The sequence below is a fragment of the Delphinus delphis genome, chromosome 4 (assembly GCF_949987515.2).
Source record: "Delphinus delphis chromosome 4, mDelDel1.2, whole genome shotgun sequence".
NCBI lineage: Eukaryota > Metazoa > Chordata > Mammalia > Artiodactyla > Delphinidae > Delphinus > Delphinus delphis.
In genome coordinates, this window is record NC_082686.1 from 34,394,870 (window position 1) to 34,971,585 (window position 576,716).

The 576,716-nt window shown below is 36.4% G+C and overlaps 1 protein-coding gene and 1 pseudogene across 1 annotated transcript; both read right to left on the reverse strand.

The window, feature by feature from the left end:
- Window positions 1–90,302: 90,302 nt before the first annotated feature.
- GBE1 (1,4-alpha-glucan branching enzyme 1) lies at window positions 90,303–382,514 on the reverse strand. Its single transcript, XM_060010479.1, has 16 exons — window positions 382,133–382,514; window positions 316,605–316,774; window positions 277,879–277,994; window positions 243,042–243,167; window positions 242,049–242,184; window positions 239,461–239,551; window positions 230,403–230,612; window positions 186,568–186,683; window positions 178,909–179,036; window positions 174,486–174,584; window positions 168,887–168,997; window positions 165,341–165,512; window positions 128,987–129,171; window positions 127,232–127,362; window positions 106,402–106,519; window positions 90,303–91,061 (listed from the first exon to the last, which is right to left on the reverse strand). The coding sequence occupies exons 1-16, from the start codon at window positions 382,282–382,284 to the stop codon at window positions 91,005–91,007; spliced, it is 2,118 nt and encodes a 705-aa protein (XP_059866462.1). The 5' UTR covers window positions 382,285–382,514; the 3' UTR covers window positions 90,303–91,004.
- Window positions 196,048–200,320, reverse strand: LOC132424624 (large ribosomal subunit protein uL18 pseudogene; annotated as a pseudogene).
- Window positions 382,515–576,716: the final 194,202 nt, after the last annotated feature.

Genomic DNA, 576,716 nt, shown 5'->3' on the forward strand with positions numbered 1-576,716 from the left:
GTTTATATATTGTCTATGGCTGACTTCACACTAGAAAGCTGAGTTGAATAATTGCAACAGAAACCACATGGCCTACAAAGTCTAAAATATTTACTATCTGACCCTTTACAGAAATATATATATTTCTCTATATATATTCATTTCCCTTTATTCAAAGCAATATATGCTAGCCATGTTATACTCTACTTCATAAGCAATTTTAAACATGAATCTCTTTTTGCAAACTTAGAAAAACATTTTCATCAAAATGCTACTTGGGGTGTAGTGAAAAATAACAGCAGGAGAAGACGGGAAGGCAAGAGGCAACATAAGCATGGAGAAAGTGGAGAATTTAGTGAAAGAAAAAGGTAAGTAAGGAGGGCAACAGGGAGCAGATTGTACAGACATAGAGGGAGAAAAACAGAATCAGAATTAAGTAAAAGTTAGAGCAATATCCCCAGTCAAGCCAACTCCTGCCATGCTGCCCTTTCTCCCTATTAAAAAGAAAAATAATTAGCTCTTACTTAAAAGATTTAGTTATTTATCAGTTAAGCCTCACAACAAACTGCAATTAAGGCAATAATGTTATTCTAAGTTACGAGATGAAGGGTGTGAGACCTACAGATGTTGACCAAGTGACAGACCTGTAACTGTAACTTAGATATGATACCAACGCCCATTGTTATAACACCGCACTGCCTTTCGTTATTCTTCAAGAGTTGTTCCTTATTCAGGAGTGTATGTTTAGTTCTTTAGAAACTCATGCATTTTTAAAATTACTATGGAATACTATCAAATCTAAACTCAGCTTGCCTCTTACACTTAATAACTTCTTGTAAAATCCAGGTGTTGATTTTTACCTAAGAGGCTCCTGTGAGAAAGAGTAATCAAGAATTTTGTTGACCCAGGGAAATAAGCTACACTGGTAGGTTTCAAGGCTATTGACCAATGATTAAATATCATCCTAATAGTGAATATTTATTGACCTCTTACTATGTTTCGGTCATACCTTTCTCACAATAATCTTAAAAGTTATGTACAATTAATATCCCTATCTGCATCATCACAGAAAAGTTTTGAGTAAATTGCCCAAAGTTACAGAGCTCAGCAGAAGCTGGGATATGAACTTAAATGGACTAATACTAGAGCCATAAGATTAACAATTATGCCAGGTTGAGAAAATCTTTAAAAGATTTAAATATATGAGACTCATGAAAACCTAAATGTATGAGACTTACATTAGTGGTTTCTATTTTTTTAAAAAAATGAATTACCTTGCTTTGATAAGGCAACAATTTGAATTTATAAGACTACTGAAGTGTTATCTTTGAAGTCAAAGCAGCACAGCATCATGATGAACAAACACTCACATGCGCCTGTGCATGCATACACGCACAATTACAAACACAGTGGTAAGAAGTGCTACTGTGGTCGGGAAGATCCCAAATGGCATTAGGCTTATCAACTTAACAGTAAACAGGAACTCCTCTGTGATGAATAGCATGCTTGGACCATAGTGTGGAGTTGCTTTAAGTTCAAGAAGTGTCTCTCCTTCAGGCAACACTCCAAGCCAGCTTTCCTCATGATCAGATCTTGGGACTGTTAATATAAAATGTTTGCTATCGTTACTGGGCTGTGAATGGTGCATAATGAACAGTCTGCCCCAGGGGGCCACAGTTCATGTAGCCCCCAAACACTGATGAGGCCAGAGATTGAGATGTCTGTTCAATCTTATTACTATTTTTAAGTCGATTTCAAGATAAAAAAGTTCTCTGGAATGAGGCGGAGGAACCTCACTGCTGCTGGCATAACCTTTTGCTGGTACATTGTCTTGGATGTTTCATCATCATAATGCAGTGTATTTCACAGGAACTGTACTATTTTAAAAGATAAATGCTAAAACTATAATGTAATATTTAGATACTCTTTTCCTGGAGGTCAATGTAAGGACACTGAGTAATTATATCATAACATGAGATACTTAATTACAGAGGTGCATATATATTACCTCTACTAGATAAAACCATTTTTATTACAGCAATTTCTCATTTTTTAGAAACACTTTTTCCCCATTTAGGAAGTCTGACACTGGAATACATCTTAACATCACAAAAGCAGATATAAATGTGTACATTTAGGGAGGTGATACCCTACCCCAAATGTTGATTTGACATCTTAAACTAGAGGGTCTCTTAAAAAGGAAAAAATAATGCAATGATTTAATATCAGTATGGTATCAAATTATTTGTTTTTAATTTAAGAAAGCATTTTCAGGGTTTTCCAGGGCTGTTAAAAAGTGAACATATTTGTCCGGATCACATGGAATGCTCACCACCCTCTCCTGACAAAGTAAAGCATTAATAGTGGCAGCAACCATTAACATTCTTGTCTCTCTTACTGCTAAAACCAGCACCCTGCGACATAGTGAGAATTGAAAATTCCTGACCTTCAACTCGGTTGATTGGAAAGCTTTCATTAGAAGTTGGTTCTCTTATGGCCCCATAATCTATATTTTAAAGCGTATTATCCACTGTTTTAGCCATTGATAAGCTGACAGCTGTAAAACATTCATGAAAACACACTTGCAATCTTGATAAATGCCTCCACTGTGTAATCTATTGCAGCAGTGATATGTATTACAATTATTTCTTAAAGTACCCCAAATTGACAAATTCACCTTGTTTATACACACATACATAATGATGTAGTACTAGACCTAGATTTAGAATGATGCCCTTTTCTTTTATTATCAGGGAATTTTGGCTTCCCTACTCCTATAATTATTTAACATGAACAACTTTCTTTTTCCATCCATCAAACAGCAGTGCTCACCAGGAATACAAATAACCAGAAGACAGTTAGCCTTAATAGTCAACAAAATGTTAATCATTATATATACTATGGTACATTTACCAACCTGTAATGTATTGTTTTCCTTTTCTCATATAGTGTGAAGAAATTTGCAGGCTTGCCTAAAAGGTTTCTTACAACGTAACTATCAAAATGATTGTATAAGTAAAAAATAGAAGCAAACTTGTTTTTATTTAAAATTAAAAGTACAAAATTTAAAATATCCTGTGTAGATCCAGTAATAACTGAAATGTTCTCCTTTTACTTGAGTCTTCATTTGATTGAATATATTAAACATACAAATATCAGGACTTTACATTATAGAAAATGTGTCTGAAAATACTTTCCAAAATATACCCCTGTAGACCTCTAGATGGCAAGCTTTAGTAAATTTTTAAAACTGGGCTGAATTCAGTTTCTTACCAACTCTGTCTAATCCACCTATTGAAATAATTTTCTGTTAATAAGCTACTCAGAGGTATTTGTGCTCTTATGGAACAATGCATGAAAAGAGAAAATTATATTTTTTTCTGAAATTTAATCCTCTTCTTTGGGATAACCTAATCGTATCTACATGGTGTACTAGCATCTTCTAGCAGTGTCGTTTTGGTGTATGGGATGTTCTGGAAAAGTTTTACTTGATAGATGATTTCAAGTGGTTTCTAAAATCAACTATTTATTTATAATTATAAAGATTAGCTACAGCTTTTATTTTAGGAATTTCAGAAACCTTATAGAATGACTTTTTAAAAGTCCTTTGAGAAACGTAAAGTATGAAATATGTGTGCATTTGTCATTAGAATTTCAATCATGCCCTTTACAAAACAAATACTAACAGAACAAATTTCCAAAGCATGAATCTTTTTGTGATACATCATTCATGTCTGTTTAATTCTATAATCACTGCTATTCCTTTAGTCAAGTTAAAAATATTTGTTTTGAATGCCAAGTATATTCAAGAGTTGTCACGGAATGAACTGAAAAAAATTAGTAAGAGAGTTGATAATTAACATATATGCAAGTGGCGTTGAAAAGGACAAATTTACTTTGCATATAATATTATTAGCAAGAATGCTGAAATATGAACTCCAGTTATAGCTAGGATACATATGTTAAATCTTCAATGAGGACTTGAACTAATATCAATATCACTGGCTATGAGAAAATCCATTACGTAGTGTGCTGGATATTATAGATCCGTTTCTGAAAGGTAGCTCGTCCTCAAACACATAGTAACTATAGAAAGAATACTTAGCATCATGTCATACTGGCTACTGACCACAGCTGGGAATCTGCTCCAATTGGCATAAGCATCTGACAAAAGCTGGGACCAAGTTCTTTTCAAATTCCAGATTCGGGTCACTAGGATGGGTCCCTGATCCAAGATGAACCAAAAAGAGTCTTTCCCTAAAGATTATAAAACTAGAAAAAGGGGAACAAATCTCTCTCTACTAGCCGAAGCTATAATATAGAGAGATAGAGAGATAGAGACAGAGATAGATATATGTAGAGATAGAGATTGAGATAGAGATAAACATAGAGATAGAGATATCTACAGTTGGTGAGTTAGAGGCAACCACTTTTGCTTCAGATTGGAGGAGCCTAAATGGGAAAGAGTTCTGAGGGATTAACCACTGATTCCAGTTATTCGTGAGGCTGAGATATTTTCTTATCTTCCCAGTCTGTGAGACAGCCTAGAAGCCAGTCATTAAGTTCCCATTTTACTTCAGCTTGTTCAAGTTGTATTTGAACACTTAAAACCAACAAAATCTTAACTAATACATTTTGTTCTTTTGATAAAATAGTATCTTCTGTAGTTGTATTCCGAAGGTAAATCATTTTAGAGCTAAATCAAGCAGCTAGGTTTTTAATTCTTATTTATGTACATACTAACTGAGAGTGTAGACATCTTCTAAAATGTGACAGAACCAAGATATACCTTCTTATAAAATCCAAGTACATTAAATATTATTTATGGACAATAAGTAGAATAGTACATTTAACTTAGAAGACTTCAATACAAAGAAAACTTTGTGACCATAGAAATGTAAGAAGAACCCAAATGAATAAAGATAAGATTTTCTTTCATTCATAATTGTAAGTGTAAATGAGTTTTTTGGGGGGATATATACATGTATCATCCAAGAAATGAAAAGATCGAGAATTTTTATAGCTCCTGTAAAATATTTTGATCTAGATTGTGCATGTTAAACTGAAATGAGGTACAGAGGTGAAGCCCTGCCTTGAGCTCATCACAAACCGGTGCCCTTTCACAAAATCCTTACAACTCAGTGTCACATTCTTTTCAGACAACAGACCTCCTTGTTTTCAACACAAAACCTTGAGATTTGCTCTGTAAATGCTTTTTAGATGAGCATGGATTTTCTCCTAATTTTGGATGGTGGAAAATACAGATGATTTCCACTAGGGGCTCCTAAAGTCCTACAACATGGAGAACACCTGCCTGAAGATTAAGTCAATTCACAGAGAGAAGCAGATCAGGTAAAGAGAGATGCAGCAAGGGTATCTCACTTGAGCACATAGATCCAGTCATGCTGAGTCAGTCCAGCCCCGTGACGTTACATTCATGTACACTAATAATTTCTCATTTTTATCAAACCAGCTTGTGTATGGATTCATTAGGAACCAAAGGAGTCTTAAAAATAGCGTCAAACCCCACTTTTTTGACTCATGTATTTCAGTGGAATCTCTTATTCCTCTCCAAAGGGTAGAATCAGAGCTAGAGGATAAGAGAATCTTTAGTTTCATACAGGAAACTTAAAATGTTGATAGCTAGATAGAATGACATACCTAAAAGCAGCCAAAAGATTCATCAGATCACATATCCAGATGTCTGCGCTCAGGAAAATGTTATTTACATATAGTGATTGACAGAATAAGGTTTTCAAAAAGTTTGAGAAGCTAAAAGAAAAAGTGGGTCAAACTTAAAACATGAAATATCAAAGAGATTTATCTTTTTAACAGAAGATTAGTGAGTCCCACCTAACAGATCTTTGCAGGTGAAAAATATAAGAGGTTTTTGATTATTGCAGAGATGTCCAAAGTGGCTAATGTGACTTAACTGAATAATAACATTATAATAATGCCTTTAAGAGGAATATTTTGACTGTTTTTCCTTGGTTTTCTTTATTCTGTAACATAATTTTGCTAAATTCTGAGTACAAAAATATGCATAAATTGAACACTTGTAAGAAGAGTATAATTGAAAGATTATATCCTGATAGTCAGCTAAAAACTGGAGTAATTCAGTTTAGAAAAGAGAAAATTCTGGGAAAAGATTAAAAAAAAAGATGTGATGTCAAAAAGCCTGAAGTTCTTGACCTGTCAATTGCTAGAGAAACTGTCTTGGATAAACTGCCTGATATCGGTAAGTTTCAGTTTCCTCATCCCTAAAATTGGATTGATGTAGTAGATAACTATGTGCCTGTCTTCCCAACAGCTTTTCTTGGAAACTATCCACTATTTACTTGGGAACTATGATCAACCTTGTTTGTTTGCAACCTTGGAAATTTTCAGGGTGAGATATGAAGCTGGTCCCCATACACAAAGGGCAGGAAGAGGCTGAAGAAAGAGGCAGACCACTCCAGATTAGGAGGTGGTAGTTTTAAGGGAACTTACAAGGCTGGTCTTGGGTGATGGCAAGAAGAGTTGATTTCTGTATAACTCTGCTCAGTATTCTGTAACAACCTAATTGGGAAAAGAATTTGAAAAGTCATTGATACATGTATATGTATAACTGGATCACTTTGTTGTACACCTGAAACTAACACAATACTGTTAATCAACCATACTCCAACATAAAATAAAAAGTTAAAAAAAACACTGAATCAAAACTACAAAAAACATTTTTTTTAATTAAAACTAAAAAAAAAAAGAAGAGTAGATTTCTGCACCTGCCCACCAGAATCTTAAGAGTTTATACAGCGGCCTTAGCTAGGTTTAGTCCCCTTTTCAGTCCAGATGGTCTCAACAACATCTTACTCTCTCGAGGCTATGTCTCTGAAACAGGTCCTAGTGTGGGAACTGTGGACATAACATCTTCTCAACCCAGCCCTTGATAGGAAGAGAAGTTTTTACGATGATATGCTCTTTCTTACTCAGATGCTCTTCCTGGAGGAGCGCCGTGTACCCTGCTAGGAGCACTGAATAGTGAGCTCAACAGGAAGCCTCCTATCGCCTCCAAGAGCCCTCACCTGGAAGCAATCTCAGCCTGCAGCATACCTGGGGCATGGGAAGCAGCCAACCCATCAGGGATGGTAGGGAAAGGTGGGGCAGGTGTGAGCTGTTGTTCAGGTTTTAAGGCTTTGCACAGGCTGACCAACACAGCCTTGGGTGGATGGTCTTTTCAGGTGGGTCCCGGCAGCAATGAAGTCAAACCACACCACACTGCTTCCCAGCTCCTGTTACCACACACTTTAGGGGTAGCCTTTCGGCTTTTTCAGCTCCCTCTCTGTCTTGGGCCTTTCCCACAGCCTGTACCCATCCCCAGGATTTGTCAGTTTTCCCCAGATCAGCAATGGATTTTCCAACATCATAAATATCTTGTCCCACAACTGGGCTCAGAATGGATATCAGCTTTCCATACCAGGTGCTGGGGGTGAATTGGAATATTTTGTCCTTCATTCCTGCGGCAAATGTGGCACACTTAGGGCCTTTAACGATGAGCATAGATGGCCTGTTTCATTTCCAACTCCTAAGAATTTTTGGTGCTTCCTCTATAGATTGCCAAGGCCCCATGCACCTACAGAGATCCCCCTCACTGGGCCAAGCTTCCCTGTAGGATCGAATAGTCCAATCTACAAGGGAGTGAGTACCTTGAACCTCCCGAGTGCCATGTAGTCTCTGCCAGAGGACAGGGAGTGTGGGGTGATGTGCTTTGGCTTTCCTTTGTACCAGAGATCAGATGTCACAGGTGCTCTGTCCATTTCACTGTCGATCACATCCTCCTCTTCACTCTCCTCACTTTCCCAGGGATTCCACCTCTTACTGTCCTAACCAGGCTTTGTCACAAACAACTGGACCTTACTCCTCAGCAGTCTGCACCCTCCCAGCTTTGCAAAACACACACTAAGGTGTCCAACTTGCTATCCTGCTCTCCCACCTTGTCCGCCAGCCCCAATGCGAGCAGAGCAGTGGACACCCGCATATCCTTCTCTAACCTCAGCTCTCTGCCAGCTCTCTAACTGGACCTCAGCCTCTAGTTGGACATCGGTGGCCACAGTAGAGGCCAGTCCACTGTGGGGGCCATTTGTTTCCCTTCTTTGCCACAGCATGCTCTGTGCAGTTCCTCAGACAAGGGTGTTAGACCAGCTGGCGATTTCAGGGCATCCGCAGACTCACAGAGTGGTCCACAAACATCTAACACAGAGGTCAATGGCCAAATCATGATTTCCCTGGAGGATGCCTCTTTCCTGTCAAAAGCTAATAAAAAAAACAGCAGTAAAACCAATGAATTGCTTAAGTAGTAATTAGTAAAAGTTTGTTGTTCACACACCAAAAAGAAACTATTTGCAAACTGGGAGCACTCAAACCAAAACATGGAATGAAGCTCAGAGGTGTATTGTCATAACACAGCTTATATAGTGCGAAAGCAGTTAAGTGTTTATTCTTTATAGGGATTGGTTATGTTACAATTTTCTTAAATAAATGGGAATTGGTTAGTGGTTACCACATTTCGACTTTGAGGAACGTCTTAAGTTCTGCTTATAATTTTCAGAGGCACAAGCAAGAAGTGGCCCAGGACAGGTTAACCTTGCTTGTCTGGCAAAATAAGCTAGATTAAAGCTTTGCTTGTATGACTAACTAGTTTTGTCTGCTCAGGGAATTTTCAAGTCTGGTGTCCATTCGCGCTTGACTTTAATGTTCCCAAGACCCATTTATTTGGTCTCTCAGTTGGCTCGCCAATCATCAGTTCTCGACCTCTGGAATTTCCCTAGTGAAATCTGAAACTGGCCTCCATACACAGAGGGCAAGGAGAGACTGAAGAAAGAGGTAGAGGACTTCAGATTGGTAGAGGGCATTTTTTTTGTTTTTTGTTTTTTTGCTTTTTCTGCATCTATTGAGATGATCATATGGTTTTTATTCTTCAATTTGTTAATATGGTGTATCACATTGACTGATTTGCATATATTGAAGAATCCTTGCATCCCTGGGATAAATCCCACTTGATCATGGTGTATGATCCTTTTAATGTGTTGTTGGACTCTGTTTGCTAGTATTTTGTTGAGGATTTTTGCATCTATATTCATCAGTGATATTGGGCTATAATTTTCTTTTTTTGTAGAATCTTTGTCTGGTTTAGGTATAAGGGTGATTGATGGTGGCCTCGTAGAATGAGTTTGGGAGTGTTCCATCCTCTGCAATTTTTTGGAAGAGTTTGAGAAGGATGGGTGTTAGCTCTTCTCTAAATGTTTGATAAAATTCACCTGTGAAGCCATCTGTTCCTGGACTTTTGTTTGTTGCAAGGTTTTTAATCACAGTTTCAATTTCAATACTTGTGATTAGTCTGTTCATATTTTTTATTTCATCCTGGTTCAGTCTTGGAAGGTTATACCTTTCTAAGAATTTGTCCATTTCTTCCAGGTTGTCCATTTTATTGGCATAGAGTTGCTTGTAGTAGTCTCTTAGGATGCTTTGTACTTCTGTGGTGTCTGTTGTAACTTCTTTTTCATTTCTAATATTATTGGAGTCCTCTCTCTCTTTTTCTTGATGAGTCTGCCTAATGGTTTATCAATTTTGTTTATCTTCTCAAAGAACCAGCTTTTAGTGTTATTGATCTTTGCTATTGTTTTCTTTGTTTCTATTTCATTTATTTCTGCTCTGATCTTTAAGATTTCTTTCCTTCTGCTAACTTTGGGTTTTGTTTGTTCCTCTTTCTCTAGTTCCTTTAGGTGTAAGGTTAGATTGTTTATTTGAGATTTTTCTTGTTTCTTGAGATAGGCTTGTATAGCTATAAACTTCCCTCTTAGAACTGCTTTTGCTGCATCCCATAGCTTTTGGATTATCCTGTTTTCATTATCATTTCTCTCTAGGTGGTTTTTGATTTCCTCTTTGATTTCTTCAGTGATCTCTTGGTTATGTAGCAACGTATTGTTTACCTGCATTTGTGTGTGCTTTTTATGTTTTGTTCCCTGTAATTAATTTCTAACGTCATAGCATTGTGTTCAAAAAAGATGCTTGATATGATTTCAATTTTCTTAAATTTACTGAGGTTTGATTTGTAACCCAAGATGTGATCTAGCCTGGAGAATGTTCCATGCACACTTGAGAAAAAACCGTAATCTGTTGTTTTTGGATGGAATGTCCTATAAATATCAATTAAATCTATCTGGTTTATTGTGTCATTTAAAGCTTGTGTTTCCTTATTTATTTTCATTTTGGATGATCTGTCCATTGGTGTAAGTGAGGTGTTAAAGTCCCCCACTATGATTGTGTTACTATCGATTTCCTCTTTTAACAGCTGTTAGCAGTTGCCTTATATATTGAGGTGCTCCTATGTTGGGTGCATATATATTTATAATTGTTATATCCTCTTCTTGGATTGATCCCTTGATCATTATGTAGTGTCCTTCCTTGTCTCTTGTAATATTCTTTATTTTAAAGTCTATTTTATCTGATATGAGTATTGCTACTCCAGGTTTCTTCTGATTTCCATTTGCATGGAATCTTTTTCCATCCCCTCACTTTCAGTCTGTATGTGTCCCTAGGTCTGAAGTAGGCTCTTGTACTCTTGTAGACAGCATATATATGGGTCTTATTTTTGTATCCATTCAGCAAGCCTGTATCTTCTGGTTGGAGCATTTAATCCATTCACGTTTAAGCTAATTATTGATATGTATGTTCCTATGACCATTTTCTTAATTGTTTTGGGTTTGTTTTTGAATGCCCTTCTCTTCCCACTTAGAGAAGTTCCTTTAGCATTTGTTGTAGAGCTGGTTTGGTGCTGCTGAATACTCTTAGCCTTTGCATGTCTGTAAAGCTTTTGATTTCTCCATCGAATCTGCATGAGATCCTTGGCGGGTAGAGTAATCTTGGTTGTAGGTTCTTCCCTTTCATCACTTTAAGTATATCATGCCACTCCCTTCTGGCTTGTAGAGTTTCTGCTGAGAAATCAGCTGTTAACCTTATGGGAGTTCCCTTGTATGTTATTTGTCGTTTTTCCCTTGCTGCTTTCAATAATTTTTCTTTGTCTTTAATTTTTGCCAATTTGATTACTATGTATCTCGGCATGTTTCTCCTTGGGTTTATCCTGTATGGGACTCTCTGTGCTTCCTGGGCTTGGGTGGCTATTTCCTTTCCCATGTTAGGGAAGTTTTCAACTATAATCTCTTCAAATATTTTCTCTGACCCTTTCTCTCTCTCTTCTCCTTCTGGGACCCCTATAATGCGAATGTTTTTGCATTTAATGTTGTCCCAGAGGTCTCTTAGGCTGTCTTCATTTCTTTTCATTCTTTTTTCATTATTCTGTTCCACAGCAGTGAATTCCACAATTCTGTCTTCCAGGTCACTTATCCGTTCTTCTGCCTCAGTTATTCTGCTATTGATTCCTTCTCGTGTAGTTTTCATTTCAGTTATTGTATCGTTCATCTCTGTTTGTTCTTTAATTCTTCTAGGTCTTTGTTAAACATTTCTTTCATCTTCTCGATCCTTGCTCCATTCTTTTTCCAAGGTCCTGGGTCATCTTCACTATCATTCTGAATTCTTTTTCTGGTAGGTTGCCTATCTCCACTGCATTTAGATGTTTTTCTGAGGTTTTATCTTGTTCCTTCATCTGGTACATAGCCCTCTGCCTTTTCATCTTGTCTATCTCTCTGTGAATGTGGGTTTTTTCCCCACAGGCTGCAGGATTATAGTTCTTCTTGCTTCTGCTCTCTGCCCTCTGGTGGATGAGGCTATCTAAGAAGCTTGTGCAACTTTCCTGATGGGGGGGGACTGGTGGTGGGTAGCGCTGACTCGGTAGAGGGCAGTTTTAATAAGCAAGGAAACTTACTTACGAGGCTTGTCTTGAGCAGCGGCAAGAAGACTAGATTTCTGCACCCACCTGCCAGAATCTTAAGAGTTTATATAGAGGCCTTAGCTAGGTTTAGACACCTATTTTGTTCAGATGGTCACAATATCTTACTCTCTCAAGGCTGTGTTCTTGAAAGAGCTCTTAGTGTGGGAATGATGGACTGATGTACAGGATGTACATTCCAAGGACAGGAGAGCAGGTAAGGAGCCTCCCACTCCCAGGGTCCAGCTCAAGCATCAGCCAGCAGTCACATGCTCTTGATTGCCTCCTCCAACAAACCTCTAACCGTATTTGGTTGTAGCAGGTTCAGAAACCTCATGCCGATTAGTCCACTAGGCCCTTCATGGGATTGGTGAGCCAGAGAGGGGTCAGACAGTCTTCAATAGCCAAAGGTGGGAGATGACAGTTAAGGAGCTGCTATTGATGATAGTTACTGCCAAGGAAAGGCAGACTGCAACAGGAAAGAAGCTGATAAGCAGAGAGACTGACAGTTAAGAAGTAGAGAGTCATGTCGTTTTGCTCACTGAGTCATTCTAAGTTCAGTTCTCGAATACTATTTGCTTTGTTGTTCAACTTTTCCTTGCAATCACTTGCCAGTACATTTCTCTTTTTTTTTTACATCATCTTTGAAATTGGTATCACTTGCTGCCAAGGAAACTCCTAATCTGATTAACTTTTCTAATTTTATGTATATATATTTTTAATAAAGAAATAAGATACTGGACATAACAGGACTTTGAAAACTTTAAAGCACTACCCAAATATAATACAGTGTTACCTTGTTTATTATATACAACCAACCGCAAATGTTTGAGGGACTGTCATGAAAAAGAAGGATTTCTTTTTGTAAGTAGTTTCAAATGGAAATACCAGGGAAAATAAGATTTGGCAAAATTTAAAAGGAGGAAGATTTCAGCTCAATATAAGAAAGAGGGTTTTAAAAACTGGAGTCTTCTAGTTTTCTTGCATTCAACCCTAAAATTCTGTGACACTAAATACCTCCATGATTCTATTCCAAAGGCTACACCCATTCTAGTCAATGGCAACATTCCCTCAGCTCTATATTACTTTGGATAAAAAGCTATCCTTTCAAGTTTTCTACGACTTTTGTTTAATACATACATGCATACATACATACACATATATAAATATAAATTTTACATATATTTTAATTTTCTCTCTATATGTGTATATAGTTTCTAAACCAGTAACTCTCAGAAAACTGAAGTCACTGATTGTTATTTTCTCTCCAGCAACTACTCCCATTTCTTTTAGCAAGAATAAATAGTTAAGATTTAAGGGAACCATTCATCCCCATTCTTTGTCCATATTTTTTCATTGAAGCTGAATGTTGGGCTGGGATTGTTCAGGACTAGAGGATATGACCTCAATTAAGCCCATCAGTGTATTGAATTTCCTGCCCATAAAAATTGCTTAAGGGACAGGCACATAAACTAAGCTGGCTTAATTAGTGTCAAATCAGAAAGTTGCTCTGGACCAATTAAATGGCGCATCAGGAACTTTGCTGGGAATTCTGAAACAAAGATCCTTTCTTCAGTTGTAGGAATTTGACTCTGGAATCTGCCAGCAACCTTCATGTGTTTATGGGGGAAACAATCACAGAATAGGTTCTAATACATTAGAAACAGAGTGGAGAAATAACACTGTGTCCTTGATGACCAGGTTGAGTCACTGGATTAAATCTAATATTAAACCTTTTAAAAAGATGAACTTTTTATTTCCTTTTAGTGTTTAAGACAGTTTGAGCTCAACTGTCTTTAACTTGTAACTGAATGCATTTTAAGTAATGCAAGTGAGAGGAGTGATGAATGAAGGGTACCAGAATAGGCCACACCAAATTATGCCTCTCTGGCATATGGACTGTTTTGAGGTAATGGCCATTGAGAACTAGCAGATGCTGGTAAAGGACCCTTAACAACTCTTATCAATAGGGAAAACTTAAATCTGTATAATAAACCTTACTAAACAACCCTTGTTTACCATACTTTTCTGTCACCTTCTCATAACTTGTTCCCGCCTCTCAGAAGCCCCAAACCCTAAGATGGTATATGGGTCCAAGTTCTAACCAGCCCTTTAGGTTACTCATCATTGGTTGCTCCCATGGGTGTGCAGGATACACATGTTAATAAACTTCTGTTTGTTTTCCTTTTGTTAATCTGTCTTTTTACAGTCTAATTTACAGGGCCCTGCCAGAGATGGGCAAAGGAAAAATATTTTTTCCTCCCCTAAATGGACAACACTGTTCCCACTATGTTTGTTCAAACTCCACATACCTGCACAATCTGACATTATACCCTAGTGACAATATTCACAAAATCCACCAAGGTAAGGACTGAGATGGCAAAATTTTAAAAATAAAAATTAAAAAGGTTTGAGTTATTAAAAATCACAATTCAACTGAGTAAATTTGAAGCTCTCATTGGTCTTATTAGGCAATTCATGAATTGGGCAGCATCCCACCTAGCAACTGAAAGGGCAGTCTAAGGTGTTCTACAAATGGAAGAATTTTATAGGAAGAAGCGTGGGGCCAAGGAGTTATTAGCAAAAAAAAAAAAAAAGGATTTTTTTTTTTTAAGCCAGGATATCTTTTTGGGGGGAGGGGGAGGAAACAGCAAGGGTTTTATCACTGAAATTGCCTCTTCTTCCTATGGGGGATAGAGTGGTCCCACATGGCAGATTATCTCATTGGTGCTGACCAGAAAATTCCAGACTGGTTGATTAAAATTACATATTTGGTGAAGGTCAAAACTGCTGTTAGGTTAGGTTTTAAATCTAGGTTTGGTGCCTTGGGTTTCAGCACAAGTGACGCCATTTTGGGCCTGTGGTTTTTCTCTTTAACAGCATAAGATATTTACTAACATGACCATGGATTATGAATTGCCTACTAAATGTGACTGAGAATAATTCTGTAAAGTCTGGAGCTGTAGGCAAAATTATGTCATACAGAAAGTGTGTCTTCAGGACTACATTCCTCCCCTCTCACTATGAACCTACACCCTCTCCTCCAAAGAAACATGTACAGAATATTTATCTTTGCTCTCCAGTAACTACACATATATATGGAATACTTCCTGGATTCCAACATCTTTTTTTTTTTTTTCTCTGCAATAACTACATTTGGAAGGGTATTGGAGTAGGAAGGACTTCATATTTTTCAACTCCCAGAGTTATTTGTGTTCCAAGAGAGCATGCCTGTGTGAGCCAACAGGAGTTGAACTCTTGTAACAAATATTTCTAAGAACCGTTATAACAGAATATAACAGAAACTCCTATAGTAAATATGAACCCCACAGCCCACAAACTCTGGTGCTAAAAAAAAACAAAAACATAAAACAATTTTTTTAATTACTTAATTTAATGTCTATCTCAAGTCCTCATTCTGCCTCATGACAGAAAACAGCCTATCTTAGCTTACTCTCTGCCTTCTATTCTTGCTCCCTTCCAGGTGGAGACAGTAGGAGGGTAGTAGATGCTGAGTCTAATTTGGAAATATTATCAAGAATAAAAAACCTGTATCAAAATAATTTCTGCTACACTGCTTTATCAGTAAAGTTCTAAGAATTCTAAATTAATCGGATTGTTGTATCTAATGGAATTTGATCTTAACCCAATCTTCTACCTAAAGCCTCACTTTACCAAAATAATATTGGTTTTTGAATAGAATTGGAAAGATAATTCTTAAGACAGCAGAATAAGTGGCTAATGGTGAAATCGCTAACATCAGTGATTAGAAGCCAGGGGACAGACTATTCACCCTATGCTAAAGAAATAATTCAAAAGAGTGGAGAGAAGTGAATGGTTTTCAAAGAAAATGTCTGAGAACCAGAATTTGCATAGTTTCCAGAAAACAGGTCTGATAAAGCAAGAATAGAAGATAATGAGCTAGGACATTTCCTCCTCTCCAGCAAGTCTGCAACCTCATCAAGATCAAACATAACCTGGCCTGGCTAGAAGTCAAATGGTAAAATAAATTATCAAAAATATAATTAAGTAAGCAGAGAGGCCTGGGCAAGCTTCTTAGACTTTTTAATATCAAAGCTGTAAAAATGAAGCTTCCTGGGGTCATTCCATCAAAATCACTAACAAAGCCTACATCTGGCTTGACTCTGACCAGCGATCTTGCCTCAGAATCAATTAGGGCAATTACAAACTAGTGGAGCACAAGGGCTCATCTGTGGTTAATTGAGTAAAACATACGTAATCAACTTTCTGAGTAAGAAGTACATAGAAAATCAGAATCCCTCATGTCCACTGGTGCTTGCTCTGTCCTGTTACTTAAAATCTGGCTCTTTTATGGATATGAAGGGAAAATGTTTGAAGGAGGACAAAAAGATGGTATTTATAACCCTTCCTATCACCAATAAACAATTTCCAATATATCCGAAGACTATCTTTGTGCCCTAGAGAGAGCACAAACATGTACAACCAAAAACAATCAAACAAAAGCAGCTAAACCTCAAGATCTGGAATCAAATTGGTGGAGTAGAACCATGTGCTCTCTCCCTCTTGCGAGAACACCAGAATCACAACCAACTGCTGAACAATCATCAACAGGAAGACACTGGAACTCACCAAAAAAGATACCCACACCCAAAGACAAAGGTGAAGCCACAATGAGATGGTAGGAGGGGCGCAATCACAATAAAAACAAATCCCATAACTGCTGAGTGGGTGACTCACGAACTGAACACTTTACCACAGAAGTCAACCCACTGAGTGAAGGTTCTGAGCCCCACATCAGGCTTCCGAAAATGGGGGCCCGGTAATGGGAGGAAGAATTTCTAGAGAATCAGAATTTGAAGGCTAGCAGGACTTTTTTTTTTTTTTTTTTTTTGCAGTACACGGGCCTCTCACTGTTGTGGCCTCTCCAGTTGCAGCGCACAGGCTCCGGATGCGCAGGCTCAGCGGCCATGGCTCACGGGCCCAGCCGCTCCACGGCATGTGGGATCTTCCCGGACCGGGGCATGAACCCGTGTCCCCTGCATCAGCAGGTGGACTCTCAACCACTGCGCCACCAGGGAAGCCCGGCTAGCAGGATTTGATTGCAGGATTCTGACAGGACAGAGGGAAATAGACACTCTACTCTTGGAGGAAACACACAAAGTAGTATGTGCATCAGGACCCAGGGGAAGGAGCAGTGATGCCAGGAGAGACTGAACCAGACATACCTGCTAGTGTTGGAGGGTCTTCTACAGAGGTGGTGGGTGGCTATGGCTCACTGTGAGGACAAGGACACTGGCAACAGAAATTCTGGGAAGTACTCCTTGGCGTGAGCCCTCCCAGAGTCCGCCATCAGCCCCACCAAAGAGCCTTGGTTGGCTCCAGTGTTGGGTTACTTCAGGCCAAACAACCAACAGGGAGAGAACACAGCCCCACCCACCAGTAGTCAAGTGGATTAAAGTTTTACTCAGCTCTGCCCACCAGAGCAACAGCCAGCTCTACCACCAGTCCCTCCCATCAGGAAACTTGCACAAGCCTCTTAAATAGCCTCACCCACGAGAGGGCAGAGAGCAGAAGCAAGAAGAACTACAATCCTGCAGCCTGTGGAACAAAAACCACATTTACAGAAAGATAGACAAGATGAAAAGGCAGAGGGCTATGTACCAGATAAAGGAACAAGATATAACCACAGGAAAACAACTAAATGAAGTGGAGATAGACAACCTTCCAGAAAAAGAATTCAGAATAATTATAGTGAAAATGATCCAGGACCTTGGAAAAAGAATGGACCAAAGATCGAGAAGATGAAAGAAATGTTTAACAAAGACCTAGAAGAATTAAAGAACAAACAAACAGAGATGAACAATACAACAAATGAAATGAAAACTACACAGAGGGAATCAATGGCAGAATAACTGAGGCAGAAGAACGGATAAGTGACCTGGAAGACAGAATTGTGGAATTCACTGCTATGGAACAGAATAATGAAAAAAGAATGAGAAGAAATGAAGACAGCCTAAGAGACCTCTGGGACAACATTAAACGCAACAACATTTGCATTATAGGGGTGCAGAAGGAGAAGAGAGAGAGGAAGGTTCAGAGAAAATATTTGAAGAGAATATAGTCAAAAACTTCCCTAACATGGGAAAGAAAATAGCCACCCAAGTCCAGGAAGCGCAGAGAGTCCCATACAGGATAAACCCAAGGAGAAACATGCCGAGATACATAGTAATCAAATTGGCAAAAATTAAAGACAAAGAAAAATTATTGAAAGCAGCAAGGAAAAAACGACAAATAACATACAAGGGAACTCCCATAAGGTTAACAGCTGATTTCTCAGCAGAAACTCTACAAGCCAGAAGGGAGTGGCATGATATACTTAAAGTGATGAAAGGGAAGAACCTACAACCAAGATTACTCTACCCGCCAAGGATCTCATGCAGATTCGATGGAGAAATCAAAAGCTTTACAGACAAGCAAAGGCTAAGAGTATTCAGCAGCACCAAACCAGCTCTACAACACATGCTAAAGGAACTTCTCTAAGTGGGAAGAGAAGGGCATTGAAAAACAAACCCAAAACAATTAAGAAAATGGTCATAGGAACATACATATCAATAATTAGCTTAAACGTGAATGGATTAAATGCTCCAACCAGAAGATACACGATTGCTGAATGGATACAAAAACAAGACCCATATATATGCTGTCTACAAGAGTACAAGAGCCTACTTCAGACCTAGGGACACATACAGACTGAAAGTGAAGGGATGGAAAAAGATATTCCATGCAAATGGAAATCAGAAGAAACCTGGAGTAGCAATACTCATATCAGATAAAATAGACTTTAAAATAAAGAATGTTACAAGAGACAAGGAAGGAAACTACATAATGATCAAGGGATCAATCCAAGAAGAGGATATAACAATTATAAATATATATGCACCCAACATAGGAGCACCTCAATATATAAGGCAACTGCTAACAGCTGTTAAAAGAGGAAATTGACAGTAACACAATAATAGTGGGGGACTATAACACCACACTTACACCAACGGACAGATCATCCAAAATGAAAATAAATAAGGAAACACAAGCTTTAAATGACACAATAAACCAGATAGATTTAATTGATATTCATAGGACATTCCATCCAAAAACAGCAGATTACACTTTCTTCACAAGTGTGCATGGAACGTTCTCCAGGATAAATCACATCCTGAGTCACAAATCAAGCCTCAGTAAATTTAAAAAATTTGAAATCATATCAAGCATCTTTTCTGACCACAATGCTATGAGATTAGAAATCATTTACATGGGAAAAAATGTAAAAAACACAAAAACATGGAGGCTAAACAATACGTTACTAAATGACCAAGAGATCACTGAAGAAATCAAAGAGGAAAGCAAAACATACCTAGAGACAAATGACAATGAAAACAAGACGACACAAAACATATGGGATGCAGCAAAAGCAGTTCTAAGAGGGAAGTTTATAGCTATACAAGCCTACCTCAGGAAACAAGAAAAATCTCAAATAAATAATCTAACATTACACCTAAAGGAACTACAGAAAGAGGAACAAACAAAACCCAAAGTTAGCAGAAGGAAAGAAATCATAAAGATCAGAGCAGAAATAAATGAAATAGAAACAAAGAAAACAATAGCAAAGATCAATAAAACTAAAAGCTAGTTCTTTGAGAAGATAAACAAAATGGATAAACCATTAGCCAGATGTATCAAGGAAAAGAGGGAGAGGATTCAAATCAATAAAATTAAAAATGAAAAAGGAGAAGTTACAACAGACACTGCAGAAATACAAAGCATATTAAGAGACAACTACAAGTAACTCTAGTCCAATAAAATGGACAACCTGGAAGAAATGGACAAATTCTTAGAAAGGTATAACCTTCCAAGACTGAACCAGGAAGAAATAGAAAATATGAACAGACCAATCACAAGTATTGAAATTGAAACTGTGAATAAAAATCCTCCAACAACAACAACAAAAAAATTCTCCAACAAACAAAAGTCCAGGAACAGATGGCTTCACATGTGAATTCTATCAAACATTTAGAGAAGAGCTAACACCCATCCTTCTCAAACTCTTCCAAAAAATTGCAGAGGAAGGAACACTCCCAAACTCATTCTATGAGGCCAGCATCACGTTGATACCAAAGGCAGATCCAGATACTACAAAAAAAAGAAATTTACAGACCAATATCACTGATGAATATAGATGCAAAAATCCTCAACAAAATACTAGCAGGATCCAACAACACATTAAAAGGATCATACACCATGATCAAGTGGGATTTATCCCAAGGATGCAAGGATTCTTCAATACACACAAATCAATCAATGTGATACACCATATTAACAAATTGAAGAATAAAAACCATATGGTCATCTCAATAGATGCAGAAAAAGCTTTTGACAAAATTCAACCCATTTAAGATAAAAACTCTCCAGAAAGTGGGCATAGAGGGAACCTACCTCAACATAATAAAGGCCATATACGACAAACTCACAGCAAACATCATTCTCAATGGTGAAATATTGAAAACATTTCCTCTATGATCAAGAACATGACTAGGATGTCCACTCTCACTACTATTATTCAACATAGTTTCGGAAGTCCTAGCCATGGCAATCAGAGAAGAAAAAGAAATAAAAGGAATACAAATTGGAAAAGAAGAAGTAAAACTGTCACTGTTTGCAGATGACATGATACTATACATAGAGAATCCTAAAGATGCCACCAGAAAACTACTAGACCTAATCAATGAATTTGGTAAAGTTGCAGGATACAAAATTAATGCACAGAAATCTCTTGCATTCCTCTACACAAATGATGAAAAATGTGAAAGAGAAATTAAGGAAACACTCCCATTTACCATTTCAATAAAAAGAATATAATACCTAGGAATAAACCTACCTAGGGAGACAAAAGACCTGTATGCAGAAAACTATAAGACACTGATGAAAGAAATGAAAGATGATACCAACAGATGGAGAGATATACCATGTTCTTGGATTGGAAGAATCAATATTGTGAAAATGACTATACTACCCAAAGCAATCTACAGATTCAATACAATCCCTATCAAATTACCAGTGGCATTTTTTTTAAGAAGAAAAAAATCTTAAAATTTCTATAGAGACACAAAATACCCCGAATAGTCAAAGCAGTCTTAAGGGAAAAAAGTGGAGCTGGAGGGGCTTCCCTGGTGGCGCAGTGGTTGAGAGTCTGCCTGCCGATGCAGGGGACACGGTTTCGTGCCCCAGTCCGGGAGGATCCCACATGACACGGAGCGGCTGGGCCTGTGAGCCATGGCCACTGAGCCTGCGCATCCGGAGCCTGTGCTCTGCAACGGGAGAGGCCACAACAGTGAGAGGCCCGTGTACCGCAAAAAAAAAAAAAAAATAGTGGAGCAGGAGGAATCAGACACCCTGACTTCAGACTATACTACAAAGCTACAGTAATCAAGACAATATGGTACTGGCACCAAAACAGAAATATAGATCAATGGAACGAGATAGAAAGTCCAGAGATAAACCCACGCACCTATGGTCAACTAATCTATGACAAAGGAGGCAAGGATATACAATGGAGAAAAGACAGTCTCTTCAATAAGTGGTGCTGGGAAAACTGGACAGCTACATGTAAAATAATGAAATTAAAACACTCCATAACACCATACACAAAAATAAACTCAAAATGGATTAGAGTACCTAAATGTAAGACTGGACAGTATAAAACTCTTAGAGGAAAACATAGGAAGAACACTCTTTGACATAAATCACAGCAAGATCATTTTTGATCCACCTCCTAGAGTAATGGAAATAAAAACAAAAATAAACAAATGGGACCTAATGAAAATTAAAAGCTTTTGCACAGCAAAGGAAACCATAAACAAGATGAAAAGACAACCCTCCGAATGGGAGAAAATATTTGCAAATGAATCACCGGAGAAAGTAGTAATCTTCCAAATATATAAACAGCTCATGCAGCTCAATATTAAAAAAAACAACCCAATCCAAAAATGGGCAGAAGACCTAAATAGACCTTTCTCCAAAGAAGACATATAGATGGCCAAGAAGCATATGAAAAGCTGCTCAACATCACTAATTATTAGAGAAATGGAAATCAAAACTAAAATGAGGTATCACTGCACAGCAGTTAGAATGGGCACCATCAGAAAATCTACAAACAACAAATGCTGGAGCGGGTGTGGAGAAAAGGGAGCCATTTTTCACTGTTGCTGGAAATGTAAATTGATACAGCCACCATGGAGAACAGTATGGAGGTTCCTTAAAAAACTAAAAATAGAATTACCATATGATCCAGCAATCCCACTACTGGACATATACCCAGAGAAAATCATAATTCAAAAAGACACATGCACCCCAATGTTCATTGCAGCACTATTTACAATAGCCAGGTCATGGAAGCAACCTAAATGCCCATCGACAGACGAATGGATAAAGAAGATATGGTACCTATATGCAATGGAATATCACTCAGCCATAAAAAAGGAACGAAATTGGGTTGTTTTTTGAGACGTGGATGGATCTAGAGACTGTCATACAGAGTGAAGTAAGTCAGAAAGAGAAAAACAAATATCGTATATTAACGCATATATGTGGAACCTAGAAAAATGGTACAGAGGAACCGGTTTGCAGGGCAGAAATTGAGACACAGATGTAGAGAACAAATGTATGGACACCAAGGGGGGGAAGAGGTGGGTGGGTGGTGGTGTGATGAATTGGGCGATTGGGTTTGACATGTGTACACTGATGTGTATAAAATGGATGACTAATAAGAACATGCTGTATTAAAATATATATATATATATATATAATTTAAAAATTCAAGAACAACAAAAAAAAAGCAGCTAAACCTGGAAGTTGCATTGGTCAATAAGCTGAACATGAGCTTTGATCCAAAATCCTAGCTCTTAAAATGTTCTGCAAGGATGTAATTTTATTTTCACTCTCTAGTGATGATACATTCTGAAAATTAAGTTTAAAAAATACTCCCAGATTAACTTAGCTCAGTACTCCCTTTTCTTTTCAACCTATTCCAAGAGACAAGTGCCAGCTCTAGCAAGACAGTAGAAAATACAGCTCATGCTGGAATCCAGCATTTTCCAAACAACATTCAGAGTCAATCAATCTCCAATGCATCTAATTTTTTGAAGACAGCTCTGTTACAGAAAGAATAGCCAAAAACCACTTCTACTGGGCATGGGGGTGGGGAAGACACTACAAGTTACTTACCAGAGAATTGGGGCCAACCATCAAAGTATATAGGTTTCTATTGAGCAATGAAATTTCTAACCTAAGCTCTATGAGGAGTGAGTCCCTTATATCTATGGAAAGACTACCTTCTAATTCTAATCTAAAGCACCGGGTGAATAAGCAAGAACTTTTTAAAGAATCCAAACAGCTCATTTCCTCCTGCTGCTGGGTACACTTTTAACAAGTTGGCATTAGCACACAACTTCCTCTGAATGGAAGAGAACAAAGAGAAAGAATAAACGAGATATAAAACAGAAAACAAAAATGCCCTAGGGTTGTTCTGAACTCCAGAGGCTCAGACTAGGTGAATGGTGCTTCATCAGCACAGTGGGAAGTTCCCAAGCAGGCAGACCCCATGCCCTAGAAAATGCCTCTGATGTGGATCTCTAATCAAATTAAACAAAGAATTTTAAAGAGAGGATGAAAAAAAAAGTGGCATGTTTTTGTGGGAAGAATATTATGTTGCCTCGCCTTCTCTGGAATTGGTACTCTGGCACCACGCAACTGTCTGGAGTGTTCTTTCCCAGCAAAACAAGGCTCAAATTATTTATGTTTTCATTGTGTCACATTACATGAGGCTACAATGCAAAATAATCAACAAAAAGAAGCCTCAGGTGACACAGATGGTAGCACCAATTGTTTAAGAAAAAATACCTGATCACAAGCTTTGCATTAAAACTGCTCTGACAAATGAAATCATCATAAGAAGAAAATAGCACTTTGATTGAATAATAATTCTGAGTAAATGTCAACTTCGCCTATATCCATTTGGCATTAAAGATGGCTTTGGAATAAAATGAGAAGGACACCGTTTCTTGTTCCACATGAATAGAGATTAAGTAGTGTAAGATCTTTTGAGAAGCAAGGAGAGAGAATTCCCACAGGGTTTGGATGGGCTCAGATTTTTAAATACGAGGGTACATGTGTGTGCAGCCTATAAACAAAAAATCAAATCCTTCACACATGCACTGTTCTGAAGTGTTCAATCTCTGAGATATGTGGGAATTGAGGCCAAACAAGCTAGTAGAATAGCAGAGAAGAGAAGATACTAACCGAAGTTTAAATATATTTTCCCATATTTTATTGCCTACATAGAGGTGTCAGTGTATACAAAAATAACAGATACATAGAGCATTTAGATAACCTTTTCTGAAATGTCTGTGATCTCATGTTGAGAGTGTTGTTTGTACAGCCTTAATATTTAAGATGTCTCTGCAGCTCTTTAGCTTCTTGCCCCTTATACTCAACAATGATAGAGATGAGAGTGAGTATCAAACACAGCTGTCAAGTTTGATATGTAACCCAGGGTCCCTGTACAGCCTTGGGTTCGAGTGGCTGTAAACCTGGCATCTACAGCCATAGGCACTCGGGCAGGTCTTACCTCTGGGCTTGACATTGCCCTTGCACACCCAAGGTAGTTTCTCCATTCTTTTTTCTGTCTGCTTCTAGAGAGCTAAGCCAAAGATTTCTCTTTTGTGAGTCTTTAGGTTTCGTCATCTACCATTCTCAGCTGACCCCCTTTCTCATGCTATCCATAAGCTATTTTGTCATCTTGCTGTCTTCCCTCCCTTGCACGTGCCTTGCCTTGTGAAGCTCACTTACAGCTGTACACTTTCCATGCTGGTTGGCAGGCTGAGTGGTAGGATTTCATTTTTAGTGATTGTTGTGGTACTTGATGTCCCTTCTGATGTAAATAGAGCTCCACAGTTTCCAGGGAAAAAATGGAGGCTTCTATGTAAAGCCTTGTGAGTAATGGTTGAAAGCTTAAAGGAGATTTATGATTAGTCCCATCCCGGATGTCTTCCCCAAGTATACCCAGAGTGAAAAGCTGGCACCCTGACCTGCTCGATTGCCTCATTTTTCACCGTGTGGAAGGGTGGTCTTGGAAAAGGGGGTGATGCTTAATAACCCCCCATGGATTCCCAGGCTATTTTAGCACCCCCAACACAGGCTGGGTCTCTTTTCTCACTTATCACTATTAACCTTTGTCAGAAAGCTTACAAGCCGGCAGCATGTACCGACAGCTTTCATTTCTGCATCTCCAAGGACTACCTTTAGCATTACAAATGGTCATCACAGGTGTAAGCTGATGCTGTTATTTTGATCTCCTTCCAAACAAAGACGTTCTCCTAAGGATCTCTGCTGTGTGTGGCTGGCTCCATATTTCCAGTGAGTTATCGTGTATGCAGAATGATTTCTGAGTGTTGTAAAGATGTCCATAATTTTTTGAGCTGAAAGAGCTTCCCCAGAGGCCAAATTTATATTCTGATAACATAATCCTCATGTCTCATCTCCCTAAGCAGGGCTTCAGGAAAAGATGATCCTGAAGCCAAATCTACAAACTATTCCTACTTCTACACCATTAGTAATAGGAAATGACTCTAACACAGCTCCTCAATTGTCACCCACAAGGCTACATCCTCATGTACTAGTTTTGCATCAAAATTAATTCTATTCATATCCACATCTGTTTAGAAGTACCTCAGTTCAGGTCTGCTAATAATTGAAAATATGTCTATACGAAGTTTTCAGAGATATATCCAGACAATTCATGTAACTTCTTGTATTTCTCTCCTATCAAGAGAAAACTGCCTCTACTTGCAGGCTAAAACTACCAGGGACTCTGGAAGACTTCTTTAGCACTGCACAGTAGCTGATTGAAAGCAGTTTATTCAGGGATTGTGCCAGTGCTCGAGAGAGGTGGCAAGTCCCAACAGTTGCTACGTACAGCTTTTTGACTCTTCTTTACAGATGGTGACGACAGTCATGCTGCATCCTGAGATGCGTTACCAGTGCTTTATGGGAAGAATCCTAGAAGATGTCTGAGGAGCTCCTTCTTCTTCAGAAAACCCTGGCAATGAATATGGCAAAATCCAAGGACTTCACTATTAGTCATCTGCCTGTCCCGTCAAGTTCTGGCAAAGCTGAATATTTTCCTTAGCACCTTCTTGAGTATTCTGTGTAATAGAAAGTCTTATGCATAATGGTAGAAGGCAATAAGGATACTGATAAACTATTACTCTCAAGGATTTCCTCTCCAAAGGCCCTCACAGTGAAAGAGTAGAACCCATATACTTGCTGTCATTTGATCCATAAGACACTCCATAGTACCACCAACAAATGGGGAGCCCAAAAGAGGTATGAACATAGGCAAAAAACAGAAATGACAAAAATGCAGTAGGTCTGAAGGTTAGTCCAGGCTACTTTAATCCCTGAGGGTCTATCAAGCTGACTTCCCCTTGGGAATGTTTTTTGGATAGCTCTGAAAGGAAGTGAACTTTGCAAGAAGAGTCTCAACATGAATATTCTGGGGCTTGGTTATTAGCTTCATCATGAATAGGCTTTACCTTCTCGGATCCTACTTTTCTATATTTTATTAGGATATCTCACGTGACCATCTCAGAAAATCTGCTATTGCCCCTTTTATAAGTGTCCAAGTGTGGCTTACAATTTAGGACTCTTCCTACTTCTGAATTCAAAAGACCCCATGCTGTTGAGCAAAATGATAAACCATTAATATTTTTATAATTCTTCACAGACGTACAGAACCATACATCATGGATAAGATGAACATAGCATAACACTCATCAAGAGAAAGAACAATGAAAAAATTTATTAGACAAGGTTCTATTTGCATACAGGAACAATAACATTTATTGAGCACTTACTCCACATGAGGCACAGTTTTTTATATGCATTTTACATATATCACATATTTAATACTCATAACAAAACTTATGCAGTATATGCTATTATTTTCTACGTTTTATAGATGAGAAAACTGAAGCATGACACGAATCGGTAATCTGATCAATGTAAAATTATTGGTAAGTGGCAAAAATGAGGTTAAAAGCCAAGCAGTCTGGCTTTGTAGCACACTACCTTAACCATCAGTCCATACTGCCTATGGTCAACACTAATCATTGCTTTGCTCTTACAAGGGGAACTGCTTGATTAAGATCACTAAGGATCATGCATGTATCAATTCTGTATTGTGACAATGCTGCATAATAAAGCACTCAAAACTTCAGTGGCCTATACCAGTGAGCATTTATTTATCATGCATCACTGGGATTCAGCTGGCCTAGGCTAGGCTTAGCTGGGCTTGGCTGGGATCATTCATTTTTCTGCAGAGTGGTTCTGCTTTGCATGCCTCTCCACCAGTCTCTGCTTGCATCTTGTTTACCAATATTCCATTGGCCCAGTGCAAGCCACATGGCAGAGTTCAAGAGTCAGAGTGCAAGGGCCCTACCAAAGGTGTATGGCAATGGACACAGGGAGAAGTAGAACTGGGTCATTCTAGAGACTGTCATACAGAGTGAAGTAAGTCAGAAAAAGAAAAACAAATACCGTATGCTAACACATATATATGGAATGTAAAAAAAAAAAAAAAAGGTTCTGAAGAACCTAGGGGCAGGACAGGAATAAAGACGCAGACGTAGAGGATGGACTTGAGGACACGAGGAAGGGTAAGCTGGGATGAAGTGAGAGAGTGGCATGGACATATATACACTACCAAATGTAAAACAGATAGCTAGTGGGAAGCAGCTGCAAAGCACAGGGAAATCAGCTCGGTTCTTTGTGACCACCTAGAGGGGTGGGATAGGGAGGGTGGGAGGGAGGAGATATGGGGATACACGTATACATATAGCTGATTCACTTTGTTATACAGCAGAAACTAACACACCACTGTAAAGCAATTATACGCCAATAAAGATGTTAAAAAAAAATTGGGTCATTATGTAAGCTTACTATAATTAGTAACAGGGAATGTAAATTGGGTTGGAAGCCAAATTTTACTATATTTATTCATCCTTTTATCCATGCATTCAGTAAACTCTCTTGAGTTTCACATATAAGCACTGCCCTTACATCTTTAGTCATACCAAGATAAAATTCAGAGTTGCTCCTTCAAAAAGACTTGTAATTTCGTTGATGAGACAGACAAACCAACAGTTACCATACATCATGGTATTGCAAAGAATGTTATGAGAGCAAAGACTAGAGCTCCAAAGAAGGGTTGTATTCAATAAGGAGAAAGGATAAAGGGGAGGAGTGACTCCCCTAAGATAATGTTCAGGCTAATCTTTTATGTGTAGGTAGTTCAGATAATAGCAAATGTGCCTGCATTACATGCAGCAGGACATCAAGAGATGAAAATGGAAGTGAGATCATGAAGGGATTTGCATGTCACACTAAATAGCCCAAATTCTATCCTGAAGGCAACAGAAGGCTATGAAAGATTTAAGCAAATTATCAAACTTTGTAAAAATGTCTATACAATGCCTGACAATTTTCTGATGGGTAATTTACAAGTTGATATATAGGTAGGTAAGTGGTATTAGACAGAGATAATCCTTCTATAATGTTCCTTTATTTTGAAGTCCCCAAAGACACTTTCTTATTGATGTTCCAAAGTGTGATTAGTCTTTGAATGACTGGTTCACACTTACTAATAAACATGTAAGATAAATATCGAAGAATCAATTTATTTATATGCACTGAGAAATATAACTTTTACACAACCTATAAGTATTTGAGTCAGTAGGGTTGGCACATTGCTTCCCCAGGGCCAAACTATGTGGTCATGCAATAAACATTAACCAAAGTCTGTTTTAATAATTTACTGTGAAATATTATAGTGACAAGGACCATAAAACAGAGAGGCAGACGTGGAAATTAGATTTCTTGGTGAGCATGGAATCAAATCAATGGGAGTTAGATGAATTGAATGTTTAATGGCAACAGGTAAGAATACCTGTTGGTCATTTTCACAATAGAGTTGCACTTTCCATTCAGATCAGAAAGACCTAAGATCCGTCCCCTGGCTCCAAATCTTAAGGGCCAACCTTGCCAGTGGGACATAAGTAACTTGATGTCTAATGACTAGGCTCCCTTCTTCCTTTCATGATCATTACCTTTTGCCCAAAGTCTTGGTTTCTTTTCCTGCATTTCCACAGTTGACTGATGCCCCTTCTGTGTGGCACCTTTTTTCTTTAAATATGTTAAAACTTCAACCAGAAGCCATCTGGTCTGTCACAAGTCTGCTGATCTATAATCTAATATTGATTTTACCATTTATCTCCCACAGAGCCAATTATTTCCTTCACTGTCAACATTCCTAGTGGGCTTCTTATTGTAGCCTCTTAATACTAAGAAAAAAAAACAAAGACACTAGAATGTGTAGTCAACAACTATTATACAAACATACATATGCAGTCAGTTAAAAAGAAAAACAGACATTTTTTGGTTATTTAATGATGTAGTTCCACTGGTGAGTTTTGACCTGTAATAAAAGCATATGGGTTTCCCTAAGTTATTTAGATCAATATATTCATGAAAACATGTTTTTTTATTCACTGGGAATTTTAACTTCAAGTAATGCATCTTTCTAATTATACAGTAAAGGGCAACAGACACCTCCAGGTAATCTTTGAAATAGGAGAAGAAACGATTTGTTCTCTGATTTTCCATTCTCCTTTCTTGTGCTCTTTATTACCATGAGCAAAGTATTTGAATGAAACAGAATTTTTGTTTACAGATGATTATCTTCTGTTAATGTCAAAAAAGCCTCCATGGGCTTCCCTGGTGGCGCAGTGGTTGAGAGTCCGCCTGCCGATGCAGGGGACATGGGTTCGTGCCCCGGTCCGGGAAGATCCCACATGCCGCGGAGCGGCTGGACCCGTGAGCCATGGCCGCTGAGCCTGCGCGTCCGGAGCCTGTGCTCCGCAACGGGAGAGGCCACAACAGTGAGAGGCCCGCGTACCGCAAAAAAAAAAAAAGCCTCCTGACTCCTAAATAATAGTGTGATTACATTATGTATATTTTCTTGGCAAATGAGTGAAGTAAAAGGAAATAAAGTAAGCAATCTCCAAATTGCTCACTGATACTGGGCATTTATGGCTTCAACTATGTTCCTATGAGATAAGCAATTAAAATATGGTATTGCATGCATCCATAATATACAAGTCACGCAGGAAAGTCAGAAAAAGTTCACAACTATATAGAAATACTGCTGCTTATGTGTGTCTGTTTCTTTTTATTTATTTTTTTTTACATATAATTTAGGGATTGGAGAATGGAGGATTACTACATTTATCAAAATGCTTTTATTTGCTAGTAGTAGAAAACACAACTCAGGCTTAATTAATAAAGATAATTTATTGCTTTTGTGGCTGAAAAGTCTTTCAAATAGTGCTTGAACCACAGCTCAAAAGGTATTGCCCAGGACTTTTATTCTTTTTGCATGTCTCAACCCCTCTTTCTGGGCATTTCCCTCATTCATTAGAGGCTTCTCTCCTTATACTCCACGATAGATGGCAGTGGTTTCCAAACAATCATACTTCTGCATTCCTATCCAGCAGAGGAAAGCATTTCTGCCACAGTATCCAAACAAATGCCCTGATACTCATTCTGATTAGACCAGTTAAACCACAAACGCATCTCTGAACAAATCACCATGACCAGGGAGCCACCTCTGTACCTGGCAATGAAGTTAGCTTCCTGCACCACATGCCCTCCTGAGATTAGGGAGGAGATGTTCATTAAAATCAAGGTAGTGCACCAAGAAAAAGGAAATAAACTTAGGAGTCAAGTAACTGACTTTACAGTTTGGCTTTAACATCAAACAAAACACATTAAAAATTATTCCTATTTGCAGTAACATATTTGGTCAAGATGAATAGGGCACACAGAAAAATAATTTCACTGAAAAAAAAAGAAAAAAAATCACCTACGAAAAGGATTAATGGTAATAATGACAGACTTCATTGAATGAGATTGGGGTATTTGATATTTACCTTCCTCCACAACAGAACTCTACAACCATTTCCATTTGCCTTTTGGATATCCCAAAGTACCACTGCTAATCAAAAACTGCTGTAAGCCGCTAAGTTCAACTTCCCCTTCTATCTTCTAAGCAGCCACAAAACCCACTGTCCAATGTTGTTTATTATCTTCTGTCATCATTCTTCTCTATATCAGTAGGAGGAACAATCGCATATCCCTGACAAGGAACACATAGCTAACTCAATTCCAGGGTGCTTTGCTTGAGATCCAGTTAGGAGATCTGGTCATTTAGAAACTAGAAAGCAACTATCACATGCAAATTGAGACATATATTGCTGTGTTGCAATGCTCTGCCTGTTTGGTGTTTTTCTCTACATTTTACCTTGTTTTAAATTGTTTCCATTGACAGATTTAAACCTTAGTTTTTTTCCCAAAAGAGTTACTAATTATCCTTACGTAGTGACTAAACCAAAGTCTTTTCCATCTTCAGGGCTATTTAAACCTGCTATATCTTTTTTTTCTATTTGCCAGAAAGCACTTATTCTATTTCACGTGGAACAGAAGGCTTACTGGCTCCTGTAAAAGTAAATACTTTTGCATGTCATCTAAAAACAAGGCAAAGTGACTTGACAGGTCTTTCCGCTTTACCCCCTTTCAGGATGGATTGACATTTTCCAGGTACTATCAGCCCTGAGCAGTGGGAAAATTTCAAGATGTCCACTTCATATAATCTAGACTTCAATGAACTAAACCATCAAACTGTTTTGTGCATTAAATTAAGTGTGCATTGGTAATGAATATTTTTCCAGTCAAGGCTGGTGTTATAAGGATTTAAGATGCAGAAGCTCAGCAATAAAGTGTATATACAGCTAACAGCCTCGGAAAAGAATTGATTGAATGTGGGTTTAAAATCAAGTTTTACACAATCTTATGAGTGCTTTAATGAATCATCAGGTATTTTATTCTAACGAAAACTTGACTCTTATGCTAATCGGCCAAGGAAAGGTGTATTTGCTTTAGGTTAATACTTCTATATAATAGAACTTAACTTAGTTTCAAGAGCTCCTAGTTTAATTATTTACAGCTTGTACATAATAAAAGGAAAACACATATTGTGAGTTACTGTTAACTATTTGAACTAGTAGGATATTCTATTGCTTAATCACAACATAAAACTCCTCATCTGTAAGTATTTGTTATCAACACAGTTGACTTCCAAAGAGTTGTTGACATTAAATAATATTTATTTAATTGTGTATATTAGATAAAAACTTGAGATAAAGAAAAAGGCAATAAGGGGAAACCGATGTTCCACAGTACATTTTCATAATTATTATTCAAATTCTTTCATTGGCTCCCTATGTCCTTCCTACTAAAGCTGTCCTCAATATTCCTAACTCAGAAAAGAAGTCACTGCCCACAGCCTGATCTTTCTGACTTCACCTACTGATGATGCAGTGCCCCACATTTCTCCCTACAGGACTGAGGCCCTCATTTCCAACCACTGAGAGTCTAGACTGCTGGCAATTTTCAGCTGAGTCTCTCTCCAAAATTTCCTGAATCCTGTTGTTCTCAAACTTTAATACGTATTTGAATCATTGGGAGAGCTTAGAGCACAGACGGCTGTGCCCTCAGACTTCTGATTTAGTAAGGGATCCAATATTCTACCTTTTTAACAAGCACCAGGATGATGAACCACACTTTGAGAACCACTGCCCTAAGTTGAAAAGAGCTGCCTCACACAAGGTCACATCTCCCTCCCTGGAAGCAGCCCAGATCCATTGGGAGTAAAAAAGTTAGAATTTCTCGCGTCCAAGGAACAAATCTAAAGGGTCATCTTAGCTCCAGACATCCTGGTGGGATTGGCTGTGGCATTTATCACTGCATAGTGTTTCAGTAATTCCGTTTGTCCAATCCTATGTCCATTCTTGTCCTACAGCTATGGATCCTATGTGTAATGCAAGGCCCAAATTGATCTACTTAAAATTCCTGTCTTGTTAATGGCTCTTCAGTATGCCTAGAATGCCATCCAAACTTGTATCTATCTTTTGCATTCTTCCCAATTCTGGATTACTTAGCTTCTACTGTCGAATGTTGCTGGAGAAAAAATGTACAAATTCATAATGTCCTGCTCCAAATTAGCCCTCCACACTGCCCGATAGTACTAGAATGTGTGGAGGTAATATTTTCTCTCTGTTTCCACATGAACTATCTTTTTCACTTTCTTTCTACCTCCCACTCCACCATTTCCTAATATACTCTCAGGTGGCCTTTTCATCACCTTACCTAATGGCACAAAGCAGATGCCAAAGTTACCCTCCACAGTCCTTTTCCCTTATTCCTAATATCTCATCCAATATCAGGTCCTGATGATTCTATCTACAAAATATTGCGCAAATTGTCTACATCTCTTCTTCCCAATTATCCATTCATGCCTCAATGCAGGCAAATATTATTTCTCATTCTGGTAACATTAAAGCCTTCTTGATTAGACCCAGGTTTTTGTTACCTCCCAACCATTCTCTACCTTGGCAGTGTTTCTAAAACAAAAACTTGATTTCATTTCTCCCTTTTAATACATTCTTTCCACACTCTTCTACCATAAACATCCTGATGACCCACCTCACCCCTTCTCCACTCCACATATATACATAACCATCTGAGAATAAAGCTTGAAATTCTTAACTTGGCTTACAAGACTGTTCATGATCCAACCCATGCTTATATCTCTTGCCTCATCCTGTGTTCCTACATATAATAAAATATGCTCCAGTACTTCCCTGGTGGTGTAGTGGTTAAGAATTTGCCTGCCAATGCAGGGAACACAAGTTCGATCCCTGGTCCAGGAAGATCCCACATGCCACGGAGCAACTAAACCCGTGTGCCACAACTACTGAGCCTGCGCTCTAGAGCCCACAAGCCACAACTACCGAGCCTGAGTGCCACAACTACTGAAGCCCGTGCGTCTAGAGCCTGTGTTCCGCAACAAGAGAAGCCACCGCAATGAGAAGCCTGCGCACCTCAACGAAGAGTAGCTCCCACTCGCCACAACTAGAGAGAAAGCCCGCGCGCAGCAACGAAGACACAACGCAGCTAGATAGATAAATAAATAAATATATACACACATAAATAAATAAATATGCTCCAGTTATGCTAAACAACTTGAAGATCCTAAGCCTTGCATAGGTCACTCATCCAGTAAAATGTGTCTGAGTCCCCAAGGCTAGGAACATTAAAAAAAAAAATCATGGCAACAAATTTTAAACCTTTCCAATCCTTGAGATATACCCTCAGACGCTGAGAGGTTGGTCATGGAATCCCAGGTTGAGAAACACTGTTATAGATGCAATCCTCTAATATAAAAGCAAAAGAATTGTAGAATTTTAGGGCTAGAATGACATTAAACAAAAGCAAGCCCAACTCAATTGTTCTCCAAATAGGGAAAATGGTGCTCAGAGAAGTTAAATCATTTCAAGTGGCTATTATAGGAGTCGGAATAGAATGGGACGAGGGTGGGAAAAGTTAAAGAAATCTATTAAATACCAAAGAAAATTTTTAAAGTGGTTGTGAGGTGTCACCATCAATTTTGAAATCCAGATGTGTAGATGTGGGACAGGGGACAGACTGAGAGGACAGATGCCACACTGGTCTCCAAGGCAGACATGGTTCCTTCCAGAAGGCATTGTTGCCAGTGCCTCCTGGTTGAAGTCAATGAAGACTTAGAATGAGAAGAGGTATTGTACTTACATCTTCATCCCTTTGAGCATGCTGGGTATAGTGCTAATAGGTAACGTCTCAGTAAGAAATGCATTTTATATTGTTAACTGGTAGACAGACACGAAGCAAAATACTTTTGCACACAACTAAATAATAACAATTTTCACAAAGCAAACTCTGATGTCTTCTATTTTGTTTCATTCTAAATCATTAAGATAAGGGCTAACTGTGACCTGCTTAATTGTTTTCACAGTCCGTTAATGGGTTGTAACTCATAGTTTGAAAAATAATGTAGCCATGATTTCTCATTATTTAGTCTGAATTTGAGCTCTTCTTCATGTCCTTTCATCCATAACAGCAATAATACTTCATAATATCCCTATTATATTTTGCCTTCTTGGTAAATTGCATTTATCTCCCAGCAATCTTTCTTATTAAGATTAAGCCATGCAGTAGGTATAAGAAGGATATATATATATATATATATTTTAGTCAGCTCAGGCTGCCACAACAAAATACCATAGATTGGGTGGCTTAAACAACAGAAATATATTTTCTCACATTCTGGAGGCTGGAAGTCTGAGATTGGGGTGCCAGCATGATCAGGTTCTGGTGAGAGCTTTCTTCTTGGCATTTAGACAGCCACCTTCTTGATATGTGCCCCGATGGTAAAGAGAGAAAGAAAGTAAGCTTTCTGTGTTTCTTCTTAGAAGGACACTTCTAAGAAGAAGTGACGCAAAAGCCCCACAATAATGGCTTCATCTAAACATAATTACCTCTCAAAGGCCCATCTCCAAATACCATCCATATGAGCTTCAACGTATGAATTTTGGGCAGACATAATTCAGTCCAAAGCTTAATGTAATGCAATGTTCTTTCAAAAAGAAAGAGTCTTCTATGCCTGGTGGAAAGGAAGACGTGAGGAAAGTGGAAGTGAAAGGTGAAAAAAAAATCCTATTTACCTTGGAACCAAAATTCTAGGATAGTCTGTTAGAAACATCCATAGAGAAGGATGAAGGGGATGAAGGGGAAGAAGGGCGAAGAAGGGCTTACTCCTCGTTTTTAAGTTGTAACTTACAAAATTTCAAAACCCTTTGGAGAAGTAGCCTGACAACACAAGGTAGCTACCATAAAGTGCTGATGACACAGGCAGAGAACAGATCATGAGACTGTGATCTCTTCGTTCTCTACAGTCTGGGAAATGTATGTAAGAAATCCAGAAGTTTTTATGTGACATATTACAGAGTGTGTGGTAACAGCCGAAAGTCAGAGAATTTGATATCACAATGTCAGAAATTTTTGCTAGGATTTCTGCTAGGATTAACTGAGGTGTGTGTCCTGGGTAGGAAATGGCCAGCATCTCAGGAATTTTCTTGAGCAGAGAGAGATGACACTGACACTTCACGAAAGATACAAGGATGGAAACCAAGGCCTGAAACCAGGCAAGATGATCTATACCTTGACTGGAGATACTCAGAAGCAAACCAGATAAGAATAACGTAACAGTATGTGTGTGGTCTATGTGCCTAAAACCAGAGAGCGGAGTAGGAGAGGTGGGATGGAGACAAAAAGTCTGGATATGGACCACAATGATATAGAGAAAAACTGAAACAAATTGTTGTTAAACTGGAATAGATTGTCATATATTTAATTGCTAAGTTTGTGACTTAAAACGTGACACTATTATACTTCACTTTTCTTTTACACTCACTCTCCATTAAAATATTCTGACTTGTCATTTTAACTTAAGAAAAGCATAAGGTTATTTCTAAAAATATAACATAGGCTATCATAAGAAGCTTGGGTCAAAAACAATGTGATTGCATGCTAATATTTTTGGGACCAAGTAGTTAACTCCTCACTTTCATTTACTTCAAAAATGATAATAGATTGATCTATGCCATGCATCAATATCAGGAGTGTCACACACATTTGTGCAAAGTTCCCATTTATAAAACTAGTGTTCTTTGTACCATTTTATATAAAAACTACTCTATTCTTGGGAGTCCTCCAAACTATGTGAAAAGAAAAATGTGTAACAAAGGTTCAATCCAAGATAAATAGTGAGCCATTTCTGGATAAATGTGTAACTAAGAATAGAATGAACTCCACTGGCCAGGGCCCACCATTATACTACAGCCATTGGTGCTACACTTAGCTATTTCTAAGTGATCACTGACTTTTACTGTACACCCACTGTGTACTTATCACTGTGGTAAGTAGGCACTGAGGACACCAATTGAAAAGGACAGAATTCCTACCCTATCAGAGCTGATGGCTTAATCCCCAAAAGAGAAAAGAGGGACAGCTTCACAGAGATGATAACTGGACTAAATCTTATAGGGAGGAATATTGTGTTATGTTTTTTAAAGAAATATTGATTTTTTAATACTTAAGAGACCTGAATGAATCTAGTAAAAAATATTAGAATGGAGTAAGTTGGGGTCACAAAAAATCTGGAGATTAAATTTTGAGAACTTACCTCATGATTTCTTGGGTTGGGTTCTATGACAAATAAGCCATTTAAGGATAACTTTTAAAATCCATGCAATAGTTATTTATTTTGAGGAGACTGCAATATACATTTGTAAATATGAACAAATACTAATGGTCCTAATATTACCAGAATGACTACTTGTGGCTGGGAATAAAATATCTAGCAACAACATTATGTACCAATTCAAATATTTTTGTATTTCAAAACATTTAGACAGGTGAAGATGAAGTAACCTGAAAAACTCCTTGATGACTCAAAAATGGCTCAAGTGATGGTGATGAAATGAGATTTTAAATGCATATCTTGACCCAAGTTAGGTCAAACTCACTTTCTCAAGAATTTAAAATTGGAAGAGTTTCCAATGGGCTTTGGGTGCTGAACCCTGCAAAACGTGTAAAATTAGAACTGGAACAGTCATGTTTGCCCACCAGCTTTGTTGGACAAGCAGAAAGTCCAATTGCAGAAGAGTAAAGAACAGAGGGAAAGAGAATTAAAGGCCACGTGAACCCAACTGGAGGAAGGGAGAGACAGGGGTAAGTAGGTTACCCTGGTTTCTGGGTTGTCTTGACTGCTCTGGTTTGGGTACTCTTCATTTTAGTCCCTTGCAAAGCCTGGCTGAATTTCTTATCCTTGGATTTTCTGAAATATGCCAAGATTGTCCCAGGTTTTGCCTAGATAATTATGAGTGGATTTTTTTACATCCAAGCAAATGATTGACACACTGTGCCTTTAAAAAAAAAATTAAAAGGTAGCCTAAGATCAAGAAAAAAAGACAATAAATTATTTAAAGCATAATGTACAACATCTCTATCATTTTTACTATTGACTCCACTGAATGAAAAGCAATAGAACATAAATAAATTCAAATGCTGCCTTTCTATTCCTCTAGGGTACACAGTAGAACTAAAATTATATGTAATCTTAGCTGAATGAGATGACTCCGTAATTTTATCCACAATATGCAGTTTAGAGAAAAAAATGTATTCGTTTTATCATTTCCATGTTTATTCTTTTGTTAAGTAGATTAAACTAAAATTCTCAGGGTGATCCTAGAATTTCATTTGAGATTTCGCTTTCCATCTGGAAAGAAGGCTAAGAGAACAGTAATTGATTCTATTTATTTCCAAATAAATAGCCATTTATTTCCAAATACCCAAATATATTGAGAGACTAATTGAAGTTTTTTAATTATCCAGATGTTAGGCACATGTAAACTTTAAAAATAGGAAAAGGAACTGCTACTTGATAAGCCATAGGTTAGGGCAGCATTAGGAATAGAAAAAACTTTAAAGAGATGAGTGTAGCTTTAATGACATCAACTACATTTTCTTATTGAGTGGCTACTCTCACCATCCTATTCTATTATTCGGTAACTTTATAGAGGCTCTCCTTGCTACTGGCCCCCTCTAAATTTCTTTTCTTATTAACTCTTCAGAAGTTCATTCACACAAAAGGGATTGATAGTTGCTCAGTGTTAGCTTTCCCAGGAGAACTGTCACTTTAAGCCTTTAATTAAACAGCATAATCTTTTACTGCAGGATTTTTCAAAATGTAGTCAATAGAAAGGGAGTATTTGAGGAACAAGGAAGTTTCCCTGATGCCTCTTATCATACCAGGCAGGTAGCCGTCCACTCCAACCCTCTCCTTAACAAGTCAGGTCTTGTTTGGCAAAAAAGTATAATATTCAGCAGAAGTAATTATCATACTAATTCTGCCTTATCATTGTAACTGTTATCATTGCTATTCTCATTCATTAGTGAACTTTTTAACTTGAAAGTTTATATATTCTTCCCAAAAGAGAAAAAGAAAACAAAAAAGGAGAATTAACTCAATGAAGAATTAAGCAGATGATACTGAGGAGATATGGCACTAATAGCAATTTTTACAAACATATATAACACAAAATAATTATACAAACAGTAACAAAAATAGAAGACATTAACTTATTCAACCTGATTTCTTGCATGTTGATCTCTTGCAAAGTTCCATGAAAATTTGCAATACAAGCCCTTAAGGCAAATAATGCTGGTAGAGTTCTATGGCGGTGAATAGGTTGCCTACATATTACATCATATTTGTGTAGCAATAGGGATGGACTCTAATTCATAATTAAGTCAAGGGAGGAGCTTATATTCCCTGAACCAAGAGAGCTCAGGTGGCAGGTCATGTCATTGGTCAATACACTAAATAGCTGTAACCACAAGAAGGACCCCTGATCATGACAGGGAGAGGGATGATGCTTCATAACCGTACAGTGAGAAAAACCCACGGCCTAAGAGCTGAGGTCTGTCTCACAAGTCTGATATCTGTTTCATCCCAAGTGCAATGGGCAACATTAACCCCCACATCAGCAGCTCCTATTATTCTATGATTATTCTAAATAAGTAATTCCCCAGTAGGACAGGTATGTGGGAAATCTGGCCATTTGCCTTTGCTTTTATAAAAATATAAAATACAATATAGAGATTTAATATGTGGATAACTGTATTAGTTCATCAAGTACTTACTATTCACTCATCTCCCAACAAATAATTTTGGGGGATAGCTGTGTCAGAAGCTGTGTTACAAACAACACATACCCAGAACTGGGACCCAGGACAGAGCACAGGAATGGGCTTTAGAATTCAGATGACTGGGTTAAAATCCCAGTGCTACTTAGTGATCAGCAGTATGACTTGCGCAAGCTACACATACTCTCTAAGCCACATTTTTTGTTCCACAAGATGGATATGTTTGCAAGTTTGTCATGTGGATTAATGAAAATATACAGATAACACCTTACATTAGTATAATGGCTACAGTATTCCATTTTGGTCAATTTGTTTATAACACTTTGCTTTGAAAAAAAATTCTGATAATCAGGATATGTAAATAGATTCTTAATTTCAGAAACATAAATGATCAGGCAACAAATTATAGGAATATTAGTACCAAATTTAAAAAAAACTCTTTAGTAAAACATGGGGGGTGCCTTTGGTTGAAATAGTCTATTAGAGCATGGATGCATAAAACTAAGAGAGTATTTGTAAATAGCTTCTTCCAAAAGAATGATTATTCACACTGATAATCATTCATTGTTAGGCCATTTGTCAGTGGGAAATATATCAGTTCCCAATGCTTAAAAAAAAAAAGCAACCCAAAATTTTAAAAAGGGCTTCTTGAGAAGTCTCCTCACCTACAATTTCATAGAACACATCTAAATAAGTCACTAATGTGTGTGGGTTGCTAGGGAATGCTGTAGCTTAAAGCACTTACGTTATAGCTTTGAAAACATGGGTCCATGTGGAAATGAAATTGTAAGAATTAAATGGTCAAATCCATCCACAAACACATGTTTTGAAGATCCTGCATACTGTCATAGACTGAATCGAATCTTCCATTTGTAAACTGTAATCCCCAGGTGACTTCTGCCGGAGAGAGATGCCCACGATAGACCCAAGAGGACGCTCACCACTGGAACAGGAATAGTCTTCCCCATACCTTTCTGTAGTTGCAGGTTGAAGATCCTGAAATTTAGCAAACAAACCAAACGCTTCCAGTCCAGTGTTCTGAACTCAGAGATTGCTCCAGGGATGTTAAGTAAGAAAGGAACTAAACTGATTTATTCTGAAGGAATTCACTAGCTAAAAGTATTCCTATTCCTACTTCTTCTTGAACAATTTACTTCCCAAAACGATTGCAATACAATGAAGTTAATTTGGAGTATATGCATGGACAAGCATAAAGGAAAATGCATTTTTTTAAGAAAAAAATGAATTGCCCTGGCCGCCTGCTTTTATGAGCCAAACTTACTCCAAAAACTGGTCCAGGATGTTGCTAGCATCCAGTGGGTACACAGTCAGATGTTTCCAATACAATTCACACTAATATTAAAAGTTCAATATATACAGGTGCTTTGGGGAAAATTAATAATTTAAATAATTGGAAGACATCATCCTCAACTAAGTACACTCAACTCTGCATCAACAGGATGTGGGACCCACAGATATCAAGGAATGATTTGTACTACGTCATTTTACATATGGGACTTGAGCATCTGCGGATTTTGGTATCCAAGGTGGGTCCTGGAACCAAGGCACTGTGGATGCTGAGGGATGACTGCACCAAGTTTAAAGGCATCAATCAATCAATCCCAAGCGTCTGATGCTTTAAATATATGATTTTTTTTCATCTCTGCCCGAATTCCATTTTACAGATGAGGAAACTAATACACAGAGACTCTTATTTACCCCAGGAAGCAGTGCTGGGATGCCAGTGTGCCAGTAGGGTCATACTTTTGAATCAGTCATCTTAAAAAGGGTGTAGGTGGAAATTAAAGGACGATTGAAGAGATACATAAAATACATTCACACAACCTAATAACAGAGAAAAAAAGATTTTTCCCATTACTGAGACAGAATAAAGAAAAATAATCTAATAAGTAGCTTCTAACCTGCTGGTGAAAAACAAAATAGGACTGAAGTAGTTGAGCTTGCATATGAAGGTACATACATTGTAAAGGGATAATTATTACTTTTAAATACCAGTTTTACCTTGAGGCATTGTCATCTATGCTACTTCCTTCCTTAAATGAAGATGGTTATTTACCTTCCCCTAAATTAAAATAAGGTTCATAGAAGGAATACATTTTTGAAATTAAGATCTATGATAAAGAATAGATTTTATAGAGCTTCCATAGATTTGCCATCGTTTTAGAGTACACAACTGAATCAGGTGAAGACTTAGAAAAAATACACCCCAGGGAGATATTCAGTATTGGCTAAAGAAACACATTCTGCTTTAATGTTTTGTTGTTGTTGTCGATTTCATCACTTTTTTCTAAAATGCTATGATCAAGCCCTTGGAAATCCAGGCTTCTCGATTTTTTTCATGGATTCTACGGGACTGCAGAATAATTTAAGCTTTCCATCTGAGTTAGGATCTTTACTTCTGCAGTTCATCAACCTCATCTGTCACGTATATGTCATGAAATGAGAAAAGCCTTAGAAGGCAGGAAGAAATTAAAAACAAATTAATGTGGGAAGATGATATAAATCAAGTGGTAAAGCCAAGAGTGAATTATCAAAAGATTTTTCATCAGGAGTGAATACATTTTCCTTTCTCAAGAAGAACCCATTACGTGTTTTTGTTTGCACTATTATACATCAAGTGGAATATTAAAGAAATAGATTTATTAGGATTTAGAATGTGTTTTACTCTGAAAGAAAGAGGAAAGAATAGCGGTCCTTCAAATTTAATTTGAAAACGCTTAAACCATGAGTCTACATAGGCCCTGGTTAGTAATGAATGCTAAGAAACACAAATACTATTTTTAACTTAAAACACATGAACAAATCCTCTCCCCTTAGAAAAAAAAAATACCAAAACAATATCAAGTTAGAATAAGCATTACTTATTCTATCTAAAATCCTTAGAGTTGATTCAGTCAGCTATGACAGTTTGAGGTTTTTTATGGCAAATCATGCTCTGTTTACTGAGAGGGCAAAGAAACAAATCAAGGGTTGCTTGTGTTCTCTAAGCTTGTTTTTCTTCTGAGTTAAATGGATTGGCTTTACCGATGGGTTTTGAAAGATAAGTCTATATAAAACAGAGCTCTCAATAAGGAGTTTGAGATTGCCAAGCAATTTGGGAGAACATAAAGGTGGATAGAAATTCAAAGATAAAGAAAAATTAGCTTTTCTGTGGTAAGCTACTTGTAACTTGCCTAATCATTCATCACACCTGTTATTAGAGAAACATAAGCAGCCATATTGGAGTCTACCTGGAGAAGTGTGTGTGTGTGTGTGTGTGTGTGTGTGTGTGTGTGTGTGTGTGTGTGTGTGTGTGTGTGTGTGTGTGTGGAAGAGAGGCAAAGAGACTTGTAGGGAGAAGAACTGTCTAGGCATTTAATTTGGCTTAAGAAAGGTATGTGGTAAGACTGGGGGGACTGACTATTGCAGTTGGAGAGGTGAACCATTATTGCAATAGGGAGAACATTCTGGACCAGAGATCTGCTAGTGTCTCAACAGTTAAGCAGGAAAGGACCTTTCCTTTCTAGCGAGGACTAAACAAGGCTAGAAAAAAACAGGTGTGGGCAAGTGGGATAAAGGGTAGCCTGATGGGACAACAGATCAAAGAATGTTCTACTGTGAAGCCCCCCTGTTCTTGACAGGGGCTCTTAAGGAGGGGTTGTATGTTGGCTCAGGCTGAAGGCGATCAAAATTCAACAACCTGGGGAATGGAGAGAAAATTAACTTTGAGTGTTCTGATTAATCAGTAGGAATAATCAGTTTAGCAAATCACTTATGAGGCAAAGAATAGAAATTTGGAGAGTCTGTGTCTGACTTGTCATAGGTAAATAAGATGCATCTGTGAGTTGTATTTAAATCACATGCAGCAGGGTGGTTCTCTGCAGTACGCTCTTTGCTAGAACACAAGAGTGGGGGATTTCTTTAACCTTCACTGTTTCTCTGCATCAAAGGGCCAGGACAAAATTCAACAGTCAGACTTAATGTCACCCCCAGCTCTGAGCCTTTCTTCTTGCTCTTGCCCTAAAAAAAAAATTTCCCTTACCCTCTTCTGCTACAAAGATCCTGGAAGAAACAGTTTGCTGTCTCAAGTGCTAAGGCAAGGGCAAGGATGGGGAAGGAAGATGATGTTGGGAAATCTTTAAAGAGGCCCTTGGACAACAACATCTGAGCTAAGGATGGCCTCCTAAAATGATCGTGGTCCCTCCAACAAGATAAAAAGCACCTAGAAGGGACATGTCATTTCATCAAACCCCTTCAGCTGACTTGGGGGGAGTCACTGCTGGAGTGTATCGTTTGTTTCCAGAGCTCTGAGCATGGGAGGCGCTACGTGCAGCCTCTGGGCAGATGCAGGCTGGCAGAAGAGACTGCAGTGTACAACGAGTTAAGATATGTTTAAGTCCTCCTCCAGGCACATACTGGTGACTGGGCCTGGCTTGAACAAGAACAAAAAGGTCACATATGACCGCAGATCTCATCAGGGTGAGAAAGTATAGACCAGTGATTTTATTATGCCCCAGAGGCTCAGAGTCAGGAGGTATGTGAAATTAAGCGGGTGGTGATTTGTTTTCCCTCCTGGGAAATACATGCTGCATAAACTTGAATAAAGTTCATAAACCTTTGAACTCCTATGTCTTACTTTCTTAATCAAGAACACTACTTACAACTTTGATGACATAAGTTTATCCCGTGAATTCATAGGCCAATGAGAGCTTGAGAAAAAAGTTCTTCAAGATAGAACACCAAGTATCGTTACTGTTATACATACTACTACCATTAAAAGCAGCAACATACACCGTAAATTATATCATTAATTCCATAAGGGTGAAAAGAAATTAGTTCTGCTCATAAGTTACAAAATGCTGATAACTCTCATTCAATTTCACGATTTAGGAGCATTTAGAACTTTTATCATTATTGTGATAAATTAGAAGTGGGAATGTAGCCTATGTTTTCTCTAATTTTGTAGTAATAATGTCGTTTCTGACATACGTTGTCTCTGTCATCAAGGTAATATGATTTGCTTCTTAATTACGTTTCTGGGTGAAGGTAAAATAACAAAGAACCACACCAGTGAATTCATCTTTTAGTAGATGTTACAGTGATCTTTGGTTAATGCTAAAGAGATGGAGAGGAAAGAGGCTCAGGAAAGCAGATTAGACTCTCCTTTTCTCTGACTTGCCCTAGCTTACAGAATGTTACTATTCTGCATTCCATATATTAAATATAATTACATTTTAGTGTCATCCCCATTTCTCATAATGTTGAAGTGTTCATTGTAGCTTACCAAGAAGCCTTAAATCTGGTTGTATGGGAAGTTGGAATGAACAGAATTATTCCAATCCTGCTTTCTGTATCTCATTATCAAGGCTTCATTTAACCACTCTCCTAGAGGAGGGGCAGTTGCACTTAAATTATACCACCAACTAATGGAGACCAACTAGAGAGATGCCAAAAGTCTCATGCACAGTAATTTTTAGACGTTTGCTGTTATCCTTTATTCAGCAATATCCACCATACCTATCTTGGCATTTGGTGAATTATTCTGAATCTGAAGCTTCATTTTCTCTCCTAATCATCACACTCCACGGTCCAGGTAAGTTCTGTCATCCTGCAGTTCTGTGGCCTCTAAAAGCAGCCACCTCTTTGTACTGCTTCCACCATAGATTCAAGCAATGAGGTAATAGCAATAGAAAAAGCCCTTCTTCCTCCTCACTCCCAAACAGGAAGAGCCAGCTGAGGGCAATGCTGTTCAGCAGGATGTCCTCAACTGACACTCCAAAAACATTTATGTAGCACTGAACGAGATGTGAACAGAAATAAAGATAAGTAAAGGAAGGGCCCAAGCCCTGCAGAAGCTGACAATGTATTAATGCACTTGGGAGGATTCTGATAAGTTTATTCACACTAAACTGTTACAAGCTGACAAGTGTTAGTTCCATCAGGTGCTATTGCAACAGGTTCCTTAGCAACCCAGTTCCTCCTTCCTTGGTTGGGCTGTAGCAGTGGGAGAAGCTGGTGACTGGGTATTGTTGTGTGGGAACAGCTTCTGAGGAAATCTGTCAGAGAATTATAAAGTTGCCCAACAGAGGCTCCAGAGAACAGGCTGTCATCCTACTTCATCCTGGACCTTTTAGAGAATGGGTTCCCTGAAATGTCCCTTAACAGATTCTCTGCCAAGCAAGAGGGCAAGTGTGCAGAGCTAACCTTGGAGCCAGAAGTCTCAAGAGACTCGTTTTCTGATTAAGGATTTTATTCCCTTTAAAAGCACTATAATGTAGCTTGAAAAACTACTTTCCTTTAAGAGCTTGTTTCACAGCCTGATGTACTTTGTGGGGTAATGGCCTCAGAATTTAGGTTCAACTGGCAGTAATCCTAAAGGGCACTATATCAAGTGTTCAGAGCATTAGGAATTTTAGGCTGGAAATAAAGTGGCCTCCTGAGTGAATTTCACATTTCAGTGAGTGGATAGAGGAGATTTGTCCTGAAAACAGGTTTTGGGGAAAAAAGTCTAGACAGTCTTTTAATAGGAGATTCGGTATTTCTATCTATGGATATACAGATATAAAAATATATGGATATAAGATATATTTTATAACTATATATCCTATAATACCATCTATGTACATATGAATACACAATTTCTTGTATTCAATCTGTGGTTATTCAACAGTAAAAAAATGAAAACCAGGGGCCAACCTACTTACACAAAAATTTATAGGATAGTTCTTTAATTTGGTCTATAATCATAAAACAATAAACTTTATTTTTTGTAAATGAAAACTAGGGGCCGGACCACTAATAGAAATTTAGCTGAAAGATATCATGATGACCTGTTTTATCACTTAGGCAGGTCATTGAATACGTTTAGGTTTAAAATATACAAGGGCTGCCCTGAAGGTCAAGGCCTTGGCCAGTTAGCTTGGAACAAGGCTTCTTTTATCTGTGAACATATAGATCCAATAGACTATTGTTAGCAATGCATGGTATCATGTGTTCCTCTACCCTAATCCCGAAGTGTAATTTATAAAAATTAAGTAGGGAGGAAAACAAGAGCATGCGGTTTTCTATAATTTGTGTATTTTGTAACTTGTCATGAAATTTTTCACATACTTGCTACTATGTAATATCCAGTAGAAGACAGGAGATGCCCACTTCTCAGCGGCTCAGCTAGGAGACAAAATATTGCAGTTGGCTAGGGACATTGCCTGTCATCTCAAGTACAAAAGAGTGAGATGGATCATCTCAGGAGCAGAGACCGGATGTGTTGGAGGAACTTGAGGAAGTATGAACCGCTCTGTCTTGAAGAGGGCTAGGATGGGAGTGGCAGCCATTTCCAGTTCTGCTTGGAGCCTTCACCATCACGGGGTTAGAATCTAACGTACAACACGGTGACTACAGTTGGTGACACTGTATTGTATAATTAAAATTTTCTAAGAGAGTAGAAGTTAAATGTTCTCATAAAAAAACTAAATATGTGAGGTGATACATGTGTTAATTAACTTGATAAGAGGAATTGTTTCATACTGCTATTTACATATATCAAATCATCACATTGTACACCTCATACATCTTACAACTTTGTCAATTATACATCAGTAAAAAATTTAAAAAATAAACCATTGTGGTCCATATCTGAATCTTAAGGTTATCTGGAGGAGGAAATTTTAAAAATTTTGTTAGAAAAAAATCTTCTGACTGGCACCTGTCTCTTCAAGTTCTGAAGGTTTCATTCAGTCTTAGAAAAAAAAAAAAAAAAAGGTATTAATTAATCAGAGCCTGAGAAGAAGGAAAGGGCTCTGACCTCAATCAAGCACCTCCATATGACATATGACAATAACATATGACAAAATTAATAGCACATGGTAGGCACTCAGTAAATGTATTTACAGAATAACGATACTAGTAATAATAGACAATGCCTGAAGAATTTACTGTGTACTAAACACCTGGCTAAACACTGTACTCAGGAAATTCCAGCTGAAACACACGTTTTTTCATGACTCAGTGGACAGCAACACCTGACCTGGCTTAAAGTCATTTGATGGAAAAACGTTACCTGAACTGCTATGCAGCTGTTTCTCAGCTTTTTTTTTATTCAACTTAGTGTGAATATCCATATACTTTCCTGCAGAAATGTTAATATGTTTGTCTATACTGCTCAAACTCTGTCATGGGTATTGTATAATATATTACATATACTCCATTTAGCCTTTCTTTAAAAAATAAAAATGTCTTAATTCTAGGGTACATCCAGTCTCAAGGGCTTTAGACAAGGGTTGTAGACACTAAGTCCTTCCAATAACCTTTGATTTGGTATTACTATTATATTTATTTTATGGTCGAGAAACTGAAGCACAGAGAGATTAAATAGCTTTTCTAAGGTCACACACCTGGTGATGACTGGAGTTAGGACCTGAATTTAGGCAGCTTGTCACCAAGACCTATAATCTCTACCCACTGTTTCATACTACTTCTTATATGGATAATGACACATAATAGAGAAACAATCAAGTTTAGTGATAGGATAATGGAATGCCTGCATGTAACCTATAAGAAAATATTTTATAAACAAGCAAAAATGCTTTCTGTTTCATTTTGGACAACTAGTCCAATGAATTGACTAAGAGCTACAGGAACTAGAAAGCAATATTGCATAAAAGCGAACAGGACAAGGCCACTTTGTCAGTGGCAGGTCCTGGGAAACTCAGGACATCAAAGAAGAAGCAATTATCAGGGGGAGATCTTAGGAATCTTTGTGTTAGATGCCTGGAAGAACCCCAAGGCAGCCACAAAAAAGCAGGGACCAAAGAAATCGGGAGAACCACAGACCACAGAGGTCCAAGAGGTGACTGAGAATCTCTGCTTCCTCTTTTCCTTCACCTGGACACTCCATTGGGATTACAAGGGTTGCACCCAGTTTCCTACTAGAAGCCCTTCCTCTTATTTCCCTCTGACAGGTGAACCATCTGTGAAGGCTAGTGCAGAGGTACTGGGGAAAAGAGAGAGAGAAACAGCTTGCATGAGGGTGAGTATTCATCTCGATAACATCTCATTGAAAAATTATCTTCAGGTTTATAATATTTAGAAATATACTTAAAATAATAAGAAAGAGGTAAAGAGATGTAAAGTGATGTTTTCAACAACAAAGGAGAGGGAAAGGGGCCCTCTGCAAAATAACTGGCTAATATGAAAGGGGCCAAAGGACTGTAAACAGATGCTGAGGGCAAGCAAGGAGGAGGTTGAAAAAACACACACTAATGGCCATAAGAGAAATGAGTTTTCCAGAAAGTTCTGTCATATCATGATGCATTCTGGAGTTAGAAGGGGCTAAGGTGAAGTAACTATACAAGTAAGTAGAGGATAATTAAGTTGGCTGGTCTCTGAGCTAAATGCTGGCCAAGTAGAATGGATTGCTTAATCCACCATCTGGAGTGGTGTCCAATTTATCCCCGGACTCTCAGGCCTTGACTATGAAATTAGGAAGGCAAGTTCTTAAAACTAAACAAAGATGGTTATTGAAGTGTGTGATGATTCATTTTCTAGCATGTCTCTATTAGGCAGTGGTATTAGAAAATAACACTTAGAGTATCCTGAGGACAGTGACATATTGTCGTAGCCACATTGATCCACAGAAATGTAAACCCATTTTTCCCAGAGGTCAAATGGTGATGTTAAAACAAGCTTGCTTAATCTTGAGGTAATGTTGAAGATAATTTACATGTGGACTTCAGGTGATTTGTATCAGAGACTAAAAAACTATTAAAAAGATTTAAACTCTCCTCCCCTTTTACCCATATAAATGACCCTTCTCCAAAGAACTCTGATGAGGTTCTAACAGCAAGTTCTTACAAGGCTGACAAATCAGCTAAATGGACTTTTTTAATCACTATAAAAATGAAGCATACTTTCAGAGATCAGAATGCCAATTATTTTATCTAAAATTTCTTTCAGAGAAATTACATTATAAATTAGTGAACCCAGCCTAGAACTGCTTATAGCACAGCAATGCATCCACACGACTATCATTAGTGGCCAGGAAACGCTATTGAAAAGTCAAAAGATATACATTGTGTGATATCCAACCACATGTGTCAAAAGTTTTTTCTTTCTTTTTTTTTTTTTAAATCTTTTGGCCACACCATGCAGCATGTGGAATCTTAGTTCCCCAACTAAGGAATCGAACCTGTGCCCCCTGCAACAGGAACACGGAGTCTTAACCATTGGACTGCCAGGGAAGTCCTGTGTCAGAAGTTTTGATAAGACAGACATGATAAGGCTTCAGTGTTTTCTGATAAACTTTGAGGAATCACTTTATATTCAAGACTCCTTGAGTTATGTTGCAAGAAGAAACTGGGTGTCTTTGTTCCCTGGGACAGAAGGTAAAGGGTAGAATGAAAAGTTATGAAATGAGACTTCTTTTAAAAATAAGGACTTCAGCCTGGTCATCTAATTCAACTCTGATATCTCTGAACTGTAGTAACAGTCTCTTGTTTTTGTCTTCTCAGCGTGTATTTTCCTTTCTTTTTTTGGCAATTAAGAACTCTATTTTTCTTTGCAAAGTAATTCAGGTAAATCTGGCCCCATTCCATCCTGCTCTGAGGGGTGGGAAGTAGCTATACCCAGCCAAACACATTTACAACGAATAGCTCAAGGACCGTTATATGACCCTAGTTGAGCCAGGGAGTTAAGCCCTAGACTCTTTTAGAAATCCATGGAAAGAGAAGCTAAGTTAATAAGCCAAGAGCTGCCAACAGCCTCTGTATGGTGAGAGCCTGCCTGAGAATGAAGCCAACATAGAGAATAAAAGATGGGAAGAGGGGTGGGGGACAGGAGTGAGACCGAGGAACACTTGTTGATACTCTTTGGATATAACTCTTCCTAAAGCTGGCTCTCTTATTTCTGGATTTTTCTGTTATATAAACTAATAATACCTTTTGTATTTATTATTATTTTAAGCAAGCTTATAATTGCGAGCCTGTCACTTGAAGTTTAAAGATTCAAATTTGTAAAAACTGGTACTTGCAAGTGGGGTAAAGTATAAAATTTTGAATTGACTGAGTCAAAGTGGGATATGAGAAAGCTTGAATCTGTCTACCCCAGGAGATCACTGATGTTACCTATTATGCACTAACGAAGTAAATAGTCAAATTATCTCTTGCTATATTTTAGGAGTCTGGTGATGTGCCCACTGTAGTTGGAATTTTAGGTTACTAGGTATAAAAATGTAAAGACAGCTAAATCTTTTATCCTATGTCCTTAAAGAAAGACCAAGCATGTGTCCAAATGTGGCACACCAGAAAGCAGGAATGAGGAAAAATATACTGTTCTTGTTTGTTTGCTTGTTGCTATGAAGCTACAGTAATCAAGATAGGGCAATGTTGGTAGAATGATAGACAAATAGATTAGTGGAAGAGAAAAGAAAATCCAGAAATAGACTGCTTTCTCACAAGGCACAGTCAACCAATTCAATAGGAAATGAAAAGTCTTATCAACAAATGATCTGAAAAAATGGAATAAAAGTATGAAAAAATATTAACTTTATTCATTATCTCACAATAAAAATTAATTCAAGATGTTCATAGACCTAGAGCATTAAACCAAAACTATAACATTTCTAGAGATAAACATGGACAAATATTTCCTGGAACCTTGGGTAAATAAAAATTTCTGAGAAAAGGCGAAACAAGCATTGACAAGAGAGAAAAAACACAATACATTCGACTTTAAGTTAAAAATGTCTGTTCATCAAGAAAATGAAAAGGCTGGAAAAATATTGGTAATACGTATACCTAACAAATGACTTGAATCCAGAATATCTAAACTCCTACAGCTCAATAACAGAAAAACAAAATATTAAATGGGTAAAATATTGAAAGATACTTCACAAAAGAATAAGCACATGGAAAGATCCTCGATATCATTAGTCACCAGAGAAATGCAAATTAAAACCACAATGAGATACCACGTCACATCAATTAGAAAAATCTTGAAGGAATTGATCAGACCAAACGCTGGCAAGGATGTAGAGCAGCTAGAACACTCACACATGGCTGGTGACAGGGTAAAACAGTAGAACCACCTTGGAAATATGTTTGGCATTTCCTATAAAGCTAAACATTAATTTACCTATGCCAAAGAAATTCCTTCTGTAGATACTTACCAAGAGAAATAAAAAAAATCTATTTTATACACAAAAGCTCATAAAGTTTATAGCAGTTTTAGTCAACTGTATCCCCAAAGTGGAAACAGGTTAAGTGTTGCTTAGCAGGAATACATAAAAACAATGTGTGGTATAGTCATATATTAGAATACTATTCAACAATAATATTAATATTAAAAAATAAACAACTGATACACTCAACACAATGAATGAATCCCTTAAAAATACTATGTTGAGCAAAGAAAAACGAGACACAAAAGATTACATACAATACAGTTCCATTTCTGTAAAGTTCAGGAGTAGATAGTTGCTCTGAAGCACACCCATCATGGCACTTAGCTTAACCCTAACCCTATCCCTAATAATATCACTTGCATTTCAGGCTCAACCATATCCAAGGGCTTTCTTTTTTCTTCCCAAATTAAAATATCTTCCTGCACCAATTCACTTACTCTCCCAACTGTCTTACCTTAGATAGAAAAAGGAGAAAAGGAAACAGAAAACTGTGGTTGATATACTCTTTTTGACTTAGATTCTATAAGATGGGTAGCAATGAAGAGCCATCATTCTGCAGTGAGGAGACAGAGCTTTTGGGGTGTAGTAGTAAACACTTAATGCTTTTATTATTTCTGACTTAGATAAATTGGCAAGAGAAGAAGACTATAAAAATACTAACTTATCCATTGTAAAGCAATTATACCCCAATAAAGATGTTAAAAAAAAATAAAGTACTAACTTATGATGGTAAGGTTAGAACAGTGGTTGCTTATGTCAGGTAGGGATTAATTTGAAGAGAACTGAAGGTATTCGTGACCTTGAGCGGGGGGTTGAATACATGGGAGTATACATTTTCAAAATTCATTGAACTATGTATCTAAGATCTTTGCATTTCCTTATATTTAAGTTTTTCTTCAGTGAAAAATAAAAATGTATGTGCTTAACAATATTTTTTTTAAGTGTCAAAAAAACCAAAAAGACCTTAAGGCCATGGATTGCCATTTGTGACTAGTAATCTACGATGCCTACAAATCAAGTAATCAAATTTTATAGGATTGGAAAAGCTGAATTTTTCTCTGTGAAAAATATAGTTAGTCCTGGCAGGAATCAGGAGTAAGATTGAAACCAAAGAAGCCAGAGCTCGAGTCCTCATGCCATTTCTCTGTTTCCTTCCTGCTCGAGAAGATGGGGGATTACCACATTCACATTTCTGATGGAAAAGGCTTTCAACCTAAAATTACACTCAGTAAACTGGTTAATAAAGTGAGCAAGTAGAAAAGAACCATTTTCAGACATGGAAGAAGTCAAACAATCTAGTTCTGAAGCGGCCTTTCATAGGAAGCTCTTTCAAGATGTGCTTCAAGCAAGGAAGGAAATAGATGAAGAGATAAGAAGGCAGAGCTCTTAAGAACAGGGGATCTCACACAAAATCAAGGAAGGAATACAAAGGACACCTCAGAATGACTATTCTGTACCAGGTACAGATGGTGTCCAGTCTGTAGGGGTCAGGTCACATCACCAAAGAGCACGTTATTCAATATAGGCAACCGTTCAGGTTGGAGATAACCGCAGACCCCCCAGAAAACCTCTAACGTGATCTCCAAGAGAGCCAGCCTGCCAATACCTACCACATAGGAGATACCAGTGACTGAAATACAAAAGTATCAATGACATAAGACCTTTGCCACTTTTGCCCTAAGCTCTTCACCCCTTTCATCCCCCCCTAACCAAGAAGCCAGGAAGTATGGAGGATGGGAGAGAGTTGGGGGGACAGTGAAAGGACAGATCCTATGATACTCCAGTGCAGGTCTCTGAGCCTAGTTCAGGACAGCCTGACCTTGGAGGAGGCGGAAAACTATCAACTAGAGATGATACTGAAGGTTTAAGTTGGAGTGGTCTGGACATGTACCTAAAAAGAAGTCACAGTTTGCTTTTTCTTAGGGGAAGGTGAAGGAGATCTGACAGAGCAGGTTTAAACACAGTAATGGGAAAATAATTACCTTTTCCCCTTGTTTTTACTCCACTGAGTTAACTGTTCAATAATCTACTTACAGTATCTACTACCTGCCTGTCATAATGATTGAAGATTGGGCTTTCCATTTTTCTGTTACCACCACCCATATTCCATTCCCAGTAACTGAATGGAGTTATTTTACAGTATTTGATTCAGCATATTTACTGTTTGTCTCACTGTGATTATGTAAATATTTTCTATTGTGGATCCACAAAGACAACTACGATCACACTTCTTAATGTTACAAAACCTTCCATTTTCCCCAGTTACATCTTGGCTTAGTTTTGCAAGACTCAACTGAGAATTTTTAGCATAATAAAGATCTTTAATAATAATATTTGGAAATGTGTGTATATTTGCTAAAATGCTAGGTAGACAGTAAGTTACATGTATTTGTATTGCTTGTTTGTTTGTCTTTGAAATAAAGGTGTTGTATATTCTGAGATACTGTTGTTCAATCCTAGCATTTTGATTGTTCTTTGCTTAAGCTTAACTTCTGGCCATTTGTGTTGTTTTATGGAGAGAAATTGAGTGAGTCTTCTTACGTAGACTACACATGTGCTTAATCAGTTCTGCACTTACTTATTTTTTGTAGACACAAAAACAGATAGATGAGAGAGAAAGAGAGAGAGAGAGACAGAGATAGAAACAGACATACATATTTATATATAGGAATAAACATATAAATATTCCTTATGTATGTAATATTACTTGTAAAATTGAAATAATGTTACTTTATAGGATTGTTGAGGATTTACTGAAATAATTTATATAAAGAATAGTGCCTGTCGGGCTTCCCTGGTGGCGCAGTGGTTGAGAGTCCACCTGCCGATGCAGGGGACACGGGTTCGTGCCCCGGTCCAGGAAGATCCCACATGGCGCGGACCAGCTGGGTCCGTGAGCCATGGCCGCTGAGCCTGCACGTCCGGAGCCTGTGCTCCGCAACGGGAGAGACCACAACAGTGAGAGGCCCGCGTACCGCCAAAAAAAAAAAAAAAAAAAAAAAGAATAGTGCCTGTCAAATAACATGCTCAATAAACATTGTTTATTATTTTCAGAATAATATATAAAAATTATTCTCTAATCCCTTAGCATAGTCAAAAATATGGATGCATTCCAATTATTTAAAGAGTGGAGAGCACAATACTGAGGTTTAAGAGACCTAATTTTTAGTCCAGCCTTCTGTAACCTTCTCTGTGACTTTTACCAAAATGTTCTACTTCTATGGGTCCAAATTTCTTCCCCTATAAAACTAAAAGGTCTGTTATATACTTTCTCTTTAGAGGCTACTTCAGCCTTATACTTAGACAAAAAGTAAGTTAAGAAATGCATTTTCAGGCTTCCCTGGTGGCGCAGTGTTTGAAAGTCCGCCTGCCGATGCAGGGGACACGGGTTCGTGCCCCGGTCCGCGAAGATTACACATGCCGCGGAGCGGCTAGGCCCATGAGCCATGGCCGCTAAGCCTGCGCGTCCGGAGCCTGTGCTCCGCAACGGGCAAGGCCACAACAGTGAGAGGACCGCGTACCACAAAAAAAAAAGAAAGAAAGAAAGAAATGCATTTTCTATAGCCAATCATTCGATAGACTTGGGCAAGACAAGTTGAGCAGTAATTTGAAATTGTTATGTTAACAAGTACTTACTGAACACTTCCTATGAGCATGACGTACTGGCTCATGGCTGGGACCCAAAGGGATTTCTGCAAATTTGGAGACCATATCATGAATAAAATTCTGTATTTATTGATAACATATTTTTACAGTTACAACTATAGCACTTTATCTGTATAGCTATAACAATTTCTTTCTATAGGTCTATCACCTACGACTTAGACGGTTAAAGGACTCAGTGCTAAATTCTAGAATGTGCTTTTCTCCCCTGTGACATTTAGATCCAAGTCTGTCAATGGCCAACTCTGCAGAAGCTGAAAAACTGCTCTGCAACACTGCCAGCTCCTGCTTCAAGGCTGATTTCTAGCAGATGTCTTACCCTTGTCCATCCCCCCTCTTTATTTCAGCTGCCATCCTTTGCACTAACAAAAGGAGTCTTTTGGCCATCTGATATACCTGCAGGAAGCTACGCAGCCCAGTGCATGAGAGCACATCTGGATTAAGATTGCCTTTTTCCCCTGACATACAAACACAAAGTACCTCATTGCAGCTTGCATGCTCTGTTTCCAAGTTGCTTGCAAGGGGCCTGGCAATTTGACAGATTTAATACAATGACATTCTGATCACAGAACCACTGGACTGACGTTAAGGCATTAGGATGGATGTAAGTTGTCACCCTTAAACACTTCACAACCGACTGTGCAAAAATTTTTACCTGGGATGAACAAAGTGTTCAAGAGTGTTCAGGAGTTGAAGAGTGTGAAACACTCAGAGTAAACCACATTTGCTCCCTTTGGAATAATATTATACCTGCAGTCAGGATTCTGATTAGGACTGACATCAAATTCCCATTTTTAGGAAGGTCTCATTATCATCACCAACTGTGGCCCAAAAGGTAAAATAACATATGTTTATTTCATAAGGTAAATAATTTCATCTGGTAAATGCTGTATTCTCACACAGCTTCACAATAAGTACAAAGCTAAATAAAAATGGAAATTATTTTGCAAGCTTTCCTACAACTTAAAAAAAATGAAAGAAAGATACTTTGGGACTTATTTTCGAGATACATACAGATTCTTGAAATTCTTTATTCTTTTATCAGCTCTGTTGCCCAAGGGGAAATCTGTACGACAGGCATCGTATGTCTTTAATAATGAAGCAAATGTAGCTCAAATCTTTCTAGCAGCTAAGAAACCCAATTGTGTGTAGGAAATGCCAGAAGAGTTTGTTTTACTAGAGCTATAAATTCAGCAACATTCAAGGGTTAGGCTCATTTCAATCCAAGGCAGAAAGGCTAAACTGATGAAAACATTTAAAAGGATAATCCATATGGACTGAGTCTGAGGGAAATTTCCCATGAAGCAAATACCTTCCTTATAAACCAGAGCTCTAGAATCTTCCCCCTCCTTTTTTGTGTTTAGAGGCTCAAACTTTATGAGACTTCTCAAAACAAAGTTTCATCCTTCTTGAAAAAGGAAAATTGAGATATTTATTTTAAGTACTTCCGGCATAATTTCTCCAAGTGAAATGTTTTCTCTATGATCCTATTTAAAAATATCCATTTGCAGTTAAAAACTGCAAAACTGGAGTTAGCAAATTAAGATAGTAAAGATTTGCTTCTAATGACACTGTTACACAAAACAGTACATTATATGCCTTAGCTGATGGATGAATAATGGCTAAAAGCCGCTATTAAGCAAAGTAAATACATTAAAGATAACTATAAAAATAACTGTATTTAAAGCATCAAGAAAACATTTTAGGCATCATTTCCATATGGTCTTCTTGGTGCTTCAAATTGATGTCATAATAAATACTATCCATTGAGACTCAAGATAAAGTCAATTGAAAGTACTGCAGATTTTAAAAATATTTAGTCAATAGTTCATTTTTCTTTCAAAAACCCATTCAGCGGAATAAATGTGTAATTTTAGAGACAGGAAAGGAACATGTTTACTTAGATGTTTTCACATAGGAAACCCCAGCACTACAAAAACATTGTACTGATAACAGACCAGCTCCGTCCTTAGCTAGGAACAACTAAGGAACACCACTGAAGCTGGTGTGCGCTAGGTAAACTGAAGAATCATGTCATCTTGACTAATGAGCTTTTTAGCTGAAGACTCATCACAGATCTAAAATTTATATGTCACGTGGCAACAAGCCTACTTCAGGGCGAAATCAAATTAACTGAATGTAAATATTGTTCAAAACAATCCCATTAATTTTAAGAGATTTAACAGAAGAATTCCTTCCACACACAAGTGAGCTCTTTATTTTGTAATTAGAAAACGGTGCGAAAGTTTTTCCTGATCCTGTCTTGATTTGTACAGTCCAAACAAAAGAACTCAATGTTCTGTTCCAGAACTTGGTATGTTAGACAAATTTCTTACTAAAAAGTCTTGACTTCTTTAAACACGGTTCTAAAAAGTGTGCCTATTTGACTTTCTAATCCAAAACAGGTTAGAAGCAGAAAATCAGAAGGGGGCATGACTATATTGGCAGGCCATCAAAGAGCAGCAAGAAATGACAGCTGAAAGGCTGGTGGAGAGGGACAAGTCAGAGAAACCATAAAATACACAAAGTAATTATAAAAAGTAAATACAACAAACTGACCCAAGACTTTAAAAGGCATAGCATCTTGAGGCAAACGTCTCCTCAAATAATTACTTTACTATACACTACAAATTGATATGCACAATGATGACACAGAGTCATTAAGAAACATTGTTATGTGCTCTCCTCCAATAAGACAGGAAGTATTTAACACATCATACAAACATTCCCATAAAAACACTTAGTTTATTTTAAAAATAAAGCATGAGTATTCTGGGTAGCCCCTTTTGTGGAATATCTCATCCCAATGATGTCAGACCTCTGAAGCCTAACTGTGTTAATGTCAGACTATATGTGATACACAATATGACTGCCAGATGCTGACCGATAGTTTAGGTAATAAAATGTAAACAAACAATTTATTTTTAACCTTAACAGTAACCTATTGCTACATAGTCTTCATGATAATACCACTTAATGTTACTAAACAAAATAGTTCTCTGAGTGGATATTTTAAAACTTATTCTCCATTCCCCTTTGGTTGAGCATTTATATCGGTTGTAATGATATTGTAATTAGAGTTTCATGTCTCAGGATGTTTTGCAGTATAAATAACAGAAGAAAAGGCTACAAATAAATTTGTTTACCCAGTGGATACCCAGTGGCAGAACGAACTTCAGTTCTCTTTAATACAATGGTGCTGGTTTCATTTCTCTGCAGTTCCTCAGCTGTGCCTTTCACGGGTTTAGCCACAGGACCAGCTTCCTTTATGGTCACAAAATGCCGCTAGCAGTACCAGGCTTCACATGTCCACAAATCAAGATGTGTGGCAGAGCAGAGAATTTTTTTCCCCCTGATTTCTCTCTCACAAAAACTCAGAAGACTTCTTTCCTGTCATCCCCAGAAAAACTCTCCAAGTTCACCCTCATGAATTATTTTAATCCTGGTACCTGAGCCCTGTGGCTGGCAGAAGGCCATTCACTGATTGACTTAGGTCTGAGTCAGTGAACTAATCACTGTGGGATCTCCCTGAGACAATCAAGCCCAGGCCTGGAGGTTGCATTGGATCTCACCTTGACTGTGGAGGAGTCGACAACTATCTGAAGATTGGGTAATTATGAGGATGAGGGAAAAATATCTTTCATTTAGATTCCTTCTTTAGTATAGTTTGTCATACATAATACAAATATTTTGATTTCATAATTTAAACTGTTTTGGCCACAATGATTGGAACACATTTGAATTTGTTTAAGCAAGTGAGGAAATATTTCGGAGTATGTTAGATATACTTATTGTCTTATTTTTCCAGGACAGTACCCTTTCCCAGTATTGAGGAAAGTGTTTTGAAGGCAGCAGGCTTTTTTTTTGTTTACATGCTTGTACTTTCTTGGCAACAGTGACTGGTTGAAGGATGAGCATCTGATACAAGCATAGCCTATCATAGTTCTCTGTACCCTTGCTCAGTTGTGATTCATCCAGGGCACAGTCCCATGGTCCACGGCAGATTAGGCTACTTTCCAAAAAGCTTTATAAGTGGGAATCGTGGGAGCTGGGGGGGGTGGCCGAAAACTGATTTTGTTTCACCTTGAAAAACTGTACCCAGAGCTGCTGGTGACCACCGTTCCAGCCTTGTGGAGAAAGCAGGTTTCAGAGACGCCAAGACACAAAGAACAGAAAGAAAAGGTGGAACAAACAAGTCCCAAAGGCATCGACAAAGGTTCTCTCCTCTACCAAACTCTACTCAGGCTGTCCTTAACTTTCTCAATTAGGTCTCTACTCTTAGACTTCCATGTTTGTCTCTGTATTGCCCAGTTTTAGCGAGAACCCTGCTAAGTTGGTTTAGCTAGAATTCTTCATCCTCCATATCCGATCACCTTTGATATCTCATTGGGTTCCTCATCCTTCATCATCCCTCAGTTGATGTTGGATCACCCTACCCCGCCTTCAGCAAGACTTCTGTAGGGTGGTTTGGGCAGAATTTCCCCTTACCACTGTTGTTTCCATATAATTTTCCGTACAATGACCCACATCCTGCTCTTGGTGGTGAATTCCCACTTACCCTTGCTGTATTTGGAGTTGAGCCCAGCCTTTCTCTCCCACTGCAAGACCCTAGTGCCATGGTTTCTACTTCTATCCTTTGAAAAAAGTCTTCTTTACCATCATTAACAAGTGTCATTGAATATTTTTTTTTTAACTACATGCATGCACCTGGTTCTAGCTGTGTCCAGTAACATGCAGGCCCTTCCAATGTATTGGGGTAGGAAGTTTCCAGAAAGTTTGTCCCCAATTACTTTTATAGGTATCTGATGCTTATTGCCAATTTGCTTTCACAAAATGTTGTCCTAGTGTATAACATATTCATCATAAATCTGTGTGCATTTGTTATTTAATAAATTGTACAATGAATACTTCTGAATTACATATACTGTAGTATCACAGAAAAGCAGCAGAAGTAAGAGGAAATCTGCTATAGTGGAAGGACTATAGTCTTCAGGGTCAAGCAACCCTGAATTCAAAACTCTACTCCTCCTGTTCACCAACCATATAATTTTTGGATAGTTACCTAAGTTTCAGTCACTTTAGTTACAAAAATAAGCATATAATGCCTAGCCAGTGTCCTATTAAAAACCCAGCATTTAGAGCTTCCCTGGTGGCACAGTGGTTGAGAGTCCGCCTGCCGATGCAGGGGACACGGGTTTGTGCCCCGGTCCGGGAAGATACCACATGCCGCGGAGCGGCTGGGCCCGTGAGCCATGGCCGCTGAGCCTGCGCGTCCGGAACCTGTGCTCCGCAGCAGGAGAGGCCACAACAGTGAGAGGCCCCCGTACCGCAAAAAACAAAAACAAAAACAAAAACCCCAGCATTTAATAAATATCTTTTTCTTTTTTCCCTGGAAGAAAAAGATATCTCCTCTTCTTAACTACAAATTGCTTGATCTAGGGAAACTCACATTATCCACATCTCTGTACATCATTATCTTAACTAAGAAATTTAAAAATCTCTTTAAAAGCTAATTTTTATAACCAATTTAATATCTTCAGATTTATAAATATTGTTATATCTAAATCAAATTAAAATGAATAATTTATAACTATGCAAAAAGGAGAGTATTTTTTTCTGGGAAAATTATTACTTAGAGAATAAGTATATAGTACCTGTCTCCATGGAATTTCTAACTTCTTGACACTGTTCAATTGCTTTTTGAACCATTCATGAGGCTGACTTTATTTGGCTGGTGTCATTAAGCCAAATGAAAGGTGACAAAACTGCATGAAGCTTTGGTATTTCTGAGAAATCCATCTCTGATCTTTACATTGTCTGCTTCCTTTGGTAACACTTTGTTTCAATAAATGTATGTCTTGGGGAATTTAAGGGTACATTTAGAAAAATGGAAAATCTACCTGTGTGAAATCACTGGCTTTGTGAGGTTCCTAATTATATACTCAAAACATATACAACCATGTATAGTTCATGTGTTAATGAACTTTTATAGTAAAATCATGACTCTGCATGCCTTATCAGCATTTCTATATTGATAGCCATTTCTTTGTAGACTTTTCCAACTTAATTTGCAAGCTATATGGGAAATATTCATTAGTATAAATTCTTGAAGTTTGAATTATTTTTAAGGATTTAATGAATCATGTCAGCAAGTTCACTTTAATTCAGAGAGAATATTTTATTGCTTAGCCTTAAATTTTAAATTTACATGTATGCTCACTTCAGGAAACACCTTAATTATTTAAAGCTTTCCTTAACATATGCAGATATAAAACAATAGTTTTTTGAACCCGGAAATGTTTTTACATCAGAAGAGATCAGAAAAAAATGGATAAGAGTAGAAACACTGCTGGTTTTCATTTCCTTACATGCATTTGTCAGCTAAAGGTTACTTTTCAGGTCAAGAAAACTTGTATGCTAATCCCTTCTGATGAGAGAATCAAGGAAACATGTTGGGATTTTGGCTTTCTTAAGTAAAAGAATATTGTAATTCTCAGAATGGTACAGACAAGTATAAATATGATGCTACATTTGAAGTGCCTTTCTTATCTTTATATTTTCATTTCGTATAATGTGTAATCCACAAATAAATATGCACATAGGACCTAACACTTATCTTTATTTTTTTCATTTATCTAAAATTTTGCTAAACAGCGGAGCAAAGTTTGCAAGTGCTAAATCCCTTTGTAATGCTTGCACTGCAACATGTAATCTGGAAAACCTTGGGACATTTTTATTTTAGGGGGAAAAGGAAAATATATTGCATAAAACTAGAGATTCATGGGGCAGAAACTTAAGTAAAAGATGTTTGAGGAAATGAGGATTGGTTTACAGTAAAATAAGCAAATTGATTCCTCTTTTATTTAATCTGTGTTGTCCCCTGGAAAGAAACACGCACTAATGTATACACATCAACATGCATACACGCAGGGCTCACTGTAATTAGAGAAACAGCCATTGGTAGTTTGCTGCTTTTTGTTTTTTGGTTTTTTCAGATAGTGGGTAAAGATACTAAAAGTCGAAAACATTCAGCTTTATTTTCTTCTCTAGATGTATTCTTGGATATAAGGATTCCACTGAGGTTAAAGATCATGTCTATTCTTTTTTTTTTCCTCATATATCTTTTAATAACAGTAAATGAAGGAAACATTTAACAGCAAGTCCCAGGGTGAGGGCTCCTTTTGATTCAGCGATCTTCAACAACAGAAACACCTCAGACTAAAATTCAGAATGCTAAGTACACAAATTAATGACCAGTTATTTCCAAAGGTAACCACAGAAACCATTTTGGTAGAGTCAAAAGGTTTTACAAAACAGAGAAAACATTACAAAATGTCCCAAATTGGTGTGGGGCACAGAGCACCCAAGAGCCAGCTTGGCAAAAATAACTCTTCCTTGCAGCTGTTTCGGGGGATCACAAGACCGGTTCGAAAGGAAGCCACTGTGGGAGCAGGTGATGGAAGGGGTCTGCCCAGAGCATAGCAATCCCACCCTGGGAATGAGGAAGGATTAGGGTGCGGGAGGGCGCGACGACAGAGGCACTGCGAATTTCCTAGCAGAAAACATCACAAGTCAGACCATCTGATTCTCTCTACCACACTAACACCCATAGAAACGAAGAATTCTTTCAAATATAATACAAAACCAACACCGAAAGAAAGCAGGTTTCCAAAACAACAGCTTGGCTTGAAATGACTCTTTTCGTTTTGTTTCTTCCTGCCACAAGTAGCAAACCAGTGTACAAAAATGTCACAAGAGCAGCAACAAGCACACAAGTGGCTCACTCTATATACAGAAGAGGAAGGCTCGCACATTCTCACAGACCCTAACCACCCCACAAAGGGCAGGGCAGGGTGTGCAATGAGGACACTCCTTCCCAGTAGTCCGGGGCCTTGCCTGCGGGACACCTTCCCTTATGCCTGCTCCCAATTTACCAAAACCAGCACCGGTGGCCACGCCCACCCTTCTTTTCCCCTTGCCCACCTGCCCATCTCCCCTTCAGATGACTCGGGATTGACGTCTACAAATCCTAGGAAGTCTCTTTGGTTGGGAAAGGGGGAAAGGGTCTTCCGCCAGCCCCACTGACAACCTGCTCTCTGTGCACAGCTGTGAGTCCACTTCACAAAACATGCAAGTTATCAACGGGCACAAACGGCAAAACCCTGATGGAGGCTACAGCCAAAGGGATCATCAGAGAGCTGGACTTGAGGTAGCGGATGGGAAAGGGCCCCAACCGCCCCACACATCCTGACCACCCTGCACGCAGCTTCTGTGAATGCTGAGAAGTCCCAGGACAAAGAGAGAAGTCTGACTTGGGGAGACTGAGTCTGTGGCTGCCTCGCAAGCTGACAGAGGAACACGTCACTGGGCCTCCAGGAAGAAGATGGGCCAGATCATCATAGAGAACCAAATACCGCGGGGACGGGGAGGAGATGGGGGGCTACAAGCAGGCGTGACCATCTCTGTTATTTTGAGTTGATGACACAAGTTGGCCAGCTGAACAGAAACTTCTCAGTGGCCCGGATCCTCAGCCGAGGCTGTCTGGGCGCTGGAGGGAGCACTCCTTTCCCTTGCCGGGGCCGTTTTGAAAGAGACTCTCCAGTTCTACGAACACTCTCCCAGACACACACGGAGCTCCCACACGCTGGCAAATGGCACGTGGCAATTTGGCCAGGCTGGTTGAGGACGCTCCTTGGCACTGACAGGAAAGCCCTGGGGAGGCGCTGGGAAGCCCAGGCCCACAGGTGCGGGGGCCACCTTCCCAGGCAGGCCACCGTGGGTCTGGCCAGGTTACCTCTCTGCATGGGCCTGGCCCAAGGTAAGAGCCAGGTGCAGACCAATTCACACGCCTGCTGCTGCCCAATACCTCAAACACAGGCCAAGACTCTCCGGGGAGGAGGTTCGTTCTCTGTTCCCTCCCCGCACATGTTTCTAAGCCAATCCGGTCCCCAGAAGCCCCGCATTTCCCCTTCCCTTCCCCGGACAGGTGCATCTGCCTCCGGCCTGGCCAAGCCAGGCACATGGCTTCCACTTACTTCTTTCCTTCCAAGCAGCAGAAAAGTGCCAGCCAGCATGGGGCGCTGAGTTGTAGCCAGGGCAGAAGCGAGCTTTTGGAGGCACGCTAGTGCGGGGAAAGCTCGGGGCGACTAGCACCCCGCGCCAGGCCCGGAGACAGGGAGGAAGAGAGCCGCAGAACTGCTCTGCCACCGAGCCTTTGGCGGCGGAGCGTCTCTCCCACCCAGGCTGCTGGCCCCTAGCTGCGGCAGACTCCGCGTTCTGGCAGCGGGCAGGCCAGGCCCCCAAGGGCTCCTCCCGAAACCTCCGTCTAACGTTCCTGCGCGTAAAGAGGCCTAGGGCTACTGAGGTCTCGCGAGGTTCCTCATCAGCCACGCCTACATGCAGCCGGTGGGCGGGGCAAATCCAGGCACTGCAGTGGTGCCTCTTTGGGAGGGCATCCCTCTAAGAACGAGAGAAATGAAGGTTGTGCGTCGCGAGTTGCCCCTGGGGAGTCAGCGCGCTCGGTGTTCTCCCTCCTGCAATCCCACACCCTGGGGAGTGATGGCCTCAATACAGCGCGCCTCTGCAAAGGGGCAGGACTGCCACAGTTGCTTCCCTGGGCGTTGCCATCCTCGGGGAGACTCTTCTCCACTCTGCTGCCTCCTGTTAAGTCCACTGGCCGAAATCACGACCCCCTAGTCACTGAAACTCAGTCTAGGTCTGATACAGTTAACAAGTGAAATACTGCACAGGCCCTGGGCAACTGGGTTGCCTACAGTGGGAGGGGGAGGGGGGCCCATCACGGGAGGTCACGGAACTAGCTTTTCTGTTCTTAAATCTAGTCTTAGTAAGAGCCAACAAGAGCATGGCCATTTTTATATTGTATCTCAAGTGGGTAAGAGGAGGTGGTAGATTATGGCATAAATTCAGGATTGGAGTTTTGCTTTGTGGTATCACGGGAGGTTTGCAAGGGAGTTGAGGATATGTTATGTATTTCTGGTGAAAGCAAAAGTAGCTGATGATCATTAGGAAATTACTGGCCTTAGGAATGCAGGTGTGAGAGAGATTCAAAGAATGAGAGATTGTGGTCATACAAAGGTATGCTGGAGGGGCTTCCCTGGTGGTGCAGTGGTTGAGAGTCCACCTGCCAAGGCAGGGGACACGGGTTCGTGCCCCGGTCCGGGAAGATCCCACATGCCGCGGAGCCTGTGCGTCCGGAGCCTGTGCTCCGCAATGGGAGAGGCCACAACAATGAGAGGCCAGTGCACTGCAAAAAAAAAAAAAAAAAGGTATGCTGGAGTTCAAAATTTCAGAGAAGCAGCAGACCCTCATGTCAGATCTCAGTGTAAGGGAAGCGATGTCTAAGGTATCAATGCTTCCACATTTTTCGAGAGTAATAGATTATTGGAGAAGACAGCTGTGGGATAGAGGGATAGAGTGTGGCAGGAAACTCAAAGAAAGAAGGGGTTTTGCACAAGGGTAAAAGAATCAACATTGGGAAACTGCAGTGCTTTATGTCTTAAATGAAAAAGATTTGATCCCTGTTTAACAGTCATGAAGGGCAGTCTGTAAAACATAATGGGTACTCATTCCCTTGGCTCAGAGCAGCATCAGGTGAGGCCACTTTCCTGTTATTTGCTAGCCTCCTACATACTGGCTGGACATTGATACATTACCTTTTAATGAATAAATTTATTGAACAGTCAAGGTGGCAGAGCTAAGGAAACACACTGAACGTTTTTATTATTCATAGATATTTGGTCATTTGTAAGGTTGGTGTATTGCTGACTGTATTTTCACTTCCATTTTCTTCAGCTAAGTCATAGTGCTCAATTGTTTCTTCCTTAAAATGTCTTTTATATTTATAAATTCTTCTCCATTCCCTTTTTCTCAGCAGTAGTTCTGAGTTGGAAATCTCTATTTTCTCTAACTCTTGCCTCTCTCCTGTTTCAATCATCTTAATGCATCAATCGGATTAATCTTTGCAGAAGAATGATGTCAGTATCTAATTCCACTGCTCAAGAACATACACTGTATTGATTCTCCATTAGGTGCATTATTCAGTTGTATTAAGTCCTTTGTTAATCTACATCTTCAGCCTTGTTCCCCACCACGCCCCACTAAGAATGGTCTATTCTCTTCTGGCTGTTGCCCTCCTGTGTCCTCTAACACATGATATTCATGCTCACATTTTTGTCTTCACTAATGCTATTTCATCTGCTTCAATTGACTGTGCTTCTTCCATCAGTGGGTCTGAATTCTGCCCTGTATTGTGGGCAAACTATAATCCATTTTCCAAAAACAAAAATTATCATTTTAAATATTCCATCTTACCACGACTTTTCCCTTCTCTCAATTTTAAACATTTAGCCATTCTCTTGTTTTATTTTTCCAAATAGATTCGAAGCTATTTGAGGGGAAGTGTCATATTATATATTTCTTGCCCACCGCCATAGTGCTCAGAAACACGATATTGGGAATCTATGATAAATCACACACAGATGGCATTGTGCTGTCAGTACACTATTAGAACACAGTATGTTTCTTGAATGATTGCCTTGGCATTTTTAAAAGAATGTCACCAAATGTTGACTATTTTTTACATTGCTCAGTTCTATTTTGCATCAGAATTTGCCAAAAGTACTGCTAGAATCAGCTTGTAATAAACTCATCACTAAAATTATCAAGGCCAGAGCATAAATGGACTTTGATTATAGGTGGATGTTAACTTTCAAAGAGTAAGCTGTGACTATTCAATTCATAAATCTCCATTAAATGACACTCAGTGACCTTAGGTTTAAGCCCCAAGAGAGCCAATTCAATTTGTACTTCATAACCTAGGAAGGCCAGATGCTAGTCTACTCAGTTCTGCGGCAGAAAGATATTTAGAAGCATCTGAAGGTCAATCATGAGGAAAAACTCAAGCTCAAAAAAAAAAAAAAAGAATAATTTAAAGTGACGCATAACACACCATTTTGTTTCAGTTAATTCTATTTTCTACCTCTTTACTATAAGACAGGCCAAACATAAGAAATTCTAATTCTTTTCATTACCCAGAAAACATTTTTATAAAGAATTAAGTGTGAAAGTGACTTAGGTATAAAAGTAATGAAATTATTCCTATGCCTCAAATTTGTATTGTAGAAAATTCAGATAAACTAAATTTCTGCAGTCAGGGGAGGGAAAGTCAGACAACAACATATTTTGGGGTAGATGACAACCCTGTGTAAGTGTTACATGGCTTTTGTCCTGGTTGTTGCTACTGTTTCCTCTATTGTCTTCAGAAGTTAAAGTCATGAGTAAACATTCTTGTTTCCCCACCTGCAAAATAAAATAGCTAAATCGTATCAGCCCTCCCAGTTTGAAACACTGCATAATTAAAATTAGATTATCATTTCAGTACATCAGAGTTGGTGAACTACATTGCATGAGCCTTTTGTAGGCAAAATATCAAGGGGGTAAATGATACGTTTAGGAGAAAATTCTCTCTTCTTTGGCAAAGACTATTTGTTCACACAAAAATTAACTGAGCATACTCTCTGTGTCAGTATACGATACACTACATTGTGAATTTAAAAAAAGAGCCATAGTGTATAAGGAATTGAGCTTCAAGGTTGTATAATAATATGGTTAGGGAGACAAAACACACATATATAAAATGCTCATAGCAATGAAATACAACCCATGAAAAAGATAAGTCACTGGGAAAAGTTAAAAGCTATGAGTTCAGAAGAACGGGAAATCAGAGGGTCAAGAAATAAAGTTCATTTCAGCTGTTGCATTAAAAACCAATACACACCTGCATGCTAGATGCTTTTCTTACATTGTCTCCTTTAGGGAAATTCAAAGTGGATTTTGAACCAGCAGACTTTGGGTACAAAAGGAGGAATGGAAATCAGACGTCTGAAGGCAGGATGACAGAAGCATGGAGTGGCTAGCAGGAGCAAACTGAAGTTTGGAAATCAGGTGGATGGGAAATCAATCTGGGGGTGTACACAGAAATTTAAACACTCTCAACCCCCTCAGTATGGACAAAGTATTGTCCTCCCGAGACCCCTTCACCAGCTCATCAGCTTTGCAGGGTTTTTTGTTTCGTTTATTTGTTTTGTTTTTTTTTACTCAAGACTGCATTAATGCATTTATTTTTTATATTTTTAAATTTTAAAATAATAACACACAGAAAAGTTGCAAGTACAATATAAACATTTTCCCCCTGAAGATTTGATTTGATGCCCCATCACCCCTAAATAAACGAGTGTATGTTTACTACAAACAAGAACATTATCCTATAAACCACAATAAAGCCATTAAAATCAGGAAATTGAAGCTTTGCTGTTTAAAGAAACCTTTTTGAATTTCAAAAGCGTCTTACAGTGAGGACCAATTCCTTGTGGTTTGAGTCAGCACATAACTAGCAATTGTGATGTCAGAAGCACTTTTGAACCAAACTTTTGACTAAGTATGAACTGCTGTGCTTCACTGTGATGAACTCAGAAGTTTAGAGCCTGCGCTTAAACAAATATGTTACATGTACATATTCACATATAGATTCACTTGTTAGCCATAGCTTGCTTATGCCAAGCTCTCTTGGCTGGCTACATCAGCATGCGTATCATTTCTTCTTCCACTGCCTCTTCAGACTGCTATGGACAGATTTCTTCATTTCCTAGGCCAAAAGTCATATTGGTGAATAGAGTTGTTAAATCCAAAAAATTACTGTTATAACAACTTTAGCAAGGGTACAGAGTCTTCAGGTTGATTGTGACTATATTTACACCTTTCTTGAACATATCAAGATTCTAGTTCTTGATTTTAACATTTAATTCTGACATAAGTTAAGGAAAGCTCTTCGACCAATCTCCAGTTTAGGAGGTGATCCTATCTGTAAAAGAATTAACTTCTTTTTATGCACATTAGCTCAAAACTTAATCCATCTTAGGTTTCCCCTCTTGAGCAAGGATTTTCTTTTTCTAGGTGGTTCCAAAGCACTTGATAGAACTGATGTATGTATACCCACACCAAACTCACAACATGAACAGATTACACTCATTCCCAGTTCATAGTTTATCAAACACCATACCCCAATGGAAATAATTATATAGAAGGAAAGATACTTGTAACTTGTTTCTTCCAGCTCATTCCCCAAAAGACACAAAGTTATTAGGTTTTATTTCTTTAAAAGAAAGGGGGGGGGGAATCTCCCTTTCACACAGTACGTTTTTTTCTTAAAGCTGTGGGAAAATCTATTTGATATAAAAGAAACAAAAATGAGTTACACTGAGTAATGTCAGAAGTAAATCCCATAGAAAAAAAGCTTCCTGAGAAAAACCCAAAGATCTAACAGTCTGACATAATTTTTTGAAAAGGAGATAAACATGCAGGGCTTGAAGAGGCACCCTAGAGTTTGAATGTAATTATGTATTTGAACTTGAGGATAAAGTATTTGACATTGGTGAACATTCACTGAACACCTGTAAAGACAATTTTTTAAGAATTGCTTGCCACTCCTTAATAAACTTGAACTTTTCAATCATCCTGTCCTCCAATCCCTATATATTCACAATTTTTTCAACCTGGTTTTACTCTTCTCATTCAGACATCCTTTTTAACAGTGCCTTTTCTAACACTCAGAGATCACTTTCTCGCTTAACTTTCTGCTATATCACTGTCCTAGAAATACTATCATTCCTTTTCTCCCATCCAGCTTTCAGGTTGATAAGAATAGTAACAGAAAAAAAATAACAAAAAATTCATCTTATCAATGGGTCAAATTCACATGCTCTAACCTATCAGAAGAAGTTAAACATCTACTAGGCAATTCTTCTAGATATGTTTAATCAGCTCCTGTAATGCGTATTAAAAACCGTTCTCAGGTTTTGCAAGTTTTCAACTCGATTCTGCAGTCTTACTCTTCAAGGTGAAAAGAGATGCTAGTAAAGTGTCCACCAGTTTCTTTCCTTTTCACCTAAAAGTCTTATTTGATATCTCCTTCCTCTTTCCTGTCTCTGGAAGAATTGCCCAAATCACACTCAGCCTGTTCTCTCGACTCCAGTCCTTTCCACTTCTGAACTTACATCTTCAATTTTTATCTCTCTACTCACTGGCTCCTTCTCTGGCACTAAATATACACTCTCCTTTCCTAATGTTACCAAACCAGGCACATTTGTCAGACACACAGGAGGCCAAACACTGAGATGCAGAGGTTTGCAGCAGAGAAAGAGTTTGTTCCTGAGGCAGCCAAGCAAGGAGACCAGAGGACAAGTCTCAAATCTGCCTCCCCAAAGACAAGAGGCTTGGGATATTTATGGGACAGAGAAGCAGGGTGGTCTGAGGCATGGAGAAAGATGACTGGAGGCAAGGAAAAGATGAAGTAGTCAGTATTCTGAGCAGGCATATCTGAGTTACATGCTTCTTCGTGGGATGAATGTTCAGAAAATGGTGGCATTAGTATGATCTAAGGGTGGAGTTTTGACCCTCTGAAGTCAAAAGGTCATTCATTGGGCCCTTGTGCAAGCCCAGTTGAATGGTTGGTGGTCTCCATTGGTTTGAACTGGGCAAGACTAGCTCCAGGCTCCTGAAAAACTATTTAAGCAACTGTTACTATAGCGACCCATATATCAGAGGTGTTATCTATAAGGGGCGGTTAAAGGAGTCGTGTGATATATTGTCTAAGCTCTGTGAAGCTTAGAGGATATGCATTTTGCAAGAACAATTAAAGCAAACTTAGAGACTTCCGTGGTGGTCCAGTGGTTAAGACTCTGCACTTCCACCCACCCCCACCCCCCAAAAAGAGCAAGCTTAGTCAGTAAGAGCAGGTTGTAGGATATTATTTATTAAGCAAGTTACAGTTTAAGGATCTAACTGATGATTACCCTCAGTTTCACTAAGAAAGGGGATTATGCTTTTTACCTCCAGGTGTATTATCAAGCTTTTCTTTGTTTTTCTAACAAACCCACATTGGCCAGTCATTAGCTGTCTACTGCTCACTCACCAAATTTTCCCAGTCTCCTTCTCCTCCAACCTCCCAGCATTCTGTTGAGTTTTCCCTTAAAGAATCACCATTGACAATCTAAATGCAAGATCAAATCATGGCTTTTCACTTAGGACTTGTCTTACTCCTCAGCAACATTTCTTACCATTACCTACCTTTTGTCATTGCTGCTGTTACTTTTGTTCTAAAATCCCACTTCCTTTTGTCACATAACTTTGCATTTTCTGGATTCCCTTATGTCTCTCGAGATACTACTACCTACCCTTCTCTTGGTTTGTTATTACACACACCAAATACATGTGAGTTCTTAGAAAGGTCTGAGTTCAGAAATTTTAACTCCTAACTCCGTTTACCATCACTTTATGGATGGTGTTCAAATTTATATCTCTGGTTCCTAAATTTCCTGAGGTAGAGACTGAAATTTTAACAGCTGCTAGACATTTCCACATGGATTAACCTCAGTACCTAAAACATAAGGGGTTCAAAGTCAATAACCTCATTTTTTCTCAATTTCTCTATTGTTTATGTCACTTACTCATGTTATTATTTTTCCTCTTTAAATTTTTAAAGTTATCAGTGGTTTTCATTTTCTTTTCAACTCTCACACCCCACACCATCAGAGGACTCCAGCCAAACAGTCCTTCCTTTCCAATGTTGCAACATACAAGAATTTTAGTCACCATGTTTTAGTTAAATAATACCATTTCAAAACAACACAATTCAAATTACACTTACCATAATGTTTTAACCAAGTAATTGCAAAAAGTGAATTCTTTCATAGCTCTTCAGTCTAGAGGCAGACAGCAGAAGCAAGAAGAACTACAATCCTGCAGCCTGTGGAACAAAAACCACATTCACAGAAAGATAGACAAAATGAAAAAGCAGAGGACTATGTACCTGATGAAGGAACAAGATAAAACTCCATAAAAACAATTAAATGAAGTAGAGATAGGCAACCTTCCAGAAAAAGAATTCAGAATAGTGACAGTGAAGGTGATCCAGGGCCTTGGAAAAAGAATGGAGGTAAATATCACGAAAATGCAAGAAATGTTTAACAAAGACCTAGAAGAATTAAAGAACGAACAAACAGATATGAACAATACAATAATTGAAATGAAAAATACACTAGAAGGAATCAATAGCAGAATAACTGAGGCAGAAGAATGAATAAGTGACATGGAAGACAGAATGGTGGAATTCACTGCCACAGAACAGAATAAAGAAAAAAGAATGAAAAGTAATGAAGACAGCCTGAAACCTCTGGGACAACATTAAACACACCAACATTTGCATTATAGGGGCCACAGAAGGAGAAGAGAGAGAGAAAGGACCCAACAAAATATTTGAAGAGATATTAGTCGAAAACTTCCCTCACATGGGAAAGGAAATAGCCACCCAAGTCCAGGAAGCACAGAGTCCCAGGCAGGATAAACCCAAGGAGAAACATGCCGAGACACATAGTAATCACATTGACAGGAATTAAAGACAAAGAAAAATTATTAAAAGCAACATGGGAAAACAACAAATAACATACAAGGGAAATCCCATAAGGTTAACAGCTGACTTCTCAGCAGAAATTCTACAAGTCAGAAGGGAGTGGCATGATATACTTAAAGTGATGAAAGGGAAGAAACTACAACCAAGGTTACTGAACCCAGCAAGGATCTCATTCAGATTCAATGGAGAAATCAAGAGCTTTACAGACAAGCAAAAGCTAAGAGAATTCAGCACCACCAAACCATCTTTACAACAAATGCTAAAGGAACTTCTCTAAGTGGGAACCATAAGAGAAGAAAAGGACCTACAAAAACAATTAAGAAAATGGTAATAGGAACATACATATCGATAATTATCTTAAATGTGAATGGATTAAGTGCTCCAACCAAAAGTCACAGGCTCGCTAAATGGATACAAAAAACCCCCACATATATTATGCTGTCTACAAGAGACCATTTCAGACCTAAGGACACATACAGATTGAAAGTGAGGGGATGGAAAAAGATATTCCATGCAAATGGAAATCAGAAGAAACCTGGAGTAACAATACTCATATCAGATAAAATAGACTTTAAAATAAAGAATGTTACAAGAGACAAGGAAGGACACTACATAATGATCAAGGGATCAATCCAAGAAGAAGATATAACAATTATAAATATATATGCAACCAACATAGGAGCACCTCAATACATAAGGCAAATGCTAACAGCTATAAAGGAGGAAATCAACAGTAACATAAGAATAGTGGGAGACTTTAACACCTCACACCAACAGACAGATCATCCAGACAGAAAATTAATAAGAAAACACAAGCTTTAAATGACACAATAGACCAGATAGATTTAATTGATATTTATAGGACACTCCATCCAAAAACAGCAGATTACACTTCTTCTCAAGTGCACAGGGAACATTCTACAGGATAAATCACATCTTGGGTCACAAATGAAGCCTCGGTAAATTTAAGAAAATTGAAATCATATCAAGCATGTTTCCTGACCACAATGCTATGAGATTAGAAATCAATTACAGGGAAAGAAATGTAAAAAACACAAACACATGGAGGCTAAACAATATGTTACTAAATAACCAAGAGATCACTGAAGAAATCAGAGAGGAAATCAAAAAATACCTAGAGAGAAATGACAATGAAAACATGACAATCCAAAACCTACGGGATGCAGCAAAAGCAGCTCTAAGAAGGGAGTTTACAGGAATACAATCCTACTTCAAGAAACAAGAAAAATTTCAAATAAACAATCTAACGTTACACTTAAAGGAACTAGAGAAAGAAGAACAAACAAAACCCAAAGTTAGCAGAAGGAAAGAAATCATAAAGATCAGAGCAGAAATAAATGAAATAGAAACAATAGCAAAGATCAATAAAACTAAAAGCTGGTTCTTTGAGAAGATAAACAAAATTGATAAACATTTAGCCAGACTAATCAAGAAAAACAGGGAGAAGACTCAAATCAATAAAATTAGAAATGAAAAAGGAGAAGTTTCCATAGACACCTCAGAAATACAAAGCTTCCTAAGAGACTACTACAAGCAACTCTATGCCAATAAAATGGACAACCGGGAAAAAATGGACAAATTCTTAGAAAGGTATAACCTTCCAAGACTGAACCAGGAAGAAATAGAAAATATGAACAGACCAATCACAAGTATTGAAATTGAAACTGTGGTTAAAAATCCTCCAGTAAAACAAAACTCCGGGACCAGATGGCTTCACGGGTAAATTCTATCAAACATTTAGAGAAGTGCTAACACCCATCCTTCTCAAACTCTTCCAAAAAATTGCAGAGGAAGGAACACTCTCAAACTCATTCTATGAGGCCACCATCAACCTGATACCAAAACCAGACAAATATATCCCCCTAAAAGAAAATTACAGACCAATATCACTGATGAATATAGATGCAAAAAATCCTCAACAAAATACTAGCAAACAGAATCCAACAACATATTAAAAGGATCATACACCATGACCAAGTGGGATATATCCCAGGGATGCAAGGATTCTTCAATATATGCAAATCAATCAATGTGGTACACCATTTTAAAAACTGAAGAATAAAAAGCATATGATCATCTCAATAGATGCAGAAAAAGCTTTTGACAAAATTCAACACCGATTTTTGATAAAAACTCTCCAGAAAGTGGGCATAGAGGGAACCTACCTCAACATAATAAAGGCTATAAATGAAAAACTCACAACAAACATCATTCTCAATGGTGAAAAACTGAAAGCATTTCCTCTAAGATCAGGAACAAGACAAGAATGTCCACTCTCGCCACTATTTTTCAACATAGTTTTGGAAGTCATAGCCACAACAATCAGAGAAGACAAAGAAATAAAAGGAATACAAAACAGAAAAGAAGAAATAAAACTGTCATTCTTTGCAGATGACATGATACTATACATAGAAAATCCTAAATATGCCACCAGAAAACTACTAGGGTTAATCAATGAATTTGGTAAAGTTGCAGGATATAAAACTAATGCACAGAAATCTCTTGCATTCCTATACACTAATAGCAGAAGATCAGAAAGAGAAATTCAGGAGACAATCCCATTCACCACTGCAGCATAAAGAATAAAATACATAGGAATAAACCTATCTAAGGATGTAAAAGACCTGTACTCAAAAAAGTATAAGACACTGATGAAAGAAATCAAAGATGACACAAAATGATGGAGAGATATACCATGTTCTTGAAATGGAAGAATCAACATTGTGAAAATGACTATACTACTCAAAGCAATCTACAGATTCAATGCAATCCCTATCAATTTACCAATGGCAGTTTTTTAGAAATAGAACAAAAAATCTTAAAATTTGTATGGTGACACAAAAGACCCCGAATAGCCAAAGCAGTGTTGAGGGGAAAAAAATGGAGCTGGAGGAATCACGCTCCTTGCCTTCATACTATACTGCAAAGCTACAGTAATCAAGACAGTATAGTACTGGCACAAAAACAGAAAGATAGATCAATGGAACAGGATAGAAAGCCCAGAGATAAACACACGCACCTACTGTCAACTAATCTATAACAAAGGAGGCAAAGATATATAATGGAGAAAAGACAGTCTCTTCAATAAGTGGTGCTGGGAAAAACTGGACAGCTACATGTAAAATAATGAAATTAGAACACTCCCTAACACCATACACAAAAATAAACTCAAAATGGATTAGAGACCTAAATGTAAGACTGGACACTATAAAACTCTTAGAGGAAAAATAGGAAGAACACTCTTTGATATAAATCACAGCAAGATCTTTTTTGATGCACCTCCTAGAGTAATGGAAATAGTAATGGAAATAGAAACAAAAATAAAGAAATGGGACCTAATGAATATTAAAAGCTTTTGCACAGCAAACGAAACTATAAACAAGAAAAAGACAACCCTCAGAACAGGAAAAAATATTTGCAAACGAATCAACAAAGGATTAATCTCCAAAATATATAAACAGCTCATTCAGCTCAATATCAAAAAAAGAAACAACCCAATCAAAAAATGGGCAGAAGACCTAAATAGACATTTCTCTAAAGAAGATATACAGATGGCCAAGAGGCACAGGAAAAGCTGCTCAACATCACTAATTATTAGAGAAATGCAAAGCAAAGCTCCAGTGAGGTATCACCTCACACCAGTTAGAATGGGCATCATCAGAAAATCTACAAACAACAAATGCTGGAGAGGGTGTGGAGAAAGGGGAACCCTCCTGCATTGTTGGTGGGAATGCAAATTGATACAGCCACTATGGAGAACAGTATGGAGGTTCCTTAAAAAATGAAAAATAGAATTACCGTATGACCCAGCAATCCCACTACTGGGCATATACCCAGAGAAAACCATATTTCAAAAAGACACATGAACCCCAGTGTTCATTGCAGCAGTATTTACCATAACCAGGTCATGGAAGCAAGCTAAATGTCCATCAATAGATGAATGGATATAGAAGATGTGGTATATATATACAATGGAATATTAGTCAGCCATAAAAAGGCACAAAATTGGGTCATTTGTAGAGATGTGGATGGACCTAGAGATTGTCATACAGAGTGAAGTAAGTCAGAAAGAGAAAAACAAATATCATGTATTAATGCATATTTGTGGAATCTAGAAAAATGACATAGATGAACCGGTTTGCAAGGCAGCAATAGAGACACAGATGCAGAGAACAAACGTATGGACATGAAGGGGGGAAAGTGGGGCATGGGGGTGGTGGTGGTGGGATGAACTGGGAGATGGGGGTTGACATATATACACCAATATGTATAAAATAGATAACAAGAACCTGCTGTACAAAAAAAAAAAAGAAAAGAATAAAAAAATGCTGGCTGTGGGAATGTTGACAACTCCAACATGGAAGAAACTCTAGATATGGGGCTACATAGCCACTAGTTCACTGAAGATGGGCTTATTGACACAAATGAGGAAAGCAGTTGCCACAGCAAGGATACAGCTTTCCTAGAAGTGATGCTGGCAAAACTACATTAAAGGAATCCTCAAAGTAATTTCATGGAACTGAAAATCCAAACTATAGAATGTTGGAAGCCGATCTAAGCTCAGAAAGGAGTACAATTCACCAAGGCATATAAAAGATGTTTCCTCTGTATAGGAAGTTATATGACAAAAAGGCAAGCACTAATCAAGCTACTGTTGAAATGTTTTATACACAGAAACCAAACACATTAATTGTTTGCATTTCAAATGTCTTAAATTACTGTGTGCTAAATAAATGTTAGTCTTGCTATTGTTTAAATTTTCCTTTACATTTATAATCTACAGTAAGAGGGATTTTAATGCTTTGATAAACATTTTAAAGGTTGTAAAACAATTGTAATTTTCTTTTTGATTATTGAGATTCTTTTGTATGGTTCAGCTTTCACAGTGATTTTTATGATACCTCATCACTGTGCAAAACAAGGACTAGGTGTACTATCAATTCAGCTTCAGCATCTTCAATGTGTCCTCTGCTGTATTTTGGGTGTTCTTAATCAGGAACTTCCTTACTCTTTGCGCTACACGGGCCTCTCACTGTTGCGGCTTCTCCCGTTGCGGAGCACAGGCTCCGGACGCGCAGGCTCAGCGGCCATGGCTCAGGGGCCCAGCGCTCCGCGGCATGTGGGATCTTCCCGGACCAGGGCACGAACCCGTGTTCCCTGCATCGGCAGGCAGACTCACAACCACTGCGCCACCAGAGAAGCCCTCCTTACTCTTCTTAGATGAAGGATATCTGCAGATGGCAGAAGGGGAGTTTTCCCAGGAGCTTCTAGGCAGTCTCCTGAGAATTACCCACTTTGGTGCTGTAGGCAGCTCTGATAATCAAGAGCAGCTTTCAGCAGTATCTGGGCCCTATCCTCCTGAGAATCGCTGCCTTCGGTGCTGTAGAGAGCTAAGTTTATTAGCAGTGGCAAGTCTTATACTTTTGGGTCTGCTGAAAGTCAGAAGTAAGCTTCTTCACCTTTACTTTACCTCTTGCATGTCCCTAATAATAAATCACTTTGTAATATTTGTAGTGATGTCTGTCTTCCTATCTGCCCCTGATTAATACAATATTTCGCACCAGAAGAATTTCCGAGGTAAGAGCCATCTAAAGATGAGTCTTTATATTGGTTATCTCACCTAGTGAGATGTGAAGACAGTAGTGAGTTTATTAGTGGTAAATGAGATGGTAGTCCATAAGACAAGGTGAAAAAGTGTATAGGTCAGGATGCAACCCGGAAGAAGAGAGGCCATTATGAGTATTTAAAACACAGGGACTTAAAAGCAGGAATTTGGTTACACTGTTTATGAAAAAGGCTAGAATGCATTTGGGGGCGGTTGATACATCTTTTTACCTGTGTAGTTCTACTGAAACTACTCTGGCTTCAGGCCAATCCCATCTCTGGAGTAGCAATTTCATTCAGCTTTACAACTGATCTCCCAGCTACTGACATTTATCCCCTACAAAGTACATTTTAGAGCACCTTTCTGAGTTACAGCTCTTATGGGCACCATAACATAATGGGGGAAATTGGCTAATGTCCTATAGACTCATGGTCAAGTCCTAACCTGCAGTGAGATCATGGGCAAAAGGCTCCTGAGTCAAAATTTTCCGGCAAATACAATGAAGGGATTGGGGGTAAATGGTAGATTTCACATCTTGTTAGCCTTAGAACATTTTGTTCAAAGAAGTGCTATGTGGACTTAGATAAAAGTAGAGTTGCTCTGAATGAGGAATTGTGGTGCTGTGTAGACTTACCCAGTCAGCAGCCCCGAATGCTTTGCCCCAGCCCCCTACTCACCAAGTAGTTCTCATGGGGATTCCCCAAATAGCAAATTATGAAAATCATTAGAGGAGTGGATTTTGAGGTCCATTCAGCTCTAAATATTATTTTTCTCCTACTTTGTAAATAATCCTTAATGACTGTATAATCAGTAAAATCCAGCCTTCTTAGTTTAGATATTGAAGGTCATTTATAAACTGGTTCTAACATCATTCCACCATCAAATCTCTTTTCCTTCACAGAGTCTGACTCTGAACTACTAATTCATGTTGAATGAATTAATAGGTGTTCAGAGAGCATTCAGTGTAATTTCTTAATTCTAATATAACAATATGCCTTCTTTCTATATATATATGACCTAATTCACCTACTTATTTTAACCTTACACATGCAAAGCCTAATTCTTTTTTTTTTTTTTTTTTTTTTTTTTTTTTTTTTGCGGTACGCGGGCCTCTCACTGTTGTGGCCTCTCCCGTTGCGGAGCACAGGCTCCAGACGCGCAGGCTCAGTGGCCATGGCTCACGGGCCCAGCCGCTCCGCAGCATGTGGGATCTTCCCGGACCGGGGCATGAACCCGTGTCCCCTGCATCGGCCCTCTCAACCACTGCGCCACCAGGGAAGCCCTAATTCTTGATTTTTTTAATCAGTTAGATCGTTTAGTTTCATTGGTAAGTAAATCATTTAGGATTGGATTTGCTGCATTAACAGAAAATCCTAAACATTTTAGTACATTTATAAGGGCTTTTTTTTTTTTTTTACATAAAATAAATCCACAGTAAAGGCAGGCCACTGTTGTATGATTGATCCATAATCACTGGAAATCTAGCATCTTCTATCTTTCCTATCTGCCATCGAGCATATTAAAATTTCTCATGACCTAACATGAAGGCAGACCTCCAGCCATTTTATCTGCATACCAACCAGCTGAAGGAAAAGGTAAAGGCTATTGTTAGTAAATGCCCTAGTTTTCTATTTTACCTTTTAAGGAGTCTTCCTGGAAGTTCTACCTAACTTCTTTCTTTGCTCGGAATTTAGTCACGTGGATGGAAAAAGGATGTCTTTTGGCACCTGAATAATTGTTCTATTATTGTAGAAGACAGAAAAATGGACATTGGATAGGAAACTTGTACACTCTGCCATGACAGCAAATCTATTCGCTCCTTTGAGACTAACAGCATACTAAATTGTGAAATTCTATTACTTATTTATCTTTACATTCCTAGAACCTGGCACAGTATCTCAATACATGAATTAATAATAATGAATGAATAACAACCTTATCTTACTTTAAACTGGCATTTGGCTAGCCTTCCAGAATGTCAAGAAGGGGCCTACATCATACTTGTTCTAGGAATGTGAGAAGTACTAGAAATAACTGGCCAGTGAGGAGAGAAATGATTTGTATTTGGGAATTCTTCAAAAGAAACTATGTGAATATTACTGACTTTGTTTCTGTAACTGCCTGTCAATAAATATACATATCTCTCTATATATTTAACCCAATTTAGTTCTTAGTTTTGTCCAATATTTAGTTTATCTTAAATTTTTATATTACCTTCAGATTTCTAATATAACAAATCTTTAATATCTATTTATAAAGGAATAGAAATATGATAAAAGATGTAAGAATTTATTGTTTTGTCATACAAAACAAAAAAATCATTTTTTTCATATATACTTTAAGATGTTTCACATATTATAATGCGATTTAACATCCTGCTGTCACAATATTGGGAAGAAATCTTCATGACTCTAGATAATCCAAGTTTTAGGCTAATGAAATATCAAGGGAAGCTCCTGTACTTCTCATTAGATCTAAGTAGTTCCTCAGCAACTAGTCACAATATGGAAACACAAAGCTACAGACTATGCCATCATGACAACCAAAGCTGTATTTTTAAATTTTGCCTATCTCTCTATCTATCTACCTATCTATCTATCTTCTATCCTATCATTCATATACCTACTTCCTTACTCCAAAAATGATTTAGATGCATTACAAATATATACTACAATAAGAGATATAAAAACAAAACTTAAAAGTAAGAATAATGAGAGCAAAGGAAGATTGGGGTAACAACAACAAAAAGCAGATCAACCCAGAAATTAGGTAATTAAATGAAATGCATAACATGAAATTATACTCATTTTATAGAAGTTGGACTTCAATCTGGTTCTAAGATTTCTTATAACCTTGGGAAACTCAGGCCAGAGAACTTTGAGATCAGTATTTGGGGATCCAGTTAAACAGCTATCAGGAGAATTCTGAACCTAGGGAAATTAGATTGTCCACTGACAATTAAATTATGAGATTAAGAAGTGGTTTTAATGCAAATATTGACTCCTAGATCAGCTGACCTTGAAGGAAAGTGAACTGAACACACACACACACACACACATACACACACACACAGAGAGAATAGTTTGAAAGAAGAGTTATTGGTCATGGAAGCATAGAAAAAGAAGAGCAAGTTATCTTCAAGTTAGTGTATCATAACTATGTTTAAGCAAACATAGTGGGTTTTTTTTCCCAAAATGTTTATCGATGTTCCTTGTGGATGAGAACTGAGTTAAACAATGTTAAATAAGTTCTGGAAACACTGGTTAAATGTTAGACCAGTTTCCTTACTATAGGAATTCCCAGGGTCTTTAATATTTAATTTGCATTATGAGTCCGTAAGGGGGAATAAAGCATATAAGATTTCCCAAACTCAGTTGACAATTATGACAGATGCTATGCTATATTTTTATTGCACTGTTTCCCCTTCCTGCAAAAAGAAAGATCTAGCCTCCCCTGCAGTTAGGTCAGAAGAGTGTGACTGAATTCTGGCTAAGAAGGTGAAACAGGAAGGGTGTAAGCCAGCTCCATCCTGGATGTACTCTTGTAATTCTACAGTTTTCTCTTCCATTGTGACTTTGGAGGTCACATATTCCAGATGGCATAACTGCAAGATGGAGAGGGGTCACCTAGTGCAGAGGGGTCTGCACTGAAATGAGATATGAAAGGAAAATACTCTAGTTTTGTCCAGTTGTTAAGATTTTAGGACTTACCTGTAATTTCAGCCTCACTTTGCATAGCCTGAGGATTGTAGGCAAGCTCCTAATTTTTGGAGAATATTTACAAATATAATTTCTTAACATGAAATGTTGTACCAAGGTAAATGGCTGAAAAATATATGCCTGAGTATCTGAATGAATTATTTTGCCTATGGGATGGATTACTAGTAAGTCAAACGTGGAACAAGTTTTACGAAAAAACCCCAAGTCTTGGTTTCCAAATGTTTTATTTGCTCACTTGCAGGCCACTACTCAAATAATTAAGTATAGTATCTCAGTAATCCAACACAGATCAACAAGACATACGTTTTAGACATTTGCTTTCATGTAGTCATGATTTTAGAGCTTTGCTTTGTCTGTTGGTCAGGGAAGGAGACGGGGAAAGGATGGTTGGTTATCATTATTTCAGCCACTTTAGAAAATTGCTTTCAAGCTCTTAGCCTGCAAAGTTCAGTCTCCTTTCAGTTTTGGTTTGTCTCCCTGGAACACTGGGTGTGATTTGTTGTAACACTACATTTCCTCTGTAAAGGAGATTTGTCTGTTCAGGCATCTCCTTTGACACAACTAAAAAAATATATTAACTAAACTCTACATTTTATTTGAATTTCACCAGTTTTTCCCTAATGTTTCTTTTCTGTTCCAGAAGCCATCTTGGACACCACATCCCATTTAGTTGTCATGCCTCTTTAGCCAGCTCTGGGCTTTGACAGATTCTTAGACATATCTTGTCTGGCATTTCCTTGTCTGGGTATGTGTCTCTATGATGGTTACTCTTGTCAACTTGGCTAGATTATAGTACCCCGTTATATAATGACAAGCTAACTTAAGTGTTACAGTGAAGGTATTTTGTAGATATGGCGGTTAACATCTACAGATGGTCCCAGTTTTAGGATGCTTCGACTTAACGACTTTTTGACTTACAATGGAATGAAAGCAATACACATTCAGCAGAAACTGTACTTTGAATTTGATCCTTTCCTGGGCTAGTGATAAGTGGTAAGATACACTGTTGGGATGCTGGGCAGCAGCAGCAAGCTCCGTGCCCAGTCTGACATGATCATGAGGGCAAACCACTGACATACTTAGCACCATTCTATCTTTCACTTTCAGTACAGCATTCCATAAATTACATGAGATAGTCAACACCTGATTATAAAATAGGCTTGGTGTTAGATGATTTTGCCCAACTGTAGGCAAATAGTAAGTGTTCTGAGCACCTTTAAGGTAGGCTGGGCAAACTGAACTGTGATGTTCAGTTTGTTAGATGTATTAAACACATTTTGACTTGCAATCTTTTTAACTTAAGATGGTTTTATTGGGCTGTAACTCCATTGTAAGTAGAGGAAGACCCTTATGATGACTTGATTTTACAGATTACTCTTGATAATGTGGGTGGGACCTCACCCAATCAGTTGAAGGCCTTAGGAGCAAAAAACTGAGGTTTTCCAGAGAAGGAATTTTGCCTCAAGATGGCCATATAAGCTCTTATCTGAGTTTCAAGTTTTGCTAGCCTGACCTACAGATTTTGGACTTGCCAGTCCCCATAATTATGTGAGCCAATTCCTTAAAGTAAATCTCTTTATATTTGCCTTATATATATTATATAAAGAGATATGCACACATATATAAAATCTTATACACACATACAAAATCCTATATGTGTAATCTCTTGATATATGATCTCCATATTGTATGTATGTACACAATGTATATGTATACACACATGTATATGTATTATATATACAACCCTTCATTTGTGTGTGTGTGTGTGTGTGTGTGTGTGTGTGTGTGTGTGTGTGTATGTGTGATATTTTTCTCATGGTTAGACTAGAATTATAGTTTTGGGGGATTGTATTTTTGCCATTCTCATCACTCTCATCACATCATTTCGAGAGTATATGTTATCAACGTGTCTTACTGATGATGCTAACCATGACAACCTGGCTGAGGTAGTTTTCCAGATTTTTCCACTGCAAAGTCATTATTCTCTTTTACCTACTCTGCTCTTTAGAAGGTGGTCACTAAGTGCAGCCCACACTCACAGAGGGAGTTGGGGGTAAGGAGAGTTAAGCTCTACCTTCTTAAGGGGGAGTGTCTGTGAAAATCTTCATCATTCTCCTGTACGGGAGATTTATCTCTTCTCCCCATTTATTTATTTACTCGATCATTTATATCAGAATGAATTCATAGGTATTTATTTTATACGTTACACAATAACACAATATTTATTTTATTGCTCAAATTATTTCAGGTATGACCATTGTGTGCCTTTCAATTAATCCCTGTTTCCCTTTGACACATTCCATTCTTTTGATTTGGGGGCATCTCCCTACTTTCTGGCACTATAAGAAGCCCCAGGCTTATCTTGTATATTCCCTACCCAGTCCTAAAATCAGCTATTTCTCCAAGGAATCCTGGTTCATTCTTTTAGAAAATAACACTAGAAACAAGGACCTGGAAGCTGGGTTCAAGCTCTTTTAAATTTTTGTTTCTATGCAACACATGACAAAAACTTGAATACTATCTGGAACTTGAATACTATCTTGCCACAGAGTGTGGGGCATTACATGCCCTAGTTTGGCTTCAAATGCCATCCACTTCCCCCAGTGAAGACATGCAAATCCAACTAAAGACAAACAAGAGAATTCCCTGGTGGTCCAGTGGTTAGGACTCTGTACTTCCACTGTGGGGGGCCTGGGTTTGATCCTAGGTTGGGGAACTAAGATCCCACAAGCCATGAGGCCAAAAAAAAGACAAACAAACAATACAAATGAGGGCATCAAATTTTTACCCTTGATCCAGAGATCATCAGTGATCCATGATGGAAGACAGCAGAGTGAGTTGGATGGGCATGAGCCTGGACCCAAACAAGGATAATAATCATCATTTTTCAGAGTTCAGGAGACTCAGTGATAATGTGCATTAAGTGTCAGCACAGGGCATAGTAACAAGAAAGCACTCAACACATGGTAGCCAATGCAGTATGTCTTTAAAAAAAAAAAAAAAAATATATATATATATATATATAGAGAGAGAGAGAGAGAGAGAGAGAGATTGACATATAGATATGTATATCTGCTTGTAATTAGTAGAATTAGGCATACTACTGCTGTTTCTATATAGCTGAGTGATGCTCACTTATCATAAGAAAGATTAAAGGGGATAGGGAGTGACTCTGTGTGTATGTGTTGGAGGAGGGATCTCTGTATCATATGATTGGTTTTAATCAATAGTTGACAACATGGCTAGAGGCATCTGTGAAATGAAATTACATGCAGTGTTTTTCATTATTTATATTACTGGAGTGAATGGAAGGTGACACTACAAACTCAGTTAAAAAGAATCCTTAGTGGATATAAATAAAGAAGCAATAAAACTATTTCATTTCCACCCTCCTCTCTTTCTAGAGGAAAAATAAAAGACTTATAGCCAAATAGGCTGAGGTGAGAAATTCCCTAAAAGGATTAAGACACATATATTGCATTTTATTGCAAGACCTGCAAACTCCTTCGAATCCAAATGAAATCACTCTTGTTCAGATTGATGCTCTTAATATGGCCATATAAATTTTGGAATCAGTGAACTTTGTCAGTTTTCATCTTACTTACAAATTATATGTATATCTGTGTGTATTCACACACCCATGCATATACTATAAATACATGTATGTCAGAAGGGTTTTATTCATACATTTACAGCTGTTTCCCATATTAACTTAGACAAGTATGCACAAATAATTTGAACACTTACCTCGTTGAATTTATATCCTTGTGCAGCAAAGTAATTTGGCATGATAGCTATTTTGTTAGTTTTCTGCTTTCCATTGTCTCTTTGTAAGTACCAGACAACTGTGGAAATTACAGATTGGTGGCTGATAACTTTCTGCTTTCTTCAAGAAATTACTTTTGTGCAAATATTTACTTAATAAAGATGTGTGTTTCTAATGACAGTACAGACTTTCAATCCAAAAAATGATGGGCCAAACTGTTTCTAAACTATGAGCTCTCTTTTGCAGTTCTTAAGTTTCCTCTGCATTTATTCCTCCTGCCAGCAGTGTATACTGGGCTGTGAGCAGAAGGGGAAGAAGGGGGCTTCCCTGGTGGCACAGTGGTTGAGAATCTGCCTGCTAATGCAGGGGACACGGGTTCGAGCCCTGGTCTTGGAGGATCCCACATGCCACGGAGCAACTAGGCCCATGAGCCACAACTACTGAAGCCTGCGCATCTGGAGCTTGTGCTCCGCAACAAGAGAGGCCATGATAGTGAGAGGCCCACACACCGCGATGAAGAGTGGCTCCTGCTTACTACAACTAGAGAAAGCCCTTGCACAGAAATGAAGACCCAACACAGCAAAAATAAATAAATTAATTAATAAACTCCTACCCCCAACATCTTAAAAAAAAAAAAAAGTAGGAAGAAGGAAAGAGAGACCCTCAACACCTGGTTGCTGTGTCTCCCTGGAGGGCACCTGTGGCTATTTCACTTTGTGTACGGTTTACCCTGATCTACTGGTTACCATTAAGAGGTTGCTAACTTTTCTTCATAAGGCTGGGTTACTTAAGAGCAGAGTCTGAGAGTAGCTGGGACAGTCCACTGACTGCATGAGAAGGAATTCACTGGGACTTTCTAGTGCCTTCAGAGCAGAAGCTAAAATTAAAAAATAAAAGCAGTGGTGGAGTAGGTCTGACGTTTCGGGCATCTGCAGTGGTGGTGGAAATGCAAAATCCCCTTCTCTGTAAAGCAGCCCACACCCCCTGCCTGGGACAGTACTGATAACAGTGCAGAAGCCTCGAAGGACAGACAAGTGGCAGGTGATGGGGACAGTGTGTTCCTGACAACAAACTTGGAAAATGTCTACAAATGCTGACTCACCATCCATGTAGCTATCGATCAAACAACAGCCATTTATAAAACCAATGACGATGCTCTTTTTTACTAATTGTCTCAAAACCATGGAAAAGTCACTGAGTGCTTTCTAAAATGAGGCACTGGGAATTAAGAGCTATAACTTGAACTCAGGTCTTCTAACCATTATATCACACACTTCCTTTAAAGCTCAGTGCAGGTTTCTAAGTGAAACAGTCTATGCAACAGTCTTATATGAGGGTCAAAGACCTCTCTCTGGTACAGCAGAAATGACAAAAAACCCTGTAAGTAATAAGTAAACTTGTGAATGACACGCCCTTTGGTATAAGCAGATCTATCACAAAATCCCTTTTTTTCATGTAAATAAACATCACATTCTCTGCACAGTTTTTGCCAAGAGTTAAAATCCAGATGTAATATTTTAAATTATGGAGACAAAAATACTTATAACTACTGTATCTTAATTCCTCATACTACCAATTAAGAAATTCTGCCCTAAATTATGAATGTTTCTCTGCAATTCTCTACAAATCACCACTAATAAGATAATAGAGCAGAAAAATTAGTAGGGAGTTCGTATGATTTTTCTCCCCCTGAAGGCTGGCTTTAGTGGGAAAATTTGTCTACATTTCAAGCCTCACGCATTGTGAATGATAAATGAACTCTATTGCGTAAAGGACATGACATTGCTGTGCCTTAGATTTCTATTTTCTTTCATCAGAATATTCTACCTAGCAAAGTTCATAGCTCAGTGCTTGTCTCCCTATAAGGAATGTGTAGATTAATGAAACCCCACCACTGTAAAGAACTGTAGTTAAGGGCATGATTCAAAACAGGCAAAAAGAAATAATATGAGAGGTGTAAGGCCAGGCAGAAAACTGCTTCCCTGTTTTGCTTTCTATCAGGTATGTCTGCTCTGGTTCATTCTAAACAGGAAGAGCAATAGCAAACCTATTTTATGATGCTTTCATCACCTGATTCAATGGCTGCAGGACCAGAGACAGTGAAAAGATATTTGCCCTGAAGCTGCAAGCAGAACACTAGAGGAAAACACATTACCCTTCATCGTTTCCCCCAGATCTATCTGCTCTCTCTCCTGTATTATTTGAAGAATAGGCTCCTTATCCAGACAGCCTCCTGTATGAGCCCGCATAGCAACGGCTATAACCCTGATGGGTGACAAATGTTGAGTTGATATTGCTAAGGGGAGTGTGGAGTCAAGAGGAAAAAATACATGCATTCTTTTACAGTTGCTACCATAAAAGTCAGTTTATTGTCACTGGTTATTTTTTGATCTTGAGGAACATGGTGGCTAAATCCCTCATTTTATGTTAGAGATGAATACATCAGCTAAGAGCAGGGCAAAGTGAGAAACATCAAAGGTACAGAAAAGAAAATATGAAAGGAGGTGACCCTCAGAGTTCAAGTGCTATAAAGTGAGAGACATTCCAGGAAAAATGTTTACAGTGCAAGTTTTGATTATTAAAAACTATGGTATTTTCTGAGTAAGCTAATATTAAACTAAAACATCAAGCATCATTAGCATGAGGGGTAAATTCTCTTTTGGATAATAGAGCAATTACTAATATTTGCTAATATTAAAAAATGATGGGAAGATATCTGTACTCATCCGTGTTTTCTAGAACATAAAAAATTAAAACAGTAAAAATATTTATCCTAAAAAAGCCAACAAAGATAGATCACTCTCATTTTTGATGTTGGTAATCAACACAGCAGAGGAAAAAGCCATTATTATAAGGCAGACAGAGTAAAATTTTGCATCTCTCTGTTGTGATTATTGAAAATGTTTAACCAGTAAAAAGAAAAAACTTCCCACTGGACTACATGATGATGAGAATGTTACTGAATCAAAAATGAAGATGTAAAGTGAAATATAGCACAAATATTAAACTGTTCTATAAAGGCTGTTTGATACAACAGGGAAGAAAAATCCAACTATTACATTCTACTTGGACTCGATATTTTATTTCTTTGCATGTATTTTTATGTTTCACACCTAAAACATCTGTTTATTGTTCTTGTGGCAGGGGAACACTTGACAAAGGCAATTAACTTACATTACATTGTTAAATTCGAACTTTACACTGTGAAATCTAAAGACCATAATAGTAAGGTCAATCAACATAATGAAAATATAGCATATAACTACTCTGGTCTTTTTACTTTCCACAGAGGTTGAAGTCAAAAAAACAAACAAACAAAAAAATGAGTTCTAGGTGTGAAGTAATCTGTCATTTTTTAAAGAGTCATGATAGAAAATTAGCATATCTCTTTAAACATAAGAAATGCAAAGGTAAGAAATTATAAACTAGAACACAAAACATCATGGTTGTACGTCATGTTATTATCAATAACAGGCACAGTACACAAATCATGGCAGTGCTAAAACGTTAATAACACATCTGTAAGGGCAAAAGCATTACAGAAGGCTTTCAGTAGTCTTTCCTAATGTGTGTCATCATCATCTGGCATCACTGTCAGGAAATCAAACTATTACTGTACTTTTGAAATTAAGGCAAATAACATGTGTCAGACCTAGATGCAAGGCTTTACTCAGGTTATAAGAAAGATGGTTAATATGCAGGCTTAGCTATAAAAGGAAGTCTCTTTTGCTAATCTCTTCCATTACTGAAGCAGTTTTTAATAGACTTTCATGTACTCCTTATTAGTCATGATAATCAAGCTAAAAACAAACAAAAAAAGAAGCAGTCAGTATTAATGTAAAGGAAAATATTAAATCTTTTAAAAAGTGACAGATACTTTATGCCTCATAAGTGCATCATAATTTCTCAGTTATGAATGAATTACCTGTGGCCTGCTATTTAATAAACCAAGGGGTAATTTCATGATGGAGTATCCCATGGAGTTGAGATAGTTAATTCAGCTTCTAAAAGCGTTGAGGTTTAGAGCTCAAAAGTAGCTTAGATATCTGAGTTATTTAGTATAATTTCAACTTACCAAATAGTACCTAAAGAAAAAAATAGTATTAATCCCCACGCCTAGTCCATCGTGCAATGTGCACATATGTGGGGAAGGTCTCAGAGTTGAGAGAGGCATTTTAATATTCACTTTAAATCAATCCCCATAACATCACAGCAAAATAATCATTATCAAAGGCAATTTTGCAATTTTTTTTTATTGACTAAAAGTAAAAGATAGTTTCTGAAATGTTACAATTACCAAGAAATGAAGATATTAGCATCTACCAAGATACTAAGTGAACAAGAGATCACAAGATAAAACTTATGCAAAAAAAGGCATGGATGAGTTCACAGGCAACAACTTTTATCTTTGACACAATTCTTAGTTTTATATTATTATTATATACTTATTACAGTATTTCTAAACACAATTTGAAAAAGGAGAGTAACAATCTTGGTATTTTGTAATTTAGATCAAGAGATACCAGAACAAATAAAGTCACCAGATAGCGCCTTAAAAAAGATGCTGTATACATTCAACAGAAATAATCAAACATGGCACATGATTCAAATCTGAACTTAAAAGGACTAAATAACTGGCTTGTAAGGCAAAATTGTTTGAAGACATGATATATCACACTTCATTTGAGGATCCTAGCTGTTCAGATGGCTGGAAAATATAGTCTAGGATCTCCAAAATTCCAACAAATATGTTCCCCTCTCCTCCTTAAAGAAAAGTTTGACATTCATTTTCATAAACCAGTATTGAATTTCAGACATCTGACATTTAGGCTAGACAAATATATTTTGAAAAGCTTACACATTACAAGCTCTGGGACAACAAGCGTGGGAAAACAAAGTGCACATCTTTCTTTGCTGGAGCTGAAATCAGATCTCTTCAGTTGGGCAGGTCCACATTCTGAAGGACGAGGGCCACTCGGTTTGGAATGTACACCTAAGACAACACAATAGAGTCAGTGCATTTGAAAGAAAAACTGGGAGTGATGTCATCATGTCAGAGTGACTGAGGCATGATGCAGTTTCACATTTGCCTAAATTACAGTTACCTTTACAATTCTACTGGCTCTGAGGAGACTCAAATCCCACAGTTCCAACAGTTCTGGCATCAATGTAAGACTCCTTTAAAACACAGTTCCAACAGTTCTGGCATCAATGTAAGACGCCTTTAAAACAGTCACCGCTAGAGGGCTCCATACGCTTTACAAAAACCAATGCTCCTCAGACACTAGGGACAGAAATAGCCCTCGCTGCTCCTTTTAGGCGCTATCAGGTGGTGAAGGAAGGCTGCCCTCCAGTTCACAATGTTATTCTATTCAGGGGAATAAAAGTAACATACAAAAGATTGCTCACATCAAGTCACTTTTATTATCGTTCTGGTTTGTGTTTTCTCCTGTTATTTTAAGAACAAAACCTTAATGGTAACAGTAAAAGGTATCCTAAGTGTATTTTAGGCCCCGATCCAATTTAAATCAATCAAGAAGCTTGCCACTGCACCGAAAATACAATCCACATTCTTTGCCTGCCCCGCGGAGTCCTGACTCAGCTCCTTCTTGAAAATGTACAGCTCCCATCTCAGATCTGCTCTTCACTTACCCCTTCTCCCCTCACCAGGCTCTGGCCACAGGGCCCTTTCTGTTCCTTGAACACTCCACATCCTTCCCTTCCTCTTGGTCTTGGCCCCTGCCTGCCCCTCTGTTCAGAACACTCTTTACCTGGCTAGTTCCCTATCTCTTAGATCTTGAAAAATCCCAGTTCCACGGAGACGTATTCCTTGATAACTCTATATCTGATGGTATCTCCATGCCATTTCCTATCACAGCATCATTTTTGTTTTTTTCTGAACACTTAACAATTTGTAATTCTTTTTCAAGTTTATGATCAGTCCTTCCCACTAGACCATGAGGTTTACCAGGGTATAGGCCATATATCTTCATATTTCTAACTTTTAGTAGGTGCCAATGGACAAAGTAGGTGCCAATGATGACTAAATAAAAGAATGAATGATGGAGTAAGTAATAGAGGGATCAATATGTGCATATTTCACAAGATATTCTTTAATACACTTAAATCTAAAATAATTTTCATAAAGCTGAGAACTGATTTGAACTGCTTGATGCTTATCTATGTGCTGTTTTACACATATTTAATTACACATATTTAATTACTATTAACAAAGCAAACAGTAAAAATAATATTACAGATTGCTGTCTTCATTGTGACAGTATCTCTCCATTTCTGACTTTGTGAATATTTTACTATTTTCAGTCACTTTAACTGAAAGCTTGACTGATGGTTAAAAAAAATAAAAGAAAAAGGCTTTTATAGTTTAGAACTGGAATGAAAAATGCAAAGCAAACAGGGCTTTAGGGAAAAAAAATTAAAGAACAGAACAGCTGATTTTCATTGACTGAGACCACTGTATGTCCAATGCATGTCAACTCTGCAAATGAACACAATGTTTTCCCTTGAGGTTTCTGTGATAAAGACCTCTTACAACTGTTTAAAAAAAATAAGATACACCAATACAGCTGGTTAGCTTTGAACATTAAAGATTAAAGCAGTTTTTAAATGATGGAATTTTGAGAAATTTATATTATGAATGTAACAACTAGGGAACAGTTTTTCTAATTTTGAATCAAAAGTAACAGTGATTTAGGAAAAGAACATGGTCACCTGAGAAAAATTTCACAAATGCTAACAGTTTACTGGATTACTCAATGTCTCACAGTCTGATTTGCAATCCAGTACTTCCAAAAGATAATATTACATCCTTGCAGTTGTTAAGTGTGGGGAACCCACGTATTTCAATGCCATAATCAGTTTCCCTACAATTTACACAGTTTTTAATGTCATATAAAACCACATCATGATTTGATTGCTAATATAATCTCTTCCATTCAATAGTTTCTTTGACTGTGATAGGTAAGATGTTATAAGATTGGTTCAACAAAAGGAAGCTGGAGGTACTCATGAACAAAGCAGGACTATTACCAATGGTCCCGACAAATCCAGTCCAAAGGATGCCCTATTTCCACAATGACACTACAGACTAAAGCAACAACAGACCAAAGCAAAAGAGGAGAAATAAAAGAAATCAACAATCAGATTCAATCATTTCTCTCTCCAGGTCTTCTCAAAACAGGCATGAATCAAGAGACAGTTGTCCTGCCCTTCTAAAGGAATTTGCTATGTATTTATTCTAGCTGTTTAGTTTGGGGAATCATAGTAACTAGGTGTAACTAATCAGTGGGACAGCAGGTTATAATCAGAATGGTTCTGATTTGTTCTGTCAGGGCCATTCTAAAACTGAAGACCAATCTAAATTTCTCAGCAGCACCAGAAACTGGAGAAAAGAATTTCAGTTCCCTTTACCTTAAAAACATGTCTCTGATATTATTTGGTCCTATATGCAGATAAAAATATTCTGATTAGCCCAAGTCTCCTAAGAAGCAATAAAACACACAAGTCAGGCCTAGGACAAAAAATGATAGGTCCGTGCTCAGTGTGGCACAGTGATATAGCAGGACACATCACCTCAATCTCTTACTGGATCTTATGCACTTTTGATATTTACTCTGATTCATAACCTCACACCGATTTCATTAATGAAATATGAATAACTATATGTTGATAATTTAGAAGCAGTCTTACTCTCTGGTATTCTAGCTAGCCCAAATTTAAGTGTAAAACAAACTGGATGACATGAGAACTTCAAGGTTTGCAGTAAATGCATTGAGTTTCCTATTTTGTCATTTAATGGTTAAAAAAATCCTCCAAGAATTCTCTCTCAATGATGCTGGCCATTTTATGTAAGGACCTTTATGGTGCCAATTCCAGCCACACTTAGAGACCTCTTAATACTATCTGCTCAAAAACCATCAGTTGATAATTGTACAATATCATTAATGGGAGTATTGTGTAATTATATTTTTTCACTGCATTGTTAATTACCAGAATGTGTTCATGTTGCTTTAGAGCCCCTGCAGTATAAACGACATGAAAGAATTTCCCCAAGCAACGGATTTTTCTTAACTATGGCTATTTATGGATTTTGGACTTTTCTTCTTTACTAGGGTTCTGAGTATATAAATCAGTGTTCTTAGTAGTTAGGAAACGACTACAAATTATACTAAAGGACTTAAGATAATTAGAGCTAATCCTTATGATGAGACAATTACAGACATGAACAATTTGGGGACTCTATAATTTAGTGCTAATATTGGCTCTGTAAATCTCAACTTACAATTTTAATTCTATAAATAGTTTTGATTCATACGGCAAAAGAAATATGAACATATTTTAAGTAGATTTAAACATAAATGCTTATATTTAAATACGAACAACTCATATTTAAGTATATGTATATAGAAACCATTTAGTACACACATCACAAATAAAATATGCTGATAAACATGTTCACTAGGCTCACTTACTAACCATTAGGCCGTAAACATTTTGTAGCTAGAATCACATGAAGAACATGTGAGACAGCGTAATGTAGAGCCATGAATTTCATTGTTTCTAGCTATTTTTATAGTCCATTCTTCACAAGGAATCAGAATGTCACATTATAATCCAGTTCATTTATTAAGAGAGTCAAAATGCATGCTAATCTATCCAGTTATTTTGACTACCTTAATGACTTAATCACTATGCAAACCATTAGTATGGCTCAAAAAATAACTGACCACACAATAATCTACTATATTATGTCATCCAGGCAAAGTATTATGTTCTTCTAGGGTCAAAATTGAGTTACACAATTTAATTACACAAATTGATTACATAATTTTTGCAAACAGTATGGCAAAAATTTGAAAACAGAAAATTTGAAAATAACTTTAAATAAAAAATACTTAGGGCTTCCCTGGTGGCGCAGTGGTTGAGAGTCCCCCTGCCGACAGAGGGAACACGGGTTCGTGCCCCAGTCCGGGAAGATCCCACATGCCGCGGAGCGGCTGGGCCCGTGAGTCATGGCCACTGAGCCTGCGCGTCCGGAGCCTGTGCTCCGCAACGGGAGAGGCCACAACAGTGAGAGGCCCGCGTACCGCAAAACAAAACAAAACAAAACAAAACAAAACAAAAAAATTTAAAAGGCAAGTTTTGAAATGTTCTTAGAAATTGTAAAAGTTAGCAATAGCACATAATCAGAGTGATAACATCATTTGATGAAAAGGGCATTAGACCCTTAACAATCTATATATATACACTTGTCATAAAAAATCAAAAATTATTTTGAAAAATAAGGGTGACATATATAATAATTTCAATTTTTACATACATGCTTTAGTTCACAAAATATTTTCTAAGAAAAAAATCTTATTAATGTAGAAGTATATATTATCTCATTTAATTTAGAATATGAAAAAGAGTAAACTTTAAGAATCAAAATTGATTTTGTCTGAAAAAAAAAACCTAAACATTTTCATAATTCTGGATAGAGCAAAAAACATTTCCCAACTTAATTTATATTTTCAATGCCTACAACTGAGGGACAATAAGAAAGATACCTCTATGCCAAATACCCTATTTAAACTAGAAGTCTACCTTTGAATCACCAAATTTAGAATGGGAATAAACAGATCTACTTCCTAAGGATAAGGAGATTAATTGGCAAAGTAATAGATGCTAAAACTATTGCTTTATTCACATTTCACCATTAAGACTGCTTAAGTTATTGTAAAGGAATCTAATTCATTTCAGGTTCAATAATCTCTGCTCTTCCATTTGTGCCATGGAATTTGAATTTATGAATCAGAAAAGAGACAGAGAGCACCCCTGCCCCTCCTCATGCACTGATTAAGATATAGGTTAATATAAGTTCCTATATCAGGAACCAAAATATAGAGAAATCATTATGCTAAAATGGAGTTCCAAAAACTGTCAGTAAAGAAGAATGGAAAAGTTCTGCCCTATAGCTTCTTGGCATTTGTGAGATACTCCGACCTTAGCATATACGTTTCAACAGTAGTACACATGCAGTTCTCCTCTGGCTTAACAGTTGCAACTGATGGAGCATATAAAGAAGACACTGGGATGGTACCTGGTGATGCTGCAGCATATATGGCTATTTTAAGATTCCTTTGAGCTCTGTTTGTTGCTATCTTTGAAAACAGATTTGACACTTAATCAGCAGATCCTTTGGATTATTGAGCTTGCAAATTAAGCTTTGGCAAATACAGTGTACTAGTTATGATGGACAGAAATTTCATGGAAAAGAAAAAAAATTACATTTTTTCTCCCCTTCCCTCTTTATTCTAGGCATGTGGGAGGCAGAAGGTGGTTGAATGAGACCTAGAGCACTTAGGGTCATGTTCAAGAAACCTGATTGGATCCCAGCGCATATTGATCAGTTTAATAAAGAGTTCCATTATGATGATGCATTCTTATATTAGGTATGTATATTAATGTCATTTTTTTCTTTGGCTCTTTGAAGGATAACTCTGGTAAGAATGAATCTGTTTTATTGGATTTTCAGGTCTACTTGGGCTCCCTTATTCTTTTAAAAAAATTTTATTTTATTATTATTTGTTTGTTTTTTGCGGTACACGGGCCTCTCACTGTTGTGGCCTCTCCCATTGCGGAGCACAGGCTCCGGACGCACAGGCTCAGCGGCCATGGCTCATGGGCCTAGATGCTCCGCAGCATGTGGGATCTTCCCGGACTGGGGCACGAACCTGTGTCCCCTGCATCGGCAGGGGGACTCTCAACCACTGCGCCACCAGGGAAGCCCCCCCAAAATTTTATTATATTATTTTATTGCATTAATATAAATTATTACAAAAATCACAATGTCATATACAAAAATATATGAAATACTATAATGAATATTTTAGGTACACACACCTTGCTTAAGAAATCATCCCTAACCAACAACCAATTTTTTTTTTAATTGAATTACAGTTGATTAATTGGGTTCCCTTATTTTTACATTAAAACCAGTGATCACTTCATCTGGAGTCTAAAGACTTATTTAAAATGAGTCATTCCTAGATTGGTTCAAGATGGTGGAGTAGAAGGACATGCACTCACTCCCTCCTCCAAGAGCACTGGAACCACAACTAATTGCTAAACAATCATCAATAGAAAGACACTGGAACTCACCAAAAAAGATACCCAACATCCAGAGATGAAGGAGAAGCTGCAATGAAATGGTAGGAGGGGTGCAATCATGATAAAATCAAATCCCATAACTGCTGGGTGGGCAACTCACAAACTGGAGAACAATTAAACCACAGAAGTTCACCTACTGGAGTGAAGGTTCTGAGCCCCACATCAGGCTTCCCAACCTGGGGTCCAGCAATGGGAGGAGGAATCCCCAGAGAATTGGACTTTGAAGGCCAGTGGGATTTGATTGCAAGACTTCGACAGGATGGGGGGAAACAGAGACTCCACACTTAGAGGGCACACACAAAGTAGTGTGCACACCAGGACCCGAGGGAAAGAGCAGTGACCCCATAGGAGTCTAAACCAGACCTACCTGCTAGTGTCGGAGGGTCTCCTGCAGAGGCAGGGGATGGCTGTGGCTCACCACAGGGACAAGGACACTGGCAGCAGAAGTTCTGGGAAGTATTCATTGGCTTGAGGCCTCTGAGAATCCACCATTAGCCCCACCAAAGAGCCTGCAGGCTCCAGTGCTGGGTCGCCTCTGGCCAAACAACAACCAGGGAAGGAACACAGCCCCAACCACAGGTGGATTACAGTTTTACTGAGCTCTACCCACCAGAGCAACACCCAGCTCAACCCACCACAGGTCCCTCCCATCAGGAAGCCTGCACAAGCCTCTTAGAGAGCCTCATCCACCAGAGGGCAGACAGCAGAAGCAAGAAGAACTACAATCCTGCAGCCTGCGGAACGAAAACCACAATCACAGAAAGACAGACAAAATGAAAAGGCAGAGGACTATGTCCAAGATGAAGGAACAAGATAAAACCCCAGAAAAACAACTAAATGAAGTAGAGATAGGCAACCTTCCAGAAGAATAATTCAGAATAATAATAGTGAAGATGATCTAGGACCTAGGAAAAAGAATGGAGGCAAGGATTGAGAAGATGCAAGAAATGCTTAACAAAGACCTGGAAGAATTAAAGAACAAACAAACAGAGATGAACAATACAATAACTGAAATGAAAAATACACTACAGGGAATCAATAGCAGAATAACTGAGGCAGAAGAACAGGTAAGTGACCTGGAAGACAGAATGGTGGCATTCACTGCCATGGAACAGAATAAAGAAAAAAGAATGAAAAGAAATGAAGACAGTCTAAGAGACCTCTGGGACAACATTAAATGCACAAACATTCACATTATAGGGGCCCCAGAAGGAGAAGAGAGAGAGAGAGAAAGGACCCGAGAAAACATTTCAAGACACTATAATTGAAAACTTCCGTCACATGGGGAAGTAAATAGCCACCCAAGTCCAGGAAGTGCAGAGAGTCCCAGGCAGGATAACTCCAAGGAGAAATACACCAAGGCATATAGTAATCAAATTCACAAAAATTAAAGATGAAGGAAAATTAAAAGCAACAAGGGAAGAACGACAACTAATGTACAAGGGACTCCCATAAGGTTAACAGCTGATTTCTTAGCAGAAACTTTTCAAGCCAGAAGGGACTGGTACAATATATTTAAAGTGATGAAAGGGAATAACCTACAACCAAGAATACTCTACCCAGCATGGATCTCATTGAGATTGGATGGTGAAATCAAAAGCTTTACAGACAAGCAAAAGCTAAGAGAATTCAGCACCACCAAACCAGCTCTAAAACAAATGCTGAAGGAACTTCTCAAAGTCAGAAACACAAGAGAAGACAAGGACCTAAAAACCAAACCCAAAACAATTAAGAAAATGGTAATAGGTACATACATATCGATAATTACCTTAAATATGAATGAATTAAATGCTCCAACCAAAAGACACAGGCTTGCTGAATGGATACAAAAACAAGACCCATACCTTATGCTGTCTACAGGAGACCCATTTCAGACCTAGGGACACATACAGACTGAAAGTGAGGGGATGGAAAAAGATATTCCATGCAAATGGAAATTAGAAGAAACCTGGAGTAGCAATACTCATATCAGATAAAATAGACTTTAAAATAAAGAATGTTACAAGAGACAAGAAAGGACACTACATAATGATCAAGGGATCAATCCAAGAAGAATATATAATAATTATAAATATATATGCACCCAACATAGGAGCACCTCAATACATAAGGCAACTGCTAACAGCTATAAAAGAGGAAATCGACAGTAACACAATAATAGTGGGGGACTTTAACACCTCACTTATACCAATGGACAGATCATCCAAAATGAAAATAAATAAGGAAACAGAAGCTTTAAATGACACAATAAACCAGATGGATTTAATTGATATTTATAGGGCATTCCATCTGAAAACCACAGATTACACTTTCTTCTCAAGTGCACATGGAACATTCTCCAGGATAGATCATATCTTGGGTCACAAATGAAGCCTTGGTAAATTGAAGAAAATTGAAATTGTATTAAACATCTTTTCTGACCACAATGCTATGAGATTACAAATAAATTACAGGAAAAAAACCGTAAAAAAACGAACATATGGAGGCTAAGCAATACGCTACTAAGTAACCAAGACATCACTGAAGAAATCAAAGAGGAAATCAAAAAATACCTAGAGACAAATGACAAGGAAAACACAACGACCCAAAATCTATGGGTTGCAGCAAAAGCAGTTCTAAGATGGAAGTTTAGAGCAATAAAATCCTACCTGAAAAACAAGAAAATTTTCAAATAAACAATTTAACCTTACACCTAAAGGAACTACAGAAAGAACAAACAAAGCCCCCAAATTAGTAGAAGGATAGAAATCATAAAGATCGGAGCAGAAATAAATGAAATAGAAACAAAAGAAACAATAGCAAAGATCAATAAAACTAAAAGGTGGTTCTCTGAGAAGATGAACAAAATTGATAAACCTTTAGCCAGACTCATCAAGAAAAACAGGGAGGAGACTCAAATCAATAAAATTAGAAATGAAAAAGGACAAGTTAAAATGGACACTGCAGAAATACAAAGCTTCGTAAGAGACTACTACAAGCAATTCTATACCAATAAAATGGACAACCTGGAAGAAATGGACAAATTCTTAGAAAGGTATAACCTTCCAAGACTGAACCAGGAAGAAATAGAAAATATGAACAGACCAATCACAAGTAATGAAATTGAAACTGTGATTAAAAATCTTCCAACAAACAAATGTCCAGAACCAGATGGCTTCACAGGTGAATTCTATCAAACATTTAGAGAAGAGCTAACACCCATCCTTCTCAAACTCTTCCAAAAAATTGCAGAGGAAGAAACACTCCCAAACTCATTCTATGAGGCCACCATCACCCTGATACCAAAGCCAGATCAAGATACTACAAAAAAAGAAAATTACAGACCAATATCACTGATGAGTATAGATGCAAAAATCCTCAACAAAATCCTAGCAAACAGAATCCAGCAACACATTAAAAGGATGATACACCATGATCAAGTGGGATTTATCCAAGGGATGCAAGGATTCTTCAATCTATGCAAATCAATCAATGTGATACACTATATTAACAAATCGAAGGAGAAAAACAATATGATCATCTCAATAGATGCAGAAAAAGCTTTTGACAAAATTTAACACCAATTTACGGTCAAAACTCCAGAAAGTGGGCATAGAGGGAACCTACCTCAACATAATAAAGGCTATATATGACAAACCCACAGCAAACACCATTCTCAATGGTGAAAAACTGAAAGCATTTCCTCTAAGATCAGGAAAGAGACAAGGATGTCCACTCTCACCACTATTATTCAACATAGTTTTGGAAGTCCTAGCCATGTGAATCAGAGAAAACAAAGAAATAAAAGGAATACAAAATGGAAAAGAAGAAGTAAAACTGTCACTCCTTTCAGATGACATGATACTATACATAGAAAATCCTAAAGATGCCACCAGAAAACTACTAGAGCTAATCAACGAATTTGGTAAAGTTGCAGGATATAAAACCAATGCACAGAAATCTCTTGCATTCCTAGACAGTAACAACAAAAGATCACAAAGAAAAATTCAGTAAACAATCCTACTCACCATTGCAACAGAAAGAATAAAATAGCTAGGAATAAACCTATCTAAGAAAGTAAAAGACCTGTACTCAGAAAAGTATGACACTGGTGAAAGAAATCAAAGATAACACAAACTGATGGAGAGATATACCATGTTCTTGGATTGGAAGAATCAATATTGTGAAAATGACTATACTACCCAAAGCAATCTACAGATTCAATGCAATCCCTATCAAATTACCAATGGCATTTTTTACAGAGCTAGAACAAAAAATCTTAAAATTTGAGTGGAGACACAAAAGACCCTGAATAGGCAAAGCAATCTTGAGAAAAAAAAAAAAAAATGGAGCTAGAGGAATCAGGTTTCCTGCCTTTATACTATACTACAAAGCTACAGTAATCAAGACAACATTGTACTGGCAGAAAAACAGAAATATAGATCAATGGAACAGGATAGAAAGCCCAGAGATTAACTCACACACCTATGGTCAACTAATCTATGAAAAAGGAGGCAAGGATATACAGTGGAGAAAAGACAGTCTCTTCCATAAGTGGTGCTGAGTAAACTGGACAGCTACAAGTAAAAGAATGAAATTAGAACACTCCCTAACACCATACACAAAAATAAACTCAAAATGGATTAAGGACTTAAGTGTAAAACCAGACACTATAAAACTCTTAGAGGAAAACATAGGAAGAACACTCTTTGACATAAATCACAGCAAGATCTTTTTTGACCCACCTCCTAGAATAATGGAAATAGAAACAAAAATAAACACATGGACCTAATGAAAGTTAAAAACTGTTGCACAGCAAAGGAAACCATAAACAAGACAACCCTCAGAATGGGAGAAAATATTTGCAAATGAATCAACGGACAAAGGATTAATCTCCAAAATATATAAACAACTCATGCAGCTCAATATTAAAAAAACAAACCACCCAATCCAAAAATGGGCAGAAGACCTGAACAGACATTTCTCCAAAGAAGATATACAGATGACTAAGAGGCACAAGAAAAGCTGTTCAACATCACTAATTATTAGAGAAATGCAAATCAAAACTACAATGAGGTATCACCTCACACTGGTTAGAATGGGCATCATCAGAAAATCTACAAACAATAAATGCTTGAGAGGGTGTGGAGAAAACGGAACCCTCTTGCACTGCTGGTGGGAATGTAAATTGATACAGCCACTATGGAGAACAGATGGAGGTTCCTTAAAAAACTAAAAATAGAATTACCATATGATCCAGCAATCCCACTACCGGGCATATATCCTGAGAAAACCATAATTCAAAAAGACACATGCACCCCAATGTTTATTGCAGCACTATTTACAATAGCTAGGTCATGGAAGCAACCTAAATGTCCATTGACAGACAAATGGATAAAGAAGATGTGGTACATTGGTACAATGGAATATTACTCAGCCATAAAAAGTCACGAAATTGGATCATTTGTAGAGGTGTGGCTGGACCTAGAGACTGTCATACAGTGAAGTAAGTCAGAAAAAGAAAAGCAAATATTGTATATTAACGCATATATGTGGAATCTAGAAAAATGGTACAGATGAACCTGTTTGCAAAGCAGAAATAGAGACACAGATGTAGAGAACAAATGTAAGGACACCAAGGGGGAAAAGCAGGGGGTAAGTGTTGGGGGGTGTGATGAACTCAGTGATTGGGATGGACATATATACACTTATATGTATAAAATAGATAACTAATAAGGACCTGCTGTATAGCACAGGTAACTCCACTTTGCTGTACAGTAGAAACTAGCACAACACTGGGAAACAACTATACCCCAATAAAAAAACATAAAAAAATTAAAGAATAAAATAAATGGAGTCATTCCTAAAGCATCAGTAGTTATCGAAAACAAGATGCTGCTGCTGAGAAGACAGGACCAATCTTTACCTTTTGACCGAGTTGGATCAGAATTCTATTATAGGCAGTGTTCTATTTCTCATGTGCTTGCAGTGCTGTATTCCTCTACCTCTTATGGAGACTTATCTGACCTTCTCCATTCCACCTGCTAATTTAGAACTGCACAGTCCATATTTGGAAGATCAATTCAATTAGTGCTTGAAAAGTAATCTCTTGACTGTTGCTGCCACTGGTTACTTGGCTTGTTTTAATTATATAGAATATCTTTGCTCTTAAAAAATCAAAAGGATGTCAAGATATTTTTTGCCCACCCTCAAAGGTTGCAAGCCCTCGCCTAAGATAATAATTTTTCCAAAATTGGGAGAATATCCTCAAAGCACCTAGTGTCTTGACACGCTTAAAATACCTAAATAATTATTGAATAGCCACAACAATAGTAACTTTTGAATACATGTGCAGTACCATTTTGCAGCTTCCCCAAAGCTTGGCTGTGTTAATTAATTTAGGCCCCGCAAGAACCTCTTGCTGTAGGCAGGATGCTATTATTAATCCTCACTATGCAGACAGGGAAACCGAGTCACAAAAAGATCAAATTACTCAAGTTCTCATAGCTGGTAAATGATCCCAAATTCCCTGCCATGACATGTTGTGGTCTTTTTTACTATATTACCAGGCTTCCCTTCCCAATAGAGCCCTCTTTGGATACACGAACCTTTAGGAAAGTTGGCTATATAACATTTTTTTTGTGTGTGTTATGTGGGCCTCTCACTGTCGTGGCCTCTCTCGTTGCAGAACACAGGCTCCGGACGTGCCGGCCCAGCGGCCATGGCTCACGGGCCCAGCCGCTCCGCGGCATGTGGGATCCTCCCGGACCGGGGCACGAACCCGTGTCCCCTGCATCGGCAGGCGGACTCTCAACCACTGCGCCACCAGGGAAGCCCGGCTATATAACATTTTTGCTATCTGAAACTTTCAAAACCCTTTCAGTCTAGTTCAACTGGTTCAAGTTCAGCTTTATCACAAGTGGGTGCTACTTCTCCATGACTCCTCTTTATGAGCTGTCACCTTCCCTAACCCCTCAGGGGTCTCTAACTCTTTTGGTTATTTCAGAGCTTTAAGACCGTTTTCTTGTTCATGTCAGAAACTATTTGTATCAGTCTTATTTTACATGTCAAAACTGAATGTTCTGACAAACTACGGCAATCATTCTTTGGAGATAGAATCCACTAGCAGCTTTGAGCCCTCCCTCTTGAAAATACATATGAATCTAGATCTCTATCTAAGCCATATCAACATCATCAACACCCCACCTCAACACACACATAGGGTAACACCTAGGTTTCCTAAGGCTACTGACTTTCCTCAGAGCTGATAATCAACAACTTAATCTTGCTCATCCCTGCTCGTTTTATTTATTTTATGCCACTGTCTTTGACATATATAATATGGCAGCTTACAAAGTAAGGTGCTGGTACCACCCTAAGAGTTGGGGATATAGTAGAAAAATGGAGGAGCCAGGGGTACCAAACAGATTCTCATGCTTGACTTTTACCCAAACTTAAAAAAAAATGAGAGAATTTAACAGCAATAATAAAGCCATACATTTGTGGGATACATCCTGGCCTCACATAAGTGAAACAAATCTTTCCTTTTTTTTTCCTTCTTTTTCTTTATTGGAGTATAATTGCTTTACAATGTTGTGTTAGTTTCTGTCGCACGTTGAAGTGAATCAGCCATACGCATACATACATCCCCTCCCTCTTAGACCTCCCTCCCCCCCACCATCCCACCCAACGAGGCCATCACAGAGCACCAAGCTAAGCTCCCGATGCTATACAGCAGGTTCCCACTAGCTATCTATTTTATGCATGGTAGTGTATTTATGTCAAACCTTACCTCCCAATTCATCCACCCTCCCCTTACCCCCTCCGTGTCCACACGTCCATTCTCTATGTCTGCCTTTCTATTCCTGCCCTGCAAATAGGTTCATCTGTGCCATTTTTCTAGATTCCACATACATGCGTTAATATACGATATTTGTTTTTCTCTTTCTGACTTAAATCTTAATCCAAGACCTTTTATTGTGAAACAAACAAAAAAATGCAGATCTGAGACAGAGAGAAGAGGGAAGAGGAAGAAAGATAGATATATAACTAGTCAGGAAAAGGAAAACATACATAATGCAGATGTGGACTTGGCCATAAATTAAACGAAGAATTCCTCCAAATCTGCAGAGCTTCTAAATTCTACATTAATTTTTTTTATTGATATAGTTGATTTATAATATTAGTTTCAGGTGTACAACATAGTGATTCAAAATTTTTATATATTATACTCCATTTATAGTTATTATAAAATATTGGCTATATTCTCTGTGCTGTACAATATATCCTTGCAGCTTATTTATTTTATACATAGTAGTTTGTACTTCTTAATCCCTCCCCCTATCCTGCTGTTACCCCCTTCCCTCCCCACACTGGTAACCACTAGTTTGTTCCGTATATCTGTGACTCTATTTCTGTTTTGTTATATTCATTTGTTTGTTTATTTTTCAGATTCCACATATAAGTGATAACAAATGGTATCTGTCTTTCTCTGTCTGACTTACTTCACCAAGCATAATACCCTCCAGGTCCATCCATATTGTTGCAAATGGCAAAATTTTATCTACATTTTTAAAATAAATTAAATTTAGTAGTCTAAAGCAATATTCTTTCATTGTGTCAACATCACAAAGTAAAAGTTAGTTAATATAATACAACACTCTCCTCAGTAATATAAGGAAACCAGAGAATTTTATAACTAGAATGAATTCAGTCATCAATAACTACATGAAAGAAAAAGATGTATATACAGATTCTTTTAAGGTGTTTTAAATTAAACTTCATTAGATAACCAATAATGTAGAAATCTGCTTAATGTAAAATATTACAGAGAAAGCAAGAACAGAAAGAAAGTAAATTGTATAAAAATAGAAATATTCATAACAGAAAACTAAAATGTGCCTTCCTTTTATTTTTTGAGAAATAATTTTTAATCCTATTAATATTCAAATTTCCTCAATTGTCAGCTAAATATTCTGTATTATTTGTTTTTCCAAAACCCAGTTCAGTCTAGCACCACACATTGCATCTATTTTTTTAGTGCAATCCTATTTCCCTACTCTCTGCCTTGTCTCCAAGTTGCTTACTTGTTGAAGAGTTGTTTCCTTGGACAAAAACACATCATTTTGAAAATACAGAATTAAATTTAAATGAAATGAAAATACCTTAAAAATCTTACTTACCAAAAGAGAATAGGGACAGTTGTTATGTTCAAAAGGTTTAGAAAAGAAATCGGTATTGTGGTCCAGTCTCTGGTGTCCTCCATATTCCGCTGCATCTGAATCTAGCACAATTTTGTACGTACAACTCTTAAGGAACCACAACGGTTTAGGAGTTGAATGAGACATTATAAAACATTTCTGAGACAGGACTTAAAAGTGAGTATTTTGAAAACTGTTTAATGATGATTTGTGCTACGTTCTCATTTCTTCTCTAAGATTTCTGAGTTTGAGTTTATCATGTTTGAAAGGGGCTTTATAGGCTATCTAGTCTGCACACTCGTGGGATCCTTGTTATCCTTTTATCACAGCTCGTCACATGATCATCCATACCTATTAACGAAGAATCTACTTTCCTTTTCATGTAACTAATTCCATTTGTTAGAAATTCTTCTCCATATTAAACAGAATTTTGATTTCTTGGGACTTTTTCTACCCAGAAAAGCCATAAAGAATAAGTTCAAAATACAGTAATTTTCAAATATTTAACAATAGCTATTTTGTCTCCATGTGTCCTCTGCATACATAACTAAATACTTACTAAATGTAATCCCAGAAACTTTGATCATTACTCATTTGATATGGCTTTTTACTATTTCCCTATCTCTGAATTCATTGCAGTTTGCTAGATCCTGGTTGATAAAGTGAGGAACACAGAAGAGAACTAAAGGTCCATGTGTGGCCTGAAGACCAAGTAGGCTCATTCTTTCCCCTTGGTTACAAGCAGCATGCTTCTATTAATGCACAAGATCATGCAAACATACTATCCATCATGCCACAGGTGGATTCATGTTGCAATCATGTGATCTGCTACAACTTAACATCTGATTTTTCACAATGAGCTACTATGCATGTTAGCATTATTGTATTTATAACAAAATAACAGCTATGGTTATTATGTTCAAACTTATGCTCAGAAAGTCTAGAAATGATACTTGATTAAAAAATCCACAAGTAAATATAAATGGGTACCTAGAAATTTAAGTTTCTTCTAGCCTAAGGAGGGAGACAGATAGGTGTCTAGGTGCTCTGTATTTTCTTTTCCTCGTATATAAATATTTAATCTCAGAAACATTTGTACCTTTTCATTACAGCTAAAGTTATCACATTAAAAGTACATGGGAAAAAAAAAAGTACATGTGGATAACAAACTATGACCATATTTTCATGCCTAGGGGACTTCTGTGTGGGTAAGAGATGCAGATGGACGCACCACAGGAACTTTTGCTGGGAGTGGTGGCGCCACTTCAGTCAATCCAGGTCAGCCTACTCTGATGCAAATTTAGACTAATACCTTAATCAGCATGTTACTGTGTTTAAAAGAGAGGGAGAGGGAGGGGGAGAAAGACTGAGTTCAAAAGGTGACTACTGGGCACAAGCTCGTTCTAAAGTCACTCAGTAGAGCTGCACATGATTTGAGCATATGGATTTATTTAATGGGGAAATACACACAGTGAAAATAAATCATTAGGGGCATGGTAAATAAATGAAGCATTGTGGAATGAAAGGAACTACTAAAATAAAAGTTTAGTTTTGGTTCTTCATCCTAGTTCATTAAATACTTGCACAGTCTTCAAAAAGCATTAAACAAAAACAAAAAGAGTACAATACAGTTTAGAGAATAATGACCTAGAATCCTTTCTAAAACACTGGAAATACAGTATCAATTATTAAATTATTGGTTAACAGCATAGATTATTGGTAGTTGTGACTGAAGACAGCAAGTATACCATGAAAAGCACCGATTCCTAACCTGTGGGTTGATAATCACTGGTCATTGTGTTATAAGGGTCTCACAGAATGAGTAATTATGTTATTAAAAGGGACTGGGATGGATTCTATATGTACATTGTCTGAAGACTAAATTATGTTATTATACCCATTTGGTACTGTATTTCAAAGAATATGTACTTTTTTGATTAATGAGATATAAATTCATTTAAAAAATCACAGAATTTGTAGTAAGTTTTTTGATATATTTTCTCAATCAAGGATACTGAAAGAACAATTGTTATATAAGAAGCAATTTTTTTTGACATTGAAAGGGGTCATCACACTGAAAATGGTTAGAATCTACTCACTTAATCTATAATTTATACCTATAAAGAAAAAGCTTACAAAAGCCATAAAGTTTCAAAATATCAGTTTAGACATATTTCTCTGATCTATAATTTAAAGAAAAAAATTCTGTTGTGGCCACTTTCGGAATTCCCCAGCCCTGTGTCTCTATTACCCAGGGAATACAGCCATGTCCTTTAGAAAACACATCCCTTAAACTCCAGAAATTCCAACAATTTAAAACACTAGATTAAAAGTAATGATTGTGAAAGAGCTTTATAATTGTAAATTACTACAACATACTACTCAAGTGTCAACTTAAAAAAATGCACAATGTTAGAGTTGCTAGTTAAGTTTTATTTGGGGCAAAATGAGGACTGTAGTCTGGGAGACAGCGCCCCAGATAGCTCTGAGAAACTGCTCCAAAGAGGCAGGGGGGAAGGTCAGTATATATATGGTTTTGGTGACGGGGGAGTACATGCAATCAAGCGCATATTTTTTACAGAAGTTTTCTACTAGTCTCGTGCAGGTTACTGCTAGTCACAGGAGCAGACGTCACGATGAAGGATTTTAGTGCTTTTCTATATATGAGGAGATACAAGAATTGCGCTCATAAAATTGCTCCTGAAAATATCTAACTATCTGAAGGCCTGATCTGCCAGTTTTTCCCAGAGCACAGAGTGCCTCATTTCTGCTCTCCACCCTGAACTCCTTTCAGGGGGTGTTGAAAGTCAGCAGATGCAGCAGCTCATGATTTAATCCTTGTAGACGTAGATGGCAAGTGCCAATGGAAAATGCCAATTCATAGTTGACACAAAAATCAGGCAACCCCGTCTTTTAGGAACACTGCTTAACATAAACATTTTTAAAGAGGTTTTATGCGCAATTGGATTTTTGTTTTTCTCTTCTCTCACTCAGGCATTCCCTCACTCCCTATTTCTCATGTACATGTGAGCACACACAAACAGACACACAGATACACACATGCACATGACGTGGGACCCACACAGCACCAATATCCCTACAAAGCCCTGTCTTCCACTAAAGAACATCCCTCTGAAAATATAACTCAGAGCCAATTTACACTTAAACTACCTTCTTCATGTGGTTTCCAGTTCCACAGTGGATAAAACAAATTTAGCAGGACATCTCAACACCTTCACATCTCTTTAATTCATAGCTACCTCCCTACACCTAGCAGACTGCCTTCTCATAATAGCTTCTCAATACATCTTTGAAACTGATATTCAGGATGACAATCCTGATTCACCAAGAAAGGCCAAATTACATGTCTTATTTTTTATATTCGAGGGAAGTAGGAGAAATTATTTTCCCATTCACTTAATACACACAATGTAGGAGGCACTGTACAAGATATTAAAAAAAAATGACTAAGATGTGGTTTTAGTTCACATGCAACTCACAGCCTATTAAGGGGAGATTAGAAATGAATATGAATGTCTATAAATAAAACAGAAAGCAATATGCAATGAGAGGTAGAGCCAAGGAGGGAAGGTAGGATTGACAGTCTATAAACAAAAACTTTTGAAGGCTAGGCTAGACTGTTAAGATTTATTTTGTAATTAAGTATGAGAACATTGAAGGTTTGTGAGAAAGGTTATGACAATCAAAAAAATTAACCTGGGGCTTCCCTGGTGGCGCAGTGGTTGAGAGTCCGCCTGCCGATGCAGGGGACACGGGTTCGTGCCCTGGTCCGGGAAGATCCCACATGCCGCGGAGCGGCTAGGTCCGTGAGCCATGGCCGCTAAGCCTGCGCGTCCGGAGCCTGTGCTCCGCAATGGGAGAGGCCACAACAGTGAGAGGCCTGTGTACCGCAAAAAAAAAAAAAAAAAAAAAATTAACCTGAAGGTTGAGGGTAGAATAGGATGAACAAAGGAAAGACTAAGTCAGAGAAACCAGCCAGGGACCTAACTGGTTCATGGATAGTAGTATGGCTAAACTTGGATAATGCAAATGGAGAGACATACATAAACCAATGAGATTTTGGATGTGCAACTAATGGTACTCAAATGTAAGGAAACTGATGCTCAATTTGGGGAAACACTTGGAAGGGGAGAATAGTTGTGCCCAAAGACACACAATAAGTTTAGTGGCAGAGCTGGGATGTAGACACAAGTCAAATTCAGATCTAATTACCCTACTCTCCTCAAGTGGATGCCTATTTTATGCCAAGAAGCAGGCAAAGTGTTTCGCAGGCAATTTCTTGTTTAATTCTAAATTTAGATTCTAAGCATAAAGAGGTTGGAATGAACATGACATGAAGAATAAAAACAAGGAAAATAGATAAAGTGATATCCATCTGAGTGTTTAATTAAATTTAAAAGATTGGTGTTAAAGGACTGTAATTCTTAACATTACTTAAGGAGTCTGGATATCTGAGGTTTATTGCATTTGTTCTAGATCAATTTCTTGTTTAGTTGGTTCATTTGGTCACTTGATTGGGGAACACAAAATTATTGAACTGAAAAAATGTACCTTGCTCAATTTGGGAAAATACAGCAGGGAAAGAATGATAGAATTTTTATAGAGATTTTCTTTTAAAAAAGGAGATCAAATAGATCCCTATCCATTTGGTCATCATTTTAAAATATTATTTCTTCTTATTTTAAATTCAAGAGCTTCCTAAGTATTTGATATATCTATCAACAGGTTGAAGTAGATAAGAAGTTTTAAGCATTATTTTATCATGTGTCCTTAAATTTGAACCAAGGAAGAGCCATGTTCTGAAGACCTGTACTAATAAGATTAAAGAACAGTGAAGACATGAAGACTCTTAAATTCAATGGCTCTTCAAATACTCCAAAAGCTGCTGTGTTTGCTCAGCCACTTGATAAAGTGTCTGTTCAAAGTATAAGGATTTTGATGTAAGAAGTACTATCGTTTAAATCATTCTGCACTATACTCACTTCACTCCTGCTGAAGAAACTAAGGACATTTATTGTAAGGTACAAACCCTGAGGTTTCAGACTGAGTGACAATAAAAGGGGTTCTCTAGTGACTAGGTGGCCATAAAGATGGCAAAGCTGGTAAGTTACCATATATCTTTAAATCTAAGACACCTTCAATTTTAAGATGAATTATTTTATACACCTCCAATAAAGAGAAAAATATCACTACCATGATAATCACTGTAAGATACATCCCAATTGAAGACATGTTAAAATGTGAAAAAAATGTACACTTAGAATATATGAATTTGGTAAGTTATTTTTAGATCTGATTCTTTAATCAACCCACCCATAGTATTATGATTGCAATAACTTTTGGGAGTTAAGTGACCCCAGGAGAGAGAATCTGTATCAAAGGCAGAAAACAGTAGGTACGAAATTCTAAGGAACTGTGAACAAACATCTGGCAGTATAAGAACAGGTGGTAGAAAACAAAAATAATTTCATGTTTTTAACAGTCTAAAGATAACCACCCAGCACAGGACTTGCCTCAATGTTCTAACATAATGCTCCCCTTTCTATGTTTCATGGATTGAATTTTATTTATTGCCAGCCCTAATTCACAAAATCTTAGGTTATGGCTGTATAGCGTCTCAAATAGATCTGTCTCTCTATTTTATAAATATAGTTAAATTATACATCATTTATTGTCCTGAACTACAGAAATGGTCATAAATGACAACCTTTAGTTGCTCTCTCTGCTCTCTTTCCAAATATAGAAGTAGCAAAAACTTGTAATGTGTTGCTGTATGTTTTATGAATGTATGTGTGTTAGAGTGAGGCAGGTGTGTGTGTGTGTGTGTGTGTGTGTGTGTGTGTATCTGATTTAGGCATTTCTATCTTTAGCTCTGTCATCTAGAATATACGATGATTTAAAAATTCACCAATGGAAATGGAAATGATATTTTCATTATTTGTTTGAAACTATTATAGGGCGATGGACATTTATGAGTATATTACTTTCAATAGACAATATCCATTTAGTTTTTTGCTCTACCTAACTTTAATTTAAAAAAAAAACTCCCCCAATATTATACTATTTCTAAAATAAAATTAAAAGAGGGTAAAATAAAAATAAATAGGAAATTTACTACTGAATGTAGTCAAAGTATATTTTAAATATAATGAAAGGCAAGTGGAAATTCCCTTTAAGGGTACAATATATTTTTTAAAATTTTTATTAGTTTACATTAAAATTTTATTGTCCTTGAAAAAAGCAACAACTTCAATGCATGAGCTACACGTGCATTCAAGTTTGTGAACAATGTTTTCATTAAAAGTTTAAATGACAACCACATGTTTTAATTAAGTGAAAAACAAAAGTATATTTCTAGTATAATTTAGAATGTGCTTGTTTCATCAGTAGGTTTCTGATTTTAGCCTAAAAAATAAACTCCAACTCCTGCAAGCTTACTTCCTTAACTATACATTCTTAGAAATTGTACAATGCAGAGTAACAATAAAGTAAACTCAAAGGACGAGGGGGTCAAATATAATCTACCATGTTAATTAACGGATTGCTATGCTTTTTGAAATGCATTTTCAAGCAAATTATTAGTTCATTCTTAGGCACCAAATTGAATAATATAAAATATTGAGCACTACATATTTCTCTATGCAAATAGAAATATTATTCTAAATACTTAACAGAATTCTTTGACTAACCTAATTAGGAACTTTTCTTTGTCCTAGAAGATTATATAACTTGAACTAAAAAATGTCACTGTTTCTCAGTAACTCAAGAAAGGAAAATAAGGAAAAAATATGCCCACACTTCTAGACTAACCTCCCTCTAAAACTGTTGGTCTTTGTCTGTGACATTAAAGATTATTACCCAAAGAACTTATAAATTCAATTATTTGATGAAGCAATAGCAATTATTTAGAACTGCAAAAGAAAAAACAACCAATTTTTATACATCTTTTAAACACATACTTTGTCATAAAAATGAGTTTTGACCATGCAGATGCAACATTTTTTACAAACATATTGTGCTTGTGCTTTTGAACTCAAAATAATTTTGACATAGGCTATAAAGAAACGTCTTCACCCAAACTTACTCTAATACATCCTTTAATAGAGTCCTATGCAATGTATATATAAATGGAAAATATAATTGGAACCTTCAAAGTTCCTGAAAAATAACGACAATTAGCGTAAGCATCATCTAAGCTATTTCATGCAGACAGACAAGAATAGGAGAAAGCATCCTAAAACAGTAAAATACAGTGGGTGCATGGCTTTGGGGTCCAACAATTGCATTCTAAACTCGATTCTGCCAATTACCAACTGTGTGTCTTCCAGCAAGTTACTGAATTTCCTGGAGGCTCAGTTTCTCACTGGTAAAATGGAGGTAATATATCAGAGGGTTGCTGCAAGGATTCACAGAAGCAATGTACATCAAGTGCTTAACACAGTGCCCAGTGCTGGGAAAAATGCTCAAGTTATTAGCTGCTCTTTATATTATTATTATAGACCTTGGACCATTTAAACTGCTGTCTAAAGTGATGAAAAATGTAAAAGTAGGTTGATTTACTTTCTTACTTTTTACGCCCAACTTGGCCTTTGCTTCCTTTGTGACCTTTTTTTCCATTCCTTTCTCCCATGTCTTTGTTCTCACTAGAATCTAAACACTTTTCCTGTTATTTAAACAAGCTGAACATTGAAGTTTGATTGGACAGTACATTGAACTATTTGAGGACTACACACTTTTTAAAATTTTATGATTTTTTTTTTTTTTTTTGTGGTACGTGGGCCTCTCACTGTTGTGGCCTCTCCCGTTGCGCAGCACAGGCTCTGGACGCGCAGGCTCAGCGGCCATGGCTCACTGCCCCAGCCGCTCCGCGGCATGTGGGATCTTCCCGGACCGGGGCACAAACCCGTGTCCCCTGCATCGGCAGGCGGACTCTCAACCACTGCGCCACCAGGGAAGCCCTAACATTTTATGGATTTTTAAAAATGCTCCTCATGCTTCTGAGAAAGATTGAGAAGCCTACTCTGAACATCCTAACTGAAAATTAAACACTTCCCCACACGCTCTTGCATTTGTCCTGATTTTTCAACACAGCATTATCAACTTTTATCATCCTATAAATTTAATTATTATATTTTCTCTCTTCCTTTAATTAAAATAAACCTCTATAAGAGAAATATGTCTTTCCCCATCCCCCCTCTTCCCCTCTACCTGGGACCTAGATTAGTACCTGGAATATTTATTGAGTGGATCTTCTTTTCATTATTTTCCTATGGTAGTATCCTCCTTGGGTTTTGATCTATGCATGCTCTTGCTAAACTTTAAGAAATAATTTAACACTACTTTAGTCATAAAAGAACAACCTTGATTTTCTTCCCTCATTTTATAGAGTTAATATTCCAGATCCGTACAATGTAACGTCTAACACAATCCCATTTCATTATCTATAAAGTTTTACTTGGACATTTTAAAAGATTTTTTTCCTTCTTTCTGGAACAGTCACAACAGTTAAACAGATGCATGTCAGCTTGAAGCAATTAATTCTCAAGTGAATAACTCTGATTGGTATGAGCCCTGGAGACAGACATTTTATATAATTCTTAGTTGAAGTGGATAAATGATTACATGTTTACTAAAGTCGACATATACTCAAAGACTTGTATTTTCAACTTGACTGCTTAGCCTTCTTTATACAGATGACTGAAGTTAAGCATTGAACATCAAAATGACTGTGAAAAATCATATATATATGATTTTATACATAATTTGGCAAGGCCAGGATAGGCACTTAGGTATAATATTTTCTACACTCTACCACCATCTGCCAGTTAAAGTCTGCAAAGTAAATGAACATTAAAATACTTAAACATTTGAAAGCTTACTCTTTTAGTGTTGGTAGTAGAAACATCCTTTTTCTTTATTTGAAGTCAAAATTTATTAGGAGTAATGGATAGTCTATATTCTTCTTTCTCTTTTAACTTTTAAGACCAAATAGAAAATCTAATACTTTAGGGCTTACTCAGTGCTTCAGAAAGGTAAATGAGAAGGGGCTGAGCTAGCTTTCCTTGAGAAACTGTCAAGTAAAGCTTACAGGAGTATGTGTGTATGTGTGTGTGTGTGTGTGTGTGTGTGTGCGCGCACACATGCATCATTACTCCCAGTCATTCCTGAGCACTTCTGGGCACACAGTCAGTAACTATCAAAACTTTACCTAGGTTGATGATTGTGAGGAAAAAGATTCAAAGTAAACATTTCTCCACAGGCACCAAAAAAATTGAGTGAGAGAGCTTTAAACACACATACACATGTGATTGTTAACATATATTTTTTCCAGGGGTATAATAAATCTAGTATAGTAGTTTGCAATTATCTTGAAAACAATCATATTGGTTTAATCTTACTAGGTAGATGTGGAAAAGAATTACACAAGAAAAGAGTAAAGCTGCTAAGTTATTTCTGAAAAGTGCATTTTTGTACAATTCAAAACAAAATGAACCAATGTTTTGGCTATGATAGTCAAATATAAAGATTTACGTAATTGAAATGAGCAAAAATTCTGGCACATTTTGGATCAAATTCTATGTAGACTTAATTATTTATTTTTATAGTTATTTCACAAATGTTGAGTTTTATTTAGACTATCCAAATATTATTAAAATTCCAAAGTGATGTGACTACTATGGTCATAAAAGAGTTAACCAAATCCAGTAAGACAATTCTGTATATCCCTTAGGTAAGTTGTCTGAAGCTGTCAACAAACAAAATATCACCAGGAATAAATTTCCTACATTCAAAATTATTAAGGCAAGAAAAGGAAATATATACAATTAAATGAAAGAAAGCTGATGATAGCAGGACGCTTCTCTTTCACCTCTTTGTAAAGTGTTCTTTATTCTATGGGATTTTTAGTCCCCAGACTCTTTATCCTCTAACATCCTTCAGCACCTAGCATGACACTTTCTCAATCTGCACTTGAAGCTGAAATATACTTAGATTTATATCCTGGTTTAACAAATATTTGAGCAGTCATCTTTTTCCTTAGAAAATCATTTTATCCCTTTAAAGTGAATATGTTTATTTTAAAAATACTCCAGCTAAATTGATCTGTGTTTGTGTCAGAAACTAGGACAGTGTAACACTGCAAAAAATGACATTTAGTCAGAGACACCATTAACTTCTACAAAGAGAAGCAGAGAAAACAAATAAAATTATAAGTAGTTAGTGAGACACACTTTACTTATTTTAATGGTGTTTCTACAGGGCAACAAAAGGTGAATTATCTGGTGCCCAAGTAAAAAACTGTGCTGAACTTACAGGAACTAGACTTAAATCACATTTATTCACTTACTAAGAATATGATCTTGTGAAAGTTATAAATCTTTCTAATGCTTATATTTAATTTGAGGATAAAAATACTTGCCTGACCCCATCACTAAGATGATGTGAGGGCAAGATGAGTCAATATAAATAAAAGTATTCATACACTGTCAAGTGTTATGCAATTTAACTTTTGGTACAAATTTGGAAACCATCTCTAAAATACATCTGATCCAACCAATTCTATTTAATTGAATAGAACCAGGTCATGCTACAGTTCTTCTATCTTTCAAAAAGCTATGATTCCAGACTGCTCAGTATTTCCTAACAGTCATTAAACATCACAAAATTTCACTTAGTGAATAGGGGAAGACCATGGTAGAAGGGGCAATTAGGGATCATCTTCACAGAGCTACAGTTGAAGTTATGAGCATGTGTGAGTTCTTCAAGGGAAAAGAGCAAGAAAAAAGAATAAATGATTGGGTTTGGATCTGAGGGGAAAAAAGACAACACAAAGAGTGATTAGAGAAGAAAGGGAAATCAAGATAGTGGTGCAGCATGTGGAGAAAGTGGAGGTAAGGAAGAAAGGTGGGCCAATGGCACAAGAATGAGGAAAAGATATAGCAGGGAGCAGAAGACTTTACGACCATCGCAGCTAACAGGTACTGAGCTTATAGTATGTGCTGGACACTGTTGCCAAGCCTTTCACATGCCATCAATTCATTTAATTCTGACAATAATTCTACAAGTAGGTGTTTTAAAAATGAGAAAACTAGGAAACAAAGAAATTACTTTCATGAGTAAGTGGAAGAGATGGAACTTGAACTCTCAGATGGTCTTATTCCAGAGCTAATGCTCTTAACCACTATCCTAGGAAAAAGAGCAAATTTCTCAATGTTTACAAATATAAGACCCAGAAATACCTACTGCCATACAAGTTACATGAGCCTTTGTGAGATAAGAATGTTAGGGTAAGAGAACAAACTGAAGAAAGGAATGTGTCAGAATCAGAAAAGAATGCTACCACAGAGAAACTTACTTTCCTTTTGTTTTCCTCAGGCTGAACAAAAAGGAAGAGCATTAGAAGGGAAGGTAGTAGAGTGAAATTGACTATTTCCCTAAGTAATAAAGAGCTTATGGGGAAAAAAATTACAGTAATGGTTATAATTTTACAGACAAAGAAAATAATCTTCTGTTTAAATTAATGTTCCTATCATAAATGTTAATTGTGTGCCAATAAAAGATAATATGACTGCACTTAAGTTATATATTAAATAATTTTACTTAATAACATAATAAAGAATGCTTTCCTTATTCAACAGTTGGTATCATGTAACTACCGAAAGGATTAATTAGTTCCACAGATAAATTTCACAAATAAAATAGGGATTAATTAGGCATTTTGCCATCATTTAGGATAAGAGATACCACATTAATAGAATTAGAGATGGTTCTTACACATGGTTATAACTGAAACCACTGTTTCCAAGAACACATTGTTCATGGCTTTACTTTTTCCACTTTTCTCTGGAGAGACACAACTTTCTTTTGGTTGTAGCACCCATATATCCTTAAGAGCCCTTAAACATTTATAATGAACCAGTAATTAGATAATGGCTTAATTTTAAGAAATCTTCTGGAATATTCAGGTACCATTTTCAAATATAGATGAAACACTGAGCCCTCAATTTGACCCTGTGAGATTCTGTGAGAGTTAGAACAGCTTAACAGAAAATGATGAAAATAAAAATATCTCACTTATAGAAGATCCAAACAGCTTTCTCGTAGGCAGGAGATGTTCACTGAAAAAAAAAATAAAAGGGGGGGTGGTGGGCTAATTTCTACAGAGATGCAGAAGGAAAAAGTAATTTAACATTCAATATATTAGAAATTTATTTTAGATACTGAATGCTCTATTTTAAAAAAGCTGGCATCAGATATAAAGGTGATATGTATAATTTATTTTTCAAAATAAAAGAGAAAAATCTGTTCTGGACTAATTAAATAAAGGACAATTTAAAAAGAAAGTTTAGATATGAAATCTTTCAGGCCAGTGTTTTCATTGTGGATTTTTCCTTCCTCTACAGTTTGCAATGCTATTCCCTAGGAAAGGAAAAAGTTTACTAAATGAGACAGTGAATGTAAAGTGCTTGCAGCATGCAAAGCATATGTTTGTAAATAGATGGTAGGTCTTATTATGAAAGTTTGTTCAGCAAGTATTCTGACAGCAGATTCCACAATTTTAAATTCTACAAAATCATGATGTATGTTATTGATAATATTTTATCAATTTTTCCTTTCTACCATTTAATTAAACATCTGCTCTAAGGGAAAAGCAATAGATTATAGAAATCTCTGTGTTTTAATTACTTAATTTTGAACAACTTTAAGGGCTCTTCCACCATTAGGAAACTGTATCCTCCATCTATCCAGCCATCCATCCATACATCCATCCATCCATCAATCAACAATTTAGCTTTTGTTTACCTAATATATTCCAAGTAAAGATATAATTGTTAATATACGAAAGACAGTCTTACCATGTATCTTGGAGTCAATTGCCATATAATAGTACCTCTTTTCACAAATTGGTAAAAATACTTATGCTAGGAACAAATGTTTTCCTCCCATTAATGACACAACTAGTAGGTGAGAATGTCCTGTTTTTATAGCATACAATAATATTTCTGATTTCTGTTTTTCCCAGAAAGACAAGAAATACAGGAGAGAAATCTTGACTGAGCTATTGTTAGATGAATTTCTGGAACCAGAGGAGACTATCACTGAGCAACTGAGCTATGAACCAAAATCAGAAATGCTGTTGAATGACACTGAATAGCACTCAGCTATTAAAAAAAAAAAAACTAAAAACGTTTGTGTGTAGTAAGGGCCCACTCATTATTCATTACTACCTATAGTCTTATGAATATATATTAAACCAATCTAAAAGTGTTACAGCAGTTGCAAAATATTTTCCTTACTTTGTGATTCATCTCAAATTCCTGAGTAGAAAATGAAGCTAAATCATAGGCTCTTTATTGCCAGTGGAGGTGGGGGGTACACGTTTGTCATTATCATTACATCACAGGGGTTTTTGGACAGTGTTTAACAATGAAAAATTACCAAAAGTACCTCTAGGTAATGAGGTAATGTTTAAAAGTATTACTTTCACCTTGAAACTAAAGAAGGCTAACCAAGGTCATGAGTGTACATCCATTTTGAAGCTACAGAAACAAAAGGAGGACTTACGTTAAATATAAAATTGTTAGTAGGATTACCTGTCCCCATTCGCATAAAAAGAGCTTCATCACTAAATGGACACAGAGTAAAAGCGCTTTTGTGCTCTCTCTCTCTCACACATATGCGCATGAGGAAAAGAAACATGCTTGCATCTGTTCAAAGTCACTATGTAGATCTTTTATGAGAAACCCTTGGACTTGTTTTTTTTTCTTCCTTTAATTTTTTACCAAAACATCTAAGCCTGGAAAACTAAAAAGTTAAGCTCTACATTTTTAGTCCAGAAATTAACCTTTACATATAAAATCTTGATAGAATGTGGCAACTAGCTAATCCTAAATTAAGTCCTTTGTTTTTATTTGCTGCATAAAGCCTAGATTCTAACAAACACAGACTGTTACATAACCACGCTTCAAAGGCTTCTGTAAACTAAGCAACTCACAACAACATCTCTGCCTTCGGCGATCACACTTCAGTGAATCATCCAAGTGACCTTATATGCTCATAAGAAACTCTGTGTGCAGGTTGCAAATGTCAGTGTCTGAATTTACATTTTAAAAAGTACATCTTTCAGCAGTTTAATGAAAATATTGCAAAGATCTTGAGTCAAATCCAACTATTTACTCATCCGTTCCCTTAGCTTTAAATATTTTTGGCCTGGATTCACATATTCTTCACAAGCTATAATTTATGACGATTCCTCTTAACATTTCAATATCGTAAGAGTTTGAAAAGCCATTTGGAAAGGGGGCTGTAATAACACTATTATTCTCACCCCACCTCAAAAGCATGCTGACAAATAATTTGAAAACGTTTGTTACTAGTGTTATTTACGCTCTCAGAGTGATAAGAATCTGTACATACCAAGACACATACCTTATAAATGAGCTGTGAGGGCTTAACATTCACATAAATATTTTACAGTAAACTTAATTGATGTGAAGCATCAGAAGGTTTCACTTTGAGCAAAGAACTACGGCACATTTATATTCTCCAGAATGCAGAGAAATCACAATAATTGACCTGAAGCAATTACTTCATGTTTTGCTTTAAAAAATATATATTTTTTAGTTTTTTCTTTTGGATGATGGCGACAGGGGTCACGAGGAAGAATATGTGGGGAAAAATTTGTAGAGCGTGATGGTGAGGTACTGAGGGAACCTGACGAGACTGAAGTCTGTGCCATGAAATTGTGTATAATTTTCTCATGCTACCTATTTTCCCAGAACTATAGCAAAATCCTTTTGAACATTACAGAAATAAGTCATCATCTCTAATACCACTATTGCTACCACCAGCAACTAAATGTACGCACCCATGAATGGCAGAAAGGGGCACCGTGGTCTAATAGAAAGAACATGGGCTTTGTAACACACTGCTCAACCTTCACCAGCCTGTGCTGGAGGGAAGTTGAAGAGTTACTTAAAGGCCTAGTTTCCTGATCTGGTCACATGAATCTAATACAACCTACCTTACGGGGCACCTGGGAATGTTAAGCTACATACTTAATAAAAATGGCTAGCAAACAGAAGGTCCTCAAAAGAGGGACCCTTCACCCATGCTCTCCCCTACGTCACTCAAAATGAGGCAGCATCATTTGTTTTATTCAAAATGGATTAGAAAGAGTAGTTTGTCCTTAGGGGCTCAGCAATTTTCCTTTTGATTCAATGCTGATTTGATAATGGTCTAAGTGAAGAAATGTGACCACAGAAATACAATAATGATTCTGATACTATAAAGGGCATTATGTTTCTTGCTTTCTCTCCAGCTAAACAATGTAAAATCATAAGCAAATACACCACATCAGGAGAATGCATTTTATCTTCCTGAGCATGTAACCTGCCAGTACATTGGGTCTCAGTTCTGCATCACCCACATTGCTATCCACTGTAGGAAAGAACGCTGGTGATTATTACACTGCAGATTAGTGGCTAAAAAGACAAATGGGAGACAGTGCCCAGGCAAAGGGTTTTTATTGTTGCTATTTCTTGTTTTCTAGAATATGGCTACAGATTCCTTTTGTAGAAATAATACGATGTCCTTTAGCAATCACCGTGAAGACCAGGTTCAAAACCTTAGTAATACAAAGCAGACAACCCTCTCAGCTTTCCAAATTTATCATCTTATTTTGAAGTGACAGCTAAAAGCATCCTTAAAGTGTTGCTTCTATTCTGCCTGGCATTGCCCCCAAAATAGCTCCCCTTACAACAGTTTCTTGGGAAGACAGTCAGCACATATGCTACACAGATCTGAGTGAAAGTTGATGTCTTGCTATTTGATATACAGGATACACAGGTTAAAAAAATGGAACTGCGCAAGAATTCAGACATGCTGCCTATTGCAGGTTTATATTTCATAGTGACAGAGGAAGTTCAAATGACTTCTTTAGAAACTTTAAATTTGTTCTGGTACCAAATCTTGCTTTTCTGGGAATTAAAAATTTGATGAATTTCCTGACTTGATTAATACATCCAATCTTGCCTCTGTGGATCCTTCACAGAGAAAAATCTGTATTCAATTCACTGGCTCAGTAGTTGGAAATACCAGTGTCATAGAAGAACACTTTGGTAAAGTCAGAAACTACAGCATAGAAATCCCAATGTTTTCGTACTTTCTATACCTGAAATGATTCTATAATGCTGAACTACAATGTTGTTTAAAGGTATAAGAACAAAGTCAGAAAGATGAAAGACCAAAAAGAAATGAGACTTGTAAAATGCTAAGGATAGTAAAAAGGACTGTTAAAGCTAAGCTAGAAACAACAAGAATCTGAAAGAAGAGATCTATCTATTGCTTAGGGGAGATGGTATGATCATAACATTAATACTCTCGTGCTCTTTTATCTTCTCTATTAATAGTTTAGAGACAAAAAAAAATAGTTTAGAGACAAAAAATAATGTTTTTTATGTTCAATGTTAAATTTGGGATTTTAGTTAAAGTAGCTGAATAAATAAAGAATAAGGGAGATAGGACACATAAAGATAGGACACATAAAGAAAAGCTAAAGCTTTTTATTTGAAAGTGAATACAGTATGAGTGAAAAATGTGATGGCTGCCAGAAAAGCTGATGTAACTTTAACTCCATTAATGAGACAGCAGTCTCAAGATAAGAGGAGGTAATGGGGCACTCAATATCATACTTGCCAGACCATATCTGGAATATTCTGCTGTTAGTTCTGGAGACACAATGAAGAGGAGTGTGAACAATGCTCGGTGGATTTTGATAAGAGAGACATGATGGTAACAGGTCTGGAAAGTATCACAAGAATCTATTAAAGAAACCAGAGGTATATTTGGTCTGGAAGAGGGTAGACTAAGGAGAGGTGGTACTGTGAGGAACAAGTTAAATGCCTTTTTGATTTGAATAGCTGGCATATAGAACAGGCATTGGCCCCAGAGTACAGAATTAATGCACTTACATTTAAGGCTATATTAAAAACAAACAAACAAACTTGAATTGTTTACCTTGTGAAATAGTGAGATTCCTAAGATGGAAAGTGTTCTAATGACTGCTATGATTTGTGGAGGAGTATATAGGTGGGATTTCTGCACCAAACTGGGTCATTGGAGTATAAAGCATTTCAAACACCGGAAGTTTTTATGATTTCAAGCTAGGAGTTAGGGCTGGCAGTAGTAATATAGCTAATTAGAAAATATGGTTTAAGGTATGTTGGAAATGCTCTACTGCCTTCCTTTCCTCAAAAAAAAAACACATCCTCATTATAAAAAAAAATATTCTACTAGATATCTAGTCCATTAGGTCTTCCATACTTTTGAGTATTCAAAGAGACTGTTATTAAAATGCAAATGTCCTTGGAGGAAGCAATAACATATGGGAATTAGTTACAGCTTGTTTACAGAAAGACAGGAATGAGAAAGGCAGCAAGAGTAAATAAGGTCCAAGTGGGCACAAGTCTGTAGAAGACAAAATCCTTGTAGTAAAAGAACCAAACAATATTTCTTCAAGGTTCTCTTAGAGACGCAACAGATGACTAAGGCTGCAACTATGACTTCTATAAAGATATGGCCCAATTTCCCAAGATCTGTATATCATTACAACATTTAATGAGTACATTTTCTGAAATGAGTCATTAATATAAAGCATTCAGTATTTATCAGTATAGAAATTTTCTGTATAACAGGTGCCTATGGGCATTTAAACAAATGGCTAAATTTCGAAAGATTCAATTTGTGGCAAGGTTTACCAAAACCAAACTAGACTTTCATGTACAGTGTAACTTTGTATCATTAAACAAAATTAACTTTTGGGGTGAATTTTACTTAGTAAAATATACTATGTTATTATATATATTTTCATTTAATAATATTGTTAAATTACACAGACTTCAGATAGGGGATCAATGTAGCTTGAGCCAAGATTTTTCTCCTAGACATCATCATTGAAATTCCATGTATTTCCATTTGTCAGTGATGCTAAATTAAGTTCATATTTTCTATTCCCCAAACTGGTTACTCCTCCTCCTTGCTTTGCTATCCTCAGTAATAATGCTACTACCATTCTTCTCACTCTTCAAAGTGAAACCTTGTATCTTCTTTTCTACATACAACCCGTGTCCAAACAATTGCTGAGTCCTTTCACTGCAAGAAAGTGCTTCATATACCTCTTTCTATCCTATGGACATTACTTTAGTTCATACCCTAATTCTCCTTTATGTGTACTTGAATTTTTCATAATTGATACCTGTACTTCCAACCTCTCTCCTCATAAAAGCTCTCTAACACCCTGGGTACATGAGAACTTTTCCAAATGCATACATTCTTATCAAGTAGCTCCCTAGCCCAAACCCTTCAGTGACTCACTATGAAACTATAGAAAAAAAGCCTAAACTAATTAATAAGGCATTAAAATATTCTATTATGTGATGGCAATCTGTCTTTTCAGTTTTATCTCTGAGTACTTTTCCTTCTGGTCCTCATTCTCCAGTTAATCTATGGTACTATCCATTATCTAAGGATAGTCTCTGATTTCCAACAGCTTGAACGGCCTTCCTCAATTTTTTCTACAATTTTATCCATTTCTCAAGGTCCACGCTTAAAGGTCTTTTCTTAATCAATCCATCAGTCCACCAATCATCTCTCTCTCTCTCCTCCCCGATCCAGGCTTAAAAGTCTTTTCCTTTTCAATCAATCAATTAATCAATCTCTGTTTCTTTCTCTCTCTCTCTCTCATATTTATTTATTTTTCTTTTACTTATCCTCTGTTAAACATGAGGATAAGTTTGTGGAACATTCCTGCCCCATCCCCTTTACTGCATTATGCCTTACATCCTAAATTGATTTTGTACGTCTCTTCTTCCCCACCTAGGGTCAAGGGCAGTACTTAACTAACAAACACTGCAATAGATCACAAGTGTTCTGCAATTGCATTTTGATCTGATAAAAATCAAAATTATGTCTTGATTATATGACATTATTAGATATAGCAGGATTTAGTCTAGGGGTATTACTTTTAGCAGTTTGTAGCTGAGAAGGCTTATGTATGAGTTGCTACATGTCTAGCATCTGTTTGCATTTCTTCATGGAGATGGTGAGAACATTTGCCTCCTGAACAGTACAGCTCTTCTTTAGTGCAGACAACCTCATTACACTGATTTCCATTATCTGAGCATTCTCTGTATTAACTGGGGGGCATATTTAGGCTATTAGTCACAGCAGTAGCCTTCCCTCCCAAATGCTCTGATGTCCTGTGGGATGGTGATCTGGGAGGGTTGGGGTAGAAGACAGGGAACATCTTTCACGACCCTCAATGTCACTGAGCAGCACAGATGCCACAGGCTACTTATCAGATAGTATGGCCCTTTACTCCTAACTGCCAAGAAACATTCTGTCTGGGCAGCCACTTCACCAAGGAGGCCACTTCCTGGAGACTCAGGGGTAATTCCTGATTAAGCTACTAATGATGATAGCATTCTCCTCCCTAGACACCTCTCTGGGGATATGTGACTGAATTCTGGTCAATGGGATACAAAAGGAAATTTCCTAAAGTGACTTCATTCTTGAAAAAAGACACAAATCTCTTTGCCTTTTGTTGTGTCTGAAGGTGACATTTGGAACCATGGCTGTTGTCTTGCAACTCTACCAGGTGCCAGCCTTTGGACACTGCTGGCACCCTGAGAGTTAAAAGCAGAAAGGCCAATGGACCAGGGAACTTGATGATATTGTCACAGTGCTGGGGTCCCCCTACCTCAGGGCTTTCATTGTTTGGCAAAATGCATTTTCCTTATTGTTTGAGCCAGTCAAAAAGGGGGTTTCTCTTACTGTAGCTAGAGACACCCTGACACGTAGGACTTCATGTTGGCGTCCGGCATCTCACTCAGGTGGCTGACATTAATCATTGTTAGGGCTTCAGGGGAAGAACACATTATTTCTACTGCCTGTTTAAAAATCTGTGCTGGTTTGTTGCTAGATCCTGAATCTGTCACTTTTTTTCCATGGATTGGGTAAGCCATAATCTCTTTAAAATACACAGCAGGTTTCACTTTGTCACAATGATCACACTTACAATTATTAATGTTTGTCTTCTTCACTAGTTTAAAAGCTCGATGAGGGCAGTGACTGAATCTGCCAGGAAAATTCCTGTACTTCCAGCACCTAGCACAGGGCTGGCATGCAGGTGTTCAATAGATAGATGCTTAGTAAATATCTGTGAAATGAATGAATGGATGAGTAAATGAATGTTCAGACTATATCAAAACATTTTCCCTATTATTTCCTTTGCTTCCACCTCCCATGCCCTGATTCCTTACCAATTCAGGCCCACAAAAGCGAGCTATGTCTTGTATTTTAGGAGACGGGAAAAAGAAAGGGGAAGGAAGCTATCTTTACAGCTACTGTCTACTTGCTCACTCAGTGGAGAAGGGGAAAGGAGACAATTCTCAGGGGCAACTTACAAAATATTTTCATAAAGAGAAACAACAATTATCTCCTATACTATTAATAGTATATTAATAGTACATTAATCCTATACTACATATTGGATTAAAATATTACTTAAGAAAATATTAAAAATCATACTTTTTAGAGCCAGAATGGAGTTTAGGGTTAACTTAGTGTACCTGAATTAAGCAAAGATTTATCAACTATTTTAAGTCCCTCATTTTTCAGATGAAGAAACTGAGAGCTACCGTCACCAAGATCAGCATTAGTTTTTCTGACGCTCTATGATGCAATAAAAAAACTGAATGCAGACAGTCATATTCATTGGCAACAAAAAGGATATTTTCCTGGCACTGTCGTTCCAAGTCGGTAATCAGTGTAGCTGTTGCTTGGATGAAAGTTGAAAACGAAAAGAAGGCCTGCTCTCTCAAAAGCAATGATCTTATTGGTTTCATGCTGTTCACTAACATAAGCCTGCAAGAATTAAAACACATAATACATTTAAATAATACCCAGATGCTGCTACAAGTAAATTCTTTACAAAAAAGTTGTTTTTGTCTTTATTAACAGCCTTGTTAGTTATTAAGCCAAAAATGAAAATTCTAGCATGTTATATTTTTTGAACATGTTGCAATCATGCCCTATCAAACTCTAGGCCAACAGCAGTCTCAAAAAATTGCTTAAGGAGTATAAAAGCTCACCAGCAACTTGCCAACTTCAAACAAAGCACAGACAGAGGATTAGGGTTTTGGCTTAGGTTTTAGCTAAAAATATAGCACCTGTGCTATACATAAAGCATGTGTGTGTGTGTGTGTGTGTGTGTGTGTGTGTGTGTGTGTGTGTGTGTGTATTAGATCTACTTATAAGTGAATTTTCTTTAAGACTTTTGTTTTACTCCTTAATGAGGTAAGGTATATAAAATTACTTTTCAAAATATGATGTAACATTGTTATTATATCCAGATTTCTGAAGTTGTAGTTTTCTGAAAAACTTTACATTATTGCACGACTTTGTCAGATTCAAAAACAACCAAGAGTCCTTCACAGTATACTTTTTTTTTTGCCTAATAATAGAGAAAGTCTGAAAAGGAATTACAACATCTACAAGCTCTCTTATTTTATACACCACATTTTACAGTAGGTAGTGAGAAGGCTTTGTTTTCTCAACCCTACCCTCTTCCAGCCCCAGCTTTGATAGGACTTTTTCCATGCACGTCAGCAGCGCCACTCTTGGTAATTTAGAAATGTGAGCTAAGGCTCTAGAGCAAACAGCATGCCTTTTGGTATTCAACATTGTTCCTATTGAAAAGGCGCATCATTTTGCTCTCTCTTCTGGAAACAGCACTACTAATAAATGCGATTAGGGCATTTGTGTCATGTAGCCAATCTTACTGAAAATATAAGTACCTTTGTCCAACCATTAAAAAAAAAATCAGAGACACCAAAGTAAAAACACATCAACAGTAATTTCAAACAGCACCAGTAGAAAGTAAATGGATTATAAGTAACACATATTATATGCTAATTTTTGCAAGAGAAAAAAAAAACACCGTATAAAATCTGAACCTGTTAATTACATTTTCTAAAACTTATTGAAAACTGAGACTTTTTCAGGCTCATGAAAAATACAAAACAGCATGGAGGTATAATGGCATCTATTGAAATGACAAGTTAGAGACCAGTAAAGGAAGGAAAAAAAAAGGAATAAAGAAATCTCCATGTTGTCAAAGCAGTTTCTTTATGACAGCATAATTATTTATATAAAGAAAAATAGTCAAAACAATTAAGATATTTCCACAGCAATTTCCAAAGTGGATGCCATGCAGAGCTTTTGTCATTTATTTTAACCAACTGAAATAAAAATTACTAAATTTAAACAACAACGACAAGCTAACCAGGAATGTAAGCAGGGAATTATGTTTAAGATTTTCATTATCTATTGGGGAGACTTCAGTAACATGTTTTGACAACCTGAAGTATGTCACAGGGCACTACACACTGAATAATAAAATGCTGTTTAAAAGATCTGCATATAGATTTAAATCAATTGCCATTCTAAGCATGTGACTAAAACATAACATTTAGAGTAAAGAGCTTACCTGTGGAGCTGAAAGCCAATGACATCTTTCTTCCAATTTATTCATATCCCTGTCAAAGTTATTTAGGAACTTATAGCGGAGAAGGTCATCATCAGTTAAATGAAACTGCCTTCTTGCATAATGGTAGCTCTCATTATTTCCTTTCCTTGGGAAGTCTAACCATTCAGGATGCCCAAATTCATTACCTGCATTTGAAAACAAACATAAACATCACCCGGTAATATTAGCATTTCTTATTAAGATGACTAAATAATTGTATGTTTTAAAGTCTTTGAAATCAGTTTAGGTTATAATTTACTATAGCTGTGCCCTATAAATGATGCACAGCCCTGGCTTAGAAACAGCATAGTCTAGCATTCAGTACCAGCAGCATTTGGACTCAAAAGCCCAGGGCACAGTTGTAGCCTGGTCACACATTCCTTGTTCTACATCTCATTTTCCTCATGCACAAACTGAGAACAGTATCTCTGTCATACTTATTTCATCTCTGAAATAATCTCTGAAATCTCGGAGTAATTTTTGAGATCTCTATTTCTATAATCTCTGAAACCTGTACAACGCTTTGCAATTTCTAAAGGCTGTATGTACATTATTTTTTGATCCTCGAAGGAACTCTCTATAATATCCATTTCACAGATGAGAAATCCAAAACTCTAGACAGTTAAGGGATTTGCCCAACCTCACATGGATAATAACTAGAAAAGCAACCATTAAAATTTAGTTCTTCTCATTAAAATCCAAAGTTCTTTCTACCTCATCACATCAGGCAAGTACGTTTTAAACTTCAGGTGCTACAGAAACCCAAGTCATCACTTTTATTATTCATTTTCCCCATCCCTTTCTCAGATCCATGTGCCACCATTAGATGTATATCTTTAATTTAAATGTGTGTGTGTGTGTGTGTGTGTGTGTGTGTGTGTGTGTGTGTGTGTGTTTACGGCTGGGACACTTCGTTGGGAACCCATTTGATATTATTTCTCATTATAATGATGAGAACCAGAAACCTGATACACTTTAAACATGAAATAAAATAATAACACCTACATATTATACATTCTTCCTTCTGAAAATCAAATTTAGATATTAGTGGTCTAATAGACTGGCTCCTATTGTTTTTCCCAGGTTAGATTTCTATTTTATGGCTTCTTTTTTTTCTCCTAAAAATTAAACACTACTTTCCAAAATTTACTTACATTTGCCACTTTAATTAAGCTGCAATTTTCTAAGCCACAGGTTTCTCCTTTGAGTTGGAAAGTACCGTAGCTGATACAAGTGTGTCCTACTTTAAAGTAAATAGTTGCTAAGTGAAGTAAGTCAGACAGAAAAAGACAAATACCGTATGATCTGATAGGTGGAGTCTAAAAACAACAATAACAACAACCAACCAGCAAACAAAAAACAAGCGCTTGGAGACAGAGAACAGACCAGTAGTTGCCTGAGGTAGGGGTGAGGGGTTGGGCAAATGGGTGAAGAGGGTCAAAAGACATAAATTTCCAGTTATAAAATGAAAATTAAAAAATGTGGGGATGTAATGTACAGCATGGTGACTATAGTTGATAATACGGCATTGCATATTTGAAAGTTAGCTAGGAGAGAGGATCTTGAGAGTTGTCATCACAGAAAAAAAAATTTTTGTAACTATGTAGGGTGATGGATCTTAACTGGACTGACTGGATGATCATTTTGCAATATATACAAATACTGAGTCATTGTGTTGTACATCTGAAACTAATGTAACGTTATGTCCGTTATATTTCAATAAAAAAGAAAGGCAGAAGAGAAGCTAGCATATTAATAGTCTAATAAATAAAAACTAACAAGCTATGATGTAATTCAAAATGATTTACTGTAGAGTTGCTTTAAATGGTAAACTCTGCTAAGAAACACTGCAATTTACATTTAACTTTTCAGGACTATAGTCATCAAAATAAAAATAACATCCAAATATATCTGTAGCAGCTTCATAAAAATTACAGTGTCTGCAAAACTTTTCCTTAATTTGAGTATTTCAGTCTAAACAATACTTCTTATATTGTTGTCTGCTATGTGACAGAGGAGGGAACCAGATTTCTAACTCTGTGGGCCTTTATTTACTTTATGGTGTCTTAAAGTGATATGGGAACTTCCCTCTGCTACATTTAGGAGTCCTGCCTAGGTCTGGAGCCTGATTCACATCAGCCCATAGTGAACCCATGGCATAGCTTGCTCCATCATCCATTCAACCAGCAAAAAGATGCACCTCCAGAATTGTAGTCCAGCATATTCATTGCTGATACTGAAGGTACTGTCTGGAGAAAATTGGATGTCCTAGTACTAGTGGGATTTCAACTAGTTGGGAATTTAGGAGAGACCAGAAATGCCATAGGGTAGCTAAAGTATAGTAGCCTACAAACCGGATCCAAGCTCTCTATAGGCAAAATACTTTTATTTTGGTATGACCATGAATCTCTGAGTTGACTCCAGTATTAATAAGCAATTTCTTTAGCCTTTCTGGGGGAAGACTGTTATATCACTGCCATCATGATTATCATAGTAGAATCAGCAACAAAAGCTTAATGTTGGCTTATTATTTGCCAGGCACTATTCTAAGCATTACACATGAATTAATTCATTTTCAACAACCCTGAAGTAGTTACTATTATTGTCCCAGTTTTATAGGTAAGGAAACTGAGGCACAGAGAGTTATTAAGTAGTGGGGCCTATTAGCCCAGACAGTTCGATTTTAGCACCCTCACCCTTGGTTACCACTCTCCCGTATTGCTTAGAAGCAGATACCATGGAAATACAGTGTAAACATTGACCAAATTCTCATATGTGGACAGAGATTCCAAGATAATGGAATGATGTGCAAATGTGTTGAGTGAGAAGGTGAGATGTAGTAAGGAGTTTGGTTTAGCCATGAAATAGGGCTTGTGGTAAGGAGAAGAGGTGAGACAGGCAGGATGAAGCTAGATTAGGATGGGCCTTACAATCTTTAAACCTTAAGCTACTTTTAAGTAGGGGGATGCAAAGCTCAAATGTGTTTTTATTAAAGTATCTCTGGTAAATACAATGTGGAGGAGACACTGGATATTGGAAATAGCTGAATGGTAGGAAAGCTAACATGGAATTCAAAGTATAAGATAAGAAATAACCAGGGGAGTTCCCTCGTGGTCCAGTGGACTCTGTGCCTTCCCTGCCAAGGGCCTAGTTTTGATCCCTGGTTGGGGAACTAAGATCCCACTAGTCGCACTGCGTGGCCAAAAAAAAAAAAAAAAAAAAAAAAAAAAAAAAAGAGATGACCAGATGCAGTGGGAATGGAGAAAAGAATGGCATTTTTGAGGTGGAAATAACAGGATTTGATGACTGCCTGCTGCATGGATTTTAATTCCAATGAGGACATTTATGAGAAACATGAATTTAGGCAATTGAATCTCTCCGGGACTCAGTTTCCTCATCTGTAAAATAGGATAACAAGTTTCATAAAAGCTCTTTTAAGGTTCAGACGAGGTACGTTAAGGCACTTGGTACAGGGTCTGGCGGCTAAAGCTTTCAATGTTTGGCAGCTTTTACATTACACACTCATTTCTGATGGTGCTCAGAAAAGAATGACATAAAAGCCAATAAGTGAGAGTTACTATAAACCTAAAATTTCTGGCTCCCATCATTCTGAGGAGGGAACTAACCAGCCCAACTCTGCAGCAGACACACAAGCAACCAGGATGAATTCAAGGCAGCTATTTGGCCCTTCTTCACTTGGTTTCATGGTACAAAATTATTCTTCTCTTTAAAGTGTGGAAGTTCTATGCTGATGCGTTTATTCATATATTTTATAATACAAACACATTTCCCTAAGCCAAGCATTAATGTTCTTTGAATTATCTATTTTAGATCTTAAAATGCAGAATTGACTGTGAAAGTAATTTTTCTACAAGACACCCAGATTGATAGGGCAAATCAGGTTGCTATGTTAGGAATCCCCTCTCTACACTCTTCCTTCATTATTCCCACTACATGTTCATCCTGCAACCTCTGAACAAGCTCTCAGGGGTTATTTATAGTTATACTATATATTATACACACATATATGCTATATATTGTATATATTATGCTATATAGTATATATTTTTATAGTATATGTATAGTATACAGATGATTCTATTCCACCTAAGTTGAAATTTAATCCTCAGTATGATGATCTTAGGATGTAGGACCTTTGGAAGGTGTTTAGGTCATGCGGGTAGAGCCCTTATGAAAGTGATTAGCACTTTCATAAATACTAGACTCCACTGAGCTCCCTTTCTCCTTCCACCACAAAAAGACATCACTAGAAGTCTATGACCTGGAAAAGGTCCCTCTCTCAACCATGCTGGCACTCTGATCTCAGACCCCCAGTCTCCAGAAATTGTGAGAAATAAACTTTTATTGTTTATAAGCTACCTGGTCTTTGGCATTTCATTATAGCAGCCCAAGCGAAATGACATCACTGTTTCCCTGTTGATAAATATTTTATTTATTTTTATTTCTATCTATAGCAATAGCTATATATATATATCTCTATCTATATCCATACCTATACTTATATACATATCCATCTATCTATTTATCTATCTATCTTACCTACCTACCTACCTACTTAACAACTAGTTTTTGAAAAAAGGTAGATATATTATATATTATTTTGACTTTTAATATAAACACTTTTCATGTTAATAAGTATATTATCACCATGACGGTATTCCATTTTGTACATAAAATGCAATTTTATTTAACTATTTTCCTCATGTTAGTCATTTTGGCTTTTTCTAATATTCTAGCATTATAAAAAAAGACCAGTCTTATAAATGCATCTCTGTACACTTGTCTGATATTTCCCTAACATCAACTGAATAAGTAAAATACTGGTTCAAAAGGTAAAGAGCAGATAGGAGTCTAAGAGAAAACATTTCCCAAGTTTTGAACATTGCTAATTATTTGAAGACACAGGCACAAGGTAGTAAATTGTTTCTCAAAATAATGTTTAACACACACGCAAATTATATTCCTTAATGTATATGTTTAAGTTTCTACTTTAAAAGTACTCTTTATTACTTAAATTTAAGACTTCATTTTAGTGCCTTCTAACATACATTGATCTTAAACATTCATTTATCTTTTCAATAACATCTAAAACTATTAACTATTAAGAAGAAAATTTATTACATGAGGGCAAATTAAGTACTTGGAAAAAATATAAGAAAAAAATGAAAGTGGTAAAAATGTTTGGTATCATAATCCAGTTTAGGATTTTGTATGTCACTACTTTAAAGAACATTCCAATAAGCATACTTACATAATATGGAATATGAAATTAAACTTCTGAGTTAGAAAAAAGAACTGTTTAAAAAAATATGACATGAAGAAGACCCTATTCTATTAGAGAATAATTTACTAATCTCTATTACAGACTAATTTAGATTCTCTGAAAAATCTCCTGGAGAGGCTTCTTTTTAAATTGAACGATAGAAAGTTGCATACAACAAAGAAATAGACAGAAAAATTCCATTAGGGATTGCAGACAAAACATTTTACAGAGTGGCTTTTGAATGTTATCTCTGTTGTAAATGATCTGACAAGGGGCAAATTAAGTTTAATATAGACAAATGCAACATTAAATTCATATTTGGTTCAAAACTGTAAACACAAGCATAAAATAAATGGAAGCAAATCGCAGAAAGACTTTCAAAGTGACCTTGGATAACAGTGAACCATTCTCAGACTGAAAAGAGAAAAGTGGAAAATGCCCGTTAGTATCTTACACTAGTTCTCAGCTCACAAACCTAATGAAGAAAAATATTATCATTAAAACAAGTTAAGAATGTTCTTCTCAACTATGGTCTACAGATTACTTAGGAAATGTGGCAGCATTTGAGACAGTACAGTGAAACATGCTCACCCAAATAAGCTTATAAGTAAGGCCTGCTGTATATAAAGATGGATAAGAAATCTAAATTTATTCAGGTAATGGCAAAGAAGGTAATTGACTTGTTTTAGTACAGATAACTTGATGGAATAGGGAACACATGATCCGAATCAGCATTTTAATTTAACCAAATTAAAAAATATGTCTGTATATATATTTCTAAATTATATATAAATATGTTATGTTTACATGCATACATAATATATGTATACATTCCTTAGTGAAAGCAACAGGCATTTATAACCTGGGGTTCATGCTTTCCTACAGACTCCTGATATTTTACGTAAAATGTTGTATGTATGTTCATCTGTGCATTTTTCTGAGGAGAGAAAGGTGTTCTTCAGATGCTCCAGGCGTCTGAGTCTTAAAAAGGGTAAGAGCTACTCACTGTATTAGAATGTTAGGAACTAGAAGAATGAAACACAAGGAAGGGTTTCTAAGCTACATAAAAAAAGAAAAAAAAGTAGAAGCCTAAATTGAGGAAAGCATTTTAAAAATCTTCGGCTGGTTTACTCAACAGATAAGAGGCTTAGAAAAGTCACATTTAAACTAACTCTAGTGCAGAGAGGCAATGAGTGTGACTCCTGAGAACAAGACTTCCAAGTCCAAAATATGCATTACAAGTAACCTGGCACTAACCATCAAAACATGCTCTTTCTGCTCGTTAAATTATAATTATGATCACTAAGGTAATACATAGGATGGTACTCGTTTCAAAATGAAGGGAGGATGGTAATTTTTTGAGCTGCCACTTGGGACATTTTGTAAGAAAACTCACAGTTAAGGCCACGATTCATTGCATTCAATATAGTAACAGAAGTGGATGCTTCCAGAAATGAGAAGGCTGAAAGCTTTAGCTAAACAACTTTAAAACAAACACAGGGAAGCAAGTGACTAACATTGCTATGGTTAATTAATGCTTCTAGAAAATTCTACGCTGTTCCTTTTCTCCCTTTCAATTTCGTCTGTAAACAGCACCATTCATGCCTGGTTAATTGTGAAAAATCTCTAAGTGCGAAATTCCTATTGGGATTTCTTTTCCTGTAATTAATTTTTTGCTGTTTGATGTAAAGGTCCAAACTATAAATTGACAAGAAGCCAGCTGTTGCAGTGATGAAATTCGAGACAATACAACTAATGAAAAAAGCCCCAGCTCTGTTAGCTGAACATTTTGATTAGCCGGTTTGTGTGTTTTGTTTCTCTAAACTGTAATACATACTAATTTTACCTAGGAATTAATTAAAGTCTATCACAGCCTCCATGCTGTGGATGTTATGTAACTCTTTGTTGATACCAAGTTTATGTATATATGAGAATAAGGTACAGTTTTAATGAGAATATAAAAAACTTTAGCTCCTACTTTTTTTTTTTTTTGCAGTACGCGGGCCTCTCACTGTCGTGGCCTCTCCTGTTGCGGAGCACAGGCTCCGGATGCGCAGGCCTAGCGGCCATGGCTCACGGGCCTATCCGCTCTGCGGCATGTGGGATCTTCCCGGACCGGGGCATGAACCCGTGTCCCCTGCATCGGCAGGCGGATTCTCAACCACTGCGCCACCAGGGAAGCCCGACTTCTCTTAACTGTACTGAAGACTAACTCTTTTTAAAAGGAAGTATCTATTTTAAAATCAAATGCTTCTGTCTTTCTCAAGGCCATCAAGTTACCAGAAGGTGAGACACAGAATAAAATATTTTTCTATATTAGGGAGTATGATTTCTCTTTTTAGAAAAATAAACTTGCTATCTACTGCTCCATCCCACCTTTGACACTGATCACTATGGCTCCGGGCAGGGGCTACACTACACTTCTCTTCTTCATTCTCCACAGCATGTTCCCGTGTATTATACCTACAACAGGGACTCCTTAAATATTTGTTAAGGTTGGATGTTTCCCTCTACAACTGATAAAGGTCTAACATCATCTCTTTTGAGGTACAGAAACAAAATATGACAGACTCAGAAGAGGAGATAAAAACAGGACGAACAAAACTCAGCAGTGCTTCTGGGATTTACCCTTGGAGGATAAAGGGTAATGGAGGATTCACAGCCTCCACTCTGCGGATTTTAGGTAACTCTTTGTTGATATCAAGTGTATCTATATATACACATATAATGTGTATAAATATATGTATGTGTGTATGTATATATGGTAAGTCCTAAAGAAAATATTTTTAAAAACCAAACAAACTTTAATGCCCATTCCTCTTACCTGTACCGAAGACTATTTTAAAATCAAATGCTACGGTCTCTGGGTGCTCTCTGGAGCCTCCCTCGTGTACACTTTTCCTTCAAAAGGTGCAAGTCAGTGATTATATTCTGAGCCTCATGACTCCCTATATTGACCATATGCTCAACTATAACACAAAATTCTAATTTTAAAACTACTGAAGTGTATCCTGTGTATCAGATAACGTGCTCAGTGTACATCAGCATGGTCCCTTTCCTCATAGAGCTTACAATCAAATGAGGAAGAAAGACAAATATAAAAATACACACACACATATATATATATGTTTATATATATAAACAAATATAAAAATACATATTTCCTTAAAGAGAGGAAGTTGGGGAGGAGGCTCAGAAAAGGCTTATAGGATCAGTATGAGTTGAAATAACAAAAAACTGTAGGGGAGGAAAGGAGAGAATGGCAGCAAACCTCCTCCAAGAGCAAATATAAATGCCCAGAGATGACAGTTAGGGAGGACGGACTGAAAATTATGTCAATATACAGGGAAGGGGGAAGAGTCAGTCTTAGGAACGCAATCTTGGAATTCTAGAATTTCCCTTGGTATTAAAAACAAAACAAAACAAAAATCTTTGCATACTAGGCATGTATATAGCTTTTAGAAACATACCGGGTAACTGATGCCACGGAAGTGGATGAAATTGCCTGGGGAGAATACTCAGGGAATAGAGGCAGAAAAGAGAGTATAATGGGACAAAGCCAGAGGCACACTCATACGGCTAGTTGGGGTAGAGGAAGGGGGGCCTGGAAAAGCTGGCAGAGGAAGGGCCAGAGACAGAAGAGAAAAACCATGGCGGGTAGGAGACGGGAGACTGAGCCCTGAGAAGTAGTGCTTCCTAGAGGAAACAGTGCTCAACAGTATTAAGCGCTGGCGAGCTGAACTAAAACCTGAAGGCCTATAATAGACTGAGTAACAAGAGAGGGCACTGATGAAAGACAGCAATAGCAGTGATATCTGAGGGTATAACCAAAGAACTGAAAACAATACTGTGAGAAATGAATGCTTTATTTTTTTCTATTTGTTTATTCTATGATTTTCTGACAGGTAGTATATTTAACTAAACACCTGGGAAAGAATGGCTCACCTTAGTATGTAAGCTTTGCACTCGTAAATTTTAAATTCTGAGGCAGTTTATGGTATATATGTGTATGTATATATATTTCCTATTTTAAGACATTTAAAAAAAAGGGTTAGTATACTACTAGGTTTCCTTAAAATTCCTATAACAAATTTACAAACTAATATTTTGAACAAAAGACATGTTAACTTCCAGTCCTTCATCCCCTAGATAAAGGGCATGGTGGCCTGAATCAAGCACTATAGCTTCTGTCTTCCTCCATCTAATAATACTGTCATGACTATCGTTCATGCCTCTGACACTGTGACAGCTTAAAGGGGCCAGAAATAATGCTTCTGTTGGAGCTGTGGTAGTGAGGCTGGTCAATACTCTCATTCTGTCCTGCTCTCCCCAGACTTCCCCCTGATTAATTATGCATAAAAAGTCTTGAGGCAATAGCCAAATGAGCTCTGGGCACTTGGGAAAACAATTTTCAACTTGAACTATGCTTGGACCATGGCCAAACCAATCAATACCTTTACTTATCTACATGATTACAATTGCTTTGGGTGATAAGTTCCCATCAATAAAGCACAGAATAGGGGGTGAACACTTGCTTACCTCAAGTGTTTCGATAAGAAGATTATCAAAATAAAACAAGCGAACAAACAAAAAATTCTCTTAACTATCAATGTCCGTAAGTACAAAATCAGATTAACTTTATATTACCTACAAGTGTGGTAGAATAAACGTAGACACTTTTATAAACCAGTCGTTTTAAATGCTGAAGAATTACCATTATTATATTGATGGGTAATTATATATTTCTTGATGCTTTCCTTTAAATCACGAAAATGGAAAAATGCTTTAAATAAATGAAATGTAATCATAAAACTATATTAAAATAGTAAAAGCAATAGTAATTACTTGAGAGCCCTCTAGATACACAGACTCTGTGCTAGAATTTTTAGCAGTTATTTCAGATAATAGTTGCAAAAACCCCTCAATATGGGAGGGGGCATTATTCCTATTTTCAGATAATAGATCAGGAAGGTAATATAACTATCTAAGGTTATAAGGTATAAAATATCAAAGTTAGTATTCAAACCTATATCATCTGTATTCTTTCCATTGTATCTGGCGTTAGGTACTTAATTTGAACAACATTAGCTGGAAACCTACTATGAATGTACAGGCATTAGGAAAGGTAATGAAAGAGCTATAAAAAGGTGTAAAGGTATATATTTCCAATTCCATTCTCAAGTGTACAAATAAATTATACCTATTACTGACCTGTGCTCCGTTTGTGCCTTGTGTGTTCTGCTACTCCTGCTGTTACTACTCCAAGTGATAGCTGTTTGGTCTCCATGAGGCCTTTTTTAACTTCTGCAGGAAGGTTTTGGTGCTTGTGCTTCCACTAGTACTTAGATGTAAATTTTTCCCTTGTTAAAACAATTACTTAAATAGTGTAAAAATTTTGGTTTTTTTTGCTTGTCTCAGACTGGGGATAGACATCCTATATCCTAGTTATCCTATATTTTTATTTATTATCCCTACTGCCTAAGCTAATAACAGGCACAGAGTACCCATTCAAGGATTTATTAAACCTGTGTTGAAAGAAAAAAATGAAGGAAATCTGCTTCCCTTAGTAGGCTATAGATTGCTTATGGAAAGTTCTGTCTTACTTTTTGATTATACAGTTCACAGCACAGGAACTCAGATAAAGAAAGTATCTAACAATTTTTTTTAACTGATTGCAAAATTGGTCTTTATAAGACCATAAGAAAAACAAACAAAAGTGCTTTGGGATGGAAAGGGGATGGATAAAGAGGAGCATATCCATGTCACCAGAGAGGGGAAGATGTATACCAGAAGATAACTTCAGCTCTCTGTTTCTCAGAGGCCGCCTCTGGCGTTCTCCTCTGACTGCCATGCCAATAGGAGGCAGAATTTCGAATTGTTCATGTTGCTCTATATACTTTGACCTACATTCCATCTTCGTGGCACAATTTTGTTTTAAAATAAATAAAAGTATCATCAAACAAGGATAAGACAATGAACAAAACAAACGAGACTGAACTGAGAATGTGTTATTTTTATGCAAACACAATTTTTAAGAGCTAGATAATATTTTCTTGAGAAAATTGATAGCAACAGTAATGGACTTTTGCCATTCATTCCAAAACCATTTTGATGCTACATGAAGCAGAGAACTCACGATACTCTTTGACTGGGAGTGAAGTGGGAATAAGGGAGAAATTGTGGGGGGAAAAAAAGGGGTTCTTTAATAAAATCCTAACTGAATTCAGATTTTTCTGCAAGTAGTTAACAAATGTCTTAGAAAATGATTTGCTAATGGACAGCCTTGCAAAAAGTGTAAAAGTTTTGCATGCGAACAGGGCACCCACTGAAAGACTCCACACCTTTCTAGGTGGTAGAAAACAAGCGAGGAAGACAGTAATGTAAAAACAAAGAATATATTGGCTGATTATAAAATTGATTATACTTGTGGCTTTGTGGCTATTCTAACTTTAGGTTTAGACTCAAAAGTTTAGTAGTGGAGTCACACTGTACTATTTTCCCCTAAAATTTGCCTATAATTTAGGATATGTTACCACCAAGTCAGGGTCAGTTCCCTGTGGTCACACGAAACATACATAGTAATAGAGGTTAACACACTTCCCTAATGAATTATTAAGAGCTAAGCAGATGCATTTAGAAGGGAAGCATATAACCACAGGAAATAAGATTGGAAAGAAAATGTTCATTTAAATCCTCTATACTTCATAATCAACATCCATTTAACTCAATCCTGGTACCATTCCCAGGCTAGATGAATATTTCTGTAAGAATCTAATGCTCTTTCAAGGCACAGCCTGGATATAGCTTTTCTGAGGTTCAATCTCCCGCAGCCTTTCTTCTGTAGGCAGCAACTCTAACTCCCTAGTAGAGAGATTTAACTACCTGCTTATAACTTAATCAAAGAACCAGTATCAGTTTGCCTTTGGATGATGCTTCTATCCCTCCAACTTCCTGCCAACAGCTAGTTATCCTTCTCTACTTCCCTGCTGTCAGCTCTTGCTTTCCTCTCAGGCCGCTGGTGCCCAAGAAATGAGAAAAAAGTTCCCTAGCAGCACGGTGGCTTGTGGGAAACACTGTGAACTTCTTCCCCCAGCAAGAAGAAAGGTTCTCAGTAATTGTACTTGCTTGCTTCAGGTGTCTCCCTTTGCTCTGAATAAAATGGATTTCGAATTTTAAAAATGTCATGGCAAGTTTATGAATTAGCCTATCAACTGGCTTTGAAGGCAATTAAATGGGAGGGTTCAAAAACACAAACAATCTATGTCTTTAAAATAATAATATTTAAAATATTATGCACAAGTCTCCTAGAGAGGTTTGATGCGACGTAAACAACTGCCATCACCACCCTCCACACAGCTGAACCTTACAATCTTCCATAAGGCTGAGTCAGTCTCTACACTTCCATAAAAGTTTACGTTCTAATAAGAGAAAGGGTTTGGTAAAGAAAAGAACACGGAAATGAAGCAACACAACTAGTGATTTAATCAGTTGTGTGCTTAACTTTCATGGTATCCAGCCATTTCATTAAACTATTCCATGTGGAAATGCTCATCACTATTATTTGTCGCTGAATGAGTAGAGTTTCTTTGTTCGCCTTTAAGCTTTATCTCCCAATATACAGAACTTGCTTCAGGCAAACCAGATGACCCACAGTAATATGATACGGCCCATCTTTCCTGCTTCCACATCTTCTCTCCAGTTAGTCCTTGGCTTGTAATGTCTGTTACAAGTCAAAAAGGCAAACGCCTCCAGAAATTCTGTCCATTCTTCAACAACCAGCTTAAACATCATCTTCTATGTCAGAGACAAATCTCCTTCAGTCTAAGAAACTTACCTATTTTTTTTTTTTAGCTAGATAAACTGATGTCAAGAAAAGATACATTTCCTAACTTCCCTTTATGGCTCTCCTTTATGGCGCTGTGTCTAAGTTTTGTCCAAAGATATACAAGCAGAATTGTTTATGTGAAGATTCTTTCTAAAGAGCTGACTCAACTGGTGGATATTCACTTCTGGTTCCTCTTCCTTCTTCCTTATGTAGAGAGAGTGTTTGGGTACTTATCTGGATGACGTGGGAAGGGCAGCATTTCAGGTTTGTGACTTTTACTTTATACAATGAAATGTTTTGTACATATAGATACACAATTAAGTGAATTTAATGTAACTGTACCAAAAAACCTAAGGGTATGAAGAATATCTAAGTCAACTTCCATTCTTCAGGTTAGAAATTATATGTATAGTACAGAGGGAAACAATATGAACTATGCTATTATAGAACACATATCTTAATCTGAAATGAACATACTGTATTAATTTTTAAATAATATAAAGAAAGCTATTCAGAAATAAATGCTATAGCTTGCCTAAAGAGTAAAGAAATATAGCAACAGTAATGGACTTTTATTACAAGAGACTCTAAGAGACTCCAAGACTCCAAGAGACTCTAATTACACTAAAAATATATTAAAATAAGCATCCAGAATCATGGCTCAACAGTCCCTCACAAATTGGTACATGAATGTATATAAATACTGTGTCAAAGTTATCCCAAAACTTCTTGAAACTTTACGGAAAGTCATTGTGTCTTTTTCAGAGGGGAAAAGGAAACTTTTAACGTTCCAAATGACAGATGTCAAGACTCATGAAATACCTAAATATTCATAACTTAGCAGACATTCTAAACAACCATCCAGGGATATATACATATTTGCTTTAATGTTATTCCTGGGACCCATTTTAAACAAAAAACCGTATAGGAACAGTGGGAGCACAGAGTGAAAACATACTAAGAGGTAAACTCTACTAACTGACTTATATAACCACAAATTCCATTGCAGTTTTACGCTTTCAGATAATTTTCTGACTATAACCTAGCGAGTCTTCAGTAAATAAAGAATTTCTCTTACAGAAATTAGAAAATAGGCAAAAATTATGTGTATACAGTGAGTAAAACATGGGATATAGAAACAAATGACATGAATTTTAGTACTCTGTCACAATGTATAACCTCAAGTTGTATAATTTTTCATTATTTGTAATATAGTTAGAACTTACACTTACTAAACACTTATTACATGCAAGGCATAATTCCAAAGACAACATCACTAAATATTTTAATTCTTACAAGTGCCCAGTAAGATAGGTATCATTATAATCCCCATTTATGACATGATGAAGGTGAAGTTCCAAAAAAATTAAGTAATGTGCCACAGATGATGCAGCTAGGAAGTAAAGCAGCCAGGATCAGAATGTGGGCAGACTGTCTCCAAACTTGAATTCATAACCATTGTGTTATACTGCCTCAGAATGAAAATTATAAAAAGAATACTGACTTTGCAGGTTGGTTGTACTAAGTGAAGTTATGCATGCAGTAATGCTTTATAAACTTTAGAAGTTTAAAGAAATGCAATATTAATAGAAAAATGGCATAGGAGTACAGGAAAAAGAAAATGAAGAATAAGGATGCTGTGACTTGGTTACTGGCTGAATGTTACAGACAAGGAAAAGGAAGGAGCAACTGAAATGACTCGAGTTCACCCATGGTTACTAGAAGAGAGATGATGATACTTATAATAATAATAATTTTTGAAAGGCACCACAATTTGTAGGGAGGATGATTACAGTTTTGGATTCAGTGGCTTCAGGAGCCAACAAGATACCATGTAGAGATCTCAGGCAGGCAGTTTCCAAATTTATATTTGTAGTTTAGAACAAAAGGTTCGATTCTGAGATGCAGATGGGGGGCGATTATTTGAATTAAAGAGATGGACAAAGCCTAAAAGTAGATGAGCTCTCTGAGAAAGAAAGAGTAGGGAAAAAGTAAAAGAGGCCCAGGACAACCCCTGAGGAAATATGTACGTTGTAAAGAGAAACAAGATGAAAAGGAGACTGTGAAGGAAACAGGGTCATAGTTGATAGAACAAGGAAGGCAGGGAGGGAAGACATGAGGCATATCAAAGAGAACCAGGTGATCACGGGAGTTCAGGGAGTAGGTGCAGAGACCAGCAGGTCAATGATGGCCTTAGAAACCAGAGTTTCCAGACTGTAGAGACGGCAGTGGGAGGCCTACAAGGGTTTGAGTGGGCAAAAGAGTATGAGAAGGAGGGGTTAACACACATGACTACATAATGAAGTTTGCCAAAGTAGAGAGAAATAGATAAAAATACTAGTTAGTTTCACAGATTAGTAACCTATTTCTCAATTTGAAAAATGTACATTTTAAAGCAATGATTCAAGAGTTTTTGATAGTTTCTCAGATTCATTTCCTAGTTATTTTATAATTATCAAAATAATTAAAACAAATGTGTATAAAAATCATGGTGAAAAGAACTGTTTCCAGTCCAATGCTTACTGTTGATATTGTATGTTTAGCCACAGCATAAAAGGAGACATTTATTGTTTTATTTAAGTACAGTTGAAAAACAAAAACAATTTAGGTGTTACTAAAGTATATACCATCAAATTGCAGGGGAAATGCTGCTTGGTATAAAATATCTTGTGATAAGGGTCAGAAAACAGCAATCTTTTTTTCTAATTAAAATCCAAAAATTCTGTTTTTCTATCAGTAAGTCATAATAATTATATCCGCCTTTTCCAATTAACCTCCTCAAGACAAAACAAATATTAAAATATTCCTGACTCATAAGGAAACAAGTGTTTTATGTACTCATGGTTAGTTACATAGATAGAAACTGATTTTAGGAAACAAAACTATTAATACAATTGGATTTCAGTATACTAAATACTAATGTGCATAATGATTATATTATTTTCTTATCCAAGAAAATAAATAATTTTCATAATATGCATATAGCAATATAGAGATATTAGAACTTTTTTCCAATTTAAACTTATGACCTTAAAGTCAACTGATTAAATATGAACAGATATCCTTGTATTTTACTAAAAATATGATGGGTGTCTATAGGAAAAAAAATTAGAATGTAAAAGTTTCAGCTCTTTATCTTAAGTTGTCTGGCCTTTGATGTTATATTTGCTCAGGCAACCATTGCCCTCATTTAGTCGAGGGCAGCATATATTGGCAAGGGAAAAAGAAAAAAAGTGGATAAGAATAAAAGAATTAAGTTGGAAGTAGGCTGGCGGTAACTGAAAATATTTTTTTCACTTTCAAACATATTTAAAACTTAAATCCCGTCTTTTTTAGCTACTTGAGAAATATCTTCCAAGGGAATAAGAACTCTCATCAATACCACTGTTAGGAAGAATATGAGGCCAATGTCTTTGTCTCATTTTACAAAAAGAACATTTAGTTACATGGGAATGGCCGAGCCAGGACTTTTTAAGTGTCTACTCTAAAAGTAGAATCTACACATCAAACTAGAAAACTGAAACAAATATTCTTGAGATACTATTGATACTTTGAGATAAACAGAATCTAGTGGGTGACACTTGAACAGAAGGCCTAGAGTTACGATGAATAATACAGTGTTTTTTGACCTTTTTGTCATTATTGCCCCCTGACCTATGACACACACACAGACACACACACACAAGCCTTTTAAGACATTTTTTCCTAATTGCTTCCACCCTGTGAAATTTAAATACTGCAGATCTACTGCAGCTCTGTTTAAATATGCTATGATGCTCTGGAGGGCAATAACGATTATAATATATAAGTTTTGTTTGCCCTCCCTTAAGGATCAATTTTCACCCCTATTGGGGTGATAGCACCCTCTTGAGAATGCAGGAATAAGGCATGTTTGTGAAACCAGGAAGATAGGCATGTTGCTGAAAATAAATGCATGCATACTTCTCCGTGTAGAGAAGGCACATGCTGTATGAATCAGGTAGTCAAAGAATTGTTTGATTATACATGTTCCAAGAGTATATAAAAAGAGCATATCTGGTCCACGTGATCACTGCCCCCTGGATTTTATTCCCATCAGGCTCATTTTAGGAGCTGTCAGAAAAGTCTGGCTCTCACTTTGTTATACAGCAGAAACTAACACAACATTGTAAAAAAAAAAAAAAGAGAAGAAGAAGAAAGAAAAAAAAGAAAAGTCTGGCTCTAAAAATATTGGGAGTGACTAACAAATATCATAACAGCAGCTTTTCGGACAGCCTCTTCAATAAATGGTGCTGGGAAAACTGGACAGGTACGTGTAAAAGTATGGGATTAAATCACTCCCTAACACCATACACAAAAATAAGCTCAAAATGGATTAAAGACCTAAATGTATGGCCAGAAACTATCAAACTCTTAGAGGAAAACATAGGCAGAACACTCTATGACATAAATCACAGCAAGATCCTTTTTGACCCACCTCCTAGAGAAATGGAAATAAAAACAAAAATAAACAAATGGGACCTAATGAAACTTCAAAGCTTTTCCACAGCAAAGGAAACCATAAACAAGACCAAAAGACAATCCTCAGAATGGGAGAAAATATTTGCAAATGAAGCAACTGACAAAGGATTCATCTCCAAAATTTATAAGCAGCTCATGCAGCTCAATAACAAAGAAACAAACAAATCAATCCAAAAATGGGCAGAAGACCTAAATAGACATTTCCCCAAAGAAGATATACAGATTGCCAACAAACACATGAAAGAATGCCAACATCATTAATCATTAGAGAAATGCAAATCAAAACTACAATGAGATATCATCTGACACCAGTCAGAATGGCCATCATCAAAAAATCTAGAAACAACAAATGCTGGAGAGGGTGTGGAGAAAAGGGAACCCTCTTGCACTGCTGGTGGGAATGTGAATTGGTACAGCCACTATGGAGAACAGTATGGAGCTTCCTTATAAAACTAAAAATAGAACTACCATATGACCCAGCAATCCCACTACTGGGCATATACCCTAAGAAAACCAAAATTCAAAAAGAGTCATGTACCAAAATGTTCATTGCAGCTCTATTTACAGTAGCCCGGAGATGGAAACAACCTAAGTGTCCATCATTGGATAAATGGATAAAGAAGATGTGGCACATATATACAATGGAATATTACTCAGCCATAAAAAGAAACAAAATTGAGCTATTTGTAATGAGGTGGATAGACCTAGAGTCTGTCATATAGAGTGAAGTAAGTCAGAAAGAGAGAGACAAATACTGTATGCTAACACATATATATGGAATTTAAGAAAAAAAAAATGTCGTGAAGAACCTAGCGGTAAGACACAAATAAAGACACAGACCTACTGGAGAATGGACTTGAGGATATGGGGAGGGGGAAGGGTAAGCTGTGATAAAGTGAGAGAGAGGCACGGACATACATACACTACCAAACGTAAGGTAGATAGCTAGCATAGCATAGGGAGATCAGCTCGGTGCTTTGTGACTGCCTGGTGGGGTGGGATAGGGAGGGTGCGAGGGAGGGAGACGCAAGAGGGAAGAGATATGGGAACATATATATATGTATAACTGATTCACTTTGTTATAAAGCAGAAACTGACACACCATTGTAAAGCAATTATACTCCAATAAAGATAAAAAAGAAAAATAACAGTAGCTTTCCAACCTTGCAAGCAAAAGAACATGTTTGACTATATTTATTTATTTATTCTGCTAATATTTCTTTGGCCTCATTTATAGGAGAGTCCATATACACACAGAATTTAAAAGTCTCCTAATTAAATGAGAGAGCCCTATCAGTTCACATAGCTTTCAGAAGACCTTGCTTTAATAAATAAAATGCCTTTCAAAAAGTCAATAAATGAATTTTTCAAAATGTACCAGGGTTATAAATGTTTATTTGCTCAACATGTAATAATCAAGCTCTGTCATACTACTATTTTAAAGTCTATAGCTAGGCATAAAATAAGCTGATCTTTAAAACAATATGTTAAATGCACAGCATTTTTACATTATAGTAAAGAAAAAGAAAAGAAAATATAAAATGTGGAATGAATTGTTAACTACATAATGTAATTGATATTTTTTATTAAACTATAGATAATATATTGGAATAATCCAAGATATCTGAATGTCTTCTCATTTGTGGAAAGGTGTTATCAAGTATAACATGAAACTTTCACTTATGACTTTTATATAATCATAAGGTATGTAAGATTAAAGTATTGAAAAGGTGTGGATTATATAGGTTTTCAAACTTTCATTTTTGTCATCTTTTCATCCCCAAATGGTCATCTCAGCACATCTCAAAATGGAACCTCTGAATGATGGTGGTTTTGTGTATGTTGGTGAAGCTCCAACACCTATCATTAGTTTTTTGGGTTTTTTTTTTATTCCTTCACATTCCAAGTGTCTTTATTTTAATCACAGGCACCCCCTCCAGCTTTATTAAGATATAATTGACATATAACATTGTATTAGTTTAAGGTGTACAATGTGTTGATTTGATGTACTTATATATGCAAAATGATTACCACCAGAGCTTTTAATACCTCCATTGGGTCACATAATTACGATTTTATTTTTGTAGTGAGAACATTTAAGATCTACTCTCTAAGAAACTTTAAAATATATAGTACACTATTATTAACTGTAATCACCATGCTGTACATTTCCAGACTTGTCTTATAACTGAAATTTTGTACCCTCTGACTAATATCTCCCCATCTCCCTGCCCCTACCCAGTCATTAGTTTTTTTTTTGCTTTATCACTGTCCTTTATTTTTTTTTAACTTTTAATTTTATTTTATTTACATTTTTCATTTTATTTATTATTTTAAAAAATAAATTTATTTATTTTAGGCTGCGTTGGGTCTTCATTGCTGTGTGCAGGCTTTCTCTAGTTGTGGTGAACAGGGGCTACTACTCTTCGTTGCGGTGCATGGGCTTCTCTTGTTGCGGGGCACTGGGTCTAGGGGCGTAGGCTTCAGTAGTTGTGGCACTCCAGCTCTAGGGCACAGGCTCAGCAGTTGTGGCGCAGGGGCTTAGTTGCTCCGCGGCCTGTGGGATCTTCATGGACCAGGGCTCCAACCAGTGTCCCCTGCATTGGCAGGCGGATTCTTAACCACTGCACCACCAGGGAAGTCCCATTAGTTTTTTTAAAAAGTAATTCATAAGGGTCTATTAGACAATGGCGTACAAACAAAGATGCAGAGCAGTTTCTGGATTGTTTCTCTCAAGCTATAAAATTCCTCTATAAAAACTGAAAGTTGACATTTTTAAAGTTTAATAGTATAAGCTTTTTAGTTAATTTTCAATACATTTCCTGAATATGTTTTTAAAGGGCAGATAACTATTGTATTGTAGACTTTCTATAATATAGTTATGAACTGTTTAGGCTTTAAAAGTTATGCTATCGGACTTCCCTGGTGGCGCATTGAGAGTCCACCTGCCGATGCAGGGGACACGGGTTCGTGCCCCGTCCGGGAAGATCCCGCATGCCGCGGAGCGGCTGGGCCCGTGAGCCATGGCCGCTGAGCCTGCGCGTCCGGAGCCCGTGCTCCCTAACGGGAGAGGCCACAAGAGTGAGAGGCCCGCGTACCGCAAAAAAAAAAAAGTTATGCTATCATTCTTTTTAATTTATAATTTACGCTTCTACAGGTACAACTTACTTTAAGCAACTTAATGATATGAAAATGTTTTCATGAAAGAAAACATCAGGTGGTAATTCTTTGCTATATTACAGAATTCTTTAAAATAACACATTTTCAATTGCATCTCAAATTATTCATTTTCAAACTCTAAATTAAAGAAAACTTTTCCAAATGATAGTTATTTCATAATGTGAGTTATACCTATACTACCTATATTTTTAAAACTGCTTAAATCAAGCACCTGGATCATTTTTGAATCATGAAATAAAATGCAGAGGTTGATTCAAACTTGCACAAAGAAACGTATCTTTTATATGACCTACATAGACCAAAAATTTCAAGTACTATTACTTGATTACTTTGGATATAAATATACAGTAAGAATAATTTACCTAAATAATATAATGATAGTTTTATCCTTATATTACATAACTTAGGTGGAATTAACAATTAAATTTCTCTTTCATTTTGAGGCAATAATCAGAGGAATCCTAGTATTTGTATGGCTCTGGAAAATGGCAGTTTTATTTTCCTCATAATCTTCAGAAAAATCTTTTTTTTTAATGAAGTAAATGATTTTGAACCCATCCACAAGAGATACATCCAATTTATTGATTGATGTGAATAGTGTGGAAAGAACTGAGACCTACAGTTTTAAACCAATTTTAAAGAACTCCAGTGACAGAAGATCTTGCAGTGCTATATTTAGTGTGAGGTCACTGCCCCCTTAAATCTATCTCTCACATTTTTAGTCCAGTAACATATCTAAACTGTGGATCTGACAATGTCAATCTCCTGTAAAAACCCTTCAATAGCTCTCTATGACTTGGCCTCTCTCTCATCATTCATGTCCTAAATTAATACGTCCCTCATTCTGTTTCACCTTCTTAGCTTTTCATAGTCACCATTCCAGTGAGGGACACTCATAGAGGATCAGGATAGAAAGGAATGGGGCACTTTAAACTGAACTCCCTTTCTGTAGGACACCCTCCCTTATAGCCCACTACTTCCACCCCCGTCCCTCGAGTATCAGTTTAGTGTTCTTCCCTGGGGTACTCACACTGCTCAATGCGGATCTTGAAGGTGACATTTATCACCCAACACACTACGGCTATCTGGCTTTGTCAGTCTCCTTCCTGGACACTACGCTCCGTGAGCTAATGCCTACGTCTTCTCTTTGTAAGATAGGTCCTAGGCTGGTACCTGACCTAGCAGTAGGTGCTGAATCACTGTAGAATGAAGGAAGCACAGGGGACTAACAAGTCATTTGTAAGACTGGCTTGAAATTTGAGAATAAGTTACTTTCTCCCTTGATTTGTTTCAGATTGCTGCACAATATAAAATTTGGTTTGTTATTTTCCGCTTTGACTTACCTCCTCTGGAGGGATGTCTATAGCTAGAGATTTACCAACATCACTGACAATCTAAGCATACATTTTAGGTAAAATAATAATAGAGTTGGCCCTCCGTATCCCAGGATGCAAAAACCACTGATACAAAAGACTGTACTGCGTGACTGATTTTACGTAAGGGACCTGAACATCCTTGGATTTTGCTATCCTCGAGGGTCCTGGAAGCAATCCCTGCCCCGTCACGGGAACTGAGGGCTGACTATATTGGCTCATATGAAGTAGTGTGAGGCAGACAGAGCTGTGCTCAAATTCTGGCTCTTGTATTGATCTGAACAAGCCACTTAACCTTTCATGTCCTTTACGTGTGAAATGAAGGCAATCATTCCTACCTTTCAGGATGGCAACACAGGTTTAAATGAGATATTATATGTAAAGCACTTATTGTACTGCCTTGCTCAGGGTAAATATTCAAGATATTGGAGCTAGTTTAAGACTACCTTGTTCAAAGACTGTCAAATGAAGACAAGTCACCCAAATAATATGCATGCCCCCAATCCCTCAAGGAAAATATATTCCCAAAGAGAAACCTGTGTCTCTCCAGTGAGAAAGGAAAAAGAAAAGTTACTATATTTCCCAAGGAATTTAATCACTCTACTACTAACTGAGATGAGTGTGTATATTTCACCATCCTGCTTTGTTTGGGGGAGTGAGGTGGGGTGGAGAGTTAAAACTCAGATAATGATCTCAAGTTTTAGAGGCAAAGAAATTCACCTTCTAAATCCTATCTCCTGTTGGCAAGTTGCTCAGGAGAAACGCTGTCAGAGCAGATTATTTGTGTTTAGAGCAGTCACCATCATATCCCAAGAGATGACAGCCATACATAGCTCACCAGCTCTGGTAATGTATAATCAATCACCTTTTGCATCCTATGGTTATAAGGATTTTTAGCCTGGTTATAAGGATTTTTAGCCGATAGCCTGCTTGAATAATACTGGAAAAGTCAGCCATTCAGTCTTTTAGCTAAAATAAACTCTCTGATCAATCCTGCTTGGAAGGAAGATCTGGGGCTTTCTTGGTAACCTCTAGAAGCCTATGAAAAGCTCTAAAAGGCTGTGAGCCAAATAACAAGACTTACTATCTAGTAAAAGTGGAGAGAAGAGAATTAGTAAAAGAGAGAAATGATTCAAGAGCCTAACGCCACAGCAGAAATATTGTGACGTGTAAAGAAAATCCATACCATGGGACCAGTGGGGGAGAGTGGGATGCTTATTCATTTATTGGCATATCCTTTAGGCAGATTCCACCAATAAGATGAGGTTATCACCCAGGTGGGCCTTTGGGATTGGATCGGGGGAGGCTTAAAGATATAACTCTAAATTAGGAATCCAGGGCTAGGTATGATGTCCATTATATATTAATTTATCTTTACTCACATGTCTTAGGATAATACCTTATTTTTTCCCTTCTTAGGAAGATGAGCAATTTGACAGAGGATCCTGGACCTAGATGACTCCCTGAATTTAGAGGATTCTTCTGTGGGACACTGAAGCTCATAAAGTGAGGCTTTGAAGTTCTTTTAAAATGCTAGGTAACAAAGAAGGAAGGCTTGATGAAATTTCTATGTTTCTAAATAATGTTAAATTACATAGTTCCTCCATTCTGCAAACTCCACCATCTACAACTCAACAATGGAGCTAGAGAAGTTTATATACTAAACTTTTAACCCAGGGCTATGTGGATAGTGAGTTCATTCAATGTTATATATACATACATGCATACATACACATACATACACACACACAGTATACATACAATGTGCATTTATGTGTGTGTTTTTGTGTGTGTAGTAGCCTAAGAGCAAATAATTCAGATATTAACTTTAGAAAAAAACTGTGCTCTTTTCACTGGGACTTATTTTAAGGTCCAGGCCCATTTTACTGTTTTGTTACATTAGGAAATCTGCTATGCAGCCTACATGTTGAACTTCCTATTTGTGATTATCTCACCTTGAGGAGAGAGAGATGAAAAGAAAAATATGTGTCTCCCATATGTGGGAATTTTCTTTCTTTATAAAGATATGATCATATACCTTCTCACTGAGAAAAGTCAGTCCCCTAGATGGTAAGTTTTGGCTTAAAATCCATAACACATGAGGAATAATATTCCATTGATTAGCATGTTCTGCACAGAAGAACAATCTTATTTTCCCAGCAAGCCTCTCTAATGAAATAAACATTTGAACCAACAGTAATAATTAATATCTCTACTTTCTGATGCAGTTTTAGAGCAATAAACCAAAGAGAGAAAAAAATTCTTGTTTCTGGTGTAAAAGGCTTAGAGGCAAATGACCAGAGAGCAGCAGACCTTGCCTAGATGGATAAAGACTGGGGTCCTGCAGTTGGTCTCATCTTATTGCTTTAACCATTTCTTTGGAACTTCAGTAGGACGTCAGCCCAGCTGAACAGTAGTTTAGGGAGAATCATTTACACCACACCCAATAACACCACTGACAACCACACAGACCCCAAAAGAAGAAATGCAGGGACTTATACAGATATCCTACCCTAAGATCAAGACGGGAAGAATTAAGGACACATAGGTTCAGTTGCTTCTGTTTTCCTCTCAACATCCAGATTACTAGTAGACCCTTTTCCTATGTGTAAAGGGTGTGATGTATTCAACTTGAACAATGTGAGTGGGCTAGAGAAAAATGTGGATAAATTGCATCAGAAACATTCTTCACTAGGTTAAGATGAACTTCTCTAAAGTGACTCTTCTCCCAGGTTATAATCGTCGGCAAGGATTTGAAGGTTCTTGTGTGAAAATTAACCTGTCAGAAAGAACACTTCTGGTACTGAGCGGGGTATTTAAATCACGTCGGGAAAGGGACAGGTGAGTCCCTCAGCTAGCCCCCAGTGATCCCAGCACAGTCTGGACCTGTCTTTGGCCCAACTTTCATTTTTGCATTTCCTTCCCATCAGTGGATCTCTATGTTCTATCTCCACAAGTTAATCACTTTGTGAGATTTTTTTTTAAAAACCACTAGTGTCACAGCCTCACGATCGCTGACTCTGGCGTGAAAGGTTGATGAGGCTCAGGGTTCAGTATTTTAAAGATCCCCAGGTAACTGCAGCAGTACTTCCTTCTTAGCCCCATGCTGTACTCATGTTCTCATTAAATGCCAGCCAAAATTGGTTATCAGTGTGCTGTGAATCAAATCAGGGCCATTACTTTTAAGTCTATGCCATTTAAAATAGATTCTATTTGTGTCTCTGAGCATTTTAACAGGGCTTCAAGCCATTTACAGCTGCTCATATTGAGAATTTTGCAGTTTTTCACAGCTCAGTTTTACAGACTTCTCCTAGCTGTGTCACATTCAGTAAACTTGCCTCAACAAGCTAAGAGAAAATGCCAAAAACCAGCACTCCTACTGTTCGGCAGAGTGCATTTTGTCCTCTTATAACTGCTTCAATTCCAGCACTTAGCAGGAAGACATTTAAATTTTTATTGTATTCCTATCTATCAGAAAAAAGAAGAATTTACAAGTTTGACACTAAACAATCACAGATGGAAGATGTGAAGTAGGATCACACATTTTACACTGAAGTATAATGCAGCTATCACTAAATGCAGACCGACACAAAATCCATCCAACTTTCCCTGTGGCTTTAGGGAGAATGTAACATATTCATTAAAGAATGTCCCACAGAATTTCAAATGTCAAAATACAATATAATCATATTGAGAAAATCCTTCAAATTTAGTAATGGAAATTTCATAATACTGCTGAGAGAGAAAATTGCCAGTTTGTAATTATGCCTCTTTCTCTGCAGGTACCACTCATTACAGAAACTAGGAAAACATCATGGTAATGAGATTCCTAAACAAGAAAGTAATAAAAACAGATGTATGCATACCAGATGACCATGCTGTTAATAAAAGACAGTTTACTCCATTGTCATGATTTTAGTTTGTTTATAAATAGAGAAAACAATATAAGAAAAGTAGAAAAGCCTTCTCATTTAAATTCTATCTGTTGATAAAAATCTATTCGAGAAAGCTTCTCAATACCAACCAGGAAAACTCCAGAAGCAGCCCCATTCCTGTTTGCCTTGTTTGCTATGGGAAGTCCAAGTCCAGCTTCCTGGTCCTTCATTGGCCCTTCACTGACAGTTGGACTCACAACATACCCATCTGTCCCAACTTCCCTTCCTTGTACTGTGCCCTCTATGATTTCTGTTCTAGAACCAGAGAACTTTCCTATATCTTTTACATCCTCTTGGAATTCTCTCTTTACTTCCTAGCCTTAAGGAATCTTTAAAAAATTCCAAAGCCCAGGCTATAGCAAAGGCCAAGTCAATCACAATTTCTAGTATTTTTTGAAACTCTCCAGGTCATTCCAGTGTGCAATTTTGAGAATCAGTGATTTATGGGTTCTCTATTACATCAGCTATTTTCTAATACTTTCAAAATCCTTCCCTCTTTTGACAGATGCCTGACAAAATTCCAACCCTTGATCAACCATGGACTACTAGGAAAAAAAAAAATGTCACACAACAAAGAGGTTGATTTGGCTTATAATCTTGATTACAAATCTCAAATGAGCATTCAGTATTACCTAGATATCCTACTACAGTTCTCTAGTATTTTCACGCCTGAAGATGTCCATTTCATACTTCTACTTTTTTTCTCAAAAGTCTCTTACTCCTTCCACTCTCAAATGATGACCTCACTGATAATATAAAAGTTATCAAGCATGAACTTCTTTGCCTTCACACAACTCTACTTACATCCAGAAATTGACATGAAAACAATTGGTTTAACTAAATGAATGAATAAATAAATGAGGGAACAAATCAATGAGTCCCAATGATTCCAGATTACTTCTGACATTTCAGTTTTATGCAGTAACAGCTGATGTCATGGGGAATATGTATTTTATGACTGCAACATGAGTTTTCAGTTTTCTGGACTACCATGCCATATTATAGTAGTGAAACATTGTTAGTTTTGTTGATTTTAACCCTGCTAGTTCAGTACTTTTTAAATGAGAAATTGGAATCACTTATGTTTTGACATAAACCCAGAGAGTTACATGCAGCATTAAAATTTCTAATGGAATGAAGGTGTACTCATTTAGAAAATGTATTCTATAACATAGAGTCCCCAGGAGGAAAAAGAAAATGGTAACTGGGAAAGCAAAGCTTCTGTTGCAAGAATGATTCTCACTTTAGTTCAAAGACTTTCTGAACAAGTGGAACATGAACATGACAGTATTGAAAGTGATTCAGATCACTCTGCATCTGAATCTCTATCTATATATGATGAAACTCAAGAAAATGAAGTCAAGTTGCTTAAAAAGATTTTCTTCAAGTTATAAGACACTTGGTTACATGAAAATGAACATATTTGGAGTTAGCTGTCCAAAGTAACCTTCTCCTACCATTGCCCAGCCTAGGATAGGATTACAAAGAGCTTTCTGAAGAGCCAGAAAATTTTTCACAGAAACTGACTTGGAACTAACTCGATGATGACAACACTTTAATTCACGTTATTTTTGAAATTCAAATCTTTAAAAATGATTAAATAATATTATTTAGTTTTTGACTTTGAGATTAAATTTTCATCATTTTGTTTGGATAGCTGATTCTTAAGATTATACATGTCTGCCAATATTTTAAATCAGCAAGATATGTGCTTAATATTTAGATTTTAATTTATACTTTACTTGATATTTTAAAATATGTACATGTTTATATTTTAAATGAGTTAAATACTTAGGTTCTTCTCTTTTTCTAGAATTCTAAGCAGTCTTTAATAAAGAATACCATCAATGCATTATTTTGGTATTTCAGTTGACTCTTGAAAAATGACAAAGTTTATCCACTAGTAACTTATAGTTAGCCCTCCATATGCTTAGTGCCTCCACATCTGTAGATCCAACCAACCACTTAGTTTGTAGTACTGTAGTACTAAATACTGAAAAATATTCATGTATGAGTGGACACTTGCGGTTCAAAATTGCATTGTTCAAGGGTCAACTGTATCTGGAATTAATACTGCAGCATCAGTATTGGTGTTTTTTTCCCAGTACACAATTACTGGACATAGTAGCCCATTTGCCTGCCTGGCCACACCTCTCTACAGCAGTTCCTGACAAGTCACATGACAAGGTCATGCAACTACTCCCTCTGCCTCAGTAAGCTGGGTTAGGAAAAGGTAGCACTTCCAAGATAACCAGAGAACCACCAGAAAATGGGGCAAAATATATCATTAACCACAGTTTCTTCTTCTTTGAATTGCTTTAGCAGTTTATCTACATACAAGTATAGGTATAGTGAGAAAGTACTGTGGGTTCAGTTCCAGACTACCTCAATAATGTGAATATTGCAATATAGTGTGAGTCACACAAATTGTTTGGTTTCTCAGTGCATATAAAAGTTACATTTACACTATACTATAGTCTATAGTAATAGCATTATTTCTAAAAACAATGTACATATCTTAATTTAAAAAATAGTGTATTGCTGGGCTTCCCCAGTGGCACAGTGGTTGAGAGTCCACCTGCCGATGCAGGGGACACAGGTTCGTGCCCTGGTCCGGGAGGATCGCACATGCCACGAGTGGCTAGGCCCGTGAGCCATGGCCGCTGGGCCTGCGCGTCTGGAGCCTGTGTTCTGCAACGGGAGAGGCCACAACAGTGAGAGGCCCATGTACCACAAAAAAAAAAAAAAAAAAAAAAAAAGTAGTGTATTGCTAAAAAGTGCTAACCATCATCTGAACCTTTGGCAAGCTGCAGTAGTAACATTAAAGCAAATCAAAACCACAATGAGATATCACCAAACACCTGTCAGAATGGCTATCATCAAAAAGTCTACAAATAACAAATGTTGGAGAGGATGTGGAGAAAAGGGAACCTTAGTACACTGCTGGTGGGGATGTAAATTGGTGAAGCCACTATGGAAAACAGTATGGAGGTTCCTCCAAAAACTAAAAATAGAATTACCATACGATCCAGCAATTCCAATCCTGGGAATATATCTGAAGAAAATGAAAACACTAATTCGAAAAGATAACATGCACCCCAATGTTCATAGCAGCATTGTTTATAACAGCCAAGATATGGAAGCAACCTTAGTGTCCATCAACAGATGAATGGATAAAGAAGATGTGATACAAAAAATATATATATATATATATACACACACAATGGAATATTAGTCAGACATAAAAAAGAATGAAATTCTGCCATTTGCAACAATGTGAATGGACCTAGAAGGTATTATGCTTAGTGAAATGTCAGACAGAGAAAGACAAATACTCTGTTATCACTTATATATGGAATCTAAAAAACTAACAAATGAATATAAAAAAACAGAAACAGACTCATAAATTAGTGGTTACCAGTGGGGAAATGGAAGGGGTGGGGCAAAATAAGGGTAGAAGATTAAGAGATACGTATTAAATAAATAAGCTACAAGGATATATTGTACAGCTCAGGGAAATATAGCCATATTTTATAATAAGTTTAAATAGAGTATAATCTGTAAAAATATTGAATCACTATGTTATATACCTGAAACTAATATAATACTGTAAATCAGCTACACTTCAATTAAAAAAAGAGCACTGATCACAGATCACCATAACAAATATAATAATAATGAAAAAGTATGAAATGCTGCGAGAATTATGAAAATGGGATAGATACAGGAAGTGAGCAAAGGCTGTTGTAAAAATTGTGCCCATAGACTTGCTCAACGCAAGGTTGCCACAAACCTTCAATGTGTAAAAAACACAATATCTGTGAAGTACAATGAAGTGAAGCGCAGTGAAACAAGGTATGCCTGCAACATATATTCACTGAGGTCATCCTATGTGTAAAGCAGATGTTTTTCATTCTATATTTATTTTTAACCAACAATTAAACATTAAATAACCACTGATTATAAAAATAGCATAGACATATCCATATAGATTATCAATAATCACATGTCTTATTTTTCTAATCTGTCTCCTTTTAGTTATATTACAAATAGATAAAAAAATAAACCATAAAGCTATTAAACCATCAGTCAATACCAGGCCTTTCTTACTGAAGAGTTCATGATGCTTTAAAGTGATTGAAAACCACATTTTTTCATTAAACTTGCCAATCAATGAATGATCTCTAAATTGATTTCTTCGGGCCCCAGTTTTTTCATTTATTTGAAATTTAATATTCCCAACTGACTTTAATCTCACTCCACTGCTTCAGTCCTACTCCTTCTTAACTTTCCCTAAGTTTGTCATATGGCTTTCTTATGCCTTTCTATTTTTCTGTTTGCCTGGCTGAAGCAGCTCATAAATTCCACCAACAACCTAATCTCTTAACCCAGTTTCCTACACATTTACATGACATTCTCTGCTTATCTCTATCACTGTATCTAGTGAATGTACTAGGACAGAGATACTTGTCTGCTTACTTGTCTGGATCCCCTTTTGGGTTCTGAGACCTTGAGGGCAAGAACTCTTTTTCATCCAGGAATATCCACCACTTAGCAATACCTGGTACATAGTAGATACATATAAATGTCTGAAGCATGAAGGAATGTTATCAATTGTGTTAAAACACATTCTAGAATGTGTTATAAATATATTGTGTATAGTTTAAATTGATATATACGTCAAATTCACTAACTTTTTAAACTGAAGTTGCTTTATATCAATCTACATCTCTCTCTCGCTCCCTCCCTTCCCCCCTCTTTCTGTGTAAAATAAATCTCGGCACAGGTATTCCAGAAAAATATATTAAGTTTTTTTTTTTTTTTTTGCAGTCCGCAGGCCTCTCACTGTTGTGGCCTCCCCCGTTGTGGAACACAGGCTCCGGACGCGCAGGCTCAGCGGCCATGGCTCACGGGCCCAGCCGCTCCGCGGCATGTAGGATCTTCCCGGACCGGGGCACCAACCCGTGTCCCCTGCATCGGCAGGCGGACTCTCAACCACTGTGCCACCAGGGAAGCCCTATATTAAGTTTTATGCAATGCTCACACACACTCATACACAGATACCATATAATATATAATAAATGTTAACTGATTAATATCATATTGGCTTATCCTAGAAATGAGAATCAAGGCAAACATCACACCTCTTCATACGTGAAAGTTAAGTAAGATGTTTTAGCAGCAGCATTCAGCAGACATCACTATGAATTAAAAAAAATACGTAATCTTAACTCTTAGTGAGATTTACTATAGAAATGGCTTAACTTCTGTATAATTAACCACATAATACCACCTAGGAAAATGTCATTTGATTTTTAACAAAGAATTACTGCCTTTACTGATGTTTTCAAGAGGAAATGAATTAAATATTTTAAGAAACTTTTACATTAAACAATATACCATCATATAAGATTCTAAAGAAACACTCTTGGATGGAATTGAAACATCAGCGTTCAGGACCCATATATTCAATGGAATAGCTAGTAATATTAAAAATAGTAATAGTAAATTTAACTTCAAGTGAAATTAAATTTAAAGAAACATTAACTATGAGTTATGTGCCTGGCAATATTCTAAGTCTTGTGTACGTATTAAATCATTTCACCCTGAAAACAATCTTCTGAGGCAGGCACTACTCCATTCTACCACTGAGCAAACAAAGGCACAGAGTAATGATGCCCCTTACCCAGCTCACACAGCTAAGCTTGTATTCCCATCGAGATCGCTTTCTTAACCACTATGCTCTACCTTTTCTTTAAAAGATATTTATTAACCATAGTTTGGTAGCTAATCTATACACTGATCTAATAATAATTTTCATTTCTAATTTTTTCACATTGTAAATAGAAGAAAAAGACAATCAGCTGCTGTCATTTTCTAGTTGTACAATATTAGGTGTGTCCCTTTTCCTCTCTGAGTTGTAGCTTTAGTAAAATGGGACTTGGAACATCTACCTAGATACCTGAATATTCTTCTTTCACCCCATGTTTCTTTGCAAGCCAGACAGTATTAAAAAAAAAAAAAACTTTTATGAAGATTGAGTTAGATGAGGCATATGAAAATGTTTTAGAAAATATAGTATGCTATGTCAAATATAAATTTACTTTTGTTAATATTTATTATAACTCTTATGATCAATGATATAAAAGTAATTTAACTATCCCTGCTCCCCTCTTCTATATTTGATTCTTTCATATGATGATATGGTGGAAGAATAGGAAATATAAACCTATTTATTCATAATCAATTAAAATAACCTAGCAAATTAAAAATTAAAAAAACCTTGCAAATATTCCCCTGGCTTTAACCAGAGTGAAAGAACTTTTTTAAACTCAAGATTATGAGTATATAAGACAAAAACAAATAAAATAAAACAAATCAGCCAAACTGGTATCATTGTGAGAGAATTCATATTGATCTTAATTATTTTTGATAAACAGAACACATATCTAAATGCCTGATGAATTTAGGTAAATAGATTTAAATGAAAAACTACAAAAGTATGTTGTTTTCTTACTTCTTTTAAATCATTCTTTCTCTACTAGAGGGAAATAAAAATAAAATTCCAAAAGCTAGTAAGTTTTAAAATGCCTAAAACATGAGTAAACAACCAGATTGCTCCTTAGTCTTGAATTTCTTAAATTGATCTTTTTAAAAATTAATTTCTTACATGCCACTTGAAAAAAAAATAACTTTCCTTAAAACTACAACTGGGGCTTCCCTGGTGGCGCAGTGGTTGAGAGTCCGCCTGCCGATGCAGGGGACACAGTTTCGTGCCCCGGTCCGGGAAAATCCCACATGCCGCGGAGCGGCTGGGCCCGTGAGCCATGGCCGCTGAGCCTGCGCGTCCGGAGCCTGTGCTCCGCAACGGGAGAGGCCACAACAGTGAGAGGCCCTCGTACCGCACACAAAACAAAACAAAACAAAACTACAACTGGTGATTGCAGCTAATGAACTACTGCTAAAAATAATTACAAGGTAATTATATATATGCATATATGTATATATATAAATATATAAAATAATCCTTTTTTGGAAAAATGTGCAAGTCTTGTGATGTGCTAGATACTGTGCTAATTGCTACTAGTTCATGAAGATATAATAGTGAATAAGATACAGACGACCCCTATTTTCATTCAGTTTTAAATGTATCAAGGCAGCTATATATTTAATAGTTTTTGAAAATGTAGTTTTGTTATGTGCCACAAAAGGTAGGTATAGGGTAATATAAAAATGTATAATAGGTAAAACTAGTGAAGTTTGAGGCTTTAGAAAAGACTGCCCTAAGGAAAAAAGATTTGCAAATGAAGGATTGTCAGGTATGGCAGGGGGTATCTGAGTAGAGTGATTTCAGAGGGGAGAACAGAAAAATATACAGAATTCATAGTGGAAGGAAGTTGGTACATTCATTGAACTGAAAGAAGGCTTGCTTGACTGGAGCAGAGCCATCAATGGGGAGACCCATGGGAGACCATTCATGCAAGGCCTAGAGGTCAGCTGGAGGACACTGCAGCCATTGAAGCCATTCAGCAGGAGAGTGCCATGATCAGAAAGTGGAAAAAAAATATTTAAAGTCATGATAGCTTACAGGGAAATATTAAATTTCATAAAACAACATCAATAATCAGAAATTATAGAGACTTTGGAGATTACTGGTTTCAAAGTTAGTAGAGAAATGCTAGATTTAGATAAGACATTGAGACAGAAGGATTTTTAAAAAGTGCTATATTGGAGTTAAACATTATAAGCCTTTTGAAGGACAAATGTAAGAAGAAAACTTCAAAAGATCTTTGAGTCCTGTATCAAAGAATAATTTCAAAATTATATTTGATACCACAAATATGGTCAATTTACAGACCTTATAGAGAGATGCTAGAAATAATTATGTTTATTTAGTTGTGTTACTATTGAAAGTTCCATGGGAAGAGTTTCCAAAACAGAATAGCGTCTTAGCCATCCTCAGGTTGAATATATACAGTTAAGAGTATATTAATATAAACATTTCACAAAATTTATGAAGTTACTGGAGATTTGTTAAGATCTTAGCTGTCCATGATCCATTTTTACCCTCAGGGAAAATATTGACCAAGACTCAATTCTCATTATGAACTTTCATCAGACCTTTTTTTTTTTTTTTTTTTTTTTTGCGGTACGCAGGCCTCTCACTGTTGTGGTCTCTCCCGTTGAGGAGCACAGGCTCCGGACGCGCAGGCTCAGCGGCCATGGCTCACGGGCCCAGCCGCTCCGCGGCATGTGGGATCTTCCTGGACCGGGGCACGAACCCGTGTCCCCTGCATCGGCAGGCGGACTCTCAACCACTGTTCCACCAGGGGAGCCCCATCAGACCTTTTTTAATCTGAAAGTTATCAATATTAAATTAACTAGGGCCATTAATTCTCTGTCATCTGCAGATAGTTTTATTTTACTCTGATGCTCTGTTGCATGCTATGGGCTAGAATTGTCTTCAGCAAAGGACAGTCTCAGGAAAAGGACTCTATCAGGTACTTCAAACTACTGACACTCTCAACTCTTCGCTATAGGCTTCTGAGCTGATACTGCTTACACAACTTCCAGACTAAAGCAGTAAGCTAAGTCAGGATTACTAGAATTCTCGGATGCAGTTGGGCTTCAAGAATTAATGACAGGACGAACAGCATGAAATCAGAGGTCTTCTTTGATTTTATTTCTCTAACAGGAAAGTTGTTTTAGTTTCCACATATATAAGGAAGCTCTTTCATTTTCTTTTTAATCTATCTATATACACTGCAACAATTTAATAAACCCTGCTTTTGTAAATGAAATAAAACATTAAAAACTCTCTCACTTTACATGGTGACATAGTTGTTTACCTAAGTTCATTGACTCCACCTTTTCATCAAGATATAATTGAATAAACTGTGCGACTAAGGCCTTACTGGAAAAGCCATACTCATGAATGATGTTCATTGTGTGAAAGAGGACTAGTTGCCTTTTAGGAACTGAGGCCGGTTTTACTTATGAATACAATGCCTGCAAAGTCCACCCAGGAAGCCCAGCCTGGTGCCTGAAAGACAAAGTGTCGTCTCACAGGTCATAAGGGCCACTTCCTGACAGGTTGGGAATATTAACAAATTTTGGTGATCCTGAGAGGAGAGGGATGCACTGAAAGGTACAGGTTGTATGGGTGAAATCTGGTGTATGGTTTATTGGGTCTGGCTTCCTAATCTCAAGTTAGCAAACAATAGAGGCTTTTAAAAGTCCAAGCTGAGATTTTTTTTTTTTTTTTTTGCGATACGCGGGCCTCTCACTGTTGTGGCCTCTCCCGTTGCGGAGCGCAGGCTCCGGATGCGCAGGCTCAGCAGCCATGGCTCACGGACCCAGCCGCTCCAAGGCATGTGGGATCTCCCCGGACCGGGAAGATCCGGGAAGATCTGCATCGGCAGGCGGACTCTCAACCACTGCGCCATCAGGGAAGTCCCAATCTGAGATTTTTTAATAAAAATTTCCAGATAGAAATGAACTAATCTGAAGCTCTACAGCTTTTATTGTAGAAAAATGTCAGTCTCCCATATGCATTTTCCAATCTTTCTAGCTCTCTCTAACCTAAAAACTGGTGAAATGTCCTAAAAATCAAATGGTCATGGTTGACCAAATAGAACTGAAAATGGTATTAGTTGATTTTTATGTTTTATCATTCAAGATCCTTCAGACAACAATGACCTTTGAATATTCATATTTTCCTATTTTTTAAAATAAATACATTTTTTTTTCCATCACAGTATCTTGGGCGTTGGCTTCCACATTTATAATACAAGTATACTGGTATACAATTACCTCAAAGAAGACCAATAATATTAGCTCAATATGCTATGACATGACAATTATATCCTTCTTATGTTCAATGTATTACAAACACTATTTAATAAACTCAATGATTAAATTCAGAATAATAATTCTGTTTAAAAAAAGTTCACCCCACTTATTGACAACAATATTAAATAAAATACCAGCCATTAGATTACTTTTGCATCATGTATTAGTATAACAATAATCTTAAAGCAATTTAATTTTCACAGTTTACGCTGTAAAAATAAATGACAGTGCTTTAAAGAAATAAAGTTATAATTTTCTATTTTAAACCTGAACAACCAAACCAAAATATTCTGCATAACTTATGTCATATATAATATTAGTTAACATTTTAAACACAGATTGGATATATGTTCAGCTCATACTTACCCATGAAATTGAGATAGCCTTCTCCGCCGAGTGCATGAGTAATGAGTCGAATCATTTTATGAAGCTGTATTCCACGATCAATAACTGGAGTAAACGGGGTTAGAACACTCATGTTGGTATACATTTCAGCATCCATCAACCAAAATGCCAGCGTCTTATCCCCAACGAGTGCCTATAAAAATAAAAGTCACTGAGATAAATGCAAATAATAGGTACTAAGCAGCTGTGATTTATACTAGAATGACATGCAATTATACAGAATGGAAACAATGCAGAAGAGGTGTGTGAATTAGTATTAATTTCATGTATTTTCCAACAGTCACTATGCTGAAGGTGAGCTGGTGAAATACATGAGAGATCTCATGTACCTATGTTTCTTTCATTTTTAAAATAGCTTGGTGAAAAACTCATGATAAGCTACCTGAATATTTGTTATAATAAGCTGATGCTTCACATTTTTTGAAGTTAGAATAAACATGTATTTTAATGTTGAGAATACTAACAGATATTTTTTCTTTTTCTTAGGATTTGAACAATGAATTTTTTAATTGAATGAATTCTTTAAATTCTATAGTGCTTTACAATTTTCAAAAGTTTCACATACATGATTTCATATAATCCCATAATCTTACATTAAACTATTAGAATACTAATAGATTTTTAAAAATATCTTGCATATCATGATTTTATTGTTTTGAAAGAATGGAAGAGTTTCCTAAAAGTAATTTATATGTATATGCATTTATATTTATATAGATGTATTTATATATATATAATATGTATATAAATATATTACAATGGACCCTCTCCCCTTCAGCAGCAAATTGACAACTTTTTCTTAAAATGTAAAATTTGCTTTCTCATTATATTTGCCATCTAATCTAAAATTAGTTTGTTTTATATGAAAATATAATAGTTGACAAATGGGGCAGGTTAACTCAGAAACACCCTGAGCAGCAGAAGAGGCCTCTTAATGATCTGAATTATTTATGGTTAAAAACAGCTAACTCTCGCCCCGTCAGTGCTCACCCTTCCCCCTCCCCATAACCTCAAGTACGTTCTCTAGGAGGTCTGCGTCTTTATTCCTGCCTTACCCCTAGGTTCTTCATGACATTTTTTTTTTTTCTTAAATTCCATATATATGTGTTAGCATACAAGAGAGAGTCATGGACATATACACACTAACAAACGTAGTAAGATAGATAGCTAGTGGGAAGCAGCCGCATGGCACAGGGATATTGGATCGGTGCTTTGTGACAGCCTGGAGGGGTGGGATAGGGAGGGTGGGAGGGAGGGAGACGCAAGAGGGAAGAGATATGGGAACATATGTATATGTATAACTGATTCACTTTGTTATAAAGCAGAAACTAACACACCATTGTAAAGCAATTATACCCCAATAAAGATGTTAAAAAAAATAAAAAATAAATAAAAAAAATAAATAAACAGTTCAATGTTGAGGTTAAATTTTCCTATTAAAAAAAAAAACAGCTAACTAATGCCAAGTGTTATTTATTGACAAAAAATTATATATAGTGAAACACAGAGACTAAACCATAATCTCCTCACCCTATTACTGTACGATTATTTTCATTTTTAAAAAAATATTTTTACTTATAAACCTATTTTAATCTCTAAGCTATTTTCACATATATATTCATATTTATAATTTTTTATCAGGTTTAAAATTCAGTATACATTTGCTTTTATAGAAAGAACTAGGCAATCTGCATCTTTTTGTACATTCCCAACAATTTGTAATACAAGGCAGAATTATGTGGATCTTTAAAGCATGAAATAATTCTTGGTAAATCCATACTGTTTCTGTACATTTGGGGAGAAAAATTATGAAATTAACCTACCAGTTTCATCTTCAATTTGTTTATTCCACTCATTTATTTATTCTTGTGTTCATTCATATAAAATACACATATATTGGGAGCTCAAAACATGCTATAACTGCTAGGAGTTTGTAATGGAAAGATATCATTTATGCATGCATTTTAATTTTCATATTGTTATGTATTTGGCAAGGGATTCCCCCAATCTTAAATTAATACTACTCATTTCTTATTTTGTTACGTTTTGGTTCCGGTTTCTTCATAGGTATTTATTTGATCTTGCTCCACAGCCAATTTAAGTTGAAAAGAAAGTACTGCTCCAACTAGGAAGATGCAAAACTTAATATATGTCTACTTTATGAGTGAGCAAACATTCTACAGGCCAAACAGTACATAGTGTAGGCATTGTGGGCTCCTTCCTCAGTCTCAACTACTTAAATATACCATTATGGCTCAAAAGCAGCCATAGACAATAGGTGAGTGAATGAACATGGCTGTGTTCCAATTACCTTTACAAAAACAAGCAGCAGACAGAATCTGGCCCATGGGCCTTGGTAGCTGCCCTCTGGTCTACTTATACTTTCTTAATAGTTCAAAGGAGACACCTGAAAAACTACTGTCTACCTTAAATTGTCAATTTCTGCTGAAATACCGAGGAGCTAATTGGTTTAACTTTAATTTTCTGAATACATATACTGCAAATAATTTCAGACAGTTTTACTGTCTTTTTAATGTAGAAGGAGTTCATTTTATGTTGTTTATGCTGGTTCATAGGCTTTATATAACTGAATGGCCTTTTCCTGCATTTATTTATGTTTATTGAGTGACTACGAGGAATAGCACAGTGCTAAGGCTGGAAATACAAAGGTATCAGAAGCAAATTTTCTGCTTAAAATGTGATGAGAAAGTGAAGAATGGGGAAACTATTTTTTCCCTATACACCTGGATGAAGGCTTCAAGGAGAGTATGTCTGAGCCAGGGCATTAGGTATTCACACGAGCTTCCCAGGTGACGTAGGCATTTGCAGGTGTGTGGGGAAAAGTACAAGATTGGAGCAAGGTTGACCTACTCAGGAATGGGTGGAAATTTAACAGTATTGAAGAATAGAACTCTTGGAGGGTTGAGCAGAGAATAAACTTTGGCATGAGCCAGGATATGACAGGCTGTGAATGAGAAGCTTTAACCAAAAGATCTGGGTTGACAAAATTAGCTTTGCCCTTTGGAAAATACCTCAGACTACATTACAGAGGATGGACTAAAATCAAGAGGGACAGAGGTCAGGGCGATCAATCAGCAAAAGATTTCAGTGACTGAGGGAAAAAATGATGAAAGCTTGTGAAAAGGCATAAAAGAAAACCTTTAGAAGGAAACCTAAAATGGAAATTAAAATTAACCTGGATTAGCACCAACATGCCTCTTGTGACAACAAAGGAAAACATGTAAGATAACACTTGAAACTGTCATTCACAATCATTTAATTACAGTTTGGCAGGGTAAACGTGGTACTGCATTTTGAAGCTGGAATTTATGGATCTACAAAATAATTTTTAAATGTTTTTCAAGTATGAATAGTTGTCACATAAAATAGACAGATAACACATTACATTAACTGTATTAAACTATAGAAATTTGTACCGTGATATGTTTATAATTAGGTATGTTAATAAATACAGAGACAGAATGGTTTATACACATATTAATTTACCTGATCATGGCTCTCTGCATAAGCAATGCACTTTTCAAGGTAGCGTCTGTTTGTGAGTGTATACACTATATTGCCCATATTCCAATCTTCATCTTTATATTCTTTAAGTAACTAAATAAAAGACAAAAAATAATTCCAATACACCATTATCATCCTTACTTTAAATCCCAGTCTGAGGGTATACAGCATATCAATCCAAATTATTTGAGATGCAGATATAAGCACAACCACAGAGCAAAAATATCTTTGTCAAAACTTTTACTGAAATCACAGCTTTTATACAGACTATCCAAATGACAGTGGTGTTGCATGTGTGTGTGCATGTGCTTGTTTTTCTGCAGATGATTTGATCACTGCATTTTAGGATTTTTGTAACCTTTTTCCTCTGTAATAGCTGCTACCTCTTGATTAATGACCACAGTGAAGTGTTGTGCAGTATGTCTTTCCGGAACTTCCACAAGGTAGAGATATACTTGCTACATTTTTAGGTTTGAATGAAAAAAAAAATTAGCAAGAATAATGTCTTGTTCCATTCTTAAAAAAAAAAATTAAAACAACTGTTATTTCAAAGTATAAAGCCTAATTATCATGAATAATTATCATCTTAACAGACCACACATTTTTGTTTCCACTTCAGCTGCTACTCAGTCTCCAGTGTGGCTTCTGTGCCACTAACACCTCTTCAGTGCAAATGACCTTGCCAAAATCTCAGACTATGATTGTCTCCTAGGTCAGTAATTGCTCTTTCTTAGGCAAATGCTTGCAGTACATGATGATAATGCTGACCCTACCCCTTCCATGAAATGCTTTCCTTCTTAGTCTACCATTGCAAAACTCTTGACTGTTTTGTTTTGTTTTGCAACCACTCTAGACATCCTGTAAAATCCCTTCCTCTGCCTATCCTATAAAAGCTGGTGCTTCTCAGAGTTAATAGCGTAAAAATAGCCTGTCCTTTTACTCAACGCATTCTTTCTAAGTGGGTTCATTTCTCTTGTCCAAAAGTGTCAAAGGCACGCTGATAGAAGCAGAATTCTAAAATGGCCCCTATGATTCCGGCTCCCTCAGATTCACATCTTTGTATAATCCTTAACCTGGAGTGTGGGAGGGTCCTTTGAATACAATGGGTGTCCTTAGAAGAAACTGTGAGATAATAACAGTAATGTTTTAAGTTGCTAAATTTGTGGTAGTTTGTTACACAACAATAGAAAATTAATGAAGATTTTGGTACAAGAAATGGGGTTCCAGCCTGCCTGTATCTTCCTTTGCAAGTTTTTTTTTTTTTTTTGGCTCAGTGGAATTCAGAGGTGCTTAGCCATCCTGCATAATTGCACTGTGAATCACTGAGAACCAGAGGACAGGCTGTATTAGGCAGATTAATGGCCACCCACAGGTGTTTACATCCTAATATCCAGAGTCTGTGAATATGTCACCTTACATGGCAAAAAGGACTTTAGAGATATGTTGAAGTTAAGGACATTGAAATGGGTAGATTATCCTGGATTATCTGGATGGACTGAATGTAGTTGCAGGCATCTTTCTTAAAAGATGCCTGAATTGTCAGAGTAAGAGAGAGATTTGAAGATGCTACCCTGCTGGCTTTGAGGATGGGGGAAGGGACCATGGATCAAGGAATACAGGAATACAGGTCCATGCTTTTACAGGCTTTTAGAAGCTAGAAGAGTCAAGGAAACAGAGCCTCCAGAAGGAATGCATCCTTACTAATGCCTTGATTTTAGCTTAGTAAGACCCATTTCAGATTTGTGACTATATGACAGTAAATTTGTGTTATTTTAAGACACTAAGTTTGTGGTACTTAGATACAGCAACAATTTGAAACTAATGTATAGACCTATACAAATATGCTCAATTAAGTTCAACTACTGTGTAAAAACAATTCAATGGAAGTAGGTTCAATGGACTTTTCAACAAATCATGATGAATGAGTTAGACATCTATAGGCAAAAGAAAAACAGAAAAAAACCCTTACATGTTGACTGAACAAAAACTAACTCAAATGGACTATGGGTTTAAATATAAAAGTAAAACTATAAAATGTTTAATAGAAAACATAGGCGAGTCAAAGAATTCTTAGGCTTGTCACCAAAAGAGATCTCTAAAAGGAAAAAAAAAATAAATTGGCCTTCATCAAATTTAAAGGAAACAAAGAACTTTTTGTTCTGTGCAAGTCCACATGAAGAGGATGAAAAGACAAGCAAAGACTGGGATAAAATATTTGTCAACCACATACCCCCCCACAAAAGAGCTGAATCTAGACTATATAAAGAACTCTCAAAACTCCACAGTAAATAAATGATCCAATTAGAAAATGGTCAAAAGACATGAACAGACATTTCACCAAAGAGGATATACAGAAGGCAAATTAGCACAGGAAAAGATGTTCATCATCATCAGTCATTAAGGAAAGACAAAGTAAACCCATAGTGAGGTACTTCTGCACATCTGTTAGAATGATTCAAATAAAAAACAGTACAATAGCAAATGCTATTGTTCAATGATGTACAGAAATTGGATCTCACCAAAGTGGCTGGTGGGAATGTAAAATAGTACAGCTACTCAGAAAAATACTTTGGCAGTTTTTTAACAAATTAACATCCAACCACTATAAGACCCAGTAATTGTACTTTGGGGCATTTATCCTAGAATAATGAAAATTTATGGTCATACAAAAATATGTACACAAATGTTTATAGCAGCTTTCTTTACAAGAGCCAAAACCTAGAAACAATCTAGATGTCTTTTAATGGACAAATAATTAAACTGTGATACATCCATGCCATGGAATACCATTTAACGATGAAAAGGAATACACTGAAGTAGAGTCACAGATATAGAAAACAAACTTCAAGTTACCAGGGGATAAGCGAAGGAGGGAGGGATAAATTGGGAAATTGGGACTGACATATACACACTACTATATATAAAATAGATAACTAATGAGAACCTACTGTATAGCACATGGTACTCTACTCAGTACTCTGTAATGGCCTATATGGGAAACGAATCTAAGAAAAGAGTGGATATATGTATAACTGATTCACTTTGCTGTACACCTGAAACTAACACAACATTGTAAATCAACTATACTCCAATAAAAATTGTTTTTTTAAAGTTGAAAAGGAATAGACTACTGATACATGCAAGAACCTGGATGAAATCCCCAGAGAATTCGATTGAGTGAAAAATGGCAATTCCAAAAGGTTACATACTGTATAATTCCATTTATATAACATTCTTGAAATGAAAAAATTATAGAAATGGAGATCAGATTAGTGGTGGTCAAAAGTTAAGGAGTGACTGTGGGAAGAGGGAAGTGCGTGTGGTTATAAAGGCAACATTTGGGAAACTTGTGGTAGTGGAAGTGTTCTATATCTTGACTATTCCATATCACTATCCTGGTTGTGATATTGTATTATAGCTTTGCAAGATGTTACCATTGGGGAATACTGTTTAAGAATTCACACCAGATCTTACTGTATTATTTCTTACAACTGCATGGAAATCTACAACTATCTTAATATAAAAAGTGTAATTAAAAAAACTATATATAATGAAAAATACCAGATGCTCAATAAATATTTGGTGGAATTAATAAATGAATGAATTCAATTAAATACCTATATTACCTTTACATGAACACGTCAGTTATTAGATAATAAAAATGATCAAATAAAATGAAAGAAGATACAGCAAATTTGGCATATTTTAGATAGGCAAATATTTGTTCAGCAAATGACTAAACTAATATGATATCCCAAACTACTGATTTTGAGCTCTACAAGTAGCAAATGGTAAATAATTTGTTTCTGAACAACAAAAACATGAATGAAATCTAGCATTCTAATCTAACGCATACTCTATGTGTAGATAAAATGCGTGACACATACATTCTGAGTAGTTGTCATTTCTATCAATACTCGTGTGTTTTATTGACATTTGAAGGGATGATAATCATTTATGGAATTTTTTTTTAAATGCACAAATTATAAAAGGACTGGAAAGTCACTGAGTTTTTAAAAAAATATTATTTTAACTATCTCGTCTTATTAACTAAGGCTCCCACTTTGGTGATGAAAAAAGATGTTAAGTAATTACATAAAACAGAAGATGAGATCTGTCTTCAGAGGCTTTACAAACTACAAAGACAAGATGGCCATATCCTAAACAGAGGACAATACATTTTTTTCTAATTATATGACGTACTGCATAGTATAGTATCTTGAGCATACAAGGTACTGAAATGTTTAGTAAGTTAAATTTTTTTTAAAACCTGACATGATTGCTCAGAGAAGGAAATATCCTACTGTGAGCCATGACTGACTGGAAAATAATTCTAGGTTGATGTACACCTTGAAATATCCTGGAATTTGCCCAAAGACTGATGAAGGCTTTTCAGTAAAAAAAAAAGTAAGATTTGGCACTTGTGAGGGGAAAAAAGTCTGTGTGGAAGATTAGAAATAATAAAAGATGGTGGGTGGATAAAGAACCTTCAACTAAGGTAAGAAACTTGAAGACCACAGCATTTTTTTAAGGTAACAAATACAAAGCAACTTTCCCAGGTATTAAAGTTGGAACACACATTTGTTTGTTCCTTTGATTTTTAAGTCTAATCGCCTCTGTAAAACCCTTGCTTTTCGACCTGACAATGTTTACAAAATCATTATAGATGGAGAAGCGGAAGTTGTGCTGGTAGAGTTTTAATGTCACAGCTGTGCACTGCCCAAATTGCCTAGGGATACAGAAAAGGCAATTAAGAGATGCTTACAATAACTATTTCCTTCAGAGTAGGCTTTATGTTTTTTCTGTGCAAAGTTAAGCTCTTCTACCGTTGTGATCTCATGGCACCTGTTCATGTCTGTACTAAAGGGCTTAACAGAAAGCAATGATTATTTGATACGTATCTGACTCCTTATACATATTCAGCCTATGATTAAAGACTTGGACACTCAGAAATGTTCTACATCAAATCTATGTAACAACTTTAGTCTTTTAGACAAACATAAAATGAAACAAAATATAATCCAAACTACTTGAACTGTCATTAAATTTAATAAAATTGTATTAGAAATCATATGCAAGGTGTCATGTACAATTATTCATTCCTAGTGCCTAACACATGGTAAGGGCTTTTAAATGCTAAATGAAGGAATGGATAAATCCAAATCTGTTGAGAAAAAAACCATACTATGAAGCAAGTACTGGGAATTAAGGAGTGACTTCTACATTAATTGATGATTTGCAGGCAGAAATGGATGCGTTGATGAAGTTTAATGTGTTTTAAATATAGAACACCAAACTTTCATATAATTGCATTGATAAGGCAAAATTCCATTTACACAGATAACATTATAACAATCATATTTTCTCTGTGCCTGTATAATGCAAGTGTGAATACTTTACATTAGAACTTTTAGAAGTTTGAGAGGCACCTTATTAAAAAGCACAAGAAGCAACACCCTAATGAGAGAATACTTCAATTATATCTGTAACTACTGATCACAACCAAGAAATAAATCAAAGAAATAATAAATAAACCAACATAGTATCCGCAGGAAAATTTTTTTTTTACATGAAACCTTACCTGGATCCATTTATCTGGAACTGCCATGGCTAATCGATAATCAAAGCCAGCCCCTCCCAGGGAAATTGGAAAACACAGAGCGGGCATTCCTGATACATCCTAAAATAAAGAGCATCAGAATTATCAGTTCATATTGCTTAAACTTTTACTATATATTCTTCTGACAGTAAAATCCAGGCCAAGAAATACAAACAATAAATAGGGGCGAATACTCTTGGAGTACTTTGGTAGCATAACTGTAAAAGTAGATAAAATTGTGATAATGTATCTCATTTCCCAATAAGATTTTGTGTAATGCTTTTCATTTCAGGACAAATTTGATCTCTTTTCCTTAGTAGCACATAGAGAACACAAAATAGTAAAAGTGTTATTGTTGAAACATAGCTTCTTATACTAATTTTTGAGTACTATATTTATTAACTACTTCTTTCATCAAACATAAAAATACATGTGCCATATATCTGTTATTCTTGTTCTCTTTGTATACAGCATGGACATATAGTGTATTTTGTGAGAACTTAGCTTCTGATGAAATGGAAAGTAGAGTTAGCACACTAAGAGCGAAGAAGCAAGATGGCTTTCACTATAGTCAGTTACACTTGGAAATGGTCTTTGAGGTTATCTAGTGGATTCTCTTCATTTAGAAGATACAGAAATCGAGGCTTATTGAGGTGAAGGGATCACTAAAGACATGTTTCTCCATGGTAGAGCCAGGACTCAGACATCTGGCCTTTTGACAGGGTCTTCCTACTGTCATGACACCACTAGATTATCAGTAATCAAATAAATATACAATCAAACAGATAAGTAAAAAAATAATGGTACAAGGACCCAAATGCAACAAAATACATTATTATAACAACTGTGGTAAAATATGGGACAAGTACTAGTAATTCTAATTCCACAATATCTTTCCAATAAATTCTTTTCCTTTGCTCCATTTCTACAGACACTATCTTATTTAACCTACATTACTGTTTGCTTCAACCACTATGTTTCCAAACAAAGTTCCCCATCTCCAGCTTCTCTTTACCCTAATTGCTGCTGAAGAGTCTGCTCCTATCACTGCTTGCCGATAGCTTTCAATAGCCAACAATAAAAAACTCAAATTCTTCAATTTAAGATATAATTCAACAATTATACTTTAAGTGTTGACAATATAGTTCACTATTTGACTATCGGCTTCCTCATTCACTGTTAAAATTTAAGATCCATGGAGCAGGACTTTTGTTGCTGTTGCTGTTGCCATTGTCCACTGACATATGCCAGGAATCTAGAATAGTAGAAGAGTCGCTGGCATAAGGCAGGAACTCAGTAACTCCCTGCTGAGTGAATGCATGAAGGTGCTGCCAAGGATTTCAAGATACATAAGACATAATACTTGACTTGCTGGATTCATGAACTAGGACCTAAATGAACATGCACACACATACACTTATCACGAAATGACAACGTGCGTGGCTGTCATAATTGTTAGCTGAAGTACACAGAAAGTGCAAGGAAGAGACCTCTATCTTTCCATCGTTATTTTTACTATTTCATTTCAAATATTCAATACCTCATCCACTTTGAAACATTTACTCTTCCCTGTACTTGTCACAAGCTTTTCTGTGTGTGTCATCGCCCAAATTCTTTGGATCATTTTCCTTACTTCCTATGAAAGACTATACTCTGAGCTATACTCTGACTATACATACTCTGAGCTCTCTGAGACTTAACTGCTTCTTCTTCCACAACACCTCATCCTCAAACTTGTCCCACAGAAAAGCTGGAAAAAAAGAAACATATGACCTCTCTGGACTTCCAAAATATGTATTAACTGTTTTCTAATGGAAGAGAGCTACAGTTAAATATAGTACATGGTGGAATATATCCATAAGAAAGTATTCGTCAATAATATCTTATTTCTACATACTTCCTTATAGTTTATAAAAGTGAAAAAAGATGAATTAAAAAAAGTGAAAAAGGATGAATGTTTAACAGAAAAGAAACCATTTTAAAGAATTATATTTATCAAAATATGTCACATTTTCACAGATATGATAGGTATTCAGTTCAATTCCTTATAAACACTGCCTGAATATGTATTAATCTCAGGCACCTGTGTTAGGCACTGGAATTACGGACACAATGCCTTCCCAAAAGAATTTTCGTAAGACCCAGAGTTTTCCTAAGACTAGTGATAAGATGACATTAAAGATCAAAATAATTTTTCTCAAGAAAACATTAAGGTACAGTCTATATTCAGTCTACAGGTAGTTTTAGCAAATAGTTTGAAAGGAAATAGAATCTGCTAAGAAAAATATTTGGACACCAATTGGTCATAACTCCTAAATCTGACTACTAGAAGGCTGCCCCATTAATGCATATGAGATATTTCTAGCTCTCTTCTGGAAGTACAGAGTTAATGACTATTCTTATAAAATCTTAAAAGAAAAAAAAAAAGTAAACATAATGGTCACTAAAATAAATATGCTTTAAATATAAAGGAGTTGATGCTTACTGACATAGGATATTAAAATGATCATGTATGTTTCAAATGAAGTTAAAATAGTTTTAATTCTTTAATATCTAAAGATGACTCATGACTATTCCAGAGGGGTAAAAAGCCTCAGTTATGAAAAAAATATTTTTAATTAATACAGCAAATATAACCATGTATAATAGTTGATATACAGAAAAAAGTCTTCAATTTTAATAACTATTATTATAAATAAATTCAAATTTCTACTACAGGACTTTATTATAACATTGCATTATTTATTCATTACACCACATTCCTTTCTTAAAAAAAAAAGTTCATGAGGATCAATTCCACATTTTGAAGAGACTCCCACTAGACAGAAAAGTGATGTATTGAAATTGAAGTAGTTTTCAATTTAAGTAGAATAAATTGAAGATACATCTTGTTTTAAAAATATCTAAAACCAAGTAATATAAAGTAGGCTAAAGTCCCCAAGTTTCCTTGGTAGAAACACTGATAATCAGACAAGAGCTCCCTAGATGATGAAACTATTTTACTTGAAATGAATGGAAAGATCAATGTAACAATTTTAAGTTTCATGTATTAAATAATTACTTCTTTTTCTTCAGTACCCACTTCTGATTTGTGCTGTCATTAATTGTTTGTAGTAATTTGTTATATATAATGTCTCGGCTTCAAATTGCCATAAATATAATTGACAAAACTAATTATTTTTTTTGATGTTTAACAGATAATATTAAAATATATAAAGACAAAATAAAAGTTTAAAAGTACTAATTTACATTAAAAAATATTCAGCACAGAAAGTGTTAGCATAAGTACTAAAAAGACTTATAATTTATGACCAAATATAGGTAGGTAGAGATTGTGAAACAATACAGAGTATCAAAATGGCATTGTAATTGTGGGGTTTTTAAATTTTATATGAAAATTTACTCCAGGAATTTAGGATCTATTGCTCTATTCCTAGAAGATATTTAGGAGGCAAAAGGTCTCTGTTCTCGATCCAGAGATAAACCAGGAAATCATATCACCTAGTTTGAGATTTGGAGTTTTGAGAAATGATGTATAGAAAAAAGGCTATACAAATAATAAACACTACAGGAAGGAGACTGTCACTACTGCATATCATTCCAATGAACAAAATGCCAAAAATGTGAAAATACACCTTAACTCTGACTCTTTCAATAGCCTTACTACTTTTATATGCCAACCACTACACTTTGTATAGAACAGTTTTAACACACTAAGTTCAATTTTAATAATAATTCCTAGTTAGAGGACTCACAAAACCAGAGGGACTTTACTACTAAATATAAATTAGCATAAGCATTTAACAAACTTCTTAATTTATCAAATTTATCACCAAGAGGGGAATTGTCAATTATGCATATATCGAATTATATCATTACAGTGCAGCTTTGGGACAGTTAATCATGAACCTTCAGTAATCATGAATAACTAGTGAACATTTGGCAATTTCAGAGCAATAACGTAAACAAGAAAGGTAATCGCATCAGAACAAGAGAGGTTTCAGAGAAGCTCGCAGGCAGTGATCCATGCCATCTCTAATGATTAAACCAGAAAGGAAAAAAAAAAAATTAAACAGCCAGACGCATATTAATATTCAATTCTTTTCTGTGCTGAAGGTCACATGGCAAAAGGACCTGTCCACTGATTAGGGTATTTTACTTTCTAACCACTGGCAGTTTCTTTTTTAACAATGGAATAATGACAAGTAATTAGGGTACATTATCTGATAATAGGAAAACAGTGAATTCTGAATAATGTGCCATCCACACAAGGTAGCTGCACTATAGTCAGGGTATAATTGCACTTATGCAATTACTGACAACACAGAGATCATTCAAATATTGTATGCTGATAAAATGTTCTATTTTAAAGGGGGTCAGAGGGTAGAGATCATTATAGCTTTACCTCAGCTATTGTTATAGAATCTGGATACAGCGTGTGAACCAAATGATTTGCCAACATGATATAAGTCAAAGCGTCTTCATCTACTTCTAGTCCAAAATACTCATGGTAGTCACCGGAAAAATTCTGACCTAGAGAACAGAAAACCAATATGGATGCATCATCTTAGCATGCAAGTCTTAACTCTGCACAAATGCCTCCACCAATTAGATGGTTGATATCAGTTTTGTTATCATAGCAAAATGTCATGAGCCAGCAATTATATGATTTAACTTACAAAAGTACTCCATATCTACATTCAAAGTTCAGACAATCTTGAAATTCAATTTTTGTTTTACAAACACAAACAAAACCCCTGTGATTTAAAATTTTAATTTAATTTGAACTGAATTTTACAGGAGAAAAATGAAGTAAAATGATACCAAAGAGGGCTTCCCTGGTGGCGCAGTGGTTGGGAATATGCCTGCCAATGCAGGGGACACGGGTTCAATCCCTGGTCCGGGAAGATCCCACATGCTGTGGAGCAACTAAGCCCGTGTGCCACAACTACTGAGCCTGCGCTCTGGAGCCCGCAAGCCACAACTACTGAGCCTGAGTGCCACAACTACTAAAGCCTGCGTGCCTAGAACTCGTGCTCTGCAATGGGAGAGGCCACGCAATGAGAAGCCCATGCACCGCAACTAAGAGCAGCCCCTGCTCGTCACAACTAGAGAGGGCCCGAATGCAGCAACGAAGACCCAACACAGCCAAAAAATAAATAAATAAAAGAAATAAATTAAAAAATGAGACCAAAGAGATTCATAAATTTTGTTTTAGATACATTTTTTGTCACACTAAGAGATCTTAATGTTAGCTAGCTCCTATTCAATCCCTCTGAAGAAAAGGGAGGATTTTGTCTGTCGGTGGGCATTTAGGTTGCTTCCACGACCTGGCTATTGTAAACGGTGTTGCAATGAACATTGGGGTGCATGTATCATTTTGAATTATGGTTTTCTCTGGGTATATGCTCAGTAGTGGGATTGCTGGGTCATATGGTAATTCTATTTTTAGTTTTTTAAGGAACCTCCATACTGTTCTCCATAGTGGCTGTATCAATTTACATTTCCAGCAACAGTGAAAGAGGGTTCCCTTTTCTCCACACCCTCTCCAGCATTTGCTGTTTGTAGATTTTCTGATAATGCCCATTCTAACTGGTGTGAGGTGATACCTCATTGTAGTTTTGATTTGCATTTCTCTAATAATTAGTGATGATGAACAGCTTTTCATGTGCATCTTGGCCATTTGTATACTTTCTTTGGAGAAATGTCTGTTTAGGTCTTCTTACCATTTTTGAATTGGGTTGTTTGTTTTTTTAATGTTGAGCTGAATGAGCTGTTTATATATTTTGGAGATTACTCCTTTGTGCATTGATTCATTTGCAAATATTTTTTCCCATTCTGAGGGTTGTCTTTTTGTCTTGTTTATAGTTTCCTTTCTTGTGCAAAAGCTTTGAAGTTTCATTAGGTCCCATTTGTTTATTTTTGTTTTTATTTTCATTACTCTAGGAGGTGGATCAAAAAAGATCTTGCTGTGATTTACGTCAAATAGTGTTCTTCCTATGTTTTCCTCTAAGAGTTTCATAGTGCCCAGTCTTATGTTTAGGTCTCTAATCCATTTTGAGTTTATTGTTGTGTATGGTGTTGGGGAGTGCTCTAATTTCATTCTTCTACATGTAGCTGTCCACTTTCCCCAGCACCACTTATTGAAGAGACTGCCTTTTCTCCACTGCATATCCTTGCCTCCTTTGCCATAGATTAGTTGACCATAGGTGCGTGGGTTTATCTCTGGGCTTTCCATCCCATTCCACTGATCTATATTTCTGGTTCTGTGCCAGTATCATATTGTCTTGATTACTGTAGCTTTGTAGTATAGTCTGAAGTCAGGGAGCCTGATTGCTCCAGCTCCATTTTTTTCCCTAAAGACTGCTTTGGCTATCTGGGGTCTTTTGTGTCTCCATACAAATTTTAAGATTTTTTTGTTCTAGTTCTGTAAAAAACGCCATTGGTAATTTGAAAGGGATTGCATTGAATCTGTAGATTGCTTTGGTAGTATAGTCATTTTCACAATATTGATTCTTCCAAACCAAGAACATGGTATATCTCTCTATCTGTTTGTATCATCTTTAATTTCTTTCATCAGTGTCTTATAATTTTCTGCATACAGGTCTTTTGTCTCCTTAGGTAGGTTTATTCCTAGGTATTTTATTCTTTTTGTTGCAATGGCAAATGGCAGTGTTTCCTTAATTTCTCTTTCACATTTTTCATCATTAGTGTATAGGAATTCAACGGATTTCTGTGCATTGATTTTGTATCCTGCAACTTTTCCAAATTCATTGATTAGGTCTAGTAGTTTTCTGGTGGCATCTTTAGGATTCTCTATGTAGAGTATCATGTCATCTGCAAACAGTGACAGTTTTACTTCTTCTTTTCCATTCTGTATTTCTTTTTCTTCACTGATTACTGTGGCTAGGACTTCCAAAACTATGTTGAATAAGAGTGGTGAGAGTGGACATCCTTGTCTAGTTCCTGATCTTAGAGGAAATGCTTTCAGTTTTTCACCATTGAGAATGATGTGTGCTGTGGGTTTGTCATATATGGCCTTTACTATGTTGAGGTAGGTTCCTTGTATGCCCACTTGCTGGAGATTTTTTATCATAAATGGGTGTTGAATATTTTCAAAAGCTTTTTCTGCATCTATTGAGATGATCATATGGTTTTTCTTCTTCAATTTGTTAATATGGTGTACTCCTTTGATTGATTTTCATGCATTGAGGAATCCTTGCATCCCTGGGATAAATCCCACTTGATCATGGTGTATGATCATTTTAATGTGCTGTTGGATTCTGTCTGCTAGGATTTTGTTGAGGGTTTTTGCATCTATATTCATCAGTGATATTGGTCTGTAATTTTCTTTTTTTGTAGTATCTTTGTCTGGTTTTGGTATCAGCGTGATGGTGGCCTCATAGAATGAGTTTGGGAGTGTTCCTTCCTCTGCAATTTTTTGGAAGAGTTTGAGAAGGATGGGTGTTAGCTCTTCTCTACATGTTTAGTAGAATTCACCTATGAAGCCATCCGGTCCTGGACTTTTGTTTCTTGCAAGATATTTAATCACAGTTTCAATTTCATTACTTGTGATTGGTCTGTTCATATTTTCTATTTCTTCCTGGTTCAGTCTTGGAAGGTTATACCTTTCTAAGAATTTGTCCATTTCTTCGGGGTTGTCCGTTTTATTGGCATAGAGTTGCTTGTAATAGTCTCATAGGATGCTTTGTATTTCTCTGGTGTCTGTTGTAACTTGTCCTTTTTCATTTCAAATTTTAATGATTTGAGTCTACTCCCTCTTTTTCTTGATGAGTCTGGCGAATGGTTTATCAATTTTGTTTATCTTCTCAAAGAACAAGCTTTTAGTTTTATTGATCTTTCCTATTGTTTTCCTTCTTTCTATTTCATTTATTTCTGCTCTGATCTTTATGATTTCTTTCCTTCTGCTAACTTTAGGTTTTGTTTGTTCTTCTTTCTCTAGTTCCTTTAGGTGTAAGGTTACATTGTTTATTTGAGATTTTTCTTGTTTCTTGAGGTAGACTTGTATAGCTATAAACTTCCCTCTTAGAACTGCTTTTGCTTCATCTGATACATTTTGGATCGTTGTGTTTTCATTGTCATTTGTCTCTAGGTATTTTTTGATTTCCTCTCTGATTCCTTCAGTGATCTCTTGGCTATTTAGTAACGTATTGTTTAGCCTCCACGTGTTTGTGTTTTTTACGTTTTTTTCTCTTTAGTTCATTTCTAATCTCATAGCGTTGTGGTCAGAAAAGATGCTTAAAATGATTTCAATATTCTTAAATTTACTGAGGCTTGATTTGTGACCCAATATGTGATCTATCCTGGAGAATGTTCTGCGTGCACTTTAGAAGCAAGTGTAATCTGTTGTTTTTGGATGGAATGTCCTATAAATATCAATTAAATCTCTCTGGTCTATTGTGTCATTTAAAGCTTGTGTTTCCTTATTAATTTTCTGTTTGAATGATCTGTCCATTGGTGTTGAGGTGTTAAAGTCCCCCACTATTATTGTGTTACTGTCAAATTCCTCTTTTATAGCTGTTAGCAGTTGCCTTATGTATTGAGGTGCTCCTATGTTGGGTTCATATACATTTATAATTGTTATATCCTCTTCTTGGATTGATCCCTTGATCATTATGTAGTGTCCTTCCTTGTCTCTTGTAACATTCTTTATTTTAAAGTCTATTTTATCTGATATGAGTATTGCTACTCCAGGTTTCTTCTGATTTCCATTTGCATGGAATATCTTTTTCCATCCCCTCACTTTCGGTCTGTATGTGTCCCTAGGTCTGAAGTGGGTCTCTTGTAGACAGCTTATATGGGTCTTGTTTTTGTATCCATTCAGCAATCCTGTGTCTTTCGGTTGGAGCTTTTAATCCATTCACATTTAAGGTAATTATTGATATGTATGTTCCTATTACCATTTACTTAATGGTTTTGGGTTTGTTTTTTGTAGATCCTTTTCTTTTCTTGCTCTTCCTACTTACAGAAGTTTTATACCATTTGTTCTAGAGCTGGTTTGGTGGTGCTGAATACTCTTAGCTTTTGCTTGTCTGTAAAGCTTTTGATTTCTCCATCGAATCTGAATGAGATCCTTGTCGGGTAGAATAATCTTGGTTGTAGGTTCTTCCCTTTCATCACTTTAAATATGTCATGGCACTCCCTTCTGACTTGTAGAGTTTCTGCTGAGAAATCAGCTGTTCACCTTATAGGAGTTCCCTTGTATGTTATTTGTCGTTTTTCCCTTGCTGCTTTCAATAATTTTTCTTTGTCTTTAATTTTTGTCAATTTGATTACTATGTGTCTCAGTGTGTTTCTCCTTGGGTTTATCCTGTATGGGATTCTCTGCGCCTCCTGGACTTGGGTGGCTATTTCCTTTCCCATGTTAGCTATGTTTTCGACTATAATCACTTCAAATATTTTGTTGGGTCCATTCTCTCTGTCTTCTCCTTCTGGGACCCCTATAATGCCAATGTTGCTGCGTTTAATGTTGTCCCAGAGGTCTCTTAGACTGTCATCATGTCTTTTCATTGTTTTCTCTTTATTCTCTTTTGCAGCAGTGAATACCAGTATTCTGTCTTCCAGGTCACTTATCCGATCTTCTGCCTCAGTGATTCTGCTATTGACTCCTTCTAGTGTATTTTTCATTTCAGTTATTACATTGTTCATTTCTGTTTGTTTGTTCTTTAATTCTTCTAGGTCTTTTTTTTTTTTTTTTTGCGGTACGCGGGCCTCTCACTGTTGTGGCCTCTCCCGTTGTGGAGCACAGGCTCCGGACGCACAGGCTCAGTGGCCATGGCTCATGGGCCTAGCCGCTCCGCAGCACGTGGGATCTTCCCGCACCGGGGCATGAACGGGCGTCTCCTGCGTCAACCACTGTGCCACCAGGAAGACCCCTCTTCTAGGTTTTTGTTAAACATTTCTTGCTTCTCAATCTCTGCCTCCATTATTTTTCCTAGTTCCTGGATTATCTTCACTATCACTATTCTGAATTCTTTTTCTGGAAGGTTGCCTATCTCCTCTTCATTTAGTTGGTTTCTGGGGTTTTATCTTGTTCCTTCAACTGGTACATAGCCCTCTGCCTTTTCATCCTGTCTATCTTTCTGTGAATGTGGTTTTTGTTCCACAGGCTGCAGGATTGTAGTTTTTCTTGCTTCTGCTCTCTGCCCTCTGTTGGATTAGGCTATCTAAGAGGCTTGTGCATGTTTCCTGATGGGAGGGACTGGCGGTGGGTAGAGATGGCTGTTGTTCTGGTGGGCAGAATTCAATAAAACTTGAATCCCCTTGTCTGCTAATGGGTGGGGCTGGGTTCCTTCCCTGTTGTTTGTTTGGCCTCAGGCGACCCAACTCTGAGGCCTTCCCGGGCTTTTTGTTGGTACTAATGGTGGACTCTGGGAGGGCTCACACCAAGGAGTACTTCCCAGAACTTCTGTTACCAGTGTCCTTATCCTTGTGGTGAGCCACAGCCACACCCCGCCTCTGCAGGAGTCCCTCCAAGGCTAGCAGGTAGGTCTGGTTCAGTCTCCTATGGAGTCACTGCTCCTTCCCTTGGGTTCCGATGCGCACACTACTTTGTGTGTGCCCTCCAAGAGTGGAGTCTCTGTTTTCCCCAGTCCTGTCGAAGTTCTCTAGTCAAATCTTGCTATCCTTCAAAGTCTGATTCTCTACAAATTCCTCCTCCCGTTCCCAGACCCCCAGGTTGGAAAGCCTGACGTGGGGCTCAAAACCTTCACTCCAGTTGGTAGACTTCTGTGGTATAAGTGTTCTCCAGTTTGTGATTCACCCACCCAGCAGTTATGGGATTTGATTTTATTGTGATTGCACCCCTCCTATCATCTCATTGTGGCTTCTCCTTTGTCTTTGGATGTGGGGTATCTTTTTTCATGAGTTCCAGTGTTTTCCTGTCGATGATTGTTCAGCAGTTAGTTGTGATTCCAGTGTTCTAGCAAGACGGAGTGAGAGCACATCCTTCTACTCCGCCATCTTGAAGAATGTCTACTGTCTCAGTATTTGTTATTATCCTCATCTCAAAGTGGGAAAGCATGCTAAGTAACTCAGAATGTTTTTCTTTACCATTTCTTGGGCCCTGTACCCATAAAAAGCATATCCCATATCCATGGATTTCAGTTCATTTCACCAATTCCACAATTCCTTGGATAATACCTAGCCCTCAGCACAGCGAGGTTCTGCTGGGGCATGTAGGTGTTTTAATCTAGGAGAGGATATTTTTGAATTTTGTATTGCTTGCCTTTTTCATCCCCTAAGTCAGCTTCTCTCCAAAGTGGAAGATATCAATGAAATCTGTCATGTCTTATAGATTCAACTTCTTCCCTAGGAATGTTTCATGTGGCCAGCATCTTGACTGAGAGCAGTTAACAGCACACTTTGAATATAGCATCTTTTCTTGGCACCCACTTTTTGATTTATACTCTAAAGTCAATTTTTTGGATTGGTTGTTGCCAGTAAATATTTGGTCATTAAAAAAATAATAATTATTCTCCATGTTATCAATTGAAGGATTAGGATTCTGTGATCCCACTTCTCTGTACAACTTTTTAACTGAAGATCTTTGATCCATATTTTTAATTACAGATTAATTTACTATTTAATTTTAACTGAGCACATCTATATTTAAAATATACATATTTTCTTCAATTTTTAATATGCAAAGGAACCCATACATTAACAAATGTTCTCATTTATTATTTTTGTTATTTATTTTTCATTACAAATGCTGTCATGTTCACAGCCTGAGGGTGCTGTAATAAATGGTATCCTTAAAAAGCATTTTTAAAAGAATGCTACATATTAAAGAGAGCATATTATTAAATAGATATATTTCAAAGAAAATCATTATATTTTATTTACTTATAAAATGTATTTGACCCAATCTCTTGCCAAAAAGGGATCAGAGAAAAGACATACACAATGGAACTAATAAAAAATCAATCCAACAATAATGGCTACTGCAGCGACATAACTGAACCCCAAGCCTGGCTGTAATCTTCCAGTAAAAAATAAAATAAAATCGTTAGTTACATCTGTAATGTATCAGGTTACCTACCTATTCCATGGTGATGATACAGCATGGATGTAACACCATCAAAACGAAATCCATCAAATCCATATTCTTCCAACCACCATCTTATGTTTGACAGAAGAAATCTTAAAACTTCCCAGCTAAAATATTAGATAAATATATATTTAAGCATAATGTATATAGTATTTTCCTTAATTCTTATACATCCTTTGCTAAGAGTAATAATTAAAATCAAAATCTCTCTCTTAGGAATCATGATGTTCAAAGAAATATATCACATAAACAACAGAAAACTACTAAGATTTACCTCATTTGTTTGATGAAATTCATTCTAATAGGAAAATGTGCTAAATTTCTTTAGCTGCAAAATCACTCAATATCTGAGAAAAACCTAAGGAAAAAATGTGTCAGTCTGGTCCAAAGTGCAGGGACTCTGTCTTGTTCAATGAAAACATACAGTGATTACTACACAGTATTAGTTACTAAAAAAAGGAAAAAAAAAGAAAAAAAAAACAAAAACACAAAGTCTGTCACTTATCTCTGAATTTTCATCACGATTTTTCATGTAATATAACCACAGTTACATAGTTTCTCCTTTCAGAAAATATAATTTCATTATCAATAGAAAACTGCTTTCAGCCTTCAGTGTTTGCTTAAAATATTTCCTTATTCTACAGTTTAAAACAGATATAGTTCAGAATAAAAAGTAAAATAAAAAAGAGAGTTTTAAAATCAACCATATGATAAGCAGTATTATACTTACTGGACTTGTTTTGTGAGGGTAAAAGAAGGAGACCTAATTACTAGAATATACATGTTTAATAAAGTAAAAAGTTCTACAAGTTAAAGAGTCTTATATCCATAAAAACAGAAAGAAAACAAAGAACTGTTATAACTCAATTAAAAACACCACATGAAACAAGGCTATTTTGGACAATTGAAAAGAAGGCATCATCAATTAGTATTTTTTTTTTAGTCATACAGTTATGGTTGAGTTCTCTATCTCATTATAACTACGGTCTTAAGACTCTAATACCTCATTTAGTTTAATGACAAAGCAGTAATAGTGTACATAATTCCTTAACCCATTTGAAATTTATGTACTTTTTTTAACCTTCAATATATTAAAGAGCCATCTGACATAAGTGGAGATTAAGTCATCACAATCAACTCCAGAATTGTAAATCAAAACTTTGGGGCAAGATGAGTATCGTTGGTAATTAACTGCTTTAAATAAGTTACTTTGAGTTTTGAAAACTTACTCAAAGTTAAGAAATGAAAAAAAAAAAAACAGAAATCCAAGCAATCCAGTTGATATGAAAGGGAGCCCGGAGGTTCTAGATTGTTAGGTCCAAGCCATGATGAAGGCAGAATATACCAATGTTTCTATTAATGCATATTCATTTAGGGTTTAAAGAGAAAAAATTCTGTTTAACAAAAAGAAATGAATAGATCAAAATTGCTCTATTTTTTTGAAGTTTCTTTAAAATTAATAAACTTTATTTTTTAGAGCAGTTTTGGGTTCACTGAAAAATTTAAAGGAAGCATGCCTATACTTTTTTTTTAACAAGGTTGCTATATGAATATTTCAGAAAGAATAAATTTGCATATCAATAATCCTTTCTAAACAATATTTTGAAAAGGTCATACTTTTCTCATTTGATTGGTAATGTATATTTTACTTCTGAAAGGCAAACAAAGTTATTTTTAGCCCAAAATACCTCAGAGTAGGACCAAAACCTGTTTAAAAACTAAATATCTTGGGTAGATGTATGAAGATATGAATATGTAAACCAGAGTTCACAGACTGTCCCTGGGCCTGATCTGACATGTATTACTGTTTTGTTTACCTTGCAGAAGGCAGTAGACCCTTGAACAACACAGGTTCGAACTACACAGGTCCACTTATATTTTTTTTCAATAAATATACAGTCATCCCTCCATATTCTTGGATTAGCATCCTTGGATACAAAGCGACCACAGTATTCATTATACTATGCCACTTTATATAAGGGACTTGAGCATCTGTGGATTTTGGTATATGGTGGGGCTCCTGGAACCAATCTTCTGGAGATGTTGAGGGACAACTGTACTTTCAATTTTCAGTTTGAATTTCTGAAGATGGAACATGTACTTTCTGGTTCCTCCCAGTACCTGCAACGCCACATTTTCATACCAACCCTATTGACTCATTTACATCACCATCTTGGGCTGGTGGACATTTACTGTCAATTTCTAACATAAATATTAGACATTTATGTTAGGCAGGTAAACACATTCAAATGTGAAAACTGCATCCTAATATCTACAGAGATAAAGTAAGAGAAAAGAAGAAAAAAAGCCAATGATATTGCAATTCAATAAAAAGCAGAAAAGAAGGTGATGTGAGTCTAATTATTAAAAAGAAAATACTGTGCAATATCACATACTTGATTAAGGGTGGAGTTACTAAATGTCCTACTGATTCCTGTTATTACAATATTTAAACTATCTTCTTCTTGACCAAAAGGAGTTATAAAACTATATTTAACATACTTGGCTGTAACTATGTGAGTAGACAGATTCTTGGTATGAGTAAATAGAAAAAGAATTTCCTGTGATAATCAGAAAAGAAACAATAATGAAAATGGAGCATATAATTAAAAAGTTCAAATGGGTTAAAAAAATACTAAATTCTATCCTATGGACCTCTAAAATTCTCTTAACCTGAAACAAAGTCTAAACAACATAAAAATTCTTTAAAAAAATCACCACAAGATTAAACAGATAGGAACAAATCAAATTTGTAGTGCTTTCAAAATAATCCATTTTATTATATTTTATGAATATGTAAATCATTAATAAAACAAAAAATAGATGTGTAGTCTGTGGAGATAGAAAAGAGATTCAATTGACCCTTGAACAATATGGGTGTGGGTCCACTAATATGTGGATAGTTTTCGATAAATACAGTATCTGTATTTTCATTTTTCAGGTCTTTAAATTAGCGAACTGTGGGGAAAAGTTTGTGTTCAATTAGAGATCACAATATGTGGAATCAAAAGAACTATAGTTTGAGTCCTGATTCTAATGCAAACTGTTTCAGCTTGAGTGAGTCATTTATCAATTACTTTGTTTTTGAGGCAGAGATAGCAGATGTGTATTTCAACTGAGCAGGGGTAGGTGTATCTAAACCCCAAGTTGTTCAACGGTCAACTGGACACAAAATTTTACAGGGGAGTAAACTATCTAGAATGAAAATAGTAAAGAAACAAACTCTAGAACATTTTGTTTTTTAACAAAATTTTGGGAAATACATTCAGGAAAAAAATCACATCTAAAATTTTCAAGTTAGTAGCAGTAAATAGAAAGCAAAAGTTAAAAGTATTAATTATCTGGTTATACATATTTTTTAAAACTAGATTGTTTTAAAAAGTTAGTAAAAAAATCGATCTTATAAAGGTAACACTTTATAAATAAATAGCCTTTGTTGTTCAAGAAAAAATAAACTACCAGTGCAGGAAATAGGGGGAAAGACAGACTCATAATTATGTTCCCAATATTTCTGTAGTCCAAATTTTCTCTTATCATTTTAGCATGATAAATCCAGACAGATAAATTCACTCTATAAACTCAGTGTCCTAATAAAACTAATTTAAAACACAGGTTGCTTGCACTCAGATCACAAAAATTGGGGCTTTCAAGACCTAACAAGACAGAGAACCAGGAAGACTGAGGTCTGAGTCCCTAAATAACCAGACCGTACACGTGAGTAATTGCATGGACACAATCCAGAACTCAAAGTTGAAAAACAGTAGGTTTTAGAGGGTTTACAGTATCACTGGAATAAAGATGTAGCTTTCTTTTTTTTTTCTTACACTACGTAAACATCTAACTTAATGTTAACAATGTATTTAATTATTATATAAATATATTTATCCCAGGTCACTGAAGTTAAATTACAAGAGGAAAGCTGTGCCGGGAGCCCTCCAGACAACATCCAGATTTAGTGATTCATTAGGGGACCTACAGGAGTAAGCATATAGTCATGCTCATGGCTATGATTTATTACATACAGTAAAAGGATAGAAAGCAAAATCGGTAAAGAAAAAGGTGCATGGGGCAAAGTTCAAAGGAGTCTAGGTGTAAACTTCCAAGAGTCGCCCTCTCCTGATAGAGTCACACTTAATTCCTCTGACAACAAACTCACAACACTTGTGAAATGTCATCTACCAGGGAAGCTCGTGAGAGACTCAGTTCTCAGGAGTTTTACTGGGGGCTGGTGAAATCTTAAATATATGTTAAAAATCTAAATCTAAAGGACCTCCAGTTGAGGTACTCTGTTTTGCACCCTACTTTTCAGCAGTCACATGTACGATGCAATTATTAAGCTTATACATGAATGAAATCGTTCACTGAATCTAAGCTTTGCCTTATAAATAGAACACCAGAACAAACTTAAGGAATATACACCAGTGAAAATATAGATTTCTGGAAGACGTCTATTACTAATCCTACTATCATAAATTTCAAATTCAGCACCCATAAATTGCATTTTTTCTTCTTTGAGGGGCTGAGAAGAAGAGTTAGGATATATTCCAAATTATGACTGAATTACAAATATTACTCAATGTGCTCTGTAGTAATAAATGAACTGAATCATCTCAATTGAATGGTTTGCCTTGAGTCAAAGTAGGAAAACGTCTGGCAAAGGGTACGATAGAAAAGGCAATTTACTTTTTCTACTTCAAAATGTCATCAGACAGCCCATGACACAGTTAATATATCCAGTTGATTAGAGTCCCATAAAAATATAAAGCAGAATTTAAGAGTACAGTTTTACTTTGGTTTGCTACAGCAGACAAGGTGGGGCTTTGATTTTAAGATTATTCCACTGACACAAGGCTTTTAAAGTCTGTCCTTAAAAACCACAAAGTAGCCTAGTTTCCAAACAACTGGAAGAATTTGATGCTAACAAATATATACTTAGGGACCAGCTTGAATGTATTTGAGAAGTAACCTTTTTTAGTTATTAGCTTTCTATCTTAAACCAATTAACACATAAATTAGAAACAAATACTATGTCATATATACTGCCTAAGATCGATTGATTAGCTTACTCATATATTTTATGAAGCAAAAACAAAATCCCTAAAATCCAGAAAAAGATAATGAAATGCACTGACTTTCCTGTGAATCATAAACCACTAAAAATGTTGAAATCACAGGTGTCTGATATAGAAACTGAATATGTCAATGAAAAATATATAAATTTAAGGATTTCTGGCAATCAAAGTAATCAGTCTAATTGGTTTGGATGTCTGAAATATTCAACCTGTAATCAAGGAATGATGATTTATTAAGATAATTTTGTCACACACATAATTCTAATATTAAGGTTTTTAGGAAATATCCCTAAAATCAAAAACTGTTGATTTGTCTCACATTCTGCCAATGAACTTTATAATGAAATAAAACATAGTCAAATTTTCTTGGCAAGCAAGTATAATCAGATGTAACCATACTTATTAGATGAAGTTACATTTTGTAATTCAAAACTATTTGCCTAATGTATTTATTTGTGGCCCTGAATAACTTCTAGAATTTTCAAAATCAGCCACTTAGACCACTGGATGTTACTAACCCCACTAATATTGCATACAAATAAATAGGAGACATTTTTAAGCAGTGGTCAAATATCAAAATATGAAGAAAAATTATATATTCCTCTTAGCTATTACAAAGTCTTTGAAGCTGAATGGCTATTAAAACATACATCATAAAACCATAAAGCAAAAGTTACATGTTTTGATCTGGGTATTTCAACTGAGGCAGCAGATTAACCTTAAACAAAGAAAGTACTTTGAGACTTTTTCTTTTATAGAAAAATATGGCATGTCAAATAGAAGGATAGAGTCTTGAATCACAATAACATTTTTTTTTAAAGGAAGATACTCTTTTTAAAGGAAACTAACATTTTTTTAAAGGAAGATACTAAAAAGCAGGTAACGTCTTACTATGTACTCTATTTTTAAAAATAAAAAAACCTCATCTATCAGTATATTTTTACTATAACTAGTCAATAAAGGGAAAATGCTATAGTTTTGCTTTTTACTTTGTCAACAGAAATTATACTGTCAGTCAATTGGAATTGATTGAGAAAAATTTTAAACATCAAAAAGTGCAAAAAGTGCTTACTCATATCTCGTACAACATAATAGTGTCATCTATAACAAAATGTATCTAGGTCTTTAGACAGTATATTGAGGCGACTGTATATATTAATTTCAAACAAAATTAGATAGCAATAAGCACACAACTTAATGAGACAAAGTATTAATTCAACTACTAAAAATCTGTAATAATATAAATTTCAGAAATGGGTTTTTATTATAAAATATGATTTTGAAGTTTTCTTTTCAATATCACGTTGTTTTTTTTATTTCAACCTGTACAACTTTATTTTATTTAAATTAATATACTGTTTAATCATATTATATCCACTGAGCCCTGGTTATCTACATTCATTATTACAATAAAACATTTTCTTCCCCTTAAGGCCTAAATTGTACTTAGCTTATTAAATATTGAATTAAAATTACATCCATTTATATTATCTGTAAGTTTAATCAGGTATTCTCCAGGAAATAAGTAGGAAAGGATGGCATATTACACTTTCATATGCTAAATGTTTCCAATTATACTTTTCCTAAAAAAAAAAAATACTCGAGAAATGTTCAAGTCTCTCTTTTCTCTAAATTTATATTCTTAACAAGCTTGGTTACCTTCTCAAGTAAGATGAGAAAAATGCAAACTTCGAGGGGAGTGTGTTTGTCCCTGTGTATGTGTGTGCATAGGGGTGGGGAGCAGAGTGGTAAGGGACCAGCAGTGAAAGCAAAAGTGAAAGATTTTCAGTCTGATACAAAAAAAGAGATAAATCTAAAATAACTAATAACCCACTCTGATAATGATTAATTACTCTGAATGATTAAGAAATTAATAAGTTTTCATACTATTTATTTTTATTTATTTATTTATTTTGCGGTACGCGGGCCTCTCACTGTTGTGGCCTCTCCCGTTGCGGAGCACAGGCTCCGGATGCGCAGGCTCAGCGGCCACGGCTCACAGGCCCAGCCGCTCCACGGCATGTGGGATCTTCACGGACCGGGGCACGAACCTGTGTCCCCTGCATCGGTAGGCGGACTCTCAACCACTGCGCCACCAGGGAAGCCCCATACTATTTATTTTTAAATCAGTTTATATTTCTTTGCTTTCTCATAAAGATTGTTACCAAAGGTGATTTTTCAAAGCATTAGAGCTTATCAAATATACTATTAAAATTTGGACAAAACTTAGATCTTTTTCAAAGTAGAGGGTGCAAAAAAGCTGAGCATCTCAAGGTCCAGAAAGCAGAAAGCCAAGCTAAATCATCCTCTATAATGAAACATAGGGGAGGTATTGTATGAAATTATTACATATCTCATCTGAACAAGGTGTTGCTCTTCTACAGAACAAATCACTATAGGTTAGCTAATTACATATACATACATACAGGTACACAGATACACATCATCTTTTCCAAACAAGGTTAAAAATTCAACCTTACCTATAGAATGAAAATAATTATTGCTCCAGATCAAAACTGACAGTGACTTAAACATATAGAGATATACATTATTGGCAAATATTAAACTATAATTGGTAATCAGATTTTAAAAGCTTATTTTAATGGTAAAAGTTTGGAAACATTAACTATTTACATATTTCTCATTTTTCAATTTTTCTCTTCTGATTGATTTATTTCTAATAGATTAACTTGATATTTAAGTGAACTATTATAATATTTCTATTGTAGAAAAATAACTCATAAACTTGATAATTTTCCATCACTGTATTAAAATTTGTAACTAGATATATAATGTTTATTTACTTATATTTAACCAGCTTCATTTCAAAAGACTGACTTGAGGTTAACTTAAAGATAAATACATCTAGGCAGCATCAAAAATAAATGAGAAAAATACAAGTGAAGGAGAACAAAGATCTGTAGATAAACAAGTATAAAGCATCTGGGAATTAATTTTCTTTTCTAGTCCAAAATAATTATGATTTTATAGACTATATTGACTACAAGAGGATTTTCCTTGACTACCAATCCTAAATAATTAATATTTTAAGACAACATTCAAGAAAAATACTATTATAGTTTATATAAAGTTACAGATATTTAGAATACTAAGGAAGTTGCAATGCAACAATGTACTCTGAGACCAGAAATGGATAAGCACTCTGGGGAGGAGATGAGTTGGGGAATACCAGTTGTATAGGGATAGAGATAAGGCAAGGGAAAAAAGCAGCACCTAGTTCTTCAGAAAATGTTATGTGCATGCCTGTGTGTGCTTTGTGTGTGTGTGTGTGTGTGTGTGTATGTGTGTGTGTGTGTTCTGGGGGTGGGAAATTGAGGAAAACTGTATGGGAAGCTGCTATTAATCATATTTAAATTTCAACTATCACTCCTTCAGCAGTTTTCAAATTTGCACTAACCTTGTTAAATAAGATATAGTTCTTTAATGTCTATTTGTACACATTCCTACAAACAAAGGGAATTAGCATTTAGCAGGCTGGCTAGAATAGAACAGAATGGAGAATATAGTTGTTATATAGAAAAGAAAAAGAAATTCAAATTCATTGAATGTCTACTGGCTTCTAGAATTCACACATTACATAGTCTTGCTTAACAAGGCTGTAATGTCAAGTGTGTTTCATGGTTGGAGAATCTGAGAGTTTAAAAAGTTCAGGGTCACCCAGCTAATAAGTACAGGTGGAACTCAACCTTTTGAGTCCAAAACCTCAACCCTTAAGTATAACTGGATAGTGCTACATTCAGCATGACCATGTATAAGTTAATTTTTGTTTTTGGCAATTTCCTTGGTACAATAATTTTTTAAAACCACATACTCATAGCTCCAACATGTGGTCATGTCAGTTGTATGAACTTGGGCAAGGTACTTAACTTCTCTAAGCCTCAGTTTTCTCAACTGTAAAATGGAAGATAATTTCAGCCCACTCCTGAAAGAGGATTAAATAGGATAATGTGTATGATGTGGTTAGCAGTGTTTGATATATAGTAAGGATTGATTAAGGGGGGCATCTATTGGATAATAAACAGATTTTAAATGTATTTGTTTACATGTAAATTAAATTGGAATAGACCAATGTGTTATAATACTCATAATTCTTTTATATTGAAAATAAATATTCTTAAAGATAAGCACGTTTTGGCTAATATCAAAACAAAATGAGCCTGTTTTTTTTTCTAGTTGATTCAGCAGTTGAGTTGTTACACATTCCTTAGAGGATTCCGACTTCCATGGCCACCATCTTGAGCCTTATTTTTTAATTCTGCATTTATTTTTTCTGGAGTAGTGTGGTGTTTACTTATTGGTGCATTCAACAAATATTTCTTGAGTACCTGCTTTGTGCCAGGCTCAATGCTAGGTGCTGGGGTTATAGTCATGAATAGAAAACATACAACACCCATTTTCATGGAGCTTAGAGACTAACGGGAGAGAGAGACATTTTACAAATAATAACACAAATGCATTTAATTACAATAGTGATTAATAACACAAAGAAAAGTATGGTAGTATGACACTATAATGAGAAAGGATCTGTTAATCTAGTGTGGAAAATATGAAGCTAGGCTACTCAAAAAAGTGATATTAAAGGTGGAGGTCTACAGGATAAATTGGACAATATATCATTCAAACTTACTGGAAATCACCATAAATTTAATTCAGGAAAGCTGTCAATCCATTTCTGACAGGCATAGCAAGAATACCTTTGTATTACATACTATCAGTTCTATAATGTAATCTTTAACATGTGACCTCCTTTAAAAATCAATTCTAATACAGTCAACACAATCAGATTTTGTGGAAAGCTATTTATTAAATTAGCCATCAAATAAACAGGTGAGAGCATGAAAAAATAAGAGATGAACATTTTTTATGTGATAATTTTGTGTGGTTGAACCTCTCATATAATACTCAGCTATTCACTTCTGAAATGTTTGAATTGCATTTCTCCAGAATTTTTCTATTTTATTTATTTGTTTGTTTATTTATTTAGCTTGGTCAATAAGTTTATTATTGTCTTTATCTGAAAAACCTTCATAGAAAATTGTGGTTTGGTTTATCAGCTCCCAGCGGCTCACTCCTGAGCTCTGAGGAAGCTTGCCTTCTTCTGAGCTACTCCATCTTTCTTTTGGGCATTTGACATTCTGAGATGGTTCTACTTCTTCTTTTAACCTTCTTTCTTGGGCTTCTTCTCATAGACTGGATTCTCTCCTACAGCAGCATGAGCTTTCTTATAATCTCCTCCATCGTGTCTAGAGTCACATTGTTCTTTATGTATTGAGAGAATTATTTCCTGGAAGCATCTTCACCTTCTTCAGTCAGGTAACACAGACAATCTGCAATGTTCTGACCCATGATGTGCTTCCAGTGTACTTCTGCAATGGATTCCTTGCTTTCTGAATCATAACCAGAGTCTTTTGGTACTGTGAGGGACAGAGAAGCCTCCATTCACAGCTCCCTTCAGGGCCCCCAAACCTTTCTTTCAAGTAGTAGTTCTGGCAAGCCCTGCATCCAAACAGCAGGTGAAGGCACCAGGTTGACCATCAGTGCTTTCTGCAATGTATCCATGAGAGTTCATGAACATAAGCTGCACAAACTATCATATCTCCTTCTATATGGAATAAGCAATCTGACAAATGATATCGCTCTCGGTTATACGAACTATCATCCTATATTTGGGTTTCTTGTACTTATTTTTACCCTGGATTACCATGCATTTCTGAGCACAGTCATCAGCTTTAACCTCTCGTCTTCTTCCAAATTCCACTTGGTATCTCTTGAAGTAGGCCTTATTCTTGATAACTTTAATAAACCCCATCCTGCAGAACAGAGACCTGTGCCCACCGCTAGCCACAGACCTGCAGATTCAGCACCTCTGAGGGCGGCAGTGGGGTGGGAGTGGAGAAGTGGCCGCAGCCCGAACTCAGGCACAGTAATTAGCCAGAATTTTTCTCTTTAAGGAGAATACCTTTGGGATAATTTTCTTTCTAGCAAGATACATCTCTGGAAAATTCCCACTTCATGCTATAGTCTCTTTCCCAATTAAGGCTCACGCTTTTCTTGAATCCTGTCCAAACTATTGCCCCCTTCAGCTGAGACTTTGCTCTTTCTATCAGTTTTAAGAAGCCATTCCTTTTTTCCCTTGCTCTCTGTGGCTCCTTAATTCCTAAACTAGCTCTCCATATGATCTCTTCTCTTTCTTTTCCTTTTTCTTTTCTAACCTCTTTTTCTCTCTTCCTTTTCTCTCTTGTCAGCCTCTCTTCCTTTTAAATTGTCATTGATAAGGCAAAAGTGAAAGCCCATCAAAAAACTAGCTGTTGCTTGAAATCATTAAATAAATAAATATATTTACTAATTTTGAAAAAATAAAGAAAGCAAGTGCCTTGGTTTGATGAAATTTACGAGAAAATTGTCAGACATCACGTAATGAACATCAAGGAAGCATTTGTAACACACACACACACAAATAGCACTGAGTTAGGAGTCAAGAAAACTATTCCATCTGATGTTGTAAAAATCAGTATAAGCACATAACCTCTCTGAACCTCAGAGTGATAAGCTTTGACAAGAAGTTATTAGATTATTTGTTCTCCTTCTAACTTAGGATTTAATAAACCTTTTATTAAAGTGAAAGATTAATTCAAGATCAAAAATTTTCTGAGCTTCAGGATACAGAGTAAATAATTTGAATCACTCCACTATATGCTAACATAATCCAGACCTAAAGGTTTATTACATCAAATAATGTGTTTTAGGCAATCACAGAATTCTAGATGATAGGGGAAAATAAACACACATACTCAAAAACACAACCATTCAGCCTCCCTCCCGAAAAAAAAACAAATATAAGAACTATTACCCATTCCTCTCCTATCCAAACTCTACCTATTACTCAAGTCTCAGCATAAGCTTTGCAGAATCTTCCTGACAATTCCTTAATTAGTGTAAAAGAAAATAGGAGATAAACTGGTTCATGTAACCAGTCTTCCCAACACAACAATAAATGTCTATGTGGTAGGAATCATGTCCTATACCTTTGTAAAATTAATTTTAAACAAATTGACCTGAACTGAATTAATAAGGTACATAGAAAGCCAAGAAACTCAAATAAAATCCAACATTAACTCTGAAGTAGTTAAAAAAAAAAAAAAAAACCTAGTATACATTACTTAGGAAACTATGTTTTCAGAGTCATTGAAATAGGAAATGGAAATTAAGAACAAAACTCTTGACTACACTGGCATAAATGTAACTTAAATATACTTTTGTAGGTACTTCAGATACCTACAAAAGTGGCTATGTAATTAGTATGATGTAGGCATTTAGGAAGATATTTTCACGAAGAAAACTAAATAAGAAATTATTTACTTGGGATGCTCAAATAAGATTATCCTCTTCCTTTTTCCCCACAGTTTACAATCTTTGTTTAGGGGCCTTTTACAACATGTTTACCACTATGAAAAGTAAAATCATTAAACTCTTCAGTAATCATATTTCCTTATTAATGCATGAATTTGTTTAAGTTTTAACACACATGGGCATTCATCTGAATATATACCCCAATTAAAAATATATATATATATCCAGCCTCTAGTTAGAACAAATTCAGATTGGCCTCCACGTATAGCCTACATTGGAATAAAAATGCTTATGATTAAATATTGAAAATTTCCCCAAACGTTAGATAAATCTCTGGTGACGACAATAAAAGAAAGAAACCACAAAAACATCAGTATCCTTAAGGAATCATCAGCTTCTTTTTGTTTGCTCCAGTTATAAATTTTGCATTTGCACATTGCTGCCTAGATTTTCAAAGGGTTCTGCAATGATTAATTTAACAATCTACCCATATTGCTGTAATATAGCCAAGAACTTTTACATATGTATAATTTATAATATTCATATCAAGGACAGATTAGTGGGCAAAATAGAACCTCCAATAACCAGGACTGTTATTAACGCAGAAATGGGCAAGCATCACCAAAATATGACTACTCAAAAAACAGACTTCTCAAACTTAGGCAATTTTATCTCCAAGGATATACAGAAATACACATAAACAGTGGTGCATCTTCATGAGAGTCAATTTAACCTGATTACTGTGAAGTAAACAAAATGAATTTCTAAAAATTCTAGTAATTATAAATATATATTGAATGCTTATTAAATGCTGGACTTTGTACAAAGAGCTTTGTGTGAATTATTCCATGGAATTCCCACAATAACCCTCAGAAGTGTGCACTACGACAGGGATTGGCAAACTTTTTTTGTAAAGGGCCAAGTATAAACATTTTACACTCTGTGGGCCACGCACAGTCTATGTTGCAATGATTCAGCTCTGCTGTTGTAGGTTGTTAAGAGATCACAATATGTAAAGGAGTAAGCATGACTGTAGTTCAATAAAACTTTATTAACAAAAACAGATAGGCAGCCAGATTTGGCTCGCAGGCCATAGTTTGCTAACCCCTGCAATTAAAACTCACATTTTGGGCTTCTCTGGTGGAGCAGTGGTTGAAAGTCCGCCCTTCAATGCAAGGGACACCGGGTCGTGCCCCGGTTCGGGAAGATCCCACATGCCACGGAGCGGCTGGGCCCGTGAGCCATGGCTGCTGAGCCTGCACGTCCGGAGCCTGTGCTCCACACGGGAGAGGCCACAACAGTGAGAGGCTTGCGTACCACAAAAAAAAAAAAAAACAAAAAAAACCCCTCACATTTTACCAGTGTCCATATGTAACTTTCATGGGGCCACACAGCTGGCCAGTGCTGAAGTCAGAATTTGAACTCAGGTTTCTAACTGCAGAATCAAAGTAGCTTGCTACTATGCACATCTGCTTCTTGACAGCAACTTAAAGAGCTAACTGTAGTAAAATAAACACAAATATATTCTGAAGTAAAAGGCAAACTGACAAATTTGTAAAAGATAAAACAATAGATTAGAAGAAACTTCACGTCTGCGATGGATGCAGGTCCTGGGGAATAAAAGCTTAGACTCCTCAGAATATCAGATATCTGGTGAAAATTTTGAGGAGAATTTAGCCTATGCTTACAAAATTAACTTTTTCTTTTTTTAAACACATGGGGCTAGAGATTTATTTGGGGGAGGTTATTTTTTTAAAGAAGATGTTGGGGGTAGGAGTTTATTAATTTATTTATTTTTGCTGTGTTGGGTCTTTGTTTCTGTGTGAGGGCTTTCTCTAGTTGTGGCAAGCGGGGGCCACTCTTCATTGCAGTGCGTAGGCCTCTCACTATCGCGGCCTCTCTTGTTGCGGAGCACAGGCTCCAGACGCGCAGGCTCAGTAGTTGTGGCTCACGGGTCTAGTTGCTCCGCGGCATGTGGGATCCTCCCAGACCAGGGCTCGAACCCGTGTCCCCTGCATTGACAGGCAGATTCTCAACCACTGCGCCACCAGGGAAGCCCCAAAATTAACATTTTTAAAAGGTCCCCAAATTATCTTAAATTTCCGTGGTTTCAGGATTCTTTTTCATATATAAAGACATAGGATGAATTGTCAAAGTCACCCGCCCAGAGTTTTATATATATAGTTATCAATGCCCAGGCACTTTGCAAATGTACAGCGTGCCGTCAGGTTGAGATTAATGACCCACTTTCAGGTCAAAATCCTGCCCAGTCAGAGTGACCTGGCCCTATTAAATAAGTCCCATCTCACCTGGGATAAAATCCACTCTATAGTCCTGGCTACAAGGTCTGATACAATCAAGCACAAGTCTAATACTGTGACTTCCTCCCTTCCACTAAGTGCCAGCTACAGTGGCCTTCTTTCTGTTCCTCAAGCACAATCAAGCTCATCTTAACCATATGGGCTTCGCATCTCTGCCTGGAATTCTCTGCCCGAGTTGAACCCAAGCTCAGATGTCAAGCAGATTTTAATCAAATATGACCTCTGAGAGGCTTTCTCTGGACACCCAGGGATCATATATAAGAAACTATGTCTTTTTATGGCTGAGTAATATTCCATTGTATATATGTGCCACATCTTCTTTATCCATTCATCCGATGATGGACACTTAGGTTGTTTCCATCTCTGGGCTACTGTAAATAGAGCTGCAATGAACATTTTGGTACATGACTCTTTTTGAATTATGGTTTTCTCAGGGTATATGCCCAGTAGTGGGATTGCTGGGTCATATGGTAGTTCTATTTGTAGCTTTTTAAGGAACCTCCATACTGTTCTCCACAGTGGCTGTATCAATTTACATTCCCACCAACAGTGTAAGAGGGTTCCCTTTTCTCCACACCCTCTCCAGCATTTATTGTTTCTAGATTTCTTGATGATGGCCAATATTACTCAGCCATAAAAAGAGACGAAATTGAGCTATTTGTAATGAGGTGGATAGACCTAGAGTCTGTCATACAGAGTGAAGTAAGTCAGAAAGAGAGAGACAAATACCGTATGCTAACACATATATATGGAATCTAAGAAAAAAAAATGTCATGAAAAACCTAGGGGTGAAACAGGAATAAAGACACAGACTTACTAGAGAATGGACTTGAGGCTATGGGGAGGGGGAAGGGTAAACGGTGACAAAGCGATAAAGAGGCATGGACATATATACACTACCAAATGTAAGGTAGATAGCTAGTGGGAAGCAGCCGCATAGCACAGGGAGATCAGCTCGGTGCTTTGGGACCGCCTGGAGGGGTGGGATAGGGAGGGTGGGAGGGAGGGAGACGCAAGCGGGAAGAGATATGGGAACATATGTATATATATAACTGATTCATTTTGTTGTGAAGCTGAAACTAACATACCATTGTAAAGCAATTATACTCCAATAAAGATGTTAAAAAAAAAAAAAAAGAAACTATGTCTTAAGCAAGGAATGTTATAGTCATGTTCATCTATGATTAGTTTTATATTAGCCCCTCAAGTCCCTTGGAACTAAGTCTACTACTTTTTCCAAAATCAGTTTTTGTTGCTGAAAATCACTAATTGGGATACCAGCTGAATATCAGCAGGTCACTACTTATACAACCACCAATGGTTTTCTGGATCAGTGGTAAACTCTCCCATGCCAAACTATTTTTTTACAGTAAGAGGGAATCTGCAACCTAAACACTATGGTCTATTCCTCTATTATACAAAGATTATGGGATATATCACATTAAAAACAAACAAAACAAAACAAACCCAAAAACAAAACAAAAAAAAGTTTGCACAGTATGAAAGGAAAGTAAGGAGAGACACTATCTAGTTAAATCCACTGTGCTTCTGCTGAAAATTGTTCTTGAGAGAGATTTTTATTTAAGAAATATAAATTCTACATGTTACTCTTTGATTAAATCAGGCATTTAGGAAAAAGCTGCTTATTTGGGCTATACCATCTTCTCCCTTTCATAAAATCCCTCCCAAACTACATTTTCAATACCTTTTTCAACCTGCACTGAAGGCCACTGAATAGGTTTGAGACATTTGCTTTTTCATTGGCATGTAGAACTGTCATTGTGAACAGTTCCAACTACAATACTCAATGACGCCCAAACAATGAGCAACACGCGATAACTGTCAGAGTCATGATGTATCTGCTAACTCCTGAGGATGATTCCCTCTCCCCTTTGGCTGCTGGCAGTTTGCATTCTGAGGAGATAAAGAAAGAACAGGAAACTATCCTTTACTGAGAATAGATAATGGGTCAAATGCTTTATCCATATAGTCATGTTTAATTTTTTATTTACACTTACACTAAGGGTTATCACCCTCTAATTACAGATGAAGAGACTGAAACAAGAGATTTTACATGATTCTTCCAAAATCACCTGAACAGATAAGTGAAGGATTGGGACACTGGTACAGATCTGTCTGACTTTCCCCCATCCAAAACATCTCTCAAAGCCAAAAAAAACTTTAAAGTCAGATTTTATCCACAGACACAGCAAATGTACGGATGATTATAGCCCATATGTTTCCCTGCCTCCCAAATTATTTTCTAATTTTTGTTCCGTCCTCTTTTGTTTTGTTTTTGTTTTTTGCTTTCTCTTGTTATCATCCGTATTATTGGTATATTAGCGAAGTTTATAAAATTTCGGATGTATCACAGGAAGTTCATGGAGTTTGCAGCAATGCGGCACTTCCCTAGACATCTTAACTTGCCTTTTTCTAGAGCCCTCTTGCACACAGGTGGTTTGTTTTAATTTATCAATTACCATCACAATGTATTTCATTGTCGCTATTGTTGATTGCTAATGGTCAAACCGACTTTGGAAAGAATTATAATATTAGAATATTTTAAAGCAGATGTTGGAGACTGTAAATATGTAAATTGCTCACAACAGAGCCACAAATAGCTCATATTTGGCATTCTGACTTGTCACTAACATAAATATGTGATTCAGATTCATTCACAGCCAGTTACATGAGGAGTAAATGAAGAAAAAAAGAGAAAAAAGGGTATAAAAATTTAATATAGATGTAAATGTGCGCAGAGAATGAAAGAGACACATAAACAAGTAGAAAGGTCCAGAAAAATAATGGCTATACACAAAAATGAGTATTGCTCTGAAGTATATATCCTTCTTATCATAATTTGCTGAGTTTTTTCCAACTATTATGACACCCCATGTTATATGTCTGACCCACTGGTTCAAAATGGCCTTCTCTTCACTACAGCAACAGCAGTACTAAGCCAGCAAGAGCAAGCCTGTTCATGATCCTTCCGCAGCTCTCCACCACCACTCAAGGATGCAATTCCTTGACCTTTGATAGAGCAAGCTAATCAAAGAATAATTTCACATCTCCTTAGTTTCACAGATACTTGTTAGTCTTTGGCAATAGTTGATTTTATGAAAAGTGTGTCTCTTAAAGACGAAAGGGGAATATCTAGTTGAAGACAATTGCATTTTTGTGAATATTTGTCACATTTACAGATAAAAGGCCTACACTTGTTTCTCGTAACTCATAAACACTTCATAAAGAAAGGCCTCTTTGAAGGTTTATGATCATATTACAGCAAGAGAGAAAATATAATTTCGATTAATCGGGGTGGCCTATATATTTCTACTGTGGTTTTTAAGATACAAAAGTTTAAAAGTGGCCCAGTAACCTCCGAAGCGCTGTCATCACAATGGCTGGCTGAAGGAAAATACAATAGCTCTTTGAAGCTCCAAGGCTTGTTGATAACACCTGTGATTGCAGGTGGCTCTTCTCGAAAAGAAAAGCACCACCTTCCTCTTCAATTGTGACCACTGTGTTCCACAGTGGGTCAGAGGTGACCAGGGTGCTTTCAAATTCAGTTTTAGACTTCTGAAGAACTGGATTGTGAGCACTGACAAGTACCCAATTTAGCCTGTTAGAAACATAAAAATGGTCTGCTTTCCCTCCTTTAACATATATTTTCATTCACTAAGTATAGCAGGAGATTTAATCTAGTGACTTTCGGAATCCAATTTAAATTTAAACGATAGATTGTAAGATTTTTGACTAGACATATATTGAGGCTTAAAAAAATAGTAATCTTCACAATACACTCGAGGGAGAGTAAATGAGGTAAAACAAACAAAAAAAGGAAAAAAATATATCACTGAGTGATTTTTTTCCCCATTACCTTATATACACATTATTTACAAGTCTAAAAGACAGAATAGAACCAAACCTTAGTACGCTAGAAGTCTTTTGACACAATTGTACTTTTGAGGTATAAAATAAATAGAAAATAACAAAGATACAGTGCATGTCTATACTGGACAATGGCCAAGAAATTTCTGACTAAAATATAATATGATATAGTCAGAACCCATCGTTATATTACATTCAGAATTCCAAATATAAGAGGGATATAGACAAATTCATGTTTGCTAATAAATAAGACTTCAAAACCACGTAATGCAATAGGAAAAATAATCGGGGAGAAAATGGAAATACACACTCTGGAAATAGAAAGAGCTCCAGGTTATAATACTCAAAGGCACACTATGTAGAAAAGTGATTGGATCTGTCTTCTGAGTGTCCATGGGTTACAAATTGATAGATTTTTAACTTAATGTAACAAAGAATTTTCTAATGGGGAAACCTGTCCAAATATGGAACGGGCTACCTCATGAGATGGGTTTCACACTACTGAAGATATCTAACGGCAAGCAGAATCAGGGATGTTGAAGCAAAGATTAAAGATTAAACTATGTTACTGAGGTCACTTCAAACACTTGAGTCTATGAATTTTCTAGTAAGAGAATTGTCTACAATGAGAGAGAGCCCAGATTGATAAAAAGAGAAAAATAAATACCAACATACAAGTAACATTAGCTAATAGCAGAAATAAATGTAACTAACACATAGTTTATAAATGCTTCTTTGATGACGAGTTAGGGAGTACAATCAAGGTGACAAGTTTGAATTGTCAAAACCAGGATGTACTGAAGAAATCTGAGAAAAATCTCAAGAAAAAAACATTGATCTGCATTGGGCTTAGTAAAAAACAAACATTATTACAAAGCTTAATAAAATGCATTCATCAGTACTAATCCAGCACTAATGGGAAGAAAGAAACACTAGTTGGTAAACCCAAGCTTTCCACTTATTACAGGGGTAGTAACACCAGTCAGGCAGGAATGGTCCATAAGACATTTACTTTACCAAGATTACATATTGTCTAAGACCATGTAATGTTTATAGTGTTAACTCTATGCTCATTTAAACATCCTTAAAATTACTTATTTGAATTAAAAAACTATTTGGAACAAAACAAAGGTGACTTCTTTACTGAACACAAGGATTCCAACTAACTTTTAAGGCATATACTCCATCTAACATTATTAGATCAGTTTTTTTTGTTGTTGTTAATATGAGTTTATCGTGAGTGCGGCCCCTATAGCTCAATCTAAACTGGGGCGGGGGGGGGGGGGCGGAATTCTGAACTCTAAAGTTGAGTATCAGCTCTGAGTCACAGTGATTTTAATTGGCATTGATGTTCTAAGACTGCATGAGCAGCAGATATCCTGATTTGACTAAATCTAAACTTAAAAAAATCTATTTGAAAAGTTATGACCTATGTCAATATGCTTTTGAAAATGAAGCTTACTTTCAAATGCCCATGAGCGGTAATAGTTAAATGACTATTAACATTTTCATATGATTTCTTCAAGCCACTTTGTTTCTGATATAAAGAGGATTTTAAAAAATCTTAATTAAAACTTCTGATTTTGAGATAAATGTAGATTACCATGCAGTTACATGAAATAATACAGGCAGATCCTGTGTAGACTTTACCTGTTTACTCAAATGGTAACATTTGAAAAGCTATGGAACAATATCCCAGCCAAGGTACTGGCACTGATACAGTTAAGATACACAATGACATCACAGGCGGCTCTCCTGATTCCCTTTTATAATCACATCCACTTGCCTCCTGCCTTCCCACCACTATCCTTAACCCCTGGTTACCACTAATTTTTCTGTTTCTTTATTTTGTCACTACAAGAATAATACATAAAAGTAGTTGAATCATATGTATGTCCTCTTTTGAGACAGGCTTTTTCCTGTCAGCATAATCCTCTGAAAATTAATCCAAGTTGTTTTGTGGATCAATATTGTTACTTTTTATTGCTAAGTAGTATTCCATGGTATGGGTGTACCACAATTTGTTTAACCATTCATCTATTGAAACATACCTGGCTTGCTTCAAGGTACTAGTTATGAATAAAGCTGCTACGAAAATTCATGCAGATGTCTCTGTGTGTGAGGAGAAAAAGTTTTAATTTGGGGGGATAAATACCCAGAGTGTGACTGTTGGGTTGTATGGTAGTTTTACAAATACCTCATTGTTTCACAGAGTGAAACACTTTACATTCACAGACTGTAAAATTTTACATTCCCACCAGGAATGATCCAGTCTCCCTGAATCCTCACCAGCATTCAGTATAGTCATTGCATTTTATTAAAATAAATGAAATGGCTAAAGCCATTTCAACAGATGGGTGGTGATAATTCCTTGTAGTTTTAGTTTGCATTTCCTTAACTAACAATGTTGAATATATTTTCTTTCATCTGTTTATTAGGCATCTATATACACTGTTCATGACTTCTGACCATTTTCTAACCGGGTTTTTGTTTTGTGTTTCTTTTTTTCCTTTTTTTAATGTGGAGTTTTGAGACATCTTTATATACAGTTGAATTTGAACACAGGTATTTTTCAATAATAAACACCACAGTACTACACGCTCTGTGTTTGGTTGAATCTGCAGATACCAAGGAACCTTAAAATACAGAGGGCAAACTATAAGTCAAATGCAGATTAACACCAGCGTTGTTCAAGGATCAACTGTATTCTAAACTTGAGACCTTTGTTGGATATGTGGTTTGCAAACATCTTCCTCCAGTCTGTAGCTTTTCTTTTCATCATCTTAACAGAGGCTTTATATCATAATTTTAATAAAGTTCAATTTGTAAATTTTTCCTTGTATTGATTGTGCTTTTGAGTTTAAGAACTCTTTGACTACTCCTACATTCTGAAATTTTTTCTAAAAGTTTTCCAGTTTTACATTTTATATGTTAGTTCATGATCTATTTTAAATTTTATATAAGGTATAAAATTTAGTTTGAGGTTAATTTTTAGCCCATGGATGTCCAACTGCTCCAACATCATGAATTGAAAAGGAAATCCTTCCTCCTTTGAAATGTTTTTCTACTTTTGTCAAAAATTAGTTGGGCATATTTGTGTAGGCCTATTTCTAGGTTCTCTATTCTGTTACATCAATTTGTATCTATCCCTCCACTGATACAACATAGTCTTGATTAATGCAGCTATATAATGTCTTAAACTCAGGAAATCTGATTCCTACCACTTTCTCTTTTACAAGATTGTTTTAGCTATTTAAAACAATTGCTTTGCCTTTCCATATAATTTTAGAACAATCTTCTCTATGTCTTAAAAAAAAACTTGCTGGAATTTTAATAGGAATTGTCTTAAACTGCTTTTTATTTGGGAGAAATGACATCTTCACTATGTTGAGTCTTCTAATCTGTGAGCACAGTATGCATCTTCATTTATTTAGATTTTCTCACCTCTTTCACTGGTGTTTTATAGTTTTCAGCATACAGTCCTGTTTAAATTTTATTATATTTATAAATAAATATTTATTTTGAGAGAGAAAAAAGGGAGGGAAGAAGGGAGAGAGGAAGAGAAGAAGGGAGGAAGGGAGGGAGGGAAGAAGGGGGCACAATTAAAAATGACATATTTTTAAAAAAAATTTTATGGTCCCATGTTCATTGCTAGTACATAGAAATATAATTGATTTTTGTACATGTTTCTTGCATCTTGCAATCTTGCTAAACTTACTTCTTAGATCTTGTTTTTTGATTGTTTGAATTCCTTGGAATTTTCTACATAGATCATCATATTATCCATAAATAGGGACAATTTTATTTCTTCTATTCCAGTCTTAACGTCTTTTCTTTCCCTTCTTTTGCTTTATTTCATTAGCTAGAACTTTCAACACTATGTTAAATAGGAATGGTGAGAGCACACACATTTGCCTTGTTCTCAAACTTAGGGGGAAAGTATTTAGTTTCTGGCCATTAAGTACATTATTAGATGTAGGGTTTTTTTTGTTTTGTTTTGTTTTGTTTTGTTTTGCGGTACGCGGGCCTCTCACTGTTGTGGCCTCTCCCGTTGCGGAGCACAGGCTCTGGATGCGCAGGCTCAGCGGCCATGGCTCACGGGCCCAGCCGCACCGTGGCATGTGGGATCTTCCCGGACCAGGGCACGAACCCATGTCCCCTGCATCGGCAGGCGGACTCTCAACCACTCGCCACCAGGGAAGCCCTTCCTTAGCTATTCTTTGAGGATAGGTCTGCTGGCCACAAATTCTCTTCGTTATCTTTCATTTGAGAATGTCTTAATTTACCTGTCATTCCTGAAGGATATTTTTGCTGGTTTCTAGTTAATAACTTGCAATAAATATCTTTAAGCACATAGTATTTTCTTTTTAATACACAGTAGGCCTATAGTCTTAGAATAAAGTACCTTAAGTGAAATAACTCAATGATCATGCTATAGCATTTTTTAACGTAAGTGCTGACAAACTGTTTTCCAAAAGGACTGCAGAAAATTATACACCAAGAAAAATAGTGCATAGAAGTGATCCCTACTCGTAGAGAGAGGATGGACTACTAAGACCCTTCCAACTTCATGATTCCAACTGATACCATTGACGAGGCTCATTCATCATGGTAATTTTTAGACATGACTGTATTAGTCAGGGTTCTCCAACGAAACAGAGCAAACAGGATGTATACATATATGAGGCGACTTCTTATAGAGATCAGTTCAAACAGTTATAGAGGCAGAGAAGTACCACAATCTAGCTTTCTGCCTGCTGGAGAATCAGGAAAGCCGGGGATATAATTCAGTTCAAGGTTAGCCGATGATGTAACTCCCAGTAGGAGGCCTAAGGCCTAAGAACCAGGGTGCCACTGGTATAAGCCTCAGAGTTGGAAGGGCCAAGAACCAGAAGCTCCAATGTTCAAAGACAGAAAAAGATGAACTTCCCAGCTCAAGAAGGGAGAGAGAGAAAGAGGAAATTCACCAGTCCTTCACCTTTTTGTTCTATCGGGGTCAACAAACTGGATGGGGCCTGGCCACATTGGTGAGGGTGGTCTCTTTATTCAGTCACTGAATCAAATGCTAAATCTGTTCCAGAAACACATCCACAGACATACCCAGAAATAAATGTTTACCAGCTATTTGGCATCCCTTAGCCCAGTCAAGCTGACACAAAAAATTAACCATCACAATAACAAGGAAGAATCAACTTTGAAGGGCAGTGAGAAGTTTCTTTTGCCTTTGACATTCTCAATCAATACTTGTTTATTCCCACACCAGTTCACCTGGGCATTTTTGCTTCACTTCTCTTCCCCAGGTCAGAAACTTCATTGATGATGCATATCCTACACTGAACTTTCTTTTCTATAAAGAGCTTAGGGATGAGTTTAGGCAACACTACACTTTACAACTGTCCTTGAGAAAGTAGAACTACTGACTTCTATAGTTAGTTGAAAAGCTATGACTAGACCCAGAGATACTGGTGTTCTATTAATGATTTTTACCTTTAAATAAATGGACTCATCAGGCACTTTGGGGGACTGAAAAACTTCTACACGCCTAGAAACACCTTAACTAGTGTACTCTTGGAAATCTCTGAACTTGTTGTATATGAGATACTTTTTAACGATTACCCTTTAAATTATGTCAAAATAATGAGAATATACAGAAAATAATTTTATTTATCATTTTGTCATAAATTGCAAGGAAAATATAATTTTCATCCATTTAGTTTTCAAAAGAGATCACAAGTAGTAAGATCATTAATAATCATAATTTACACATTGGTCTCTGCCCTATAAAAAGAAGCAGAAATAACCATATTATGCAGATGTTCAGCAGCATGGCTGAACTAGACCTGTAAAATTGATTCTATAGAAAATATATCCTTCACATTATCCATAACTATATGAATTTGACTCAAGTTTATTGTGCAAATATATCTATACATACATTCATATTTTAAAAGTCTATCATTTTTCCATATAAATTTACAAAGACCACAGTGGTTTTATGGTCTTCTATATTTGCCCATACTGAAATCAGAATAAAGAGAAACCTATATCTGACATACATTAAATGTATGTTATTATGCTAATTAAATAAAATTGACAGATTGCTTATTTCTGTACTTAAGTGCATATTTCTGTATTTTTATATTTATATAAAATTATTTATAAATCAAAATAATCATAGCAGTTAATTATATGCCATGATAGATATATGATAGATAATGGGATGGCAGATTGGAACTTATAAGTTATTTAACACAATACATTTCATGGGGGGTGGGTAAGATAAGTATTTGATAAAATTGTGACTTTGTGAGGAATGGAGAAAAATTATAAAGCTAATAATTATATATATAACTGTTTGAAAATTATCCTCTAGGTTAGAGACATCCACATTTAAAAATTCTTTAGGGAGTTAATTAAAATAGAAAAAGTCATCACTTCTCAAAAATATGACCAAGAGATTTAATTTTGGCTTTGCATGCTTATTTTGACATTTTTAAATGCATTTTAATATGAGGAAACAAAACATCATTTTCTACTTAAAGTTTTTCTTTTTGCTTTATTTCAGAGGTCTCAGAGTAAAACCTTTTCATAATAAGTAAAACAGCATAATATTAAAATGTCCTCACCATTAAGATATATGCAAATTTATAAAATGAAGTATCTCCATACTTAGGAAGAACTGGATTTTGTGTCAGTTGGTATATCAGAAAATAGATCATGATTTCCTACTAAAAATACTGCTTTAACAAATTACTTAGGGCACAAATAAAATTAAAACTGAATGATATAAAACATATCAATTAAAAAGGCTTTACTATGTGGCAGCATGGGAAGTTAAAAATATTTTTGAAATAGAAATAATTTTTAACATCAAAAGCCAAAGGAAGTGGCAGAACATTCTGCATGAAAATATCTCATGAAATGTAGAGAATCCTCTCTCAGGATAAACATTTTTGTTTTAGGTACAATTCTAATAGATAATAAGCATTAATTAGAGAGCCAACACATGCTGTTGAAGTAAAATCAAAAGGCAGGTCACTGAAATGACATGTTGTCTAGTAGGAAAGACTAACATGGGGGATTTTTTCCATGTAATATATATATATATATACATACACACACATATATACACATACATACATTATTAGACCTATTTAAATGCAGTATTTAAGTAAGAAGGGGAAGTCCAGCTTAAGTCTATTGGAATGAGACAGGCAAGAAGACATTTAAAGCAGCAGGGACAAGGATGGAGATGGTAGAGTTTTTATGAAGGTTTCCTACAAGAGGAGATAGATATTTGGTCTTGAAATATACGATAGTGTATAAAGCAAAGTAGAGGAGGGAAGGCATTCCAAAGGAGAAAGAATGGCATGGGTAAAGACACAAAGACTTGGTATGTGTGAGAAACTCTACATTGTAGAATTTAGAGAAGTAGAAAGTGATCAGATACTTGAGCTCCTAGTTTGCCAAGAACTTGGAAGTTATCCTTAAGACCAATTACTTTAAAAATATGATTCTTGTTCCCATAGAGCTTCAGTGAAGATGCCTCAGTGCTGAGTGGACAGCACACATGGGATTGCTAGAGGCAGCTGGGAAACCCCTACCCTGGTGCCTCAAGGCAGAGAAAGGATTAACCCACTGTGACTATTGCCTATTGTTCTTTAAGTCTGTGTGCTTTCTCCCAGAAATTGGCTAAGGGTATACAATGAAGAGGTGCAGCCACATCCCTGTTTCAAGTACTTTTTAAAAATAATGCCATCTCTTTTAATATGTATGTTTCTTAAAATTTAGAATTGGATCCTTTTGTATATCAAAAAGTTATAACTAAATGTATTCATGGACCCATAGTTTCAGCCCTGGGGAAAACATACAAGGAGTTAGGCTTGTATGTTGTGACTGTTGTGACTACCCCACCCACCATCCCCAAAGCAAGTGCACATGCACATATTTTTACAACCACTAGACATTCCCTGAGATAGCTGAAAACTGGATAGTACCCTTGTGCTGCCTACTGCCAACTGCAACTCTAACTAGCTAGTGCACAATGGCATTTTTTGTGCTCAAGGCCTTTCAGGCAATCAGGGAACCCACCTTCAGTCAGTGGACTAGGAACAGTAAGGATAATCTCTGAGAAATATTTGGGACCATATTTGAGATGGCATAACTGACTTGTGAAACCCTGTTTTATGTCCTTGGTTCTCATATTTCTATCACATGATCAAGAAAGTATCAATCTATGACATAGTCCATAAGGAGGAGGCAGCCTTAAGTGTGAGTAACTCTACAATAGACATTGGATCTCCATTGTCACCAGAGCCATTAGCATTCATCTGTTTAGAAAACAACTGTCATAGGCTATAGTTTACCACCGAATGATTTACACTTGTCAGTCACACACAAAATTTACATTTGAGAAAGCTTACTCCAGCAATACTATGAAGAATATATTTGGTGATGAGTTGAGTATATTTGAATCAATTGTCATGCAAGCTTACTTAGCTTATAATTAATTATACCTCCTGCTGTGACTAGTTACTATTTAACAGATTTGACCTGGAAAACTGTGATTCTTTAAACTGACTATTTTTGTTGTTGTCAACCTTCTGGAAATGTTAACTGTATGAAAATTCAAGGAAAATGGAGGTAGAAAAATTGCCATTCAAGCATTTATTGATTGCCCTTCTCCAGTCTTGAAAACAGCTTCCAGTGGAATTTAAGGGAAGTCTCGTAGTCCTAGCAGAACTTAGTCAAATCCAGCTTTCTGCTTGGTCCACAGGCAGGTGGGCCCACAAAATCACTCAGGAATCCCATCATATTTCCTTATCGATGAAACAACTCTCCCACTCTCTCAGATGACAATTCTACACCTCCTCTCATCTGAAATTTCCAACACCTCTCTCTTAACTTTTCACCTTCAGTTGACTGCCTTGACTTTAAAAATAAATGAAAAAATAGAAGCAATTACAGAACATCATCAACACCCAATCAAATCTACCACCCTCTCTACTTAAAACTCATATATCTGTCTCCTTATTATATCAGATAAATTGTCCCTGAACTTTTCCAAGACCAACCCTCCATTTGTACCCTAAATCCCATCTTCTCTTCCCTTCTCAAAGATTTGTATCTACAGTTATCCATTCTCTACTGACTCAGCAATTTTCCCTTCTCTATTGGTTCAACCCTATCAGCTGAAACATCTCCTACTTTAAAAGAAACTTTCTGACTTACAACTCTCTATTTCAGCTACCAACTCACTTTTCTACTCCCCTTTAAAGAATATCCCCTCATAAAAGTTATCGTTACACATGCTGCCTTCACTTTCTCTCTTCGCATTCATTTTTAACCCATCAAAAAGAGAATTTCAGCCCAACCATTCCAACAAAACCCTTTTTAGTCCAAATAAATGACCATCAGGCCAAATCAATGTCTAATTCTCAATCCTCATCTAACTTAAGCCCAACAGATGCAGCTGACATGGTTGAGCCCTCCCTCCCTGTCCTTCTATTTCACCTACAGATCCTTCTTCCTGACCTCTTCATGTGAGAGTAACTCAGAGATCAGCAGTCAGACCATATCTCTCCTCATCCTCATTTTTCAAGTAATCTAATTCAATCTCATAGCTTGAAATACCTTCTATAAACAGATGACTTCTGATTTCAATTTGCCAGCCTTATCCTTTCCACTGAATTGCAGGTTCAGATATTTGACTGGCTACTCAAGATCTCCATTTATATGTCAAATGGACATTTCAAATTTAAGTTGTCCAACAATGACCTTTTAATTTCCCCCCCAATACTTCTCCCAGTTTCCTGCAGCTCTATAAGTGGCTATGCTATACCTCATGCTCAAAAGGTACAGAGGTGCCATTTTTAGAGGCCCATTTACCTACTGGACACAAACTTAGAAATAATTGTTCTTACCCTCATATACAACTAATCACTCAGCAAGTTTTATCAGCTCTCCCTTCAAAATGTATTCCATTTTAATCTAATCAGTTCTTAAAGCTCCTGATGGTACCACTCTTACCCAAAACACTACAATTTCTCACTGGACTGCTGCGGTGCCGATGACCCTTAACGCTGCCCACCAATTCCACACCTACCCACATCCCTCTTCCTCCTAGCTTATTATAATATAGTGGACTTATCTTCAGTATTGTTACACCATTCCCCTGATCCACACCCTTTAACAGCTTCTCATCAAACAGAATAAATTGAATAAAATAGAAGAAAATCCAAACTCCGTATAGAAACCTACAAGGCTTTACATGATCTGACAACTGCCAAACTCTCTGGACTTTCCTAAAATTATCCCTCACTTACCATTCTGCATCTTCTTGCCTTCTCTTGAAAACACTAAGCCTGTTCCCCCACAGAGACTTCACAACTGCTTTCTCCTCACTGTTCGCTCAACCCCAGGATTTTATATTGCACCTTACTTCATTCAAATCTGTTTAAATATTACCTCTTCAGAAGTGGTTATCTTGATCACATTGAAAAACAGCTGCAGTCAGCATAACACTGAACACTTTTAGGTGACTTTATTTTTCTTCATGGTACTTGCTACTATCTGGAACTTTATTTTGTATTGTCTGCCTTTCCCATAAACAGGGCTCAGAGAACTGGGGTCTTACCTGGTTTTTTACTGCTTCATTTCCAGGATTCAGGAATATTGGGTACATAATAAGTGCTCAACGAAATTTTGTTTAGTTAATTAATTAATTAATTTAATTAATTAGCTAATTCAGCACCTGTGTGTGCCAGACTTTTTTTTTTTTTTGCAGTACGCGGGCCTCTCACTGTTGTGGCCTCTCCCGTTGCGGAGCACAGGCTCTGGACGCGCAGGCTCAGCGGCCATGGCTCACAGGCCCAGCCGCTCCATGGCATGTGGGATCTTCCCGGACTGGGGCACGAACCCACGTCCCCTGCATCGGCAGGCGGATTCTCAACCACTGCGCCACCAGGGAAGCCCCCGGACTTATTTTTAATACATGATTCTAAGCAGCAGATTACTTTATCATTAACATGTGTCCATAAAGCCCCCTGTCCCTATCATTCATTTTAAAAAGCAGAGACACTCAGAAGTTCATTGTATATACATATGCAGTATATATACACACATATACATAGTACATGTATATATTTCCTAAAGACGTTTTACAGACATTTCTAATATAGAAAAAGTACTTCATTTCTATTTTTAAAGCAAAACTTCCTTTGCTTTAAAACTAATTTACCTGCACAGCATAGAAATCTATATTCTTGCCCCATTTTCTATCAATTTTAGTTGTGTTGAGATTATAAACTATAGTTAACAGCAAGAAACAAAAACATTAAATAATCTATGATTAATCTGTATAAAACTTTGAACTTTAGATGTGTCTGTACACATACGTATATAAACATGTATATAAATAAGAAAACTCAAACCTAGTGCATATTGATATAAACTAGTTAATATCTACACAGTAATATAATTTATAAACACGCACAACACAAGAATCAGAATTCTACTTTCTGCAGGATGTTAATAAATCCTGCAGAAAGAGTGTATAAAAGGACCAAGCTTCCCTCTGGCTTGTTCCCAGCTTCTATGAATTGCCTGGGTTTACGCTCAAATGGTCTCAAAGGTTTACATTTCTTAAGACAAATTTTTAGTTGCAGCCAGTTTTTTCTACATGCTGAAATTATCAGTAGAGCAGGGAAATAAGCCATAATGAGAGAAAACCAAAGCTGTGCCCTCACCTGATACAGACCCGAATCCTCCCCAGCCTCAGAACCTTGCTCTCCCTTGTATTAAAAAAAAAAGTGGGTGGAGGGAGGAGAAGGGAAGAGGAGGGGAGGGGAGGGGAGGAAGAAAGATCACAAAGAAAAACCGGAATGCTTCACTCCTGCCTTGATGGGAGAAATTCTTAGGTCTTCATCAATTCACAGATGACTATCTAATCTAGACACTGAGGATAGCATCTCCTCAGAGTATTTGGTTCTGAGTGAAGTTCTTACTTTTGCACTGCCTCTATTTTAATATTTTACACCTTGTCTGCTTGTGGCAAGTGGAGTCTATATATTAAGACTTCTAAAAAGAACATAGAGACAATTTTCCCTTAGCTCTTTGCAGAATTGATAAGCATGAATAAAAAAGTAAAATCCATGATTTTTTTATTGTTGGGTATCTCCTTTTAAATATCACAAAATTTAAATTGCCAAATGTACAGCTGAGATCTATGAGACAGACAGAGAAAGAGAAAGAGAAAGGGAGAGAGAGACAGGGAAAGAGAAGAGAGAGAGACAGAGAGAGGACAAAGAGAAAAAGTAGGAGAATAACAAAGGCAGCCAGATGAATCTTTGATGGACTGATGGGGGAAGACTGATAATAGTATTTTGTTTAAGTTAGTGTAAATCCTGAAGCAGGTTGTGCTATTACTTACTGCTTGAGAAAATGGTAAAAAAAGCTTCATTTCTCTCAAATGTAAACTACAAGTAAATGGTACTATATGTTGATGGGAGCTTGAGAGTGATCAAGAAGACATGAAAATGAAAGATTTCAATAAAATAAAGAATTAAAATGGTGACAAGCACTACTCTGTAAGGAACAGCCCATAGCTTGGATGCCAAAGCAAACCCACCCTAGTTCCATCCACTAACTACCACAAGTTAATGTCACTATACCTTTAGTATTTAAGGGTTTAGTGAAAATTTTTAGCTTCTTACAAGGATACAAATTTCAAATAAGATATTCTTTACAAAAATGTAAAACCACCATTAACAGTGTTTATAATATGGAATTTACATACGCACACTCAACAAAATATCTCCTAAAGATGAGATCAAAAGAAAAATAAACCTTGATGTTAGGATTTCTTAAAAAATCTCTTCTAAGTGCATTGAAGTGCCTCAAGGTCAAAGACGTTTGAGAAATGAAGTATTATTGTGCAGCACTTACTTGGAGATTCAAAATACACAATAGCTAATTAAAGATTCCAAGAATTTCAACTATAAAGAAATGTGTTGAACTTGATTTAATTCAGGGTTTTCCAAATTTATTTGAGCACTGAACACTCTTCATGTGACACACATGGATATCCTCCTGAACTTTCCTCCCTGGTGGATCATTTTCTATAGTAGTTACATGGAACAAACTGCTGTGACAGATCTGGATGCCACTGTTACTTCATGAATTAACTGAAATACCATTTGCTATATCTGGGAATAAAAGGACCTGAACTATTCAGTAAGTAAGACTCTGTAGAGATAACGAGTTTCATTTTTTACTCAGTTGAAAAAATATTTGACAGTCTACTCTCTGGTAGGCTCTGAAATACTGTGCTAAACAATAGGGTTACAAGATGTATAAGACCTATATTCTAAATTTGGGAGCCTTAGAAAACATAAATGTATTCATTCATTTCTTTATCCATTCAACAAATTTGTGTTTAAGTAAGTCAAGCACTGTTCTAGCCTTGAGGGATAAAGGCAGAAACAAGACAACACTGCCTTTGCTTTGCTGAAGCTTGTATTTTTGCTTGGTGTAGAGGAGAAAAGTAAACTAAATAATAATGCAATCCAAAAAACGATATAGTAAAATACACATTAACATGTAAGAGAGCAGACAGCGGAGGTAGATAATCAAATAAGAGCGTTTAACGCAGGGCAGAGGTAGGAAAGAGGATCTGGATTTGAGAAATAATTTGGTAGTAATATAAAGAGGAACTGTAATGGTTAGATGGATGTAAGTTCAGAGTTTGTATAATACATAAATTTGAGATTAACAAAGAAGTTGTGGAATAAACCATGGAAGTTATAAGAAATAATAACTAATTCTTATTATGTGCCAGGAACTGTTCTAAGAACTGCACGCATTTTTTTTGTGTGTGTGGTACGCCGGCCTCTCACTGTTGTGGCGTCTCCCGTTGCGGAGCACAGGCTCCGAACGCGCAGGCTCAGCGGCCATGGCTCACGGGCCCAGCCGCTCCGCGGCATATGGGATCTTCCCAGACCGGGGCACGAACCCGTGTCCCCTGCATCGGCAGGCGGACTCTCAACCACTTCGCCACCAGGGAAGCCCAGTAAGCTCCATTTTAATCATCGTTTTAGAGATGGATATGAGTACTAGAATATTTTAAATTATGTATGTGGCTTGCATTATATTTCTTTTGGACAGTGTTGTTCTATATGTTTCTCAGCAGGACTATTAGGTTCCTAGTTTACACACTTATTTTGTGCACACCTCACATATAATTTCCCGTTTTTCCTTCTGACCCCACCAGCCAGCAGCCTGGCAGTGCAGCAGTCTCCTGTACCAGGTGGTCAGCAGGGACAGCAGTACTGAGTGCCTCTCTCGCCACCTCTATGACCTGACAGTGTTCATCCCTTCATTTTATCACTAAACTCCCCGAATTCTCTTCTTTTACAGGAGATCTTAGATACCTCACTTCCGGAAAGTGCTGGGAAAAGATAAAGAGATGGGCAATTTCTAATAGCCTTTCAGATATAACCACACAAGCTGGTCGATGAGCCCATGGCAGAAACAAGGAGGAAAAACCGAAAGTCAAGCAAAGCCCGTGCCAGATTATTATAAGGCAACGCTTAATAATAACACTTTGTCAGAAGGAAGATATCAGGAGGACATGCTAGTCCAGCCTGGGCTCCAAACAACAAACATAAAGGTGTGATCTCCTTACTCACAATCATTGTCACAACATCAATGGCCATGTGAAATAGAAAGAAGAGACAGGAGATGGTAAGAACTAAGTGCGCCCTTCCTGCCTGAGCTAATCTAGGTACTGTTATAGCAAACAGCTTAGCCATTATACTGAAAAATTTGTCCCCTAACTCCATTATTGGGAAAGACTGAACAATCTGATTTAGAACCTACGTCCTGAGATTAAAATTCTGTTTCCCTCTCACAACAAAGTACCATAAGATATTATCCTAAGAAATAGATCAGAAGGCCCTGGATTTAAAAGGCAAAAGAATCAGGGTAGTTAATCCAATAACTGTTTAATAAAATGCCTTCCACACCTGAAAATTTTAAAAATAATAACAAGTAGAGGGATGCTTTGCTTATTCTGCATTGGAGGGGAACAAAGTACTCCACATAAATAAAATCTTCGCAGTAACGCTATTAAAAAATAGTTGACAGATAACTTTAACTTAATCGTTAAAATAGCCTTTAAAAATTTAACATTTTTAACGAAAATACTTTGAAATAACATTTTACTTTTTCCTAGTGCCTAAAAAGACATTTTTGAACATGACTTAAAGTTTTTTTCATGACTCACATTCATTATGATCAATTATTATACTATAGTGCAGTCTAATGATGCCCAGAGCAACAGAGTGTGGAACTGTTTGCTGCTGCACCTGAGGGGCCTCACATCGCTGTGCTTTCAGTTCTGGTTTCTGGCCTTGATGGGCTTTCTCCCTCTACCATTTCTCTTGGTTGTGATTTCTCAATACTGTTAGATGTTGATCACGCTAGGTCATTTCCACAAACGTTCCTAATTTGGGGCTTCTACCAAGAAAACAGTTGAATGTGCTTTTAAAAAAGAGTGTGAGACCACAACAAGTAAAGATTCACAGCGATTATGGCACATATTTGGCTCACGAAAAGTATTGTTATTGCTTGTCTTCAAGCCTCTAAGTACGTTTCAGAGGAATAGGTCGGCTGGTTAATCTACCCACAAGAAGACTGTGACAATGATATGGCAATGTTGGTAACAATGGCGATTATCATGACTACAAGCCAGGCACCAGGATAAGTGTGTCACTAAATCTTCACAATCACAGGAGGGAGATACAATTAGAATCTTATTTTACAGATGGGGAAACTAAATTTAGAAAGATTAACTAATCTGGTTGTGGTTACACTCTAAGCGGTGGAACTAGTATTTGAGCCCAGGCTGCTACCTAAAGCCCAGGCCTCTACCCATTCTCTATTATGCCCCCAAAAGTCAGTAACTACATTTATAGAAATTACTTACAACTTAGATGCAAGGCATTACAATAAATAAAGGTTACTGAATTTTAACTCTGTAGATTTCTTCACTAAATGTGAATTTTGATTTATTGAGCCTGATCTTAAAAGGCATTTATTTTGTTGATTCATCTGCTACTTAAAATAAAGGAGATGTCAACATAATTCTGCTGAGAGACAGTGTCATACTACCAGTTTAGGTTTATAAAATTCCCATTTATAATCCAAAGAAAGTTGAATTACAATGTTGTGTTTAAACTATAAAAGTATCATTGTCCTATTATCCTATCTGACTCAGTACCTAATTTACTACCTAATTTTGGAAGTTTCATAGAATCTGATACTCTCTTAACCCAAGGTACATCTCAGTGTCCAGAGATAGCCCTAGAGGCCCAGAGATTATATCAATCCCAAATGTGTGTTCCTTTGGTCTGAACAATAATTTCAAAATTTTAAATTAATTGCAGACATTTAAAAATGGGGATATTTCATATAAAATGTGGACTTCTGACTTCTCTCAAAGAACTGGAAGATGTGGCTTCACATGGTAACAACCAGCAGGAACTTGTGAGTAGGAGCCCCTTCTAACAAGACCTGTTTGCTCTGGGTTGCCAAGACCACCACCTGGCCTGCTTCCCTCAGTTACCTGCCTGGTTTGTGAGTTAAGCCCTGCTTTCATCTTTAGTAAAAATCTGAAAGTACAACTCCAAACTCTTCATAATATTCTATATTTAGCTTGTCATGCATTTTCAATGATGTTATTTTATATAGTTTTAATAAGTGCCCTGTGGTACATTATGAGCTCTTCATCCATGAAACCAAGATTTAAGTGTTAAACAGCTTGGTAAGATCAGAGAGGTAAAGGTCATGTAATTCTAAAACCACTTATTTTATATTATGTCAGATCTTTTATATCTTAACTATATGTAGTATTTATTATTATCATCATCATTTTGGCTGGAAGTATCTTTGATAGCTTTCTTCACTGAATTCAGTTCTAAAGAACAGGTAACCACACCAAGTCAACACTTTGCAGTGTCACTTTCATGGCAAACAAATTTGATGGTGAAAAGTTTATGAGACAGAGAGAAAGAGAAACACAGACTGCTTTACTTAAAATATTTTCTATAAGAAACAATAAATATTAACTTTACTTCCACATTTAATACATAAACAACAAATATATGACTAAAATTTAAAAAATAAGTATCTTTTTCAAATGTAACATGGTGATAATTGCAATAGAAAAAAAATAGGTAGGGACAAGAGATAGGAAATGGCAGAAGACTGAAGGAGATATTTTATTTCAGGTTGTCAGAGAAGCAAGTTCAATAAGGTAGGTAGGCACCTAATACCTCCAAATTGAATGATCCTTAATAAAGATTATCACTATAGTCATCATGACCATCATCCCTCACAAAGATCAGATGAACCCACTGAACAGCTAGTTGGCCTCATTTGCCATCCTTTACACAGTGCTGAGAATAGAGCTTAAGTCTTAGAAAAGTTGGCTATTATGCTGTTTTGTTTCCTAAAGCACTGGGAGAAAATGTTAACTATAACTGCCCCTGAGTTTTAGTGATGCTTTCAGCAGATAGAGAATTTTGAAAGGCTACACAGGCAAAGGTCTAATCTTGGGGAGATATTTTAAGCTGAAAAAAGACAATGAAATAAATCCTGAGGCTGATGGCTTGTCTTACTAACAGTGAAAGAAAAAGAAGCAGAATGAAGACCAAATAGAGATATCTCACCACCACAAAACGGGGATGGGAAATTCAGAAGTTTGAGAAAAATATGCCTGATCACTAGTCCAAATGAATTGGGGGGGGGAGGAGACCCTCAAAAATAAATAATTTTTATGTTACTTATAAATTATGTGCCCTTCCAAAATTTTAAGATACCTATATTTTCTGAAAATAATTGGCTCACTATAACATAGGTTATTTATCTGCAGCATAACACTAAGGAAATCATTCAGCTAGGGAACCATGAAATATCTCTTCATAACCTCAAAACTGCTAGTCCATAACCTAGAGAACAGACATGCTTAAACAAGTTGTTTTGTTACACACAGATAAAAAGAGAAAAATGGATTTTTTTTCACATTTTACCTGCTTGTTTAAAAAGGTCATAAGAAAAACCCAGATATTATTATTATAGACTCAACAAAATTCGCAGACTTAAATAAACAACCACTGAATAGGGACCTTTGGACCATTTTCACAAGCATGTACCATTGCCTGAAGTTAAAAATGCTGCTTTTGAAGCCATGCTCGACATTTTCAAATTTAAGGTAAATTACCAAGTAAGAAGAGTCCTACTTTAGAGTGAGTTTGCGTTTGAGAAGGTGAATGTTACAGGTGAGTAAGACCTAAATACTCAAGATATTTTCACGATATCCCTGTGCACTTAAAGTTTAGACTTGTGGGAATAAATGAGGTAGATAATACCAGGAACAAAGTTTACACAAAGACTGTAAATCCTTACTCCAGTGCTGTGCTTTGCAGCAATGGAAACCTTTCTGCCAGGCTGAATAATCTCATAAACCCTGTAAGAGAAGTAGTATTTCTACCACTCAAACTCAAATCCAGACAGATTAGATTGATATAGCAACTTCCTTAATCGCCTTTACAAAAGAAAATTAGCCTGTCTGAATTTTGAATCTAACTCTACCTTCTTTGAAATAGATTTAACCATTTGCCTCAATCAAGCTGAAATAAGGTTCTGGTTTAAACAAGGAAAAATTACTAAAAGGAAGAGAGAAAATTCTGTAAAAGAAGAAAACAGAAAGACTTTTTATGGGACATCCAGCATTATTAACAATCTTACTGTGAAATTTTAATATTCTTAATGAATAGGCTATGTAAGTTATTCTTAGTTTATTTTTAATTGTCCGACTCCCTTTGGAATAGTTAACTGTTTGCTAAATCTATGTCTGAAATTGTCTTTTAATCTTTCATCATTTGCTTTTTATTAAGCAAATAGGAAAGGTATTTGTCTAAAATGATACTGTATTATTTCAATTAAAAAAAAATTCAGTGTTCTGAAATCTATCCAAAGAAATTAAAACATATACTTTCTCTTAGGGTTTTGTGCTAGTTTAAATATACAGGAAATATCGTCTCCCTAAAGATATGACATAGGGTAAATGCTCAATAAGTTTATTCAATAAATTTATGAATGAATTGATCACAAAAAAAGTTTCTTCTTTAAAAAAAAAACTTTGACGTTAACCTTAATTTACCTAAGCACTTATTTGTAAACTTTTTTGACTGTGTGCCTTATCAGCACACTCCTCCATATGTGTATTTATTTTTTAATTGTATATATACCACTTTAGTAATATATTAATAGATCCACAAAAAGAAACTAAAAATAAAGATAAAATAATCAAGGTCTGGTTAAACTTAAAATTGCTTTGATAGGTGATTTTAATGCTCGTCCTGGCTATAATAGTTCACTAAAATACATAGATATAAATGAAAGAAGAGAATCAATGGCTATCTTTATTAAGTTATAAAACTTTTTTTTTCCCAACTCCTTCCACTATCTACCATCTTTCATGAAATATGGATTGTATATTTCATTTTCCCTGAAGTTAGTTAGGTGATCTTGCCAATTAACCACAAGGTGATTAATTTATATTTATAATTATATTTATAAGCATAACCAATGGGCTTAAGACAAACTATAATTGGAACAATTTTAGAAACTTGGCAAAAAATGCTCCAAGATTCATGTGTATGCAAATAAAAGAATTTTTATGACTGAAATCATTTGTGGCAATAAAATCACGAAGATGGAAACTTTTTCTTGATATTTTCCCCAAATGGTTTCCCCATAGCTAAACTTTCTTTGAAAGCAGTTACTTCAAGTTAACTGTTAAAATGTCACCTATACCCTGAAGGGAGTGAGTTTTTTGTATTTGTTTTATCCCAAATTTCTGATAAGCATATGCATAGAAATTTCAAGCATATATATCTAGCAATGTATCCTAGATGAATCTAAAACTTTTCCAGATAATACCTGTTTTCAACAGAAGTTGAACACATTTACCCTTTTTATGCTATTTTTCTGTGTTATTGTGGCCATTTCTACTATAGCAAAAAAGAGTGATTATTTCACCCAATGGCCTGTTGCTTTTTGTTTTTTGCTTTTAAGAAATCATAAAGCAGCATATGACTTTAAAGCTCTCTTAAAAAATAATATTTTAGAGGTTTCTATTCATGTCCTGGATGCTTAGTTTTTAAATATCCTGCTAATCATAATGGTGTCATATATTCATTAATTAATATATCAATGAACAATAATTCTTAAATTAAGGTTCATCATTAATAATTGATTGTTGTGATGTAATATCATATAAATATATGCCAAAATTTTCTTTAGAATTTTAGTACCTATGTTTATGAAGGCTTATCCAAGGAATGTAAGATTGGCTTGACAGGGCTTCCCTGGTGGCGCAGTGGATGAGAGTCCACCTGCCGATGCAGGGGACACGGGTTCGTGCCCGGGAAGGTCCGGGAAGGTCCTACATGCCGCGGAGCGGCTGGGCCCGTGAGCCATGGCCGCTGAGCCTGCGCGCCCGGAGCCTCTGCTCCGCAACAGGAGACGCCACAACAGTGAGAGGCCCGAATACCGCAAAAAAAAAAAAAAAAAAAAAAAAAGATTGGCTTGAAATTCAAAATCAATAAATGCAACTCACTATATTGACAAACTAAAAAAGAAACATCACATAAGATATCACAGAATATTTAAGATTCAAATATCCACTCTCAGAAGGGAAGGCCCCATGAATTTCCTTCCACATTCTAACTTGTGGAAAAGACCTAGCAAGAGTAAGAAGATCCACATATTATAGTGTATGTACTAAAGGATATTTTATTCCATGTGGTTATGACCTTAAAAAATCAAACTGGATTCATTTTTTGTTTCTGAAAGGAACTCTAATAACTCAAGATAAGAGTATCTTCCTGCCTAATAGTTGTCACACTACAAACTCATGCTGACAGAATATGATTACACTACTTTTGTACCCAAATGTAAGGTTTGGGGGGTCGGGGAAATGAGCATGAGCTCTACTATGCTATCTCCTTTGAGATTCATATCTTATCTTTGAAGGAAATACTCAACAAAGAAACTGTTCTCATTCGAAGCTTTAGTAAAGGTTACGGTATAATAATTGTGAAGCTCCACAAATTGTGCAGTTGTCTTGTTATTTTATCACGTGCATTTACATAGTGCCAGACACATGCAAAATACAATTTAAAACTGAGACCATTAAATTATATCCATTATTTCTCACTCTAGAAACTTCTGAAACTTATGGGTGACAGATTTGTCAAGAAGTTCTCTTTACCAACTAAAGAAAGAACAACCCGACCTCTGTTATGAACTGTCATTAGTAATTTAGCAGAGCTAGAAGGCAGTTCAGCCGAGTAGACAGAAAATTAAAACATGGGCAGCTCCTGATTGGAAATTTATTCATAACAGGTAATGAAATAGCACAGTCAGGATCTCTGGTGTTACTCAGAGTGAGAGATTTAATTCTGATAACTCTGATGATGACACTTGAATCAGAGATTATAAATGGTGACAGGTTGTGACATACAGATAGAATGAAATGAGCATCAGCAACATATCTCTACAGAAGCTGATTCTATATAAGATCAACATTTTCTTAATTTCAAAAATTATTACAAGTTTTCAAAAAAGAGGTTTATTAGGGCCTTAGGCAAACCCTGTACCATTTTTATATCTACTTTTCAATGGAGTATAATATTAATCAACATATCAAAGGCAAGGGGTGAAGTATAAATTGTTGTTTATATCTTAAAACATGAAGTATAGATTGTTGTTTCTGATTTCATCTGGATAAGGAACAAGCCCAAAATTATAGACGAATAGCTATCCTAGGTATAGAGTAATAGTAAAGGTTTGGGTTTTCCTGTGTTTATATGCATGAAAAGAATACACATTAAGTGCAGCCACATAAAAATAATGTTATTTGTAAAGAATAATAATTTTTATTTTGCATTTTCTATGCCTTTTTATATTTTCTAATTAACAAAAATGGCATTATTAGTTTTATAATGATTAGTATATTTTTTGAAAGTTGCCTATTTCAGACAAACTCTCTACCACAGAAATACAGCTGAGAAAAATAACAATATTTCCACATAGGTATTTCAATACATCTCTTTTGAATTTGTGAATTGGCATATTTACTGTGTATGGTTAAAACTTGTTAGATGTGGGGATTTTAAAACTTAGCCCTAAAATTCTTTAATACTCCTGTCAGTGAAATAAAAGGGTCTATGCCCCTTGAATCTGTAACTGGACAATAGCTTATAGCAGAAATGATGCCATGTCAGTTTCCAGACCCAGACCGTAACATGGAAGAGAAGAAATGTCACACTGACCTATGCCCCAATTGCAGATCTGGAAGTAAAATAAACAACTGCTGTTGTCCGAAGTCACTAAATTTTGAGCTGGTTTGTTAAGCAGCAATAAATAACCAAAACAGCATCGGACTTTCATCATGAACACTGATTATAAAAATGGTTTTCGCATTACACCAAAACAATGTTATATTACATATGCTATAACTAGTCAGAATAGAAGGAAGAAAATGTAAAAAAAAAGAAAAATGCAGTACACTTTCATCAGGCTAACATAAATTTTATCAATAAAGTTTTTAATAAATTACAACACAGTATTGAGAAAATAATTCAAAGAATTTTAGAATCTTTAGTATGTTATAAGTTGAAAAACCTAAATATTACAGAATTATTTGCTTAAATTTGGTGATTTAACTTTTTAAATTTGGTTTTGTAGGATTTATCTATATTGTTTAATGATGTTGTAACTAAAAGTATAAACCTATATAGAAATACTAATTCTATAAAAATTAGAGAATTTAAATATTGTCAAATAGAACCACATATTGAATAGTAGAAATACATTTTAAATGGAACTATATTTACGGAGGTCTAAGCCTACATGACATAATGCAGCCCCGAAAAGTCATGATAAAAAATAACAAGCTAAAATCATACTACATGTTATTTACCAAAAGTAAGCACCTTAGAAAGATTAATAGTTAATTCAATAAAAAAGAAACTAAGTATTGGGTTGGCCAAAAAGTTCATTCGGGTTTTTCGGTAACATGGAAAAACCCAAACAAACTTTTTGGCCAACGCAATATTAAATATGCCTTAATTTCGGTAATATAAACAATAGAATTGTTTTAAGACAATTATGTATAATTCCCTTTCCTTAGAAAACTGAATAACTTTAAATGGACTTTGAGAGCTCAGGATACAGAAAAATACCCTATAATAAATATTTTAATAAAATAAAGAATCATTTTATAACATAAAAATCCACCTACTTCATGCATTTCTTTTCAAGACACAGTTCCACAGCAGAATAGTTTCAAAACATAAAAATTTAACAATTTTGTGTATTTCTTTCATAAGACACAGTTCTACAGGATAGAGTCAACATTATTCATCCAAATATGAACCAGAAGGTTCAATTAATTGTATTTCTTGTCCACAAGCTACTTTGACAAGATTTACTCAATAATGAAATTGTTAAGAATCATATCACAGAATTAGCACAGGTTCAGTCCCTTTTACTCATTATAAATCTACAGTATAAAAAGCAATATTCAAAAGGTGACACAAATACAAAATACCTTTACAGAGGGAATTGTATTAATCCCAAAACTCTGCCTCCTCTTATAATGAAAACCTGAGAACCAGAATGATTAATCGATTTGTACCAGAGTGAAACTAGGCCTGGAACCCTGCCACCTGCTTCTAACTCTTGTGTCTTTTCTCATATATTATGCTGCTTCATCTGGCACGAGTGATTCCTATACAGCTATGAAATATAAAATAATGCATGATAATAAGAAAAGAGTGAAGCAAAACAACTTCCTCCATATAAAAGTCATCTAAAAAAAAAAGTCATCTAATTTATGCTGAAACATTAGAATTTTTCATTTTATCAAATTCCTTGCTGAAGCATTTTTCTACACTGTTTTCCAGATATGTGCATATTTATTTATGGTACAACATCCAACAGAAAATTCATTAAACTCTTTCAGAAATAATATAAAAATTAGTTATACATTACTTGACACTCTGCTACTTTTAATATGCCTGAAATCATATTTTCATTATATTTTCACTTATGATAAAAAATGGATACAAGCTGATAGTATTTTTTATTTTACAACATTTTTGCCATATTTTGGAATTTAGATTTAATCACCTAAAACACCCTTCTAATTAGATGGGAAGTCAGAGATGTATTTAATCTTAAGGAATTGTTTTAGCACTAAGCCTTAGTTTATTATCTGTGAGATGGTCATAACAATAGTACTTACCACATGTAAGTAGAATTGTTGTGCAGAATAAATAAAATATGTAGCTAATATATCTAAATCCTTGGCACCATACCTGACATATTACATACTAATAAATGTTAGTTGTTATTATAGCTTAGCTGCAACCAAAAACATGGTAATATTAAGATTTAGCTGCGATCAAAAACATGGTAATATTAAGATAGCAAAACATAAAGTATGATTTTTAAAAAATGGCCTACTTAAAACAATGTGTATTCTTCTATTAAAAGGTGATTTGCTATGTTTAATTCAAACTGATAAAGTACTTTTTAGATATCAAAAAATTATTCACATTAACCTTTTAAGGGGCAATATAACCAATATATGTTAAATAGCGTATGATTTGTAAAACCGAAATTTAGTGCAACTTACCATTAATACATGTGCTAATCAAAACAAGGTAAATTCTATTAGTATGTTAAACAGTTCTCATAAATTTTTTTAAAAAATTAAGAAATTAAATACCAGTGAGAGAGTACACATACAATGAATTTAGTAAAATTCCTTGAATTATTATTATTTTTTATTTTTTTGCAGTACACGGGCCTCTCACTGTTGTGGTCTCTCCCGTTGCGGAGCATAGGCTCCGGATGCGCAGGCTCAGCAGCCATGGCTCACGGGCCTAGCCACTCCGCGGCATGTGGGATCCTCCCAGACCGGGGCACGAACCCATGTACCCTGCATCGGCAGGCAGACTCTCAACCACTGTGCCACCAGGGAAGCCCCCTTGAATTATTTTTTAAACAAATAAGACATTTCCATATTCTATGTACGTACCTGGAGTAGGCAAACAATCGACTATCCCAAAGATTATGATTCCCTCTAGGTCCGTAATGAAAGTAACAGGACTCTGTCCCATCAAACATATTCAATCCATCTTCTGAATTTTTTGAGGCATGGCTGTGTACCACATCTAAGAGGACTGTAATACCCATTGAGTGAGCTGTGTCAACCAGTTCTTTCAGCTCTTCAGGCGTTCCAAAACGGCTTAAGGTAAAGGAGACAGCAAAAACAAGATCACATCATATTTAAACCAAACAGCCAATCATTTACTGAGAATCAATTGTTTTACCAGCACAGTACTAGATACTTCAAACGTACAAATGTAGTATGATATAATACTTAGATATAAATCAAAGTTGCTTAATAGTTGTTATTAGGCATTTTTAAAAGCATTCAATAAAAAAATAAATCTGGCTGTTAATTGTAGATTTATAGCACAATGAAAATTCACATTTTGAGTAGGTAGATAGTAAAATTCCGCTTCTCTATACTCAGAGCTTCTGATTTCCATCACCAAGCCTAGCTAGCTTGAGGGGTATGGTCATTCCTGTCCACATACCTGGCCATCCCTTTAAGCATGCATGGCTGGGATTGTGAGCGCTCTTAGAATACTTCTTTGAATATCCTTGGTGCCTTAATTGAGGCCATTTCTCCTGTACTACTTATTCCCAGATTGGAATGCCTCAAGTACCAGCGGGTCCTGTCATCACCCAAGCCGGAAAGATGGGCAGCTCACATGCACGTGGGTTTGTGTTAAAAACAGTTTTCTAGTCAGCGTGAAATAGGAAACAAAAATCACTCCCAAGAGGAAGGCCTTTCTTAACCTATATAAAAATCTCAATACTGCAGTCTTCCATAGCATCAACTTTTGCTTTTAAATAAAAAATCACCCTGGTGATGAATTGTTTACTATCTCTCTTCCTCACTAGACTATATGTCCCTTGAGGGCAGGGGCTCTGACCATCTGGTTTCCCACGCTACAGTACAGTGCTTAGTATGCAGTGGGGCTCCTGATAGCAGATTCCATGGAGCAGCGAGCAAATACTCTAGTGTGGCTGGAGTGGAATAATCAAGAAAGAGATGAGCTCAGAGAGTTGGCCAAGAACCAGATCACATGTGGCCTCATGGATCAATGTAAGGCATTTGGCTTTTATTCCGAAAGGGACAGGGAATCATCAGAGTTCTGAGCAAGAGAGTGACATGATCTGACTTTCATTTTAAAAAGATGACTTTACATACTGTGCAGAAAGTGGTCCACATGTGTGGGGGGGAGAAAGCTAGGGAAGGAGGACAAGAGAATAGAGTGACCAGTTACAGACCTAATGAAATAATGCAGGTGAGAAACAGCAACTTGGACCATGGTGGTAGCAGTTGAAGCAGCCAGATTGGGGATATATTTTGAAGTTACCAGTGGCTAGGTTTTCTGATAGCTAGAATATAGGGGTGGGGACATAAAGGGAAAAGTCAAGTATAAGGCAGATGGCTTAAACAATTGGAAGATGGAGATGTCATTTATTATGTTAGTGAAGATAGCAAGAGAAGAAGGTTAGAAGATCAGATCAGATATTTAATCTGGAACAGGTTAGGAATGAGATATGTATTACATACCCCAACCTCAAATAGGCACTGTTTGGAGTTCACAACAGAGGTGAGGACTGGAGAACTAAATTTGGCAGTTGGCATATAAAGTGTATTTGAGGAGACTGGTTCAAGATGGTGGCGTACAAGGACGTGCTCTCACTCCCTCTTGCAAGAGCACCAGAATCACAACTAACTGCTTAACAATTATTGACAGGAAGATACTGGAACACACCAAAAAAGATACGCCACATTCAAAGACAAAGGAGAAGCCACAATGAGATGGTAGGAGGGGCGCAATCCAAATAAAATCAAATCCCATAACTGCTGGGTGGGTGACTCACAAACTGGATGACACGTATACCACAGAAGTCCACCCACTGGGGTAAAGGTTCTGAGCCCCACGTCAGGCTTCCCAACCTGGGGGTGCAGCAATGGGAGGAGGAATTCCTAGAGGATCAGACTTTGAAGGCTAGCAGGATTGGACTGCAGGACTTCAACAGGAATGGGGAAAACAGAGACTCCACTCCTGGAGGGCACACACAAAGTAGTGTGCACGTTGGGACCCAGGGGAAGGAACAGTGACCCCACAGGACACTAAACCAGACCTACCTGCTAGTGTTGGAGGGTCTCCTGCAGAGGCAGAGGGTGGCTGTGGATCACCATGAGGACAAGGACACAGGCAACAGAAATTCTGGGAAGTACTCCTTGGTGTGAGCCCTCCCAGAGTCCACCATTAGCCCCACCAAAGAGCCCGGGCAGGCTCCAGCGTTGGGTTGCCTCAGGCCAAACAACAAACAGGGAGGGAAACCAGCTCCACCCATCAGCAGACAAGCCAATTAAAGTTTTACTGAGCTCTGATCACCAGAACAACAGCCAGCTCTACCCACCACCAGTCCTTCCCATCAGGAAACATGCACAAGCCTGTTAGATAGCCTAATCCAACAGAGGGCAGAGAGCAGAAGCAAGAAGAACTACAATCCCGCAGCCTGTGGAACAAAAACCACATTGACAGAAAGAGAGACAAGATGAAAGGCAGAGGGCTATGTACCAGATGAAGGAACAAGATAAAACCCCAGAAAAGCAACTAACTGCAGTGGAGATAGGTAACCTTCTAGAAAAACAATTCAAACTAATGATAGCGAAGATTATCCAGGACCTCGGAAAAAGAACGGAGGAAAAGATTGAGAAGATGCAAGAAATGTGTAACAAAGACCTAGAAACATTAAAGAACAAACCAACAGGGATGAACAATACAATAACTGAAATGAAAAAATACACTGGAAGGAATCAGTAGCAGAATAACTGAGGCAGAAGAAAAGATAAGTGACCTGGAAGACAGAAAGGTGGAATTCACTGCTGCAGAACAGAATAAAGAAAAAAGAATGAAAAGAAATGAAGACAGCTTAAGAGACCTCTGGGACAAAATTAAACACAACAATATTCGCATTATAGGGGTCCAGAGGGAGAAGAGAGAGAGAAGGGACCCGAGAAAATATTTGAAGAGATTATAGTTGAAAACTTCCCTAACATGGGAAAGGAAATAGCCACTCAACTCCAGGAAGTGCAGACAGTCCCATACAGGATAAACCAAGGAGAAACACGCTGAGAAACATAGTAGTCAAATTGGCAAAAATTAAAGACAAAGAAAAATTATTGAAAGCAGCAAGGGAAAAAAGACAACACACAAGAGAACTCCCATAAAGTTATTAACAGCTGATTTCTCAGCAGAAACTCTACAAGTCAGAAGGGAGTGGCATGACATATTGAAAGTGATGGAAGGGAAGAACCTACAACCAAGATTACTCTACCCAGCAAGAATCTCATTCAGATTCAATGGAGAAATCAAAACCTTTACAGCGAAGCAATAGCTAAGAGAATTCAGCACCACCAAACCAGCTCTACAGCAAATGCAAAAGGAACTTCTCTAAGTGGTAAACACAAGAGAAGAAAAGGACCTACAAAAACAAACCCAAAACAATTAAGAAAATGGTCATAGGAACATACATATCAACGATTACCTTAAATGTGAATGGATTAAATGCTCCAACCAAAGGCCACAGGCTCGCTGAATGGATCCAAAAACAAGACCCATATATATGCTGTCTACAAGAGACCCACTTGAAACCTAGGGATACATACAGACTGAAAGTGAGGGGATGGAAAAACATATTCCATACAAATGGAAATCAAAAGAAAGCTAGAGTAGCAATACTCATATCAAATAAAATAGACTTTAAAATAAAGAATGTTACAAGAGACAAGGAAGGACACTACATAATGATCAAGGGATCAATCCAATTAGAAGATATAACAATTATAAATATACATGCACCCAAAATAGGAGCACCTCAATACATAAGGCAACTGCTAACAGCTATAAAAGAAGAAATCGACAGTAACACAATAGTGGGGGATTTTAACACCTCTCTTACACCAATGAACAGATCATCCAGACAGAAAATTAATAAGGAAACACAAGCTTTAAATGATACAATAGACCAGATAGATTTAACTGATATTTGTAGGACATTCCATCCAAAAACAGCAGGTTACACTTTCTATTCAAGTGTACACGGAACATTCTCCAGGACAGATCACATCTTGGGTCACAAATCAAGCCTCAGTAAATTTAAGAAAATTGAAATCAGATCAAGCATTTTTTCTGACCACAATGCTATGAGATTAGAAATAAATTACAGAGAAAAAAACGTAAAAAACACAAACACATGGAGACTAAACTATAGGTTACTAAATAACCAAGAGATCACTGAAGAAATCAAAGAGGTAATCAAAAAATACCAAGAGACAAATGACAACAAAACATGATGACCCAAAACCTATGGGATGCAGCAATAGCAGTTCTAAGATGGCAGTTTACAGCAATACAAGCCTACCTCAAGAAACAAGAAAAATCTCAAATAAACAATCTAACCTAACCTAAAGGAACTAGACAAAGAAGAACAAACAAAACCCAAAGTTAGCAGAAGGAAAGAAATCATAAAGATCAGAGCAGAAATAAACGAAATAGAAACAATGAAAACAATAGCAAATATCAATAAAACTAAAAGCTGGCTCTTTGAGAAGATAAAAAAAAAAAGATAAACCATTTGCCAGACTCATCAGGAAAAAGAGGGAGAGGGCTCAAATCAATGAAATTAGAAATGAAAAAGGAGAAGTTACAACAGACACCACAGAAATACAAAAGAATCATAAGAGACTATTACAAGCAACTCTATGCCAATAAAATGGACAACCTGGAAGAAATGGACAAATTCTTAGAAAGGTATAACGTTCCCAGACTGAACCAGGAAGAAACAGAAAATATGAACAGACCAATCACAAGTAATGAAATTGAAATGTGATTAAAAATCTTCAAACAAACACAAGTCCAGGACCAGATGGCTTCACAGGTGAATTCTATCAAACATTTAGAGAAGAGCTAACACCCATCCTTCTCAAACTCTTCCAAAAAATTGCAGAGGAAGGAACACTCCCAAACTCATTCTATGAGGCCACTATCACCCTGATACCAAAACCAGACAAAGATACCACAAAAATAGAAAATTACAGAACAATATCACTGATGAATATAGATGCAAAAATCCTCAAGAAAATACTAGCAAACTGAATCGAACAATACATTAAAAGGATCATACACCATGATCAAGTGGGATTTATCCCAGGGATGCAAGGATTCTTCAATATACACAATCAATCAATGTGATACACCATATTAACAAATTGAAAAATCAAAACCATATGATCATTTCAATCGATGCAGGAAAAGCTCTTGACAAAATTCAACACCCATTTATGATAAAAACTCTCCAGAAAGTGGGCACAGAGGGAACCTCAACATAATAAAGGCCATATATGACAAACCCACAGCAAATATCATTCTCAATGGTGAACAACTGAAAGCATTTCTTCTAAGATCAGGAGCAAACAAGGATGTCCACTCTCACCACTGTTTTTCAACATAGTTTTGGAAGTCCTAGCCATGGTAATCAGAGAAGACAAAGAAATAAAAGGAACACAAATTGGAAAAGAAGAAGTAAAACTGTCACTGTTTGCCCATGACATGATACTATACATGAAGAATCCTAAAGATACCACCAGGAAACTACTAGAGCTAATCAATGAATTTGGTAAAGCTGCAGGATACAAAATTAATGCACAGAAATCTCTTCCATTCCTATACACTAATGATGAAAAATCTGAAATAGAAATTAAGGAAACACTCCCATTTACCATTGCAAGAAAAAGAATAAAATACCTAGGAATAAACCTACCTAGGGAGGCAAAAGATCTGTATGCAGAAAAGTATAAAACACTGATGAAAGAAATTAAAGATGATACAAACAGATGGAGAGATATACCATGGTCTTGGATTTGAAGAATCAATATTGTGAAAATCACTACACTACCCAAAGCAATCTACAGATTCAATGCAATCCCTATCAAATTACCACTGGCATTTTTTACAGAACTAGAACAAAAAATCTTAAAATTTGTATGGAGACACAAAAGACCCCAAATAGCCAAAGCAGTCTTGGAGGAATCAGACTCCCTGACTTCAGACTACACTACAAATTTACAGTAATCAAGACAATATGGTACTGGCACAAAAAAAGAAATATAGATCAATGGAATGGGATAGAAAGCCCAGAGATGAACCCAGGCAACTGTGGTCAACTAATCTATGACAAAGGAGGCAAGGATATACAATGGAGAAAAGACAGTCCCTTCAATAAGTCATGCTGGGAAACTGGATAGCTACATGTAAAAGAATGAAATTAGAACACTCCCTAACATCATACATAAAAATAAACTCAAAAAGGATTAGAGGGCTTCCCTGGTGGTGCAGTGGTTGAGAGTCTGCCTGCCGATGCAGGGGACATGGGTTCGTGTCCTGGTCTGGGAGGATCCCGCATGCCGTGGAGCGGCTGGGCCCGTGAGCCATGGCCGCTGGGCCTGCGCGTCTGGAGCCTGTGTTCTGCAACGGGAGAGGCCAAAACAGTGAGAGGCCCGTGTACCACACACAAAAAAATAAAATAAAGTAAAATAAAAAAATGGATTAGAGACCTAAATGTAAAACCAGACACTATAAAACTCTTAGAGGAAAACATAGGAAGAACATTCTTTGACATAAATCACAGCAAGATCTTTTTTGATCCACCTCCTAGAGTAATGGAAATAAAAACAAAAATAAACAAATGGGACATAATGAAAGTTAAAAGCTTTTGCACGCAAAGGAAACTATAAACAAGATGAAAAGACAACCCTCAGAATGGGAGAAAATATTTGCAAACGAATCAACAGACATTTAATCTCCAAAATATATAAACAGCTCATGCAGCTAAGTATTAAAAAAACAAACAACCCAATCCAAAAATGGGCAGAAGACCTAAATAGACATTTGTTCAAAGAAGACATACAGATGGCCAAGAAGCACATGAAAAGCTGCTCAACATCATGAATCATTAGAGACAATGCAAATCAAAACTACAATGAGGTATCACCTCACACCAGTTAGAATGGGCATCATCAGAAAATCTACAAACAACAAATGCTGGAGAGGGTGTGGGGAAAAGGGAACCCTCTTACACTGTTGGTGGGAATGTAACTTGATACAACCACTATGGAGAATAGTATGGAGGTTCCTTAAAAAACAAAAAATAGCATTACCATATGACCCAGCAATCCCACTACTGGGCATATATCCAGAGAAAACCATAATTCAAAAAGACACATGCACCCCAATGTTCACTGCAGCACTCATTACAATAGCCAGCTCATGGAAGCAACCTAAATGCCCATCGACAGACGAATGGATAAAGAAGATGTGGTACATATATACAATGGAATATTACTCAGCCATAAAAAGGAACGAAATTGGGTCACTTGTAGAGACGTGGGTGCATCTAGAGACCGTCATACATAGTGAAGTAAGTCAGAAAGAGAAAAACAAATATAGTATATTAATGCACACATGTGGAACTTAAAAAATGGTACAGATGAACTGGTTTGCAGGGCAGATATTGAGACACAGATGTAGGGAACAAACGTATGGACACCAAGGGGGGAAAGCAGCCAGTGGGGTGGTGTGATTAATTGGGCAATTGGGATTGACATATATACACTAATATGTATAAAATGGATAACTAATAAGAACCTGCTGTATAAAAAAATAAATAAAATAAAATTCAAAATAAAATAAAGTGTATTTGAGTCATCAGAATGGATGAGACCTTAAAGGTCCTTCATATAGATACAGGAAGGAATGAAGCCAAGGGCTGAACACTGGAATGGCCCATCTTTATTGGTGAGAAAGAGCAAACAAAGTAAAGAAGAAGCAACAAAACATGTGAGAAAAACAATAGGAAAGTTTAATATTCTGAAAGTCAAGAGAAGAAAAAAGTTGCAAGAAGGTAGGAGTAATCAATTGTGCCAAATGCTGCTGACAAGTAAGCTAAGAACTGATGATTGACTTTACAATGCAGAGGGCAACAGTATCCTAGACAGGAGCAGTTTCAGCAAAGTGGTGGAGCGTGTACTTGGAATGAGTTCGAGAAAGAAGAGGAGTGGAGGAATTAGAGACAGCAAGGACAGATAACTCGTTCAAGGAGAAGTCCTATGAAGAGAAACAGGTGAAGGGACCAGTATCTTTTCTGTATGTCTGGAATGCTATCTACCTACTCCCACTTCACTCCTCCCCCCAGGTAACTCTTTTTTTTAGATTTGAAAACTGTTTATCTCTTAATCATGTTTTAGATCTCAGTTGTAACATCAGTTCAGATCTAATCTAAACTGATTAGACCCCTGATTCTATGTTATTGGAGAAATCTGCCATCTTCTTCTTACCTTTTATTACATGTGGAAATCATAATATGTATGATTATTGGATTTATGTCTGTATGCCACCACCCTGTAAGCTCCATGTGGCAGAGACAATGTTGGACTTACTCAACTTATGGTTATTCGGGTCAGTACCTCTCTGCATAGGACCCCTTGATGTCTTTCTGCCCAGAGAGCAATATTCCTTGGATTTCACCCTGGGAAGAAGGACAGTCCTTCCGTGGGTAGTATATATCCCACCAAGGGCCTCCTCAGTTACCTTCCTATATAAGTCAATCTCTTTCCAGAAAAGGATATGAGCTCTAGCAATAATGGCTTCCATAAGTCAGGATTTTCTGACTGAAGCTTAGGCCTCCGAACATATCACAATTTCAGCAGGCTAACTGGATATTCTGTACCAGAAATCATTTTGTGAAAAGCAATGTTAAATCAGGCCAGACTCTAAGGCTTGATGAGATGAGAGTCTATGATCTTAATAAAAGAAAATGCTCAGCTTCTATTAGCTCTGTTAACCCTAAAATAGGTTATAAGACATCACACAAAATATAGAAATTCATTTCATTTTTTAAATGTTTTGTTCAAACAAGAATGGATATAATTTCTTTCATTTTACCTTGAAGCTGCAAAGAAGCTTGTGATTTGGTAACCAAAACTGGCATAGTAAGCATGTTCCATGATCGCCATCATCTGAATGCAATTGTATCCTGTATAAGCAAAGGTCAAATAGAGATTAAGAGCCACATTTTTAAAAAGTAATGAAAACAATATATAAACACAGCACCCTGTTCAAAAGGCATTACATTTTACATATAATCTAGAAGATTTGGTCATTTTGAAAAGTTCTACTACTTTAACATCTTTGCTTGTCTGACCTTCTAACATAAAATCAGACAGTTAGTTCTTGAGGGTTATAGTCTAGCTATTTGAAATGTCTTCATTTTAATAAGTAATAAGTGATATGCAAATATACTTAATTTGGCTTTAGAATATTAAGATGGCAATCTGCATATGCTAAACTTCAGTTGCACTTGTAATATTCATATCGAAGATTGTGAAAGCCAAATAAAAGTAACTGATTGGAGGCCATGTACTTTTAATTTCATCTTTTTCTTTATATTTCTCTTTTTTCTAACATGAGATATGCCATACCACTGAATCCATTTTTCTACAAGGTAGCTTTTATAAAGCCAGCATTAATGCTTCCATTTTCCACTGTTTCTAGGACCTATAAAATTACTCCACAGTCATTCATGGGCACACATGTGTGCGTGCGTGCACACACACACACGTATACACACACACACGTACACCCACATACATCCTTCCTTTCTCTATCTGAAAATGTTTTGCTTTAACACTAAATAAATTGACTCAAATGAACTGACTCAAAAAGATAGGTATGTATTTTTAAAAATCCTTAACACAAATATATTTATTAATGTGTTTTTAATGTAAGCAAATAATCAGAGTAGAAGAAACTTTGGTCTTTTAAAAAACTAAAAAAATCATTTTCTTCAAAGTAAAATACAGTAAAATTTTCAAATATGATTTAATTGTCTTCTGCAACATGAAAAGAAAATATTCCTATTCTGTTCTCAAAGTCTAATTCATGTCAATATAATTTCTTGTGCACATATTTTAGTACATAATTAATATTGGAACAATTACGATTCACGTTCAGAACTGAGGATTTGTAAGTTTAAAGGATAACATAAACTCCATGATTCAGAATCTGTTGAAAAGTTATTACTGTTGGCTTTACTATTAAAAAAAGAAACAAATTAACTCTATCAGGCCTGGTAGAAATATGTATATAAACTACTGCTCAATAATATAAACCAAGTATAATACTTAGTCACAAAATACAGAGTTTGTAGTTTATTTCTCTATTATGTAATCAATATTATTCTTCTGACCAAGTAACAATTTATAGCTTTTATTATACATTTTATGTCATTAACCATTCCTAAACTTACTTATGGTCAGAGTACTGGGCTAGGTAATTCAAACACAAAGATGAATAAGAAAATCCTTGTTCTGCTGAAACTTCTGCAAGATCCAGGTCATAAACAATTTATTACAGTATGAAATGAGAGACCATCTCAAGTATAACAATATTAATATAATATTTATTAAATATAATTTATATTAAATTATCCAAACATTTAATTAATTTTGGTTTCTGGAAACTGACCTCACCATCTCAGGTAATCAAGATCCCTATATAACTAAAAATTTCAACCATGAGAAACTTTTCCTCTAGCCAAAATGTGGACTGCCTACCAGAAGCAGACTAATTAAACGTAGTTTATCTTCCTGCCTAGCCACTGTAGCAGGTGCTAATATGCTGAGAAATGATAAAAAGCATTACCTATAAAAAGAAAATAACAGATCTAAAGCATTCTGAATCAATAATTCAACAGTACACTATTCACTCTCCTGCTTGTTCCCATGAAGACAGGGTTTGTGTCATTAGAGTCCAATACAAACACCTAGACCAATGTGACTCACACAGAAAGATGCACCACAAATATCTGTCTAATAAGTCATCCAGACAGGAGCTATATATACAATGACTCTGAAACAAAATGAGTTCTAGTCACCTTACAAATGTAAGATTTTTTTCCCTAACAGACTAAAATGAACAGGCTATAACCAATGACCACTTAAATTGATAAGAATTCTCTCCTGTAGGGCTTCCCTGGTGGTGCAGTGGTTGAGAGTCCGCCTGCCGATGCAGGGGACATGCGTTCGTGCCCCGGTCTGGGAAGATCCCACATGCCGCGGAGCGGCTGGGCCCGTGAGCCATGGCCCCTGAGCCTGCATGTCCGGAGCCTGTGCTCCACAACTGGAGAGGCCACAACAGTGAGAGGCCCGCGTACCGCAAAAAAAAAACAAAACAAAACTCTCCTGTAGAAAAGTAATTATGCTTACATATTTATCTATAATTTTGGAAGCCATCATTTCACATTAAAATTGAAATTGGAATAATATCTTGAATTCTTATGTTCTATCTTATTCCATTTCTCTTTTCTATGCTATCACTATTACAGGGCAATTTGAGAAGCCTAAAATAACATGCATTTCTATTACATATTTAATCTCTTAACACAATAAAAGAGACACTTGTAATTAGCTTCTCTAGTAAGAGAACAGACTCATGAAAATTTTATCTGAATAAAAATCAGAGTTATTACTTACCAAGGTCTTTGATTCTTGGTAGTATATTGCATGTAAAATGTTTATAAGAAGCTATTTTTCCTTCATAGGAAGAAATTCCCACATGAGATTCATAAATTCGTAGACCTCTTGGCTTCTTTGGTTTGGAATGCTTAAACTACAGAATATTAAAATTACATATAGAATTAAGCCAAAACTGCAGGTATGACACTAACAGATTAAGCATGTTAAATGAAATGATGAATTAACTCAGTCAAACACTTTGAAACTACTTTCACATATAAAAGGCACTGGCTGCCTCCATTAAACTTTCTTTTGAAAAAAAAAATCCTTTTTAGGATCATGGTAATAGACCTATTTGAAAAGAGTAGTCATGCGATGGCTCATGCCTTATCACTGAGTGAAGATGTATTTTGAGCCTAAGCCTTAGAGAAAACATAAGAACTGTGAAATGCATACATAATTATTAAATGCAAAGCATTTATCAACAAGCTTCGATAACTTAAAGGACAGAAAAGTGAGCTCCACGATACCTATAACTCTTATCAATAAGACAGGCTTAAAAAATTACCCTGATTAATACATTCATGAGATGTCTTGACTATTCGTTGTTCCTAAGGACACTGATCCTGCTTCAAGTCCATGACAGTGAGAAATATTACACCACTGGAGAGTCTTTGATTAATCAGAAATTGTAGTTAAAATTTTTAAAAATCAGTATCCCTTATAGGTCAGTACATAGAGATTTAGTGTTCTTCCCCCACCCACAACTTCAGAAACACACGATAAAACAAAAACTCACTTTTATATTTTATTGGCTACACATGATGGAGATATATATATATATATATATATATATACATATATATATAGCAAATGAGTACATTATGATGTAAAATATTAAACCGGTGGTGAAGAGAGAAGTTGAACATTACAATAAAAGTTATAAAAGTAAAAATTAATTTTCCTAGAAATATTGGAACATGCATTTATTTAAAGAGTTGTTGTTCTCACTTTATATGGGTGTTCTGGATTCCAGTGTATCCAATCATAATTCACATTATCACTGTCACGAGTCACGTACTTCGCCCACGGTGAAATACGATACAAGATCTCTCCACTTTTACTCCTAATAACAACCTAAAAAGAGAACAAGATATTATTGCCTTAAAATACTTTCAAAACTCTAAGATAACACATGATACTCTATGAGCACTGTGACAAGTAAGAAAAGGAGGAATGATCTTAAGAACCGAAACTGCCTTCCAGATGTGTGACCTTAAGGATGTTTAAATTCTATGGACCTTGCTCTCCTCATCTGCCATGGTATATGATCCCTAAAGTCATTTCCAGCTTGAATATTTTATGATTCTCTGGCAATTTTCATCATTGCCAACCAACCATTATAGTAGTTAATTAAAGTAAGCATACAGTAGATAGGAAAAAGACATGAATATTATTGGAAGCTACCGTCAATAAATCAATCAACAGAAGGAACTGATCCTAGTATATTTTTTAAAAAGTCATGAGTTATATCACCATCTCTTCCTTTTCCTTTTCATAGCAATTAATGATAACATGGGTTTTGAGTAATAACTGTATTATAATACACACAAACACACACACTACCCTACAAACATTTTCCACTTCTCAATTTCTTCTACACCTTATTCCAAGTATGCTTTACCATATGAAACCAAACATTTTCCTTTTTAACCATTTGTTCCTATATTTGCCAATAGTATCACTATTGCTATCAGTATAAAAAATAACAATAAAAATGCAAGGCTTCCCTGGTGGTGCAGTGGTTGACAGTCCGCCTGCCGATGCAGGGGACATGGGTTCGTGCCCCGGTCCGGGAAGATCCCACATGCCGTAGAGCGGCTGGGCCCGTGAACCATGGCCGCTGAGCCTGCACATCCGGAGCCTGTGCTCCGCAGCGGGAGAGAGGCCACAACAGTGAGAGGCCCGCGTACCGCAAAAAAAAAAAAAAAAAAAAAAAAAATGCAGAGGCAACTTTTATGGAATCCACAAGTTTAGACTTAGCACTGAATAGAGGGCTTTGAATTTATCAGCATGGTTAAATAGTGAACAGAGCTTCCAGGTATAGCTTTTTAAAGTTTTTTTTTTAAATTAATTAAACCTTCTAAGAGTAGGTAGAGTGTGACAAAAAATGTTCAGATCAGTAGCTGATCTGAATGCTGAATGATCAATATGATCTCAGCATTGAGAAAGAATATATTCTTTGGTCTCCTTTAATAGAGAAAAGCTCAAGTATGCATAATTCTTGGTCATTAACTATTTGTAGAATGTTTTATAGTTTAGAAAGGGCTTTCATAGTCATATCTCACTTGATTCCAGAGAATCTTTTTTTTTTTTTTTGCTGTACGCGGGCCTCTCACTGCTGTGGCCTCTCGCGCTGCAGAGCACAGGCTCCGGACGCGCGGGCTCAGCGGCCATGGCTCATGGGCCCAGCCGCTCCGCGGCATGTGGGATCTTCCCGGACCGGGACACAAACGCGTGTCCCCTGCATCGGCAGGCGGACTCTCAACCACTGAGCCACCAGGGAAGCCCCCAGAGAATCTTTATAACCCAAATATTAAGTGAGTAGCCAGAAGTCCCAAAGTCACCAACTGGCAGAACCGAAAGCTAAGCAGAGCTTCTGATACTCACTTCCTTTTTCTTAACAGGCTTTAATGGCACTTCCTTCATATACAGAAAAAGAATAAATCATGATTTAAGGAGGAGGGGACAGGTCAGTGGTGAAAAGGAACATCTAACTTACATGAGTTCAATTCTATCTCCTTAGTTGTGCCTCCCACTTATTAAAGCCCATCACAACTAAGTGTTTCTATTATTCAAATAGTAATCACAAAACATGAATGAATAGGATCAACCCAGTCCCGGAGTATTTTATCCCCCAAAATATGTCCCTTAAGTCACATAACTTTCTAGTATAATACACACAGTGATATATTCGAGAAAAGGCTTTTTATTCACTCATCAACCCAGGACAGGTAATGGGGAAATAAAATACCAGAAATCAGTTTTCAATGGATAGCACCCTGCCTAATCCATCCACCTATCTTTTCTCTTTTTTGCAAATGGCTCTACAACCCCTCCAAAGGATGATCATGAACCAATAAGTATTTTTCAAGGTGTCTGCTGGCAGAGAGAATATTTGAAACTTTAAGCAAAGAACATGAAGAATTTCCTTATGCTGAATATAATTTCCACATTCTTTGGAACATTAACTTATTTATCTTGCTGTACACATGAATGTCTTCAGAGGGTACTGAGTGATGGAAGTTGGAAGGAACAGTCCTTCTATGGGTCTTCCTCACTCCTACATGTTTTGCTGGGTACAGCAAGAATATAAGGTCCTACTGATGACAGAGGCCATTTCTCAGAGTTGTGATTGTAGCAAGCAACCCTGAGGAATGAGATAATGTCTCCCTTGAAGACAATGGACAGCTTTCCTTAATGCTTGCTATAAAAGAAATCATTCCCCAAGGTAAATAGTCCTCACCTATGAGGCAAACTAGCTGTGTGCATAGCATCTATCTAGACCCTATAGTGTCGCCCCTATAAGACTTAGAAAGCAAGGGGAACTAATGCAAGTATGATGCACATCCTGTGCCATGAGTAATAAAGTCATTTATCTCGGACTCAGGAGTCCTGTGTTTTCAGCCAGAATCCACGAAACAGTAACAGGTTAACTTATGAGCTTGAAGGTACGGCAAAATCAAATCCTACACCTGACAATGGATGACTTACTCATTTCGAATGACTTCAATATTTTTGTTACCAAAAGTTCTATTTCTTCATTTCTATTAGTGTTTTATATTAGACATTTTTGTTCATCATTTTTATTAATTTTGCTTCTTGGGGTGGAAACTTTTAATTATCTAATTCCTTCCTTTTTTCTTAGCAATAAAATCAGAGCCTGGATCCTTGAATGATACGTAAAACAAAGCTTCCCACCACATCTAGAACACTTCACTGTAATCATTACATAAATGGTAAATTCACTTCTCTATTCTTTAGGCTCCTGAATTTTGAATGTATTTTTGCTATAGCAGTTTAGCTTTTACTAATAAACACACTTGCCAACAGTACCCACCTTACCTCACCTTTGATTTACTGTTCCTAAGTTGCTGTGATAACAAATAAGAGTATTATAGTAAATCTAAATAACCCAAAATTGAGAGACCTTCCAATGAGTAAAAAATATAACCTTCTGGACTAAATTTTGCTCCTGAAACGTTTTAGGGTGGAGAAAGGGGAGAGATGAGTCTACTTACTGAATTTGTGCTCTCTTGAGTTCAGATTCAGATTTTTTAGATAAAACTTTATATCATTTAATTTACAACCTCAAAATAGAACATGTTATATAGCAAATTGAAAAGAAAGCTCTAGCTTGATCTTTCAATGATAGTAAGTCTAATAGCTGATGGGTAGAAGAATTCACTTGGTACTAGCAAACTGAAAGTCTCATACACTACTAGTATGAGTATAAAATAGTATGAACATTCTAAATAGCAATTTGGCAATATGATCAAAAATTCAAAAAAAAGTAATTCTCAATGACTCAGCAATTCTAATTATAGATGTTTGCCCTGTAGAAATAATCAGAGAAGTGCCCAAAGAACTATATTCTTATCTATTAATCTTAGTGTTACTTTTATTAGCAAAAAGTGAATGACTGAATAGTGTATGCTTGTTAAAAATTATACCACTGAATTATATTGAAGGTTGCAAGAAAATTCTTTCAAGTTATAAAAAAGAATGTATTGCATCTTCCTAATGTACATATATACAAATGGTTGCCTATGGATAGAGAAATTATTAATAGCTTTTATTTTCCAGTTGTATCTTTCTATATTGTTATCAATTCATTTCACTTGTAGAGCTTCTATAAATCAGAAAAAAAATAAGTATTCTGATAAGGATTGCAAATAGATGAATTATACAATTGTGTACATATTTGTGGACCTGTGCTACCAAGTTCCATATATATGTGTGTATATACATACACTTTAAATATATTGACACAGTGTTAAACATAAAACTTTAAAAAGTATATTAGGGAATTCCCTGGTGGTCCAGTGGTTAGGACTCCATGCTTTCACTGCTGAAGGCTCAGGTTCAATATCTGGCAAGGGAACTCAGATCCCACAAGTCGTGTGGCCAAAAAAACTAAAAAGTATATTAATATCACCACATATCACTCCAATAAAAAATATATATAAAATCACTTTAAAGAAATATACTAATGAAAATAATATCATGATGAACTTTTGTAGGGCAAATTGATAATTTGTATAATTATAACATTTTATAACATGGTAAAAATGTCATTAGGCTCCTTTTCTAATGAGCCAAATTATCTCTTTGACTTATGGGAGGTTAACATCAAAAGACATTATTAAATTAAATAAAGAAGTGAATAAAATAAACCTCTACCTGTGCAAAAGTCAAATTGACTTAGTGAACTGTATGAAGTCAAATTTTATTTAGAAAATTACATTTAAAACTCAAATATACAATATAAGAAACAGTTTGGTAAAATAGTGAAGACCTAAAAAATTGTGTTTGTGTGTGTATATTCATTCAATCTAGGAATATCTTTTGAAATGGTTCTTGTCAAAGACTATTGTTCCTTTGGACCAAAAAATCACTGAGATAAGACGCTCCTCAGGTGGCCAACAATTTTATATGAAAACAGTGGATGTGTTCAGCTGGTTAGAAGTGGTAGGATACTCTAGAAAATGGTATTGCATGTAACTCTGGGTTTCAAGACTGAACGTGTAGAAGACGAAGAGAAAAGGCACAGATATTGAAAAATATAATTTGATTTGCCCAGATTATACTACCAAAATCACAACAACATGCTATGAAGGAAAAAAATTATTAATAAAGATAACTATTTAGTAGGGTACAGGTCAAAATAAATAAGCAATAAAAGTGATTTCTAATTTATGAAGCAATGTTATATCCTCCTCTTTTAAATTACCTCTAATTTATATAATAATATCTAACGTAATTGATACTATATGTAATATGTATATAAGTATATAATATGTAAAATATATAATTGATATTATATACATATTTTTTAAACAATGGGTACAGTCATACCAACATGCAACGCTAAATATCAGTATTCTGTTGTGTGTGTTTAAAATGTGACAAAAAATACGTGTGTGTATATAGAGAAAGAAATACATACGTATAGAACGTATAATACTTTTAAGTAATTTTTAGAAGTGAGTGGGACAAAAATAAAACAGAGCATTAGAAAAAGTAATCACAAGTTTATAATTAAGTAGAAAAATAAGTGATATTCCAGAGGAGAATCTGATGGTTCTACCAATGACCAGAATCCTGAAGAAATAAATATGTGCTTTTAATATTTACAATTAACATAGCATAAACATTATTTTTAATGCATAGATATAAATATTAAAACTTTAAAATACCTTAATATAATTTAAAAAGAAGTTCTTAAATCTCATTTTAATTCAACTAAAATTTTATGACTAACCTTTGTTAAAAACTAGGACATAGGGCTTCCCTGGTGGCGCAGTGGTTGAGAGTCCGCCTGCCGATGTGGGGGACACAGGTTCGTGCCCCGGTCCGGGAAGATCCCACATGCCACGGAGCGGCTGGGCCCATGAGCCATGGCCACTGAGACTGCGCGTCCAGAGCCTGTGCTCCACAACGGGAGAGGTCACAGCAGTGAGAGGCCCACGTACCGCAAAAAACAAAACAAAACAAAACAAAAGGACATAGGGAATTCGCTGGTGGTCCAGTGGTTAGGACTCCATGCTTCCACTGCAGGGGGAACTAAGATCTCGCATGACACAGCACAGCCCAAAAAATTTAAAAATTAAAAAAAAAAATAGGACGTACGAGTATAAATTTTTTTCAGTTTTGTTTGTTTGTTATCCTTGCTTGGGCCAATTTTAAGATTCAGTAAGGTTACTTAAGAAAGAATCTCTTTATCATTTTGAGAGGCTGAAAAATGGCCTCTCATTTCATATGTTCATATCCTACTTCTCTAGAATCTATGAATGATAATTTATATAGCAAAAAATGGGTCTTTGCAGATGTAATTAAAGTAAAGATCTTAAAATGGAAAGATTGTTCAGATTTTCCAGGAGGGCAATCACATATATCCTTATAAGAAGGAGGCTGAGGGATATTCTACACATAGACAGGACAGAAAAAAGCAATGTAACCAAAGAGGCAAAGACTGGAGTGATGCAGACACTAGCCAAGGAATGTCAGCAGCCACCAGAAGCTGGAAATAGAAAGGAACAGATTCTCCCCAGATGGAGTATGTTTCTGCCAACACCTTGATTTCAGCCCAGTGATACCAATTTTTAACTTCTGGCTTCCAAAACTGCGACAGAAAAAATTTCTGTTGTTTAAAAGACACCAAATCTGTGCAACCACCATAGGAAATGATATAGAAATAAAGAAAAAAAATGGAGGCAATCACTCTACTAAGAATAAAATGTAATGTACTTAAATTTAGTTAAATCTTGTCAGTGTCAGAAAGAGTTGAAAAAGTTATCTTAATGAGTAGTCTAAATAACACATTTTATCTCTTATTAACTTCCTACTCCCAAAAAGTAGACCAACATATACCAATGCATTTCAGTGACCTTCATTAAACAAAGTAAGTCCTTGACAATTCTCAGGAAAAGCAAACTCATTCAGAATAAACGTTGCTGAGCTTCAGAACTGATAGGAGGGCCTTCAAAAAAGTGAATTTGTAATAGGCAGTTTTTACTGCTAGCCTACTCTCATGTAATTATTTTCAGGGGTTGAACAAAAAAGAGTCAGTCTTTACATGATGCAAATAAAAGTTCTAAATTTTCCATAAGGAGAAGCTAAGGAGCTATTTTTTCTACCTAATACCTGATGTCCATCAGCAGAAGAATGGATAAAGAAGATGTGGTACGTATATACAACGGAATATTACTCAGCCATAAAAAGGAACAAACTTGCGCAATTTGCAGAGACATGAACAGACCTGGAGACTGTCATACAGAGTGAAGTAAGTCAGAAAGAGAAAAACAAACATCGTATAATATCACTTATATGTAGAATCTAGAAAAACGATACAGATGAACTTATTTGCAAAGCAGAAATAGACACAGATGTAGAGAATGGATGTATGGCTACCAGCGGGGAAAGGGAGGTGGGATGAACTGGGAGAATGGGATTGACATATATACACTACTATGTATAAAACTGATAACTAATGAGAACCCACTGTATTGCACAGGAAACTATATGCAGTGCTCTGTGGTGACGTAAATGGGAAGGAAATCCAAAAAAGAGGGGATATATGTATACATATAGCTGACTCACTTTGCTTCACAGCAGAAACTAACACAACATTGCAAAACAACTAAACTCCAATAAAAATTAATTTTAAAAAACAGAGATGGGGTTATTTAAATAAATAGATGATCAGTTGTCAATAATAATACTAATTTTTCATTCTGCATTTTCTAATTAGGAATATCAGAAACACTATCTGATATTAAAAGGCTATTTATTTCATTGTGAACTTGAGTTTATATTTCAATTAATGAGAAAAGAAAACCAAGAAACCAATAAAAGTATCATGGCAGTTTTCTAATAATAATAAGGTCCTGATATACGAATGACCACTTTGTGGATATACTTTCTTAAAACTACATATAATTGATCGGTAAAATTATATAAACTGGGGTTATATATGAGCTATAATTGACATTACCATTATTTAGATATTGAACCTGCTATAGTAACCAAATAAAATTACTCTGTCTCTTGAAAATTTTTAAATTTCGTTTAATTTTTTCTAGATATTAAAGTTCATACATTTTGGAGGTCTCCATCTTTGTTTCATAATCTACTTCATAATTTTCAATTAAACAAACAACCTGACACAAGCCATGTGCATATAAAGTTATCATAAAAAGTTGTCACATCCTGGTGATGTCCTTTACATCTACAACGTTCAGGGATTGAGGGAAGTGAAAAAGAGATTAAGTGATTAGATTAAGCCCCCTAAGCTCTTTGGATACTGGACACTATCCAAAAGAAGAGAAAGAAAAGGCAATATCCTTGCTAGTAGCTTGATGAAGAAAAGAAACAAATCAGTTGAACTTCAAAAGCAATAACCTATTGATGAAAAAAAAAAATAACCTATTGATGAATTTTCACTGGCTCCCATTATTTTTGCTTTGTATAAAATTTCTTATTTTAAAACATGCCATCACAATTCAGGTTTTTTTTTTTCTTTAATAAGAAATTTTCCAAGGTTAAATCCTAAAACAACAGCTTGATTAGGAAGAGTTAAAGGATTTCACTAACAAAAACGAAGCCACTAATTAAAGAAAAAAAACTTTCCTTACAAGAAAAGATTAAGTATACTAGCTATGAAAAATAAATTTGTAACATGACAAAAAGTATCATACCAAATTATATCAAACTTTTGCATAAAGGACACCAATGTATGGAATAAAAAGAGATTAATTTTGAGGTATAGTACTCATGGCTACTTTACTCCTGATTTAACAACAATAAGAATTACAGAGATATAAACATTCACTTCTGTAATACTTACACAAGGGAGAGAAAAAACTGCAGAATATTGCCAAAAAGAAATAAATGAAGATCAGTAGCTGCTTCTTCTAAAAGCAGGTCCTTATTTAGAATGATTTAGAGAGACAGATGCTCCTGTACCTATAAAAAGCAGTATTACTCCCATAGGGTTCCATCCCAGTTCCCCAACCTTCTAGTCTAGTTAAGAAGTATTAAAACTATAATATTTTTTCTGTTTCTGTCTTTTGACTGAGGAAAATCTTTAACGAAATAAAGAAACAACTAAGTAGAACTGATAAAGTGTTTGCTTCATTTCAAGTACATTACCTGAACAAAAATCTTCTAAAGTGAGGTCACTACAAAAAGACAAAATCCAAAGGGATTATGTGAGATTTAGGATGCAGGCATTGAAAATGATATCCCTGAGCAAGTGAGAATAACTACTCCTAAGTGAAAAGAATAGGAACAATGCTGAAATTTTGTAATCAGGTAAAGATTGATTAGGTGTCTTAGATGAGAAAACAGATGAATTACACATGATATAAAAATATAGGATTTAAACTTCCAAGATATTGGAAGATCAATATAGTAATAAAAGAAAAAAGCTATGAAAAGGGGGAAAAATCAGTGAGTTTTCATTACTGAAGAAGTGTGCTTCAAAGAGACTCATCCATGTGCAGTGAAGGCTAGAATTCTATTAAGTAAATAGAGTTATGATCTGGTATAACACCAACAAAAAAAATCTTAAAAAGTATTTTTAGAAGCGCTAGATGGGAGAGGTACTATCATAAGATGAGTTAAAACTCTCTTTAAAATATTTCATTAGGTATAATTATAAAAGTCTATATGGTGATAAATTGAATCATTTGAAAAAAAGAATATGATTCTTAAGCAATCACTCTAAGTGCCATTGCAATGAAGTAAAATATAAAATGTGAGGGCTGGGGAGAAATAATTTACCTCTTAAGGGAAATGTAGAGAAATTCCAGGAACTAGATACAGAATATGTAATTCTAAAAAATCATAAGATCTTTTGCGAAAACATGTAATTATATATTTAATATACATTGAGATTATCTCTAAGAATATAATTGACAACTATTAAATAAAGAAAACAGTTAATAATGAAAAGAATTCAGAGTTACACTTAAATATTCTTTATAAATTAAGGTTTCATAATACAGAGTGCAACACTATCACTCTTTTCTTCCACAAACGTCACATATTTCTCCAGGTGCAGGTGGTATTAGGGGAAGAACTACAAATAGGTATGTATGAATTAGGAAACACATAGTACACACATCGTATGAGAAATTGATTAGGCAGACAGTATAATGGGAAATAGAACATGACTACATGTGAGATATGAAACTCAACATATGCATTTGGATAATTTCTTGTTAACTGATAGACAGTGACAATGGGAAGAAGTAGTGGTAAATAATAGGAGTCTTCACAATAGAGCTATTTACTTTAAACCTTCGTAGCTGAAGTGTATTTAAATTATTAAACATAGATATTTCCATCTTACGTAGATAGCGAAGGCACAGAACAGCAAATGAACTTGGTGATCTCCAAGTGTGACAAGCTCTCTGGAGAAGCAGGGAAATTTCTCTGACAGTGCAGTCAATAAAGCACACAGGTCAGGGAATTACCCACCTGACTTCTGCATAAGGCTCAGAGAATAACCATGTGCTGAGGTGCAGTGACCTATGGTTCACTGTTTTCAAATATGTACATATATATTTCATAAAATAAATATTATATATAATATATATGTGTATGTATATATGTTACACACACACACACACACACACACACACACACACACACACACACACACACACATATATATATATATATCCATGAGACTTTTTTTTTTCCAATCAGGGGCATACTGAGTCACTTGGGGAAATTTATAGCTTATTGGCATATTTGAAAGATGTTAAGATGAACAGACTGAAGAGTGAAAAAACAGAAAACAAACCTTAAATTGAAGAGGGTTAAAATTCATATTGACATTTAACACACACTTAACTGTGCTACTCAATAAAAGAATTCAGCTTAAATGTAAATACTTAAATCATAAAAGATTATATAGTATGTACTTTATCACAAGAAAAAGGTCCTGTAGGCATACCATTATTCATTATTATTTGAATTCATTATTATTACTTGGCCAAAGTGCAAATACTTCTATTAAATATAACCAAAAATAATACCCATCTAACAGTCACAAAATGTAATTTTCTTCCTTTTTCTGGCACAGCATTAAAAGATCAAATACTAAACAAAAGCCCTCTTTTAAAAAAAATTAATGCCTACATAATTTAGAAGAAAAAAGCATGAAATACTTTTGTTAAAAAAAATACTCCTAAAGAAAAATGAAAGTGTTCAATTCTCCAGATTTTATAATCATATTTAAAATCTACTATGCCCACACTGAAGGACAAAGGAAGACTGTAAAATAAATGCAAGATATTTCACAGTACATGGATATAAAAAAGAGAGTCTGCCAATACATTTAAAGTATTTCTAGAATCAATGTTCACATAAAGAGTGCAATATTTATGGACAGTCTAATCTTCTAGATACCTGTGATTCACTTCAATAAGCACTAAAACAGAAAGAGAAAAAGAATATGTTTTATAGTTATCTTTCTAAAATGTATTATACATTCCCTTGTGACCTTAACAGAGGGAATTAAACACTTGTAGAAACTGATTTGTATACGCTGAACTGTGACATGGTTGGAATATGAACATTTCCCCCTGAATTCAGTAAAGAGAATATTAGACTTTTATATGTGTCTTTGACAGCAGTTTTCAACTCTGGATGTGCAATGAGAACCACCTGAGGAATATTTTAAAATAAAGATGCCCGAGTCCTATTTCTATCCACTATCACCACCCTACCTGTCACCCTTGATTCTGATTCTGTGAGCTGCAGTCTAGTAGCTTAGGAGATAAAAGCTAGACCTGAGAAAGCAAAAGACAAAGTAGCTACAGGGACCAGTGCTCCAATAATAAAGAATAGATTTTTATTTTTAAAAAGTTATCATGCAGGAAAGAAAACTAACATTAAAGTTACAGGGACTGTATTTTCTAAACCTTGATAATAATAAAAACCTTTGCAAAAGACAAGGCATATTTTTCAATAAAATTTATCTCAATCTCTACTTTGAATTTTTAATTTATTTCTTATACAGTAATAATTTATAATTTGCTTTCATTCTTCCTAGTCTAATCTCCCTAATTATTCTCAAACAATCATTCTGTAAACTTTCAATCATGAAAGGCAACCAAGCTAGCTCAAAATTTATTCATTTGTGGTCCTGAGTACACCCGTGAATGTCCTTACTGATTTACTTATCAAAAATTTTCCCCTGCACTTAAGAAGGCCTCATAAAAGAGTATGGTGAATCTATTCAAGTTTCTGATCTTACCCTATAGTTTAACCCATCATTTAAAATATTTCACAATTTCTATGCTATATATCACATAAATCATTTTGCAAAACAATATTTATCATGGCTACTTTAAATGCCATTACTAAAATTGGATGATTGTCTTTTCAATACTATGTTCTTAGGAATTCCATTTATAACCTTTATTGCAAAGTTGTAGATGATATTGGCTCTTCAGTCAGTCAAACCACTTTCTGGCATTTCTTCCTATTATAGAAAGGATGGAAAGTTTAAAGTCACATTTTTCACACTCCCTTGCAGCTAGGTTTCTGCATCTAGTAGAGGCACCCATGCAAGATCTGGAAGGAAGAAACTAGTACTTCAGTTAAATCATATGGAGATCAATCTTTTTTGCCTAAGAACCCTGAATGATGCTTAATCTAACAAAATGGCATTATCTCCATAGGCATGAGCAGTAGAAAACTCAAAAGATGATTGACATGCCACAATTAATCAGCTCACATGCTCAATTTCCATTTGTACTTCCCTATACATAATTACATATACATTCAGAATCAGCTTTTTCATGAGAAATAATCACAAAAAAGTGTTTACCTGGGGAAAATTCTTTTCATTCTACATTTGGTTTCAAACTAAAATTTTAAATTTTATAAGCAGAGTTGATATGATTATCATGCAAAAAGAAACAGATGTTGGCAATACATAGGAATCCTCAGAGGAAATAAAGAAAATGTTGGGGGTGGGTGGAGGATAATTTGAAACTAAACTGGCATTTGAAGCAGTACTCATCATAAAAAATACGAGAAAGATGCTTTGCCCTAAAGTAGGACATCATTTGAAAAGAACACACCAAATTTGGATTATGAGATATTGCAGAGGCAAAGTAAGTTTGAAAAATGAAATGGAAAAGCAGGCTCATATAAGGAAAAGTTGGAGGTAGAACCTGGAAAGTGGAGGCCTAAAGAACTGGAGGAGAATGGACCAGATTTCAAGATTAGATGGGTGAAAATAGAAAACTCCTAAGAGGTTTCTAAAAAGTACCAGCACTGTGAAAACAAATAGTTATAGGTATGCCAAAACCTGGGCCTAAAATGACCAAAAAAAAAAAAAAAAAAAGCTTTGAAAAGAAAAAGAAAGCACCTACAGGATTAATTCTTCAGATGTTAGAATTACTTTTGATAGAATTATTAATTTAAAAATGAGTTCATGTCTCAGGAACAAATGGAAAGGATTGATGCTCAGCTGAGAAACAACTGTTTATGACACAGCTTATCGTTGCTCTAAGAAAAGACCATGCCTACAGAATAGCTTATAACTGCTTTAATCATCAACCAAATACTTATTAAAGTTTGGGATTGACATGTACACACTTCTATATTTAAAACAGATAACCAACAAGGACCTACTGTAGAGCACAAGGAACTTTGCTCAGTACTCTGTAATAACCTAAATGGGAAAAGAATTTGAAAAAGAATAGATACAGGCATACATAATACTGAATCACTTTGCTGCACAACTGAAACTAGCACAACGTTGTTAATCAACTACACTCCAATATAAAATGAGAAATTTTTTTAGAAGTACCCACAGTAAAATTACCTATTTGTTTCAAGATTTACAAGTGAGTAAGGTGTACTTTCATGTTTAACTTACAGATTCATTTGTAAGAATGATGAAAATATTTGCATGAACAGAGGTTTGCAAAAATCACCCACTAATTAGCAGTGCAAGACATCATGGATTATTATTTCATTATTATCATCTCTTCAAACCTCTCAACATAACTGTTGAGAGTCACATAAATGTGACTTCTTAAATTAATGAAATAGAATTAATTTGTCATAATAAACTAACAATATTTAGCATAATGATAGAGAAAATCCAGTTTAATACAAATATGCATATGTCAATGACATTGTTACTTCCAAAGGCAACAAAAGCCATTACCTGTATATTCTTCAATTCATACTATTTCATTAAATTCTGATTTGTATATGAAATAAAGCCTATTCTGAGAGTTAAATTCAGAGGCAGTTCACAACCATGTTTCATAATAGTAATATATATATTTATATATACACACATATATGAACATGTATTGTTGTATGAGCTCCATTTAGATTCCATAGGCTGAAGTAGTATTTTCAACCTCTTAGAAAAGCTGATTAAATAATTAAGTTCTAAAAGTAATTTATGAAAATTACACAAACAAATGAAAACTATCAAATTGATGTTAGACATGAGACTTTTTAAAGTAAAAGAACCTATTTTGACTCTTGCAAACCTTTTTTTAAATAACATTTATATAGTCATCTTGGGATATGGTAATGATTAACTGAAAATCTTTAAATCCAAAGTACTTCTTCAGAGTCTGTAGACAAAGTTACAAAGGATTACACAATGAAATCTAAGACCATGTCCAGCAAGATACTGAACACCACTGAACAATTTACAGGTAAATTTAGAGCATTTTTAAGGCTCAGCTGCAAACAGCAAGAGGGTAGAAAACAAAAATGCTATTCTAAACAATGGTAGTAAAGGCAGAACCCTGATCTTAATATCTCAAGAAAGCACAAAATTATTATAAAATTACTTTCATTATAAAAAGAAACAGATTTGTGTGATATCCATTAAGTACATTAATATGATTTTACTTCTTTTTATAATAGTTATGCCAAGGTAGAATGCTTAGTCAGAGTAAATATCAATTTCTAGCTTATGTATATATCAGTCTATATGAGTATGGAGTTTATTTAAGTAAGTCAAACAATAATGTACTTTTTGAGATTTGCATGATATATTGAGTGGGGGAAAAAAAGGAAATTGAGAACCAGCAGGCATAGAATAATCACACTTTTATTATTTTTTCTTAAATAGCATATAAATACAGAGAGGCAGAGAGATAAGGAGAAAGACAGTCTATCAATGCCTAGAAACAGATCAGGAAGAATACTCACAAAAACTAAAACAGTGGATGGTAGGAGGGAGAGCTAGGCTGTTATTTTGAGAAATGTTACTTTGCTGTTTTCTTTCCATATTTCTTAATTGTTTTAACTCCTGTTTTTTTTAAAATGCATTATAAATCATGTTTAATAATTACAAAGAAAAGTAAAAATAACTCTTCTTTAAATAAAAATGAAAGCATTTCAAATATCAAAATAAAGTTTTCCTGGGTTGCAACTCATATCATACGACCTGTACTGAGTTCTTAAGCCTCAACAAATATATATGTGCATATGTATATGGAAGTTTAATGTTTTTATTAATGTTCTAAAATTCCAAAGGAAAACCACTCCAAAGAAAAATGTTCTTTTTACATTTATATGCTCAAGAAATTATGTAAACTGAAAATCTGTAAAGAATAATTTCTTAATCAAAATGCCATGCCTCGGCTTTCCAAAAGAGGGAGCTATAACTCCACTGCCACAAATGTATCAGTTGGATACATAAGTCATATATTCAAACACAATTTATTGAGTTACTGACATAAAATAATTTTAAGAAAAATAACTTAAATTATGTGTTTATTTTAGCCTTATGATTTTAATTGCCTAAAGAGTACAGTAAAATCTATGAAAAATATCATGATCCACAATAATAAAATGGAAGCTGCTCCAACTCTTTTATGGATCTCTCAACTGGAGAATAAAAATATGACAGAAGTCTCACGATGTTTAGATTTTGAAAAAAAACAGATTCAGAGACCACAGATGTTATGGTTACTAAAAACTGTGGTTCTGATTATTATATGAAAATAAGATTTAGTATTGTTCAAAAAAAAAAACCTAGAGACAGAATGCTACCCATTTCCTGCAGTGATTATTAAAAATATGAATATTAAATACTGTACCTGGGAGCTTCCTATTGAAAACAATGTTTACAAAACTGACTTTATAAATTAAATCAAATCTTTAAAAATGCATTGCATCTTTTGGAAAAAAATAAGAATATAATCTAGTTTCTAAATTAAGAAAGAGAAAATTAATCAATGGATTAAAAAGCTCAAAGCAAAAGAAATATTTGTGCTGTATTATGACCAAAGAAAATACACGAATGACAAAAGGGGAGACATCAGCATCGAATCCAAGAAATGAATTCAACTTGATAAAGCAATGGTATCACTCTCTGGACAAGTATATTGTAAAAAGAATGCAAAACTGCTCTAGGTTAAATACATACACATATACATTTAAATATAAAATGCAAGCAAGCAAAAACAGTTGAAAACATGGCACCTATTTATTCAGGATTCTATTTACCATGTTTATTTTATCTACTCTCTATGTAATTACATTTAAAAATAGATGGTTTGTTTCTATTAATCAGCATGTGGCCAAATCACCAAGTTTCCACACATTTAAAATAAAGTTTGATTGAGCTGATTAACTACAGTTCTCCCAACTTCAACATAAGTCAATATATCGCAGAGGATAAAATAGAAGGTAAACTTCACAGTTTGATTATTGTTTCAGTCATTTATGACATCGAACAAGATACTTAATCTAGCCAACATCCACTTTCTTCAGCTAAAACTGGGAATAATGATAGTATCTATACCTCACAGGACTGTTAAGCAAGGGTTAAAATAGAACAAGCTGTTAAGCAAATAAAATGCTTAAAATAGTACCTTTAATATACTGAACACTCAAAATAATAATTTTTTAATTCAAACTGAAATGCTCTAAAAATTTAAACTCAAAAAGAACAATAGTATCCCTGGAAGACTATTCATAGTCAATGAAAATACTGCAAATAAAAACATCTCTCTTGATAATGTTTTCTTATTTATACCTTAAGCAAGTAACAGATCATTTATTTTGCGACAAGCATTAAGGAGCTGGTATTTTGTAGGCTCAGATCTTACTAACATGAAGAGATGCATAATCTTGGGCAAGCTATAACTTCCTTAAAATTTAATTTTCTGAACTAAAACAAGAATATTGGACAAGGATGATCTAGAAGTTTCCTTCTCGCTTGCAAACTCAAGGATGCTCATTATGAAAACAACATTGTGTGTATGGGTACATACATTTACACATATGTACAAATAGAGACACAGAGAGAACAGGATAACAGAGAATAATAAAAAAAAACAGCATACGTTAAGTTCTGAGGCTATGTGAAAACTGATGTTCAATCATAATGTTATTTCAACAAGGAAGGAACTTCTAAGCCATTTTGAAGAAGGAAATGGATTTGGAAAGGCAGAATACAGAAAATGGGACATTCTAGGAAGTGAATGGAATAAAGTAGATATCCAGAGATGGAAAAAACAAATTCAAGGAGAGTAACAAAACCCGATTCTAGAGGATTACATGAATCTCCAAATAAAAAACAGGCACACTGAAGAGAAGAAAGTTTAAAACAACAACAATTATTCGATTAATAAAGAAAATAGAAATGCCACACTGAGGAGTTTAGGATTAACAGCTAAAAACGTGCCAAGTACAAGATAAAAATAATAATGATTTACATCATTAGATCATTTTCATCCTTTAAATGTATCTTCATGAAGTCATTAGTTGTGACATATAAAATATATATGTGTATATATTGAACAAGTAAACTGAGGAACCAAGAAAGAAAATCAGTGAACTAATTACTAATGGTTAAACTATAACCCAAAACACCTGACCCCTGGCCCAATGCTATTTCTATGAGGCCAGTGAATTCCAAATTCACCCACCAAATCAGGAGCTGTTTAAAAGCACAGAGCCCTATTTCTGTGATGGCAATACAAAGCTATCTTTGAAAACTACTGTCTTGTGTGGTGGAAATGCCACAGCAGTAATTTAGACAAAAGGCAACACAGGTCTGAGCTACCAATGAAAATAATAATATTCAAGAAATCCTACAGAGGTAGACTCAGCTAAATTTCTCAACTGAATGTGAAGGTAATAGAGACAAAAGTAAAAGAACTATAAATTTACAGGAGACCAGAGGATGGCAGATGCTTTGAGAGTGGTAAATAAGCTGGAAGTTTACACTGGTTTGCAAATGAGAAAATGAGCTTCGATTCTTCATATTAAATGTCAGTTGTACACTCGGATCTTGTCAGATTTTGAGATTCACACATATAACTGAAAGATATATGTATTTTTTTGCAATATGTTCAGAGATTTTTTTCTGTTAAAATTAAACAACTTAAAAACTACATATGATATCTGAGCGTATATATATGAATATATTTTATGTTTATATGAAGGTCTACCTTCCCTCATGCCCCAAGCCCAAGCCCACAAGAACACAGGCACTGTTGAAACGCAGAGCTAAAAGTTAAACTATATTGATTTCATCATTTATTTTTCTAGGAAAATAAAAATCTTATTTTAAACTAATTAGGCCAGTAAAACTACCAATGTCCTTAATTTCAAATATTTGTTACCTTCAAAGTTTAGTGTAATTTAAATTATCCTTCAAGTAAGTCTAGTAGAAGCTCTCTCTTCATAAATAAGGAAGGATCATTTATAAACAATATAAAACACTTAGTCTAAGAAAAGCAAATATTTGCTTGGTAGTATACAATTTATGAATGTGAATTACCCTGTAATAAGGCTAAAACATATTAAAGGTATGGATCCTTTTGCAAAGGAATCTCTCTTTCAGAATACATTCCCATTACCCATTAGCCTAAGAAATTTGTTTTATCTGTATATTACTTATAAATTATGATAAATTAAAATATATTTTAGGAAAATTTCAGTGTAGTGTGTTTGAGCAATTACATGAAACACAAAATAAGTGTACTAAGTGGTAAGTCTATATATGGTTGACAAACTTCAAGAGTTATAAGCAGAAACAGCCAAATTTGTTCCTGTGACTTGTTGGAGTTCACTGAAAAGACTATGGGAATTGTGTTCACCAAAATATGAAAGACTCACTTGGTTAACAGATGGACAAAAGCATGTGTAAAATATGAGAACAGTATCTAAGTTCATTCCGGTGCTCACAGTTTAATACGTTTCCTATGATATGTGTTTTTAACATTGATTAGATCTTATTGATTATTCACAGATAGTCCATGTATTTGATTAGTCTCAAAACAACTAACTTTTCTTACTTCCAACCTTTCCTTTCTTCATTAAGGATTCTCTATCCATCTTCACTGTGGTAGTTTTATTTTGGCTGACAATCTCCTTGATCTCTCTCATAACATTTCATTAAGATTTCTTTTAATGTTGTACAGAGATTTTATACATAGTTCCAAGATTCTTAAAATGTAAACTTTGAGTTAAGAAAATGAATGTTCAAAAGCACATAAAATTCTTTACATAAATAAGTGCTGGGCAAAGCACACACTTTCTATAAACACTCTAGTGAATTTTCAGACATTGGTGGAGTAATCCCATGAACACACCAGCTGAATCTCAGGAAACAGAGCATTTTGTAGGGAGGGAGATAATGCTGATTTACAGACTCATCAGATACTGGCTTATTATGCAAATTTTTAAAATATTTGGCCTGTGCTCACGAAGTCTACAAAGATGTGAGAATTAAAGGCTAAATAAACATGGCCTCTGCACATATGCATGGAAAAGAAAATAGTTGAGATTACAGAGCATTAACTAAGTACCAGACATTGTTGTGACTGCTTTTACCCTCCCATCAATTCTAGGGGGTAAGTATGATTATTATTCCCAGTTTAGAAGAAGCTACTGAGGTAAGAGAATGATTAGCCAAAGTTCACGCCATTAGCAGGTGTTGGAAACAGCAAGTGAACACAGGTAGTCTGGTTGGAGTCCATGCTTGTATTTATTATGCTATTATCACCAGTCAAGGGAACATGGAGATACATATCCTCTGAAATATAAGTAGTATCGGCACCAACATAATGTCAAAGCCATCTAATAGGCAGAGTGCACAGGAGTAATGTTACGTGGTATCAAGTACATATTAGATATTCAAGTGAGACATGGTACTGCACTGAATAGTGTTATTGGGTAGTACACTCAAAGGAGGTTTGTTCTATCAGATGTATTATGAGAGAACAAAAATTTAAATAATGAAATATGTACTGTGAGAGAATAAAAACAATCATTATATTTCTTATTTATTGTAAATATGAAAAATCAGAAAGATGAAATCTATTTGAGTACTCTTTCTTTGAAATTTTTTGAAATGTATTAGATTTTTTTTTTTTTTTAATACAGACTGGGGGATAGTCAAAAGGCTCAGCTATGTAACTTACTCAAAGCCATAAACGGCATATAATGAACTTATATATTCCAAAGTCTTTTTTATCCAACTCACTATACAAAATAATTTTTCATGACACCCAGCTAACAAGTTAGTAGATGGACTCTAAATAGCCAAGACATGGAAGCATCCTAAATGTCCATCGACAGAGGAGTACGTAAAGAAGATGTGGTACATATATACAATAGAATATTACTTAGCCATAAAAAAGAATGAAATAATGCCATCTGCAGCAACATGGATGGACCTAGAGATTGTCATACTGAGTGAAGTAAGTCAGACAAAGAGAGATATCGCATGATAACACTTATACGCAGATCTAAAAAGAAATGATACAAATGAACGTATTTACAAAACAGAAACAGACTCACAGACTTAGAGAATGAACTTATGGTTACCAGTGGTGGGGGCTGTGGGGAAGGGTGGAGGGAAGGGATAGTTAGGGAGTGGGGATCGACATGTACTCACTGCTATATTTAAAAAGTATAACAAACAAGAACCTACTGTATAGCACAGGGAACTCTGCTCAATGTTATGTGGCAGCCTGGATGGGAGGGGAGTCTGGGGGAGAATGGATACATGTATATGTATGGTTGAGTCGCTTTGCTGTGCACCTGAAACTATCACAACATTGTTAATTGGCTATACTCCAATATAAAATAAAAAGTTAAAAAAATTAAAAATAAAATTAGTAAACATTGACATGGTTATTCCAACTTCATCTCCAATGCTTTGCATCTAAGAAAATTGCTGTACCAGGACTCCTAGAACTGACTTAATATAAAGTGACTACATGAATTCATATATCCTAATCTTGTATTGGGGTAGAAGGGCTGAGAAAGGTCTCCATGACTTATTTCTCTGCTCAGCAAAGTAAAATATAAAGTCTTGTTCAAGTACCCCTTTATTGCACCTGGCCCATATTCTTCCTTGTTAGAATTAAAACAGCTGTATACAACTAGTCAAAATAAAACAAACATGTTCTTGCAAGGGACCGCCTCAAGATCTACAAATTAAAACAAAACAAAACAAACAAAACAAGGAAAGAAAAGAAAAAGAAACAAGATTTGAGGACACAGTTTTGTTTTTTAAAGCATTATCAACTAATGGATGTACTAAGAAATAACAGAGTCCTCTGAACTGTTCTCAAATTATAGTCCCTGAACCAGCAACACTGGCATCATCTGGGAACTTGTGAAAATTCAAAATTTCAAACTCATCCCAGACCTACTGGATCAGACACTCTGGGGTGTGTCTTTTAACAAGGCTGGCAGGTGTGTCTGATACGAGCTAAAGTTTGAGAACCAGTGCTTCGGGATACTGCTACACAGAGTTTTTTGGACATGCGAGTCCAAAAACATGGGGAATGAAGGGTTTATGAATAAAGCCAAAATCTACAGTATGATCACCACAGCGGATGGCTGTGGATCACGCAACTTAGTGAAACTGAGTTGGGAGAAGGGTAAGATCCCTAGAGCAGAGGAGGTAAAGGAACAGAGAGGCCAAAACCAGCATGCTGACGGGTCTCCTACGAGGATATGAAAATTACCAAAAGTATTTTTGTTTAAAATATTCTCTCAAGGATATAACTGAAACATTTTAAGGTGCTTCTGTCCTCCCCATATTTAATAATTTTATCCTAAAATATCTTTTAGAAAAGATAGATTTTGAGAATATAATTATTTTAATAAGATTCCATTTACTAATGGTTGCACTTAAAATGTTTAACCAACTTACTAGTTTTAAAAAGCAGTCTTCTTTCTAAAGCTCTTCTAATACTGTGTAAAATATCTTGAAAATCACTTTCATTAATTATTACAACTTTACACATAAATGCTGGCTCACACCCTTTCCTTCTTATCTGATGTTCCTACAGAACATTTTTTTAAAAAGAGTGAAGATTTAAGTATGCGTATTCAAAAATGCTCGCCACCAACACAAAAAATAAATGATTAGAGCCAATACCAATTTAGCATTTTTAAGAAGAGAAGGGAAATCATTCTTCTTGAACCCTAATTTAAATTTAGGTATCTCAACAGTACCCATCCAGCTGTCCTATGAATTCTCCGTCACAGAGGTGGTTGGTTTACATTCTCAATTGTGCTATTCAAGAAAACCAGGTTAGAGCCTAGTTGCTGTCAGTTGCTGATTCTGCTCAGTATGCTTTTACATCTCACACTGCTATATTTACATGCAGTGCTTTCATTAAAATCCTGCTCTTATTTTGTGCAGAAATTGTTGTCAAACTAAAAATAGCATTAAAAGTGAGACTGGCACTTCATGATAATTTGGTCATCCTTCCAAAAATGGCAAAATTTTAAGCCTCACATAATATCTAATAAATTCCAGATTGCTTTAGGATTTTACTTTCATTTTATTTGTTTAATGTTGGTGTTTGCAATGATCTAAAAGCATACCATTATGATTGCACTCTATGAATAATACTAGTTATATCCTTGAGTGTATATTATTAATATTATCAGCTATATCCTCCAAATTTTCTTTCTTTTATTATTAAGAACACCACACTTTTTCTGTTATAATGAATTAAATCATAAAAGTTTTAAAACAATGTGTTTCTATAGCATAACAAATTAAAAAAAAGGATACATTACTTACAGTTGTTCTGAGAAGTATAAAAAAAGTGAGTTTCTAACACAAGGTTAATTCTTCCTTAAAAAGTTCCTTTTAAATGGCTATAGCAGTAAATGCTAATTGTATTCCAAAATCAACCCTCTATTTTCCTTTAAATAAGACAGAACCTGCTGAATTTTAGCTGGACAAATGGCCCCAAAGCTAAAGCCACATTTCTCAACATTCCTTGCAGCTAGGATAGCCAATGTAACAAAGATCTGGCCAAAAGGATGTATATATAAATGATGTGTTCACATCCTTAAAAGAGAATGCCTTGACCTTGTTTTCCTCTTTCTGCAAGAAACACAGAGAGATGGTGAGTGTTGTTTATCATACAGATAACATACTTGGAGATAGAAGACCAATGGGATGTAAGGAACCTGGTCTGAACATACACATGTAGCAGAAGCAGCCTGTCCACAAAGCACTTACTGATTTAGACTTTTACTTCAAAGAGAAACAATCATCTATCTTTATTCAAACACTGTTATTTTGGTCCTTGACAAAATAAAATATATATACGTGTATAAAATAAAATATACACGTGTGCATGTGTGTACAAATGTGTTTGTGTATACTTAAATATATATATTACATATAGCATATGTTCTATTGAATATTCCTAAAAATTAAACAATGTCAAATTTGTTTCTGTGTGCTCCCAAATGCATTACTGTCTTTGCTACTTGCTCATAGGAAAACATGTATTCTAAAAAAACATATTAGGATTTGCAAAGGTTTATCATTTTAGCCAAAGGCTATGCTTGGTGGTGTTTTTAAACAGTTATCAAGAAATCACAGGAGCTGTAATTAAACTAATATATTATAGCAACATAACATAATGTTAAGAACACAACCTCTATAGCCAGATTTCCTGGGTTTGAATCCCAGCTCTGCCAGATATCAGCTAGCTATGTGACTTTGAGCAAATTATGTCATCTCTCTGTGCCTCAGTTCCTCATCTGAAAAAATGGGGAAGATTGATAATAGGACTTTCCCAATAGGGCTGTTATGAGGGCTAAATAAATTAATATTTGTAATATTTAAAATAGTAACTGGCACATAGTAAGGGCTATCCGATAAAGGAAAGAAAGAAAGGAAGCCTTTTACAAGGAACAAACCGGATTATATTTATAGCCTAGTTTAGGCTATAACTTCTGGATAGTCAATCACTGCATATTTTAAATTATGAAATTATTTTACGTACTGCATTTTTAAAAGAAGGTAAACAGAGAAAAAACATAGGAGAAAAGAAAGAAATCAACAGGTTTGCGGGGTTTTTTTCCCTTGTACTTGTCTCTGAAGGTGACCTCTTTGGGAAACGTATGTTATTTGTTCTCTGAGCTGTGTATGATTAGTTTCTTCATCATACACAGACAAATTAGGAAGGCTGCTGTGGTGCCCAGAAATCATCTGTTAAACAAAGTCAAAATTAATGATAAAATTGAGTTCCCTTTGTGTTTGATTTTCATCTATCTGTACTCAATTATAAACGAGCTATCAAAGAAAGCTACCCATTAGCTCTTAATTCATAATGACTCCAGAAAGCAATCCCTACACTGCCATTGATATCTCACCAACAATCTCCTATTCTCTGCAGGGCTTTAGATGAAAATGAAAAGGGAAAACAAAACTACATAATCCAAGCAGCTCCTAATCCTGAGCCCTACCATGGAAAACTAGGAAATCAGGCTTAATATATGCAAGGTGTAATAAGTTTTCATCTACATATGTGAAAGAGACATTTGAACTATTTTTTCTTTCACCATAATCTATTGTGCCTTAAATAAAACAGTCATAACAGCAACAGTGCATCCCAGATTTCTATTTCATTGTGTCAAAAGCAAATATTCTTCAAAGTTAGAGAAAGCTTTCCATGAGGAAAAAGTCTAAAACAGAGATGATATGTGCTTTATGCAGAGAGAAGTAACATCTAGTTATTTATTTGGGGTAAGAGTGACATCATCCCATAAGTGGACTTTTCTCTCTTCATAGTACTCATCTAAACGCCTAAACACTCTGACCTCTGGCACATCCCATAGTAAATCCATTCTGTAGCCTCCTAACTAACTGGTTCTGAAATATATAAGGAAAAAGAATTAGGCATTGTCCATTTATTCATAGGTGATTTAAAGAAATATTAAAACAGATTTGAATCCTGATTTGAAATAATTCCCTGCCCTTATTCACAGATTTATGTACATTTAATTTATATTCTTCTTACTTCCAAAAAAAGAAAAAAAGACTACTCACAATTTTAAAATATAATATACTTAAAAATAAAATGAGAAGAAAAAATCAGCAGTTACAATGAAAGTGGTCAGAAGGAGAGAAGGGCTGGAGGGCAAGGAGATAAGATCATGGTCTAGGACTGGAGCTGGATGGTTATTGCAAGTGTACAATTCACTTAAGTTTTAAGTCTTCTGACAGACAACAGAAAGAGGTGGGGGGGAACCATAAGATGAAAATAAGCATTTCAAATCTTCAGGAGAAAGGCAAACTTTTTTTCTAATATTAAGTTCTCTAGACAGTGACTCACAAGAATCTTTGTTTTAAAAGTAACATAGAAAATGCTAAAGACTCATTAAAACAAACTGTGATTTCCAGACCAATATTTGCTTACTTCAGTTATTTTGTTTGCTTGTCTTTAACCCTGGTACCAACAGCATTCCTCATATAAACAGCAATTCTACAGGCTGAAGATGCCTAAACTTATAGAAAATTTAAAATTACTGAAACACACTTTATAAATTTCTTTCACTTTCTGTATAATGTGCATATGCAAAAATATTTCCAACTGTAGCAAGTGTACTTACCTAATGATTCCTAACCCTTTCATCCATGCAGTCAATAAACATTTATTGAATAGCTTCTATGAATCAGATATTACTAGGTTCCAGAGACACAAAGATGACCAAGACACTGACCCTGTCCTCAAAAAGGTCACACTCTAAAAGTACATATCATCACAGTGAGTATAGTGGAAACAGGCTCTAGAGAGGCTTATGGCAGAAGGGATATTTGGTAAGTAGAAAGTGGCGTTCGGGATTATGAAAAACTTCACCAAAAATAAATGGCATATAAACTCTATATCAAAGACTAGGAGTTTGTCAGATTACTAAAATAGGGGAAAGCCATTCCACATAAAAGGGATGCTGTCTTTGCATTTGCTGAGATATGACCAGAACAGCATTTAAGCAACAGCAAGTAATTTAGTATGGACAGTATACCTTATTGTTATGGACTGAATGTTTGTGCCCCCCGCAAAATTTATATGTTGAAACCCCCCCCCCCAGTGTAATAGTACTAGGAGGTAGGGCCTTTGGGAGGTAATTAGCATTAGAATGAGATCAAGAGGGTGGAGCTCACAGGAATGGAATTAGTGCCCTTATTAAAGTCACTAGAGAGTTTGCTTCCTCTCTCTGCTCTCCACCATGTGAAGAGACATTACCAATGAGAAGCTGGCAGTCAGAAAAGAGCCCTCACTAGAATTCTACCAGGCTGGCACTCTGACCTCATACTTCCAGCCTCCAGAACTGGGAGAAATACATTTCTGTTGTTCATAAGGTGCCTAGGCTATGATACTTTATTATAGCAGCCCAAACAGACTAAGACAAGGATAAAGACAAAGCCGGAGAGGAACCCAATGGCCAGGGCATGGAGGGCTTTGTATAGTAAGCTAAGGAGTATGGAATTCAGCCTAGAGGTCATTGTTCTTCAATTCTTTTAAAACAAAGAAATCATTATTTAGACATAAACATACATGGGAGCCCAACTATAAAACAGAAAAGGAATCTCCTTATTTCAGATGAGTGCTGGAGAATCTGAAAACTGACCTGGTCAGCTTCTTATCACACAGTTTGAAAACCCTGTCTATAACCAAATCAGGTGTGGGGAGAGTTTATCACAAAGGTTTATAGTCAGAAGGATAACATGAGAAGATTTCAAATTTTACAATGATGACTATGGCTCTAATATGAAAATGGATGGGGGGAAAATGAGAACCAAGGAGAAGATGATTTATGAGGGTAAGACCATTTCAAGAAAAGAGTAATGAATGAAATCCTGTATTAGGACAGTGAATAGTGAAATTTTTAGAACATGAAGGATAAAGAGGAAATCCAAGTGACTACCAGGAGAAAGGGCTGATTACATACAAAGGAATAAAAATCAAATTATCAGGATTTTATCAGCAACACTGGATATAAGACAAAACCAGAAATATAAAATCCTAGACAAATACATAAGATCTCAAGTCATCACTAAAAGAATTTCTACAGGATGTGCCTTAAGAAAAGAAAGTGCTAACAAGTAAGCTGCAAAAGCAATGATTTATGACAAGTTTGAGTTGGCAGGTGGTACACAGCAAAAGAATGTATTTTACCCATGACATAACTAGAAATGATCACTCAGGAACTGCAGAAGATTCAGATCCTATCACAGGCCATGACACAGTAGAAATCATCTATAAATTTATATGAAATACTAATGTGAATATGTGGTTCAAATGATTCATAATGGTAAATGAGATTTATATTGCTTCATTCATAGGTCTTAAATTTAAATTATCATCACCAGCTACTTGGACCATTTTACTTTATTTTTTATTAAATCAGAGTAGGAGAGGATAGAAAACAATGAATTGGAAGTGAGGGTATAGACAGAGAAGATGTACATGATAGTAAAGTTCTTCTTTCTAGGAATCTTTATGACATAAAAGAAAAAGAAAGAACATTCAGGATCCATTAACAGTGACTATTTTTTGTTCATTGATAATAAGATTACTTCAGCATTTTTATATGCTCTAGAAGAGAGAGAATGAACATTTCTGAGGGAAAAAAAAATAAGATCATTAAGGGTCAAAAAACACCACAGGTTAAAGAATAAATTGTTCATTTTTTTTAATTATTGAGGTTTTTCTTAAAGTAAGAAATGTAGGATTTAAGAAAAAGCAAAAAATAATCTCTGTCAAAACTTAGCAATTGTAGGACCCTGCACGCTTTTAGAGTAAAATTTCCTAAAATAGATTCATTATTCCATTTAGTCTCCTTACACATGTGACATCTTCATAAGTCAATACAAGTCAAACTGACCACTGTCTCTCATATAGAATTGGCTAATTCCTGTATAATCTTGCTTAACTTTATTTTCTTTTATTCTCTAATAGACCCCTGACAACCTATTCATTAATCTAATCCATTAACTCCTTCAAGACGAAGCTTAAAATGCATCTCTTTCCATAATCATTCCCTAACTAACTATTCAACCTGTGACCTTTATTCTTTTCCATCTTTCCGGTTTCCTAAGAATCTATCTCTAATCCTTGTCCTCTCTCCCTGTCATCTTCGTTCTTGGGTCCCCTCTTAGCCCTATTAATATTTAACCAAAAATGAAAGGAACTAACAAATATAAAAAAGAAACAACCACATATTCTATTTACTTATTCTTACTTTCCTGTTATAAACCTCTCAAAAATAAATAAGCTTCTTCCTCTACTCCCTTACCAGCCACAGAATGCTCAAGTGACTCATTTGTTTATGGTGAGTTTGGTGAGTGGGTGAGTATTGCCCACTTTCTCCAAGTGGGCAATAAATTCAAAGTGCAGGCATTTTATTTTTTATTTCTTCACATACATCCAGGGAAAACAGTGCAATACGTCGAGTGCAGAAAATATAAAACTAAATATGTGCTAACTAAGATATTAAGAAAGAAAAAGTAAAATCTGATAAATTAATGTGGAGCACTCTCAAAATAGAAGGAAACACTCACACTTTCTACCTCACCCACCCTCTAGGCAAACAGAGTTATGCTAAATATTGGTAAAAAGACTGCTTTGGAAATTTACAGATTTATTTTGTGTTTCCTGCCAACATTCTAGAGAGCTTCAGAAAAAAACAAAAGAAAAATGAATCAATTAAAAAGTCTTTATTCTCATCTACAGAGGAAGACCATTTCTTAGTACGTTATTTAGGTTCATTAACATTCATGGTGTATTTTGCAAACACAGAATTATAAGCTCTGTGGTAAAGGAAAGTGCATCTAATTTGACCTACACATTCTCCCACAATTAGATGTTTCAGGGTCTTAAAGGTTGATTAAGTTGAACCAGGTAACAAGTGAAGTGAGTAAAGGATTTTCTGTGGGTCATAGAGAAGAAAATCTTTATCACATATAATAATATGTAAAGACACCACAAGCGAGAAATAATCAGTCTGACCAAAATTTTATAATCATGGCATGCGATAAGAATGTAATACTCAAATGAGGCCCCAGAATTATAAAATATTCTTCTATCTGGAAGATGTATTTTTTTTCTGCTTTCTTTTAAATACGGGTGTTTAAGAAGTGTAATCAAAATAACAAACCTACCAAACTTCTGTTAAAATAAATAACAGCAAAGGAATACAAAAATTATTAACAGAGAAAGACAGAAAAGGAGGCAACAAGAGAACAGAAATTTCAACAAGTTTTTGGAACTTAGAAAGTAGTTGGAGTGGTAAGGAAGTAAGTAGACAGGAAAAAATTAAAATCTGCTATTGCAGAGGAAGAAACTGAAGAGAGCTGGTCAGTTTGCTTCACAGAAGCCCTAGGAAACTCAGCATCTGGAGGCTTCTAGTACTATGGCAGAAGGTAAGATGCAGTGTTAAACAAGGGCACTGTAGGCTCTTCAGCAGAGCCTTTCCCTAACCCATACAGATAAACGTGTATTCCTCCAAAATGCTACCTCTCACCCCTCAAATGGGAGATCAGAGGTTCACTCTCTGAAAAACACTGAACTAGGAAGGCTCCAAGTTCAGAGACAATGAGCATAGCAAATGGCAGGTGTGAATCATATGGTTAAAAATAGAGGGATTCAGTCTTACTGAAAGTTGGGACCCTTATGTACTTTCCCTGTCCTTATGCAAGGATGCCAGTAGCCACATAAAACTTCCTCCACTCCATACCCTTTACACCCATCCCTTGTAAGAGACTGGAAGATTCACCTCTGCAAAAACTAAATGACCTCAGAGAAAAACTTTCACTTCCTTCCATCAATATAAAGGCTATCTCACTTTCTGACTACCCAACAGTGAAGATCACCAGGAACAAAGCACACCAAAAACAGAATTTTCAATTGTCTTTTCCTAACTCATTCTAAAATGATATTATCATGGATCACCAGCCATTTCAAGAGAGCCTGCAACACAAAAGACAAGGGACTAAAAAAAACCAAAAACACACAGGAAAAGAAAATCTGAAAGAAACAGTGAGGGGGTGGGGGAACAAGAAGAAAACTTGGGAGAAAAAATAAAACATCTATAATACTTTCAAAAAGATAAAACTATCTTTGAATATTTAACAATGACAGAATCTACACAAAAGGTAGACAACACAGGCATTTTATTAGAAATGTTTTTAATGTGATTACTAAAATAATACAGTTGGAAGATAACTTCTCAAAATGGAACAGAAAGTCAAAATGATGGGGAACTTGACAAAAAGATAAGAAAATCTAGGAGATTCAATATCGAAATACTAGAATATCCTAAAACAGTTAACAGAAAATGTGGAGAGAAGGAAATAGATGAAGAAATGACACAAGAAAATAGTCCAGAAATATAGGATGAAGTGCTTATGAGATTAACCTTCTTAAGCAAATATGCAGATACTAATTTTTCAACATGCCACATCCCTGCCCAGTGGCATCCTTCTGCCTAGCAATCTCATTCTAGCCCTCAATAACTAGTTTCACTTTATGTAATCAATCTGATCTCTTATTCTCTAAAACGCAAACTCTTTCCACAAACTTTCTATCTCCTTTCTATTCTCAGGGAAGGTCACTTCAATATTCAGCACACTGAAAAATGGAGACAGTAGTCCCCACACAAAAAAGCAAAAGCAATTATGGTATAAAATAATTAGTTAGACCTGAGACAAGGCTCAAGTTCTACTTCCTCCGTATCACATGTTTTTTCCTTTTTCTCTCTATGAACCCTTAGCTTGACCAGCAGTGTAGCACAATGGTTAGGACCATGGACTTTGCTATTAGACAAGCCTGAATTCAAGTCCAGGCAATACCGTCTACTTAACCTCTCTAAATGTCAGTTTACTCATCTATGAAATGAATATATAATAACAGTATTTTATCTCACAGTGTTACCGTGAGGATTAAATTAAATATGAATGTAAAATAATCTCTAATTTCTTTCATGTGTCTCATCTGAGAAAACTGCAAATGTAGGTATTAAGTTCCATGACCCTTTTCTACCAATCAATTGTATAACATCTAAATATAATTCAGAAAGCAATATGATCTGCTCTGAACCAAACTGTGCCCCCCACCAAGTTCATATGTTGAAGCCCTAACCCCACTGTGATGGTAGTTGGAGACAGGACATTTGGGAGATAATTAGGTTTAAATGAGGTCATGAGCATGGGGCCTGTTGATAAGATTAGTGCCATGTGAGTGCCATCTGTAAGCGAGGAAAAGAACTCACTGGAACTCAACCATGCTGGCTGATCTCAGACTTCCAGCCTCCAGAACTGTGAGAAATTAAATTTCTGTTGTTTAAGCCACCCACAGTACAGTATTTTGTTATTGTAGCTCTAGATGATTAATACATGATCCTTCAAAAAGGTTAAAAGTCTGGTATCAAAAAACCTTTATCCTAGTCCATTTTGTTACTGATTTGGCAAGGAAAAGTTAAAGTGCATAAACATCCTAAACACTTAAAAGAAGACAATTTTAATTGCCATTGCTAGTCATATGGATATTAATAGGAATGATTTTTTTAAAAAGAGAAGAAAATGGAAATCAGAAGAAAAGAAAGGAATTCTTCAGTTTGCCCCCAACCCACCTTTCAAGTTCACTTTCCCCGACCTCTCACTTTTCCTGACGTGGGGTCTTTCACTGACGTCCTCACCTTATTACTTTACTTTTTAAATATTTTGTTTAGTAAACTCACTTAAAAACATGGAAAGGAGACATTTACGTGACCATATAAGCAATGGGCTATCTTCTTCCAAAGTGTTCAGTTGAAAAGACCAGGTATTTGGAAAGAAAATAAAGCTATTATTTCAATGGTAGGTAATATTCTTTTTTGAGAATGGTTACCAGATAATTCGTAAGAGAAACATCCACAAGTGAGTTATAAAGGTCAATCCCTTGTGGGATGAAATAAGTTTTCAAGTTCAATTTAAGACAAGATTTTTAATTACCAAGGTAGACTACCTAGAGACAATTTCAGATTGAAAGGCCAAAAACCTTAAGTTAGTTGATTTTTAATAGAGAATTTAACCCCAGCCCCCCCCCAAAGAAAATCTGATAAATCATTTCCCATAAGTGAAAAACTAATTATATCACCATATTGACATTATAATAGCATCTAAATGTTTCCTCAAAATTTGAAACATCTAAACACTATGAGTGATACTTTGGGCCTAAATTTCCAGTAAATTTATCCTCACTGAAATCTTTAGAGAATAATAATGAAGAAAGATTACACAACAGTTGATTGATATTTTTTGAATGTTTACTGTTAGATATAGATTTTTTTTAAGTAAAAAGGTAAAAGATGCTTTAAAAAAATTTTTTTTTATTATTTCATTTCATCCAGGTCAAATGAGTTTATGAAGAAAAGCATAGTATAGTACATAGCATAGTGTTGAAAGCACCTTAGTCCATTTGGGCTGCTATAACAAAATATCAGGGACTGAGTGGCTTACAAACAACAGAAATTGATTTCTCACAGTTCTGGAAGCTGGAAGTTCAAGATCAGCTGCCAGCATGGTCTGGTGTTGGCTCTTCTCCAGGTTGCAGAGTTCTTGTTGTATCTTCATGTGGTGAAAGGGGCTAGGGATCTCTCTGGAGTTTCTTTTTTAAGGCCACTAATCCTATTTGAAGGTCTATACGCTCATGATTTATGCACCTCTCAAAGTCCTATGTACTAGTACCATCACATCAGGAATTAGTATCTCAACATATGATTTGGGGGGAGGACACAAACACTCAGACCATAGGAGAAAATATAAAAGTTTTAGAGTTGGATGGGAGAGGCAAATGCCTATAATTATTAACTGTATATGTTAATAAGCATTCATTCCTAGTAATCATTTTTTCCCAATGTATAAAAACAACACATGAAAATTAACTCATTCACTGTATATAACAAAACAGAAAGAGACTGATGGATATAGAGAACAAACTAGTGGTTACCAGTAGGGAGAGGATAGGAGAGAGGGGGAAAATAGAAGTATGGGATTAAGAGATACAAAATACTACTTATAAAATAGATAAGCAACAAGGATATATTGCATAGCACAAGGAAATATAGCCATTGTTTTGTAATAAACTTAAATGGAATATAATCTATAAAAATACTGAATCACTATGTTGTATACCTGAAACTAATATAATATTGTAAATCAACTATACTTCAATTTTAAAAACTGTAAAAAATTAATTAATTCACCTGCCATTTAATGCAAAGAGTAGGTAATTGGAGCCCATAAAATTTTCTAATTTAAGAAGACAAAAAAATTTCTGCAGCACTTTAAAAAACTGGAAATTTCAATTCTTAAAAACAAAATATAACAAAACAAATGTCCAAAAGACCTAAAGCAACAATGAAATCAGTACTATAATAGTAGCCTTGCTTCACAGTTTCCTAAAATCAGGACTTACAGACCATAGAAAAATCAAGCTCTATGGTTTACTCCTTCAAAGATTGGGCCTAAAAATGGCTTTAACATTCAATAAACATTTTTTGAATGCCTACTCTGTGCCAGGCACTCTTCTAAGAATTGAAAACATACAGTATTAGCAAACAGAACAGCAAAGGCCCCTGCTCTCGTGAAGCTTATACTGACTTGGAAAAGGGATTATATATATTAAATTTAAATCCCTCTTATTGTATACTGTAGCTACTTTTTCTCCTTTTCACTTCAGATTTAGGAGAACCTTGGCGGCTATCCCATATAAAAATGTCTCTTTATTCCAGACAATATGCTCTTCTGGTAACTCTATTATGTGTGGCAATATTTCAGTATTGTCAGGTACACTTATAATTTCATTATTTGTAAAAAACTGCAAAACAAACATACAACACATTTTTTATTTTAAATATACTTTAAGTAGCTCTGGTTAATATTGTTAAATAACAAATGCCAATAAAAATATAATTCAGTTACAGAATCTATCATGAAAAATGCTATGAATGCTATCACACGTTCAAGGAAGGGAAAGAGATACAAGGGACATGGAAATATTATATAATTATATGAGCATGGGCTAAAATCAAGTAAATGTTAAAGGATTTAGATCGCTTCTCATGTAATCAAATCTGTGACAGGTAATCCAGACTTTGGGACCCATCCTTCAAGCCTCCCTTGAGGAGACAGAAGAGGGCAGCTGTGCTGGCTCTGCACACCCTAAATGCAGAGCTGCATGGTCAGCCAAAGCAGAGGGGAAGTAGAGGACAGGCAGGCCCCTAGGCTAATCCAAGGAGAACAGGAGAAGCAACAGCCCTGATATCAAAGAGCAGAAAGAGGTCAAGAAAATCGTATCCCCAAAAGGCATGCGTCTCCAACACAGCCTCCCACATTTATGTGGCTCATCACAAAGTCAATTGCATCAAGTCTGTCTCTACAGGTAAAAATTCTCTGCCCGGCTGACTTGAAGACAGGTTTCTTTTTTTTTTTTTTTTTAATCAAACTTTCTGTTTTCCAGACTAAACTTTTGCAGTTATTCAGTGATCCTTCTATAAGGTTTCCAAAGTTGATAATAATACAACTAGTAAGTTCAGTACCTTACCAACCAAACAATTCCAGTCTAACACATTTCAATTTGTGATGACTTCTCTTAAATTTTCCTCTGTTTAAAAATTTACACTGTTTCTCCCATAATTATCATGCATCACTTTACATTTTAATAGTTTAAATCAAACCTTTCAAACAGGGCAAAAAGAAAATAGTAAGTTCAAATGAAAACAGGAGGGAGGAAAGTACCTTTAATTTGGATCCATGAGGTACTAGGACCGATCTATTCTGCTTTGGTGGGATATACAGCTCCCATTTTCCAAAATCCAGTTTTTTATATGGGTATGCAAATGGATTCCAATCATCTGAAAAAATAAAGATGATCAATTAACAATAGCATTATAGGACTAATACTCAATAAATTTCAATCAAAGTATAATATACTGCCTACTTATACAGAATCAAATTGCCTAAAAAACATTGTTTTCTAAGGTACTAAACAAAATACTCTACTAGTCATTTAGAAAAAGCAGGTTATGCTTAACTTATTTTTTAAAAGCATATTTGAAAGTTTGCCTTTTTCAAACTTTAAAGATTAAAGATTACAAACACATTTTCCATTGTACTTTCAACTCTATTACTTCTATCAATAAATAGAATGATGGGTCCTTTTTTAAGAAACACCATCAACAAAGGGAGATAGTATGAAAAAAATAGAAATGCATTCTAGGCAACTAGATAAAATACATGTTATGGTAGAAAAAAAATGGTGAAAAATTATTAAAATCATATTACCCAAATCCACAAGTATGTGATAGAACTGAGTTAAAATCTAAAGAAACGCCTCAAGCAAGAAAGGTAGAAGGTTATAAACTACAAGAGGCAAAGGAGAGGTGGACTACAGATGCTGAAGAAAAGCCAAAATGGACACATAGAAATTTAACATGTAATAGAGGTGGCATTAAAAATCAGTGAGTAGGGCTTCCCTGGTGGCACAGTGGTTGAGAGTCCTCCTGCCGATGCAGGGGACACGGGTTCGTGCCCCGGTCCGGGAAGATCCCATATGCTGTGGAGCAACTGGGCCCGTGAGCCATGGCTGCTGAGCCTGCGCGTCCAGAGCCTGTGCTCCGCAATGGGAGAGGCCACAACAGTGAGAGGCCCGTGTACCGCAAAAAACAAAAACAAAAACAAAACAAACAAACAAAAATCAGTGAGTAAAGGACACACTGTATAATAAGTGGTGCTGGGACAATTGGTGATCCTTATGAAAAAAAAATGAAATGGATCTCTACCAATAATGTTACTGAAGAATCATTTGAACATAGATTAATGTTTAAATATGATAGACAAAATGATAAAATGCTTAGAAGAAAATACAGGAAAAGATGTTTATAATCTTGGGTTTAAAAGTGTTTTTTAGACAAAATACATACATGTACACACACATACACGTACATACAAAACCTTAAGGAAAAGCCTGATAAATTTGACTACAAAAATTATAGACTTATCTTCCTTCATACATAGATAGATAGATAGACAGAATGACAAGACAAGCTACCAACTGGGAGAATACATTTGTAATGAACATACCAAGAAAGAGCATCCAAAATATATCAATATCTATAAATCAATGAGAAAAAAAATACAGACCAATAGAAAAATCAACAAAGATATTCAGGGGAGGACATATGAATGGTCAATAAACATACATAATGATGCTCAAGCTCACTCATAATTAAGGAAACAGATTAAAACAACAGTGAGATGTCATTTCTCATCCACTGGATTAGCAAAAACTAAAAGTTTGAAAATATCAAGTAGTCAGCAAGGATACAAAATAACACTGCAGCTGAGGGTACAAACTGGTAAAACAATTTGGCATTACATAGCAAAGTTGAAGCTATGTTAACTCTGGGGTCTAACAATCCTACTCCTAGGTAATACCCTAGGGAAATTCTCACAAATGGTCACAAGAAAATATTCAAAGATGTTCACTGAAGAATTGCTTGCAATAGCAAAAAATGGAAGCCACTGAAAGTTAAATCAGCCACAAAATGGGTAAATATATCATGGTATAATTAAACAGGATGTTATATAACACTATAAACTGATTGGATTAAATATTCAATATATAGGAATAGGTAAAACATTGAAGTTCATTTTAAAGGTGTATAGAAATACCATTAATGTAAAGTTCAAAAAATATGCAAAACAGTATTATATAACATTGATACATACATATGTAGTAAAAATATCAAAAGAAAAATAAGAATGACAAACATCAAATTCTATTGTGATTTCCACTGGGTAGAGGAAAGGGAACACAGGAAGTTTTAATAATATCTGTAATGTTTTATTTTTTAAGGTAGGTGGTGTACACAGAGATGCTTATTACCTTTTCCCCTATTTGTTTATGCCTAAAATATTTCACTGTTTAAAAAAAACTTAAGCCCCTGTGATGCTATGCACTATAGTGCTATGAAATTAGATTCTCAATTAAGGAGATAATAAAAACACCAAGAAGCTTGTTTTATGCTATGATTTCTTCTTTTAGATGCCAATACTTTCACCACATTAGCCTTAAGGTTTTTCACTCTCAGCCAGTCTGAATGTCATGGGTAGAGTGGGGGTAAGAAACAACATGTAAATAAAGGTCCTTCTAAACATTTTTCTACTCCCCATCAGAAGACAATCTGAAAATATCTAAAGGCGGTTTTATCTTCAGGAACAGCTCAACAAGCTCTGTGTTACTACATTCTCCTGCCCCTAAAACATCAAATACATCTCACCTGTTTATGATGTGACATTCCTTTACCAAAGCAAAGAATTTAGGGCATAATTAGAGAGAAGGAAAACAGCTTGAAATATGAGGATCTAGGTAGTGTAACACTTTATACATTTACTGAATTTCTTTTTAAGCTAATCATTTAAGACAATAAAATTAAGACCAGCAGCAGATCTTTTCCTGGTTAGATTTGAAAATAAAGGGTACAGTTCATTAGTTCATTCATTCATTCATTCATTAAATATGTACTGAGTGGTTAATGTAGGCCCTGCTCTATGCCAAACTGAAAATTAGGGTTCAGAATGACATTCAGATTTCATCCAGAAAAGGTTAAACTGAGTAACAGTACACCAAAACGAAGAGTAAAATATATAATATAGGATCCTCTAAACATTCAACTATAAATAAGACTGTTACTTTGAAAGTGAAACTTCAATTATATGGGAAATTTTCTTATGCAGATTTACTTAAAAGCTGTTTTCAATAATGTAAAAATAAATGTGGTTTTGAATATTAGTTTTTGAATATCAGTTGAAATAGTTCTTCAGCTTGCAGTCACTTGAGTTTTAAGATCTGTTTAAACAGGTAATGTTATAATATTTGTATAAAGAAAAAATATTTTTACTGAATCACATTTCTCCTTTCATAGTGTCTTAGAGACACTAACACAAATGCTGATTATTTCTAATCCTACACTGTAAAAAATGTTTTTTCTATCATTTTCAAGAGTTTCATTTCATTACCACACCTCCTCTTCATGGAAATCCTGGTGTTAACTTCTACTACACGTACATTTTTCTTGCTGAACTCCAATCTTCAAAGAAAAATTTGGAACATCTTCACATATGCTCCCAAAGAAAATCCATCTACCAACCATCATAAGCAATGTAGAATATACTAAAGGTTTCAAAGGGAGAGAGGGGGGAAGGTTTGCAAGGGGCGTACATACATCAAACAACTTGAGATTTTTGCATTGGACAGCTGTCTCCCACATAAATCCCTCTTCAGCCACACCCACTAGTCTTTTAGCTCCTTGATTCCTTCTCCAATCAGTGTTCAGCCCTAAATTTTCCTTACTCTTCCTCCTTTATTAAATACTATTGCTTCTTTCCATTTGAAAGATGGGCACCAACCAAACTAACCACCTCTACTGTACTGCAGGCATATGAAAGATTTTATTCTAATAAAACCAGTTTATCCCTAAAATTGTTTTCTAAAAATAGCTAATAAGATGAGCTTTATTCTACACGATACAGATATCTAAGGTCCAGGTACAGAATAGTCAGAAAAGTCATTGGATTTGGATCTGTTCTCATAAACTTAAGTCCTTGGTTAAGAAAGAAGGAACTACCATTAAGGTATATTTAGGTATGACTGTGGGAACTAATTGTGGAAGTACCCAATTAAAAATAAGTAAATAAAAATTAAACATTCAATGATTGGTGTAAAAATATTAAACAAAAGTGAATGTTTTGTTTTTAAATGGAATTTTTTTTAGAAAAACACAGAAGGCAAAATAATAAGAGATGAAAGATACATTTTGGGAGATTTTTTTTTTTTTTTTTTTTGCAGTACGCGGGCCTCTCACTGTTGTGGCCTCTCCCGTTGCGGAGCACAGGCTCCGGATGCGCAGGCTCAGCGGCCCTGGCTCACGGGCCCAGCCGCTCTGTGGCATGTGGGATCTTCCCGGACCGGGGCACAAACCCGTGTCCCCTGCATCGGCAGGCGGACTCTCAACCACTGTGCCACTAGGGAAGCCCGGGAATTTAAGTCTTAAGTGTCATGAGACTTTATTCCTGAAAATAACTGAAAGTAAAGTAATATTAATAATGATAAATGGTTCTAAGGCATATTAGATATATCTAAAGTGCATACTTTTAGAGCCAGATTACTCATTTTTCATTTTAATCCTCCATGACTTTATATCCTGAATCTACAAGATAGAACTAATTTTAATTAAACACTTAATGCAAATAGTTTGTATCTCTATGTAGGCCTCAGGACAGCACCAAAAATATCCTATCATCACCTGTGACAATTATTTGTTTCTCTATCACACACAGAACTACATATTGGGAGTTCTGTAGTTCAGTGATTCTCAAGCTTTAGTTCACATCAGAATCACTTGTTAAAGCAGATTGGGCTCATTAAAACAGACTGTTGGGCTCCACCCTCAGAGTTTTTTGATTCAATATATCTGAATTATGGTCTAATAATGTTGTCTAACGTCTAACGAGTCCCTACGTGATGTTGCTGCTCGCTAAGGGACCACGTTGAGAATCAACTTCCTGGCTCGACGGCTGACTTCAGGTGTTCTCTGCTCATAGCTTTGTGAGTGATGTTCTAGATTAGATTAGATTTATAGATTACCAAATAATGTTCCAAGTCAGTAGCTCAAGGAAATTCTGAAATAGAAATTATCACTAATAATCCCTCAAGGTAAATCTTACTCACATGAAATTTAGGATTTAGAATTTGGGATTCACTAGGCTTGTAAAGCTCAGAAGGATGACCAGTGAGATGAAGATTACAGAACAGACCTGATATATTAAGGAATCTGAATGTGTCAGTGTGAGGAAACAAAAATTTGAACATTAAAAGAAAACATATATTAAGACCAATATTCAATATACTGCTATAAGTGTCTACAGAAAATGTTTCTTATAATATTCTCACTAATAGATTGCATGGTTAAAAAGTACAGGCCACTGTGATCAGAAAATGAATATAAATTTGAAGGCTTCTACCTAGAAAAGTAACATTAAAATTTTTAAGTGTTAACATTTTAACTCATCTTCTTTTCTGTGTGTCATTTCCTGCCATAACCTAGACATTGCTAGGCTCAAGGATGAGGTACCCCTAAAGCAATGTGTGCTTATTATTCTAGTCTTGGTGTTTTAAGAACATGTTTCCTGCTTGCATAAATTATTTTATTAAAACATTTTCTAAGACTTTCGATGATTATCAAGTTTGAATAACCTGACACAGTTTAAAAGCAAACATTTAAATAAGTATTTTATTACTAACAGACTGAAATTCATCATCATATTTTACAATGCAAAAGATTCTATTTTTCCATAGACTCAAAACCAGCAGACAAATTTAAATAGAGATATGGAAAAGAAACGATGTGTTATGCGCAGTTTAACATGAACTGCAAACACACATTCGGCACAGGCAATCAAACGTTAACTAAGGTCACTGCCATCAGGCACACAGACTCTGTATTATCTCAAGCCCAGCAACCTTTCTTTTTCTAATGTAATAATCCTCACATAAAATTCTTAAATGTCAGCCTTCTTCAAATATTCCCAAACTCTTTAACTCACAGTAAAGTATTTCTCTTCATCAGGACTTAGCCACCTCATTTCTGTAGAGTTTCTCAGTTTAATATATATATTCCTTACGCATGGTTGAAATGGTCCCAACTTACTATGTAGAACCACACCTTTGATGAAGATGCCAATGTGCTGAACAATGTGGTCCGTACTTGGGTCAACCCCTGCCATAAGCAGGCTTCACTGAGCTAGTGAAGTAAGGTCCCTGTTGGATGTGGCAGATCTAATATCAGATCTAATACAAGCCCAGTACTGGCCTATATGGCAGATGTCAGTCACCTCCTATCTGAGTCGATATCCCTTACATCATAAATTATTAAATATTTGGAATATCACCTCCTTAAAACAAGTAAACACCCTACCTCATCAAACAATGTTGTTTAATTGTTTCAAGCTTCATATTATTCAGAGTTTACATAGATTTATAATGCAAAGTTGGCTTGTCATGATGGAAGTTTGGGGACTTCTCTCATGTCAAGGAAGCATCCAGTCTGTTTCCAAGAAGTCATAAGATCCAGAACAGGAATCTCCTATGGCATTGCCCTTACCCAGAATTATGGAAGGACCACACAATTTTTGGAGGTGGAGAACAGCAGTCCTGACATATAACCCTGTGCTTTTTGATTACCTTCTCTTTTTCCCCTCCAGATAATTCTTCTCCTCAGATGGTTACTTAAGAATCATCAAATTTCTGCTAGAAGATAGCACCCTGGAAATAAACTTAAGACCTCCAGCATTACTTCTTAGGGAAAACTGCTCTTAAAATACATTAGTTTAGGAGAGCTGTGGTTTTCAAGAACAAAATCTAGAGTATGTCAGAATGCCACTAACTTCAGAACCAATGGGATGCTAATATCGTTTTAAAGAACAATATGCTCAGTCCTATGATATGCAGCTTTCTGGAAATTAGGGAACAAATTAAATAACCTACAGTTTCACTCACTAAACTGTTCTTAAAGGCATGCGTAGAAGAAACGTTCTCCGTGACCAAAAAAAAAAAGTGTGCCAAAAGTGACTTTAAATAGAATTAACTATGTGTCTTTATTATAGGAATAGTATCTATATTATGATACTTTTATGAAGGAAAGGGGGTAGTAAATGAATATACAGTTGGCCCTCCATATCAGAGAGTTCCATATCCACAGATTCAACCAAACGTGAATCAAAAATATTAGGGGAAAAATTCCAGAAAGTTCCAAAAAGCAAAACTTGACTTTACTATGTACTGCCAAATATTTACATAGCATTTACTTTGTATTTATAACTATTTACATAGCATTTATGTGGTATTAAGTATTATAAGTAATCTAGAGATGATTTAAAGAATACAGGAGGATGTGCATAAGTTAAACGCAATACTACATCATTTTATATAAGGGATTTGAGCATCCTCAGATTTTGGTATTTGCAGGTGTGGGAGGTCCCAGAACCAATCCACCAAAGACTGAAGGATGACTGTATGTAGTCACCTATGATTTCAAAAAGCATGAAAATAGAACCCAAAAAGTGAAGAGAAATGATTATGTATATGAAGAGGGAAAACACAGATTAGTTTTGTAGGATTGTACCTTGCTTTATTTTGACTATAAGACCAGGTAAACAATTTATAAAATTAGAAAATTTAATAAGTCAAAAAGAGGGGAAAATAAGAAAAAAAAAGTCTCTTAAAATGGAAATAAACTGAACCTGTGTGATGGAATTTGCAGATGGGGATTTTGGGAGGTAGTTAGGTTATGAGGGTAGAATCCTCATGAATGGGGTTAGTGTCTTTATAAAAGAAATCCCAGAGAGATCACTCCTGCATTCCACCAGGTGAGGATTTCACAAAGAAAGGACTGCAGTCTATGAATGAGGAGGAGAGCTCTCATCCGATACTGAATCCGCTGGCACTTTGATCTTGGACTTCCCAGCCTCCAGAACTGTGAGAAATCAATTTCTTTTGTTTATAAGCCACCCAGGCTGTAGTTTTTTGTTATAGCACCCTGAACAGACTAAGACAAAGCTCATCTCTACTTTTCTGTATAATAGGAAATTTCCATAACAAAATTGTAAAAACTATGTTATGAGGTCTCTGTGAACAAATACTTGTCCAAATCTCTTTCCTTGCTATCAGTTGTAAAAAGTGATCTTATCAGCCAAAGAGTGTAAGATTTTAATTTATTTACGGTTTTAAACAGATTAACAAACTGCTTTCTGGATAAGCAGTTGCAGTTCATACTCCCACCAGCAGCATATGAGAATTGTCAACTATCCATATCCTCATCAACACCAGAGATTATCCGGTAGGCGGGTAGGCGGGCCTCTCACTGTTGTGGCCTCTCCCGTTGCGGAGCACAGGCTCCGGATGCGCAGGCTCAGCGGCCATGGCTCACGGGCCTATCCGCTCCGTGGCATGTGGGATCTTCCCAGACCGGGGCACGAACCCGCGTCCCCTGCATCGGCAGGAGGACTCTCAACCACTGCACCACCAGGGAAGCCCAGAGATTATCATTTTAATAACAAGGCATGCCTGCCTTGTTCAACCAGGGTTCGCTAAGAGAATTAAGTTCGAATGCCCTACGGATCCATTGTATGCAATAAATTAACTTCTCTTCAATGCATCTTAGAATAGTACCTGTATGTACTACACTTGGAAGAATTTAGAAAATAGGCATTCAAATAATTTTCTGTGTTCTGTGGATCAGATTCAGAACCAGCATGAGAAAAGTTGCCTCTCTTTATTGTCCTAGCTGGAAGAGATAGCTTTGATACACAGTGTTTTCATTTCTTTTCAAAGCAGGTTATAACTATAACTTCTTATATTTTCTTTAATCCTATTTTTATTTGGGAGAAATTGAGTAGTGGGTATTTTATTTTAAACTTTTTCGTTTAGTTCTAGTTTTATTGAACTGAATATAATAATGTGGTGTCCTTTATGGTCTAATACAGTGGTAACCAATCCAGTTATTTATTTACCAATCTATTTATTTTTAGCAGTATAAACCATTCAATTATCTCAAAATAGATTTTATGAAGGACTCCAGCATAGAAACTATACAAAACATGTAAAAAAGCAAAGCTGCTTTGCTTGAAGTGCCCCTACCTACCTAAACCCCCATCCTCACCTCTTTCTCTCCCTCTCAGAGCCTACCACTCAGAACTCAGTTCTAAAAAGTGCTCCAGTGTATGATCTATCTTTGCAGATCTTCCATAGATCCTTAAAATGTGTCATTTCTTTTTTTTTAATTCTCCATTTAATTTTAGTTTACTTCATCCACGACAAGTTAAGAATATGCTAAATTATATCATGACGATTGGTTCTAAAAATTTACTCAATTTCTAACAATTCTTGCCATCTACACTTGACCAAAAGTAAATGTTATTTGGGACTTAAGGATAAAAGCATTTATCGCTGCTGTGACTTATATTACTGATCTCTGTGCCATTTTATCTGGTTTGTTTTTGGTCTGGATTTGACTCCTTTTATTTTATAATCTTTCAGTGAAAGTAAAGCAGAGAGAAACTAATGGTTAAAGCCAAGAAGAGGTACATTATTTGCTTAGAAAGAATGCAGAACAGGACAAAATAGGAAGGGGAAAGAATGGGAGAGAGGTACTAATGCAATATGGTCAATCATCAGAGGAAGGCATCCCATGTGCCAAGAAGGGTTCTCAATTATGTTTTAACTGGCTAGTACATTGAACTGTATCCCTCCATGTCAGCAAACATCTGGAGCTTAGTTGGAGGACTCTTACAGCACGTACTCCAGTTCATCCATTATATCACTACCAACTGCAATTTAATCTATTTATGACTCCCCTGAAGTCATAAATTTGATTTGACTTTAGGACTCTTCTCTACACCCTAAAACACAATCTTTCATCTTAAGATGTTCCACTTGAACCAGTCCCTGCTGTGAGGGCATGGGAGGGGCCTATAGTAATCAGGAAAGCAATTATATAGATTTCCCTGCTAACCCTATAGCCACTTATGAAAATATTTCAATGAAAGTAAAATAATATTTTCTAACATGGCTAGCAATGTAACAGAAGTAAACCAATGTGTCAATGGTCAATTGATTTTCAACAAGGGTGACCAAGACCACTCAATGGGGGAAAAATAGTCTTTTCAACAAATAATGCTAGGACAACTAGATCTCCACACACAAAAAGATATATCTGGACTCCTATCTTAAACCATATACAAAACTAACTCAAATGGATCAAGTACTTAAATGTAAGAGCTAAAACTATACAACTCAATGTAAAACAGTGCTGACACCTTGGAAAACAGTCTGGGTGTTCTCCAAAATGCCAGAGTTACCATTTTGACCCAGCAATCCCACTCCTAGTTATAAACCCTAAAGCAATGAAAACATATGTCCACACAAAAACTTGTATATGAATGTTCATAGCAGCATTACTTAGATAGTCAAAAGGTGAAAACCACACAAATACCCATCAACTAACAAATGAATATACAAAATGATGCATATCTGTACAATGCAATATTATTTGGCTATAACAATGAATGAAGTACTGATACATACTATAAGATGGAAGCTTGAAAACATTATGCTACGTGAAAACTCGCTTTTTTTTTTTCACTTTTTTTTTTCGCTTTTTTTTCACCACATATTATCTGATTCAAAAATCCAGGATAAGAAAATTTCTAGAGACACAGTAAGTGGTTTCCTAAGCCTAGGGGAGGGATGGGAAGATTGTGAGATGATAGCTAAAGGGTACAGGGTTCCTTTGAGATAATGAAAATATTCTGAAATTCATTGTGGTTATGGTTGTAGAACTCTGTTTTAATATACTAAAAACCATGAAATTGTACACTTTAAATAGGTTAGTTGTATGGTATGTGAATTGTATGTCAATAAAGCTGTTAAAAAATAAAAGTATTTTAAAGGTCAGGTAGTCGTTATCTGTTCATTTCTATTGAGCTTTTGCGCTAGACTAAAATCAGGTTCTATCAGAGATATTGTAAAGGGAAAGACCACAAAGGGAGACACATATAAAAATTTAATACTGAAAGATAGCTCGGTCAATAAGTAGACTAAAGAGTCTAGGTGGATAGTTGAAGACTTTGAAGAGAAAATAATTAATTGTTTCAAGGCTTTGAAAAAGTAGAACTTGACCATATTAGAAGCTGGGGCGGGGGGAAAATAGGCTTTTAAGCAAAGAAAAATGTATATCTTCTCCTTCTGGAGCCCAGATTTTTAGTAGTTTTGTGAGTGATTACCAACCGAACTGCTGCTGCTAATGTTAGAATTTACCTTGGACTCTGAAAGAGACCCATAAGGAACAGAAATCTAAAACTATCATACAATCCACTCCCTTACGAAGGAAAAAAAAAAAAAGGTTTGAGCAGAGGCTGTCTCAAGACTAATGACATAAGGGAGGGTTTTATTATGATAGAAGAACTAATGAAAGTCATTAAAATAACAAAAAATAGGATGATTTGGTGACACTGATGGCAGCAGCAGTAGTTATGGACCGTCCTGTGAGGAAAAGGTGTTTTGTTTTTTTCTTGTTCAAAGCTAATTTCTTGATTTTTGTTCTTTCTTTTGTCTGTTTTCAAATATTTTCTCACACTCTGAGGTTTTCAAACATTCTCTCTCTTCAGGCTCTTTAATCTCAGCATCCAAATATGATGGAGTGATGTATCTGCTAATTCTGAAGTAACATCAATGACAATGAAGAAAACCTCTCCTTTGGTCCAAGTCATCCTTTGGTTCTCCTGCCACTGACAGCCCAATTTCTTGACTCCTATCTCCACTTCCTTATATCTCTTCATTCCCTAAAATATTTCTGAAATACTCTGGCAAAGGTCACCAGTGACCTCCAACTTTCCAATCCCAATTGTTCTTTTCAGACTTCAATTTATATGAGCTTTCAGTGACACTTGAAACTCTTGGTCACTCCACCTTCGGTGTCAGTTATACCCATCTCAGTTGGTTCTCTTAAACCACTCAGTGAAGATGGGGAGGAAAAAAAGGGAATGCACTTGAAAGCTATTTCAGAGTTAAAATTGATAAGAAGCAGTGTTTTAGTTATTAAGGGTGACAGACAGTGGTTACTTGGGTGGTTACTGAAAAAGGATAGGGAATACAGAACTAGGAGAAAAGAGAATTTACAGGAACTGTAAACGGTCAACACCATCTACTACTGCAGAAAAGTCAAGTAAGGAAAAGATACCTAAATTGAGAGGCTGGGATATTTAATGGGAAAACACATGTGACTGAGTGTACTATTATTTCTATTATTATTATTTCTATTACTTCTCTGCCATATTTTTTTCTTACCACAAAAGAAAATTGTACTCTCTGAAGAATGAAAACCAAAAAACATGAATAAAAAAGACACTGAAGCACTCATAAACCGAACCTCCTCTACACTAACACCTTACTTTAAAATTTCTCATTTTTTTTACTATATACGTATTTATATGCACAGACATGTGCATTTCCATAATGTACATTATATACAAAAGTATGTATATACATATATAAATTTTTAAACTTACAGTTTTGTATCCTTTTCTACATACTATATGATCAGCATTACTCCTGTCAGTACATATTCATTTACGACGGTAGTTCCCCAACATGGCTGCTTTTAAAAGTTAGAAGTCAATAGACTCCACCCCAGGTCCTTGAATCAGATCCAGGAGTAGATCTGTACTTTTATAAAGCTTCCTAATTTTGTGCTATGCACACACAGGTTTAGTAAACAATAATCTACAATATCATTCTAGAAATCTGACAGCAAATTAAGGGAGGGATCTTCTTTAGTTTTCCAATTTATTTAAGGAAGGAAAGGAGGGAGCAACTTTATATACAGAGAAAAAGCAAGCAGCAAAGGGAGAGCCTGACAGGAGAAAGAAGAGGTAAATAGACAGATTTACCATGTTAAGGAAGAGAAGAGAAAATGATTCAATGCATATATTCGTGACATCAATTTCTTCTACTAACTTTTGAAAGCATGTGGCAAGGATAAATATAGATACAGAGATCTTTTTAGGGAAATGGTTTGGAAGTTGAAATATTCCTTTCTGCTGTCTTCTATTTTCTCTGAAAAGTAAGAGCAAGTATTATACTAATGGAAAATGAAGAGACAGTGAAATAAGGGATTATGCAGGGAGTGGTGAAACTGAAGTAGCTACTGTGGAAGATGTAAGAAAGAGATGACTAGGGATGTGCAAGTGATTTCTGTAAAGTGTTAATGGCCATGAACCCACAGAAGCAGCAGTTCATATGGCTGTGTGATTTTCCTCATGGTGGCCAGAAGCTGTGCATGAGCAGAGAAATTAAACAATTTGATGCGAGCAACACTGCAGATTTACAGGGCGAGTGTGGTAGAAGCGCTAATGTTCAAAGGAGATGGAACTTTCAGGAAGAGAGAGGTTGGAGAGCTGGAGAGCTTAGAGCAAGGGATCTAGAATAGATATCAATGAGCCACAGACATGTCAGAAAGCATCATGGATCTAGACGTCACATTCAGTCTGGAATAACTGGTATCATGGAGTCGAGAATAGGGAAATGCTGCTACAGCAATCTTTGTACCTTTTACACAATAAATTTTGCTAATGCTTTGCAACAATTCCCCTGTCCCTCATCAGTAGTCTCATTCCCCCCCCAACAAAAAAAAAATCTTGCTTGCTACCCTTCACCCTTCCTAAGCATATCAAGACCTCTAAAAAACAGAGCCACCTGAGCAGATTCATATATATATGACTGAGAAATAAATGCTTACTTTTGTAACACACTGAGTTGGGGATAGTGTGTTACACAGCACTACTGTTGCTATAGCTGACTTGTGCACCAAGTAAGAGTGAGCACTACCCCTCTGAACTTCCCACAAATAGTCTAAACCTGTATCTATTATTACCTGCATCTATTACTATAAACCTGTTACCATTTATTATATGTGTCAATACGGATTTCCTTGTTTTTGACTATAAGCTAGCTGAAGGTATAGATCAACCAAGTATTCCTCATCTTTGTATGCCAACAGCCAGTACATTACTCCCATAGAAGTACTCAGCAAGTTTTTACTGGAAGAATAAACTTATAACTTTTTATGCCAAATCAAGATCACAAGACAATTTGGAAACTGGAAATTTAGCAAAGAACAAAATTAACCAAAAAAACTCATTCCTTTTTAGTTTTGCAAGGGAACATAAATAGTATTCTCCAATAAGACTTCATTATACACTAAGATTATAAAAAATTAACTCTACATTTAGCAAATAATATAAACCATTAAAAAGCACACAAAAAAACCTAGGTAATTCCTTTTTATTATTCTTCCCAATTAATATGGGTCACTAACTAAATAGCTTAAAAGAAAAACTATAGTAATTAAAAGAAAAAAATGTATTTACTTCTATTTAAGGTAGATCTTGATTATTTTCCTTTATGTGCTAAATTCCAGAAGTATTATATATAGTTTGTATAATATATAAATACATTTCAAAAGGTCACTTTTTTTGAGTGGTGACACTTAATTATATGTTAGATTAATTATATATTATATATAAAGTAAAAAAGGTTACAAAATTATAAGTTTTAAAAAGTGTTGGAGTTCCCTGGTGGTCCGGTGGCAAGTACTTGGCACTTTTACAGCTGGGGCCTGGGTTCAATCCCAGTTGGGGAACTAAGATCCTGCAAGCCACATGGTTCAGCGAAAGAAAAAGTATGCATATATATTATATATAATATATAAATTATATGTAATTAATCTAATATATATATAATTAAATATCACCACTCAAAAACAGTGATCCACTAAAATGCTCCGTATGCTATTAACCTAAAGATTCACAAAATACCTAATTATCCACATATAAACACATGTAGTATCTAAAAAAGACCTCTACATGTTATTTCTACATTTATAACACACATAAGAAATAATTCATTAAGGCTGTGCTCCTTCTTTTCTGAAACCCAAAATACAAGAAAATTGAATCACTTTGAAATGAACCAATCTATTTATTAGCTCTGTGGGGTGTAAGAAAACTTCAATTGCTACTCTATGTCATACTGATATAGGCATAAACTCTCAGGTTAAACTTCTCTCAGTAGTACAAGTTTCAATTTGGATTTTAAAATGCTTGAGGGCATCAATTTTCACATCTTTCCCCACTCCCATTTCAGAAATCTGAGACCCAATTTCAGAAAAATACGGACAAGTTATATGGAGGTTTAACATGTTCAAGAATAAACATAACTGCCATTAAGGAAATGCCACATTAAAATAAAGAACATTTAAATCATTTATTATTATCAGGCTTTCTGGCTTCTAATATAATAGCCATTTATCTAAATTCAAAAGAATAATCATGTTTTTCTTAACAACTGCACTTAGATTCAAAAATTCTACAATTTAGAGAGGACCTTCAAGATGGTGGGGGAGTAAGACATGGAGATTACCTTCCTCCCCACAAATACAACAAAAATACATCTACATGTGGAACAACTCCTACAGAACACCTACTGAATGCTGGCAGAAGACCTCAGACTTTCCAAAAGCAGTGTGGCTGGCAGGGTCTTGGTGCTCTGGCCAGGTGTCAGGCCTGAGCATCTGAGGTGGAAGAGCTGAGTTTAGGACATCAGACCAGCAGAAACCTCCTGTCCCCACAAAATTTCAAACAGCGAACCCTCTCCCAGAGAACTCCACCTCAACACTAAGAACCACTTCCACTCAATGACCAGCAAGCTACAGAGCTAGAAACCAAAAACCAAACAACTAGCAAGACAGGAACACAACCCTACCCATTAGCAGAGAGGCTGCCTAAAACCATAATCAGTTCACAGACAACCCAAAACACACCACCAGACTGGTCCTGCCCACCAGAAAGACAAGATCCAGCCTCATCTACCAGAAAACAGGCACCAGTCCCCTCCACAAGGAAGCCTACACAACCCACTGAACCAAACTTACCGCCTAAGGGCAGACACCTGCAGCCTGCAAAAAGGAGACCCCAAACACAGTAAATTAAGCAAAATGAGAAGACAGAGAAATACATATAAGATGAAGGAGCAAGGTAAAAACCAACCAGACCAAACAAATGAAGTTGAAATCGGCAGTTTATCTGAAAAAGAATTCAGAGTAATGATAGTAAAGATGTCCAATATCTTGGAAATAGAATGGAGAAAATATAAGAAATGTTTAACAATGACCTAGAACAACTAAACAGAAAACAAACAATGATGAACAACACAATAAATGAAACTAAAAATTGCCTGGAAGGAATCAATAGCAGAATAACTGAGGAAGAAGAATGGATAAGAAACCTGAAAGCTAAAATAGTGGAAATAACTACCACAAAGAGGAATAAAGAAAAAGGAATGAAAAGAATTGAGGACAGTCTCAGAGACATCTGGGACAACATTAAACGCACCAACTTTTGAATTATAGGGGTCCCAGAAGAAGAAGAGAAAAAGAAAGGGACTGAGAAAATATTTGAAGACATTATAGTTGAAAAAAATCCCTAATATGGAAAAGGAAATAGTCAATCAAGTCCAGGAAACGCAGAGTCCCACAGAAGATAAATCTAAGGAGAAACACACCAAGACACATATTAATCAAACTATCAAAAATTAAATACAAAGTAAAAATATTAAAAGCAGCAAGAGAAAAGCAACAAATAACATACAAGGAAATCACCATTGGTTAACAGCTAATCTTTCAGCAGAAACTCTGCAAGCCATAAGGGAGTGGCAGGACATATTTAAAGTGATGAAAGGGAAAAACCTACAACCAAGATTACTCTACCCAGCAAGGATCTCACTCAGATTCAACAGAGAAATTAAAACCGTTACAGACAAGCAAAGGCTAAGAGAATTCAGCACCACCAAAGCAGCTTTACAACAAATGCTAAAGGAACTTCTCTAGGCAGGGAACACAAGAGAAGGGAAAGACCTACAGTAACAAACCCAAAACAATTAAGAAAATGGGAATAGGAACATACATATCAATAATTACCATAATGTAAATGGATTAAATGCTCCAACCAAAAGACAAAGACTGGCTGAACGTATACAAAAGCAAGACCCGTATATATGCTGTATACAAGAGACCCACCTCAGACCTAGGGACACATACAGACTGAAAGTGAGGGGATGGAAAAAGATATTCCATGCAAATGGAAATCAAAAGAAAGCTGGAGTGCAATTCTCATATCAGACAAAATAGACTTTAAAATAAAGACTATTACAAGAGACAAAGAAGGACACTACACAATGATCAAGGGATCAATCCAAGAAGAAGATATAACAATTGTAAATATTTAGGCACCCAACATAGAAACACCTCAATACATAAGGCAAATGCTAAGAGCCATAAAAGGGGAAATCGACAGTAACACAATCATAGAAGGGGACTTTAACACCCCACTTTCACCAATGGACAGACCATCCAAAATGAAAATTAGTAAGTAAACATAAGCTTTAAATGATACATTAAACAAGATGGACTTAAATTTATAGGACATTCCATCCAAAAATAACAGAATACACTTTCTTCTCAAATGCTCATGAAATATTTCCCAGTATAGATCATATCTTGGGTCAAAAATCAAGCCTTGGTAAATTTAAGAACACTGAAATCATATCAAGTATCTTTTCTGACCACAACGCTATGACACTAGATATCAGTTACAGGAAAAAATCTGTAAAAAATACAAACACATGGTGTAATGTAGTAGTAGTAGTGTAGTGCAGTGTAAACAATACACTACTAAATAACCAAGAGATCAATGAAGAAATCAAAGAGGAAGTAAAAAAATAACTAGAAGCAAATGACAATGAAAACATGACGACCCAAAACCTAGGGGATGCAGCAAAAGCAGTTCTAAGAGGGAAGTTTATAGCAATACAATCCCACCTCAAGAAACAAGAAATATCTCAAATAAACAACCTAACCTTACACCTAAAGCAATTAGAGAAAGAAGAACAAAAAAAACCCAAAGTTACCAGAAGAAAAGAAATCATAAAGATCAGATCAGAAATAAATGAAAAAGAAATGAAAGAAACAATAGCAAAGATCAATAAAACTAAAAGCTGGTTCTTGAGAAGATAAACAAAATTGATAAACCATTAGCCACATTCATCAAGAAAAAAAGGGAGACGACTCAAATCAATACAATTAGAAATGAAAAAGAAGTAACAACTGACACTGCAGAAATACAAAGGATCATGAGAGATTACTAGAAGCGACCATAGGCCAATAAAATGGACAAAATGGAAGACATGGACAAATTCTTAGAAAAGCACAACCTTCCAAGACTGAACCAGGAAGAAATAGAAAATGTAAAAAAAACAATCAAAAGCACTGATATTGAAACTCTGATTAAAAATCTTCCAACAAAAGCCCAGGACTATGTGGCCTCACAGGCAAATTCTATCAAACATTTAAAGAAGAGCTAACACCTATCCTTCTCAAACCCTTCCAAAATACAGCAGAGGGAAGAACACTCCCAAATGCATTCTATGAGGCGACCATCACCCTGATACCAAAACAAGACAAAGACATCACAAGAAAAGAAAACTGCAGGCCAATATAACTGATGAACATAGACCCAAAAATCTTCAACAAAACACTAGCAAACAGAATTCAACAGCACATTAAAAGGAAAATACACCATGATTAAGTGGGGTTTATCCCAGGAATGCAAGGATTCTTCAATATACACAAATCAATCAATGTGATAAACCATATTAACATATTGAACAAGAAAAATCATATGATCATCTCCATAGATACAGAAAAAGCTTTTGAGAAGATTCAACACTGATTTATCATAAAAACCCTCCAGAAAGTAGGCATAGAGGGAATTTTCCTCAACATAATAAAGGCCATATATGACAAACCCACAGCAAACATCATTCTCAATGTTGAAAAACTGAAAGTATTTCCTCTAAGATCAGGAGCAAACAAGGATGTCCACTCTCACCACTATTATTCAACATAGTTTTGGAAGTCCTAGGCACAGCAATCAGAGAAGACAAAGAAATAAAAGGAATGCAAATTGGAAAAGAAGAAGTAAAACTGTCACTGTTTGCAGATGACATAATACTATACATAGAGAATCCTAAAGATGCCACCAGAAAACTGCTAGAGCTAATCAATGAATTTGGTAAAGTTGCAGGATACAAAATTAAAGCACAGAAATCTCTTGCATTTCTATACACTAATGATGAAAAATCTGAAAGAGAAATTAAGGAAACACTGCCATTTACCATTGCAACAAAAAGAATAAAACACCTAGCAATAAACCTACCTAGGGAGACAAAAGACCTGTATTCAGTAAACTCTAAGACATTGATGAAAGAAATTAAAGATGATACCAACAGATGGAGAAGAGATACCATGTTCTTGGATTGGAAGAATCAACATTGTGAAAATGACTATACTACCCAAAGCAATCTACAGATTGACTGCAATCTCTATCAAACTACCAATGGCATTTTGCACAGAACTAGAACAAAAAATTTCACAATTTGTATGGAAACACAAAAGACCCCGAATAGCCCAAGCAATCTTGAGAAAGAAAAATGGAACTGGAGGAATCAGACTCCCTGGCTTCAGACTATACTACAAAGCTACAGTAATCAAGACAGTATGGTACTGGCACAAAAACAGAAATTAATATTAATGGAAGGGGATAGAAAGCCCAGAGATAAGCCCACGCACATATGGGCACCTTATATTTGATAAAGAAGGCAAGAATATACAATGGAGAAAAGACAGCCTCTTCAATAAGTGGTGCTGGGAAAACTGAACAGCTACATGTAAAAGAATGAAATTAGAACACTCCCTAACATCATACACAAAAATAAACTCAAAATGGATTAAAGACCTAAATGTAAGGCCAGAGACTATAAAATTCTTATAGGAAAACATAGGCAGAACACTCTATGACATAAATCACAGCAAGATCCTTTTTGACCCACCTCCTAGAGAAATGGAAATAAAAATAAACAAATGGGACCTAATGAAACTTAAAAGCTTTTGCACAGCAAAGGAAACCATAAACAAGACAAAAAGACAACCCTCAGAATGGGAGAAGATATTTGCAAATGAAGCAACTGGCAAAGGATTAATTTCCAAAATTTACGAGCAGCTCATGCAGCTCCATATCAAAAAAACAACCCAATCTAAAAATGGGCAGAAGACCTAAATAGACATTTCTCCAAAGAAAATATACAGATTGCTAACAAACACATGAAAAGGATTCTCAACATCACTAATCATTAGAGAAGTGCAAATCAAAACTACAATGAGGTATCACCCCACACCAGTCAGAATAGCCATCATCAAAAAATCGACATGTCTACCTAGAGGGGTGGGATAGGGAGGGTGGGAGGGAGATGCAAGTGGGAAGAGAAATGGGAATATATGTATATGTATAGCTGATTCATGTTATACAGCAGAAAGTAACACACCATTGTAAAGTAATAATACTTCAATAAAGATGTTAAAAAAAAAGAGTATTTGTTAAGTGAATGAATACATACAATAGTGAAAGAAAAAAATAAACTTATACCTAAAGGAAAATACAAAAAAAAAAATCTACAAACAATAAATGCTGGAGAGGGTATGGAGAAAAGGGAACCCTCTTGCACTGTTGGTGGGAATGTAAATTGATACAACCACTATGGAGAACAGTGTGGATGTTCTTTAAAAAACTAAAGATAGAATTCCATATGATCCAGTAATCCCACTACTGGGCATATACCCTGAGAAAACCATAATTCAAAAAGAGTCATGTACCACAATGTACACTGCAGCTCTATTTACAATAGCCAGGACATGGAAGCAACCTAAATGTCCACCAGCAGAGGAACGGATAACGGAGATGTGGCACTTATATACAATGGAATTATTCAGCCATAAAAAGAAATGAAATTGAGTTATTTGTAGTGAGGTGGATGGACCTAGAGTCTGTCATACAGAGTGAAGTAAGTCAGAAAGAGAAAAACAAATACCGTATACTAACACATATATATGGAATCTATAAAAAAAAAATGGTTCTGATGAACCTAGGGGCAGGACAGGAATAAAAACACAGACTTAGAGAATGGACTTGAGGACACGGGGAGGTGGAAGGGTAAACTGGGACGAAGTGAGAGAGTAGCATTGACATATACACACTACGAAATGTAAAATAGATAGCTAGTGGGAAGCAGCCGCATAGCACAGGGAGATCAGCTCGGTGCTTTGGGACCACCTAGAGGGGTGGGATAGGGAGGATGGGAGGGAGGGAGACGCAAGAGGGAAGAGATATGGGGTATATGTATATGTATAGCTGATTCACTTTGTTATACAGCAGAAACTAACACACCATTGTAAAGCAATTATACTACAAAAAAGATGTTAAAAAAAAAAAAACTCTACAATTTAAAACCAACTCATTAAAATGTTTGTCACTTTAAACACCTCCAAATAGAGCCAGCAAGGAGCCCTCTCATCCTTAAACACTCTCTCCCATCACTGAGGGACTAGGTCACTCACTGTACCAGTTTTTGAACACACTGAGCTCCTTCCATTCTCTCTTGACAATTAGCTATCTGTCCACTACACAAACCCTTTAAATGTATACTCTGGAGACAGAGAACTATCTGCTTTTTCTGTGGCTGCCTCTGTCTCCCCTATGCACTGGGAGAAGATCTCCACTACTATGGGGACTGCCGCCCTACTTGAGACTATGTGGGGTCAAGCTCTTTGTTACCAGGCAGACACTCAATACCAGTCAAGGTCATATCTACATCCCTTCAGTGCATACTTTCTCTCCAAATTTCTCTTATTAAGATTCCCAGAGAAACGAATGAACTAGATCTCAGATGAAGCACTATCAATCAAATAAGACAATAAGAGCTAATACAGAAATAGCAACCAAAAAGTCATAAGGTGGATATACCTCCAGCTTTAATGCTGGATCAGGCATATAGCAGAAAATCAATAGTGTGCATTAAACAAACAGTTACCAGAACTACTCCTTATTTTATACTTATATGTAATATGCATTTTAAACTATAATCATGATATGGTTCACCATAAAGTATGTATTAACCATTTGCTAATAATTCATTGTCTTTGTTATCATTACTACTCATCCTAACAGAATGAATATCTCATAAGAGTAGCATAATCATGAATCACATTTTTAAATGATGACAACCATAGAGTGTTCTGCCTATTTTCAAAAAAAGGTTAAACCACCTGTGATTCTCTTTATTGTCTTTCTTTCCTATACTAGACATTACAATCATAGTTTGTAAGCATGATGAAGTCCTACTAAATAACTCAGTTGATCACCTAAGATCGTACACTCAAAAGTCTGGCGGTTTTCCTTCAGTATCTATTTCAATATATTATATACATGAGTTATCTTTGAAGTCAGTCCATTTCTTTTAATTTTCCTGTCTCACAACTCGAAGGTAAACAATGTACATCATTTTATTACGTATATATCTATTGTATCACACACATACATATATGTGTGAATATATGTACATATACACAAACTCAACACTGATGTCTTATAGTTTAGATATAAAATTATCTCAAAAGTATAAATCAGCTTCCATTTTGGAACAATACACCACCAATGAGCCTAGCAAGAGAGTCCACACGTTCAAAATGTAATCCAGCAAAGACATGTTTTGACAAATTAGACAAAAACGTTCATATTTTCCATTTAATCTTTTTAAAAATGCTGGACAAAAGCTAAAAAGGAGTTAGTGAAGAAGTGTTTATTGTAAATGTACTAGGTGTCAGGCACCGTGCTAAGAGCTCTCACATATACACGATTTCATCCACTCTTACTTGCTTTGCAGCACCATACATAGCAGGCTCTTCCTATATGGCTGATGTTGAAGGCTTAAATCAAAATAAAGTCCAGATGAGGATAATTCATTTGCTTGCAACAATGAATTCCCATTTTCTGTATGCCTAACATGACCATGATTTCTTACTAAGCCTCTGAGAATGAATGAATCTCAATCATTGAGAAAAGATTAACAACTCTGTAATGTTGCAATTACCTTCTGGGTAATGATGGCATATTTACAGGAGGTTTCAGTTTGTGATTACCTCACCCTGTGGAGAGGAGGAAAAAAGAACAAATATGGACCATTTTCTATAGCAACTTTTCCTTTAAAAAGGAAATGAAAGTTATAGTCAATAGACTTACCTTTTGACAGAGTTTATTTTGATTTAATATGTACAATTAATCTGAGATACTTTTGTGCTAGTCAGCATGACCTAGCCATTAAAAAAAAAAAAAAAAGTTATAACTGCCAAGAAGGATAAAGCTATAAAGCAATTAAGGTTATACTACTACTCATCTGAGTAGGTCTTAGGAGAAAGTAAGCCAGTAAAAGATAAAATGCCTCTTCTGACTTAGTAACCCTTAGAAAAAAAGGATCAGCTATGTTGATTGATTGACAGGAGCCACAGGCTGATCACAGACTAGAGCTGCAGCAACTGGTATCAACTCTCTCCCCCAACTCTACTCCTCTGACTTTTCTCAAGAAGGAGAAACTTCATGACCCAAAACACAGCCCAAACCTCAGCATCTGCTCAGAACAAGGGACCCCCATGTCCTGAAACTACAAAATGCAGTTCCAGGGCTAGAATGGTCAAGATTAGTAGCCAACTACACATTCTTCTTATTCAACTTACTTTTTCTTAATGCCTTGGGCTGAGAGTGCACAGTTAGATAGGACACAGAATAATCTTGGAGCACCCTCATTTCCTCTAATGAACCTAAAACCAATTCTGTAGTAGTAGAGTTTACAAATCTAGCCAACACATGCACCCAATATATATTCTTATTTATGTTTGCTTTTCTACTTTGACAACTTCATTCTTCATATGCTTTAACTTCCAGAAGAGTACTACCCATTGGACAGAATTATAAATGAGATAACAATCCATCAGGTGATAACATTAAAACATTAGGAAATACAATTTATAAGGATTGAGGAGTTGTGCTGTTGAGGTGTTCAGAGAATTCAGAAGGCAGACCCCACTTTTGTTCTCAGGTTTTAGTTTGGTTTGATAAGTTTGGTTACTTTTTCCATCAGGAGAAGAGTAAACCATACTTGGATCCAATATACTAAGTTATTAAATTCTTTCAGAGACTTTCTTTATACGTTCACTGTAATAGTTCAATTAAAATGTACCTTTTTGGGGCTAAACTTTATAAAGAATCCCTATTAAAGGCAAGTCCTGAATACAAGTTAAATACAAGCTAACCATAAATTTAATTTAAGATTTTAAACCTATTTCTAACTTAAAGAAAGGTTAAAGCAATCTACTTTTAATTAAATATATCTATGGCCAACCTAATTCCAAATCTTAAGGTTCTGCAACCCAATTTCTCATGATAAGAATATTACTAAAACTCATCTGCATTGAATGACAATCTTCCATTCCTCTCTGCTCTCTGAATCCATTATCTCTCTCATGGGAATGAATGCTTTGCTATGACTGATGATGAATAAGATATATAGGACAAATGATGCACTTTTTCATTTAAAAGACTAAAAAGGAAATTCACTTTAGTCTCCTTTCTGCCTAGTTTCATTAAAATCTAAATACAGCTATTCTAAGAGATTTTTTCTAACTCAGTTCAGTTTGACAAAAAACGCCTCATGTATCATTTAAATCAATTACAGATTATCTGGAAATACACCTCAGAAGTTTCATTTTGACACTTTTTGGTTTAAAAATAAACACACAAAATGTCACCAAGATAAATAAGCAATCAGAAAATCCTTAAAAAAAAATAATATCGAGAAAGAGTATATTGTTTATAATTATTACTAAATTATATTTTAAGAGTTGTTTCAACTTTAGATGGTATTAAAGAAAATATCTTTATATAATTCTTTATTTTTAAAATATCTTTATATTTTATAAATATATCTTTATTTTTTTTTACCTGAAAAATTATACAGCAATGGCCACAATGCTTAGAATAACATTGAAATCTCTATTTAATTTTATTACTAGATGAGCTTAGGCAACCACTGCCATTAAAGAGAAGACCATCCATTTCGCCTGCTGGATGAAAATTATTGTCCCTCTTTATCATTGCTGAATTTCCATGACCTTAGCACAGTTTCTGGCACATAGAAGGTGCTCAATAAATACTGCTACCTAAGGTAAGGGAAGCCTGAGGGATGAAGGAGAAGTTGTTGAATGTAAACTATAGATTTTCACATGCTGTTCTAACTTCAAGGATTTGAAACAAATCTACTTTCTAAAAAATCACCATATGCCCATGCACAACTGTATATTTAATGAATTAGTACATTATTTTGGAAATACTACAACTTTAACAGAGTAAGCACCTTATTTTAAAATTATATTCTATTACTCCAGGGGGAAATAAAAGAAAGAAACACTTTGATTTTACTTGCCCAGAGTTTAGATGTACTGGTAATCATATACACATTATTTTATGATACTTTAGAAGTCTCTGATAAATTGCTACAAAGTTAACTGTTTGCTTTAAGTGGATTAAGAAATGAAGTTCCATCTTCTTTTCCTTAAGAACCCAGACCCTTTTATAAACCTGAAACTCTTACACTTCTTAATATTAGTTACTAGCCTTGCTCAGGATTAATAAGATCAAAGATATATCCAAGGAAAAGGAGGAAGGGAGGGAAGCAAGAAAAAGGGCAGGAAGGAGGGAGGGAAAGGGAACAAGTAAGAAAGGAAAGGAGAGGGCCTCCCTGGTGGCGCAGTGGTTGAGAGTCCGCCTGCCGACGCAGGGGACACAGGTTCGCGCACCGATCCGGGAAGATGCCACATGACGCGGAGCGGCTGGGCCCATGAGCCATGGCTGCTGAGCCTGTGTGTCCGGAGCCTGTGCTCTGCAACGGGAGAGGCCACAACAGTGAGAGGCCCGCGTACCACAAAAAAAAAAGAAAGAAGGGAAAAAGAAACCAGTGCAAAAATATTTTCTTCCTTGAATAGAAATGTACATAATACACTGATGTAGTTATTTAAAGAAGTTTGGGTTCACTTATAAGAAAATAGGGTAAAAAATGCCTCTAGTGATTTGTGTACCCTCTAAATCATGTGAAGAGAAACCCGGGAAGTTGTTCTGATTATTCCCCATTTCTCCATGCTAGGAACTGCCTTAAGATCCCTCTGAGTTTCTCAAATCTGCTTTTTGAGACCCTGGAGGCTGACATCAACAGACAGTAACCCAGGACTCCCCTGCCCTCCAGCTTCAGGCTGGGTCTGACCAATGGGAGACGCTGGCATAAGAGAAACAGTGAGATATTTAGCATCCCCTTCCATCCCTGCTTCTTTCAGGCCTTTCTTTCTGGCCACAGATTCTGTAACTGGGCTCCTCTTTGAGGGCTCCAGCTCTAACTATGCTCCAGTAACCATTCCCTTCTTTCCCAGACCTATGCCCGAAGGTAGAAACAACAGCTTCTGATTCTGGTTGTTCCCTTAACCCTCACCAGCCTTCTCTGAAGAGTCCTTCATGAAACTATCTCCAGTGAAACCCCTGAGTGTGCCATCTGTGCCCTGCTGCTCCCTAATATAGAGGCAAAAATCCTGTGGCTCTAAAGAAAAATTCTTCAACAGAATCAAGTCTTCAGATCACTAAAGATGACACTCACATTCACTGGAGCTAAGCACACTTAGCAGTGGGCCGAGACATCAGAAATAAAGAAAGCAAGTTAGAACTGCTGGGGTTAAAAACAAATAAGCACACAAACAAATAAACAAATTCCTATAAAGTGCCCAGAACTGTCAATCTGCACATGGTTCATTCACTTTCAGTCCTGATGGAGTTCTCTTCTCTCCCACTTCCCCCTTATTGGGATGAACACGTTTGAACAAACACAACTTCACGTTTCCATACATAAAGCGATGTCTAGATTAAGCATACATCAGCCTGGCCTATCTGTTTCATCAATTGGCAAGTATATCATACACATTTATCACAACAGAGATACAATTCACTTACATTTTAATGAGTAATTTTTAATTAAAATGGTCATGGTTACTCACATAATGATAGCCTTTTAAGAAAATCTTCCAAAATTTTCATTATTATTTTTACAGAAACATTGTAAGCACCAAGTATGTAATGATGCTTCTATAGGTTAATTCAAAAAGTTAAAAACTAATGAATGGTTCTTACATTACAGTAAATATTGTTTGTTGCAGAGTCAACTAGAAAACTAGGACTACAGATATTGTTCACAGTCTAATACCATGACCCTGGGCCACTACATTTAGTCTGCCCAGGCTGCTATGACAAAATGCCACAGACTCGATGGTCCAAACTACAGATATTTATTTCTCACAGTTCTGGAGACTGGGAAGTCCAGGATCAAGGTGCCAGAAGATTTGATTCCTGGTGAGGACCCTCTTCCTGGCTTGCAGACTGTCACCTTCTCATTGTGTCCTCACATGACAGAGAGATAGAGAGCAAACTCTGATCTCTCTTCCTATTCTATTAAGGATATTAATCCCATCATAGGGTCCCCATGACCTCCTCTAAGCCTAATTACCTCCCAAAGACCTCATCTCCAAATACCATCGCATTGGGTGTTAGAACATATCGACTGTGGGGTAGGGGGGGCCATAAACATTCAGTCTTTAACAGCCACCTAAAGGAGACTCTTTCCAGCATTATGTTTAAATTCAGCCTTACTTTTTTCTTCTACTGAAAACTTTTACTCATGCCCTAAAATTTTCTAAGCTCACAAACGTTCTCTCCATTCTGCCATTTTCCTCCCAGGAAACTCCTCCCAGGGAATTTCTTCATGGGACGTCTCTTTTCACTCTCTTCCTAATTGTTCTCTAGGGCTGTTGCACAACCCGACTACTACTCTTCCACTTTACTCTCTCCTGAGCTCAGGTGACGGATTCCTGCATCCCAGGTCTTCCTCTGTCTTGGTGTATTCCTTCCTTTTGCTGGCATCCATACATAACCTCCTTAGGAAGAATTTTTTGAAGATAATGCTTCCTGAATTCCTAAATATCTGAAAATATCTGCCTAGACTCCTGAGTGATAAATTGGACAGGGAGTAGGAATCAAATATCCTCCACCCAAGAAATCTGAAGTAATTATTTCACTGTTCTCTACTTTCCCCTGTAAGTGATGAGCCTGTCTGATACTTTCCCAGAAGACATGTGTTTTTTTTTTCCTTCCAGAAGATTCTCTTAAAAAAAAAAATGAGTTTCTGCTTTGCGTTGCACCCTGCCTACTATGTGCTAGGGTGCATAGGGTGCACATTAGTAGTGCTGTGACTTCCCCAACAAAGATAGAGGGGGGAAGATGAAAAGGAAGGATATATAAAACTACAGCGGCTGCTAGCTTATAAACAAAAAAAGAAAAAAAGAAGGCAATGCATCATCCACATTAAACTCTACCCCCAAGAAACTATGATTCAGAAAGTGTGTTATTCACCCTGGAATCTTTACTTTACCAACACCCAAGCTACTCTGCTTCTAGAGTTACATGGAACACACAGTGGGGGGCAGGGGAATCATGATGAAGACAAAACTGTTCTTCAGCAGAGGGAACATCAAAAAGGCTGTTTAAAGTAAAGCATAACTAATTTGTTACAATGTAGGAAAAGAATATAACAATATCTTTCACTGCTGAGTTTTCCAGAATTCTGAATAACTTAAATTCTATAGTACATATTTCTTTACCATAAAAAGACTTAAAAATTCACAAAGTTGGTAAAGCTAACTCTAAAAAAAGTATTGAAAATACTTTAACAGATGCAGAGCCACTGAGCTAAACTATTACAAGGATGCTTTAGAATACCTAAACTACAACGTGAAGGGTGTCTTGTAGACCTGCATAACTCAGCAGGCCTAATGGAAGGGAAATACTATTCCAGTGATGAGAATCCAGAATGGAACCCACCCTACTTATTTCACAGAGGGACTTAATACAGGGAATTGGTTACACAGGTAACAGATGAAATGAGAATTCAAATATAGGACAATTAAGTAACCCAGGGATTAGCAATAATAGGAATCTGGTAATCCCCCTAAGGAAGAGGCAGAATTGACTGGAACCCAGAAGCCAGGACCATCTAGCAGAAGCTGGAAATAAGGCAAGCCTTCCCTGCAAGAACTGAGCTCACAGAAAGAAAAGCAAAAAGAACGATAACACACCTGCTGCAGGAGACAAGGCTAGCCTCACTTTAGACAGAGGGCGGGCAAGGGAGTAAGGGAGAATTCCCTGGCTTCTCCCTCCTCCCATCCTCAAGTTTCCCCCACTAGCGCCTCCAACTAAACCAACTCTACAGAAACAGAGTTCACAGGAGTGTAGGAAATGTGATGCAGAGCAGAGCAGAAAAGGGTGTGTGAAAGGATATTAGGGCAAACAAACAAATGACCAGCACAGCCAAATAGCTGAATTTGGTAAGAGTATCAATAACCAAGGCAACCCAGACAATTAAAAGCACATGTTCACATAAAATCCGGTACACAAAATTTCATAAAAGCATTATTCACAATAATAGCTTTTATTCACAATAGCTAAAAAGCAGAAACAACCTAAATGTCCATCTGCTCAGGAATGGATAAACATAATGTGGTATATTTACACAATAGAATATTATCCAGCCATAAAAAGGAATGAAGGACTGACTGTTACATACTACAAAATGAATGACCCTTGCAAACAGTATAATAAGTGAAAGAAGCCATAAACAAAAGGCAACATACTGTATGATTCCATTTATAATGAAATGCCCAGAATAGGCAAATCCACAGAGACAGAAAATAGATTAGTGGTTGCCAAAAAATAGAGGAAAGAGAAGAATTGGGACTAAATGATAATACATATGAGGTTTCTGTTTGGAGTGATGGAAATGTTCTGAAATTAGCAACAATGGTTAAACACCATAGTGACTATACTAAACACCATTGAAGTATACAATTTGAAATGGTGAATGTTATGTTATGTGAATTACATCTCAACTTTTAAAATGTTAAAAAAGAAAGAAAGAAAACAAATAACTAAGAAGTGAGAGTATATCATAAGCCTTCAAGATTTAGGTCAAAAGACATTAGTCCTCTTGGTTGTTGGGCAGTGACACTGCACCACGGTAAAACTACTGAAGGTCACTGATACTTGCTGAGAAAATGAGGTATTATTTTCAGGTTCCTAATCTCTAAATAATACATCTGAGGTCCTTCTGCCACTGATTTACAAGCAAAACTAAGACAGCTAAGTCATTTTTTCAGGAACCCATCATAAGAGGTGGGTCTCTGACAGTCAAAATTAAAATGAATACTTTCACAGTTTCACATGAGGAATTGCAAAGCTACAAAGAAGCAAAAATTTCCTTTTTTTTTTCAATATCTATTCAAGCTTAAAAACACATCCAACTTTTTTTAATATTGGATGATTAAATAGAGAGGGATTGAAAAAGTAAAGAATACAAGCTAGTAATAGTGAAAAGAGGGAAAGGATGTAAGGAGAGAGCTACAGATTCAAAGCCTGACAGTAAAACAGACAAAGCTTCAAGACTCATCAGTGAATTCCAGCTGACCTGCTTGGGACAACTGTCTGGATAAGTAAAACAAACAGTGCTATAAACCTTTTACAGATTTACTACATTTCTGTAAACCACCCCCCTACAGTGCAAAATGATATTCAGTTATGTTATCTGTGGCATAAGAAAGAAAATCACAACAAATTAAATTGGAGTTGCCTTAAATGCCTATCTCAAGTGACAGCTTCTTAGAGTAATACAATTTGAACTTAAAATAGTTTGGTTGTGATCAAGATACAAAGAATGTTGATATATGTTATAGTCAGTCACACTTAGGGCTAGATGTGACTCATAAAACAGAACAACACTTCTCTTATCACTAACTTGATAAGAGAATAATGTGAATAATGTTCCTTCTTTGTATAAGTAAATGCTGAGCTTAATAAAGTCACTTTAATGGATAAAATTATGAAAATGTCAAAAGACAAGTGCTGAAGAACAACCATAAACAAAATAATTTTATAGACACTAAGTACAAGTGAAACACCAAAACTGAAACCTAACAAAAAGTACTGTATTATCCAAACAGCATAAATTTTTAACAGGATACTTACAAAAAAAGCAACACGAGGCTAGAAAATTATTAGTTATGTCACACAGTTCAAAATCTACTTTCTAGCATTAAGGTTTCTAACAGCCTCCCTAAAGTCCCAGGAAGTAAAGATGCTTCCCTATAAAAATAATCCCATTAGGCATTATCGCAAAGCTCTCTGATCCAGCACAACTGGGGCCAGAAGTTGGTTCATATATTGAAAATATTGGTTAAAGCAGAGAATGATTATATGTATAGTAAAAATTATATATATATTAAAAATGTTGCTTTAACTTAAAACACAAATATAAATATTCACTCACCTTCTGATGTAAGATTACAGCCATTTTTTAAGTTTAGGTCCTTTGATTAGGATTTTGTATCATCTTTCTTATACAAACCTATACCTACAATGCAATATTTATAATTTCCAATTTCCTTTGGATTAAAACAGATTGAAAGCTAAAAGGTGTATGCAAAATAATTGGCATCTGAAATCGTTAGATTTATATCATTTTTTGCAGTTCACTTGTGCATGCTTAACTCATAATAACTTTCCAACTTATCCTTACTGAGATTTTTCCGAATACTTAATAATTTTCTTTGCTGCCACACTCACAGTTCATCACTTTACATAATACTATATTACAGAATTCTAATGAAAAGAATGGGCATTCATAGGATTGGAGGCAGATGGGAAACTGGCTCATTACAAGCACACAAAGCAATTGGCAGGAGCAGAATTGCATACATGAAGTAGACCACAGTTTACTCCCCATGGCTGCTCAGTATCCTGTGGGAAGCAGGCAGTATCATTTACAGTGAGCCTGTCAAGCAGAAATAAATTCAGTAAGTCTAATAAGTAGACAATGGTTAAGTAAACCTCCACTGTACATCTATTCCACTGAAAGTGAATAATCCGTCAGTGAACACAGATAAAAGGGGTCAGAGAATCAATATCAGATTGGAAAGCTAGAGAAAGTTCTAACAACTTTCTATAGAAATGCCTATTGGCTGATTAGTTAGTTTAAGCTCACATCCATCAAAGAGACTATTTCTCAGCACTGGTGCTGGTTTGGTTAACAACCCTAAAGCCTTCTACCTCCACCTTGTAGTTTGCCACCCCATCACCAAAATAAACAGTATCAGGGGTCCCCAGACACCCTGGAAATTCACTTTCTAGAAACATCACCATCTCCAATAAGCCAAACTGAAGGAAGCCACATAACAAAAATGCATTCACAGAGGACGCATGGGGAGTCGAAAATGTTTACATTGCAAAAGATTCCTTGAAGTTCCATTTGAATCCAAAGGTCAATAGACATTCCAAAGAAAACTTCTCAACAATCTATTGGAAGCATTACCCTACCTGGCACCAACTTCCCTCTGCTCCCACAGAAAAGTTTATAAGATATCAAAAACTCTGGAAAGTTTACACTTTATATTATGAAGATGTGTTATTTGCCATGGGGATAATTTATATTATTATTCCCAATTTTTCATAAGCCTCCATAAAATCAAATTCTGCTTCCAGTATCACCAACATAAGGCTTGATCAAATTATTTGGTTAATGAAATGGAAGTACAAATCACATCTGCCAATTCTGAGCTGAATTCTTTCAGAGCCACGACAGGTTCCCTCCACTGCTCTTTCTCTCTGTCACGAGATCAGCACATCTCACACAGGGGCTGCTCCATCACCCTGGATCCTGGAAAGAATTTGACACTTGGGACAGAGCCACAGCTGACAACCACAACCAACATGAGCGAGAAGTACACTTTGTTATTGTAAGCCATTAAAATGTTGGAGTTTTTTGTAACAAGCCATACCGCAGTGAAAGCTAACACAACAACCATCGATTTTGTTGAAGGAAGAGAATACAAAGGAGATTGACATCAGTGCTATACCTTCCAACCATAAATGACTTCTAAACCAATAAATAATGATCACTAATTTTCAGATCAGTGTTTCTCAAACTATGATGATGGACCAGTTACCTTTCCTTTTTAAATTTTCCAATCTATTATAGACCAGTACTTACATAAAATATTAAAAAATGAATTATTAGAAAATCGAAAGAAAAGAAGACTTTCAAAATATAAGCCCCAATATTTATATTAGCATTATTAGATTCAACAGAAATAAAACTACTCTTTCAAACTGCTATTAACGTTTCTAAATACTTACTCCTGGGCTTCCCTGGTGGCGCAGTGGTTGAGAATCTGCCTGCCAATGCAGGAGACACGGGTTCGAGCCCTGGTCTGGGAAGATCCCACATACCGCGGAGCAACTAGGCCCATGAGCCACAACTACTGAGCCTGCGTGTCCGGAGCCTGTGCTCCGCAGCGGGAGGGGCCGCGATAGTGAGAGGCCCACGCACCGCGATGAAAAGTGGCCCCCGCCTGCCACAACTAGAGAAAGCCCTCGCACAGAAACAAAGACCCAACACAGCCAAAAATAAATAAATACTCACTCCCAATTTCTGACAATATATTATTATTGCAAACTAATTACAGTGCACAGAACCACACTGCTCCACAGAGCACACTTCGAGGAGCACTGTTTCAGAACATGTGAAATTAAGAAATATAAAGGCTTTTGTGATGATGTAAACTTCTTGGCAATTGTATAAATGGAAATTAAATTGTAGACAAATTTTGCCCAGAAAAGAGGTAAAATTTTTCCTTAGCATCTTTCCCACTCTGCAAAAATATCTGTGGTTCCTTTTTTCTATAGGCATAAAAATCAGGGGGGTTTTTTCACCTTGTTTTTTCAGTCTATCAATGATAGACATTTAGATTATTTGAAAAGTGCCTAGCTCCCAGACTTAGTAATTTTAAATGAAATGTTTTCAGTTATAACAAATAGGAACCCAATTATCTTATATTGACATATGTAGTTTACTGCCTTTCTCTCTACTTATTATTATCTAGCTACTGAAAAGCAGCTAGTTTTCTCCAATTATTTAGCAACCTGCAATAAACATGATTTAGTTCTAAAACCCCAAGTATATTTTAAATCACATTTAATTTTCTAAAGAATGAATCCTTCCTTTATTAAAGATGATTCAAAGTTTCAGAAATTAATCTCAAGCCTTTAAAGTAGTTTCGGGCTGGCCCAGAAATACTTTTTGGGTGCTAAGATTCCAATCTTGATGAATGTCATTATATATCTACTGTCCTGGGTTGCTGCAGCAGCTGCTAGCTGCTTAAAGAGCGAGTTTTTTTAAAAACGACTGAAAGGAAAAGAAATGATTGTTTCATTTTCTCTGAAATGAAGAAAAATATGTGAAATATATTTAAAGTGAAAGTGCTTTCTAAGTTTTAAAAATATGGATGGCAAAAGCCAGAGCCACCTCAGTTTGGGCAAAACAGAGACTACATCATTTGACTTTTGCAAGGCTCAACTGCCTTTTGAAATTGATAGTATTTTTTTTAATAAGAAAAAGAAAGACTTTTGCAAATTAGAGAACTTTTTCAATCTTGTCAATTAAGATTTCTATAGCATTGAGTAATGTATAAAATTACAATTTGCAATCTAGTTAGTATCTAGAGCAACCCAGTTAGGCAGGTAAGAGGAATATCATCACCTTTAACCCCACTAAGCCAGATGAAGAGCCATGTTTAGAGAGCTCCACTGTGGGTTCAAACTCTAAACCCCATTCTTTTTTTTTTTCTACACTCTAATACATGGTAATTTCCTTCTTAAAGATCATTTATATTTGACAACAATAAGCATTTGTACCTAAAATATTTTCAGGTCAGTTGGCAAAAAAATACGCTAGAACAGCATACATTTACCAGCAGTATTATATGTATAGGAAAGTATAGTGCAATTTCTAAAATGATTAGAAGAGAAGAGAGATATCACAATATGCTAACATATTTTGATTACTGGTATAATTTTCTATAATACAGAATTAAAGTCTAGACAGTCTTTAATTTTCATTTCTTCTGAAAAATTATCAGAAATAGGTGGTTAATCATTTAGATAAAAATTGAATTAAGAACATTTCCTTTTACTGTTTTCCTGTTACTGTAAATATAAGTAACAATTTATTCCTTAGCAGAAATAAGATTTTTGTTGTTGGTTTTTGAAGATGTGTTTTATATTATCTTTGGAGGTGTAGGGAAGAGGTAGATACAAAAGCAATGTTTTAAATTATATATGTATACACTTCCATGATAAAAATATAAGTAAAATGATGTCACTTTTTACAACTCTGCCTATAGGTAAAGAAGCAATAGGGCTTTTTAGGTGCTATTTCAAGTACATATATAGAAGTTAAGCTTACTGTTACATTAAATGACAAAGTAAGGAATTCTTAAAAATAACCCATGTTACAGTTAGAGATTATTTCCATAGAATCTTTTAAGTTTACTGCTGTTTCAACTTAGCTGATAAATATGAAGTTATATGAATACAGTTAAATGGTTTTAAAAACATTTTAATATCATTAGCAAAACCACCTAGAATACTTGTTATTAATCCTTGTTTGCACTTTCTAATTTTAAAAAATCAACTGTAATTTTTTAGCTAATTAACACAAACTGTATTTTCCCTTCAGTTTAGTACAAATTTATACATTGGAAGACTAACTATAAAATCTAACCCATTTTTGATGCTGAGGAAAACCTCAACAAAGAAAAATAACTTTCTTCTTGCTCATCTCTTCATAGCCATAAGAAATAGATTTTTTTTAAATAAGGGAAAAAATATAGACTTCCTTAATTGTATTTTTAAAAAAATACATGTTTAGTTCAGTAATTATGGGTATATTTTCAGCTATGCTGTCATTATCATCAAAATTCTATATTCTACAAAGTTACATTAAATTAACACTCAGGTATTACATTCTTTTCCAAAGAACTATTATTTTAAATGAATTTTTAACCCAGAATTTTGGCTCTACTCTCAATTTGAAAGTTGTTTTTCTTTCTTTATGTTTTTAAGCCAAAGCTGTTTAGTGAGAAAAGTTTGAGATCCCATATATAAGGAGATCCTGAGACCCTATAACAGGAAAAAAAAAAAAAAAATCCCTTCATCTAGATAAGTAAATAAATTAAAATTTTCCCAACATACTGCCTGTTAATTATTTTAACAGTTAACTGTATTCTATCATACTTCCTATTTTCTATCACAATTTCATTTATCTTAGTCATTCCTATCTCTCCAGTAAAAATAAAGGCCCGTTGATTAAATCTGATATTCTTTGTGCCCTTAGACACAAAATAAATATTGCTTGATTGAAAATAATTGACTGAATGTTGTTTCAAGGATATGGAGAGATTTTAAATTATGTGATATACCTTCACAAAGAATAGGATTTTCAAAAATCAAATTAAATTGAAAAAAAAAAGTTAACAGAGGATATTTTTACATAAAATAGGGACTAGATAATTTTGAGTTTTCTCTTTACAAAAGATTTTATAAATTGTTATACTTTTAATATTTAAACATTAAATCCTAAATCCTTAAAATTTTTAAATACAGTTTCCAAACACATATATGGTCCAACTGGATTTACAAGGAACAACTTTTAATAAATCAGCATTAGTCATTATGATAGCTACCAAATCTAGTTTCATACAGTCCCTTTCCCATATTTTTATATTTCTAAAGCCTATTTAGTAGGTTCAATCATAAATATGGAGGAGAGGTAATCAAATGCAAGTACTAAATTTTAACTGAGGTTCTTATAGCAGTTTTGGTATCTGTATGTAAAACTTTAACTTGAACACTCTCAAGCAACACCTCTCAATAAATGGCAATAAAAAGAACTAATAAAATAGAATGCCAAAAAGTGCCTTGATTATAGGTTGATATCAAAGTGGTCTATTAATATAAAACTAGTGGTCAAGGCAGTCACTTAGAGAAGATGGGGAAATAGTCATGTTTATGTATGAGAAAAAATTATAACAATTTTAACAACAGTTTAAGTGAAAAGACTTCTAGCCTCAAAATATATTTCATAATAATCACCAGGCCAAGCTATCTGAATCAGCAGACACACGATCTTTTCCAAAACTTTCCCTAAAGTTTTCAGTAACTCTAGAAACAGGCAGCTGGCATCATCTAATTTGGGGGACTACACAGAGAATAATTTTAAGTCCTTAGACCTGCTTTTTCCAATAAGGGAGCCACCAGACAAAGGTGGCTACTTGTGCTTAAGATTAGGTTAGTGCAACTGAGAAACTAAATTTAAAGTTTTATTTAATTTTAATTACTTTATTAAATGTAAATTTTAAAACTATTATTCATTTGAGTTGCTAGAACTTTTAACAATGGTTGGAAAAACTTGGGTATGTACTTTTAAACTGAAAATTTTATTAAATCTAAATATTGATCAAGTATTTCCAATGGAAAAATACCAGATTTAGAAAGTGCAGTACAAAAGAATGAAAATATCTCACAAATTTTATATTGATTACATGTTAAAATATGTTTTGATATATTGGGTTAAATAAAAATCTATCATTATTAAAATTCATTCAGCTGTTCTCCTTTTTTAATATAGCCACTAAATTTTTTGAATTATATAAATGGTGTCCATTATATTTCTATTGGACAGTGCTGCCTTAGACAATATAAATAAAATCAAAACTTTTTTTAAAGTCAGTTTCCTTAAGGTATAATTTACACGCAGTAAAATCCACTCTTTTACATGTATAGTTCTATAAATTCTGACAAATGTATACAGTCATGTAACCACCACAATCAAGACATAATACATTTTCATCACCCCAGAAAGGTGATGAAATCACCCCAGAAAGGTGATGCAATCACCCCAGAAAGGTGATTATGTTTCTCTGTAATCAGCTCAAACCTCCTACCCCTAAACCGTGACAACTCAGTTTTCTCTCCCTACAGTTTTGCTCTTTGCAGAACAGTACAGCATGTAGACTTCTTGAGTCCAGGAAAATCAAACTTTAAAGACCATGCTACCCTATGGTACTAAAGGATTATTATTGATATTTCCTTTCCTTGTATTACAAACATTTTACCAAGGCCTATTTTGCCAGCTATTGCATTTTCAAAACTGAAAATGAAAGCTTTCTTCCTTGTCACTATTACAGTAATTTATTTATACTTATAGAATAAAACTGAGCACACTGTATTTTAGTTATTTACATACAGGTTTCCCTCCACTAGACTGTATGATGGAAGCCTGACTTCTAGAACCACTGTGCTTTCCATAGAGTTAACTGCCTAGTGAAATTAATGGTGCAGATGACAAGGCTGAGAAGGTATTCCCCATATTGTGTTATAAAAAAGGAAAAGGAAAAAACAAAGAACTGACTGATGAAGCAGTTTACCCTCTAGATTAACTGTCTACTTTTATTGTGGTCTCAAAAAAAGATATTAGAGGATCCAAGTACTACGATGCCAAATAACCAGGAGCAAGTGCTAGTGGAGATTGAACCTACACCAATATTTTTACCTAGATTGCTATTAGTTTTGTCAGAGCTTGCTAACAAAGTTGAATAGATTTGGAGTACTCTGTCTAACACTATTTTTCTCATAAACTCTGTTATTTCTGGTACATGATTTTAAGAACATAAAGTTTTTAAGAAACACATGTATCTTATTACAGCAGAAACACCTTTACCGCATGAAGGTAAAGACTGAAGAAATTCTATGGAAAAGTAGAATATTTGTAATCAATAATATTCATAAAAGTTAAATATATGAAATATAACATCTATGTTTTAAATAAATAAATAAAATATTACAACTGAGTTTAATTGTTCTAAAATACTTACTGAAGTCTCCAGTAAGAAAAACTCCCTCTGCTCCCGGGGCCCATTCTTTGCAGTATAAACCACCATCAGCACATCTGTGGACGCCAAAAGATTCATAACCTCTGGAAAACTTATCAATACCACCTTCGTTCTCTCCAATGTTGTTCAAAGTCTTGCTAAACAGCTTATACCTTTGAAAAAGTGCAAAAGAAAGGAAATTGAAAAATTAAATCATCTTCCAGAAAAGCTACTGTAATTAAGAAGTTGCTTTACTCTCATTCAGAAAAAGAAAAAAGAAGACATCATTAAAGAGGAATGATGTGAATAATTTCATTTATTGGTAGAAGTTACCTGGTAGGATAAAATCATTTTTATCTCAAATAAACTGAACTAATCCAACTAACATTTTTTTTTTGTAATTTCAAGCATTTTGGTATAAGAGAGAAAATATGATGGCTATGTTATTCCATGAATATTTTAATATCAGCACTATAGCAACTTCTATGTCAAGACAGTATAATGAAGGAGCATTCCTACATCTCTCCTCAAACTCCTAAAAAAAAAAAAAAATGAAGGAAAAATAGCTAAAAACCAGTAAGAAAAATAAAATTACTCTATAGCAGGTTTGGTACACTTTTCCTGTTAAGGGGCAGATAGTAAATATTTTAGGCTTTGCCAGCCATATGGTCTCTATCACAACTACTCAACTATGTCTCTGAAGCATGAAATTGGCCACAGACAATATGCAAATGGATGGGTGTAGCTGTTTCTTTTTTTTTTTTTACATCTTTATTGGAGTATAATTGCTTTACAATGGTGTGTTAGTTTCTGCTTTATAACAAAGTGAATCAGTTATAGATATACATATGTTCCCATATGTCTTCCCTCTTGCGTCTCCCTCCCTCCCACCCTCCCAATCCCACCCCTCTAGGTGGTCCCAAAGCACCGAGCTGATCTCCCTGTGCTATGCGGCTGCTTCCCACTAGCTATCTATTTTACGTTTGGTAGTGTATATATGTCCATGCCACTCTCTTGCTTTGTCACAGCTTACCCTTCCCCCTCCCCATATCCTCAAGTCCATTCTCTAGTAGGTCTGTGTCTTTATTCCCGTCTTACCCCTAGGTTCTTCATGACATTTTTTTTCCTTAAATTCCATATATATGTGTTAGCATACGGTATTTGTCTTTCTCTTTCTGACTTACTTCACTCTGTATGACAGACTCTAGGTCCATCCACCTCATTACAAATAGCTCAATTTCATTTCTTTTTATGGTTGAGTAATATTCCATTGTATATATGTGCCACATCTTCTTTATCCATTCATCCGATGATGGACACTTAGGTTTTTTTTCATCTCCTGGCTATTGTAAATAGAGCTGCAATGAATATTTTGGTACATGACTCTTTTTGAATTATGGTTTTCTCAGGGTATATGCCCAGTAGTGGGATTGCTGGGTCATATGGTAGTTTTATTTGTAGTTTCTTAAGGAACCTCCATACTGTTCTCCATAGTGGCTGTACCAATTCACATTCCCACCAGCAGTGCAAGAGGGTTCCCTTTTCTCCACACCCTCTCCAGCATTTATTGTTTCTAGATTTTTTGATGATGGCCATTCTGACTGGTGTGAGATGATATCTCATTGTAGTTTTGATTTGCATTTCTCTAATGATTAATGATGTTGAGTATTCTTTCATGTGTTTCTTGGAAATCTGTATATCTTCTTTGGAGAAATGTCTATTTAGGTCTTCTGCCCATTTTTGGATTGGGTTGTTTGTTTTTTTGTTATTGAGCTGCATGAGCTGCTTATAAATTTTGGAGATTAATCCTTTGTCAGTTGCTTCATTTGCAAATATTTTCTCCCATTCTGAGGGTTGTCTTTTTGTCTTGTTTATGGTTTCCTTGGCTGTGCAAAAGCTTTGAAGTTTCATTAGGTCCCATTTGTTTATTTTTGTTTTTATTTCCATTTCTCTAAGAGGTGGGTCAAAAAGGATCTTGCTGTGATTTATGTCATAGAGTGCTCTGCCTATGTTTTCCTCTAAGAGTTTGATAGTTTCTGGCCTTACATTTAGGTTTTTATTCCATTTTGAGCTTATTTTTGTGTATGGTGTTACGGAGACACTTTATTTACAAAAACAGATGGTGGGGCCAAATTTGGCCTCTGGGCTGTAGTTTGCCTAGCCATGCCCTATAAAGCATGGAAAGAACATACATCACATCAAACTGCAGAAGCTAACAGCCATGAGAAAAAATCAAAGATTGCTTTCCAAGCAGGACCAAGAATAACACATGGCTGCTCCTGAACCTCTCCCAGATTCCCAGAGTCCATATTCAGGGCTGGTACACAAAAACATACTACTACTTGCACTTATTAGCCCCAGGTCTGGGGAGAAGCAAAGTAGGACAAAACTGGTAAAACTAGAGAAATGAAGCCTGTGGCAGGTGCTCTATGTCAGAAGTGAAAGTTCCAGAACTATGCAATGAATTGAGCAATGTCCATAAACGTCCCTGCGTACTCAATACCCTGAGGGGTAATCAATAAAAGTCCCAGAAAGATGGCATGAATCCAAGTAGGGAATATACAGGGAATATACAAAATGTAAGAAGCTAACTAATGAAGAACACCTCAACTGAGCTGAATGGAAAAAGACTCTTTCCACAAATGTTTCATGCTGTACTTCAACTTAAATAAAAATGAATTGAATTAAAATAAGAGCTGAGAGATTATATGACAGAACAACAGAATGAGAAGGAAAATGAAACTGCAGACCCAAAGAAATAAACAGAGTATCAAAACATAGCATTAGAAAATAATAATTAAATTAGAATTGGCAAGGAACAAAGTGTACATATAACCAAGGGCGGAAAGCGGGGCATGGGGGGTGGTGGTGGGATGAATTGGGAGATTGGGATTGACATATATACACTAATATGTATAAAATAGATAACTAATAAGAACCTGCTGTATAAATAAAATAATAAAATAAAATTCAAAAATTCAAAAAAATAATTTAAAAATCCCTATTTTTAAAGTTAAAAAAAAATACTATACAATGGACATCCCCAATAATTGAGTATGAGAGTTACTGTTTCTCTACACTCTTGGCAATGTTAGTCTTATTAATCCATCTGATATTTTTTTAACTCTCTGGTTGGTAAAAATATCTTATTGTGTTTTAGTGCTTGCATTTTCCTAAATTATTATTAAGGTTGAATGGCTTTTCTTAAATTTATTAGCTATTTGTGCTTCTTTTTCAGTGAGATGAGTGCAGGCTAGTATTTACTAATGGTATAACTCTGGATGAATTCCTAAATTTCTTTGTGCCTCATTTTCTTGCCTGCAAAATGGAGATGCTAAGTGTATTTGATCAAAAGGGTTATTACGCAAATTAGCTGAGTTTGTACATGTAAAGTCCTTAGGCTATTGCCTGGCAAATAATATTCTCTCAATCAATATTACCTATATCTTTGTCCTTTTTTTTTCCATCTTAGGTTGCTTTATTTTTTGATTTGCAAAAGCTCTTTATATATTATAGAAGGTCATCTGTTTTCTGAAACACACTTATTGCAAATATTTTCTTCCAGTTGGTTTCCTTCTAGCTTTACTTATGGTATATTTCATCTTAAAGAATTTAAAAATTCTTTCTAATCTATCCATCTTTAAGGAGTTTTATATAGAATATATATAGCATTATATTTTGCTTAAAAGGTATTCCTAATCATAAGATTAAAATAATTCTCCCATATTTTCTTCCACTATACTTATATTTTTTGGTGTTTAGTGCTTAAATTGCCTTGGAATTTATTTTTGTATGTGGAATGATGTAGGAATTTGAGTTTTCTTCCAAAGTGCGAGAATAATTTTCCCAGTGCTCTTTATTTCATATATTCTGCCCTTTCTCCACTGATTGAGATGCCTGATTGACTTTATGTATTAAATTCACATATATAGAAGGCATTTTTATTTATTCCTCTTTCTTTTTTCTTTTCTGTATCTGGAGGAAGAATACCACCCAATTTTAATTAACATAACTACATATAATAGTATATTTAATATTTGGTCATACAATTTCACATTTTAATTTTTCTGTACATTTTCTTGGATATTTTAAAAACTTTTTTCCTTTATATGAACTGTATAATCAGTATGTCAAGTTTATTCAGATTATTTTACTATACAGATTAATTTGGAGAGAACTGCTACATACAAAATATTGAGTCCTTTAGCACATTTATCATTAGGTTAATCTTAGCATTTTGCTGTTATCATGATAAGATGCTCCTTGTCTACTACATTTTCTAAGTGGCTATTGTTGACAAATAAAGATGCTAGCGGTTTATTATAAAAAAGAATTATTAGGTAAGTGAACTGAAAATTGATATAATTAGAGAAAAAAGACAAAGAAATTGAAAATATTAAAGAAAAGAGATATGCAAAACTAACAAAAATTATCAAAATAAGGATAGCTGGTGACTCTGAAGAACAAAACTAAATAAAATGAATATAAAAGACATAAAACTGGACAGTTTTTCTACAGAATTAAATCTGCATTTTAAAAAGAACACATTATGTTTTAAGAAAAAATTGGAAAACAAACGCACAAACACGCACGCACAGCATCTCCCAGTTTAAGCTACTGAAATTCAAAGGAGAAAGAAATAATTCTATGGACAACTGGTACAAAAAAATAAGGGGAGGCAGGCGTTTTTTTTTTTGCAAAGGAGCATTACATTAAAGACCAAAACATAACAAATCCAAGCCCACACAATTCTGAGAGGGAAAAGTAGTAATCTAAGGATATTATATGAGGGCTTCCCTGGTGGCGCAGTGGTTGAGAGTCCACCTGCGGATGCAGGGGACGCGGGTTCGTGTCCCGGTCTGGGAAGATCCCACATGCCGCGGAGCGCCTGGGCCTGTGAGCCATGGCCGCTGAACCTGCGCGTCCGGAGCCTGTGCTCCGCAATGGGAGAGGCCACAACGTGAGAGGCCCGCGTATCACAAAAAAAAAAAAAAAAAAGTCAGTTTAAGGATATTATATGAGACACATGCCTACTCGAGCTTAAGGAATTCTTTAAATATTGCCAAATTAAAAAAATAATTTTAAGTCTATGACATTAATGAACCATTGTTGAAGAAAAGAAAAAAAAAACTTTCCATAAAAATTAGTCAATTAAAAGACTAAAAACACACACAGAGGAATGGACAGTCATTGCAGCAGTGTGGTTGAGCCCTAAGTCTTTAAATATAGAACCAAGTTTAATCAATTGTGCAATTATGTGAATGTGATAACAAGAAAAGAATCTCAATGGACAAGTGAAAACTTGACTTATAAAAAAAACAAGAGGTAAGTGAAAGGGAGATGGAATAAAGCATGAGTGGTCAGACCCCTATTTTTTTTTATAACAGAGTCACTCAACACTGACTAAAATTTAAGATTGTCATCATTATACTCTTTAATCTCTTCATTAATCTTAGATAGCCACTTTAAAGAAAGTCGTAATGTGAATTTCAGCCACTTCTTTCATTTTATTTCAGTCTATTTGTTTAAAATTAAAACACATCTATTTTCCTCATGTTTTACTATATTATTTCTATCAAGCTATTTCTCTATCCTTCTACCTATATATAAGCATATAAAAAATATCAAGAATGATGTTCCCTTAATATCAGTGATGATTTTTTTGGTGGGGTTTCTATTTACTTTCTCCCCTGCATTGTTCTAATTATTTATAACAAAGAAACACCATTTAAACAAAATAAATGTTTTTTTCTGAAACTACAAAATTTTTAGATCATTAAAATATCTACAAAATCCTATAAAATATTCCACAAGAATTTTAATACGTATGTAAAACTATGTTTATAAAATTTGGGGAATTCAAATAGTTTGAAATAGATCAGTGGGACAAAACTGAGTTCTTGAAATAGACTTGAACATATAAAGAAATTAAATACATCATAAAAGGACATTTCAAATAAATAAGAAAAGAATGGCTTACCTATTAAAATATTGGAATCTAAGTTTAAAAATTGGACCTCTAAAACCAAAATAACTTTGAAAGATCAAAGTTATAAATATTTAATTTAAAAAAAACCCTACAGTTCACAGAAAAAGAAGTACAAATGGCCAGTAAACATATTGAAAAGATGCTCAAATTCATAGATAATTGAAGAAGTGCAAACCTAAATTTCAAAATTCCATTTTCCACCTAAAAGACCAGTAAACATGTGATAGTCTGTGCAGACAGAATGCAGGTCCAGGAAAAAGGCATTCCCAAATACTCTTTAATGAAATATAAATTAGATAACTATTTGGCATCAGCTATGAAAATTTCAAAATTACACTATTCAACTAAGTAATTCCATTTCTAGAAATTTACCCCTAGGATATATCACACAAAGAAGCAAAGACGTGTGTATAATGATAATCATTATGGCATTATTTAAAATACCAAACCATGGAAAATACCTACCTGTTCAACAAGGGAGGCTGGTCGAATTAACTGTGGAACATGCAAACAACAAATTACATGAGATCCATTACGAAGAATGAGATAGAACGAAATGTGGTGGTGTGGAAAAATGTCCCAAGAGCGATGGCTTAGGGAAAGAAGCTGCAAAGCAGTTTTCTACAAACCATCTATTTGTATAAAGAATATTCATATAGGTACAGATGGCATGTAGATGGTATTTTCACAGGGTCCCTTCCTCTGCACCAGCGGTTGAATTCCAGTGGGCTGAGGTGAACAGGAGCCTTAAGCCCCCCTAGCCTCACCACACTCACCACATTTGCTTCAAAGACAAGAAGAGGTACAGCACAGAATCTGATCGGTGTAGTGCAATGCCTACGGGAGTGGTAGGTGTGAGTGGAATATTTCATATATGACCCCCTTTTGTACAGTATATATATACCCAACGCACACAAATACACATGCCCACCTGTGAGCACACATGCCCATGGTTTCATAAAAATTCAGATTACATTTAATCTATTATTTGAAACAAATTAGCTTTTAATGAAATGATACAACCCCAGTCTCACTGGCAGTCTTTACTCTAGTCTTTACACAAACTCAACCACCAACAGAAGCCAGGAAGGTATCATAAATATGAGGAGCTGCTCCCACATGAGGAACACAAAAGGGCAAGCCTGATGATAAAAGAATGACCAATGAGGTTAGCCTTTGAGTATGGAAAACAACGCAGAGAAGAACTCTAAGTGAGATGGAGAGCACAAAGCCCAGCGAAAAGTGACAGTGTCTATTTAAAAGCTAGAGCCTATTATTACCAAGCATTTGCCAAATCAAGTAAGAATGAAAAAAATCCAGATTTTTCTATGAACTCTCCCTAATTTAACACTGGCAACTGTTTCAAAAATACTTCAAATACTGATCTGGACCAAAAAAGAAAAAAAGGCAAAAAACCCCTCAATCTACAGATCTAATGAAAGACTAGTACTGCAAACTCTCTCATACTCTCCAACTTCTATGAGAAAATGATTGTTACCTCTTATAGATATTATTCAGCTATAACTCTTGGTGTATGGAAACTCTAATCCATATTAGACAACGTAAGTAACAACATTCAATAAAATGATCAAACAGGAACAGTCAACAAAATAAATCTGGACTTAGGGTAAAAAAAATACATACACATACATTATCATAATATAAGAAAAATTACTGATTCTTTTTAAAAAGACATCAACTTTGGGAGGGCAAATAAATGTGGCAATAATTTTACTGTCAATGTGGTTATAATATCTTTAAAACACAATTTTAGATTTATTTTAAGTTTAAAAAATAATCATTCTTAAGACGTTTCATAAGACATGTACAAATGTCCCATTTACTAAAATTGAACAGAAACAGGATTATAGTATGATATAATTCTAACTAAATATCTTGACTTGCTCAAGGTCAGCCCTGTAGCTTCTGATACAGAAATACACATTCCACTTTGAAATCACTGTGGCTCAAAAAAGAAAATGCCTGAGGATATAGCAAGCTCATCGTCCCTTTGCCCTCTCCTACTACAGTCATCTCTCTCAATATTTTGCTATGAATTTATAGAATATTTAAAAACTGGGTCAAATTCTTGGTAACCAGAACATAAAACGAAGTTAGTATTGCAACTAGCATTTTGTACAGATATAAAAATATTATCACATTTGATTGATGTTTTTAATCCTCTTTTTACAAAGAAAGAAATAGAGGCACAGATAAATATGTAAGTTGCCCAAGGTCAAGAAGGTAAAAAGCAGTAGAGATGCAGTATTATTCATCACAAAAGGTATACTTTAAGGAAATCAAGAGACAAAGTCTCAAATTAAAAGTCACATCTTCCTTTTAAAGAAAGCCCTATAAGTTTTATTCATAAGGCTATTAATCTTATAATTAAGAGAAACAGCTAAGGCTCTAGAAACAAACAGTTCAGGTTCAAATCTTAACTCTGTTACATACTATATGTGACCTTGAACAAATCACTTAGCCTCTTGTTTAGATTTTTAATACTTGTTTAGATTTTAATGTGCACATTAATTATTAGCAAACATCAAGGACTGTTTCTGCTTAAATTCCAAAAGTGTGTGAGAACACATTTTTTTCTGCTATGAAAAATTACAAATATAGGCATACTAACACATACCAGGTATTCCAGATTAATTTGAATGTATGGGTTATAAAAAGTGTTGAAGAAAATTAAGTAAATTGGATTGACTAGGGGAAAAAATAGTTACTTTAGGGAAGCAGGAAAGTATTAGTCTGGGAAAAAAATGAAACAGGCTACAGTCTTTGCTCTCCTGTAAGACAGTTCATCCTAGATCCGTACCGAAACTCTGATTTCAGGCAAGGTTGTGAACACAGGAGATATGTCAGGGGAGATGGATCATACCTTATCTGGAAATATCTAGGATGTAGAATTCTTTCTCAAGTGCTTCTGAGTGGGCCTGAAACACAAGGAATCCATGGGGGAAATTCCTTCCTTGCTAGCTTAATTCTTAAGATTTTATATTGTCATCTGCTTCCTAGAGGAGACTTGGAATAGAGGCAAGCAAAAGCACAGGAATAAAAGCTCAACAGGAATTTTTAATAACTAAAAAAGGGGAAAATAAAGGAGAGGGGAATGGAATTTTTTTTGAAACAAAAACTGCTTTTTAAATCGGCCTTTAAAAAGACCTCAAGGTGACTGGCAGAAACTTTCTTCTTGAAGCACAAAATATGTGTAATATACAAACTTATCTATATATTAAACCTGTCAAGTGAAGAGTAGGCATTTGAGACTTAAAAGTGAGTAGTTTAGAGCTTCCCTGATGGTGCAGTGGTTGACAGTCCACCTGCCGATGCAGGGAATACGGGTTCGTGCCCCGGTCCGGGCAGATCCCACATGCCGCAGAGCGGCTGGGCCCGTGAGCCATGGCCGCTGAGCCTGCGCGTCTGGAGCCTGTGCTCTGCAACAGGAGAGGCCACAACAGTGAGAGGCCCGAGTACCGCCAAAAAAAAAAAAAAAGTGAATAGTTTATGTTCCTCAATCACGGATAAGTATTCAACAACAACAACAAAAAAAACCCACAACATATTTATTACAGGATAAAAATACTTACTGTGTGCCAATAATTCAAGGTCCTTCCCTCAATAAGTTCATCAGTCTAATAGAAGACTGTTCAACTCAGGACAATAGGGCTGAGATAAGCAAATGTTAACAGAAGAATTAGCAAGACAACAGAAAGAACTGATGGGAGAAGATTAGAAAAGGCTTTAAAAAGTGGCTGGCATTTGTGCTATATCTTGAAGGATGAGTAGTATATTCTGACAGTTGGAGACAAGAAAAAGAAGAGCATTAAATGTGTAAAATTTAAGGTGGTTCTTGTGGGCTACATATTAGCTATATGTAGCTGGACAGGAGGATGGCTAGAAATGTAGTGGCAAATCAAGATGGAAAAGATGGTTTTCAGCTAGATAATAAATAAAAAATGAAAACCTTTAAGACTTTAAAGAGGAGATAACTGATACATAGAGAGTTTTTAAAGGGAGCAGTTTGAAGGATCAATTTTAGCAGGCAGAGTATAGATATTACTGAAGCTTTACTAAATAGACTGAACATTAAAATACAGGGGTTTGTGGACTTGTTATGCAGGATTGATCAATGAAAATAATTTAAAAATTGACATTATAGTAGACATGGTTTCTCATTTTTGAATGCCATTCCTTATATTTAAATGTTTAAATGTACTAGTCGACAAATAAATGTATAAATTTATAAAATTTCATTTAAAATTTTAGTGACATTTCCAATCTGTGTTCAATTTAACATACACTCTAAACTTCATCTATCAGGAAACAGTAAAATTGGGGCCATTTAAGTAAAAGTGACAAGCAAGTAGTGGTAAAATCCATCCATTTATTCCACAAATATTACTAAGCATCTACTATATGTCCAGTGCTATGCTAGTCACTGAGAACAAAGAAAGAGTCCATGCCTTCAAGACATTCTTTGTTATGTGTGGGAGACAGAAGAGCAAAAAAAGAGTGAGAGGGCTTCCCTGGTGGCGCAGTGGTTGAGAGTCGGCCTGCCGATGCAGGGGACACGGGTTCGTGCCCTGGTCGGGGAGGGTCCCACATGCCGCGGAGCGGCTGGGCTCGTGAGCCATGGCCGCTGAGCCTGCGCGTCCGGAGCCTGTGCTCCGCAACGGGAGAGGCTACAACAGTGAGAGGCCCGCGTACCGCAAAAAAAAAAAAAAAGAGTGAGAAAGCACCGTGTAAGGCGGTGATAAAGGCTTATAACCAGAAAATAGAAGTAGCTAGAATGTAAATTCCCCAAAGACAGGGAAAATTATCTGTTTAGCACATTCATATATATACCCAAGCACCTTAAATACTGGCACATATTAAGTACTTAACAAATAAATATTTAGTGAGCACCTATTACTTGCCAGACAGTGGTGAGGCAATGGTGACAGGATGTTAGATTTAGGTTTAAAATTAAGATTATTACATCTGAATTTGAATTCCAATCCTACCTCTTACCAGCTGTAACTTAGACTCAATTTCCCTATCTAAGAATAACAGAATATATTTCATAAGATAATCAAATGAGATAATATACCTAAAATGCTTAGCATAACACCTTTCACATGAAATAAGCACACTATTAGGACAATAAATCTATTCAATATGATTGTTGGATTTGAGGACAACATAGAAAATCAATAGCCTCTTCAAATATAAGAAAGATACAATCTGCCTTAAATGTACGAAACTCACATATTCACTTAGTCCCACCACGGTCCTGGCTTTGTACCCTCATTTGACCGGCCCTATGAAGGCTGTGACTTGCAAGCAGCTCCTGAAAGAAGCCAGACACTACAACATTGATGTGTGGAGAAATAAAGGCTAAACTTTTAAAGGGATAAACTTTGACCAATAAGAGATAGAAAATGGGAAGCAGTCTGCAGATAAATCCCTCACTCTTGCTCCTGTAGGTCCTGTGTGACTAAACAACCAGCTTTATAAGAAAACGTATTATCTCACGTAAGACACTGATTCATTGACTTGAATGTTATCAAAAGTTCAAACGTATGGATCTACAAAAGTAAAAAGGAGGGCTTCCCTGGTGGCGCAGTGGTTGAGAGTCTGCCTGCCGATGCAGGGGACATGGGTTCGTGCCCCGGTCCGGGAAGATCCCACATGCCGCGGAGCGGCTGGGCCCGTGAGCCATGGCCGCTGACCCTGCGCGTCCGGAGCCTGTGCTCCGCAACCAGAGAAGCCACAACAGTGAGAGGCCCGCGTACCGCAAACAAACAAACAAAAAAAGAAGTGGAAAGGAAACCAGGGGATGTGATGAACCAATCAAGACACCAACTGCTGCCAAAATGAATGGAAGACAATTCACTCCCATCATCTCATTTCTATGCAAACTGATAGTAACATGCATGTCTGTGGTTTTGAACTCAAGCAGTTTTTCTTACTATTATAACCCTTACCAATGCCTATGTTCATAAGATTCGGGACTAGATGTTAATGAAATGAGTTCTTTCACATATAGAGTTAATCTAAGACTAATTTGTATGGGCCATGTTCTATGTTCCAGGCATGATGACATACTATAGAAAGGACAGATTTTAAAAATAAAAGGTTAGGTTCTATTGCTAGGCCCATTAGCAAAGTGACCTTAGATTTTCCCCTTAATGATCTCAGAGTTTCAGCCTCCTCATTTATAAAACAGAAAGAGAATACCATTGATGTCAGGACTATTGTGCTTATACATAACTAGCCCACCAAAAATAAATTATGTCATGTCTCATCTTTCCTTTTTTTAAACAAGAAATTAAGATATTTCTAAGTAGGAAAAAAAAAAAAACCTTGAAAAAATTGGAATAGTTATGTTAATTATAATACAATAATAAAATCTAAATTCAATTACAAGCAAACATTAAGCCTGTTACTAATTTTAACCTTTTTTAAAAACCTTTTTCATTTTGTACCATCTCTAAAACACAATCAAATGCACTATGGACAATCTGATAACTACTATCCTCAGAGCATATTTAAGAGCAAACATTTGAATTCTTATTTTCTGATGTTTTAGAATAAAAACTATTTAAATAACAATTTTGTTCTTACTTGGCCTAAAGTTAAATGTAATTTGGCTACTTTGTATTTCAAATTAATAATATATATATATAGAAATTATGATTATGTAGAAATCATTAAATCTTTCCTTTTTGGGAGGAGGAGAATGAGGTCAATTTAAAACTGTTAAAAGTTAACTTTAAAAGTGAGAGTGGCTACTATTTAAAATTGTGTCCTGGAAGTAAATAATGGCTGTTATTTATTAAATGTTCTTTCCTAATTCTGGTACTGGGCCATAGAGGTGAAGGCGTGGAGGGAGGTCACTGCTGAGATCCTTCCAAATCTAAATCCTACGAAACCCAAACCATGAAATGTTCTCAATCAATTAATGGAAAATTACAAATACTTCACTTGGTGGTATTACTTAGAAAGCCTTATACACTCCTTATTTATTTTAACAATAAAGTACTTATTTCTAGAGTTCAACACTTAGGATAATGGAAATGACATTTAATGACACAACATAAAGAACCTACTATATAGCCATTAATGTAAACATATTTTGACTTCTTAACATATTAATTAATTAGAATAAATTAACAAAATGTAGCTAGAAATTAATTTTAATCACTGTGTTTTGTCTCTTGGCTGCAAACAAATTAATAATATATTGCCCTTGCAGTTTACCAGGGTATGATTAATGGTCAATATTAAAATTTCTGGGGTCTTCTGGCAATGTGAAAACCTGACTGCCTAACTAGAAAAAGAAAGCCATCTGAATGTAATAAATCAGAATTACTGAAGGTAAGCCCTGTGAGATGGCCCATCTGGTCAGGCCTGGAAGTGTCAAGTACTGTCCCAAGCACTTTAAGCAGCCAGCCTCTTTATCAGCCGCTCTCTTTCCAGTCACGCTCCTGTTCACGTCTTTGCTACATGCTCTGCTGATTACCTTGGAAAAGGGCAATGCTGTAACTGTTCAACTGACCTTTCAGTTTATTTTCTCTCGTGTAATATGAAACATGAGCTAACACAGTCTTAGTCTACTGATTTTTAGGAAGAAATCTAACTTAATGTTTTAACAGTTCTTAGCTCAAATAACACTCTGCTCTGTGGTCAACTTTCTCTATGGGGAAAAATTACATGGCAAAGAGCAGAGGTTTGGGCTAGAGGTCCTCCATGATGTAGACCACAATCTGCACAAGAGCTATACTCCTGAGTATGCGTGGTTAACTAAACTGCTGAGAAGCAATTCCAATTTTTTAAATCACCAAGAGAATCTTGTTCTTAATATGATTCATTGTATCAATAGATTAAAAGCAATGATGGGGGGCTTCCCTGATGGCGCAGTGGTTAAGAGTCTACCTGCCGATGCAGGGGACATGGGTTCGTGCCCCGGTCTGGGAAGATCCCACACGCCGCAGAGCGGCTGGGCCCGTGAGCCATGGCCGCTGAGCCTGCGCGTCCGGAGCCTGTGCTCCGCAACAGGAGAGGCCACAACAGTGAGAGGCCCGCGTACAGCAAAAAAAAAAAAAAAAAAAGTAATGATGGTTATGTGAATGTCACTGTTACTCAAACACTGTCAAAAATTCTATACTCCGCAAAGTAGAGAGGGAGGTGAAGGAGTCAAAATATACAACTTCTAGACCATCTTTAAGGTACTAGCTATGTGAACTTAAGGAGGATAACCACCCAAAGCTTTAGCTTCTTCTTCTGTAAAATGAAGAAGCTAAATTGAAAGGTACCATCCAGGTCTAAGAACCTATAATCCGTACTCTAGCCTTCTTTGACTCAAAGTTGGGTCCTAATTCTTCCAACCAAGAAAGGAAAAAATTGCACCCCAAAACAAAGGTTATTTTGGATGTCTCACACACACACACCAAAGAGTGTATATTTTACTGTGCACAAGTAGCATACTTTTAAATACACCATTTTGCTTAAAATAAAATGCAGTGTATAAACCACTATGAAACATAAAATGCAAAGCAAATAAAAAAAGAAAATAGTCTGTCAGCCAACTGAAAAAATTATAATGAATTATAAATATCACAAATCATAAATGATAATGACTAATACCTCATGGAATACTTACTATGCTATAGGCACTGTTAAATATTAACTATTAAGCCCTCACAATAACCCAATGTGGAGGGTACTGTTATCATTCTCATGGTACAGATGAAGAAACAGGAGGTTAAAAAATTTTGCCCAAGGCCACACAGTTATTAAGTGGGTGAAGCTGGAATACATATCCAAGACTTTCCTTCCAGAGTATTTTTACTTAAGCATTACTCATAATAGCACCCAATACGTTTTGCAGTTTACAGTTTTTCAGTTGATTTGGACTTCTATACTAAATTTAATTTATTACTTAGTATTTGTTAAATAATTTTCATATGCTAAATTTTTGATGGAAAAAACCTTTTATTATAGGTTAGAGTGATACAAATGTTCAAAAATAAAGTCATCAGAAAACTCACTTGAAAAAAATTAAAACTTGTTATATTTACACTAACTAAACAAATCCACAAAGCATTTTTTTCTATTTTATTTTGTAAAATCTAACAAAAGGCAGAAATCACATTGGTACTGATTCTAATTACCCAGAGAATTTTACTTGGAGGGCAGGTGTACCTGTCACAATGAACCTGAAGTAACTGAGTTAAAGCAAAATATGCAAACATGTACTATTTATACCTCTTATATACAGTTTCAAACTGGATGGTTATTATATCAATTATAAGATAAAAACTAATGGACACTAATTTTTTTTCTCTGAAAATCACCAAAGATCAGAAACCTTATAATATGGTAATTAGCAAATCAAAAAACCCAATCACACATTTGAATTTATTAAATATAGCCAGATAGCTATGAACTTTATCCTTGTGAATGTTTTTATATTAGAGACAGGATAAATGAATCAATTTTCACTTTGACAATGGCATGGGACACAGTATACTAATATATATCAAAGAATCCAAGGAGATATATATATTTCCAACAAAAACTTCACATCCTTTGGACTAAATAGCCATGAAATATCAAAGGTTTATCAAACACTCTGACAAGATTTTTGCCTTTACTGAGGGAGATAAAGGTTTAAAAATTCTGTCAGCTACAAAACCAAAAGATTAAAGAGCTTTCATAGTGACTCCTAACATGTTGGCAAGACCTCTTTTAAGTTATAAAAATCCAAGTTTCATATCTATATCCATCTATCTATCCATCTATCTATCTATCTGTGTGTATACACACACACACACACACACACACACACACACACACATCTTTTTTACATCCACTGACCTAACACAGACCAGACATAATAGGTCTGAAAGCAAAGAACAGCTTGGCAAGTGGAGTAGTCTGCTATATTGTCTGCATGTCTCAGTTTATTATTTTTCCGAATTACACATTTTATTCTTTTAAATATTTACCCAAATTGAGATTGAGATAAAGTATTTAAATTTTACTAAGCAACAATACTCTGTAGGTTTTGTAATGAGGTATGGATGTAAAACAACATTTTTAAATTTCACTTACCATATTATCTAGAGTCTCTGTGCCAAATTAAACTACTATACAAGGACCATAATGCTATAAGCAGATTTGAAAGAAAACCCAAAGCTAAATTCCATTCAAGTATAGCTAAATCTGTTTGCTAATAAGGCCACCCTGATGCTTAATTTAATAGCCTATTCAACATCAGTAAAATGGATACTTTAAATTCATCTAGAACTCATATTGCTTATGGGCCACAATATTCTAGTTCAGTGCTCCCAAAATGCTCTGGTCAGATCACATAGTTGTACTGATAATTAAAGCCTATTCATAATCAAAATTGCTGGAATTGAGAACTCAAATAGATTCCTCATCACTCATAGACCACCCTTCCCTAAGGCTGGGTTCACAAAGAGTTTTGGCCAAACTGTCCCAATGATATATTCAAACAGTATTATACATTTCTTTGCTGACATCTTCTCCCACCAGATTAAAGATGACATAAAGCCAAGGATCATCTTTTGTTTAATTTTACATCCTCAACATCTATTACAGTGTCCATTAAGGAACAGGACTATTGGGCACCTTCAAGATGGTGGAAGAGTAAGACGTGGAGATCACTTTCCTCCCACAAATACATGACAAATACATCTACGTGTGTAACAACTCCTACAGAACACCTACTGAACGCTGGCAGAAGACCTCAGACTTCTCAAAAGGCAAGAAACTCCCCACAAACCTGGGTAGGGCAAAAGAAAAAAGGAAAAACAGAGACAAAAGAATAGGGACAGAACCTGCACCTCAGGGAGGGAGCTGTGAAGGATGAAAAGTTTCCACACACTAGAAGCCCCTTCACGGGCGGAGACTGCGGGTGGCGGACGGGGGAACCTTCGGAGCCACAGAGGAGAGCGCAGCAACAGGAGTGTGAAGGGCAAAGCAGAGAGATTCCCACACAGAGGATCGGTGCCAACCAGCACTCACCAGACTGAGAGGCTTGTCTGCTCACCCGCCGGGGCGGGCGGGGGCTGAGATCTGAGAGGCTCGGGCTTCGGTCGGAGCGCAGGGAGAGGACTGGGGGTGGCGGCGTGAACACAGCCTGAAGGGGGCTAGTATGCCACAGCTAACTGGGAGGGAGTCCAGGAAAAAGTCTGTAACGGCCTAAGAGGCAAGAGATCATCATTTTGGGGTGTGCGAGGAGAGGGGATTCAGAGAACCACCTAAACGAGCTCCAGAGACGGGCGCGAGCTGTATCAGTGTGGACACTAGAGACTGGCATGAAATGCTAAGGCTGCTGCTGCAGCAACCAAGAATACTATGTGCAAGCACAGGTCACTATCCACACCCCCCCCAGGGATTCTGTGCAGCCGGCCACTGCCAGGGTCCTGTGATCCAGGGACGACTTCCCTGGGAGAACACACAGCATGGCTCAGGCTGTTGCAATGTCATGCCGGCCTCTGCCACCGCAGGCTTGCCCCACATTCCGTAGCCCTCCCTCCCCGCAGCCTGCGTGAGCCAAAGCTCCCTAATCAGCCGCTCATTTAACCCCATCCCGTCTGGGTGGGGAACAGACGCCCTCTGGCGACATACACACAGAGGCGGGGCCAAATCCAAAGCTGAACCCCAGGAACAGTGCTAACAAAAAAGAGAAAGGGAAATTTCTCCCAGCAGCCTCAGGAGCAGTGGATTAAATCTCTGCAATCAACTTGAAGTACCCTGCATCTCTGGAATAACTGAATAGAAACGAATCATCCCGAAATTGAGGCGGTGGATTTGGGAACAACAGTAGACTTGGGGTTTGCTTTCTGCACTTAATTGGTTTCTGATTTTATGTTTATCTAAGTTTAGTATTTAGAGTTTATTATCATTAGGTTGCACTCCTCCTTTTCAAATTTTTATATACATATATGCATTTTTTTTCCTTTTTCTCTTATTGTGAGTATGTATGTGATGCTTCTTTGTGTGATTTTGTCTGAATAGCTTTGCTGTTACCATTTGTCCTAGGGTTCTGACTGTCCATTTTTTCTTTTTTTTTTTTTTTTTAGTATAGCTTTTAGCACTTGTTATCATTGGTGGATTTGTTTTTAGGTTTAGTTTCTTTCTTTCTCACTTTCTTTTTTTTATTACTTACTTATTTTTTATTGTTAATAATTTTTTTCTATTTTAATAAATTTATTTTATTAATGCTCTTCTTTCTTTCTTTCTTTCTTTCTTTCTCTCTTTCCTTTCTTTCTTTCTTTCTTCCTTTCTTTCTTTTCTGTCTCCCTTTTCTTCTGAGCCGTGTGGGTGACAGGGACTTGGTGCTCTGGCTGGGTATCAGGCCTGAGCCTCTGAGGTGGGAGAGCTGAGTTCACGACATTGGCCCACCAGACACCTCCCGGCCCCACATAATATCAAACGGTGAAAGCTCTCCAAGAGATCTCTATCTCAACACTAAGACCCAGCTCCACTCAATGACCAGCAAGCTTCAGTGCTAGACACCATATGCCAAACAACTAGCAAGACAGGAACACAAACCCACCCAATAGCAGAAAGGATGCCTAAAATCATAAGTTCACAGATATCCCAAAACACAACACCAGACATGGTCCTGCCGACCAGAAACACAAGAGCCAGCCTCACCCACCAGAAAACAGGCACCAGTCTCCTCCACCAGGAAGCCTACACAACTCACTGAACCAACCTTACCCACTGGGAGCAGACACAACAACAATGGGAACTACGAACCTACAGCCTGAGAAACGTAGATCCCAAACAGAGTAAGCTAAGCAAAATGAGAAGACAGAGAAATACACAGCAGATGAAGGAGCAAGGTACAAACCCACCAGACCAAACAAATGAAGAGGAAATAGGCAGTCTACCTGAAAAAATAATTCAGAGTAACAATAGTAAAGACAATCCAAAACCTTGGAAATAGAATGGAGAAAATACAAGAAACGCTTAACAAGGACCTAGAAGAAATAAAGAGCAAACAAACAATGATGAACAACACAATAAATGAAATTAAAAATTCTCTAGAAGGAAACAATAGCAGAAAAATGGAGGCAGAAGAACGGATAAGTGACCTGGAAAATAAAACAGTGGAAATAACTACCGCAAATCAGAATAAAGAAAAAAGAATGAAAAGAATTGAGGACAATCTCAGAGACCTCTGGGACAACATTAAAATTACTAACATTCGAATTATAGGGGTACCAGAAGCAGAAGAGAAAAAAAAAAAAAAGGGACTGAGAAAATATTTGCAGAGATTATAGTTGAAAACTTCCCTAATAGGGGAAAGGAAATAGTTAATCAACTCCAGGAAGTACAGAGAGTCCCATACAGGATAAATCCAAGGAGAAACACGCCAAGACACATATTAATCAAACTATCAAAAATTAAATACAAAGAAAAAATATTAAAACCAGCAAAGGAAAAGCAACAATTAACATACAAGGGAATCCCCATAAGGTTAACAACTGATCTTTCAGCAGAAACTCTGCAAGCCAGAATGGACTGGCAGGACATATTTAAAGTGATGAAAAGGGAAAAACTACAACCGAGATTAATCTAGACAGCAAGGATCTCATTCAGATTTGATGGAGAAATTAAAACCTTTACAGACAAGCAAAAGCTAAGAGAATTCAGCACCACCAAACAAGCTCTACAACAAATACTAAAGGAACTTCTCTAGGCAGGAAACACAAGAGAAGGAAAAGACCTACAATAACAAATGCAAAACAAGAAAATGGGAATAGGAACATACATATAGATAATTACCTTAAATGTGAATGGATTAAATCCTCCAAACAAAAGACAAAGACTGGTTGAATGGATACAAAAACAAGACCAGTACATATGCTGTGTACAAGAGACCCACTTCAGACCTAGTGACACATACAGACAGAAAGTGAGGGGATGGAAAAAGATATTCCATGCAAATAGAAATCAAAAGAAAGCTGGAGTAGCAATTCTCGTATCAGACAAAATAGACTTTAAAATAATGACTATTAGAAGACACAAAGAAGGACACTACATAATGATCAAGGGACCAATCCAAGAAGATAGAACAATTGTAAATATTTATGCACCCAACATATAGGAGCACCTCAATACATAAGGCAAATGCTAACAGCCATAAAAGGGGAAATCACAGTAGGGGACTTTAACACCACACTTTCACCAATGGACAGATCATCCAAAACAAAAATAAATAAGGAAACACAAGCTTTAAATGATACATTAAACAAGATGGACTTAATTGATATCTATAGGACACTCCATCCAAAAACAACAGATTACACTTTCTTCTCAAGTGTTCATGGAACATTCTACAGGACAGATCATATCTTGGGTCACAAATCAAGCCTTCATAAATCTAGGAAACCTGAAATTGTACCAAGTATATTTTCCGACCACAACACTATGAGACTAGATATCAATTACTGGAAAAAAAACCTGTAAAAAACACAAACACATGGAGGCTAAACAATACACTACTAAATAATGAAGAGATCACTGAAGAAATCAAAGAGGAAATCAAAAAATACCTAGAAACAAATGACAATGAAAACACGACAACCCAAAACCTATGGGATGCAGCAAAAGCAGTTCTAAGAAGGAAGTTTATAAAATCCTACCTCAAGAAACAAGAAACATCTCAGATAAACAACCTAACCTCACACAAAAGCAATTAGAAAAAGAACAAAAAAAACCCAAAGTTACCAGAAGAAAAGAAATCATAAAGATCAGATCAGAAATAAATGAAAAAGAAATGAAGGAAACAATAGCAAAGATCAATAAAACTAAAAGCTGGTTCTTTGAGAAGATAAAAAAGATTGATAAACCATTAGCCACACTCATCAAGAAAAAAAGGGAGAAGACTCAAATCAATAGAATTAGAAATGAAAAAGAAGTAACAACTGACACTGCAGAAATGCAAAAGATCATGAGAGATTACTACAAGCAACTATATGCCAATAAAATGGACAACCTGGAAGAAATGGACAAATTCTTAGAAAAGTACAACCTTCCGAGAGTGAACCAGGAAGAAATAGAATATATAAACAGACCAGTCACAAGCACTGAAATTGAAACTGTGATTAGAAATCTTCCAACAAACAAAAGCCCTGACCAGATGGCTTCACAGGCGAATTCTATCAAACATTTAGAGAAGAGCTAACACCTATCCTTCTCAAACTCTTCCAAAATATAGCAGAGGGAGGAACACTCCCAAACTCATTCTACGAAGACACCATAACCCTGATACCAAAACCAGACAAAGATGCCACAAAAAAAGAAAACTACAGGCCAATATCACTGACGAACATAGATGAAAAAATCCTCAACAAAATACTAGCAAACAGAATCCAACAGCACATTAAAAGGGTCACATACCATGATCAAGTGGGGTTAATCCCAGGAATGCAAGGATTCTTCAATATACACAAATCAATCAATGTGATACACCATATTAAAAAACTGAAGGAGAAAAACCATATGATCATCTCAATAGATGCAGAAAAAGCTTTTGACAAAATTCAACACCCACTTATGATAAGAACCCGCCAGAAAGTAGGCATAGAGGAAACTTACCTCAACATAATAAAGGTCATATATGACAAACCCACAGCCAACATCATTCTCAATGGTTAAAAACTGAAACCATTTCCACTAAGATCAGGAACAAGAGAAGGTTGCCAACTCTCACCACTATTATTCAACATAGTTTTGGAAGTTTTAGCCACAGCAATCAGAGAAGAAAAATAAAAGGAATCCAAATCAGAAAAGAACAGGTAAAACTGTCACTGTTTGCAGATGACATGATAGTATACGTAGAGAATACTAAAGATGTTACCACAAAACTACTAGAGCTAATCAATGAATTTGGTAAAGTAGCAGGATACAAAATTAATATACAAAAATCTCTTGCATTCCTATACACTAATGATGAAAAATCTGAAACAGATATTAAGGAAACACTCCCATTTTCCATTGCAACAAAAAGAATAAAATACCTAGCAATAAACCTACCTAAGGAGACAAAAGACCTGTATGCAGAAAACTATAAAACTCTGATGAAAGAAATTAAAGATGATACAAACAGATGGAGAGATATACCACGTTCTTGGATTGGAAGAATCAACATTGTGAAAATGAATCTACTACCCAAAGCAATCTACAGATTCAATGCAATACCTATGAAACTACCAATGGCATTTTTCATAGAACTAGAACAAAAAATTTCACAATTTGTGTGGAAACAGAAAAGACCCCGAATAGCCAAAGCAATCTTGAAAAAGAAACATGGAGCTGGAGGAATCAGTCTCCCAGATTTCAGATTACACTACAAAGCTACAGTAATCACGACAGTATGGTACAGGCACAAAAAAAGTAATATAAATCAGTGGAACAGGATAGAAAACCCAGAGATAAACCCACACACATATGGTCACCTTATTTTTGATAAAGGAGGCAAGAATATACAATGGAAAGAAGACAGCCTCTTCAATAAGTGGTGCTGGGAAAATTGGACAGCTACATGTAAAAGAATGAAATTAGAACACTCCCTAACACCATACACAAAAATAAACTCAAAATGGATTAAAGACCTACATATAATGCCAGACACTATAAAACTCTTAGAGGAAAACATAGGCAGAAACATAGGCAGAACACATATGACATAAATCACAGCAAGATCCTTTTTGACCTACCTCCTAGAGAAGTGGAAATAAAAACAAAAATAAACAAATGGGACCTAATGCAACTTAAAATCTTTTGCACAGCAAAGAAAACCATAAACAAGACAAAAAGACAACGCTCAGAATGGAAGAAAATATTTGCAAATTAAGCAAGTGACAAAGGATTAATCTCCAAAATTTACAAGCAGCTCATGTAGCTCAGTATCAAAAAAACACAAACAACCCAATCCAATAATGTGCAGAAGACCTAAATAGACATTTCTCCAAAGAAGATATACAGATTGCCAACACACACATGAAAAGATGCTCAACATCACTAATCATTAGAGAAATGCAAATCAAAACTAGGGTGAGGTATCACCTCACACCAGTCAGAATGGCTATCATCAAAAAGTCTACAAACAATAAATGCTGGAGAGGGTGTGGAGAAAAGGGAACCCTCTTGCACTGTTGGTGGGAATGTAAATTGATACAGCCACTATGGAGAACAGTATGGAAGTTCCTTAAAAAACTAAAAATAGAGCTACCATATGACCCAGCAATCCCACTACTGGGCATATACCCTGAGAAAACCATAATTCAAAAAGAGTCATGTACCACAATGTTCACTGCAACTCTATTTACAATAGCCAGGACATGGAAGCAACCTACGTGTCCATCGAGGGATGAATGGATAAAGATGTGACACATATGTACAATGGAATATTACTCAGCAATAAAAAGAAACGAAATTGAGTTATTTGTAGCGAGGTGGATGGACCTAGAGTCTGTCATACAGAGTGAAGTAAGTCAGAAAGAGAAAAACAAATACCATATGCTAACACACATATATGGAATCTAAAAAAAAAAAAAAGTTCTGAAAAACCTAGGGTTAGGACAGGAATAAAGATGCAGACGTAAAGAATGGACTTGAGGACATGGGGAGTGGGAAGGGTAAGTGGGACAAAGTGAGAGAGTGACATGGACTTGTATATACTATCAAATGCAACACAGATAGCTAGTGGGAAGCAGCTGCATAGCACCGCAAGATCAGCTCCGTGCTGTGTGACCACCTAGAGGGGTGGGATATGGAGGGTGGGAGGGAGACAGAAGAGGGAGGAGATATGGGGATATATGTATATGTATAGCTGATTCACTCTGTTATACAGCAGGAACTAACACGCCATTGTAAAGCAATTATACTCCAATAAAGATGTTAAAAAAAAAAAAAGAAATAGGGACTGAACAAATGGTTCCCTATGTTTTACGATGGGACATCTCTAATAGTACAAAACGTCAACAACCTGGGGTGATTTTAATGGTATTTGCTACCTATTGCATAGCACTTACTATGTACCTAGTATTGTGTTACGTGCTGTACAAACAATATCTTATTTAATAATCACAATTCTATGTGTTGAAAATTCTATACTTATTACACAAATAAGGAACCCAAGGATCAGAGACCTTAAGTAACTTGATCAGGATGGCTCAGCAAGTTATTGGAAGAACCATAATTTTAAGAGATCGAATTCTACATTAAGGTATCTTAAAAATGGTTATAACATAATAATAACTTATAACAATGGTTAATATATTGCCTATACATTCAAATCAATTTCAAATCCCCTTTAAGAATTCCCAAAGTTCATGTGGAATACTTTAGCTATAAGTATTAATATTCATGCATAATACCTTTAAATTTTTGAGTACCCCCATGCATATCACAGATATGATTTTAATGAATATGTATGCTATACAGTCCATGAAATATTAAGAAATGTTAAATTATAATTAAGAAGTGTTAAGTCTATATTCATTCATAAAAATGCTCACTATACCTTGTTAAGTGAAAAGGAATCAAGTTTAAAATGTGTTTTTTTGTTTAATTATGAATGTACATTAATGTATAGAAAAGTACCTCAAAGATTATACAGCAAAACATTACCCATGATCTCCAAATAATGAGGTTATGAATGATTTTTCTGAATTTTTACCTTTATGTTTTTCAACTATAAACATGTAAAGACAACAGAATATGAAGTAAATTATGAAAGAATCTATAATATAATTATTATTTTAAAGTTTATTGTTTAAAAGTTCTAAGATAGAGCATATGTAATCCAACTGTCTACTTTAACAAAAGTTTGAAAGAATATTGTTGGAAAGCAAATGAAAGAGGGACAGGGGGACAACCAAATAATGAAAACTTAAATCTCATTAGCTCTTCTACTATTCAAATCACTATAATAGAAGGTATAACTCCCCTGACTCAACAATACGATCTGCTACCACTAATAGCTCTGCTGAAATGAAGTGTCTGAAGCCCTTTAACGCCTTGAAGCTGACTCCACCTATACATATTTTTCCCACCCCCTCTAATCCATTTATTAATTCATTCAAAAAATGTTTAGGCTCCCTCTCTATATAATGATCTCATACATGAATATATATACTCTCCTACTTTAAATGTCCAACACCTAATCAGGTACCTAACAACAACAGGCACTCCTGAATAAAATATCTCTTGAACTAAATAGAAAAAGAATAAAGTTTGGTGCCTGTCTTCAAGAAAATCCCAGTTTGGTAGGGCTCCCTAGCATTATTTGCTTGCAGCATCATTTCTTCAAGGATATAACCTATCACAATCTTCCTGACACTTCCATACTCACTCTCAAAATGTCAACCCCACTCCATCCCAGAAACTAATACAAATCCTCAGTGTTAAATAAATGTAATTTTTAAAATGAAGACTGCAATATCAAAAGTGCCATATTTAAATAAAAACTACCACCTACAGGATTAAAAAAAAAATAAACCATTCAATTTTTCACCTTATTTTTTTCCTTAAAAAACAGTGCAATACATCTTAAATTACTTCACTGCCTGTTGCACAGAGAGTCCCAATGATAGATCTATTTTATTATTGTTTGCTTCAATACCTATTTCCCTCCTTTCTTCTGGCTTCCAGCAACATTCTCAAAACCATGCTTACAAACAATAAATACTAAAAGCAGTGGCACTGAAGCACGACATACTCATTCTCTTCGAAGACTGGTTACTACCAGAGCACAAAAGTCCAGATCTGCACCCTCATGAGTAACATTATTTCTATTTAAAAACTCCCAGAGAAGACAGAGGCAGCCATGTAATTATGTATCTGCAGCTACTCAATCTGCCCAGCCTCCTGCTTATTAGACAGTGTGCAGGACTATGGAAAACATTAGTCAATCGGTCTCACAGGTCTCACAAATCAACTCCAAAATCAAAGCCGGAGCTTTGGTTGTGTGTTTGCTTGCTTTGCTTTCTTTGTTTTATTTCTCATCCCGGGAAAACACTACGTTTCAAATTCCCTCCCTTTAACTCGCTACTAGAATGAACACCTAAACAATAATTGTACCCCATCAAGAACTGGGCAGCTCAACAACTGCTGAGAAAAGTATGTTTGACATTTTTCTCCACAAGACTCCATTCTCAGTTCCTGTACCAGTTCAGTGAGCATGGCTATAATTGAGAGAAGTCCAAATGCCAGGAAAGAGTCATCCTTCAGGAAATATATATGTATATATTTAACATATTTTATACAGCTCACTTTAAGTGAAACTAGATTTTTTTTTCCAAATTCATATCAAAAAAGTAGTATTTGGCAGCATTTTCTTATTAACATTCTAAATTTTAAAATGAGATGCTTCCAAGTATGATAATAAGTAAATTATGATATGGTTCACTAATTATTTCCTATAGTTCTGTGGTATCAAGATGTAACTTAAAATTCTAATTTTTAACCAAAATCTCCCACTCTCCAAGATTTTTTTAGTAAATAAAAAGAATCAAAGATTTTTCAGGACAGAAAAATATATTTTCTCTTGTTCAAGGGGGAAAAAAAGCTAAAAATCCTCAACCAATTACAAAATAAGTATTCCAAAATAAAATTCTATGTCCAGTTTCCACAGCTCCTCTACATAGTTCCAAAACCCCTTTGTAGTCCCAACACCTCAGGTTAGCAAACAGTGATTTAATGATTTCATATGTATATGTGAAAATGAGGTATCTTCCACCGAAAGAAAAGCAGCTCATTCATTGGAAGCAAAAATTTATTTTTTTGAGGATAAAAAATACAAATCTAAAATTTGAAAAAAGTGAAAAATCCCTTCATATCCAAATACTCTAAAACCAATACTAATACTAACTTTAGGTACTTGAGTCACATAAATTCTCTAAAGCCTAGGAATGCATTTTAACTTTAATTTCCGAAAAGTATTTCTATAAGTGTTATTCCTCCTGCATCCAACTCAACTGGATTACAATCAAGATTTTTAAGATACTGGCTGAAATACCTGTTACTGGACCTAATTTACTGGCAATAAGGCCCAGAAATAGCCATAAAAATTTTTTTCACATCACTATTATGCACATCAAACTGTTTTAAATGTCTCCTGGTGGGTACGCTGCTTTTTAATTAAACATCAAGAAGATGGTTTTTTTTGCCTCTTTAAAGGAATAAGATGGACCATATCAAGAATTCAAATTTACCTGATGTTCCAGTTTTGGGAAAATCCAAATATATTTATTTTTCATAAGATCATATTTCTCCTATCAGGATATATGATATCTAGCGACACATCTCCCTTCAGAATATTTTTTGTACTAAAAGTGACCTCAGGATTCTCCTGAGACACATCAGGATTGAGAATACATATGAGAAATGCCCTTCTCCAAAGGAGGCAGCCTTCAGTTTCTTTTTAAGAACAATGAGATGTTCATCTCAGGACATGAAGAGGCAGAGACGGCTCAAAGAGTTATATATAGATGTTGCTAAGCAACCTTGGGGCTTTACATGAGTTATGTTTCAAGCTTGTATCAACTAGAGGGATTATTCCAAATGTCCCAGTGGTATTCCCCAGAGCTGATGATGCTCACTTAGTTTTCGGCACCAAAGTGATGTTGCACAGCTAGGATAGTTGGCTATGCCTTGGCGACTTCAGTGAGAAGTGGCAAGGGAGATGAAGGGGTATCGGTGGGGGATTTCTGGTCCCCTTTGTTCTCTTCCCTAAGGCAGAAATGGATGCCCATGGTGATATCCAAATCAACCATATTATTAAATTGAGGCACTTCAACGGGCAGGATACTTGGTATTCTTCAGTAAAAATATGAAAACACAAACCATGCTGAATTCCCTGGGCAAATGCTCAAATCAGAATTCTTCAAATGTCACACATCTTTTCCCTTGATGCAATATGTGTAACATCTCCCAAAAGGAAACCCACAGATCTTATCATTATTTGAGAACAAACAAAAGTCACAAATTAGAACTCTATTATGAGAAACAGGGGAAAAAATCATTAACTATGTGGTGAGTGTTAGAGAATCTTTAAGAGCCAATAGATGGGAATTTGACCAAGGCATCCCCAGAAAAATAAACTACTTTTTATGATGAGTTATCAGTCCAGACATGTTAATTTTCTATACGTAAATGTTTAGAGATGAGTAATTTTTGAATCACCTGCCATTGCATAATCATTGCATAACACAAAGCCAAATATCTCCAATTTAGTTCTTCATTTGATGAGACACTTTAACAATTTTTAAGCTAAAGTACAAAAGGGAATATGAATGTCAATATAAAATGAGACTCCTACCAAAAATAGGAAAAAAAGGAGGCAGTATATTTTTAAATATCTTTCGGAAGATAAATTCATGCTGAATAAATTGAAGTGACATTTGTTTTCTCATAAATTTCAGCCTGTCCTGATAGCCTCTGAAGTAACAGATTCTTAAATGTAGCCTTTTTTCACTAAAACTGACACCTAGCCAGAATTGTCCAGGGATAAGATTATTTTTAAAGATGCTCATAGGATAAATAGACTCATATTAACTAATTATATAGAATTATCAATTAACCTCCCAGTTAACACAGAGTTACCAATAAAAATTAGTTTCCTGGCAGTATCTGTTTTATTTGTGTATAGATTAGCTGTTAAATCACAAATATTATAAAACATTGCAAATGAGCCAAAAGATATAATACTACTAAGGGGAAAAAGGAATGATATCAAAACTTTCTGAATTTAAAATGTCTCACTGAGCAAGAATCTGCCTCATATAAAATATAGAAACAAAGACATCGGTCACCCTAAAGATAGTTAAATGTATTCAAAGTAATTTAAACTTTAGGAAAAAAATACAAAATTTAGTAATTTATGAAGTAGAAACTCTATAGGTGGGGGAGAGGAGGAACTATAACAATGCAATAGAAATCGATTTATCCCAATTACATTCATATGCTTTATGACTACCTTGGCCATAGACCTATCTCATCATAGATAGTTCATGGAAATAATATAAAATCACCTCACCCAATTTTTCCTCTAAAGAGAAGAAACAGGCAGGTATTAAAAGAAAAGAAACTGGAAATAGTAAATCTGGCTATCAGTGAATTACCAGTCTAGTCTCAAGCTAACACCTTTAGTTTAGCCATATACTGCAATAGAATCTACAATAGAAATACATCCTAATTAATACTTGGCCATCTAAAGAAAAAATAAAAAAGGAAGGAAGGACGGGAGGAAGAGAGGAAGGAAGGAAGGGAGGGAGGGAGGGAGGGAAGAAATAAATGTTCCAAAGAAAATGACACAATATGAAAAACCACTATTATGAAATTAATTCTAAATCGAATCTTTACTGATTCCCTCTTAAACAAAAAGATATATAATAACAAAAGAAGTGATTAAATGTTTATCATTAAAAATGTGAGGAAATTCTTTAAAGTGTTCAAAATATGTAGAGTATCTTCCATTTTTCCCCTCCAAATTCACCATCCAACATTTTCCACCCTAACTTCAAGAAGCTGATGTATGTGGGATACATTAAAGGGAACCCATGCCCTTCTCAGCGGACAACTGCTCTCCAATTGAAAAGCAGTTCCAGCTTACTGCTAAGTACCAGTAGAAATTAACCACCTGCCCATTAACATCAAGTGACTATGAGATTTGAACTGCCCATGTTGAATTGGATGTTATCTGTTCCACCAAACCTTTAAAACGGACATGCAGAAAGGAATTCCATTACAAAACAGAAGTGGTAATACACAAGACCAAACTCAAGCAGGTCCTGAAAGCAAAAGTAAACTAAACTACACAAACAAGTAACTCAGACTACCAAGGCACTTGCTGCTACTATGTTACTGCCTCTCTCTAATTCCACACGTTTGGCCTCAATGGGAGCTCCGAATGGCTAAGAAACAGAGGAAAATGCGTAAGCCTGCATAAGGGATGCATCTGAACAGTATGCTTGCGTAGTTAGAAGCATACTACAAATCCACTCAGTGGTAACCTTCTAAGTGAGCGAACTGGGTTGTACATCTGGTTTTCCACTTGGAGTGGAACAAGAAGTAACAAGAAGTATAGTTCAACATTGACTTACAGGCTAGCAACTACTACATGGTCTGGCCAGCAACGTATAAACTTGGAAACACAGAAATTTAAAATTGGTGACAGAGAGGTATGTTGATTGACCTCTAGGAATAGGTGCAAGAGTATGTTGATATCCTGTCCCATGTAAATACCCATCATAGAACGTGCATGAAGGGGTAGGCTCTTAAACATCAAGTGAACAAGTTGACCCATTCAGCGGATGTCAGTCAGCCATTTTCCCCAGTGAATACAGCCCTTGCTCATGTACAAAGTTGCTAGAGTGGCAGGAATGTATGCTATACATGGATTCAACAACATGGTCTTCCCCTCATCAAAGCTAATCTGGCTACCACCTATGCTGAGTATGCAGCCAGCCAAGAGCAGGCTGGCCCCATAAGCCCCTAGAATGTTACCATTCTCTGGGCTGATCAACTAACTACTTGGTAGCAGAGTTGATTTCACTGGACAAGGAGGTGCAGCACATTCTGTGTATAGATTTGTCTTTGATGTTTCCACTAGTATCACCATTCATGAACTTATACTTTATCAACTGCCATATTGGATGACACAATAGTGCCTCTGACCAGAGCGCATATTATACAGATAATGAGCTTACACTTAGGCGATTCACTTGTAGTACTACCAGATGTTTCATCACCCCAAACATCCTTTTCCACCCTTTATAAAATGGTACAGTGGCCTGCTGAAGGCTCAGTTATGATGACATTTGGTAGGCAATGGACTGAGAGCTTGAGGTACTGTGCTGTGAGATACAGTATATGCTTTAAATTAGCAGCCAAGATATAGTGTTATTTCCCCATAGGCAGAATACAGGTCCAGGAATCAAATAGAGGAGGTGAGGTGTAGCCCCTCTCAGTATCATATCTGACAAGGTACAGGAAGAATTTTGCTTCACACTGGGATTTTAGGCTCTGTGTTTAGAGGTACCAGTTCTCAAGGAGGAAATTCTTCCACTAAGAAATATGGTTATATTTTCAACTAATTGAAAGCTAAGACTACTCTCTAGCCATTCTGTGGTCTTCGTGCTACCGAGCCATGGGAAGAAGAGGAGGAAATTGAGATACAGTTTCACAATGAAGGTCAAGGAATATACTGGGAAGCCTCATAGTCCCAGTAAGGGACAACCCAATAAAAACAAAACCACCGAGGACTCAGATCCTACAAAAATGAACCTCATAAAGGTTCCCATAAAGGTTCTTCTTGCAAATAACCCCATCTAGCCAAGGTGGAGGGTGAGGGTTAGTAGAAGGAGGCATCTATGATTACAATGGGACCTGGAGCAGCTATGTTTTGTACCACTTAATCATATATTTTCTTTCTTCTTTCCTCTGTGCTATCTTATTTGAAGAATATTAGTGATAGTCAATGCTTTATATTTCAGTGAGGATACGACCAGTTTGACATCACCTGATGATAAAATATCTAACAGGACTTTGTGCATTGCCTGTGTTGGAATCACAAACTTGTTACCTTAAAAAAAAATAAGAGTGTAGGCCCAGAGGCAAAAAGGGCAGACTATGCCAGACTTCTTACATTTGTCCCTGCGGGCCCATTCTCCATCATTCTGCACACTGTTCTCTGCCCCAAAAATATGACCTGTATGGACTATATCAGCAGACTTCTGGTGTCCAGTGGGTCTGGCCATTGAAGAGATCCAGGAAGACATCACAAAGAGAAAGGTGAGTAAATCAGGATACTTGTTCTCCAGGCTTCCTCCTTGTAATTGAGTTGACTCTGTCCCTGGACCAAAGACCACTGAGCTTCTCAAAACAGATGACTCTACATGATATTCTCCTTTGTGATTATACTAACTGCCCCTTCCATTATTCCTTTAGGGCTACAGATGGTAACTCAGAAGCTAAGTCCCTGGTCACTGTATTATCCACTGTGGTTTCCCTACTACCGTATCTTTATAAATAAATCATCCTTAGATTATACTGTTTTGATTGCCATCTGTTTCCTGCGGCAGCCCCGACAGATATAAGTCTAAAAACTTACCTTTATCCCCAAATAAACTAATTTTTTTACGTTTATCCCCAAATAAACTAATTTTTATTTCTAATCACTCTACAGGAAATAATAGGAAGAACAAAAACAAAACAATAACATACAAAAAACTTTTTAGGTATTCTGCTCATAGCACCATGACGACAACTGTATGATTTATTTGTTTATTACTATAGCCCAGCACCTAACACAATGTCTGACATACAGTCAGCATTAAAACATTGCTTTTAAATCAATGACTATACATAAACACTATGAGAATTGCAGGGATCCAAGTCAATAAGTAAAATGAGATAGAAAGCCTGCTATTAATCAACATAATTATCACTCACAAACAGGACATTAGACTACAACACAGCACCTTTTATATTAGGCAAATGTACACAGCAAGCCCATTTCTATCCAAAATAATAACTAAAATCGCAGATTCCACTATATTAAAAAATATTCCAAATAAATGTGGTCATTGTTCCTACCATCTATGAGATTTAAACACATTTAAATCTGCAAGCTACAAATAGTGACACCCAAGTTCTAGTACTGTTCCTGTAACTAGATGACAGCCACAGCCCAGGTCACTTAAATTCTTCCCTATTGTTGATGCCAAAAAACCTCATAAACATCCTTAATTCCTCTCTTTATCTCATATCCAATCCATTAGGAGGTGCTTTTGACTCAATTTTTATAATAAATCTAAAATGCAATCACTTTTTACCACCTCCATTGCCACAATACAGGTCAAACCACCATCATCTCTCACCCGGATTATGCAAGAGCCAAAACTCATCTTCGTGCTTACATCTTTGCTTCCTACAATCTTTTACAATACAGCCACTCAGAGTAATTGTAATGATTAATTTGATAAGTCAACTTCAATGAACCATGGGGTACCCAAATATCTGCCTAACATTATTTCTAAGTGTCTGTGAGAATGTTTCCAGATGAGATTAACATTTGAACCAGTAGACTTAGTAAAACAGATTGCCCCCCACAATGTGAGTAGGCATCGAATGATCCTTTGAGAGAGTGAATAGAACAAAAACGCGGAGGAAGGGAGAATTCACTCTCTCTGCCTGACTGCAGAGCTAGGGCATCGGTCTTCTGCCTTAGGACTAAGACATAACATCCGCACTCCTGGTTCTCAGGCCTTTGGAGTTGGACTAGAACTTATCCCATCTGTTCTCCTGGTTCTTAGAACATTGTACTTGGACTGGAACTAAAACACCAGCTTTCCTGGGCCTCCAGCTTGCAGACAGCAGATCGGGGGACTTCTCAACCTATATAATCACATAAGCAATCTCCTCAAAATAAATCTTCATGTGTGTGTTTGTGTATGTTGATCTGTTTCTCTACAGAGCTCTGAATAATACAGTAATCATTTTAAATCATAAGAAAGATCATGTAATTTCTCTGCTTAAAACTCTCCAGTGGCTCTCTATCTCACTCACACTAAAAGCCAACCAGTCTTTACAGTAATCCACAAGCAAGCACTTGTATATTCTGAGACTTAAGCAGTTTTCTTTCTTATGCCATTTCTTTCTGCTCTGTCCCTAACTCACTATTCCAAACAAACTGTTCTTTTTCCACTTTCCTGAATACTCCAGACAAATCCCTGCCTAAGGGCTTCTGCAATGGCCATTTCCTCTGTCTGGAAAGTTCTTCCACAGATATCTGCACAACTAATTCCCCTTCAGGTCTTTGCCCAAATGCCAGATTCTCCCAATAGTTCTGACCTTGAAAAAAATGCCTGTTCAAAACTTCCCCTTCATTCCAGTGTCCCTTATATTTCTCCCTGTTTTCTTTTTGCCATAGCATTTATCATCCAATATGTGTTAGGTTTATTATGTATCACTTGTCTCCTGCTGTGAGAAAGTAAGCTCCTCAAACTTATGGATTTTAGTCTGTTTTGTTCACTCTTAGATTCCAAATCCCTGTAACGGTAATTGATGGATAGTAGACTCTAAATAAATTGCTGAAATGGATTCTATTTCCTTACTTGAACAAAGGGTAAGAGTTGGACAAATTTGCCTCTCTTACCTATAAAAGTATTTATTTTCTGTAGTCATCTGTTACTTTACTAAATATAAGTAAGATTTTACTCATTAATAGCATTAGGTATAATCAAGTATAAAATATTTGAGGATAGAAATATCCTGATTTATTTCTAAAGTTTTCCAAACTAACTTTTATTCTCATTTTTACATACAAGTCATTAAACAATAGAGTTTTATTTGTAAACACCACAGTAATTTTTTCATATGGGTGAGTATATGTATAAAATAAATACACTATATTCCATAAAGTTTTTTTTCTAGTAGACAAAATAACAAAAAATAACCACTATTCAAAAACAAAGTTCAGTCAAAAAGCTACAGTAATTTGTATTTCAGAGGTCTGCTACTGTGTAATTTGTTCAAAGTGAATTTCCTCTTTTCAAATTAATATGAAGTTCTTTGTTTTTCTTTATTTAAATACCATTCATTTGGAGAATGAAAAAAAAACCCTATAGACTCAAAGATGTGTTAAACCAATATTTGAACACTGTATTTAGATAAATTTTGCAGAATTACCAGATTAAAGCACAGAGTTCACCGTCTACTTTCTGGTATGTATGAGTCTCACTAAGGCATCTAGACTACTTGTTATTCCTTGCTCATCAGATACAAAAAGCATGATGGCTTTAGTACAGTATACTAGCCCATGATGATGTTCTCTAGATATTCAGATGATTAAGTTCTGTATTAGTCTAGATTCTCCAGAGATACAGAACCAATAGGAGATATATAGATATTTATTAAAGAGACTTTATTAAAGGAATTGACTTACATGGTTATGTGGTTATGGAGACAGAGAAGGCGCAAGATCTACACTCAGCAAGCTGGAGACACAGGAAAGGCAATGATTTAGTTCCAGTTTGAACCTGCAGGCCTGAGAACCAAGAGGGCTGGCAGTGTAAGTTTCAGTCAAAGTCTGAAGGCAGGAGAGAATCAATATCCCAGCTCTAAGACAGTCAGGAAAAGACAGGGAATTCTCCCTTACTCTATGTCTTTTTGTTACTCTATGTCTTTTTGTTCTATTCAGGCCTTCAGTGGATTAGATTAGACCCACCCACATTAGGGATGGCAATCTGCTTTACTCAATCTACCAATTCCAACATTAATCTCATCCAGAAATACCCTCACAGACACACCTAGAGCAATGTTTAGCCAAATATAAGGGCATCCCGCGGCCCAGTCAAGTGGATACATAAAATTAACAATCACAAGGTACCTATGAACCATATTATTACAGAGATCAAGAAACTGCCATTGCCCCTCCTGTAAATATATGAAGGTGTTAGCCCTTCTCTGTGGCTTGAAGGCCATCTGCCGTCTGATTGTCCTAATTGGTAAAGGAAAAAAAAAAAAAATGCCAGATCAATTGCTGCATACCAGGTACCAAAGACTATATTGATACTACATTTTAGAAAGCAAAGCAATTGGGGCTTCCCTGGTGGCGCAGTGGTTGAGAGTCCGCCTGCCGATGCAGGGGACACAGGTTCATGCCCTGGTCTGGGAAGATCCCACGTGCCGCGGAGTGGCTGGGCCCCTGAGCCATGGCTGCTGAGCCTGCGCATGCGGAGCCTGTGCTCCGCAACGGGAGAGGCCACAACAGTGGGAGGGCCGCATACCGCAAAAAAAAAAGAAAGCAAAGCAAGCAATTGGAGTCACTCTGATTAGGTTTCCCTTAGTCTATATTTATTCTCCAGGACCCATCTGTCAAATCAGCAAACCAAAAGGGAATGTTACAGAAATCTCCATTTTTGCATCCTTCAAGTCTTTGAAGGTGGCCCTACTCACTGCAATGTTCCCAGGGATGTAGTACTGCTTAGGGTTTTCTCTTTTGTTAGGAGGGGCAGTTCCAGAGGCTTCAACTTAGTCCTTCCTAAATAGTCCTCATTCCATAAGAAGTCAGTGTGAAAACTGTGCCAATTTCCGTGCCTGTTGCAACTATGCACTCAGGAAAGTTAAGTATCCACAGGATTAGTCTGACAAGACATTGGAGCCACACTGATGAAGATTAAGTGACCTCCATAAGCCTCAACTCTGACTGATGTGCCACTGTGGCATTTACGTCCCCAAGATAAATCCAGAACCTGTTTTTATTAATTCTCAGAAGTCTGGGCTTTTTCCTGGCAAACAGCAGATGCCTTTGGGAAAAGCTTGAAAGATTTAAAGTATATATTTGTGGTAGCATTTTATGTCGCTTCTTAAGGGAAATCAGCCTTTAATCAGGAGAAGCTATTCTCCCTGTTTCAGTAACACAAGTCAAGTTTCTATTCAGCATATCTAAAACTTCCCCAATTATACAGATTAAATAAAAATTCAGTAATCAGCCAATGTATCACAGTCCTAAGGACATGATGATCAATCAGCCATACCACAGAACCCTGCATTTCAAAACACTGACTGCTCTTCCACACTTGAAGCCTATTATTGGAACAGAGGAGGACCCTGTGGGACTCCTGGGCATGAAAGCCTTTCTGTGTCCCCTGTTTCTTGTTGGTAGGGAATAGCCTTCAGTCTCCATGACCTTCCCTGAGTTTCCAAAAGGCAGGTCCAAACAGTAGCTAATCAGGGAAGGGAGGGGTTGCAGAGACAAGGGAAGAGCATCCAAGAAACAATAGTGCAGCCTTGGGGCAGGGTCCTGGTCCATCTCAAGGGATACACATAAAAATATCTTTGAGCTCTTTTACAGAACTAAAACCCCCAACAAATGGAAGATGTTAGTATTCACTCCAGAGAAGGTCATAGTTTGATAACCTCAAGAGGTTCATCAGGAGACCACCTGAGGCCCTGCACACACCCTGATCCTTATCAGCAACTCTGCCCTTGAACCACTGCTATAAAACTCCTCACCAAATCCTCCCAGGTTGGGACACACAGTTTTTCAGGGCAGGAGCCTGCTGTGTCTCCCTTTGTCTAGCAAAGCAATAAAGCTATTCTTTTCTACTTCACCCAACACTCTGTCTCCAAGATTCAATTCAGCACCAGTGCACAGAGGCCAAGTTTTCAGCATCATTATGGCAACTATAGGCACTTTTTTTTTTTTTTTCAGTACGCGGACCCTCTCACTGCCGCGGCCTCTCCCGCTGCGGAGCACAGGATCCGGACGCGCAGGCCCAACAGCCATGGCTCACTGGCCCAGCTGCTCCGCGGCACGTGGGATCCTCCCGCACCGGGGCACGAACCCGTGTCCCCTGCATCGGCAGGCGGACTCCCAACCACTGCGCCACCAGGGAAGCCCCTATAGCTGCTTTATTAATGAAGCCTAAGCAATGCCAAAGCACTTCGTTACCACTCCAGAATCCTATGATCCCCACTGAAATCCATGGCAGCATACCCAATGGCATTTCCCAGCCTAGAGCTACCACAGAGGTCTCATCAATACATTTCTTAATTTTTTTTTTTTTTTTTTTTTTTTGCAGTACGCGGGCCTCTCACTGTTGCGGCCTCTCCCGTTGTGGAGCACAGGCTCCGGAGTGCAGGCTCAGCGGCCATGGCTCAGAGGCCCAGCCGCTCCGCGGCATGTGGGATCTTCCCAGACCGGGGCACAAACCCGTGTCCCCTGCATCGGCAGGCGGACTCTCAACCACTGTGCCACCAGGGAAGCCCCATTTCTTAATTCTTAATTAAAGTGACCCCTCTAGAATCTCAGGGCAGAGTGAGAAGGTGGATGACAAGACCATCCATGATAAACCTACTCTACTATTCCCAACTTCCTATGGCTCTTCCTTCCTCCACAGCCTGAGAGTGTTCAGGCATCTCAACCGCATTAAATGTTAGCCATTGTTGAGTTCAGGTTCTAGTCAAATAATCAAGCAAACTATCGAAGCCATTTCCAGAAGCTCAACTGACACATTAAATCCAGATTACTAAGAACACTCATATCGATAAATCTGGCTCTGTCTGAATTAAGTATATTCATATCAGTATGTTCCATCCCCCTTAGTCTACTTTTCTTAGAATTCAACCCAGTACATTACTTCCAGATTGCTGCTGATACAAATTAGCTTGCTCACCTGATATGCCAATCATCCCTGTAAAAGGCTAGGATGTGAAAGGCTAGGCTCAGTTATGGTCCTGAAGAAATTGAAAGAAATAAAGGTAGATCCTGAAGAGAATAGTATCCCTTTCCCTGTAAAACTTATAAATGATCTCCATACCTCTGGTTTATTTGTATTCATTTTCATACTTGGCAATCTCTTGAATCAGTATTTTTCTTTTCCATTTATACAACTACCATCCCATTCTAAGCTACTGTAATCACCCAGAGTGCTGAAATTGCCTCCTAACACTATGAAAATGTAATTGTTACATACCATTCAGCCAAGGAAACTGTAATGAAAACATGAAGACATCGAAGGTTATAAAAAGGCCTTACTTTCTCAGAAAAATCATTCTTGCAGATACATGGAAAATAGAAGGCAGGGGGAGGGAGAGGCGGAGGCAGGTAGAGAGTAGAAGCAGGAAGGTCAGTTCCAAATCGGATCAGACATTGATAGTGGCTTGGACTAGAGCGTTAGCACCAGAGATGTAAAACAACTGCAAGATTCCATAGGACATATTTTAGGGGATAGGTGAGGTAGGAAAGAAAGGATTCAATGATAATAGCAGATTTCTACTGAATAGATATGTAGTGCCATTTACCTAAAAGAAAGAGATAGTCATCTCCAAGTGTGAATTTAAAGGTCAGAGAAAGGATCTGGGTATAGATACAAATTTTGAAATAAATGAATATATACATGATATTCAAAGCAGCACTACTCAAAAATGTGATCCATGGACCAGAGCTGAGCCACCTACTGTTTATCACTGGTCCACAACAAGAAAAGTACCAAACTGAGGTTAAGAACTTAGAAACTTTTATAGCAATTGTATACAGTAGTTGTATATCTTTTGAATATAACTTAAAAACTAGGCTTTTATTTTGAATGTCTTTTTATAATTTAATTATTCTAATAACTCTTGATGAATTTTATAAAAGTATCAGACCCTGGTAGATAATCAATTGAAAAAAAAAGAAGACCCACCATTTACCGTAAATTGGACAGCACTGATTTAAAGCTATGGTAGTAGAAGCAACCACTTGAGGAGAGAATCCTAAAGAAAAATTCTAACTATGATTATGTATTTGATCCTTGTTGCCCTCATCATCCTTTAGCATCATAAAAATTGTATACCCTGGAATGTAATTCCCAAGATTGCTTTATCATCCATGTCTCCTTATTACCATCAATAATATTTTACTGAGCATACTTCTTGCCAAGCAGTCGTTATATGGATTATCTCATTTCAAAATCTCAATAAAGCTAGTATTATAATCCCTATATTAAAGATTTTAAAAATTGAGTCTAGGGAAGTTAAATAACTTATCCATGTCACATAACTAATAAGTCAGGGAGCTGAAATTCGAACACAGACCAACTGACCCAAGGCTCAGCTTTTAATCACTGCAAATATACATATATTGTCAACTTATCAATCAGCCAGTTTATATGTTTTAAGGAAAATATTTCATGTGAAATCAAAACTTCTGTGTATATAACTTCCAGATCTAGGAATTTTTTTATATCTTGGTTATCAAGTAAGTTCTGTTTACTAACAATTATCACTGGATTACTCTTATTACCTCCAAGGAGGCAATAACTGCTCAAGAACAAAAGATAGGGGCACACCTCCTAAAATCAAATATACTGCCTGGTAAAAACTGAGTGAGCTAAGGCCTACTTCATGAGAGTTTGGATCTAAGAATCTAACTTTCTGTAACAGAAAAATAAAGTTTACTCTGCCCATCAACTTAGGCAACACAATAATGTGGTCGCACTGATTCTGCAGCTGACTTGATTTTTATTGAGAGTGTTTTCATTATCAACTTGGGTCTTTTCCATGAGGCTTCACAAACAGATTAAGCCAACATAACCTTGGTTTGTCTTCATTTGAAGACTAATTTATATACTCTACTTCTTTTTTTAGATTTTTTTATTTTTTAAAAATTTTTATTGAATTATGGTTGATTTACAATGTTGTGTATATATTCTACTTCTTTAGAAAAATATTTCTGCCAATTTTATTTTTAACCATAAACTTATATCGAAACATTACATAAATTAGGTATGGCTTTTGCTTAAGTTTCTAAATTTCCTTTCTATAGATCATAATAAATAAGATTACAAATTAACTATTACATATTATAGTATTTATTTAACCCTACACTTTTCCATTTTTTTGGTCTAATTCACACCTGAATTTTATCTTACCTCCAAGAAAATGTGATATTAAATAATATTAACAATGGCTACTACTTACTTCAGTGTTTAGTATCTGACAGACAACATGCTGAACACCTTTAAATACATATTCCCACTAACATTTATCCTTGGAACAACTCTGGCACATAAGTATTTTTTGCCTTATTTTCACATATGAGAAAACTGTGGCTAAGTGAAATTTAAAATCTTCCAATGCAGAGCCAAAATTTAAACCTAATCTCACCTCAAAATCCATGTTCTTAGTTATTATCTGCACTTTCTTCCCTTTGTAAAATGTACAAAACTCCCTTTGTAATGATCACTTCTAGAGAGCAGCTTACTAACATATATTCTCTTGCATTAATTTTCTCCAGTGGATTACAATAAAATCATTTCCTTTTCTGGATTTGTGGACACATAAGTATTAGATGCTGGATGAAAATTCAGGTGGCAAAACGAATTATTTTCTAATTGAAAGTCTAAATCATGATTCGGTTGTGGTGAATTCCTCACATGTTAATTCTGTTCCACAGACAAAATACCTTTGAGAGACATAAGGAAGGTGCTTTGAAGCAAGCAATACAACTTCTACTGAAACGACCACATGATCACTAGAATATCTGTTAATTTTAACATGGGATATTTTAGCACAATGTGAAGATTACTAGACTGAGTTAATGCCCTTACAAAGAGAAATTCTACCATCTTAGTTAAGCCACTCAAAGTAGCAACAGCACAAGCTCCTTAACTGTAAAGTAGAGATAAAGGCACAAAATTAAACTTAGCTGAAAAATGTGCAAGAATTTGACTAGCAGTGATGCATTTTATGCATTCCAAGCACTACAGAGAAAAACAAGAAATTCTGATTCATATAATAAAAGACTGAGTTTCTTGAAAACATCGGTAAATATGTTTAGGCAACTAATGTGAAAGAAAAAATAAAAGGAAGAAAGAAAAGAAAGAAAGGAGGAAGGAAAGAAGGGAGGGAGGGAAGAAAGGAGGCAGGGAGGGAAAGAAAGGAAGAAAAAAAACTGATGTTCTTGGGTGGAGGTAAGTAGACAGTCAACATAGTCAACAACTTCATGCATTCTTTGGCCTTGCTATTCAAATTTTGGTCCAGCAGCATCACCTGGGAACTTGTTCAAAATGCACATTGAACAAGCCCAGCCTCAGACCCACTGTATCTGCATTTTAACAAGATCCACAGATGATCCAGAGGCAGGATTCTTGGCTATTTGTATTGTTACAGAAAGAAAGCAAAATCTGATAATGACTTTAGGTATCACATCATTTTCAATACCAGACCTTATCTTGTGGCCTTTGGCTAGGGACTGCAGCAATTTCCCTCAATTACAGTTATCTTCTGCCTAGTGTATTTACAGTTCACCACTGAACAACTCAGGGAGGTTAGGGTTGCCCACCCTCTGCACCTGGGAAAGTCAGAATGTGACTTACAGTTGGCTCTCCCTATATGCGGTTTCCCTGTATACAGGGTTCCTTCATGTACTCAACAAACCTCGGATTGCATAGTAATGTAGTATTTATTAGTGAAAAATACCATGTGCGAGTCGACCAGTACAAACCCGTATTCTTCAAGGATCGACTGTACTTAAAAGTTAGGTGGTCTCCAACAAGTGACCAGGTAGTTCATGACTTTATGTTTTTGTGGAGGTTTTTTTTCTGTTTTGTTTTTGCTTAAGAACCGACATTACACATGAGTGGACACCAGTTTAAAAAAAAATTCTCCCATTCACAGATGAAACCCTCATGAATTCTCAAATGGCTGATCTTGGATCAGCCTGTAAACACCACCATTTAAATGTACGTAATATATGAGTAAATATATGTAATATATAATACTAAGTTATTATCACCTATCCTCAATATCACTTGACTTCTAATTGGCTGACCAGCCAGAAAATCAATTAAGGGGCACAGAACAGAAATGGAACCAGGGAAAGCAAATGGGGGAAAGAAAACAGGACAAAAGGCTCAGTTACCACAAAAACATGGCTAATAATTAATAAGTGTGTATTTGTCTCTGAAATTACCAGTTAGCTTTTATTAATATAACACAGAAATTATGTTGTAGGAGCTCTACTCTTCATGATTTCATTCACTCAGGAAACAAACACTTCCTTCTCTAATAGACTAACATACACCAATTCTACTACATTGTACTATGCAGAAACATGGCAAGACAACATAAAGAAATCTAGTATAAGTTATTTGCATCCTTTCATTCTTTATAAGTTAAGTATGCCTGCAGATTTCCGATGACCAGGCAAGATGGAAGATGAAAAGAAATGGCTTAGAGTCTTATCAAAAACATTATTAAAATGAATGCTTAATTGTTGGTATGACAACCACTTGTACCAGTTCAGTCTGGAGTAAGCAATGTATTTATTGTTAGTTCTTGTAAGAAAATCTAAAATGCAGTAAATTCTCTTAAAAACTTTTTTTTTGTTTCTCAGCTCTTACATGAACCTCACATACAACGCTCTTATTTTTCTCCAAAAAAAAAAAAAAAAATCATTGGGCTTCCCTGGTGGCGCAGTGGTTGAGAGTCCGCCTGCCGATGCAGGGGACATGGGTTTGTGCCCCGGTCCGGGAAGATCCCACATGCCGCGGAGCGGCTGGGCCCGTGAGCCATGGCCGCTGAGCCTGCGCGTCCGGAGCCTGTGCTCCGCAACGGGAGAGGCCACAACAGTGAGAGGCCCGCGTACGGCAAAAAAAAAAAAAAAAAAAAAAAAAAAAAAAAAAAAAATTATAATTATTTCAACTTGGGTAAATAGTCTATTTTTTCCCATGCTACCCAATGAATGACTTATATCTGACTATAACCAGGCCTCAGCCTTAATTTCCAGGAACCCTGGAACATTTAATGGCTCCAGTCTTTGGGTAAACTTGTACTATTTCTTTCTTTTTTTTTTTTAACATCTCTATTGGAGTATAATTGCTTTACATAAAGCTAATTCACTTTGTTATACAGCAGAAACTATTTCTTTTTTACCTTTCACAGTACTTAAATTTAATGACCCCCAAAATCCACTACTGCCTAATTTCAATCATGTAGTCCTCATTATTGAAAGTGATTTTACTATTAAATGAACACAAGTCTGATGGCTTCATTAGGAAATCACAATGAGCTTCTACTGTATTGCCTAAGAGTGTTGGAAAACACACACACACACAAACACACAATTTCTTTAAAATATAAAAACTAGTTTTTTCTAGAAGAAACCATCACAAACAGTCAGAGCTAGAAAAAGTTAGAGAACCATTAAAGACTGAATGTTTGTGTGCCGCCCAAATTCATATGTTGAAATCCTAACCCCAGTGTGATGGCATCAGGAGGTGGAGCCTCTGGGATGTGATTAGGTCAGGAGAGTGGAGCCCTCACGAATAGGATTACTTTCCTTATAAGAAGAGCCTGGAGAGAGCTTGCTTCCTCTCTCCCTCTCCTCTCTCTGCCAGGTGCGAATACAAGGAGATGACAGACATCTCCAAACCAGGAAGTGTTCTCACCACTGAATCTGTTAGTGCCTTGATCTTGACCTTTCCAGCCTCCAGAACTGTGAGAAATAAATTTCTGCGGTTTAAACCACCCAATCTATGGTACTCTGTTATAGCAGTCCAAACTGACCAAAGCAGGAATCAACCAGACAAACCTGACTAGTCACTGGATAGAGGTCCAGGCCACCCATTATTCAGCCAAGATATCTCACACACAGACACACACACACAGACATACACACACACAAACACACACAGAAAATGCCAAGTGACTAGGATTCAGTTAGTTAAAAAAAATAGAGCATAAAGTCAACAAAAGTCATACAGCAACCCAATCTGGCTTTTTGTGGCTTATTCACATTGTTACTATTTCCTAGGAGAAAACTGAATCTTAATCAAACAGCAGAGTAAAATAAAATAAAACCACAATGGCATTAATAAATAGAAATTAACGATATATCTATATGAAAAGATTGCCTTGATGCCATAAAATTCAAGTGCCCAAAATTTTAATATTATCATTGTGTTTTCAGCCTGAACTTTGCATTAGTACAAAAATGATTGCTAATAATGTATAATAATCAGTAGCATTACAAGTTTGAGAAATATTTCGTTCAATAAAATGTTTGATTTTTTTTTTTAAGCCAAAGAAAAAGTATTCAGACCTAGAGTGAATCACGATGTGATAGAGCCTCGGTTGTATTTAAAAGTGTAAATTCTATTTTAAGCTTTTCCACTACACTTGAGAAAGAGCAACGACAATATTCCCAAATGTCAACACAGATGGAAGTTGAGAGGAACAGCAATGAAATCTAAAATGCAAACCATAACCCAAAAAAGAAGTATTCTTCCTTTCTCATTTTTAACACTATGCTGACTACCTCAAAGAGAGGAAAATTCCCATTTTCTGCCACGTTTGTAAACAGATATCAGCACAATGAATGGGAAAACTTTTATTTCAACTCTGACAACACATGATATAAAAGCCATTTTTATGCACACACAAACGCACACATATATATGATATATACAAATGTATAATACATATTTATAGCATGGCCAGAGTTCTAATTTTATTTTAACCCTAAATCTCTCTCTATATATAATTCTAGAATCTCTTGAAAGCCTTCATAGTATTATAAATGTTTCAAACTCTACCTCAGTGTAAGCCATTATTGGCTAATGATAAGAGAACAATGGCTTTCTCTTGTATACCTCTGTTGACCAGACTTTCTCCATTAAAAACCTAAATCCCTCAAGAGTATTTCCTTTTTACAGAATTCAGAACCAAAAGCAGCTTCAAGAGCCTCAGGTTAGAATGCTGTCTTACCTCAAGCAAAAATCAAGCCTAATTCATGATCATTTGGGAAGGCAATCCAGGTAATTTGTTTCATTCACTGTTAAGATACTACCTTAAAAAGGAATTTGCTGCCTATTAAATGAAACTGAATATCTTTTATTTATCTGTAAAAGTAAAACAATCTCTTATTCTAGCGTGAATACTGTTGTTCAAGAAAATTTTGTGGATGACTTTAAAAGCTCAGGTGGAAAGTTAGAATTCTATTCATTAAGAAAGCGAAGTCTGGCTTACAATCTAGAAAACTAAAACAGATTTGAAACAAAAACAAGGTATGTCATCTCCTTAGTATAAAAATGAAATAATAATTTTGTGAACCACAGTAAAATCAACAAATAGGAGGCACTGGCATCTCAGCATTGCTATGCAGTAAACACACAAAAAAAGACATCCCTAGCACATCCATATAGAATGTTAACAGTGAAGGTGAATGAAGCCAGCAAGGATAGAAATTACTAGTGGCCTGGCTGGAAAAGCATGCTGGGCCTGAGGCAAAAGAAGTTTCTTAAATAGGAGAGTGTTTTGAAATAGAAAGCATGTTAAACAGAATTGCCTGAGGACTGCTAGGAAATGAAAAATTACGCTAGCTGCATTGGGAACAGCAACCTGATAAAAGCACAATGCACAAATTACAATCTTCTTCACAAGTAGTATTAGACACAAGAAAGGTTAAGCTGTATGTGAGAAAGGTTTTGCCCACCACAGGCCACTACATGACAGAAGAATTACTTTCAAACATTTCTAGAGACCCTCCAACAACTATGGTAATAAATATTTCTATATTTCTAATATCACAGAACAAGCTGGACTAGACTCCCAGTCAATATCTATTTGCAAAGCACCCTTTGAGTGCAAACCTCTACTCTAAGCTCTATGGAAAACACTGAAAGACAATAATGTGTTCCATAAATATATTCTTCTCTTCTTAAATTCAAAATCCAGCATCCCAGGGATGCTGGGTGAGTCAGCATGTTCTGAGCAGCTACAGTGTGGAAAACACAAGACTGGAGTGAGAAGGAAAACAGTATTCCACAAGAAGAATCTGACTGACCACTCATGAGGGCAAATACTTTAATAAACAGTAATGTTTTTGCTATTATTATAAGGGTAATTATTAAGTACGCAAAGTGAGTAGGTACAAAATGAATGAAAAGTATAAATGCTGAAGAAACTATCATTTAGAGGAAATTAAAGCAAGTCGTGAAGAAAAGGGCATAAAACACAAAACATATATGTGTTCGTGCACACACACACCCACTCACAATATTGTCATTAGTTTGAAGAACAATCCTTCCAACCCTCCTCCTTTATAAGCAGAGAGCAACTCAGGAATAATGCAAGTCATAATGAGTCACTACACATAAGCAAGATTCTTGGGACAAGGAAATTAGGAACAGCTGTCACTTGGGCTGAGTCAAAGTGAGGTTGGCATATCCCAAAAGGTCTAGGACTATCAGAGCATAGACCAGCCACCTGATCTCAGTTACTTTATCAAGAAAGACTAGATTTACTTTGGCTGACACAGGTTTTTGTTTTGTTTTATGTTTGTCTGTGCTGTTTGTCATGGGACAGAAGTAATGCATTTAGCATATGAAAATATGACACAAATAAGAATCACCTAAACGAATAGGGCAAGGTGGACAAGCCATGCCAAATAATCTGGGGAACGTGGCTACCTAGACACCCCCAGGTTAATTAAGTATGTGGCATATCTCCATATCTACATTTAAGACACCATCCATTTATCTTTTTTCAAGCATAAAAAAAGTCACCAGTCAATAATTTCTTACTCGCTCTCTCAGGCAAAATCAGAATCTCTCCAGGTCTACTTGCTTCTGTTATCATGAACACAGGGCTGACTGTACCTTTCTCCCTCCTTAATCTTCCCCTTCAATGTCTTTATGGGTCATGCCACCTCTTACCATAAAAGCTCCTCTTTGAAATATACAATCTAAGGCTGCACTCTCTAATACGGTAGCCACTAGCCACGTGGTTACTGAGCACTTGAAATATGGCTAGTCCCAAATGAGATGTGCTGTAAATGCAAAATACACATCAGATTCCAAAGACTTAGTATGAAAAACAAATGTAAAATATCTCAGTAATTTTTTAATGCTGAAACAGCAATATTTTGAATACACTGGATTAAATAGTATATATTACAAAAAATAATTTTATCTGTTTCTTTTTACCTTTTTTAATGTGGCAAATAGAAAATTTTTAATTACATATATGGCTCATATTATATTTCTACTGGATAATGATGATCTAGGTGAGACATTTAGTGGGGGGTCAGGTGGAGTCATTCAGTGTTCATTTGCATTTCTGCCACCTTCCTGACTGGGTGATACTCATCAGAATGTCCCCCTGACTCATTCAGGAATAGGTATCCTTAGCTTACGCAGGAACTGCCTCATTGCCTCAAAAAATAGTCCACAATCCCTTCCAAAAGGAGCTTATCTGCTATAAAGAAACATACCGATATGTTATCAAATATGATTTATAAACTATTTTAGAGGGTTCAGTTCTTACACAATGTGGCAATTCTTACACAAGAACATTTTGCAAATGAACCATTTTTGCAAATAAACTTCCACTTAAAAGCAACAAAAAACGTGTCAAATCAAATTATAACTTGTTATGCAGTCACCCCTCAGTATCCACGGGGGATTGGTTCCAGGATTGATGCAGATATTTAAGCCCATGGATGCTCAAGTCCTTTATATAAAATGGCATAGCATGTAATATTTGCATACAACCTACACACATCCTCCTATATACTTTATTTTTTTCTTTGAATTTTATTTTATTTATTTTTTTTATATAGCAGGTTCTTATTAGTTATCTGTTTTATACATATTAGTGTATATATGTCAATCCCAATCTCCCAATTCATCCCACCACCACCCCACATCCTCCCATATACTTTAAATCACCTCTAGATTATTTATAATACCTAATACAATGTAAATGTTATGTAAATACTTGTAAATACAATGTAAATGCTACGTAAATAGTTGCTAGTGCAAGGCAAGTTCAAGTTTTGCTTTCTGGAACTTTCTGGAATTTTTTATTCCCGAATATTTTCGAGCCATGGCTGGTTGAATCCTCATAAGTGGAACCTGAGAATCGGAAGGCCAACTGTAGTTTTAATAAAGATTAATATCTCAGCTATCATATCCTTTGACTCTTTCCAAAAAAGAGTCTCACAGAATTTGTCCACATTCTTCAAGACTCAGTCTTCCCTTTATAAAGAAATAATTTTAAGAATTTAAGGCAATTCAAATGAACTCCTTTGTGCTATATACTCCCCTTCCTTAACAGAATAAGACATGCTTTTATCTGTCTTACAATGAATTTTATGCACAAATATCTACTATAATTGTGTTTACTTGTAATCTCCCCAATTAGAGCTCCCATCGAGTAGGAAGCCTATCTTATATTTGTTCTGCTATCACATAGAAAAATGCCTGAGACAAAGAGGATGTCAAAAATTGGTTTGTTAAATAGCAAATTATGCTGACAGCCTGTAACTCAGATGCCCATGTATACCCTGGAACAACATATGTGGAGAATAATTTTTCCTATGTGATCACCTTCTATATATTATCCTAAAGACCCATATGCAACAGTGAAACTCACAGTGAAGATGTAAGAAAAGTAACTTTGATATTAAAATAAAACCACTTTTATCTAAAATAAGTTAGAAAATCATGTGACCATTAAAAACTTAAATGATATGGTTAACTATACTGGTATATATGGATTATTATTCTTAAAAAATTAGAATATTTACTTATAACTAATTTGGCCCATTACTAACTTAGTTTCTTTGTTTATAGATCTTTATTGGAATATAATTGCTTCACAATACTGTGTTAGGTTCTGTTGTACAACAAAGTGAATCAGCCATATGCATACATATATCCACGTATCCCCTCCCTCTTGAGCCTCCCTCCCACCCTCCCTATCCCACCACACTAGGTCATCTCAAAGCACCAAGGTGATATCCCTATGCTATGCTGCTACTTCCTACTACCTACTTTACAATCGGTGGTGTATATATGTCGATGCTACTCTCACTTTGCCCCAGCTTCCCCCTCCACATCCCCCATGTCCTCAAGTCCATTCTCTATGTCTACGTCTTCATTCCTGCCCTGGCACTAGGTTCATCAGTACCATTTTTTATTTTTATTTTTTTAGATTCCACATATATGTGTTAGCATATTTGCTTCTCTCTTTCTGACTTACTTTACTCTGTATGACAGATTCTAGGTCCATTCACCTCACTACAAATAACTCAATTTCATTTCTTTTTATGGCTGAGTAACATTCCATTGTACATATGTGCCACATCTGCTTTATCTATTCATCTGTCAATGGATATTTAGGTTGGTTCCATGTTCTGGCTATTGTAAATAGTGCTGCAATGAACATTGGGGTACATGTCTCTTTTTGAATTATGGTTTTCTCAGGGTATATGCCCAGTAGTGGGATTGCTGGGTCATATGGTAGTTATATTTTTAGTTTTAAAGGAATCTCCATACTGTTCTCCATAGTGGCGGTAACAATTTACATTCCCATCAACAGTGCAGGAGGGTTCCCTTTTCACCACACCCTTTCCAGCACTTATTGTTTCAAGATTTTTTGAAAATGCCCACTCTAACTGGTGTGAGGTGATACCTCCTCATTTTAGTTTTTTTTTTTTTTTTTTCGGTACACGGGCTTCTCACTGTTGTGGCCTCTCCCGTTGTGGAGCACAGGCTCCGGAAGCGCAGGCTCAGCGGCCGTGGCTCACGGGCCCAGCCACTCCACGGTATTTGGGATCTTCCCGGACCGGGGCACTAACCCGTGTCCCCTGCATCGGCAGGCGGACTCTCAACCACTGCGCCACCAGGGAAGCCCCTCATTGTAGTTTTGATTTGCATTTCTCTAATAATTAGTGATGCTGAGCATCCTTTCATGTGCCTCTTGCCCATGTGTAAGTCTTCTTTGGAGAGATGTCTATTTAGGTCTTCTGCCCATTTTTTAATTGAATTGTTTTTTCTTATTTTTCTTATTGTTTTTTAACATCTTTATTGGAGTATAACTGCTTTACAATGGTGTGTTAGTTTCTGCTGTATAACAAAGTGAATCAGCTATACATATACATACATCCCCATATCTCCTCCCTCTTGCATCTCCCTCCCACACTTCATATCCCACCCCTCTAGGTGGTCACAAAACACCGAGCTGATCTCCCTGTGCTATGCAGCTGCTTCTCATTAGCTATCTATTTCACATTTGGTAGTGTATATATGTCCATGCCAGTCTCTCACTTCATCCCAGCTCACCCTTCCCACTCCCTGTGTCCTCAAGCCCATTCTCTACGTCTGCATCTTTATTCCTATTCTGCCCCTAGGTTCTTCAGAACCTTTTTTTTTTTTTATTCCATATATATGTGTTAGCATATGGTATTTGCTTTGCTCTTTCTGACTTACTTCACTCTGTATGACAGACTCTAGGTCCACCCAACTCACTACAAATAACTCAATTTCATTTCTCTTTATGGCTGAGTAATATTCCATTGTAAATATGTACCATACCTTCTTTATCCATTCATCTGTCGATGGACACTTAGGTTGCTTTCAGGTCCTGGCTATTGTAAATAGAGCTGCAATGAACACTGTAGTACATGACTCTTTTTGAATTATGGTTTTCCCAGGGTATATGCCCAGTAGTGGATTACTGGGTCATATGGTAGTTATATTTTTAGTTTTTTAAGGAACCAACATACTGTTCTCCATACTGGCTATATCAATTTACATTCCCACCAACAGGGCAAGAGGGTTCCCATTTCTCCACACCCTCTCCAGCATTTAACTGTTTGTAGACTTTTTGATGATGGCCATTCTGATTGGTGTGAGGTGATACCTCATTGTGGTTTTGATTTGCATTTCTCTAATGATTAGTGATGTTGAGCATTCTTTCATGTGTTTGTTGGCAATCTGTACATCTTCTTCGGAGAAATGTCTATTTAGGTCTTCTGCCCATTTTTGGATTGGCTTGTTTGTTTTTTTGATATTGAGCTGCCTGAGCTGCTTGTAAATTTTGGAGATTAATCCTTTGTCAGTTGCTTCATTTGTAAATATTTTCTCCCATTCTGAGCGTTGTCTTTTCACCTTGTTTATGGTTTCCTTCGCTGTGCAAAAGATTTTAAGTTGCATTAGGTCCCATTTGTTTATTTTTGTTTTTATTTCCATTTCTCTAGGAGGTGGGTCAAAAAGGATATTGCTGTGATTTATGTCATAGAGTGTTCTGCCTATGTTTTCCTCTAAGAGTTTTATAGTGTCTGGCCTTACATTTAGGTCTTTAATTCATTTTGAGTTTATTTTTGTGTATGGTATTAGGGAGTGTTCTAATTTCATTCTTTTACATGTAGCTGTTCAGTTTTCCCAGCACCACTTATTGAACAGGCTGTCTTTTCTCTATTGTATGTTCTTGCCTCCTTTGTCATAAATTACGTGACCATATGTGTGTGGGTTTATCTCTGGGCTTTCTATACTGTACCACTGATCTATATTTCCGCTTTTGTGCCAGTACCATACTGTCTTGATTGCTGTAGCTTTGTAGTATAGTTTGAAATCAGGGAGTCTGATTCCTCCAGCTCCATTTTTCTTTTTCAAGATTGCTTTGGCTGTTTGGGGTCTTTTGTGTTTCCATACGAATTGTAAAATTTTTTGTTCTAATTCTGTGAAGAATGCCACTGGTAGTTTGATAGGGATTGCATTGAATCTGTAGATTGATTTGGGTAGTATAGTCATTTTCACAATATTGATTCTTCCAATCCAAGAACATGGTATATTTCTCCATCTGTTTATGTCATCTTTGATTTCTTTCATCAGTGTTTATAGTTTTCTGAGTACAAGTCTTTAACCTCCTTAGGTAGGTTTATCCTTAGGTTTTTTTTTTTTTTGTTTTTATTGTGTTTTTTTTTTTTTGCGGTATGCGGGCCTCTCACTGCTGTGGCCTCTCCCGTTGCGGAGCGCAGCCTCAGCGGCCATGGCTTATGGGCCCCGCCGCTCCATGGCATGTGGGATCTTCCTGGACCGGGGCACGAACCCATGTCCCCTGCATCAGCAGGCAGACTCTCAACCACTGTGCCACCAGGGAAGCCCCCTAGGTATTTTATTCTCTATGTTCCGATGGTAAATGGGAGTGTTTCCTTAATTTCTCTTTCTGATTTCTCATTGTTACCATATAGGAATGCCAGAGAGTACAAAATTAATGCACTAACTCAGTTTTGAACTGAAGTTGGGATGATGCCATGCCTTGCTCCTCAAAACATCATCTGGGAAACAGCAGCATCAGCATCACCTGGGAGCTTCTTAAAAATGCAGAATCTCAGACCCACGTAAAATGATATTTACATAAATTGTAATAAAAATTGTTATTGTGATGATGATGATGATTTATTATCAGTAGAGTTGTCAGAAGTCTCTTTTGGATGTTTAGTACCTCAGACCCATCATAGCTAGTAATCACTGAAGAATGAACAAGTCCTCAAAAGTTCCACTTTACTTTTCTGTTTAAAGTGGGTAAATTTTCCAAATTTTGCCAAATACATGTACTAACAACTTTCATCTCATAACATCTAACCACTTGTTTGGAAATTGATATGCTCGGATTTCTAATTATTAATAGCACAATGAATCCTGACAAACATCAAAGTAAATATTAAGACTGAAATAAAACCAAAGGCTAATTTCAGTTAGATAAAAAGCAACTAATCTTGGGAAATATTAGCATTACCTTTGTTAAGATTTAACAAACTCACTTCTACAAATGAGAGTATAACATGAAAAGTTTTTGGAGATTTACCTGTCATTTAAGTCAAGTAAACAGACACACTGAATGAATAAAATATTATTTTTCAAAGCAATATTTTTAATAATGTAGAACTGAAGAATATATGATACTAACAAATGAGTAGGTTCTAAGTAGAAGACATGAAATAAGGAAAACCTTGGAAAGTCAAATTAAAGTTACAAATTCAACCTGTATAGATTAATATCTATATATGTTTAGAATACAAATCAATAAAATAATGCTATAACATGATAAAAATATATAAATTACAAACCAGAAAAACTCTTAAGTAACTACTTGAAAATAAGTTATTGTATCTTTCACAAATATTTTTCTCCAGCTTCCTGAAGTTTGAGAGGCTGCTTTATGATAATAACCAAAAGTTAAAATAAGATCTTAGAAATAAGAAAACTGACAGGTTAATTAGTTCCCACTGCTTTCAATAATCTATAGTATACATAAAAATTGTCATTGTTCATATATTTCAGTGAGACCTGACTAAAGGCTTATTTTTTATTTTGATCAGGTGGCTCCCCAATATAAGTCTGTCATAGTTTATGATCTTTAAAAAAAAATCAAATATCCTTAGACAATAAAAAAAACCCTTCAACTTAAACCTTAAGCAAAAATTAACTCAAAATGGATGATAGACGTATATGTAAAATGTAAAACAATAAAACTTCGAGGAGAAAACATTAGAGGAAATCTTCAGATCCTAGAGCTAGACAAAGAGCTCTTATACATGACAACAAAAGTATAAACCATACACCAAAAAAAATCAATAAATTTCATCAAAATTTAAAACATTTGTTCTATGAAAGACCCTGTTAAGAAGATGAAAAGGCAAGCTACAGACTAGGATAAAATATTTGCAAAACAAATATCTGACAGAGTGGGGCTTCCCTGGTGGTGCAGTGGTTAAGAATCCACCTGCCAATGAAGGGGACACAGGTTCAGCCCTGCTCCAGGAAGATCCCACATGCTCCAGAGCAACTAAGCCCATGCACCACAACTACTGAGCCTGAGCTCTAGAGCCCGTGAGCCACAGCTACTGAGCCCGTGTGCCACAACTACTGAAACCTGCATGCCTAGAGCCTGTGCTCCACAACAAGAGAAGCCACCACAATGAGAAACCTGCACACCACAACGAAGAGTAGCCCCCGCTCGCCGCAACCAGAGAAAAGCCTACACACAGCAACGAACACCCAACACAGCTAAAAAAGACAAAATAAAATAAAATTAATTAATTAATTTCAAAATATATCTGACAAAGGACTTGTATCTAGAGTATGTAAAGAAATCTCAAAACTCAAAGGTAAAAAAAAGAAAAATCAATCCAGTTAGAAAATGGACAAAAGACATGAACTGAACATTTCACCAAAGAGGATATAAAGATGTCAAATAACACTGTAAAAGACTTTCAACATAATTAGCTATAAGAAAAATGCAAATTAAAACCACATTGGCTTATCACTACACACTTACTATAACAGCTAACACTTTAAGAAATGTATTACCAAATGCTGGGAAGGATGCAGATAAGATAGATCCCTCATACATTTGGGAATGCAAAATGGTACAGATACCATGAAAAACTGTTTAGCAATTTCATACAAAACTAAACACACATTTGTCATAGGACCCCAAAATTACACTTCTAGGAACTTCTCCCAAAGAAATAACACCTATATATAATAAACATAGCTTCACTGCAATATTTTTAATAGCCAAAAACTGGAAACAATCCAAATGTCCTTCAACAGGTGAATGGATAAACTGTGGCACATCCATTCAATGGAATAGTATTCAGTAACAAAAAGGAATGAACTATTGATATATGCAATTTGAATAGATCTCAAAGGCATATACTGAGTGGAAAAAAAAAAAAAGCCAATCCATGCCGGAGAGGGTGTAGAGAAAAGGGACCCCTCCTATACTGTTGGCGGGAATGTAAACTGGTACAGCCATTATGGAGAACAGTATGCAGATTCCTTAAAAAACTAAAAATAGAGCTACTATATGATCCAGCAATCCCACTCCTGGGCATATAACCAGAGAAAACCATAATTTGAAAAGATACATGCACCCCAATGTTCACTGCAGCACTATTTACAATAGCCAGGACATGGAAGCAACCTAAATGTCCATCAACAAAGGAATGGATAAAGAACATGTGGTACATATATACAGTGGAATATTACTCAGCCATAAAAAAGAACGAAATAATGCCATTTGCAGCAACATGGATGGACCTAGAGATTATCATACTAAGTGAAGTCAGAAAGAGAAAGACAAATATCATATGATATCACTTGTATGTGGAATCTTAAAAAAGGGTACACATGAACTTATCTACAAAACAGCAATACAGTGACAGATGTAGAAAATAAACTTATGGTTACCGGGTTGGGGGGGGCAGGTTGTGTGTGGTAAGGGGGAGAGGGATAAATTGGGAGATTGGGATTGACACAAACACACTACTATGTATAGAATAGGTAACTAGTAAGGACCTACTGTATAGCACATGGAACTCAGTACTCTGCAATGGCCTATATGGGGAAGAATCCAAAACAGAGTGGATATATGTATATGTATAACAGATTCACTTTGCTGTACACCTGAAACTAACACAACATTGTAAATCAACTATACCCCAATAAATTTTTTTTAAAAGCCAATCTTCAAAGATTACATATTTGCTGATTTAATTTATATAACATTCAAAAAATGAAAAAATATTATAGAAATGTAAAACAGATCAGTAATTCCCAGAGTTTAGGGATAGAGGGAGTGGGAATAGTATAAGTATAAAGGAATTCAGAATTCCTTTGTGGTGATGGAATGGTTCTGTATCTTCACTGTAGTGGCAGTTACATTAATATATACTTGTGATAAAACTGCAAAGAAGTGCAAGGAAAGACTGTTGAAAACTGAATAAGGTCTGCAGAGTGTATCAATGTCAATTTCCTGGTTTTGAAACTGCCCTACAGTTAAGCAAGATATTACCACTGGGGCAAGCTTGGCTAATAGTACAGGGGCCTTCTCTGTACTATTTTTGCAACTTCCTGTAGTTTATAATTATTTCAAAATAATTTTTTAAATCTAGTCTAACACAATTTGCAATTCTCTAAATTCACTATATTTTTTAATGTCCTCTAAAGGTACCTTAAATCTGCTACAACCAAACTTCAGTTTTGATAACACTCTTGTTTCTCTGTATTTCCTGCTTATGTGTTGAATTTGTGAGTAGAGGTTTCCCTAATACCGCATGGATAGCAGATAGTTTTCAGTAAAAGGCATTTTAGGGAACTGAACAAAAAGAGATCCATTCGCTTCACTACGCTGCTGTGCTTCACTAGCAAGCACAACTTGCACAACCAAAAGAGCACTGCCAACTGAAATGGTCAAGGGGATGGAAGACTCCCACATGGAAACAAAAAAATGCACAAATAAGCAAACAAAAATATGAGAGATTGTTAATGCTGAAAAATGAGAACTGGAGGGGGAAAAAATGCTTGGAAATGATGAATATGAATTTTTTTGTGAATCTCTAGAATCCTGGAATAATCACCAATCCTCTTGAGAAAAGATTGTAAAACAGTGAAAAAGCAATGGTAACTCACACATTAGTTACTCATGTCCTCCAAACAGTAGCCTAAAATATCATTTTAGGTCATGGATAATAGACCTATAACCTCTTAGGAAAAAAAGAAACTAATATGACCCCACACACATTATTGACCTATTCTGACATCAAAGAGGAATCATTATGCTGTCTTTACAGTCAAAAGAGGAAAAAAAGAGGAATCCCATTCTTCCACAAATTGTTCTTTGGTCTACTGTCAAAGATGAAATACTGGGCTCCTCTGTGATGATAAAAATCTTATATTGATATGGTAAGTCTGTAGCAGGTATGTTCTGAAGAACAAAGCTTACACATCTTAATCTTTTAAAAGAATAAAAAAGTATAATGTGAAAGCCCATAAACTTGCATGTAGTTAGGTAACAAAAGACAATTCATGTTTTAAAGACTGAGCATCAACTGTCATCCTTATTTTAGTTCTTTTCTTCTTTCTAACCCCACAAATACAATATTCTCCAAATAACTTAAAAATAAAGCAGATCTTTTTTTTTTTTTTTCTTTTGCGGTACGCGGGCCTCTCACTGTTGTGGCCTCTCCCGTTGTGGAGCACAGGCTCCGGACGCGCAGGCTCAGCGGCCATGGCTCACGGGCCTATCCGTTCCGTGGCACGTGGGATCTTCCCGGACCGGGGCACGAACCCGTGTCCCCTGCATCGGCAGGCCGACTTTCAACCACTGCGCCACCAGGGAAGCCCAGCAGATCATTTTTGAATGAGCCCAAGAGAACATGAAAAAGATTAGTAGTAACTGAAAAACTCATTTCCTCTCAAAACTTCCTATTTTTAAGAGTAAAATATCTATGAAATTAAAAAGAGAAGACAGAGGTGCTCCCCAAATCGTTGGGCCAGGGGCCTGAAGCGAAACCAGACAGGCTCATTTTGGACTAGAGCAAGCAAAAGTGTCTGTATTTGTCCCAAGAAAAGAATCCAGAGAAATACAGAAATCCAGAAATACAAGGTAGAGCAGAGTGAAAGCCATGCCCCAGAGTTTGGTGATACTGAGGGATGTGGCTGAAGACTTCTCTCAGAAGTGGAAATGCCTGGATTCTGCTCTGAAAGATTTGTACACAGCTATGATATTGGGGAACTACAGCATGGTATCACTGGGACTTTTTATCTTTAGCCAGACATTGTCGCCTCATTGGAGCAAAGGAAAGAGCCCAGGCAAACTGTGACAGGTGAGACAAAAAGGCATTTCTCAGGAAGATACGCGTACAACTGAAAGCCTTGATTATGCAGGCTCACCTTCAGCTAAGGATGGCCATGCCATGGGACAGCTCTGATGAAAAATTTGTAAACTGAAAGAATGAGATGGAGTTTACAAGTAAACTAATTTATGCTTGGCTAAAATGGACATAGTGAGTTAGCTTGTACTCCTACTAGGAAGACAGATATGGGCCCTAGATATGCCCAGCCATCTTCTAAACGTTAGAATCAAGACCATATGTTAAGGATAGTAGAACCAAAAGATAAATGATGAGTCAATGCTAAGGCCCAAACCACTTACCCCCACTTTGTGAGAAATACAAACCTCTATTTCCATAACTCACAGTTTGCGGGATTTTCCGTTCTTTGAGGGTGTGTTCGGTTTCTGTTACGTACACCTAAACGCGTAACTGATTTTGTTCTGTTTTGTTTTGTTTTTGCTGTACGCGGGCCTCTCACTGTCGCGGCCTCTCCCGCTGCGGAGCACAGGCTCCGGACGCGCAGGCCCAGCGGCCACGGCTCACGGGCCCAGCCGCTCCGCGGCATGCGGGATCGGCATGCGGGATCCTCCTGGACCGGGGCACGAACCTGCGTCCCCTGCATCGGCAGGCAGACTCTCAACCACTGCGCCACCAGGGAAGCCCTGATTATCACATTTTAGATTACAGACCTAGAGCACATACCCAGAAACTGTTTAATTGTAATTTATCCTTCAATGGATCTACTAAAATACACATGAGTATTCCATTCCTTTGTTTTATGTGTCTCATTGCAAATTCAGACAAACTGAAAAGAACTGAAATCATCAAATAAAAAAAGAGAGGATAAAAAAGACAAGGCAAGACATGGGATTTAAATTTTTTTTCTTATTAATAGACCATAAGTTCAGACTCCACTAGATAATTCTTTCATTTGTAAACTTCTAAGCTGCTATTATGTATTTTTTCTTCTTATTTTCAAAGTCATTCCTGCTATTAGTAAACTCGGTATGACCATTCCTCCAAGCATCCAGAGTTCAGGAGGAAGAAAATCCCTGCAGCTGTTTGATGTCCAAGAACATGAACACTTAGCAGTCAGATGAAAGAAGAGAAAAGACAGAAACGGAAGATCAAGAGAAGAGTGATTTGGGGTTTCTGCAGGGTAGCATTTACCTCTCTCAATAAAGGGAGCTTTGTGCTCATTACGTCCCAGAATTCATCTTGCCTTCAGCTTGTAGTAAACTGGCAACTGCCTTATCATTTCCTGTCCAAATTAAAGATCAAAATTTAAACATATTCTTTTCTTTCTCCACTAGATTATGATTAAAATTACCACCTCCTCACCTCATTCACACAAATGCACTACTAGGAAAGAGAAGGAACCCCTTAAAGTAAAGATGCTGTTAAGCAGCAAAATGAAGAGTTGTGGGGAATTTCCGGTCAGGTTATTTATCTGATGGTTGATTTCAGGATACAGGATTAAAGAAGCAATATCTTTACATATATTCCTCATCCTCAAGAAACCCCTATAAGGTGGGTTCAATCCATATTTTTCAAAAAAAGAAACTGAGGTTCACAGAGGTTGACTAAGTTGCCCTCAAATTTGAAGCTGTTTAGCATTTACAACACCTAAAATTCAAGCTTCATCTTGCTCTTGTGCTTTGCAACATGGACACTCAGCCATATGTTTATTTTTTTTTTCCATTTCACATGTGAAGAAGCTAAACTTAGGATCTCAGCTATTATCTTTTAAACATCAAAAATCGATCAGGTAAGTCACCATAACTTAATGTCAATTGTATAATAAATTAATGAATGTAGATTGTATAACAACGTGTGTTTAATGTGGAATTTTGCCTTCTGTTGATGTACTAGGTTCTTGCTACCCTAAACACAAAACAGAACAGGGGCTGCTCTTGGATCTTGAGCACAAAAAAAAAAAAAGACCTGGATTCTAAACAGTAGTGAGTATCTACTGATGAGTGGACATCACTACATGAAGAGAATCTACTCTTCTGTAAAACAGTAAAGTTACTTTAGAATGAAAGGTAGCTGAGAGCAGCAATTCTCTCCACTGAAAACCCTTTCATATTTTCCTTTAATATCTATAAATGTATAATTGAAGTTTTACACATGCTTTTAAATAGCAGCAGCATGATATGCTTATCAATCTAAAACGATAGCACATTTCACAGGGTCTGTGCTATCATCTCACTGACTAACTAGGGCCAGCCTGGTGGGAGCTGAACTGAATCCTCTAAGAAGTTACCACACACAGTCATTTCTCAGGAGATGGTGCAGCAGGCACCAGAGCCTAAACTAAACCAAATGCTCCATGGAGTCATTTTAAGGCAGTTTGAAAATGAGAAGAGGTCACAGCCTCTTGCCCATCACTGTAAAGAATTCAGGAGTGACTCTGGAGTTAGTACAGACCTCAGCTGCAAGGTGCAAAGGAATCTGCTACTAGTACAGAAGAGCAGGCCAGGTATGACTTATAATTTTTGGATTCTTCTTTGCCTTCTAGAATCATTGACATTTGACTTTCTTCAGAGCCTACAACTTGGCCAGGCACTGAGAGAAAAGTGCACCATTCAACTACAATATAAAATTTCTGCACCACGAGAATCAGTTTTTGGTGTGGTTGCTATTACATGAAATCTAAACATTCTAATTCTGATTAGATACCAGTGTAAAAGCTATTTTCATTTCTAACAAAATAGAGATGTGCACTGTAATTGTGATACTTAACACACTTGAGCTCACAAAAACCTGTCTTCCTATTCTTGAGCATGCAATTTGACCTGAGGCTCTCTTCAAACTGAATATTCCTTCAGTGATTAAACCCTTAGTCTCTGTGGAATATGGAAATATCTAATTAATAACAAATTTCTTTATTTTCTCTGGTTATTTTTAGCTTTTTCCTTGAACATACACTCCCCTACCCGAGACTGCCACACATAACTCCTGACAACTACTGCTTCTTCTTCTGTCCATCCTAGTATTCCTAACATTTTTAGCTTAAGGTGAGCTTACCTGAGACTTACTGGTGTAGAAAAGAGAAAAACAAAAGTCAAAAGACATTCATTCAGTCATCTATTCATTCAAACACTGTACCGTTTCCTGTAGGCCAGGTACAGTTTTACAGACTGAGAATATAACAGTGAGCAAACAACACAGACAATGTGCCTACCCCTAGGAGCAAATAACCTAGTGGGAGATACAAAAGAGCAGAAAGACAACTACATGATTATTGATGATCACCCTTACAATACAGGTTTTCAAGGTGGTGGGTAAGAGGTGCAAAGAAGGTGTGAGGATGGGAAGAAGTCAGGGAAGGCATTTAATATATCTCTAGGCTGTGTCCTGAAGTACGTACAGGCACTAACAAGACAGAAGCAAAGTATGCATCAAGCAGAAGAAATAACATGTACAAAAGCCATAGCTGGACCCATGGCTAGACCAAAACAGGTGGCATCCAAGACTAGATAATATTCTGGCACACTTCAAATTGATCTTTAAACATTTGGTAAAGATCTATCTTATGGGGTAGAGAAAAATTATTTTCTATTAATAAAAATTAAATATAGAAATGGGTTCCCTTTTTAATTCATTTCTACTAAGCCAAAAGCATCATTCTTCTGGTAAAGATCAGAAAATGTTTCTAGTTCTTGACCTCTCCTGCCTTTTACTCAGTGATCCTTCTAGACTCCTTACTTCTCACAAGCCTACACAAAATAAAAAATGAAAATCTTCAATATTTAAGAAAGGACTACATGTGTAAAATAGGTATCATGTTTTCAATTTATTCTAGTGATATTTTAGTGCCCCTTATAGAATAGCCCCCAGACATCCTAGCTACCTCTTTACACTTAGCCCCCTTCTGATTAGGTGGTACAGAGTGAGAAGGACGATCCAAAGATGAGGCTAAAAAGGTAGACAGGAACCAGATAATACAGAGTTTTGTAGGTCACAAGAAAGAGACTACACTGTACCTTAAAAGCCATGGAATTGTTGAGAAGATTTGAAAAGGGAGAACTGTGAGGCTGTTTTTATAAACCAGGCTAGAGATGCTAGCAACTTGAGTAGTAGAAGAGCAGTAGGAATACAGTGTGGCATATACTTGAAAAGTAGTTAGGAGCTACTACTGACTAGACTTAGAGATAAAAAGAAGGGGAGAGGAGTAATTAAGGATAAGTCTTAAGTTTTAGGCTTGAGTAGTTGGTAGAGGAGGATAACACACACTGAGATAAGGTATAAAAGGACAATCAGGCTTGGGATGAAAAACCCTAAGTTCAGTTTTATACACATTGAGTTTTATACTTACAGTACATCAAAATGCAGATATTTATAAATAAGACCAGGAGACTAAGACCAGGGGAGATTTAGGGGGGCAGCCTCAGTACATAGATGGAATTCATGGGATGGATGAGAATACTTAGGGAAAGTATGTGTATAAAACAGAAATACATAAAGGAACCTAGGGAAGAGCCCTGAGAATCTCTTATACTAATGGTCTGAAAGAGGCTGAGGAGAAACCACCAGAGATAATGGAAGAAAAGCAAGAGTACACATCATGGCTTCAAGGATCTAATAAGTGGTCCAAAATGTCCAATGCTAGAAGTAAAGAGAAAGAAAGAGGTATTCACTAAATTACCAAGAAGTCATTTTTTGTGAATTTGCTGAAACAATTTTATTAAAGAAAGATTAATCCCAGCTGCAGCAAGCCATGTGAACAACTCATCACAACCGAATCTCGGATTCTTCATCTGTAAAACAGGAAAAACAAAAATACCCACCCTTCCTACCTTGTAGTTTTGTTATTAGGGTTAAATTAAATACTATAACATATGTAAAAGTTACTATATAAACAGAGGGTATAGACAAGTGTTACTGTAACTGTGTTGTTCATCCTCCTGTTCACAAATGTCAGTTTTCTCTTCCACCCACGTGGTTGATAAGTCACATTTGACTTACACTGGCCAATATGTGTATCAGCATAAGTGGCTGATTGCTAGGCAAAAGCTGTAAGAAATAGTGCCTAGTTCAAAATGTTCTCTGTTCCTTGCCCCTGCCACTGTAGAAGCATGTTTCAAAATGATGACTTCATCAGCCTAGATCCTTGAATGACTGCCATGAGGAGAGCCTGACTCATGCTGACATGTAGCATGGGGACAAATAATGTTTTTTTAAAAACACTACGATGTTGGAATTATGATACAGCAACTAATTGCAGCACAAATAACAGGTGAAAAAAGCAGGAAAGCCAAGAGGAAAATCCTATCTTAGGAGGTAATCAATGAGACATCACAGGGCCTGTCACCCACGCTAATGTCTAATTTTTATTTTACGGCACAGAGTAATTCACTAACCCTCACGCTTGATTCAACATTCCTACAGTTACAGAAAAGGTAAACAAGAACAAAGGTACATAATGGAATTTCTAATGAAGACACAGTGTTTGGGAAAGAATAAGACAGTCCATCAATGAGAAACCGCCTCCCCTATCACCATTATACTGTTGCTATTTGTACCCTAAATTTTCTTCACTCCTTAGTAAGCATACTTTGCATCTACGTTTGACTGGTTGTATATTTGTGTTAGGCCAAAGACACACTGCCTAAGTGGGTTATTAGAAATGAATGGAAAATAGGAAAAGTAATCAGGACCACACTTAAGGAAGGAGAAATTCTTTTATTCTTCAAATGCTAACAGTAAAAGTTACTGCTGCCAAACGCCAAATTACTATTTGATATGCCTAAAGGGAACATGTGTGCTGGAAAATGGCAATTACTCAGAACCAAGGCCAGAAGTAGAATCCAGGTCAGAGTGAGGCACAAGGACCCACTGGACCAGCCTTTTCATCAAGAACACTGGAGTGCTCCCACTTCTTTATTCTGGCCTTTGTCCCTCTCATTAGTTCTGACAAACCATGAAAGAGGATCAAAACTGCTTCAATCCCAACGGAGCTGAAGTGAATTACATGAAAGAAACACTTAACAAGGGAGGTTTGTCTACTTGTAATCATTTTTTTAAAACAGAGAGGGGAGAAACGGAGACAAAACACTTCCACAACTCTGCTTTTAGAAATGTCTTACGTGTCATTTTACAAAGCATCCAAGTAAATTAGTGTCATCAAAAAAGTCGGATCACCATCTTTTGCTCTAAAATTTTTTACTATTTCTAAATCAAATCCAATCCTGAACAATGAAGATTATACACTAAATTTCTTTGAAAGCACATATTGTAAACACTGAAGGCAATTTCACAAGGCTGCTCCCCAAATGACTTACATAAAGGCCCAACATCTGATTAACTTAGCAACAGCTCAAGGTGACTCCTTTGAGGACCCATGCATTAGGATATACAAGCTCTGGAATGAAGTGTTGTATTCAACTTTGTGTCCCTTACTTTTTGTTCCTAAAGGACCCTTAATAAACAGTTGCTGAATTGAGTACAGGTAATAAGTGACAATGCCAGGTCATGAACCTAAGACTTTTATTTTCCCAAACTCCAAATCAACCATGTTTCATTACCCCCAATGCTGCTTCTTGCCAAGTAACTACTAGAAGTTTTCTATTACTTGAAACTGTGACTAGGTATTCTGTTGCCATGGTAATTTTCAAGTGGCTCTGCTAAAAGGGCAGAAACCATTAAATCACAATGTGCTTATCTCACAAATATAACTACTATAACTAGCATAACAACTATTTTAGTCTTAAAAATTATACCTTTTAAGTTCAGCTGACTACTGCAATTATTATCCTAGCAACTTCAGCATGATAGGAGACAAGCTAAAAGTAAAGCATACTAAGTGGGCCTCTAGAAGTCTGGCTTTCCTCGCCTTTCTCCAGCTTCAGGATGGCAATGCCAAACACGGGTTAGTACTCGTCAATGATGGCCCAAGGGGTAAAAAACAAAGACCAAGATAAGCTTAATCTTCTCTGAGAGGGAGAATATTAACAAGGAAAGAAAAGCTGCCTGAAAGAATCCTATATAAAATAACAGTATTTGCTATAAAATAAGCGAGAAGGCTTTAAAAACGCAATTACACAGGCGAGGTGTTATGCACCCGCTAATTCACAGGACCACTCTGGTCCGTGGAACGGTCAGAAAACCTGCAGTGCAGTTGCCTAACTCCGCACCAGCACCTGAGGAAACGGGTGCTGGCAGCCAAAGCACACACCCAGTGGCGCAAAACTGCCGATTCGAAGGGAGGGGAAAGGGATGAGGAAAGTTTATTCAGCGCTTCTGCCTCTAGTCCATCGGCAAGAGTTGTCAACCCACAAGTCCGGAAGCCATTCAACCCAATTACCGGACTCAAGTCGTCGCCCAAGCCCGGAAGTTGCTACCACCAAGGTGGGGGGCGGGGACGGCGGGGGTGGAGCCGGCGAGGGGCGGGGCCCGCACGTCCGAGAGCCAACAGGCGTTCCCAGCCGCACGCTCGCGGCTGGAAGGAGGGCTGCTGGGTTCTGTGGAGGAGGTGGGGGTGGGCAGTGGGGTGTGGGGCGGGGTGAGTCGGGGGACAGTACCAAGGTGGGGCTGTACCTGCGCTGGAAGTCCGGAGCGAAGGGCTTCAGGTACGGGTCTATTTCTAGAAGTCGGGCTAGTTCGGGCACGTCCGCTAAGGCAGCGGCCAGCGCCTCCTCAGAGCATTCGGACCGAGCCTCCCGAGCCGGGTGACCCGCCGGAGCCGCCATCTTCCGCCGCAGCCCGAGTAGCCGAGGCCCGAGAGGGTCGAGTGGAGGGGGAGCGGGAGCTCTAGCCGGGAGAACGCCCAGGCGAGCCTAGGCAGGCCGCAGGAGGGCCAGTCCCTTTATAGCCGGAGAGGACGGCCGCCTGTCCCACTTCTCCCCCCGCCGGCAGGGAGGAGCAGGACCCGGAGTGATCCCCGGACGCACGTCCCGAGAGGGGAGGAGGCGCCAGGCCTCTCCGCCTACTCACGCGGCTCGCACTGGGAGGCCGCGGAGACCTGCCCCTTCCTCCCCCTGCGTCTCTGCCCCGGTGCCCAGGACACCCCAGGAGGCGGTCCTGAGCGGACCTCGCTCAGCCTTGACCACTCTTACCCTGCCCCATTCTTGGCTGCGGAGAACCGCCGTGCCACTCCCCAACCCCCCCAGTTTTTCTTTCTTTGAACAAGTCTCACTGGCGGCATGCCCTTCAAATGGATATATGGTTTTCTTGGAAGGGACTTCTCTAAGTTCTGAGAGAATCCTGTAATCGTCCCAGAGATACTCTGGTGTTCTGGTGTTATTCTCTGGGTTACCAACGACTGAGAATTGGAATTATGAAAACTTTTACCATTCCCCATAACCTCAAAAAGAAAGAAAGAAAAAGGCCCTTTTGCCTTTTAAAATAATTGCTGTAAACAAACGTTTCAACAATTAAACTATTCTTAATGAGACAAACGATACAGGGAAGAGCATTAGAATTCAGCTGTACCACTTACTAACGAAGTGATAAGGCCTAAGAATGGGGGTCGCTAGGTAGTCTACCCCACTTGGAACTTATATTCTTTCATTCCCATTAACTGACGGGTTTCTAGCTCACAGATCCTTTTTAAAGAGTACAGAATTGTGCACCAAGACAATTGGGCCCAGCAACGCAGGAGTTTCCAAGCTACTTTGTACTTAGAAACTGGAGAGGCTTGGAGTATATCTGTCCCAGTTAAGTTCGAGGTGTGGACAGTCCAAGGGGCTATGGAGAAGGACGTGTTGATCAGTCATGGACCTTGAATTTTAAAATGTTCAAAACATTTTTTGTGAAGGAGTTAATAAGGACTTGATGAAAGATATCTAGGAACAGAGGGCCTCAAAGTGAAAGAGTGGAGGACTTGGAAAACCTTCAGAAAGGCATGTCGTATTTCCCATAAAGATGACAACATGCAAACATTTGTAAATTATAAAACAACAGTTGAAACTCAGAAGCAGGATACCCAATAGACCCACAGACCTGTATCTCCAATCCTAAACTTTTCTCATAAATCCTGCCTATTGAAATCTGTGTTTAGCTGGTTAAGAGTCCTAAACCAAGTATCTCCAAGACATACCCTAAGTCAGTCTTCTCATCCTTTCTGCTGTCACTCTTAATGCAGGCAGCCTTCCTCTCTCATTTGGACTAACATATCTAAGGGCTTCCCCTTTCTCTTTTTCACCTCCAATCCATTCTCTAGTGTTTCTCAAGCTTTAATGTGCATATGAATCACCTAGGGATCTTGTTAAAAGAACAGACTTTCAGTTCTGAGTGGTGCCTCATATTCTGTAATTTTAACAAGCTCAGGGGTGATGCTGCCTCTGCAGGTTGGAAGCACAGTTTGAACCATAAGGCTCTATGCAAGGAATAAATCATACAATTTAAATGGCATGCTTGGTTCACCTGGAGTTAAAAATAAACTCCCTACTCTTCCCTAACAAGGCTTCCATAATCTGGTCCCTGCCTACCTTTCCACTGCTTATCATTCTCTGGCTTTACTATTCTGTAGTCACACTGACTTTCCTGAAACTCACTAAGCGCTTTGTAGCCTCTGAGACTTTACTTGCCCTTCTCTCTATTGAGAGTTCACTTCCCATAGCTGTTTCCTTCCCAGCGTTCATTGAGGTCTCACCATAAATGTCGACTCATCTCTGAGAAGCCTCTAATTCCACTATCTAAATATCTCAAAATCTTCTCTCCTATGCAACAGTTAACAAAATTTGTGTATCTTTTTGTCTTTTATTTATTGATCTCCCACTTTAGAATGTAAACTCCAAGAGAGCAGGGACCCATTCTACCTTGTTCACTATTGAAAAAGTATTCATTGAAATCCCATGAGCCAGCCAGTTTCCTAGGTACTGGGGATTAGTGATGAATAATACAAGTCCCAGGTGTCATAAAGCTCACAGAATAGGTAAATCTGTAGAGACAGAAAGTAGAGTATTGGTTTCCCAGGGCTGAAGGAAATAGAGAATGACTGCTAATGGGGAGAGGGTTTCTTTTAGGGTTGATGATAATTTTCTAGAATTGATTGTGGTCATGGTTGCAGAGCTCTGAGGCTAGACTCAAAACTATTGGAATTGTACACTTTAAGTAGGTGCATGGCATGTGGATTATAGCACAGTAAAGGTGTTTTTAAAATACCAAAAAAGAACTTTTAAAGTATAAATAATATGAAATATACTCTTTAAAACTAACAGATAACCCTGTTGAAAATTACTAGGAGAAAAAAAAGAAAAACAGAGATCTGTGACCAAACTCTAGAGAGAGAAGTAGAAAGTAACTTTAAATAAAAACCAGCAGTGATGATAAAGGAGAATGTGGTTTCTGAGAAGACAAAGGAGAAATTCCAGAAAGAACAGAGTGATAATAACCCTTTTATCTTTAATAATGTCATTGATAACCCAGGTTCCTTGGTTCTTTCATTTCCTCATTGTGTAGGCTTTGATCTCAGTTTTGTCTCCTCATTGTTATAAAATGGCTGCCACAGCTCTAAGTGGCACTTCTTCATAAGGCCACATTTAAAGAAAAGGAAAATGTTTATACCGTGCATCTTTGCCTAAGGGAAAACTCCTTCATAGCTCTGGCTAGAGCTAGGTCACATACCCACCCCTACACCGCTGACATAGAGGACTATGACTACCATGCTTGGTTTAAATTAATTGTGATTCACTACTTGAATTGGGTCCACCTTCCCTTACTGCATTGCTGCCCAACATCTTGATAAAATGGTGATTCAACTGACATGGAAAAGCAGGATGGATAATCATGTCTGCCACATTTTCCTTTGCTACCCATCCTAGATTCCACTGCCCATGAAACTTGCCAGTGTTATTAACTATCTTGTATCCTTACCATACTTACATGGCAAAACCTCAACCTACAGTTGTTGACTTTGCCTTCCCCATACCTACATCCAGACTGCTTCTGGGGAATACCAAAAAACAAACAAAACTCCATAACTGTAGAAACAAAAACCCTTCCTCATGCAAGGCAATCACAATTTTACAGGCCATACACTGCATAAGGTATGCCCAACCAAGAGGGCAAATGAAGGTATTTGCCCTGAGGAAGAAGAGGCATTTCCTTTGCATGAAGGTGCCTCTCCCTCCTCAAGCTATGAAACCTTAGGAGTGTGCCCACCAACAGGAGGCACTTCTTCCTAAATCACAAAGGTGAGTGGCAGCCCTGCCCTCAATTCTCTTCCTCTCCCTTGACCATAACACTCTTTCTTCATTGACAAGTGCTTGAGAGACTGTCTCATTTACTGTTTGACACACTGTGGGCTCACTTATGTTTCTACTATATTGAAACTCCTCTTTCCAAAACATGCAAAATCACCTAGCTGCTAAACCCAATGGGCAGTTTTCAGTTTTCCTATTTAATCTGAAGATTTGGAACTGTGGATCATTTTTTTCTCATCTATTGAGAAAGAAAAGTGTAGAAAGTTGTGACAGAATTTGAGCTAATAAAGATCTTTAGCCACTGTGAGATATGAGAAAGAAAACAAGTCAAGCACAAGAGGATTCCTGAATAATGATGAGAGCACAACAGAGGCTGGATATCGGACACCTGAAATAGTGCCACATGGCCCAACCATTAGTTTTTGTTCATTGCTTGCTAAGCTGGGTGTGTGAGCTCAAAAAAATAAGTTTGAATGAAGCTAGAGTTGGACACTTACAGGATGAGAATAGTAGAAGATTAGTAGGGCTGAGAAACTTGTGCTGGTGACCATGTCACATAAAACTTAGCCATGGAATTCAGTTAGTAAGGGTGGTTAAAACAATAAGGGAATTAAAAGATCTTGGTTAGTGCTAGATACTGATTTAGCAAGGATAAGAAAAGTGGTTGACAAAAAGTGGTTGAAAGTTGTTTGTGGTTAGATAAGAGCAGTGACTGGACTTATCCAGACTGCCTGAGTTCTCATCAGAGCAACCCCACGTAAAACTTGGCAAATTACTTTGCCTCTCTATGCCTTCATTTTCTCTTTTTTTCTAAATTTTATTGGAGTATAGTTGATTTACAATGTTGTGTTAGTTTCAGGTGTACAGCAAAGTGATCCAGTTATATACATACATATATTCATTCTTTTTTAGATTCTTTTTTTGTATAGATTGTAACAGAATATTGAGTAGAGTTCCCTCTTGATATACAGTAGGTTCTTGTTGGTTATCTATCTTATATATAGTAGTCTGTGTGTGGTCATCCCAAGCTCCGGATTTATCCCTCACCCCTCCACATTTCCCCTTTGATAACCATAAGTTTGCTTTCGATATCTGTTAAGTCTGTTTCTGTTTTGTAAATAAGTTCATTCGTATCATTCTTTTAAATTAGATTCCACATATGAGTGATATCATATGATTTTTGTCTTACTCTCTCTAACTTCCCTTCTCTCTAGGTCCATCCCCTATACCTTCATTTTCTTAATTGCAAAGTATAGTGAGGATTAAATAAGAATAGTTAATTATTTAATGAGTTCTTAGGATAGTGTCTATCATATAGTAAGCACTATATGTGTTCGCTATAATTATTACTGTTATTATTAATGGATAATATACTTACTTTAGGAGGAAAGTATGGCTTTTCCATCCCTATATCCATAACACACATTCCAATTTCTCCATATTAATATTTAACTTATTCATTGATTCTGGATATGGAATACTTAAACATGGAGGAAACATGAGGATGGGTAGTTTTATTTATTTTACAAATTAAATATTTGAATGCCTACTATTTGTAAGGCATTATAGTAAAGCATTATGATCACGTAAAGAACTTTGATATAATCCATTAAGATATTCACAATATTAGACAATTCATACATGAAAATTTAAACAATGACAGCTCAAATAGTATACAGTTGTACTGATACCATATTTTAAAATTTAATGAAATTTTAAAGTCCTATTATTTGTCTTCCTTCCTCTTGCTCTTTCTCCCTCTGCCCCTCAGTACTATAAGTATTATCTTCTTTGAAGTAATGGAATTTAATTAGATATATATTCCTTGAAATTTCTCCATTGAAATATTCTAAAACTTGATAAGGCAATGGTTACACAATTCTATAAATTTATAAAAATATCATTGAATTATACATTTAAAAAGGTGAATTTTATGGTGTATAAATTACAACTCATAAAGGTAGTTTAACAGTTTATCTTGCATAAGACTGTAACTAAGGCTCTCCATTGAAAAGGTGGATCGAATGGCTGGCAAGTATCGGTATCCCAGTCTCTAAACTGACATCCACTTATTTCTGGATTAAATTCAGCAGAGGCAATGGCCAGCCAAACGTCCCCTTTACCACCTGCCAAGCCTCTCAGGGGACCCTGGAGGAAGAGAAGTTCATTCTGTCTTCAGACTCATTCACCCTCTCACCTCTCTACTTAGATGGCCAAGTGGTGAGTGTTCTCTACTTAGATGGCCAAGTGGTGAGTGTTCAATGTGATGGTGATTGTTACCACCTGGAAACCAGAGTGAGGCGAACAACTTTTCCAGAGATGGTATTTAATTGTTTTTAGGTGATAATCATTTTTCAATTACTTTTGTCCTAAGTTGTATGAGAACCAGTAACATAAAGGTGAAAGGCTCTAATTTTTGTGGCAGATCCTCTGAGCATCTGGTCCTCTCCATTAGAATTTAAGCAATTTCGTTTTACCTCAGACCTACTCAAGAAAAACAGTCATTTTTATTTCACTCAAAGTACAGGCATCCTTTCTGCCTTTATGTTATCTCTAGTGATTATTTTATATCTGAAAATTTCAGTACTTCTCAATTGTTTCTTATTTGAAAGTTTTGCAAACTTTCAGGTGCAAGATCTTGTAAGAAAGAATCAGGTAGCTGAGCTTATCGTAATGGAGTCATTCTGAAAAGATTGCAGCGATTCTTCAGAATAATAGTTAATAACACACTGCTTTCTACAGTCTAGGAGAACTATTTTATACTGCCTTTCAGGAAGGTGACTATGAGGGATAAATGCAAGTTTTTTTTAAAGACTTAAAAATTAAACAAAAAAAATTAAAACAATGTATCTGTCAACTTTACCTAAATGAAACTGAGGTCTCTGGCAAACCTTGCAAGTCCAGAACCAAGCAGAGAGCCAGAAAATGGGGTAGCGGGGCGGGGGCAGGGGCTTTTTATCATATAAAATTTGTCACAAAGCCCATGGGTTAAAGCCTCTTGTAATATGCTTATAGGAAGTTACCTCCTACCCCCATCACCTATTATATATAGTAGCTTGAATGGTGGTCGCCCAAAAGATATGCCCATGTTCTAATCCTTAGAACCTGTGAATGTTACCTTATTTGGGGAAGGTCTTTGCAGATACAATTAGATTAAGGATCTTGAGGAGATCATCCTGGATAATCTGGATGGGTCCTGAATCCAATGAGAGTGTCCTTAGAAGAGAACTGCAGAGGAGATAATCACAGAGAAGAGAAGGCAATGTGACTGTGAAGGCAGAGATTTGAGTGATACAGCCACAAGTCAGGGAATACCAACAGGCACCAGAAGGTGGAAAAGGCAAGGAACAGATTCTTCCCAGAGCGTTCAGAGGAAATATGACCTTGCCAACACCTTGATTTCAGACTTCTGGGCTCCAGAACTGTGAGAGAATAAATTTCTGTTGTTTTAACTCACCTAGTTTCTGGTAATTGGTCTTGACAGCCTTAGGATACTGATAGACCTATTCAGTTTTTTTAAAATGAGTTCTCAATGATTGCAGATGGGAAGCCGCAAATCACATGGCTGAGGGATTGCTTTAGAACAATAATTGGCTTATATATATACCACCTATTCAAAAATAGGATTTGAGGTAGTTAATAAAAATACTTGTGTTAAATGAAACAATACTTGACAAAAGCAAAAAAACAACAAATCAGAACAGAAAAAATCCATGACATTTGAGCTCAGACCTTAGTTCTTAGGTTCCTAGAAGTAGCAAAAGCAAAGAAGGAAAGATGTTAGGTATTTATAATTCCATAAAGTTTGAATTGTTTTTACTAGTTAGAAATCTATAAATGATGTGTATTGAGTAACATTTTGAATAATATACTTGGAATCCAATTTTAGATTAACTACAAAGGGCTTTCCTAGATAGTTTTTTCCTATGGATAGCAGTATGTTATTGTTGTAATGAGCATAGACCTTGGAAATAGGCTGCCTAGGTTTAGATCTCTGCCAGTCACTTGCTGTGTGACCATGGCAAGTTAATCTCTTTGTGCCTTAATTTCCATTTCTGTAAAATGGGAATGATAATAGTGTCTGCTTTCATATTGAGAAGATTAAATGGCTCAATACATATAAGGTATTTAGAACATAGCATATAATAATCATTCAATAAATGCTAGCATTTATATTTCTTCAAAGGCAAAACAATAGCAAAGGACAGTGATGTGTTCCATATACAAACTTTGCAATAATCTAGATTAGTACAAAGGTTCTGGTGGACACTAACACTGAACTGAGGTTTTCTAAAGAAACTCTCTAACCAGGAACCAGTGTGTTCCTTGGATCAATGTTAGTAAACAAATGCTTGTTACCAATCCATAAAGAAAGATATAGGAATTGAGAGAAAGTGCTTAAAAACTTCAGTGTCAATTTGAATAATTTTATATCTGAAATATATAATATAAAAAATGTGGGCTTGTATTTGACATTTTATAATTTTTATTTCTCTAAAAAAATGATTTTAATTTTATTTTATGAAACTAGTGATACATGACTGATTGTGGGGGAAATAACTTTTCCTTCATCACTTGTAGTTTGATAAGCTTTGTGCTAGACAGAACCAGAACTCTTCACAGAAAATTTGTTATCTGCAAGTACCCTGATGAGTACAAGCTAGATACTCCCAAATTCTCATTTTTTAAAAAAAGGGATTATACTGACTTGGAACATTTTAAAAATAATTAGAATTTATGTTTTACATGTTCAAGGTCAAAGCTAAATTATTCACATAGGGCCTTTTCAGAGATGCTGATCTATTCAAATTGCATTGTAAGATGACCATGCCAAGTTATTGAAGGACAAATTGTAAAGGGTGGGGAGGTTGGCTAGGATACTACCCTGTTACATATTCTTTAGGTAGAAATGTCTTTGGAGTTGCATATGTTGAGCCCACTGACAATAAAGAAACAGGCAAAGGATGGCTCAAAAGACTATAAAATGCCTATTTACTAAAGCAAAATAATCTGGATGCTTTAACCATAAACCTAGTCATACCATATTCTGCTATAGGACATAAAGTTTTAACCTGAGAATAATAATTTCTCATATTTTGGACTTTGAACATATTTGAATTCTAGACTCAAACTCCGTCATTTATGAGCCATATGACCTTGGGCAAGTCACTCTCAAAACTTCAGTTTCATCTTCTATAGTATAGATTGTAGTAAAGCATATCATTGGGAAGATATGACATTACAGTATGATAATATCAAGACCATCACTGGAAAGGTACTGGCCCAAGTCAACTCAATTAATTTAGGAGGAGAAGGCAGAATTGAGCTATTATGATTATATCTAATAAAAGTTACAGCAGGTAGCCTTCCCAACTCTTCCTTCAGCCCAATAGAAGGACTCTCCTAATTGCCCCACCCAAAGGACAAAGAGCTCTGATAATATTGGGGTGGGTGAGTTATAATTATGATAGATTATAATGCTTTAGGATACTGCTTGTGTAAAAATTAATGACAGTCATCTTCAAAATTAGCCTTTGCAACATTATATTTCTAAATTCCATATAGTATATAATTGTGTCTTTTTTTTCCCAAGGAAGTTCTCTTTAAAACTAAATTATAGAGAAAAAAGAAGCTGACATAAATTAACTTTGGAAAACACTGTTTTGACTATATACTGTAAGGGAAAATAAAGAACTATACATAAACACTGTAATCTAATTGGTAAATTTATTTTTCACAAGGGTATGGGCTAGGAATTCTGCAATTCTGCTAGGCTACTCTGCATGTCCCACAATTGAAAAAAATAAGTAAATAAATTGTAAACAATGGAAGCCAGGTTTCTGGCTGTCAGAGATTGAGGTTATAAATAAGCAATGGGGGAAAGATAGCATAGACCCTGTGGTGCTAGAGTCAGAGATAGGAATATGAACTCAGGTACACACACACACACACACACACATACACACAGAAATATCAATACCAAAGAATGTGTATACATTGGTTTGTATAATACATATATTTCTTAGCTCTGTCTGCTGAGAGGATAGGGAAGCAGTGACACCCCAGTAACAACAAGCATACCCAGCACCCAGATCTTAGTTTCTAAACACCATTCCCCAATAAAAAGAACCAGGGCTCCTTGAAGAAATGACTGATTCAAGGAGTGGCTAGGGGAAATTCAAGATAAGCCTGGAGCATTTTATAGTGCCAGAAAGTTAAACAATGATTTTTAAAAAAAGAATATGGGGGCATGTCAAAAGGACCACAGGAGCCTCAAGTCGTCCTCAGAAAGAGTCCTCAAATGATCAAAGCAGGAATCATTTGAGCAATAAAATAAATAAGAGTAGTACTGGCCTCTTAGTAGTAGTAGTATTTATAACCCAAAAGAGCAAAGTAAATATCAATGAGTATACCCAAATGTATATAATTGATTGAACAAATATGTAAACGGGGGAGAAGGGAAAAATCTTCCTTCAGAAAAGTTCCAAATAATTTATATAGAGCCTCCTTACTCTAGGCAGTGGGGCTTAATTCTCCTCCACTGAAACGTGAGCTGGATTTAGTTACTTGCTTCCGAATTATAGAATATGGAAAGCAGAAGAATAGGAAATTTATAGTGGAGAAACCTGTCAGACTCCATCTTAACTAAGCAATCAAAGTTAACACCACAAGTGACAAGACATGTTGATATGAGGTACCCCTTGACATGATTTGATAAGAAGCATACTTCACCTCTGAGAGTCTTTCCCAAAATCCACTGAGAATTCCTAATTATGAGAAAATATCAGTCAAAACCAGATTGAAAGATGCTCTACAAAATACCTGACCAAGTACTCTTAAAAATCGTCTGGGTCATGAAGTACAAGAAAAGACTGGGAAACTGTCACCAACTGAAGCATACATGATGACTAAAAGTAAAGTGGTGTCCTAGAATGGATTCTGGAATAAAACAAGATGAAATATTAATAAAATATCCAGTTCAGTTAATAGTATTATACCAAAGTTAATTTCTTAGGATTGATAAATGTCCGGAAGCTGGTTAAAGGTATATGGGAATTCTTTGTGCTGTCTTTGCAACTTTTCTATAAATCTAAAATTATTTGAAAATAACTGTTTTTATGTTTATAATGTTAACTAAGATAAAATATTAATATTTGTTGATTTTGGAGAGAAAATACGTGCAGGTTTCAAAAACTATTTTTCTATGATTTTAATTTTTTCTAAAAGAAAAATTATTGCAATATTCATTTCCCCCCCTTTTTCCCCAGTGGTGTTTAGTGCTTACACAAACCTTAATGTTAATAAAAATATATGCTAATATTTTAGTAATATCATAGTTAATCAAAAATTTCTGACTCTTATTGGAATTAAGTGTAACAGATTCTCTGAGCTTAACTCTTTGAGTTTACAAGGCTGCCACTTAGTTATCTGGTGGCATAGTGTTCTGAGAAATTTAAAGGAACTGCTACAAGTACCTAATTAATCCTTACAAAGTTGAGATAATCTGATTCATTAAAAGAACAATGTGTGCCTGTCACTGAACTAGAAATTTTTAATTGCCATCTGTACTTTGCTGATAACTTGATCTTCAGTGAAAAAAAGTGTCTTTATGTGATGTACCACAAAGTTTAAAGTACAGAACTTTAGGAAATACAGAAAATCACAGATAAATGGCCTAGATTTTAAGAATTTTTCTCCTTTTGAGATCATTTTCCCTATACTATTATATTTTTAAAATAATTTAATAGCAACTCCTCATTCTACTTGTCTTTCTAACTAGTTATTTCATTTTAGTAGCTAATACAAAAATTTCACACAACGCTGAGAAGCGTAGGCCATTGAATACTTGGAAATTTCTTTTCAGTTTGTTAATTCTTCCACTATTTGCTTCCTTCTGTTTTCATTCAAATGTTTCCATCTTTTCTAGAAATGTCTTCTATTTTTCAAGATTTTCTTTTCTTTTATGCTCTTTTCTTTTTATTAGTTGTAATAATGCCTTTAAAACTTGAAATGACTCACAGTATTCAAAGACAATGCAGTGAAACACAGGTTATTAACTTGATATTGGTATTAAAGGATTTTTTTTTTAACAAAGATTCTGTCCTTACATAAAATTGACAATCTAGGTATAAACTTACCAATGTCAAAACTTCTTTTGAGAACTTTCTTGAGATAATTAATCTTGCAGATATCCCTGCTTGCCTACATTTATGAACACTTCCTAAATTAACTATTATGTGGGAAGGTAACATTTCCTAGACCAACCATATTAAATTATTTCAGGAGAGCGTTTATCATTTTACCCGACTCACTGTTCTACTAGTTATACTGTACTTCTGAGCTAAAAAAACTGTTTGACAGAGAAAGGTTGAAACTTTTCCTTAGTAGGATGAGGTCAGAAAATCTAAGAATAGCTCCAATATAAAAGGATTGTAGAGATGGGATTTGAGGTACACATTTCTGTGAAGTTATCACTACTTATTAAATGACAGATATTCGTGCAGTATCTAGGTTTGTTTTTTCTTTTTCTTTTTTTGTGAACAGTATTTGGAATAGAATTTCTTGCTCATTAAAATCGATACTTCTCCAGAGTATGGGGAATGTAGTTTAAATTAAAAAGATATATATATGTATGTGTATGTATAAAGAAACTTTGATTCAATATTTTACCATAAGCTGAATTTTCTACAAAAGAACTATGCATAGAGTTTCTTAATCTTCCTATCACCCATCTCCATTGTTAAGATCAGCTGGGACTTCAGCTTCAGGTCAGATGGAGTAACAAGTACTAGATTTACTGTCTTATATGAAACAATAACAACAAAAATATCAAATCAAGGTGCTGGGCATCAGGCAACCAAAGAAAGTGATCCCTGAGAGATGAAAAACAAATGAGGTGAGCCCTATAAATGTCCTAGCTTACTGCCACAAGAGAATTTCCAAGCCACAGTTCAGGGATGAGGAACATAGGCAGAATGTGGCCTGAGGAAGTGGAAGCTGAGGTCCGGAGAGAACAAGAAGGCTAGAGTTCATAGGACAACACCATAAAGGAGAGAACTGCACAGAGAAATAACCTAGAGTCATTCACATGGTCCCTGCTGAGTATTCCACAGAGTACTGGTCAGCCTTTTCATTTGAGGAAACTGCTAGAGACTGTGAAATAACCATTCAAAAGAATTAAAGAGAACAGTGCTTAACATTCACACAGGGCCAGGAAAAATACTGGTTCCCTTCAGCCAGACTAGAAAAACTCATAATTCATGTGGCATTGTGTAGAGTACTCAGGAAAACCTTGTCTCAGTAGTGGGGGATAATTAGCTCTATGCTGGGTGCTTTTCTGGAACCAACTAACAACTCCTAAAAGCAAGACCCTAAGGATCTGTTTCCAAGTAACTTAACTGCATGTATGAAGGAAGCTTAGGAATATTTATAGGAATAAGAAAACATCCTCTCAACAAGTAAAGTTTACAAGTTCTGGCATTCAATCAAAGATTTGCAGACGTGCAATGAAGCAGGAAGACATGACGCGTATTGAGGAGAATAATCAATCAACCAAAAATGACTTAAAACTGACACAGGTGTTAGAATTAGCAGACCCAAGGACAAAATAGCAGTTATTATACCTGGAATACTTATGTCTAAAGAGTTAAGTACAAATATTGAAGATATGAGAAAGACCCACTCAAACTTCTTGAGATAAAAACTGCACTGTTTAAAATGAAAATTTAAGGTATTAAAGAAATAGCAATAGAAAATATGCAAAATTTAAAACAGAAAGAATAATTTTAAAAAAGAGAACGCAAAGAACACCAGTGAGCCGTGGAACAATTTTAAGCAAACTTTTATATATGTAATTAGATCCCTGAAGAAGTGAAAAGAGAAGGAGCATACAAAAAAATTTGAAGAAACAATGACCAAAATTTTCAGAATTTTATGAAAAGTAAGCACCCACATTCTAAGAAGCTAAATGAGACTTAAGCACAAAAAATGTGAAGAAAACTACACCAACACACTTTATAATGAAATTCCTTTAAACCAGTCTCAAAAAGGGAAAAATTTTCAAAGCAGCCACAGGAAAAAAGGCATATTGTGTACAGACAAACAAAAATAAGGAAGACAGCAGATTTCTCATTGGAAAAACTCAAAAAGTAGAGCAACATTTTTAAAGATGTGAAAGAAAGATCGACAACCTAGAGTTTAGTATTCAGTGAACATGTTCAAAAATGAAAGCAATAAAAGATAGTTCATACATACAAAAGATGAAAGAATTCATTTTGAGAAGACCTACACTACAAGAAATTTAAAATTTTTCAAGCAGATGAAAAATGATGCCAGATGAAAATATGCATCTAAAGAAATGAAGAGCATCAGGAAAAATAGCTACATGGGTAAAAAATATGAATTTTTTCTTATAATTTAAATTTTATTCAAAAGATAACTGACTGTTTAAACAAAATAGTTGCAATGTATTGTGTTTTATAGCAAGTAAAATGAGTTTAAAAATAGTATAAAGACTAAGAAGTAAAAACAAAAGTAAACTATCTTCAACTTACATATGGTGTATAAAATCACTTGATGTCATAAAGTGATAAGTTAAAGATGTATACAAAAAAAATATTAATACAATTAGTAAAATAACAAAGCAAAGAGGTATAACTAATAATCCAACAAAGGAGATGAAATGGAATTGCTAAAAAAATACTCAATTCAAAAGTGGGCAGAAAAAGGAGGGAAGCTGAACAAAGAACAGGAAGAACAAGAAGAAAACAAATAAGAGATAATAGACTTAAACCTAACCATACCAATAATCATATTATATATAATAGGTCCAGATATTTCAGTTAAAAGGGGATTGTCAGATTGGATAAGACAAAAAGACCCAACTCAATGCTGCCTATAATAAATTAAATTTAAATATAAATATACAAAAGAGATGCTACGCTAACACTATTCAAAAGGAAGCCGGAGCAGCCATACTAATATCAGACAAAATGGATTTTGAGGCAAATAATATCACCAGGGACAGAGAATATTATTTCATAATGATAAAGGGGTCTATTTATCAGGAAGACATAATAATCCTAAATCTTTGTGCATCTATAAACAGATTTTCAAAACACATAAAGCAAAAACTGATAGAACTGCACGAAGAAATAGACAAATCCACTGTTATAGTTGGAAATTTCAATACTCTTCTCTCAATATATGATAGAATAGACAGAAAATCAATAACAATATAGAATATTTGAACATTATCAACACATTTAGCTTAGTGGACACCACTAAAGCACTCCATCAAACAACAGTAGAATGAACACTGAGTACACATGGAAAATTTACCAGGAATTTATTTATATAGACAATAAAATGTCTCAATCGCTTTAAATGGATTAAATTATAAAGAATGTGCTCTCTGACCACAATTGAATTAAATGAGAAAACAATAAGAGATACCTGGAAAATCCCAAAATGGTTGATAATAAATAACACACTTCTAAATAAGACATGGATTAAAAAAGAAATCAAAATAGAATTAGAAAATATTTTAGACTAAATGAAAATAAAAGAACAATATGACAGAAATTTAGTGGGATGCCACTAAAGCAGTAATTAGGGGAAAATGTATAGCACTTAAAATCTGTATTGTAGAAGAAGAAATTCTCAAGTCAGTAACCTCAGCTTCCACTTTAAGAAGTTAGAAAAAGAAAAGCTAACTAAGCCAAAGTATGTAGAAGAAATTAAAAGATCATAACAGGAGTCAATGAAATAGAAAATGAAATTAATGGAGAAAACCAAAGAAACCAAAACCTAATTTATTGAAAAGATTGATAAAATTGGTAATTTTTAGAAAATTAGCAAATTCATTCCAACAATGTATAATAAGGTTTGTACATCATGAGCAAATAGGGCTTAGTTAAGGAATGAAAGGTTGGTTTATCATTTAAAAATTAATCAATATAATTTATCATACTGAAAATCTAAAATGAAAAGTCATGTGATTATTCTCCATAAACACAGAAAAAGAATTTGACAAAATCCAATATCCATTACTGACAATAATTCTAAGCCAACTATAAAGAGGAGGGACCTTCCTCAACCTGATAAATACCATCTATAAAAATCCTTCAGCTAACATACTTAGTGGTGAAAGACTAAATGTTTCCCTTTAAAATCAGCAACAACACAAAGATGTCCACTCTCACCACTTTCATTCAATATTGTTCCAAAAATTCTGGACAGTTCTATCAAGGAATATAAATACATAAATAATCCTTCTAAACTGGAAAGGAAGAAGAAAGTCTGTCCTTATTCAAAAATGATGTGATTGTCTATGTAGATAATTGAATGGAAACTTCAAAAAAGCTACTAGAACTAATAAGTGAGTTTAGTGAAATTACAGAATATCAGATCAAAACACAAAAATTAATTGTATTTCTGGACACTAGCAACTCATGAGAGACAATTAAATTTTTCTAACTTGCAACTACAATAGCATCAAAAAATATGAATTACTTAGGGATAAATTTGGCAAAAGTTGTACAAGGTCTGTATGCTGAAAACTGCAAAATATTGCTTTAACAAATTAAAGAACAACTAAATGTAGACACATACCGTGTTCAATGATAGGAAGAATCAATATTGTTAAGATGTCAGTTCTCCCATACTAATATATAGAATCAATGCAATCCCAATTAAAATCTCAGCAGACTTCTTTTTCAGAAATTGAAAAATTGATCCTAAAAAATTCATATGGAGATTCAAAGGACTTGGAAGAACCAAAGCAAGATTTAAAAAGAAGAAAAAACATGGAGGACTAATACTACCTGATTTACAATACTTATTATAAAGCTATAGTTATAAAGACAATGTAGTAATGGGGCCAAAAGAGAAATATAGACTATAGGAACAGAATTGACAGTCTAGTAATAGACTCATACCTACGTGGTCAATTGATTTTTGACAAAGGTCCAAAGACAATTCAGTGAGGAAAGAATAATCTTTCAATAAATGATACCTGAACAATTGGATTTCTATATGCAAAGGAAATGAACTTTGATCTATACCTCTCACCAAATACAAAAATCGTCAAATAGGATCAAAAAACTGTTAAACCTAAAACTGTATGAATTGTAGAAAAAAACATAGGAGAAACCCTTCTGACTTGGGTTAGGCAAATACTTGATTCAAAGGTAAAAGCATTGCCCACAGATAAACATATTGATAAATTTAATGTAATACAATTAAAAATGTCTGTTCCTTGAAAGACATTCCTTTTTTAAGAGCATAACTATTCAGCATATTTATTTTATATAACATTTGAAATATAGTCCTCTGCCTTCCTTGTCATTGCTTCTTTTCTTTTTTTTTATTCAAACAGGAAGTCACAAAAATTATAATCATCCTCATCAGTTCACTCAGTCCCATGTAATTAATTTTTTAAAAATCTTTTGTTAGCACTTTTATGAATTCATCAGTTTTCCATTAGAGTTCTGAAAATGCTTATTTATTCAGTTCAACAGTATAGTCAGTTACCAAAAACCTGTACTCATCAGAGTCTTTTCCATGAATTCCTTGAAGATGAAACCCTTTTATAGGAACATTTTTGCAAAAGCATCAGAGTACACCCAGAACTGTCTGTAAATGACAAAAGACGTAAAAATGACCACAGTTAAAGATTTGATGAAAGTTCATAATAATGCAATTGACAAGGAAATTTAGTTATTTCTGAGATATACATTTTAAAGTGATAACTAGAATTATGACTTATAACATTATACCAGAACATATAAGATTTTTAGAAATTTCATGTAATGTCTGAAACATTTATATTAACATATTTCCATACAAATAACCCAAAGAAAGTTTAGTATTAGTAGGTTTTTTGTTTGGTTGGGTTTTTTTTTATACTGCAGGTTCTTATTAGTCATCAATTTTATACACATCAGTGTATACATGTCAATTCCAATTGCCCAATTCAGCACACCACCATCCCTACCCCACCGTGGTTCTCCCCCTTTGGTGTCCATACACTTGTTCTCTACATCTGTGTCTCAACTTCTGCCCTGCAAACCGGTTCATCTGTACCATTTTTCTAGGTTCCACATACATGTGTTAATATACAATATTTGTTTTTCTATTTCTGACTTACTTCACTTTGTATGACAGTCTCTAGATCCATCCACATCTCAATAAATGACTCAATTTCATTCCTTTTTATGGCTGAGTAATATTCCATTGTATATATGTACCACATCTTCTTTATCCATTAGTCTGTCGATGGGCATTTAGGTTGCTTCCATGACCTGGCTATTGTAAACAGTGCTGCAATGAACATTGGGGTGCATATGTCTTTTTGAATTATGGTTTTCTCTGGGTATATGCCCAGTAGTGGGATTGCTGGATCATATGGTAATTCTATTTTTCGTTTTATAAGGAACATCCATACTGTTCTCCATAGTGGCTGTATCAATTTACATTCCCACCAACAGTGCAAGAGTGTTTCCTTTTCTCCACACCCTCTCCAGCATTTGTTGTTTGTAGATTTTCTGATGATGCCCATTCTAACTGGTGTGAGGTGATACCTCACTGTAGTTTTCATTTGCATTTCTCTAATAAATAGTGATGTTGAGCAGCTTTTCATGTGCTTCTTGGCCATCTGTATGTCTTCTTTGGAGAAATGTCTATTTAGGTCTTCTGCCCGTTTTTTGATTGGGTTGTTTGTTTTTTTTAATATTGAGCTGCATGAGCTGTTTATATACTGTGGAGATTAATCCTCTGTCCATTGCTTCATTTGCAAATATTTTTCCCATTCGGAGGGTTGTCTGTTCGTCTCGTTTATGGTTTCCTTTGCTTTGCAAAACCTTTGAAGTTTCATTAGGTCCCATTTGTTTATTTTTGTTTTTATTTCCATTACTCTAGGAGGTGGATCAAAATAGATCTTGCTGTGATTTATGTGAAAGAGTGTTCTTCCTATGTTTTCCTCTAAGAGTTTTATAGTGTCCGCTCTTACATTTAGGTCTCTAATCCATTTTGAGTTTATTTTTGTGTATGGTGTTAGGGAGTGCTCTAATTTCATTCTTTTACATGTAGCTGTCCAGTTTTCCCAGCACCACTTATTGAAGAGGCTGTCTTTTCTCCATTGTATATCTTTGCCTCCTTTGTCAAAGATTAGTTGATCATAGGTACATGGGTTTATCTCTGGGCTTACTATCTTGTTCCATTTATCTATGTTTCTGTTTTTGTGCCACTACCATACTGTCTTGATCACTGTAGCTTTGTAGTGTAGTCTAAAGTCAGGGAGTCTGATTCCTCCAGCTCCGTTTTTTTTCCCTCAAGACTGCTTTGGCTATTCAGGGTCTTTTGTGTCTCCATACAAATTTTGAGATGATTTGTTCTAGTTCCGTAAAAAATGCTATTGGTAATTTGATAGGGACTGCATTGAATCTGTAGATTGCTTTGGGTAATATAGTCATTTTCACAATACTGATTCTTTCAATCCAATACCGTAGTATATCTCTCCATCTGTTGGTATCATCTTAATTTCTTTCATCAGTGTCTTATAGTTTTCTGCAAACAGGTCTTTCGTTTCCCTAGGTAGGTTTTTTCCTAGGCATTTTATCCTTTTTCTTGCAATGGTAAATGGGAGTGTTTCCATAATTTCTCTTTCAGGTTTTTCATAATTAGTGTATAGGAATACCAGAGATTTTTGTGCATTAATTTTGTATCCTGCAACTTTACCAAATTCATTGATTAGCTCTAGCAGTTCTCTGGTGGCATCTTTAGGATTCTGCATATATAGTATCATGGCATCTGCCAACAGTGACAGTTTTACTTCTTTTCTGATTTGGTTTCCTTTTATTTCCTTTTCTTCTCTGATTGCTGTGGCTAGGACTTCCAAAACTATGTTGGGTAACAGTGGTAAGACTGGACATCCTTGTCTCATTGCTGATCTTAGAGAAAATGCTTTCAGTTTTACACCATTCAGAATAATGTTTGCTATGGGTTTCTCATATATGGCCTTTATTATGTTGAGGTAGGTTCCCTCTATGCCCACTTTCTAGAGAGTTTTTATCATAAATCGGTGTTGGATTTTGTCAAAAGCCTTTTCTGCATCTATTGAGATGATCATATGGTTTTTATTCTTCAGTTTGTTAATATGGTATATCACATTGATTGATTTGTGTATATTGAAGAATCCTTGAATTCCTGGGATAAATCCCACTTGATCATGGTGTATGATCCTTTTAATGTGTTGTTGGACTCTGTTTGCTAGTATTTTTGTTGAGGATTTTTGCATCTATGTTCATCAGTGATATTGGTCTGTAATTTTATTTTTTTGTAGTATTTTTGTCTGGTTTTGGTATAAGGGTGATGGTGGCCTCATAGAATGAGTTTGGGAGTGTTCCTTCCTCTGCAAATTTTTGGAAGCTTTTGAGAAGGTTGGGTTTTAGCTCGTCTCTAAATGTTTAATAGAATTCACCTGTGAAGCCATCTGGTCCTGGACTTTTGTTTGTTGGAAGATTTTTAATCACAGTTTCAATTTCATTACTTGTGATTGGTCTGTTCATATTTTCTGTTTTTCCTGGCTCAGTCTTGGAAGGTTATACCTTTCTAAGAATTTGTCCATTTCTTCCAGGTTGTCCATTTTATTGGCATAGAGTTGCTTATAGTAGTCTCTTAGGATACGTTGTATTTATGCAGTGTCTGTTGTAACTTCTCCTTTTTCATTTCTAATTTTACTGATTTGAGTCCTCTCCCTCTTTTTCTTGATGAGTCTGGCTAATGGTTTATCGATTTTGTTTATCTTCTCAAAAGCCAGCTTTTAGTTTTATTGATCTTTGCTATTGTTTTCTTTGTTTCTGTTTCATTTATTTGTGCTCCGATCTTTATGATTTATTTCCTTCTGCTAACTTTGGGTTTTGTTTGTTCTTCTTTCTCTTATTCCTTTAGGTGTAAGTTTAGATTGTTTATTTGAGATTTTTCTTGTTTCTTGAGGTAGGCTTGTATTGCTATAAACTTCCCTCTTAGAACTGCTTTTGCTGCATCGCATAGGTTTTGGATCATCATATTTTCATTGTCATTTGTCTCTAGGTATTTTTTGGTTTCCTCTTTGATTTCTTCAGTAATCTCCTGGTTATTTAGTAACATATTGTTTAGTCTCCATGTGTTTCTGTTTTTTACCTTTTTCTCCCTATAATTCATTTCTAGTCTCATAGTTTAGTAGTCAGAAAAGATCCTTGATATGATTTCAGTTTTCTTAAGTTTACTAAGGCTTGATTTGTGACCCAAGATTTATCTATCCTGGAGAATGTTCCATGCACACTTGAGAAGAAAGTGTAATATGCTGTTTTTGGATGGAATGTCCTATAAATATCAATTAAATCTATCTGGTCTATTGTGTCACTTAAAGCTTCTGTTTCCTTATTTATGTTTATTTTGGATGATCTGTCCATTGGTGTAAGTGAGGTGTTAAATTCCCCCACTATTATTGTGTTACTGTCGATTTCCTCTTTTATAGCAGTTAGCAGTTGCCTTATGTATTTAGGTGCTCCTATGTTGGTGCATATATGTTTATAATTGTTATATCTTCTTCTTGGATTGATCCCTTGATCATTATGTAGTGTCCTTTCTTGTCTCTTGTAACATTCTTTATTTTAAAGTCTACTTTATCTGATATGAGTATTGCTACTCCAGCTTTCTTTTGATTTCCATTTGCATGGGATATCTTTTTCCATACCCTCACTTTCAGTCTGTATGTGTCCCTAGGTCTGAAGTGGGCCTCTTGTAGACAGCATATATGTGGACGTTGTTTTTGTATCCATTCAGCAATCCTGTGTCTTTTGGTTGGAGCATGTAATGCATTCACATTTAAGGTAATTATCGATATGGGTGTTCCTATGACCATTTTCTTAATTGTTTTGGGTTTGTTTTTGTAGATTCTTTTCTTCTCTTGTGTTTCCCACTTAGAGAAGTTCCTTTAGCATTTGTTGTAGAGCTGGTTTGGTGGTGCTGAATTCTCTTAGCCTTTGCTAGTCTGTAAAGCTTTTGATTTCTCCATCGAATCTGAATGAGATCCTTGCTGGGTAGAGTAATCTTCGTTGTAGGTTCTTTCCTCTCATCGCTTTAAATATATTGTGCCACTCCCTTCTGATTTGTAGTTTCTGCTGAGAAATCAGCTGTTAACCTTATGGAAGTTCCCTTGTATGTTATTTGTCATTTTTCTCTTGTTGCTTTTAATAATTTTTCTTTGTCTTTACTTTTTGTTAATTTGATTACTATGTGTCTCGGTGTGTTTCTCCTTGGGTTTATCCTGCCTGGGACTCTCTGCGCTTCCTGGACTTGGGTGGTCATTTCCTTTCCCATGTTAGGGCAGTTTTTGACTATAATCTCTTCAGATATTTTCTTGGGTCCTTTCTCTCTCTCATCTCCTTCTGGGACCCCTATAATGCGAATGTTGTTGCAATTAATGTTGTCCCAGAGGTCTCTTAGGCTGTCTTCATTACTTTTCATTCTTTTTTCTTTATTCTTTTCCACAGCAGTGAATTCCACCAATCTGTGTTCCAGGTCACTTATCCCTTCTTCTGCCTCAGTTATTCTGCTACTGATTCCTTCTAGTGTAGCTTTCATTTCAGTTATTGTATTGTTCATCTCTGTTTGTTTGTTCTTTAATTCTTCTAGGTCTTTGTTAAACATTTCTTGCATCTTCTCGATCTTTGTCTCCATTGTTTTTCCAAGGTCCTGGATCATCTTCACTATCATTTTTCTGAATTCTTTTTCTGGAAGGTTGCCTACCTCCACTTCATTTAGTTGTTTTTCTGGGATTTTATCTTGTTCCTTCATCTTGTACATAACCCTCCCCCTTTTCATCTTGTCTATCTTTCTGTGAATGTGGTTTTTGTTCCACAGGCTGCAGGATTGTAGTTCTTCTTGCTTCTGCTCTCTGCCCTCTGGTGGATGGGGCTATCTAAGAGGCTTGATGGGAGGGACTCATGGTGGGTAGACTGTTGCTTTGGTGGGCAGAGCTCAGTAAAACTTTAATCTATTTGACTGTTGATGGATGGGGCTGGGTTCCCTCCCTGTTGGTTTTTTAGCCTGAGGCAACCCAACACTGGAGCCTACCTGGGCTCTTTGGTGGGGTAATGACAGACTCTGGGAGGCTCAGGCCAAGGAGTGCTTCCCAGAACTTCTGCTGTCAATGTCCTTGACATTGACAATGTCCAGCATGAGCCACAGCCCCCCCTCTCTGCCGCTGCAGGAGAGTCTCCAGCACCAGCAGGTAGGTCTGGTTCAGTCTTCCCTGGGGTCACTGCTCCTTTCCCTGTGTCCTGATGCACACAGTACTTTGTGTGTGTCCTCCAAGAGTGTAGTCTCTGTTTCCCCCAGTCCTGTCAAAGTCTTGTAATCAATTCCCACTAGCCTTCAAAGTCTGATTCTCTAGGAATTCCTCCTCCCGTTGCTGGACCCCCAGGTTGGGAAGCCTGACATGGGGCTCAGAACCTTCACTCCAGTGGGTAGGCTTCTGTGATATTAGTGTTCTCCAGTCTGTGAGTCTCCCACCCAGCAGTTATGGGATTTGATTTTACTGTGATTGCCCCCCTCCTACCATATCATTTGGCTTCTCCTTTGTCTTTGCATGTGGGGTATCTTTTTTGGTGAGTTCCGATGTCTTCCTGTCGATGATTGTCCAGCAGCTAGTTGTGATTCTGGTGTTCTCACAAAAGGGAGTGAGAGCATGTCCTTCTACTCTGCCATCTTGGTTCCTCTTTGAAAGACATTCTTAAAAGAATGAAGTGACAAGACACAGGCTGAGAGAAAATATTTGCAAAGCATTTATCTGATAAAGGACTTCATCCAGAATATATAAAGAACTTTCAAAACTCAATTATAAGATAGTTTGACTTTGCAGCCCACTCTCTGCTCTCCTGGACAGTACAAAGTGTGTTTTGGAGTCATCAAGTATACCAACTAAGCTGCAGTGATAAGTTTATATAGGGAAACTAGAATGCAACATCTAATTAAAGCATAAGGCATGCTGGAACCAGGAAGTAACACTGAAAATGGTGGAGAAAAGTGATCCAGGATCAGATGGGTCAAGGGAAATTGTTCTAGTTAGATTGTGCAAATAGCTTGACCGGTCTAGCAAGGCTGTTCAAGGTTCAGGGTCTACAGGTTGCAGCATATATTTTAGTCCTGGCGTGTGTGAGGAATGGTGCCATTCAGTGGACAGTGAGAGGCTTCACATAGAGAGTGTCAATAAAGAGTCAATCAGAGATGCATCATGGCTGTGGGGATCTGTGTATTCATCATGCAGCCCCAGGCTGTGGAAGTTACAGTATGTAGCTCTACTGGAGTAAAAAGGTTTTAGCTGAGAGAATTTCCTTTAAGGGTCTTATTCCTAAAGGAGACTAAAGTACTCTATGCAGATTTGGGCTCAGGTTTGAAGACTTGAGACAAACCCTCCCTTAGAGGGCAAGTGCAGAAGAGCCAAAAAAGGAGACAGAGGAGACAGAAGTGTTGAAAAAGGCAGAAGAAAAAGAAGAGTATTTACAGATATCAAAGGAAGAGAATGCTTTAAAACAGACTTCATTAAAAATTAAAGAGCAGGGCTTCCCTGGTGGCGCAGTGGTTGAGAGTCTGCCTGCCGATGCAGGGGACACGGGTTCGTGCCCTGGTCCGGGAAGATCCCACATGCTGTGGAGCGGCTGGGCCCGTGAGCCATGGCCGCTGAGCCTGTGCGTCCGGAGCCTGTGCTCCGCAACGGGAGAGGCCATAACAGTGAGAGGCCCGCGTACCGCAAAAAAAAAAAAAAAAAAAAAAAAAAAAAAAAAAAAATATATATATATATATATATATATATATATATATATATATATATAGTCATAAGAAGAATTTATCCACAAAAAATTATATACATTCTTGTGATTATACTATCTTATTGCCCTCAATCTTCTTTACCTTCACCTTGGTCTTCCACTCTAGCAATAGAGAGTAGGGAAGACACAAAAATAAACATTCCCACAAATATTTATGTAATCACAATAAAATCTGGTCAACTAAAGCTCTTCAAACAAGCAAACCTGGTAAATTAATCAGTTAGTAAATTGGATTCTGGCAAATTGTGTTCTCTGCCTGCCCTTTGGTTCCTTGAGATTCCTTTGTATCCTTGTAAGAAATTTCCTCTCTTTTTATTTAAACTAGTTTAAGGTTAGTTTTTATTGCTTTCAAAAAAACCCTTGACTATCACACACTGTCACATATGGCTGCTTTCCATATGCATGTAAACATGTTTCATATCTTCCCTTTAACTGTCAAACTTCTTAAATGAGTTTATATTCTATAATCCCATTACCTCCCTTCTCAGTTATTCCTGGTGCTTTCTACCTAGGCTACACTGTCAAAACTAGTCTTTCCATGGCTGCCAGTGAGTACCATGTCAATAACTCCAGTAGAATAATTCTAGTTTTTATGTACCTTGATTTTTCAGTAGCATTTGACATTGTTGATTTTCACTCTGGAAATGCTTTCTTTGGTTTCTTTAACAATTTTTCTTTTTTTTAGATTTTCCTTCTACTGATTGTCTGTACCTTTTTGATCTCCTCTGTCACCTCTCTCTTTATTACTTGATCCTTAATGTCAGAGTTCCTCTGGAATTTTTCCCATTTTTGTTGTTTTCCCCCTCTTTTTGTTTGGTTTGTTTTTTGTTCTTGTTTTCAGAAATGGTATCACTACCTACCCAGTTGTTCGAGAGAGAAAATTGGCATTCATGCAGTCATCCTTGATGACTTCTTTTTCTTCATTGAGCATATAAATCTTAAAAAGTCAACCTCCAAATTGCTCTCAAATTTATCCACTTTTCCCCTGCTTTCCTGTGGGTGCCAAGCACCCTTCTCTATTCCCAGCATGGTGGTCCCCACTGGTCTACTCCAATGGCTTTCTCAGTGGTCTCTTGCATTCAGTCAATCCCTTCTTTAATCTATTCTTTACTCTCAGCTAGAATATTAAAAAAGTAAAAAGTAAAAGCATAAAATGGGTTAAGTCTTGCTTAAGACCATTTAATATATTTCAGTGTCTTTTAGAATAAAATCCAAGCTACTTAAATGGCTTACAGGGCCTCCCACAATGTGGGTGGTCCTCACCTATCATCTCAATCTTGTCTCTTACATACCTTCTTATATTTCTTTCACAGTTAGTTTCTTCTAGCTTTAGTGAGGTACTGTTAACACTCTGGCCTCTGGGCCCTCAAAAAGACTGACTTTTCCCTGAGCCTGGAAGTTCTGCCCCATTCCCTACTTTCACTAAGTTACTATGCACCCATCTTTGAGGTTTCAAATAAGATGTCATCTCCTTGACCCAACCCTAGGTTGTCAAACACTAGATTGGATCCCATAATATCCTGCATATCTCTTTTATAATGCCTACTACACATATAATTACTTATTTAATGCCTATACTCTCTGCCTTACTATAAATTCCATGAGAGCAAAACCTAAATCTATTTTATTGCTATCTCCCTAACACCAAGCCCAGGCCAGGCTGATAACAGATGCTAAAAAAGATTATGAATGAGTAAATGAATGGCTTTTTTTCTAGAATCTACTGTATGACTATTATAAAGTTTTCTTTGAGATGAAGCAAAAGCTCTCCCTAAATCTAGGCTAGTCCTTCGCATTAATAACTTTAAGTTCTAACTATACACTGTGGATAGATGGAAGGTCCACCTTCCCCAAAATATCTTACCTGGTAACCTGTCATAATTTCTCTCCTTTGTTATTTGTTCTAAAACTGCCCTGCCTCTACCCAACTCACTTAAAATCCCTAATTATAGGATAAAAAAAATATATTAATTGCTTTCCCAAAGGTCAGTGTTAAATGCATATCATTTTTTTTCTGGGGGCAGAGTCTCACTTCCCTCTCTTTGTCCAATTGGAAGGATAATATTATCAGATTTGCTTATTGCTAAAATGCTATCCCTAAGAATATAAGAGAAAGAACACACAGCTTTCAGTAGGAGCTGTGGGCTTTACCCAGAATAATAGGGCACCCTCTGACCTTTATGTTTTGGAATACTAAGTAAGAAAATTAGCCATCAGGAAGAAGGGTGACACTGAAGACTAACTTTTCCTCCCTCACAATTTTGTAGATCTTAGCCCAAATGCTTTTAAAATTGATATGTATTTTTTTTCTTATTTAAACCTTTAAATATTTAATTTTAAAATATTTCAAAATCATCAAAAATTATAGAAACTAACATAATGAGTGGCATACTACTCCATAAAATTGATATGTATTTTTGAATAATTCTTTTAATCTGGGATAACAAAGTGGTTCCCAAGTACTGGACTCATGTGCCAGCTCTCTCTGATATCTGTGTCACTGGCCAACTGAAGGCAGAATAAATGAAATTAACTCTGCAGGAGTAAATAGTGCCAAGATCCATGACATACGTTGGAGAGAACCCAAGCACAGGCCTTAAACTGCATCCTAAAATCAAGGCTATATCAGCAAAACTACTTGCACGTAAATTTGATTTGAAAAAAGAAGAGTGAAAGAAGGCAGGTAAGTAAAATATCAATGTAATATGCTTGGTAGTTGACACTAGAAGTACAAGAGGAAGAGGCACATCAACATACATACGTTCACTACATTTCATCAATCTGTGGTGCCCTCCTTCTCCATGTCTTTCATCTATGAAATGGAGGTTCATCTTACAAGTGATGATGTGTCAAATTTAAATGGAAATATGTTCTCTTTCTTAGTGATGCATATAATGATGTGCCTTATAATCAATGGCTGACTGACTGATTAAAATACAGTCGATTGGAATAGATGATGAAATACAGTTACAATCGGCCTTGTGTATTTGCTTGTTCCGCATCCACAGACTCAACCAACCTCCCACTGATTTTCGATTTTCGATTTTTGATCTGCAGTTGGTTAAGTCTGCAGATGCAGAACCCACAATATAGGGGGCCAACTGTAGTACACCATTTTATATAAGGAACTTGAGAATCCGTGTATTTTGCTATCAAGGGTGAGGAGGTAGTGGTCCTGGAACCAATCCTCTGGTGGATACGCGAAGGGGAGCACTGTATTTGCTTGTAAGTATGTACTGGCAGTATATGTTCATTGCCACATTCTCAATTCATGTCACAACTGGCCATTCATTTTTACGTTTGGCAGAATTTTTGTATACCTTATAGCCTAAGAAAGAGAATGAGAAATGTAAGTAATAGATATATTTGATGGAGAGATGTAATGTGTCAAAACCTCCACAGCTAGCAACAACCCAGAAAAGGCCAATAAACTCTGTAGCAACCATTACCATTGAGTGGATCAGTAAAGACCCTGTATTCTTGAGAAAGAAGTCTTTAGAGAAATAGATATAGAAAGAAAGAGGGTGGAGGTGGAGAGAGACAGACAGAGAAACACGCAATATGCAGATATGTAAAAGCACCAATATAATTTTCTTCTATTTAAAGATGTCAGGAATATCTCTCAAGTTAGGCAGCAGGACTTCAAGGTTTTTTGTGCTTTTTTCTTACTTAGAACTTTCTTTTTTAATGTGTACATTGACTGATAACATAATTAGTTGAGTTGGAAAATGCCAAATGAAAATGAAAAATCTAACACATGCTGCATATGAATGTCTTCTCAGGAAATTCTTGTAGATACTTTTTTCTGTCAAGCAGTGTATGTCAGAGAATTGTACCTAAAGAAAGAAGACTATCAAACAATGGCACCAAAAATAATCAAAATATGCTCAGTGGTACTCAAGAATTGCAGAGGAGGAAAGAAGAGCTTTATGTTAAAAATTTTTAAAAAGAAAAAACTAATCCCTTAGAGCACACACACACACACACAAATAAGAACTAATCACAAAGAAATCTCTATATTGCCTTCCCACAAATGTTCCTTACAAGGTAGTACATTATTTTACAAGTCACTATCAATCAAAAGTCACTTTTAGTAAGGTATGTCTGTGACTGACAAAGGTTTACCCCAGTGGACTCAGTTATTTGTATTTTTTTTCCTGAAAAAATAGCAAGATTTTTAAAATATTTGTTCTTGCATGTTTCAGAAAGCTCCAGAGTAAGTCAGAGGAATTGAGAGAGGTAGAAAACAGCTTGTTCTTCTTCCCAACCACATCAGATTAACCATTGAGCATAAGCTTTCAAAAGAGACTCTATGTTAGGGCTGCAGGACATCAAGAAGAAAGTGATGGTGTACATTGTCCATTATCTCTAATGTTCCATAATTGGTTCCAAAGCATGATACTCTCAAAGTGTTTTCCTCTGCCTCATGGTGGATTTGGCTGGTGATTGCTTTGCTGATCATGATTCTTGGACCTTGGATCTGCTGCTTGCCTGCAGTTTATTTGCCTTTTTCTAACTCTTTTTAAGAAGAAAAGAGGGATCACCCTGCAGGGATACCACTTCATGACTGGGATAGCAGTATTCAATTTTTGTATATAGTTTTAACTCTAACTTCTCTGGTTGGCAGAGTGAGCTGCTCCTCACAGATGCATCTCCCAGAATGTTTTAATGAGAAATGAGAGGAGAGAGAATTTATTCTCATTGACTTCTTTACTCCTAAGTAGCCTTTCCTGAACGTGGAGACTTAAATTTTATTTGTTGCCTCAATGGATGTATTTTAGCCAGTGAAGCAAAGTTTAGCAATTTTCTTTGTAATTAGTACTAGCCAACCCATACAAGGGTGTTAGTTTATCTTTTTTTTTTTTTTTTTTTTTTTTTTTTTTTTTTGCGGTACGCGGGCCTCTCACTGTTGTGGCCTCTCCCGTTGCACAGCACAGGCTCTGGACGCGCAGGCTCAGCGGCCACGGCTCACGGGCCCAGCCGCTATGCGGCATGTGGGATCTTCCCGGACCGGGGCACGAACCCGTGTCCTCTGCATCGGCAGGCGGACTCTCAACCACTGCGCCACCAGGGAAGCCCCAGTTTATCTTTTTGTTTTTTTAAATCAAAGTGATTTTCATCCATAACAACTTGGTGTATATATATATTCTCTTTTTCTCATCTCCATCAATGAAATAACAAAAAAGTTTTTAAATTCCTTGGACAAATGGAAATTTTAAATTTCAAATCTGTTGGCATCAACAAAGATGTTAAATATTGTCATTAAATTTTGTAGTTTGATATTTTTATTCTAGCACAAACTTAGTAGGAATGTTAAACAAAAAAATGATTTAATGTGTGGCTAATTTTTATTAGAAATAAGCAAGGTGATACATACGTTCAGCTTTTTTGAAAAAATCATTTAAAAAAATAAATTCATTTTTGTCTGTGCTGGGTCTTTATTTCTGTGCGCGGGCTTTCTCTAGTTGCAGTGAGCAGGGGCTACTCTTCATTGCGGTGCACAGGCTTCTCATTGTGGTAGCTTCTCTTGTTGCAGAGCGTGGGGTCTAGGCGCGTGGGCTTCAGTAGTTGCAGCATGTGGGCTCAGTAGTTGTGGCTCACGGGCTCCAGAGCGCAGGCTCAGTAGTTGTGGCACATAGGCTTAGTTACTCTGCCGCACGTGGGATCTTCCCGGACCAGGGATAGAACCCATGTCCCCTGCGTTGGCAGGAGGATTCTTAACCACTGTGCCACCAGGGAAATCCTTGAAAAATTCATTTTAATGGCAATTATTAGTCAAGATTCTTACCTACTTCAGAAAAATTTCTTGTGACATCTCTTTCAATTTGCTAGGCTAACATAATAGGACTAAGCTTACCTTCAGTCAGCTTTTGGATCTTTTACTTGGCCATCCTGGAACCCAAACGAGTTTTTAAGTATAGCACCACCTCCACATTAGTTTCCTGGATTTGCATGAATTGATGTGTCATTGCACCTATTTCTCAAACTGTGTTTTTTCCATTTTTGAAAAGTAGTGTTCTTGGCCAGCACTGTATGATATAGACTAATGATAGGACTCTCCATCCTCTGACTGCTGTATATGTAACATAGCTCTTAATTGGCAAAGTCTGCTTTTGACAATTGAAAACATAAGCATAACAGAGAGGATAATGATACACACAAATCAATTAAACTGATTTGAGCCTGCAATGTTGGTGCATCATTTAGTTTTGCAGATAGGTATCCTTAATCAGACAGTATAGGAGATATCTCCGGTCCCAGAGAACTTTTACTTAAATCACTGAACCTCAAATACACTTTAGCTTTACATTCATTTTAATAGTCAGAGGTGATGCTTGGATTTAAAGAGTACTAACATTCAGTTGTAATTTTCTCAGTAATTTTAAAGTGCTTTGTGGTTTTTGCTTTTGAACAGAGGAAAGAAATATATCAGAGCTGTCACAAATCTTTCATACCCTGATATCCTACTCCCCCTTCAATCCACAGATCTTTTATTAAATTCCACCATGCCTCTGCGGGAAATGTGAATAGTCATTGAAACTCGTTCTAAGCCAGGATTTGAAAGCTGATACACTGAAAAATGTACTCAGTGTATGTTAAATGAACACCAAACTCCCTGACAATGAGAGGACTAATATAAGACTATGACACAGTTAAATTTAGAAATAAGATTAAAAATAGTCCCTGGGTTTTCATTTCAAGGTCATTCACAGACACAATTCTCATAGTCCTGTGGAATTCCATCCCGGTTAGATTCCATTTCACATGTGGAGTAGTCTTTTGTCTTTTCAGCCTATTATGACTTTTGAAGAAATACAAGAAAGGTAACTAATATATATTAAGTATCCACTATATTACTGAGATTATGCACAATGCTTTCCTTTATATCCGATAATGATGATGATGGTGATGATGATGATATTACCTGATGTTTTTTGGACCTAAGTGTGCTAAGTATTGATAATATCCATTCTTACTCATACTTTTTCCCATCAAAAGACTGTGAATTTTGCAAATGAAGAAATTGATGTTTACAGAGGTTTCATAATTTGTTGAAAGTGGCTGCCACTTTTACTAAATGTAAAGTAAGATTTGGAACTCAAGTTTCTTTGTCTCCAAAGCCCATATTCTGAAAAAAATGTGAATGCAAAAGTTTGGGATTCAGACTGTTTTTCATTCATGAATTCAGCATTCATGAATTGCTGATAATAATAATAATACCTACACCAGAGGATTGTTGTGAGAATACAATTAGTGAATACATATAAAGTTTTCATAATAATTGTACATGGCATATGGTAAATATTTAAGAAACATTAGCTGTTAATACTTCTGTTTAATAATAAAAATAATTATTAGGTTGTTATATTCCAAAAGACAGCAATCTTTTCTTCATATATCTTATTTTATTATTGTAATACAATAGAATACAAAACACTAAAAAAAGTATCTATAAACATTCTCCTTTCATTCTATCTTCCCAATACATTAAAATGGCAAAGTTTGAAATATTTATGCAAAGTATTATCTAATTAAATATTTCTGGGATCTATGACCTATTTTGTAAAATCAGCATGTCAAAGATAAGGATATTTCAAAGCCAACATTTACTAAAAGCTTTAATATTTGATCCTCAACCACTGTTTCATTTTCAAAATGTTCATCATCCTAGAGAAATGGGAAATTGAATATAAAGCATTGTGTGAAACTAACTTTGTTTTTGGTTGTTCCCACCACACAGATAATGTTCAAAGGTTCAGACACTGCTGTATTTTTGAAACAGCCCTAAAATCCTTTTCTTTCATATCCTTAATGGACTGGGAAAATTTTTCCTGTATTTGAGACTTAAGTTTGTTTCTGTTTCTTAGTAATACATTATCTAGTGACAGCCAGTCAATAAGCATTTTGGCAGGACACCTGTCCTTAAAATGGCTAAGTTTTCAGCAAGGCCTTGACGAAACAACTTTGAAGGCTGAGATCATTCTCAGTTTAAGACAGTGATAACAGCATGTACGGTTATTCCCTTCTCCAGAAATTCGTTTCCCAGTGAGACAGATAGCTTGCCAAGAGCTCACCACTCTTGCTGAAGTGTTTTTGTAACTGGCATCACTCAACAAAATAGCAGTTTTACCCAAGCTTACAATTAGTAGAAGGCTTTTGAAGTACACTGAAACCATAGCAAGGAATACCAGCAGAAGCTGGCTCTTAAGAAGGCTTCTTTCACTCTTCTAGGCCAACAAAAATGGCCTTTTAATATTACTTTTTAGTCATGGTTGTGTTTCAGATGAGTTATTCAATCAATAATAGTTGCCTTTAAAACAGTTAGGTTGATGCTGTATGTACAGTGTGGAAATCATTAGTGCAGTTCACCAGCTGTTTCTGATCTTTGGCTGCCTGGTAGGATTTTCTTTTCTGATTTCCTCTTTACTTGGCTTCCTCAGGTGAGTCCATGTGACTAGTTCTGGCCAAAGGAGTCATGAACAGAAGCAACATGGGTCACTTCTGGGCCAAAACATTTAACTGACAGAGTGAGACTTTCATGAACTGTCTTTCCTGCTGTCACAGTGATTGGAAGCATTCCAGATAGTGATTGCAACATCCATCAGTCTGATCTCTGAAAGACAATGAAGAACAATACCCTCAAATGATCTGCACCAGATGTACAGAGTGAGCAAAACAATAAACATTTGTTATGTTAGCCACTGAGACATTTAGGGTTGTTTGTTACCACAGCATAACCAAGCCTATCCTGAGGGATTCGTGCAATAAGAATTACAAACAAAAATTTGTGGCCATTCAAAGAGCAAACTGGAAGAGGCAAGCTGGCATTTTTAGCAAGTTACTTTTACAGTCTTTAATGACATACTTATACTTGTTGCAACAGGCAGTCAAATTTGTTTCATGGGAAGTTAGATCCTAAAACTGGAGCTGTGATTTCTGAAGTCAATACCGAATACCTAAGTAGTCATCATGAAGCAAATACTCACTATGAATTTTTGCAATATCTTAAACTTTATTTTAAATATACATGTGATTGTAACATGTATATGTATATATATATATCTGCTTAGAGTGAAGAACTAGAGTAATTGTCTCATAAATCAGTTATTACTTATGTTCATTCAAAATATTATTACTTTAGATCATTTTTCATGATAGGCTACATTGTAAAAATGTATTATATTCTCAAAGTGAAAAAACGAAACATAATAATTAGAGACAAATTTCTCATCTATGCAGTATTCTATTGCACAGGGGCACCAAACTTTGGTTGCTCTCCTTGCTTTGATCAGAAGTACTTGTCTCAAACTTCTTTATTTCCTGTAATAAGCCAATTGTATATCATCATTCATCACATATCTAAATCTTGCATGGATTATTTTGTATTTTTACTGTACACTACTTTCTAAGGGTAACAAATTGCCTATGTTTAGAACTCACTAGGAATATCAGTGCTTAAAAAAGTGTCTTAAATTTCCTTTTCTAAATGTTTTATAACATTAAAGTTAGTGGAAACATCAAAGTTCAGCCTATTAAAACTTCCCTGTTTTAATGTGTTTCAATCTTATTTTCTCTTTTTTTCAGTTTTTCCAGGTGTAACCACACCAGTAATTTTAGTCCATTCTATTATGGTATCACTTTTAATCCCCCATTATTTTCAGTATCCATCTTAGGTACTTCTCCAACATTGTGCTGTCACACATTCAAAACGTAAACAATGACCAGGTTTCAGAAACTGCATCTTACAATGATGCATGATTATGTTACACTGAGAATAAAGACCTAGATTGTTATTTCTAAAAGAACTCATAGGGCTTCCCTGGTGGCGGAGTGGTTGAGAGTCCGCCTGCCGATGCAGAGGACACGGGTTCGTGCCCCGGTCCGGGAAGATCCCACATGCCGCAGAGCAGCTAGGCCCGTGAGCCATGGCTACTGAGCCTGTGCTGCGCAACGGGAGAGGCCACAACAGTGAGAGGCCCGCGTACTGCAAAAAATAACTAAATAAATAAAAGAACTCATATTTGTTAATCTTACAGTTTTATAAGGCCTATTGATTTAAGCAGTATTTTCATAATAACCTAAACTGAACTTTCCCTCAGAAAATACTTTAAAAGTTTTTAATTGTCCTTTTTCATCCATGCAATAACATGCTATTTTTGTCTGCAAAATGGTATAAAAACAAATTTCCTGTATTAATGGATTTCAGAATATACTAAAGCTCATAACAAGGCACACTCTATGAAACAAACCATCTTTTGTTAAGAAATGAAATCACTCCATCTTGGATGATTCAAAATAAGGTGTGTGAAATTAATTTATTGAACAAGTAAAATTTGAAGTAAGGTACTGAAATTTAGTTCTTTCATGGAAGGGTAGACAGTGATTTCTTTCAGAATATGTGTCTGACTTTGATTAAAAGTCTTCTGTTATGCTGCACAGATGAAAGAACAAACTATATTTGTTTTAAATGATAGCACTGGATTCTGAAACTGAGCCCAGAAGATTAGATGCAGATTTTAAAGGATAGTACACATCTGTGCACTATTGCAGGTTCTTAAAACTCCACACCACAAGGTCAGATGAAAATACCAATGACCATTTGCTGTTCATTCTTTTGTGACAAAACAGATTGGCAATAGCTAATATTTCTACAATTTGTCCCTAGGCAAATTTAAAAGCATATGTTAACTTCAACACAAAAGCTATGTTGAAACATTGACTGATTTCTACTTTTGCCTGTTCATTAAAACACACACACGCACACACACACATCTACCCACCTTTATTATTTTTGAGTATACTTAAATAATCAGTGTGTATAAGAAATGGTACCCAATGTATACTCAGTTAGGATTTTGGAAAGTTGAAGCAACATAGTCCTAAATTACATACAACAAAAACTTTGTCATATGTTTTGAGTTGGATGAATTATCTTTTGTTTATATAGTATATGCCAAAAATAACAAAAAGAAGCAACTCAGGAAAGTCCAAGGTAATCAGCTATATATGACAACATTATCATGGATAATCTACAAATTAGAAAATTTATGTACAAGTAGTCATAAGTATAACTTTAATCCACCTGTTTTGAAATAATTTTGAGGCATCTTCTAATAAAAGCACAGGTACATGAAATATAAAACCATTAGTCCAAAATTAAAACATAAAGCTCAAATTATAAAGATGAGGATGGGGTAATTAAACAGAAGACAACCTCTGTTAACTAACCTCCATTTAATACCTTACCCAAATAAAAGCCTTGTGTATCAATGAAAAGATTAACAAACAAATTAATATTTATGTGCTTTCAGTTTAAAGAATATGTTTATATGTATGTAATTTTTAATAATTTCCATATTTTTCAGAAATTTTAGATAAACAACCAATTAGATCCCAATTGTGTAAGGATAACAAGGTAGCTAGTGCATTAAGAAACAATTAGAGAGGAAAATAGTAGCAGCTAGGCATAAATCATAGTTCCAAGCAGAAGTGGATTTGCCATGTAGCTAATAAAGGTTAAGCTTCAAGGCTCTGAACTTACACGAGCCCCTTCCATATCCCTGCACTTAATTTTTTTTTTTTTTTTTTTTGGCGGTACGTGGGGCTCTCACTGTTGTGGCCTCTCCCGATGCGGAGCACAGGCTCCGGACACCCAGGCTCAACGGCCATGGCTCATGGGCCCAGCCGCTCCGCGGCATGTGGGATCTTCCCAGACCGGGGCACGAACCCGTGTCCCCTGCATCGGCAGGCGGACTCTCAACCACTGCGCCACCAGGGAAGCCCCCTGCACTTAATTTTGTGTTCATAATTTTGAATTCTCTTTTCTTAGGGCTACCAAAATTATATAGACCTGTGGCCGCATAAATCTTGGTTCCTGGCTCCAAGTTTCTTGTCAGTTAGGGAAAAATGTAGTTGATCATACAATGCTCAGTGTTTAATAATAGGGAATTTGCCAGTTCATCAGGAATAATAGACATTTTTTTCCAGTTGATATGCTCATAGAGAAATTTACTATTAAATATATTGAAAAAATAAGTCCCTTGGCAATGATGTTACAATATGGCAATATATCACAGAAAAATGAAGTGTTATTCTACATACAGTGTTCCTTTATATAAGCAGCAAAGACATGCTATTAAAGCATATTTCACACACTGGTTTTTTGTTTTCAGGATGGCACAAAGGGGTCCTGGAGTCAAGTTTGCTGGGAAAGTTTGTTATGGGATGGAGGGTGGAGAAGAATAATAGCAGCCTCAAGGGGAGGAGAGAGAGAATAGAATAGAAAGAAGATGAACTAAAAGAACAAGCATATCATGTACAGAAAGGCTATTATCCAGCTACAGTAGAATAGAATGATGAACCGTCTTGTGGAACCACAAAATTCAATGACTTGTGTAGAATTTTCCATTGCCACCATGTATAAAATGAAAGCAATAAAATCAAAGCATTATTAGTAATGAAGAAACTATATTTTCAATGCCACTAACTGAAAAGATGATATAAAGGTAATTGGTCATGAGAATGTTTAGCATTAGTAATGGATTTTAAAAATTGCTTTACCATAATTAAATTACAAAAGTCACTGTTTCATTGCAGGGCATTCCAATATACCATATTAAAGAAAACAATAACTGTTTCAAACACAGTATGGATATTATTTCCCAACAATAAGCATTGAAATTAGGACTTGTTCATTGCTATATTACTGGCATATTGAAGGTGCCTGACATATACCAGATTCTCAGTAAATATTTTTTAATAAGTTAAAAATTCACATGAAACACTTATGAAACTCTAGAATTTTAAAGTATTATTTTAAGAAAGGCATAATATAGGTATTAATATACTTACTGTATACAGTAATTATGAAAAAGGACTCGTACGATAAACTATATACACATACTAAAATTCACAACTTTACATTATGAATTTAATATATTGCAAACTATTAGCTAATCATTGTAAACATAAATTACACTCTGCAACCAATAATTTGCTTAGGGAATGCTGGGAGTGAAAGGTGATTTCGATTATTTATATCACTTTAAAAAACTATCTAGGGAAATTTATAATCTGCCTTCATTTTCTCATGTAGCAAATAGAAATACTTAGAATTATTCACTAGACTGTAGAAAAGCAGTAAAATTTTGTGGTTTTTTGTGGTACGCGGGCCTCTCACTGTTGTGGGCTCTCCCGCCGCGGAGCACAGGCTCCGGACGCGCAGGCTCAGCGGCCATGGCTCAGGGGCCCAGCCACTCCGCGGCACGTGGAATCCTCCCAGACCGGGGCACAAACCCGCGTCCCCTGCATCGGCAGGCGGACCTTCAACCACTGCGCCACCAGGGAAGCCCTGGATAATTTTTATAGAATTAACAATTGAGCAATGTATTGATAATGTTTAAGAGCTTCATCAAAGGCTTTAGGTGGGAGACTCTGAAGAAATCTTTCTTAATGAGTTTAACTTTATTTTTCTTTGTACCTTTGTACTCCCAAAGAATAGCCTTGAAGGCTAAAAGAACTCAAAAAAAGAACTAAAACTACTTCCTCAGAAGTGTGTTTAGAAAGAAGAAATATAATGGCACATACTCTTCAATCCTGGCAATAATTAGTGTTTATATGTGTATTATATAGTATTGTTTATTTAACTACTCCCCGACAGAGTCAGTTTCTTATCATCTATTCTCTACTTGAGTCTTTGTCTAGTGCCAGCAGCTTGGGACTCTGCCATATACATTATGAAATAAATTAAAGGTAGGGTTATTTAGATTGTTTTGAATGAAAAATGCAGAAACTCAGAGACTTTTAGTTAAGATAATTATTTCCTATTTAAGTTTTTATACAATAAAAATATACTTTTCCATCTACCCTTTTTTCCCTTCAGGCTAGAGATAACCTCTCGATGATACACCAAGAAAGAGAAAAAAAAAATGGTGTATTTCTCACTGGTATGTCCCTTTTACTGATTAAAACAATATGTCAATATGTGCGTCTGAGTGGTAAAAACACATTAATAAATTACTACCTGAGTCAGCCATTTGGACCTTTGCATTTAGTTACGCCATTACTGAATTTACAGTTTGCCAAAATAACTCCTATGTGTACATCAGTTAATTTACTATAATTTTATAATTTTGAGTTATGGAGTATCATATTATCTTTAAGTTATGTAAGTAGAATGTACCTATTTTTGAGTAACTAATAATTAAAACTTTGGAACATATTTTAAGATGAAAATTCTAATCCCCTTTATTTTAAGAAATATTACAGATGTTTAGATACAAGAATATTGCAATAACAAGAGGATTTGTGATATTTTATATAATATATTTCCGGTTTAAAACAGAGACAGAAGTAGAGGTGTATCATCCTATCCATTATTTGGGACAGAATTGTTAAAAATCTTACAGGGCAGGATTGGGCTCTTAAAGAGAATTATCAGCTAAAGTAAAGTGCTACTTAGGTACAAGGAAAAGGGCACAAAAACACAAGAGCAAGTATACATAGGGCAGGTAGCACACATGTTAGAAATAATCTAGGGGCTAAAAGTAGGCACTTTCCTGAAGCAGATACAGAATTAATCAAAAGATTGACGTCTAATTACAGGAAAGTCCTGGGCTAACAAATATAGAGGGCTAAGAAAATCAACATTTAATCTGAAAGGGTTAAACCTGGCTATGATTATCTTGAAATTGAAATGGAAATGTTCCTTTCTGGCTGTAATGAATCAGCTTAAAATTCTGAAGTTGTTCAGGACCAAGGACAAATGCAATTCAATACAGCCTCATAGATTTTCTCATCCCACTTGTCTGAGAATCATATATAGTCATATAGCTGGAAATGACTTTAGAAATTGTCCATCCCAACTCCTTTACTTTACAGGTAAGAAAACTGAGGCACAGAGTCATTACTAACTTATCCAGTCACCCTGTTAGAAAGAGGTAAGGTTCAGTTTAGAACCTAAGTTTGCTTATACCTGGTACAGTATTCTCTGAGACATACAAATATATAAACTTACATGCACAGAAGATTTTGGCTGTTTTTATATTAAGAAGTTAATTTATATTTAACTTTTGTGTATGTATTTCTAAGGGTGTGTGTGTAGAGGTTAATAGTCTAAATGAACAGAAAAACCTTTTTCTAAATAGCCCAGATTGTCTCAGACCAAAATGTACCCTTCCTAGTTTTGGTATGTTTATTTGGAAATGGCCAGAAGGAAGCTGACCAAATTTAAAATATCTCCTCAGATCTTTTTTTCCTTTGTTTAGCAATGTTTAAAGAAAATTTTAAAATATATTCTAAATAGTCACTTGCTATTTTAATCTCTTTATTCTTCAATTTTCCAGTCTAGTATCTGAGAACTCTTCTATATTTGTCTTTTTTTTTTACGTTGGTCTGTGTTTTTGTATTGTCATTAATTTAAAAATGTAAATAGTTTTGCTAAATTGGTTTGTTTTTTTATTTGAAGGTTTGGTCAAGAAGAATTTGAAATTATAAAAAGTATACTATTGTTGAGATTTTATGAGAAAGCATCAATTAAGGGAAAAGTTGTATTATTGTTAGAGAATATTTTGTCTACTTTAGGCAGAGAGACTAAGAGGAACTAAAGCAAAGGCTAAGTTCAACTAATAGTATAAGATCCAGAGGCTTATTTTATGACCTATATAGTCACTGAAATAATAAGCTAAATTAGAAAATGGAAAGATGAATCCTAATTTGGGAACAGTATTTTTTTAAAAAAACAAAACCTTGTGAATAAGGAATATTACAACCTCTTGATATAGTGGAAAGATAATGAATTTTGGAGTCTGAATGCAGATGTTAGCTTGACTCTCTCTACATAATGTTGGGAAATTTTCTTAGCCTCCTATCAATCCCAGTTTCTCTCTTTGAAAAATAAGAATATGCTTTTGGATAGCATTAAATCACACAAGTAGACATATTCATCCTCCCTGATGAGGATTCTAAATAGCTGAAATGTAAATATCTGTCCTTGTCTCCATTCCTCCTCCTAGAGCCAGCTATCAACACTCAGGCCAATCCTTTAAGGTCTTTGGCTTTGATCCAATTTGCCATGAACTCTGGTGCAAGGTTCCAGAGAATTTATAAAGATATGGTATCCAGAGTTCCCTTTCACCAGTCTGTCTAGCTCTTGGAGTTTGTGATAAACTCCCAGAGCCAGGTTACTAACTCTTATTTTAGACATAGTGTTCTCCAGAAAGGAATCTGGGAGAATCTTAGGGATTTTAGATCTAATCTTGGACTAAATGTTGTCCAAAAACTTCTGCCTATTTCTGTGTGGATCTCTAGGTTATTTTATCCTTCAGCACCTGCTACCTCATCCTACTTTTCTGTGGGGTTTTTGGAAGGAAGTTGACTGTTGAAATTTGCCTGGCTATTGAAAAAGAAGTTTTCTTTCATTTTGCACTGGGTATACCATTTCTAATTTGGACTAAGCTGTTTCTACATGTCAAACTACCACACTTTAACCTAATCTAAAGTAAAGGGACCCCATGAGGAGATCACAGACATATTTTTCCATAGATTATAATAAAGTTAAACATAAAAAATAAACAAAAAAATTTAAAACACCCTCCCTTTTCTTAATGTATATGGTCTGGGAAAAATCAAGCAACAACATTAATAAGAAGGAGATAGGAGAATTTGGTTTTGCTGTGTTTCTTTTAAAACTTTATTCAGATTTTGGCAGGACCAGTTGACCATTTGTACTCAGGTAGGTTCGTCTGTGAGAGGGTATTCTTCACAAGTGGGGTTGCATAAAAAGATGAGACTTGGGCTTCCCTGGTGGTGCAGTGTTTTGAGAGTCCGCCTGCCGTTGCAGGGGACACGGGTTCGTGCCCCGGTCTGGGAAGCTCCCACATGCCGCGCAACGGCTAGGCCCATGAGCCATGGCCACTGAGCCTGCGCGTCCAGAGCCTGTGCTCCGCAATGGGAGAGGCCACAACAGTGAGAGGCCCGCATACTGCAAAAAAAAAAAAAAAAAAAAGATGAGACTTGAATTTACACTTCAACTTCAAAGTCTAAATATTAGTTTATGTTATATTTTCTAACCTGCTCAGGGTGAATTTATGTGTGCAAGTGCAATGGAGCTTGGCTCCCTAACGTCAAAAAACGTTCAGTTTTACTTTCTTGTGAAATGTACACATGAAACATATTTCCATTTATTCATTCCACTAGTAGTCTGTGATGTAAAGTTACATATTTTAGCAAAGAAACAAATTACTTTCTGAAATCTTAATTAGAAGCTAATACTTGAATTTGATCACTGTCTTTACATCTCTACATCCTACCACAACACTCAAACATGTATACATTAAATCCAAGGAAAATTGTGAAAACATCTACCATTCGAGTTAAAGAAAAGCAAAAGGAAACTATTTTAAAAATCTGTACTTTAGGACTTCCCTGGTGGCGCAGTTGTTAAGAATCTGCCTGCTGATGCAGGGGACACGGGTTTGAGCCCTGGTTTGGGAGGATCCCACATGCTGTGGAGCAACTAAGCCCATGTGCCACAACTACTGAGCCTGCACCCTAGAGCCTGCAAGCCACAACTACTGAGCCCATGTGCCACAACTGCTGAAGCCCACGCGCCTAGAGCCCGTGCTCCACAACAAGAGAAGCACCACAATGAGAAGCCCGTGCACCACAACAAAGAGTAGCCCCCGCTCGCTGCAACTAGAGAAAGTCCGCATGCAGCAATGAAGACCCAACGCAGCCAAAAGTAAATAAATTAAAAAATTAAATTAATTTTTAAAAAGTGTATACTTTAGCACAAAGAAGAGGAAAAGCTATAATATTTAATTTTTGCTTCTGTGTACCTTGCTGTCATATCAGTTATTATCTTGAGACAATTTGGGACAAAAATCTGTGTGATTTCCTTTGCTTGCAGATTGCATACCTACATAATCGCATTAACATTTCCCTGTAGGTCTCAGTTTGCTTCTTGAACTTCAGAGCTGTAATTGTTGAAAAGGGTTTTTTATTTTTTCTTATATTCAGCCAAAATCTGCTTCCTGGAATCTCTACCGATTAGTACTCCTGAAAGTCCCTGGGTTCTGGGAGTCAGTAAGACTGGGGTCACATTACATCATCTCTGGCAATATATGAGACTTACCTGATAGTTTTGAACCTTAGTTTCCTTATCTGTAAAATGGGAGTAGCAGCATACACATAGTGTTTGAGTGTGGAATATAATAAGAGCTTTCTACTTATCAGTTTATCCTGCCTACTCCTTTCTCCCCCTTCCTCAAGAAGGATCTTGTATCACTGAAGAGACAAGATGGGAATGGTTGAAACACTTAATGAACAATATGTCAGTATGTAATTAAGCATTAAATCACTACTGTGTCTAAATATACATGTGATTTGTGGTACACATTTAATATGCATAATGTGAATTTAAATTAGAACTCAATATTTTTCAAAAACATTATAATAATTTTCGCCTGCAATACTTGCATGTCCTTCTGTTTTCTCTTTCTCTGTTTATGGCCATCTCTGTTAACTGCTTCTCCCACATTCTCATGCCCATATCCAATCAGCTACCAAATCCTATTGATTCTATTCTTGTGTTGTTGCACATTTGACCCCATATATTTTTTTCCCACTTCCTGCTCTAGCCCTGGCCCTCCTTAACTTTTGCCTGTACCATCATATTTCATTCCCAACTGGTCTTCTTGGTCCAGTTATTTCCTTCTTCAATTCATTCAATAGATTCCAGCTGGTTTAATCTTCCCGAGCAGAGCTCTGATCAAGAAATTTCCTTGTTCAAATATTCTCAATTTCATACTTCTTGGAAAATGAAGTTCAAGCACCTTTTTTTGGAAATTAAGACTGTATATGACCAAACTTCACCTTGACTTACTCCTGTCTTACTCCTCACTACCCTGCTTGACAAACCCTAAAGCCTTGCCAAATTTTATACTTGCTGTTTTCCTTTTGCACTTTCCAACTCTTGTCTTTGAATAGTGCTTAACTTTAGTCTTGAATTATCCTTCCCTTTTTCCAGAATGTTTACCATCTTTAGTTGCTTACAACAGATACTACCTATGTCTCTCTCTTATTTGTGCTCCAACAGTTCATTGTGGCCATTTTAAAACGCTCGTATTATTTTGCCCTATTAACATGAACATGTTTAATCTCCTCATCTGTATTATAAACTTCCTGAAAGCTGTCTTTATATCTAGCTCTTTAGCTAGCAAAGTTTTTAACTTTTAGATACAGAATATTTCTTTTGAAGACTCAGTAGGTCACTGTGAGTTGGAACGGCAGAGTTTGTTTCATATAGGAGGACAGTCTTTGAATTTGGGCAGAAGAGAATTTACGAAAAGACTTTTCATGACAGAAGTTTGTAAAATAGAAGACAGTCACCGAGTAAAGATTTGTGTTGAGGGTAGAGTTGGAAGTACTTCCAAGTAATTATAAAGATGTCTCATTGTAGAAATCTCAAAAAAAGACAGAAGAGTTTTAAAAGGTATAGGATGGGAAAGTAGAAAGAACATTACATCAGGAGGCAGGAGACTAGTCACAGTTTTACTTCTGATAGTTGTGAGAATTTTATAGACCTCAGTTACCATTGTGTGAAATTAACAGAAAAGATTCAGTGGTTTCTAATCTTTTCTAGCTTTAAAATTCTATACCTATAAAGAAATAATGGCTACTCTATGTTTTTGAGCAATTAGTGGCATATAAAAGCTGTACTTACGGAAGATAGGAAAAAGATCAAAGAGGTTTAAAAAAACTTTATAAATACAAAATTTTACCTAGTTTATTATTTTATATAAGTAAAAATAGTTAATAATTTTTGTAGAAATCTGTAGTTATATAGAGTTAAGGTTAGTGTATGTATATCCTCATATTGTCACTTTATCATTTACTATTTGAATGTTTGAAAATCAATAGAATAGAACCACAATAGTCTGGAGGGATTACAACTGTTGTCCAGGCCCACACTCAAACCATCCCAGACAAATGAGATTCTATCTTTGATTTTAAATACCTCAAGGCAAACGGCAGTCTTTTCCTAGCTCAAATAGATCCAATTACCTCTAATGACCCTGTTACAGTTTATTGAGTGTCTGTGATACAGGTGCTTTTGCTGAAGCCTAAAGTAAAATTTTACAACCTTTTGTGAAATCTCCTGGGCAAAATGAATAAAAATTACTGAGACTTTTTTTCTACAAAAAGTATTTTTTCATCTGAATATTTATTGAGCACCTACTGTGTGAAAGAGGATGTGGTAGGCCCAACACAGAAGATAAAGATGAGTAAGATAGCCTTTGATCTCAGGGAGATTATACTTTGCTAAGATACAACAAACATGTGAAATAGATTGAACTTCTGAAGGGCTGACTCATGGCAGGTATTCAATAAATGACTGGTTTTTGTTTTGTTTTGTTTTTTTACGGTACGCGGGCCTCTCACTGTTGTGGCCTCTCCTGTTGCTGAGCACAGGCTCAGTGGCCATGGCTCACGGGCCTAGCTGCTCCGCGGCATGTGGGATCTTCCCAGACCGGGGCACGAACCCGTATCCCTTGCATTGGCAGGCGGACTCTCAACCACTGCGCCACCAGGGAAGCCCAATATATAACTGTTGACAAACCAAATAAGGTAGAGGTTAAAATATGTTATGTACTACCAGAGAGATACAAAAAGCAATGGGAACTCAATATCTTAGGGTTACCAGAAAAAGTTTCTCAGGACAGTTGTATTTGGGCCTTGAAATTAAGTTCTTAATATGAGTAAATGTTGGAAGGTCAGCAGGGTTTTGAATAATAGGAGAGAAAAATCCCAGAAAAAATTTAAAAGGCAGGTTAGCCTAGAGTAAAATTTGAAAACAAGGAATGGCCTAATTTGGCTGTATTATAAGGGAATATTGGAGAATAAAGTTAGAATGGTAAATGGCTAAAAAGATCTTCATTCTGTGGGCAACTTGGGAGTTATCAAGTATTTTTAAGTAAGGAAGTATTACATGAGATCTTTGCTTTCTGTTTTAGCCACTATACTTTAATATGACTATAGTGATTTTTAAATTGCACCTTCAATGCTTAGAAGTGCATGTACTGAAAATACAAAACAAAAAATCACGTATCAGCCTTTTTATTTCTCACCACTCTGGGCAGCAGTGTCAAGAATCAAACGGATTGTTGGTTGAAGTTCTCACTGAGCCCTAGAAGGGGGTGTCAGGGAAGTAGTCGTATGTGGTGACGATTATGGACTTCACATTCCAGTGCATATGAATTTTTATTAACATTAGATTTACTATCATTATAAAATAAAGCAGGCCTAAATAACATAATTTTATAATCGAACATCATAAAATCATATTTTAAAAGTATATTTCCCTAACATAACAAAAATGCTAGATTTCTATTATTGGGTGCTTCTTGCCCTAAAATTATGCCAGAAAAAAATTATTTTGTTATGCCCAATCATCAAGAGGGAAAGGTATGTTTTTCAGACAATGTCATCATTAAATAACTTAATTTTTCAAGTGATGCTGGATGTTATATTCATTTGGTTCTGGGAGATATAATCTAAATGCATCCCTATGTTAACAATCCGATTACATGTTAAATGTGTGTTTAACCTCAACGCTTACTATAAACTGACAAATTCTAGCTAAATTTTCAACTTTAAATTCTTATTATAAGTGGATCATTTCACCTTACTGATCAAGAGTTTTTTCCTCAAGGTGTGCACATATATTTTCCAAATTTAAAGTAATGAACATCTATTGTAAAATATTATGGAAATATTATGAAATATCTTCATTCTCCCTATCATTGAATTATACACTCAAACCCTTTGCCAGGTAACATTTTCTTATCTTCTACTAGGGTAGGTGGAGTATATTTTCCAACCACGTAGATGTTGGGCTTGGTCATGTGACCTGCTTTAGCCAATGGAATATGAGCAACCATATTACAGGAAGAGTGTTTTTTTTTTTTTTTTTTTTTTTTTTTTTTTTGCGGTACGCGGGCCTCTCACTGTTGTGGCCAATCCCGTTGCGGAGCACAGGCTCCGGATGCGCAGGCTCAGCGGCCATGGCTCACGGGCCCAGCCGCTCCGCGGCATGTGGGATCTTCCCGGACCTGGGCACAAACCCATGTCCCCTGCATCGGCAGGCGGACTCTCAACCACTGCGCCACCAGGGAAGCCCAGGAAGAGTGGTTTTGAATGTAGCAGTGTGGGTAAGCATGTGTTCTTGAGCTTCTGCTGTCCAGGACTATGCCCTGATTAGTCTCTGGTTCTAGAGGAATGAAGACAGGTGGAGCAGAGTTGAACCTGATCTTCTGGAGTCCAATCCAGACTAACCGAGCCCTGGTAAGCCCAGCTGAAATATGCAGATCTGCAGCCAACCCGTAGTTTGATGAGTGAGGAAAAAACTGTTTGTTTTTATAAGCCACTGAGACTTTGTGGTTGTTTATTATTCTTATTCAGCATAATTGTAGCTGTCATTGACTAGTACATGTATTACTTTATAATATTTTGATAGTTATGTTTCCCAAATAATGGTAAGAAATAAATGGAGTGTTAAGACCATGAGATTTATTGTAATAAATTAAATGTTAAATAAATGTCTCAATATAAATAGGTCTCAGTGATGGTAATAAAATTTTCGTTACTAAAAATATCATCTCTGGAAACCACTTTTAGTCTCATGAGGCCCACAAGAAAGTTCAAACTGAAAAGGGGATCAGGCTACACAGTTTTCATATAGGAGAGCTGAAAATCATTTGAAAGTACTACTCCTCAAACTACATTTTATAAAGTTTCCCTTTTTATCTTAAAGCACAGCATTAAAAAATTGCTTATCTCTTTAGATCATTTGTCAGCTGTACATTGTCATCTCTTTATAATTTAGTTATTAGGGACTGTGATGCAGGGCATGAATTACCTTTGTTCTAATGGAGACTTGCTTAGAATCAGTGGCCAAAATATGTAAATTATACACAAAAGTTTTGTAACCTTAAAACTATGTACAAATGTTTGACAGGAAAAAGTTCCAATGTCATATGAGGATATGCTTATGAATCATAGACCCAGTTAAATAAATTCCTCAATTTTAATGGATGGCCTACACCATTCAAATAAGCTCATCTAAAAATTTTTAGCACGAATACATATATATGAAAAAATATGTATTTATAAAGTTGTGTAATTATTGAGTGAATATTTCCATTTCAGAGACATCTTGTCAAAAGCCAAGAACTATGAGTAAGTGGATGAAAATACTTTGCTTCGTAAACAAGTTGGCCTATTTTATTTGGCCTACTTTTTTAGGAAGGCAATTTCCTTTTACAACAATTGTTGAACAATTAAAATATTTCACAATAAGATGCAAAAAATAGGGATATTAAGACCATTTCCTTTCAATGAGACTAAAACCATTTTTTTACATATTTGTCTATCAATGCATAATAGACCTATCAAGTAGATGCTTTATTATGCATCTCTAATTCACATTTCTCAATTTTAGGAAGAATATATTTTTGAAAATGATACGTAGGAATGAAAGATTTTTGTTTGATAAGATTTCCACATTAAAGTTTGGTATAATGTAGAACTGATTTAATAAAAGCTATATTTAGTTAGTTGGTTAATTCTTAGATGGAAAAAGAAATAATTATAGCTAGACATTTCACTTTTTAAAGCATATAGAGTTTTTATTTTGAATATCATAATTACTTTGTTGGGGTTTTTTTTCAGGATCATAATAAGTTACCTCTATCCATCCTCCAATTAAGCACAGATATTTACTTAATTTTGGAATTGGTTACACATATTTTTAAAAAGTAAAGCTCTCAGCATCTAAAACAACATAATTAGGGACAAGAAAGATAAACTCAACTAATGAACATAGTGTTGAGAATAGAATTTTGAAAAATTAAATGATCTCTTGCTTTGCATGTCAGTGAAAACCTTTTGTTATTTTCTGGCAGGTATCTGGATAGACAGACGCTTTCCCATGTATTGACAGAACTGTGCAAAGCCCAATTAGTTCTTCAGCTTTACCAACATCTGTTCTTTCCTGAGAAGTAATTCCAAACAATTCCTAAGCAAGCAGAAAGTTATTCATGTTATAAAAAGTTTAAGAATACTTTAGCTTAGTTTTATTTTTTATTTTTTTAAATTAATTAATTAATTTTTGCCTGTGTTGGGTCTTCATTGCTGTGCGCGGGCTTCCTCTAGTTGCGGTGAGCGGGGGCTACTCTTCGTTGCGGTGCATGGGCTTCTCATTGCAGTGGCTTCTCTTGTTGCAGAGCGTGGGCTCTAGGCACGTGGGCTTCAGTAGTTGTGGCAAACGGGCTCAGGAGTTGTAGCTTGCAGGCTCTAGAGCGCAGGCTCAGTAATTGTGGTGCATGGGCTTAGTTGCTCCGCGGCATGTGGTATGTTCCTGGACCAGGGCTTGAACCCTTGTCCCCCGCACTGGAGGGTGGATTCTTAACCACTGTGCCACCAGGGAAGTCCCTAGCTTAGTTTTATTTTTAAAGACAGACAGAGAATGTCACAAACACCAGCTTTAGATAAAATCTACAGTACATTAGGCCTGGTGCTTCACCCACATTAAAAAGATCAATAACCAAGGTAATGGAGAGGAAGTGTATGTACAAAAGAGGAAAGCAGAAGGGAAATAAAATATTAGAAATGTATGAACAAGTGTACATTTTAGATTGCAAGTAAATTTAGCATTTAATTTATATAGTACCTGTATTGTGCTGTATTATTTCAAGGCTAATAGTCATCTCCTCAACTATGGTGTAAACTCCTTGAAACAGGCTTTGTGTTTTATAGTCCCTCTGTATTTCTTTTTTTTTTTTTCCTCTGTATTTCTTAACACAGGGCCAAGCCTAGTGCTAAAGACCCAATAAATAATTGTTGATAAATTGATTAAGCTCGTAATTCAAATTTGACAGGACACTGCAATGTTAGAATGTTCACTGCAAACAACACAGCCATTAGGGATTCAAACTGAGGTTATGTACAGCTTTTAGTTACCTCACCCTTTTTTATTTCTAATTTTAAGATTGCATTAAGTGCTACTGACTGAAATTTCTAAGACAATTTTCACTGCAGTTTAAAAAATATTTCTTGCCCATTTAAGTGTGCGCTTAAGTGTGTATTTAAGTGTGTACTTCTCTTTGTCTTCTCCTCTTCCTTTGGTTTTGTGCAAAAAGGAAAGGTACATTATATGCTCTTTAAGAATTGCTTTCTTCACTTTCAGACACACACTAAAATCCGATGAAGTGAGAAGACTACCTTTTTTGACAGTCCTTTCATCTTCACTCTCCAGCTAAAGTTTGAGAGAAAGAATTATTGAAATTCAATAAAGAATTACGGCAATCCCAGCCTTCACTCCCCTTGATGCCCCATAGGAAGAGTGGTAAGTCAAAGACAGTCATAATGGCACACAGTTTTCATTATTACATGTTTCAAAGTTAGGGGAGAGAAGAGGATATATCCTCTCTCAGACCCAGATCGGGTCACAAAGTTCCAAATAGTGATATGGTTATGGAAGGACTATCCTGTCTTCTATGGACCACATAGTATTCTTAGAAAAATTCCTAGAAGACCACTGACTTTTAGTTCTGTGTATTTAAGTGTCATTCCTTTGTTTTAGACATAGGTAATTGAATCTGTCTGTAACTCAGTTTGTGTCAGATTACTTTTCTGGAGTTGAGTGGGTATCAGAACCCAGCTCTTCTCTCATTGGGGCCTGTGGTGGTAGCTGTAATGCCCTTTTGAGACAAAGAAGGTGGCTTAAGCTATGCTTTCTAAGTTGGGAATTTTTTCTTTTAATTTTTAAAAAAATTTATTTTATTTATTTATTTATGGCTGCGCTGGGTCTTTGTTGCTGCTCACGGGCTTTCTCTAGTTGCAGCAAGTGGGGGCTACTCTTCTTTGCGGTGTGTGGGCTTCTCATTGTGGTGTCTTTTTGCAGTTGCAGAGCATGGGCTATAGGTGCACGGGCCTCAGTAGTTGTGGCACATGGGCTCAGTAGTTGTGGCTCATGGGCTCTAGAGTGCAGGGTCAGTAGTTGTGGCACATATGTTTAGTTGCTCCACGGCATGTGGGATCTTCCTGGACCAGGGCTCGAACACGTGTCCCCTGAATTGGCAGGTGGATTCTTAACCACTGCACCACCAGGGAAGTCCAAAGTTGTGAATTATTTTTACACACTCTTGTGATGAGGAGTATGATCTTTACAAAAAGAGTAATAATTTTTACTAAACAAAATATCTGGATGTATTACTGGAGAAGGGTATCTGGTGATTGTGTTGCTGGTTATATACGATTCTAACCGAGGGGTATTGTTTTGAGAAAACTACTGCTAATAGACGCTGGACAAAGATTTTCAGTGCCACTAATCATTGAAAAGCTGCCAAGATTTCACTGTGTAGTAAGTGCCATATTAACTAATATTCTTGTTTACATGTGAATTTCACATAGCTTATCTTTTGGCTCATTGGACATAGGTCAGTGAAAAGTGTGCATAGTTAGCACTAGGAAGCTTTCCACCCTTTATGTCTTTAAGCTCAGTGAATCACTCTAACATCCAAATTGTCAATGCACTATTTATACTGTTTAATCAGGAATATAATTTCAAAACATCGAGTTTGCAGCACAACCATAGCATTGCAATTTAGCACTCATTTTGTTAATGTGCTTTGTATCCCATTGAAGTCTCATCTTTGTAACCCAGTGCCATATGTTACTGGTCTAGAGTAAAACTCTTAAGCAAGACAACATAAAAAAGAGTAAAATTACCGTGTGACATGTGCTATTGGTTACCTACCAACAACCAGTCCCCTCTTCTTCTTCTTAATGAATCCCTAATTTTGTTCAAGTTTGGGAAAAATATGCTCAGGGAAGATGAGCCCCAGTCCCAGCCAAGGGTAGAAAAGATGAAGGATATAGGTCATAATCTCATTACCCTTTCACCAGGGATTCATTTGGAGTTTGTATGTAACTCAGTTCTTGCCAATAGGACCTGAAAGAAAATCTATTGTAAGGCTTCTGGGAAAGGTTTCTTCCTGATAAAAGAAATAAACATGAGGAGAAAAACACCTCAATCCCCTTTCCTTTCCAGCCTTCCTATGTCATTATGAGGATTTAATGCATAGAGTTGCTGCTGCCTAGGGGCTAGGGATGAGGGAGATTGATGACATGCAGAACATAGCAAAGCCGAAGGTTAGAAAGAGCTTACGTACCTTAAGGCATTGTTAGGCTGCTGAGCCAATTCTTAGATCTGCTTCTCTCTGAACTTCTTGCTGAATGTCATAATAAGTGTCCTTATTGTTTAAGCTGCATTTAGCACGGTCTTCTGTTACTTACAGACAAAAGCATTCCAACTGATAAGAGAAGTTACTTAAAAGAATGCAGTTCATACCAGTGTGGTTGTTTCTCTCACAGGCAAAGGCAAGGCAAAGAAAAAAAGGGCATTACTTGTTTACTAATGAGCTTTTTGTAGATCTGGTAGTTTAGAGCTTGAAATGCATTTCCCCCATAGAAATGTTATAAATGGTGTCTGGGTTCCCAAGGTAAGCCCATAAGGCCTATTTAATCCAATAATGCCACAAAATCTGTACAGTTGAGTAGAATTGAATCACCTTGGAAAACAATGTTTCCTTTGGGACAAAAATGAATTCAGGAAAAAAAAAATGAAATTCAGAGATTCAGCTTGGCAAAACAGAAAATCATCACCCCAACAGCAATAAGACTGAGGACTCTCCTCCTCTTAAGGACTAGGCAGTGGGAATAGTTATTAACCCATATCCCAAAAGGCAATGGTAATACCTGTTGCCTGGGAGTCAGCCTGAGAGAGGTCAGAGGCTACACAGTGATACAGGAGCAGGATAGAAGCTTAGAAGGGGTAGGGTTACATATTTTCTTTCCCCTTTACCCCCTAGTTTCAGGAGTTTACCTGCCTGTCTCTATTTCTATACCACTATACCTACTGTTTCTAATAAGACAATTCTCTCCCTCTCTTTTCCCTGAAACATTCATAACTTGTGTCACATTGAGGCAGAACAAATAGTATTATGTAAATATCGCTGCTTACCTGGTTTGGTTTATTCTGAACACCAGTGAGAGATATTGGCCACTACTTAAAATATCTAGATATAAAAATAGCTGTTGGGGGGCGGTATTTAACTTGGGATGAAATGGCAAGACACTCTGTTGATTTTAAATTAATCTGTGCTTTGTTCTCCCCAGTAAAGTTGGAAGGGGTGAGAAGTCTTATAGCTCACTTCTCCCTAAAACTCGAGAATGTTGCCAGATTTTGTGTTCCAAGCTCTGAACTTCTTGCCTTGTGGAGTTTTTGACCACCATATGGGCAGGGCCATGTGCTGAAGTGCTTAGGACCCCAAAGGCAACTCCTACTCCCACTCTACTCTTTGTTGGTTTGTTTTCTCTTTAAGCCTAAATTTGTGCAAGGAAAAGGCAGACAAACTGAGAAGGAGAAAGACTTTTCAGGAGTTTTCTCAGAAAATTAGGAAGTAAATGATGATATGGGAGGCTTTTGTTGAATGATAGAAACCTGAGGCCTTTACCACCCTCAAGGCTTGAGATGTGTCAAGATCTCTGATGGGATATTTGGAGTGGGGGATAGATTAATTCTTGTGATAGACAATAAAAATTACTAAAATGATTACAATTGACCTTTGAACAACATGGGGGCTAGGGGTGCTAACCGTCTCCATGGTAAAAAATTTGACCATAACTTTTAGTTGGCCCTCTCTATCCAGTGTTCATATCAGCAGTTCTCATCTGAGAATTCAAACAACCACTCTTCACCTAGTATTATACTATTTACTATTGAAAAAATATCCCCATATGAGAGGACCCACACAAGTACAAACCTGTGTTGTTCAATGGTCAACTGTATAATGAAACTATGTACAGCTGACCACATGTAAATTACTCATAAAGGGTATGTATCTGATATGTCTCTGAGGACTTCTCTGATTTTTGACATTAATCACTGAGTCCTTGTGAATATAAGAATGATTTCTAGTATACCTCACTGAACGTCTCCTTTATGCATAACCCAGTATCACGTGGGTTCCTTAGGAACACCACTCCTTTGAGGATTACTAGAGATTTTTAACTGATGATAACCACAAGAAGTAAGAGGTAGGGATTAAGTAAATGGTTCCTCCCTTGCTATTTCAACATTCTTTTTCTTTACTTAGACCTTCACTTCTATCCCCTGTGTCTTAGTCCATTCAGTATGTTATAACCAAAATACCATAGGCTGCATGGCTTACAAACTGTGAGAGAAAGTTATCTCTCACAGTTCTGGAGGCTTGAAGTATGAGATCAGGGTTCCAGAACAGTTGAGTTCCGGTGAGAGCCCTCTTCTGGGTTGCAGACTGCCAACTTCTCCTTGTGTCCTGTCCTTGAGTAGAGGAAGCAAGTTCTCTCATGACTCTTACAAGGGCACTGATCCCATTCATGAGGGCTCTACCCTCATGACCTTACTTAATCCTAATTACCTTCTAAAGGCCATGCTCCTAAAGTCATCACATTAGAGGGTAGGGTTTTACCATATGAATTTTGGGGGGACACAAACATTCAGTGTATAACGCCCTATAATTCCAGGAGCAGTGTGTCCTCTGCCACTAAAGAAAGAGACAGGAATTAGTTCCTTAGAGTTTTGAAAACTGATGAAAAAGAGTACTCTGTTACATCTTATAGAATTATACTTTATGCAAAAAGCTCAAGAAATACATTCTCACCAAAATACATGAGAAAATATTAGATGGGGGGAAGATCCCTAGTGAGGCTTCTCCAGGATCCCAGTTTCCTTATAGGAAACATAGTTGGATTCCTTGCTGGGTCCAAGGTGGAGCCTGCAAGGCTGGGGAAGTCCTCAGTGGGGATTTACCAATTGTAACAGTGTAATAGTTTTCTATTGCTATGTAACAAATTGTTTCAGACTCAGTTGCTTAAAACAACATATATTTCTCATTTCACAGTTTCTGTGAGTCAGGAGTCTGGGCAAAGTTTAATAGGTCCTCTGCTTAGGGTTTCATAAGGCTGCAATCAAGGTGTCCAGTGGTCTGAATTCTCATTTGGGGAAGCATCCACTTTGAAGCTCATTTAGCTTGTTGGCAGAATTCATTTTCTTATAGCTGTATGACTGAGGCTGGCTTTGCCACCCGCAGGTCCTAGAGGATACTTGCAGTCCCTAGAGGCTCTCCACCCCAAGTAGTCCCTACCCCCAGTTCCTTGCCACGTAGACTTCCTCAACATGCCTGCTTACTTCATCAAGCCAGCAAGGAGACTTTCTTCGGTCTGCTAAAATGGAATCTTGTGTAATGTGATACAATCATGACAGCGACGTCTTAACACTTTTACCATATTCCGTTGGTTAGACTATGATACACATGTTCTAACACATTCACAGGGGAGGTTCCATAAAGGCATGGACACAAGCAGACATCAGGAAGTGGAAATTATTGAGGGTCATATTAGGGTCTGTCCACCACACCAAGGTCCTTAAACTCTAACCACACCCTAAAACTCTGAAATAATTACTTTATATGACTGTAAAAATTCTCTTTAGCATTTCTCCTAGATCTGGATTCTGGGTTCAATTTCTTACTATGTCATTAGCATCATCTCGTACCATCATATTTCAACAATATAATCCTGTACACAAATACAAATTAGACCAGGAGGATATTGGTCTTGCAAGGCTTTGCCACCACCCACAAGTCAGCCCTGCTTCTGAAAGCCAGGTGGAAAGAGGGAATACCCGAAGGGTCCAGTCAGCTCACTGCATTTTTTACTGACATAGAGTTACTATTGAATATTCTTGTTTTTCTAGTGAAGGTGCATTAGATGGTTCAGATCTTTATGCAGACTATGCTGGTGCTCCATATTTGAGCCCCAAGGTTACAGCTTTCTGACACTCTTTCTAGAGTCATAGAGCAGGACAACCGTAGCCTTCCCTCCTTAAGAAATCCCACTGATCCCGGGTCAATACTATAGTCTCTCTCCCCCCAGTCCAACACCCCCCCACCCCCACCCCAGCAAATTCCCCTTAGGGTCTCTGGGATGTCAGCAGAATTTAGTCAGGTGTACTTCTCTCCACTGAAGAGCTTTCCTTAATTTCCAATCTCAGGGAAAAGTGGTTGAGATTTTGCCTCCTCCATTCACCAAGGGTTCCTTATGCAAATTGGTGCACCCACTTCTGAGGCTCCGATTACCAAGAGTTAGGTGCAGCCCTGCTAAATCTACCAGAAGGTTTGTTCAGTGAGGAATGATTTTATGCCTTACATTTTCATAACTGCACAGAGTAGAGAAGAATGCCTTTAAGATGAATTTTTTTACCTCTTCCTAAACAGAGAAGCAGCTGGTACTCTGCTCTGTAAAACAAATTAAAGCCCTGCCTCACCAGTCATTCCAGGCACCCATTACACTGGTATTTTATTATACACGTCTTCAAAGCAGTCTTTAAGTACTGAGTCTTTATCAGTTGAATACTATGGGACGTTTTACTCTTCTCCGTTATGCTCTGCCAGATGCTGGCTGGAACTGTGTGATTCTGCAATTCTCTTGTCCTTCCATTCCCAGAAATCTTTGTCTGCTTTCTTATGCATGTTGTGGCTATAGGAGTAAGTGTTTCAAGGTCTCTTTGTTGGGAAAAGCCTAAACTGAAAACAGCTGCCCCACTGGTCAGAAACAAGGAGGCCATGGCATTTCCTATGTAGCATGTTAAACAGTAATTTCACATGTTATTGTTTAACTTTTTCACACAGCCCCAATATCATGTGTGTTACTCAAGCACATGGGAATTTTGAGATTTTTCTAGAGCCTTTAACAGTGAATAAGTACAAGGAAGTAGGAAATGGAGGTTAGGTAAAATTTTTTCCCTGCTTTGCTATTTATACTTTGCTTTCTACCTATGCCTCTCCGTGAAAACCCATAGAGACCCAAATTTTTCCCTATTTGAATCTATGGAAGATATGAACATTAATGATAATTTTTGAGTACTAAAGTTAGATGAGGTTAAATTTCAGAAAAATCTTGACTGATATCTTCTTAGACATTTTATTATAGCAGAGAAGATCTAGTACCTTGAGGTGAAGAAAAAAAAAGGATAGGAAAGTGGGACAAGTGTCTGAGTTTGGGAGGTTACCCCTTTCCTCATAAGAGCAGTGCGTGAGCACTGAGAGACTGGGATTATCGAACGTAAACAGTTATTATTTGTGTCTTCCTTGCAACTGTTAAGTCTCATATTGTTGGGTGAACCTGGGCATAAGAGACAGTAACAGGAAGTAATAGTTGAGTGGAGCAGAAATAGAAATCAAGAGAAAAATCCTAAAGCCGCAACAGAGAAAAAAGGAGAGATTGAAAGTTCCTGTAGGTACTGCTCTTCACATGTGAGATAGCTGTTATGATATAGCTAATTATATATAAGACATTCACACACACACACGCACACACACACACACACACACACGCGCGCGCACACACACACACACACACGCACACACACACCCGTTGGAGACTGCCGAGGTATTATTTTGGCTGACATAGCTAATGCAACTCGTAATGATCAGGGTTTTTAGTTACAGATGACAGAACTCTAGCTAATGAAAGCAGAAAGTGATTTATTAAAAGATAATGGTAGCTCCTAAATCACTGGGAGGGCTGAAAAAAAAAAAAAAGAGACTCAATGATGAATGCTATGACAACTCCCACAACCATACCATAGAAATGGAGTACCCAGACAGCTGTTGCCTCTTCTATAATCAGAAATTTCCTGAATCAGGAAGCTGCTCTTATAACCACTTGCTCCAGAATAGCCAGCTCTGCCAGAAACCATATCAGTAATAACGGCAGACCAGTGATATGGATATTATACTGCCTGTTTTTCCATGTGACTAAGTTCTAAATTAGGAGCTTTTGCCAGTATGACTGGATGGGTAAACCTAATTCACATCTTGAAGCTTAGTCACAAGGAAACCTGGGAAATATTGTTTTTTCTAATTCTCTCAGCATCTGCATGCTAGGAATTAGAACAAGTGTTGATCAAGACACTACTGTATTCTGCTACTCTATTGAACTTAGTAGATAACAAAGACTCCTTATTCAAAATGGAGGAATGGCTGGTGAAATTTAAGTAAAAAGATGACAACAAAACAAAACAAAGTAAGCTCTAAAGTGACCTCCCAGTATTCACATCCTTGTATATACCTCTCCCATATTTAATCATTGCTGGTCAGTAAGATCAAGAGAATATGGTGTGTTACTTCTAAGACCATGTCATAAAGACACTGCAGTTTCTGCCTTGATCTCTTGGATTGCTTGCTCTGCGGAAAACCAACCTCCACATTGTAAGACACACAAACAGCTCCTTGGAGAAATCCATCTGGAGAGGAGTCAACTTACCCACGTCAACTTGCTAGCCATGTGAGTGAGCCATCATGGAGGTGGGTTACCAGCCTCAGTCAGGCCTCTGGATAGCCCCAGCTGACATCTGACCGAAACTTCAAGATTCTGAGCTAAAACACCCAATCCAGCTTTCGTGAAGTCCTGACAGAAATGGTGAGATAAATAGATGATGGCATAGCAACCATATATTATTAATATATATATTTTTTATTATTAATATTTTAAACCACAACATCTTGGGGTGATTTGTTACCTAGCTAAAGATAAGTAATACAAGCATTTTACATAGTGAGGTCAGGAAAGCCTCCCTAAAGAGATGATATTTGATATAAACTGAATGAAAAGTAACTAGCTATTTGATACTTAGGAAGTTAAGTGTTCCAGGCAGAAACAATAGCAGGTAATGGCCCTAAGGTTGGGAAGAACTTGGCTTTTCAAGGAACAGAGGAAGATGTGTATGTGTAGAGCATAATGTGTGTGATTGGGGGAGGATGAAATGGGAAGAGGTAAGTAGGAGCCAGGTTCTTTAAAATATTGTAGCTCATAGTAAGGAATTTGGATATATTTTTTTAAGTGCAATAGGAGCTATTAAAAAGTTTTAATCATCTTAGTGACATGAGGCAAGAATGGAAGGTAAAGGAGTTGAGACTTCCTGATACACTCAACCAAGAAGTTTTCTTGTGATAGAGGAGCATATATTTGATCAAGCAAGGTTTTTTCTTTTTTAAAATGGGTACAATTAAGGCCTGTTTGTATGCTGATGCAAATGGTTTTAGAGTGAGGGAGAAATTAATGGTGCAGGAGATCAAAGGGATAATTGCAGAACAATTGCCTTTGCATAGACAAGGGGGATGAATTGGGTTGACAACAGGAGAGGCTGTTAACTCAGTAAGAGCAAAGATAGAAATGAGGCCAAATACACAGGGACATTGGCAATTAGACTGGGGAATCTATAAAAATGAGGTGATTTTGTCAGATTGCATCTATTTTCTCAATAAAAAAATAGAAACATTTTATTTTCTCAATAAAATGTTTGGTTTGATTATGAGTTTAAAGTGGGGATAGAGGAAGTTTGAATAAAGATGAAATAGATATTTGTGTTGCATGTCTGAATAAGTGGAACACAGTTGGAATTTCTGTTTCTTTGCACTTCTAGGGGAAACAACAAAAACAAGAAAGAGTAAAACAAGTTGTTATATTTAGTCCAGAAAAGCATGGCTGGTGGCACGGGAGGATAAAAGGGAAAGAAGAGAGTGAACTAAAAGAGAAGCTGATCTTATTTTATTCCCCCTAGATTCTAGAATTTTAGACTTAAAGGGAAGCTTAGATGAGTATATTTAGACAAGGGCACAGTCTTTGAAATGTTCCCTTGTCCTTTCAGTTCTTTTTTGTTTGGTTGTTCCACGTATTTATATTTATAAAATGAATTGATAATTTCTGTTTTTATCACTGGTGGAACCAATATGGTCATAACTAAAAAGTTGGGACTTTCACTCCGACAATAGGCACCAATGATTATCTGGTTGGATTTACTCATTCACCAAAATTGACTAAATGGCTACTTTGTCCACTGCAGTGTTCTAGGTCTAGGTGATAGGAAACAGCAGTGAGTGAAGAAGACAGACAAGCTCTCAGTCCTCCTGGGTCCTTTATCTACCATGGAGATAATCCATACACTACTATGCACTGTGGCCTTCATTTACCCTGTAGATAATCAGGAATGTTTTCAATCTTTTAAAATAAAACACTTTTACTATAAAACATGCTTCTAAGGTGCACCTATAGTTTAGTGTTAAGTGTGTTGTCTCTGAGCCTTACAGGGTTTGAATCCCTTAATCTCTCTGTGCTTTGTTTTCTCATCTCTACGGTTGGAACAATGATAGAACACATTTGATTCATTTCTTGACATAATTAAATGAACTTTTACACATGAAATGCTTAGTGCAGAGCCTGGTACATAGTAAGTGTTATATAAGTAGTTCTTATTAATTAATATGAATGTATTCTTCATATTAATTGAAAAGACTCAGGCTTCTCAGGTACATTTGAATCTTGGTTTAAACCAGACATAATTTAGAAACTAAATGATCTGACATAACACCCTCCCCACTCACACAATTGCATAAGGACTTCAAAAGCAGATATTTGTGTGTGTGTGTGTATATATATTTGCACATTTCACTGCTCCTGTGGAAATTATATATTCACTAGAGGAATCAAATACTGGTTATGACATTACTTTTATTCTGATGAAGTTTATTTTCACATTACAACTTTAGAACTCTATTTTACAACTTAATACTAAAATTTCAGTTAGTGCTGGAACTAAAAACATCGAATCAAAATCAAACAACCCAAGATTGGTTCAAGATGGTGGAGTAGAAGAACATGTGCTCACTCCCTCTTGCGAGAGCACCGGAATCACAACTAACTGCTGAACAATTGTCGACAGGAAGACATTGGAAATCACCAAAAAAGATACCCCACATCCAAAGACAAAGGAGAAGCTACAATGAGATGGTAGGAGGATGCAATCACAATAAAATCAATTCCCATAACTGCTGGGTGGGTGACTCACAAACTGGACAACACTTATACCACAGAAGCCCACCCACTGGAGTGAAGGTTCTGAGCCCCACGTCAGGCTTCCCAACCTGGGGGTCTGGCAACAAGAGGAGGAATTCCTAGAGAATCAGACTTTGAAGACTAGTGGGATTTGATTGCAGGACTTCAACAGGACTAGGGGAAACAGAGACTCCACTCTTGGAGGGCACACACAAAGTAGTGTGTCCATTGGAACACAGGGAAAGGAGCAGTGGCCCCATAGGAGACTGAACCAGACCTATCTGCTATTGTTTGAGGGTCTCCTGCAGAGGCGGGGGATGGCTGTGGTTCATCGTTAGGACAAGGACACTGGCAGCAGAAGTTCTGGGAAGTACTCCTTGGTGTGAGCCCTCCCAGAGTCCGCCATTAGCCCCACCAAAGAGCCAGGTAGGCTCCAGTGTTGCATCGCCTCAGACGAAACAACCAACAGGGAGGGAACCCAGCCCCACCCATTAGCAGACAAGGGGATTAAAGTCTTACTGAGTTCTGCCCACCAGAGCAACAGCCAGCTCTACCCACCACCAGTCCCTCCCATCAGGAAACTTGCAGAAGCCTCTTAGACAGCCTAATCAACCAGAGGGCAGAGAGCAGAAGCAAGAATAACTACAGTCCTGCAGCCTGTGGAACAAAAACCACATTCACAGAAACATAGACAAGATGAAAAGGCAGAGGACTATGTACCAGATAAAGGAACAAGATAAAACCCCAGAAAAACAACTAAATGAAGTGGAGATAGGCACCCTTCCAGAAAAATAATTCAGAATAATGATAGTGAAGATGATCCAGGACCTCGGAAAAAGATCGAGGCAAAGATCGAGAAGACGCAAGAAGTGTTTAACAAAGACCTAGAAGAATTAAAGAAAAAATGCCTAGAAGAATTAAAGAACAAACAAACAGAAATGAACAATACAATAACTGAAATGAAAAATACACTAGAAGGAATCAGTAGCAGAATAACTGAGGCAGAAGAACGGATAAGTGACCTGGAGCACAGAATGGTGGAATTCACTGCTATGGAACAGAATAAAGAAAAAAGAATGAAAAGAAATTAACACAGCTGAAGGGACCTCTGGGACAACATTAAACGCAACAACATGCGCATTATAGGGGTCCCAGAAGGAGAAGAGAGAGATAAGGGACCTGAGAAAATATTTGAAGAGATTATAGTCAAAAACTTCCCTAACATGGGAAAGGAAAGAGCCACCCAAGTCCAGGAAGCACAGAGAGTCCCAGGCAGGATAAACCCAGGGAGAAACACTCCAAGACACATAGTAATCAAACTGGCAAAAATTAAAGACAAAGAAAAATTACTGAAAGCAGCAAGGGAAAAATGACTAATAACATACAAGGAAACTCCCATAAAGTTAACAGCTGATTTCTCAGCAGAAACTCTAGAAGCCAGAAGGAGTGGCATGACATATTTAAAGTGATCAAAGGGAAGAACCGATAACCAACATTACTCTACCCAGCAAGGATCTCATTCAGATTCAATGGAGAAATCAAAAGCTTTACAGACAAGCAAAAGCTAAGAGAATTCAGCACCACCAAACCAGCTCTACAACAAATGCTAAAGGAACTTCTCTAAGTGAGAAACACAAGAGAAGAAAAGGACCTACAAAAACAAACCCATAACAATTAAGAAAATGGTCAAAGGAACATACATATCAATAATTAGCTTAAACATGAATGGATTAAATGCTCCAACCAAAAGACACAGGCTGGCTGAATGGATACAAAAACAAGATGAATATATATGCTGTCTACAAGAGAACCACTTCAGACCTAGGAACACATACAGACTGAAAGTAAGGGGATGGAAAAAGATATTCCATGCAAATGGAAATCAAAAGAAAGCTGGAGTAGCAATTCTCATATAAGATAATATAGACTTTAAAATAAAGAATGTTACAAGAGACAAGGAAGGACACTACATAATGATCAAGGGATCAATCCAAGAAGAAGATATAACAATTATAAATATATATACACCCAACACAGGAGCACCTATATACATAAGGCAACTGCTAACAGCTATAAAAGAGGAAATCGACAGTAACACAATAGTAGTGGGGGACGTTAACACCTCACTTACACCAATGGACATATCATCTAGACAGAAAATTAATAAGGAAAAACAAGCTTTAAATGACACAATAGACCAGATAGCTTTAATTGATATTTGTAGGACATTCCATCCAAAAACAGCAGATTACACTTTGTTCTTGAGTGCACACGGAACCTTCTCCAGGATAGATCACAACTTGGGTCACAAATCAAGCCTCAGTAAATTTAAGAAAATTGAAATCATTTTAAGCATCTTTTCTGACCACAACGCTATGAGATTAGAAATCAATTGCAGGGAAAAAAACATAAAAAACACAAACACATGGAGGCTAAACAATACATTAGTAAATAACCAAGAGACCACTGAAGAAATCAAACAATACCTAGGATCAAATTATAACAAAAACAGGACGATCCTAAACCTATGGGATGCAGCAAAAGCAGTTCTAAAAGGGAAGTTTATAGCAATAAAAGCCTACCTCAAGAAACAAGAAAAATCTCAAATAAACAATTTAACCTTACCCTTAGAGGAACTAGAACAAGAAAAACAAACAAACAAAACCCAAAGTTAGTAGAAGGAATGAAATCATAAAGATCAGAGCAGAAATAAATGAAATAGAAACAAAGAAAACAATAGCAAAGATCAATAAAACTAAAAGCTGATTCTTTGAGAAGATAAATTAAATTGATAAACCATTAGCCAGACTCATCAAGAAAAAGAGGGAGAGGACTCAAATCAATAAAATTAGAAATGAAAAAGGAGAAGTTACAACAGACACCACAGAAATACAAAGCATCCTAAGAGACTACTAAAAGCAACTCTATGACAATAAAATGGACAACCTGGAAGAAATGGACAAATTCTTAGAAAGGTACAAACTTCCAAAACTGAACCAGGAAGGAACAGAAAATATGAACAGACCAATCACAAGCACTGAAATTGAAACTGTGATTAAAAATCCTCCAACAAACACAAGTCCAGGACCAGATGGCTTCACAGGTGAATTCTATCAAACATTTAGAAAAGAGCTAACACCCATCCTTCTCAAACTCTTCCAAAGTATTGCAGAGGAAGGAACACTTCCAAACTCATTCTATGAGGCCACCATCACCCTTATGCCAAAACCAGACAAAGATACTACAAAAAAAAATTTTTTTGACCAATATCACTGATGAACATAGATGCAAAAATCCTCAACAAAATACTAGCAGACAGAATCCAACAACACATTAAAAGGATCATACATGACAATCAAGTGGGATTTATCCCAGGGATGCAAGGATTCTTCAGTATACCCAAATCAATCAATGTGATACACCATATCAACAATTTGAAGAAGAAAAATCATATGATCATCTCAATTGATTAAGATAAAGCTTTTGACAAAATTCAACACCCATTTATGATAAAACCTCTCCATAAAGTGGGCATAGGGCTTCCCTGGTGGCACAGTGGTTGAGAGTCTGCCTGCCGATGCAGGGACACGGGTTCGTGCCCCAGTCTGGGAAGATCCCACATGCCGTGGAGCGGCTGGGCCCGTGAGCCATGGCCACTGAGCCTGTGCTCAGCAATGGGAGAGGCCACAACAGTGAGAGGCCTGTGTAATGCAAAAAAAAAAAAGAAAAGAAAAAGAAAGTGGGCATGGAGGGAACCTACATCGACATAATAAAGGCCATATATTAACAAACCCACAGCAAACATCATTCTCAATGTTGAAAAACAATGTTGAAAACATTTCCTCTAAGATCAGGAACAAGACAAGGATGTCCCATCTCACCACCATTATTCAAGATAGTTTTGGAAGTCCTAGCCATGGCAATCAGAGAAGACAAAGAAATAAAAGGAATACAAATTGGAAAAGAAGAAGTAAAACTGTCACTGTTTGCAGATGACATGGTGTACTATACATAGAGAATCCTAAAGATGCCACCAGCAAACTACTACAGCTAATCAATGAATTTGGTAAAGTTGCTGGATACTAAATTAATGCACAGAAATTTCTTGCATTCCTATACACTAATGATGAAAAATCTGAAGAGAAATTAGGGAAACACTCCCATTTACCACTGCAACAAAAAGAATAAAATACCTAGGAATAAACCTACCTAAGGAGGCAAAAGACCTATATGCAGAAAACTATAAGACAGTGATGAAAGAAATTAAAGATGATACAAATAAATGGAGAGAGATACCATGTTCTTGGACTGGAAGAATCAATATTGTGAAAATGAATATACTACCCAAAGCAATCTACAGATTCAATGCAATCCCTATCATATTACCAATGACATTTTTTACGGAACTAGAAAAAAAAATCTTTAAATTTGTATGGAAACACAAAAGACCCCGAAAAGCCAAAGCAGTCTTGAGGGAAAAATCAAAGCTGGAGGAATCAGACTCCCTGACTTCAGACAAAGCTATACTACAAAGTAATCAAGACAATATGGTACTGGCACAAAAACAGAAATATAGATCAGTGGAACAGGATAGAAAGCCCAGATATAAACCCACGCACCTAAGTGGTGCTGGGAAAACTGGACAGCTACATGTAAAAGAACGAAATTAGAAGACTCCCTAACACCATACACAAAAATAAACTCAAAATGGATTAGAGACCTAAATGTTAGACCGGACACTATAAAACTCTTAGAGGAAAACATAGGAAGAACACTCTTTTACATAAATCACAGCAAGATCATTTTTGATCCACCTCCTAGAGTAATGGAAATAAAAACAAAAATAAACAAATGGGACGTAATGAAACTTCAAAGCTTTTGCAAAGCAAAGGAAACTACAAACAAGATGAAAAGATAACCCTCAGAATGGGAGAAAATATTTGCAAATGAATCAATGGGCAAAGGATTAATCTGCAAAATATATAAACAGCTCATGCAGCTCAATATTAAAAAAGCAAACAACCCAATCCAAAAATGGGCAGAAGACCTAAATAGACGTTTCTCCAAAGTAGACATACAGATGGCCAAGAAGCACATGAAAAGCTCTTCGGCATCACTAATTATTAGGGAAATGAAAATCAAAATTACAATGAGGTATCACCTCACACCAGTTAGAATGGGCATCATCAGAAAATCTACAAACAACAAATGCTAGAGAGGGTGTGGAGAAAAGGGAACCCTCTTGCACTGTTGGTGGAAATGTAAATTGATACAGCCACTATGGAGAACAGTATGGAGGTTCCTTAAACAACTAAAAATAGAATTACCATATGACCCAGCAATCCCACTACCGGGCATATACCCTGAGAAAACCATAATTCAAAAAGACACATGCACCCCAATGTTCATTGCAGCACTGTTTACAATAGCCAGGTCATGGAAGCAACCTAAATGCCCATCAACAGACGAATGGATAAAGAAGATGTGGTACATATATACAATGGAATATCACTCAGCCATAAAAAGGAACATAATTGGGTCATTTGTTGAGACGTGGATGGATCTAGAGACTGTCATACAGAGTGAAGTAAGTCAGAAATAGAAAAACAAATATTGTATATTAACGCATGTATGTGGAACCTAGAAAAATGGTACAGATGAACTGGTTTGCAGGGCAGAAAATAGAGACACAGATATAGAGAGCAAACGTATGGACACCAACGGGGGAAAGTGGTGAGGGTGGGATGAATTGGGAGATTGGGATTGACATGTATACATTAATTTGTATCAAAATGGATAACTAATAAGAACCTGCTGTATAAAAAAATAAATAAAATTCTCAAATTCAAAAAAAAAGAAAAGAAATTAAGCATAAAACTTGATAATTTATCTTGTAAAATATTAAACTGAATTTCAAAATGTTTGTTTATTGAGAAAAAATCACTATTTTTTCACATTTCTAGCTAGGGTCTTTGGCTGTGAGGGTATATATCTATATCTATGTATAGATATAATTGTATATATATTTCATTACATTTGTAATTCATTATATACAGATAAATTTTCTTGTAGACAGAATGGACTGATTAACTTTTAATTAATATTGAGGAGAAGAGTATTTGAGCTATTTAAACAAATTACTTTTCAGACTATTGTCCAAAATTAAGAAGGATTTAAACAATTCTACTGTAAACCATTTTCCCTATTTTTTTTTTCAATTTAATGATAAATCAGATTTACTATAATAAGTAAGATCACTCTATGCTTCATACTGAGAAATCTAAAATCTAAAAACTGAAAGGTGAATAGTTCAGGGCTCTAAAATAAGTATAATCAGTAAAAACTGTACTCCAGAATTATTATTTCTGAATCTCTTTCATGAGTATCTGTGTCTCCTGATGTTCCTGTGATATTGTTATTGATGTCCAGGCCTAGACTCTTTCATTGAAAAGTATAATATCTGTTATAAAAACTATGTTTATTTTTATACATGCTTTTGACAATATTGTTTAGGTTCTTATGTTTTCAATTAAAGATACTACTTTGCTAAGTATAAAAAAAAAAGACTGTGTATCTGGCTGTCAATGGATAATATGTTCAATAAATATCTGTATATCTGCTGCAAAAAAAAAAGAAATAAACAACCCCCACAATCAATGGCTGCATAATTTAACGTATATGTTGTTCTACAAAAGCAAATAGCATGAACATCAGGAAGTCTCCCCATTAACACCATCCTTCCAAGTATAACTGCTTCACTCATATTTATGCATTTACATCCCTATCCATGATAAACAGGTATAAGTTGTTTCCATTTAAGCCTGTACAGATCAATTATTTAGCTTTTTGCAGGTTCACAATTACCTTGAGGAAGAAAGATGAGTTTATGAAAGCTTCTAAGGAATTTATGGAAAAAAGCAAAAAAAAAAAAAAAAAAAAGGTGCCCAAGTTGCCTTTCATTTTTAGAGTGCTTATTTTTTTCTCTATATTTAAAGCCTGCATTATGCCATCAATCATTCTGTAAATTAAACCTTTTGATTCCTAGTAGCATTATGCAAAGCTAGCTTATTGTACCTATTTGCAAATACACTATATTAGTGAATGCTTTCTTTTTCTTTTCCCAAATTGCCAAAATGTGTCACAACATACAAAGAACATCTTAAATGTTACCAAAATAGGAAGTTTTGTGTAAGCTGTGATAAGCACAATATATGGTATAGTCAGTCGCTCCAGGTGCCCAAAGAGATGCAGAACATGAAATGAAAAAAAAAAAAAAAAAAAAGTGAAAGCAGTCTGAAAAAGTTAAGAGCACAAAGCACAATATATAAATATTATGGAAAAGTCACCTAGGTGCACCTACTTATTGAAGGACAACTACTGAACATGAAGGAAGTTTGATGAAACTAGGCTTTAGGGAATTTTTCACAATCCCACCCTTTTCTAGCTCCAAAAGTAACTTCACAATTCAGATCTCTTAGGTCCTATAAGGTGGGCAAGAGACTTTATGGGACAGATTTTCAGAAACAGAACAGAGGAAATGGGGTAAAGCTGAGTTGCTTAGATATTTTGGACTATTATGTCACAAATTTTGAATTATGGTGGCATAACCCTTCCTCCTTTATTCTATTAATTGTATTTAAATAATTGTATTTATTTGGGACAACACAAAGTCTCAGTGATAGGGCAGAACCTGAGGAGGGGAGATGGACTTTACATAGCTAAGATATTTCTATATCTCCTTTCCTAGGCATTAACCACTATCTTTAGTAAATAGAAAATTTTAATTTTAAAAAAAAATGACTTGAAAAGGCATTAATACTATTTGTGCATAGGGACTGGAGGTCTGCAAGGGGCCAGGGGATCAAGGAGTAAAAGAAAAAGGGAGCTGAGTGTGGACAAGAAAATAATGCTCTTTCCTCTAAGAATTTAAGAAGGAAATTTAGGATTTAGGTTATGTTACCCATTCTAAAGCATTGTTCGTTTAAAGGTGCATTGGTGGAGTCAGTATACTTTCAAATACAAACGCATTGTACAGACACAGAAAATATCTATGAGAAAATACCTAAGAAGCGTTATCAGAGAGCTATTATTAAAATAAAAATGCAATTCTGGGCTTCCCTGATGGCGCAGTGGTTGAGAGTCCGCCTGCCGATGCAGGGGACACAGGTTCGTGCCCCGGTCCCGGAAGATCCCACGTGCCGCGGAGCGGCTGGGCCCGTGAGCCATGGCCGCTGAGCCTGCACGTCTGGAGCCTGTGCTCCGCAACGGGAGAGGCCACAACAGTGAGAGGCCCACGTACCGCAAAAAAAAAAAAAAAAAAAAAAAGAAAGAAAAGAAAAGCAATTCTAGCTAATAATTATTTACTGTAATATTTTTAAGTATTACAAATTAGCTATTAAGAGAAAAAAAGAGGGCTTCCCTGATGGCGCAGTGGTTGAAAGTCCGCCTGCCGATGCAGGGGACACAGGTTCGTGCCCCGGTCCCGGAAGATCCCACGTGCCGCGGAGCGGCTGGGCCCGTGGGCCATGGCTGCTGGGCCTGCGCGTCCAGAGCCTGTGCTCCGCAACGGGGTAGGCCACGGTAGTGAGAGGCCCGCGTACTGCAAAGGGGAAAAAAAAAAAAAAAGAGAAAAAAAGAGGTTTGGATTATTTATTCATGAAAGTCAGGAACAATCTAATATTCAATATCCCTATCTATCTATCTATCCTCCTGGGTGGTTTGTTCATTCGCTCTACAGTATTTACATTTCTATAGCCTTTTGGAATTTTCATAGCACATCTCCTCTTTATCTCACCTCCTTTAACTCTCAGAGACACTGATGTCCTTTTTTGAGAAGAGTGTGAGAGGAAAATATTTAAGCTCAGGATATGAGATTTACATTACACAACGGAAAAGTGTGATGATAAAAATATAAATTCATAAACAAATTACTGATGTTTTTAGGATCTTCAGTTGTTTTTTTTTTTTTTTGCGGTACGCGGGCCTCTCACTGTTGTGGCCTCTCCCGTTGCGGAGCACAGGCTCCGGACGCGCAGGCTCAGCGGCCATGGCTCACGGGCCCAGCCGCTCCGCGGCATGTGGGATATTCCCGGACCGGGGCACAAACCCGTATCCCCTGCATCGGCAGGCGGACTCTCAACCACTGCGCCACTAGGGAAGCCCCCTTTTTTTTTTTTTTTACAGACTGTGTGTATGTGTGATTTCAGTATAGTTTTAACAATTGTATTGCACATGTTCAAATCTAATTGTCTTTAAAAAGTTGCTTTTGTCTACAGAGAAAAAAAAGCATGTCGGGATGAAAATAGATACTGGGTATAGGTGTTACTTGGGTTCCACAAGTGAACTTGGGGTCCTTTATATTAATATACTTGTTCAATACTAACTTAAGGGAGATACACAAATTCACACTGCAGAAAAAGCTGCTTTCAATGAGGTCTATACAGTTGATGGATAGAATGCAAAGGAAAGAGAAGATTTTAGTCTCTGGGGCACAGTTTGTAGAGATTTTGATCCCCACAGTCCTGGTTCTGGCCTTACGAGTTCTCCAGCGGGCCACAGCAGCACCGCCAACAGCCCCCAGCTGGTCTTTTTTTGGTCTTGAACCGTATCTGTCTGTTTACCTTAAAGTATAGTGTACAGCACAAATATTACCGTTTTAAGATAGGAAAACATCGCCCTAAGGAGCTATGACTTTCTAGGTCTGAGAATTGCTTTGCGTTTCTCTCCGTAAAGAAATAGACTTTGATTGTACTCTTTGTCATTTCTATGCCTACATCTATTTCTATCTTTATTTTAATCTATATCTATGTATCCTACGAATATTTCTTGAGCACACACAATATACCATACAGAGTACAAAATAATCAAAATCTGATTTTGATGAATGCTATGCAGACAAGGAAAATATAAAGTGGAAACATAATTTGCAACAAATAATGACTAGAAAGTTTGTCTGAGTTATACAATATTTGTTTGTTATGAAGTGAATCTTTTGATTCTTTTTTTTCAAAAATGCATCTCTTCTTTCTTTCTGTGCTGTAATCTAGGTAAGTTTAATTTCCTTGCCCTTCCTCTTCTAAATGTGAAAATTTATTTCTTGTTCATGTTTATGAAACTGGAGAACAGGAACTGGATTATCTGTTACTCTTAATATTATTGGTTTAAGAGATCCTCATCTTGTTATTTCTAAGGAAAGAATTAAAATATCTTAGTATTTCTGTTTGTGAAGATTTAAAAGCTATTTCCCTTGAATGCTGTTATATACGACAAAGGAGCTAACTGCTTAATTCCAGGGGTCTGTTATTATTTGTAAACTGGTTCTTAAATAAGGATACTTACAGATGCCTCTTGCTCCAGATGGTACCATTTAACTGCCTGTGTTACTCATGAGTGGTTTTCTGCTTTAGCGTTAAACAAATACTTAACACAGCAATCCTGTTACCAAGAATTCTCTCTTAAAATTGGGACAGAATCCTAAAGTGCTGCATGAAGTGGCAGCACAAGCAATTTCCTTCAGCATGGAACATATGGGTTAAAAATAAATGGAGCATGAATGTACCGGTGGGGATAAAAAAGAACTGTAGCCAAGTGGAAAGAGAAAATGTCTCTGGATTTAGCCTGAAGATCTGAGTGCAAATCCTTGCTCTGCTACTTATTAGCTTGGTGATCTTGACAGGTCTCAAAAAGGTAAGGATGAGGTCATCCCTTTCACAGGATTTGTTTGGGGACTAAATAAGACAGTATTGTCCAACACTATCTCTGGTGAATGTTAATAGATATTACCAGGAAAAAAGAAAAAGTGGCTATGGTTGCACCCATCTGAGAAATGTCAAGTTAAACCAGGAAACAGGTTTCTTCAGTGAAAAGACTTCTCAGTCTTTAAGATGCTAATATGTTTTGTGAATTTCCAAAAAGATATAATGTGTCATTATGTTTCCTAAATTTATTTTATTCCCAGCCAGCACTCTTGTTGGAAAGATATTCCCCGGAACACATTTTGCGAAACGTTACTCTACTCTTTAAAGTGCTTTTCAAGTGTAAGCTGTTAAAAATTTAGTTGTTGACAGTAGACGGTAATCTGGGACCTGTACATTACTAATTTGTGTTCTGAAGACCTTTCTTATCTGATTCTTAAAATTAATCCATTATAAATAACATTTTAAAATAAATGGGAAATTATGGTACACTGTACATCAGATATTTAAAAATAAACAAACAAAAAGCAAAAGAAATAAAAACAAATTGGGGTCCACACGTTCAGAGACCACTAGCTATACTTCTCAGTTTTATATTTAAAAAATAACCAGATAGATATTTTGCCTCTTTTATGGGATTTTTACTGGAATTTTATTAGTACAGCTTAAACTGAAGCTCTGTGAAAATTTTACTGCTATTTTGCATTAGTAATACCTGAAAAATATAAGAGTATTGGAGAAACAGCGTAAGTACTGGATAAATCTTAATTGAAATCCTAAAGGCCGCTAACTTACTCTGTGATGGCTATAATTTATCAATACATACCACTCCAGTTTCAATTTTCTCATAAAGTCGGTATAGTAATACCAACCTTTCAGAATATTTGGGAAGCACAAAGGAAATCATCAGATGAAATCTACTGACGTGCAACTGTTACTTCTGAATGATAACAAAGTCATGTATTTGTCTATTTAATTGAAGATGTATGTAGGACTGAGAAGTAGTATATGATCACAAATCCCAGTTTTTAAAAATTGGAAACAGAAATCTTTATTGAAACAACTTTAATGTAAGTGATGATGCAGTTAAATTTCAATTTATATGGCAAAGAATAAAATGAAACATTTAATCTGTGCTACATATATGTATCTATGGGAATCTTCCCTTAAGTATTTCTCTCATATTTCTTCCCTATGCTCTTTTGCATGCTCATGGTTACTTAGCTCTTATACTGGGATTTGAATTTTGATAATTTTCCTTTTAAAATTCTAAGCTATCTTATTGTCTCTTTTTATTTTATGTTTGTGATGGTTTCAGGAATAATGCAAAGTATATTAATTATTCTCATCTTAAAATTATTGTCTGCATTTTGAATTAAGTGCTGCCTCATCATTGGCACGTATGAAAATCATTGTGAGCATTGGTTCAGATTACCGGGGCTTCACTGAGGTAACTAGAGCTGGACTTAGAGCTGGATTGGTGTGTTTAAAGACCTATATGGCACATATATACAATGGAATATTACTCAGAAATGAAATTGACTTATTTGTAGTGAAATGGATGGACCCAGAATCTGTCATACAGAGTGAAGTAAGTCAGAAAGAGAAAAACAAATACCGTATGCTAACGCATATATATGGAATCTAAAAAAAAAAAATGGTAATGATGAACCTAGTTGCAGGGCAGGAATAAAGAGGTAAACATAGAGAATGGATTTGAGGACATGGAGTGGGAGGGCGAAGCTGGGGCAAAGTGAGAGTAGCATCAACATATATACACTACCGAATGTAAAATAGTTGGCTGGTGGGAAGCAGCAGCATAGCACAGGGAGATTGGCTCCGTGCTTTGCGACAACCTCTAGGGGTGGGATAGGGAGGATGGGAGGGAGGCTCAAGAGGGAGGGGATATGGGAACGTGTGTATACATATGGCTGATTCGCTTTGTTGTGCAACAGAAACTAACACAGTATTGTGAAGCAATTATACTCCAATAAAGAGTGTACTAAAAAAAAAAAAAGATAAACAATAAGGTCCTACTGTATAGCACAGGGAATTATATTCAATATCTTCTAATAAACTATAATGGAAAATAATCTGAAAATGAATATATATATATATATATCTGAATCACTTTGCTGTACACCAGAAACTAACACAATATTGTAAAGCAGCTCTATGTCAATAAAAAAATAAAGTACAAAAAAAAAAAAAAGACCTATACAGAGGTTGCCTTCGGAGCTCAAGTATTTGTCTATTAGCAACTGAAACTCACCTAGATTAAAACACAGCACCCGCTCTGGTGTCTCCAGTAGTGATGCGAGATTCTCCTCTTCTTTTTAGAAACCTGCCCTAATGCTTATCCTGGGGACGAATATTGTGGCAAATCTGAGAACAGGAGGCTGGAGTGGTTATTCTTAGCCCCGTGACTAATTTACACCACCAGTTGCCCCAGTGTTCCTGTTTCTTAGATTAGATATTCTGGAGTTCTGATGGAAATACTCCCTTCAGAGCAAGTCTCTGTTTTTCCTGTATTGTATTAAAGGTTACTCAGGTCTGTTAAACTTCCCCATCTATCTCCAATTGTTCGGTGCATTCAGAAGTTCTTTAACTTTTTGGTCAATACTATAAATTTATTTTAATTTTCCAATTGCTGTTTCTTTCTCTCCAATAGGATTTTTGGGAGATGAGAGGGAGAGGTAAAGTCCATTCTGTGCCAGTCACCTATATTTAAATGGAAAACCTTAAAATGATTTATAATTCTTTCTATTATCACTTCCTTTGAGCCTGTACATGGTCACAATGAGAATTTTCCTTCTCATTCTCCTTTTTGAACATATTTGACTATAGTCACCAAGAATCGTATTTCTCAGCTTTTGACTTGGCTTAATACCTCAAAAAGAAATTTCTCTTCAGAGCTGAATATGCATCATTCACTCATTCATCAAATATTTGTTGAGCACCTCAGATACCAGGTGATGAAGAAATACAGGCACTGCCTTGCCAGCACAGAGCTATACTCACTCCTTTTCTGCAAACACAGAGCAGATTTTCTTTATTTTTTTTCCTTGAGAAGAGTAAACCTGTCTTTACCTTTCTGGCTATTTAACCTATTGGCACAGCACATATTTAGTTTTTGATTAAATAATTACTTACTTTTTGTGAAATAAACATCTTCATTGTAACTAGGCAACTGAAAAGAATATTTAAGGTTAAATATTAAGCTTCAAATACAACCAAAAATTAAACTGACGTCTTAATTTTACCGTCAATACTGTGTATATTCTAGAGACATTCTAATAAAATTGTTGCCATTATATGTATAACTAATTCACTTTGTTATAAAGCAGAAACTAACACACCATTGTAAAGCAATTATACCCCAATAAAGATGTTAAAAAAAAAAAAAAAACACACACACACAGGGAACTCTACTCAATGCTCTGCGGTGAAATCCAAAAAAGACGGATATGTGTATACATATAGCTGATCCACTTTGCTATACAGTAGAAACTAACACAACATTGTAAAGCAACTATACTCCAATAAAAAAAAAAAGTAATCACACACACACAAAAAATTGTTGCCATTATGTAGGATATAACTGATAGCCTTTAATGGAAGTGGCTGTCTTTAAATTATCTGAATGTATTTTTTATGGTCTTCCAAGACATGTAGAATTAAAATGCATTGTTTATATTGAAGAAGGAACTTCCTGATACTAAAATGGGATGAGTTTCTGAGCTTGACTATGGAATCCCTTCTTTGCAGAGTTTATGGAACAATCTGTGTTCTCATGGCTTTGGAAATTTAAATGTGGTTGTCTTTGAAGGCCAGAGACTAGACAAAGTACCCTGCTTAAGGTCCCTTTCAATCTTATGACCTGTTGCTATCTCAGCCTAGTAAGTGAAATGTTTGTAAAAATGCCCAAATGCACATGAAACTACACTGTGCCTATGCAAATGAGTATATTGGAGAAGAGATGGCATGTCATCCTGGAGGTCTCTGCCTCTCAAACTGGGGCATGTGTGACCCCAGGGGTACAGAGTGTTATGCTGGGGTCTATGTGAAGCTGTTAGAATACACATGGTCCATCTTTATGCCATGTCCATAATCTTAAAAATATTAGAGAAAAATATTTTGAAATTTTATTTTATTTTTATTATAATAAATATGGATGTATAATAGAGTACAAATCACAAATTTTTGCACTGATTGAAAAAAAATAAGACATAAGTCCTCAAAATGATCTTGGACTACTTTGGATTATTCCTCCAGTGCCTCCCCAGGGGTACTCATTCACTCCCCTCTGCTATATTTTGGTGACAATGCTTGCAGGGCTCTTCTGTACATGAAAATGTATGGCCTAAAATACTGGTTTCATTACCCATGTCATTATCACAGCTTGAGTAACAATTTTTTTTTTTTTAGTGGTTAATTTATCTAGATTCAATGAACATTTGCTTTGAGACTAGCAGATTAGAACTGGTATTTTTAAAAAAAGTTGTTAAAAGAGAATGATAGGCTAGCCTCATGATGATATCTGTATCTACATCTCTTTATATATATATATATTGGTTATTTAATTTGACATATTAAAACATTATTAATGTCTTATTGAAAGGTAAATGTCAAAATGCATCAAGCATGCAAAACCTTTACATGTTATGCTATTTGTGGTTGGTTACCAGCCTAGCACCCATAGCTCCTCTTCACTCTAATTGTACTTTTTGGGGGGGGGGGGGAGGATTCTCTAAATTATCATCTCAAGCCTTTCAAAGCTGAATCTCTAAATGGTACTAAAATACTCTGGAAATCACGACAAGTTTGAGATAAAGTACATGCATATTCAAATTACTCAAATGACACCTTTATTTTTAGTTAATTTTCATTTATGGATACCTCTTAATTTTCTATCAAAACCTAGATAGAGCCATGAATTCTGTCAATTTTTTTCCATTTCTGGCATCTATTTTAGAGGTCTCTGCAAATTGATAAATCTGTATATATGGCTTCCCCTAGTTAATTTCACACGTTTTTCTCCCCCTGAACATCCTTAACATTTAAGTCCAGAGCTGGGGCCAGGGCCAGACTCTGAGGCGAGAGTAGGGATATTATTTTTCTTGCTTCTTCTGTTTCTCCTTTCCCTTCTCATTAGAAGACTACATGGGGAAAAATGTTTATTCTCCTTCTAGCTTTCCTTTTATACCTCTGGGGAACATCAGACTGATGGGATCTAAGCCAGTCCTGATATTTCTAAACTCTGCCAACAGTAAAAACTCTGAGATTTACACTGTCCTGTCCAGTTCATTTTCAAGCAACGCTGCACCCAGGTGGCTCAGTAAGAACAATTTCATGAATGAATTTTGTCATTTTTTTATTTGAAATCATGAATCAAGAACCTATACAAACATCTGATAAATAACCGTTTAAACTTTAGAGTTGGAATGCATCGTTTTCTAACCAGAGCAGTTCTGGATGGCTTCTACAAAACAGCTATTTAAGGTCATTCATCCTCTTCTTAGACATTTTCAGTAAAAAGTGTCTTTTTGGATACTTTCAGTGAAAATTCATTGCTGGAATTTCACATTGCCAAATTTCACTGTTAAAAAGTGTGGTCTTGGGCTTCCCTGGTGGCGCAGCAGTTGAGAGCCCGCCTGCCGATGCAGGGGACACGGGTTCGTGCCCCGGTATGGGAAGATCCCACATGCCGCGGAGCGGCTGGGCCCGTGAGCCATGGCCGCTGAGCCTGCGCGTCCAGAGCCTGTGCTCCACAACGGGAGAGGCCACAACAGTGAGAGGCCCGCATACCGCAAAAAAAAAAAAGTGTGGTCTTAAAATTGATCCTAAATCTGCCATTTTATATTTTGCATACACTAGTCCTGGTGATGCCTTCTGGAATAAAATACTAAATTCTTACTCTTCTCCATGGTGTTTCTTCAAGTATTTGAAGGAATCATATCTTCCATTAATCTAGTACTTTGCAGGAGCTGGCTTATACCAGGTCACAAGTGCTAATTAAGATTTTCAGGAAGTTCGCAAACTGGTTGTTAAACTAGCCACTATTAAAAATTAAATTATATAAACTTGAAGTTAAAGAAACTATATTAAAAGAACATAAATACAGCTTATCACTTGTTTTACTATTATGTGTGATTGAGGTTATTTACACCTATAACTGCATGATAGAAATACTATATATTGTTGTAATAGTGCATATATCTTCCCAACCCTGCATTCAGTGATACCAAAGTGTTAGATTGAAATTGTCCATGGTGGGAGTATTTACACTATAGAAATGAACAAATGCTAACCATTAGGGCTTTTTTTCTGGAGAGCTTTTTATCAAACATTTATACCACACTACTGCTGCCTCATCTCTGATGCAGCCTTAAAATTTTATGCAGTTCCTATCGTCTTATAACCTCTCAAAAATTAGTTCTATATAATTTTATGAGCAACTCTGCTCTCTCACTCACCTTCTTCCAGGTGCCCATTAGTTTCTATTAGCATCCAGAACCTAACACAAATGCCCAATAGAGGAATTCCTACCAATTATTAGGATATTATTATTTTTTACATGGCCTAAGAAACATAGTTTTTATTGTTTGTAAACAGTGGCCAGGCATTATCCATAGAAAAAAGGCCAAAATTATGTCACCCCACCTACAAGACAGGATTTTTGTGGGGATCTAATAATATAAATAAAAAAGCACCATAAAAAACACCATAGTGTGTAACAGAAATATAAACAATTATTAGACTTTATTAATAGCAAGAGTGTGAAGGTCACAGAAAGTAATATTTCCACTATATACTTCATACTTCAATGATCAGAATAAATATCAATTATTAGTCTTAGTGCCTTATTTTAATAACAACATGTATAGATTAGGGTAAGTTTCAGGAAGTTGTCTAGAATGATATGGAGTCTGGTTTTGATTTTGTTCTTCTATTACAGGCTTAGCTTTCTAACTATGTTTTGGTTAAACTAATACTAATATTTGTCTGCATTCCCAGGTGATTCACTAAAATTTTTACAGATTATCTCATAACTAAATAACATGCATTGATAATTGAGAGTGAGTTCAATAATAAGACAACTTTCTACGAATTTAAAAAATTCAGAGATTATAAATAAAACATTCTTAAAGTTAGGTTAGTTTTCATCTTCATATTTTTAAGATAATCTTCCATGTTTCCAGGGAAAAAAGAAAACTCCAACTTTTTATAAATGTGGAAGCCCAGAATTTTTGTAGCAGAATGAAACACATCAAAACTTATTCTTTAAAGTGCCATCATATTCAATAAATATAACCAAATATAAATTTGGCTGTATACAGAAGGGATTGTGTGATGTGCAACAACCTAGAGTAATACATCACAGGAAAATAAAGACATGGAACCAGGGGCAGAAAAGAAATGAAGAAGGTAGGGCAAAAGGTATTGGGAGTTGGGGGAATGAGGCCACAAAGATAGATTAGGCTGAGAGTGGTGAAGATGTCAAAAATGTCATTAAAGATGAGAGAACATACTTTTTATTCAGCAGGAGTCACTGGAGATGTTTTTAAAAACTGAGTAACCTGAAGCAATTATATTTTACAAGATAACATGGGCAGTGTTGGGGTCTGTATTAGAGAAGAGAAAAACTAAAGGCAACACGGCCAGTAATGAGTACATTACAATTCAATAGCTAGATCAAATTGTATAGAAGTTTTAAGAAGTGACAGTGAGAACAATGCAGATTTGTCAATCTACATAAAGATGGTACCATAAAATATAAATAAACAAGCATACAAACAAACAAATAAAATCACCCAGAGAGTAAGTATAGTGAAAATATACCTTGGTTAGAATCTTAGTATGAACAGAAAAAATATTCCAGAAGAAGAGGGTCTACAATTTCAAATGTCAAGGGTGAGAAGCCAAGTAGCACATATTTTTTTAATAGTATTCTGCATAAGCGTCTTCATTAATATGCTGTATTATTTTAATTAATGTTTTGAGTTGATTCCTTTATTTAAACTTACTTTAAAAAACTATGTACAGTTGACCCTTGAACAATACCAGAGTTAGGGGCACCAATCCTCCCTGCAATCAAAAATCCGAGTGTAATTTATAGTTGGCCCTCCATGTCCACGGTTCTATCAATACAGTTTGTTCTGTATCTGCATTTTCTCATCCAGGGCTTCAACCAACTGTGGTTTGTATAGTACTGTAGTATTTACTATTGAAAAAGTCCGCATATAAGTGGACCTGCACAGTTCAAACTTGTGTCGTTCAAGAGTCAACTGTATTCCTACTATAAACAGAAAAACCATAAATGGAAGGTAACTGTAAAATAGAAAACGGGTAATACCAAATAAGAGATTATATATCACTGAAATTGAATTTTATATAATCATGCACTACATTTTAAAAAATACAGGACTAGGAAAATCTTATATACATATATAATGAAGACTTAAACGAGTTGAGTTTGGAGGAAGAGAATTAGATTGAGGAGACAACTGATAGTTTGTGAGCCGACTGGCTATACTGGCTTGTCCTTGAAGTGAACTGTAGGATTGAGGATAGAGGATGTAACTTTTTTTTTTTTAATTTTATTTATTTATTTATTTATGGCTGTGTTGGGTCTTCGTTTCTGTGTGAGGGCTTTCTCTAGTTGTGGCAAGTGGGGGCCACTCTTCATCGTGGTGCGTGGGCCTCTCACTATCGCCGCCTCTCTTGTTGCGGAGCACAGGCTCCAGACACGCAGGCTCAGTAGTTGTGGCTCACGGGCCTAGTTGCTCCGCAGCATGTGGGATCCTCCCAGACCAGGGCTCGAACCCGTGTCCCCTGCATTGGCAGGCAGATTCTCAACCACTGCGCCACCAGGGAAGCCCGAGGATGTAACTTTGACTGAGAAGAACTGAGTGCTTCCTGATGCTTCAGCTGGAATTTGGATATTTTCATCAGCACATCTGAGAGATGGTAACTTTCTCCTTTCAAACATGTTGCAGAATTTTGCATTGCATATAATTATATCTCTAATAACATAATTTTTCATCAGCCAGTGGGAGATTTGTCTTCCTGCAAAGTATGTTTCTCTGAACAAGAAATGAAAGTGTGTTCCAATAGAAGACTAAACAAGTAAATCTATAGTGTAAAGCAATAGTTCTAGATTTGACAAAACCATATTGAAAGAAATTGGCTTTCTTTATTTAGTGTTGGCAGATGCAATTAGAGTAAAAGAATTTTTTTTTTTTTTCAAATCACCTTTTCTCTCTTTAAATCCAAGTTGCTTTCTGTGGGGAAATAACCTCTTTTTATGGCTCTTTGTACAGTTAAAGGAAGAAGGGATCTTTCATGGCAAAAGGATATGCTGGAATGTACATGTCCTTCCAAATGTTAAAAACTTGTTTAGATTTGCAAAGAAATTGTCTTCATACAATGAAAATCTCTCAGGAAGTCCAACTGCTTATTTATTTGTTCTTTCAAGCGAAACAAATCATCATTAAAAAGGTTCAGCTTCCAATTAAGACCTTTTCGAAGCTTTGAGGGACTTGCTCACAGAAGTTCAAATCCCTTAGAAAATGGCTCATTGCTGCCTCAGAGAAAGAGAAAAATAGCTACTGATGAGATTCAAATCATTCTCTATCTTTTCTTTCATTAATTTTAAACATAATTCATAGGCCATTATGCTCTGGAAATCAAAAGAATTATTCCTTATTGTAGCCCACCGTTTTTCATCATTATACACACACAATGTCCAATTTCACCCCACTCATTCAAAATGGCGCTTAAAGCAGGCAGAAAAGATTAACTCCAATACTTATATTTGGCTTTAATTCATAGCTTTCTAAAGAGTTTTACAAGTCTAAATATGTATTTACACAATGAATATGATGAGTCATTTCTAAAATGTAAACATACTAGTTTAAAAAATTGCTTAAATTTGTATTTCTGCCTGAGCTTCTCTCAGAATATTCCTATGAGATTCAAAGCAATAACTCCCTAATATTTGAATCACACCACTTCTCAGTACATTGCGAATAATAAAAAAAAGAATGAGCAAGGAGTATGGATACCTCTCAAAGTAATCAAAATATTTTAATCCTTCATCTTTTCTGGTGTTCGAGAGCCATAGAGGCACTGCCCTTCATTTCAGATGGAATCACATTCAAGCTAATCTGACTAAGCTTTAAATGGTATTAGCAGGTTGCTGCTTAAAATCCTCTAATGATCAAACAACTGGGCAGATGTTTCAGAGAATAATAGTATTCACTTGCTATAAAGGAAAATACAGCTTAACACGTTGGCTTTTGTTCTTGGCTAGAAGACATTTCACTACATCATCAGTCTCTCTTTGCTTTTAAACAGTCTTCACATTAGAAAGCATTCCAAATGTTATTTTCTGTTGCTAGTGAGGGTACTGATGAGTACCGTTTGGAGGCCAGTTTCAGTGTCATCCTATGTCTGAGGTTGGTTATCTCTGCCCTGAAGTGCCACTGCCAGTTTCAGCCTTGGTCCAAGATGATGCAGAAGTGAATTAGGACAGCAGGGTTTGTAGATATGGACATAGAAAAAAAAGGAAGTAGAGTATTAAAACTTATTTGCACTTCAATTTCTATGTTATTAATTATACCTATTTCTACTATAGGGAAGTCTAGTCTAAACATTATTCCAAGCAAACTATTTTGTAAATGCTGCCTGCTTTATCTCTCTTTTGAGTATTTTCTTAGAAGTTTTATAAATATCTATTTAACCGATCTGACCTTGGAAGACTCCCCAACTCCTACTCTCTCCTCCACCACCACTCCCCATTTATAACATCGGACACAGGCTGGTTTATCTAGGAAACAGACTTTGAAATGCGAAACTTGTAGAGGAAGTTTACTGGGGAATGTTTTCTAGATAAATAGGTATCGGAGAGCAAATGAAGCCTGGGAAGAAGAAGCTGAACTGAGAAACAATCACAACAAAGGCCTCAGCGAGCCTCATGGAAGCTCTGGAGATGGGATATCCCTTTAGACCTGTCTGCATGGAGGCAGAGGAGGATCAACTAATGCCTTGGTTCAAAGCCTGAGGATTCAGTGTTTAGGATTCTACAATCATCAAAGCAGACCTGGTAGCAAATGTCAAATTTGGGTATGAATTATATCAGAAAATATTTTTGCAGAAATATTTATGTTGATGCTTATAGGATCTCAGGCCTTTACCTAAGTGTCAGGAGGGTGAGAAATTTCATAATTAAGTATTTATTGAGGGCCTATGAACTAGATATATGATATAAATATCATCTCAATTAATCATGAAAGCCAAACATTTTATTTTTTCCTGTTTTATAGATGAGGAAATTGATCTTACGTGTGATCAAATGAATTGTTAAGGTTCATACAGTTAGCAGGATTGCATGCAAACCTATGTGTACATGCTTAGTGGTTGCACTGTACTGTTTTATAGGCTTTGGGGAGGGAATTTGTTTGGGAGGCAGGTGCAAACTAGAACTGATCTAATTGTGCAGCAAGAGTCAACAATCAAGGTAAGGGTTCAAATGGCATATTAGGGATCTCCAGAGAAACAGAACCAATAGGAGGGAGGGAGGGAGGGAGGGAGAGAGAAAGAGAGAGAGAGAGAGAGAGAGAGAGAGAGAGAAAGCAATTATGGAAGCTGAAAAATCCCACAAATTGCAAGCTGAAGACTCAAGAAAGCCAGTGGTGTAATTTAGTACAAGTCAGAAGACCTGAAAACCAAGAGAGCCAATGGTGTAAATCCCAGTCTAAGGGCAGGAGAAGATGAGTTAACATGTTCCAGCTCAAGCAGCAAGGCAGGAAAAAGGGATGAATTCCTCCATCCTCTGCCTTTTGTTCTATTCAGACCCTCAGTGGATTGGTGATGCCCACACATACTGGGGAGGGCAATCTACTGAGTTCCCTGTTTCAAATGCTAATGTCATCTGGAAACACCCTCACCGACACACCCATAAATAATGTTTGATCTGGGCACCCCTTGGTTAGTCAAGGTGGCAAACTAAATTAACCATCACAAATGGCAAAGCCATTCATATTTGGAAATATCCATTCTTTTAAGCCTGTAGTTTCCATGGTAATTGATGATAAACACTTAAAATCTTAATGTGCTTTAAGAAAATTAAGACATTTTATGATATTAAGGATAATAATGCCAACTAAAAAGAATCAATTACCTGATATGTTCCAGTATTTTGTTAATTATTTTAGACACGTCATTTTACAACATAAATACAGTTATTATTCCCATGTTTTAGGTGAGAAATGTAGAGAAGTTAAGTAACTTTCCCAAGGCCACATTACTAGTGAGTGACAAGTCTGGGATTAAAATTCAGACTATTTTACTCTAAAATCTGAGCTCTGAGCCACTGCTCTACAGGGCTTCTCAGTGATCTTTCTGAAATGTAGAAATGTCAAGACATAAAATTGTTCACATGTTGGTTTATCATGGAAATGTCAGTCGGCTCCTTCTGGAATCACTATAATTTTTGGAAGAAATGCTTATTCTTCCTTCCTGTATGGGATGATTCTTTTATCAACTTACTTAGTTTGGGAATGCCATTGCTTAGAAACCTTTCCTGTACCAGGTTAGAGCTGGCCAAAAAAGAAACGTGTATGATATTTAGGAGGTGGAAGTGAAGTAGCAGGCAATGTTCTCCCAGTTTGTCATGGTGAGTTGTGGGGACAGATAGTCACAGAGGTATTGGCACATCCAGGTTGTCTTCTCTCTCCTACACTTTCCAGCTCTTCTTCCTGACTGTTGACCCTGCTGACCAATAGCAACTTCAGTAACCTCATCAGTTTCTTGGATGTGTACTCAGAAAAACAAGAGCTTCTCATAGACTTCTCTACTAACTACCTTTTCATGGTCTTGTTTCATGAGAGACCATGTGCCTGGACTCTCAAATCAATCAGTTGGTGATTCTTTTGATCCCCCAACTTTCTCTTTGGGGTCTTCATACCCCAGTATTCCCCACATTTTTGTGAGGTCTAATTCCTATAATAAATTCCTTATCCCATGTCTATAATTGTTCTGCTTCTCTTTCTGAATGCTGAGTGATACAGAAATTAGTATATGGAAGTAGGTGCTACCATAACAAAAACCTGAATCGTAAAACTTTGGGGGCAAGGAGTGAGACTTAAAAATATTTATAGAAAATTGACAGTTTTTAAGTGAATTTTACTAGAAAACATACATACAATGAAGTCAGACCCAAAAGGAAAGACAGTTCAAAATGAAAAAGAGCCAATGGGCTCCAAATTTCTATAGGAAAGAAGCAGGCTGAGAGAACTTCTCAGATGAAAATATGGGCAATTTTTTTTATATGTGAGAGGGAGTTGCCAAGCTCCCAGGGAATGAACCCAGCTGAGATCAATGGATTGTTCCATTGGGAGAGCAGAATTGATTCATTGTCTCCTCTTCCCTGAACAGAAGTGTCTATTGTGGTTGTTTTCTCCCTGTCTCATCATTGAATGTTGATTATGCAAGGTCAGATAACTTGTATCTTTAAGTTCAAAGTTTTTTAGGTTAAAAGAAGTTGCATCCGACGAGTCTCAATGTGTATCTGGGCCTAAGTTAAATGATGAGATCTTGCACTTTGGTCCAGAGCCTGATGCCATGATTGGATAAAACTTTGGGGTTCTTATTTGGAGATGAGCGCATTTTGCACATGGGAGAAATGGAAATTTTGGCCGGGAAACAATTTCTCCCAAGCCTAGACATGCTGTTTCTCTCATTAAGAAATAGAGATCAGGGCTTCCCTGGTGGCACATTGGTTAAGAATCCGCCTGCCAACGCAGGGTCATGGGTTCGAGCCCTGGTCTGGGAAGATCCCACATGCCATGGAGCAACTAAGCCCATGTGCCACAACTACTCAGCCTGTGTGTCACAACTACTGAAGCCCATGTGCCTAGAGCCCGTGCTCCACAACAAGAGAAGCCACCACAATAAGAAGCCCGTGCACTGCAACAAAGAGTAGCCCCTGCTTGCCACAACTAGAGAAAGCCCACGCACAGCAACGAAGACCAAATGCAGCCAAAAATAATAAATAAATAAATAAATAAATAAATAAATAAATAAATAAAGAGTGATTAAAAAAATAGTGATCATTCTTGGATCGGGGCTGACCTTGTGACCTCCTTCAGTCAATAGAATGCAGAGGAAATGATTCTGTGCCAGTTTTGGACCCAGTGCTTCATGGGCCTGGCATCTTCTATGTTGAGTTCTTAGAGCCCTGAACCATTATGTAAGATACTATGGTTTCACTCTGATGAAGAGAGAAGCTCAGTACTTCCTAGCTGTTCTGGTCAGCCCAGCAACTATGCAAATGGAGTTATCTTGGACATTCCAGCCCCAGCAAAGCCCCTGGCAGAATGCAGCTTCATGAGTGACCCCAGGCAGGTGGAGCTGAAAAACAGCCTGGTTGACCCGTCAATCCACTGAATTGTGAGAAATAAGAAATTGTTACTGTTTTAAGCCAGCAACTTTTGAAGTAGTTTGTTATGCAGTAATTAATAACTGAAAGAGTTACAAATATATGAATTAAAGAACAAAGGAGCAAATGAATGATTAGAACAAAAGCCTTTGTAAATGGAAGTAGATTGTATTACCTAGGATATCACTGGGTGTGTTATCACAAGGTGTGTTACTCTTTCCTTCCACCTAGTACCTTTTGTGAAGCTTTACACCTATGATTGCCTGTGGGCACCAAGTTGCTAAAAAGGTTCTACATCTTTGTGTTTATTGAGATAAAAGCGAGGAAGAAAAAAAAAGTGGTGTTGGCTAGCCCCCAAAAGTTCTGACCAGGATAGCTTTCTCCTTTTCTGTCTCTTTTCAGGACAATATCATGCCCATTACTTTAAAAACAAACAAACAAACAAAAACCCTTTATTTCTACCAAATATTGAAGCTATTAAAAAAATTGAGATAAGGAAACCTAAAACAATAATGAAAAGACACGGAAAGTAAAATTTTTATGTAATGGAAGAAAAGTGGTTCTAAGACAATAGCTAAAACAAATTCAAAGGATTTAATACACTAAACTATCAAAATATTGAAGGACTTCACATCAACATGTTGTGAATAAACTAAATAAAAAGCATGGAATAGAGGCAAAATGATGGAGACAGCTTACTTCAAAATAGAAGATCAGCTACAGCTTGGCTGAGGATTTTGCATTTGAAACTGGTTGAATAGTATCTTAGTATCTCAGTGACTAGAGTATGTAAGTGATAGAGATAAGGAAATAGGAGGGAAATAGATAGACTTTATAGATGCTACTAAAAAAGCAATAATGAGGAATGATTTAACAAAATTCAAAGGTTTCAGATCATTTGAGAGCCTGAAACAGCAGATGGTAAATATAGTTCAATTCTGGCAAACATAAAAAAAAAGATGCATAGCAATAGAGAACTACAAAAGAAGGCTCTGGAAACACATTTTGATGGACTAATCACCTAGTACGCCAACCAGAAAATATTTGAAAACTTTTAACTATCAGCTTAGTGCAAAGAAATAGTCTTCTAAGATGCAGGCCAGAATAAAAAAAGTGCTTCAGGTTTTTAGTCTTAACTGTTGAGGGAGGGGTGGGGAAGTGGGAATGAGAAAAAAAAATACTTAGAAGTGGGAAAAGATAAAGATACTTTAGAAAAAAAAAAAGATTCTTTAGGAAACACGAGATTCTTAGTCACAAACTTCAGGGTATTTAATTTTCTCCATAGAAATAAAAAAGCATTTTGGTAGGTGTGTTAATTTATTTAATAGGGTATATTTTAGTACCTTATATAAGAAAGTGTCTGAAAATAGCCAAGGGAGCTTTTTTCCAAGTGGAAATGGATTATATAGTCTGTAAACTACTAGTTGTTTACACTGATGGTCTTTGTGACAGAGGAGGATTCACATACTTTTTTTTTTTTTTTTTGTGGTACACGGACCTCTCACTGTTGTGGCCTCTCCCGTTGCGAGGCATGTGGGATCTTCCCGGACCGGGGCATGAACCCATGTCCCCTGCATCGGCAGGCGGACTCTCAACCACTGCGCCACCAGGGAAGCCCGGATTCATATACATTTATATGACCAAATTGGCTGGAAGATTTCAAGACATCTGTTTTTATGTGGTTTCCATATTTAGACAGGCACTTCTCATAGAGGAAGCTTAAGTGGAACTTTAAAGCCTTCACTCCCTTCCTGTTAATAACAAAAATTTCTCCCAGGTGTTCCCCCAGGTTTCACAATTTTCTCAGGGACAGCAGAATTAGTTCCTCTAACTATAGCAATTTCAATATGTTATTAGTTTGAAAATCACTTTTTTTTTCTTATTACCCTCAACAATTATTTTGGAACAAAATGGAGCAAGTTCATCCTATCTTATCTTTCTTTAAAGAAAATTTTGACACTAGCAGGCATGCTAGTTATGTGTTTCTGATTTAACCTGTGCTGTCATAGTGAATTTATGTGTGGTGGTTTTGGGCTGAACTCAAAATTATTCTATGACAAATATCTAGAACCAAGACATTGAGGGGGAAGATAAGTAAAGACATGTCTCCGGCATATGAAAGATTTTAAGCCAGAAAAACTTTAAATGGATGTCTATAGGAGTATCTCTCCAGATAATTAACAATACAATAGTCACCAAAATATGTTACAGATATTTAAAATGGACTCCTGTTTAAAGTCCAGAAATGAAATCTGATGGTCTCCAAAAAACTTCTGTAAAATGATTTGTCTTTTTTAAAAATTTCTTTTGATAACAGTTTAAATGCCACTATAATTATTTTCAAGTTAAGAAGGGGATTGACTTTTTAAACTTTAAGATGAACTTCTCTACTATGACTTACTATATTTTCCAATATGAAGAATTGTAAGTTTTCACAATGAAATCATAAACTTTTAGTGTACATTGATGCTCTGCTTTATTTCTTATCCATCTGCCACAGAGGCATATTCTAGTTGTCATGCTGATAATAGCTAACATGCATACCATGTGCAGTTTTAAGCTTACTATTCATAATAGAAACTGAAACAATATAAATATGTTTTAAAATTTATTCTAGTCTAGTAAAAAATAGAAATGGTCAATAGAAAGAAATCTAATTTTAGATGTTTAAACATGATATATTTGGATTACAAAATAGAGACTATTTACTTAATTAAAAAGATAAAGTTAGGGACTTCCCTGATGGTCCAGTGGTTAAGAATCCGTCTTATAATGCAGGGGACGCTGGTTTGATCCCTGGTCGGGGAACTGAGATCCCACATGCCATGGGGCAACTAAGCCCACATGCCACAACTAGGCAGCCCCGCATGCTGCAACTACAGAGCCCATGTGCTCTAGAGCATACGCACCACAACTAGAGAGAAGCCCATGCACCGCAACGAGCAGCCTGCATGCTGCAACAGAAGATCCCGCGTGCCGGAACTAAGACCTGACGCAGCCAAAATAAATAAATATAAAACATATATACACTACCAAACGTAAGGTAGATAGCTAGTGGGAAGCAGCCGCATAGCACAGGGAGACCAGCTCGGTGCTTTGTGACCGCCTGGAGGGGTGGGATAGGGAGGGTGGGAGGGAGGGAGATGCAAGAGGGAAGAGATATGAGAACATATGTATATGTATAACTGATTCACTTTGTTATAAAGCAGAAACTAACACACCATTGTAAAGCAATTATACTCCAATAAAGATGTAAAAAAATAAATTAATTAAATAAAGTTAGCTTAAAGTTTTTTGGTGAATTTCTCCTTTCTTCAGTTGGCATGTTGGCACAGGTAAACCTTGCCTTCCCCATTAAAATGACTGTGACCATGACTTCACTAAAGGCAGGATTCCTGTCATTTATTTTTTTATCCTCTGTGCCCAGAACAGCCTTTGCAGGTGGTAGGCTAGCAAATATTTGTAGAAGAAATACATAAATCATCTAGTACTTACCGATGGGTTCAAATAACATTTAAAAATTACAGATAAATAACCAAAAAAAACTCATTAAAAATTTTATTTCACTTAAAATTTTATGTATATTTTACTTTGTGAGAGCAGAGAGAGGATCACAAAGTCCGAAGATGCTGCTAGGCAGCTACATTTTTTAAAAGATCAGGAGTCACTGAATTGGTAGAGTAGCAGAAAGATATATTTAGAAGCAGACTTAAACTATGACAGTTCATGACCTGGTATTTATGAAGGAACACACTTCACATATGGGAATTGACTTTTCCATGACTTGCCTTGCACCTACTTTGTACAGAACAAACAAAAATGCTTTTGTACATGATATTGTGTCAGGGTTTCTCAATTCGATTCTATGATGTAGTTTTAAAAAGGCTTTTAGTAGTTTTCTACTGCATAAGTAACCATTTCAATTTTGATATAAGCTAAATGTAAACTTGGCATCAACAGTGCATTATATTTCTGAAACCTTATTCTTGATTTTTGTTGTTGTTGTTGTTGTTCCTTATTTCATCATATCCTTAGCAACCATCCCATATACTTTCTTCATGGATCACAATCCTCATGTTCTCTTTGCCTGATGGTAGAAATATCTGGCTGCCTAGCAAAATACATTTTCCTGTTCTTCCATAGTAAACTTGTTGCTGGGCATGTGTCTGCCTAGTTAGAAACCATATTTCTCCCACTCCTTTATAGCTAGATATTGTCCTTAGGCTACGTTTTCACTAATGCAGTGTGACCAGAAGTGAAAGTGACACTTCCACCAGCTATGGGTCTTAAAATATTGGGCATGTGAATTCTTTATACTTTCCCTTTCCCATGAGCTGCAGCATGGTCTTCTGGGATTAAGCTATGGCTATAAAAATGAGAACAACAATTTAAGTGATGGTAGAATCACAATGTAAGGAACTTAAGTCTCTGAATGACTTTGTAGGGCACAACTGCCTGATTATCTGGATCTGTTACATAAGAGAAAATTAAATTTATATTTTTAAGCCTCTATATTTTGGAGGATTTTTATTACACAGATCAGTTACAACAGTTGTAACTCACCCTAGTCCAGTATGAAACTGAACTATATAGCTCATTATTTTAGATGCTGACACTTCACTTTTGAAAATAAGAATCAGTACATCTAGTTTTATCTTTCTTATAGGTGCATAATATTATAGATGATATGTTCACTTTTCATTTGGTTTGTTATTAGATGCTATATGAATCAGGTATGCAGATTTCATAATTGCTGGCAAAGGGGGTTATCATCCAAAATGGATTCAAACAAGGACTCTTGTTCAGCATAAGAGATTATTCCATGTTTTATATTATTATTTTTTAACTGAAGTATAGTTGATTTACAATATTGTGTTAATTTCAGGTGTGCAGCATAGTGATTCGGTTTTTGGTTTGCAAACTATATTCCATTATAGTATATTACAAGATACTGGGTATAATTCCCTGTACTATACAATAAATCTTTGTTCCTTACCTATTTTATGTATAATAGTTTGTATTTGTTAATCCCATACTCCTAATTTGTCCTTCTCCCCCTCCCTGTCCCTTTTGGTAACCTAAGTTTGTTTTGTATGTCTGTGAGTCTGTTTCCATTTTGTATATAGAGTCATTTGTATTATTTTTCAGATTCCACATTTTTAATATTATTTTTAATGCAAAATTCAGTTGCCATTAAGTATAATTTTGTGTGGTTTGACTGGTACCATTAGCATGTAATTATCTTTAACTAATAAAACTTATTAGCTGTTGTGACTTTGCTTTTAACTGAGTGTACATAAAAGGGCTGGAATGGCTGAATAATGAAAAGTTGAAGAGGTCTAGTGTTTGGTTGAATAATCCAGTAGACATAAATATAATTAACATAGAAAATAACTTAGCAAAAGGAAGAAAATCTGAGGTCCCTCTTGATCGATGCATATTAGGAATTGTTGAAAAAATACTAGATATACATAAACTGTTTTTCTGTAAAAATTTCCAAAAATCTGAAACTTAGTGCTTCTAGGCATAAACATATTAAAATATCACAAGAAATGTAATCAGTATCTTGTGAAAACTAGTAAGGACAATTTCACTGCTGAGTAGAATATCTGTGACCTGGAAAACAATTTAAGGATTTTAAAAACATGACTCTGTTTTTAATAAGTTCAGGTAAATTGGAAATCAAGTATACAATATGGTTCTTACTTTACCACTATATCCTGTCTGCAATGCATGAAAAAATCAAAATTATATTTGCAATAATACAGCATGAGCCAATCTATGAAATCTAATGTCCCAAAGAAGATTCAGCATGCCTGAACAAGAATACAATGAAGAAAAAGTTACTATAATTATGAAACTTATGACCATTAAGTTATTTATGTTGTATATATTTGTTGCATCTTTTTGTAAACCTTTAAATAAGCAATCTAAGAAAATAATTTTCTGGGAAATGACTGAGATAACCAGAGATAAGAAATTAAAATGAATTATTTGGCAGCTACTGTAGAGTAACAGATTCTACAGTAATAGATTCAATTTTACTGTTGAAATTGCCTCTCTATTGTATGCAGTTAGAAAACACTTTCTCAAATGATCAACACCTATTTCCAAAAGTGTAGTTATGGATAATATGCATAGTTACAAATCATCATTCTTCCTTTAAGAATCAATCCAAGGAGAAGTATTCAGACAAATAGATACCTTTTAATAAGTCAGGTTCCAGCTGTGAACTTCAAGGCAATCATAAGAGATAAACATAAAGCATCCTGGCATAATACAAAATAAATAAGTCCTATAAAACAGGAAATTTGCAGAGTTCTAAATCCTCAGGAATCCACAGGATGTCCACAAATGTATTTAGAGGGCAAGACTTTCAAAGCTAACACAAAATTTGACTCATTATCTTTTTGTAATTTAGTATTTCCTATTATAAGAATTCTAAATAGAGGGTAGCTAGAATAGCTGACTTAATCTAAGCTTCTTTTCCATCAAAAGTTCATTACAAGTGCCCTTGGCTCCGTTCTCATCTCCTTCATCCTTGTACATGTCTCCTGCCTGACTTCAAAGAGAACTCTCCACACAGATAGGAAAGGGAGGCAAGAGGATGAGAACAGGGCCACCTCTGTTAAAAGAGAGGCTTAATTAAGTACATATTTGAAGAGTGCCTTTGACATGAAAAAGAAGTAAGAAAATTCAGTACTATTAACTCTGAACTAGAAGTGCTTGGTCCTGGGAGCAAAGCCTTATGGAGATTAGGAAAAAAGTTTATATTCTCCTCCTTCAGGCAAGCAGTTTTCAATGGGGTTCTTTATTGATGTGTCATCCTAAGAGAGTCTGTAAATCTAATATCTGCATGTTGATTGCTGGTTTGTATGGAGAAAGAAGAAGCAGAGAGCAAAAGATACATCTTTCTGAAATCTGAATAAAACTGCAGCATGCATGCTTTAAATGCGCACTCATTTCTTTGCAAATGGACTTACAATACATGTGAAATTTGAAGTAAAACAGTTTGTCTTTATAATAAGAGGAGGATCTATATTTTCATTTGTTACTTAATAGAAATTTAACTGGCATGTTTTATTATCAAAATGACCAATATTAATGTAACAACATCTGAAAATTGGAAGTTTCATCTGAGGCACCATGATTCCACAGATATAAAATTCTAAAGTGAGATGGCAGATCAAAATGCACACAACCCAAGAAAAATAACTGGGTAGAAGACATTAGTACTCCAAATGAAAGGATTGAGAAAGAAAGTGGAGTAAGAGGAGAATGTTTGTGCCAAGATTTCCTTAAAGAGGTGGCACTGGACTCTTAAGTCTCGTCATCCATCCCAAGGGTGTGGAGTGGGAGTCATCCCTCCTCTATCTGACACCTAGAAAGGGGGGCTTCACTGAGAGCATTTGGAAAGCTTGACATATGTTCCCATAATTTGGGGGACTCTTTGGCCTGCTATCTGACAAATGCCCTGACATTCTTCAGGGCAAGGTCATGACCCTCTGAGGTGGCAGGGTCAAGAGAAAGAAGAGGGTTCATTTGTGGAATAACTGCATTTTCACTAGTAGAAGGGCAAAAAAATCATGAGCTTTTCCTGTAGACCAGGTGTTGATGAAAAGAGTGGGAATGCCATCCTGGAGACATTTTAAATTCTGTACAACAGGACTTCCAGGATAGACAACAGGATTCTGATAGTCTACATGTTAGGTAGATATTTGAAGGATTAGAGTGAGAGAGAAGCAGGCATCTGGAGAAAAGTTACTGAACAAGAAGTTAACAGGTGTTTAGTCAGAGGAGTCTAGCCTCCAAAAAGTCCTCAAAAGCTTTAAACATCTGCCAGGACAAGTTCCTGCAGTGCTATCTTGTGTTAGGTCCTGTTCAAGTAAGAACTTCCCTGCCTCTACTCCCTTTAATTTAGGAGTGGTATTTACAGGAACAGATAAGTAAAAGAGGAGATGAGTGAGACAGAAAGACCCATTCCTTGTACTCTGTACCCCTGAAATGGCCAGTGTACAGCCAGGCCCTGGCTGAAGAGGGAAGACAGGATGGTGTTTTGATTATTGGGGACTGAACAGTGTAATTTCTGAAACGAGACTGTGTTTGTGATGTGAACTGATTGTAGAAGCTTCAATTATCTAAAACTGACAAATGGGTCATTAGATCTTTGAATATCTCATCTAGTATCAGGTGAAAACTACTCCTAATAGAAAAGAAAAATTAAAGTGGGATGCAAAATTAAAGTTTTGTTTTCAGTTTACCATGTATGTTGTGCTTACTAGATAACAACCATAAGCCTAAAGTCAAATTTTTTAAAAAGAAACTACAGCTAAGAAGCAACTGATTTAAAATGCGACATATCTGCTATTTTGCTATGTAATCAAATTAATCACCATTTGACACAACTTTATTCTTTAAAGTTAAAATACATATTTAAACTCAAAGGGAGAATAGTTGAATAAAAAATTCACTAAGGCCTTCTGCCTTATCCTAAAAGATATTAAGCCAAAAATTCACTTATTTATAATTGTACCTAGAAGGCCAATTATTCAATGTCATACCAATAATTTAAAGACAAATCATGGCATAAACATAGCAACTTTTTAAAGTTTTCTTCAATTTGTAGAAAATAAAAATATATATTAGACAAATGTAAATTGTGGGGACCTGGTAGTCATACCCTAATGGCTCAAGTAGAAAATATACAACCATTCTGTAGAAGTTTGACTAGATGGCCCACTTAGAAAAGGCTTTCAGTGTGTCTATTTATCTGAGCCTTCAATAAGGAAACATCTATTCATGGAAATCTAAATACTTACTAGTTCAGCCACATTGTTTTGGTTGTGAACTCTTAAGTAAACTGAAGTTTCTCTGCTATGATCTGTCAAAGATTGACTTTTTAAAAATGACTTAAATGGATTTAACTTTTTGGAATCAATTTAGGCAATAGCACTTTGATTCTATTAATTAGCTGCCTTGCCAGTAGAAAACTGAGTTTCTATCCTCTGCTTTACAGAGCAAAGCCTAGGACAAAAGACGATACTATTACAGTAGTAGTGAAGAGACAGATAAGGCTTGAGCTGCAAAGAACAGTTTCAAAAAAGTAGTTCTGAGCAATCTTCAGTTACTAAATAAAGTCTGTGAAAATAGTTATTTATGAAACTTGCATTATTTTCTTCTTTTTGAAGTTACTTTAAGGATTGATCTAGAGCTAAAAAAAATGACTGGCAGATGAATCAGTTTTGAGTCTGTTTCTATTCACACTGTCTAGATCAGACCTTCATCTTTCAACTAGATTTTGACAATACCACCTTACATCCCCTTACATCCCTTACTTCAGTGTTGCTCTCCTCTCATGGACCTTCCACTATATTGACAGGTTATATATATATTTTTTTAATCTGTTAACATTTCTCCTTTGTTTAAAATAAATTGTTTGTCTCCTGTTTTCTAAAGGAGTGTTTCTCAACAATTTTTTTCAGCATTAACACACAAGATATATGGCGTTCATATGAGGGACAAATCAACCCAGGCACACTGAGCTTCAGTCTCATTAGCTATTTGCTCTACTTTTTTCTTTCTTTTTTTGCTGCTCATTCAAAAAATCATATTGAAATGCAAGGGACTGAAAGGGATGGTAGAGAGATAAGCTTCTTTTATTATAAAGAATGGTTTGTAACTTCAATTCATTGCTATTATTAACAAATTACTAATACAATAACATATCAAAACCCTACAGTTAAAAATCCACTGGACTGTAGGATAAGTCCAGACTACACAATTTGGTGTCCATAGCTCCAATATTTTCTGCTTCTACCTCAGTCATATCTGTCTCATACAGGGAAATAATACAAAGTACACTGGAGGGGAGAATTTTCCAGGAGGGAGGAACATATAAAGACAGGAGAGGCTAGAGAACAACAGACTTTTTCGAACTTCACAGTTTACCTGAGACTACACCTGGATCCATGAATTTTCTCATGCATTTTTAGGACTATCTTAACTAGGCTCTGTTGCATAATTGGCAGCCAGCCCTTCAGTTTACAATTCTGATGAAATAATAGAATTTAAATTATGGATCTAGGACATATGAAGTTGCTAAAGTTGTTAGTAAATTTGGAGATTAGAGTTTCATAATTTTAAATTTCATAGTCCTACATTTTTTACTAGCATTATGTGAACTTTTAGAATGGCAGAAAGTCACAATCAAATAACAATATTCCAGTTATTAATATTACATTTGATTACCTTATATGTTTTTAATAAAATCTTGAGAATCCTATACCTATGAGATTTACAAAAGTAAGATTAGTAATTGCATCTGTAGGTAACATAATTCATCAGATCAGATAGTTGGTGAATTACTGTCTCTAAGATCATTTATCTTTTAACATTCTGTTCTAAACTGAATAAGTGGAATCTTCCATTTTGATAGCAAAATACTTTACCCAGCTAAGGATACAGTGAAACTAGAAAATCCTGTATACAAATTTCTAAGTTATAATTTCAAAAAGCTCACATTCTTAAATTTCACCTGTATCTTTTTGATACAAATTTTCCTTTCTAGATTTAATTTTCTAAGACCTCATTTGACAATTATATGTCTCCTTGAGTCTATATTTTTATGAAGTTTTCTACCTTCATAACTAAATTATGGTTTCTTTAGAGAAAGGAATATGTATTCTATCTTTCTGTGTTCCAACTACATAGCAGAGTGCTTTGGAGATGCGAAGGCAAATTTAGTTTAGTGGAAACTAAGTATGAGAGGAAAATTCACGAGATTATTTTTTAAGTGACTCAACATCATTATTACATAATGAGAATTCTTGTCTTAATTTTCTTGTTGCATCTTGGCATTTCTACATTCATAAATATTATTTCCTTACTTATTCATTCACTCATTTATTCATATGTTCTGCTAGGTGTTGCTGATGATTAAGAAAGTCTCTGTGTTCTAGGGACTTATTAGCCAATTGTGAAAAATAAATATATATACAAGTATATTCCACAGGTAAATAAGATGAAGGAAGTTTCTAGGTTCAATGAAGAAATAATGGAGGAGAATACCATAATTATATTGTGAGTTATAGTAAACTGGAGCCTCGGGTTTCTAACATCTATTTTGTGTGTTTGCCATAGAGATAAGATGTTATTACAAGGTACTTCTTATAACCACAGTTTACAAAGGTCTTGGATTGTGTCCAGCATGGACCTATCAAAGGACGAATTTAGTTCTTTCCCTTCTGCCTTCCTTTAGGCCATATATAATTCTGTCACAGGCCTTGAAACATTTTGATCTTTATTATTTGTTTGTTTAAACATTCTAACTTAACTAAACTAGTACCTCCTAAAGCCAGTGTCTTTATTCACTGTGTAACTAAAGCCTCATACAGAATTGGGCTTATATAAGGCATCCAATGAATATTTGTGGAGTAAATGAAACAAATATGCAGCATATGACAGTTTATAAATCTTCATAAAACACACATATGTGCATACAAGTATGTATGTATACACATAAATGTATATGTATACACGTACATACATACACAAAAATATATATGTGTGTGTATGTATATATATATATATATATATATATATATATATATATATATATATATATAAAAAATAGGGACTTCCCAGGTGGTCCAGTGGTTAAGACTTTGCCTTCCAACGCAGGGGGTGCGGGTTTGATCCCTGGTCGGAGTCTAAGATCCCACATGCCTCACAGCCAAAAAACCAAAACATAAAACAGAAGCAATATTGTAACAAATTCAATAAAGACTTTTAAAATGGCCCACATCAAAAAAAAATCTTTAAAAAAAAATAAAACACAAAATTATTATTACTATCTTAATGTGAGGGAGAAAATTGTATGATAAAGCAAAATTTAATCTATGCTACTGATTTTTTTTTTTAATCCTAATAGTGATACTTGTAAAATAGCCAGATCAGGGACTAATACATTTATTTTGTATATTAAGAACTGATTCTCAGAGAGATTGTTATTAGGGCAAGTTCAGGTGTAAAGTCAGAAGTAGCACAGAGGGTTACTGATTCCTAATCAAAGTCCTTCCATTTTACTACGCTAGTAAATGCACTAACACAGGAAATAGGAATAATAACACCTATTTGTTCCTTTCACCCAAGGTTCTCCACATGCCTTGCTAACTGTATCCACAGCCAGAGAAAAGAAAACTCTTATATCTTCAGGATTTTGTTTAATTCATTCTGCAGCCAGTGGCTGAGACCAAAATACAATGCTTCCTTCATTTTGATCAAAAGATAATATTGGTTATGTGACCTATTAGTGTCTAGAAAAGCTGTGAGTTAAATTTCTGTGCTTCAAAGGATTAAAAGCATTATTTCTGTTTTGAGATAGTATTCGAAAAAAAAAAAAAAGATTCTGTATGTAGGAGGTTCATTCAGAACACACTTCTAACATACTTTTAATCTATCTTAAAATAGAAGTCTGTCTAGTTCCTCTGGATCTCTTATAAATTGCTAATGTCAATGCTAAGAATATGTTATTTAGTTGGAACTTTTAAAAAGCAGTACAGTTTGAAAGTTAATGCTTGGGCTTCCCTGGTGGCACAGTGGTTGAGAGTCCGCCTGCCGATGCAGGGGACATGGGTTCGTGCCCTGGTCCGGGAGGATCCCACATGCCGCGGAGCGGCTGGGCCCGTGAGCCATGGCCGCTGGGCCTGTGCGTCCGGAGCCTGTGCTCCACAACGGGAGAGGCCACAACAGTGAGAGGCCCGCGTACCACAAAAAAAAAAAAAAAAAAGTTAATGCTTATTATTACACAAGACCTCATTTGGATTAATGCAATGCTGATGTTTAAGTGCTTCTATTTTTCATCCTCATATTAGCCTTGGTAGGTCTTATTTATAATAGATGCTTGACATACTATAGCCATTCTTTAATTTAGTTCTTTAGAGTAGGTGATGATTGCAATCAAGTGTTTACAGATAGTATTTCTGGCAATAAGTGTATATGATAAGGTTAAGTAGTAACAGATCTGATTAGAAATAACTATTATAACTCTAAGATTATGGAAAAAGTTTTACATACTTGAAAGTTTGGATTAAACATTCTATGGAGCATGTATATTTAACTAAAATTCTTGCCTTTTGAGTCTTTTACTCAAATTCTCTGTAATATCTGTCTTCATTCAACTATTGCTTTCTTGTTATATAGGGACTTTGGGACAGGCAGACTTAAGATAGATTTTTCTTTTTCAGAAATTATCATTAATGATCAAACACTTGGTTAGATCCCTGAGTAGTTTAACTTGGTTATAATGGCAAAAATAATGAGGTTGTTATTTTCTGGTTCAAGTATTGACACTATTACATTGTCTCAACTATTAAACTATAATACTCTTTGGGAGTCTCCTGTTGGTAATTTGGGATTTACTGCTTGACCTTAAACACCTGGTAACTTTCAGAGCTGATTGCTCCTATGATGCAATTTTTTTTTTTTAATCAAGAACATCCATCCCAACACCAGTCCCCTCCTTGCAGTATTTTTCCACTGTGAGCACATTTGGTGAATCAATTAAAAAAACCCCAATTATTGAGTACTTTAAATATAATAAAGGCATTGTGTTAATTGTGAGAATACAAAAAAAAACTATCATATGTCATGTTCTAAAGGAACTCATTATCAGTTAGAATACAGCACATTTTAAATTCAACTATTGTATAAAAATGATTATGGAAAAAAATTAAGGGTCATGTAAATAGAAGAGCAGGAATACATTAAAACAAATACTGGATGTTAGATTGAGAGTCAGTATACTGTACTGGTTTTGAATATTGCCCCTCTATCCAGTCTGTATCAGTTTAAATTTCAACCCAACCAGATAGGAGTTGAGTGACTTTGGGCAAGTTACTTGAACTTTCTGTCAGATATTTATTATACATTATGTCCTCATAGTGATATGACTAGTGATAATAATAGTGTACATGGACTTCAAGTTGTTGTCAGAATTAAATAAGTTAATATATGTAACAGTGCCTGGCACTTAGAAATACTATATGAGTATCAACTATTGTTAGTTGTAGTAATATTAGTAATATTAGTAATATTAATATTAGTAATATTGAAGAATAAATAAGATAATAATGTATATGAAGTGCTTAGCAGAGTGCCTGTCTCATAATAATGAGCTGAAAATGTTGTTTTATTATTATCATCATTATTTTATATGCTTGGTTGCTATGCTATGTTTTGAAGAAAGTAAAAACCAAAGCATACCAAACCAAACAAAAAAATATATGCACTAGGTAAGGACTAATGTATCTGTACAACTACATGTCTAATTGAAAGAGAAATCATGCTATATTGTGACTTGTTTAAGGGATAGGTTTTGAAAGTTATCTGGAAAAGGGAATAGTCTAGGATATTAATATTTGAATAAATCACAGAGTGAGACACATGCAACAAGAATGAATAAAAAACACCATACCTGGTATCATTTCCGTGTTCTGACTGTGAAAAAGGCCGAATCTCAATATTAAACCCCAGTTGCCAAATGCTGTCAAAATAACTGTATTTCTTGCCAGTAAAATGGCATGAAGGCTATTATCGTAGGCTAAGTGCAAATATATATATATATATTCGCTAGAACTTTCCCTACTGAAGTAGCAAGCAAAAATAAACATGTTCCAAATAAGATTGCATGTGTCTGTGCCTCCACAAAGGACTTCAAAGATACAGATACATTCCTGTTAACTTTCCAATCTGGCTTGCACAGAAGTAAATGGGTTTTAGAGAATGACAGTGGATTATCGTAAAGACATCCAACAGCAATTCTAATTTCAGTTACTCCTCTGTGTTTTCTTTACTGGAGCAAATCAGTAGAGTATCTGGCAACTGGTATGCAACTATGTAGTTAGTGGATGCCTTATTCTCTGTACCTGATGGTTTAATTTTATCCAGAAGAGATAGCAATGTCCCTATACTTTCTAATTTCAGGACTATGTCAACTTTCCAGGTTTTCTGTCGTAAACTGATCTGCAGGAATTTTGTTTGTCCTGCTATTTCTTACAACATCATGCTAATCTGTTACTTTTATAATATTATATTTATTGGATTTGCTGAGCAGGGTCTAATAAATAATCAATATACATGGTAAGGCACATGCATGCCAGAGGGTAGAAAATAAACCTACTGGAAATTTAGGGGATGAGAACTCAGTTGTCAGGGAAGTACTTCACAGTACAGTGGCGAGGGGAGGAGTAGGTCAATGCAGACATTTTGCAACACATGCATTTGATGTAGACCTCAAAGAATGGCTGGGACTTTTATAGTTAGAGATAGAGAAAGGAGACCATTTTAAGTGGAGAGAAAAAGGTAGGGAGAAAAGCATGGAAGTTAGAAGAGCAGCACAAAAGCTGTTTTGGACATGGAGAATAGTAACTGAAAAAAATGTAACTGGGGGCTTCCCTGGTGGCGCAGTGGTTGAGAGTCCGCCTGCCAATGCAGGGGATATGGGTTCGTGTCCCGGTCCGGGAAGATCCCACAAGCCGCGGAGCACCTGGGCCCGTGAGCCATGGCCGCTTAACCTGCGCGTCCGGAGCCTGTGCTCCGCAATGGGAGAGGCCACAACAGTGAGAGGTCCGCGTACCGCAAAAAAAAAAAAAAAAATGTAACTGGAAGTGAAGCTGGAAAGACAAGTTGGGGCTTGAATTTCCAAGATAAAGATTTTGAAGTTTATTTTTGATGATAAGGTTTGTATTTGAACTGGACGAAATGTTTCAATAGGCCTATTAATCTCAAGAGAATGCAGGGACCAATGGGAGGGCGTGGTTGTGACACAGACACTCTTATCTTTTTCCTTCTTCCCAATCCCCTGACCTCAGGAGTCTGATAGGATGAGTACTGTTGGCCCCAAGGTAAGAGCTGTACCTTTAATTGAACACTTGCAAAAACATGATAGATTTCTTTACCTAGACTTTAAAAATATTAAATAGTAGGAAAAAAAGACAAAACTCAAAATCACATTTACATGAATGGTAATATCTACCGCAATGGCAGTTGATTTGTCTGTTATTTTTAACTCTCTAGCCAATCCCTTAGCAAGAGAAGAGATTGCAAATTATCTATTGGATATCTATTTTAGAAATGGTCTGAAAGAAGGTCTGAAAGAAATTATTGATATTTGCACTTTATAAAGAAGTGTTTTAATTAGTGGGCTAAATAGGAAATGTCACGGGTCTACTCTCAGGACTACTCACAGTTTAGTAGTTGCAACAGTGGGAAGAGTAGTGGTAGCAACATTGCTGCTAGTAGTAGTAATACTAGACGTCATTTATTACAAATTTACATGTCAGGAACAGTTATATTAATCCAACTACAACTCTATGAAGTCGACACTATTATCATCCCTGTTTTAGAGATTAAGAATCTGTGATGCAGGAAGATCACTGACTCTGATCAAGGACACACAGCCAGAAAGTGTTAGATCAGGCAACCCAGCCAGGTTCACCTCAGGATCTGTACCCTTAATTACCATATAGTTTGAGAATATTTTTGGCATGGTTCAACACATAAAAACCTAACAAGTCTTGGGCATAATTTCTGGAAACAATTTATAATTGTCTGTGTTTGTTTTTAATAGATGAAAACAATTAGCCTACATTTAAATATGTGATCTTTATTAGGATATTTCTGTAATTCCAGTGATAATGAACAGTAAAGGTAAATATGAAGTACTATCATTTTTCCTTTTTCATCAGTCACAACAGTAGCTAGTCTTTTTTTTATTCTTAAAAAAGTAAACTTTATTGAGGCATAATTTCCATACAGTAATATTTACCAATTTTAAGTGTCTGAGTTGATGAGTTTTGAAAAATACATACATATTGAAAAATACATGTGGCCATATATCATATGTGGAATATCTTTCCTATCTCAGAAATATAACTCATGTTCCTTAGCACTCAGTCATCTCTCTAATCTCTCGCCTATGACAACCACTGATATGCTTTTCTCTATAGTTTTTCCTTTTCTAGAATTTCATATAAGTGGCATTATGCAGTATGTACCTTTTGTGTCTTTCTTTCACTTAGCATAATGCCTTAATTATTTATCTGTGTGGTTGTGTACATCAGTAGTTTGTTTCTTTTTATTGCTGAGTAGTACTCCATCATAAAGATATACAATAATTTATCCTTTCACAAGTAGCTGGACCTTTGGGTTTTTCCAATATTTGGCTATTTTGAATAAAGCTACTTTGAACTTTTGAGTACAAGTTTAGTCTTTTTTAAGCTCATGACATTTTGAAAAGCATAGTTAATTTAAAATTTCACTGTTATTTTGAAGTTGTGAATTTTGGTTGATTTATTTCCAATGTTGCCTTCTTTGGATTACACTAAAGACCTCAGATTCATGTGTTTGGCTTCATGGCCAGTTATGTTAACATTTCTTTGTTCTCTATACTTCATGTTGATACTACTGTATTTATTATAGGCATGTGATCGTTTTGCTCTGTTTTTAATCTTTACATGTTCAAGTATTAAATCCTGTTTTTAGTTCTATCATATAAGACAGCTAGGGTTGAGGCTAGACAATATCTCTAGATCCTAATGACAATAATTCAGATCTTGTTTAATAGATGTATAAGCTATGCCTAAAGGCCAGTGGTTCTGTGCCAGAAAGAGGGAGGACCAATTAGTAAGTGAATGACTTATCCTTCTGTTTATAATTGAATTCCATGATCGAATTTTGTTTAAACAAAGCCTTACGCCTTAATCATGAGCATAGTGTATTAAAGTGATGGCTGATCTTTGGCTCCTCCTGTGAGACTCTTAATATATTTAGAAACCCAGGTACAGTTTCATTTATTGCTCACCATAATGGCCAATAATCAAGGCATAACCTTTAAAATAAGCAATTCACTTTCAGAATTAAAGCACACGCAGAAGAGCAATTTTTAAATTTTTGAATTGTTGTTCTCTCCTGCAATGATAGTTAAACTTTTTTGTCAGCTATGATTTGTAGGCACAGTATTCATCACGTTCTGATTCTTGTATACCTTACTACATTCTTTCTACCTTTCTCAAATAGGACATTTCCAAAAGATAACATTAATAATCAGTCTCATTAAAAAACCAATAAAATGTAGGCAAAATACTCTGGATTTTATTACTTAGAAAATCTTTACCAGACTGGTGATTTTTTTTAAAACATTTAACACTCTTGTGATAAATATTTTCTGTTTCAGTACAATCACATTTCTTAACATTTCTCTCTAGGTAGGTATATTTGATATTTTTAAGCTAAAAATACAGCACATTCTGTATATCATATCATATTTATTATTAAATGGTTCAAAATTTTAATTGCACTTTTACATTAGAAACCAAACATATATTGCAGAAATCTGAGGTCATCTTTAAAGTTCAAGAGGCTTTTCATGGGCTTCCCTGGTGGTGCAGTGGTTGAGATTCCGCCTGCTGATGCAGGGGACACGGGTTCGTGCCCCGGTCCGGGAAGATCCCACATGCCGAGGAGCAGCTGGGCCCGTGAGCCATGGCCGCTGAGCCTGCGCATCCGGAGCCTGTGCTCCGCAATGGGAGAGGACTCAACAGTGAGAGGCCTGCGTACCGCAAAAGAAAAAAAAAAAAGTTCAAGAGGCTTTTCAGAGTGGTAAAATGAATATAAACTTCAAAGGAAATATCAAGAAATGTCAGTTTTATTCTAAGCAATCACAGTAAAAAAATGAAATAGTTAAAGATTGCATATTTTGAAAATTGAAAAACAGAAAATACTGCTTTTTTAGTGTGATGTTGACATTGGTATCACCCTACAAATTCTGTTACATGTTGTTTCCTTCTTTCTTTGCAATTATACTCCAATAGAGATCTACTAAAAAAAACAAAAACAGAATTTTATCATGGCTGGGCAAGAGATAAATCATTTTCCTCCCTGAGATAAAATGTGAGTTAGTGTTATAAAGTAAAAACAAGGCAGTCTGAATAAAAAACAAACAAGGCAGTCTGAGAGTGTGCAAGGTATTTTAGGCACACAAGTCAACTGAAAACATTTAAATTGATAAGAAGAGCCAAATTTAAGTCCCAAGTTCATGAAAAAAAGCTCATTTAGATTTCCATGGGCATTTTGTGGTTTCTGGAAAACTATTTAAAGCATATAACATATATAGTTTGGCGTCTTCTTAAAGAGTAAAGAATTGAATGATTTTTGGCAGAGGGTTGCATAGAGTAAAATTCCTAGACACAAGAAACTACCTAGCAGAGGAACTCTTTGAGGACCTTTGCCTTACATTACTTACCAGTTACACTGGAGGGGGAGCTGATTGAAAGAACTATAATCCTTAGAAGAGAGAAGAGTGTGGAGAAGGCCGTGGAGGGTAACAGGAAAATAGGAGAAGATGAGAGGTTGTGTGGGAGGAATGCTGGCTTTAGAGCCAGAGTTCCCAGGTATCAATTTATGTTCCATCCTTATGAGCAACTGTGGACAATACATTTCACCTGTTTCAAGATCCACTTTCTTCAACAGCCTGCAGGAGGCTATAGGGCCTGACAAAACTGCTTGAGATTCTTGCCTCATGGGCTCATATGAGAATTATATCAGATAATGTGTGATGGTGCCTTGTAATTGGGATGCACTGTTTAGGTATTAGCAGGTGTCTGAAAACTAATGCTGCAAAGTTTGAAATTCCTAGTAAGTATTCCAAAATGTTTAATGGCTTTTCTGCAGCATAAACAGTCATGGAGAAAAAAATTCTTATGAAATCCCAGGTACCGTTTGGAAACCTCAATTTTAACAAAACACCAACTATTTTGCTGAATGTAAGTTGACTGGAGGATAAAGAAAGCTGCTCTTCCCCCTAGAGTCCTATAAGAAATTTTCAGTGTTATTAATTCTTTCATTGACTGCACATATCTACATTTTCTTTTCATAAACTGTATGAGAAGAAAGCAACTTGGATTAAAATTTGTGCTTTCATGTATAATTTTTATTTAGCAGGCAACATGAACTATGGGCAAGGCTGGATCCAGGTTTTGTGGGGCCCGCAGCTTAATCAATTTGAAGGACCCTCTTTGAGGGAGAGAGTGCAAAATTACCAATACAAAATTATGTATGAAAATGAAATTTTATTTATGATGAGAGAACAAATTAAAACAAATCAGGTCCTTTCTTCTCAGATCTTTTTAGGCTATTTACTAGATGCACTTACATAGAAATGCTTCATGATTGCAGCTTGACTTCTCCTCACCTGGCCCTCTGCAATCTCAGCAACTCCCAGCAGCCACAGGGGCCTGTGAAAGGAAGGGACCTTCCATATATTTCTGACCCTGACTATGGAGAAGGTCTATTTAACTGCTTTTGTTCTGATTCTCTTCACTGGGGCTATCAGGCAACCCATGCCACTGTTGAAGAAGCACAAGAAGACTCTCTTCTAATGATTATAGTTCTTTCGATCAACTCCCCCTCCACTGTAACTGCTAAGTGATGTAAGGCAGAGGTCCTCAAAGAATTCCTCTTATAGGTAATTTCTTGTGTCTAGGAATTTAAATAAAACTTAGGAACTAGGCCAGGAGGCTACTTTGAATGATCACCTGCTTTCTATCTCAGGGTGATTTTTATTTTGTTTTATTTTCCTCCTGCCCTCTCCCTCAAGGCTGACCATCCTTCATTTTCTTGAGTATCTTTGATTTCGCTGCATAGAGCAGTGTTTCTGATGCTTGGCCGCATACCACCAGGGGAACTTTCTAAACTACTTAAGTGGGGTTACACTCCCAAGCATTAGTATTTAATTAGTCTGGGATGATTTTATTACACAGCCAAAGTTGAGAACCGTTATCTAAGATCCCAATGGTCTGTATTTTTTCAGAGCCACCGCATTTTTTTTTTAAGAGAAAAGAAATGGCTCAAGATCCAGAGGTGACTATGCATATGAGACTCCACTAGTTTGCATACTTTTTGCTGAAAAATTAAAAGGAAGCTGGGTTATTTCCACATAGTTGAAGACAATGTCTTATTGAATAATTCTGAAAATCAGTTTAGATATTGTATATATGCTCTTAACCACTGAAAATAGGCAGAATTTAAAGATTAATTTCAATACGGTCTCTAAATTTACTACCTTTACCAATTTTATTCAAACTAGATAGGAGCATTTATCAGGCTAGAAGTTTTTGTGTTTTAAGACTTCTTTAAAACGTGATTTTTTATGATTCTCTTATTTAGGGAGAATCAGTGGCAGATCATAGATGAATATGGAATAGGGTAAATCTGGAGGTGAGGGCTGGAAGCTGTCTGTGCTGTAAAATAGAATGGCTAGAGGATGGGAAAGTTGGTGTGTGGTGCTGAGCCTAAAATGCAAGGTATAAATGGAGCCCAAATGAAGGATGGAAGCTGGGTTTTGAGGTCTACAGAGGTCTATATCAGAAATGAGCATACAGAGTTACCTTCTGGCATAAATCTGGCATTACAGTAATGGGGCTAAGACAAAGAGAGATCTTGGTAGGTGTTCCCAACCACCCTAGAAGAACTGAAGTATGATGCTGATCCCAGTGTATTTATCAGATTTCCTTATGTGAGTGGATGTGTAGTCCCAAGGGCATGCTCCTCTCTAGAGTGAAGCAGGGTTCTGTAGGGCCTGAAACTGAAGCAAAAGGCCACATCCTTTTGTGAGTCATGTGATCAATTTAGGATGTTGTGACCAGCATTTAAATTAAATAAAATTGAATAGAACTGGAAGAAAATGCTGTGGGGTAATTGCTGCTTAAATAGACGAACCTAGACTCAGTCTATGTGTGATGAACTGCCAGTTAAGTATAATTAAGATAGGAGAGACATATAACACAGGAAATTCTGATAATGTTTGGTACTTTTAGTTTTAGAATATCTCAACACCTAAGAGTTGTGGGTAGGGTAGTGGACGGCTAGGAAAGGTAAGTAAATTACTTACTTCAAGCATGTCATCTGTGGGTGAAGGAGAAAATGGGAGAAGCGTAGTATTTTAAAACTTTCTAATGGGGAGTACTGTGGAGGTAGGGGATGGAAATGGGGAGTCTTGGAAGAGAACACAGTGCATCTTGGTGAGAAAAATAGTTTTTCTATTTTTAAATATCAGTGAAGAATGAAGTCTGGTTGTGAGAGCAGGAAGAGTGAAGAGAGCCATTAATAGAAGGAAAAGTATACTAGGACTTCCACACTCCCAAGAGGAAAAGGAATAATACATAGCAACTTGATCAAACCAGCAAAAATAAGTAACAACAATGTAAAATAAATAATAAACATGAACTAAAATTAAAAAACAAAAATAGACTGTTTAAGTCACTATATAACAAAGGTAACATTTGTTACAAATTTTAACAAATTATAACAAATCCAATTCTTCTATTGAGAGATAAATTGAGAATGGGCTAAAAAAAGTTCCTCCCAAATCCCAGTTAAATACAGCTTATAAAAATAATTAAAACAAAGTAACAAATTATGACAATCTAAAATGTATATCTTACTGTATGTCATGTCAGAAAAATTGAAAGCCACTGTTTTAAGAAGTTGTATAATTCTAGCCTGAGACTTGCCCACTTGGTTGATTGGTTGATTCATTTATTCTTTCATTTGCTCAACAAATATTTATTAAATTCTTAACATCCTCCAAGTATGTTGGGGAAAGTGCTTGAGCTACAAGAATAAGAAAGATACCATTCCTGATTTCATGGAGCTTACATTCTAAAGGGGGAGATAAATAATAAACAAGTTTAGCAAGCCCACAGTAATTCTATGTTATGATATATATAGGTTATGTGGGAAAGAATCAGTGTGCTTGCTATAGAATAACAGGAGGTGACATAATGTTGAAGGTATGATCGGGGAAGATGACTGTGAGAAAGTGACATTTAGTTCACTTCAACTTCTGTTAAATACAGGGTTCAGAATTTTTACATCTGACATTTTATAATCTGTTTCCTATTTCTCAGTCATAAATATTTTAATAAAATTTATGGAGGGTTATTTCATTTCCCTCTATAAAATGAGAGTCTAATTTTTACACACATATAATGGGCTCATCCACTTAATTATAATATTTGGAATCAAATCAGATTTATTTTATTTGCCTTTAAGTTTAAAAATACATCTGAAAGTAGATGGAAAGAAAAGAACCTCTAAGAAAATTTTTCTCAAAACCAGTCTTCTAAAAATAGCATCAAAAAGCCAAGTAATTAGTTAAATAGGCTTCATATTCAAAGAGAAATTACCAGTTAAACTCCTCTTGGCCCCCTATCAAGAAAGACAGCTAGAGAGTTGAAGAGTAAGGAATTCCTACAGAGGGAGGGTCTGATCCATTTTGAGGGACGCCCTTGCTGGAGGTGATGCTTGCTTGCCAGAAAATTCCTGACACTCGTTCCACTTAAGTTTCGAAACCTCTTAAAGGGCTGAAAGGGGAAGTTCTGCTTGCTGACAGAAAAACAAACAATCAAGACAAAGAGGGGGTTGGTTGACAAAGCCTGCCCAGACTCAGATCTGTTTTCTGTCAGTGGGTTTAGGTTTGGCACTAGATGTAACCAAGAAGATTATGTTTTATTTTGAGTTCAATGCTGGTGAGATGTAATATGCAAGCATTTTCTAAACTGTATAACCTTAATTTGTTGATAAGAAGAGGATGTATTATTTGTGTTAGAATAGGAAGCCGTTCTGAATTTGAATACTCTGTGCCGTCCTATGTCACCTACAGAAATAGCACTTTTTTTTTTTTTTTTTTTGCGGTCCGCGGGCCTCTCACTGTTGTGGCCTCTCCCGTTGCGGAGCACAGGCTCCGGACGCGCAGGTTCAGCGGCCATGGCTCACGGGCCTAGCCGCTCCGCAGCATGCGGGATCCTCCCAAATCCGTGTCTCCTGCATCGGCAGGCGGACTCTCAACCACTGCAACACCAGGGAAGCCCAGAAATAGCACATTTTTAAGAAAATTCTTTCATGAAAATAAGAAACAGAAAGCAAAGAACTGGGTGTTCTCTTGTCATCGCTCCTATAGCACTGTGTCTATCCCTCTATTTTCATGTTTAATGAAGAGTTTTAAAACTGTTTACTTATAAATGCTTTTCTCTAGATTATGAACTCTTTGAGGGCTCTTGTTCATCTTTTAACGATGTCTGACCTACTTAGAAAATGTTCAGTTTAAAACAAAATTGGGAGTGTTTATTCGCCTTATTTAAAATGTATTGGGACTTCCCTGGTGGTCCAGTGGTTAAGACTTCGCCTTCCAATGCAGGGGGCACAGGTTCAATCCCTGGTCGGGTAGCTAAGATCCCACATGCCTCACGGCCAAAAAACCAAAACATAAAGCATAAGCAATATTGTAACAAATTCAATAAAGACTTAAAAAAAAACAATGGTCCACATCAAAAAAAAAAATCTTAAAAAAAGATAAAATGTGTAAACCCACTCCAACTTGGCCTTTTGCCTCCACCTCTGACAAAACTACTTATCAGGTTCTCCAGTGACCTCCATGATACTAAGTCCAGTGACCAATACTTTACCTATCGGTAGCATTTATTAACATCCGCTACTTCCTCCTCCTGAACATTTCTTTACTTGGCTTCTGGGACAACACATACCTTTGTTTTTCTTCCTTCCTCAACTACCAGAGTGACTCAGGGCTCAGTTCTAGGATCCTTTTTCCATCACCACTCCCTAGATGATCTCATCTAGCATTCTACAATGAGACATCCACATTTATATCTATACTTGGGACCTCCATCTTGAACACCATCTCATTTAGTCAGTAATTTTTACTTTGTAACTTAATTGGCATCTCAGTTTAATCTATCCAACTTCAAATCCTGATTCTTCTCCCTTAAAGCTGTTTCTCTGCAAGTGTTTCCCATTTTAATAAATGGCAGCTCCATCCTTCCAGGTGGTGCTCAGGCCCCAAATCTTGGAGCCATTCTTTACTCCTTGACCTCTAGACCACATGTTTAATTTAATAGAAAATTCTGTTGTCTCTATCTTCAACATATATTCAGAAGTTGACCACTTTTTATCACTTTCATTACTACTGTCTAAACCAGTGAGACTTCCCATTTGGATTATTGAAAAGACTTGCTAACTGATTTCCCAGCTTCCCCACTTGGCTTCCTGTAATCTATTCTTTGTACAGTGGCAAGCATGATTCTGTTAACGATGTCCAGATCATGTCATTTTTCTGACTGAGCTCCCCCCTGTTTCCTGTGTCATACTAGAAGTCAACATGCTTAAAATTGCTCCTAAAAGCCTCTGTGATCTGAAACTGAACCCTCTCTCTGACTTTATTACACTCTTTTTTTTTTAACTACACCTTCTCTTGTTCAATAAAGACTGGTCTCACTGCCAAACTTGCTTCTTCTTTAGGCCAAACATGCTCTTTGCTTCTGCCTGGGATGCTCTCCAGCCCCAAACAGCCTCATGGCTTCTTCCTTATTTCCCTCTGATCTTTACTCAAATGTCACTTTATCAGTGAGGACTTCCTTGAAAGTCCTGCAGAAAAAGATAGTGATCATTCCTTCTTCTTTCTTGCTCTCCCTATCTCTACTTTATTTTTTCTCGGTATAGTACTTATCACATTCTATAAATTTTACATGTTTCATTCTTATTATCTGTATGCCTCTGCTAAAGTATAAGCTCCATGGGAGGAAGAATTTTCTTTGTGGCTGTTTTCTTCATTGTTGTCTCTTCAGCACATAGGCTAGAAGAATGTTTGACACATAGCAGGCATTTGATGAATGATGATTAAATGACTGAGTTTATTTAGGGTTTGGAGCATTTTATTTATTTAAATTACTGAAAAACTTTGTTTGTCTGTCAATATACTATGTAGTTCTAGCCCATAGAATTGTCAAGTCCACCATTTAATGAGAAAAAGGACAATTAATATCATTAATTGAGATGTCAGAAACCCAGGAGTGATGGAGAAAAAGTGAGTCAGGATTTAGGCAACTCTTTCTCCTTAAAATGAGGCAGAGCCTAGCATAAGAAGCTTAAGCAGATCCAGGAGGCTGACATTGACTCTCTGGACACAGCTTCCATTGAGTACAATATTCCAAGTTTTAATTCCCAGAGTTGTTGATATTGGCAGTTGATGTGGGGAGGCAGAGAGAACACTGCAAAGGTGAATCAAGAGAGGGACTCTATGTTGGAGAAGAGGATAGAATTTAGCGTACTGTAATGTTTTAACCTTACCAGTGACCCATAGGACCACAAGGGGTATGGATGTTTCCTGCGAATGGAGATTGGCAACAGCAAAGCACAGTACTATGTGTTGAGCTTTAGAGTGCTGTTCTAAAGAACCAAGAAGGGAAACAGGTAAGAACAAAGGAGAGAAGGCTTAGTTCTAACCTTTTCTGGAGTCTGGGACCCTTCAGAGGATGTAATGACCAGAGTGGAGTGGATGTGCTAAAACTGTGGATATGAGGGTCATCATTTGTATTCTAGAATTTAGGACATACTGGTAAAGAAGAGATTCGGGAGACAAAATATAGAAGTCCTGATATCCAGTCAAGGCCACTAGCCCTGGGTCAGAAACAATGCTTTATTCCAAGTCTAACCAGATGAAAGTGGGGAGTTGGGGTAGGGCATAAGCCAGGCAAATATGACCTGTTTCTCTTGCAGTTAACTTAGTAGTGTCAAATACTTACCAAGTATTTCTTTTATACCAGACACCATATATGCATTTTCATTTAATATTTACAATGCTATTAACAGTTAACAGAAGAGAAAACTGAGTGTTAATGGTCACATGGTTTGGAAGTGCACAGGATTGAAATATGAACCCAGAGTGGTTAAATTACAAAGTTCATACTCCTTTCACTATTTCAAGCTGGTTCTCAACCCTAGATGTCCATTAGAATCTCCTTAATAAAAATAACATATCTAGACAGCACCCCCAGATATCCTGATGTAATATGTCTGATATGGGGTCCAGGTAAGGGCATATTTTCTTGTTTTGGTAATCTTCCCCAGGTGATTCAAAGGTTTAACTGGGATTGAGAACAACTGCTGTACAATAATGGCCCTGCAGTCTATTGTGTGTAGAGGGGAGTAGTTCAGGGTAATTTAGTGTACTGAAATGTTTTTAAGGTGTGGTCCAGGACAACAGCACCAGTTTCATCTGAGAACTTGTTAGAAATGCAAAAACCTTGAATTAGAAACTCTAGGGGTGGGGCTCATATTTACATGTTAACAAGCCTTCTAAAGCACACTAAAATTTGAGAACCCTTGGCATAGGTACTGCAGGCCTTGGATTGAGCTCATGAATACCTAAGTTGTAACTGGCTTTCAACATTTAACAGCTATGCACCCTAAATCAAGTACCTTAATGTCTCTAGGTCTCAATTTCCACAGATATAAAAAATGATAATGCTATTTACTGCTCTGACAAATAATGGGAAACTTTATATAAAGCACCTGTCCCAGACCAAATGTTCAATAAATAGTAACTTATACTAAGGGATAAGTATTTCAGAAAGAGTAATGAGTCAGAAACCGAGCCTGTAAGTGAAAACCTAAATAAGCCCACCTTATTTAGGAAGATAGTTATGAGAGTATAAAGTAGATACTCAAGAGTTGCATGATTGTATTATGTCTTAGAAGATTCTCAGCAGCTAATATTGAAAAATGGACAAAAATATCTGGCCTTCTGAACCCTTAAATAGTTGTCTTTCTGAACAGAACTGGAAATACCTCTTATGCATGCTATTGGATATGTAGTGGTTATATAATGATTACTAACATTTTCTACTTTTTCATTTGGTTGCATAAATGTATTGCTGACTTGCTTTTAGTTTCATCTGTTTAAATATTCTTTGAATGTTTAGATAATAGATTTGTTCATGCAAAGTACTGATGATAAATGGGTTAGATTTGGACCTTGGACTTAAGTACACATCCTTTTTGAGCCAAACTTCATTTCCTTCCTATTTATTCTCCCTTAGAGATCCAGAGTCTAAAAGCAAGTGCCTGTGGCTAGCAGAAAGAAGGCATGTGCTGAGAGAATGAAAGGATTCCTGAGATCTTAAATTAGATCAACCTGTTTATTCCTGGAATTTTTTATTTTCTAGTTCAGTGACAAAAAACCTGGTGTGTGTGTGTATGTGTGTGTGTGTGTAAGATATCCTTAAAAGGTTACTGAAGATTATCTACCATAACTTACTTAGAATAATTATGTGTTTTTTATATATAGTAATTGTAAAACAGTAATACCAGTAAATGGCCCTGTCTGTTGGATTTAGCATTACCACTGAAATTGTCATAAGTTTGAGGAAGGTGAGCTATTGTTAGAAGGGAATTAAACATGGGCTTTTTCCTTTGTTCCAGAAGACACTGCAAGTAGATTAAATAAAGTCGTGGAGATGTTTGAAAACTTTTGAGAAAGAATGAGAACTAAAACTTACTTGAAGGTGGATAGGTAGAAAGAAAAACAATTAGGCAAGAGGGAACTTTTGATTTGAGAAGATTTTCTTGGATATATGAGTGCAGAAGACATTTCAAATTCACACTTACACATACACATGAAGAAGGTCCTAAAAAACATGTCACAGTACTTGAGAGAAAAAACCAAAAACAATTTAACTGTTGATGTAAAAGTTCAGTCTTTGGTTTAACAGTTCCCATGTATGTAGGATCAAATGACTTCTCTCTCTGAGTGGTTTATGTTTAAATATGACTTTAGCAAGTGTTCTGGTGGGATGTATAATTTTAAGTATAGAGTCTAGAATATGGTCATGATATTTATGTTGAGAAAGTAACAATCATTGGATCAAAAGATATACTGTTGTATAGAAATTTTTGAATTGGGATTCTGGATCAATCCCATTAAAATTCTTTTATTTACTTATTTTTGAAATGGGAAGATAACATGGACAGGTATGCATCTGGATGACCAAAAAGGGGAAGAATCTCAATTTATGCATGTAAGCAGTTTTCAATAATACATTACTGTGAAATTTATAATATCATGGATTCAAAATCGGTACTCTGAGGCAGGTAACCTTCATGTAAGTGCTTATACCTTTCTTCTGAAAAATATTGGTCACTAATTTTCTCTTTTATGTTTGTTAAAACAAAATACTTATAACTTACTTCTACTATGGTTAACCTTAACTTGTCAATAGATTACTCAAGATTTGTGATACTATTTACTCTACTAATTAAAAACTGAGGTTACCATAGTAACTAGTATATCCTGAATAATCTGCTTATATAACCTCTAAAATTCAGAGTGTTTTTCATCTGAATTCTTCTATGAGCTACACTGATTTCAGATGCTCTCTTGCACTTTGGACTATAAAGGAAAATGCTTGCTTTACTGATTATACATGTTTGAGTATTTTTAGACAATTTGTTTATAATATAGACTAAGTGCCTCTGATGTTTGGGACATTTTAAAGGTGGAAATAATTTAAAAGCACTTTTCAAAAAGACTTTGGAAATGACAAAGAAGTAGTGAAGGAGTATTTGTTTAAGTAACAGTGGACTTAGAGTTTTAATTTCAGAAAATGGCTTAAAGTAAAAAGGGTCAGTCATTTGATGAATATGTTATTCTGAGGAACTCTACAAGAGAGATCACATCTTGTTACTGGGGACTATCTTATAAACTCAGAACATGTAATGAAAAGGAACTCTTGCTTAGCTCCTCATAAAGTTTGCTACAAATAATACATATGATATTTTGCATTGACTGAGTGGACTTGGAGTTACGGAGATTTAACTCACTCTTCATATGACTTGTTTTCTTGCTGTTGAGTCTTTCTATATGCCACTGCCTCTGCCTGGAATGACTTCATCATTTCTGCACACCTCCATCTCTACCTTGCCCCTAATATTTTTTGGTTCACTTTATTTGTTCTTTAGATCTTAGCTGAGATGTCATATTCTCTGGGAATATTACTTTGACTCCCCAAGACTACGATAAGGCTCCTCCTACATGTTCACATAACACCTGTTGAAGATAGTTTAACGCCTAGTTGTAATGGTTGGTTCACTCGTCTGTCATCCACTTGCTGAAGTGCCCTGGAGGGAAAGACCAGGGTCTTGTTATGTGCTGTGGGCTCAAAGACCCACTTAGTACCTGGCTTATAATAGGTTTTTCCAAAAACCTAAAAAATAGTTACATGAAGTAACTATTAGTTTTCTAGGGCTGCTATGACAAAATACCTTAAGAAAAAATGACTTAAGACAACAGAAATGTATTTCCTCTAGTTCTGGAGGCCTGAGTCAGAAAACAAGATGTTGGCAAAGTTGATTCCTACTAAAGGTTCTGAGGGTGAATCTTTTCCATTCTATACTCCTAGCATTTGGCAGTTACCAGCAGGCATCGGCATCCCTTAGTTTATAGACACCTCACTCCAATCTCTGCCTCTGTCTTTACATGGCATTCCCCTCTGTGTATGTGTCAATGTCTCTTCTCCTCTTCTCATAAGGACACCAGTAATTTGGCTTAGGGCCCACTGTAATTCAGTATGATGGTATCTTAACTTGATTCATTTCCAAAGAATATATTTCCAAATCTATTTCTGTGACCTATGGTCACAACCATAGATACCAGGACTTAGAACCTCAACTTATCTTTTAGGGGACATCTAGTACATTTTTACTTCCGGGCTGATATAAAATGCAGTCTTAATCATGGTCGGGCCAGTCATTAAGCTGCTAGTTAATTATTTAGTCACTTTACTTAACATGCACAGAACAGAACATACTTGGTCTGATTAGTTTATTGGTCTCAATATACACACTTGATAATTTCTTAGAGAATTTTATTTATTGATAATACTCTCTTTGATTCAGTTGCCAAATATATGAATTAGTTTGCTGAAACAATTCTAGAAAGGATAAATTGATATGCAGTGACTTCAGAAAGAATTAAGCCCAAATAACTGTGGTGTATTCAGGGCTGTTTATTCTTAGGTGTAATGCAAAATCTTCTATTTCTAATCTGGGTCATTTTTATTTTATATCCACTGCAAGGAAGAGGGAGAAGAGGCAATAGGAAAAGTTATTTCTTGGCACATAGCAATTAGTTGATTAACATGCAAATTTTATTCAGAGTAATATAAAATATGCATCTATTATTTTTGGTTCATCAAATTGGGTTATTTTTAATTTTAATAAGATGCAACAATAATTAAACAATTTAAAATATATAATTTAATACTGAACTAGTTTCTTAGTGGTGATGATTGCCAGGTTGCACATGAGGTTCCAGGGAGATGCTCAGCTACCAGGTCCAACAGACAGCAGGCAAAGGATGGGACCTGGAAACCAGCCCACATTGGCAAGGACTAGAGAGGACTGCAGAATTCCAGAGAGAGGAAAGCAAAGACCCAAACTAGCACTAGGGAAAAGAGGGATTTTGGCTATGCATGTGTGTGTTATGTGCTTGTGTGCATGTTGTATATGGTCTTGGATTAAGGGGTTAATGTGTTTTGGGATCTAACTGGAAGTGGATGTGGTGGCTGGGAATGTGTATACATGATGCTGGGTCTGTGCATTGTTATATAAACGAATGTTGCTGTGACTGGTAGATGTTTTATAACTTCCAAAAGATAATTCTCCTAGATTCTCTAAATTAATAGGACTTGACTGTTTCAGAATTTAGGAAATTCTCATAGGGGTTTTATTTTTATTATTCTGCTAAGCCAGCAGGGGGAAGTCACACATTACTTTTTGGTGGGCTTTAGGAACATTTCTTCAGACTTTTTCTTAAAAAGGTCTATCTTCTTGCTAAAAAAATTAAATAATTTAAGACGTGCTTATAGTTATGATCTTGTAAGCACACTAGTATCAATTCTTAAAGAGCAGCCTTAAACTTACTTATTTTTTTCTAATAAAAAAAGATGAAACACCCCACTATGACTGGTAAAAAGTTATTGCTTTGTTGTTGATGATATTTATAGTGCTTCCAAATTACTAGTTCTATTTGTGACATAAGAAATGTAATTAATGAATTTAAGTGACAGTGCAAAAAGTAAAGGAAAATCTATTGGCCAGTTTTTAGTGCTAAAAGTAAATTATTTTGATATTTGCTATTGTATTCTTCATCTACTTTTTTTTCAGTTTAAAGATGTCTGAGGAAGAAGGGACACATTTTAAATTTCAAGATACAGACAAGAATAGCTCTTTGTCAACACAAAACATAATATGGGGACTCTATAGCTATTGTTTCTGAGAATATAAGAGCTGATTGCATCATATTGTGTGTATTTTGTAGGAGAAACACTGTAATACTTACATGGCTAGTAATGGCATGATCAAGTCAATATATTGTGTACTTTTGAGTGACACAGAAGGATAACATCATTATTCTTTGTAGTTTAGTCTCTGTACTAAGTTAATCATGTTCACTGTTCCATCATCAATTGCATTCACTCATTTTGTAAAATGTGAGCATCTGCATTTAATGTTATTGTATTGTTTCTGTTTACTACAGCTGGTTGCAATAGACTCAGATGACAATTTTGCAGCTACAAAAAGGTCACAAAAATAAACATTCAAAATAGAAACATCTTACTTCACAACAAGTATACAATCTGAGTGAGATATCTAAAGTTATGAAAATTGAAGTGAGTTTACCACATTATATGTAAATTCATCTATTTGTAAGTTACTGTACATTTAAAAAAGTAAATGGCCAGGTAACATTTATCTTTGAAATCATAAATTCTCAATCATTATTATTCTTCCATATTGCTAATTACATATAAATGTTTAAAGAAATTATATAGAGAGATAATAGAAAATAATGATCACATATTTAACAAATATGAAAAAATATAAGAGGATAACTATGAAACAAGATTCAGACCAATACATAGAACAGAAAGTATTAAAAAAAAACTATATAATTTTTATATTTTGAAAACTTTTAATTATTCTACACACACACACACACACACACACACACACACACACATACCTGCTTAGGTGCAGAGGAAAAAAATTGCAGTGGGAGAGCAAGCAGAATGAAATGGTGACAATATAGCTATACTTCCAAATCTCTATCTGTCATCACCAGGACTTCTTTAAAAGTGTTAAAGCAAGGGTGTATCTAGTAACTAGCTCTCAGAAGAATATTATTATTTTTTTTTAAGTTTTTTTTTTTTTGATGTGGACCAGTTTTTTAAAGTCTTTATTGAATTTGTTACAATATTGCTTCTGTTTTATGTTTTGGTTTTTTGGTCGCAAGGCATGAGGGATCTGGCTCCCTGACCAGGGATCTAATCTGCACCCCCTGCATTGGAAGGTGAAGGCTTAACCACTGGACTTTCAGGGAAGTCATCCAGAAGAATATTCTTAAGTGCTATTGAATTGAAATCACACATGGCTTATGGAATAGGAATAAAATGATTATTTTCTTTCATTGATAAAGATAATCTGAGTTATGAGTCTTTCCTCTCACTACTGGGGTTACAATTTTAGCCATTCTATTCTGGAAGGAGTGGGTTTCTTCCTAAAGGTCTATGAATTTTAAAGCTGTGAGAACACAGCAGTTAGATGTTAGGTCTAGTGCAAACCAGATCTAGATTAGTTTCGTTCATGGACTAAAAATAATAAAAAAGTATCAATAATCTTTAGATAGTGGCCAAAAGATATACAGAATAAATGGTAATCTTAAGATAGTGGTGAAAAATATAGAGAATAATGTTAATCTTAAGAACCAAATAAGACATCTAAGTATACTGACAAATTTGAGGCAGAACAATTAGAGGCAAGTTAGTCTACTAGTTAGACGCTATGTTCTTTAACTGTAAGGTTTATGACTATCACATCCATTTCCTCACCTACAGTTCCAAGAATAACTGCCATATAATAGGTACTAAATAAATGTTTTTACAATAAACAGGATTTCTTCAATTTATGTAACTTTTAAATTTAAATGTAATCATAGAAAATCACCCCATTTTTATCTCTGCTGATTGGAGATCAGAATTGATATTATAATTAACATGATATGATACATGGTATACTCAAATACATGGATAATATATTACTGAAGACTCATTTCAATTTCCTGTATTTTGATGTTGTTATTTGTGATATCTTTGTGTTAACATGCTTCATGGTAATTTAGCAGCAGTTACATAGTCCTACAAAAAAAAGAATGCTAGGGCTCTTGGCATAAAATATTCACTTGCATTTAATATTACAGAAATTTTTATGTTGTGACTAAGTGGCCTGAGGTTCAAGTATGTAAAATAAAGTGGAAATAATGCAACCTACTGCAATCATATTGTGCCAATATTCAGGCAGGGCACAGAGGAAAGACACAACAGGGTTTGAAACCAATCAAATTAATCATAGCCTAAGCTGGGAAATAGAGAGGCAAAGATTGTTACTCATCAGGTCATGCTGTGATGATGAAGGAAAGAGATCTGATCATTTGATTACGGAGCTATAGATACAGAATTGTGGAAACACTTCCCAAGTTACTAACTTCTGGTAACGTGTGGATATTTCTGCAGTTTTGAAGTGTAAGCTGACTCTCTCTTATAACTCATGGAATGTTTTAAGGTGAGGACCCCAAATACAACCAAAACTGTGCAAGTCTCAGATCAAGCAACAATCTATGATACACAGAAAATAATACAGGAGAAGGAGCTAATAGTGTGAAATACAAAAACAGAATATCAGAGTAGAAGATCTTAAAGTATATGAGTCAGGAACTTATAAATACAATTGTAGGCTTCTGACTTTCATTTTAGCTTCATGCTGACCACTTAAAAACTCTTTTGGGTCCAATATTTATCCAGCTCTACTTCAGAAAAATAATTTGAGTGTCTGGAATGCTGGCCAAGGAGAGATGAAAAAGATGAATAAAACCAACACTGTTGGGCTTCCCTGGTGGCGCAGTGGTTGAGAGTCTGCCTACCGATGCAGGGGACACAGGTTCGAGCCCTGGTCTGGGAGGATCCCACATGCCGTGGAGCAACTGGGCCTGTGAGCCACAACTACTGAGCCTGCGCGTCTGGAGCCTGTGCTCCGCAACAAGAGGCTGCGATAATGAGAGGCCCGTGCACCGCGATGAAGAGTGGCCCCCACTCGCTGCAACTGGAGAAAGCCATCGCACAGAAACTAAGACCAACACAGCCAAAAATAAATAAAAATTAAAAATATATATATATTTAAAACAACAACAACAACACTGTTTTCCTGTCAACTCCTGTTTTCTCCTTGAGTTCAGTGGTGCCATCTAAAGAAATCTCTGAATGACATGATGTGTTTGTTGATAATAAATATTTACCTGTATGATGAAGTGATGGTAGGTAATACAGGCCTCCAAGAAATTCTGAATCCAGACTTTGTGAAACATGTTAACGTTGAATTGTTGGGACACATCAAAACAGAATATCTCTTTGAAATGAAGGCAAATTTGATTAAAATATCTGATCTGACATTCTCTGTGTGACTTTGGACACACTGCTTATCTTTTTTCCTCAGTTTCCTCACTTGTGAAAAGGAAATGTTAACATCTTCTTCATATGGTCTCTGTAAAGGTAATGAAGTGATACATGTGAACTGCTTACTGGAACACCTGACAGGTAGAAGATGCTTAATTGGCTAACAGCTATTTCTATAGTCTACAAGATTCTCTTCACTAACTACTTAAAATCTTCATCATTTGGAAGTGGATGATGTCTTCAAACTTAGGTGATATCAAATACATTTTCACACTTTCTGTCCTAAAAATATGATAGAAAATAAGTTACTGCTAAGGAAATATTGGTAGTTCACAAAGTTTTCAAGTCTTCAAAGTCTGAGTATTTTGGGTCACCAAATTATATAAGCCAATACAAGTACTTGTTCTGTATTTTAATGAGTGAAACTGATATCATAACTTTTTAATGTAATGTACTTTCGTGCTCCTGTCACAGTGAAAACCAAGTGTTCAAAGAAGTATGTTTAAAAAGAAATGGATATGTGAAAGCTTTTGTCCCCACTCTCTTCTAGCCATGACAGACAAAGTGAGGGATGAAAGAAGAGCTCATTATTTTAAAGAAATGACACGTTCAATTAAAATGGCAGTGTTCTCTTCCTTTCTTAGAAGTTCCTTTTACAGTAAAAGCTAAACACCTGTTATGGGTTGAATTTTGTCCTCCTGAAATTTATATGTTGAAATCCTAACTCTCAGTACCACAGAATGTGACCTTATTTAGAAACATGGTAATTGCAGATATAATTAGTTAGTATGAAATCATGCTGAGTTGAGTGGGTCCTAATCCAGTATGACTGATGTCCTTAAAAAAGGGGAAATTTGGACACAGACATGCACACAGGGAAAACACTATATGAATATGAAGGCAGAGATTGGGGTGATGCTTCTAAAAACCAAGGAATGCCAAAGATTGCTAAAAACCACCAGAAGCTAAGAGAGACATATAGAACAGATTCTTCCTCATAGCCCTCAGAGGGAACCAACCCTGCTGACACCTTGATCTCAGATTTTTAGCCTCCAGAACTATGAGACAATAAATTCCATTGTTTTAGCCACCTGGTTTGTGGTACTTTATTAAGGTAGCTCCAACTGACTTATACAACACCATACTATTTATGGAAATGTGAGTTCTGGGGAATTGTGTATAAATCTGTATTAGGCTTCTATTGCTTAGGAATAAATTGCCACAATTTAGCAGCTTAAAACTACACAAATTTGTTATCTGATAGTGTATGTGAGTCAAGGGTGTAGCCACAGGTGGGCTGGAGCCTCTGCATATGTTCTCACAAGGATGCAATCAAAGTATTAGCCAGGCTATGTTCTCATCTGAAGGCTTGAGTAGGGAGGAATCTAATGCCAAGCTCATTGAAGTCATTTGCAGAAATTAATTTTTTCCATTTGCTTGTATGACTGAAGTCCCCCCCACCTTTTTTTTTTTTTGGTTAGTTGTTGGGCGTGAGCTGTTCTCAGTTCCTAGAGTCTATCTTCTTCTCCTTGTTAGGTGCTCTCCTCCACAATCAGTTCACCACAGGATTGATTGTTATTTTTCAAGTCTTGCAGGAGAATCTTGTTCAGGTCAGTCTACTAAGAAAGAGTCTTATATAGTGTAAGGTAGTCATGGGAGTAACATACCGTCACCTTTGCCAAATTCTATTGGTTAGAAACATTCACAGTTTTGACCTACACTCAAGGTGAGTTAATTGCACAAGGATGGAACTAACTGGGGGTCACCTAGGGTGAGTTGACCACAATACTGAAAAATATCTTTTTTTAGTAATAAGAAAGCATGATCAGCATTGATATGCACACACACACACACACACATTTAACTAGGGAAGCAGATCAACTGTTCAATTATAAAATACTTATAGCATTACAGAGCCTGAAACTCTGTAATAATCAAGTTCTGAAGACAGAGATATAGATATAAAGTTATATTTACCTGGAGAAGATTACTAGTGCAAACACTGCCATTCTTCAAAAGCCCTTCAGTTAAAAAATTTTTTTCAAGCTATGATTGAATTTATTACCATCTCTTATACACAAAAAAGATACATTTAAACACCCTATAGTACACCTGAATTAAAGTGAAATGTCTATACTTATATGGAAAAGAAAAAAATAAAATATTTCTGAATTATAAGAATGAAAAGGAATTATTAATATGCTTTTAAATGACTAGTCCTTTCAGTGAGAAATATAACTAAATATGGCTAAGAAAATGTCAAAGGTACTAATATTATAGATGCATTTGGGGAATTTTAACTAAATACAATTGAAAAATTTTTTCAAAGTCCTAGATTTATTTATTCTGAAAAATATTACATACTAGATAAAATGTTAATATTAGATCAGTTATAGACTACAAGTTAAATTGCATTCCAGTTAATACTATATTTTTCTAGGTACACATTCAATAGATAAAAGGGAAAATATTTCAAAATTTAACTCCAAGTTATATGTGATCTGAGTCTTTGATAAGGTGATGGGCTATGTTCTCCCACTTTTGTATATTTAAATTTGCAAAGCTCTTTTGAAGTTATATACTGATTATTTTTATTATTAGATTAAATAGACATTCTGCAGAGTTAAAATTAAAACATACATATCATATAAGAAGGTCAGTCAGCAAGAATTGCTTTCTAAATTTTATGTCCCCAGACAGCCATCAGGCAGCCAGCAGAAAAATGCATTTTGAAGCCATGGAGTCTTCAGTTTTTATCTCTGACATTACATTGAGATTCGACAGATGGAAGCCCAGCAGCAGACATGCAAAGTGGATGCCAAATGAGGCACATATACATAGCAGAGTGGTGCCCTACCCAGGTGGCCATCCTCTCCTTTCCAGAACCTTTAACATGGCTCACTCCAAACTTGAATAGGCTGTAGTGATATTGACACATTCTTCAGTCATTGGTGAATGTCAGTGGGCTCTTGGCTCTCTGAATAAGGAACTTTAGCACGCTCTCTGCTCTGTACATATGTCCAAGTTGGCAACCAGTTGGCATGGCTGCTGATGTGTCTCTATCTGTCAGATCTCCTCATCACCTTTGGGATGGAGATAGACGATACGAGTATGTCAGCGAGAATGTTACCATTGGCTGTTGAAAGATGTCCAGGGAAATAAAAACTAGGAGATATTTTAGAAGAGACCTGGCAAATTATCTTTATCATCTAAACCAAGTATCTACTTATCTGTTGGAATACAGGGACAATCCAATTAAAATAGGAAAAATTTTAGGACAGTTTTAGCCCAGACTTCATACAGTCTTCAACAGTTAATGAATAAAACACACTTTGTGCAGCTGAGCCAAAGAGAGTATAGCTCAAGCTTATGGAGGACTAGAATTTTTTTTTTTTAACACAATATCAGACGGGGTATTTTTTTAAAAAAACTCAATAGCCAATATTTTTAATTGATTAAAATTACAATAATAGATTATTATATGAAACAGAATCATGTGGATGTTCTAAATATTTTCAGACATTTTTAGAATGATGGATATATTTCTACACTCACATGCACGTAAGTCTACACTTCTCATTTTTCCTACCCAGTGCTCAGCTAATGGAAGACACCTAAGACACCTAAATCATTTTGCTTTAAATTTATCAGGTAACCTTGGCATAATTGCTTGAACTGGTTCCATTTAAAATTAACTTCTCCATCATCCTTTCATTTCAGTGATGTTATCTTTAATTACTACACTAATTCATCCCGTCTATTCATACCAACAAATATTTACTGAACTCATTATCACCTGTCCAACCCTTTAAGCTGTTCCTCTGAATAAGTTCCCTAGTTAATTTCATAAAATCACTAGCCACTCACTTGCTCATTCACTTGAGACAAATAATTGAGAATCATTCTTGATGTTTCCCTTTCACTGACCTCTCACATGGAATCAGTTCTTATTCTTCTTCATTCTATTTGCTAAATATCACAGATTGTTCATTCTATTTCCAATACCAGCAGCAGTATTCTTTCCCTATGTATTCAAGTGACCATGAATAGGACTTTATAACCTAGACTTTGGGGAATATACCAGTGTCAAGCTGTTTTATGATTGTAAGAATGCATTTTTCACGAAGGAGATAAATATTGTAACTTTCAATTGCCTTGGGGAGATTAATTATGGAATAGTAAGAACAGGGACTGGGACAATTGTCTAAGAAAGTAGTTTTTCCTTTTGCATCAGAGTGGTGGTGGTGGACAATTGCATCTCATTTTTAGATGTGGAAAAGTTGTCAAAATGTTCTTTCTAAAAGTAAACTTACCTTATTTAAATGACACCCCTAGGTTAGGAATGGAAGTCTTAACCTGGACTTTTCTGCGGTGGTCTTGACAGGATAGCAATAGCAGAAGAAAGCAGCCTGAATCCAGGACAACATCTCTGATATATTGTAGGTCAAGGGGAATTATCTGAGTTCCAGTTTGATGGGTGAGAACAACAAAAGAATAATAATCCTTTGGGGATTCTAGGACACAATAAAGGAAGAGAGAACTTGAAGGAAGACTATAATTCAAATTTACCTAGGCAAGTACTGACTGTGGATCCTGACATCAGTCATCATTGGTTGAGTCCTCTGTAATCATAATATAATTTAGTGGTTGCAAACATGAGATCTGGTGATAGATTCTGTGGGTTTGAATTAGGATTCTCCTGATCTCTAGCAAATAATTTAACTTCTCTAGGTCTCAGGTTCCTCATATAAAAAAAGAAATAATAATAGTAATAATGAAAATACTCATCTTAAGATGGTGTGGTGAGGTTTAATTGAGATAACACACATAAACATTTAGAACAGTATTTGCCACAGAGTAAGTGATAAGTAGATGGAAGAGATATGGCTATAATTCAAGCAAAATGACTGAAAGTGCAACTTATACTGACTTAACTTCCTCACTCTACCTGCCTCCAGATTGCCCTCTGTGACCCATCCTCCAGCGTTGCTAACAGAATTGCCAGAATGTGCTATTTAAAACTAGAATTGATCATGTCATTCCCCAAGTTAGCTTTCTTCAGGTACTTTTCATAGCTTTTGGGTTGGACCAAAATTTCTCACCATGGAATGTAAAGAGGGTGACCATATGATTTATCATCTAAGCTTAAGAGTGAAAGCTTGCACTATTAATTATTACTCTGGGGCAACAGGCATAACTCAGGCAAACAGGGACTTATGGTTACCGTGGTTATAAAGTCTCCATGTGGTCTGGTCTCCAGCCTCACCAGTTAATTTCCTAGTTTTGGTCCTGGCTGCAGCCACCCAGACTCACTAGCAGTTGCTAAACTATAATGTTTCTCTGTGCTTTTGAATATGTAGCCTTTACAACTCTCACTCTCTTCTCTCCATTCTTTTACCAAATTTATACCTGTCATTTTAAGCCATTGCTGAGTTCTGGAAATCTCCCTGGATTCATGAATTCTGAGCCATTTGTGTGTCTATGTGTAATATGACATGAGCTTATCTTTATCATTTTAATGATAAAAATAATAATAATAGTTGACAGATATATAATGTATTTTATTCCAGGTGCACTGGTACCAGGATAGGTGCTTTATATATGCTTTCTCTAAACAATCCTGCAAAGTATACACATATTTTCTGAAGGGTTATGTTAAAGAAACTAAAGTCCAGGGAAGTTAAGTGACTCGCTGGGGTCCACATAGCTTATATGTGGCAGAGGCAATGCTTAGGTTCAGATTGATCTGTATTTAAGCCCATCTTTTCACCAAATTGTCCTCTCATCAAAACAGCTATTGCAAAGAACTGTAATGAACATATGTGTTGTCTCTCCACCTATGTTATAGATTTCTTGAAGGGTAATAAGATTCCTTATTCATTTTTTTCTTTTAAATTTCCTATTCCTTGTCCAGTGTTTGGCACATGGTAAGCACATAACCAATGTTTGATAGATGAGTAGATCACTAAGTCTAGATCAATTCAATGACTTAGTTAACAGTAACCAGTTCCTTTCAGTTCAAAGACATCCTTCCCAAGTTTTCTGCCTTCAGACACATTCCTTCACCATGGGGCTCTGGTTCTCATATCTTGGTCAACCACCTAACAAGATCCTGTGAACCTAAAACCAGCACTGGGTGAAAACATTTGCAAAAAACCAAGGCAAACTTACACATATGTCAAGGCACAAAGACTTCATAGGAGGTTGCTGGATCAGGAAAACAAAACATTTACTACATAATACACAAGGAATTTTTTGTAAAGATTGCTTCCATTGTTTTGTTTCAGAATTAACCAGAAATATCTTTTTTCAACAACTTGATGAGATCATTAAGGAGACGGAATTGTGATAAGAATAGGATGAGGAAGAAAGAGAGGTAATTTTGGAGCATAAGGTTACTGTGGAGGAGGCCAGGTCTTAATGGGATTTTAAAGCAGGGGACTTTGGATAGCTAGATGACAGTATGGCAAGATTGACAGTGTGGTGGCACGGGGAGCCTGGTTATTTGGGGAAGGGAGTATCAGCCCATGAAAGAGAGACAGTGGCATAGAAAAGAGTTTAGTAAGTAACACCATAGGTAACCCTCACTGTCCAGTTTTGTTTTGGTCTAGCCCTTACCTCCTGTGAAAACCCAGGTGCAAAATGAATCTACAATTTGACTCATATTCTTGTCAACTTCAGGGTGACTGCTGCAGACACAGATGGGACACCTCACAATGTGAGTCCTTGCACGATAGAAAGAAAATTCTGCGAGGGTACTTTATGACATGAGCAGCTGTGCGTGCACACAGCTTGGAAGGGCCTGTGTGAATCAGTCACCTTCAATGTTTTGGGCTTAAAATGTTAAATCTTACTATTGATATATCTCAACAGAAATTCTCTCAGTTTTTATTTCTACTTTGGTTTAAGCTATATAAAGACATTAAAAAATGAATGAGATACAGTTCAACATTGAGAACATCCCAGTTCGGATGGCTCAGAGGTGGCCTCTATAAATTAGGGCTCAAATAGAGTCCTGAAAACTGAATTCTATTCTCAATTCTGCCATTATTGGCCATGTGACCATGAGTAAATCTCTTGGCCTTCTTGTGTCTCTAGTTCCTTATGTTTTAACTGAGGACATTGTGCTCAATTAGAATAATTCCTAAGGTATTTTGCAGCTTTACAAATTTTGCATTTTTCTTAACAAAATTAGAAATGCTAAAAGAACATGGAATTTTAAGTCAGCCAAATCTGTGTTAAAATCATCAAACCACCACTGAGTGACCTTGAGAAAGTAATGTAGCCTTTCTACAGCTCATTTTTCATCTGTAAAATGGGAATAATATTGCTGACCTTGCAGGCTTGCAGTGGCCACCAAATGAGATCAAATGTAAAGCTGGCAGCATAAAGCTGGTGTATAGAAGATACTGATAAATGGGGGTTATTATCAAGGTATTTTTATAGGCAGAGGGAAATCTCATTTCCTATGAGAGTCATGCCAAATGGGACACTCAAGTTATTGTTTGCATTCCTCACCCGTGAAGGTGTCCATGAATTGAAATTAGCACTGCGTGTGAGCCTCATGGGATTCAGGTGTTGCTAAGGCAACCACTAATTTCCAAATCAGGGTAAATAGTTTCACAGAATGTACAGTTTCCTTTAACAAATTAGATTCTAGTGAAGGGCACACCTTTTCTTCCCCTGATGCTCTGTCCCCAAGTCCAGGCTGTGCACCTGCAGCTCTGCATGCCAGTGGCCACTTTCATCTTCTGCCAACGACACTCTGAAGGTAACAGCCAGTAACGGAGATTGCTGAGGTCTGTCAGCTTTACCTTTTATACTTTGTCAAGTTGGATTCACATTTCTTGATTCACACAGTAGGGCACTGAAACAGCTCCTTGGCACATTCATGTAATAGACTTCTAAGCAAAGATGCCATGCGGTTTGCAGTCATCTCATTCTGCCTTCTCTTTCCCACCCTGCAACTATCCTTATTTCCCCTACTCACTCATATGAATTCCTGCCGAGAACGAACCTATTATTAAGCCAGCATTGCCTCTCCTGCTACATTCTTGTGTTAAATTAGTCCTCTTCATTGTTGCAAATAATAGGCAACCACTTATATATCAATGAAAATTCACTGCACTGCTGTGGGGTTATTTCAGTCCTCAACAAACCACACATTCCTGCCATTGTTATGATTTTAAGTGATTCGAAGTCCGTATTGCTTTATTTTAAGTCTTTTTTTTTTTTAACATCTTTATTGGAGTATAATTGCTTTACAATGATGTGTTAGTTTCTGCTTTATAAAAAAGTGAATCAGTTATACATATACATATGTTCCCATATCTATTCCCAAGTCTTTTCTTTTGGAAGTGGTGACCAATCTTCCTCATGTACTTAGCATATTTTCTCCTTGAATCCCTTGGACAATGGGTACTTTAACAGTGGCATCTTTTTTGCAATAATTCTTAGTGTTAGCTTCTGCTTTTGAATATGCCAGTAGCAAAGCATGAATACAATACTAAAACTTCAGGGAAGCATGTTAATTAACTACCTTAAAAATATGGAAGAGAATTTATGATTATTTATTCCTTTCTGATCAAGTCCTGAAATCAGAAAAAGCCTCACTAGCTTTTTCACAGCTCCCTTATGAAAATACTTGGCCATTCACCTTCGCTGAGGTTCTACCTTATGCCAGGCACAGTGTTAGGCCTCTCATGCATACTGCAACCCTTAGAACTAGAAATAACTGCAAATTAGGAATTATTATGTCCATTTTACTTATGTGAAAACTGATTGGAATTTTAAAAGATCTTACATGAAAAAAGCATTCAATCTGGAAAGCTCATATATCTCTGCAATGTACTAAAATTACTGATAGAATCCACTAAGCAAAACATTTCTGTCCCATGCTTGAAGAAGAATTTAAAAAAAAATTGCAGAGTATATTGTACATAAAATTAAAATGTATATATTTAGTGTAAAGAATGATAAAACGGACACATTTGTACTTGCTACTCCCTTAAGAAAAAGAACCTACCATCCTGACGTGCCTGTCCTGAGCTTGTTGACCCTCAGATTCATAGCTCTGTATCATAGGAGGAATGGCCCTTTCAGGTTACTTTACCCTAGTTCCCTTTCACCTGTGTTAGGTCAGTGCGAACCATGGCAGGAGATTGGAAGGCAGAAGGAAGGGAGAAGCCAGGGTATATCCTCCCTCCCACCCCCGCAATCTTGGGTAGCTTCCCTGGCAGTGACTGTGTATTCTCCATGGCTCTTGGTCAGGCCCAAGTGGTTCCATTCTGGGCTCTGGTAATACTACCTCTCCTTTTTTTCTCTTCAGCCCAGAGATGATAATGGTCCCTGCTTTTGATAGTTCCTGGCCTACTTCACTCTCTTTTATTTGCTTTCTCAGCTCTTGCATTACCCATGTCAGTAACTTTGTGATTAAATTTTCTGTAATGCAAATACTAGAAGTGATGTCAGTTTTTAGTTTCTGATTAATGGACCTTAAAAGCCCTGTGTGTTCCTCCTTGATCATACCTCTCCCCAAACCCCAGTAGTAACCACTATTCTGATTTTTAATTTTAGCGTTCTCTTGATTTTCTTTATTGGTTACCACTTATGTACCACTTATGTATCCTTAAACACTATATTTTTTACTTTAGTCAGTTTTGCCCTTTATATAAATGGAATCACACAGTGTGTTCTCTTATATGACTTGCTTTTTTCAACAGTATGTTTCTGAGATTCATGAATATTATACATGCAGAAGTTCATTAATTTTCCCTAAAGCATAGTATTCTACTGTATGAAATACCATAACTTTTCCATTCTATGTGATGCACATTTGTCTGTTTCCAGTTTTTACTCTTATGAACATGTTACTATGAACATTTTGATATGTATTCCTTGGTACATATGTGCAAGAGTTTCTCTACTACTTATGCCTACGAGTGGAACTTCAGGACTGTAGATCACATAAATGTTCAGGTTCACATGATAATTCAAAACTGTTTCCCAGTCATTCCAAATCCTAGTGAGTACTTGGTTTTATTGAGTAACAAAGATTCAAATGAAGACAAAAATCTACATAACATATCGATATAAGCTATTTTATATACCTTTTTACAGTGAGATATTCTTGTGTTGACACTTTTTGCCTGTTGTGTAAGCAAATATAAACATTTCTATAGTGTCTATATATGAAACTCTTATTTATTTATGGATAAGAATATTCCCATAGATGATTACTTTTCATTTTATAAAGGTTAGGTAATTTGTTAAAGGTGGCTAGTTAGAGGATAAGTAGATGTAAATATGTGACTCTCTGAATCTCATGTTTGACTGAAGTCTCAAGATGAAGAAACAATGAGGGAAAAAGTATTTCAAAGTGAGGTTCTAGACCGCTTACTCATAGCTTGCTGAGGAGATGCCCCAAACAGGCTTTATAACTTTTAGCCCAATACTCTCTTGAGGAAATCAAGTGTTGAGATGGAAGAGATTAAGAGAAATATTTCCTTGGAGAAATTTGTTGCATTCTGGTAGTGTTCTCACTGCCCATAGGAGAAGGGAATAAAGTCCTTTTCTCTCACCTTGCGCTGACGTTGAGAGACTTCAATGGAATGTCTTGGAGAGCTCGACTTGGGTCGCCAGAATCTTTAGGCACAGAGGATGGTGCTAGGTCCATTCCTAAAGAATTGTAAAGGCAGAAGCTGTGGCTGGGTTGTTACTCTGATGGAATGTTGAAGAAACGTGCTGCACCGAAAGTCACCTGCACTCCAAGTGTTTGAAAATTAGAGGATCTATGGACTGAAAGTGCGCTTGAGAGATAGCTTTTTGCTAGAAGGTTTGACTGGAAGGACTGTGGGACCTGGATAGAGAGCCCGAGTAGGGTGAATTGCTAGTGGTACAGAGCAGCAATTAAGCAACACAACAAAGAGAGTCATTGCCATGTCAGGTGAGCAACATTTGGATGTTCCCAGGGTGTGTGGATATGGAGTCGGTGGCGTTTGCCAATGGCTCTACAAAAGATGTCCACAAAAGAAAGATTCATCTTTGAACATACACCAAGACGAGAGAGCACCAATCCCAGATCTCCGAAGTACCAGTAAACCAGTAAATTAGACTTCCCTGCTCTTTTTCTGTCTCTCCTTCTTCCTCTTCCAAATTCTAACAGGAGCTGAATGATGGATGGTGGGAAAAAGAAGAGGAGCACAAGATGGAGTAATAGAGAAAGCCAATCATGCTATCTTACCATGAGGTTCAGCATAAAGAATGCCAGTGCTGAGCCAGAGGACAGCTTCAAATTTAAATAAATATCTGAGTTTTTTTTTTTACATGTAGTGAACAACTTAATTAGCTGAATGAAAATGTTTTGTGAATAAGAGTGACAGGAGAACTTTTGAGAGTGATGTGAAAAACCATAGGGAAAAGAAACAGGTTTTTGTTTTTTTTTTAAACACCTTTATTGGAGTATAATTGCTTGACAATGGTGTGTTAGTTTCTGCTTTATAACAAAGTGAATCAGTTACACATATAGATATGTTCCCATATCTCTTCCCTCTTGCGTCTCCCTCCCTCCCACCCTCCCTATCCCACCCATCCAGGTGGTCACAAAGCACCCAGCTGATCTCCCTGTGCTATGCAGCTGCTTCCCACTAGCTATCTACCTTATGTTTGGTAGTGTATATATGTCCATGCCACTCTCACTTTGTCACAGCTTACCCTTCCCCCTCCCCATATCCTCAAGTCCATTCTCTAGTAGGTCTGTGTCTTTATTCCTGTCTTACCCCTAGGTTCTTCATGACATTTTTTTTTCTTAGATTCCATATATATGTGTTAGCATATGGTATTTGTCTTTCTCTTTCTGACTTACTTCACTCTGTATGACAGACTCTAGGCCCATCCATCTCACTACAAATAACTCAATTTCGTTTCTTTTTATGGCTGAGCAATATTCCATTGTATATATGCGCCACATCTTCTTTATCCATTCATCTGATGATGGACACTTAGGTTGTTTCCATCTCCTGGCTATTGTAAATAGAGCTGCAATGAACATTTTGGTGCATCACTCTTTTTGAATTATGGTTTTCTCAGGGTATATGCCCAGTAGTGGGATTGCTGGGTCATATGGTAGTTCTATTTGTAGTTTTTTAAGGAACCTCCATACTGTTCTCCATAGTGGCTGTACCAATTCACATACCCACCAGCAGTGCAAGAGTGTTCCCTTTTCTCCACACCCTCTCCAGCATTTATTGTTTCTAGATTTTTTGATGATGGCCATTCTGACTGGTGTGAGATGATGTCTCATTGTAGTTTTGATTTGCGTTTCTCTAATGATTAATGATGTTGAGCATTCTTTCATGTGTTTTTTGGCAGTCTGCATATCTTCTTTGGAGAAATGTCTATATAGGTCTTCTGCCCATTTTTGGATTGGGTGGTTTGTGTTTTTGTTATTGAGTTGCATGAGCTGCTTCTAAATTTTGGAGATTAATCCTTTGTCAGTTGCTTCATTTGCAAATATTTTCTCCCATTCTGATGGTCCTCTTTTGGTCTTGTTTATGGTTTCCTTTGCTGTGCAAAAGCTTTGAAGTTTCATTAGGTCCCATTTGTTTATTTTTGTTTTTATTTCCATTTCTCTAGGAGGTGGGTCAAAAAGGATCTTGTTGTGATTTATGTCATAGAGTGTTCTGCCTATGTTTTCCTCTACGAGTTTGATAGTTTCTGACCTTACATTTAGGTCTTTAATCCATTTTGAGCTTATTTTTGTGTATGGTGTTAGGGAGCATTCTAATCTCATACCTTTACATGTACCTGTCCAGTTTTCCCAGCACCACTTATTGAAGAGGGTGTTCTTTCTCCACTGTACATTCCTGCCTCCTTTATCAAAGATAAGTTGACCATATGTGCATGGGTTTATCTCTGGTCTTTCTATCCTGTTCCATTGATCTATCTTTGTTTTTGTGCCAGTACCATACTGCTTTGATTACTGTAGCTCTGTAGTATAGTCTGAAGTCAGGGAGCCTGATTCCTCCAGCTCCGTTTTTTGTTCTCAAGATTGCTTTGGCTATTTGGGGTCTTTTGTGTTTCCATACAAATTGTGAAATTTTTTGTTCTAGTTCTGTGAAAAATGCCAGTGGTAGTTTGATAGGGATTGCATTGAATCTGTAGATTGCTTTGGGTAGTAGAGTCATTTTCACAGTGTTGATTCTTCCAATCCAAGAACATGATATATCTCTCCATCTATTTGTATCATCTTTTATTTCTTTCATCGCTGTCTTATAATTTTCTGCATACAGGTCTTTTGTCTCCTTAGGTAGGTCTATTCCTCAATATTTTATTTTTTTGTTGCAATGGTAAATGGGAGAGTTTTCTTGATTTCAGTTTCATATTTTTCATCATTAGTGTATAGGAATGCCAGAGATTTCTGTGCATTAATTTTGTATCATGCTACTTTACCAAATTCATTGATTAGCTCTAGTAGTTTTCTGGTAGCATCTTTAGGATTCTCTATGTATAGTATCATGTTATCTGCAAACAGTGACAGCTTTACTTCTTTACTGATTTGTATTCCTTTTACTTCCTTTTCTTCTCTGATTGCTATGGCTAAAACTTCCAAAACTATGTTGAGTAAGAGTGGTGAGAGTGGGCAACCTTGTCTTGTTCCTGATCTTAGTGGAAATGCTTTCAGTTTTTCACCATTGAGGACCATGTTGGCTGTGGGTTTGTCATATATGTCCTTTATGATGTTGAGGAAATTTCCCTCTATGCCTACTTTCTGCAGGGTTTTTATCATAAATGGGTGTTGAATTTTGTCGAAAGCTTTCTCTGCATCTATTGACATGATCATATGGCTTTTCTCTTTCAATTTGTTAATATGGTTTATCACGTTGATTGATTTGTGTATACTGAAGTATCCTTGCATTCCTGGAATAAACCCCACTTGATCATGGTGTATGATCCTTTTAATGTGCTATTGGATTCTGTTTGCTAGTATTTTGTTGAGGATTTTTGCATCTATGTTCATCAGTGATATAGGCCTATAGTTTTCTTTCTTTGTGACATTGTTGTCTGGTTTTGGTATCAGGGTGATGGTGGCCTAGTAGAATGAGTTTGGGAGTGTTCCTCCCTCTGCTATATTTTGGAAGAGTTTGAGAAGGATAGGTGTTAGCTCTTCTCTAAATGTTTGATAGAATTCGCCTGTGAAGCCATCTGGTCCTGGGCTTTTGTTTGTTGGAAGATTTTTAATCACAGTTTCAATTTCAGTGCTTGTGATTGGTCTGTTCATATTTTCTATTTCTTCCTGATGCAGTCTTGGCAGGTTGTGCATTTCTAAGAATTTGTCCATTTCTTCCAGGTTGTCCATTTTATTGGCATAGAGTTGCTTTTAGTAATCTCTCATGATCTTTTGTATTTCTGCAGTGTCAGTTGTTACTTCTCCTTTTTCATTTCTAATTCTAATGATTTGAGTCTTCTCTCTTTTTTTCCTGATGAGTCTGTCTAATGGTTTATCAATTTTGTTTATCTTCCCAAAGGACCAGCTTTTAGTTTTATTGATCTTTGCTACCGTTTCCTTCATTTCTTTTTCATTTATTTCTGATCTGATCTTTATGATTTCTTTCCTTCTACTAACTTTGGGGTTTTTTTGTTCTTCTTTCTCTAGTCCCTTTAGGTGCAAGGTTAGGTTGTTTATTCGAGATGTTTCCTGTTTCTTAACGTAGGATTGTATTGCTATAAAATTCCTTCTTAGAACTGCTTTTGCTGCATCCCATAGGTTTTCGGTCATCATGTCTCCATTGTCATTTGTTTCTAGGTAATTTTTTATTTCCTCTTTGATTTCTTCAGTGATCACTTCGTTATTAAGTAGTGTATTCTTTAGCCTCCATGTGTTTGTATTTTTTACAGATCTTTTCCTGTAATTGATATCTGGTCTCATAGCATTGTGGTCGGAAAAGATACTTGATACAATTTCAATTTTCTTAAATTTACCAAGGCCTGATTTGTGACCCAAGATATGATCTACCCTGGAAAATGTTCCAGGTGCACTTGAGAAAAATGTGTATTCTGTTGTTTTTGGATGGAATGTCCTATAAATATCAATTAAGTCCATTTTGTTTAATGTATCATTTAAAGCTTGTGTTTCCTTATTTATTTTCATTTTGGATGATCTGTCCATTGGTGAAAGTGGGGTGTTAATGTCCCCTACTATGAATGTGTTACTGTCGATTTCCCCTTTTATGGCTGTTAGTATTTGCCTTATGTACTGAGGTGTTCCTATGTTGTGTGCATAATTATTTACAATTGTTATACCTTCTTCTTGGACCAATCCCTTGATCATTATGTAGTGTCCTTTTTGTCTCTTGTCATAGTCTTTATTTTAAAGTCTATTTTGTCTGATAAGAGAATTGCTACTCCAGCTTTCTTTTGGTTTCCATTTGCATGGAATATCTTTTTCCATCCCCTTACTTTCAGTCTGTATGTGTCTCTAGGTCTGAAGTGGGTCTCTTGTAGACATCATATATAAGGTTCTTGTTTTTGTATCCATTTAGCCAGTCTGTGTCTTTTGGTGGGAGCATTTAATCCATTTACATTTAAGGTAATTATTGATATGTATGTTCCTATTCCCATTTTCTTAATTGTTTTGGGTTTGTTATTGTAGGTCTTTTCCTTCTCTTGTGTTTCTTGCCTAGAGAAGTTCCTTTAGCGTTTGTTGTAAAGCTGGTTTGGTGGTGCTGAACTCTGTCAGCTTTTGCTTGTCTGTAAAAGTTTTAATTTCTCTATCAAATCTGAATGAGATCCTTGCTGGGTAGAGTAATCTTGGTTTTAGGTTTTTCTTCTTCATCACTTAAATATGTCCTGCCACTCCCTTCTGGCTTGCAGAGTTTCTGCTGAAAGATCAGCTGTTAACCTTATGGGGATGCCCTTGTGTGTTATTTGTTGTTTTTCCCTTGCTGCTTTTAATATGTTTTCTTTGTATGTAATTTTTGACAGTTTGATTAATATGTGTCTTGGCATGTTTCTCCTTGGATTTATACTGTATGGGACTCTCTGTGCTTCCTGGAGTTGATTAACTATTTCCTTTCCCATATTAGGGAAGTTTTCAACTATAATCTCTTCAAATATTTTCTCAGTCCCTTTCTTTTCCTCTTCTTCTTCTGGAACCCCTATAATTTGAATATTGGTGCATTTAATGTTGTCCCAGAGGTCTCTGAGACTGTCCTCAGTTCTTTTCATTCTTTTTTCTTTATTCTGCTCTGCAGTAGTTATTTCCACTATTTTATGTTCCAGGTCACTTATCCATTCTTCTGCCTCAGTTATTCTGCTATTGATCCCATCTAGAGTATTTTTAATTTCATTTATTGTGTTGTTCATCATTGCTTGTTTCATCTTTAGTTCTTCTAGGTCCTTGTTAAATGTTTCTTGCATCTTCCCTATTGTATGTCCAAGATTTTGGATCATCTTTACTATCATTATTCCGAATTATTTTTCAGGTAGACTGCCTATTTCCTCTTCATTTGTTAGGTCTGGTGGGTTTTTATCTTGCTCCTTCATCTGCTGTGTGTTTTCCTGTCTTCTCATTTTGCTTATCTTACTGTGTTTGGGGTCTCCTTTATGCAGGCTGCAGGTTCATAGTTCCCATTGTTTTTGGTGTCTGTCCCCAGTGGCTAAAGGTGGTTCAGTGGGTTGTGTAGGCTTCCTGGTGGAGGGGACTAATGCCTGTGTTCTGGTGGATGAGGCTGGATCTTGTCTTTCTGGTGGGCAGGTCCACATCTGGTGGTGTGTTTTGGGGTGTCTGTGGATTTATTATGATTTTAGGCAGCCTCTCTGCTAATGGGTGGGGTTGTTTTCCTGTCTTGCTAGTTGTTTGGAATAGGGTGTCCAGCAATGTAGCTTGCTGGTCATTGAGTGAAGCTGGGTGCTGGTGTTGAGATGGAGATCTCTGGGAGATTTTCGCCGTTTGATATTATGTGGAGCTGGGAGGTCTCTTGTGGACCAGTGTCCCGAAGTTGGCTCTCCCACCTCAGAGGCACAGCACTGACTCCTGGCTGCAGCACCAAGAGCTTTCATCCAGATGACTCAGAATAAAAGGGAGAAAAAGAAGAAAGAGAGAAAGAAAGAAAGAAAGAAAGAAAGAAAGAAAGAAAGAAAGAAAGGAAGAAAGGAAGGAAGGAAGGAAGAAAGTTATTAAAATAAAAAATAATTTTTAAGAAAAAAAAATTTTTTAAAGAAAAAAAAAAGCGGATGGATAGAACCCTAGGACAAATGGTGAAAGCAAAGCTATGCAGACAAAATCTCACACAGAAGCATACACATACACACTCACAAAAAGAGGAAAAGGGGGAAAAAATAATAAATCTTGCTCTCAAAGTCCACCTCCTCAATTTGAGATGATTCGTTGTCTATTCATGTATTCCACAGATGCGGGGTACATCAAGTTGATTGTGGAGCTTTAATCCACCGCTTCGGAGGCTGCTGGGAGAGACTTGCCTTTCTCTTCTTTGTTCTCACAGCTCCTAGGGGCTCAATTTTGGATTTGGTCCCGCCTCTGCGTGTAGGTTGCCAGAAGGCGTCTGTTCTTCGCTTAGACAGCACGGGGTTAAAGGAGCCGCTGATTCGGGGCCTATGGCTCACTCAGGCTGGGGGGAGGGAGGGGTGCGGATGCGGGGCAAGCCTGCGGTGGCAGAGGCCGGCGCGACGTTTCACCAGCCTGAGGCGCGCCGTGTGTTGTCCCGGGGAAGTTGTCTCTGGATCCCGGGACCCTGGCAGTGGCGGGCTGCACAGGCTCCCCAGAAGGGAGGTGTAGATGGTGACCTGTGCTTGCACACAGGCTTCTTCGTGGCGGCAGCAGCAGCCTTAGCGTCTCATGCCCGTCTCTGGGGTCCGCGCTGATAGCTGCAGCTCGTTCCCGTCTCTGGAGCTCCTTTAAGCAGCGCTCTTAATCCCCTCTCCTCGCACACCAGGAAACAAAGAGGGAAGAAAAAGTCTCTTCCCTCTTCGGCAGGTCCAGAGTTTTCCCCAGACTCCCTCCCGGCTAGCCGTGGTGCACTAACCCGCTGCAGGCTGTGTTCACGCCACCAACCCCAGTCCTCTCCCTGCTCTCTGACCGAAGCCTGAGCCTCAGTCCCCAGCCCTGCCCGCTCCGGCGGGTGAGCAGACAAGCCTCTCGGGCTGGTGAGTGCCGGTGGGCACCGATTCTCTGTTCGGGAATCTCTCTGCTTTGCCTTCCGCACCCCTGTTGCTGTGCTCTCCTCCGTGGCTCTGAAGCTCCCTCCCTCCGCCACCCGCAGTCTCTGCCCACGAAGGGGCTTTCTAGTGTGTGGAAGCCTTTCCTCCTTCACGGCTCCCTCCCACTGGTGCAGGTCCCGTCCCTATTCTTTTGTCTCTGTTTATTCTTTTTTCTTTTGCCCTACCCAGGTACGTGGGGAGTTTCTTGCCTTTGGGGAAGTCTGAGGTCTTCTGCCAGCGTTCAGTAGGTGTTCTGTAGGAGTTTTTCCACGTGTAGATGTATTTCTGGTGTATCTGTGGGGAGGAAGGTGATCTCTGCCTCTTACTCTTCCGCCATCTTCCCCCTCTCCTTCAGGTCTCTTTTTTGAGCGCACTAATCCTATTCAAAGAAGCAGTTTGAATATAAAGTTACCTCTTCTCTATCTGAAACTCCCACTAGAAGTTCAGTAAATATATATACATATATATGTGTATATATACACATATATGTCTTTTAAGGCATAAACCCACTGGGACAAAGGAAATTTGAGAGGAGGCAATTATAGCAGACCCAGAAGTAAAAGTTTTGGAGGCTGGAAACCAGCAGGACGACTGGTAACAGGTAAAGCAGAACTAAGAAAACTGAATCCTCCTCAGTGGGAGGGCTGACAGTCAATTCAATTTAATTAAAGAATTACTAAAAGGCTCAGGAGTTGGCTAGCACTAGGGACCTGTAGAAGTGGAGGTGAAGATGGGTGAAGTAGAATCACTGAATTTCTGTTTAAAAACCATTAGAATGTCCAGATTCCCTCCAGATTGTTTCATGCCCTTCCTTTGTTCCTCCATAGCCCTTATATTTCCTTTTATATTTCCAAATAATGTACTTTATATTCTCTTTTCTGAATTCTCCCTTTAGATAGTATCTTTTTACTTCCCTACATATTTTTCTATCCCTGGTAGTTTTACTGTCATTTTGGATGATTGATATATCATGTTTACATTATTTTGACTATGTAAATGGTATTTACTGCTAAGCCATATAGGATACTTATTTTTCTTGAAAACATTTTTGTTTTTCATGGAATTAATAAAGGCCTTTCCTTTTTAAATTTGATTGTTTTTATATGCCTATATCCAGAAGAATAAAATGATGTTCAGTAAAATACAGGATGTTCAGTAAAATAAGAACATCTACTTTCACAGGACTAAGGCTTTGAGGAAAAACTGAATTTGACGATAGAGCAAGAGAGTTCAGAATTGGAATTACCAGGCAAGTCATATTGATTAAGGAAGCTGGATGTCACTTCAGTTCAATTAATCTAATATACTGTATTTTCAGCTCTGTGTTAGGACCTTAGAACACAAACATACTCATTTTCAATATGGTCCATGCCTCACCTGTCACATTCTAGTGTTGTCAGAGGGACAAATAATAAAAAATTTTATCACAATGTATTTGAAGAAGAGTAGAGTGGTAGGAGTGATCGTAAATCAGGAAAAACTTCTCAGTGTCATCAGGCTTGATGATCCTTATGGGACAGATAGGAATTAGTTAGATGGAGATAAAGGAGAGTGAAGTTTCAGACAAAGAGTAAATATTTATAGAATTGCTAGGTATATATTTTAGAGGAAATATTTTTCAGTGCTATTGAGGATAAATCCAGAGGGAGTTAGATTAGTGTGGAGTTAATGCAGTAGTCTAGGCAGAAAATGTTGAGGGATTAAACTAATACACTGCCCATAAAGCAAGGAACTGACTTGAGAACTAGTATAATATTTGAATTAATAGGACAGTGTTACTACCTGGACATTGAGGGATGCAGTAGACTCTTGGGTAGCATAGATGCTTTTGTTTGGGGTTACTAGATGGACAACCAAGCCATTCACTGAGATATCCACACATGAAGAAGATAGATTTGGGTGGAAGCCAATGACTTTTAGTTCTACTGAGTGTATGTTATTTGTGGAAGATATATCTGAAGAGAATGATGAGGTAAGAAAACATTTTGAGTTGTAAATGATGTTTTAATTCCTTCTCTTGGAATTAGTTGGTCTTCCCCTACCCCAGGCAGTTAGGGTATTCTATCTGCACTGCCACAGGAGAAGAGATGATCAATATAAAGCAGATCAAAAGAATTAATTCTTGGGCTTGATTTCCATAACCCTAGGCCTTACCATAGAGAAAAGATTTAAAAAAATAAAAGCTCATCCTGAAAAAAGATTAAAATATTTATTTTCTGCAAATTTCCTCTCCTCTCTAGACTAAAGATGAATTTTATGGGCTCCAGAAAGGGACCTCCTTTAATCAACTCCAGAGTCTGGAGATTTGGCAAATTACAGTGTTCCCTCACAACAAGCAAGGGCAAGAGCAATAGAAATCTTCTCCTTGTATGTCTATGTAGACTAGCCAGAGAAGGCACCACAGATTTTCCCACAGCTCTGAGTGGTTTGGGATCAAGAGAGTATTTTCCATGCACCCTAGAATGGCTGGTACATGGCTGAAAGTGAGCTGAAATTAAGTCAAGGGAGTGGAGGTTGCAGCACTGATTTTTGTGGATTGCTGAGCAAAGTAAAAACTAGGGGCAGAGACATCTCAGCAAGTGACATTGTAGGTATGTAAACAGATTGTCTTCAAACCCTTCTGTGTCCCCAGAATTTAAAACAAGACAAGGGAGAAAGCAGATTGCTCCTTTAACTGATTGAAATTGTTTTTATTATCAGGTGAAATTAATTCTCAAAATAGAAGTTCAATTATTAAAAATAATTGAGTTCAATTATTGACAAATAATTGAGTTCAATATTGAAAAATAAAGAAAATTCATTTATTGGATGTGGTGGCTTTGCAGACTAGAATTCATACCTGCTATATACAGTAGACAATTGGATATCCTCACCCGGGATGCAGTTGATAAAACTCATCTGGAGTTGTTGACTTGGAAGTCATTAATGTATCTGTGGTAGTCGAAAGCCTAGCAAGAATCAGATTACTTTGGTAACGTGGAGCAAGAGATAAAAAGGTTAATGGCAAAAATGTCTGAAAAACACGAAGATTCAAACAGGTGGAAGAAGATGGTCCCCTAAAGAATATTGAGGAAGCATTTATTGAGGTCTCCTTTTAAAGGAATAGCATAGGCCTGAAGGTCTGATGTTGCTGACCTTGCATTTCAGTTCAAAAGGGCTACCGCCTAATGTGTCTAGGTTTCATGAGGAATATTATATATTGCTAAAATAAAATGTCTTTCTTGCCTTTCATTGTTTACATAATTAAGCTAAATGACTCCTGCAGTTCTCTGTTTTATATTAACTTTGACTTCAGTTAGAGAGGAGAATTTGAACGTTGGTACACATGAACATTTCAATGAGTTTTTGTTTTTAAAAAAACCAGGGTTTACCACCCCACCCCCAACCCACCGCCAAAACAAGGAACAAACACACAAAAAATAGCCTTCAAATAATGTGCATTAGATTATAGGCAGCTATGGTTCATCATACACAGCTGTATTAAAGAGTAGCCTAAAAAATTAGAGCTTAGTATCTTGATAATTCTTGAGTCTTTGTTAAAGTTTCAATTGTCTTAAAGTAACCTATAGTAATAAAGTTCCTCTGGTGTGCATGCTAGTATTCTTGAGTACTTTAGAGATATAGACCCTTATTTAGGATGAAGCTGAAGAGGCTGCCAACACTTCATGTGTCAGCCTTGGTAAAAACTGATGTTCATGTGTTTCTGTCAGTTGTCACGTGGGATGGATTTCAGCTGCCATTGTGAATATAAAAAGCTCACTATCCCATTACTAATTCCCGTGAGTTATTTAGTCCTGTCTTTCTTTTTCTAAAGGTTAAACTCTTATCTTTCTGCTAAAAAGTTAGATAATTAACATTCTTACTTACAAGGCTTCTATAACATCTGTAGATTATGCACCATTAATCAAGTTCCTCTGCAGGCATGATTGACTTTTGCAGAGAAACTTGGGGAATAAATCCTTTCTCTTTAGTAATAACTTTGTTGTTATTATGCTTAAAAAAGTCTCTGTGTGAGAAAGTCAATTTAGAGTAACAGTCTCTAGCTACTTAAAATGGGTATTATAAAACTATATAAGAGAAATAAGAGCAAATGATGTATTTTAGAATCTTTGAACCCTGACATTTCTTTGCATTAAAAACTTTAGAATTTATGATTTCCAAAGCCTTGCATATTTATAAAATCATTTGTATTGACATTTAACTTCTCCATTTTCAAATGATAGAAGCAAAAATTAAGGATATATACTTTTTTAGCATTTTAACTTGAATTTAGAATTCACTTATATGAAAAAGACACATATAAAAAATCAGATTTTTAACATTGTAGAATTTCTGTGCCTGAATTATTTTGTCAAGAACACCTGCACAAGGCAAGTGCTGGACATTTATAGAAAATATGTCCTAGAAATGATTTGTTCATGGAAAAAATCTGTTTTATATCTGTGATGTTTCCTTGACATTTTCCTTCTGCTACAGATTTCTTATAATGCCTCCTTGATCTTTCTGAGGAGATAGATTGTGGAAACTTTTTGGAAGCTGTAGAGATCTATTAAACATCGAAATAAAATCTCTTCTTTTCCATCATAAGACCTTATTTTCATTCGCTTCCTTTTGTTCCCTTCTCCTTTCTTTTTCCTTTCCCTGAGTGATAGAAAATACCAAAGCGCTTAAAAAAAAGCAAGTATTAATATAAGATTCTTTTTTTTTGGTTGGACAACAAAAAACACACATGAATTGGGTCAATAAAACTAAATATCAGTGTTCAATGCCAAGTATATTAATAAAATATCTTGGCCTAAATGGCTCTTTTTCTAAATTTTGAATATAAGAATGACTTTCACAGAAAAAAAAAATTGACAAACTTGACATAGAAGCATATAGTTTTTTAATCTCAGTAGTAGTCACAGAGATAGTTTTTTTTAGGCAGAGGATCCAGAGTGTTGGAAGAGAGGAGTCATAATAAAAAGAAAACAGGGTAGTGCCAATAGATTTGAATTAGGTGTTCTGATACATTATAGAGTCTAGGTATCTTCTAAAAATCATCAATTAATCAAGATCTTTGTATAAGACTAAGGTCTTGAAAAGGTGATACATAGAATAATTAGTCATCAAGTAACTTGTCTCTATTTATAAAAAAAATTGCTTATGAAAATCATTACATTAGTGTTCACTTAAAGTTTAATCTCTAACCATTTAAAAATCTTCATAAATTAGTTTGCATTAACCTCTATTTCTTCTTCTCTTTCTGGTGACCTTCTATTCATCCTTAAAGAGGCAAAGAAAATGTCTTCTCTGTGAAGGTCTTGGAACCCCTTTATTCAGAAACAATCCTTTTCCTTGCTATGAACCTATGTAATTTGGAGCATAGCTTAAACACTTTGCATCTTACTTTCTTTATGTGTTTTGTTTCTCTATGTTAAATGTGGTATAGGCAAAGGCCAGGGCTATATTTCAGCCATCATATTCCCCGAACTGAGCTCAGTGCCTGACATGAGCAATCATACTTTAAAAACATATGTAAAAGTATAGAAATTTATATTCTCAGCGTTAGAAAAAAGAAGAGGCACAGTTAATATCTTGAGATTAGGAAATGCTAAACATAATGATGTCAGAACAAGCATTGAGGCTATCAAGTACCAATTTGTACCCAGATCTAATGACTGAGCACCTTTAAAGGTGCATTGTATCAAGAGTTCAGCAGATATAGACACAAGTAATTCTACTCACATGTTGTTCTCATAACTTTGAATTTTAAATGTATATGTTCCTTTTATTCTTAAGTAAATTGAGAGCAAAGTTGACCAGAGAGATGGAAATTGTACTTCTATGGAGATTTTTAGTGTAAGCGCACACAACTTCTTAGTTCTAGTCTCTCTCTCTCACTATGTATATATTCTTGTTTGGACAATAATTTTTTCTGGCATATTTTTTCACTACTGTATCCCCAATAGTTAGAACGATGGCTGACACACTGTTTATTGAGTAGGAACTCAGTAAATATTTGTGGATGGCTACACATTTCTGTATTACCAAGGTAGATCATACATGGAAACAGAAGACATGGTCCTTGTTTAGCAGCTGGTGATACCTAGGTGACTAGATCACTTCTAATACACATTAGTCAGTTTCACTAAACACCATTTCTGCTAAAATTAGAAATATTTTCATTCTGTTCTCAGTGTAGTATTTAATAAAGATAAACTAATCACAAAACCCTGTGAGTAAAGCTGTGTTGGTCTCTATCCCCAAAGTTCAGAGGACAAATTGATATGAACATTAGCCTATTTCCTCTAATAAATCAGTTTGAACATTGATTGTAATATAATAAAACATATTTTCTAAAAGTCGTAATTATAAATATTGTCAACAAATAAGAAATAAAGTGTTTAATGAGGTGCCTGTAGAGCTTCCATGGCGAAAAGAATGCTTAGCTTTTTTTTTTTTTTTTTTTTTTCCTGTACGCGGGCCTCTCACTGCTGCGGCCTCTCCCGTTGCGGAGCACAGGCTCCGGACGCGCAGGCTCAGCGGCCATGGCTCACGGGCCTAGCCACTCCGCGGCATGTGGGATCTTCGCGGACCTGAGCACGAACCTGTGTCCCCTGCCTCGGCAGGCGGATTCTCAACCACTGCACCACCAGGGAAGCCCAAGAATGCATAGCTTTAAGAGCAATATATAAGATTTATGGATCTCCAATAATCTTAACATTTTAGAGTTGAAAATTTTAGAGTTTTATTTGTTCGAAAACTGTCTCTTCTCCTACATGGAGGGCAAGCGGAGATCAAAGGAAAAAGGCACACTACTCCAGATTGGTAGGTGGCAGTTTTAATAAGCAGGGGATCCTACAAGACTTGTTTTGGGGGGCCACAAGATAAGATGATTTCTGCACCCACCCACCAGAATCTTAAGAGTTTATGTAAAGCTTTAACTGAGTGTAGTCACATACACAGTCAAGATGGTCTCAATAACACCTTACTCTCTCAAGGCTATGTCCTTGGAATAGCTCCCACTGTGGGAACGGTAGGTAGAGTGTACATTCCAAGAACAGGGGATGAGGTAGAGAAACTTATTGCCTGAGTTCAGCTCATGGGTCAACCAGTGGTCACATCCTCTTGATTACCTCCCCCAAGTTTAGAAAGTTATTATATATTTTTAAATGAAGGAGTGAGATGTAGAGCCTTTAGGACTAAGCAAGGACATATAGGACAGTTCGTCCTTAGAAGAGAATTCATGACTCCTGGCTCCCCATTTAATGCCTGTTTCAGTACACCACTATTGTTCAGTATACCTCATAATTTAATGAAGTCCACATCTATTCAAATGTTAAACTAATTTAACCATTATTACAAGGTAGAATTAAATGTCTTAAGTAACAGTCATCCATGCAAATCAGAGCAGGAAGGCAATGTTTTTCTAAATTGATAAAAAACCACATCCTCTGTATAATTCATATGTTATGAAGAGCTCCATCATGTGAAAAGTTTGAGAACTTCAGTGTAGTTAATCCCAGATTTCATGAGCCCTTGGCATTATGATAGGCCAAGATTTTCCTTGAGTTGCCCCAATTTCTCTGGCTCTTCAATTGAACTTTTGTTTGTCCATTAAAAAATAATAATAATAATGGTAATCTGTTTCAAAATCTCTGTTTCTAAAAGCTATTTTGTACCACCTTTCACTGACTGGAAGACTATGTTTGGGAGACTGATGTGAGCTGGTATCTTCGGATGTTGTAGATAATTCTTTAAAGTACTCAGTGTTTGAAAAATGGTATGTGAATCAATAAATAATTAAAATAATGATGATAACAGAGGAAATTTTTGGGGAAAGTATTTCAAACTGAATCATTGAATTAGTCTTTCAACATTTCAATCAGAAAGGCAAACAATGGAACATATACAAATTAATATCTTGGTCAGGTGGAGAAGTTTAAAAAATCCTTTAATAGAACTGAAAGTGTAGCTATTGATTTCTTAGGAGATAGGATTGTTAAAGGCTGAATTGCTTCTATGATTAAATCACAAGCTTCAGCTTTGACATCAGTGTTCCCTTCAGTCAAAATCACAAAGGATATCTGCAGATCCCTAGAGCTGTTTCTCTGAGTAAACTAGTAAAACATAAATATTTCCCTGAGGGGTTTTGATCCAGTGCTAGATTAGCTGCTTGAAGTTGATCATTTCAGTCTTTCTTAGAGAGATCTATAGAAGCTAGTTACCTACTTGACTTGCCCTTCTGTATCTAAGAATTAAAATGGATAACAGTTGAAACCTCTGCATTTACTTAGTGTACTGCAGGGCAAGTTGGAAATGCAGGTTCCTAATGTCCAGCCTTTTATGTTTCTACCTTCTGGGTTAGATATTATTGCTTTTGGTGCTTGAAAATATTATATTCTAGAAAGGGAAGTTAGGTATTTGAGTTCAGAATTCATCACCAACCACCCTTTAATCTCATGAGTAAAATAAACCACCATTAAAAAAATAATCTTATGAAACAAATTATACTTACACCTAATCTAAAACCCCAAAGCAGGTTGCAATAATAATGATTGAGTGGGACGAGTGGGGTGGAAGAGCAGGTAATATTTTAATTAAATAAGTTTATTGGATAATATAAACTTGGTTATATACAAACCCAATCATTGCCTTATTTTCTCCAATCATTACCTTCAACCATCTTTCATTGATTATCCTTTTTCTGACCCATAATAACATCTTGGGAGATCCCAAGGTTTTCCCATCATTTTCTGTTATTAAAAAGTGCATTCTAGTTTTGTCCAATTTAAAACTTGAATTTCATCATTGTCTCTCCTCCCAATGCTGGCCAAGGAGCATTGCATTTCCAGGACTTCACCCCTTCACCCTTCAGGCTGAATCTGATTACCCCATTGATAGTGGTGGGAGGAGGTGTTGCAGAAACAGGCAATAACCTTTTAAACTCACTGGTATGTGTCCCTGCTCTGAATATTTATGTACATAACAATGGCCAGATGTGGATGCCCTCCATCTGGCAGGCATCAAATGCTGCTCTTCCAGATACAAGTGTGATTCTTTGGGACCCCTGAGATGTTTCTTTCCATCTCACAATCCCAGAGGTGGGAGATTCACTAGCTCTAATTCCTTTATTCACCTTTCCTTTATTTTCTCCACCTTCAAAAGTTCCAGCCCTTTTCTCAGTGTCTCTGCTCTTTGTGGTCAGCCCTTACTGGTTGGGGACAAGGGAGATGACTCAAACCTGGTTACCTTCTCTAATGTCTACTTGACTCATAGAAATCTACTACATTCTCACCACCCCAAATCGTGAAAATGCAGGCTGCTCCATTGTTCCTGTCTCTTCACATTGTCTTTTCTAGGCAATTCTCTTTTCTGCCAGCTCATGTAGGCCCCAGAAGATTAGTGAGCTCATGGCATCCACTGACTTTCATCCAAGAAATGTAATGCCAATCTCCTCTCCTGGAAAGTTACTCCTTACTTGGCTGTTGGGTAGGGTGAACATATATTTGATTGTCCAAACCAGGTCACTTTTGAGAATACAAGAGGTTAGAGTCATAAACCAGGACTTTCCTAGGCAATTCTAGAGATGTATTACCCTATTAATGGGAGAGTAGGGAATATTCTGTCGGTAGGGCTCCCCCTTGTGAGTAAAGTGAGCCACAGTGCTCTCTCCCTAGGACAAAGTCTCAAGACTAAAGCGACTCTCCTCCCTTTCTCCCACTAGCATTTGGTTTATTTGTGGGGAAGGGATAGGGCAGTGGAAGTTATTGGTGTGTGTAACAAAGTAGGTTTGGCTACAATCAAGCTGTCTGGCCCCCAGGTATTTGTGCTTCAGTTTAGAATATTAGGTATTTGATGCCCTTTTGTTCTTAGCTTTCAATGCTTCCTATCAGTTATAGGGCAAGAGGAAAACAGCCTGTTCAACTTCAACTTAAATATAGAAATTTAATTGTAAAAATCAGATATTTAAGGAATCGTGGTTTTCATATAGGACTAAGTAACTCATATAACTTATTTTCAACTAATTATGTGGTAAAGGGTGTGGTTTTCCAGAAAAAAAATAAAAACACGCTAACACTCCAAAGACTATTGCCTTCTTAATAATTTTCATTCTACAAATATGTCATCTATCTCCTCTATCACTGATTTCTCCCTCTTTACAGGGCAATTCTCCTCAACATACATGTATGCTATAATACATTATCTTTCACTTTAACCAAAAACTCAGTCTGTTTTAATTCTACCTTCTGTGCTTGCGACTATGTAATTTCTCTGTTCCGTTTCATTTCATCATTTCTCAAAATAAATGTTTATATATGTTTTCAAACTTCCTTTTCAATTTTTTTCTCAACTTTCCAAGCTTTCCTCCCTCTTCTATACTCAATTGCTCTTGTTCATAGTTACCAGTGGCTAAATCCAGTGTTCACTTCAATTCCTCATCATGGCCTCAGCAGAATTCCGTAATGTTGGCCTTCCCTTCTCAATACATTCCTCCATTTGTGGTTTGAGACATAAACACTGGTGACTTTCTTTTTACTTCAACTGTGGCCCATTTCAAACTTCTTTGGGAACTTCCCCTTTTCCAAATCTTCAATCTACAGAGTAAGGAAGGGCTCATTCCTGAGCTCTCTGCTTTCCTTTCATATACTGTTTTATTAGGTGATCCAGTCCTGTAACTTAAGGTATAATCTATATATAGGTGATTTTCAAATATATGTTTCTAGCCATGATCCCTCCAGACTTGTACAGTTAATGGTCTTCTCAACTTCTCCACTCTTAACCATTTTATTTAAGACAGAGTTCTTGATCAATTTTCACTTCACTCTATATTCCTCAGATCAAGTAAATGAAATCACAAACATCCAAGCAAAAATCTTAAGAGTTAACCTTGATTCTTCTCCTCCAATATCCTATGTCTAATCTGTCAGCATAGTCCTATAACTTTTATTCCAAAGTTTATAATAAACCTGTCCACATAACTGCTATCTTGAATGCTAGCCCCATAGTCCAGATACTACAGGCTATCTTCAGATGGATTATATACTGATATTGCTAATCATATTAATAGGATCAGAGTCATTTTCAGAAGTAAAAAGTTCTAAGCAATTCATTTTCTCTGATATCACAATATGGATAATTTGTGGCTCTTTAGGATGACTTTTATTTTAACTTCTTATTTTCCACAAATTTCCAAAACATATTTCTTCTTTACTCTAGGGAGGGAAGAAAACAAAGCCTGTATGCAAAATTCCAAAACTCCCCAGACCCAGGTTTGAGGCTTGAAATCCTTTAAAAATAGTTTACTCTCATTTAGGCTTCATTATATTATTAGGCTTCATTATATTAGTCATACTTTATCTTATTTATTATACTATTAAAAGTCTCTTGGAGGCTAAGGATATTATGTGCTTACTTAGTACTTTCATTAAAATAATTATACATTTTTACTTTCACTCTGACTGAAGTGGAGAGGAGTGGGTTAGGGGATAAGTTTTCTAAAACACAATATATACAAGATGTGAGCCAAAGGTGAATATGTATAGTGGACATTGTGGTTCTTCCCCCATATCCATTCTTCTGTCTGTGGGTAATTCCCCATACAACTTCTGAGAAGCCTAAGTGTTTTGGAGGAAATTGGCTTTATCTCTGGGTCTGGGGTTAGGTCATATGGCTCACTCCTAAGCTCGTTAGAATAAACCCATCCCTTAGCCACAGATTCATGAGTAGGTATGTGATTCAATTTGAGCTAAAAAGACATGAGAAAAGATTTTTGAGAGACTTCTGGGACATGAACTATGTCTTCTGAGAGAACTTCCAAAAGTAACTCTGTTTCTATGGGAAGCAAGTAGTCCTGAGAGTTGATAGTGGCTATCATTTGTTGGGTAAGTCAGCCTCAGAGTGAAACAGAAATTTAAAGAAGCAAATCCATTATACAGAAAGATCATCCTGCTGTGGAATTAAGTCACTTCTGAGGCCTCCCCATACTTTTGGACCTTCTGAGCAGGAAAACCAATGCATCTCATTTTATTGTTTAAGCCAGTTTCAGCTGTGTTTTCTGTTGGTTCCATTTGAATACCTCCTAAGAAGCACAGTGATTTAGAAGAAAGAGTAGATAGCTCTGCTTCTTTTAGTGTTTTCAAAAACCTGAGAAATGAACATTTTTGCTCTTAAAAGAAACAAAAGCAGAAAAGAAGTGGAGAAACTTGATAATTTTGTAACCCCTTTTGAGTTGGAATGTTTTCACCTTAGCCTCAATATTGTGTGAAAAATAAGCATCAGGAAATCTGTGTTCATATGTTAGTACACACATCATTATACAACATAGTAACTGTTGTCCCTTTAGTTGTTGAGATATCTTACTTTTGGATTTGTTTCACCATTGAATGGGCAATCCAGAAAACAGATCACAAGATGAAAGCAAACCATAATCAAAAGAAAGCAATTACCAATGAAACAAGAGATTTTAAACTGAAGTCAAAAGGATATTTTCATTTTAACAATATGATAAAAAGAATGAGATTACTGAAAGCACAGGGTAATCAACTTCCCCACTTACTTGGATTGTTTTAGGGGTGAGATGTCTCCAGATCCATTAAAAGTAAACATTACTACTGCTTTCCTCACCTCAACACTCCTTATCCTCCAATCTGTTTGAACTTTATATCCTTTTGGGCAAAAAACCTAAATCATATTAATACTCATTTTCTCCATGATAATATAAATTTTACTCTTTGAGCCATTCAGAATTCAAAAAATTATTTCAATAAGAAAATTGATTCTTGCAATCAAATATTTGGGTTTTCAAAACTATTATCCTTATTTTGATTTTAAGAACCCATTCCGACAGTCAAAAATCTAAGATTCAACACTTTGTCTTCCTAGTCTGACTCTCCTCTAAGTTAATAAATCTCAGTCTCAAGGTCCAATTTTAACTATGGAAGACCCACAGTAAAAGGCATTACTGGGAATAAAAAGCCCCCAAAACAAACAAACAAAAAACTTTGGGTTGCTCTTTCAAATGTTATCCTACTGTGAATATTAAATTTATATAAACCAGAGGTTTCATGTGCCTTCCCTTTCCTTCTCAGTGGGTGCTTCTCTTAATTTGCTAGGTATTTAGAAGTTTAAGTTTAAATGTCTCTTCATATGTCCTCTGCAAATTGCTTCTCTGTGGTTATGGGTCTTTCCAATGCTCTTTGGGGCTGCTTGTTGGTGTTGTTGATTATCATAATACTTGCAAACCATAGTCCTCTTAGTAGACTAATGGCTCTTCTTTGATAAGGTCTTGGAGTGAATGGAAGGAGCACATCTCTCTTTTTGCACTCTGTCATTCAGTCTCCAAAAGGCTTATACAGCAAACTGCAGGTATACACAGTCAGGGAAGTGTCATAAGGAAATTACAACATAGGAGAGAAAAAAATTAAAGTTCTAGCCAGTTGGGACTACCCTTTGAACCTGCTATTCGAGTTCAAATATTGATACATCTTTTACAAATACATCTTAATTTGGAGGGGCACTGCCATGGTTACTCCCTGCTTTTCTGATCTCAGGTTTGTTGTTTATGTTCTTTATCTACCCTTTAAATTTCTCTGTTGACCTCATCTCCCTCTTGAAAAGGCTAACTTCCTCTACAGATTGAGCTCTTACCGCTTATATCCTTTCTGAGTCCTACAGTCTCAACAGGGCTTCCAGATTTGGCTAGGTGGGCATGTATGTTTGCAACTACCTAGTCTCCCAGGCTCCAGTCCCATGAAAGAGGGTTAAAGTGAATCACAATTTTATGTTCTTTTCCCCCATTCACACTGGTGTTCTCACTGTTAGAGGACCTGTTAAGAAAACTCATCGTAGAAGCACAAGCTTTTTTTTCCCCCCCCTTAAATATAGCATAATATAAACCTCTATTGAGGAAAGAATATTTCTTCTATTAGCTATGCTGTTGCTGCCGGTGGGTCTGCAATATTGTACAATGGAACACTTGGAGTCTGGCATTGGCACAAAGAAACACAGTAGCTTTTAATTGTTGCTTTCTCTGTTGGATGGGGAATAGCATGAGTCTTGAATTAATTCCTGGGATTCATATTTTCCTCTGACATGCAGGGTGGGGTTGCAGATTTCTGTCACCACATCTATGTGGGGGTTCCTTTAAAGTCAAGCCAAAAGTTCATTAAATTTAAAAAAATTCCTTGATTTTGTTTCAACTTAAAAAGCTTTTTGACCTTGGGCATGTTATATATATCAATAACACCAAGCTTGGTTTTATAATTTAGCAAATGGCAATTATACAAGTTGTAGTTCTTCAGATATTGGGAAGCTTTTAGCATATCACATTTTGTTTGTACCTCTAACATAATCTTTACCACATTCTGCCTTGTATTGTAATTACATAATTAGTCATGTATTAAGGATCTTCTTTAACAAGGCAGTATTCTGCTAGGCACTGTGAGGAAATAGAAACATATGCATTTTTCTCTCTTCCACTAGGTGGTGATATCCTTGAAAGAAGGGCCTTATTAATTATTATACCTCCTATAACATGTAGCAGTGCTTTGTTCAAAGTAATTTAGAGATTAGCCACAGGAACAGAGGATGAGAAAACTATTTTCACAAAATTTGCAAGGCTATTACCGAAGTACATATAATACACTGACCTTTCTCTCAAAGTGATCAGAGAATAGTTCAGATCTTTGACTCCTATGGTCTAATCATAGACCTTGACATTTTAACCAGGAATAGAGAGTAGTGTGGCTTTTTCATCACGGCTTGTTCGTTGTAATCAAGTTGCTGGGTCATTACTTCTGATCAATCAGAATTATCGCCTCCCATGACCTACAGGTGAATGTTGTTTTCTTTAAAAGAAGTGCTCATAATTTTTTACTGTGTTTTGTCCCTTTTTCTTTGGTATGATATTTTTCAGACTGTGGGTGCTTAACGAATGTTAAAGATAATTCTTTATTGACCTGACTGGGTTTGGGGGGCTTTCAAAGTTTTCAAGGAAGCTTTTTAAATGTTTTGTGATCTTTAGGATTTTAAAATAGAATTATGATGACCTTTCCAAAGCAAGAAAGCAGAAACTTGCTCCAATCTGAAAGCCAAGCAGTTAAACCTGATACGATTGTTCCCTTTTGGCTCATTAATTGCATCTAAGTGGGCACAGAGAACTGAAGCTTTTGTTAAATAATTGACACACTGTTAATTCCAATTTGTAATATGATCTGGGAATGGTATAATAATAAAGTACAAAATGGTCTCCATGGCATAAAGTGGAGGGGAGAGTCAGATAAATGCTGCCTAGAGACCAAACTAGATAACTTAGGTTCTCTCCATATCCTCTGTATGGGTGTTGATGCCAATTATGATGCTTATAAGCTTATGGTGGCTTTATCACTGCCAAGACCACAGGAAAATGGCCTTGTAAGTAGCCGTGTACCACTTGTATTTCTAATTGCTGCTGGAAAAAGTTATGAAAAATGTAGTTATTTGACAGTTCTGGAGGTCAGAAGTCAAAAAATGGGTCTTAATGGGCTAAAATCAAAGTATCAGCAGAGTCTCTAAGGAAGAGACCATTTCCTTGCTTTTTTTCCAGTTTCTTGAGGCCGATACATTCTTTGGCTCATGATCCCATTCTTCTGTCTTCAAAGCCAGCGGTGTAGCATCTTTGAATCGTTCTCCTGCTTTGATATTCCTGTTTCCCTCTTGCAAGGACTCTTATGATTACATTGGGCCCACCTGGATAATCCAGGATAGTCTTCCCATGTCAAGGGCCTCAACTTACACCTGCAAAGGCAAAATTCGTTTTGGCATAAAAGGTAATAATTCACAGGTTTTGAGTATTAGGATGTGGACATCTTTGGGGGGGACCATTATTTTGCCTACCACATGCTAAAAGTAAAAATTTTGAAGGATAATTATATATTTTGATGATATTTTCAAGGTATAAGAAGAGAATATTGTTTCTATATCAAAATGATAAAATTTAAAAAAATTTACTCATGTTAGTGCTAGGTATTTACTGAAGATTTTCTTATCTTCTATTACATGACCTAGATAATGAACTTATAATGCCTACCTCATAAGATTCCTTGGAAAGCCTTATGTTGCTTTTTGTATCAACACCTAGTGTGCTCATTTCTTGACTTCAAATTCATTAACTACCTACTCAGGGAGGGTTGAAGCTTTAACTGTTAATTCTCAGTCAGCACACTCTTTGATAAGTACTTGGGCTGGTCATTAAATGCAGCTCAAGATAGCATTTGGAAGGTCCTTGATGTGGCCCCAAGAAGAAGAACGCACAGATATTCTACTGTGTGCTAACTCTATCTCCTAGAATAAGACAGTCAAGGGAAAAATAATATTCCATTTGGCTAATTCCACTACTTGCTAGAAAGTTCAGTCTTCAAAGGTTTCATCAGAAAGAATTGTAAAGCTAAGTGCTTAATATCAGAGAGTATTAGGTCTATGATCTCACTGGTTGGTGACTGGACATTAATCAAATTAATGTCTTCAGTTAAATAGACTTGAAAAAATAGAACAAATGACAGCCAGTAGGTATTTTAGTCAGTTAATAAATAGACTGCTGTTATATCCAGAAGAAAATGGATGAAAGTTGAATTCAACATGATAAAAATATTGTTAGTTTTAACCTTAAGACAGATTGGCAAGTACTTGCTGTCAAAAATTTGTTTACACCTAAGTTTTCTCCTCTCGATTTTGCTATGTAAATAAACGAATTCTATGTCCTCTGCATTCTGTTGGAGTTCATCTGAAATCCTGATCTAATACTGTAATTTTATTGTCATTTGATATTGAGTTATCAGAATTTATTTGGAAATATGTATCCTTTGTGTGGCTGCCTTAAATATTCATTAATCTAGAAGTTTATTATTTTAATTTTTTTTTTTTTTTCCCGGTACGCGGGCCTCTCACTGTTGTGGCCTCTCCCGTTGCGGAGCAACAGGCTCCGGACGCGCAGGCTCAGTGGCCATGGCTCACGGGCCTAGCCGCTCCGCAGCATGTGGGATCTTCCCGGACCGGGGCACGAACCCGTGTCCCCTGCATCGGCAAGCGGACTCTCAACCACTGCGCCACCAGGGAAGCCCTATTATTTTAATATTTTGGCTGGTGGTGATAAAATAGGCTACAATTGGAGAAACTATATGTACTGTCATGTTTCTAATTTTAATAATGCATAAAATCATATGTTTTTGCAGATTTGATTTAGCGCTTCTTGAAAGGGTTAGCATTAAATGAAAGTTTTATTTTGTAACCCCATTGGTTATATAAAATTACAAATTTTTTTAACATTGAATACATTCGTGTAAATGTGCCATCAAATAGCTAATAAGGTATAAAAAAAAATCATTAGCCTTTCTTCAGAAAGATATCTAAGCTGATGAACTATAAAATTTTGAGTTCTTCTGAGTGTCACTTGGAGTTCTGGGGGATGTCTCTTTTTGAATTCAGAAATCATAAATTGAATATCTTGATATACTTGAGTAAGCGGGAAATGAGCACTGCTTTTGCAATTGACTCATAGACGTGATCCTAAGCAGGAGGGCAAGGATGAAGAGGGTAAGAATGAATAATAAATGTATTTGAAAATGAGATTTAACATGTAGAGAGCACCAGAATTTTTCCAGTACTCTAAAGAATCAGTTTCTTTTTATTTTACCATGCTTCTTAAAGAATAGAATATGTGACTGATAGATTATTTCATCCTTACTTATTCTGTCCTACAATAAAAATAAAGTGTTTAGAAATATTTCTTATTGTAATAATATGCCCAAATCCTCTTCATTTTACAGATCCTATGTAGGAAAACATATTTTTTCTCTTTCTTCCAGTAATATTTGTAGTTAATATATTAAAAAAAATTTTTGTAGGAATTTGCTTTGCTAACTTGACATTGGGGTTATTTCAATCACAAACAAGTGACAATGGAATCAGAAGTATATTTTATGGGGTGAAAAATTTCATCACAACTTCAGATCTTTTTTAGGCTTAAATATTGCTTTCATTTTTGTCTTTAAGGTTTCTAAAGAATTCCAGCCTCCCTACTGTTGCTTCTCTACATAGATTCATGTTGAATATGTATTTCCCAGCATCTAGAGATGCTGATTCAGTGTAGTTGGTGACAGGTGTCTCAATGACAAAGGCAGGAAGCCTTTAAAATCTTCAGTTTGGGAGTGTCAGCATGGGTATGACATAGGCCCATGCTGACAATCTAAAATGAAAGCTCTTGGCATAATTGCTTTTCATTCAAAAGTTAAGAAATGCAGCTGCGTCCTCTTCACCTCCAATTCTTGCAATCTCCATGCATGGAATGGAGAATTTCCTCCTTCATTTCTGAATTTCCATTCCTTCCTTCTCTAAAGTAACTAAAGATCAATGAACTTAGTGCTATTCTGGTTCTTACTAAACTTAGCCTGGACAAAATAATCCATTTAGCTGGAAAATAAATCCAATATAAGGAGAAAGAGTCTGTGTTCTTATTTATAAAGGAGCGAATATCTCTTTTCCTTCCAGTGACAGTGGCACACAGCCACTGCAGCACAACCTCAGGCAAAATAGAAGAAGAAAGGAGAAAGCACTGCCTTTCTCCAGAAATGACTCACAATATTTATTCAGATGACAAGATGAATAAATTATCTGAAGATTTATAGGATTTATTAACTCTTTTGCATGAGTTATAGGTTAATTGCCCTATAAGAATATGTTCATCCATGAATTGCTCTTAGCTGTGTGTGGCAAACTGTGTAGATAAACACCCATATGTTAATCATTTTTAGAAATAAATCTGATGTAAGAAAAACAATAGTCTCCAATGGGTTAAAAACCAAGGTATAATTAATATAATTCTGTATTTCTGCACATGGATTAATTACTTACATGTTTTCTGCCTGAATTTAACTACACATATATACAACTCTTCATAATTTGCTAAGGAAGCTTTTGTCACGATGACTTCCTATGCAGCACATTGAATTGTTGAATAAAGGCTCTCCATAAATGAGAATCATTATAACTTTAGGGCTTCTGGATAATTTGAATCGGTTTTACAATACACAGTTGGGTAGTAAAAAAGGAGCCACTGATGGCCACAGGAACAGCCTTGACAATTGTCAGCTTATCATACATCCAGTACAGTACCTCTGAATTTGATCGCTGTCAAGAACAAATCATAGGTAAATGGATACCAATTCTGATAATGAAGCAGACTAAAATGGTTCAAGACCTTCTTACTAAATTTAAGGGAAGGCAGCATCAGAGCCAAATAGCTATTGCACAACCAACATTTTTCTTTTTGATTACACTGCGGTAAGGCCTCTGAGAGACAGGTAGGTTTAGGAATGTGTAGAAGCTAGCGGTGAGGTTAGCGTACAAATATGTATAAAAGCAAAAAGTATCCTCATGTGGGCATTTTTAGAGTCAAACAGGATAATTAGAAATATTTAGCTATTTAAGTCACCATTATCATTAACTACATGTGGGTGGGTTCAAATTATTAGCTTCTACTGAAAGAAAAGTGCTTGTCTTTTGAGCAGCACACTATGTTTTGTGTTCTATGAAGCAAGAATTCCAGTGTAATTCTTGAATGTTATTTTCAGGTTTTTCTTTCCCTCCCTTCCTCCCTTCCTTCCTTCCTCTCTTCCTCCCTTCTTCCCTCCGTCCCTTCCTTCCTCCCTTCCTCTCTCCCTCCCTCTCTCCTTCCCTCCTTGCTTCTTCTTATTTTTTTTCTTTTATTTGTGACTGGCAGATATGATACCTTAAGCACTAAAGCCTGTAACTACAAAAAACGTGCAGATGGGACTTTTTATTTAAGTAGCATATACAGATTTTGATTTAGTAGAGGCAGAAAATTAACATTGTGCTTCTGTGATTGTGAACTAAAAAGGTCCTTGAAAAAGCCCTTGAAGATTTAGTACAAGCTCTCCTCTTGGCACATATATTATCCTGTTTAAAGATAGTGATATTCTTTAATCACTTTCATTAAAATGTTACAATATCATTCAAAATGAATGAAGCCATAGGTTGCTTAGTTAGTTTACTCTGTCAAACAAACTTCTGTATATTTCAGAGGGCAAGTCTACAGGTTCTCATTTTCCCTGTGTTTTCTACATACTCTTCAAAGTATGGATTCTGTTGGACTACGGCATTTGAGGAATGCTTTTGTACCCTGTGTTTTTTCAGTGTACCAGCTGCGGAGTGATTAGTGAATCATTTTAGGACATTACATACTAATTACTAAAATGATTAAGGCTCTTTCCTCTCCTATATTCAATCTCTTAACCCATCATTTTCCACTTTCACAATTTAAACGCAGATTATCCAAATTTTAATTCACTAACATGCTCATTTAGCTGAAGATCAAATTTTGTTTCTGAGACATTTACATCGGTTTTCCCTGATCTCTTGCAACTGAAAAGGCAGACTACCATTCTTGGCCAAATGGATGGAAAGAGGGGAGAGGGAGAGGAGGATGGGGGAGGAGAGGAGGAGAAGGACGGAGATTTGCTTATTCTTGGACTGCTTTGGGGCTAAATTGTCCATCTCACCAAGAACCTCACTGAAACCTAATCACATGAAGAGATTGATGGCTTTCTCCTCCACCAAGGGTAAACTTCACAGCATCGTACACTAAGTAACATTCCAGACAGATGGAGATAAGACAATATGTACTTTTATTTATTTTTATTTTCTTAATTTTTTAACATCTTTATTGGAGTATAATTGCCGTACACTGTTGTGTTAGTTTCTGCTGTATAACAAAGTGAATCAGCTATATGTATACATATACCTCCATATCTCCTCCCTCTTGCGTCTCCCTCCCACCCTCCCCATCCCACCCCTACAGGTGGTCACAAAGCACCGAGCTGATCACCCTGTGCTATGCGGCTGCTTCCCACTAGCTATCTATTTTACATTTGGTTGTGTATATATGTCCATGCCACTCTTTCCCCAGCTTACCCTTCCCCCTCCCCATGTCCTCAAGTCCATTCTCCACATCTGCATCTTTATGCCTGTCCTGCCCCTAGGTTCTTCAGAACCATTTTTTTTTTTAGATTCCATATATATGTGTTAGCATACAGTATTTGTTTTTCTCTTTCTGACTTACTTCACTCTGTATGACAGTCTCTAGGTCCATCCACCTCACTACTAATAACTCAATTTCGTTTCTTTTTATGACTAATATTCCATTGTATATATGTGCCACATCTTCGTTATTCATTCATCTGTTGATGGACACTTAGGTTGCTTCCATGTCCTGGTCCTGGCTATTGTAAATAGTTCTGCAATGAACACTGTGTTGCATGACTCATTTTTATTTACTTATTTATTTTTGGCGGTACGCGGGCCTCTCACCGCTGTGGCCCCTCCCGCCCTGGAGCACAGGCTCCGGACGTGCAGGCCCAGCGGCCATGGCTCACGGGCCCAGCCACTCCGGGGCACGTGGCATCCTCCCGGACCGCGGCACGAACCCGTGTCCCCTGCATCAGCAGGCGGACTCTCAACCACTGTGCCACCAGGGAAGCCCAACATGACTCATTTTTAATTATGGTTTTCTCAGGGTATATGACCAGTACTGGGGTTGCTGGGTCACATGGTAGTTCCAGTTTTAGCTTTTTAAGGAAACTCCATACTATTCTGCATAGTGGCTGTATCAATTTACATTCCCACCAACAGTGCAGGAGGGTTCCCTTTTCTCCACACCCTCTCCAGCATTTATTGTTTGTAGATTTTTTGATGATGGCCATTCTGACTCGTGTGAGGCGATACCTCATTGTAGTTTTGATTAGCATTTCTGTAATGATTAGTGATGTTGAGCATCCTTTCATGTGTTTGTTGGAAATCTGTATATCTTCTTTGGAGAAATGTCTATTTCGGTGTTCTGCTATTTTTGGATTGGGTTGTTTGTTTTTTTGATATTGAGCTGCATGAGCTGCTTGTAAATTTTGGAGATTAATCCTTTGTAAGTTGCTTTATTTGCAAACATTTTCTCCCATTCTGAGGGTTGTCTTTTCATCTTGTTTATGTTTTCCTTTGTTGTGCAAAAGCTTTTACATTTCATTAGATCCCATTTGTTTATTTTTGTTTTGATTTCCATTTCTCTAGGAGGTGGGTCAAAAAAGGATCTTGCTGTGATTTATGTCATAAAGTGTTCTCCCTATGTCTTCCTCTAAGAGTTTTATAGTGTCTGGCCATACATTTAGGTCTTTAATCCATGTTGAGTTTATTTTTGTGTATGGTGTTAGGGAGTGTTCTAATTTCATTCTTTTACATGTAGCTATCCAGTTTTCCCAGCACCACTTATTGAAGGGACTCTCTTTTCTCCATTGTATACTCTTTCCTCCTTATCAAAGATAAGGTCATCATATGTGTGTGGGTTTATCTCTGAGCTTTCTGTCCTGTTCCATTGATCTATATTTCTGTTTTTGTGCCCATACTATACTGTCTTGATTACTGTAGATTTGTAGTATAGTCTGAAGTCAGGGAGCCTGATTCCTCCAGCTCAGTTTTTCTTTCTCAAGATTACTTTGGCTATTCAGGGTCTTTTGTGTTTCCATACAAAATGTGAAATTTTTTGTTCTTGTTCTATGAAAATGCCATTGGTAGTTTGATAGGGATTGCATTGAATCTGTAGATTGCTTTGGGTAGTACAGTCATTTTCACAATGTTGATTCTTCCAATCCAAGAACATTGTATATCTCTCCATCTGTGTGTCATCTTTAATTTCTTTCATTAGTGTCTTATAGTTTTCTGCATACAGGTCTTTTGTCTCCTTAGGGAGGTTTATTCCTAGGTATTTTATTCTTTTTGTTGCAATGGTAAATGGGAGTGTTTCCCTAATTTCTCTTTCAGATTTTTCATCATTAGTGTATAGGAATGTAACAGTTTTTTTGTGCATTAATTTTGTATTATGCTACTCTACCAAATTCATTGATTATCTCTAGTAGTTTTCTGGTAGGATCTATAGGATTCTCTATGTATAGTATTATGTCATCTGCAAACAGTGACAGCTTTACTTCTTTTCTGATTTGGATAATTTTTCTGATACTTCTTTTCTGATTTGGATAATTTTTCTGATACTTCTTTTCTGATTTCTGTTATATCTTTTTCTTCTCTGATTGCTGTGGCTAAAACTTCCAAAGCTATGTTGAATAATAGTGATGAGAGTGGACAATCTTGCCTTTTTCCTGATCTTAGAGGAAATGGTTTCAGTTTTTCACCATTAAGAACAATGTTGGCTGTGGGTTTGTCTTATATAGCTTTTATTATGTTGAGGTAAGTTCCCTCTATGCCTACTTTCTGGAGGGTTTTTTTCATAAATATGTGTTGAATTTTGTCAAAAGCTTTTCCTGCATCTATTGAGATGATCATATGGCTTTTCTCTTTCAGTTTGTTAATATGGCTTATCACATTGATTGTTTTGCGTATATTGAAGAATTGTTGCATTCCTGGGCTAAACCCCACTTGATCATGGTGTATGATCTTTTTCATGTGCTGTTGGATTCTGGTTACTCCTATTTTGTTGAGAATTTTTGCATCTATGTTCATCAGTGATATTGGCCTCTAGTTTTCTTTCTTTGTGACATCTTTGTCTGGTTTTGGTATCAGGGTGATGGTGGCCTTGTAGAATGAGTTTGGGAGTATTCCTCCCTCTGCTATATTTTGGAAGAGTTTGATAAGGATAGGTGTGAGCTCTTCTCTAAATGTTTGATAGAATTTGCCTGTGAAGCCATCTGGTCCTGGGCTCTTGTTTGTTGGAATATTTTTAATCACAGTCTCAATTCAATGCTTGTGACTGGTCTGTTTATATTTTCCTTTCTTCCTGATTCAGTCTCAGAAGTTTGTGCTTTTCTAAGAATTTGTCTATTTCTTCCAGGTTGTCCATTTTATTGGCATAGTGTTGCTTGTAGGAATTTTTCCTGATCCTTTGTATTTCTGTGGTGTCAGCTGTTACTTCTCCTTTTTCATTTCTAATTCTAATGATTTGAGTCTTCTCCCTTTTTTTCTTGATGAGTGTGGCTAATGGTTTATCAATTTTGCTTATCTTCTCAAAGAACCAGCTTTTAGTTTTATTGATCTTTGCTATTGTTTCCTTAGTTTCTTTTTCATTTATTTCTGCTCTGATCTTTATGATTTCTTTCCTTCTGCTAAATTTGGGGTTTCTTTGTTCTTCTTTCTCTAATTGCTATAGGTGTAAGGTTAAGATGTTTATTTGAGATGTTTCTTGTTTCTTGAGGTAGGATTGTATTGCTATATACTTCCCTCTTAGAACTGCTTTTGCTGCATCCCATAGGTTTTGGGTTGTAATGTTTTCATTGTTATTTGTTTCTAGGTCTTTTTTGATTTCCTCTTTGATTTCTTCCATGATCTCTTGGATATTAAGTAGTGTATTGTTTAGCCTCCATGTGTTTGTATTTTTTACAGATTTTTTTCCTGTAATTGATATCTAGTCTTAGAGCGTTGTGGTCAGAAAAGATACTTCATACGATTTCAGTTTTCTTAAATTTACCAAGGCTTGATTTGTGAGCCAAGATATGATATCTCCTGGAAAATGTTCCATGAGTGCTGAGAAGAAAGTGTATTATGTTGTTTTTGTATGGAATTTCCTATGAATATCAATTAAGTCCATCTTGTTTAATGTATCATTTAAAGCTTGTGTTTCCTTATTTATTTTCACTTTGGATCATCTGTCCATTGGTGAAATGGGGTGTTAAAGTCCCCTACTATGAATGTGTTACAGTCGATTTCCCCTTTTATGGTTGTTAGCACTTGCCTTATGTATTGCGGTGCTCCTATGTTGGGTGCATAAATATTTACAATTGTTATATCTTGTTCTTGGATTGATCTCTTGATCATTATGTAGTATTCTTCTTTGTCTCTTGTAATATTCTTTATCTTAAAGTCTATTTTGTCTGATATGAAAACTGCTACTCCAGCTTTCTTTTGATTTCCATTTGCATGGAATATCTTTTTCCATCCTCTCACTTTCATTCTGTATGTGTCCCTAGGTCTGAAGTGGGTCTCTTGTAGACCACATATATATGGGTCTTGTTTTTGTATCCATTCAGTGAGCCTGTGTCTTTTGGTTGGAGCATTCAGTCCATTCACATTTAAGGTAATTATCGATATGTATGTTCCTATTACCATTTTCTTAATTATTATGGGTTTGTTTTCGGAGGTCCTTTTCCTCTCTTGTGTTTCCCACTTAGAGAAATTCCTTTAGCATTTGTGATATAGCTGGTTTGGTGGTGCTGAATTCTCTTAGCTTTTGCTTGTCTGTAAAGGTTTTAATTTCTCCACCGAATCTGAATGAGATCCTGCTGGGTAGAGTAATGTTGGTTGTACGTTTTTCCCTTTCATCACTTTAAATACGTCCTGCCACTCCCTTCTGGCTTGCAGTTTCTGCTGAAAGATTAGCTGTTAACCTTATGGGGATTCCCTTGTATGTTAATTGTTGCTTTTCCCTTTCTGCTTTTAATATTTTTTCTTTGTATTTAATTTTTGATAGTTTGATTAATATGTGTTTTGGCGTTTTTTCCTTGGATTTATTCTGTATGACACTCTCTGTGCTTCAGGGACTTGATTGACTATTTCGTTACCCATATTACGGAAGTTCTCAACTATAATCTTTTTAAATATTTTCTCAGTCCCTTTTTATTTCTCTTCTTCTTCTGGGACCCCTATTATTCGAATGCTTGTACGTTTCATGTTGTCCAGAGGTCTCTGAGACTGCCCTCAATTCTTTTCATTCTTTTATCTTTAGTCTGCTCTGTGGTAGTTATTTCCACTATTTTATCTTCCAGGTCACTTATCTGTTCTTCTGCCTTAGTTATTCTGCTATCAATTCCTTCTAGAGAATTTTTAATTTCATTTATTGTGCTGTTCATCATTGTTTGCTCCTTAGTTCTTCTAGGTCCTTGTTAAACATTTCTTGTATTTTCTCCATTCTATTTCCAAGATTTTGGATCATCTTTACTATCATTACTCTGAATTCTCTTTCAGGTAAACTGCCTATTTTCTCTTCATTTGTTTGGTCTGTTGGGTTTTTGCTTTGCTCCTTCATCTGCTCTGTGTTTCTCTGTCTTCTCATTTTGCTTAACTTACTGTGTTTTGGGTCTCCTTTTTGCAGGCTGCAGGTTTGTAGTTCCTGTTGTGTTTGGTGTCTGCCCCCAGTGGCTAGTGTTGGTTCAGTGGGTTGTGTAGGCTTCCTAGTGGAGGGGACTGGTGCCTGTGTTCTGGTGGATGAGGCTGGATCTTGTCTTTCTGGGCAGGACCCCATCCGGTGGTGTGTTATGGGGTGTCTGTGGTCTTATTATGATTTTAGGCAGCCTCTCTGCTAATGGGTGGGTTTGTGTTCCTGTCTTGCTAGTTTTTCAGCTTAGGGTGTCCAGCACTTCAGCTTTCTGTTTGCTTAGTGGAGCTGGGTCTTAGCGTTGAGATGGAGATCTCTGGGAGAGCTCTCACTGACTGATGTTACGTGGAGCCGGTAGGTATCTGTTGGACCAATGTCCTGAACTTGGCTCTCCCACCTCAGAGGCACAGGCCTGACACCCAGCCAGAGCACCAAGACCCTGTCAGCCACACAGCTCAGAAGAAAAGGGAGAAAAAAAGAAAGGAAGGAAGGAAGGAAGGAAGGAAGGAAGAAAGAAAGAAAGAAAGAAAATATAATAAAGTTATTAAAATAAAAAATTTAAAACATTATTTAAAAAAATGAAAAAGTAATAAAGAAAAGGAAAAGAAAAAAAGAAAGAAGAGAGCAACTAAACCAAAAACAAATCCACCAATGACAACAAGCACTAAAAACTATACTAAAAAAACAAAAAATGGACAGACCGAACCCTAGGACAAATGGTAAAAGCAAAGCTATACAGACAAAATCACACAAAGAAGCATACAGATACACACTCAAAAAAAGAGAAAAAGGGAAAAAAATATATCTATATATTAAAAAAAAAAAGGAAGAAAGCAGCCAAATCAATGAACAAATCTACCAATGATAATAAACTCTGAATACTAAACTAAGATAAACATAAAACCAGAAACAAATTAGATGCAGAAAGCAAATCCCAAGTCTACAGTTGCTTCCAAAGTCCACTGCCTCAGTTTTGGGATGATTCGTTGTCTATTCCGGTATTCGACGCAGGGTACATCAGGTTGATTGTGGAGATTTAATCCGCTGCTCCTGAGCCTACTGAGAGAAATTTCCCTTTCTCTTCTTTGTTTGCACAGCTCCTGGGGTTCAGCTTTGGATTTGGCCCCACCTCGCCTCTGCATGTAGGTCGCCTGAGGGCATCTGTTCTTTGCTCAGACAGGACGGGGTTAAAGTAGCAGCTGATTCGGGGACTCTGGCTCACTCAGGCGGGGGGTGGGGGGGGTGGGGGAGGGAGGGGTGCGGATGCGGGGCGAGCCTGTGGCGGCAGAGGCAGGCATGATGTTGCAACAGTCTGAGGCGTGCCTTGTGTTCTCCAGGGGAAGTTGTCCCTGGATCTCGGGACCCTGGCAGTGGTGGGCTGCACAGGCTCTCAGGAGGGGAGGTGGGGATAGTGACCTGTGCTTGCACACAGGCTTCTTGGTGACTTCAGTAACAGCCTTTGCATTTCATGCCCGTCTCTGGTGTCTGTGCTGATAGCCATGGCTCGCGCCCATCTCTGGAGCTCATTTAGGTTGTGCTCTGAATCCCCTCTCCTTGTGCACCCCGAGACAATGGTCTCTTTGCCTCTTAGGCAGGTCCAGACTTTTTCCCAGACTCCCTCCTGGCTAGCTGTGGTGCACTAGCCCCTTCAGGCTGTGTTCATGTAGCCAACCCCAGTTCTCTCCCTGGAATCTGACCTATGAAGCCGGAGCCTCAGCTCCTAGCCCCCACCCACCCTGCCGGGTGAGCAGAAAAAAATCCTCTCGGGCTGGTGAGTGCTGGTCAGCACTGATCCTCTGTGCGGGAATCTCTCCACTTTGCCCCCCGCACCCCTGTTGCTGCGCTCTCCTCTGTGGCTCTGAAGCTTCCCCACCCACCACTACCCATCTCCGCCAGTGAAGGGCTTCCTAGTGTGTGGAAACTTTTCCTCCTTCACGGCTCCCTCCCACTGGTGCAGGTGCCGTCCCTATCCTTTCCTCTCTGTTTTTTCTTTTTTCTTTTGCCCTACCCAGGTGCGTGGGTAGTTTCTTCCCTCTTCAGAGGTCTGATGTCTTCTGCCAGCGTTCAGTAGGTGTTCTGCAGGAGCTGTTCCATGTGTAGATGTATTTCTGTTGTATCTGTGGGGAGGAAGGTGATCTCCTCGTCTTACTCCTCCTCCATCTTGTAGGTACCCTCAACAATATGTATTTTTAAAAACCTATTTGAGAGTGTCATTTTGTTGCAAACAGTCCTTTGTGCACAAAACATTCTTAGAATTAGAATATCAGTGTGTTTGTACTACACTGATTATATCATATTCATCTGCAGAGATAAGAAAATGCTACTCCATTCTTGAGAGCAAAGAGAAAATTCTGACTGATAACATGGTCAAACAGGGCTTGATAACAATTTATTTCTGACCTTTTAATGCCTTCTGTTCTTAATGATTTTCTGTCATTTCTGTCTAGTCCAGACTTGAAACTCAGTCTCAGAGGTGCTTAGCTTTATGTTGCCACTTAACTTTCAACTTCCATTTTCAGCACAGAAAGGTAAATCAGTAATTGTCACTTTGGCTTCTCAAGGTTTGTCAGGCACCCGAGTGGGATTATGACATAAATCTGAAGGGTGTTTCATATGACTTTGACTTTAATTTTGATGTAATCATGGAATGTCATAGGACTTCAGGAACTTAATTATCCTATTAGCCTCACCTCTTCCTTTGCTTGAATTTTTGGTTCACTACACTGGATCTTTCTGTCCCCTGACCTGTCGAGAAATGATTAAAGGAAAAAAAAAAAGAAAAATTCAGGGGCATCTTCAGTGAGACATTTCCTTGGCTGACAATTGTTTCTTTCTCAGTGCCCTCCTTTTCTTTTGTTTTCTTTTCTTTTTCTTTTCTATTTTATTTCTAAGGCAATGACATGTACATTTCTCTCCTTTGGCCCTTATAGAACAGTTGCAGAGCTTGAGGAACCACTCTCTGAGAGGTTAGTGTGTTGCCCTTTGTTTCAAAACGTTTCTGAGTCTGATTTTTACTTTATCAGTTGGAGCCTAGAGAGACAGTGATGCAACTAGAGATCTTCTTTGGAAAAGGGGAGAAATGGGGAAAAGGAGTCTCAAAGAAATGGTCTATGAAGAATTTTTGTCTTGAGAAGATAAAAAATTATGTTTCCAAGAAATTTATCCAGGTAGATTTGTATACAAATCTGTGGCTGTAGATTGCCATGTGGGTGTATTAGTCAAAACTTCTTCACTTAAAAGTGAAAGAAACTGAACTGGAACTGGCTGAAGCTGGAAGTGTTTAAGGATTACTGGGTTTAGGAACCCCAGTAGCTAGCTAATTATCTCTTGCTCTCTCCCCTTCATCCCTCCCTCTTTTTTTCTCTTATTGCTTGCCTCTGCATCTTTCTGTGTGTTGCCCTTATTCTCTCCTGCCAAAGATTAGCTCTCTCCCTGTGATGGGAAAGGTGGCTCCTGGCAGCCACAGTCTAAAGAGAAAAGAGAATCTTTTCTTTCAGCATTTACAGAATGTGTTCTGGGGAAGTTCCTTGAGCTGATCCTAAAAGAATTCCATGACCACCTCTTGGCTCAGTCTCTGGTTGGGGCGTGGGAGCCTGGATCAAGAACTCATCCCAGCTGACATGCAGTGGTCCAAATCTGTGATTGATTGTCTCACTATATTGGATGGGGGAAGGGCAGTTCAGCAAGGGAAGATTGGTGCTGCTACCAGAATTAGGGATGCCAGAAAGCATGTCGGGACAGCCATGTTTACTAAAATACAGATCTCTGTATATTACTACATATATAGCAAACCAAACAATCATCATACCTGGAGGGATATTTTATTGATTTTTTTTCTTTTAAAATCTTTTCACAGTGGGTGCATATGATATAATATTATCTGGCTATTTGCCTGTAATGTATTTGGTGGTTATATTCTGTGGCATAGGTATGGAAAAATTGAACTAGTTCTTACTATGATCTTTGCTCAAATACACAAAACATTTATTGAATGCCTACTGTAGATAAAAAATGATTTCAGGTGCTACTATTTACTATTTTATCATAACAAGTAATAAGTGTACTTTGCATTTTCATGGTGGTTTTATGTCTTTTGTCTTAAGAATTCTCAAACAGATGTATTTATTCTGTTTTTTTAAAAAATAGCATGAAGGGGTTAGATGTTTATGGTCACCCATGCTAAACTTTACCATGTTTTTTTTTTTTTTTTGCGGTACACGGGCCTCTCACTGTTGTGGCCTCTCCCATTGAGGAGCACAGGCTCCGGAAGCACAGGCTCAGCGGCCATGGCCCACGGGCCCAGCCGCTCTGCGGCATGTGGGATCCACCCGGACTGGGGCACGAACCCGTGTCCCCTGCATCGGCAGGCGGACTCTCAACCACTGGGCCACCAGGGAAGCCCTTTACCATATTTTTAAGCAGCTATTTATAAACAATTCATGTGATATTTTAAAAGTATATATATATTATATATAAATGTATACATATATGTGTATATATATTTAAGCTTCATATTATGGATAATGGAAAAGTACCTTAAGATTACTATCTTGAGCAGTTGTTGCCCTTGAGTCTTATTTCTAGGCCTCATCAATACGTTGTTAACATTTAGATCGATAAACAATTATTGTTCTTTGTGAGATGCTGAGAGTAGATTTGGAGAGTTTACAGGTTAAGAGGCATACTTTACAAAGGGCTGTCAAATGTCAAACTAACAAGTAAAATGTATCATCCATTGAATCATCACTATCTATCTGTCTATCATCTATCTATCTATCTATCTATCTTATCACCTATATCTGTGAGTCCAGAAAGATCTGTATATATCTATCGACCAAACTCATATAAAAGATATTTGATTTTTTTTCCCTTTCTACAGATTTCCACAGGGAACAGAGCTGATATTACTGGCTCTGTGCCTCATAGTGAGTTACAGTTATAATGGGGACAGCAGGCTCCTCTAACTCTGTTTAACAGAAAGCAGGGTACCAGCAGAGATTTTCTAACTCTGCATTTAAAATCCCCCCAATAGCTATTATTACTTCTTAAAACCATTTGAGCATTAGCGCCAAATCAGGTGGAATAGTTTCATTTAAATAATTTAAGGGGCTGACTGATGTTCTCACATTGGCCATAATAAATAATATTATTAATTTCAAGAGAGAGAGGAGGATCAGAATATTGTGATTTTGGTTTTCTTTCAACTGAAAAGTATTTTGAAAAGGATTAAAGGAGCAGATTTTCCTCCTCCGGGTTTGACTCCCCATGTATCCCACCTCTGGTCCTTTCATAGAAACCCCACCCATTGTGTTTGGCCCCGTGTACCTGCCCCTGCAGGGTGGCGTCCTGTGGCGGGAAGTTTTATTCCTCTGTGCAACAAGCTTATTGATCAGCAGGGTTTGCTCACTCAAGTATAAGGACATTCTGACTCTCCCTTCCTGAGAAAACCCTTATGAAGAATTCTTTCACCCCTTTTATTGTGCTTCCAATCAATCTTTCATTTGATATGATGTGAAAAAAGAAAAGAAAAGAAAAATCTTAAGACTTATCTCCAAGGGAAAAACTCTCCACATACAGTAGCTACTCTCCTTTGTTTACATTATCTGTATTTTCTCTGTGCATCAGGAGGTAGTCATCGTAACTATTTTAAGAGTAAAAATTCAGGTTTTTTTCCATGTGCTGTCAGTGAACATTCAAATACCACTATGTTTCTCAGAATTCTGATCATAAAAATTATTTGAAAATACAGATTTCTAGTTTTCTCCTTGAAATTTGGATTTAGTAAGTCTAGGATGGGGCTTGGAATCAGTATTTTAGACAATATCTCCTGGTGATTTAAGTTTGGGAAATATTGAATCATCTCCTATACTTTGACAAATTAATGACAGCTACATCACTTGACATTCCAAAATGAATATCAGCACTTGCTAATTCATGTTCCTCTTTCTAGTATTTTTAGGCTTTACATTTCATGAAGCTGCTGTTGTCCTTTCTATTGAATCCTTTCATGGTAGAACTGAAGTTGCCTCTGGTCAGCTGTGGTCTTCATGAGGTGAAATTGGAGCGTCTTTGGTTATTTGTGATGGCCTAGAGGAAAAGAGGAAAACTAGAACTAAAAGAGCAACTGCTACCATAGTCTGATCTAGCACTAAGGAAAAGCACCAAGCAGGAGGTAACAGGCTTTGACAAATGTGTAATGAAAAATTTACTTGCAGAGGAAACAAGGCTGCAAATGGCTGGGAGCCAAGAACATCTGTGTTCCTGGTATCCCAAATGTGTGGAAGGAGCAGATGTAACTGAATATATAACAGAAACCCTGGCACCATTCCTAATAATGTAGAGGAGAGCTCTGGATGTGCACAGAAGTCTTTCTGAAACCCAGAAATACTAAAAATACTGGGGAACTCCCAAGTAATATTATTAGCTATCTTGAGGACAGGTATTATTAAAGTGGTTTAAGACAACGAAGACTGCTTATTTACATAAGAGAAATTTACAGCTTATTTACCCATTACACACAACTGATAAGACAACTCAGGAAATATATTGTGTATAGATGTAGCAATACAATTATATTTAAGCATACATATGAGAGGTAAAGTATAAGACTTTTTAAATACATGCTTATGTTTCCTATAAAACTATAATCTCCTTCAAGGCCAACATATTATCTTTGATTTACTAAGTAGTTCTTCATACTTTTCATGAGCTCAGCCAGTTGTTCTAAGAATGACTGGACAGAGGTACCTACAAAATAGAATAAAATGTAAAATGAAGACCAGGAGGAGCCAGATGATAGCACCTGCTGTTTTGCTTATTTCATGATACCAAGAAAATTTATTTTAAATTTCTTATTAAATGAGTATATGGGTAGGCCACAGTAGTTGGCATAATTTTAATATTATGTACATCATTAGGGTGGACACACAACACCTTTCCCTTGGCTACCTTCTAGCTAGGTTTGGCCGTGTGACACAGTTCTCATTAGTGAAATGTAAGTGGAATTCTGTCGGGTCAGTTTTTGTTTTCCTGATAAAAATGAATAGACTAGGCTGGCATGCCCGTTGTTTCTTCCTTCTTCCTGCCTGCCATAAGGATGTGAAGCTGGCGGAGCAACAGCCATATTGTGATTCTGAGGTGACAACCATAAAGAGGAAAGCAGACAATCTAAATATGACAGAGTAGAAGGATCTGTTGGATTCCTTGATGTCTCACTGTACTGACACTGGATAGCTGGCTCTGGACTTTTGGTTATGTGAGGAAAAAAGCCTAGTTTATTTAAGCCGTCCTTGGTCAGAATTTCTGACACTTGCTGCTGAATGCACTCCTATGGATATAGTAGTTATAAATTATTTGTAACTCCACTGTATTTGAAATTTTGGTATACTTAGCTCCGCTTTTCTGCATAATTTTCTGAGAGTCACTACCATCAGTTCTACCTGTCCTCAATGAACACATCAGTGTTTTAGGTGTCAAGTCTTCTCATCTGTTCTCGCCATTATTATTTCTTATTAAAATTTACTCAAAAATGATGTTATGTTCCACTTAACAATAACATGTAATATATATATATACACACACATGTACATGTATCCCATTGCTTAAAAATGTGACCTTGCTCTGCTTTTTTCCCTCAAGACTGCTTTGGCTATTTGGGGTCTTTTGTGTCTCCATTCAAATTTTCAGATTTTTTGTTCTAGTTCTGTAAAAAATGCCATTGGTAATTTGATAGGGATTGCATTGAATCTGTAGATTGCTTTGGGTAGTATACTCATTATCACAATATTGATTCTTCCAGTCCAAGAACATGGTATATCTCTCCATCTGTTTGTATCATCTTTAATTTCTTTCATTAGTGTCTTATAGTTTTCTGCATACAGGTCTTTTGTCTCCCTAGGGAGGTTTGTTCCTAGGTATTTTATTCTTTTCGTTGCAATGGTAAATGGGAGTGTTTCCTTAATTTCTGTTTCAGATTTTTCATCATTAGTGTATAGGAATGCAAGAGATTTCTGTGCATTAATTTTGTATCCTGCTACTCTACCAAATTCATTGATTAGCTCTAGTAGTTTTCTGGTAGCATCTTTAGAATTCTCTAAGTATAGTATCATGTCATCTGCAAACAGTGACTATTTTACTTTTTCTTTTCCAATTTGTATCCCTTTGATTTCTTTTTATTTTCTGATTGCCATGGCGAGGGCTTCCAAAGCCATGTTGAATAATAGTGGCAAGAGTGGACATCCTTGTCTTGTTCCTGATCTTAGAAGAAATGCTTTCAGTTTTTCAGCATTGAGAATGATGTTTGCTGTGGGTTTGTTGTATATGGCCTTTATTATGTTGATGTAGTTTCCCTCTTTCTGGAGAGTTTTTATCATAAATGTGTGTTGATTTTGTCAAAAGCTTTTTCTTCATCTACTTAGATGAGCATATGGTTTTTATTCTTCAATTTGTTGATATGGTGTATCCCATTGATTGATTTGCATATATTGAAGAATCCTTACATCCCTGGGATAAATCCCACTTGATCATGGTGTATGATCCTTTTAATGTGTTGTTGGATTCTGTTTGCTAGTATTTTGTTGAGGATTTTTGCGTCTATGTTCATGAGTGATATTGGTCTGTAATTTTATTTTTTTGTAGTATTTTTGTCTGGTTTTGGTATCAGGGTGATGGTGGCCTCATAGTATGAGTTTGGGAGTGTTCCTTCCTCTGCAGTTTTTTGGAAGAGTTTGAGAAGGATGGGTGTGAGCTCTTCTCTAAATGTTTGATAGAATTCACCTGTGAAGCCTCTGGTCCTGGACTTTTGTTTGTTGGAGGATTTTTAATCACAGTTTCAATTTCATTACTTCTGATTGGTCTGTTCATATTTTCTATTTCTTCCTGGTTCAGTCTTGGAAGGTTATAACATTCTAAGAATTTGTCCATTTCTTCCAGGTTGTCCATTTTATTGGCATAGAGTTGCTTGTAGTAGTTTCTTAGGATGCTTTGTATTTCTGTGGTGTCTGTTGTAACTTCTCCTTTTTCATTTCTAGTTTTATTGATTTGAGTCCTCTTCCTCTTTTTCTTGATGAGTCTGGCTAATAGTTTATCTTCTCAAAAGAACAGCTTTTAGTTTTGCTGATCTTTGCTTCTATTTCATTTATTTCTGCTCTGATCTTTATGATTTCTTTCCTTCTGCTAACTTCGGGTTTCATTTGTTCTTCTTTCTCTAGTTCCTTTAGGTGTAAGATTAGATTGTTTATTTGAGATTTTTCTTGTTTCTTGAGGTAGGCATGTATAGCTATAAACTTCCCTCTTAGAATTGTTTTTGCTGCATCCCGTAGGTTTTGGATCATTGTGCTGTTGTTGTCATTTTTCTCTAGGCATTTTTTATTTCTTCTTTGATTTCTTCAGTGATCTCTTGGTTATTTATTAATGTATTGTTTAGCCTCCATGTGTTTGTGTTTTTTACATTTTCTTCCCTGTGATTGATTTCTAATCTCATAGTTTAGTGGTCAGAAAAAATCCTTGATATGATTTCAGTTTTCTTAAATTTACTGAGGCTTGTTTTCTGACCCAAGATGTGATCTATCCTGGAGGATGTTCCATGTGCACTTGAGAAGAAAGATTAATCTGCTGTTTTTGGATGGAATGTCCTATAAAGAGAAATTACATCTATATGGTCTATTGTGTTTCTATTTATAGCTTGTGTTTCCTTATTAATTTTCTGTTTGGATGATCTGTCCATTGGTGTAAATGAGGTGTTAAAGTCCCCCACTATTATTGTGTTACTGTTGATTTCCTCTTTTATAGCTGTTAGCAGTTGCCTTATGTATTGAGGTGCTCCTATGTTGGATGCATAAATATTTACAATTGTTATATCTTCTTCTTGGATTGATCCCTTAATCATTATGTAGTGTCCTTCCTTGTCCCTTGTAACATTCTGTGTTTTAAAGTCTATTTTATCTCGTATGAGTATTGCTACTCCAGCTTTCTTTTGATTTCCATTTACATGGAATATCTTTTTCCATCCCCTTCCTTTCAGTCTGTATGTGTCACTAGGTCTGAAGTGGGTCTCCTGTACACAGCCTATATATGGGTCTTGTTTTTGTATCCATTCAGCGAGCCTGTGTCTTTTGGTTGGAGCATTTAATCCATTCACGTTTAAGGTAATTATCGGTATATATGTTCCTATTACCATTTTCTTAATTGTTATGGGTTTGTTTTTGTAGGTCGTTTTCTTCTCTTGTGTTTCCAACTTAGAGAAGTTCCTTTAGCATGTGTTGTAGAGCTGGTTTGGTGATGCTGAATTCTGTTAGCTTTTGCTTGTCTGTAAAGTTTTGATTTCTCTGTCGAATCTGAATGAGATCCTTGCCAGGTAGAGTAATCTTGGTTGTAGGTTCTTCCCTTTCATCACTTTAAATATGTCATGCCACTCCGTTCTGGCTTGTAGAGTTTCTGCTGTGAAATCAGCTGTTAACCTTATGGGAGTTCCCTTGTATGTTATTTGTCATTTTTCCCTTGATGCTTTCAATAATTTTTGTTCGTCTTTAATTTTTGTCAATTTGTTTACTGTGTCTTGGCGTGTTCATCCTTGGGTTTATCCTACCTGGGACTCTCTGCACTTCCTGGACTTGGGTGGCTATTTCCTTTCCCATGTGAGGGAAGTTTTCAACTATAATCTCTTCAAATATTTTATTGGGTCATTTCGTTCTCTCTTCTCCTTCTGGGACCCCTATAATGTGAATGTTGTTGCATTTAATGTTGTCCCAGAGGTCTCTTAGGCTGTCTTCATTTCTTTTCATTCTTTTTTCTTTTTCTTTTTTTTTTTTTTTTTTTGCGGTACGCAGGCCTCTCACTGTTGTGACCTCTCCCGTTGTGGAGCACAGGCTCCGGACCGCAGGCTCTGAGGCCATGGCTCATGGGCCTAGCCGCTCCGCAGCATGTGGGACTTTCCCGGACCGGGGCACGAACCCATATCCCCTGCATCAGCAGGCAGACTCTCAACGACTGCGCCACGAGGGAAGCCCCATTCTTTTTTCTTTATTGTGTTCCACAGCAGTGAATTCCACCATTCTGTCTTCCAGATCATTTATCTGTTCTTCTGCCTCAGTTATTTTGCTATTGATTCCTTCTAGTGTATTTTTCATTTCAGTTATTGTATTGTTCATCTCTGTTTGTTTGCTCTTTAATTCCTCTAGGTGTTTGTTCTTTAATTCTTCTAGATCTTGTTAAACGTTTCTTGCATCTTCTCGATTTTTGCTCCCATTCTTCTTCCGAAGTCCTGGATCATCTTCACTACCATTATTCTGAAGACTTTTTCTGGAAAGTTGCCTAGCTCCACTTCATTTAGTTGTTTTTCTGGGGTTTTATCTTGTTCCTTCATCTGGTATATAGCGTTCTGCCTTTTCATCTTGTCTATCTTTCTGTGACTTTGGTTTTTGTTCCACAGGCTGCAGGTTTGTAGTTCTTCTTGCTTCTGCTGTCTGCCCTCTGGTGGAAGAGGCTATCTAATAGGCTTGTGCCAGTTTCCTGATGGGAGGGACTGGTAGTGGGTACAGCTGGGTGTTGCTCTGCTGAATGGATGTTGAAGTTTGTGAAATGCTTTTTCTGTGTCTTTTGAGATGACTATATGAATTCTTATCTTTCATCTTATAAATGTAGTGTGTTACATTTATTGATTTGTTTATGTGGAACCATCTTCCTCCCCAGGGATAAATCCCACTTGATCATAGTCTATGATACTTATAATGTGCTGTTGATTTTGGTTTGCTAGTATTTTGTTATAAATTTTTGCATCTATATTCATCAGGGATATTGGCCTGTAGTTTTCTTTTCTTATAGTGTTTTTATCTGGCTTTGATATCGGGGTAATGTGATTTCATAACATGAGTTTGAAAATATTCCCTCTTTATTTTTTGGATGAGTTTGAGAAGGATTGGAGCTAATTCTTCTTTAAATGTTTGGTAGAATTCACCAGTGAAACCATCTGGTCCTGGGGTTTTCCTTGTCTGGAGGTTTTTGATTACTGATTCAATCTACTTGCTTACTTATTATTGTTCTCTTCAGATTTTCTATCTCTTATGATTTAGTCTTGGTAGGTTGTGTGTTTCTAGGAATTTTCCATTTCGTCTACATTATCCAATTTGTTGGCATGTAATTATTCATAGTAGTCTCCTATGACCCTTTGTACTTCTGTGGTATCAGTTGTAATAATGTTGCCTCTTTCATTTCTGTTATATTTATTTTAGTCTACTCTTTTTTTCTTAATCTAAATAAAGATTTGTCACTTTTCTTTACCTTTTCACAAAACCAGCTGTTAGTTTCATTGATTATTTCTCTTGTTTTTATGGTCTCTATTTCATTTATTTCTGCTCTGATCTTTGTTATTTCTTCTTTCTGCTATCTTTGGGCTTAATTTGTTCTTTTTTAGTTCCTTGAGGTGTAAAGTTAGGCTGTTATTTATGATCTTTCTTTTTCTTAATGGAGGCTTTTATCACTATATACTTCCTTCTTAGAACTGCTTTTCATGTATTCCATAAGTTTTGGTATGCCATGTTTCCATTTTCATTTATTTCAAGGTATTTTTTGATTTCTCATTTGAGTTCTTCTTTGACATATTGGTTGTCCAGTAGTGTGTTGTTTAATCTCCACACATTTGTTAATTTTCCAGTTTTCTTTCTGTTATTGATTTCTATTTTCATGCCATTGCTGTTGGAGAAGAGAGTTGGTATGAGTTCAATCTTCTTACATTTGCTAAGGCTGTTTTTGTGACCAAAGAGATATCTATCCTGGAGAATGTTCTATGTGTATTGAGAAGAATATATATTTTGCTACTCTTGGGTGGAATGTTTTTCATGTCTGTCAGGTCCATTTGGTCTAAGACACAGTTCATATCCAATGTTTCCTCGTTGATTTTCTGTCTAGATGATTTATCCATTGTTGAAAGTGGGGTATTAATGTCTCCTACTATTATTGTATTTTTGTCTATTCCTCTCTTTAAATCTGTTAATATTTGCTTACTACATTTAAATGCTCCAATGTTGGGTATATATATATTTACAGTTGTTTTATTTTCTTGATGAATTGACCCCTTTATCATTATATAACAATTTTCTTTGCCTCTTGTTACCATATTTGACTTAAAGTTTATTTTGTCTGATATAAATATAGCTACCCCTGCACTTTTATGGTTTTAAAATGCATGGAAATTTTTTTCCATCTCTTCCCTTGAGCCTATGTGTGTCCTTAAAGTTAAAGTGAGTCTCTTGTAGGTAGCAAATAGTTTGGTTCTGTTTCTTAATCTATTTAACCACTCTATACCTTTTGATTGAATAACTTCATCCATTTATATTTAAAGTAATTATTGATACATACAGACTTACAAATGACATCTTATTAATTAATTTCTGTTTTGTGGTTCTCTTGTTTTTTTAATTCCTTTTTGCTGTCTTTCTTTGTGAATTGGTAATTTTCCACAGTGGTGTATTTGACTCCCTTCTTTTTATCTTTTGTGTATCTACTGTAGGTTTTTGCTTTGTGCTTACCCTGAGGCTTACATAAAGTATCTTAATGATGTAATGGTCTATTTTAAGCTAATAATAACTTAACTTTGATCACATATAGCTTTTACTCCCCCTCCAATATTTTATGTTTTGATGTCACAATTTACCTCTCTTATATTGTACATTCATAAAAGTTATTGTTTAGTTATTTTTGATACTTTTGTCTTTTAAGCCTTTATACTAGAGTTAAGTGATTAACACACCACCATGTTATAGTTTAGAATGTTTTGAATTTGACTATATGCTTACCTTTACCAATATGTTTTATATTTTCATATTTTCATGGGTTTTCCTATTACTAGTTAACATCCTTTCATTTCAGTTTTAAGAAATCCTTTCAGCATTTCTTGTAATGCAAGCCTAGTGGTAATGAACTCCCTCAGCTTTTGCTTGGGAAAATCTTTATGTCTCCTTCATTTTTGAAAGACAACCTTGCTGGGTAAAGTATTCTTGTTTGACAGTTTTTATATTTTAGCACTTTGAATATATCATCCCACTTTCTTCTGTTTTGTGGTTCTCTTGTTTTTTAATTCCTCTTTTGCTGTCTTTCTTTGTGAAGTGATAATTTTCCACAGTGGTATATTTGACTCCTTTCTCTTTATATTTGGTGTATCTACAAGGTTTCTGCTGAGATGTCTATAGATGATAGCCTTATTGATGGTGAGGGTCCCTCATAGGTGTAGAATTTTTCTTTAATAATAAAGAATTATTATTCCTTTGGTGGTGTTATGTTTCCTTGGTATTTCATGATCCTGTGGCCTTACATTGGTATCTACACATTTAACAAAGTAGGCACCTCTTCCAGTCTTTACAGACTGTCTTTGGGAGGCAAAACCCTTCACTAGTCAATCTCTCTAGAGATTCTGGGTGATGTTGGCAGGTGAGCTTGCTGCTGGCATCCTTGGGTAGGCAGATCTGGTGCCTGGGTCATCAGGTGGGCAGGGCTGGTACTTGGGTACATGGTCACAAGCCTGGTGCCTAAGTTTGCAGGGGTGGGCCTGGAGCCTGGGTTCACTGGGGTTGGCCTGGTGATTGAATCTGTAGTGATAGGCCTGAGAACTGGGTCTGCATGTACAGGCCTGAATCTTGGGTCCTCATGGGCCAAATAGGTTCCATTGTTCTGGGATGGGCCTAGTGTCTGGTTCCATGATGGCTGTTCTGGTACTATGATGCACCAGGAGCCTGGTTCCACAGGAGCTGGCTTGAAGGCCACAGGGACCTTCCTGGTGCTAAGGTGAGACTGGAGCCTGGGGTTATAAGAGTCAGCCCATAACCTAGGGCCTCAGCCTATAACCTCAGGAGTCAGCCTGGAGGTTTGGTCTGTGGGATCTGGTCTGGCTCTGGGGCAGGACAGGAGCCTAAATCCTTGGGAGCTGGTCTGGATGCTGGGGCTGTGGGGCTGGCCTGACCATAGGGAAGGCTGAGAGCCTAGGTTTGCAGGTGTGGTCTGGAGGTTTTTGGAGACCAGACTGGTACTGGGTGACATGTGAGTCAGGGGTTGTGAGAGGCTGCCTCATGCTGGGGTGGTTCAAAAGCCCGGGTACACAGTAGTAGACCTGATGCTGGGCTCAGCAAGAAACCTGGGTTTTTTGGTGCCCACCTAGAGCCTGGGTTTGCTAGAGTCTGCTAGGACCCTGGGGCCATGGGAGCTTTCTCGGGCTCTGGGAATCAGCTGGTGCCAAAATGAGCATGGGACCTAGATTCACAGGAGCCTGCTGGGAGCCTGGGACCATGGAAACCAACAGGGGTCATTGCAGCCAGCAGGCATTGGGCTGAGCTGGGGGTCTGGGTTTGTAGGCACCCATAAGCAGCTACCTAAGGCTACAGGAGTTGGCCTGGTGCTAGGGCCTGCTGGCACTGGGGTCCATTGTGAAACTGGGCACTTATTTTACTCTCCTTCTCCCACAGGGAAGGTGTCTCTCTCTGTGTTGGTCTGTCCGGGCTGGGGAGAGGGTAATGGGGGTAATGTGATTATACCTTTTCTACCCTCCTCAAAGTGTCTTTTTTATTTCCATGCTGCACTTCGGTGCTATAATCTGTCACCTGGAATTCTAGCTCTTTTGAAGATAATTTTTAGGTATTTTTTTTGTGCACAGATGTTTGTTCAAATTGATGTTCTGGGGGCGGGGACAACACTAGAAATTCCTTTGCTGCTGTTTTGCTGACATCCTCAACAAGAGATTTAACCATGTTTTCGTTTGCAAGAATTTTCATTAGTCAAGGACATGGTGGGAGTCCAAATATCATAAAACCATTCAAAAGCTAATGTTCTATTATTTCACGTTAAAAAAGTAACTGTGGAAACCAAATTCAGGATAATGGCTCTGCTGTTGGACTGGGACACAACTGGAACACTGCTTTCATTTCTGAATACCCCTAAAGAAGGACACTGATAAATCAGAAGAATCCAGAGGTGCAATCTGGGTAGTAAATGGTCTGAAAAGCACTTCAAAACATCACTGCAAATTATTTTAAGTTTCAACCTTAAAATAAAAAACAGAACCAAAATTTTAAAATGTATAGTCATGGCACAGTAGCAATTTTCAAATACTTGAAAGGGTTTCAAGGTAGAAGAAATAAACTTCTTATTGTTTCCTCCAAAGGGTAATATTAGGACAGATAAAAATAATGAGGAGGAAGATTACTGCAAGTTGGGAAGTTTAGCACATTATTGCTAGATGATAAAGAAATATTTTCTGAGAGTAAACCATCTAACAAGGAATGTGCTGAACCATCTTTTGAGATAACACTCCCACTGGATAAATCTTTGCTGTAGGAAAAGAAAGTGAGTCTTATTTATTTCTGAAGACTCAGGACCCAGAACATAGATGCCCCTGAATAATATCTATGTAATGAATGAATGAATTCTATTATGTTCAAATATTCTCTGAATTTAAACTTTTGTACCATTAGGATATATGCACACTAATTTTGAGATTCCCCTTGCCATTCTTTAGTTGCATTGCCTTATGTGGGTATGTAGGATAAAGCATCCAGCCGGGCTAGGAAATAAACACATGCTGACTTCTCACACAAGAGCATTGCGGATATTCCATTCTTAGTGAGGCAAACCGTGGGGCTAAAAACAGTACAAGATCAGAATGCTTAAAGCAAGTCTAGAAGACATTTTATCTCTTAGAGGCCAGTACTCCCATATATCCATTATGGAGATTATGGCTCATGAAAGAGTATAAAAACGATTATTTTTCCTTCAGTCTCTGATGGATGTGAAGCACAAGCTTAGGTTGCTGCATCTAGTCTCAAAAATTGATTCAAAGGGTTACTTATGCATTCAGGACATAATCCTCTGAAACAGTTCTAGCATCAGTTTTTGCTATTGTGAGCTGTCTATTTGGTTTTCTGTCAACCAGACAAGATGTCAAGTCATGTTTCCTTGCTTCAAATTGCTACATATTATCTATCTCCTGGTGAACTTGTTTTCCACATGTTCATATTTAAGTAGGAATAGAGGTAAATACATAAAGTTGAATGCCTGAATTGTTCTTAAAAGGCCAATTCAGAATATTTTTAAAAGTATATATATATATATATATATATTTTTTTTTTTTTTTTTTTTTTTTTTTTTGAGGTGTGCTGGCCTCTCACTATTGTGGCCTCTCTTGTTGCGGAGCCAGGCTCCGGACGCGCACGCTCAGCGGCCATGGCTCACAGGCCCAGCCGCTCTGCGGCATGTGGGATCCTCCCGGACCGGGGCACGAACCCGCGTCCCCTGCATCGGCAGGCGGACTCTCAACCAGTGCTCCACCAGGGGAGCCCTTAAAAAGTATTTTAGTCTGTTAAATGTGAATTGACCCACAGTATTTTGCTCACAGCAAGCTGGAAAATCTTCAGAATATGAACTTTTTATATGACTTAAGAAGTAACAGTTCAAAAAGGTAAACCTGAATGTTTTGTAATGAATGTTTTTGGAAACACATTTGAAATATATTCTTTACCCAACAAGCTTGGATATGCACGTCTTGGGCATTATCTTTTCTTCACTTGGCAAGCATAGCTGCAGACAACATTTCCATTTGTCTAAAGAGTTTTTTTTTTGGTTGGTAGAACTCTCCTCACATTTTAGTAAGAGAGTGTTTTTTTTGAAAACACACCCTAAAAAGGTTTTAAGCTGCTTTGTTACAATGCTAGAGTTTGTCATTAGTGCTCATTATCTCTGTGTTTGGCAAGGATGCATTTATGTTTAGGATAAATAATTGTACTTATTCAAATATAATTTTGACATTTATTTAAGAATAGCCAATTCTTAATTTCTCAGAGTAACGTAGAAAAGCCTAGTCATGGATTAGCCAAGTAATGTACTGGAATATATAGATTAGGCAGCTACAGTAATTAACATATGTGGCTTTCAAAGTAGAAACTTAATGTTCTACAGTTTTGTTCAGCTATGACTGGAAAGTGCTGAAATTTCAAGCATAGTTATAACCATCAGTGTTATATATACAGCAAAATATATTTTTATTCAAAAGAATACAAAAGCAATGACAAATATAATAGAAAAAACAGCTCTTAAAAAAACATTGCTATCTATCTACTTTGCTTGTTTTGCACATAACTGCTGGTGGGATTTGATGGGTGAGGAAGTGGGAGGATGGTTGGCATCATTATTATCTGGGGCACTGAGGTGGTTGTACAGCTCCTTATGAATGAGGGAACCAGGAAATAAGGTAGCTCCATAAGGTAAGGACAAGGGAAAAAATGATCTGGGGGTGTATGGAAGGAATGAGAGAGAATAAGAAGGAAAAAAGACATTAAGGGTCACTGAGTATCCAGCCCTAAAAAAAAAAAAAAGGGAGTCTTATCCCATGATTCCATTTATATCAGATTCTGGAAAATACCAACTGTAAACTACAGTGATAGAAAACAGGTTAGTTATTTCCTGGGGCTGGAATCAGGGAATGACGACTGTCTGGGGCTGGTCACAGAGGAATGGGCACAAGGAAACTGGAAATGGTTTGCATCTTAAGTGTTGGTAAAACACAGTATAAATTTGTAAAACTCACCAAAATATACACTTAAAATGGGTGCATTTTATGATGTAAATTACCTCTTTGTAAAGTTGATATTAGAATGTAAAATACAAAATTATCAAACTCAAAAAAAATAGAAAGAGCCACTGAGTATCTATTATGTGCTAATTTCCTACACAGTACTAGCTGTTTTATGATCATGAACTCATTTCATACTAACATCAACCCTTTAAAGTAGATAACACCTTCCCCAGTGTGTAGATAAGAAAACCAAGACTCAGAATGTTTAGGAAACTCACCAGAATTACATAGCTAAATGGAAATTTTAGATTAGTTTTGAGGCCTTTAAGGCATCTTAACAGGAATGGTGAGTAGGAAATTGGTTATATAGTTGGGAATTAGGGGGAGGGGTAAGGGCTGGAGGTAGAAATTTGGGAGATAACAGATTAAAGATCATAATTATGTCCTGTGTCTTAACGAAATCACCTAAGGCAGGAGTAGAGATAGAGAGGAAACCAGGAACTGTAGCTCTCTCACCAGTTTTACCAGTTTTAGTGATGATTAAGCCATTCTGTATAAGTGTAATCTTGGCTTGACTGCATGCGAATTCCTATTATAAATATGTGGAAAATTTCATTTTGTAATGCATCAACATTCCCCCCCAACCCCCCCCCCCCACCCCGCTTTTTCTTTCCTGTTAAAGAGAGTACAAAGTAAGTGAATTGCTACCCAATTTGTGTTTGGGAGATGTGACGGTTGGTGGTGGACAGAGGACTCCAGAATGAAGTTTAGTGTCAATTATTTTCACTGTGATATGCGTAGGAATTAATAGTAAATGCAAAAGAGATAAGGCAAAAGATGAAGGGAAATGAAAGTGACACAGAACAAGGTATTATAATGAAGGCATAAATATAGTCAAAAGAAAAAGAACTTATTGTACAAAAGATTAAGAACACACAAATAACACACTAAATAAAAAAAATTTTCTAGCATGCTGCATGACTTTTAGTAGGACAAAGATTTTTAGTAGGACAAAGAGAAATGAAGAAGTAAACCCTTTCTTCTCAGTATGTATGAGGCTCTGTTACAGCTACGTCTCCCAGCCTGGTCTTTCCATTTGATCAAACAAGTTGAAAATAGAGGAGGAAATAGAGAAGAGAAGCAAAATTTTGTGTCTTGTAAGACAAGATAAATTAATTATGGTGATATCATCTTAAATAAGAGGGTATTTAATATTGTATTTGAAGGGTTAAATTAAGAAGGTTATTAAATAATTATTCCCCATATTACTAGACAAATGGTCTTATATTACCTGAGGCAGAATCAGGTTTAAAAAAAAAGACTTTCTAGGAGCTATTAGGCAAAGTTGTGGCACACAGTTTTTGATAGGCAGGTTTTTAAGTGTCCCAGTACGACACTTTAAATAGAGTTATATTTGTTTGGCTAATTTCCCTTGCCCTTGTCCATACTTAGGTGTCCCCATACTTAGGTGTTTTTTTCCCAGATCCTTTATTCTGTGTCTAGGTTTTGCTTATATTGGCTGTCAACTAATTTCTCCTAAGAAGTTGACTTTTATGTTATTAGAAACACGGAATGGAAAGAGTACTGGAGCAGAAGACAGCTGTCACATATTTCCAGTCGTGACTCACATTAATTTTCTGTGCCTTGGTTTTATTAACTACAAACTAAGAGAGGTATATTAGACTCTCTAAAGTTAAATTAGATTTTTAGAGTCATTCCAGCTCTAACACGATTCAACTGCATTCTTTTCATTGTGAACTTTTTCCAATTTTTTTGTCTTTAGTTAGTAGAATTGTTATAACTTCTGGTGGCAAGGACTGTAAAAGAAGGTTCCCTGGAAAAAGTAGCATAGAAAACATTGTTGAGACTGTCAGAGGAATTCTGTAGGGATTCTACTGTGCAGGCCAACCATAACATAGTGTCACCTTTTACATTTTTTCTTTCTTAATTTTTTCAGACTTGTCCATTCTACTTCCTAAGGGCATCTCATTCATCCTTATTTTTGTTCCCACTGCTACTGGCCTTGTTAAGTCTCTCTCTCACTTTTACTACAATAATATAGTCTTTTTAAAAAAATCTGGTCTCCATTTTAAACCCTCTTCAATATGTTTTCTGTTCATAGTAAGTGATTTTCCTAAATGAGGGGTCTTAATCATGACATATCTCTGCTCAAAAACTTTTGATGCCTCCTCATTGTCTACAAAGTCCAAACTTCTTACTAAGACTTAAAATTAAGGCCCTAAACAGTCTTCCCAACCTGGTCCATGATCCTGGTTCTATTGCTGCCTTCATCAACCCACTAGTCTCTGAATATATGGTGGACTCAATGGCCACTCTGCCTTTGCTGGTTGTGTTCCCTCTATCTGGATTGTTCTTCCTCCTTCCTCATTTCTTTTTGTCAAAATCCTATTTATCCTTTAAGTCTTAACTCAGCCACCTCCTCTGTGAAGCCATTTTATGGCTGGATTAATCTTTCATAACACTTTATGTCCACTGTAGAGTAGGATTCATTCTTTTATTACGGTTTGTGTTTGATTTTCCCCAAAGACTTTTAAACTCCCTGAGGTGGAGCCTAAGAGTATTGCTCACCTATGAATTCCGCAAAGTGCTTACCTATGCAGATAAGTATTCAGTACATGTTTTTTTTGGATTCAATTCTCCTAAAGAATGGAAAGTTGATGAAGGAAGTTATAGTCACTTAATTGACAAGTGCCGTGATGTTAATAGTCCTGGGGAGAGTAAAAGGCAGCTGAAGTGGGGCACACGGGTTACAAGAATGCAATATCACATGCAGAAATGAGGGAAGGTGGGATGAGCAGAGAAGAATCTCAGCTGGTCAGGAAACAGCCAGATAATGATTCCAGGATCCACTGGAGGTAAAAGAAGATAAGCAAAATTTTAAATATATGACATGAGGACAATCGCCTTTTCTGTACAAAGAGGCTCATTAGCTGTGAAGGGAAGACACTTATTTTAACTGGCTGGGCACTGGTGCTGAGAAACTTTCAGTTTCTGAATATGTACAGGGATGTCTGCTGCTGAAGGAGAGATGGAGATGAGATTCACTGGGGCTTCAGGAGAAAATAGGCTAGTGTAAAAAGATGTTGTCTTTCAGATAATATAAGAAAAAAAAAAGGCTGAGAAAATTGCGGAATCCTTCCACATGATTTGAGGAAAGTGACGTGTCTCAGTCAGGCCCAAGGTGCTCATGTTTGAGGCTCTCCATGCTGTTGATAACATGTAGACTGGTAGTCTGATGTATGTCTTCTAAGTTTCAAACCCCCTCCTAGTAATACTTCTAGAATTCCTCATGTTCAGTGAGTATTTAGAAAGATAGAATTCAGAACAATTTACTCTTATCTTATACTGCATTGATGGAGTGCTGGGCTCTGAGTAGCGGCTAGCCTTGTCATTCATTCAAGAAATATTGAGTGCCTACCATGTGTTAGATGAGCAAAATCAGACACAGCTCTACTTTGATGAAGTGTAGAGTGTAACAGGAAAGGCACGCCTTAGTCACATATTCAAAAACTAAATGTATAATTACAAAGTGTGATAAATGTCAAGAAACATAGTGTTATGAGAATATTCTGATCTCATCTGATAATGGGAATGCTGGCTCATCATTTAGTAACTTCATTGGCTATTGTGTTCTTGGGCAATTACTTAACCACTTGTTGCCTCAGTTTCCTTTTTGGTAAAATTGGAAAAATATAACCTGCTTCATAGGTGGCTTAGAATGGCATGTGGCATATGGTAAACATTCAATACATTGTAGCTATTTATTATTATTGTTACTATTATTTTAGTGAATCAGAGCTCCAGTTCTAGTAGTTATTCCCTTTTTGTGGAATTTTAATGGATTAAAATTAAAATGGATTAAAAAGATCTATTCTCTTATCTATTCTTTTGAGTAGTTTCTGTGGTTTCGTGTCACACAAAAATCTGGAATAAGTAACACAAAAATAGTGGAACTTGATACATTAATTTTGTTCTGATCATTCCATCATATAATAACAAAGCAAAAGAAAATCATCTTGGTTATCTGCTCTCACTCTTTCATTCATCCCACCCATATATTAAACATTTCTTAAGAAAATAAAGCTAGTTGCTGGGGGAGTGAAAAGATAAATTAGCATCAATTCCTGATCAGTCTCCCAGTCTAGTAGGAGTGATAGACAAGTACATAAACAGTTACAATGTAGCCAAAGAAGTTATATAATTGAGAACTGTACCAAATATAGCTGAGACACAATGGATCACTTCCATTCAAGTTGGGAAGATGAGAGAAAGCAAATGACAAGGCAGAGAGGGAGCCCTCCTGTCCTTTTCCTTATCTTACACATGTAGGTTATAAGAAATAAATTTCATTATAATTCTCATCCACAGGATATAATCTAGAGAGAGCTATGAAGATTTCTTATGGTATTCTGTTAATCAAAGTGCAATTTTATTAAGGAGATAACTATAACAATGATCATACTTTCAACTTTTGACTGACTGTAGCAATCACATATAGTGAGTCTTGGCAAGTTTACACTATACCATTCATTCAGTTGGTCAGCATGCCTCTCTATCCCTTTTTTTATCAAAAAGCTAATGATATTCTCATGTCCTTGGTTTATGGTTTTATACGTTATTTCCCTTAAACTACCCTCTTGCTCCTTATTTTATTCTTATCTTCCCCTCTTACCCTTTGCTGGCAGTTTCACTGCTAATCCTCCTATCCTCCTGTCAGTTTTCAACAAAGAACAGAAGAATGTCCATTTAAAAAACACTCTGGGGCTTTCCTGGTGGCGCAGTGGTTGAGAGTCTGCCTCCCGATGCAGGGGACACGGGTCCGTGCCGCGGTCCAGGAAGATCCCACATGCCGCGGAGTGGCTAGGCCCGTGAGCCATGGCCGCTGAGCCTGCGCGTTTGGAGCCTGTGTTCCACAACGGGAGAGGCCACAACAGTGAGAGGCCTGTGTATCACAAATAAATAAATAAAAATAAAAAACACTCTGGAATTACAGATCACAGGATTTGGGAAAAAATAGGAAGAAGTAGCATATTATAATAGGGGACACTGGTGACCATTTTTAATCTACATTATTGGAGGAAAGGGGAAGAAAGAAAAGATATGAACAGAAAAGTTTTTGAGAGCAGAACAAAAACAATTTAAACAGTTTCTGATGCATATTTCACTTTACATCTATTTTGTAAAATTTTGACTCCAGAAGGTGAATTGACAGTAGAAAGCTAATATTTGTCAGTTGACAAAGAACTAGGTTTCACCAAAGCAGATTTATTTCACAGGTAAATATTTTGTATTTAAAAAGTAGGTGAGCAGAGTAATATAATGTCTGGGTTTAAAAGTTTCATTACCTGGTGGGAAAGGATAGAAATAATTATTCAAATGGAGAAAGGCAAGATAAAGTAGATGGTAACAGGGAAAAGAAAGGCATAGGGATAGGCTCTGAAAGAAAAATGTAATGTTATAAGCACCAAATTATAGAAAGTAGTCTGTGATTTATTAAACTTGACATAGATGGAAAGGATGACTATGTTAATATCCTTTATATCAAGAGATAGAATGAAATGAAAAGTAGACAAAACAATGATGTCATGTGTTTTGCTTTGCAATAAGTTACTAAAGTCACCATAAATGTCTATGGCAGCAAACACCTTTCCAGAAAAAGTTCACAGAAGAGGAGGCACAATAGTGTCTATTTACTGAAATAGTCATGGAAAAAGACTTTTAGATGGGATGGCAGTGCTAAGGGGAAAAGATATGGGTCATCTATAGACACAAAACCAATCAAATCAAAAGGAAGAGAATGCAGATAAATGGAAAAGAGAAGATAAGAAAAGAAATGTACTTGGGGAAGCAGAAAATCTTCAGGGTTTAAGTGAGTAAATGCCAGGAGGATAAAAGAATATGAAAGAAAAAGGAAGTAGTAAAATGAGAAATTGTGGAAAAAATATGTGTATCACAATTTCCCTGATTTCCAGCCCAGCTCACAGCCATTCTTTCCTGGGCCACCAGTTGTGGACCATCAGAAGTTAGCTCAGAGTCAGCCTTGAATAAAGGTCTACTGAATAAATCTTGATAATGCAATTCATCTAGCATTTGGGGAAAATGTAAGTAAGGAAAGTGGAGGAAGACCTTTCCCTATGAAATACTCATTGAAATACCTTGGAGATGAAAAGAAAGAGAATTCTGAAAGAATAAGCACTGAAGAACTAATTGTTGTAACCGCTAGGAAATAGAAATGGCGACTTGGGCAAAGGGAGGTTTTCAATAACTATTCTCATCAGTTTTCTTTGAATTTTTATAGGAATATGTCATAATTTTCAAATTCAAAGATTTTTTTCAAAGCTATAATGGACTAAACTGTTGTTTACATATTGTTTAAATGGGAACTTTGTTAAGGCTATAGGACAAATTAATTGGTCAGGTAATGAATAAACGTATCACTTACTCCTTTCTTTTGTGAAAGAGATAGAAGACAGTTGAGAATGAGACTGAATCCGGTGAGCTTTGTAAATTCTTCAAAGTATTTATTTTTTTGTGAAGACAATGGGTAGAGAATTTGAAGAATTTTGTGTTTTCCACCTTTTCCAGTTGTAACTCCTTCCCATTTGTAACTATATGTGTTCTGTTAGAAATCAAATAGTTGTTCAAGTGAAGATTACCAAATTCTAGTAACAGATATTCTGATTCTGTAACATGGATTACATTTATTTTCATCTTTAAAATTTATATTATTTCTTTTAATGTTGAGTCATTTTAATATGTAATGTCCTGGAGGTATCTAGGTCAGTCAGAAAATCAACTAGGCAGTTATATATATAATTCTGGATGGAGGTAAAATCTGGAATGTATAGGCATAAAGTTGTTCATTAAAGCCTTAGAAATGGATTAGATTGCCCAGAGGTAGTGGTTGTTGTTATTATTATTATTATTATATATTTTATTGCGGTACGCGGGCCTCTCACTGTTGTGGCCTCTCCCGTTGCGCAGCACAGGCTCCGGACATGCAGGCTCAGCGGCCATGGCTCACGGGCCCAGCCGCTCCGCGGCATGTGGAATTCTCCCGGACCGGGGCATGAACCCGTGTCCCCTGCATCGGCAGGTGGACTCTCAGCCACTGCGCCACCAGGGAAGCCCTATTATTATTATTTTTAAAGTATAGCAATAAAACAAAATGGCTCACAGTTGAGCTATGACACACTTCAAATTTTAACATCCAAGCAGAAGAATCTATGCTGGCAAACAGTGCTGTGGAGGAGCAGCCGCAGGGAGAAGAAATAAAAGGAGAAGACCCTGATGTCAGGAACCCGAAATGAGAGTATCCTCAGAAATAAACACGAGTCACACCGCCTGCTCCTCCACCCATGCCCACCACAGTCCCCAGGCAGGCAGTGGCATCCCAGCCCCTAACCTCAAGGCCCAACCTGTGCTCAGGGTAGACCATGGATCATTGGGCCCCCCCAACTGTGCAAGCCTGGGTTCCCTAAATCTTCGGTTTCTTCCTGCATACCAGGAGCCCCTGGCACTTCACATGTGTGCTCCAAGGGTCCAAATCATGGTGGCCAGCCCCATGACCCACATTTAAAATAAGCATCTTCTAGGACAAAGTTTGGCATACTTTATCTGTAAAGGGCCAGATAGTAAATATTTTAGGCTTTTTGTGTTAGAAGGTCTGGATTGTAATTCGTCAACTCTGCAAAAGCAGCTATAGCCAACATGTAAAATGTGCATGACGGTGTGCCAATAAAACTTTTTTTTTTTAACAGAAATAATTGGCAGAGTGAATTTGGCCCATGGGCACTAGTTTTCCCACCCTCCCTATCAAGATTCTTTTTAAATGGCCTTAGAAGACATTTTGAGGACATATACATTTATATACAATATTTTAGCTTAATGCACTCACAATTGTTTTAAAAAATTCAGGGCAGGGGGATGTAAAAGGTGTCTTCCCTCCTTTAACAGGGATAGTTTTATATTAGGAATGGAAAACTTAATTGCATGTGTAATAATGTAATTAAGGGTTTTAGTATACTAACTGTCAGCACTGAGCTATTACCACTATAGCCTGCTGTTTTGATGAAATGTCAATGGTGGAGTATTGCATGATGAAATGTCTCTGGCAATGTTGATGACAAAATGTCAACGGTAAGATGCTGCATGGAGGAACATTCCTACAACGAAATGTTGCATAACAAGATGTCCTTACAATGGAATGGTCAACAAAATGTCACCATGACAAAGGAATACACACATATACATAAGCACACACACCAAGAAATGACATGGCAACTTGGCTGCCTAATTACTTTCTATCTGATTTAAGTTGACAGAAAGACTTTTTACTTTTTAAATCAGAGAGTGCTAGCACATTTAAATGCCAAAAAGATTTTTCCCCTTTTTTTCTGGGACACTGCAGTGGCCCCTTTCATCTCTGTGCTTCTCACTGCAGAATGTTGCCAAGCAGGTGATCCTGGCATCTCTGAGTCAAGAGAGCTAGTTCAATCACCTGCTTTGCGTTCCCCACCTCTCCCACCTCCTTCCCAGTTGGAACAGTGAGTTCTCTGTGAAAGCTTCTGCAAATGATGACAAGGAGAGTTCTCAGAGAAAGCAACTGAGCTTTAATGCGAGTAAAACTGTTCCAAATGTAAAACACATTTGAAAATCTAAATGTGTGCCCCCCGAAACCACATCAATAGAACCTTTAATGATCTTCAGAACCAGCCTTTTCTCTTCCAGTCAGTGGGAAGATTGTTTCAAATCTGTTTGTGCCTGAAGCACTTTTGATTGTGACAGTCTTCTCATTCATGGGCTAAACATGGCGTCCCACTGGAAGTGCCATCAAGGTTCACAGCAATACAGTATGATATGAAAGCATAAACAGAAGTCGGAACTGCATTTCTCCTCTGAGATAACAAGTGCAACTAGATTTTCAGATCACCTATTATGCCATAAAAAATAAAAGGGAAAGGAAACTAAGACCTACTTTATGTCAGCTCCCTGGTTCATGGGAATGAAACTTACCAGGTCAATATGGAGCCCTTTAAATGACTTCTACAGACCTTATCTTGATCCTTGCTTTTGGCCAACTGTTAAAATTTTTCATACGATAAAAGCAGAGATATTAACATCAATATGAACTTCTTTCTGCTTTTTGTGGGTTGGTTACTCAAAATTGATTAAATAATGAATTTTTCACAACCTGCCTTAGTTTTTCTCTTTTGCTTTGAATCCCTGACCAAAAATAAAGGCTCAGACATACCTAATGTTTGGGCTTCCCAACATACAGATTAAGACTTAAGATTCATGTAACCCTGTTTCTCACAGTAATGAGCTGACTGGATAAAATAACACTGGTTTTCTGTATAGATATATATACTTCACCCTCATTATAGAACTATTTCAAAAGCCAAGGATATTGAAAGTTATAACAGTAATGTCAGCCCTCATGATTAAATCATGAGGCACATGAGTTTTTCGTTTAAATTTTATGTTCTCATGATCTCAATATTTTTCATGCAAATCCTGTTATTTCTGCATCCTTTCACACTCCAGCTTAAATTGCTTGTCAATCGCCGTGCTCTTCTTGAGTGCAGCACTTCTGAGCTTCTCCAATACGATTTTATACATCTATTTATATCTACTTCTTTAGTATATTTTCCCTTAAAGAAGACATTGGTACAGCATTCCAAATCACATTTAATGAAGTCTTTTGAATTGGGAGCAGTGACTTTGGAGGCCAAAGGAGATGAGGCAAGAGCATTGCTTTGGTTAAGGGCTGGGGGTGAGGAGGAACTATAGGTTAATAGAGGAAGAAGCCCTTTTATATTTTAACATTTATAACATTTTTTAACATTATAACTAGAGTGCTTACACTAGGGATTGATTAGAGCAAAGGCAAAACTGCAGCCTAAGAGAGAAACACCATTAATTGGAAGATCATTACAACGTCAGGTAACAAAAAAGGGCGTTTGGAAAAACCCTCATAAAATAACCCTTGAAATCTCAAATCTTTCAAGGCATCCCAATTTTTCAGAACCTGTAAGTCTTCAATTTAAAATTTTTTGCCAAATGTTTTCTTTTCTTTTTAGTGAGTACTATTTCTGATTTCCATAATATATCCTGGTATCATCATGCACTTTGACCTTAGAAATCTAAGGGACAAATATGCTTCTGTCAGGTCAGTGCTCTTTTTCTTTCCGAATTTACAAGACTTGCACTATAGATATCTACAATTGCACAGACAAGTCTTAATCCCCTGTTACCAGTCCCCCTAGTGCTCCATCTTATTTTTTCATACAGGTGAACATATTGCCATGTACCTTGTAAAATCAGCTAATGTGCTTGCACGGAGCTGGAATGTCACTGGTATAACAAGACATGCAGTAATGTGTGCTCATGTAGTTGAGGACACTGCTAATTGATTATACATTTATTTGCCACACCACTATTCTCCTTGGAATATTGCTTAAGAAAAAAACATTTGAATAATCTCATACTGTTTTAGGGATTCCTGATGTTTGCTAATGAATACACTGCAAAGCTTTATGTTGCAAATGTGTTCTCAAATGTGTAAACTACTCACTGCTTTTTCCATGCATTTTAATATTCCAGAGGATCCTCTAGTGACAGAACATTTTCAGTCATTACTTCTC

Coding starts and splice junctions, on each gene's coding strand:
- GBE1 (XM_060010479.1), bottom strand. CDS start 382,284: ATGGCGGCTCCGGCGGGTCACCCGGCTCGGGAGGCTCGGTCCGAATGC. Junction 243,168..277,878: donor CTCATGGATCCAAATTAAAG/GTACTTTCCTCC, acceptor TTCTCTTTTTAG/GTTGTTATTAGGAGTAAAAG. Junction 127,363..128,986: donor ATTGGCTTTCAGCTCCACAG/GTAAGCTCTTTA, acceptor TAATTCTTGCAG/GCTTATGTTAGTGAACAGCA.